The 566,172-nt window shown below is 47.7% G+C and overlaps 18 protein-coding genes and 3 long non-coding RNA genes across 62 annotated transcripts; 8 read left to right on the top strand and 13 right to left on the bottom strand.

Moving 5' to 3' along the window:
• Window positions 1-14,506: 14,506 nt before the first annotated feature.
• On the bottom strand, window positions 14,507-55,940 carry YWHAE (tyrosine 3-monooxygenase/tryptophan 5-monooxygenase activation protein epsilon). 4 transcript variants are annotated; one of them, XM_014826984.3, is made up of 7 exons: window positions 55,384-55,586; window positions 26,638-26,837; window positions 23,710-23,816; window positions 22,843-23,049; window positions 20,172-20,308; window positions 17,111-17,157; window positions 14,507-15,450 (listed from the first exon to the last, which is right to left on the bottom strand). In XM_014826984.3, exons 1-6 carry the CDS (start codon window positions 55,445-55,447, stop codon window positions 17,150-17,152), a joined length of 723 nt encoding a protein of 240 aa, XP_014682470.1. In that variant the 5' UTR covers window positions 55,448-55,586; the 3' UTR covers window positions 14,507-15,450; window positions 17,111-17,149. The 4 variants fall into 4 exon arrangements, with proteins under 4 accessions (XP_014682470.1, XP_070338720.1, XP_014682469.1 ...); XM_070482619.1 differs by lacking the exon at window positions 55,384-55,586 and adding an exon at window positions 55,244-55,333; XM_014826983.3 differs by lacking the exon at window positions 17,111-17,157 and having other exon boundaries at window positions 55,384-55,940.
• An 18,329-nt stretch (window positions 55,941-74,269) lies between these two features.
• On the bottom strand, window positions 74,270-100,978 carry CRK (CRK proto-oncogene, adaptor protein). 4 transcript variants are annotated; one of them, XM_014826966.3, is made up of 3 exons: window positions 100,586-100,960; window positions 90,605-91,140; window positions 74,270-75,236 (listed from the first exon to the last, which is right to left on the bottom strand). In XM_014826966.3, exons 1-3 carry the CDS (start codon window positions 100,824-100,826, stop codon window positions 75,231-75,233), a joined length of 783 nt encoding a protein of 260 aa, XP_014682452.1. In that variant the 5' UTR covers window positions 100,827-100,960; the 3' UTR covers window positions 74,270-75,230. The 4 variants fall into 4 exon arrangements, with proteins under 4 accessions (XP_014682452.1, XP_014682453.1, XP_014682449.1 ...); XM_014826967.3 differs by having other exon boundaries at window positions 74,279-75,236; window positions 90,775-91,140; XM_014826963.3 differs by lacking the exon at window positions 74,270-75,236 and adding an exon at window positions 75,859-78,808 and having other exon boundaries at window positions 100,586-100,978.
• A 5,608-nt stretch (window positions 100,979-106,586) lies between these two features.
• On the bottom strand, window positions 106,587-128,919 carry MYO1C (myosin IC). 4 transcript variants are annotated; one of them, XM_014826864.2, is made up of 32 exons: window positions 128,192-128,919; window positions 121,168-121,323; window positions 120,934-121,049; window positions 120,211-120,409; window positions 120,057-120,137; window positions 118,715-118,894; window positions 118,535-118,633; window positions 118,213-118,326; window positions 118,056-118,127; window positions 117,527-117,646; window positions 117,332-117,414; window positions 117,005-117,110; window positions 116,833-116,913; window positions 116,455-116,546; window positions 114,784-114,878; window positions 114,659-114,705; window positions 114,465-114,545; window positions 112,207-112,312; window positions 111,982-112,099; window positions 111,312-111,425; window positions 111,160-111,236; window positions 110,745-110,813; window positions 110,562-110,646; window positions 110,316-110,475; window positions 109,945-110,028; window positions 109,185-109,278; window positions 109,043-109,098; window positions 108,761-108,896; window positions 108,613-108,683; window positions 108,423-108,520; window positions 108,249-108,348; window positions 106,587-107,812 (listed from the first exon to the last, which is right to left on the bottom strand). In XM_014826864.2, exons 1-32 carry the CDS (start codon window positions 128,264-128,266, stop codon window positions 107,786-107,788), a joined length of 3,192 nt encoding a protein of 1,063 aa, XP_014682350.1. In that variant the 5' UTR covers window positions 128,267-128,919; the 3' UTR covers window positions 106,587-107,785. The 4 variants fall into 4 exon arrangements, with proteins under 4 accessions (XP_014682350.1, XP_014682352.1, XP_044601188.1 ...); XM_014826866.3 differs by lacking the exon at window positions 128,192-128,919 and adding an exon at window positions 127,264-127,401; XM_044745253.2 differs by lacking the exon at window positions 128,192-128,919 and adding an exon at window positions 124,202-124,701.
• A 1,595-nt stretch (window positions 128,920-130,514) lies between these two features.
• On the bottom strand, window positions 130,515-148,907 carry INPP5K (inositol polyphosphate-5-phosphatase K). Of its 6 annotated transcripts, none has more exons than XR_011493646.1 (13): window positions 148,482-148,893; window positions 146,480-146,587; window positions 146,040-146,148; window positions 142,823-142,939; window positions 142,335-142,510; window positions 141,634-141,745; window positions 140,790-140,899; window positions 133,925-134,111; window positions 132,870-133,007; window positions 132,517-132,600; window positions 132,242-132,346; window positions 131,348-132,053; window positions 130,515-131,268 (listed from the first exon to the last, which is right to left on the bottom strand). XR_011493646.1 is itself a non-coding variant. In XM_014826868.3 (12 exons), exons 1-12 carry the CDS (start codon window positions 148,535-148,537, stop codon window positions 131,994-131,996), a joined length of 1,362 nt encoding a protein of 453 aa, XP_014682354.1. In that variant the 5' UTR covers window positions 148,538-148,893; the 3' UTR covers window positions 130,515-131,993. The 6 variants fall into 6 exon arrangements, 3 of the variants coding, with proteins under 3 accessions (XP_014682354.1, XP_014682357.1, XP_014682355.1); XR_011493648.1 differs by having other exon boundaries at window positions 146,040-146,141; window positions 148,482-148,838; XR_011493647.1 differs by lacking the exon at window positions 142,823-142,939 and having other exon boundaries at window positions 148,482-148,907.
• A 905-nt stretch (window positions 148,908-149,812) lies between these two features.
• PITPNA (phosphatidylinositol transfer protein alpha) lies at window positions 149,813-186,308 on the bottom strand. Its single transcript, XM_014826872.3, has 12 exons — window positions 186,138-186,308; window positions 182,225-182,255; window positions 177,511-177,656; window positions 174,241-174,332; window positions 169,862-169,869; window positions 168,730-168,804; window positions 167,492-167,575; window positions 164,446-164,523; window positions 164,185-164,295; window positions 163,294-163,416; window positions 153,423-153,491; window positions 149,813-152,401 (listed from the first exon to the last, which is right to left on the bottom strand). Exons 1-11 carry the CDS (start codon window positions 186,155-186,157, stop codon window positions 153,447-153,449), a joined length of 813 nt encoding a protein of 270 aa, XP_014682358.1. The 5' UTR covers window positions 186,158-186,308; the 3' UTR covers window positions 149,813-152,401; window positions 153,423-153,446.
• Window positions 186,309-192,807: 6,499 nt separating this feature from the next.
• On the bottom strand, window positions 192,808-235,332 carry SLC43A2 (solute carrier family 43 member 2). Of its 9 annotated transcripts, none has more exons than XM_014826948.3 (14): window positions 234,905-235,332; window positions 233,843-234,040; window positions 225,348-225,555; window positions 223,593-223,648; window positions 222,732-222,808; window positions 208,788-208,880; window positions 207,232-207,365; window positions 206,944-207,146; window positions 206,314-206,460; window positions 203,558-203,696; window positions 201,997-202,129; window positions 199,920-199,993; window positions 198,543-198,666; window positions 192,808-197,975 (listed from the first exon to the last, which is right to left on the bottom strand). In XM_014826948.3, exons 2-14 carry the CDS (start codon window positions 234,000-234,002, stop codon window positions 197,814-197,816), a joined length of 1,710 nt encoding a protein of 569 aa, XP_014682434.1. In that variant the 5' UTR covers window positions 234,003-234,040; window positions 234,905-235,332; the 3' UTR covers window positions 192,808-197,813. The 9 variants fall into 9 exon arrangements, with proteins under 9 accessions (XP_014682434.1, XP_070338712.1, XP_014682430.1 ...); XM_070482611.1 differs by having other exon boundaries at window positions 206,314-206,457; XM_014826944.3 differs by lacking the exon at window positions 234,905-235,332 and adding an exon at window positions 234,428-234,553.
• A 3,668-nt stretch (window positions 235,333-239,000) lies between these two features.
• Window positions 239,001-249,308, bottom strand: SCARF1 (scavenger receptor class F member 1). Of its 2 annotated transcripts, none has more exons than XM_044745304.2 (11): window positions 248,975-249,295; window positions 248,601-248,662; window positions 248,256-248,357; window positions 246,884-247,409; window positions 245,266-245,484; window positions 244,743-244,871; window positions 243,872-243,975; window positions 243,279-243,399; window positions 241,581-241,702; window positions 241,352-241,498; window positions 239,001-240,691 (listed from the first exon to the last, which is right to left on the bottom strand). In XM_044745304.2, the coding sequence occupies exons 1-11, from the start codon at window positions 249,190-249,192 to the stop codon at window positions 239,832-239,834; spliced, it is 2,610 nt and encodes an 869-aa protein (XP_044601239.2). In that variant the 5' UTR covers window positions 249,193-249,295; the 3' UTR covers window positions 239,001-239,831. The 2 variants fall into 2 exon arrangements, with proteins under 2 accessions (XP_044601239.2, XP_070338711.1); XM_070482610.1 differs by having other exon boundaries at window positions 239,020-240,691; window positions 241,352-241,461; window positions 248,975-249,308.
• Window positions 249,193-259,105, top strand: LOC139040022 (uncharacterized). 3 transcript variants are annotated; one of them, XR_011493652.1, is made up of 5 exons: window positions 249,232-249,358; window positions 251,029-251,236; window positions 253,321-253,401; window positions 255,564-255,897; window positions 258,480-259,105. It is a non-coding gene; the product is annotated as an uncharacterized lncRNA (long non-coding RNA). The 3 variants fall into 3 exon arrangements; XR_011493650.1 differs by lacking the exon at window positions 258,480-259,105 and having other exon boundaries at window positions 249,193-249,358; window positions 255,564-258,015; XR_011493651.1 differs by lacking the exon at window positions 258,480-259,105 and having other exon boundaries at window positions 255,560-256,856.
• Window positions 249,566-261,781, bottom strand: RILP (Rab interacting lysosomal protein). 4 transcript variants are annotated; one of them, XM_014827042.3, is made up of 9 exons: window positions 261,248-261,661; window positions 261,083-261,176; window positions 260,888-260,994; window positions 260,580-260,792; window positions 260,125-260,270; window positions 259,611-259,733; window positions 250,360-250,443; window positions 249,973-250,071; window positions 249,713-249,941 (listed from the first exon to the last, which is right to left on the bottom strand). In XM_014827042.3, the coding sequence occupies exons 1-9, from the start codon at window positions 261,473-261,475 to the stop codon at window positions 249,860-249,862; spliced, it is 1,176 nt and encodes a 391-aa protein (XP_014682528.1). In that variant the 5' UTR covers window positions 261,476-261,661; the 3' UTR covers window positions 249,713-249,859. The 4 variants fall into 4 exon arrangements, with proteins under 4 accessions (XP_014682525.1, XP_014682526.1, XP_014682528.1 ...); XM_014827039.3 differs by having other exon boundaries at window positions 249,566-250,071; window positions 261,083-261,170; XM_070482617.1 differs by lacking the exons at window positions 249,713-249,941; window positions 249,973-250,071; window positions 250,360-250,443 and adding an exon at window positions 259,187-259,347.
• Window positions 261,782-262,243: 462 nt separating this feature from the next.
• PRPF8 (pre-mRNA processing factor 8) lies at window positions 262,244-289,070 on the bottom strand. Its single transcript, XM_014826957.3, has 43 exons — window positions 288,964-289,070; window positions 288,652-288,762; window positions 288,005-288,173; window positions 286,617-286,781; window positions 286,306-286,524; window positions 285,970-286,182; window positions 285,479-285,604; window positions 285,274-285,379; window positions 283,650-283,840; window positions 283,402-283,521; window positions 283,130-283,319; window positions 282,877-282,996; window positions 282,642-282,776; window positions 282,161-282,290; window positions 281,574-281,770; window positions 281,238-281,444; window positions 280,946-281,109; window positions 280,437-280,563; window positions 280,123-280,315; window positions 279,660-279,847; window positions 279,263-279,501; window positions 278,894-279,040; window positions 278,500-278,710; window positions 278,183-278,299; window positions 270,634-270,881; window positions 270,349-270,528; window positions 270,025-270,160; window positions 269,746-269,915; window positions 269,461-269,590; window positions 269,194-269,340; window positions 268,871-269,031; window positions 268,375-268,566; window positions 267,873-268,110; window positions 267,618-267,746; window positions 266,601-266,714; window positions 266,346-266,519; window positions 265,875-266,068; window positions 264,878-265,117; window positions 264,638-264,779; window positions 263,322-263,462; window positions 263,041-263,180; window positions 262,735-262,937; window positions 262,244-262,583 (listed from the first exon to the last, which is right to left on the bottom strand). Exons 2-43 carry the CDS (start codon window positions 288,749-288,751, stop codon window positions 262,429-262,431), a joined length of 7,008 nt encoding a protein of 2,335 aa, XP_014682443.1. The 5' UTR covers window positions 288,752-288,762; window positions 288,964-289,070; the 3' UTR covers window positions 262,244-262,428.
• A 15,422-nt stretch (window positions 289,071-304,492) lies between these two features.
• On the bottom strand, window positions 304,493-306,640 carry TLCD2 (TLC domain containing 2). Its single transcript, XM_070482187.1, is given in 5 exon segments — window positions 304,493-304,623; window positions 304,720-305,203; window positions 305,762-305,844; window positions 306,052-306,121; window positions 306,291-306,640. Coding segments are annotated over 4 exon segments (816 nt in total). The 5' UTR covers window positions 306,510-306,640; the 3' UTR covers window positions 304,493-304,623; window positions 304,720-304,759.
• A 1,207-nt stretch (window positions 306,641-307,847) lies between these two features.
• On the bottom strand, window positions 307,848-312,658 carry LOC106822043 (uncharacterized). The gene is made up of 3 exons (XR_011493644.1): window positions 312,520-312,658; window positions 310,177-310,466; window positions 307,848-309,030 (listed from the first exon to the last, which is right to left on the bottom strand). It is a non-coding gene; the product is annotated as an uncharacterized lncRNA (long non-coding RNA).
• A 1,478-nt stretch (window positions 312,659-314,136) lies between these two features.
• Window positions 314,137-317,223, top strand: LOC139040021 (uncharacterized). The gene is made up of 3 exons (XR_011493645.1): window positions 314,137-314,282; window positions 314,529-314,739; window positions 315,476-317,223. It is a non-coding gene; the product is annotated as an uncharacterized lncRNA (long non-coding RNA).
• A 657-nt stretch (window positions 317,224-317,880) lies between these two features.
• WDR81 (WD repeat domain 81) lies at window positions 317,881-328,959 on the top strand. Of its 3 annotated transcripts, XM_044744433.2 has the most exons (11): window positions 317,881-317,987; window positions 320,517-321,829; window positions 322,554-322,661; window positions 322,924-323,114; window positions 323,240-323,430; window positions 323,736-323,901; window positions 323,980-324,145; window positions 324,824-325,513; window positions 326,174-326,319; window positions 326,602-326,781; window positions 327,837-328,959. In XM_044744433.2, the coding sequence occupies exons 2-11, from the start codon at window positions 320,629-320,631 to the stop codon at window positions 328,155-328,157; spliced, it is 3,360 nt and encodes a 1,119-aa protein (XP_044600368.1). In that variant the 5' UTR covers window positions 317,881-317,987; window positions 320,517-320,628; the 3' UTR covers window positions 328,158-328,959. The 3 variants fall into 3 exon arrangements, 2 of the variants coding, with proteins under 2 accessions (XP_044600368.1, XP_014682479.1); XR_006512163.2 differs by lacking the exon at window positions 317,881-317,987 and having other exon boundaries at window positions 318,015-321,829; window positions 324,824-325,527; XM_014826993.3 differs by lacking the exon at window positions 317,881-317,987 and having other exon boundaries at window positions 318,015-321,829.
• A 704-nt stretch (window positions 328,960-329,663) lies between these two features.
• Window positions 329,664-337,238, top strand: SERPINF2 (serpin family F member 2). 2 transcript variants are annotated; one of them, XM_014826995.3, is made up of 10 exons: window positions 329,664-329,794; window positions 330,996-331,062; window positions 331,196-331,234; window positions 331,356-331,418; window positions 331,689-331,890; window positions 332,370-332,513; window positions 332,661-332,864; window positions 333,362-333,504; window positions 335,212-335,416; window positions 336,061-337,237. In XM_014826995.3, exons 2-10 carry the CDS (start codon window positions 331,000-331,002, stop codon window positions 336,471-336,473), a joined length of 1,476 nt encoding a protein of 491 aa, XP_014682481.1. In that variant the 5' UTR covers window positions 329,664-329,794; window positions 330,996-330,999; the 3' UTR covers window positions 336,474-337,237. The 2 variants fall into 2 exon arrangements, with proteins under 2 accessions (XP_014682481.1, XP_014682482.1); XM_014826996.3 differs by having other exon boundaries at window positions 329,708-329,840; window positions 336,061-337,238.
• A 5,683-nt stretch (window positions 337,239-342,921) lies between these two features.
• Window positions 342,922-354,210, top strand: SERPINF1 (serpin family F member 1). Of its 4 annotated transcripts, none has more exons than XM_044745022.2 (10): window positions 342,922-343,104; window positions 343,226-343,365; window positions 345,428-345,593; window positions 347,126-347,217; window positions 349,002-349,200; window positions 349,862-350,017; window positions 350,428-350,631; window positions 351,818-351,960; window positions 352,959-353,169; window positions 353,826-354,210. In XM_044745022.2, exons 4-10 carry the CDS (start codon window positions 347,134-347,136, stop codon window positions 354,080-354,082), a joined length of 1,254 nt encoding a protein of 417 aa, XP_044600957.1. In that variant the 5' UTR covers window positions 342,922-343,104; window positions 343,226-343,365; window positions 345,428-345,593; window positions 347,126-347,133; the 3' UTR covers window positions 354,083-354,210. The 4 variants fall into 4 exon arrangements, with proteins under 4 accessions (XP_044600957.1, XP_070338709.1, XP_044600958.1 ...); XM_044745023.2 differs by having other exon boundaries at window positions 342,954-343,104; window positions 345,428-345,528; XM_070482608.1 differs by lacking the exon at window positions 345,428-345,593.
• A 270-nt stretch (window positions 354,211-354,480) lies between these two features.
• SMYD4 (SET and MYND domain containing 4) lies at window positions 354,481-397,025 on the bottom strand. Of its 3 annotated transcripts, none has more exons than XM_014827043.3 (11): window positions 396,750-397,019; window positions 395,642-395,787; window positions 376,918-377,062; window positions 372,943-373,032; window positions 370,501-371,665; window positions 361,307-361,489; window positions 360,707-360,870; window positions 358,861-358,993; window positions 357,904-358,020; window positions 357,577-357,700; window positions 354,481-356,420 (listed from the first exon to the last, which is right to left on the bottom strand). In XM_014827043.3, the coding sequence occupies exons 2-11, from the start codon at window positions 395,773-395,775 to the stop codon at window positions 356,267-356,269; spliced, it is 2,409 nt and encodes an 802-aa protein (XP_014682529.1). In that variant the 5' UTR covers window positions 395,776-395,787; window positions 396,750-397,019; the 3' UTR covers window positions 354,481-356,266. The 3 variants fall into 3 exon arrangements, with proteins under 3 accessions (XP_014682529.1, XP_014682530.1, XP_014682531.1); XM_014827044.3 differs by having other exon boundaries at window positions 354,491-356,488; window positions 396,750-397,025; XM_014827045.3 differs by lacking the exons at window positions 376,918-377,062; window positions 396,750-397,019 and having other exon boundaries at window positions 354,492-356,420; window positions 395,642-395,760.
• Window positions 397,026-397,136: 111 nt separating this feature from the next.
• RPA1 (replication protein A1) lies at window positions 397,137-454,289 on the top strand. The gene is made up of 17 exons (XM_044745189.2): window positions 397,137-397,298; window positions 410,259-410,309; window positions 411,478-411,556; window positions 412,221-412,329; window positions 423,673-423,761; window positions 435,585-435,677; window positions 437,884-438,016; window positions 439,432-439,534; window positions 440,820-440,888; window positions 441,034-441,226; window positions 441,382-441,521; window positions 441,929-442,077; window positions 444,519-444,651; window positions 446,671-446,847; window positions 448,863-448,970; window positions 451,468-451,554; window positions 453,302-454,289. Exons 1-17 carry the CDS (start codon window positions 397,266-397,268, stop codon window positions 453,404-453,406), a joined length of 1,851 nt encoding a protein of 616 aa, XP_044601124.1. The 5' UTR covers window positions 397,137-397,265; the 3' UTR covers window positions 453,407-454,289.
• Window positions 454,290-480,913: 26,624 nt separating this feature from the next.
• RTN4RL1 (reticulon 4 receptor like 1) lies at window positions 480,914-547,213 on the bottom strand. Of its 2 annotated transcripts, none has more exons than XM_014827047.3 (2): window positions 546,704-547,213; window positions 480,914-482,972 (listed from the first exon to the last, which is right to left on the bottom strand). In XM_014827047.3, exons 1-2 carry the CDS (start codon window positions 546,714-546,716, stop codon window positions 481,648-481,650), a joined length of 1,338 nt encoding a protein of 445 aa, XP_014682533.1. In that variant the 5' UTR covers window positions 546,717-547,213; the 3' UTR covers window positions 480,914-481,647. The 2 variants fall into 2 exon arrangements, with proteins under 2 accessions (XP_014682533.1, XP_070338706.1); XM_070482605.1 differs by lacking the exon at window positions 546,704-547,213 and adding an exon at window positions 483,980-484,572.
• A 3,770-nt stretch (window positions 547,214-550,983) lies between these two features.
• On the top strand, window positions 550,984-560,749 carry DPH1 (diphthamide biosynthesis 1). Of its 5 annotated transcripts, XM_070482604.1 has the most exons (14): window positions 551,434-551,511; window positions 553,322-553,474; window positions 553,597-553,660; window positions 555,266-555,387; window positions 555,463-555,536; window positions 555,804-555,961; window positions 556,091-556,212; window positions 557,760-557,828; window positions 558,238-558,394; window positions 558,527-558,627; window positions 559,146-559,224; window positions 559,509-559,652; window positions 559,843-559,950; window positions 560,613-560,749. In XM_070482604.1, the coding sequence occupies exons 6-13, from the start codon at window positions 555,809-555,811 to the stop codon at window positions 559,930-559,932; spliced, it is 915 nt and encodes a 304-aa protein (XP_070338705.1). In that variant the 5' UTR covers window positions 551,434-551,511; window positions 553,322-553,474; window positions 553,597-553,660; window positions 555,266-555,387; window positions 555,463-555,536; window positions 555,804-555,808; the 3' UTR covers window positions 559,933-559,950; window positions 560,613-560,749. The 5 variants fall into 5 exon arrangements, with proteins under 5 accessions (XP_070338703.1, XP_014682496.1, XP_044601131.1 ...); XM_014827010.3 differs by lacking the exon at window positions 555,463-555,536 and having other exon boundaries at window positions 551,001-551,511; XM_044745196.2 differs by lacking the exon at window positions 555,463-555,536 and having other exon boundaries at window positions 551,400-551,554.
• Window positions 559,961-561,472, top strand: OVCA2 (OVCA2 serine hydrolase domain containing). Its single transcript, XM_014827012.3, has 2 exons — window positions 559,961-560,289; window positions 560,613-561,472. Exons 1-2 carry the CDS (start codon window positions 560,103-560,105, stop codon window positions 561,110-561,112), a joined length of 687 nt encoding a protein of 228 aa, XP_014682498.1. The 5' UTR covers window positions 559,961-560,102; the 3' UTR covers window positions 561,113-561,472.
• Window positions 561,473-566,172: the final 4,700 nt, after the last annotated feature.

Raw genomic sequence — 566,172 nt, 5'->3', positions numbered from 1 at the left:
AGACACACACCTCTAAAAAAAAGAGTACATGCTGTATGATTCCATTTATATAAAATTCTAGAAAACGCAAACTAATGTAAAATAAGAGAAATCAGATTATTGGTTGCTTAGGAATAGAGGAAGGCAGAAATAAGGAAATTACAAAGTACAATAAGGAAACTTTTGAGGGTGAAGGCTATATTGACTATCTTGATTGTGATAATGGTTTTACGGTGGTAAACATATGTCAAAACTTAAACTGTATAGTTTATATACACGTACTTTATAAGTCAATTATACCTCAATAAAGCTGGTTTTTTAAATGAAAAAAGTTATAAGTATATCTTTCAGGAATTTTCTAAAGATAGGCAAGAACACATACAGAATACTTTTTCCTGTTTACACACATAAGATCATGCATGTTATGTATCTTACTTTTCTCATTTAACATTATATGCAGACACCTTTCTATGTTAGCAGAAATGGTTTACTTCATTTTTTTTCTAACAGCAACACACTATACATAGTAAGAATGTACCATGACTGACACGCATTTAGGTTCTTTCTAATTTGCTATTACAATGCTGAAATGAACTTATTTTGCATATAGTTGTCAGCATACACACACAAGCAAATGGTGCATGTGTTTAAAACTTTCATTTATCTTGTCAAATAGTCATCTAAAAAAACCTCTCAGAATCTACATAAAACTGTTAGAATTAATAAATTAATTTAGTTGGGGCAGGCCCGGTGGCGCAGCGGTTAAGTTTGCATGTTCCGCTTCTCTGCAGCCCAGAGTTCGCTGGTTCGGATCCCGGGTACGGACATGGCACCGCTTGGCAAAAGCCATGCTGTGGTAGGCATCCCATGTATAAAGTAGAGGAAGATGGGCACGGATGTTAGCTCAGGGCCAGTCTTCCTCAGCAAAAAAAAAAGAGGAGGATTGGCAGCAGTTAGCTCAAGGCTAATCTTCCAAAAACAATTAATTAATTTAGCAAGGTCATGGAATACAAGGTCAACATACAATAATTAATATAAGTAACAACAATTTAACAATGAAAAACAATTAAATACTATTTAAAATAACACCAAAAAATCAAATACCTAGAAATAAATCCAACAAAAGGTACCAGATCTCTATATAGAAACTACAAAACGTTTCTGAAAAAAATTAAAGATCAAATTAAATGGAGGAATACACTGTGTTCATGGGTTAAAGGACGTAATTGTATAAAGATGTTAATTCTTCCCAAATTTATTCATAGATTCAACAAAATCCTAATCAAAATCCCAGCAGGTTTTTGTTGTTGTTCTTCCATTATTGAAATGGACAAGCTGATTCTAAAACGTATATGGAAATGCAAAGAGCCAAGAATAACCACTACAACCTTGAAGAATAACAAAAAACTGGAGGGCTCACACTACCAGATATTGAGTTATTTTAAGCCTACAGTGGGGGCCAGCCTGGTGGTGCAGTAGTTAAGTGCACACGTTCCGCTTCAGCAGGCCGGGGTTCCACCAGTTCAGATCCCGGGTGCGGACATGGCACTGCTTGGCAAAAGCCATGCTGTAGTAGGCGTCCCACGTATAAAGTAGAGGAAGATGGGCACGATGTTAGCTCAGGGCCAGTCTTCCTTAGCAAAAAGAGGAGGATTGGCAGCAGATGTTAGCTCAGGGCTAATCTTCCTCAAAAAAAAAAAAAGACAAATATATTTAAAAAAAAAAACCCTACAGTGTTGCATTGGCACTAGGACAAATAGATCAATGGAACAATAAATGGTGCTGGGTCAATTCAATATCCATAAGAAAAAATATTATTTTTAACATCTCTCTATTACCATGCACAAAATAGATTCTAGATGACTCACCCTGAGCTAACACCTATGCCAATCCTTCTCTATTTTTCGTATGTGGGACACCTCCAAAGCATGGCTGGTGAGTGGAGCAGGTCTGCACCTGGGATTCAAACCAGCGAACCAGGGCTGCCAAAGCTGAGTACGTGGAACTTTAACCACTTGGCAATAGGGCCAGAGGTGCAGCAAATAGTTCTTAAATGGGACATATAAAACACTTGAAAATATGGATAAATTGGACTATAGTAAAATTAAGATCAAACTTTTTTGATTAAGATCAACTCCTGATCAAAAGATATCATTAAGATAACAAAAATCAGAGCACAGAATAGAAGACAATTGCAATAACAACTTCAAAGACATACTCTATGCCTAAATATATAGAGACATCCTAGAAATCAACAAGAAAATGACAACCCACTAGAAAAACAGGCAAAAATGGGCATTTAATCAAAGAGGATATCCAAATATCCAATCAACATACTAAAAAGTCCTCAGGCTCATTAATCTTCAGGAAAAGACAAATTAAATCCAGAATGAGACACCACTACACACCCACCATAGGACTACAACTAAAACCCAACCATCGAAAAGCCACTGAGGACATGGAGCAATGGGATTCCATGCACTGCCAGTAGGACTGTAAGTCAGTACCAGCACTTTGGAAAACTGGTTTGCAATATCTACTAAAACTGAACCTACGTCTTCCCTATGACCCAGTAATTCTGTTCTTAGGGATATATACAACATTAATGCACACGTGTATATACCAAAAAACATGTACAAGAATGTCAGTAACATCATTGTAACATCCAACAATGGAAAATATGTCCATCCATAGAATACAAAGTGGTCTACTGAGGCAACAGAACGCCGTATAGCCATGAAAACACACTATTAGTACAGGCAACGACATGGACAAACCCCACAAACACAATGTTGAGGGGGAAAAAGGCTAAATGATTTCATTTATATCAAGGTCAAAAACAGGCAAAACTAAATCGGTGGTGATGATCAAGATACTGATTTCAGTTGCAGGAGTGAGGGGATGATTAATAACTGAGAGGCATGAGGGAGTCTTCTAGGATGCTGGTCTTGTTCTATTTCTTTCTTTCATTTTTTTTGGTGAGGAAGATTCACTCTGAGCTAACATCTATTGCCAACCTTCCTCTTTTTACACTTGAGGAAGATTAGCCCTGAGCTAACATCTGTGCCAGTCTTCCTCTGTTTTGTTTGTGGTTTGCTGCCCAGAGCATGGCCTGACAAGTGGGGTAGGGCTGCACCCAGGATCTGAACCCACAAACCCAGGCCACTGAAGCAGAGCACACCAGACTTAACCACTACGCCACGCAGCTGGCCCTCCTCTTCTAGTTCTTGCTGTGAGTGGTGGCTAAATGGTGTCTTCCCTTTGTGAAAATTCATCAAGCTGTCCACATTTCAGGTATATAGTTTTTCTTTATACACGAATAAAAAATTTACCTTAAAAAATCAACAGTATATAAGAATGTTTCTTTACCTCCTCACCACAACAGAGTATCCTAGAAGTTTGGTCTTTGCCAATTATAATCTTTGCCAAGGTGAAACGGGAATCTCTTAATTGTTTTGGCTTACACCTCCTCAACAACGAGCGAACTTGAGTGAAAAACTATCTTTAAAATGTTGTTTGTTCCTAGAATTCTGTTGAAAGCAAATTCTGAAGTTCAGCAGTTATTGGGGCCTCTTATCATGGTTACAAATGCGCCACTAATTCATGGGAAAGAAGCTTTAAGTGCTGAAATGAGCCCTGTCTCCATCCTACAGCACCAGGATTTTAAGCGGCAAAGAAAGGGTCTTTGTGGAAGACCCAGAAACAAACCATATGGGATGGAAGTATGAGTGCTAAGTGAGCACAAGGAGTTTAAGCACAACTGGGAAAACGGATAGTGATAGCTTTAGACAGGGGAAGCCCCTGGACGTGATTCATACTGCCCAGGTTGTCCAAGTATGCATTGTTAACTGCAGTTATGTGAGAAACAAATTCCAAAAACCAAGGGACTTTTTAAGAAAAAGAATTTTCAGCCCTCCCTTTTAATAATAATAGCAAGCCTGGAGGGTGACGTCAGCAACATGGTAGAGAAAGCTGTTCCCTTTATCTCTCTCCCATCAAACGACAACTAAATGGACATTCATTGATCAGTGGAGGATACCCACACAGCACAACAGGATGCCTGAGAGGCCTGTGCAGTTATACCCTGGAAGGTGGATGGACTACCCTGGGGAAGTTGGGTACTCTGGCCCCCTGGCAGCCCTGTGCACACAAGCGACTGCTCTCCTGGCTGAAGTGCCCATAGCACCGCTGCAGCTCAGAGGGTGGGAGTGTACCTCAGTGCAACTGCGGGAACAAGTGACAGCAGCACTGAGCCTCCATGACTGCTTTCCCATCCAGTGGGAGAGCTCACAGTGTTGCTGCAGTCCTCAGGGAGAGGCCCAGGCTCAGACCCAGTGAGGAGGCTCCTCCCACAAAGCACAATGGCTGGTACAACCTAGGAAGAGCCGCAGTGGACCTGTGTTCCCAAGTGAATGAGTTCTCAGCTTTAGTGAATACACATAGTACCTCTGTGGCCCCGAAGTGAGGAGTGCATCGCAGCGGGACTGTGGGAGCAGGCGGCAGCAGCCCTGAGCCATTACGTGATCCCATTTCCATCCAGTGGGAGAGCCCACAGTGCTACTCTGGCGCCCAGGGAGTGGCCTACACTTGGACCCAGTGGGGAAGCCCTGCCCACCAAGCACAACAGCTAGTGTGACCTAGGAGATGGCAGCAGATCTGCACACCTGGGCAAACGAGTTCCTGGCTGCTGCAAATGTCCATCGTACCACTGCAGCCCCAAAGGGGGAGCACATCCCAGCAGAACTGTGGGAACAGATGGCAGCAGCCCTGAGACCATGCATGATCCCTTTCCTATTCAGAGGGAGAGCCCACATGGCCACTGTGGTCCCAAGGAGTGGCCCAGTCTTGGACAGGCACAGCTGACAGGGATTGCAGCAGGCTCAGGATACACAGCTCCTGCCTCTGCCCCAGTGGTGACAGGTGGAATCTGTGACCAGATACTATCACTATAGAAAGGCACAAATCCACGCCATCAAACAGTATGAAGGGGTATATTAATATTCGGGACCAGAAGGAAAAAGACCAATACCCAGAAATAAATCCTGAAGGCACAGAAATTTACAATCTAAATGGCAGAGAACTCAAAATAGCTATCATAAAAATAACAAAAAAACTCAAGTTACAAAACTCAGAAAGACAATTCAATGAAATTAGGAATAAAATTAATGAATGGAGGAAATTCTGCACAACAGAGATTGAAACAATAAGGAAAAGCCAATCAGAAACGTAGGAGATGAAAAACACAATGAATGACATAAAGAAAAATCTGGAGCCCTTAAATAGCAGAGCTGATATTATGGAGGACAGAATTAACAATTTAGAGGATAAAAATATAGAAATGCTTCAGATGGAGTAGGAGAAAGAACTAAGACTAAAAGGAAATGAAGAAATTCTGAGAAATATCCTACTCAATTAGGAAATGCAACATAAGGATTATAGGTACTCCAGAGGGAGAAATGAGTAGAGAGATTGTTCAAAGAAATAATAGCTGAGAACTTCCCAAACCTGGGGAAGGAGCTGGAATTACAAGTAAAAGAAGCTAATAGAACGTGTAATTACGTCAACATAAAATGACCTCTCCAGGGCAAATATTAGTAAAACTGACAAAAGCCAATGACAAAAAATATTAAGGGCATCAAGGCAGAAGAAAATAACCACAAAGGAACACCTATCAGGCTGTTAGCAGATTTCTCAGCAGAAACTTTAAAGGCTAGGAGAGAGTGGAATGATATATTCAAAATTCTGAAAGACAGAAACCATCAGACAAGAATACTCTATCCAGTGAGAATGATCCTTCAGATATGATGGAGAAATAAAAACCTTCCCAGATAAACAAAAGCTGAGGGAGTTCATTGCCACAAGACCCTAAACCTCCCCCCCCCCCACAAGAAATGATCAAGAAGGCCCTCATACCTGAAAAAAAAAAAAGGAAGAAGGGGTTCAGAAAACCTTGAGGAAGGAGATAAATAAGGAGACAAAATGAGAAAATTGCAACCCTCTATCGGAACAGGATGGCAAACACGTAATTATAACATTAAACATAAAAGGAAGGAAAATACCAAGAATAAATATAACGAGGTCATTTTAACCACAAACTCACAACACAAAACAGAAGAAGTTGTGACAACAATAACTTAGATGGGGAAGAGGAAAGGGATGGAACCTGCTTAGACTAAGGAAATAAGAGGCCATCAGAAACTGGACTATCTCATCTATGAGATTTATTTTTTGGGGGGGAAGATTAGCCCTGAGCTAACATCTGCTGCCAATCCTCCTCTTTTTGCTGAGGAAGCCTGGCCCTGAGCTAACATCCATGCCCATCTTCCTCTACTTTACATGTGGGACGCCTACCAAAGCATGGCTTGCCAAGTGGTGCCATGTCTGCACCCAGGATCCAAACCAGTGAACCCTGGGCTGCTGAAGCAGAACATGTGAACTTAACCACTGTGCCACCAGGCTGGCCCCTATGAGATCTTTTATATAAAGCTCACAGTAACCACTAAACAAAAAATCAGAACAGAGCCACAAATGATAAATAAAAACTGAGAAAACCATCAGAGGGCACCACCAAACTGAATAGGCAGTCCAAAATACACACGACAAGAAATAAAGGAAATACAGAACAACCGGAAAACAAGCAGCAATAAGCACTCATATATCAATAATCACTCTAAATGTAAATGGATTGTGTTCCCCAATCAAAAGACACAGAGTGGCTGGACGGATTAAAAAACGAGACCCAACAATATCCTGCCTCCAGGAACACATCTCAGCTCTACAGACACAGACTTAGAATGAAGGACGGAAGATGATATTCCAAGCTAATGACAAACAAAAGAAAACAAAGCTGCTATACTTATATCAGACAAAGTAGACTTCAAGATTAAAAAGGCAATGAGAGACAAAGAGGGGCAGTATTTAGTGATAAAAGAGACACTCCACCAAGAGGACATGACACTTATAAATATATATAGACCTAACACAGGAGCACCAAAGTACATAAAGCAACTATTAATTGACCTAAAAGGAGATATTAACAGCCACAAAATAAGAGTAAGGGGGCTTAACATCCCACTTTCATCAATGGATAGATCATCCAGAAAGTCAACAAGGAAATAGTGGAATTAAATGAAAAACTAGACCAGATAGACTTGATATATATAGAACACTATCCAAAAACGTAGGTTACACACTCTTCTCAAGTGTGCAGGGAACATTCTCAAGGATAGACCATATGTTGGGAAAGAAAGCAAGCGTCCATAAATTTAAGAGGATTGAAATAATATCAAACATCTTTTCTGACCATAATGCTATGAAACTAGAAATCAATTCCAAGAAAAAAACTTGGAAAGGGGCAAAGATGTGGAGATTAAACAACACGCTACTGAATGACCAATGGATCACTGGAGAAATCAGATATTACCTCGAGACAAATGAATGTGAAAATACACCATACCAACTCATTTGGGATGCAGCAAAAGCTGTCCTAGGAGGGAAATTCATTGCAAAACAGGCTCACGTCAAGAAACAAGAAAAACCTCAAATAAGCAATCTCAAACTACACCTAATAGAATTAGAAAAAGAACAACAAACAAAGCCCAAAGTCAGTAGGAGAAAATTAATAAAAATTAGTGAAGAAATAAATGAAATTGAAACAAAAAAGACAGTCGAAAGGATCACTGAAGCTAAGGGCTTGTTCTTTGAGAAGATAAACAAAATTGACAAACCCTTAGCCAGGCTCACAAAGAAAAAAAGACTCAGATAAATAAAATTAGAAATGAAAGGAAAGGGGCCGGCCCCATGGCTGAGTGGTTAAGTTCGCACACTCCGCTTCAGCGGCCCAGGGTTTCACTGGTTTGGATCCTGGGTGCAGACATGGCATCGCTCATCAAGCCATGCTGAGGCAGCATCCCACATGCCACAACAACAAGGAACCACAACTAAAAATATACAACTATGTACAGGGGGCTTTGGGGAGTAAAAGGAAAAAAATCTTTAAAAAAAAAAAAGAAAAGAAAGAAATGAAAGGAGAAATTACAATGGATACCACAGAAATGCAAAAGACTATAAGACAATACTATGAAAAACTATATGGCAACAAATTGGACAACCAAGAAGAAATGGATAAATTCTTAGACTCTTACAAGCTCCCAAAACTGAATCAAGAATAGAGAATCTAAATATACCAATTACAAGTAAAGAGATTGAAACAGTAATCTAAAAACCTCCCAAAAAGTAAAAGTCCAGGACCAGATGGCTTCATTGGAGAATTCTACGAAACATTCAAAGAATATTGAATACCTATCCTTCTCAAACTATTCCAAAAAATTGAAGAAGATGGAATGCTTCCTAACACATTTTATGAGGCCAATGTCACCCTCATCCCAAAGCCAGACAAGGACAACACAAAGAAGGAAAATTACAGGCCAATCGCTGTATGAAAACAGATGCAAAAATCCTCAACAAAATATTGGCAAACCAAATACAGCAATACATTAAAAGGATCATATACCATGATCAAGTTGGATTTATACCAGGGATGCAGGGATGGTTCAACATCCACAAATCAATCAACGTGATACAGAACATTAACAAAAAGAGGAATAAAAACCACATGGTTATCTCAGTAGATGCAGAGAAAGCATCTGACAAGATCCAACATCCATTTACGACAAAACTCTCAACAAAATGGGTATAGAAAGAAACTACCTCAACATAACAAAGGCCAAATATGACAAACCCACAGCCGACAACATACTCAACAGGGAAAAACTGAAAGCCATCCTTCTGAGAACAGGCACAAGACAAGGGTGCCCACTCTCTCCACTCTTATTTAACATAGAACTGAAGGTTTTGACCAGAGCAATTAGGCAAGAAAAAGAAACAAAAGGTATCCAGATTGGCAAGAAAGAAGTAAAACTCTGTTTTCAGAAAACATGATTTTATATATAGAAAACCCTGAAGAATCCATCAGAAAACTATTAGAAATAATCAACAACTATAGCAAAGTTGCAGGGTACAAAATCAACTTACAAAAATCAGTTGTCTTTCTATACTCTAATAAGCTAACAGAAAGAAAACTCAAGAATACAATCCCATTACAATCACAACAAAAAGAATAAAATATCTAGGAATAAATTTCATCAAGGAGGTGAAAGACCTATACAATGAAAACTATAAGACATTATTGAAAGACACTGATGATTGGGCCAGCCAGGTGGCACAGCGTTTAAGTTTGCATGCTCTGCTTTGGTAGCTCGGGATTAGCCAGTTCAGATCCCGGGTGTGGACCTATGCATCGCTCAAGCCGTGCTGTGGCAGGCGTCCCACATATAAAGTAGAGGGAGATGCGCATGGATGTTAGCTCAGGGTCAGTCTACCTTAGCAAAAAGGGGAGGACTGGCGGCAGGTGTTAGCTCAGGGCAAATCTTCCTCAAAAAAAAAAAAGACATCGATGATGACATAAACAAATGGAAAGATATTCTATGCACGTGGAGCGGAAGAATAAACATAGTTAAAACGTCTATATAACCTAAAGCAATCTACAGATTCAATGCAATCCCAACCAGAATCCCAATGTCACTCTTCACAGAAACAGAACAAAGAATCCTAAAATTTATATGGAGCAACCAAAGACCCCAAATAGCTAAAGCAATCCTGAGAAAAAAGAACAAAGCTGGAGGCATCACAATCCCTGACTTCAAAATATACTACAAAGTCATAGTGATCAAAATAGTATGGTACTGGTACAAAAACAGACACACAAATCAATGGAACAGAACTGAAAGCCCAGAAATAAAACCACACATCTATGGACAGCTAATCTTTGACAAAGCAGCTAAGAACATACAATGGAAGAAAGATGGTCTCTTCAATAAACGGTGTTGGGAAAACTGGACAGCAACATGTAAAAGAATGAAAGTAGACCGTTATCTTTTGTCATACACAAAAATTAACTCAAAATGGATTAAAGACTTGAAGGTAAGACGTCAAACCATAAAACTCCTAGAAATATAGGCAGAACACTTTGACATCGGTCTTAGAAGGATCTTTTTGAATACCATGCATACACAGGCAAGGCAAACAAAAGGAAAAAATAAGAAATGGGACTTCATCAGACTAAAGAGCTTCAGCAAGGCAAAGGAAACCATCGACAAAATGAAAGGACAACCTACTAACTGGGAGAAAATATTTGTAAATCATATATTCAACAAAAAGTTAATCTCCAAAATATATAACTAACTCATACAACAACAACAATAAATTCAATCAAAAAGAATAGGCAGAAGATACGAACAGACACTTTTCCAAAGACGACATACAGATGACCATGTACAGGTACGTGAAAAGATGTTCAACATCACAAAACATCAGGGAAATGCAAATCAAAACTACAACGAGATATCACCTTACACCTGCTAGAATGGCTATAATTAGCAATAGAAAAAACAAATGTTGGAGACCATGTGGAGAAAAAGGAACCCTCACGCACTGCATGGAGGGAATGCAAACTGGTTCACTCACTGTGGAAAACAGTATGGCAATTTCTCAAATTGAAAATAGAAATTCAATACAACCCAGCTATCCCACTACTGGGTATTTATCCAAAGAACTTGAAATCAACGATTCAGAGAGTTACGCATCCCTGTGTTCACTGCAGCATTATTCACAATAGCCATGACATGGAAGCAACCCAAGTGCCCATCGACTGATGAATGGATAGAGATGATGTGATATATATACATAATGGACTACTCAGCCATAAAAAAGACAAACCGTCCCACTTGCAACAACATGGATGGAGCCTGAAGGTATTATGTTAATCAAAATAAGCCAGACAGAGAAAGACAAACACCATATGATTTCACTCATATGTAGAAGATCAACGAATATGTGGACAAAGAGAACAGATTAGTGCTTACTAGAGGTGAAGGGGGTTGGGGGTGGGCATAAGGGGGGTAAAGGGGCACATATATATGGTGACTGACAAATAATAAAACGTACAACTGAAATTTCACAATGTTATAAACTATTATCAGCTCAATTAAAAAGACAAAACAAAAAAAATAGCAAGCCTGTACCGTCAGCCTGGCACCATGAGCCGATGGTATGAGTGCTAATCCAGGGTCTTCCCGAAAGCAGTAATTGAGACAGTGCAGGGACTCTTTCTTAAAAAGCAGGAAAGTAATGTATTTTATATGTATTTTCACCCAAAGGGACTAAAAACGAGTTGACCTTAAGGTATTAAGACTTTGGTCCTCTAGAAAACTCAGTTATAACACTGAGGCAACTTGACTATCCATATTTACTGGTTATCTATATCAATTATGGCTCTACTTATCCAAGTTAAACTATTTTAAATTGAAGAACTCCAATTGTAAAAAATGTTTTTAAATTTCTAAACAAATTGCCATAGTAAGCCTGACATTTCCACTTTAGACAGTAGCCACCTAAGTAGCCACCTAAGAGCTCTAAATATATTTATCATTTATATTCTAGTTCCTCAATTCTAATATGACGTATCTATATTTTTCAATTCTTATATATTACAGCTTAATATGCATATTACAGCTTACTACGCACATTACAGCTTTTGAAGAAGGCATGTATCAGTTGTAAAACATGCTGATCTCAGAAATGTTAAAATATCTTTAAGTGATCATTTTTGGATAGAGAAAATGTATTTCAATAAAACACTAACAGTTTTGATAAAAACCAAAAAGGCAGAATGGCTTAATTGTTAAGAACATGGGCTCTTCAGCCACACAAACCCAACTCTGAATCCTGTTTGACTACTACTGGCTGTGTGGTTTGGGGAAACTTCCTCAACTTCTTCCTATCCCAGTTTTCCTATTTGCAAAACGCAGGTGACAACTCACCTAATTGAGTACCTGTGTGCTAGACTGCAGACATCGCTGAATAATGAGCACAGTGCCTGGTACACAGCCGATACTCAATGTTAGCTAAATACTAGTTATTGTCAATATTACAAACCTCATCAACTCAACGAAATGAGATATGAAACAAGGTTTGATTTTGCTGATCCGGGTTGGATGTGGTATTGCCATTTCCTAAAAGCTCACAGTTCCTTTCATGACCCATCCTAGAATTTTATTAGGGGGTCCCCATGAACTATTACTTGTTACAATTTTCCAAACAAAGCAAGATCTATCTTTACACCAACTTCTCAGCATGCTCACTCTCCTCTCCATTGCCCTTGGGTCAATAACATAGCAGCTAATTTGGGATCTTGTTGGCAACCTCTCAAGTAGCTTTGGTTTGGGGAAGGAGCCGAGTTAGATACTTACATTTATTCTATCAACTTCCCCTTACAATGATCTAACTTAAAAAAGTTCAATCTTATCTTCCTAGAAGCAGCAAAACATAACTTCAGAGATTCACTTTTCTGGTCACCCATTCCAGAACCCAGGCATGGGTATAAATCCATTTATTAATGCTCCTAACATCTTAGAAAACTTTTGGCTTTAAAACTTTTTGGGGGGGCCGGCCCCGAGGCGAAGTGGTTAAGTTCGTGCGCTCCACTGATTCAGCGCCCTGGGGTTTCGCCAGTTCAAACGCTGGGTGCAGACCTAGCACCGCTCATCAAGCCCCACTAAGGTGGCGTCCCTCATAGCAGTACTAGGACTTACAACTACAATACACAACTATGTACTGGGGGGCTTTGGGGAGAAGAAAAGAAAAAAAAGAGAGACCGGCAACAAATGTTAGCTCAGGACCAATCTTAAAAAAAAAAAAATTTTCAAAACAAAGCAGTAAGAACTATAATTAACACTAATTTCATTCAAGTTGTAATGGTAACTAGAAATTCTGTTGAAGTCAACTGATGCTTAAAAATGACTAAACCAAGAGCTGTAAAAAACTTTTCCAGGCCACAGAAGTGGGAGTGACAGTCCTTACACAGCTGTCACTTTTCTGCAGTCTTCTTTGGTTACATCTTCCAATCTTTGATGCAGATCTTTCTAAAGACCTGTACCAGTCACCGTTCTCCTTAAGTGCCTTTACAGGTTTCCTGGGTGACTGGTTCTCTCTCCATGCTAAGAATGTCACATCCGTGGAAATGCTCATGGCATCCTGAGTTGGCTGAATACATCAATGAAGTCTACACAGCCAACTAAGGAACTCTCACTAAACAAACCCACATGATGACTGAACTTGACAACCACCCCAAGCTATTTTGTAAAAACATTACCACCTAAGTTTATTTGCACTCTTCAAATCCAGGCATTCTATGCATTAGTGTTTAGTGTGGGAGCAGCCTGCAAAACCCGAATCCATTACTGGTTTCCTTAAAAATCTGTGATAGAACTTTATCAATTCCTCCAGTTTGGGACCAAGATGCAGCAGGCATTTGGCCAGTTCCCTGCTGGAAAAAGAGCAAATCACCCTGAAAATGTCTTGGATGTGGTTCCAGAGTACGATTTATATATAACTGTCTCCAACTATCTGATGGAAAAGCAACTCACGAGAACATGATTGTTTAATTACTGGCATACTCTCATATATTTTAGTAAGATAAAAACTATTAGGATATCACTAATCTGTTCATTTCCTGTCTTTACTACTAAGAACTTAAGCCGATATTTTTGCTGTCAGCATCTCATTTAGCAATGAATGCAATGTGGTGATGGAGCTGGTATTCTATCGCTGATGGGGCAAGAAAGTGGAACAAACCCCTTGAGGGAAACGGACAGTAGTTACCCAGAGTGTATGTTTTTCTGACACAGGAAATCTAGAAATGTATCATACAGATAAACATGCAAATATTTACGTAGAGACTGCTACAAGGATATTTACTGCAGCACCATTTACAATACTAAGGCTGGAAACACTAATGTCCAAAAGCAGTCAACTGATGCTAAAGGAAAAATAACGAGTACATGAATGTTAGGCAGTCATTTGAGATAAATCTAAATGCCTGCTACAGAATCATCCATATTAACTACCTAGCTACACACATTCATGTATACAGACACTCCCTGGAAGAAACTACTTACGCTGAGTGTCTCTAGTAAGGGAGACGCTATACTAGTTTTTACAGTGTGTACACCTACTACTGAGAATGAATTCAACACTTCCCTGTTCCTGCCACTAACGGTGCTGGTGGTAGTAGGGGGTGGAGTAATTTCACCTCAGCCTAAAGAGGATTATTCTGAAACATTCAGCCTTATTTGGTTTAAAAAACCCAAAACTCCAGCTAGAAAATGATCCATAATTACACCTTGTATTAAATATGCATTTGTACTTTAATGATTAAAATAAATACCATGTTGTTACCTGGTTTAGAAGACAGGATAGGTAACGAATTCACTTGGACTACTTACTGTTCTTCACAACCAAGTTACAGTAATTTTTTTCAAAAATATACATCATCTTTGGGAAACAGACAAGGGATTTATGGGGGGAAAAAAAGAAAAGGGATCTTTTCACATTCAGGCAAACAATACCGTCAATGTGTTTAGACTAGAGATTTTATTTTAGAAGGATAAAGGATGGAGGCGCAATAATATTTGGCATTTTTAATTTAGGTTTGTTTTATTTAAGTTTAATGTTAATTCCATGCTGTGTTTCAGTAAGAACAATACAGATTCTGTATCTGTGGCTCCAGTCAGATATCCAGTAGTACAAATTAGCTTCAAGTTACACATACTGAACAAAAGAGGTTGAGCGAGCGAAGGAGGGGAGGGGGGGCCCAGGGGGAGAGGGAAGGAGAAGAAACAAAGAATTGAACACGCATGCAGGCTTTTCCATACCACCTTCAATGCTAACCTGCTTCAGAGGGAGAGTAAAAGTAGGCAAGAATGAGCAGCCACGGATTGTTGAACTGTTACCAGCACCATGCTTTTCAGCAACATTTCAGCAGAGTTTGAAACACTTTTTACAGCAAAACCATTACAACAAATTCCCCAAACAACCTTTAACCACCTCAAGCTAACACTCAATTAATTTTAAACATTGGTATAAAATTCGATTTAACAATTAGAAAAAGGAAAAATGATACCACTTATGCCTCTATAGTGTGATTAACCCCTCTCTTAGATGCTTGCATCTCCTAGAAGTCTAATGGCTTTCAAATGTAACTTCCATTTCTAATGTTGATCTTGCCACACCTGGCAGGAGACAATACAGTAATGCTGAAAAAGCCTCTATGCAGTCCTGTTAGTGTCTTAAAGAACCTAAAAGCTGGGACCAGTAAAATCCACAGAAATTCACTCTTGCCTTTAAGAACTTTTGAAAACTGTTTTAAAAAAAAACCAACAGGGCAGGAACCTAAATTCTGAGACCAAATGTGAAAGTCAGATTTGGTGGTTCTCAGCAACAATGGGGGAATTTCCAAGGGGGGGTGGGATGGGAAGGAGTGGGGTGGTCAGAGATGGTTTCTCTTGTTGGCTTTTATGTCTCACTGATTTTCATCTTCCACATCCTGCAGCGCTTCTTTATTCTGCTCTTCACCTGAAAAGAAGAATGACAGTCAATTATTTCATACCAACTCAATTAGGCTGTTGTGGTCACAAACAAAGGTATCATTCCAAGCATAAAGACTCCTTATATTTGCTACAGTTGGTATTAAACACAGACAGGCAAAGGACTTCTACCATCCTGGACACCTGAAATGCCTAAGCCAAGAGGTGCCTGTTGGATCAAGGTCCTGAATGGTCAATAAGATGAAAAAAAAATGATTCATAGTAAAAGTCAATGTTTTTATGCTAAGTAAGCTCTTAAAGTAGACAGCCAAGGTAACCATACTATTAAAATGATTTTCAAGCTTTCATGTATATCTTGCGTCAAAATACTCTTTCTCAATAACCTCGCCTCTTCAAGAATCAAGAGTATTTTAAAACTTTCGGAAAAATCTAATTTACCCACAAGCTCCATATCAGAAATGCTTCAGATCAGAAATGCTTCAATAAAGAGATTTGAGCAGTAAAATTCTCCAAAGGAGTTCTATAGTTTTGGAGGGAAGGTTCTGTTTTTGTAAATGAATATTTTATATATTTTCTATCTTGGCCAGTCACATCAAACCATAAAACAGATTTCTCACTCCAGAGAGAAACAGCATGCTCAAAGTAATCCAAACCACTGAGGTTATTAAAGAAGGGCATTTGGACCAGTTCTCTCATGCCATTTTTCCTTCCCCTTTGAACATGATGATCAGCCTGAGGAGTTTCAACTGCACTATGACATGCAACAGAAAGCCAGCCTATTCACTGAAAAATCGTCTACCTATTAATAAGCATTAATCAGCCATAATAAAGAAGCATGCAGGCTTTTACTTAAAAAAAAAAAAAAAACAGGTAAAAGTTACATTCTTTTGTGTTTTAACAAACCACTTGTAATTCCTACAGAGTTACTACTTTGAATCGAAATGAAGTCAATTAACTAATCCAACAATCATAATACGACAGTTCGGACAATCCATCCATTCATAGTGCTTACTAAATTAATTAGGATGGACAAATGACACCAAGACTGGCTGCCTACAGACATAAAGCATTTACCCTGAGGAATGCTTTTAAATAGTCTTGAAGACCTTGATATGATAAATGATAAATGCTGTCAAGGTAACAAAGATTAAGGAAAGATAGTTTTATTTTATTTATTTATTTATTTAGTGAAAAAATGTTTGACATTGATATGTGACTTAGAAAAGTACTTAATGCACATAAAGATTTTTGACTCACATATAGAAAAAGACATGCAAAGAAAGACAAAAATAACCATTTACTGAGGAAAGAAACGGACCACCCAAGTGTTCCCCAAAGATAAGAATGTATTCAAATTTAGGAAATAAGAACATTCACTCTCATTTTTAACAGCAATACATTGCCAAAATATGGTTAACATACAACAAAAGAGCACACTCTAATTCACTCATAAGCAACCATCAGATTTGCCAAAAGTTCCAACTAACTTTGGCATAAAAATATTGTCAGATTAAGTCACACCGAACCAGAGGCAGAAAGGGGTAGCAGACCATAAATGTCTTAGAAGGTTTCACATCCTGGAACATAGAACAGGCAGTTTTGTAAGCGACAGGGTGATGATATGCAGGCATGATTAGTGAAGAACCAAAACTAAAAGCAGAATTCACTGTGCCATGAGAATGACTTACAAAGTAGAGTTTTTAGGAAAGGAAGAGTTGGATTTTCCTTTAGGAATCTATATTGCAAGGAGAAAGGGAGGGAGAACAATCATATGAAAGCAACATCACAAGAAAAATAAACCAAGAGAACAGGACAAAGGAAAACAATGATTAGGGGAGTCAGATTTCGGTCGTTTTTACTTTGTATAAACTTCACTCTAAGAAATAAAATAATCTGTTTCTTTTACCTTTAAGAGGATGAAATAACACCCTCTTAAAAGGTACATGGGGAAAAAATGGTTTCCTTGGATATGTATTTCTTTGCCCCCTGTTCCTAGATTGTGGGGGAGGAGTGGAAGGGACAGAAAGAACACACATTTCCTCTCTAGGGACTTGTGTATCAAACAGTCCTCTGATCACAGGTTAAGAGAACAGGACTGAAATCATTTGATAAGAAAAAGTGGTGAGCTCTTGAAACAACTACCTTCCAACACACGTGGACAGACATTAACATATTCGGCAGTTAAAAACATGAAAGTGTGTAAGTAAAACACATACATATCCTCCCTTAGAAATCCTCAATTCAAATGTTTGTTGATATAATTTTTCACAGCGAAGTAAAAAAGGAGAAAACCATCTAAACAATCCTTAAACTAAATGCAAGCAACATCCTGGAAAACTGCCAATTCCATAACTGCAATTCTACATTCAGCACTGATTCTGTCACAATATCAATTTAAGAAAACATTTAATATCATCCCTTTTAGCAAAACTGGCAAATAATTTCCTTGTACCTACGATAACTTGTAAATTCAGAGAGTTTGTTAATTTTACAAGAATTTGACGTCAAGAGACTACTTGAATTTTTCACCGTTCAACTACCATGTTTCATAATTTCAGTTATTTTATGACAAAGCTCTTAAATGAAAATTAGTCTGTTTCAACCAAATTTAATCAATTGTGCAACTTACAAAGTGATAAGGAAGCAATTGGATTTCACTAGATTAAAAAAAAACTGGGGATTAAAGAGAAATCTGTGCTAAAATGTAGTAGAACATTTTTGTACAAAGAACCTTCCCAACTATGAAAACACAAACAGTTTAAAGAAAGCCTATTTTTAAATGATCCATTTCATAAAATAATGCTCAATAATCAAGAAAAAGAGTATTACCTTCAGTTCTGTATAAAAATGGAGTGACATATGGTCTACTCTGATTAATAAATTCTTGGTTATCAGTGATAACGAACACGAGTGGCACAAGAAAATATAAACTAGATTTCTATTTAATTTTATTATCTAGCAAATTAGTTATAAAGACCTGGCATCAAATGTCAAAAAGAACATACAGCATTTCAACCCAGGTCACCTTGTTATTTTCACCATCAAAAAAATTTCCCCAGAGGTCAGAGGGTATAGCTTACTTAGGTCAATCCCGCTTACCAAACTCTCCACATGCTTTCTTTTTATCCCCTCAAACAGGCAGAGAGAGACTAGTCTTCTCTGAGCTGGGGGTGACTCTGAAGAGTCCACAGTTGTTAGGCCAATCTTCTTAGCAGTTATTGTTAGTATACAACATAATTTTAAAGCTGGAAGGAACCTGAAGTCATTAGTTCAGAGACAGTAAATTGGTTTTGAGTCCCATAGACTGACAGCAGGTGCCTGAAGTGCTGTGTTGAAAAGCAATCTGTGGCTCCAGTTGGCTTTGTTGGAAAATTGTCCAAGTAGGTCATCACACGTGCCACATATCTCAAGCCCATCTAGGTTAAGTATCTAAATACTTCATAGAGCTGGTGAGCTTTAGGAGCTGAGTCACCTAATTTTTACTTTAGTACCATAACCTAAGCTTAAAATCTGATTTTATCCTTCCAGAGTAAACAAATTGACAACATACATGCCCTGATACCCATTTTCAGAGGCACCTTTGAAAAGCAGAATGCTTCCAAAGACAGTACAGCATGTTCAGCAACAGAGACTTCAGGTAGCTTCAAGAAAAGCAACCTCCACTTCACTTTGGGTAATACACTCTTAAAGGATCTGCAGCTAAAACAACAAACTGTTTCTACTCCCCATACCACCATAACCAACTGCAAAACTATCTCATAATGGTCATGTCACACTAGTTTATCATCCCCGCATTCAATGATCTACAGTGGATAAAAATGATTCTAGGGCCGGCCCAGTAGCGCAGCGGTTGGGTTCACCCATTCTGCTTCAGTGGCCTGGGGTTCGCCGGTTCGGATCCCGGGGGCAGACATGGCACCGCTTGTCAAGCCATACAGTGGTAGGCATCCCACATATAAAGTAGAGGAAGATGGGCAGAGATGTTAACTCAGGGCCAGTCTTCCTCGGCAAAAAGAGGAGGATTGGCAGCAGTTAGCTCAAGGCTAATCTTCCTCAAAAATAAAAAATAAAAAATAAATAAAAATTTTAAAAAAATGACTCTTTGGAAAGGGGCAGAAGAAAAGTATGCTTTAAAAATCAACAAATGTGACAAATTTGGGCTTTTACATGTAGAATAAACATCAAGCTCCCACGCCCCATTACAAGATTAAGTCTTGTAAAGTACTCCAGGTAACTGTTACAATCAAAAACTCTAAAATAAGGACCCAAGGGCAGAACATTCCATTTGCTCTATAGAATACAAAGGGAAACTAGTTCCTTTTTTAAATAAAAATTTCCATACAGAGAAGATGCTTCATAAACATCTACTGATATCATCTAGTTTTAACCTGAGGATACCATTCAGCCAAAGTGACCACAACATTGAAATACAATTAACCTTAGACACCCCCCACCACTGCATCTGAGGAAGATAAATGAACTGCTTCCTCTCTCCATCTTTCAAAACAGTGAGGGAAAAGAGGTTAAACTAAGTTTAGCAAACATTATTAGAAGCAAAACTTTAAAATCTTTGAATATTAACAAAAGATGCCCTTTTCCAAACATGTCTTTTGGTCTAATTAAAATCTGATAGTTTAGAGGACAGGCTGTGAGTCTAAATTGTAGTGTGATGTTAAGAAATACCAAGGAATTTCTAACAGTAAAAAGATCAACAACTGAGAGAGACACATTTAACTTCAGTTTCCTTACCATCACCCTGCATGTCTGAAGTCCATAGTGTCAGATTATCACGTAACAACTGCATGATAAGAGTAGAGTCCTTATAGCTTTCTTCACTCAGCGTATCCAGTTCTGCAATTGCATCATCAAAAGCTGCTTTTGCCAACCTGCAAGTATTTACATAAAAGTGTTACCAAAAAAAATGTAAACAAGCTCAAAAACAGAATGAGAAATGATTTAAGTCAGCTATTAATCTTTTCTTCAGTCACGCCAAAGTATGTAATAATGACATGCAGGACTTGGGTTTAGGCACTGAAATAAAAGAAAAGCAGATATAACTGATGAAAATGAACTTTCTATTTAATTTTGTAATCTAGCAACTATGGAGCTAACAGAACTTCAGGAGCACCACTTCTTAACTATGCTTTCGACAAGCTTATCAGTAAAAAGAATATACGGCCCAAACTCCATCCTAAGGCACCACCAAAATATAGGCAATAAAGGTATTTTCAACTTCTAGTCAAGAGCTCATTTAGTAAAGTTTTAATGCAAAAAGAAAATTCTGGACAATATTCCAGTTAATTCAATAGAATTTAAAGTTAATGAAAAAGGCAATACAGAACGCACGAAAATATGATCATACAAGCCACTTACTACAATTTTTTTATTCTCTTTTTTATTGCAGTAACTGGTTTGTAACTATTTACTACTGTTTAAAGGAAAGAAAATCCACATTTATTGAGTACTGGGTACTATGTACAGCCAAGTGATGCTGGACACTAGTGTGGAAAAAGAAAACAGGAAAGAGAGTCCACAAGAAATTAACTTAAAACATCTAAGAACAGAGGATTGACAAGTGTTATAAAAAAATACAGTGCTATTCTTTTTTTTTAAGATTTTATTTTTCTCCCAAAGCCTCCCCTCCAGTTACATAGTTGTATATTTTTAGTTGTGGGTCCTTCTAGTTGTGGCACGTGGGATGCCGCCTCTGCATGGCTTGATGAGGGGTGCCATGTCCACGCCCAGGATTCAAACTGGTGAAATCCTGGGCCGCCAAAGCAGAGCACGCTAACTTAACCACTCAGCCATGGGGCCAGCCCCAATACAGTGCTATTCTGGAGAAAGTACTTCAGGCACTCGAGGAGGAAGAAATGAGATGTCAAATCTGAACTAATCTTAATGGGTAGGAAAAGCGCATAAATGGCACACTTCAAGTTAAAGCAAAGGTATGGAGGTGACTTTTTTTTTTTAAAGATTTTTAATTTTTTTTCCTTTTTCTCCCCAAAGACCCCTGCTACATAGTTGTATATTCTTCGTTGTGGGTCCTTCTAGTTGTGGCATGTGGGACGCTGCCTCAGCGTGGTTTGATGAGCAGTGCCATGTCCACGCCTAGGATTCAAACCAACGAAACACTGGGCCGCCTGCAGCGGAGCGCGTGAACTTAACCACTCGGCCACGGGGCCAGCCCCTGGAGGTGACTTAAGTGAAGGTACGTGTGGGACAGCTAGACTGGAGAATGACAATGAAAGACTGAACCAATGCCATCAGCTGAACAGACAGCTATAGCTTCTTTAGTTACCACCTATATCTACTGGACAAACTCAACCAACCCTTTAGAATGTTTTTAAATTAATATTGGTTTCCATTCAAATAAATCCACCTTACAGCAGGAAAATCTCTTTTCATGGAATATCTGATGCTTACATACTCAAGAATACTAAAGTTACAAAGGACAAACATATTATTCCAATTATACAAGGTACCTAAAATAGTCAAATTCATAAAGACAGAAAGTAGAGATTTCCTGGCACTGAGGGGGAAAGGAACATGGAGAGTTATCGCTTAGTGGCTATAGCCTGTTTCAGGTAAGGAAAAAGTTTTAAAATAGACTGTAGTGTCAGTTACACAACATTGTGGATGTATTTAATACTGCTGAATTGTACAATTAAAAATGGTTAGAATCATTAACTTCACATTTTGCATATTTTACCATAATTTAAAAAAAAATAAAAAGCTTTGTATGTAAAGTTAAGTCCCTAAATTTTTATCTACAGGGGCTGGCCTGGTGGCGTAGTGGTTGGGTTCATGCACTCCATTCCACTGGCCTGGCATTCGCAGGTTTGGATCCTCAGCACAGACCTACATAGTGCTCATCAAGCCATGCTGTGGCAGCATCCCACATATAAAACAGAGGAAGACTGGAACAGATGTCAGCTCAGGGCCAATCTTCCTCACCAAAAAAAAGTATCTATACCAAAAACTGGAAACAACGTGAAATACAAATGGGGGAATAGTTTAATATACATTAATGAGATGGAAAACTGTTCGTGTTAAAATATAAAATGATATGTACACTAAGAGTCTAATATTAAAAACATTGCTTACAAAAACTGAAAAACTAATATACAAAAACAAAGATAATTCTATTGCGATAATTCTTCTCATTCTCTTCTCCCACTCTCTAACAAATTAAAGATTCTTCTCAATCTACCAACAAAAATTTTCCCCATCAACATAAGTATCCTAACTGCTACCCTAGTGATAGAGAAAAGGTGTGTCTCTATTAAGAACCAAAAGAATTACTGTATGGCCAAGTCTACAATGGCAGTCCCAGAAAACAACACACAGAACAAGCAGCTATTCTCCTTCGTAACCGTCCTCACTTTCACAGTGAGCGCTTTTGTTCTCTTCCAAGACTTACCTGCAGGCACGGTCTGGGGAATTAAGAATTTCATAGTAGAATACGGAAAAATTGAGAGCAAGACCTAAGCGAATGGGATGCGTTGGTGGAAGTTCTGTCATTGCAATATCACTAGCAGCTTTATAAGCCACTAGGCTGTTCTCTGCAGCCTCCTTCCTGTCATTTCCTGTGGCAAATTCAGCCAGATACCTGTGGTAGTCCCCTTTCCTAAAACAAAACAAAAACAACAAAAAAACAGAATTAGGGATAATACCACTTAAATGAAAATAAACAAAATTTTTCATTACTATATAAAAAAAGTAACAAAATATATTTAACAATTAACAACTACACTTCAGTAATTTCAAAAGTCTCTTCAGAAATGACAGACTCATCATCTATTTAGTTTTCCTTCTGAGAGAATTCATATTGCCAAAGATAAGCAAAATCCTGGATAAATTAACTGAAAAATCAACAAATTTATCACTTGATAGACTAGAATTAAATATGAAAAGTAGTTCCAAAGAATGACACAAGAGATTGTTAATCATGAAATAAAACTTACATATACAAAATGTTAAGATGGAACTATGTAATAAGGCATTGCTGCCAGGGGGCGGGGAGGGCGGCGGACTCCTTACAAGCAAATGAAGATAAGTAAGTAAAGCAAAACCTAGTACACTGTTACACGAATAGTCTGACCATCCTTACATGCAACAATAATACTAATTTTATTCAAAAATAAAGCTTTAAGAATCACTCCTCCCATGTAACTATCCTCCCAACATTAAACAACTATTCTTAAAGTTGAAAACCTACAGAGAGAAGCGATGATTCTAAAAGGGCCAACATTTAATCTGACATTTTCCCTTTTAGTATAGAACCTACATTTTATAATAGAAAACCTTGGACTCGCCAGTGTTAGCTGCTGGAATGAGGTGTTTGTCCAGTACATCCAGAATGTCACAACAGATTAATTTTAGCTCAGTCTCAACCTGAAAAAAAAAAGTCACAAATTGTTTAAAGTCTAAGCAACTATATAAATTATCACACATTCTACCTCTGGTTTTGAGGAAGAGAGCCACATTAGAATATACATCTCTCTCCAAATCCTCTTGCCCTCTCTTGATACAAAACCAGAGAAAGTTGTCTCCAGGTTATAGAAATTCTTATTTCTTTCTATATACTTTCAGTTAAGTGCTTTAAAAAAAAATCCAAACTCATAGTTCAGCTACAGAACTATGAGTTACACTGATTAATGACTACCAAGTGCTACACATTTATATTAACTAACTTCTTTAATGAGGTAGCAAATATTGTCTCCACTTATATGGGAAAACAAAGACTATGAATATTTGCCCAAAGATCACCAACTTAAGGACTTAAGAGGCAGAGTTAGGATTTGAACCCAGGTGGGCTGCATGACTAAACTCACAATTTGTAAGGGATGGAATATAACTTCAAACTCAAGCAATGTGCCTCCAGTGCTCATATTCCTAACCATTACTAAGCTCAACAGCCAATCACTTTAGTGGCAGAGATCCATTGCCAGCTACGGCACCAAAGATCTATACATCGAAGTAAATACTGTCACTCATCTCAATTCATTTATCATGACAAAAATGCACACTACTTCTAAAAACACGTACGCATTTTCCTCTCCATTTTCTATTAATCTGCGGTGACACTGCTGAACCTTTTCCAAGTTCTTCTCATGCCCTCTGGAACTTCCTTTCCATTGTAAATAATTCTCCCATTCTCTCTCCTCCTAGAATGTCATCCCCATCCTAAGTAAAACTAGTTCTTCCCTGAATAAATTACCTCCCCTGTGGCTTTTCAAGTAGAGACTGCTTTATGAGAAGGATGATTTCCGAATTCTCTTAGCTCCTCCCTGACTTATAGTATGACTTCTCTATTACTCCAAACCCCTCCTCCTCCGAAGCACTCACCCTCAAATTCTAATTTCCCAATTTCTGCCATCAATAGATCTCTGTAGGCCCTTCATCCATATTCACGGAGTGCCTACAGCCTCTCTCTTGACTTCCTGGCATCACACCAAGGTATACCAAGCTATTATCACCTAGGTTCCTTTCAACATAGTTCCTTGATCTCAACTCCATGACCTTCACTTGTCAATACCCCTTAATTGTGCTGCTGTATCCTAGAAGTCTTAAATTCTAATCTTTCACTACTAGACTATAACTTCCTTTTTCAGTTCCTTTACTCTGGTTATTCTTACTTAGGGACACATCAAGACCTCAAGCCTTTTGAATCTTTCCTCTTCTCCCAATTTATCAGTTCCCCTCTTTGTTTCCTGCTTTCTTTCCTACTTAGCCCACATCCCACAATCTAGCGCACAGACTCCACTCTCTTCTCATTTCCTCACCCCTCTGAGACACCAAAGTTGTCTACTGACAATCCATACTCTTTGCTCCAACATATTTGAAGGGAACAGTCACACTGATACCACCTTCCATTTGACCCCAGGTATGTTACTTAATCACTCAGAACCTCAGTTTTCCCATCTATAAAACTGGAATACCTTTTACAGGATCATTTAAAGATTAAATAAACTCAGTAGCTTAGATAATTATACATATTACAAATATCTCTCTACTGAGAACAGGGCGCAAACGAGTTGAAGATAGTCAATAAATATAGTTTTCCCTTTCCCTTCCCTACCAAATTCACTCCTCATGCTACTTTGTGCCTGCTTCTGTGATTTCCCTCACTGTATCTAAGTGTGTTTTTATGCCTATCTCTTCCACTAGAATCAGTTTCTCAAGAGCAGCACTATATTGTCATTTAGGGCTAGATAATTCATTGTTTGTGGGGGGCTATCCTATGCATAGTAGGATGTTTAGCAGCATCTCTCTCTCTCCCTACTAGATGCCAGTAGCATCCTCCAAGTTGTGACAACCAAATACGTCTCTAGACATTCTCAATGTCCTCTGAGGAGCAAAATCACCTTTGGTTGAGAACTACTGCACTAAATCAACGGCTGTCAAACATTTTTGACCAAAACTTACAGTAAAAAAAATTAAATATACGTACATACACATACATAATATCTGAAACAATTACTACATGAAATAATATCCAATGCCCTCTGATATTTTCTAGTCTATTATAAAAACAATGACTAAACAAAACGTCCATAAGGATACTAATTCTGTCTCATCTTCACATCCACAGCACTCAGCAAACTGGGTGGTATATAAGAGGCACACAAATATTTGTTAAATTGCCCTGAATGGTAATTTCAAGACACTCAATGAAGTATTTTGCAGTTACCACAATAAAAACAAAGATTAAATTAGTTATTTACTTGTGCAGTGCTCAAAGGTGAACACCACCCTCCGCAGCTTCCAGGGAAAAAAGTACTTCACCTCTGTCCTGAGATGCTATATAGCCTGTAACTCCTAATCCAGGTGAGTAGAAGATGCAAATCCACTAAAATATAAAATGTATGTTACACATGTATACAACACATGTGTGTACTAGGCTGTGATCTAAAACGTCCAACACCTGGGGCTGGCCTGGTGGCACAGCGGTTAAGTTTGCATGTTCTGCTTTGGTGGCCTGGGATTCACGGGTTCAGATCCTAGGTGCAGACCTACGTACCGCTTATCAAGCCATGCTATGGCAGGCATCCCACATATAAAGTAAGGGGAAATTAGTTCATGGCCAGTCTTCCTCAGCAAAAAGAGGAGGATTGGAGGCAGATGTTAGCTCAGGGCTAATCTTCCCCCCCCCCCCCAAATCCAACACCTAAGGCATCTTTCTTTAAAGATGTCTAGAATATGACAATCTCACCATTTGCCGATATTCCCGAATCATTTTTAGTTTGTCTTCTCCTCCCTTGTTTTCTTCTTTCTGTTCAATGCTGCTGATTATTCTCCAGGAAGCTCTTCTAGCTCCGATCACATTTTTATATGCAACAGATAGGAGATTTCTTTCTTCAACCGTCAACTCCACATCCATGCCTGCCACTTTCTTCATTGATTCCACCATTTCTGTAAGTGAAAAAGTAAAATCCGACCTTACAAACTAAGTTTTGTTAACACGCCTTCACAGTAGCCTAGAACAAAAGAATGTAGAGTAGAAGGTTGTGTGGAATCAGAATGACTTCATATGGTACCTAGTATAACGTAGTACAATTTGGAGGCCTCATTCTCATATTAAATAAGGGAACTAGGAACATACATCTACCCATTTCCCAGTAAAAAATAATTGAGCTGGCAGTTTAAGACAAAGATTAAAAATTTAAAACTCTGAAATGTATTTTCTTTCAAATAAATACAAATAAATTATACTTCTCAAAAAAGTCTTGGTAAGAAGGGAATTTATTCATATAGTAAACATACACTGAGCATGTGGTTAGTTCCAAAAATAAGTCAAACTCATCTTTGGATGTTTCTATCCTTCCTCCTTTAGAAGAGCATTGTCCACTTCCTATGAATTCATTCATCAGCAAAACTTTTGGTGGTTCCTAATTGTTACCACTAGGTGGCAAGCAAAGAAAGGGGCCCAGATAAAACTTGGGAGATGCCAAGTATAGGAAAAAACAGGGAATATAATGCACGTGAACGCAAAGGAAGAACCAAAAACAACTTAATACTAACTGAATAAACATACTAATGAAAAATATGCTTTTAGAAAAGACTAAATGCCATATTACCATGCAGCTCTCCAACTTTAGTATTTCAGAATCTTTGGTGATGAAACCCGAGGATCTGTATTTTAACAAGCACCTTAGCATACGTTAACTAACACTCTTAAGTAAGAGTACCTTAGGGTATGACTCAGAAAGCGATCTTATGAAACACTACTTAATGGTACCTTATATTATATGTGTAATCCCAGGAACATTATCTGTTTCAAAAAATTATCTTTTCAGGAATATCAGGAAATTAACAGAAATATTAAGATGATAAGGTCTTTGGGAAACAGTTTGGTAGTTTCTTTTAAAGTTAAACAGCGTTAAGACTCAGCAATCCCACTCCTAGGTATCATTCCAAGAGAAATGAAAATATATCTTCACAAAGACTTTAATACAAATGTTCAAAGCAACTTTATCATAATAGACAAAAGGTGAAAACCACCCAAATGTCCATCTATGTGATGGAATACTACTAGAGAATAAAAAAGAATGACCTACTGATACAAGTAACATGGATGAATTTCAAAAACATCATGCTAATTGAAAAAAGCCAGACCAAAAAAGATTCTACGACTGCACTCAAATCAAGTTATAGAAAATGCAGGGGGCTGGCCCCGTGGCCAAGTGGTTAAGTTCATGCACTCCGGTTCAGTGGCCCAGGGTTTTGCCAGTTCGGATCCTGGGCGTGGATATGGCACCACTCATCAGGCCACGCTGGGTTGGCGTCCCACATGCCACAAGTGGAAGGAACCACAACTAAATATACACAACTATGTACCGGGGGCCTTTGGGGAGAAAAAGGAAAAATAAAATCTTAAAAAAAAAAAAAAAAAAAGAAAATGCCAGAATATAAAGAGAGAAAGCAAATAAGCGATTACCAAGGTATGGGGGTGACGTGAGGAGCTTATGTACAAAGGAGTACAAGGGAAATTTGGTGGGTAACAGAATTGTTTTACTGTGTTGGTTAAACTGAATACATTCATCAAAACTTACTGAATTGTAGATGTAAGAGTAGTATATTTTATTGTATATAAACTGTATCTCATTAAAGTTGAGTTTTAAAAATGCAATACTGAAGCATTTTCAGGAAAAAAGAAATAGTAGGGAATATGGTAATAAGACCATAAACTCATTTCTGGGAGCCTGAAAGCATTCATTTGAAACACCCAATTTTGTTTTTTAACCATAGTCATGAAAAAAAGGCTAAATTTAGAAGCAGTGGAGTAAGAGGTTATCATTTCAAGTTCACTTCCACACTGGTTTATCTCAAAAACTAACAACAAATTAAATATGCCTCAGAAGTGAACCAGTAATTCCCTTTTCTAAATTGGTCCCAACAGAGCAATTAAAAAAGTAACCTAGCTACTCCAAAAAGACCATTAATTCTTTTAAATTGTAGGGCTTTGCAACATTATATATGGAAAAACTATACACAAATATCCAATACATACCACTAAAAACTTAACAATGATATGTCTCTGGGTACTATTCCAGATGATTTAGATTTTCTTCACTTTTATATGCTTTAAAATTTTTCAACAATGAACATTTAATATTTTTACAATGTGAGGAGGAATTACATTTAAAACACTCAATGATATTTTACTATCCCAGATTTAATTAAGTATAATAATTCCCTTCATTTAGAAAGCCGCAAACAACACACAAAAGACTGTGGTACAATTACAGAAGCAGCAGTTATCTGCTTTTATTAAATAACAGCTTTACTGATCTGTAATTCACATGCTCACAATTCACCCATTAAGAGAGTACAATTCAATGGTTTTCAGTATATTCACAGAATTGTGCAACTGTCACCACAATGAATTTTACAACATTTTCATCACTCAAAAAAGAAAAGCTCCAGGGCCAGCCCCATGGCGGAATGGTTACATCTGCAAACTCCACTTCAGCTGGCCAGGGTTCACGGGTTCGGATTCTGGGCGCGGACCTACACACCACTCATGAAGACATGCTGTGGTGGCATCCCACACAGAGGAACTAGAATGACTTACAACTGGGGCTTTGGGGAGAAAGAAAAAGAAAAAAGGAGGAAGACTGGCAAGAGATATTAGCTTAGGGCCAATCTTCCTCAAAAAAAGAAAAGCTCCATGCCCATTAGCGGTCACACTGTATTTACTCCTAACTCCCTCAGCCCTAGTCAACCACCAATCTACTTTTCCGTCTCTATGGATTTACCTATTCTGGACATTTCATATAAATGGAACCATGTACTATGTCTTTTGTGACTGCTTTCTTTCACCTAGCATGTTTCAAGGTTCATCCATAGTGCAGTTCGTATCAATACTTCACTTACTCTATGGATATGCCACATTTTATTTATCCATTCCATCGGTTAATGGACTTTGAGTTGAATTTCCACTTCTTGGCTATTATGAATAATGCTGCTATGAAATTCATGTAAAGTATGCTTTCGAGTCTCTTGAATACAGACCTAGGTGTGGAACTGCAGGGTCACACAGTAACTTTTTGAGGAAGGAACCGCCAAACTGTCAGGGGGGCTGCATCATTTTTACATCCCCACCAGCAATATAGGATGATTCTAATTTTTCCATACTCTAACCACTTGTTAGTTTCCTTTCCTTTTTTTATCATAGTCATCCTAGTAGATATGAAGTAGTAACAAGATTTTGATTTGCATTTCCTTGATGGCTAATGACATTAGGCATCTTTTCATGAGCTTATTGATCATTTGTATATGTTCTTTATAAACTATTCAGATGATCTGCCAATTATTTAAGTTATTTACCTTTTTATTACTGAGTTGTAGGAGTTATTTATTTTTACAATCCCAACCATTCCTCTTAGCCCCCCATTTTCAGGACTTCCTCCACTCCTGAAGGTAGCATATAAGAGATAGCAGTAGCATGAGTCAGAAAATGAAAGAGCTTCCTACCACCCCTGAAAGTTCTGCAACAGTGCTTTGTACCAATGTGTACAAATTATGACTATAATGAAGCTCTCATGACAACACTGGTCTTATCCTTTTAACGTCAACAACGGAAACATGATCCCAACTACACTGTACCCCAAAAGTATATGAAAAAGCTCTGATTTATCCAACTCTAGACTGGCCACACCCTTAAAACCTCCATCAGCAGAGGATTAATACCAATTATATTAACATAAACTTCTCAACACAACTAGTATATCATAAAATCATCTTTGCAGCAACTATTTTATCAATATGATCTATGCATTTCCTGGGCAAGGGGAAGAAGGCTGGCAAATCTGTATGCACCAAGTATGATCATAACTTACGGACCAGACAATTTGCAACTCATAGTCGAATCACTACTTGTGGATGCACAGGCAGTGTGGTACACAAAGTTTGGGCAGTCAAATATAATTTCTGGGACTTCTGATGGTTGGAACAATGGGTAGTTGACTGAAAATCACGGCTATTACAAAAACTCTGAAATATAAAATCCCCACAATTCAAACGGCATCTTAATCAAACATACTAAGTATATTTGGTTCCAGATCATTTCCCCTTCCTTGTATGATGATAGCCTAGTTAGACATCCATTACATTAAAGCAGCTTGCCTCTATTTGTTACTGGACTATCCCGCCAGAAGAAGAGTCAAATGTTTTTCACACTGACTTTAACTTAGCTTTGGTCCTTAGTTTTTGTTCTCTGACCTATTTACACATTCATTCAACAAACTCATTCACAAAAAAAAAAAAAAAAACACCTCATGCCAGGCACTGTTTCAAATGGTTTGCAAGTATTACTAATGCATTTAATCTCAAAAGACCTTTGAAGGAGGTACTAGTATTACACCCATTTTATATGAGGAAACTAGAGAATATGGAGATTACACTTGCTCAAAATCACAAATTCAGCGGATTACAACCCAGGCAATGACTCCAGAGTCGTGCTTTGATTTAATCAGATTACTCCAGATTTGAACATTTATTTGAACTCATCTGTATGGGGATCCTTTGCTTTTTATAAGAACAGATGTGGGGGCCGGCCCCGTTGCCAAGTGGTTAAGTTGGCGTGCTCCGCTGTGGGGGGCCAGGGTTTCATTGGTTCGGATCCTGGGCACAGACATGGCACCACTCGTCAGGACATGCTGAGGTGGCGTTTCACGTGCCACAACTAGAAGGACCCACAACTAAAATATACAACTATGTACTGGGGGGATTTGGGGAGAAAAAGGAGAAAGGGGAAAAAAAAGATGATTGGCAAGAGTTGTTAGCTCAGGTGCCAATCTTAAAAAAAAAACCAGATGCAAGACAAACGGTTTCAGTGACAACAGAGACACAAAAGTTAATACATTAAAATGTGGTCTATTCCTGCTTAAAATACATCTTTTTCACCTACAAGTTAACCTCCTTAGAACACTATCTTCAAAAAACACTGCCACAGGCCAGCCCCGTGGCCGAGTGGTTAAGTGCACACGCTCTGCTTCAGCGGCCCAAGGTTTCACCGGTTCAGATCCTGGGCGCAGAGATGGCACAGCTCATCAAGCCATGCTGAGGCGGCATCCCACATGACACAACTAGAAGGACCCACAACTAAAAATATAGAACTATGTAGCAGGGGGCTTTGAGGAGAAAAAGGAAGAAAAAAAAAAACTTACTGCCAATGCCTAGTAGAGAGAGATACTCCCACGCCTCTAATATCTCTAGATCAACATCCCAGTAAAACTTGATTCTCCCAAGATTGTCCCTGCCAGCTGGTAAATCAAGTCTCTGCTGAGTTCCAACAGTCTTTTAACCTTATAAAGACAGAGTACAAAATCTAAGAGGGGGGCATGTCTCCACCTACCAGACTGACTAGGAGTTACCATCAGGTCTAGTTCTACAATTCTAATGGGATCCAGGGTCAAGATAGAAGCAAACTGTTCAGAACCCGTCACAGGAAAACAAGCAGGCTCAGAACTGGTTGACGGGTTTAACGTACCTCGTACCAAAGCACAAGGATTGTAACCATAATTTCTCCCAACATGGAAAAAAATGTTGGCTAGCTGTTACAACATGTAATCCTGACTTTTAAAGACAGAAAACTAAAGTTTAGAATAACTTGCCTGAAGTCACACAGCTACTAAGTGGTAAAACTAGAATTCAAACCCAATCTAACTTAAATGCCAGAGCTCTTCACCACATTTGACTAACTTTTTAAGTAGAGTGCTCATGGAAACAAGAAATTCTTAAATCCAAGAACACAGAAGATAATCACCCCAAGGGAAGAAAAGGACCATAGCATCAGACACTGCCTTAAAAAGGTTCTGTCACTCAAGCGCCTGCAGAGGTCTTGCGTTCGCTTTATCTAAAAGTTGATGAGGTGGCCAATGAGCTTTCCTCTTTGCCTAGGAAACTATTCATCCCTCTGGATCAAACGCAAATATCTTATTCTGTGAAGCCTTCCTGGGCTCTCCAATCCATGTTTGCATTTCTCTTTATTGAGAATCAGTCTTTTTCTTCCCATTAAATAATACCTTCCTAAAAGGGTATGAACTGTGTCTCTATCTCTATCTCTATTCCCAGAAGAGCACAGTACCTAATGCCACAAAAGGCACACAAACATTTGATGGAAGAATGAAGGGGGTAAGACAAAGACATTAAATAGACTGAGAAATACATTCTGGTAGGCTTGACCAAAATATTCCCTAGGTAAATGAAACCTGTTTAAGGATTCCCTCTGGGGGCCGGCCAGGTGGCACAGAAGTTAAGCTCGCACGTTCCCCTTTGGCGGCCCGGGCTTCACCAGTTCAGATCCGGGGTGCAGACTTGGTACTGCTCAGCAAGCCATGCTGTGGAAGGCATCCCACATATAAAGTTGAGGAAGATGGGTACAGATGTTAGCTCAGGGCCAATCTTCCTCAGGAAAAAGAGGAGGACTGGCAGCAGATGTAAGCTCAGGGCTAATCTTTCTCAAAAGAAAAAAAAAAGGATCCCCTCTCTAAATAGAATCACAGATCCTATGGTTTTTTCTCAACAATTTCAATAGGCCCTTTTTACTGCAGCCCCTTTTTTTTTCCTTTTTCTCCCCCAAACCCCCCGGTACGTAGTTGTATATTTTTTAGTTGTGGGCCCTGCAGTTGTGGCACGTGCGATGTCGCCTCAGTGTGGCTTGATGAGCGGTACCATGTCCGCGCCCAGGATCGGAACCGGTGAAACCCTGGGCCGCCAAAGCTGAGCACACGAACTCAACCACTCAGCTGGCCCCAACAGCCCATTTTATTTAGTAGAAAATTTAGTTATATCTGTCCCTTAAAAAGCCTCTGAAACACAGAGCAACATCCTGAAGGTCTGAGATCTGTTCACTGAATATATAAAGGGGAATTTAGTTATCAGTTACCTATGTTACCACTCTCCAGCAAAGTCCTATACAGCAGTCCCCCCTTATCCATAGTTTCAGCTACCCGCAGTCAACCACAGTCCAAAAATATTAAATGGAAAATTCCAGAAATAAACAATTCCTAAGTTTTAAATTGTGCGCTGTTTCAAGCAGCAGTGAATAAATCTCATGTCATCCAACTCCATCCCGCCCAGGACGTGAATCATCCCTTTGTCCAGCATATCCATGCTGTATACACTGCCCACTCATTAGTCACTTAGTAGCTGCCTCAGTTACCAGCTTGACTTCACGGTATCGCAGTGCTTGTGTTCAAGTAACCCTTATGTTACTTAATAATGGCCCCAATCGGGGGGAGTAGTGATGCCGGCAATTCGAATACGCCAAAGAGAAGCTGTAAAGTGCAGTGCTTGCTTAAAGGGAAAAGGTGAAAGCTCTGACTTAAGAAAAAACTCATACACATGCTCAGGTTGCTAAGATGTACATTAAAAACAAATCACCTAGACATGAAATCATGAAGAAAGAAAACTCATGTTAGTTTTGCTGTAGCACCCCAAATATGTATGTATAGGGGAAAACATAGCCTATATAGAGTTCAGTACTATCCAGTTTCAGAAATCCACTATGGATCTGTGGGAATGTATCACTCCCAGATAAGGGGTGACTATCATACATTCAAATAATATTCTCAGTTAACAAGACTACAGCATCTACAGAGGCTTATAATATGAACTATCTAGTATTATACGATCTGATCTTCAATCCTGTACATGAAATGACTAAAGCAGAACCAAGACCATTTCATAATACAAGGCATTTGGGAATATTCTGAGAACCTGGTATACTGTAAGTCCAGAAGCCGTACTGATTCATCTGCTATAGATTATGGAGAAAGGCAGGTAGAGGGGGCTAGCCAGGTGGTGTAGCGGTTAAGCTCATGCAGTGCTTCAGCAGCCCGGGGCTCGCAAGTTCGGATCCCAGGTGAGGACCTAGCCCCGCTTATCAGCATACTATGGCAGGCATCCCACATAGAAAATAGAGGAAGACGGGCACAGATGTTAGGCTAATCTTCCTAAAACAAATTTTTTTAAATACAAAGAAAAAGAAAAGGCAGGCAGAATGTATAGGGTTATAACCTGTCTTTTATACGGAAAAGTGGCTGGTTGGTGTCAAAAAAGGGTAAGGCAGATAAGCCCATCAAAGCAATCTACAACAGAGGATAGAAAAGTGCCACCTTATACAATAATCATTTGATTCCCAATCAAGAGCCCCCAGGGCTCATTTAGGACATGACAGTTAAGGGGAAAACCTAGCTCTTTTCTTTATTTAAAAAACTAAGATGATCTACCATCTCACACTCATCAGAATAGCCACTATCAAAAAAAACCAGGGGGCTGGCCTCATGGCACAGTGGTTCAGTTTGGTGTGCTCCACTTCAGTGGCCCATGTTCACAGGTATGGATCCTGGGCACAGATGTACACCACTCATCAGCCATGCTGTGGCAGCGACCCACATATAAAGTGGAGGAAGACTGGCACACATGTTAGCTCAGGGCTAATCTTCTTCAGCAAAACAAACAAGTGTTGGCAAGGATGTGGAGAAACTGGACCCTCTGCCCTGTGAGCAGGCATGTAAAATGGTACTTGCTACCGTGTAAAGCAGAATGGTGGTTCTTGAAAAAATTTAAAAAAGAGAATTACCGTATGATCCAGCAATTCCACTTCTGGGTATATACCAAAAAGAACTGAAAGCAGGGTTTTGAAGAGGTATTTGTACACCTATGTTCATAGCAGCGTTATTCACAATAGCTAAAACACGGAAGCAACCCAAGTGTCCATCGACAGATGAATGGATAAGCAAAACGTGAAATATAAACACAACAGACTATTACTATTCAGCCTTAAAGAAGGAAGGCAATTCTGATACATGCTACAACATGGATGAATCTTGAGGACATAATGCTAAATGAAAGAAGGCAGTCACAAAAAGACACATACCATGATTCCACTTATATGAAGTAATTAGATTAGTCAAAATCATAAAGACAGAAAGTATAATGGTAGTTGCCAGGGGCTGAGGGGAGAATGAGCAGTTACTGTTTAACAGGTATAGTTTCAGTTTTACAAGATGAAAAGAATCATGGGGATGGATGGTCATAACGGCTGCACAAAAATGTGAATATACTTAATACCACTGAACTGTACACTTAAAAACAGTTAAGATGGTAGATTTTGTCATGCGTATTTTAACACACACACACTAAAATGAACTAAATATCTATGCCTGAAACTCTGAGTCCCGTTCTCAATGAAAAAAGTAATCCAAACGACAGACATGATGATGACAGTGGAATCTTCAGTTGACTGAGGACTGCCGAAAAGAAACTCCTCCAGAGACCCAAGATGAGAAGAAACTTAAGACCATAAACTTATTTCTAGCTTGCTCGTGAAGACAAGCTTCCCAAATCACTGTGTCAAATGGAAAGAATGCAAAGTTATCCTAGGGGGTGATGTACAACTATCACGGGAAAAGTCAGGGAAAAAAGCAAGGTGTATCTGTAAATTATAAAACTCTCTCTGCGAAATCCACCTTATAATTATAAAAGTCACCTCATTAAAAAATCTCTCTAGACCAATTATTAGTTATCAGGCACAGCTGTTTGAAACTGCTAGTTTGGGATGAGAATATATTTCACATGCATATACATTGACGAACATAAAGAGAAGTCTTTACTCCCTGAGATAAATATTTCCATTAAACGAGAGCACTTTTTTCCAAGAGGAAGATGTACTGTTAAATTGTAAGTGGCAGTGTAAGACCTGTACTTTTCAATAAAATCCCACCATCTTTCCCTTAGATCTTTCCTTTATCACATGATGACTATTACCTTATAGACGCTTCAGAAAATAAAAATCTGATGGGGTTGGCCCCGTGGCCAAGTGGTTAAGTTGGTACACCCCGCTTCAGCGGCCCAGGGTTTCGCCAGTTCGGATGCTGGGCACGGACATGGCACTGCTCATCAAGCCATGCTGAGGCAGCGTCCCACATCCCACATGCCACAACTACAAGGACCCACAACTAAAAAATACACAACTATGTAGCGGGGGCTTTGGGGAGAAAAAGGGAAAATAAAATCTTTAAAAATAATAATAATAAAATAAAAATGTTGCTAAAGAAAATAAAATAAAAACTTGAAAATAAGGACAAACACAATACAGAAAAGACTGATCATCACAGAAAGCCATTCTGCACTAGAAGAGACTAGTAAGGGAAAGAGAACAGATATTTTGAAGCGCTTTACCAGTTGCTGAGAAAAAGTATTTTATCTTTTGATAATAAAGGAAAGACAAACTTAGAAGGAGGGGAGTGTCAACAGCTGTAATTTTAGGAACATTCCCATCTTACGATTATCAGAGAAACTGTTGACTGAGAGCTTGGGTCCCTGTATGAAGATGAACAGCTCTTGTACCATGTTTAGAAAACAATTTTGTGACTTACGAGCTAAAACAGAAGAAGAGAAGTACAGCAGCAAAGGAAAACCTGATGTCTGCGTTGGCAGGGGTCCCAAATGAATGAAAATCAGACACCCAGACCTGTGCCAGCAACAGTACTGGGAGAACAGCTAGATTAAGGACCAAAGAGAAAACTAACAGACCTAAGATAAACGAGCGCTCAGGCTGGCCAGAAAACTTAATGTGATGAATGCCTCCCTTAAAATCCCAATCGTTAGTTCTGAAGAGATGTGGTTTAGAAATTAAGGAATGAAAAAGAACACCAAAGAATTAATCTGCACGGAGGGGGAAAGTATTATGTCCTTTTATGATTCATTCATATTCTGAGGCATGTCATGAAAGCAAAATGTCCTTCATATGGTATGCACATACTTAACATACCAGCCAAAGGATGGTTTTATTCATCTTCAGAGAAGCTGGGACATAATTCTGAAACAGCTCTGCCTCCCCTAGGATTCTGCAAAGCAGAGAAGCATGGATGTAAAAATCTAACTAACATCTCAAAATTGAAAGTGCAAAAGAGAGAGTAAACATGTTTTAAATCTTTTCTAAAGAACTGCTAGCCCCGAATTATGACTGGCAACTCTGTATTCCCACAGGACAGGATAGGTGTGCTTGGGAATCAAATTACTCCCCAAATCTCAGAGGCTGGACACAACAAAGGTTTCTTCCTCACTCAAATGTTTAAGTAAAGGTCTACCATCTTAGAGCTCTACCATTTGGTACCTGAGGCCTCCCCAGTCAAAGCAGCAACAGGAGAATCAGGAAAGGGTTTTTCACTGCCTCTACACAGTTAAGGCAATAATGTCTCATTTCACTGGGCAAAACAGGCTCACATGACCCTGCTGCCTAAGTACAAGAAGTTGGGAAAAGGGGGAACAAAGTTCCACAATGTCTCAATGTATCCACCCCCCCCCCCAAAAAAAGCCAATGAAGCCATACTAAAATTAAAAAGGCTGGGGCCGGCCCGGTGGCACAGCGGTTAAGTTCGCACATTCCACTTCTCGGCGGCCTGGGGTTCGCCAGTTCAGATCCCGGGTGTGGACATGGCACTGCCTGGCAAGCCATGCTGTGGTAGGTGTCTCACGTATAAAGTAGAGGAAAATGGGCATGGATGTTAGCTCAGGGCCAGTCTTCCTCAGCAAAAAGAGGAGGATTGGAAGTAGTTAGCTCAGGGCTAATCTTCCTCAAAAAAATAAAAAGGCTGCCAAGTCAAATCAGACACTACTTAAAAGAACAGACATATACACAAAAATTATGGGCAATTAACTAATGCAGACCACAGATTTTGTCTCAACGGCAATGGATGCAACAACTTAAAATGTCGCAAGTTTGTTTTTATTTGATAAAAAAGTATCCAAGTTTGTTGGGGAAAAAATTTCCAAGGGACTAAATCTAAGAGAAATTTACCATATGGATCTTTACTTAAAAAGGAAGTCACAGAAAATGTTTGACTAGATTTACACAAGAGAAGCAGTCTTCACTGTGATACTTCTGATATCATGAAATCAGTGAGGGCATTTCTGCAGTTACATATGCCAATGTCCAGGCGTTATGGTGCTTTCAGATGATCTGATAAACTGAAGTCCTTATCTCCCCTAAGGAATGAGTGAAATTATCAGCTAAGCAAAATCTGGACTATCACTAAACATTAATAATTCACTGACAATCACCATTCTGTCTTAGAGATTTCTAAAAGACCCAACTATTCTGGTAGCAAAGACTGCTGTTGATATTTAGGAATACACAAGTATCATGTACTTTATCACACTGACAAATACTCTATCAGAAGCATAAGTTCTGTACTCTAAAGTACGGAAAAGAAATTTGATTTGGACAATTTTAAGGGCATGTATTATCACCGCTCATCAAGCCACGCTAAGGCGGCTGCCATGTGCCACAACCAAAAGGACCTACAACTAGAACATACAACTATGTACTGAGGGGCTTTGGGGGAGAAAAATCAAAAAAAGAAAAAACACAATAAAATGTTATGAGATGTATCTTAATAGTGTGTTAAGAGTTACAAAGGAAACAATAACTTGAAGTAAACATTTTGGTAAGATTTGGAAGTCATTTCTGAGATTTTTCTTTAAGTAAAGGTTTAAATGGACAAGATTAATGAACTGACATCTAAATACACTGTATGTGGAGCACTATGAAACAAACAAACAGGATGCTGAAACAGAAAATAGGAAATGTGGGAAGCCTCCATAAAGAGGTCCTGTTCTATTCTGTAACACTATGCTTATCCTATCTACATATCACTTGTACTCTTATTAAGTGGACGAAAAGATAACACACTTTGGGAAACACTTTGGGAAACAGCACGGTAGGAAAACACCACCTTTACAGCCAGAAGAATTCAGATTAGATTTTCATTCTGGGTTAGGTATTTATTTACATGCTATTTGACCTAAGTCACTCAGCCTCTATGAGGTTGTTTCCTCCTGTACAACTTGGGAGATACCCACCTCTCGCTGGATTATGAGAGTTAAAATGAGACTGCACAGTAAATTCTCTGGCACATAATACAAACTGAACAATATGTTAAAACCCATCCTTTCCTTTGCTTGCCTCTCTTACAAACTTAAAAAGAATAAACACCAAAAAACCCTACGGGAATTCAGGAAGATGTGAGCACTGAGAGGAGTGCTAACAATATGCTTGACGCAGTAATGAGCTAAATAAAGAATTAGAGTTTAGAACCTAAGCCTAGAAGCTTTTTGTATAATCTGGCTCCCCTTTTTCTTAAAGATTTTATTTTTCCTTTTTCTCCCCAAAGCCCCCCGGTACATAGTTGTGTATTTTTAGTTGTGGGTCCTTCCAGTTGTGGCATGTGGGATGCCACCTCGGCGTGGCCTGATAAGTGGTGCCATGTCTGCGCCTAGGATCCGAACGCGCAAAGCCCTGGGCCGCTGAAGCGGAGCACACGAACTTAACCACTCGGCTATGGAAGCCGGCCCCTGGCTCCACTTTTTCTTTCTAGCCCAGATACTCCGTTCTCAGGCCTCATATGCTTAATCCCATATCTGCACCTGTGATGATATATCTGAAAGAACCTCCCACTCCCACCATGCAAATCTCCTCACTACAATGAATATCTCACCCATTACTCATTTTTCCTGACAACTACAACCCATAATGCCCTTGTGTTCAGTCTCTAAAATTCCTATATCACAGAAGTTGGCAATAATCATTATTTTTTGCCACAGTTCTCTTTAAACTAGGCTGTGAACTCCTCTGTATATGTGTTCTAATAAATTCTTCTATCATTCCCAAGACAAAACTCATTCCCAAGACACGCTAAACAAATGCCTATTGATTAAAAAATCCAAGGATGGGGGCTGGCCCCATGGCTGAGTGGTTAAGTTCGCACGCTCCACTGCAGGCGGCCCAGTGTTCCGTTGGTTCGAATCCTGGGCGCGGACATGGCACTGCTCATCAGACCACGCTGAGGCAGCATCCCACATGCCACAACTAGAAGGACCCACAACAAAATATACAACTATGTACCGGAGGGCTTTGAGGAGAAAAATAAAATCTTAAAAAAAAAAAAAAGTCCAAGGATGGATTTACGAGAGACATGCTTAGGAATGCTTGTGAAGGGGGAGAGGGGAATTCCTGATTCTAACAACTGATCAAAATGTAATATAAAAATGCAGAGGCCGATACAGAGAAAAGTGATAGAAATCAAAAACATCCAGTAAATGTAGAGGAAAAACACTAACTCCATAAGGAATGCAGTGCAACTTTAAAGCAACATAGCTGCTATTTTAAAAATCAGGTTAAGTTTGATTAGAATTTACAAATAAACTTAAACCTAAAGTTACGTTAAATATCTCATTATCTGCAAAGCAGTAGTAACTCTAATACTGCACTTGGGCAAATACATCTGCATAATCATTAACTGTTAAAAGTTTAACTGACAAAAACTAGACAAAAAGCTATGCAGTACTGCCATACAGCTTGAAATATCCTCAAACTCAGGATCCCTGACAATTACTTAACTCTGAAAAAACAGGTGAGACAGCCTCTAGACAAGAGCTTTACAAGGTCATCTAGTCAAATCCAGAGACATGCATTAAATTTAGAGTACAGACCAAATGCCTAAATTTTTAATAAGCACCCTCAGTGACTCTAACTCCATCAGGCATCAAAGAAACAATCTACTCCAGAGGCTCTCAACTCTAGCTGCATACTAAAATCCCCTGGGAAAGTTTTCTTTTTTAAAGGTAGACTGACCTAGGTGAACAAACCAGACGTTTTTTAAGTTTTCATCTTAGTCTGGCTTTCACAGTCCAATTTTTGCTTTTAAAACATTTTTTAGGGGCCGGCCCGGTGGCACAGCGGTTAAGTGCACATGTTCCGCTTTGGCAGCCTGGGGTTCACCGGTTCAGATCCTGGGTGCGGACAGGGCACCGCTTGGCAAGCCATGCTGTGGTAGGCGTCCCACATGTGAAATGGAGGAAGATGGGCATGGATGTTAGCTCAGGGCCAGTCCTGTCAGCAAAAGGAGGAAGACTGGCAGCAGATGTTAGCTCAGGGCTAATCTTCAAAAGAAAAAAATTTTATAGCCAATATTTTATCGAAGAAAAAAACGTTGCTAAATGTTATTTCTATGGAAAAATATAGTACACATGTATATCATCTATTTTAGGAAACATTTTTTCATATTAACATCTCTGAAATCGAGATTTTTCTTAGTCAATGGTGTGCCATAGTACAACTGGCAGCATTTTTATTAGTGTTACGTAAAACGATGACACATGTTGTGACGATAGCATATTGTTGTCAATAAAATGAGCTGTGTTTTGTGCCTATACATGCTTTGGCACTTGAGCAAAGAGAAAGTCCTGAAAGTATATTCAAACTTCACAATAACATAATAGCTACTTGTAGTGGGGGAGAGTAGCTGTATTTATTTGATACGGCTATACCATACTGTTTGACTTTTTTTTACATTTTAGCTTTTATAATTGAAAAAATTAAAAATAGGGGCGGGCCCTGTGGCTGAGTGGTTGAGTTCACACGCTCTGCTTGGGCAGCCCAGGGTTTCACAGGTTCGAGTCCTGGGAGTGGACATGGTGCCGCTAGTCAGGCCATGCTGGGGCGGCATCACACATGCCACAACTGGAAGGACCCACAACTAAAAATACACAACTATGTACTGGGCAGCTTTGGGGAGAAAAAGGGGTAAAAATCTTTGAAAAAAATTAAAACTAAAGTGTGAAACATTAATTCCACATTTTAACTAAAGTTTAACGTTTCTAAATACCTGAGTTTTTGTAGGGAAAAAATTATGCAATGTGCATTCTTAAGTTGGTACTACTATAAACTGCAAAAATCCTTTCAGGGAACAACGGGCGCACACAGGCCAAAAGCTTTAGGTTAATTTACTTTCATCAGTAAATTCCACTTCTCAGAATCTCTCCTGAGCAAATAACCCAAATTACAGAAAATTATATTTTTGGACGTAACTGTTTCACTGCAGTGTTACTAGCAATATACTAGCCAAAAACTCATAAATATTTTCTTATTGGAATGTTATACAGCCAATAAATTACTTACAACCATTCATGATATAAAACAAATGTCCATGATACAAAGTCAGGTAAAACCAGATATGTAAAACAATGAAATAGTAAAACAAAAAGCTCCTGCACAGAAAATACCAGGTAAGTTTTCACCCCACCTTTGACTTTTCAAATTTTCCATCAATGTATAAACCTAAATGTATGTATTTACACATTCAAAACAATACAGAAGATATACTGAATACATACTTGGCTGGAAAACATCCTGTCAATTTTAATGGAATTTAACCAGCTACTATTTTTAGTAATGACTGCCCTCCTAAATTCCTCTCTGCTTCATGTGTCAGTAAGTTTTTTTTAAAAATTAGCTTCAGATTTTTTAAGCTTAAAAAATCTGAATGTGGGGGCTGGCCCCGTGGCCGAGTGGTTAAGTTCGCGAGCTCGCTGCAGGCGGCCCAGTGTTTCGTTGGTTCGAATCCTGGGCGCAGACACGGCACCATTCATCAAGCCACACTGAGGCAGCGTCCCACATGCCACAACTAGAAGGACCCACAACGAAGAATATACAACTATGTACTGGGGGGCTTTGAGGGGAAAAGGAAAAAAAGTAAAATCTTTAAAAAAAAATCTGAATGATGTCAAATAAAAGAAAAAAGTGTATTTTAATACTTTAAATCACCTCTTGATAAGTCTACCTGGCAACGTACCCATACTTGACCTGAAGGCCTCTAAACAGGCGTGAGCCAAATATTCTCCTAATCTAATTATCTTCAAAGGCATGCAAAACTAAAATAGACTGCTAAATAAAACACTAGTGTTCCAAAATTCTTTCAGCTTTCAGAAGTTGAGGAAAGAAAACTGGGAAACAATGTTAATGCAGTGTGATACACAAGAATAAAAGATAAAGACAAAATGACTAAAGAAACGTTGGCAATAGCATTCCAAAATCAGAAAACGTGAAGGTCAAGAAAGGCTTAAGAAGAAAGCTGCAGCAGTAAAAGATGAATAAAAGACGAAAGCACAAGGACTATGTTAATGGTATGTATTTATTAACTGTTGAAAAGAGGAAAAACTGATTTAACAGCCAACTAACTAGTCTAGAGGAAAAAGCCTAGGTCCCCTGTGGCCATTCTCCAATGCCCCCAAAATATACACCTGAAAAATCACCTACTGAAAAGGTATATAAAAGTAGTGGCTGGCCCATGGTTAAGTTCTGCTTGCTCTGCTTTGGTGGCCTGAGTTGAGCTCGCGGGCACAAACCTACACTACGCATCAGTGGCCATGCTGTGGCAGCGATCCACATACAAAATAGAGAAAGACTAGCACAGATGATAGCTCACAGCAAATCTTCCTCAGCAATAAAAAACACAAAGAAAAGGTAGAGATCCACACTGCTGGATCATTAAGTTCCTAAACCTTCTTTCTTATCTAGCCCTTTATAAAGCTTTGGTCTCGTGCGACAAGAAGTTAAACAGTAACACTGAGCATTTCTCTTACACTCAACGTTGTTTAATTTCTCTACGCCTAAATTCTCTATTCCTTGATTAGAATAACATTTGAACATATTCAATGGCCACGTGAAAAACCTAGAAGATTGAGGAATAAGGGCTAGTTAGGATTTTAAAGCTAGAAAGAAACCAAGAATCTTACAATGAGGGAGGGGAAAGGAGGAAGACAGCAGTTCTTTAAAATAAATACAGACCAGTGAGGAAAGTTTCACATTAGTAGGATTCTACTCATTACACTTAAGAAAGCATATTACTATTGCATAATCTAACAATTCCACACACCTTCTTACAACTGCATTTTACCAACTGTGATGTATACCACCAACACCAATTCTCCTCTGGAAAGAAGACGAGGGCAGTGGCCTTTTCCCTTCTCTTTATTCTGACAACTAGCAAGAAAAGGTAAATTTCATTCATTTTGTTTGGGGGAAAAACAGCATATTATGTACCACCTTTTCTCCAAAACGATCAAAATATCTGGGGTCCCTATGTTGCACAGTTCTAGAAACTGTACTACACAGTGCCCTGAAAGTACTACATTAAAAAACTTACAAACAAAGCAAACTTGAACGCATTATTCTGAGACAGAGAGAGAGAAGCAAAAGACAGAACTAGAAAGTGAAAACAGATAAAAACCAATTTAGCTAAATACAGAACACAAAACCAACCTCAGGGAGAAAGTATTCATGTGCAGTCTCTCAATCCTGATGCTTCCTTAAAAGCGTGATGCCTTTTTGGGTATACTGAGGGCCCACTTTCAAGGCCTTCCAATCACCACTTGACATCAGGTTGAACCACATGAAATAATCATTTTGGGGCCAGATCAGTGGCGCAGGGGTTAAGTTCGCACATTCCACTTGGGCAGCCCAGGGTCTGCCAGTTCAGATCCTGGGTGTGGCCTTGCACACCACTTGTCAAGCCACACTGTGGCAAGCGTCCCACATAAAATAGAGGAAGATTGGCATGGATGTTAGCTCAGGGCCAACCTTCATCAGCAAAAAGAGGAGGATTGGCAGATATTAACTCAGGGCTAATCTTCCTGAAAAAAAAAACAAAAAAAGGAAACAGAATCTTTTATGTAGGTCAAAAATGAAATTGCCGACTTCATATCATTCACCCTTATAATTCATTCAACATAAGCAGGACTATAAACACAAATTTGGAGAACTGAACACAAAGTTCACTGCTAAATGAATCAGGAGCTGAAATGGCTGGAGTAAAACCCAAACGTGTAGATGCAATCCATAGCTGAATTTAGATTTTTTTTCATAGCTCTCCACTACACTGATCACAAGGAAAACATAAACAAGTTTCAGCCTGCAAATTCATTGTACAAAATACTTTCAAAAAAGAAATCTCTCACTACATAGATGAGAAAAACAGGCCCTGAAACTAAGAGACATATCTAAAAGGGTAGTAGCCAAGAGATGAAACCTGGGGGCTGGCCTGGCAGTGCAGTGGTTACGTTCATGCGCTCCGCTTCAGCAGCCTGGGGTTTGCCAGTTTGGATGCCAGGCACAGACCTACCCACCGCTTGTCAAGCCATGCTGTGGCAGGCGTCCCACATATCAAGTAGAAGAAGATGGGCACGGACATTAGCTCAGGGCCAATCTTCCTCAACAATAAGAGGAGGTTTGGCAGCAGATGTTAGCTCAGGGCTAATCTCCCCCGCCCAAAATAAAATAAAAAAAGAAATCTAAAAAAAGTAAAAAAAAAATAAAAAAGACTAAAAAAAAGAAGAGCGAAATGAAACCCAGACATGACAGACCTCCCCTAAATTAAACGACTTCTGGTTGAGTGCTCGTTCTACTGTCTCTAGTTGCCTCTCCACTAGAAACATACTCAACCTACATATCCTCCTGTCTTCTTCACATATTAACCATAACACTAAACACAGAGAAAGTAAGCCAAAAGACTGTTCAAAACAACGTCTAATTATAAAAAGTCTAAGGAAGAGAAATAAAGCTTCAAGCAGTTTGGACTAATGTTTACACACAAGTATGGAAGCGGATGGAATACTAGTTTGGAGTGAAAGAGACTTGGCTGAATCCTAGTAATGTTACCTATCAGCTATCACCTTTCCTCAAGTTCTTAATTCTTATCTGTAAAATGGTAACGATTATTTTGCAGGACTGTTTTTGAGGATTGAGAGAATGGCAGCTCTGGGATAGGTGTCAATAAATAGCTGATATTATTGTTACAGGATTTTATTATCAGAGTCAATGCAAATATTTTTTTAAATAAGTGTTTCAAAATCCGTTGGCACCACTTGACACCAGCAGTCAATGAAGAAAGCATGCGGCTTTCAACAGTCTCTGATATGGGACAAGAACCAGCACCAGAGATAGTGCCCCACATTACAGCAAACACCACGGCTGTTGATTAATTCAAATTAACTCCTAATTGCACATACTAACAAAATAAAAATTCAAAAAGTATTTATACATTTACTATAATAAAAGCTCCTTGAAGAGATCTTTTGCCTATTTTGTTTACTAATGAATCTCCGGTGTCTAGAACAGTGCCTGGTCCATAATTGGCACTCAATATACATTGTCAAATACCTTTGGAACTTACTTTTAACACTCCAATTAAGGTTTTTCCAAATACAATAATCTTGACAATCAAGTATGTACAATTTTTCTTCTTCATGTACCAGCCTAAACAGAGAAGCCTCTCACTCTAAAATTAACTCATACATTTTCTAGAAAAAGGCAAAAACAAATTGTTTAGCCTTCTAAAAAACCTTACAAACTTCCCACTTAGCTCCAGCTAGGTAGAAAAACAAGATAACTTTTTACCCAGATTCTAAAATTTTGACTGCAGAAAGATACTCTGCCATTAGTTTCAATATTGACAGATCAAAAAAAAAATCCCTCTCACTCCACCACAACAGATTTCTCCTCCTAGATTTTACAGAGATACTGCCTCAAACAGCTAAATGTTATGTTAAGTGTAGTAGAACCAAAAACATGAGATGTAGAGAAAGTAGAGGCAGAAAGTAGAAAGTAAATGACATAACCCAAAACATTGATGTATGGGAGAAAAGAATGTAAAAGTGCTCAAAGTCTAAATCTCTGCATGATTTTTGTAGAATTACAAAAGACAGGAGCCAGCCCCATGGCAGAGGAGTTAACTTCATGCACTCCACTTTGGTGGCCCAGGGTTTCGCTGGTTCAGATCCTGGGCGCGGACACAGCACCACTCATCAAGTCATGCTGAGGCTCATACAGCACAGCCAGAAGCACTCAGAACTAGAATATATAACTATGTCCCCAGGGACTCTGGGGAGACAGAGAGGAAAAAAAAAGATACAAACAAAAAAAATCCTAAAATTCTGTTTTGGAACACATCAGGAAAAATATAACGAGAAATAACCTTGTATCGATACAGATTAGGAGAAAGGTTATACTATTCATTTAGATTTATTATTAACATTTTCCTAAGTCTTCGATAAACTAAAAAACCCTCATCAAAATTTCAACACTTCATAGTACCGTATTTTGGGGCCAGTCTGATGGCGTAGTGGTTAAGTTCACATGCCCCACTTCCGTGGCCCTAGGTTCACAGGTTCGGATCTCAGGCATGGACCAAAACATCACTCATCTAACCATGCTTTGGCCGCATCCCATATACAAAATACAGGAAGATTGGCACAGATGTTAAGTCAGCACCAATCTCCACCCCCTCGAATACACACACAAAAGCATACAGAAACATATTTTAAAGTCGTGGAGGGAAAAGCCTATTCTGCACAGAAAAATATTCATATCAAGGAATAACTTTTTAAAAAAATCTATAAACACCCGTGGCTGAGTGGTTATGTTCACGCACTCCACTTCGGCGGCCCCGGGTTCCGCAGGTTTATATCCTGTGCGTGGACATGGCACCACTCATCAAGCTATGCTGAGGTGGCATCCCCCATGCCACAACTAAAAGGACTCTCAACTAAAAACATACAACTACATACAGGGGGGCTTTGAAGAGAAAAAGGAAAAATAAAATCTTTAAAAAAACCCACCTATAAACACAAAATCATAACTGTTATAAGTGACATTCTCTAGTCAAAGACCACACAATGTTCCGAAAATTTCATCCTATTACGAATTTCTACCTAACTTACACTTTAACCTATCATGAATAAGTAAAATCACTCACAAATTCTTAAGTAGGACACAATTCTACAACACAAAGGTGTTCACAAAACCATTCCAAGGTCCTACAAAGTCCTCAAATGACTAATCACCAAGGATAAAGTAGTATTTAATTGGTAGCTTTTTATCAATCAGAACCCATTCACTGTCCATGGCTTACACTAAACCTTTAGAATCGCATTTCACAAAATTGGTTATGTGCAATATCATCTTCCTAGTCAGTATCTGATACTGCTTACATGCAAATATTTTAACGTTGATTTACATTTTCATCCCAAATCCACAGACAACAGTTGTTACATTTGCTAGAGTGATAATTATATTGTCCTGAATATTAACCTAGAATTAATATCAAAAGAACTACACACTAGCTCAAAATGACCAAACTACATTCTGTTAGGAATATATTTCGACAACCTTCCTTTTCTGGGAATACAAATGCTCAGATATGAGTTGACATTAAGGATTTTATTTACTTATTTATTTATTCAAGATTGGCACCTGAGCTAACATCTGTTGCCAACCTTGTTTTTTTGTTTGTTTCTTTTTCTCCTCCTCCCCAAAGCCCCCCAGTACATAGTTGTAGATTCTAGTTGCGACTGCCTCTGGTTGTGCTATGTGGGACACCAACCTCAGCATGGCCTGATCACTGGTGCCCTGTCTGCACCCGGGATACAAACCAGCGAAACCCCGGGCGGCCTAAGCGGAGCATGTGAACTTAACCACTTGGCCATGGGGCCAGCTCCAAAGATTTTATTTTGGGAACTTATCTTTCTTTATGCAAATGTAACTCACAGACTAAACCTATCAGAGTTCATTGGCTAAGAACAACTTTAAAAAGGTAGGTTATCTTCTTACATGACCACAGTACATCAGTAGCAAAACATTTACTTTATCTTTCACATTGAATAGTAGTGATTTTTTCACAGTAAACTGTAGTACCTGACAAGTGTTATACTTTGCAATTTACAAACCCCCAATTTCTTAACAACCCAGTAAACTTGCAGGCAAGGCAGATATCATTAATCCCTATTCTATAGATGAAGAACCCAGATGATTATACCATACATCTACCAATGCATAAAACAGTCCTCTCATTCATAGTAAAGAGCTCGCCTTCAAATTTTAAAAATAAATGAACAGATAAAACATTTCATATTGCTTTAGTTAAATAAAACCCTGACCTGATCACAAATCAAACCTACCGAAGACAGCTCTGCTGAGCTATTGTGATGAATCACTGGAAGAAAGGATAATAATTTCAAAATTAAATTTCAAAGAAGATAAACCAGGATCATGGTCATATGTTTTCTATACAGGATTCCGTGTCCTAAACAGAACGGTCATGACAAGATGTGGGTAAGACTCTTAAAATGTATTTGGGGAAAAAATTCCGAGCTTAGGACACTGTTGCTAACACCTAAGTCAAATATTTTTAAACACAGATCTAGCTCCAGGTAGACGTACATAAAACTAACATACTTGGCTTTGACACTGTCAGTCACTCGTTGGTATGCCAGCAAGCTCTATTTTCAGCAACTACCACATCCTTGACTCTTCCAGTTCCCATTTGGGCAAGAGGGGACTGGAACGAGGAAATCGTTCACTTTGCCTTTCTCTTATGTTCTGTCAAATGTTAACTTCATCTGAGAAAGAAGACAACCAATCTTCTGGGAACTGAGATCTAAGATCTCTGTGGCAGAGAGATGGTCAAAGCTTAGGAAACTTTTGCATGAATCTAATTAAAACAACTACTAGTAACAAGTGGTCTAAAGCAGGATGACCAGACGGCAAGTTAGCAGCTCAGGACACCACCAGTTTACGCCTACTGTCCCAGCACGATTATGAATTGGCACCCCTTCATTTCAAGGCATCCTAATTTGGATGATAAATTAAGATGACTCTTTTACTATTATGGCAGTTGTTACTTCAACTTAGTAAATCTAAATAAGCTTCTGAAATGTTCCTAGGAGCATGACTAGCATAAACATTTTAGGTAATAAGCTCAAATCATAAAGTGATGTTGACAAACCAATTTGTCAACTTGGATGTATCAGTATTTAACTATCAAATGTTAACTGTCCACTTCAAAAACAATAAAAATAACCAGCTTTTGTTGGTTTCTCACTATCCCTTAATGGATTCTGTTACACAGCTATCTATGCTACTATTTGGAACAACTGTGAATCATTTGCTAACCTTTCTCCCCCCTAAGTTTTATGACTACACCCTTAAGGGCTGCAGCCATTAAAAAAAAAAGGAGGGAGTAAATGTTTTAAAAGTACTTACAAAAATGCACAGCATTAGCCATACCTCAGTACACTGTGATAAACCAAGGAACCTGTACGCAAAAAGCACAGTTGAGATTATCTAAAATCCCTCATTCTAACTTAATTCACTGTGCCTTGAGATGGAATTGTTCTTGAAAGAAAGCATGAGATTTCTTTAGAAAAGTATGAAAATATTTTATCTACAACTTACGACGGATACTAGTAAAGTCATAAACACCACCATATATTATTATTTGAAGTAAGTGCTGAAGAAGCACGCATTACCCCCATCCCAGGGCACCACCTAACTTACACATGTCTTTTGTGGGTGGCTCAGGAGAAATAAGAGTACTGGTCTAAAGGTCAGCAGACAGACAAGTTCTGGCTTTGTCACTTGTCATTTACTAGCCAACTAGTCATGTGATTTAAAAAAAAAAAAAATCACTCAATTTTCTCAAATTCACTTGCCTGAACAATAAAATGAAATGACCACTACTTACGTCAATGTTATATGAAATAAGTGAAAATGTTTGTGAAAGTGGTCTGTGAAGTGTGAAGTTCTACATAAATATGGCATCACATAAAATTTAAAAATTTAATCTTCACCCTACGCCTGTCATTACTGTCTAAATACACACACACACAACACACACCCTCTCTTAAACATAAGGTAAAAAAATTCGCAGAAAATGAACCTTACAGCCCGCTTTTTAAAAAAAACTTGCTTTCAGATCAGCTTCTTAAAGTATTTGAAACTCATTTGTAAATTAGATACATTAATTTACTACACTGAAATTTCACTTGTGATACCAGATTAAAGTCAAGAAATTTTTTAAATATTTCATATTCCCTTGACGAAGTTACAAAACAATTATGAAAAGCCTACTTGTTTGCACGGACTTTCAATGTGTGTGCCTGTACTTACTGGATCCACAATTTGCTCAGTTTAATACTTGCCGTAAGTGTTCTTCCCCATCCCAGAATTCAAATTGACATGTTTTCATATAAAGGGGAAAAGAGGCCTAGGAACGTCCACAGTACTAAGAATTGACCCCATCTCCTCAACTTGCAATGATTCAAGATTTCACTATATTCTAGTTTTGTGAGCCAACAGAACAGGCTGAAATACATCAACATACACAATACCGTACAAAAGCCTAAAGCGTACACGAAAGAGCATCTGCTTTACATACAAAGACTAAAAGTTACCTGTCAAAGGGATTTTAAAAATTGCATTATCCAATTTTGCTTATGTTTAGGCAGGAGAGAAAATGTATTTAATAAAGTTAACTCCACTAACTGAAAAAGCAATTAATTTCAGCATTAACCAAAATAGCAATAATAAAAATGATTCCTGGCCGACAAAGAATTAATAATTACCCTGTGTTTTTAATCTCATTACTAAAGTTAATTTAAGATTATCCTTTATTTTTTTTCCCTAACAAGACATGTATTAAGCAGTTAATTCAAAACATACTCCAAACCCTTCACTGACTACCAAGAATAAGCTAAAAATGAGCTCTGGCGTTTTAAAAGGACAGCTCTCAAGTAAATGACTCAGAACAGAAGCATTCCTCGTGCTGAAGCATTCACAAAGAAAGTGAATCAAATGTGACCATCAGAACTTTACCCCTACATCTCTCATGGAGCCAGTCATCACAAGCAGAAAAAAGGGGAGGAAAGGACAAAGCCAGCAACTACCTCACAGACCCAAATACAGTTTATGCTAACCCCTCTACTCTCAAAAAATGTAGAGTACTTATCTTTTCTCCCCCTCTGTATTCCCAACTTTTCTGTACTAATGTGATTCAGATATACGGGGAAGGTACTAATGTGATTCAAATATACGGGAAGGTTAAGACGTAGTTCAGGAATGCTAAAAAGTGATGGCACGGACTTAATATGGCTACGAATGACATAAAAACTATTCCCTAATGTACTGACTTGTTAAGTGACAGGATGCTAGATTTAATCTTCAAGGTGAACTCCTAACCCCAAACTCACTTCAATATATCCTATCCACAACCTAAAAGCGTCCTTTTCCTGAACACAGCTTAGCTCTTCCTCCAGGACCATTAAATAATCCATATAAATTGATTCCAATGCCCTAGGATAGAGTTAAGCAATACAAAGTATTAGGTTCAACATAGCATGGAAAACAAAAGATAAAGGTACTGCAACAACAAGGAGAAAAGCCAGTATTTGTATCCAAGTATCCAAAACCAATCATTCAAGTGCACTCTCACCTTCTGCCACTCCCCACACCTGATAAATCCTTTCGTAACTTAAACTATGGGACCATTTTTTGTCATCACAAAGAAAAATGAATTATTGCACCCAGTAAAGGAGTGGACACAGGTAGAGGCTGATTCCTGACGACTGTCGTCCTCTTCTTGCTTTCCAATGAACCCCTCCCCATCTTGTACCCAACAGTCGCAGGAGTTCCTTCCCACCTGGCAGATCCTGAAGGAGATACCTAAGGTTTAAACAATGTAATAAAAAGGCTTTATCTACACAGTCCTATGTTGAATAATAAGGGCTTTGGTCAAAGTCCTCAGCACTCAAATCCAAAATATGATTGCCAGTAAACTGTCAACTATTTGGGAGCTACAACCATGTGCTTCCAAATCTGTTTTTAAAACAAAAACCTTCCTCTTACGTCCTTTTTGGTTATCACAGCAAGTTTACTCAAAGTCTAAAAACCTACAAAACAGAAAGCACTCAAATATAATTTCACGTCTCTTGCCAAGGACACTGGTAGATTAAGAGGGGAACCTATTTGGGGCATGACGGGGAAGAAGAAAAAAAACTTCCACTACAACCATTTGTTTGACTTCTAGACACTGAAATAAAGACAAACCTGACCTTGAGCTGTACTTCCCCATCTTATTCCCCTCCCCCTCCCCACAGGAACCCGGTTCAATACAAAGAGCAATTTAAGGACTGACAAAATGAAATGTAGTGCAGTATCTTTCCTACGTTTGAGTTCGAGGTCTTTTCTCCTGATTTTCAATTCCTGAATCCTAATGTATGATAACACTGAGACTAGCCCTGAGGCTATTCTTATGACCAAAGTGGCATTCAAAGGCCCTACATAACATTTTGAAAAAGAGGCTTAAGTAATTAAGAAAAATCTAAAGACGTATGGCATTTGATTCCAAACCATGTCTCACCCCACAACACCGTTAAAACCAAAGAACCACACACATGATTTTTTTATAATACTACAGTTTAAAGGATGTGAAGGCAACTGAAGTACCTACGTCCAAAACGGGGGGAGAAGCAATAAGAAAAATCAGCCTGGGACTCACTGAACAGACAATAGCCGTGCAGATAAAAGTTCTGAAAAACGACGAAAAAACCTTTGGGGCAAGGAGAAAGGAACAAAGAACAACTGTTCCAATCTGTACATAACACCACTTATTTAAAATGGAAAAAAGCGAGCATCTGCTGGGACCCTCTACGTTCATAATCCAAAAACCCAAGCCTCAACGGGCCGCTTCGGATCGGTCAGGATCCCCGACGAAGTATGAACACGCACTGCAAGCCCGGGGTGTCAACCAAAATACAGTTACTAAACGTTATCTGAAATCACTTGATTTCCCAACAGGTCTTTCCATTTGTCCTAACGCGGCGTGTAATCAGGAAACTCATCCTTTTTACTAACTGGTAGACTGAGGCACGGGCAGTGCAAAGGGACTAGGCGTCATGGTCTCCTTGTTTCCCGTTCAATATCTTATCCACCAGAACCATAGCTTGTGGAGCCAGAAAACGATCATGGGAACTTCGGGCTCTCCAGGCTGAGCCCGAGGAGGGGGAGCGGGAACGAGGTTTTTCCAGACCTCCCCAAAAGGCGGCGGGGCTGGACGGCAAGCCTGAAACCCCTCACTCCAAGGTGTGCCGGCCTAAGGGGAGGAGATCCGATCGCAGCATCTCAGCTGGCCTCCACCCAAGGATGAAGCGCAGCGATTGCCACCCTCCCTGACCCACCCTCACCCCAGACGGCGCCCACCACACGCCCAAGGAAGCCCTCCGCTCGCAAAGGTTCTCCTTTGTGAGACTCCACAGCCGCCGCCCCACATTGGGCCTCCGGGGAAAAGCCACCGCCCCCACCCGCCATATTTCCCTGAAAGGCGCCCGCGCTACGGCTCCCGATCGCCACTCTCCCCCATGTGGCCAGTGTTTCTTCGCCCATCACCCCACCCAATTGTTCTCCACACCCCAAGACTGGCCCAAAAGCTCCCCTGGGGATTGCTCGCCCGGAGACAGCACCCGCCATCTCCTCCCCCTCCCCCGCCCCGGGACTCGCCCTCCCCCCCAGCCGCCATTTTACAACCAACTCCTCCACCCTATCGCCTCGGCCTCTTGGCTCGAGAGTGTCTGCAGCTGAGGACGCAGAAAGGGTCACATTCCGGGGCCTGGAGCCTCCCACCGCTCCGTGAACCCACAGGCCATTTCCTGCTTCCCGAATCCACATCCCCGGGCCAGGCTCGGAGACGATGCCGCCATTTTGTCTCCTGCTCCCGGCCTCTGTGGGCGGCGGCAGAGGGTCCGAGAATTCCAGCCCCCCGTTGCCCCCCCAACTCACCGTCGTATCGCTCAGCCTGCTCGGCCAGCTTCGCCTGGTACACCAGATCCTCCCGATCATCCATAGCGGCAGCGGCTCCGGCAGGGTCTGCGCGACGGATGGAAGCGGATAGCGTCTCCGACTCTCACCCTCTCGCTCCGCGTCCGGGCAGCAAAAATGGCGGCGCCTCAATCCGGGACTTCCGCCTGCGCACGCGGACAACTGCTCAGCTCTATGGCAACCGCTCCCTGGCAACTGGCGCGGGGGGCGGATCCGGGAGCTCGGCGCCCGAAGAGACTGGAAGCCGCTAGACGCCCCTCCTCCGTGGACTCCGCGAGCGCCAGAGCGCCGAGGCGGGAATTGCGACTGCGGGGAGGGAGCGCGGGAGGCCGCAGGCGAGGCCGGCCCGGACCGCTCCTGACACAGTGGGCGAGAGGGTCCGCGCCCGAGCGAGCGTCGGCGCCTGGCCCGGCCCAGGGGCCGAGAACGCCTGAGGCTGTAACGGTCTTTGTAATGGCAAGCCTTCCTCGCTGAAGCCAGCTTGCCCTGCTTTCTCAGCCAAGCCCCATCCTGGGCCTGTTTAGACCCTTTTAACCCCAGGGTAAAGACTGGGCCCTGCTGTAGCTGGTGGGGGCAGGGGGGCTCCAGTTGTCACGCCTCCGCTTCACCCTCGCACTTTGCAGTCTTTTTCTTCTCCTCCCCTTTGGCTTTCTGATTCCCCTTGGGGGCCGCCCCCGTGGATAGGAACAGGAAAGTTGTTACAGGAACCTGGGCTGCAGTGCAAGGTGCAGAAGACTGGGACCCAGATCAAACTGAGACTGAGGAGGCAGCAATGGAAATTGCTTCGCGCGGAAAAGGACCTCGTCTGTTTTGCTCCCCAATGGATTCCCAGCACCTTACACTCCATACAATATTCTGTTGCAAGCCTGAAGCTCAGGTAACTAGAACATAAGCTGTGTGGTGGGGTCTGCAGTAAATGTGGAGTAAGAAGTAGGTCGGAACCAAATTAGGAAGAGCCTTGGGTGGCAAGCTAAGTTGTTTGAGCCTTATTAGTCGGCACAAGCTATTTTTTTTATGATTTCGCGTGGAGGATGACACCATCATAGTTATCCTTTAGAAAAATTAATGTGTTGTACAGAGCAGTGATTAAAGAGGAGGATAAATGATCAGGCTATTAGAATAATGTACGCAAAAGGTAATTGATGGTAGCAGTGACAATAGTAAGGAAAGGACAAGTAGGAATAGTACTGCAGAGAGAAGCCACAGGAGTTTGTAGCTGATCCAATGTAGAGATCTTGTGAGGGAGGAAAAAAAATTAAAATGAACTTTCCATCTTCCCACCCTGAGTCACTAGGATAATGAATGGCAATACCATTAACAAAAGATAGGAATACTAGGAAAATATGCTGATGGAATGCAGAGAGAGACATGAGTTCCTTTTAGCACATGTTGGTTCTAAGGTTCTCAAAGATCACCCAGGTAGAGAGGCCGGCAGGTGGCCTGGTGGTTCAGTTCTGCACGCTGCTTGTCTGGGGTTCACGGTGGATCCCCAGTGCAGACCTACACCACTGGCAGTCATGCTGTGGTGGTCACCCACATATAAAGTGGAGGAAAACTGGCCCAGGTAGAAATAACCAGCATGGAATTGGAAACGGAGATTGGCCTTCTAAATTGAAGGGAGGCTGCTGTGGAAGCAGCTAGAGTGTATAGAGGTAGAAGAGGACCATACACAAAACCCTGGAGAATACCTACTCTTAAGAGATAAGTGAAAGCAGAAGAGCCAGCAAGGAGACTGGATGGCTCTTTACGGCACTCCAGATTAAGCCCCTTCACACTTTTAACAAACATCAAATTTCAGTGGTAGAAGACTGAGAATCAAAGACTTGGGTTCAGATCCTAATTCTATAACTAAATTAATGTGTGACCTTCAGCAAGTCATTTCACCTCAGAACTTCTTGTTCATCTGTAAACTTAAGGAACAGAAGATCATATGTTAGGCCACAAAACAGATCTTGAGGATTGAAATTATACAAAATATCTTGTCCTACTACAATGCAACGAGGCTAGACATCAATAACAGAAGGAAAACTGGAAATTAACATACATGTGGAAGTTAAGTAACACTCAAATAACTGATGGGTCAAAGAAGCAATCACAAGGGAAATTAGAAAATATCTTGAGATGAGTAAAAACAAAACACAATATATCAAAACTTATGAGATGCAGCAAAAATAGTACTAAGAAGGAAATGCATAGCTGTAAATGCTTACATTAAAAAGAAAGATCTCGGTGGCCAGCCCCGTGGAGGAGTGGTTGAGTTCCATGCTCCGCTTCACCCACCCAGGGTTCACCTGTTCAGATCCTGGGCACAGACCTACACACTGCTCATCAAGCCATGCTGTGGCAGCGTCCCACATAGAAGAACTAGAATGACCTGCAACTAGGATATGCAACTATGTACTGGGGCTTTGGGGAGAAAAAAGAAAGATCTCAAATTAGTAACCTAACTGTACACCTTAAGGAACTACAAAAAGAACAAAGTAAACCCAAAGGTAGCAGAAAGAAAGAAAGAAAAAAGATTAAAGTGAAGATAAATAACATAGAAAAAAATCAACAAATCAAAATTTAGTTCTTTGAAAAGATTAACAAAATTGAAAAACCTTTAGATAGATTGACTAAGAAAAAAAGAGGACAAATTACTAAAATCAGAAATGAAAGTGGGGATATTACTACTGACCTTACAGAAATAAGGATTGTAAGGGAGTGTTATTGACAATGGTATGCCAATAAATTGGATAACAAATGACATGGAGACATTCCTAGAAACACACTGTGACATCATGATATAAGAAATGCATATTTGATCTTTGTCCTTGGTTCCTGGAATAGAGTTCCTAAGACACTTGTAATTTCCCAAGTGATAGGGGTGAGGAGCTTCTGTTGTTATTTTTAATAAGCCCCTTTCAATCATACCTGAGTTTATGCTAATGAGGTGACTCTTGGTATTCCCCTAGATAGCTTCAGGGTCGGTTGCCAGAGGAAACAGATATGATTAGAGGATTAGAACTTTCAACCCCACCCACCCCACTTCCGAGCTCCAGGGTTGAGAGAGAGGCTGGAGATTGAGTCAGTCACCAATGGCCAATGACTTAATCATGCCTAGGTAATGGAACCTCCATAAAAAACCTAAGCAACAGGGCTCAGGAGATCGGTGAACACATCCATGCCAGGAGGGTGGCACATCCCGTACCTCACAGGGATGGAAGCTCCTGTGCTTGGGACCCTTCCAAGCCTCACTCTATGTGTTTCTTCATCTGACTGTTGATTCATATCCTTTATAATATCCTTTATAATAACCAGTAAGAGTAAGTAGAATGCTTCCCTGAGTTCTGTGAGCCTTTGTTATAGCAAATTATCAAACGTGAGGAAGAGGTTGTGGGCACTCCCAATTTGTAGCCAAGTCGGAAAGAAGTGTGGATAACCTCGGGACCAACCCTTGAGATTGGCGTCTGAAGTAAAGGGTAATCTTGTGGGGCTGACCCCTTAACCTCAGTCTTGTGGGTCTGTGCTAACTCCAGGTAGTGTCAGAATTGAAGTAAGTTGTAGGACACCCAGTTGGTGTCCACAGAGAAATGGAAAATTGCTTGATGTGGAAAAATCCACACATTTGGTATCAGCAGTGTTGTGTGGGTGCCAGCTCCATGGCCAAGTGAGTAAGTTCATGTGCTCCGCTGTGGCAGCCCAGGGTTTTGCCTGTTCGGATCCTGGGCGTGGACATGGCACCACTCATCAAGCCATGCTGAGGTGGTGTCCCACATGCCACAACTAGATGGACCCACAACTAAGAATATACAACTATGTACTGGGGTGCTTTGGGGAGAAAAAGGAAGTAAATAAAATCTTTAAAAAAAAAAAGAAGTGTTGTGTGTAGAAACAGTCATAGTACATACAAACTACCAAAACTGACTCAAGAAGAAATAGAAAATCTGAATAGATGTATAACAAGTAAGGAGATTGAATCAGTAACCAAAAACTTCCAAACAGCACAACAATGCGAATGTACATACTTATGCCACTGAACTGTACACTAAATGATAAAAATGGTCAATTTTATGTATATTTTACCACAAAAAAAAGAGGAATGGAAAAAAAATCTCCCAACAAAGAAATCCCAGGACCAGATGGCTTCAATGGTGAATTCTACCAAACATTTAAAGAAGAATTAGCACCAATCCTTCTTAAACTCTTCTGAAAAATAGAGAACACTTCTTTCTTTTTTTTTAATTTTATTTTTTCATTTTTGGGGAGAAAAAAGAAACGCGAACTTAACCACTCAGCCACTGGGCCTGCCCCTAGAAAACACTTCTTACCTCATTCTGTTAAGACCAGCATTACCTGGCCTCTAATACCAAAGCCAAAGACACCACAAGAAAAGAAAACTACAGACCAATACTCTTTCTGAATATAGATGCAAAAATCTTCAACAAAATAATAGCAAAGTAAATTCGGCAGCATATATAAAGGATTATACACCATGACTAAGTGGGATTTCAACCAGGAATGCAAGGCTGTTTCAAGAAAATCAATCAGGGGCTAGCCAGTGGCACAGCGGTTAAGTGTGCACGTTCCGCTTCGGAGGCCCGGGGTTCGCCCGTTTGGATCCCAGGTGTGGACGTGACACCGTTTGGCAAGCCGTGGTGTGGCAGGCGTCCCACATATAAAGTAGAGGAAGATGGGTACGGATGTTAGCTCAGGGCCAGCCTTCCTCAGCAAGAGAGGAGGATTGGCAGCAGATGTTAGCTCAGGGCTAATCCTCCAAAAAAAAAAAAAGAATAAAATACTTAGGAATAAACTAACCAAGGAGTTGAAAGACTTTTACATGAAAAACTACAAAACACTGCTGAAAGGATTTAGAGAAGATCTAAATGAATGGGAAAACACTCTGTGTTCTTCGATTGGAAGATTCGGGATTGTTAAGACAACAATACTACCCAAAGTGAGCTACAGATTCAAGGCAATCCCGATCAAAATCCAATGGCATCTTTTGCAGAAGCAGCGGCTGAGTTTGCTGACCTCTAGAAATCCCTTCCAGCTCTGTTGGATACATCACAGCAGCTAAGATCTTGGGCTCTGCTCCTGGACTCCGCTCCTGGACTCCTTAGACTCAGTGGCTCTTTACCACCTGTGCAAGAAGAGCCAGTTACTCAACTTCTTTAAGCCTCAGTTTTCTCACTCATAAAATGGGGGTGATATTTTCCTCATATAAATGAGAATTAAGTGGGAGATTCCAGGAAAGTACCTGATGCTCAATTAACATTATCTGTATTTATTAATATTTCTATGGTTCAAGCTTGAGTGAGAATCAGGAGAAGTTAGTGTCATAAAATACAAGTGAGAAGAGTTCAAAAATAAAGGGGTGGTCAGTTGTATTAAATTCTGCAGAGACATCAAGATTAGCACTGAGGAAAAGCCATTGGATATAGCAATTAGGTCATTAGTGACCTTCAAGAGCAGTTTCGAAAGGATTTTGGAAGCCAGACTGCATTTGGTTGAAGCACAAAGAAGGTGAGAAAGTGGAAGCAGTCAGTGTAGGCTACTCTTGAGAAGAATAGTAGTTAAGATGTAGAGGGTGGTCATTTAAGAGAAATGAGTGACCAGTAGGGGTGGCCAAATAAGAAAGTTGGTCCACAAGTTCACAAACAGCCCCCCACCCCCAAAAAATCGATCTGCTGCCAGCTTGACCACAGGACTGTCACGGACATGCAGAGATCAGGGGTAACCCCCTTTTAGCTACTGGATCTTCTCTCCTAAACAGCGTCTCCCAAGACTGGCTGGAGTCTATCCGAAGGTGCCTCTCCCTAGGAAACTGCCAAGAAGGGAGAAATCTTAAACCTAGATTGATTTTCTGACTGTACTGCCTGTTCTCTCAACAAACAGAACTCACAGGGATAGAAATTGTTGATAGGGCAACAGAAATATAAACAGAAACATTTTTATATAGCATCGGGGATTATAAAAACATATAAAAGGTCGTGGTGCTGTACTGAGGTGGCTCTCGCCGTACGGCACTGCACTTCCTGCCGCTGCTGTGTTCATGGATACGTCACGCTCCACTGAAAATCCTTTAAAACAATCGTCAGGTCACTTGGTCACATCCTTAAGTATGAGTCTCTCAACTTTATTGAAGAATTTGCCTTAATAGAAACAAGAACTCACTTGACCTGTCTTGGGTAGAATATCCACAGATACATGGCAATGTACTAAGTACTACAAGAAGGAAATAAAACGTTAAAAAAATATGATTAGTCATTGCTCCAGGAGCTTGCAATTTAATGCTTTAAAAAAAGCCTATTACTGTGTTTTTATGTATAAAATAGGCTAATTATTTTTATTTTATATCTTTTTGAATTTTTTTTTCCTGAGGAAGATTAGCCCTGAGCTAACATCCTTGCCAGTCTTCGTCTATTTTTTCTGTGGGTTGCCACCATGGCATGGCTGATGACAAGAGGTGGAGGTCCACACCAGGAAACCAACCCTGGGCTGCCAAAGCAGAATGTGCTGAACTTAACCGCTAGGCCACAGGGCTGGCCCCTGAATTTAACTTTTTTTTACCTTGTATATATAGTATGCAAGGCACTTATGCTTACTTTTAAATTAGAGAAGTTTCAAATATTTTGTAGTCCAATCCCTCAATCTTTTCCTTTTGGGCTTCCCAATTTTGTGTCAAACTTTAAGTCTCCCCAACATTCAACAGTACAAAAATATCCACCTATTCTTCTGCTTCTATTATAGTTTTGCTTCTAACATTTAGATCTTTGATATAATTGAAATTGTGTGTATTGGAAAGATGGAGATCTTAAAAAAAATCAATAGGCATAATGCCATTTTAAAAATCCATAATTTCTCAAACTGATTTGAAATGCATCTTCACTATGTACCAAGTTTTCCTATGTCTGTTGTAGAATCTATTTAGTTCCACTGACCTGTTTGTCTCTGCTTGTTTCAGTATGAGATTATGCGTTACAACAGCTTGATAGTACATCTTCATATCTGGTAAGATAAAGTTTTTTTTAAAAATTTCATTCGTTTTCAAATTGAGAAGTTCTCTCAAGATTCATTTTTATTTTGATTGGAATTGCCCTGAATTTATATAGATTAATTAGGGGAGAATTGGGAAATATTTTCAAAAATGAGCCTTCCCACTCAGGAATACATTTCTCCCATCTTTTCCAAGTCTCTTTTGTATGATCTTAATTATATTTGTATAGTTAGTTTTATAGAGGTCTAATATTTCTAGTTAATTCTGTTTCTAAGTATTTAGGAGGCTACTGATATAATAAATAGGATCTCCCCTGCTTTTCTTTTCTGATTGTTACTGCTGGTATGTATGAGAATTAATGATTTTTGAATAGTTATCTTGCATCCAACTACCTTACTGAACTTTCTTATTAGTTCTAATAATTTTCTGTTAATTGGGTTGGCTATTCAGAGCGAACTACTGAAATTTTCTTCTCTTTATAACATGGATTGTTCTTATTTACTTCTCACTTCTTGTTGCATAGACATGGAGCTTCAGAGAAATATTGAATAAGAGAGATAAAAATGGATGTTATTGTTGAATTCCTGATTTTAATGGCAACATCTCTAATATTTCACCATTATGGGTGATGTTTACTATTGGTTTCTGATAAATAATTGTGTTTTTTTTTTGAGGAAGATTTGCCTTGAGCTAACATCTGCTGCCAATCCTCCTCTTTTTGCTGAGGAAGACTGGCCCTGAGCTAACATCCATGCCCATCCTCCTCTACTTTATATGTGGGACGCCTACCACAGCATGGCTTGCAGCAGTGCCATGTCTGCACCCGGGATCCAAACTGGCAAACCTGGACCGCCAAAGCGGAACGTGCGCACTTATCTGCTGCACCACCGGGCCGGCCCCTAAATAGTTTTTTATCAAGCTAAAGAGATTCTCCTATTTCTAATTTGGCAAGAGTGTTAAAAAATGTGTTGGCTTTTCCCGGATGATTTTTCAGGCTCTATTTTTACTATGGTTTCTTCTTTAATGACTAAATATAGCTAACTATATTAATAAATTTCCTAATATGGACCCATGTTTGGCCAGCCATTGACTGGCTCTCCTGGGGACATCTGTGTGAGTTCGGAGGCAGGTTCTGCAGGACTTCCCCTCTTGGTAGGTTACAGGCAAGAGGGTGCAGCCCCGCAACTTACTGTCTTGTCCATTTGACCCTCAGGAAAATACCTATGTTCTCATTATTCCAAAAGATGGGAGTACACAGGGCTTTCTTGGCACTTCCTCTCAGTGCTGCCATCTCTCCACAAGCCTCCTGTCAGGTGCCCAGAGAAGCGTGAGCACGTGAGCAATCCCTCACATCTGCATCCTTCTATATTTGTGGCTGGTTCAGATAAAGATTCCACCATTCTCCAGATCACATGCAAAACCTATCACTTCCAAACCTCTCAGGATTCCATGACACAGGAATAGGAAAGGATTATCTAATAAGTGGATTGAGGATAAGAGTAAATTAGAAAGAAGTTAGATCTATACTTTATTCATCATTTTTTAAAAAATTTTTATTGAGTTAATATCATTTATTTTTTAAATTTAATGAGGTAAGTTTAAAAACCAACTTATAGAAATACTAGTATAAAATAGAATAAATTATCTGTCAGGGGCCCAGCCCAGTGGCGCAGCGGTTAAGTTCATACATTCCACTTCGGCAGCCCAGAGTTCACTGGTTCAGATCCCAGGTGCGGACCTATACACCACTTGTCAAGCCATGTTGTGGCAGGCATCCCACATATAAAGTAGAGGAAGATGGGCACGGGTGTTAGCTCAGGGCCAGTCTTCCTCAGCAAAAAAGAGGAGGATTGGTGGCAGATGTTAGCTCAGAGGTAGTCTTCCTCAAATAAATAAATAAATTGAATTAAATAAAAAAGAGGCAAGAGAGAATTAAAAAAAAAATCTATCAGATCTGTGGAACAATGCTTTTTCAGCATTGAAAGAAAAGTAAAAGTGGAGTATTTGAATAAACAATAAATCTAATAAATAAAATATGGAAAGGACATACCTGATAATTCATACATGAGGAAATTCGAGGGGTAAATAAATGTAAATATAGTCATTCTCACTGTAATAAAAATGTACAAAAAAGTAACTGAGCTATACCTTTTACAAAATTTACTTAATTTCTAAATTAAACTATTTTCATTGTGGTAAAATACACATTATAAAATTCACCATGTTAACCATTGTTAAGTATACAGTTGAGTAGTGTTAAATGCATTCACATTGCTGTGCGGGACATACAACACCCTTTGGAAAGCATATATTCAGATGTGGTATTAGCCATGACCCAGTAATCCTACTCCTGGGAGTCTGTGCTAAAAATAATTCGACTGAACCAAAGGCTATATTCATGAAGATATTTGTAATATTTTCCTATTACTGCTGTAACAAATTACCACAACTTTGTGGCTTAAAACAATGAAAATTTATTATCTTATAGTTTTAGGGGCTAAGAAGTCCTAAAATCAAGGTGTCAGCAGAGCTGTGTCCCTTCAGGAGGGTCTAGAGGAGAGTCTGTTTCCTTGGCATTTCCAGCTTCTACAGTCTGCCTGCATTCCTTGTCTTGTTGCCCCTTCCTCCGTCTTCAAAGTGCCTCATTGCTGAGCTGGCCCTGTGGCCGAGTGGTTTCGTTTGCATGCTCTGCTTCGGCGGGGCCCAGGGTTTCACTCATCCAGCCATGCTGAGGCAGCATCCCACACAGCAGAATTAGAAGGACCTACAACTAGAATATACAACTATGTACTGGGGGGCTTTGGGGAGAAGAAGGAAAAAAAGCCCAAAAAACAAAAGTGCCTCATTGCAACATCCATTCTGTTGTCACATCTCCTTTTTCTGACTCTGACTACTCTTGCATGCATCTTATAAAGACACTTGTAATTGCATTAGGCTCACTCGGATAATCCAGGATAATCTCCCCATGCCAAGGTCCTTAACTTAATCACAACTGCAAAATCCCTCTTGTCGTGTATGGTACATATTCACAGGTCCTAAGGATTAGGACGTGGACATCTTTGGGGGACCATTATTTTCTCTTCCACAGTATTACTAACAGATTTGTTAATATAACCAGAATATCATATCATCAACAAGATTAACATTTATTTCGTTTTTTTAAAGATTTTAATTTTTTTTGTTGTTTTGAGGAATATTAGTCCTGAGCTAACATCTGCCACCAATCCTCCTCTTTTTGCTGAGGAAGACTGGCCCTGAGCTAACATCTGTGCCCATCTTCCTTTATATGTGGGACGCCTGCCACAGCATGGCTTGACACATGGTGTGTAGGTCCACACCCAGGATCCGAACCAGTGAACCCCAGGCTGCTGAAGTGGAGCAAGCAGACTTAACTGCTGTGCCACCAGGCTGGCCCAACATTTCTTTATTTTTTTTTTCCATTTTTTTTTTTTTAAAGATTGGCACCTGAGCTAACAACTGTTGCCAATCTTTTTTTTTTTCTGCTTTTTCTCCCCAAATCCGCCCCCCCAACATAGCTGCATATATATTTTTTTAGTTGTGGGTCCTTCTAGTTGTGGCATGTGGGACGCCACCTCAGCATGGCCTGACCAGCAGTGCCATGTCTGCACCCAGGATCCGAACTGGCGAAACCCTGGGCTGCCGAAGCAGAGCATGTGAACTTAACCACGGGGCCACGGGGCCGGCCCCACCAACATTTATTTCTTAATGTCATCTAATATCTAGTCCATGTTCAATTTCCCATGATCATCTCAACTGTCTTTTTCCAATGAGTTTACCTGAATCTGGATGCAGACTAAGTTCACACAGTGCATCAGTTGATAGGGTCTCTTAAGTCCCTTTGTATCTATATTTCCCTTCCTGTCCTTTTTCTTTTTCATGCCATTTATTTGAGAAGTAACTGGGCCACTTGTCTTGTAGAATATCTCACATTCTGGATTTGTTCATTCACTTCCTTGTGGTGTTATTTAACTTGTTCCTCTATTCCTCATATTTCCTGTAAACAGCTGGATGAGAGTCAGGTTCAAATTTTTTGGTTTGAATGCCTCAGTGGTAGTGCTTGCTGTGAGCTTCCTGTTGTATCAGATCAGAGATACACAATGTCTTGTTCACTTTTAGTGATGCTAATACTGATAAGAGACCATATTTTTAAACAGCTCTATGAAATATAATTTGCACACCATAAAATCCACCCATTTTAAGCATGCATTTCAATGAATGTTAGTGTATCTACAGAGTTGTACAACCATAACCGCAACCTAATTTTAGGACATTTCCATCACACTAAAGTGAAACTTTGAGCCCATTTACAGCCAATCTCCATTCCTGCTTTCAGCCCCAGGCAACCATTAATCTATTTTCTGTCTCTATAGATTTGCCTTTTATAGAAACAAATCATATTTTGTGTGCTTCACTGTTCTGGTCATTCTATTAAATAGCTCTCAGTTTCTGCATTTGATTCAGACATACTAACTCGGTTTTTGTTTTTTCTTGCTTCTCTTTCTCTCAATCCTTCATTCATTTATCCTGATCCATTTATACGAATAGTGTCTCTAGTTTTGTGCTTACTTTATTTTCTTGCTTTGTGCATTTTGTGCCATCTCATATTCCTCAGTAGCGGGTTCTCAGCTACTTTAGGTTGAGTATCAGGGCCCTACTAGCCCACAGGGAACTTTTGTGAGACATAAAATAGGTGCCCCATCCACACAGATGCATCCCTAGGGGCTCACTGCTTAGCAAGCAGAGTGTGCCTTTGAATTGAAAATGATGCCCCCTGCAGGCAGACAAAGCCAGGGACCAGGCCTGCCTCTTAGCCAGCAGAGCGTAGGGTGGATTTCAGCTTCACTCCTCCCTGCCCGACATGTCCTTGGGAAGGGCATAACCCGCAGTCACAGGCAGCAGCATTGCTAGTAAGACCAGACATTTGGTTCTTCCTTTTTTTTTTCAAAGATTGGCACCTGAGCCAACATCTGTTGCCAATCTTTTTTTTTTCTTTTTCTCCCCAAGCCCCCCAGTACATAGTCATATATTCTAGCCGTAGGTCCTTCTGGTTGTGCTCTGTGGGACACCGCCTCAGCGTGGCTTGATGAGCAATGCTAGGTCTGCACCCGGATCCGAACCAGTGAAACCCCGGGCTGCTGAAGTGGAGCACGCGAACTTAACAACTCAGCCGTGGGGGTGGCCCCAACAGTTGGTTCTTCTTTATAATAGGAAATAGAGGTTTACTACTATTCATCACCAAATATTTGGTGAGTGTTTTCCATGTGCTAATCATGTGAGATGCCACAGATAAAAGTTAATAAAGTGGAACATCATCCCTTGTGAAGCTGACTGTCTTCATTCTCAGTGATATTTTCCCATGTGCCTTTCTTCTCAAATTGTCTCCACCGCCCAGTTCCAAAGACCTACCTACTGGCAGATACTAAAAATCATGCTTACATGTGCAAAACTTTCAAGTTACAAAATAAAATGAAGAAAAACGATGAACGTTTGGGTATTGACTCATACAGTGATGACGCAGCCTAGTAATCTGTGCTCCTTTGCATGTTTTAAATAGTTTCTTTGCTTATTATAGGGTAGCTGTGTAGATTGCAAAAATGGCCACAACTCTTCACTCTTCCTATATCCACACCCCTTTGTAATATGACTATATAGCTTCTCCTATCAGGAGGTAGAGTCTGGGGCTGGCCCCATGGCATAGTGGTTAATTAAGTTCAGCACTCTCCATTATGGTGGCATGGGTTTACGGGTTCGGATCCCAGGTGCAGACCTACACCACTCATCAGCCATGCTGTGGTGGTGACCCACATATAAAGTGGAGGAAGACTGGCACAAATATTAGCTTAGGGCTAATTTTCCTCAAGCAGAAAAACAGGAAGATTGGCAACAGATGTTAGCTCAGGGCTAATTTTCCTCAGCAAAAAAAAAAGAAAGAAAGAAAAGAAAAAAAAGGTGGAGTCTATTTCCTCACTCCTTAAATCTGGCCTTGTGTCTTGCTTTGATTGATAGAATGCAGTGGAATTGACATCGTGTCGGTTCTAAGGCTAGGCCTTGAGAGGGCTTGTGTGATTCCATGTATTCTCTTGGAACTCTGTCAATAGCCATAAGAACCAGTCCAGGCCACCCTGTGGGAGGACAGGAGATCACACAAAGCAGAGATAAAAACTGTCAGCTGAGGGGCCAGCCCAGTGACGCAGCGGTTAAGTTCACATGTTCTGCTTCAGCGGCCCAGGGTTTGCCAGTTTGGATCCCGGGTGCAGACATGGCACCGCTTGGCAAGCCATGCTGTGGTGGTGTCCCACATATAAAGTAGAGGAAGATGGGCACAGAGGTTAGCTCAGGGCCAGGCTTCCTCAGCAAAAAGACAAGGATTGGCAGCAGATGTTAGCTCAGGGCTAATCTTCCTCAAAAAACGAAAAAAACCTGTCCGCTGAGTCAGCTGAGGGCATCCAAGACCAGCCAGCCCCCAGCCAACGAGAAGCTGACCTGAAATGTATGAGTGAGACTAGCCCAGACCAGAAGAGCTGCCCAGCTGAGCACAACCCAAATTGCTGAGCTGGAGAATTGTAAGATAGATGATTGTTGTTTTAAGCCACTAAGTATTGGTATTGGTGTGGTTTATTTTGCTGCAAACGCTAAATGATCATAACTTTCTTAAGTCGCTAGGATTGTAACTACCCATCCCTCCCACTTGGCTTTTGATGACCTCTAGCCTAACTATGTTTTTCATTCTGTTGTTGAAAATAGGCACCCTGGGGATCTGCTGTGTGTCAAGCAGGGCTTGGTGTTGGAAATATAACAGTGAGCAATCTTGGTCTTGTGACAGACACATGCACAGGCAATTTCAGTTCCGTAAGCACATATTGCCAAGAGAGGATATGGATACGGATATGGATATGCCAAGAGAGGATATGGATAACCCAAATTAGAGTGTCAGATAAGACCAGTAATTGAAGATGAGGGAGAAGTTGAGCCAGATAGAGGTACAGACTGCACAAAAGTCTAGAGGGGCGAGCAGGTGGGTCAAGTAAACTAAGGACAAGAAATTCATTATGGCTAGAGCCCAGAGTACACAAAAGAGAATGAGGAGAGGTGGGGCTAGAAAGAGAAGCAGGAACTAAAACATAAAGAGCTCTGCATCCCTTTGCAGAGAGTTTTGATATCTGCTGAAAGAGAATATAATATGAGTTATAGGAAGCTCACTAGGGCTGCAATGTGACAGAGGGATTGGAGGGGCCGAAACTAGAGGCAAGAGACCAGTTAGATGACTGTTGAGTTCATCCAGATGAGAGACACTGGCAGTTCGAACTAAGGTAGGAGCAGCGGAGATGCAGATAAGTGGACTGATTTCAGATGCTCAGGAATTAGAACTTGGTAAATGACCAGAAATGGGATAATGAATGAGAGGAAGGAATAAAAGATGGTCCCCAGGTTTTTGGCTTTGCCAAATGGTGATAGACATTGAGATAGGGAATGTGGATGAGGAGCAGATGGGGGAAGGGATGATTAATTCATTTTGGAATACGTTGAATTTGAGGTGTTTTCAGGACACGCAAATAGAAACATCCTGTAGGCAGTTGAATATGTCTAAGACCTGACAATATTTTATATGTTTGTTCATTATCTAACTTGAAAAAAAGGAAGGATAGGAGGTGGCTGATAGTTGAGTTTAGGCACTAGAAGACTCCTCGAAATTGAAGAACAAGGGCTTTGGGAAAACAGTGTGAGAATTGGAAGGCTAGAAGGTAGTGGTTAGAGAGTAAGATATTTAAAATTCCAGGGATGTAACATACAAAATAGTGGATTTGAGTTGGTCAAAAAATGAGAGGCTAAGGTGTTGGCTGTGTCACCTTAGATCATAGCAGGTCTTGGGGTGAAGAAATACTGTGAGCCAGATGTCAAAATCTTTCATAAATGAGAGGAAGGTTGGTTGATGACAGTAAAAAGGGTAGGGAGCATAACAGGATGGCAAGAGCTTCAAAGATGCAGTAAAGTCCAAAAGAAGAGAAGACCCAGTACAGTGTGAGGATGCCAGTAACAAAATGAGAGGTGATTAGGGGGACATAAAGCAATAAGCAAAGATGACAAGAATGTGAGCTATGGAATGAGCTGGTTGGCCCCAGCTGTCCTGGTATGGATTATTTATGCTTCAGAAGGAATTCTATTCCCCTGGAGGAAAGAGCAGCAGTCCTGTAGCAGTGTTTCTCTAAAGGGCAGACCAGGGATAGAGCTGCCAGATTTAGCAAATAAAAATACAGGATGCCCAGTTAAATTTCAATTTCAGATATTACATGGGACATACTTAAAGGATTATTCATTGGTTATCTGAGGTGCCTGAAGCATCTTATGGATTTCTACAAAGCTTTGGCATCATGCGATCATTACAACATGCCAGTTGGTTAACCTCTCAACTAACCAATTCAACTCCCTTGTATTAGTCAGGGTAGGCTAACTGCAGTAACTGTTATACCTTAAAACATATAATAGTTGAAGAGAAGTTTCTTTCTTGCTAACTAAGCCAGTCACTAAGTTGGAGAGCCCCTTCTCCATGTAGTTATTTAGAGCTCAGGTGGATGAAGACTCTGCCTGAGTGTCATCTCCGTTCCAGCCTGATGGAAAGGAAGAGCATGGAGGAGCACCTGTGGGAGGTTTCTATAGGCCAGGCCTGAAAGTGGTGCAGGTACTTTGTATACAGCCCACTGGCTGAATCTGGTCACATGGTCATATGGAATGGCAAGGGAGCCTGGGAAATGTAGTTGAGCAGTGTGCACAGGAAGAAGAGAACATGGATTTGAGTGAGCAATCTTTGCCACACCCCTTATGAATCTATCTGTGAATCTAGGGATCAAAAGATTCTAGATCAATAACCTCTGCTTTAGAAGAACCACCACACCCCTGTCCCCAACTTAAATGCTACTGAAAATATGATTAAGGACAGAATTAAAGATCATCACATTCATTCCTTTTTTTTTCTAAGTATTGCAGTTTTTTTGATAGCCAAAAATGGTACCTAATGAAATAGATCTCATTAAAAAGAACAGGAAAAATCCATTCTGTTGTTCCAAATTCTAGCTGGTAGCCCAAGTTGGTGTTGTATGTTTCTATTACGATGAAATTTACCACAAATCATTCCAAATGTTTTTCCCCAGTTCTTGCTTATGTAAATGTCGGTTGCCATGACAACAAAAAAAGACTGCCCTTGATCATATGGCAGAGCTCAGCTAAAGCACAAGAAGCAACTAGCTGGTTTAGACATAAACCTAATACCACAAGGCATGCCTAACAAGGAAAATGAGAAACTGGGGCAAATTTTTATTCAAAATAAAAAGTGAAAGTAGAGGAAGAACCTTGATTCTAGTAGGAGAAAAGAAATGGCCAAAGAATTTAAATAAATCACTTCCTCTTGTTACATTCTCTTTTGGGGGTGGGATCTGGCTTTCTCCTTTTTTCTTGCTATATCACAAGGCTCCTAAAAGGATTTGGGCCCCAGATGCAAGTGAATTTTTGCTACTTCCAATCCATTTTGATATTAGAACGGGGTCATGCCCTTTACCATAATGCACAGAGAGAATTCACAAGGACCCTGCCCGTTAGTTGCTTGCTGGTTTTTTTTTTTTTTTAAGATTTTTTATTTTTCCTTTTTCTCCCCAAAGCCCCCGGTACATAGTTGTGCATTGTTAGTTGTGGGTCCTTGTAGTTGTGACATGTGATGAGCAGTGCCATGTCCGCGCCCAGGATTCGAACTGATGAAACCCCAGGCCGCTGAAGCGGAGTGCGCGAACTTAACCACTTGGCCACCGTGCCGGCCCCCCATTAGTCGCTTTCTTGAGTTTGCTGCCTCTGAGGTGAATGTTATTAAAAGACCTAAATGATAACACGTTAAGAAGTAATTACTTTGAATAGTGGTTAGTCTTATTAAGCTACTTCCAGTACAATTGGCATTTTAGAAAATAATTTACAATCTGGACATTTTAAGCAATGGGATTCAGCCTTTTTAAAACTATGGCTAAAGCTAGAAATTAAAAATAAGATAGAACCAGTGAGTAATCTTCATTGTATGAATACAGCTCTCCTCTAAGTGATCCAGTCACCTCTCTTTCTAGGGAAAGGAAAAGGGACATGGCCACAGGGAAGCACTTAAACTCTTGAGACTGGGCTTTAAAGAGCATTTCATGTTTTGGCAACAGAAGGACCTTCCTAAATGAGTTCTCCTCTGACCATTACTAAAATGAACCTAGTCTTAGTGCATACACAGGATGAGGGTTGCTTGGGACAGCCACTGAGAGGTAACTGGCTGCGTCCCTATTCCCCAGCACTCAAGCCCTGCTGAGGAAAATATTATTCATTCAACAAATATGCATTGTCTGCTGTAAGCCAGGCTCTGTGCTGCGCTCTGGAGACGGAATGATGAGCAAATCAGATGTGGCTCCCACCCTGCTTGAGTTGATTTATAGTCTAACAGAGGAGAGGGAATGAAATCATCACAGAAGTATATAAGCTGAGGAGCGCAAGGTGAGCGATGTGATAATTAGGGATGGGATCTAGGGGTTCAGGGAAAGCATCTCTGAGGAAGTGGTATTTCAGCTGAAACCAAGAGAGTCAGTCAGTTTGGGGGAGGGAGGTGGGGAAAGGATGGGGCTTCCTAGAATGGGAAGGGCTCGCCCACCTGAGGAGCTAAAAGCAAAGCCTACTGGGAGCTCAGAGAACAAGAAAGGTTGAAGGAGAGGTCAGCACTGCTATCCAGGCCATTCTATGGAACGTAGATTCTATCTTATGATTAAGAGGCCACTAAAGACTTTTAAGCAAGGGAGTGCCAAAATCAAGTTTGCCATGTGGGAAGATCACCCTGGTTGCTCTGCAATGAACAGACTGGGGAAAGTGAATGACCAGGAAGGAGGCTGTTGCAGTGGTCCACAGGAGAGACAACGGCTGCTTGGGTGGTGGTGGAGACATACAAATGCAGGACAGAGTATTTTGGAGGTGGAGCTGCACTGGATGTGAGGAAGGGACGTCTTTAAACAGGCAGCCAACTGAAACATTAAGCACAATAATCAAATCTAATGTTTACTGAGTACCATGTATAGTTGTGTATCAAACAAGGACACTCAGTTGAGGAGGCAAGAGGGGCTGTAATCCGAACCACTCTTGCCTGCACTTGTCAAGCATGAGCCTGGCATGGGGCTGCCACACAGGAAGGAGTGCCTTTTTCTGCTGGTTACTTTTCACACAACGGTGCTATCTTCTCACCAAGGTGTCTGTCTGGTGACCTCGACCAAACACGTACTTTAAGAAAGCCACCAGGGGCCCCAGTGGGAGTTATGAATGTGGTTTTTGTCCTGTTACTCCTAGAATGTGAGATTCACACGGGCAGAGTCCATTCCATAGAAGCTATCACACTTAGAACTGCTGTAATCTGATCAAAATTCCTAGTCACTGAAGCACCCAGCTAAACCTGCCAACTAAATAACCATCAAGATATGGAGTCCAACTCCCCTTTGGTGATAATGGATGAATACTTCATATTTAGAGTAGCCCCTTTTTGTGGCAGTAGAGGTATCCTTGTGTTCCTGTGATACCCTCTCAAAACAAATAATTACAAAACGATGGTGAGGTTAAGCTTGCTATCACCCCACTGTAGGTAATCTTTGGACACTGTGGCAACACTAGCCAAAGCAGCCAAGACTGTGTGTTAGGGCCCCCAGCTATGAAGGGCTCATGGGAACCCATGAAGTCAGGCTGGAGGGCCAGGAGGAGAGTGAAGCAGCACCGAGTCAGTATAGGAACCTGCACAAATGGCAGAGCAACTCTAGGAACCTCAATCCTGCAAACACTAGGGTAGTCCAGAGGTATGCAACAAGCAGTATTACGATACTTTTATATAGCACCAAGTTCATGTTCACTTTCAGTAAAACATAGTTTCCCAGCATAAAGGAGAAAGGAAGAACCCATCTGAGACCTCAGCTCAGGCCTCCACTTTCCTAGTTTCCTTGATGGTACTCAAAACCCTGGAGCAGCCCACCTGCCCCACCAGCTTGAAATGAGGCTAGAAACCCCATGAAGTTGTCCCAAAGGGAAGAGCAGGGGTTTTGAACAAGTTTACCAGAACATGTCTAATACACAACTATTCTGCCCATTCCCAGAAAGCTAAAGTGTCCAAATCTCCCCAACTGAAGTAGGATAGAAAAGGTCTCTCCAAGCCAGTTTACCTTTGACCATTTAGTCAACATTTGAGTGCCCACTTTGCTAGGATTCAACACAGGTCTAAAATGTAATAAATCAGGCCAATCACAGAAATATTGAGGGCATCCCCTGGGCCAAGAGCTAGCCTGGCCGTGCATTTATTTCTCTTTGCTTTTGTCCTGTATCCCTAGAGGATCTTCAAGCACTGCTCTTTCTGAACTTGACTTTTTTTGGGGTGAGGAAGACTGGCCCTGAGCCAATCTTCTGTTGCCAATTGTCCTCTTTTTACTTGAAAGAGATTGTCCCTGAGCTACCATACATGCCAGTCTTACTCTGTTTTGCATGTGGGGCACCACCACAGCATGGCCTGACAAGGTCCATGCCCAGGACTCAAACCTGTGAACCCCAGGCCGCAAAAGTGGAGTGCATGAACTTAACCACTATGCCACTGGGCCGGCCCCTGAACTTTACTTCTTGATGGCTAGTTTTCCTTTGCAGCACCCCCTCCATCCCCCATTTCCTCTTCTTCAGGATATGTGTGGCAGCAGAGCTCCAAATTCTTAGACTCCTCCTGCCAAATTCAGGAAGACTATTTCCACATTTTCTTCTATGGAGGGGGCCTCTTCTCTCTTCATATCTGTAAGAGGAATAAAATTTAATCTGAAGATCAAGGTCACGAAATATAAGAGCTGGTATGAACACTCCAGGCTATGCAACACTCAACATATTAAAACAAGATTTTGGCAGTTGATTTTTTATTGATAAAAAGTTGAAACATGCTTAAATCACCTTGCTATTAAGCTTGTATAAGCCAAAGTTGGCTCTCTTCGGAGTATTTTCCTTTATTTTAACTTGGTTAAATAAAGCACACCTTGCTATGTCTACAGCAGTAACTAGATGTTGTGTTTTGGATCCAAGGCAGAATACTGTATAATAACTGGCAAAGACTGTCCTTTACATTTTAAAACTTCACCACCCAGAGGACACAAAACTACAGAGTATAATGTCAACCTTTTAAGTATGCATATTCACATCCTGTGTGTATCTGTCTATGTATATACATATATATATGCTTTGAGAAAGGATGGGAAGAACATGCTTAACCTTTTTTTTGGTATTTCCTAAATTATGTACCCTGAAAATGTGCTATTCACATAAAAAGGGAGAAATCATGCTGGATATCTACATGAGCACTCTAAAAAACCTATTGTGTAACATCCAAACTTCTTACTTGCTTTACAAAGCTCCCTACCACATCCTTATTTTCTTTACTCCCTCATATAACCATTTCTGGCTAAGTTTGATGTTCTCTGTCCACATCATTCCAGCTTCCCGGTCATTACATAATCATTCTTCTTATGTTCCCCTCAAGTCAGTATTTCATGACTTCTGGAGACCTTTCCAAATATCACCAATGATTAATCTCATCATGAGGACCCACAGAGGGTGCATAATTGTTTCTTTACCTGATTATATGATTGTTTGTAGGCTGTTGAAGGCACACACCTTATTCTCTAAGCATAAAACATTTAGCTCTTTTGAGAAAAATATTCAAAGATTACTTTCTTCAAAAGATCACCAAGCCAAACATTTGGCCATATTTTTATTTACTACATATACTATAAACATATACAATACATGCTACAAAAAAACCATTTCTTTAAAATTTAACTGTCAAGAAAGTGTATAGTGTTATAATACAATGGCACATGTTCATATTTTATTTCAAATCGCTTTGCTTATCACCCATTTCAAACCATTAATAGTGAAATGTTACTTAAGGATAATTAAAAATTATCTATTTGCATTATTAACAATAAACAATTCCAACAAATTAATAAGAACTAACCATGTCAAATATTAGTATCCAAAAGATGGGCTTTTGCAGAAATGATTATATAAAATATAGCAGCCAATTTCAGTTTACTTTGCTCTGTGACAATGTACATATACACTTGAATAGGACTCTAGCATTTGCTTTTGGAAGATACTTATAAGAAGTCCTTTGATTTCTTAAGGTCCAAAACTGCCACATCTAGCCAAATCCAAACCCAACAGTTCATGTAATGGCTTCGCACAACCCATCATTGAGAAATTCTTATGATTTGGGTAGAGTTGCATGTTCCACTAATATTACATATGAGGAAGAGAAACAATACAGGCCAATATCAAAGTCAAAGTCAAAAGAAAATACAAACATTCAAATCAGTTGTGGCAAGGGTTTTCTACAAATATTTTAAGATGTCATACTTTCAAGAAAACAAGATTTAATGTGTATTTGATTTTACAGTATCTATGCTCTAACTGAAAATTTAACAGAGTAGTCAGATGGAATTAAGTCTAGTATTGCAAACCTGTTCATTCAACATTATTGAGCACCCACTACGTGCATAGCACTGTGCTAACATTTTAAAAGTCGAGTACTAATGTCTTTATCAAGCATTACCTTAGTGTGAGGTAAAAATATATTAAATTAGCGTCAACTCATTAGTTTGCTTGTAATGATGTATGTAATCCTGTGCCAGCTGGCTTCCCTGTGCCATATAACGTGCTTCTGCACAGCCCTCATTCACTCACACAAACACCTGCACACTGACTGTGCCAGGCATTATGCTAGTCACTGGGATACCATGATTTGGTATATGTTTAAAGAATCCCAATTAACCATTAACCTATGCAAAACAATTAGAAAGATACATTACTTTTCTAAGATGAGGCCCAAAGCAAAATATAAGGTTTTTCTATTGGTCATACCACACGATAGACCAGTGAGTGCCTTTCTAGACTGAGAACTCACTTTGAAAGTTTCACGTTGTAGTCTAAACAGCCTAGATCATTTTTGGTCTCAGAAGTGTATTCTTTGGAGCACCTGACCACATTTAAACCATTTCATACTTAAAAGAGTTTGTAAACTAAACTTGAATAGAAAGAAAAAGAGCCAAAAATGAAGGCAGTTTATAATGCAATCTACTTCAAGCACTATTCTGGCCACGTGAAATGAATAATACATAAGTAATTCATGATTCGTTCAAACATTTTTCAGAGCATTAACTTTATCCCCAAACTCATGTAATTTTAACTTGACTTTTATACAAGTTGCACATAAAACAAAGGGCAGAATTTGGCCCCACAACCTTCTATGGAATATTCTAAGTGATTGGTCCTTCCACTCCAAGTAGAAGCTAAGAATTCTAATAGGATACTGGCACTTAAGAGAAATGGCCCTGCTGGATCCCATTAGCCAGAAGTCTATTTAGCTGCAGCAGCAGTGTGAACCTACGGTGACCCCTTGAGGGAAGGCAGAGAGCTGGGAGTTTGGTTGTCAACTCAGTGAATCCAATACTGGCTTAAAGCTATGCACTGAATAAAGTGCTCTGCACGTCCTGCTTGTCATCTGGAATGAAAATAAACACTTATCTTGAGAATTAACCTATTTGTAGTTTTGGGGAAAAAGAATGACAAGGGTTAAAAGATTCCCAAGAAAAAGAATGAAGCATTGACTAGGAAGGAAGACAAATGCTTCTAGTAGTGTCCTCAGAATTCTCAGGATTGCACTGTCAGAATGAGTCATACAATGGTCATGTTCTATAAATGAAAAAGCAATCCCACTGGGTACTATTCACACGGTGCATGATTACTTCATGGGGGTGGAAGGAAACAGTCTATTGCCATTTGATAGCATGATTTCAAAATAAAAACAAAACCATTGAATAAATCAGGGTAAGCAGTGTGCAACACTCCTCTCCTGTCCATAAGTTTTCCACAGGTTGATTTGCACTGCCTGAGAAAGGAGGTGAGACACCTACCCCTTCTGATACACTCAGGCATGGCTGCTACCACCTAAAATTGCCAAACCAGAAGTTAACACACAAGCCCTCCAGTTTCGTACCCTGAATATGGTAAATGAGACTAGGGATGGAGTAGTTCAGTCTAAAAAAGATCACAGGTAACAGAATGCTTATATAAACTAGACTGTTTTGACATCTGTAAGAAAACTGTATAGATGGCAATCGGAAAAAAAAAAAAAAAGATTGTTCCCATCTGTCAGCAAAACTGTTTGTTGAGCTATACTCAGCTGAAGTCCTCATCGGGATTCTGTTGATCCAGCAGACGGACATGTGTGAATGGGAAGTGACCTCGTTTGCCATTACACTCCCCTTCCCACTGACCACTCACATTAATCTTCGTAACCTTTACCAGCTCACCGACCTGCAGGAGGAGAATAAGGAGAGTACTTTATTTCCAGTTATGAACACAAGCTGAAAAACTCCATTCTCTGGTTAGGCATACCCTGCCCACGTGATGGCTCTAGGGCTGACATTACAGAAATGGCGATTCCCTGCCTCCCAAGCCCCAGCCACCAGACTCATTACTGTGGTTAATGCAGGCAGAAGGAAGAAGTGATTTCAGAAGTGCAGAAAAACACAGAGTACAGAAAACAGAAAGGATCCTAGAAAATGCTGTTTTTCAGAAATCCCAAGTGTCTCTGGATGAGCAATCCCAACTAAAGTGAGCTAGTATTCCCTTTCTTTGTACCCACTACCCTTAGCTTCCTGCCTGCCCCACAGGCCTGCGCTAGGCGAAGAAGCTCCCTCCCCTCACTGGCATACAGCAGCAGCACAATCCCCGAGCCCATTCTCATACACATATTCTGGCTTGCTACTGCTTGTAGAGCAGAAGGCAATCACAGGAAGCATACTTCACTTAGTCCCAGAAAATGAAGTGTTCCCATCACCTGCATACCAAGGCAAGGCTTTTCCCACTTGGGGAGGTATAGACCAAAACTCCAAATTCCATCAGCTGCCTGAAAAGCCCCCAGCTTCTTCAGTAAGCTCTACTTGGCAGGTCACTGAATGCCAGCCCCCCATCCCACCCCTCCAGGTAATGACAGACCTTGCTGCTCCCTGAATGGCACCTGGTTCCTGTTCACTAATAATAATGGGACATCATGTTTTTGCTTCTGTTACAAAAAGCTTCCTGTTGCAATGTAAAGTTTTGACAATCTAGGATATACCTCACCTCTATCCTGCTATGAAACTTAAGACAAGGTCAGTCTGATGAATGGATTCACTCGGTGGCAAAATATTGAACAATGGTGAGATAAGGCCCCAGATGTCACCGGACTAAAGAACTTTATGACTGTCCTTCAATTACCAACACCTGAGTTCTGAGCATATTAAGTGGTTTCTAAGCATAACTGTTCATTTGGTTTTATTAAGTAACTAATATTTGTTGAACTTTCATAAAGTGTTGTAAGGGGCATTTTATATAAATTATTTTCTCTTTATTATTTTTTATTTTTTTAAAGATTGGCACCTGGGCTAACAACTGTTGCCAATCTTTTTTTTTTTTTTTCTGCTTTATCTCCCCAAACACCCCCTGTACATAGTTGTATATCTTAGTTGCAGGTCCTTCTAGTTGTGGGATGTGGGACGCCACCTCAACGTGGCCTGACAAGTGGTGCCATGTCTGCGCCCAGGATCCGAACCCTGGGCCACGGCAGTGGAGTGCGTGAACTTAACCACTCGGCCACGGAGCCGGCCCCTAAATTATTTTCTAATCATTGTAATAACCCTGTAAGACAGGAATTATTTTCATTTTATAGATAAGAAAACTGAGGTTCAGAGCAATTATATGATATACCTGAGGTCACACTGCCCGTGTCAGGGCTGGGATTTGAGCCCAGAATTATCTGGCTCCAAAGCCTATTTATACTCTTTCTACTCTACCAGGAACTTTCAAATTATGCTCCCAGGGGCTCAGGGGTTCCCTAAGAACGTGGATAGGCCAACGCCAACTCAAGTCTAGGCCCAGGGCCTTCTCTAGAACTAGCCTGATCTCACTCAGAGAGGAAACAGCTTGCCTACTGGCCTATCTGTAATTTCCTAAAGAATTATCTGAAAACCAGAGTCCTAAAGTGGTTGTGGGGGTCATAGGATGCTAAGAAAGGCAGACAGAAACCAGGGAATATTAGAGAAACAAGAGATAAGATACAAGGGTGAGGAAAAGCAGTAGCTTGGTCTGCTGATATTGTAAAGATTAAGGGTAATGGTATAAGGGGACAAGAGGGATGGGTGACACTGCCTGCCCATCCTTGCAAGCAGATCTAATCCCTATAGGCTGCTAGCAACAGGGTTCTGTTCATTCCCAGCAATCTTGCAATTCAAAGTTCCTGACATCCACGCAGGCCAACTATGACAAGCAAAGATTTTCATAGTCTTTGGGGAGAGGAAGACCAGGATGTCAAGTGAAAATTTCCTTGCTAGTAAAAACAGTCTAAAAGATTTCTTCCCCAATTCCCGTTCCCAGACTTTCTCACTTATTCCCTTTTTGTTTTTTTAAAGATTTTATTTTTCCTTTTTCTCCCCAAAGCCCCCTGGTACATTGTTGTATATATTTTTTTAGTTGTGGGTCCTTCTAGTTGTGGCATGTGGGATGCCGCCTCAGCATGACCTGATGATCCAGGATCCGAACCAGCGAAACTCTGAGCCGCCGCAGCAGAGTGCGCAAACTTAACCACTCAGCCACGGGGCCGGCCCCTCACTTGTTCCCTTTTTAAAATTCTTGCAGTGTTGCACAGAGCTAGGCTTAACAACAGCTCTATAACATTTGACTATTCCTTAGTGAACTTCACTTGTTTCTGACCTGTCAGCTACCTTTGACTCCCCACCCTTCACACACACACACACACGCTCAGCACACGTTACTGGAATTAATGCCCCTGTGCTGCTAGCTCCTTTTTATGTTAAGGTCAATAAAAAGAACTTCTTTTCCCCATTTTTAGTATTTATTTGTACTATCTGTTAAAACACTCATGTCATACTAACTCTCTTCTGGTAGCTGGACCCAGAATAATATAAGTCAGTCCCCAATCTTAAGAAAGAGAAAAATGTTTGAGGGGATGTGTACACACATGTCAAAAATCTAAATTGCCGGGGCTGGCCCGGTGGCGCAGCAGTTAAGTTCGCACGTTCTGCTTCAGCAGCCCAGGGTTCACGAGTTTCGATCCCAGGTGCAGACATGGCACCGCTTGGCAAGCCATGCTGTGGTAGGCATCCCACATATAAAGTAGAGGAAGATGGGCATGGATGTTAGCTCAGGGCCAGTCTTCCTCAGCAAAAAGAGGATTGGCAGCAGATGTTAGCTCAGGGCTAATCTTCCTCAAAAAAAAAAAATCTAAATTGCCATTCATGTTATGTTCCCATTCAGATCAGGACAAAGGAGCAGTTTCTTTCTTGTTTTTTTTTTTTGAGGAAGATTAGCCCTGAGCTAACTGCTGCCAATCCTCCTCTTTTTGCTGAGGAAGACTGGCCCTGAGCTAACATCTGTGCCCATCTTCCTCTATTTGTGGGACGCCTTCCACAGCATGGCCTGCCAAGCGGTGCCATGTCCACACCCAGGATCCAAACTGGCGAACCCTGGGCCACCGAAGTGGAACATGAGAACTTAACCGCTGCACCACCAGGCTGGAGGGGCAGTTTCTTTTAAGAAACTGGTTTAATGACATCCCAGTTAACAAACCTAATAACTGTTACGTCTGAATCCATCATTTTATAGATATTAAAAACACACACAAGGGACATAATTGAACATTCTGGAGTGCTGGAAATGTTCTATACTTTTTGTCTGGGAGGTTATTACACAGTGTGTACGCTTGTAAACTCATCAAGCTGCATACTTAGGATTAGTACATTTTACTGAATGATTTCATATCTAAACAAAAAGGTGAAAAAGAAAAGGATGTTTGTTATATTTTATCCAGCTTTTCTAGGTGTTTTGTAGAAGATGCTTCTTAAGGATACATCCTCAAGCACACCATTCTACTTGATACCAAAATCTACATTTAAACATCCCTCTTTTCTCTCAATGTTATATTGTCTTTATTCTTAAGCATCCCAGGTGCCATCTCAAGAAGTGAAGAGTAGGGGGAAATGTGGACCAGCCCAGTCCCTTGCTGTTATCAGTACCACAGAACCACACCAGTTCTCCACAAGCAGGTCAAAAATTGATGATCTGACCTCAGACCTTTCTTCTTTCAGAGTTCGAAGGGAGAAATGAGCAGAGGTTCCTATGAGGCAAGATGTTACTGGGGGAGGAATTGCATGCAGATTAGACCTTTGGACGACATCAGAGCCATATCTAATGTACACACTCTCTTGGTTCTACCCTAGAGAGTTAAGGCTCAGGAAAACAACACCATATTCTGGAATCCAAATTTTTTTTTTTACAGTTGATTAGGTTCTTGGCAGAGAGGTCCAAACACCAGGGGGTGAAAGAAAGGCTATGCCATGACTCTGAAATGATTCTGACTTTTAAATGAATAAAAGAGAAAAGTTGTAAGCAGTTAATTGGGCTAATTAACCTACCTAAAGTGGCCTTCAAGTACAAATACTTCAAGGAAGACCTTATTAAAATTAAATAACCTTTCGTACCATATGGACTTTTTCTCCAAAATATTCAAAACACATGGGGACTCGTAGAGTCAAGAAGAGACGAGTCCCAAAGGCAACATGACTATCCTTAGAGACTATATGAGGCCCTAGCTCTTCAACACTTTGGAAGGGTGGGGCAGGGAGTGCAGGATGGGGCAGTCCAAGAACACGGTGCTCCACTAAGTGCGGTCTCTCTTCAAGTTGGAAATGGCATCAGGATTTGTGCTCTTCCTCCTCTTAGGCAACAACACACTAAAGCAGAATTTCTGAAGGCCAGACTAGAGGGTGAGGCGGATACACATAAGTTTGAAACTTGGTGTACTACTTCAAAGACAAAGAAAGCAGAAGTGAATACTTGCCCCAGAAATGTTACAATCTTAAGATACAAAGCAAAGTACCAATCAGTGAGTGCAGTAATAACCGTCGTTCTAACACTACTGATTTCAAAATTCAAGTAGTAGATGGAAAAAGAATCCTAATCTACCTACCAACGAAAATAGAAAGACCTTACAAACGACTTGAAGCACTACAAAGCAGTTAACCTTTCTTTTCACGAGGCAGACCTCACTAACTCCTGTAAAGGAGACAGTGATGATTCTTTCACCACTGAGCTACTGTTTCAGCATCCAGTCAGCTCCTCAGCCTCCCAATCCTGGCCACATCCTTAGGAGCAAGTCTGCAAGTAAATCATGGTGTCATCTGTAAAGAGGATTGAATGTGGTTACTTCAGTTTCTCTACTCCCAGGGAACTTGATGAATACTGGTTTCCTCCCTAACTCTGTGTAGTTCCCACAGTCACGATTTTGGTGCATATGTCGTCACATCTAGAATTGGTCCAGGAGCAAAAGATCACCCAGTTGATCTTCACTAGTGAGTTCCAGTGATAATGAGAAGGAAATCGGAACCCAAATGGCATTAATTTCTGGTATTCACTCAACAGGAGACATCAGGGAACTGTGTGACTGCCCTTGCCGGTATAACTCCAGGTGACTGCTTTTCTAGTTTTGCCCCTATTATCTAACAGGAAAGGCATCCACAATTGTCAGTGTTCCTTTGATCAAGACTTGCTGCAAGATTTCAGGGAGCTCAGGGCAGGAAACACACAAATTCACAGAAATAAAGCCAGGGAAAAGCAAGTACAGAGATGGAATACAGGGGCCTTGTCCTCAAACATTTTCAAACACACCAAGAATGCATTTAGTAAATATTTTAAGATTTGACTGAAGGAGAAAAAGAGTTAAGGAAACTACAGCAGGGGCCAGCCCAGTGGCGCAGCAGTTAAGTGTGCACATTCTGCTTCTGTGGCCCGGGCTTCACTGGTTCAGATCCCAGGTGCAGGCATGACCAGTTGGCAAGCCATGCTGTGGTAGGCGTCCCACATATAAAGTAGAGGAAGATGGGCACGGATGTTAGCTCAGGGCCAGTCTTCCTCAGCAAAAAGAGGAGGACTGGCAGCAGTTAGCTCAGGGCTAATCTTCCTCAAAAAAAAAAAGAAAGAAAACTACAGCAATCTAAGATAGGGGTCAGCAAATTATGGCCCATGAGCCAAATCTAGCTTGCTGCCTGTTTCTGTTTTTTTTGAGGAAGATTAGCCCTGAGCTAACATCTGCTGCCAATCCTCCTTTTTGCTGAGGAAGACTGGCCCTGAGCTAACATCCGTGCCCATCTTCCTCTGCTTTATATGTGGGACGCCTACCACAGCATGGCTTGCCAAGCGGTGCCATGTCTGCACCCGGGATCCGAACCAGCAAACCCCAGGCCGCTGAAGTAGAACGTGCGCACTTAACCGCTGCGCCACCAGGCTGGCCCTGCTGACTGTTTTTAAGGATTTTATTTTCCTTTTTCTCCCCAAAGCCCCCTGGTACATAGTTGTGTATTTTTAGTTGTGAGTCCTTCTAGTTGTGGCATGTGGGATGCCGCCCCAGCATGGCCAGGCAAGTGGTGCCATGTCCATGCCCAGGATTCAAACCGGCGAAACCCTGGGCCACTGAAGCGGAGTGCGCAGACTTAACCACTCGGCCACAGGGCCGGCCCCCTTGCTGCCTGTTTTTGTAAATAGTTTTATTGGAACACAGCAAGCTCCTTTGTTGCTTTGTCTATGGCTGCTTTCTTGCTACAGTGGCAGAGTTGAGTGGTTGTGACAGAGACTGTATGACCCATAAAACCCTTTAGTGAAAAAGTCTGCAGACCCCTGATCTAAGGAATAGGTAATGTTTAGGGCCTATCTACAGTCTTCCAAATCAATGGAAACAAGCGAGGACAGTTCAGCTTTAATGATTCATGTGCCTCAGAAATGGCCTGAAATGGGCATGTGCTGTACTGGTGGAAAGTTGCAGGTCTTCAAGATTTAACAGGTAGGCTTCCAGGTGAAGAGAAAAAGCATCCCACCAAATCCTGGAAGACGGGTTTTACCCTGTTCTAGTCCAAGGCAGAGAAGATCTTCTGTAGCTCAACAACTGATAATGTCTGAAACTAAGTTCTCCATCCCCTTGGTGAAAGGTGGGGAGGTGATCACATATAGTAGGTACATTTTAGCTTAAAATAAAGAATTTTCTAAAAAACTAATATAATGAACTAGACTTGAGGTTCCCAAACTGTACAGTGTCAGAGGCATTTCAGGAAACTCAGAGGGGTGCCATGAAATATTTTAAATTTCTGAGGAAAACACAGTAATACTTGACACCTGTTATGCCATGTGAACTACTATCTCAAGGCAGTTGACAATTCTGACATTAGATCACACCACATTCCTTTCACAGATGTCTTATCTTTGCAAAGCTGAGTTTTCGCAGTGATAAAAAAAACAACAAGCATCTCATGAAAATAAGCGTGGAACAGGAAGTGAGGGTGGCAGTGTTCAATATGATCCCAAGCTTTGAGAAATTGTGTCTCACAGCTGTACACATCTCATTAGTTAAGTAATTGTACTTATTTAAGATTAACATAAAAATATTGTTTTCTTTCAATTGTGTTCATTACTTTTTTCGAATGAGTACTAAGTTATTAGGATATAAATATTTAAGTTGTTTGAACCTACCTACTTAATAAATGCAACTGTTGGATATTTCTTTTGGCCTGGAGAACTGTGAAATATTACTGAGACACTATGGATGCTATGAACCAAGAAAGTTTGGAAACTCTGAACTACATTGTTTTGGTTGATAGCAAGTTCTCCAAAAGTAGAGATATTCAAACAGATGTTTAAAAATCATCTGGGGGCCGGCCCCGTGGCTGAGTGGTTAAGTTCGCGAGCTCTGCTTAGACAGCCCAGGGTTTCGCCAGCTTGGATCCTGGGTGCAGACATCAAGCCGTGCTGAGGCAGCATCCCACATACCACAACTAGAAGGACCCAAACTAAAAAAAATATACAACTATGTCCTGGGGGGCTTTGGGGAGAAAAAGGAAAAATAAAATCTTTAAAAATCATCTGTGAAGATACCAGAGGGCCTGCCTTCAATGCCTGAGAGGCTAGATTAGATACTTGCAAAGTCTCTTCCCATTGAGATTCCATGATTTGAAATGAAGATGTCCAAAAAGGATGGAAGGGAGAGGGAAAGTAGACACCTGCCTCAATGAACAGTAAAAAAATCTATAGCTACAATTCCAGAAAAAGACAAACTGCACATAGCAAAGAGTTGCCACACGTTCTTACACCTTCCCATCTCATTTTTTTTCCACCTGCAACAAAGGGAAAATTGGGGCCTTTGCTCCAATTTTCCCTACATAGGTCAAAATGCCTTAACAACTTAAGCTTCACAGAATTCCACATGGGGAGATGTGGAGTTGATGTAGCCAGTGCTGCATATAATCAGGGACCCAAAGCACTTTACGCCTTCCCCATCTGTGCTCTGATGAACAGGTCCATGCCTAAGCACACCCAAGAAGATCCTTGGTTACTCTGAAGTCTTGTTATCTGTCAAAGGCAAAATGCCAGGTTGAATCAGAGACTAGAAGTCACCCGATTAGCACATTTAAAGATAACATGATTGTTCTGGACAATCTATAGAGATATAAAATAAACTTTAACACCTGCAATTTACAAGGTAAGATTTATCACTATTCCAGCTCCCAAGAAGCCCTGAAACAAAAATCTAAGATCAAAAAACGACAGGTGTCTCTGCACTATTCTAGTGTTATTTCCAGTATTGATCAAATCTAAGATCAAAAAACAAAAGGTGCCTCTGCGCTATTCTAGTGTCATTTCCAATACTTCTCCTTCAAAATACTCAGCATATCTGAATTTGTTTAAAATCTGTCCTCATAAGGAGCTCCAGGATGGAACAGATGGTGTCTGTCTTGGTCAGTTATATTCCTCCAGAATATGGCTGGCTGACTGACTCAGAGAACTACAGTGGGCAGAGGGATACCCCTACTTTGGTTGTTAGCTAGAATTAATCACTTCTTTCTACAGCCTTCATCCCTCCTAGAAAAATCTAGTGGGTGGGAAAAGAGAAAATATCTAATAACTTATATTGTAGTGGGAGACTCTGGTCACAACAAATACACCACCAAGGAAACATCCATCAGTAAGGTGAAGGCACGTCGTTCTTGAACACTGTTTTTTTGAGGAAGATTAGCCCTGAGCTAACTGCTGCCAATCCTCCTCTTTTTGCTGAGGAAGGCTGGCCCTGAGCTAACATCCATGCCCATCTTCCTCTGCTTTATATGTGGGATGCCTACCACAGCATGGGTTGCCAGGTGGTGCCATGTCCGCACCCAGGATCTGAACCGGCAAACCCCGGGCCGCCAAAGCAGAACGTGTGCACTTAACTGTTGCGCCACCGGGCCAGCCCCTTGAACACTGCTTTTTAAATTTTTTTTTTTTTAAAGAACAGAAACCCTTTCTTCAAAGAAAATCTTATAGAGACCCCAATATATAACACAGTTAAAAAGACAGTTGCTTTGGTTGAAGCAAGGGAAGAAACCCAGAGCCCTGCACCCTCTTCAGCCTCCCCCTCTTCCCGGGCACTCCTGGGAACTCAGGACACTGAGAAGCAGTCTGAAGACTGCTGGTCTAATATAGTCTCTCCAGGGTCCTGCATAAGTCTAAAATGCAATGATTCTAATCTATCAATTTCAAGTTAAAACTCCACTAAAACGTACCTTGCTAGTCTACAGATCTGGATTTATAGTGAGTCAAACACAGCAATGAATGTTTTTCTTACTAGAATGCCACAGTCAAAAAGTCAGAGTCTCCTAATCTCATCTCCCAGACTCATCTCAACAGGGTCTAGGCATCAGCTCCTATGAAAAACCAGAGACAGAAAGGAGAACTGTGCCTTCCTGCATAGACCGTACAACCGAGCATATGCTATCAATGAAACCACACAAAACGTGCATTGAGGAAGGCAGCAGCACCTTATAAAACAAAAAAACCAATCAGACTGAATTTGGGTATGGCAGAAAAGGCACCAAGGTAGATCTTAGTTTACCACATTTCCACTTCCAGTTAGTTTGAACAACCCATTCAATCTGTCTAAACATCAGTTTTTTTCATATGATGAATAAGGATATCTAAGGTCCTTTCCAGCTCTAGAATTCTATGATGCTAAACTAACACCATTTTTTAAAGTATGTAAGGTGTTCTAAACTAATAAGGGTATTTATACTAACTTGAAAGAGGTCATCTTCAGCAATCAACATATGTGGCTCAAAACCACCAACCAAAAAAGAAAACTTACTGAAATCATGAACTAGTTTTCTACTCAAATCTTTATTTCACAAGATTTATGTTTCACAGCAGGAAGAGCAGCTCAATCATTTTTGAGCACTAAAGTCTCTAATCAAGGCAGGCAGCATTAAAAACAATTCTCTTTGAGAAAGGAAATGCAAATGGAAGCAAAACTAATGTGATAACTGTTCTCTCTTTGGTGTTAGTTGGCTTGTTCCATGAATGCTTTTTTCACACTCCAGCCCAGTGCTGCAATAAATGTCAAGAGTCACATCTGTCATGTGCACAGCACTGTGTTGGATGCTATCATCTGAAATTAAATGAAAACATGAGACTACAATTTTCTGTTTTCCTTATCCTCCAAATTCTAATTGGGAAAAAGTGATGTGACCTAGGCAAAATACAGTTCATTTTTCATTAAAGCAGGGACACGATACTTTTTTTTCAAGGAAGATTAGCCCTGAGCTAACTTCCACTGCCAATCCTCCTCTTTTTGCCGAGGAAGACTGACCCTGAGCTAACATCAGTGCCCATCTTCCTCTACTTTATACGTGGGACGCCTACCACAGCATGGCTTGGCTTGCCAAGCAGTGCCATGTCCGCACCCCGGATCCAAACCCGGGATCCGAACTGGCAAACCCCAGGCCGCCGAAGTGGAACGTGCGCACTTAACCACTGCGCCACCAGGCCAGCCCAAGGGTCACAATGCTTTTAAATCACAACATGATCTCAAAAAATACACACTTTAAAAACACACATTTTTTCAGTCAGACGTATAAGACTCAACTAACCCTCCTTTGCATCCACTATCTAGAATGTAAAAGAAAAAATTCAAATCCAGTAATATCGGAGACTGATTCAAATAAATTCTAGCTCATTCTGTGGGCTAACACTCCCCCTTAGACAGAGGGCAGCTCCTACTCCCCTGTGTATAAACATGAGCCAAAGAAAACAAAATTTAGTGATTTTAGTTTACAAGAATACACTTTTGTTCCTTCTCTACTAATCTGTGCTCACATAACTTCACCCTGTGCTAATGAAAGTTACCTACTTGCTGAAATTCAAGTTACCATATCAGTAGGCTCTGAAAGGTGGGATAGCATGCCACTTATGTACTAGTTTTTATGCTGAACCACTAGCTGCACAACTCAGAAAGGAAGAGAGAGAAGGAGGGAGGAGGAAAGAGAAAAAGAGGAATAAAGGAAAAAACACAATGCAATGCTGAGCAAGAGGAGATGGGCTACCAAGGCAAAAATAAGTAAAAGGCAAAAATTTACTCCATAGGAGGAAGTGGCTTCTTGCCTGTAAAATGCATTAAACAACAAAAACTAAGTAAACCTGCTGCTCCTTGGAATCAATACTTTTGGGTAGGTGTCTCTTCACATCTATACTATGCTTTTCTATTACCCCTGAATTCTTACCTGATGAACACAATCAATCAATGGCAAGGAACTCCATCCCCCTAAAGTAAAAATATTATATTTTTGCGGGAAAATTCCATTTAAGGGCTTTCCTAAAGACCACTTATTATACTTAAACCTGTGTGAGCCCACCTTATTTCAGACAATGATAGAAAGAAAGAGATTAGAACGTAGATGAGAAAAAATATTTTAGGTTAATTTCTGTGAATTCAGGTAGTGTTATTAAAGTAGTCAAAGTATGTTTAGTAGATCAATCAGAACATTCAGTTATACAGTTTTAAGCTTACTCATTCCAATACAGGTTTTCTATAAAAAAGAGAAAACCCAACATTAATTGTCAAAATCAGTACTTAACGGTTCGACATCTACAACAACATCACAATGCTGGTGCTTGTATTCAGCATTCCTACAAAGCTCTAAGAGGTTTGAAAGGGAGACCCTGTAGCAGATCTCTTCTTTCTACATTTTGCACATTATGTACCTCCAAAGCCAAGGCTGTCTTGTCGTAGGCATTAGGGACTCGCTTCTGGATTACCCTGGCATAAATGGGCCCATTCTGGAGGTTAGGGAGCGGAGTGTTGACGCTGGGTTGGGCATAGGGCCCGGGCTCCGGCCCACCCAATGGCTGTGGGTGGGAACCCTCCTGGTTACCTCCAATCAGAGCCGATACTGAGGCGGAGGCAGGTCTATACTTCTCGACGTAAGGGACTGGAATCATCCCCCTCTTGCCTTCGCTGTCCTCCGCATTCCACCACTGCTCTTCAGGCTTATCCCGGATTCTCAGGATGTCTCCTTTCTTAAAGGGAAGATCTTCTTCATCATTCCCATTAAAGTCAAAGAGGGCTCGCACATACTCTGCCTCCTCCTGCCTGAGAATCACTCCACTACCCTGCCTGGATCTGGAAACTGGTTCTATTAATGTTGTAGTGTCCAAATAGTGTATTTTGTAGAATTCCAGTAAAGCAGGCAATGAATCAAACTCTTGATCGCCTATTCGGAGTCTGGAGGTGCTCATTCCTGGAAAAAAACAGAGAAGGGTATTATTTAAGGATGTATTACACTGGAGATGAAATGCAGATTTTTTAAACATTTCCCACACAAATTTAGTCAATATTTAATCAGGAAAAAAAGATCAGGAAAAAATAACCCCTTCTCTTCATAGTAAACTCAATCACATTTTGTAGCTGAAACGTCCCCTGAGAAAGATGCCCATCAGCACCTGCAGCAGAGAAGAACAGGCGGCCATGGTAGACCAGGTCAGTCAGGACATGCTCCCACACTGGATCGGACAAAGCAACAGGAGACTTTCTGTTCATTCTCTCAAAATGCTCTATTGCTATCTCACTTACAGAGTAGTACAAGGTTAAAGGTTTTGTTGCAATCTTCTTTACAACCTCAGGAAATGTAGCAACCTCTCCTTTTTCATACGTTCCAACAGCTAACCCAGGAAGACATGGGAAGAACTTGGTATCTACACTAGGCTCATACATTCCTTCTCATCACATCTCGAAATGTACAATTCCTAAGGAAAAAAAGTTTTAAGTCTATCTTTTTCATCTATGATTGCTAATCTCCATTTCATTTCTGACTGCCAAAAAAAGCTTAATGAGGCAAAGAACCAAGGAGCCTAAAAGGAGAAACTAAGAAGCTAACTGTTTAAAAATCAGTTCCTAAGGTCTTCACTTAAAACATGGAGGGGCCAGCCCCATGGCTGATTGGTTAAGTTTATGCGCTCTGCTTCAGTGGCCCAGAGTTTCACTGGTTCAGATCCTGGGCATGGTCCTAGCACTGCTCATTAAGCCATGCTGAGGCGGCATCCCACATGCCACAACTAGAAGGACCCACAACTAAAATATACAACCATGCACTGGAGGGCTTTGGGGAGAATAAGCAAAAATTTAAATAAATAAATAAAACATGGAAACCAGATTGCTCCCTTAGAAGCAAACGGGTCATGAAAAAAGGTAAAGGAGGGTGCTTGGGAAAATGAAGAAGTGTTAAAATCCTCAACCTCTGATAACACAGGGTCCAAGGGAAAGACACATTAGGAATGCTTAAAATTCACATGGCACAAAGGTGTGTGTCTCTAGACACAGGGCATACTTCAGAATGTTTTCCCTCTCTATCCTGAGACTCCAGAATTGAAGGATAATAAATGAACGTATATAGGTTCAAAATAAGAAACACAATTTTTTTTTTTTTTGAGGAAGATTAGCCCTGAGCTAACATCTGCTGCCAATCCTCTTTTTTCTGAAGAAGACTGGCCTTGAGCTAACATCCGTGCCCATCTTCCTCTACATTTTTTTTTTTTAAGATTTTATTTTTCCTCTTTCTCCCCAAAGCCCCCCAGTACATAGTTGTCTATTTTTAGTTGTGGGTCCTTCTAGTTGTGGCATGTGGGACGCCGCCTCAGCATGGCTTGACGAGCAGTGCCATGTCCGCGCCCAGGATCCAAACCGGTGAAACCCTGGGCAGCTGAAGCAGAGTGCACGAACTTAACCACTCGGCCATGGGTCCGGCCCCCTTCCTCTATTTTATATGTGGGACGCTGCCACAGCATGGCTTGCCAAGTGGTATGTAGGTCTGTAGCTGGGATCCAAGCCGGCAAACCCCAGGCCACTGAAGTGGACCAGGCAAAGTTAACTGCTGTGCCACCTGGCCGGCCCCAGAAACACAATTTCTAATGAGGAATACAAACCTTTAACTTACACTCGGCTAAGCACCCAAAATATCAAATCATCTTTATTGGACTTTATACTTTTTGATTTCCAGGTAAAGTAATACATAGCTTTACAGAAAACTGATTTATGTGGAGTTTGTTTTTTGTGTTTTTTAATCAGACTTAACCCTGCCACAGGACACTCTTAACATTTTGAGTTATAACCTCCTAGATTTTAATATATATGTATATGTTTGTGTGTGTGTATATATATATATATGTGTGTGTGTATGTGTATATATGTCAATAATATATATACGTTTTTATAACTGGGTTACTATCCATAGTTGTCTATCTTGTTTTCCCAGTATAACATAAAAACATTTTATTTTATACAACAAAAATTTCCCCATATTCTTCAAGAACATGACTTCTAATGGCTATAAAGTACTCCCAACTTTTCACTAGTGCAAACAATGCTGTTGAGGGTTTTTGTTCTTATCTATTAATGAACATTTTTTATTACTTCCTTAGGATGAACTTGAAATGCAATAGCTAGATCAAAAGGTAAGAACATTAAGGTTTATGTTGCCAAATTGCCCTCTAAAAAGTTTGTACAATTTTATACTCCCACCGGTGGTTTATGAGTTCCCATTTCCTCCATATCCTTGCCAAAACAGCATTTTTTAAATCATTGCCAATTTAATAAGGAGAAATGTTATCTCTTTTTAAATATCATCTTTGATTGTTTGATGTTTTTCATATTTATTGACTATGTGTACTTCTTTTGTGAAAGTTACTTATTCAAGTCCTTTGTTAAGAGAACACAGCCAATCGACCCTCTCTATTCCTACTAACACTGGCCCACTCATCTAAAGAGCCGTAGCGATTAAGGCTATGAAATAGGACACTGTGGGAGCCCAGTAGTCTAAATTAATTTGCCACTCTAAAAAAATGGAACCTAATTATTCCGTTCAATCTTAGAAAACACTTCTTACAGAATGACCAGAAAAAGTACATTAAAAATTCACTACTGGGGAGATGTGAAAAGATAAACTTTGGAAGTTAATCAGAAGTCCTTAATACAGAACGAATACTGATGACTACCTTCTCTTTTCACCAAAATAAATGATGAGACACCAAGACACAATTTAAAGGACAGTTACACATTTCTTATATTGCTAAAGTCCATCTGTGGAATTCATGGCTGAAAGCTGTTTCAGGTTAATAGCACACACTCAGTAATGCTGGTTCTCTTTCCAACTCAAGACGCTGAAATAGATGCCCAGACCCAGGACTGCCCATCTATGGCAAACACTCATCAGGTACCAGCAGAACACAACCTTAGCTCCAAGTGCAGGACTGGAGAGACGATTTTGGTTAGGACCAGACCAGAAAATGGTGGTGCTATATTCTGGAGTTTCCCTTCACTAAAGTGGATCACTGATGGAGAGTCATTCTTAGTCAAGTCTAGTAGGCAAGGAGATGCATGGCCACCCTGCCCACCACCAAGTTAATTCAGTGATCCTTCCGGCCAGCAGAACCAGGTTGAGGACATGGTCCATGTGAGTTCCAAGGAAACCTACTTAGCACTGCCTGGTCAAGAAAGCCTCCAGGGCAGAGTGGTAGGGAGAACCCTCACACCCGCAGAGCACCCAAGACTTAAAAAAAAGGTCCTGATGACAGCTAGGGAGAAAAGCTCCCTTGTTAGAGTTTACTCAACTACACACTAAGGTTCAACAGCCAAAATGGTTTTCACTAGTCGCCTTTTTGGGACAGTGGTTGGCAGACAGTAAGTGCTGAGTTAAGTGTTAGATATTTTTCTTAATGAACCTAACTCTGAAGTGAGGGAAAGTTAAATGAAAGTCTGTTCCCAGCTTTAAGAAGCTCACGGCATAGTTGGGCTTACAAAGGCAAAAGAGTGTGGTTGGTGAGCGGTGGGGAAAGCAGAATGTATTAGGAGGACATTATTTTTTCTCCCCTGGCTTTCACTTTCAGTTGGAGAGGTGTTCTTACAGAAAATAGTAGAAACAACAAACTGTTCTCCAATACAACAAAATCGCAATACAAGAGCAGCTCTGACCATCCCTAAACATTTCCAAGGGACTCTTCACTCTAAGAATGAAGGCAACCACTCCCTGTCATCCATTGTTACGGTTCCTCCCTTACTGTACTAGCCCAAGTGAAATGTGTTTTTATGGCAGGGAGGACAGCATTTACAAAAGCAAGTAAGACCACTAAGCCAAGTCCCTTAGAAAGATCAGTGAGAGAATTCAGAAAGGAAAAAAACTGGTAGCTCATGTGCCATAAAGGTGGGAAGTTGGTTCAATTCATTTCTTGTTCAAATGCTGCATGCTAGCAACTGGGCCCACTAGGATTTTTTTTCTTTTTTTTTTCTTTTTGGCTGGGCAATCCCAACAGATACAGAAATACAAGCAAAACACCAAGGAAAATCTTTGACATTATTTTACCTATAAATTCTTTTTCTATTCTAATGACACTATAATAATTCCACAGAAGAGCTGTTTTTGCACACTGCTGGGGCAGTTAGATATATGAGGAAATAAAGCTTTATTGATCCAAACTCCAGAAGAAGGGAAAGGAGAGGAACAAAACACATTAAGTCCTACATAAGCTCAAACCTCACCACAGCTATATGTTCCGGCTCCTTTTCCCTAGTTCATCTCCTTCCAACCACAAACAGCCAAAGGCAGGAAATAGAAGGGCGGGAAAGGAAGGAGATACAGTCAGTGAGTCTAGAGAACAGAACCCACGACAGAGTTCTCATAGCTGGGACTTGGAAAAACTCACTGACTTGTTCTAAATCAAACCTGTGCTGGATTCGCAAAGTGCAGTTATGAACTAACACATTCAGAAATCAAAATCAATGCAAGCAGTTAGCTATCTCTACATGTATCTGTACGTGCTCAACTCATTACTTCTAAGCGTTTCAGCCCTCGGGTTACAACAGTTTTTACAACACCACTCCCTGAAGGTTTTATGAAGACCCAAGAGCTCTGTGGGCTAAAACAGGCCAGGTCACTTCCAGCCTGGGTAGCAACACGGGAACTCCATTAGCCTCTCCTTGATCTTCAGCACTTCCTCTTCCCTTAATTCCCACACTCTCTCTTCCTTCTCCTCTGCCTATGGTATTCACAGAGGTTGCTTAGTAAACACTCCCTACCACCTGTCCGCTAAAAAGAGGCCACTGACTTCCACCTGAAAAGGTATCCTAAAAAGGTGTCAAGATGCATGGTCTCCTAAGCAAATAAAACTGTAAAAATAGTGGATATGAGCACAGGACTTTGCAGATTCAGATTGAGTGGGTTTGATGAATTCTGGCTCTGCAATGTACTAGCTGTATGAGCTGTCATTTAGCTTCTCGTGGGGCCAAATACCTATCTAAAGTTCCTAAAAGTAGGAGCTGGCCTGGTGGTGCAGTGGTTAAGTTCGCACGTTTCACTTCGGCGGCTCGCGGTTCACTGGTTCGGATCCTGGGTGAGGACATGGCACCGCTCATCAAGCCATGCTGCGGCAGGCATCCCACATATAAAGTAGAGGAAGATGGGCAGAGATGTTAGCTCAGGGCCAGTCTTCCTCAGCAAAAAGAGGAGACTGGTGGCTGATGTTAGCTCAGAGCTAATCTTCCTCAAAATAAAAAGTTCCTAAAAGTAGCTGATAAATTATAGGTGCTCAACAAAAAGCAAATTCAGAGGCCAGCCCCGTGGCGTAGGGGTTAAGTTCGGCACGCTCCACTTTGGTGGCCTGGGTTCACAGATTCAGATCCCAGGCATGGACCTACACCACTCATCAGCCATGGTGTGGTGGTAACCTACATAGAAAGTAAAGGAAGACTGGCACAGTTGTTAGCTCAGGGCTAATCTTCCTCAGGAAAAAAAAAAAAAAAAAGCAAATTCAGTTTAATATCCCCCCAAACCTCTGAATTCCTTTAGAAGTTTTAAATTCGTCCCAAAGTCCAGAATCTGCTGCACTATTTCCCAGAGAAAATTCACAGAACCTCAAGATGCTTCTCAAAAAGTTCTGTGGTCAGATAGATTTTAAAACCCAGTATCCAATACCTGTCTCTCTTGGAGGGTCATAATTTTACAGGAGCATAGTAAAGACTTGGAGAAGTCTCATAGTAAATAAGCCTACTTCCTTTTACTGTGGAATTTTTTTTGGTGTAAAATCCGTAAGTAGCTCACTAAAGAACTTCTCTGGAACCACTGGACGGAGGGGTACTCTGATACTGAAGAGTAAGACACAAGGACCACGTTTGTGAACTGCAAAGAAGACGAAGTAAACAAATGACACAGAAGCTGAAGGTACAAAAAGGTGGCAGTGGGTAATCAGCAGTCCCACAGGATCTCCAGAGAAGTGGCTGGGCCCAGTACCACTTTGAAGAGGCAGCACAATTACCACCTTAGCCTCTGCTCCCCAACTCCCCAAAATGAGGCAAGCTTTTATGCTCTCCTCACCCACTAGGGCAAGCGGTGGGAGGCTCTGGGTTGAGCAGGGAACAGCAGGCGCCACCCCATTTCCATGTACTGGATCCAAGATCCTTTCACACTTCCTGATGCACCCCACCCCCCTCCACCCTGGCACTTACTCCCTAAGACATGCTGTTTCACCAGTGCTCGCCAACCCACCCCACACATGCCTGTGAGCCTCTCAAGCTGAGAACAGATTTCCATTTTGCTCCAACTCCTCCCCACAACCTCACAGTTATGTTCATAAGATTAATATATCTAATATTTACTGAGTACTTATGATATGCCAGCCCTACCCCTAAGCATTTAATACACTGAAACTCATTTAATCCTCCTAACAACCTTCTGAAGTCAGTATTACTTTTTCCCTCTTTCACAAATGAGGAAACTGAGGCAGAGAGACATTAAAGAGCTTACCCAAAGTTACATAACTAGTAAGTGGCAGGTAAGTAAGATTCAAATCCAGGCTCCAGAGTTCAAGCTTGTAATTACTCTCCCAACTTGGTCCTTACTCAGTTTTGTCGACTGTCTACTGGCCAAAGTCTAGTGATAGCTCATTGTTCCAAGAGGAAGAAACTAGAGGGAGAAACTAGGACCGCGAAGCCTTCCCTAGAGGCACAGCTAGAGGTCCAACCTGACAGAGCACAACCACGACACTTGACCAACCGTGCCCTCCGGCCCTGGGGCACAGCTAGGGCGTTCCCAGCCGTGGCAGCAGCAGTAGCCTGTGGGAGTTAAACACCTACAGTAAGTTAAAATAGACTCACTGGAAAAGGCTGAGAATACCTGGTCTATTCTGTCCCTGTCTCTAAAAACTACATCTAGGCCATTCCATACAAATTCTATGTATTATGTCCACAAAACATACTATATAATCCTAAGCAAAAAGCTCATTTTTCCATACTCAATTTGCCAAATAAGGATTTTAAAAGCCTCTTCAGCATTGACTTTTGGATAGCAGATGTATACTGTCTGAACACTAAAGCGGGTTTCTTTTTGTAATCCTTTCCTTTTGGTTTTTAAATAGAACCTGTTATCCTAGGACAGAGACAAAAGCATTCAGTCCTCCACGTGCACTGCTGAGATCTCAAAACGAAACTGGCTTTGACAGAAAAGAATACAGTGTAATAGTGTCAGCTCTCAGCTCAGAACTCTTAGGTTCAAATTCTGGCTCAGTCATTTACCAGCTGTGTGACCTTGGGTAAATTACCGAATCTCTGACTCTCAGTTTCCTCATCTATAAAATGGAAATATCTTAATAAATGGAGATCACAGGACCTTCCTCACTAGATTGTTACAGACAGTAAATGAGACAAGGCACATAAAGCACTCAGCAAAGTACCTGGCATAGAATAATCAAGTCAATAAAGGTTAGCTATTAATATTGTATATGCCTTTCTAAAATTCAAAAAAGTCCTCTGTGCGGTTTCAAAAGGAAAAGAGCTTGATGGAGGAGGGGGAGAACAAAGAATAAGATATCTTTATAACGACAGCAACTGAGTCAATTGTCCTATGTGAAAAGAGGGTACATGACACAAAGAAGAATTACCACGATGCCCATGAAGGTTCCACACCCCCTCCACAAAGTCTGGCAATCTTAACCTTCTCTCGTAGGCCAAGGATCTGAACTCATGTGTGTTATGAAAAGGTGGAGCTCAATATCCAGGCAGGCGCTGACATATAAAGTCATAAGCCAAGGTATGAAGAAAGCTCAAACAAACCTGCCTGCTGCCATTTCCAAATTTTGCAACCAACAAAACACATACACATACAAAAGGGTGAGAACCGAGCTTCGGTGACAGGTTGCCATCATGTCACTGAACTACAACACAAAAACCCAGATACCATGCAGGTGGTAAAGAGTAAAATATACCTGGTTTAGGGCAAATATATGTTACATCAGTATTCCCATCACACATTATAATGCTATTAAACCAACTAGACTGTGAAAGATCCAGGACAATTTGTAGACTAAAGATCTCACACTCTTTTTAAAAATTAGTAAGTGTTAACAACAAAGAGACTGACTATCCCCCCATTTCTGGCCAGAGTGAATAAACCTAAGTTAGGGCTATCCTAAAAGGGCATGTCTGCAAGGCTGGTTCAGGAGCCTCCTAATTCACATGAGACTGGCTTGGTCAGGAGGAAACTGCTTCAACCTGGGAGCAGTGAGAAGGCACCAGGACTCTAGGCGCTGTCATGCAGATAATGCTAACCTCAGAATTACTCTGTACCTCGCAAATCTCAAGTACTATGTGCATAAACCTCCTTAGCATTCCCCAAACAACTCCCAGGGCATGGGTAAGACAGTCACACCTCAATGATCCTTGGCAAGGAAGACCCAGTGCAGATAATTTAAATTCTCAGAGAACCAGCTCGGTGGGGTCTGTTCCCAAGATCTAGGAAGACACAGCCCACAGGCCCAACCTACTGAGCAAGGAGAGGCCCTAAAGTACAAGACCAACAATGTTTTAAGTCCAAGGAAAAATGAAGAGCCATTCACTTCCAGGAAAGGGATTGTTTCCATTGGGTTATTTCTGGTTTATTTCCTGAAAAAAATCTTTTCTCCATTGAACACTTTGAAAACTAGAACCCCTAACTGCGGAGGACAGTCTCTGGACACTAAGCTCTCTGGGACACAGTCAGCTGGGCGTCAACTTATCCCGGGCTGATCTAGAGGGCTTTCTTCCATCACCAAGGCACTTAGCTCACCACCTTCGTCGTCCTCGGGGGAAGAGGACGGTAAAAGTATTCTGGAAAAATGCCCAAGAAAGGAAAAAGCTGACCGGTTTCCTGAGGGTGTCTCCATCTCTCCCGGCCAGTATGCGGTGACTTCCTACCAAAGGCCACCAGGGGAGTATAGCCAAACCCGGCTCTCCAACACTGCAGGAAATGTTTCAAGCCTAAAAAGCCACTTGTAGGATTATCGGATTCATTCGGGGCACCGCTGCCAAGTGATGCCCCCGCAGTGCCAACATGCCCCTCAGTCCTTTGTCCCCACGTTGCCCGGCTCTGCCCTTGTGCCTGGCCCAGGCGCTAGCCCCACCCTGGGGCCGAGGCAGTTCCCCTTCCCCTGGGCTGTCCTCCCAAGTCACACCCAGAGGCCTGGGTCAGCGGCTCCTCCTCCCCCACGCACTCCCGCTCGTCCGCGGACCCAGCCCCGGCAGCAGGCTGCCCCCTGACACGGTCACTCCGGCCCTCTGCCCACGCCCCTCGTAGGGGTCAGCCCGCGAGGAGCAGGCGGCCAGGCTGGGGCGTCCCGCGGCCCTCACCCCCGCCCGGGGCCTCCCGTCCCGTCCCGTCCGTCCCTCACCGGGCGGAGGCTGGGCGGGCGACGGCGGCAGCGGCGGGCGCGGGCCGCTGCTGTTGATGATGTAGTGGGAGACGCGCGAGTTCTCGGAGACGCTGAGCACATAGTCCCCGGGGCTGGTGCTCGAGTCCCGCACCAAGAACACCCCGTGCCGCTGGCCCTGCAACAGCGCCACCGCCTCCTGCCGGCTCAGCCGTCCCCAGTACCAGCTACTCCGCTCCTCCGAGTCGAAGTTGCCCGCCATGGCCGCCTCCGCGCCTACACGCTGGGCCGCCGCCGCCGCGCGCGCCCCTCCAGCCCCGGCCCCCGCCGCCCAGCGGACCGGCTCGGGTCTCAGCCTCACAGCAGCGCCCGAAATGGCGGCGGCGGCCGCGGGCCTTCCCCACCGGAAATGACGCGCTCCCTGCCCCCGGGAGGATGCCGGGAAGGGGACCGCCGCCCGCCATTGGGAGAAGGGCTAGGGAAGTCCTTGCGTGCTCACTGCGCATGCGGCCTCATGAGCGTCGCCGCCTGGCGGGGACCGGGACTGCAGAGGATGGAGAGGCGGAGTGTAGGACCGAGGGGTGGGGCCTCAGCCGACAGTCCGCAGAGGTTTGTGTTTTCGCTGTTGGCCACGTGGTTCTTCGTGTCACCAGGCTTCAAGATCCTGGAATGCCGGGAACTTCTAGGCAGCGGCTCCGACACAGAATTGGAGTTGAAAAGATGATATGGCCTCAGGGCCTGAGCTCCATGAGATGGTCTTTTTTATTTTTCCCTTTTCTCCCAAAGCCCCCCCATCCCCCACGTAGTTGTGTATTTTTAGTTGTGGGTCCTTCTAGTTATGGCATGTGGGATGCCGCCTCAGCATGGCTTGATGAACCGTGCCGTGTCCGCGCCTAGGATTCGAACTGGCGGAACCCTGGGCCGCCAAAGCAGAGGGCGGGAACTTAACCACTCGGCCACAGGGCCGGCCCCTAGATGGTTTGTTTCTGATGATTCTTCCAGCTTCTCCCCAGGCCGGCTAAAGTTCTTGTTTTCATTGATTCATTCAGCAAACAGTTAGTGACACCACAATTGCCCTGCGGGTGCAAAGGCAATCAAGGCTGGGCTTTCCCCTCACCGAATTCCCAGACCAGTGGGAGGAACCAGGAAACAGTCAATGACAAAGGAATGACAGGGCTATGACAGACAACCGACTAGGGGCTCCAGGAACATAGAGCAGGGCCCCATAATCGGGTCTGTAGAGGGATCCAAGAGGGCTTCCAAGAGGAGGTGGCTAGAACTGAATGTTGAATGGCAAGTGGGGAAGTGCATTCAAGACAACGAGAACAGAGTGTGCCAAGCCAGGTAGAAGTATGGAGTTCTCCTCTCTATTGAGGCTTTCAAGTCATCTGCCCAGATTCTTCTAAACCGCAATGATGGCCTTGGGTGTGCTCTACACTCCCTGCCCTTATGATCATCTCTCTCTCTCTATTCCATACCTATATCTGTATTCCTGTGAACAGCCTGCTCACAAGTCCTCTATAGTCTTCTTTTTCCTTTTTTTGAGGAAGATTGGCCCTGAGCTAACATCTATGTCCATCTTCCCCTATTTTATATGTGGGACACCTGCCACAACATGGCTTGATAAGTGGTGTGTAGGTCTGCACCCAGGATCTGAACCAGCAAACCTCGGGCTGGGCCCCTAGTCCTCTGTAGTCTTGCTGCCCCTAACTGCATTGCAAGCATCTACCAGTTGTCACTTTCTAAGTTACAACTCTGACTCTGCTGCTACCCTGTGTAAAACTTTTAACAGTCTCCAGGTGTTAAAACTCCCAGTTTAGCTCACAGCATAAAACTGGGCCACAGTCTCATCTTCACTTCTCCTACATGAACCTTGTGTCTCTTCTTCCTAGAATGCCCTTCCACGCCTTTTGGGATCTCAAACTCAAATGCCTCCCCTTTCCTGACCACCACATTGCTCCCACCTTGCATCAATAGCCATACATCCATATTCTCTCCATTACAGTTCTTACCCGTTGTGCTGTAATGGTTCATTTACAGGTCTGTCTGTGTCCCATGCTAGAGCTCCTGAAAGGCCAAGCGTCTAGTGTAGGAGACACCCCATAAATGTTTCATAATAATGGCTAACATTTATTCAAGGAGTCTACCTGCCAGACACAGTGCTAACTGCCTTCATATGGATCATCTCATTTAATCCTCTCAACCTTATGGGTTGGCATTTTACAACTATCGCCACTTTACAGATGGAGCTCAGAGAGGTTAAGTAACTTGTCCGGAGATACACAACTGCTAAGTGGGGAGCTGGAAGGAGAAGAGAGCTATGATCACTCTGCTATATCCTCAGACTTCTGGGATAGGAATGGCTGAGGGTAAGAGGTGGCGGGAGGATGGTAGGAATAGACATTTAAAAAAAAAATCAGTCAGCCCTGGGTTCTGGTCTTACATGAATAACACACCTCTTCTCGACCCACTTCACACACCTCTGAGCCTGCTCTGGGAAGGGGAGGGGAGGGGACCAAGGGCAACTTCCCTGCTGTGGGTGACTCATCGTGACCCTGGCTTAGTCACAGCCTGTCACCACAAAACAGCAGCAGAAGCTCCCCCGGTGTGAATTCCCACCCTTTGGGAAAGAGAAGTGCCTGTTCTTCATTTCCCCGGGCAGGACCTTGCCCAGAGACTGCCTGTGGGGTTCTGAAGCCAGGCCCCTAAGTCCCTGCCCTAGGGCACATGAACATGACAGAAAACGATATTTTAAAAGAAGAAAAAGAAAGAAAGAGAGAGAGTGAAAGAAAGGAAGGAAGGAAGAAAGAGGAAAGAAAGAAAGAGGAAGGGAGGGAGATAGGAAGGGAGGAAGGAGAGAACACATCATAACCGGAAAATAAGCAGGGAGATCGGCAAGGAGAGGAGACTCAACCCCAGGCAGCCACTCAAGTATGTTCTTCCTTGGAGCCTACAAACTCAGAGGCAAGCAAGGTGGGAACAGGAGCAGCCTGGCACAAACAGGAGGCAAGCCTGCCCTGCCCCTCCCTCTTTTCTCTTCTCCTCCTCTCCTCTTCATGCACCAGGATTTGCAGCTATAATGGTGGCCTTTGCCCCCTGATAAGCCTAAGTGCCCTACAAAGAATGTGACCTCCTTGCTTAGGAAGGAATCCTGGTGTTGAGGGGGGTTGGGGGAAGACACCTGAAGGACAAGCAGAGGTGAAAGGGGAAAAGAAAGGGAAGGCTGCCCTGTGCCAGAGGAAAACGCACCGAGGTCCTCCACTCCCTACCCTGCTAACCAAATAAAGGCGTTCCTTACTCTAGCAATGGAGGAGGAGCTGGGGTCGACAACCTACTTGCCTGCCTGCTCTGTGTTGCCTAAAGTGACTGGAGCTGCCTCATACAGCTCTGCAGGCAGGTTGTGCACTGCACAACGCCAGGTACTGTGTAAATGGAACCCTGTGGAGTCGGGCTACTCATACCCACTTTTCCTTTAAAAAAAAAAAGCAGAAAGAAAGATTATTTGTATCAAAATGACAAAAAGTGCTATTTAGAGAGAATACTGACAGTATCACTTTCCAAAGTGTGCGTAAGAAAGAAAGAGAGAACAGGTAGGCGCAATTTGTATTAGTGGGAAAATATACTTCTGCCCTGTTCTCATCCACGTACAGGGATGAGGGGAGAGGAAGGAGACAGAAATTCCAAGTCTGCTGGATTTGCTGGGCTATGAAAAGGAGCGATGCCTTACCTGCCAGTGGATAGCCCTTGGTTTGCAGAGACAAGGACCAGTCTTAAAATGTGCAAAGATAAGATCTGGAGGCAGACACCAGGGGAAAGTTCCGGGGAGGAATATGAAGGGACTCCAAGGAGGGTCTTTAGGAACCAGACCTTCCCAGAAAGGGCAGCGAGAGGCTCCCAGGGATGACACGCTGTAGGACTGTTAAGAACAAGCTATCTGCCTTGCAGCAATGTCAACCCCCCTTACCGCCCCCATCCTGTAGGAAAGCTGCTCACACAGATGCCTTTTGTGGGGAGGAATACAGAACGGGCCGACTTCCTTGTCTCCATCCTCATGGAGTTGAGAAAATCAAGAACATCTGAAGGTGAGATGCAAATATGCATATCTTCTCTCCTCTTCCCCTTCTGCTTACTCCTCCCCGGCCCACTGACCTTCCTTTCTCCAACAAGCCCCCAAGCTCTGTACTTGCTGTTCCCTCTGCTGGATATCCAGTCACTCGCTCCCCTCCTTCAGCTCTCTGCCCCGATGCTGCCCCTCAGGGAGGCCCTCCCTCACCAGCCCATTTGAAACTGCCAGCTGCACGTCCATCTCTCTCTCCCCCTTCTCTGCTTTATTTATTTTCCTAGCACATAGCTCCTAATCTATTACATATTTTACATATTTGTTTTATATATTGTCCTCTCTTCCCCTCTAGAGTGTAAGCTCCTTAAAAGCAAGGATTTTGTCTTTTTTGTTCCTGCTATATCCCAAGTGCCTGGCAGAGGGCTTAGCACATAGTAGGTGGTAAGTAAATATTGTTTGAATGAAGGAATGAAAGAATGGAGGTCAGGAGGCTCTTGTCCAGAGCCAAAATTAGCTTCCTACAATTGGCAAATAGCTCCTGGCGGGCACTGGACTTCCCACAGGATGGCAGCTGGAAGGAACCATTCTTGGTTACTTCTCAAAAGGACAGGGTCCTCAGCTGCATCTGGATTATGACTGTAACAACACTCTTGCATGCTGTCCAGTTTGCTAGAGAAAGGAGTGTTGTTAGAGTTATAAAGCTGGTAATTGCACCTAACACAATGCTTGTCTTATCTGTCGGCTTCTTGGAACCACTCTTACTACTGCTAGAGTGGACAAATTACTGTGGTGCTTTAATTTTTCTGTAAATTAATTTGTAGGGAGGTGTCAAAATCTAGGTGTACTCACAAGATTGTGTCAAGCCCAAGAAGGTCATACATAGCATAGCCTGACCCCAAACTAAACCTTTTCTTGCCTTTAAGCCCTCCATGTGCTGTTGCTTCTGCCCACAGGGCTCTTGCTGCTTGGGAAAACTTTTACTCCTCTGCTGCTGAGTTCTGTGGTTGCAACTTGCAACACTCATTCCCTTTCTTCTGGAGGCAACACTCTGATTTTCTTTTGGGAAGTCGTCTGCCCCAAGTCTTGGTCCTTGTGGTCAGGTGTGGTTCATGCCTCTTGTCTGGGGTGCGGGGGATGGGAGACACATGGCCCAGGCTTGGCAGGCACATATCAGCACACGCTCTTCTCCTTAACTACAATGATCCGGTCAGGGAAGAACACCTCATTCCAGCTGGCCCACTGAGGATTGGCTCAGAGACTTCCGAATTACTGGGAAAAGGACACTTTCTTTCTGCCTCTGATGCTAAACTCATAGAATGAAAGCCTGGAGCTGCTGGTGGCTGTTGCTGCCACCACACCACGAGGAGAGAACTCGCCCGAGAACAAAGCCACCACAGAGGAAGGCTGAGCCACGAGATGGTTCCAGATACATTCCTAACAATGTTGTTGGAGCGCCTGGAAGCAGCCCTACCCTGGGACGGTTGGGTTGCTAATGCTAATCAATGCCCTTTTCTGCCCAAGCCAGATTGGATTGGGTTTGTCACTTGCAACAGAATTTGGAGACTAGCCTTTGAGGCCCACCTCAAATGGCATCTTCTCTGTGAAGTGTTTGCAACCCCTCACCCCGACCTGAGTCAGTCTCCCGTCAGTGTGCCCCTTCGGGCCTGCACTTCCTGCACTGGGCCGCATTTCTGCCTGGCAGCCCTGCCTGCTGGGCTGAGGACCACATGGGTAGGCACTGAGTGTGACGCTGCTTCCCCCCGGCCCACAGCACTGGGCCAGGCTGAGCAGCCCTTCGGTAGACAGTCAATGAAAGAGCAAGGCCACGTTGCAGATACTGGTCACTTCCCCCATGGAGGGAGCCCAGCCTCTTCTGGGGACGAGGCAAAAACCGTAATACAAGACCCCTGGTTACCTTCTAGGGATCTCCTCCCTTTGCTAACATTCACAAGGGGACCAATGTTGGCAAACACATATTGCTTTATTTAGTGTTCCTCTGGATCGCAGAAGTGTCAGCAGGGGGCTGAGACCCACAAGAGGGCAGAGGCAGCTGGGCAGCCCCCAGGCCCTCTGGGGAGGTGTGGGGGGAAGCAGCAGATAGAGGTGATGCCCCTGCAGCTCCTCCCAACGCCAGCCCCTTCCCCAGGCTCCCAGGACAGGGAGGGGGTCAAGGGCTAGGAAAGGCCCTACATTTTTGAATTGGGGCCAAAGTAAGTGGGCAGGGTGTCTGTCATTCTAAGGCATGGACTCAGGCAGGAGTGCTCCTCCCACCTGGTGGCCCCCAGGGGTGATTGCTGGTCAGGGAACCACATGCACCCTTAAGACATGAGCCTGCTTCATGGGGCCCCCTGTCCCTGGGAGAGGCAGTGAGGTGTGCTGAGGACAGGGCTGCAGCCCCAACCTGCTGAAGGCAGGGAAAGTCCCTACCCGTCTTTGGGCCCCTGTCTCCCATTATGTCACACCAGGAGGCTGGACCAGATGATCGCTCAGAGTCTTCCAGATTCTATGGTCTAAGACTCCGTCTCCCACTCCAGGGTGCCCTCAGGCTGGATGATGATATTGAAAGGGCATTTTTAAGGCAGCAAGAAGGGGGCAGGCAAAGGTGGTCTCAGCCCCCAAGGAGATGTCGGAGTGGGCTGCAAAGGGTACAGGTGGGCTGGCAGGCAGACAGACAGACAAGGTGCCAAGGGAACAAGGAGGAGGGGTGCCTGGGCAGGGAAGAGGGCACCAGGGCCCAGACCGCCCAACCTCTCAGCTACATTCCCTGCCCTGCTGGAGTCAGGGAAAAGACATCCAGTGTGTCTTGGGTTGGGAAAATGGCTTTTTTAAAAAACAGTTTCCTATAAAGCGTCAAAAAATCTCAGAGAAAACCTCAGCAAAAGTTCCCTTCTTTCAGATATTTGGCGTTGGCAGTGGGGCTGGCATGGCTGCCTCTGGCCCCGGCTTTCCTATTGCTGTGGCCCGGCCTGGCCCACTCCTGGGGCAGCTCCCTGGCCCCGCTGCCCCTCAAGAGAGGAGTGAGCAGGGGACAGGAGTTTGTCGGTGGGCTTCAAGGTGTCCCTGGGTCCCTGTCTGGAAGCTCGAGTCTTTGGTAACTGGGAAGGGGAGGAGGGGACAAGCAAAGCATTGGGAGGTGGGAGAGGGTCCAGTGGGCGCCTTCATCACCGAGAGTTCAGCCGTGGGGCCACCTGTGGGGAGGAGCCCAGTGGGTGAGGGGGAAGCGGACGGAGGCGCTTTGGGCACTGTGTTCATGGGTTAGATACACATAGCAGCAGTTGGGGGTCTAGGGGCCTCGATCAGGACACTGTGACCCTACTCCCATAAGAGCCCCTGTTCTGGCCAGAGAGGGCCTCACCTCCTACCAGCACTCCCCCAAGTCCCTAGGTCTTCCCCACCTCCCCATGCTGCCAGCTTTATGACTCTGTCCTGCAGGGGCTCAAATGGCCCCTCTCTCCGGCCCTCAGTGGGCAATGGGATGAAGGGGGTGGTATGATACCCTCTGGACTGAGACCCATGGGTGAGGTGCCCAGGCTCTGCCGAGGAAGCCTTGGCCACCAGCGGCTCCGCCCTAGCCCTCGGGCTGTCAGCAGGGAAGCGGGGTGCTGCCTGCCAAGCCCCACTCACCACAGCCAGGTGCCCGTTCTTGGCCTTGGTGATAAGCAGCTCCGAGCCAGGTGTGAAGTCAATAGTGCCATCCCTGCCGGGGCCCCCTGCAAATGTGATGCTGGAGGGAAGGGGGTGCATGAGGACTGCCCGCGTGTGCACGCGCGGCCCACTCCCCACCCCTAACCACCTCACCTGCCCTGGTTGATGTTGATGTTGTTCACACGGTCGGCGCTGAGGGCCACCTTGGTCAGTGTCTCAATCACGTGGTCACTCTGCAGCACCACATCCCCCTGGGGGCCCAGACACAGGGAGGGATCAGGCTCTGCCCAGAGGTAGAGAACTCCCCCGAGCCCCACCCACCCGCCAGGCCCCACATGGGCACCTTCTGCTTATTGTCCTCACGCTGCACATGCAGCACAAAGAGGCTGTCGCTCAGGCTGCTGACGGAGATTCCTGAGGGGGAAAGGCTGAGGTCAGGGATCAAGAGTCAGAGTAGGGCTCTCCCTCTGCAGCCCTGGAGCCCAGCTCACCAGTCAGGTTGGCGTAATCAATCCTCTGCTTGACTTTGGCATCCTCCACGATGACCACAGCGTTGGGCGTCAGCAGCAGCTGCCGGGAGCGGGGCTTGTAGCCCTTTCGGTCATATTTGACTACAGGCACTGCATACTGGGGACAGAGCGGGCAGTGAGGGGCAGAGGAGGGGCTGAGGGGGCTCCAGGGGTAAGCCCCTCTCCCTCTGCCCAGGCCCTGAGTCCCATCCAGCCCTTGGCAGCAGAACTGTGCTGGACTAAGGGCTGCAGGCAGGGTCTCACCTGGATGGGCTCAGAGCCAAGGGCCTGCAGCACTTTGGGGCTGATCTCGTCTGTACCTGCAACCCAGATGGGGACAGGGAAGTCAGAGGAGGAGACTAGGATGGAGATGGAAGGTTTGAGCTCTGGAAAGTCAGGGGCTCACCAAGCCGTGTGCTGATGAAGAGCCTGGGGACACTCTGTGGGTAATTGTCCTTCTTGCCCTTGAAGATCTCACTAGCCACGGCTTTTTGCTGCAGCTGAGGAGACAAGGACGGGGGTTGGGGTGCGGACCAAGTGAGGGTGCAGCCGGCCTCAGGAACTGAGACAGCCTCTCTCACCCTCTCTCTGGCCCCAGCACCGGGAGGCTGAGCCTGGCCACTCTCACTTCCATTAGCCCCTCCTCTTCCTTACCCCCTGTCCCCACCAACTAAGGCAGAGAGTTCCCCAGAAGCATCATGACAGCATTGTCAAGATCCAGGCCCAACTGTGGAAATAATTCCCCACCATATCAGGCCCTGGAGCCCCCAAGAAGCTGGCTGAGTGCTAATTCTCAAAACTCCTACAGACTATCTGAGCTGGGTGGGTCCTTTAGCATCATGCAATACTGAGTTGACAAATACAAGGCACATGGGCCCCCAAGGTCTGTGTCTGGAACCATGGCAGACATTACCAATGGATCGGAGTAAAGCTGCAGGTTTGCGGCACAGGGCTCTGGACAGCCTCTGTCCAGTGGAGACAGCCCAGGAGATAAACTCTATTTGCCACCCAAAATATACTCCAGCCTCTGCTTCGTACATGAAGCCAAATGGGGGCTGGGATCCATTTGAAGTAACATTATAAGCCAAGGCTAAAGTGCTGCCCTGGGCCAGCACTCTTGGTGTGGTGCCCATGGCTAGTCCACGCCCGCCTCCTCGCCACCATACCTGCTGCTTCCACTCTGGGCTGATGCCCCGGCAGTACTTCCACACCATGTTCTTCATGCACAACTCCCGGAGGAGCTCCGACGCCTGTGGGCACGAGGCAAGGAGGTCAGGAACCTAGACAGCTGGCTCCCTTCTCTCTGAAGACAACAGGCACGTACCCGCCGCCAGGTCTTTGCCTAAGCGACAACACCTCAACCTGGACAACCCTTCCATTCCTGAGCCATTTGTCTCAACAAAATTCATCCTCCATGGCCCAGCTCCAGTTCCCTTCCCCAGGGAAGCCCTCCTGACTGCTCCTCTGGCCATATGATTATTAAGCCCCTCCAATGAGCACTTCTGGGTCCCTAAGTCAGCTGGAAGGGCCCACAGACCTCACGCAGGGCAGGTGGGGGTGTGGGCCAGGAAGTATCCAGGACATTCCGGGGCAGCTGTCGCCGTAGGTTGAGCAAAAAAGAGGTGCGCACGTGGTCCAGGAAGAAGGCGTTCTCGGGGCAACGGGGTGCGTGGCGCAGGATGAAGCCGCGGATGAACCTGGGGTTGGGGGACCCGACAGGGATGGGGTGAGAAGCCTGGCAAAGGACCCCCCTACACACCCCTCATGGCGTTCCCGTGCTCACCGCCGGATGGTCTGTGCTGCCCACTTCCTCTTGGCTGCCTTCCTCCGGCCCAGCGTTCCACGCCACCACGACTGGATGCAGATGGCTGCGAACACCACGGACGGCTGACCTCTATCTCCTCACCGTGGTGGCCCACCCTAGCCCCAGACCCTGCCCCTCCTGAAGACCCTTGGGCCCCCGAACCTGACTGCTTCACCCGGAGGAATTTCTGCCGCCAGTGATAGCCCCTCCAGGCAGCTTGGATCTTCGTGGCTGTAGTCGGGAAAGAAAGAAAATTGGCCAGAGCTGAGGGGGCCTGGCACTCTCAGAGCTCACTGAGTGGGCATGAACAAGGGGGCAGTTGAATGAGCCATCGGCGAGAGGACAAATAAGTGAAGGGAGAGTAAATGAAAGCGAGTAGGAGAGGGCAAAGGAACGCGGGAACATGTTCGGAGTTTGTCCCCAGGGGCAGGACAGATGGCGGTCGTCAGAGCTGGTAGGAGGACGGCGGCTGAATGTGGGCGAGGTGGACTTCCTGGAGAGGGAGCCCAGTGCAGCGATTTCTTTCCTGCTCCCCAGAACGGACCCAGTGGGACAGGAAGGGTGGGGCGTCTCTCACCCAGGCTCTGCCTCCGGACCTCCAGGGCGTCCTCTGTGGCAAACAGGGTCTTGGGGAAGCGGATGAAGATCTTGGTCCTGGGGGGACAGGAGTGATCAGCCCCTGCTGGCCGCCTGCATGCTCCCGAAACACCAGGCATGGGCACCACTCACCTGCCCATCTTGTACTCTTCTGGCTTGTAGCCGAGGTGCCTGACCAGCACGGCCACCCCATCCTGGGGCCGTCCTGCCCATGAAGGCCATGTCTCTGGGCACAGCGACTTGTACCTGGGGATAGGAGGAGCAGAAATGCACCCAGCCCCCACCCTAACCCTTCTCTGGGGGCCCAAACCAGCTTTCCTGGGCACCTGCTGGGTGCTCCCACTGACTCGCGGCCCTCAGAAAGCCTGGGAGGTCACGCTGTCACTACCCCGTTTTAAAGATAAGGAAACTGAGGCATTCTCATGTGCCTAAGACCATGGGGCTAGAAAGTGGCAGAGTTGGAATTCACACCTGATTGACACCCCAGACTCCTAAGTCAGGATAACCACAAAGCTGCTCTGCCCTTTCTGAGCTGATGGGAAACTCCGTCCTCCTCATAGGCTTGTACCATCTCCTCTGGTGACAGGCATGTGGATGCATGCCTCATGCACCCTGACCAGGTGCTCTCTGAGGGCAGGGCCCTGGGAGGTTGACATTAGGGCTGTAGCATGGAGGGGTCCCTGACCTGGGTCTCCCAACAGCTCAGAAACTGGCCGGGAATCGCCACCCTCCCTCCCAGGATCTAGGAGGCTCCTACCCTGCTGCCCCCTTTCCCTGGAGCTGAGCCAGGCCCCGCCCCCACCTCTGCAGGAAAACCTCGTATTTGCGGCGATAGGCGAAGCCGGCTCTGCGCACGCGCAGGTTCTCCATCAGCCCCAGGTACTTCACCTGGTGCCGGATCAGCACTTCATCAAAGCGGCCTGGAGGACGGATAACAGGGTGGTCAGCGAGCTTTCACGGATAGATGGCCTGGCGCCTCTGTAGGGGAGGCCTGGCCCCCACAGGCCATGGGGCAGGAGGCGCCTACCGGGCTGTTTGGCATCATTGGGCTTGATGCAGCGGACGTAGGCCGGCTCCTTAGACTTCAGGATCTCCACCAGCTGCAGGAGGCTCATCTTGAACTGGGTGGCGACCTGGGCAGCCGAGGAGAATGGAAGTTTGGCCGGAGCTGGGCTGAGGCTGCTGATCCTTGCAGCCGCCCCTTTCTGGGGCAAAGGAGTGCCAGTTCCCACTGCTACCCCCTACCCTGCTTGGGCCCTTACTTCCTCCCTCACAATAGAGGAAGGGGCCAGACTATGTCTACCCACATCCCCCTGGCTGGGCTAGAGACGGCAGCTGAGGAATCTCACTCCCATCTAAACATCCTGCTCGGGTCTCCTTGCAACCTCAGTCCTACATCTCCCTTTGACAACCACTCTTTCTGTCTAGAATCTCAGGGCCACGTTCCTAAACGATGCGTCCTCCACCTACGGGTTCAACCATTATCCCTGTACACGGCTCTGCAGGACCTGCAAGGATCTCAGGCCAGCGGGAGAAGCAGACTCCTCGGCAAAGACTTGCAATCCAGTGCGACCCCATTAACGACGTGGCATATGTCTGGGGGTTCTGGGAACACCAAAAAGGGGCAACTAATCCAGTCTGTGGGGTAGGGGACATCAGGAAAGGCCTGGAAATGACCCTTTAGCTGAGATTTAAAGGATAAGTAGGAGATGGCCAGAAGGCAGAGAGGAGAGGAGGGCATTCAGGCAGAGGGGCAGCCTGAGCAGAGGCCTGATGTGCAGAGGGAGCTGCAAGCAGTGCAAGGATCCAGGCGGGGAGTAAAGAGAGAGACAGAGAAGCAGGCAGAGGCAGTATCACGGCAGGACTCGAGAGTCACATTAGGGAGACTGAATTTTATCCTGAGGGAAATAGGGAGCCAAAGAGGATGTGGGGTGAGGGAATGACAGGGACAGATCTTCATCTTGGACTATCTCTACAGCAGATGTGTGGAGGACAGTTGGCAAGGACACATGGGAAGCCAGGAGCCCAGGGGGGAGGCTGGCTGACTCAGAGGACTGAAGTGGAGCAGTGGCTGGGGGAAGGGCCGAGGGGAAGGAGCTGAGAAGTATTCAGGCAGCAGAAATGGGTGAGACCCAGTGGTTGTGTGGATGAGGAGACGGGGGAGACTGAAGAGTCAGGGATGCTGCCCAGGTTTCTGACCTGCAGGACTGGGTGGAGGGTGATCCCTGTCCTGAGTTAGGGACACAGAAGCAGGCCTGGGGGACCTGGTAACCGAGGACTCATTATAGACCAGTGGAGTCCGGTGCCCGGAGGCCACTTGGAGATCAATGGGTACATGATTCTGCGGCCTGCTGGAGAGGCCTGGACAGGAGTGGATGTGTCCTCACGGGAGGATGTGGGCGATACTGAGGCTGGGAGGATGAGAGTCCTCAGGGAGCGGGGTGGGGTGGGGAGCAGACGGAAGGGTCCCAGGGAGTCAGGCCCTGGGCCACATGCTGCCTCCAGGCCCTCCCTTCCAACACGGCTCAGCCACTGAGACAGGCAGCACTCTGGCTTCTCCCTCCCCACTGCCCTCCCTCCTCCTGGGACTGCCCTGGCCCTGTCCCTTCCTGGCCACACCCCTGCCCAGTTCCCTGGAGCTCTCCCTGCATTTCACGCCACTGGGCACATCTGCCTTTCCCAGCCTCTCTCCTCCATAATGTCACATTCCTGTTGACCTCTGGTCTTTTGTGGACTGTGTGTCTGTGTTGGGCCCTCTCACTGCCTGCAGTGCTCTCCCACAGGTCTATCTGACAAGCACCTACTCATTCCCAAGTTATCTCAGATGGTTCCTCCTCCAGGAAGCCTTCCCGGACCCCCTCACCCCTTCTCCTCCCTCAGGCAATTTGCTGCTCCCTATTCTGTTTCCAAAGCACTCTGTGCACATTTCTATGAGAGCACCCATTTGTTTTTCGATCCTGAGTGCCTAGCAATGTCTACTACAAATGTCTGCCGAGGGGGTGAATGCCTGTAAGTGCCCACACAAACACACACACATATGGACGTGCGCACAGACACAGGTGCACACACACGGGTCCACACTTAGAGACAGGTGCACACACAGGCACACACACAGAAGTAGGCACAGACGCGCCCACAGGCAGCCTCCTAGACCCACACAGATGTGCACACAGGCACCAACAAATACAGGAACTCACACGCACACTGCCAACTCCCAGGCTCACGCAGGCACTCGTCCACGCCCTCGTGCACACACACGCCCCCTCAGGTCCCACGCCTCCACACCGTCTCTGGCCGCTTCTTGTCACTGAGCTCGCTCCGGTCGAAGCACTGGCTCATAATGGGATTCTCCGAGCTGCACATGGTCTGTGAGGGCAGAGCAGGGGGTCAAGGTGGGAGCACAGGGCAGGCAGGACAGGTTCCTGGAGCAGAGGTCATTCAGGGCCCAAACCTGGAGCCCTCCCCCCAGTCCTCCTCACCTCCTTCAGGTTCCGGAAGAGAAGGTCATTGTTTTTATCCAGAAACCCTGGGAGGGAGAGCGGATGCGAGGTGAGGGAAAGTCCCTCTCCTCACCACGGTGGGGACCCAGCCCCAGCATCCTCACCGGTCACGCTGTAGGTCACCTCCCCCGCGTAGTGCAGAAGGCGGAACTCCCCTCGGCCCAGGGATTTCCTGGTCCGCTGATCGGCCAGCTTGTGCCTGGGAGTGACAGGGAGAGGAAAGTACAGATTGCTGGCCCGAGCTGTGCCCCCTGCCTGTTGAAGAGACTCAGAAAGAAGCCAAGCATCCAGTAAGGAGCAGCGTCCTCAGGGCCCCCACAGCCCCTGTGCCGGGTGGTGACAGGGCCAGGCCATCAGCCTCCCTGCACAGAGGCGGCTACTGAGGCTTAGGGAGGCCAACAGCCTTGCCCAGGGTCACACGGTGCCAGGCCCGGGATCTGGGCCTGTGCACAGCCAGGGCACGCTGAATGGAGGGTGACATTCATTGCCTGTGGCTGCTGCACGACTGCTCAGTGGGTTGAGGGCTGCCCACTGCATTTTAAGAATGGAATCTGCCCCGAGAGATCACTCAAGTCTTAAGCATGTTTTATACCCTTTAGCCTATTTTCTACTTTTAAGAACTATTCCAAGCAACTAACCAGAGATGCAGGCAGCGATTTAAGACACAAAGATATCTGTGGCAGCCCTGTCATCCCAGCAGAAACCTGGAGGCTCCCAGGGACCCCTGGAGGCAGCGGAGTATCTGCGTTAGAGTCATCAGAGGAAGTGTTTTGAGGAAATTTTTCTGTTTGATGATACAGGAAAGTACTCAGGATGTAACATTATCCTGAGCCTTATGCACAATAAATTCTCAACTATTAAAAAAAATGTATAGAAAAAGGCAGGAAGGAAATGCCTTGAATTGTTAACAGTGATGACCTCTGGGTGACAGGATTACAAGTGGCTTTTGCATACATTCCAAGTTTTCCCTAATGAGCAACGTTATTTTTACAATCAGAAAAAGGGTTTTTTTTTTTAAACATTTTATTTTTCCTTTTTCTCCCAAAGCTCCCTGGTACATAGTTGTGTATTTTTTGTTGTGGGTCCCGCTAGTTGTGGCATGTGGGACGCCACCTCATCGTGGCCTGATGAGCGGTGCCATGTCCGCGCCCAGGATTTGAACCGGTGAAACCCTGGGCCACCGCAGCAGAGCGCGTGAACTTAGCCACTCAGCCACGGGGCCAGCCCCAGAAAAAGGTTTTTAATATGCTATTAAGCAAAAAATGCTCAGGACCTTGGCATTCGCAGCCCCAGGACTGAGTCTCAGCTCTGCAGCTGACTAGATGTGTGACCACCTTGGGCAAATGACTTCGCCTCTTTGAGCCTCAGTAAAATGGAGAAAGCACCCCGAACGCCTCCTTAAGGCGTGGGCTCAGGTTAAAGAAGATGTGCAGAAAATACGCAAGGCAGAGCTGGGCCGGGGTGGGGGGGCGGGAGGGCGGTTTGCTTCTTTTCTCCCACTCCCCATGTTGGGGGGATTCCTCAAATAAAAAGCAATTTCCAAATAAGGAAGCTAAAAAAAAATCTTAGCAAGTTTCATTCTCAAAAAAGAATAAAGAGGAAGCCACGCTCCTAGCTTCTGCCTTTGTGGATGCACCACGAGCTGGGCTTTGTGCTCCTGTCCTTAACTGAGCACCTCCCCTGGTCATCTCCTCGTGGCTGCTGTTTTACGTTCGCGGGGGATGCTCTGCCTCAAGAGAGCCCCCGCCCCTAAGTGAGCCCTGCACCCCACTCACGTGAGCAAGTGCGGATGATGCTTGACGGTGTCCTCCAACTTCTCCAGGAAGGTCAGATCCGTGGCCTCCCCAGGGCGGAGACACTCCTCATCCTGGGGGAGGTGGCAGAGGGTGAAGCATGTATCGGGGGAGGGGCTGGAGAGCACAGGAGATTGAGGGGCACCGTGCCGGGAGGCACAGACACAGGGGAAAGGGGCAGATCATAGGAATCCTCCTAGAGACAGCTTCTAGACCCAGCCAGCACCTCACCCCGCGTGCCATGCACGGCCCTGCCCCTGCTCAGCCTCAAACTCTGGCCCTCTATGGACAGGCCTGGAGAGAAGGGGAAGTGGGTGACGTCCTTCACAACACAAGGCCTTGGAGGAGCAGAGGACTCACCAAAATGGAGATGATGCCCTTGAACTTCTCCTCCACCAGGTCACAGATGATCTTGTTGTTGAAATACTGGACAGGCTCCCACTGAGGGGTAAAGGGAAGGAAGGCATCACCCTGGGGTCGTGTGGTCCTGGGGGACCTGTGGTCCGGGGGACACCCGCGGGCTTGCACTTACCGCGATGCCCTCGGCCTCATATTCCTCCTGTTCCGACTTGAGGGTGAGCTCGATGAAGAGCTGCTGCAGCTTCTCGTTGCAGTAATTGATGCAGAACTGCTCAAAGCTATGAGGTAGACAGAAGAGGCCCCAGTTCTCAAGGGCGACACGGGACCAGGAGTAGGTGAGAGGTGACACGAGGCCCCAGACCAGCTGAGGCAAGAAACACAGAGCAGCACCCAGGGTGGCTGGGGGAATCACTGGCATGAAGGAGAGGCAGGAGCACAGAGAGAGGGACTAGGACAGAGCAGACAGGAAGAGAGACAGGAGGGCAACGGGGGCACTGACCTGTTGTGCTGAAACACTTCGAAGCCATAAATGTCCAGGAGCCCAAGGACCGTGGTGCTCCGCCAGCTGGGGCTGTCAGCATCCTAGGGGCATTCAACCGAGAGCATGGGCCCCGGTGTCCGCCAGCTCCCGGCCCCAAGCCCCCCTGGACTGCCCTTCCTGCTGCCTTGGAAGCAGCCTGGGCCCAGCCCTCACCTTGGAGGCCAGCGACCTGTTGATCTTCTCGACCAGCCAGGTAAAAGTGCGACTGTACACGGCCTTGGCCAGGGCGTCTCGCGCATATGCAGCCTGTTCCAGGTTCAGTGGGCTCAGGAGCTGCAGGCGCAGGGTGAGACAGGGAGACGAATGCTGCAGACACCTCCCCATCATCCCCCTTTCCGGCTCAGGCCGAACCCCAGGAAACTATGACCACTCTGCCCTCCCTGCTTGGGGGAGAGGGGCATCAGAGGAGGACACAGTGGCCACAGCAGAGGGAAGGTGGTAGAGGAAGAAGCCTCATTCCTAGAGGTGGAAGTCTTGGTTCCAGCCTGACTCCATCACCCTCTTCCTGTGTGACCTTTGGCCAGCTCCCTGTGCCTCTCTGAGCCACCTGCCGTATGTCCTTCCTGCATTGCTGAGAGGACCAGCTGAGCAGACCAGGGGAAGGAGGAATGGTGGGAGCAGGGGCTGCCTTGGAACACCTGTACCCCTCACCCCACCTCCAGAGGCAAAGGCTTGGCCTCACCTCTTCTCCCTTGGCGATGATCTTCCTGTGTGTCAGGGCTTCCCGCAATGTTGAGCCTTCCACACCAAGGAGCTGCCAAGGGAGGGGGTGGGCATGGTGAAGGTGCACCCCACTCGCATCAGCCGCTCTGCCCCCCACCGCTGCTCGCCCTGCTCACCCTGGTCAGATACTTGAGCTGGTTCTCGGTGGTGACCTGAGCATTGCTCTCCTCGTCGGCAGCAAAGTGGATATTGCCCAAATGCAGGACACTGGCCACAATGCTCAGCAGGTCCTGGGGGAACAGGCAAGGGGCAGGTGGGAGTCACAGGAGGGGCTGAGAGCCCCATGAGGACAACCAGTGGATGGTCAGATGGAGCAGAGAATAGGTGGTAACGCGTTTGAGAGGAGAAGGGGGCTAGAAGTGGAAATAGGCTGGAAAAGTGAACCAAGAATTTGAGGGGTAACGGGAAGAAAGGGAGGGTGCCCAGCAGAGGGCTCACCTCCACTTCATCCTCAGTGAAGTCGATGACCGTCAGAGCCTTCCTGACGACCTTCCAGTCATTCTTGTCATTGATGGAGGAGACTTTGGCACACTGGCCCTGGAGGAAGGGCAGAGCTGGGTTACCCGCCCTGGTGCTGTGCTCCCTGGGTGGTACCTGCCCTGCCTGCCAGCCACTCACCTTCACCAGGTACAGGTAGCTCTGGGGGTTGCGTTCCAAGCCCAGCCTGCGCAGCATCTCCTCCTCGCCCCCCTCCAGCAGCTGGTAAAAGATGTGGAAGTTCCTCTCCCCATGATTCTGGTGCACCACGCGGGACTTCTCCAGGAGGTAACTGAGAATGTGGCCACCCACGGGGGCACCCTGTGGGCAGGGCAGGACGTGGTGACTGCTCAGGGGGACTGGGGAATGGAGCCCCTCTTCCCCTCCCTCCCCTGCACTCCTGGGCTCAATTCCAGCTCTGCCACTAGCTACAAGGGCTCAGGCCAGTCACCCACCCTGGCCTCAGTTTCTTCCTCTAAGAAATGAGGACATTCAGCCCTGTCTACTCCATAGCTCCACTTGGCTGTCCGACAGGCATCTTGGACTCAACAGGCCTGAAACGGACCTCCTGCTCGCCCCCTCCCCGGACGAGCTCCTCTCTTCCCGGCTTGGTCAATGGTTACCCCACCCTTCTAGGTACGCAGGCCAAGAAGTTTGCAGTCCTCCTGGAAGCCCATTTCCCCACACCTCTCGTCCAATCAGATAGCCAGTCCTGCTGCCTTAACCTTCAAAACATGGAGAATCCAAGCACTGCTCAGCACCTCCACTGCTGCCAACCTTCCCAGCCACTGTCATCTGTCACCTAGATTTAATCATCATCAGCTTCCTAACTAGTTTCCCTGCTCGGCCTGGTTCTCCTACCATCTAGTCTCAACAAAGCAGCCAGAGCGACATTTTTAAGAGGAAAGTCAGATCATGACATGATCCTGTCCTGAACCCTCCAATGGCCCCCCTTTCACTCAGAGTTTTTAAAAAAAAGTTATAAAGACCCAAAAGGGTCTAAACCATCCGTCCTCCTCTCCTATTCCTTGACCCTTGCTCTCTTCTCCAGCCACTCTGGCTTCCCTGCTGTCCTTGAACACCCCAAGCACCCTCCCACCTCAGGGCCTTTGCACTGACCATCCCCTCTGGCTGAACTCTCTCCCATGGTATCTGTACAGCTTGCTCCCTATCTCCATCAAGCCTTTACCAAAATGCCACCCTCTCAGTGAGGCCTACCCTATCTGCCTTATTCAAAACAGCAACTGTCCCCACCCCTTAACTCATTTTATTTTTTGCCATGATACTTGTGTCACCTAAATTACCTTTGTCTGCTTATCTCCCTGGAGGTAGGATTTTTGTTTCACTGCTGTACCACCAGCACCTGGAACAGTGCCTGGCACACTGTAGGCGCTCAATAAATATTTGCTGGTGCCAAGGCCCTGGCCAGTGGGCACCAGCTGAATGGGAATCCCACCCCCTGGCCCTGACACACCCACCGTACCTTGAAGTCAAACTGCACGTCCATGTATTTCCCAAACCTGCTGGAGTTATCGTTCCGGAGGGTCTTGGCATTCCCGAAGGCCTAGGAATGGACGGAGGCATGAGGGACACTCTCTCCCTGCTCCCCCCACCCCTCAGATGTTGCGGCCCCTCACCTCCAGCACAGGGTTGCTCTGCAGCAGCCGGTCACGCACAGCACCCCCCCGCTCGGGGGCTGGGCAGGTCTCTGCATAGAACTGTAGCAGCCGCTTGGTGGCCTCTGTCTTGCCTGCCCCGCTCTCCCCAGAGATCATCACTGCCTGGTCCCGGCGCTCCGTGCGCAGTGCCCGGTACACAGTGTCGGCCACTGCAAACCTGGGGCAGAGGCTCGTCAGGAGCGCAGGAGGCCAGGGGCCAGGCGACTGCAGGTGGTGGGAGTCCCACAGGGAGGACTTGGGGGGCCTCTCTCATATCTGGTTGGAGTTCCCTTGTGGGTGGGAGTTGGGTGTACCCTTGAGGATGGGAATTGGGGGGCCTTCAAGGCTGCGGGTCAAGGGAGACCCTTCGCAGTTGAGGATGGGGGTCACTTTCAGATGGAGGACTGAGGGCATCACTCACAGGTGGGGGTATTACAGGTCATTCAGGTGCAAGGTGGGGTCCCTCAGAGGTGGGATCAGAGGGTCACTAAGGTCGGGAGAGTTGGGGGACTAAGTCATGGGTGTGAGTGGGGGTGGGGCTGGGGAGGTCCTGCCCACAGGGAGTTGAGACACTCATCTCAGGTGGGGACTGTTGGATTCTTCACAGATATGAAGAATGATTCATCCCAAGTGGGAGGTCGGGGATCATTTCAGAGTGAGGGTCAGGCAGGGTCATCTCAGATAGAGATGGGGGTCACTCACAGGTGGGGTGGCACCTCATAGAAGCTGACGCCACGGTAACGCTCCATGTGCTGGCGGCTGTAGATCTGGAGGTCCCGGTAGGGGTTGACAGAGACTAGGACAGGGCCAATGTAGGTCTGGGGGTCGAGGGAGAAAGGTCAGAATTTTCTCCCAGAGGCCCCTGATGCCTCTTTCCCACTCAGCCTTGCATCTGTGCTCCCCAGCACCCCCTCTGTCTTCCCACTTGGGCCTCACGTAAATGAGGTTCTCCCGGAACCGACGCCGCAGGTTCTCGATGAAGGCAGCCTCGCTGGTGAAGTTCTCCAGCAGCACGAAATCCTGTACCCCTACCCGGTCACGGGCGGTTAGGGCACTCTCCATGGTCACTCGCACCCCGTCACTGCCCAGGGCCTGCGGGGAAGGGGCCACAGGAGAGGGTCAGAGCCAGCAGGGTAGGGTAAGGCCACTTCTCCCCCTCCACCACAGCCTGCAGGACTGAGGGGGCAACCGGGGGCACATGGACAGAGGCCTGGACACAGGACGCAGAGAACATCCAGGAGACAGACCATGCTGGGTACAGCAGGCCTGGGTCACAGGAAGCCCGCGCCTGGAACACTGAGGACACGGGTCACACAGAAGAAGACCACGTGGGGCACATGGGACCTGGACATAGGACACTGAGACCCAGAGGACATGGGGGCAAGGCCACTGAATCCAGGGAGGTGTTGGTTTTGTGTAGAGAAAGGGGGCGGTTATGAGAAGGAACTCCCTGGAATAATAGAAAGAAAGCTCTGTTGACCTTGGACAAATCCCCTCTTCTCTCTGGGTTGCTTCCTCCTCAAGGAGGAGGAGTTGAGTTAGACTAGGTGACCTCAGGTCCCTTAGCTCTGGGCCATGTGTGACAGGTACTTTAGAGGACAAATGGCTCAAAGTGAATTCTGCGTGCAGGGTGGGACCATCTCTCCCACTTCAACCACCAACATCTCCAGGGAGAGAGTGTCAGGGACCAAGCAAGAGGCCACCCCCAGGCCCTAGGAGAGGGATTCCCCCAGAGGGCCTCTTCTCCCAGCTGGGCTCAACACCCACCCCAGAAGGGGGGGCCTCTCGCCCATAACTGGACCACGCCCTGCCCTCCAGCTGCTGGGCTCCCCAGAGCCCTCCTCCACCCAGAGCCCTGAGAAGCCTCCAGGGAGTGGGGGTTTACCGCGGAAAGCCCAGCTGCCTCTGAGCCCATCAGAGGGTGAGGAGAGGAACGGGCTCAACAAGGCCCTCACCCCACACCACACTCCTGGGAGGGAGTCTGGGGGCTCCAAGAAACCCACACCAAGAATGTGAAGGGTCAAACAGCAAGGTGGTGGTGGTCAGAGGGGGTGTAGACCCCAAAGAGGCCACTAGGTCTCCTCCAACCACAGACCACCCAGAACGCTAGCGCTGGGCACCCCTCCGGCTCTGGCCAGGGGCCTGCCTCTCCCAGGCCTGTCTCTCACCTGCCTCCCCCCGACCCGCCCCCGCAATCCTGCCCGCAGCTGCTGCCAAATCTGGCCGAAGCCCCCGCCGCCTTGCCCTCTGGGTGACGAGCCTCTGTGCTCTCAGCCCTCCGCGGGGGCTACTCGCCCGGCCCCGGGTCCGAGCGCCCCGCGGCCCTCCCTGCCTCTGCCTCCTCCCCCTGCAACTTTCCGGGACGTTTTTCCACCCGAAATTCCTGGGCCGCACCCGCTTCCTGGAGGGGCCGAGGCGGCGCCGCGAGGCAGGGAGAGACGCCCAGGACCCCTCGCCCTGCCCGCCACCCCCGCTCACCGACGCCCGGTAGCGCATCCTGCCCGGCTGGCCTGGCGCCCTGCTCCGCTGCCCGCGCTCTCGGCCCCGGGCTCGGCGGCGGCGGCGGCGGCGGCGGCGGCGGCGTCAGCGAGGGAGGGGCCGGCCCGCCCCCCGCACCGCCCCCTCCGCGGGCCGCCGACGCGCGGGACTCCCCAGCCGCCTCCGCCCCCCTCCGGGCTGGCGCTCCGGGGTCCCTCTGCAGCCGGTGGGGGTGGGGTAGGATCTAGGGGGGGATCTCGGGGCGGGGTTGGAGACAGGGATGGGGGGCGGGGTAGGGGCAGGGCACCCCGCCGGGCAGGGGCTCCTCCTGAGTCAGGTTTTCCAGGAGGGACGTTGTTGGTTCCAGGGTGGAGCCCGGAACCCGCTCGGCCGCCGCGTCTACACGGACCTAGAACTCACTTCCGGGCTTGTGTCTACACTACGCACCAGGCTAGGCGCGGGACGAGGGCCGAAGCCCGTGGGTCTCCGAGGAAGCAGGATTTCCCTCCCCCCTCATCCAACCTCGAGTCCCGGGAAAGTTAAAAATAGAACGAAATGTCCAAATACGGCCTGCGCGCCCGAGCGGGAGGAGCCTCTGTGTGGGACACTGTCTACTCCCAAACACTCTCTGGGGGGTGGGCCCGCGTCCTTAATTTTAGGTTCCCGCGTCACCACAGAGCGCGCGCCCCAGCGACAAGGACAGCCACAGGGCGCCTTTGCCTACGGAGGTCTCAGTTTCCCCTCTGGGAAATCCACTTCCGACTTCCAGCATTCAGGGCCAATACTTTTCTTGCCTATCCCGGACACCTCAACTAGGGCCTCTGTGCCCTAGGGGCGCCTCACCGCTCTCTCTTCTCTGGAGGGTGTCTCCCTCTCCTGTCCCTCAGGATCCCTCCGTACTCTGCCCAGGACACCCTTCCTCTCAGCAGCCTCACCCTCGCTGGGCTATTGGGAGGCACCAGCTTCGGGGGCAAACTAGCTCAGATCCCACCGCTGGTGGGGGCGGTGACGGCTAGTGCTTACAAAAGGTTGGGCTGTTTCTTACAAGCTGTGTGACTGCTAGCAAGTCGCTTAACGTCTCGGAGCCTCTTCATCCTTAAAATGAGGCTAATACCCGCCTAAAAGGGTTGTTGAGAAGGCTAAGATAAAGCACTAAATCACCTCCAGGCCGTCAATAAACATCACTTCCCTCTCTAGGCCAGACATTCATTCTACACATGCCGGGGCAGACGGGTCACACTTCTTATCTAGCGGGGAAAGCCCCTCAGGTGTGTCTGTCAGTTGCAAAGCGCTCTCAAGAGCTTTACCTGTCCCCAGCAGACAGATAAGGAACCTGAGGCGCAGTGCGGCCGACACCGACTTGTCCTAGGAGGGAAAAGGCAGAGCCGGGATCCAAAGCCCCAGCGCGCCCCGCCCTCGGACCCGGGCTCCCCGGGGAGGGGGCGAGGCTGCGGCAGGTGCGGGCTGCAGCCTCGTGGGGAAGGCTCATTACCTCGAGAACAACAGCCTGGCCGGAGCCACGGCCCGGGGGACCCGCGGGGGGGCGCCAGCTGGGAGACGGGGCCCTCCGGAGGGGGCGAGGGCATGGGTGCCGCCGCGCGCAGCTGGGAGATGGCTGGGAGCGGAGAGTGGCTATTGGACGCCACCGGCAGAGGCAGGCTCAGGGCGTAAGGGGGCGCCCTCCGCGGTGCCCCCAGGTTTAAAAGTCTGCAGGAGGAGGGAACGGGGAGGGACTCGGTCTGCAGCGCACGCACCCGCGTCGGGGGTGCCTTAGAAGACCCGGGGAGGGAGCCCCCCCAGCAGCGCGGCTCCCTGCGGGAAGGCGGCCGGGAGGGGAGGAGCTGGAGGGCGGGGCGGAGCCGCCCGCCGCCGAGTCAAGCGGCTGGAATGAGGGGAATCCGCGTGCGGAGGGGTCCGGCCGGCCAGTCCGCCGCCCCGAGCCGCGGCGCCGCATTCCCGGGATGCCCGCTGGCGCCCCCGCGGCCGCCGCCCGGCAGCGGAAGGAGGGGGAGTCTCCGCTGCTGGGCGGGCCCGAGGGCTAGCCACCGCCCGGGCCACAGCCCCGGGCCACCCCCAGCGGCCCGCCCCTCCTCCCTGGACGGAAGCGCGAGCCGGGGAGAGGGGGTAGGGAGGCGGGGACCCGAGGGTGAGCGACGCTGCGACGAAGGCGGCAGCCCCAGGCGCTTCCTGTATTCTGAGCGCTCTTATAGTGCTCCCTTCAATGCCCCCAGCCAAGCCCACGAGGTCTGTATTATTATTCCCCTTCTGCAGACGGGGAAACTGAGACTGAGCAGGGGAATGACTTAAGATCGCAGGACTAGTAAAAGGAGGGGTGGGATTGGAACCGGGCACTCTAGCACTCACTCCTCCTGCAGGGCTGCCCTGAGGGAGGGAGGCCCGCCTAGACCTGGCGGATTTCCGATTTCCATGAGGGTTGACACACTACCCTGCCAGGCTGTGACCTTCCTGAGTGGCCCCGTGACTGCAGTGCCCTGTACACAACCCTGTCCATGTTGTGTGACTGCTGACAACTAGGCCTTAGGAGTAGCAGTTGGGAGTGGGCCACGGCCTTTGGGCCCCAGCATGTCCCTGGACCTAGGGGCAAGCTGCAGACTGGGGTGGCGCCAAGGCCCCTGAGTGACCCAGGACTTAAGTTCCTAAGGCTGCCTCTGGGTCTCCTCCCACATAGGGAGGTGTCTGCAGTAAATGCAGGGATGGAGCAGGTCCAGCAGCCCTGGCTCATCCAGGGCCCTTCACCTAGTGTGGGCCAGGTGACCCCAAGCCTGATGTCTGGAGGAGAGGGGAGGGCAGTGGGGAGCCTCAGACTTTCCCCCAGCCTAGGGCCACGCAGGTCTGGAGAGGTGTTCTGAAGACCCCCAGATGGCTGCTGTGAGCTGACTTCCACGGAGGCAGCCTCCTGGCTTGTTGGGGCAGCAGAAAGAACCCTAGCCTCTCTCACCCGCAGTGCAGTGCTGGGCATAGAGGAGGTGCTCAATTTATATTTATCGAACGTATCTTAGGTCTAGGCCCAGGCTGCCCCACCAAAGACTGTTCCAGACTCAAGGGAACTGTTGGAGGGGGGAATGAGGAGGAAAGGTGGAGCCTTAGGGGCTCGACCTAATTGCTCATAGGGCCCTAGTCAGGGGCTGTACACTCTAGCTCCAGAGCCATGGGCCTTTGGCCTGCTAGACACTTCTGCCTGGGGGTCCAGCAGAAGTAAACAGAGCACCTTGCCCCCTAACCTAACCTTCTTGTTCAATATTCTGTAGGTGGAGAGAAGGGAGGCACCTCCAGCCAGTCATCACCTGGCATGCAAAGGCCTGCCCTCTTCCCTCCACTCCTCACACCGAGGAGGCACCACCTGCCAAAACCTCCCCTCTGCTCCTCCATCACCGCTCTGCTCCTGGACCAGGCAGCAGCCTCCCGGCCCTGCCTTCCTCCTTCCCATTTTCCCACAGCAGCCTGTGGTATTTACAAACGCAAATCTGATCAATTAACGTCTCACGTTAATAGAGTGAAGGTTTATAGGGCACCAGTCCATGTGCCAAGCCTGTACTTGACACCCACTGCTTCTTGCCAGGCCCCTGCATATAGTCCTCTGTCCTCAGTTTACCCCACTGCTCCAGCCTTCCTGTGTGACCACGGGAGTGGCCCTCTCCTGTCCCTTCTCTCCTCATGCCTCCCTCACCACCACACACAGCCAGGAGAAGCTGCTCCTGCCCCTGCCACCAGGCACACGTGGCTCTTTAAGCTTCTTGCCTTTGCATCTGCAGCTTCCTTGGCCTGGCACACCCTGCCCCCTCCCCACCTGACTGACTCTTAGTCATCCTTAAAGACTCAGCTCAGGTATCACCTCCTCCAGAACCCCTTCCTGACTACCCCCAACCTCCTTATCACATTAGGCTCCAATCGCCCGTTTCCTTGTCAGTCTCTACCAGGAACCTGCTCCCGCCTGGGGCGGACACCCAGCCCGGCACACAACGGGGGCTCAAAAACCCCTCGTGGATGCCTTGTACGAATGAATGAATCACAGAGCCCCGGGAGTGTGAGCAGGAGGCCGGAGCACGCCGGGAGCTGCATAAAGCCGTAGGCCAGCCATTCATTCTCTCATTCAAGCTCGTAGCCCCCCATCTGCCACACTCACATGCGCCTTGGTGCGCAGAGGCCCCCAGTGCTGCGGGGCTCGAGGGGCGGAGAACGGGAAGGGGCGGGGCCCGGGCGGCTTCTCCGGAACCCAGAGACACAGCCAGGCTGGTACAGGGGCCCGGAGGGAGCGCAGGGTGCCTGGGTACTGGGACCCCAGCCGCTCCTTCCCGCGCTCACGTTACCCGCAAGTAATCTTCAGTCTCCACCACGCCGAGTCCTGGGGCCACCGGGTCCTGGGACCCCGTACCGGCCAGGGCGAGCTGACCCTCGGCCCCAGCGACCCCCGGTAGCTCGGGGCCTGGCTCGGCGGCGGGCCCCCTGCCCTTTCCCTTCATCCCGCCCTCCAGCGGAGGCCTCCTGGGGCCACGCGGCTGCTGCCCGCCCGGCACCCTGGCCCCGAGTACCCACCGGCTCGGTTCTCCGGGTGCGCGGGCGGGGGCCAGGCTGGGCGGCGTGGCCGGCTCCTCAGTCCGCGGCCCTGGCACGCTCTCCCCGCCCAGGGCCCGCCCGGGGCCGGGCCGCTGCCTGTCGTCATCCCGGGCAGGGCCCAGGCCCCGGCGCGCGCGCGCGCGCACCCTCCGGCCCCGCCCCGCCCCGGCGGCCCTGGCCCTGGCCCCGGCCCGCGTCCGCGGAGACTTGGTGCCGCACACTCCGCAATCAGCTCCTAAGACGAGGCACGTCACTGTCACACACATACACACGCGCGCGCGCACCCTCCTCCTGCCGAAGACCCGGCCCACTCACTGCAGTGCTGGGTGGGTGGGCGCAACTGATGGGTTTCTCTCGCTCCTCATCCTAGGGCCCTTTTGCATCCTCAGAGCAAACCTGACCCTCCCTGCATGCCCGGCCAGGTCAGTTCTCGCCCATTTGTGACTACCTCTCTCCGTTTGTCCCCCACCCCAAGCCCCAGCTCCCCAGCCCCTGCACGCTCCTACTCTGAGTTGGTCAGTCCCTGTTCTTTGGGCCAGACGTGGAAAGGCGAGGCATTAACTGAGCCTGTAGTATGCTCCTGGAGCTTTACAAGCACTAGTCCTTTGACCTCAGAGCAGCCCTGTCACCTGGGTGTTGTTTTGCACAGTTCAGAGCCCACTGAGGATCAGGGAACCGGAGAAGAAGGGATTTAAACTCAGATTCCTGCCCTGAGAAACCTTCTCCTAGTGGTACTTAAACCCGTACCCCTTCCTATCCAGTCTGTTCCTGTCCCGCCAAAGATCAGAACTCTCCCTCCCCTCCCCCACTGCTCACCACTTTCCCAAGGGGTTCGCTTGAGAAGGGGCTGCTGGGCCCTATGGAGACACTGCCACCCTTCCTCCCAGCCCAGAGCATCCCAGCTTACAAGTTTGCAGGGCCTGTGGGGATGAACCACGCGGATGATCTCCCCGGTGGGTATCAGCTCCACTTGCAGCGCCATTCCGCCTGTGGATAGCCAGCGTGCTGAGCACTGGGGCCTCTGAGCAAAAGCCTGCCTGTCTGCCCACTGGCTCCTGCTGCTCCTGGAGCCAGGAATCTGGTCTCACGCTGGGATGGCCACTTGGTTCAGCTTCAACTCCAGCCCCAGGGGATGTGTCTGGTCCAGCTCCTCAGGACACAGCTGGAGCAGCCCAGGTCTGATTGGGAGGCCTCTTGGCCCAGTGGGTTGGGGCAGGAAGAGGAGGGGCTGAGGGATGGAGGAAATGCCTGTTGTCCCAGGTAACCAGAGGAGCTGATGCAGTGCAGCTACTATGGGGGACCCTGAGCTCCAGGTCAAAGGGTAGGAGGCCTTTCCCCCCAGCAGCTCCATGGCCTGCCTCTCTCGCTGCCCACTCACTGGTGACAACTGGAGAGCACAGTGACCACTCCCCAAACCAGAACGCACATCCTGCCCTAAGCCAAAAGGAACCATCAACAGGCACTGCCCCCCCTGCATGTCCCCCCAGCCTGCCTGCCTCCCACAGTAGCAGGTGAGCCCCTTGAGTTTGAGAGGCCAGGGCTGTTGGGGGCTGGCCATGTTAGGCAGAGGGGTTTGGCTGGAGAGGCAGGAGGACTCTGTGTGGAGGCCCCTGTCCCACCCTCCTCTGGAGCCTCAGATGCTTGGGAGGTTGGTCCCTGGTTTCTTCCTTGGCTGTGGACAGCCTTAGCCCTGTTTGCTTCTTGCTTTTCCATAGTACCCTCACGTGCCCTCCACCCCAAATGTTCCTGTTTTTCTGTTTTAATTGTTGCTAAATCACAGCTGACACTTTCCTGGCCTGGGACTGAGCCCTTGAGTCTCCAGCCATTCCTTATAGGAAGTGAGAAGGGGGAAGTGAATGAGGGAAAGCGATCTTTCCAGAGGGAGACACTGGCATGGGAGGGGCAGAGGCCAGTGGGCTTACGCTGGCCTTGACAGCCCCCTGGCAGGGCAGGCACCTTCCCCCAGGCACCCTTTCCTTCCCTCCCCACGGCTTCCCCCGCCCAGGAAAGGCCAGCAAAGCTTCCTTCCTTCCTCCGGGAAGCACATCTATCCAGGGCAGGCTCATCCCCGGCAGCCACACAATGGCCCTTATCAGCCTCGGAGCCAGGCGCAGAGACCCAGCTCACACTGAGTCTCACATATTTCCTGTTTCCACCCAGTGGGTCAGGGCTGGGCCCAGAGCGGCCATATCCTGACTGGGGCCAAGAGGAGAGAGAGCACTCCCCCTTCCCCTTCCGCCTCTCAAACACTGCTGGACTCACCCCTCCCAGGCAAGGAAGGCCCTGCAACAGGAGGCAGGGGTAGGGGTGTGTGAAGACTTAAGGAGGAAGGGGAGAGGTGGGCACGCGGAGGACAAGAATGCTCCAGAGCAGGAGAAATGGGGGAGCCCTGGAGTCGGGAGTCCTGAGAGCCAGCCCCAGGGCTACACTCACCAGAATGAGGAGGTAGGCCTAGGGTTGCTTTGTGGATTTTTGCAGTTGTCCTCTCACAATAATCTTGTGAATAGGTACATTATTTGTATTTTACAGACAACTGAGACTGCTATGTGGGTAGAAATGGAACTGATGCAAACCCAGGTCTTGACCCCATTCCTGCGTCTGGTACTGCATACCACCACAGCTGCCTAACTTTGGAGGGTTCATCCCACTTCTCTGAGCTTTGGTTTCCCCATCTACCAAGTGAAGGGTGCCGTGTGGCAGCACCCATGATGGTTGTGCATGTGAGAAGGAATGAGGTGGGCAAGTTCGAGGGCTCAGGGTTCCTCAGCTGTGTGTGTGTGGGGGGACAGGGATAGAGGTTACAATGGGGACCTCGGGGGAGGGATATCTGGGGAGAGGTGGGACAGAGAGAAAAGATGGTGACATATTTGGATAACTTAACCCAGGACCAATGCTCAAAGCTAAGGTGTGAGGGAGTGGCAGGTGAGGAGGGATGGACCAGTGAGAGCAGAGAAAGCACCTTTTCTGAGTTGTCAGTTCCAAGAAACTCATTCTACTTAGCAGCAGAATAAACTAAGTGACCAAAAGCATAGGTGGTATGCCCCATTGGGCCAGGGACCCAGAGGGCCACCATCCCAGAACCTCATCCCATTCCTACCCAGACAATATCTGCCTCTCTCAGACAGAGAAACTCTAGTCTGGATCTACAGGGCCCTTGTCCTAGAGTCTAGCAAGCACCCATCACCATGTGCCCCCTCTCCCCACCATCATGAAGGAGTCACACACAAGTGTAAAAGCCATGATTCTAATTATGCCCCAGTGCAACAGACAAAGAACACAGACAGCCATGGCCCTCTAAAGCTAGGGGGACAGTTTTTTGTTTTTGTTTTTTGTTTTGCTGAGGAAGATTCGCCCTGAGCTAACCATCCACTGCCAATCTTCCTCTTTTTGTATGTGAGCCACCACCACAGCATGGCCACCCACTGACAGATGAGTGGTCTAGGTCCACACCTGGGAAGCTAACCTGAGCTGCTGAAGTAGAACATGCCAAACTTAACCACTAGGCCACAGGGGCTGGCCCAGGACAGTTCTTGATGGTAAACATGGCTCCCTGGGTGGAGTACAGAATGTAGAGCAACTAGAGTGTCCCTCAGTCTCAGGTCGTAGTATGAATGTGAGAGTCACAGAGCAGGCTCCCTGAGGTGTCTTCTCCTGGGAGAACGGCTGTTGAGTCACCGGTAACTGGAGGCGAGTGGTGGGAGTGGGGACAGACAGAGTCCACAAAGCACCTGGAGAATGTTCTGTGAAGACCCCCCCGGGCCAGATTCTCCAAAATGTCTTGATTCTGGCTCTGCTCTCTGCCTGCCCCCACCTCTCGGTCCCAGAGCAGTCTACACAGAGGGTAGGTTTCTGGCCAATGACTGCAGGCAAGCAGAGGGGTAGATGAGCTCAACTGGGCAAGAACCACCCTGGAAAAGTCTGTGGCCAGAGCTCCTCTACCACCTGGCCGACCCTTCAGAAGAAGGCAGGTTAGGGGCATGGAGCCTGACCCACCAGCAGAAGTGAACCTGGGTCCAATTCTTTGCTCAGGCCCTGGACTCCCTGGGTCAGACTCCATGGAGGCAAGGGGGTGATGGCAGAAGGACGCTCATCAACCTGTCCACAACCCTACCTAAGAGCCTGGGTGGAGGGATGCTCATCCTGCCCACTTAGTCATATTGCTTCTGCTGAAAGCAAGGGGCCCAGACTCTCTGCCCATCACCCCTAGGGGGACAGGCAACGAGATGCCAAGACTCCTGCAACCCAGTGCTGCTTGTGCCAACCAGTCTATGGAGCCTGTACAAATGTATCTCCCCCTCCTAGGCAGCCTGAGGCCCAGGATGGCCTGACAAGAATGCAGGCCTGTGCCAGATGGGGCATGTGCCTGGCAGGCCTGCTTGGGCGGGACTTGAAGTGCGTGGGGGAAAAAATCAAGAAATGAGATGCAGGCTAGAGGGTCCTTCCCACATCTGGTGGACTATCCCCAGGTCTTCACTGTTGACAAACTACCTGGTTTCACTCACATCTCAGTAACAAAAACCTGTATTTAAGTGGCCGATTCCAAAGATCTGGACTGGAGAGAGCAAAGGAGTGTGCTAGAGCTCCCTCTGGGAGGTGGAGGATACTTGCTCCGTCCTCAGAGAGCTGGGCTGGGTCCCCAGCGCTCCTGGCAGTGGTAGGCAGAGCTGGCTGCCAGCTCTGGCCTCCGCCCTGGATTCACTTATCCCGGCTCAGAACTGTGGTTGGGCTTCATCCAGTAGATCCTCCCCCAAGAAGGAGCGAGGCTGGATCTGCAGGAATAAAACAAGCAGTGAGTGGAAGGGAGAAGAGCAGGTTTTCCTCCGTGCCATCATTCCCATTCCCCAACTGATGCGGTTCCGCCATGCGGGTTGGCTCCTAGGCCTCTGGCCTCAGGGAACCAATGATGGGCTCCAGTCTTCTGTGACACCCTTCCCCTGACCCCACCAGCATCTCCTACCTTGAAGGGTTTGCTTATCCCCACCACAGAATGTAGATTGTTGCTATAATAACAGAGAAGAAACTGATCCTCAGTCTCAGGCATATCACTGATATCGATGTACACCTGGAGGGGGGGATGGACAGGAATGCGGTCAGCTCCATTGCTCTGGGCCCCACTCAGCTCTCAGTAACAAGTTATCCAGCCCTCTGTTCCTTCCAGAAGACAGAGGAGTGCTCAGGCAAGCCCACCTGCTGGAGATGTGGAATATCTATCTCAGAAAGGGAGGCAGGTACCTGGTTCAGCTGGTCACTGAAGGAGACCTGGTTGTCCCTGACCCAGACATAGGACACGTAGTCATTAATGTGGCGCAGCCCCACCTGTGGGAGGGGGGATTGGGCGGTTAATGGTGTTGGAGGACACAGGACCTACAGCAAATCTGAAGGAGAAGATGGTCTCATTCCTAGGGCTGGCCATCATACTGGATGCCCCCTCCCCTTGACTGCCAGCTTCCAGGTGGGCAAGGACCCCTGGGGTGAACGAGGGTGAGTTCTTCAGTCTCTGTGCCTAGCTCCCGTGAGCCCTCAGGATGGATAAACCAGAGGGGTATGTATGGCTGATGGACTCCCTGCCTCACCGGCCACATCACCTTATACAGTCCGATCCAGTCCCAGGCGCTCCTGAGGAACTCTGGGGTCAAGGAGTAGCTGATTAACATGTTGTTCTCCATGGTCCACAGGCCCTCAGGCATCAGGGTGATCAGTGGGGCAGATACCAATGGCTTCAGCTATAAACAAGGGTGGGAAAGGGGCTGAAATTCTATAGCCTCATTCCCTTCTCTGAGATGAATGTCCTTACTGTACCCTTCCAACAGGTTAGGGTCAGTGGGGGGAGGAGGGGCCCCCAGGGGGGTGGGCACAGAACTCCACTAGGCTTCCCTGAGAAAGAATCAGACCTTGGTTGGTCAGCTGGAAAGAGAAAGGACCAGAGGCTTGTCGGGGGTGGCTGGTCCTGCCACGGAAGATGGGGCTGACAGCCAAGTGAGTGACCAAGCAGAGAGCCAGGTGCGGAGGGGTGAAGGTGGAGGAATGGGGGAGTTGCTGACAGGTTTAAGAAAGAAGCCAGGTAGCTGCTCTCAGGCCACCAGGGTTCCTGACCCAAAGGCCCAAATCCAATTTTGCAGGGGGGTGGGGGTGGGGTGGGGGTGTGGCTCTGATGAGAACAGCTATAGGCGTGTGGAGGAATACAATGGTGTAAAGACAGACAAACCAGCATGAAAAGGTGACGGCTAAGGGTAACCAGCAGCTCAAAGGTCAATACTCCCTTGGTTATTAGATGGCAAGATACAAGGATGGAGGGAGCTCCCTTTTGCAACCTAATCCAGATAGGTTTAGGACAAATAAAAGGAAGTTGTACTTCACTTAGTAGGTAATAAGCATAATGGAACTCATTAGCCCCAAGGGACAGTACCAAGAGGAAATGGAAACCTATTCACAAAGGATCTGAACACATTTTTGACAGACAGAACCATCAACAGCTCCTAAGAAGAGCTGGGATACCTGACCTGGGAGGAAAGGCAATCATGTCCTCCTCCAGGTCTCCCCTGGAGGATCTGCTGACATTAGAATCCAGGGCTACAGGGTTTGGGGATGTGGCCCAGCATGGCTGCTCCTCTGCCAAGCACCACGCAGCCTGGAAGTTCACCTCCAAGTCAAAGGTGCTGGTGACAGGCTTATGGTCACTGATGCTGTACATCATGTGGCTGACGTAGCTCCTCAGAGACAGGGCGAAGTGGGGGGCTGGCAGCCTGGGGGTGTGGGAACTGGCCTGAGGCTGCTGCTTCAACCTCCACAGGATGCGGTCAGTCCATGCAGGCTTGCGTTTTTTCTCACTAGGGGTAGGGGAAGAGGAAGAATGGGAAGAGAAGGGTTGGTAGGAGAGCAGGAAGGTAACCCCACGAGCTTGGTGGAGCCCCTACCACCAGGGTTTGTCAGTGACTGTAAGACCCCTGGCCGAGCTGGATCATGGCACGGCGCAGGCAGGAAGGGGCCTGACAGAACCAAAGGTACTTTGGCCTGTGTCGGACTCAGCCACAGACTCTCAGTCTCGTCTATATTCTTTTTTTTAATTTTTTTTTTTTTTTGAGGACGATTAGCCCTGAGCCAACATCTACCACCAATCCTCCTCTCTTGCTGAGGAAGACTGGCCCTGAGCTAACATCCATGCCCATCTTCCTCTACTTTATATGTGGGACGCCTGCCACAGCATGGCTTGCCAAGCGGTGCCATGTCCGCACCCGGGATCCGAACCAGTGAACCCCGGGCCGCCAAAGTGGAACGTGCGAACTTAACCGCTGCGCCACCGGGCCAGCCCTCGTCTATATTCTTATGAATCGAATGTGACTCAGAAACATCCCGTTTCAAAGTTTTTCCTCTTTCTTGAACAAGAGCAGCAATAGATCAAAGAAGCTGGGATTTGGATTTTGGAGGTAGATTGCAGCTTGAATTTGGCTCCCGCCAACTAAAGGTGCCACCCTAGGAAAGGGAAGCATTTAGGGAATGCCCACAGCACCCTTCCAGTCGGTACAGTTTATTTCACACTTTACAGGTGGAGAAATTGAGTCCTAGAGGGGAAGTAACTTTCCCAAAGTCACACAGCTACTGAGAGGAGGAGCTAGGATTCAAGGCCAGTCAGCATGGCCACACCAGGCCAATCCCTCTTGGGCTTCAGCTTTCTCATCTGTAAAATGGAGATAATTATAGTAGTTACCTCACACGGTTGCTGAGATGATTAAATGAGATAAAGCACAAAACACGTTTAGCACAGTGCTTGGTATAAAAAAAGCTCTCTGCAGACACTGGCTATTATTCTTTGTTCTCAAGAGTCAGCTGAGACCTCCCACCTGTTCTTCACTTGCCCACTTCTCTGAGGAGCCTGAGAGGCTGTGCAGCCCCCGGAGACAGGAGTGCTTTCCTCCCCTAGGTAACAGTAGTTGCCCCGAGATAGGCAAGTCCCTGACTCCCCACCCAGCCCCACCCAAGCTACCGGGGCACTCAGGCCCCACTCTCCAAACGGAGACCCCTCCCAGTCCTGGAACGAGGAGGACAGCTGCTGTTTCTCCGTTGCTCCCCCTTACTTTTGAATTGACTCAAAGAGTAGTAAAGGCTGGTCACATGATTGCCTACTTTAAAACCTTCAAGGAGTCTTCACTGCCTCCCGAATAAAGCTCAAGTCCCCCAGGTGTGGCTTTCAAGCTGCTCAGGAGTCTGATGCCCCTGTTCTACCTTCTCTCCCCACCACTGCCCCAGACCTGCTCCACCTTGGCCACTCTCTCAAGCCTCTGGACCTTCTCTCTTGCAGTTTTTGCTGCCTGGAACACCCTTCTTCACGGGGAGAGGCCCAATTCCAATGCTGTCTTTGTCATAAAGTCATCCCTGTCCTCTCCTTTCTTCTTCCAAAGCATTCCACACCAGTACATCTGCAATTACGTTATACTGTAGTGTCCTGTTTCTCAGTCGGCATAGCAGTTGGTGTGGAAACTCGGAAGGCAAGGCCTGGCTCCTGGAGTCTCCTGTGTATCCTCAGCATGAAGACAGAACCTGGCACATAGTAGGCATTCAACAACTGCTTGTGAAACCCAAACCAACCAGAAAACCTCAAGCTCAATCTTTCTCCTCAAAAATGTGCCTCTAATCTTAATGTATACAGTTTCATATGTTTATGATCAGTTTGAAATGCTATTTTTGTCTTTTGCTTTATTCAATTACTATTTTAAATAAACATTTCTGACATACTGTTGTCACTTCAACAGCAATTGAGGCAGAATGGTGTCTCAGTGGTGAACTCTGACTCTAGAGTCAGACACCTGTGGGGAAGGTTCTGCCTTGTTAATTAAGAGCTATGTGATTCCGGGTTGGTGACCATGTGGAGATTTGGGGAGTGTCACACCTGGGCAGGGCACGGAAGTTCCTCCCCATTTCCCCATACCTTGCCCTATGAATCTCTTCCATTTGCCTGTTCCTGAGTTATATCCTTTTAAAATAAACCAGTAATCTAGTTTAAAAAGAAAAAAAGCCATGTGTCCTTGGGCAAGTGACTTCACACTGCAAGTCTCAGTTTCTTCAATTCTAAGATGAGGTGATAACAGTACTTCAAAGAGCCATCGTGTGAGGATTAAAGAAATTAAGGTGCTTCATGGGAGTGGTCAAGAAGAGGTAACTGGCTAAACCATATCTGCTTGGGGCTCCTTGGGTTGTTTCAACCTTTCACTTTTCTGAGGAGAGTTCTGAGCACATCAGAATGTGGTATTTCCAACCCAGAGAAAACAGACACTGAATCTCTGAACCAACCAGAGCCTAGCATTGCTTAAAACTTGGTGAAGAACCACATGAAAGTACCACTCTCCATTGCAAAGCATCCCCCCTCCCCAACTTCCCTATTATGGTTAAGAGCCCATACTTGCTGTGGCGTCAGGATCTTCCCCAAGTCCTGGCCACAGCCTGTCTCTCCTTCCTCCTCAGTACCTCTCAGCCTGTCTCCCTTTCCTCCTTTTCCCTGGCCTGGTCCAGGCTCATCACTGGGCACCTGTACTGTTCATTCTTTCAACAAGATTTACTAAGCCCTTATATGCTTGGCAGTTGGGGATCTGATAAAAGGGATTGACAAGGTCCTCGAGGAGCCTGTTTGACAAAGACAAGAAATAAGCAAAATAAATGTGTACAAATTAAATATTACATACATTTCCCTAGTTCTCCATTTCTGATAATAACAACAGATAAACATGGGGTCCTTCTGTGCATTAGGCACTGCGATAGGTGTTTCATAGATTGTTCTAATCCTTCCAACACTGCAAGGATGTTACAGGTCACATTTTTCTCCTTCTACAGGATATAGAGAGGTCACCCAGTGCAGGTGGAAGCTGGATGCTTCGCCAGGTCTGCCGACTAGGAGGTCCACATTCCAACCACTGCACTCCAATGTCTCCTCCAGCTTTCCCTGTGGCTAATTCCCAGCAGCCAGAACTGTCTTACAGTGTGTGTTACCACAATGGAGCCTCACTAATGCTTTCTGGCTGAATAATTGTGACAGTAGAAGAATTGCTTCTGGAGATTAGTATGTCTCTACTTTCAAAAAATTAAAACCGAGTAGCACTGCAAGATTCTCTTGGCTTAAGAGCCTAGAAAACGGAGGCATTACTGACCCACAAGTAGTGATGTGTTCTATTCCTGGGTCTGAAAGCACTTTTCCCCTTAGCTCCCTGTAGATGGCTTCTAAGTGTCTCAATGAACTCTGGACACAGGTCTTGACTGGATTGATCATAGTATCCTCTGCTCACTGCCTAGCAGAGAGGTTGACTGGGTTCATGTGGACTGTAACAAAACCCTATTGCAATCCTGACTTTAACAGGATTTCCCGCCCTCAGCCCTTTCACTCGCCCCTGTAATGGAGCTGACCTCGTTTCTTATTACCTCTTGGCTCAGGGATGCTGCTGCAGCCTGGCAAAGCCGCGTACCGTGCCCTGCAACAACTCACTCACAGTCACTTTGTAGAGCTGGGTCAGGCTCCACTCAAGGTGCCTCTCGTCAGTGCTGCTGACTATCAGAATGCCTGTCCTTTCTGCCAAACTCTGCTGCCTCCTTGACAACTCTCACTGACTCCTCCAGGCCTCAGCGGCCCACCTCCTTACCATTTGCTTTAACCTCCTTTGGTACTTCCACACAGCCTTCTGGGATCTTCTATTAGCCAACTCCTGAACTTGATAGTGTGTAGATCTCTTGCTATGGGTGGGTGCCTCTACTAGATTGGCTGTTCCTTAAATACCATGTCTTTTCCTTTTGTCCTCTCAGGCTCTCAATTCAAACACATGCCAGGCACAATGCTACATAGCAGGGATGGTCATCAATCAGATCCACTCTCTGTACTTCGGGCATTCAGGGTATAGCAAGAAAGGCACCCTGTGTCTTAAATGCAACACTGAAAGCATGGTGTGTGCAAGGCTTACAGGCAGCATAAGGGTAGGAGAGAACTCTCAGAGAGGCGGAGGAGGGTCAGGGAAGGCTTTCTAGTAGAGATGTCTGAACTGGGTCTTCAAGGATGAATAACAGTCTGATTAGGCAGGAATGTTTCTGCTCCCTACGTGTGGCTCAGGCCCTGCCCACTGCAGGCACTCCCAGCTACCTCAGGACCATGGCCCCAGAGGGAATATTTCAGTTACGATGTCCCCCTGTAACGTCCCCTGCTCCTGTCCAGAGATTCCTTCGTTTCCTGGGCTCCAGGCAAGGGGAAGCGCATGGGTCTGGAGTCACACAGGCTTGAGTTCAAGTTCTTGCTCTATCACTTACTCTGTTACAACCTTACTTAGATGTTCCAAGACTCAGTTTCCTTTTTCGGTAAAAAGTCAATAACAACAGTGTCTACCTAATACAGGTATGATATGAATTAAGTGATGCAGGCAAAGCCCTCTGCACAATGCCTGGCACATGCTAAGTGCTCAGTAAGGTCAATCACAATGTGGATACCTATCATGTGTAAATAAGTATCTGCCTCCTTTTTTTTTTGAGGAAAATTAGCCCTGAGCTAACTACTGCCAATCCTCCCCATTTTGCTGAGGAAGACTGGCCCTGAGCTAACATCCATGCCCATCTTCCTCTACTTTATACGTGGGATGCCTACCACAGCATGGCTTTTGCTAAGTGGTGCCATGCCTGCACCCGGGATCCGAACCGGTGAACCCCAGGCCGCCGAGAAGTGGACCATGTGCACTTAACCGCTGCACCACCAGGCCAGCCCTGCCTCCTCATCAAGCTTTTGCTATTCCAATCCTGCCTTCGTTTTTGCTGCTGCTGACAAGACTGGCTGTGAATTCGGAGGCACTGTGGGTGAGGGGAAAGCGTCGTGGGCCACAGGGTCCAGAAGGTCAGGTCTGAGTGCCAGCTCTGCTATCTGTAGCTGAGCCATGCGGGGAAGTGCCTTAACATCTCTGAGCCTCTTTTTACCCAATCTCAGTCCCTGCAAACTCCAGCCTGGACTCAGCTGTTTGCAATGACTTCCAGTCTCCTGGTAGTTTCTGTACGGTACCTGGGGTTGGGGACAAAGGGACACCTGGCCACACGGCCTGAAAGCAGCTCTCTTCCTGTTGGCAAGTGAGGTTTTGAAGTCAATTGGTAGAGGGTCCCAGCCCCCAAGGCCCCAGCCTGTCCCACTGAGGCCTTATAATTTCCCTGATGACTCTCATTTCCAATGGATGGCTGGGGAGATGGCATGTCTCCCTGCAGCCATGGACCCAAGCCAGCTGGTCAGCTGGAGGCTGCCCTCTTACCTCCTTTTTGGCTTGTTCTGCTGCCCAGGCTGGACCCTGTTTCCAGTGTTCATGGCCTCTTGTGTGCACTGCCCTGACCATGACCCCACTCCGTCTTGCTCCATACTCCTGAGATGGCTTACCCTCTCCCCCTTCCTTGGCAGGCACACTGGGGCTCTGCCATACCACTTCCACTGGGCTAGCAGTTCTACCTCTCATCCTGGCCTGGCTCTGGAGATGTCTGTTCCCCCTCTAAATCCCAGGGGCTGGGGCTGCCCTGGAGGCACCTCCTACATCCTCCTAAGACAGTCCCGCTAGGAGGAATAAATGAAGGAGCTGCTCCAGGTGAAACAAAAAGCCCTGTTACATGTAAGGCGTTCTTTTTTTCTTTAAAGGGATAAGGATCCTTGCTCTAAATTGGGCTAGGGAGCTTCTACCAGACCTGTTTTTGCTCCTCTGCCTAAGCCTAAGGTTTTGGTGGTTACCTGGCCCCTTCTCAGCTTCTTAGAAAGGTTTTCAGTAAAACTACCACCTGAAGACTAAAACTAACAACAGCAGTTATCCCAGTGCTTCCTGGGGCCAGGCACTGGGCTAAGCACATGCAAGCTCTCCTGCAATCCTTAACCCCATGAAGTGGGTACTGTTATCACTCCCATTTTACAGATGACAAAATTGAGTTTTAAATACCTTGTCCAAGGTCATGCAGCTGATGAGGGGCAGAGCTGTGCTTCTAACTACTACATGCACTGTCTCTCTACTGTTCCCCATGAAATTCTCCGTTGACAACTAACTACTTCATCTTCCTAAATAGTACCTGACCCACTCACAGCTGGGGCAGGGGGTACGAGTAACTGGCTGAGCCAAGCTTTCTGCCCCGGTCTAGGGAGGACCAGAGGCCCTGGGGAGTGGGGGCAGGGGTTCCCAGAATGCTGAAGTGCAGTCCCTCCCAAGTCAGGAATCAGCTGCCTCCCTTCTCTCCTCTGGCCCTACCTGCCCCATTTCCCACTGCCCATCCTTGCCAGTGTCGCCTCCCGCTCCTGCTCCAAGGATAATCTGGGACAGCTCCCATAGTCAGTGCCTCATGACGGGGGCGGAGGCGCCACTCCTGAGATGGCTGGATTTATTCCTGCTTCCCTAACACTTCTATTCTGAGGCAGCTCCCACTGCTACTGGGGCCAGCACAATTTGACTTCCTCTTGGCGCCCACTTCCTCCTCACAAGGTAATTCCAGATCCGCAGCAGGCTGATCCTCTTCTGGTGGAGCCCCCTCACCTGGTGTCATAGTTGTCAGAGTTCTTATCAAACTTGTAAGTGGGCGGGAAGAGCAGGGGGCCCTCCTGGAACTGCCGGAGCAGCGGGTCGTGTCTCTTGGCAATGCTGAGCTGTAGAGAAAGGCACAGTCCCATCTCCCAACAGTCATGACCCAATGGCCCAGCACCACACTCCATTCAAGGGATCAGCACATGCCATCACAGCAGGGTAAGAGTCAAGCAACACCACCTCACTTCTTCACTGCCTCACTGGCAACCTCAGCCCCTCCCAGTCGCCCCCCCCCCCCGCCCCCTCAGGAGAGCAGCTGAATCCTTTTGCAAACATTAACCCATAGTTTGGGGACAGGGTCGGGGCAGGGGGTAACTGCCTGCCATTTCCCAGTCCTTGGACTATAGGGACTAGGCTTCGAATTCCATTTCTCTGGGAGCCCCTAGCAGACATGTATCACAGGGGAAGCTGGGGTAGCCAGGGTCCCCCAAAGGGGTTGTAGCTCATCCTCCAGGAGGCAAGCAAGCCTGGGGATGGGAAAGACAACAGGGATACAAGAGGTTTGGTGTGCAGTGCAGGGCCATGGCAGGCCAAAGCCCTTCCTGTTCCCTGTTCTAGCGCATACCCAGCAGCCGTACCCTAGCTCCTCCAGGTGAAGACCATGCCAACAGAACTGGTTGCCCCACCCCCAGCTGCAAAGCCCTGTTAGCTTCCTCCCTGCCTGGGAACAGGGACTTTGGAGGCCTGGGAGAGGAGAACAGGTGCTAGGGAACCGGAGCAACACTCCCCACATTTCACATTGGACCTCCACCAACAGGCTCAGATCACCCCTCTGGACCCTCCCCTCACTTGATACCTGATCCTTCTCCCACAGGTCACTGTAGTATCGATATTTTATGGATTCCCGAACAAAGTGCAACCCAAAGTCCTCGATCCGAAAGTTCATGTCTCCAAACCAGAGAATGAGGCTTTAGAAAGAAAGGAAGGGAGCCTGAGGGTTTGGGATGAGGTCAGAGATGGGAGGAGCAACAGGTGGCTCAGGCCTGCTCATTCCAGGGGTTGCTGGAACAGAAGCTCGAGGGGGCAGGTAAGAAGCCAGATACTGGGACAGGATCAGGTGAAGACAAGGGCATGGGTCCAATGGGACTGTTCTCATGGCCTCTCCTTGACCGTTTAAGCCAAAGAGACCAGCCCCGAGGGGCAAGTGGCAAATACAGACAGGATCTAGCCCTCCCTTCCTCCCTCTCTCTCAACTGATCACCAGGCAAGGCTGAGAACTAGCCTTTCGGACCTCAGGAACCACAGGGTTCTTGACCTGGGATGTTCCGAAGTGTCCAGGGTTTCTAGGCAGGACAGAGGGACTGGGGAAAGGGTCCCAGACCTCAGGCAGGCAAAGCTGACTAGGCAAGCAGCTGGGGCATCAGGAAAGAGGCTGGGAAGGGTGGGACATGGAGCACAAACTGCCTCTGTCTGGGGAACACAGAACGGGCAGGGGACGCTAGCCTGGGCTGGTGCTGGGGAGAGGGCAGGGGCGGCAGTCCACAACTGCACGCTCACTCATGGTCCAGGATATTGGGGATATCATGTCCTTCAAAATTCTGCATCTCTAGGATCCGGTCAAAGTGCTCCAGGCGCTGGTCATTGTTGTCCATGTGGGGTGGCAGGTGGCAGTTGATGATGCTGACATAGTAGCCGTAAAGCTTCAGGCAGATGTCGACACCCCCTTTGTTCCCCTGGTAGGATAGATGGGCAGAAGGGTGGGACACAACTCTCTTCCTCACCTCGCGCAGAATCTCCCAGGGCCAGACACTCAGCTCCCCAGAGTGACCTCTCCATCTACAGCTGAGCTCACCCAGCTTGAGGTCTCAGGGATGCTAAGCCCTCCTGAGGCAGGAGAGTGGGTATGCAGGACACTGGCCTAGACAGAGTGCCTAGATTCATTTCACCCCCTTTTTCATTTCTCCAGCTCTAAAGCCCCCATTCCTTTCCAGCCCAGTGACAGGAGGCCTCCCAGCTCATGACCCAGACAACAGCTCAGTCCTTACCCAGTAACCAAAAAGGCCAGTAGGGGTGGATTTAGTAGAGAGAATCTGGATAAAGGGCAAATGCTGAAGCTTGGCAAAGACCAGTAAGAGGAGCCCCTGCATGCGGACACTGGAGACCTGCAGGACAGGGGGGCAATGGTCATTCATTTCCCTGCACAGGCCGTGTGTGTCCCTGCCAGGCCCTGTGCTAGGGGTTCTAGAGAGCCCTGAGCCACAGAGATGCCCTACCCAAGGGTGTATGTTATCTCAGTTCAAGTGTCAGAGTTTTATTCCCTTTAGCTGCCAAGTGATGCATTCTGGGAGCTGTGCAAGTTTGTTTCTGTTCCTGGGCGTGGGGATGGAGGGCAGTGAATCAAGAACGCCAGGGCACCCTGCCACCAGGAGGGCATCAACTCTTCAGTCCCAGCCCCATGCATGCCAGGTGCTCCTCTCACCAATGCCCTCTTGAGGTTCTATGGTTACTCTAGGCTGCCATCCCCACGGGCCAGGGCCTCAAAGAGGAATGCTGCTATACAGGATAGTGGCTAAAGGCACTGGTTTTCAAGTTAGCCAGACCTGAGTTCAAATTCTGGCTCTGGTTCTTAGTATTTGATATTGGGCAAGTCTCTCCGTCTATTTTCTCATTGATAAAGTAGGACTCTATCTCATAGATGCTGGAAGGATTAACTGTCAGCTATTATTTTTTGGTTTAAGGATTTTTAAAAGTAAATGCAGGAAAGGAACATGAGAGAGGCTTCTAGGGTGCTGGAAATAGTCTGTATCTTGATTTGACTGGTGGTAACGTGGGTGTGTATACATATAAAAATCCCTCAAACTATACACTTAATTTCTGCATACGTTATACTTTAGTGAAAAAAAATTATGAAAATGCTCCTGTAAAATAATTATAGACTGCAGGCAGTTGGATGTCCCTGAAGGCAACACACTGGGGATGAGAGTGAGTTCAGAGGACATGTGTTCCCAGGTTGGGGAGAATAGCTACCTACCATCTACTGAAGTGCTTCAGATTGCATTTAATCTTCACACCAATTCTCTAAGGAAGCACTGTCCCTGTTTTGCAGATGGACTGAGGCTCAAGGAGACTAAGGAACCAGTAAAACTACCTGGATAACGTCAAAGGACCAGGACTGCCAAAAGCCCTGCTCTCCGCGGCCACAGAGGTAGGGTGGGAATCAGCTTCAGGCTGTCTACACACACCACCAGAGTAGCTGTTTCCGGAGCATGAGGTGCAGAGGCCAAGGAGGAAATCCCCGGGTGGGGAGCATGTACTGGGGCCTTCCAGGAATTATGAAACTTGATCCCGCAGGCCAGGAGCTCTGGCACAGTGGAGGAGTCAAAGCAGGGGGAACCCCAAGCCCAGGACTGAGAGAGGGAGGCGTGAGAACCTGGGGTTGGGCAGAGGTTGCTACAAATGTGTCTCCAGCCCCACTCTCCACCCTCAGTCTTGGCCACGCCCCTTCATATGCATATGACAAGAGAAGTTGGGGAAGGGCTGGACTATGAGGGACTGACTCTCAGGGAACTGATAAAGATTTAGGAAGAGTTTCAAGCTTAATCCTAACCCACAGAGCAGGTTTGGGCCACTGGGCTCCACCAATAGTCTACTTTGTGAAGGAGTACGGAAGTAGAGGGGCAGGGAGGATGGGGATGGGGGTAGGGCAGGAAAGCCTGAGATTGGGAGAATGGGTGGGGCTGTGGGGAAAGGCAGGAGACTTGCAGGGGAAGTTCTGGTTGGAGGAAATGAAGTGGGAGGAGCTAAGGAATGGACTAGGGGGAGGCAGCTGGGGAGCCTTGGAGCTGGCACAGCGGGTCAGCCCCAGGCCTCTCAATCTATGGCTGGCAAATTCCCACGCAAGGCACAGGCTGCAAGCAGGGCTCACTCCTCCACCTCAATTTTTGGCTTGGGGAAGAGGGTCACCTGCTTTGGGTGCTGGGCCCTCAGGTTGGCCTCCCAACCTTGGGAGGCTGCATGGGCAGAATGCGTTGTGTCCATGCCACAAGCTGAGCTAATTTCCTTGGCTCAGCTCCACTCTAGCAATCCCTTGCCAGTTAGCCGAGGTACAAGGAGGCCTCCAGTCTTGGGAAGGGAGTGGGTGGTGAGAGAGAAGTGGTTCTGCCCTCCAAGAAGAGCTAGCTCCAAGTGTACAGGAAGATGCCCAAGTGTGATCTGGTGGGAGCCAACGGCTTGGTGGCTGGCATTTTCTAGCCTCAGCAGCAGGACCAAATCTTGTACTCCCTCCTCCCTGGCTCTGCCCTCCTCAGGAGTAGTCACAGTTCTTGCCTCAGCACCCTTAGACAAACTAGGGTAACAGAATTAATTCTGAAGAAATTCAGTCACCCAGGGAAGGGAACAGAGGAATTCTGCTATTTCCTGGAAGCACTGTACTAGGTGCTTTAAATGGGAGTGTTTCATCCCTCAGCTCTGTAGGGCAGAAAGGCAAGATCCAGCAATCTAGAGCCTTCTTGTGGATTCTCCTATAGTCTAAAGATTCCCCAAAGAATACTGGCCCTTCAGACTGAGAACCCTTTTCCTCCACACTTATCTCCCTTCTCCTAACTTCCAGGTACCTGAAAATTTGAGGTGCATGTCCCCTATGATCAGAGGATACTCCCTGATACCAGCGGGCTAGCAATGGGATACCTGTCAGCCTTACAGCTCACCAGTATAGCAATAAAGGATAGTAGTTAAGAACATGGGTTATAAAGTTTGAAAGATCTGAATTCAAATCCCAGATAGCCTGTGTAACCTCTGAGTGTTGATTTTATCTGTAAAATACCCATATTTCAAGAGAGTTAAGATTTTTAAATAATGTATGTAAAGAGCTAATGTATAATGATTAACACCAAGTAGGCACTCGATAAATGGTAGCAATTATTATTACACTCAGAGATTTCAGGTTGGGCGTGTGAGTAGAGATTAGAGGCCGAGGGCGGGGTAGGCAACGAGGTTTCAATATGCCCTGCGGCACCTCCTCAGGAATTGTCCCAACCTGAAAAATATCAAGGCGTTAAACTAACCCCTCTGGTCCCAGCTCAGCTCCAGCTACCTTGGAAAGACACAAGGCGGGCAGGAACTCCAGGGAGCCAGATGCAACTGAGGTTTAGGCTTTTAAATGAACAGCAAGCAGCATGAAAGCCTGAGTGGGAGACCAAAGACTAAGGAATGGCGACAAGAGGTGAGACACATTTCCCAATCGCCCACGAACTTGTAAGTTACCTTGATGAAGCTCAGAGGGGAAAGCACATCCATGAAGAAACTGCTCCATGGGTCTTCAAAGGCAGTGTCAGAAAGGAAGCTCATGATCCCAGAGTTCATTTCCTGCAAACTGCCCATCCCAGGTCAGAGGCTCTCCCCCTGGCCTGGAGGGTACTGCCCCCACCACACACATTTAGCACCGCCCTCAGCAGACTTTCACGTCTTGGGTTTTCATGATCACAAGCTCTCCCTCCCCTAGCTGTTGAGTGCCAACCCCTTGTCATTGCTGACCCAGGACAAGAGACACCAACTGGCCCTGATGCAGGCTGAAAGCTCCTAGCCTTCAGACTCCAGAGTGAGGGAGTACAGGTTACAGGGGTTCCCCAGGGGGACAACTTGGGACTGGTCAGGCTTACCTGATCTCAGATATAGGGATGGGTGAAGGCCCTGCAGACACCTACCCAATGATATACATGTCCAGATTCACGCTCTGGTTGTTCAGCTGAAGCAGATCACTGAGGTCTAGAGGGGGTGCTGCAGAGGCCACGTTCCATGTCACAACATGTATGCTGTGGAAGGGATGCAAAGGTAGGTCGTGGAGGAAGAGGGATAAGACCTTGTCCAGGTAATGGACAGCGGTCTAGGTCTGCTAATGGCTGCACCACAATCCACTGCGATCCTAATGGGAAATGAGAGTTTCTGCATCTGGTGGTGGGAATAGGAACACTGAACTACAAGCCCTTCATCTTTACCTGTGTCCTCTGAAGCAGGACATTCCCACCCTAGATTGGCTCCTCTATGCAAGCCCACAGCTGCCCATAGCTGGCAGCACTGGTGCAGCTGACACTAGGACAGCTGCCAAAGTGGGCCCAAGGGTTTCAGGATCAGGCAAGGGAAAGGGTGGGGATGGGATGGATAGTCAGGAATTTCTTAATTCTACCAGCCATTCACATCTCAGCTATCATCTATGGCTCTGTCAGCAATTTCCCACCCCCAACCCCTCAACTCACGGGTTCCTAAGACCACCAGAAAGATTCTAGAGGTTCAGTTTTCACCTTGTGAGAGGCCTCAGCACTACAAGACAGGAGAATTTAAAAAATAACAGAGATAGCACCACCACATTCCCTTCCTCACTCCTGCCTAGCAGATCCCTGGAGCACAACAAATTCTGTCAAGCATTTCAGAGAGCCTAAAGAGAAGATTCTAAACCACAGGTTTCTTAACATCTCTCTCAAGAGTCTATCGCCTTTTGGGAAAAGGCATCAGTTGGATAACATCCTCCACCTTGGCTTCACATAAGCCCCTAGGGAAGCAAGAGAACTAGACCGCAGCTCTCAATAACACTGGATCCCGTCAGAGGCTCAGGAGAAGGAGAGACTTGCAGATCTATTCAATTGAATAGTTACAGCAAGACTCCAAGGAAGCCCCAGACTGTGAGGCATACAGAGCAGGCAGGGGCTACAAACACTGCAAAGACCAAGAACAGCCACCAAGCCTCCAGTGAGTCCTGGGTTCACCATGAGGTGGAGGACTTGAAGCAGCGGAAGATCTAGAATGGGAAAGTGTACAGGGGGCTGGAGAGGTGAGAGAAAAGGGCAGGATGTCCCAAAACATCTCTTCTCTGCCAGACCCTGTTCTTAGAGGTCCCTGCTCTAAAAAGCACAATTTGAAGAAATTCTTGGCCAGCTTAAAGCAACTTCCTGCCTCTCCCTATGAACATCAACAAAATACAAAAACCACCTTCCCAGGCACTCAGCCAGAGATTCTGTGCTTCGTTTGTTTACGATCTCCCCCTGCTGTCCAACAGAGGATTAAGGAAGGCAGCCCTTTTACTCCAAAGCTCCCTGTTTTCCCAGAGAATTGCTCTAAGCGGATGGAGAGCAAAAGTCGGGATGTCTTGCCCTCACTCTCAGGTCCGACGATTAGCAGCAAATCCTCGCATCGTGACCTGCACTAAGTTTGCGATTAGCATTGTTCCTCATTAAAGAGCAAGCATGGGACCAGGCTATATCACTTCACTAAAGGATCTTATCTAAATCTGATTTCGAATTTCAGGAAGTTACAACGGGATCAGGCAGATCTCATGATGTATGTGCTGATCAAAAGAACAAGATTTCTACTCTAAAGCTGAGGACAGAATGCTCTGTTACGTCTTTGACTTCAAACAGCCCAACACTGTTGCCTCCTCCAGAAGCCAACTGAGACACCTGCTTGGGGCGCCCAAGTGGGAATGAGCTCGGTGGCCTGAGTTTAGAGGGGGCGCGGGGCGCGGGGCTCGGGCCCAACACAGCCGCTCGACACTGGCCTGGGAGCACTTAGGAGGGCCTCCGAACTAGCAGCAGCCCTGGAGGCCCGGTCCCTTCTCTCCCAATCTGGTTCTGCCCCCGATCCGCAGCCCCAACTGGGTCAGAGGCAGTGGTCCCGCCTGGGGCGGGCCAGCCCGCCCGCAGCTGCCCTCCTCACCTGAGCTGGCTGACTCTCGGCTCGGTCGGCTTCCGTGGGCTCACGGCCTCCATCATCCCCACGCGGTGACCCGGCCGGCTCCGCGCCCCAGCCAGTCCGGCCCGATGAGCCCCGGTCGGGCAGCAGGTCCCGGTCAGCTCACGCTCGCCGGCTTGTTTTTCTTCCGGATTCTGACCCTCCGCCTCGGCCTCCGTCAGAGGCGGGGCTGAGCACACGGAGTGCCCTGGGTGGTGCGCCCGGGGAAGAGGCGGGACTCTCCCACGAGCGCGAAGCGGCGAAAGGCTGAGAGGAAAGGGGCTCAGGGAACCCGGGACGTCAGAGAGGCGTGTCTTCGCGTCACCAGAACCCCGACGCAACAGCCGCCCCGCCCGGCGCCTCGGCCTTCCCCGCGGCTCCCAGGCTGCCCGGCGCGAGGCCGGCCGGGAGGGGCCGACTTCCGGCGGAAGCCGCCGCCACGCCCTCGCGGGCATACGCGGTCCGCCTCACCACTGTCGTCTCACGCCTGCCGGGCCCGAGGTTTCTGCCCTCTGCGCTGTCTCCCTCCAGCGCCCCAACGCCCAGCGGCCCAAAGCGGGGGCTTGGGGGTGGCTGTGGCAGTCCAGGCCGTTGTCCTGCCTCTAATCCAGTTTCTTTTCCCTCAACTGCAGGTGATCTCTCTCGTGTTGGCCATTGCGCGCCTCCATTCTTAGTTCTTCCCCTCGCCCACTTTCAAGTGTTTTTCGCTATTCAGACTCATTCAGACTATTTCATATTGGACGTTTGGAGGTTCCCGGACTCTTAGAAAATTAGCCGTCAATGAATGAAAAATAAGTCACTGCCTCTATTTTACTACCAAACATGAAATGAAGATTATTTACTTTGCCAAAGATTAACTACTTCTTTCAAATCACTGGTTCTTAATCTTTTTTTGGCGAGGGTTGGGAGGATGCATGGGATTCCTTTGAGGATTTGATGAGAGCCATGACTCTCCCCAGAAAAATGCACACACAATTCTACAAACAAGCTTCACGAGGTTCTCAGACCCAGAAGCCGGTAAGAATGCCTATTTTGAAGGTTTTGTGGAGATGTGAAGGGGAGGGGAGACGAAGGCAAAAAGGAAATACTGCCAGTACAAAATGGCCAAATTACTTTCAGATACATGATGTTTGCCTAAGTAAAATGACAAGGTGATGTTCTAATTTACGGAAATCCACCTGCAAAATTTTTCAGAGATATTTTACACATTCCCCTAATCCTTCCCTGGTAAAATGGGGGACATCAGCAAGAGTTTGAGGATATCTAAGTTGTAAAATGGATATAAGGACATCACCAATAAGCTGGACTCCAGAAAGCTCTGTCTAGGATTTTATTAGACTGCTTTTTTCCCCAATATACCTGTATTGGAAGATTGAGACATAAAGGCACAAACTCACATTAAATAAACAAGGTAATCTAATCAATTCTACAAAGTGTATTTTGTAAAAGAAGTAGCACTAGGAACCAACCAAAATAAGTCAGGGAGTCCCAGCAGGGACTGTAAGAGAACTTGGGAAGATATACACGTGCCCCCAATACTGACCCTGTCCCTGACCCCTCTCCTTGAGAAGGCCAGAGCCCAGCACCCCTCCTGCAGAGGCACTGCTGCTTCCAACTGGGACCATGACCCTGGAAATCTAACGGAAGCAGCTGGTCTGAAGGGGTGTGGCACACCCTCAGGTACTACCCCTGGAGCTGAGCCTTTCATCATAAGCCTCTCCGAGTGCTAGTCAGTTTGGGGGGTGGGTGAGGAGGGTAGGTGAGTACTTAAAAGAAGCCAACACCGTTGCCCAGCAGCAACACTATCCATGGGTATGGAATAGACCAGGGACATCCCTCCTTATGTTTATGTGAGCTCGAGCCCCAGATCCAGCTGACCTAAGGCAATTCTAGCTCAGCTTATGTGGATGCTTTCAAACTGAGGCAACAGGTGGAGGTGGGAGGAGCCGCAGAAAAGGCAGATAAAGAACGAGCCCCCACTAGAGCTGCAGTGATATGTGTGGATCTCAGAGAAGAGCTGAAGGAAGGAGACTAACATCTATTGACCCCCAAACCACATAAACAACTTTCTGCTTAGAATATCACCATTTGTTCCTCCCAGGATAACCCACAACTGGACTTCAGTTGATGAATGAAGAAGGGAAAGCTTTAAGCACAAATATAATTATAGCTAATACAGAGCTTGTAGGAAAACATTTACATTTTTCTCCAGTAGGAATGCCTCCTCAACTTTCTCAGTCAAATAAAGGCTACTAGCAGTTGGGATGCTAATAACCATCTGAACTGCCCCAGATCCATTACTATGGACCTCACAAGGTGAGGAGACTAAAAGGAGTGTAACAGGACATCTCCTGGTCCCAAAGGGGCCTCAGTGAAGGTCAGAGCTAACCACCTGAGGGGTCTGAGTCTGTCCACTCTTGCCCCAGGAGGGCCACAGGGAAGCATCCATTAGGATGTCACACTGTGAGACACTCCCTTATTGCACTTAGAAATGAGTAAGGCAAAACAAACTGACAAAAACATAAGGAAAAATTCTCCCATCCTATTTCTCACTCCCCTAACAGAGATTTGGTCTCTTCATTAGCAGTTGCACCCAGGCTGGTGTGGGCTTGGATCACTGCACACTCAGCCAGTACACTTCACAAGGTTTGGGAAATGTCAGATGACACCACAGCTATCTCATATTTTCCCACCATGAAGGCATACTTGGGTTCTGCCAGGTCATAGGAAACTATGAAGTACTCAGCTGCTTCTATTCCCCCGGAGCCTGGACTCTCACTGGCCCAATCTGGTAGAGTTCTGCACTACGATCACTAATTGCTTTTGATTGTCCAGGACAGAACCCAGCATGGGGGCAGGACGAGCTGATTTCTTGATCCCCACATTCCTTTAGCAACTGGAGACAAGAGGGAACATGTTCTGCTGGGAAGAAGCTTTTTGCATGCTCATTTTGTGCAGCATGAAAAGATCAGGACTCTTGTGTCCTGACCAGCCTCAAAGACAGAGGACAGGAATCTCAGAAAGCACAGAGAAGAGAGGATTATTGCTGAGTGGCAGCACCAGCCCAAAAGGGAAGAGGAGCATGGACATACAGAGCTCCTTGGGGGGGCAGACTAATTATATAGGGCAGAATCAATTCTAAGGGCCACACTGGACAGGTCTCTCCAGGTGGAAAGTTGACCCGGGCATATTATGGACTTTGCAGAGATTGAGACAGAATGGGCAACAGGAGGGCCGAGAAGCCATAGGTGTTTCTAAGAAATAGTGACCAGAGATGCAATGGCTGGGGCAGGGGTTATTCGTATTTGTTAAATTTTCAAATGTGGGTGGTAGGTACATCCTTGGTGCCCAGGGCACTCTAACAATGAGTTACTGGGAGCAGAGGTCAGAGTTATGAAGCCATGTTGCTATTCTGTGGAACTGGGGGAAAAACTTCTGTATTTCTAACTCATCCCCTCTCCCCAGGTGAGCACTCAAAATTGCAAAGATCTGCCCAGGAAGCAAAATACCTCAGTTTATCCCAAGGTTGAAAACAAACAAACTTAAATCATTTAAATCACCACATCACAAAAGGCAGCTATTTTGAAAGACTAAAAATGTCACTTGGAAATAAAGGGGTGGGGGCACACAGAAATGGGTTGAGAACACAATGGTTGGAGAGGGAGGAGCTGTAAATACAGCAACCTACACGCCACATATCTCAGAGGAGCAGGCTCCTGCACACATGGGCTTCGTAATACCACACGGTCTATTTGTTCACAATATTAAAGGGTATCTAGAATTAGCTACAGTAAGGGATCGAAAGTTGCCTGAAGAATGGGCACAGAAAGGCTGCGTCTGAAGATGGCCTGTCACTCGGGAGGGTGGAGCTGCTGGGCCTTCCTGTTGACCACTGTCTTGCAAAACTGGAAGAGAAATACAATTATTAAGGAAGGAACAGAGGAAAATAGAAACATTATAAATCATGACTATTGATAGAGGACTTTCAAAAGGAGGAAGGATGCCAGTCAGAGTGGCGGGGGCAGAGGGGAAGAGAGGAAGCTAAGGTCCAAGCAGTGACTGAGAAGCTGGCATTGCAACAATCCACTAATCCTACCGTTTTATCCCCCAGAAGTTCCCTCAAGCACCAGGGGCAGGGAGAGCGAGGAGAGGTTTGCACCGCTGAGGGTGAGACCTCAGGCCTCCTTAGCCTCTCAGTGCTGGAGGACAGCCAGTTTTTATTTGATAAAATAATTTTCTCTCGGAGCCTGATAGGGAGCAGGGCCAGGTTTTTCATTGACCAAGCCCCCACTGAGCTGCAGGAAGAACAGCAAGTCTGCAGGTGTTCAGGGCACTGGGAGCTAAAAGAAGGAAGGGGCTTAGGGAAGAATAACAATCTGAAACACAGGACATCCCATCCTGGTCCTATGACCTGGGCAGAAATACTCTCCAAGCATCTGAAAGATGCTGCCTCTGATGGGGACAGCTACTTAGTATGGGGTCAGGGGATATAAAGAGGAAGGAAATGAAGCACCAGACATGACAATGAACACTAGGAAAAGCTGTCTGGCCAGCATGGGGGTATAGGGAGCACCCCAGAATGCCACCTTCAACTTGAAAGGGTTCGAGTTCCGAGAATAGTAATCAGTTGCAGATAAGCATCAATTCTACATCAACTGCGCCCACCCCAGCCCAACTTCTCACCACCCTGTCCATGTCTCTCCGGGCAGTTCTTTATAAAATCACAAGGCCCTGAAATGTCCTAATATTCATAACCTCTTTCAATGGGAGCCTGAGAGCTGTTTAGCATGGCAGTTGTCATTATTCCTAGAGGGCAGGACAAGGAATGAAGCAGGTTTTCTGACTCCATAGTAAGCTGCTGAGGCCCTGAGGACCCAAACCGATTTTAGCCTCTGTGACATGCTCAGGGACAAATTCGGTACGTACAGTGCAGAAGGGGGAGGAGTGGCTTTAGTCATCCGCTGTCATTCCTTTCACTGGGTCCTTTTGTCTCATCTGGAACAGAAAAAGCAGGAAATACTGAAGGGTCTTGCTGCTGATGGAACTCCACCACAATTTTATTCTGCCTTCTCCTCAATCCTCCCAATGGATAGTGTAGACCGTTTTTTTGTGCACAAAGCAAATCAGAAGAATAGAATTCTGCCTACCTACAGCCAAAGCCACACCTTTTATAGCCTATGTCACTGGTCCCACCATCCATGATTTCTGTTTCTCTCCACTGCATCCCAGTGTTGGGGTACAGTTCTTCAGCTGCTCTCTTTCTTTCAATCATTTGTTCAACAAATATTTATGAAGCACTTCTTTTGTGCTAGGAACTACTCCAGGCCTGAGGATTTAGCAGTGAACCAAAACAAAGTCTCTCCTCAAGGAGCTTACATTCTGGGGCAAGGTGGGAGAGAAGAAATAAACTAATATGTATTAGTCAGGTGCGGCTGACGGCTGCTGGGCTCAGAGTGACTGTGGGGAAGCGCTATTTTATAAGCTGGCTATGGAAGGCCTCTCTGATAAGTGACATTTGAGTAGTCACCTGACGGATGTGAGGGGGAAAATCCTGGAGCTCCCTGGAGGAGGTGTTGGGGGGGAGTGTTCCAGGCAGAGGGAACAGCAATTCCCTCTTCTGAGCTCTGCTGAGAGGCTTCGCCCAGCAATCAGGTGGGCACAGTGTGGCACCAGAGTTCAGCACAGAAACGCAGGGGTTGAAGTGCAGGAGGGGAGAGCTGAGCTTAACAGAAGTGCGGGGCTGCTGGAAAACAGGATGGAGTCTTCTCTGGGAGCTCTGACTGGTCCCTGCCACTGGCACCTTCCAAGCAGAAGTGGACACAACTTCTCGTTGGGGACACTGTGATCTCTCTCAAATTCTTTCCAACTTGAAAATTCTATTCTATTCGCAGAATGTCTGTAACATATGTGCATTTTAACTTCCCATGAGATATTTCTTCACTATCTGTGAGTTTTCTGCTCAACTTTCACTCTATTCATTCAACAGATTTTGAGCACATAAGAGCATGACCCTTGGGATCTAACTGCCTGAACTGTATTCTGGCTCCATCACTAATTGTGTGACCTTGAGCAAGTTACTTCACTGCTCTCTAAGCCTCAATTTATGTAATAAGAAAACAGAGGTAATAATAGTACATCCATCATGGGGTCGTGGTGAAGATTAAATAAAGGTATTTGTGTGGAGTACTTAGCACAGCAGGACGCCTGGGATGGAGCATGCACTCTGTACACGTTATCTATATTATTTCTTTGTTCCAAACAGCGTCCTGTAGCAAAAGGGATGTATGTGCACACAAGCTCTAAAGAACTTGGACTTTTAAGCTACAGCCCTCCTTAGAGTAAGGTTTTATTCACTAAAACTTTAATACTGCCACATTTTGCAGAGATTCTATCTCAGTGGCAGTAGTTCTCCACTGCGAAACATTTTCAAAATGCGCTTCCTGCCACATTTCAAACCTGTCTATTGGTCACACCCCCACCCCTAAGTATTAGAATCAGTAAGTCCCTGTGCAACCTGGGCGTGGTGGAGAAAATTCTCCCCATCCTCCCCAGAGGTTCCAATATTCACTCCCTATTGACAGTATTACCATAATTACACCAAATATCTTAGCTAGGTCTTTTAGGCCAGAGTTTCCTCAAACTTGATCAAAATAATTGCCCAGGGCACTTGTTGTAGACTCCTATGCCCCAGACCTGATGAATCAGAACCTGTAGGAGATGGACCATAGGTGAGTCATAAAATCAATCAGTCTTACAAGCCTCACTTTTCATTCAGGAAAGATCCTCTGCTCCACACAACAAAGTCTATTTTCCGACACCAAGCCAGTATGTACTTATTCCTAGCTCTACCTGGAATGCCTGTCCCCTGCAGATTTTGCTCAAAACTCACTGTCCTGAATGATGTCTTTAAATTTTTAGTGCTCCTGTAACTTCAGTTATCCGTATTAATAATCTGTTAATATATTACTTTATAAGGGTTCAACAAATTTAAGATTTTTCAACATGACAGAGAGATGGTAAAGATAATGGCACTGTCATATTTTAAAAAAGACAGTAAGTTAACCTGTGGTGTTAGGTATGAATTGGAAGTATTTGTGTGAACAGAATATGTAAGATAGATAGAGAAAGAGACATAACATTTCCCTAGCTCTGTCCTATGAGAAGGCTGGGAGCAGCGACACCCAACAGTAACGAGCACACCTAGCACCTGAACACCCTCCTCCACTGAAAGAAACCAGGGCTCTTTGGAGATATGGCCGATTCTAGGGCTGAGTCATGGGAAGGACAAGACAAGCCCAGAACACTTCCTTGTATTTCAGGTGAACGGAGTAACTGTACAGAAAGACAGACAGGATACAATGCAAAGAATACCCAATCTGTGACGTTCTAGCCTAAAATACAGAAACGAGATCTACTCATGCAGAATCACTGGACAGACCCAAAGTAAAAGACATTCTACAAAACGACCGGCCCATAACCTTCAAAAATGTCAAGATCATGGAGTCCAGGAAAACTGAGGAATTGCACCAGGTTGAGAGACTAGAAGGGTAGAGTGTGCAATCCTGGGTTGTATCCTTTGCTTTAAAGAGATGAGGTCTCTGGGTAAAGGGGTATACAGGAGCTCTTTGTACTCTTCTTGCTATTTTCTATAAGTTGGAAACTCTTTCGAAATATATATAAATTTTTTCTTTTTTAAGATGGCAACAGATGTTCTGTTGCCAATCTTTTCTTTTTCTTCTTCTTCTTCTCTGCAAAGCCCCCCATTACATAGTTGTATATTCTAATTGTAGGTCCTTCTGGCTCTGCTATGTGGGACGCCACCTCAGCATGGCATGACGAGCAGTGCTAGGTCCATGCCCAGGATCCAAACCAGTGAAACCCTGGGCCGCCGAAGCGGAGTGTGTGAACTTAACCACAGGGCCGGCCCCTCAAAATATATATACATAAATATATAGGGGCTGGCCCCGTGGCTGAGTGGTTAAGTTTGCGTGCTCCGCTGCAGGCGGCCCAGTGTTTCGTTGGTTCGAATCCTGGGCGTGGACATGGCACTGCTCATCAAACCAAGCTGAGGCAGTGTGCCACATGCCACAATTAGAAGGACCCACAACGAAGAATATACAACTATGTACTGGGGGGCTTTGGGGAGAAAAAGGAAAAAAATAAAAAAATCTAAAAAAAAAAATACATATATATGTATATTTTTGGTGAGGAAGATTGGCCCTAAGCTAAGATCTGTTGTCAATCTTCCTCTTTTTCCCTCGAGGAAGACTGTCACTGAGCTAACATCTGTGCCAGTCTTCCTCCATTTTGTATGTGGGATGCCACCACAGCATGGTTTGATGATTGGTGTAGATCTGTGCCCAGGATCCGAACCCGTGAACCCCAGGACACTGAAGTGGAGCATGCAAACTTAACCACTAAGCCACCAGGCCGGCCCCCAAATAAATTTTTTTTTAAAGACAAAAACATGTTCATTAAATGTCTGCTCACTAATGACTATTCACATAAATTTTCAATAATCAGAGAGGCTAAGATTTTAATATCATGGGAGCAAAGCTCCTTGGGCCTCAACCAGATCCTTGTTATAACCTGAGAGTTCACGGCCTCACTGTAATTAACTAACGCAAAGCCAGGTCCCGTTTTCCTACTCCTTGAAATAAGATGCAACTTCCTATCAGGGAGCATGAAAGCTTCCCCTACTCTCAGAGACAAGGTCCCCCAAGAGGGTGCCACTGAAAATAAAAATGCATTACTTCATTCTTATAATGAAATGCTCTAAGAATGCTTATTTCCTGTTTCCTGGGGCCTAAATGACATGAGAGATTTTATCTGACGTTTGCAGTGTTTCTTGGATCAAATCACTGCAGGCTATATATACACAGGCAGTCGAGGAACATGAAAACAGAAACTCCAGTCCTGGTTTGTTTGTTGTTAACAGTGGTTTCCTCCAGGGAATGAAGCCAGGGGTTGAAGGAAAGGACTTTTATTCATCTGTGTATTTTATTTATTTATTTGGACTTGTATTTTTTTAAGATTTTTCTATATCTTTTGAAAATTACTTTACTTTTAAGTACGAAATACTCCTTTGATTTAAAAAAACTAGTGAAAGTATCAATGTCAATATCCTGGTTGTGACACTGTACTGTAGTTTTCAAGATGCTGTCATTGGGAGAAAAGGATCTCTGTATTATTTCTTATAGCTGCATGTGAATCATACAATCATCTCAAAATAAGTTCAATAAAAAAATAATTAATAAAAAAAATCAGTTTAAGACACTGAAAAGTGGGGCCGGTCCCATGGCTGAGTGGTTAAGTTCGGGTGCTCCACTTCAGTGGCCCAGAGTTTCACTGGTTTGGATCCTGGGCGTGGACCTAGCACTGCTCATCAAGCCATGCTGAGGTGGCGTCCCACACAGCAGAACTAGAAGGACCTACAACTAGAATATACAGCTAGGTACTGGGGGTCTTTGGGGAGAAGAAGAAGAAGAAAAAAAAAGATTGGCAACAGATGTTAGCTCAGGGACAATCTTTAAAAAAAAAATGACACTGAACAGCAACCACAAACCAATTAGCAATTCTGAAGGAAGACAGATATGAGGCACATGTGGAATGGTTTTTAGAACCACTTTAGAAAGCCACTCTATAAATAGGTTCAGTCCTTTGGGAAAGAATTTAGGCAATAAGTAACAAGTCTTAAATTTTCTAATTCCATTTGTAGGAATTTATTCTTAGGAAATAATCCTAACTACCCAAAAACCTGAGTGCACAAACATTTTCACCACAGCATTATTTAGAACAGTGAGACAACCTGACATGTATCTTGTAGTCAGAATCATGTATGTGAAGAAATTTCTTTTAGTGGGAAATGCTTTGTTATAATGTTCAGAGAAAAATGTAAGATAACCACCGGCACATGCAAAACAAACATAACTGAGTAAAAGTGTGCAGAAAGACTTAAAATGTTTGTAGTGGCTGTTTAATAGTTTAATGTTAAATGTTTAAATAGTGAGAGTACAAGTGATTCTTTTTCTTCCCACTTTTCACTATTTTCCAAAAAATGTTCAATGCTTAATATTGAAAAATGAAACTGTATTTTAAAAGAAAATAAAGCTACTCCCATATTTCAAGATGTTGGCCAACATTCCAGGTGGTCTGCCCTGGGGTCAGTCACTGCCGGGCAGGTCAGAGGGATTTAAGACTCCACCAGACACCATCAGCCTCCACATACAGGGATCTCTCAGCCGCAAAAAACTTAGGTCTGCGTTCTGCAGACGCAATGGGAATCTCCCAGTCCAGTACCTGTGCGCTGAACCAGAAGGTAACCTTAACTTCTCTGAGCCTCAGTTTCCCTCTCTATAAAATGAAAATACCTAAGGCGTAGGTAACCATGAGGATTTCATGACACAATACATGTAAAATGCTTACCATACATGACAGGCATACAGTAAGACCAATAAATGTTAGTGTCTATTAACAATACAAATAATTTTATTGCCACTATGTTCAGGAGATAGTGAGTTTCCCTTTACAGGAGGTGATCAAGCACAGGCTAGTGGGGAAGCTGCAGAGGAGACTCAAGCACTGGACATATAGTTGGACTAAATGACCTTTAAGGTATCTTCTTTCTTTTTTTTTTTTTTTGAGGAAGATTAGCTTTGAGCTAACTGCTGCCAATCCTCCTCTTTTTGCTGAGGAAGACTGGCCCTGAGCTTACATCCATGCCTATCTTCCTCCACTTTTTTATACGTGGGACGCCTACCACAGCATGGCGTGCCAAGCGGTGCCATGTCTACACCCGGGATCTGAACCAGTGAATCCGGGGCTGCCGAAGTGGAACGTGTGCACTTAACTGCTGCACCACCAGGCTGGCCCTCTTCTTCCACTTTTGAGATTATAAGCCTCTTAAGAGAGCAGGACCAAGGGAGAGGGAGAAAAAAGGGAGAGAGGGAGAGAGAGACCTGCTCTTCTACAGGCACACATTTCCTGATATTTTTCTTTTTAGGGCAAAGGACTAATCTCTTGATCCCTTGTTTCTCAAATCCTTGAGCCTCATCCAAGAATGGTAGGTCCACCCCCCGCAGGGACTAGAATCATACCAGTGGTGACTGTGGCCTTATAGTGACCCCTCATAACTCAAAAAAAATTCCACCCACACTCAACTACTATGCATTGGTTTAAAGAATAACAGTCATAATTCCTATTGCAAACTTGCAGTTGATCATGGCAGATTGAATACATGCATATATTGCTATTCCTTCCCAAAACCCAACCATGATGACAGTAAAGGAATAAAAAAAGATATAAAACTAAGAAGACAACAAGAACAGAGGAGACAACAGCAGACAAAAGATGGTAACAACATTCTGGAAGATGAAAAAAGGACGGATGAGTAGTGACCAGAGCAGCAGGAGCTGACTCCTAAGTACCTGTGAGGAGGGGGGCCAAGAAAGAGAAGACCAATTTATGCTATAGGTTCTCCAAAGGCTCAGTAACTGGCAGCACCAGGGACCTCTAAAAGTGGGGGTGCAGGTGGGACTGGAAACAGGTGACTTGCTTGAAAGTGCAAATAAAGAACGATTGGGCCTTGGTGTGCCCTGGTGTTCCCTGCCCCAGTTCTCACGGTCAAGCAACCAGCCCCTTCCTGCCACAGCAAAGCCAGGGGGTTTACTTTCTGGAGGTGCCGAGGGAAGCCTGAACTTGGGACCCCAGGTTCAGCTAGGGGCAAAGTGAGCATGATGCAGAATAGGGAAGGGATTAAATTAAAGCCAACTCATGTCATGGTGAGCCCACCAGGACCCTTCTCCAGCTCAGTTTCCAGAATGCTGACCATCTCCCACAAGCAAGAGACTGAGGAGTCCTCCTGAGGCAAAATGAGCAGCCCAGGAAAAATAGACTCAGAATCCTGAAGTAGAGGACCCCAATGGAACCACCCGACTACGACTGCCCTTCAATGAAGCCCACCCACTGATTCAAAGAGCTTCCCCTCCACTTTTTAGAGCTTTAGTCTTAAGTGTGAGTGGATGGCTAAGGACCACCAGTCATTTGAGGAAAGCCCCTAACACGCAACAGAGAGTCTGACAAGAAAAAGGAGTTCAGAGGAAACAAGGAACATTCAGGGCACAGGGATATCTTGAAGACCAAACACAAAAACAAAAAATGGCAGCTTGGGAAAAAGAAGGTAACACACGTAGACAGAAAAGAAAAAGCACTTAAAAAAAGAACCCAGAAAAAGAAATACTTGAAAATGTTTTAAATTCAACAGGGGAGAGAGAGAAGTTAACATTGGAAAGTTACCTCCCAGAAAACAGACAAAAAAGGAGAGAAAAAATAAGAAAATTAGAAGGTCAATTCATGAGGTCCAACTTTTTTTTCTTAGGAAGATTAGCCCTGAGCTAACTGCTGCCAATCCTCCTCTTTTTGCCTAGGAAGGCTGGCCCTGAGCTATCATCTGCGCCCATCTTCCTCTACTTTTTATATGTGGGACGCCTGCCACAGCATGGCTTGCTGAGCGGTACCATGTCCGCACCCGGGATCCGAACCAGCGAGCCCCGGGCCGCCAAAACAGAATGTGGAACCTAACTGCTGTGCCACCAGGCCAGGCCCGAGGTCCAACTTCTGACTAATAAAAATTCCAGAAAGAGAACAAAGAAAACAGAGGGGAGAAAATTATGAAATAGATAATTCAAAAACTTCCCAAGGGCTGGCCCGGTGGCGCAGCCGTTAAGCTCGAACATTCTGCTTCGGAGGCCCGGGGTTTGCCGGTTTGGATCACAGGTGCAGACATGGCACCGCTTGCCAACCCATGCTGTGGTAGGCGTCCCACATATAAAGTAGAGGAAGATGGGCATGGATGTTAGCTCAGGGCCAGTCTTCCTCAGCAAAAAGAGGAGGATTGGCAGGAGTTAGCTCAGGGCTAATCTTCCTCAAAAAACCCCACAAAACTCCCTAACAATGAGGGCTCTCAAACTTCAGATCTGAGGGAGGCAGATCCAGTAGATCCTCTGGAGACTTCTCCCAGCTCCAAGAATTGGAATTCCACCCAAAGGGTGAAAGGCTGTCAGCAAACACTTCCAGGAACCCCAGTGTACTGTAGGCTGGCTTTTGTCAGGCAGTGAGTGGCTGAAGCTCCAGGCTAAACCCTGAAGGTTCTGTGTTGCTCTGTTGGGTAATTTTTTTCCTTCTTTTTTTTCAGGACCAGGGTAACCAAAAGACTCAGGCTTCACTCTTACATAGTCAGAATCACCAGAGCCCTGGACACTAAAAATCTACCACTTCCTTGGGGCCAGCCCGGTGGCGTAGCAGTTAAGTTCCTGCGCTCTGCTTCAGTGGCCCAGGGTTTGCTGGTTCGGATCCCGGGTGTGGACTTATGCACCACTTGGCAAGCCATGCTGTGGCAAGTGTCCCCCATATAAAGTAGAGGAAGATGGGCATGAATGTTAGCTCAGAGCCAGTCTTCCCCAGCAAAAAGAGGAGGATTGGTGGCAGATGTTAGCTCAGGGCTAATCTTCCTCAAAAAAAAAATCTACCACTTCCTGAAGATCCTTAGCAGAAGAATCAGGAACTGTGTCCAAAATCCTACCACTTCCCTGCCAAATGTAGCTGAAAGAACAGCGAAAACATCTGCCTTCAACAGGAACTAACTCAGCACACCACTTAACCAGTGAGTCAGCCTAGGAAGTGCCATCATGCAAAGTAAAATCAATTCCCCACGGGGCTCCCAAGGAAGGAAGAGCTCCTGGGCCCAGTTCCCACTCGAGACCAGCACAGTGAAGCGGGAGCATCCCTGTAGCATGGGGCGCCATGTCACCTAGGCCGGGGTCTCACCTCAGACCCTGCTGGAGAGCTGGGCAAGGCTGCGCAAAGCCACACCTACCAGATACTCATCCAAGGCAATGAGGGAGAAATGGATGGCAGTTCTTATGAAACAGAGCTTCCGGCCTTAATTTTAGCCTGAGAGGGCAGGAGGGCCCCAAATGGCATTTAGAGGGGGGAGAAGAGGCCAAGTGATTAAGAGCTATGGCTCCTATCCTGACCATGCCACCTGTAGGCTGTGTGACCCTGGGCACAGCGCTGACTCTCTGAACCTCTACCTCCTCATCTGAGTGTGGAGATAAGAGCATGCCTCCTCGCAGGTGCGGCGAGGACCACAGGCGGTGGCGTATGTAAGAGCCCTTAGAATGCAGGCTCGTACCCAGTGAGCACTTGAACGTAACCTCCCCAGGGTGAGCCTCACAGGGAAGCACACCCAAATGAGGCGGCGGGGTGCTAGGTCTTCAGGCTCCCAGGAGGCAGGTAGCCCTCCTTCTGGGATCCGTGCCAAGGCCAAAAAAAGAGTAAAGGCTCCAAACTCTAAAAATAGCTCAAAACCACCTTACAGAGCAGTTAGCTGTGTGTGTGCTGTTGCTGGCCTCCGTGGCAATGTGTGTAGTACGCAGGGACGGGCCCAGCCTGCCTCCTTGCAGGTCACCTCCAACTCTGTAGCCCAGCACGACCCCCCCCAGCTCTGAAGAACCACTGCCGCAACCGTTTTACTCACTTGGCATTCAGCACTGACCGCCAGACTTGTCTCTCTGGATATGCAAGACCTCAACTAGACTGCACTCAAGAGCACAGGCTGTTTTCTTCCTTATAGTTCCCATATTGCCTGGCATTAGACCTTACCCCATAGTAGACACTGACACATTCCCAGACCCACAGGACAGTGCCCTCAGAGAACTGCCCCAGCATGACAGCCTCCTCAGTGTTCACCGATTTATCTAGTTGAGAGCCCCAGAGTCTCCTCTGGGCTCCCACTTACCTCATCCAGCTGTCTCTTTGTCTCTTCTTCCATCCTTCGAATGTCGTCCATAGTCAGGTCAACCCACTTATCGAGCCAACAGAACAGCTGCCTGTGGAAGTTTGTAAACAGACGCTTCTCTTGCTATAAAAAGGAGGGACTCAAGTTAGAACTCAGAAGGTGAAAGCCACTGTTGCAGCTCTCCTCCCCGTGATCTTCACACCAATACCCACCCTTTGCTGGGGAGGAATGATACCTGGCTGGCTTATCTGGACCAGCCCTCCAGTCCCATGGGTCACAGATCTTTGACGTCACATGTCTAGCAAGTATGGCGTTAATTGAGGAGGGAGCCCCCAAGAGAGGATGTGTGCCTACCTCACAGCTAGGCCCTGTGCCCGAAATGCTACCAAGACAGGCAGTCTGTGAGTTCACAGCTAAGCCAAGGCCCCAGAACAACTGTCTCAAGTTTCCTCCTTGTCTCTGGAGCCTAATGCCAGGTTAAAACTTGCTAGCAGCTGTGAAACGTGGCCCAAGAGTGAGGCTCTAGCACATCAGAGAAAAGGCTATTAACACTCCTGAGATCTGCCTAGTTCAGCAATTCACGGCACTGGAGAATGTGGCTCACAGTGCCTCTTGCCTTTTGGCTTTTGTCATTCAATCATAGCAAGCCTCTTCCTGTTTCCGCCTTTTGCCTCAGTTTCCTTCCCTGTCACATGCGGTGCCCTTGGATGGACAGCATTAAACTGCAAAGACAGTTAAGTGCAAGGGGAAGTGGGGGACTGGGAAATCAAACTGAAATATCGTGACATTGGCTACCCTAGGATACAAGTCACATGGGTTGTATGATCTCTCGTTGGGCAAAACACCCTCCACCAACACACACACTGGGAAGGCCTCACCCTGGTCTCTTACCTTATGTATAAAGTTTTCCACTTTGTTCTGTAGGCCCCACCACTTGAACTTCACAGTAACCAGTTTGTATGCACACATGTATGGGCAGTCTTTCTGATTTACGAGTTCTTGCTGTATTAGAAACACACCCACAGGCAGGCAGGTGACCAAGAGGGCGGCCTCTGACTCTCCCTTAGCCCAGCCCCAGGCATTGCCCTCCTGCGCTGGATGCACGCCCACCCACAGTGCCCGGCCCCCTGGTGGTGAGGGTGTGAACTGCACCTTCCAATTGGGGCCCAGGGGTCCTCGCCCTGTTTTGATAGATTTAAATTTTGCTGGGTCTTCCTCAGCCTTGTAATCCTGAAAGAAGTTGTAGAATTGGAGTTGGAGGTGGGAGGGAGGGTGGGGGGGGGGAGGACGGGGTGGGGGGAGAGGGAGGCAGAGAGAGAGAGAGAGAGAGAGAGAGAAAGAGATCAGATTTTCCATCAGAGTACAGTTCATTCCATTCTTGATGTGCACAGAAAATATGGGAAAATGTTACAAGCAAGATATAGAACTGTTTACATTTGCCTCAGAGGAGAGCTCTGTGTGATCTTCTCTGCCAGGGTTTGTTTTCACTTCACAAGTATGAAAGTTCTACCACACTGCCTGAGCAGGCACGTATTCCCACCGATGAAGACAGGGATTTTCAACCCGGGCTGAGCATCCAGATCACTAGGGAAGGCTTTTTTTTTTTTAAAGATTGGCACCCGAGCTAACATCTGTTGCCAATCTTCTTTTTTTCTCTTCTTCTTCTGCCCAAAGCCCCCCAGTACATAGTTGTATATTCTAGTTGTAGATCCTTCTGGTTGTGCATGTGGGACGCCACCTCAGTGTGGCCTGACGAGCGGTGCCATGTCCACGCCCAGGATCCGAACTGGTGAAACCCTGGGCCGTGGAAGCGGAGCATGTGAACTTAACCACTGGGCCACGGGGCCAGCCCCCAGGGAAGGCTTTTTCAAAATACGATTTCTGGGCCACTCCACCTAAAATCCAGTGAATCCAAATATCTGTAGGTGAGGGTAGCATGGATTTTTTTTCTAAAACTCTGTATGTGATTCTAAAATGCAGACAGAGCTGAGAACAACTGGCTGCCATCGTTCCTGAAATCTAATCCCATCTCCCTCTGGCTTGTCTTTTGTTTTTCAACTGGCTTGTTTTAATAAAATCCTTACTGGAACTGTTCGAGGTATAGACTCTATCCTCTTGTGTACCACCATCAGTCTCACCTCACTGATTCACAGCGCAGTCAATGCTGTGGGCTAATTAACAAAAGTCAATCTCTGGCTGTTCCTCTGCATGGACTAATGTGGGCTCAGGAAAAGCCAACTCATTATACCATCTGCTTAACAAAAATAACACAGATAACAAATCACACGCATACACACACAGTGATAAGGTATTCCCCAAAGCTAAGGAGATTATTTATGTGTACTTTAAAAAAATAAATCTTCCTCACCTCTGCTGCTTCCCACTCACATGAAATAACCAGAGTTGACAAAATACTCAGAGAGCCACACTCTTTGCTAGTATTTCTTTCTTTCTTCTTTTTTTTTTTTTTTAAAGATTTTATTTTTCCTTTTTCTCCCAAAGCCCCCCGGTACATAGTTGTGTATTTTTAGTTGTGGGTCCTTCTAGTTGTGGCATGTGGGATGCTGGCTCAGCGTGGCCTGATGAGCGGTGCCTTCTCTGCACCCAGGATCTGAACCAGCGAAACCCTGGGCCACCAAAGCGGAGAGCGCGAACTTAACCACTCCGCCACAGGGCCGGCCTCCTTTGCTAGTATTTCTGTCTGACAAATATCTGGGAATGTTCAGTTTGAGGAAATTCATCAAGCTGCACACTTATGATATATTCCCTTTCCTATATATTCTATACTTCAATAAAAAGTTTTTTGAAAAATCCCCTAACCTTTTGGGGGGGGATATTACATAAGGAGGCACAAGATGGTTTTCATATCTTTTTGGAAATGCACAAATCAAAATATCTTAGGCACACAGAGTGACTCCAGGAAAGAGGCATCAGAGAGCAAATACTTATTCCCCACCATGGGGCAGACAGCCACATTCCTGTGCCCTGATCCCAACAGTCCTCTGTCAAAGAGGAAGAGCGCTGAATGAGGGGGACCTGACCCTCTTCTTCCCTAAATAAATACTTCCTGGGAGCACAGCACTGAGCAGGATGGACCCGGCCCCTGGTCTCTCCTAGTTTATGGTCTAGCAGTGGACTGTCCTTTCCAGGCACCTGTTGCCATGTTTGTTACTCTGAGAAGCCACCACCAACTTCTCGAGGGCAGGGGACTTGTCCTTTCATATATTTTGCACTCCTTACTGGAACCTACAGAGTAGAGTATTCCAAACACCACAGGCAGGCAATAAATGCTTTTTAATGACTGGGTTGGAAAAATAACTTTGAGAACTAGTTTCAGGTTAAGTGCCATCTCAGCCATCTCAGCTCAGCATCTCAGCAAATCACCCCCAGGACTATCGACAGCACCTGCATTGTCCAGCAATAATTTCCGGAGGCCAAACAGGACACATACATCTGGGCCACTATTTTCCTGGTGATATTCCCAAGTCAAGACAAGGGAACCCTTTTTTTTTTTTGAGGAAGATTAGCCCTGAGCTAACATCTGCTGCCAATCCTCCTCTTTTTGCTGAGGAAGACTGGCCCTGAGCTAACATATGCTCCCATCTTCCTCTATTTTATATGTGGAACACCTGCCACAGCATGGCTTGCCAAGTGGTGCCATGTCCGCACCCGGGATCTGAACCAGTGAACCCCAGGCCGCCGAAGCAGAACGTGTGCACTTAACCACTGCACCACCGGACCGGCCCCGTGACAAGAGAACTCTTAATACTAATTTTAAAAATAAAACAAACAGGGGCTGACCCCATGGCCGAGTGGTTAAGTTCGCATGCTCCACTTTGGCAGCCCAGGGTTTCACCCGTTCGGATCCTGGGTGTGGACCTAGCGCCGCTCAGCATCAAGCCATGCAGAGACGGCATCCCACATAGCAGAGCCAGAAGGACCTCCAACTAGAATAGACAACTATGTACTGGGGGGCTTTAGGGAGAAGAATAAGAAGAAAAAAAAGAAGATTGAGAACAGATGTTAGCTCTGGTGCCAATCTTTAAAAGAATTAAATAATAAATAAACAAATAAAACAAACAACACCCAAGAGAAAACTTCCCTTTGAGAGAAGCTGGGTATGGTTCCTTGGTTTCTCTGACACTTAGAAGTCATTCCTGCATCTCAAAGGCCACCCATATCTCTAAACAGCTCCTACCTTGCTAAGAACTTGGCTTCGATCTGCAATGTCTATATATATGGCTTCCACATGTTTCCATGCCTCAGGCTCCAGTTTATGCACCTGCAAGAACAAGGAGGACCACTGTGTAGTTTTTGTCAGTTATAAAGCATCCTTTACCCAGAATGGATACCTAGGGACAGCTATCCCCATAGTCACTGATGTGAGATTCCTACTGGTAAAGAACTACATGCAAAATTATCCAAAGGAATGGGAGGTTGGATTTTAAGTGGACATACATTTGAGAACGAAGGCTCTGATTTTTCAGGCTAAGCACTACTGCATCAGGCCAAAATACTCTCAGGGCTACCTAAGCACCTACGTTATTTCCATATGCTCCCCCTTTGTAAAGACTGTAAATGCCCACACAGAAGTTGCCTGCTTGGCACATATTGCTTATCTTGATGCTTTTAAAATTAATTAATTCAAACAGGTTGGACCTGTACATGATACCAAATTATGATACAAATTCAAAATCTACAAAAGGATATGATAAAGAGTAAGTCTTTCTCTTGCTTGTCTCCCAGTCCCCTCCCCAGTAACACCATGCTACCAGCTTCTATTCACATACAAACAACCATATGCAGGGATTTTTCTTTTAATACAAACAGTAGCACATACACACATGGTTTTGCATCGTGGTTTTCCCACTGAACAATATATCTTGAAGATTGTTCCCTACTGGGTTTTTTTAATGGCTGCATAATATACCACTATATGGCTGCACCACGATTTAATGATGTCCAACTGATGAACTGTTATGTTGTTTTTAATCTTTGGCTACACAAAAAATGCTGCAATGAATTTCCTTCTGTATAAGTTATTTCACACATGTGAAAACATAACTGTAGTATAAATTCCTAGGTGTAGAATAGCTGGGGTAAAGGATAGGCATATTTTAAATTTGAGGAGTTATTGGCAAATTGTGCTCTAAAGAGGCTGTAATTTGATGTTTTAAAAATACAGCACTTCTGTGCCAGGAGTTGCATTTTGAATTAACCCCAGCACTACAAGAAGGCCTATAAGGAGTCTTGGAGATCATATTTTGCAAATTAGAGACAGAGCAATCCCATGCTGGTAGGACAAGTTAGCCACAGGCTGTTGTCTTCCTGGCCTGGGAAAAGGGAACCACGGAGAAGACCCCACAGCAAGGATGGAGAACAGGGCAGAGCCGCAATATCCCACCATGGGTCGTGGAAGTCCTTTGGGCTACTTACATTCTCCTGAGTGCCAAGATCTGGTTTGTGCCAGGTTTCAATTTTAATCAGAAAGTCTTCTTTCATGTACTCATTCTGGAAGAGGGAAAAAATACCATAGAGTCACCAGGCTCAAAGTTGGAGAGTAACCATCTCCCGTTACTGGATCATGGGCCGTTGAGACACCAGCCTCTGCCTTATAATAACAGCCAGCTTTACTGGGAGCCCACGGTATGCCAGCTATGCATTATCTCACTCAATCTTCACCCCGCCTGTGAGGTCTGTAGTAATATCACTCTCATTTTACAGATAAGGAAAGTGAAGTTCAAAAGGGTGAAGTGACTTGTCCAAGGCCACAGAGATGATGACAAAGGTAGGCCTCAAAAAAAGGTTTGTCTGACTTCAAAAATCCAGGTATTTGACCATTCTGCCATACTAGCTTATGCATAGGGTGCTACTGGTTAATTAATAGTGTGGGAAGGACACAGGAAGACTTTCTAACCTACCAAAAATGTTCACCACTGCCCCATTCCCCGCAGCCAGCCTTCTGCTGAGGCCTGAAGTTCTCTTCTCAGCAATTTAACCCTTCCCGTTAATTACTGTCTTCCTCCCTCAGTGCTTTTTAAAAATTGGAACTACTCCAAGGAGGAACACATTAACCCACTAAGCCCCCAGCAGGAATTAGGTTCCCAGAAACCACCTACATTTACCGGTAGGGCAAGGCACCTGGATGAGAATGCTGAAGGGTGGACAAAAAGGGCAATGACAGAGGGGATGGTCACGCAAAAGAAACTTTTCCGACTTCACAATTTCACCAAGGGTCAGTGCTTACTGGGGTCAACAGATGCCCAAATAGGAAAGCCACAACCAGGCCAGCTGAACCGAAGTTTCTGTACAACCCGGAGAAAGCACGGCCTGGGGAGATAGGGGACAGCCTCGAGTCACTCTGCACATGGGAGACCCAGGATGCCACAGTCCTGACTGTCACTTTGCCAATGAACAGGTTCCTCATCAGGACTGAAAGGATTAAGCTTCAAAAGCTCTAAAAGTCACCCAAGAGAGAGAACTACCCAGGAACCTCCACGCAGGTATATTTTCATTTCTTCTTTTCTTATAAATCATCTACAACTCCAGCCCCCCTGGGAATACTTACTGTAATAACTGCTCCAAGGCAAGGACATGGAAAGAAGAGAGAAAAAGGTTAACAAGGATGAATAAATATCTGCCCATCACCCCCAGAGACGATGGTGGTCTCCACTCCCTGGGGATTATCCCACAGGCACTCTCCAAGCCCCAGTGAGTGCACCTGGTACCCCAAATGCACCAACCCTCAAGTTTCACTCATACAAAAGTTCCAAAACACCAAATCTGGAATTTAATTAAAGTGATGCCACTATCAGCTCCTCGGGATTCTTTCCAGCTGGGCAAGGACGGGGAATGGCTCTGACGAGCTGATGCACTGAGACACACCACCCTGCCGTCAGAGCATCTCCTGGTGCCCCCCTACTTCCTGGGGAACAGAGCAGGGCACTTTAGGCCAGGCGCTGTCTACCTGCCTTCTGCATCCTTCCTCTCACTGTAACCAAACCTCTCACCTTCTACACTCCTGCTCATTGTAATGAGACCCCCTCGGAAAGCACAGTTCAATTATTTATCAGAGAAAATGACTGCAGCTCTAATGTTACTGGAGGACGGACTAGCTCTTCTCCCGACATCAGCCCAGCTCATTCCGTACCCTCTGAATTTAGGAGTTACCTAATTTCTGGTGGATGCCACACCACCATGTTTGGACAGTACATGGGACTAACAGTCAAACTTCATAACTCTAAAACTGAAACTCCCGAGAGCAGGAGTCCTGGGCTGCATATGTGGCAGCCCCCTCCCCAGAGCGGAGACAGCAGTGTCAGGCCTGCCTGGTTTGATGACGCCAGCCACTAAGGTTCTCCAGCTAACCACCGATTTTAAATGCCTCTTCTCTAAGCAACCTGCTTCCCATTTGGCCTCTGTAGGGACAGAATGTGCTAATCAACAGACATAAGAGTTTGATCACTTAAGCAAGTGGACATTTTTCACTACACGTTGGCGTTCTGATTATACTTTGGTTTCCCATGTAGAAAAGTCCACAAGGAATGAGTGCCCTAATCAGCAAAAACGAATATCTGCTTTCATTAGTAATTTTGTATTTTAGTATAACTTAATATATTGGCATATGGGGTGTTTATACACTAGTCTTTCTGAGAGCCTGAGAAACAGATCCACTCAGTTCTGACAAATTAGGTTATGAAGGTGACGACCCTCCCTGGCCTTTAATGCCACCTAGGGTGACCAATCTCTAGGCCTCCCTGGCCCCTGCAAACACTGTGCATTCACAGCACTCCCTTTTCTTCAAACTGCAATCCTGAGCACACTGGAAAAGTCCCAGGAAACCCTTTGCAGTTGGAAATTAGAGCTCTCCAAATAAGATGAATAAGGTACTTTAAAACCATGGCTTAGCAAGACTGTATTCAGCCTCGGGTTGAGGTTAGAGGGAGAGGCAGAAAGAGAAACATTTATTTTCCTCTTCCTACTTTCATTCACAGGCCAGCCCCCATCTTACTCCCTCCTCACGTCCCAACCCATCAGCTTCATGGGAAAAGAGACAGAGAGAAATAAAGTAAGAGGACAGAGAGAGCTGATTATGGGTAGAGTATTCCAAATCCATCTTCATTCCACTCAGAATAGGGTTAGAGCCTTCCAAAAGGCATGCAGAATTTTACACCATGCTCCGGTATCCATCTCATCTCAAACTTCGATCAACTTAGCCCAGGCATAGAGGTTTAAACCAACAATCTTTCTCTCATCAACTCCCAGAGGGTTGGAAAGGAGCCTTCCTTGTTTACATCTCTTGTTTTAAAAGAGCAAGTAACTAACTGAACAGATCCAAGAATTGACATATTCATTCAGCACGACGGTGGATTCTGCCTATGAGACAGCACCTCCCCTACCCGGCTCTCTGCCTCTCTTCCTTTTTTTAAAAAAACTGTTTTATTGTGGTCATATTGGCTTATACCATCATGTAAATTTCAGGTGAGCATTATTATTATATTTCAGTTTCTGTATAGACTCCCTGTCTCTCTTCTTCAAGGAGTATTTAGAAATTACTTTTATCTTTTTTTTTCTTTTTGGCCAAGGATCAGGACAATATGTGAACAAACATTTGGCATCTAGAGAAGTGCCCACGTCAGCTGCAGTACACCCTCCTCAGAATCACACAGAGGACAGTGGCATCTCTCAGTTGGCACAAGCTGTGTATCCAGAACCCTGCCCCAGACATGGAGGAGTCCATGCTATCCATTTGCCTCCTTCATGCCAAGTTGGCTCCGGTTCTTACGACACATGCTGAGTACAACTCTCTTAGACATCAAGAAAATTCACCTTTGGCCCTAGACCAGACACACCCAGCCATAGCACACACTGTCTTTTAACAAAGTGTGAGCATGTCTCTTTTCCAAGAATTTAACAGCTTCCTGTCTGATGCTTATGGAGTAGTGATGTCTGCATTTTCAGGCATGGCAATAAAACTCTTAAGTGTTATATATCCCAGGTCCCACCAATGATTGTTCATCTCCTGATACAAGGTTCTTGAACCTGTATAGGGCCACTGAGGATCGGAGAGAGCAATGACTCCTGTGCTCTAGACTTAGTCACTCCCAAAGTCCACAGGATAAGGACCACATGGCGTGGAACATACTCATCAGATACAATCTAGGGAGTGCCGGGTTTCAACAAATAAGGCAAAGGAAGCAGTACACGTAAGCAGAGGCTGCCAGGAGGACCCAACAGGCAGACTGTCTGTGCAAACAACTATTGGTTGGCTGGGGGAAAGGCCACACACCTCATAGACAAGTTCTAGGGGAACTCTACGGACTCTATCCCCCTTAGGATATGGATCAGTACCAGCTTGTGCCCTCGAAGAGGTCCACTCCTAGATGGCCCTTGAGACCTAGGAATCGTAGAAAGCTAAGAGTCTGAACTACTCAAAGGGAATCCCAGAATGTCTAGAATAGACAGTTCTCTGTGGTGGTTCAAATCTTTCCTTTCCAGAAACTCCAGACAGGAGACTGACCAAGATTAAGTGAATAATTCCACCCCCACTCCCACCTTCAACTACAGAATGTGCTGGTTTAGCATAAGCTACTGATTCAGGGCTCTTAGCAGTGGCCTCCTTCCTCCTTGTCCCTCTCCCACCAAAATCTGGCATGCACACTCCCTGCGTTATGTAACACATTTGGGGGAAAGCTGTTTCTAAATCCTTTGTCATCAGAAATTGAGCTTATTCCGCTTTTCCCCAACAATACCAGTGTTTCCTTTGCTATGTTTTCTTGGTGTCTAGACCTGACCTTTCCCCAGGGTAGGAAGGCCACCCGACAGGTCCTTTCCTATGACTGCCTCAAGAGTCCCTGGGCCTCAATGTTGCTTTTCAAGCCAAACACAAATATATCACATTATATTTATTATATAATTAAACTAGAAATTTCAGTACCTAACAATAAAGGAGTAGTTTAAAAAGATCACAGTATATTCATACAATGGAATACTATGCAGCCATTACAAATTTTTAAAAATACTAGACTACATAGTGACAGAGAAAAGGTTCTCCATTTACTGAGCAAAAATGAGCAATAATTACTAGGGGGGCCGGCCTGGTGGCACAGCGGTTAAGTGCGCACGTTCCACTTTGGCGGCCCAGGGTTTGCCAGTTCGGATCCCAGGTGCGGACATGGCACCAATTGGCATGCCATGCTGAGGCGGCGTCGCACATGCCAGAACTAGAAGGACCCACAACTAAAATATACAACTATGTACTGGAGGGCTTTGAGGAGGAAAAGGAAAAATAAAATCTCTAAAAAAAAAAAAGGAAAACACTAGAAAAAAGGACACTAGGGGCCGGCCCCGTGGCCAAGTGGTTAACTTCGTGCGCTCCGCTTCAGCGACCCAGGGTTTCACCAGTTCGAATCCTGGGCACGGACATGGCAGCACTCAGGCCATGCTGAGGCGTCGTCCCACGTGCCACAACTAGAAGGACCCACAACTAGGATATGCAACTATGTACTGGGGAGATTTGGGGAGAAAAAAAGCAGAAAAAAAATGACACTAAAATGTTAACACTGACTATCCAGGGATGGGAGAATCACGGGTGAATTATTTTGTTTGTATGTATTTTCTAAAATTTAAACAGAGAACATTACTTTTGTAATCAGTAAAAACAATCAAAATTATCATACCATCCCCAAATAAGAGGGGTTGGTTCTATGCATCTCGGACCATGAGTACTTGGTGGTTCCCACCCAGCTGGCTGCCAAATTACACTGACAGTATTGACACTCACCACCAGCCTGAGGGAGTCCCTAAGCTCATCCTTTCACTGGCTTAATCTGGAAAATGAAGGTGGGACCCAACACCCCAATTCCCCCCCATCTCTGGGTCTACTTGACCACACCCTTCGTCCACCTTGGGGCCTAAACTCCAGCTTCTAGCCAGGTCTGCACTCACCAGTTCTGCAATAAGGGTAGGCATTCCACGCCTTTTCATGTATATTCAGGGCTCCCTCTGGGGCCAGCATTCGAACAAACGTGGGCACTTTGCTATAGTGAGAAAAAGGGGTTATGAAGAGAAATGGAGGAGAGAGTTAGAAGACAGTAAGTGTTTACATCACATTCTTCAGCTCCAGCTTCTTCAATGGGGAGTTGACAAGCAAGTTTCCGTGAGATGAGCAAGTTACTCTTGTGTGTGAGAAGCCACCTGTCAGAGCCTGACACCTCAGCTCGTCTGGCTACTATCATCCACTTGCAACTTCCTCCACTGCCTACCAGGAACAGGACAGCAGGCGAGACCCCAGGCTACCTGCCACAGCTGGTCAGTCATTACATTATCATTATGCATTTTTCCAGAGCTCACCGGGCCCAGGGAATTTTACTACACACTGCAAGGATGAGCTATCTCCAAGAATGTATCAGGCTAGGTTTATGGGCCAGAGGACTGGTTGACTAACTTGGAATATGGGATCCAAGATGATCTGATCTGTTATCGTCACTCCTGGGAGGCCAGGAGGACCTCAGGGCCACCAGCCTCCCAGGGTGAAATATTTTCTTCTATTCATTTCTTCTTATCTCAGGTTACAGAACAGCATGTACAGTATGAGCCTTTTTTTTTATTGAGGTAAAACTGGTCTATAACATTATATTAGTTTCAGGTGTACAACATAATAATTTGATATTTGTATACACTACAAAGTGATCACCACAATAAGTCTAGTCACAATATAATTGACCCGTCACCTTTTTCCCATTTTGTCTTTTAGAAAAGGTGCATATATTCCTCTTCCCTCGTTTTTAACTGGTAATCTGTGCAGTCTTTAGCAGGCTCCAATAATCTCATCAGCTTTAGTGCCTGAGGCCTAAGAAAAAAGAGCTAACCAGCAGAGGCTAACTCGGAGCACTCGGAGCACTCGGAGCAACCCTCGGAGGTTCACTCACTCACTGCCACATTCATTCAGGGAGGGACCTCTATGTGCCAGGCACCAGAACACACACAGAAATCATACAGATGTGGCTCCTGCCCTCCGGGAGCTCATGTTCTAGTGGGGAGTGCAACCAACCAGGCAATGCCATGATGGGTGTGCACAGGGCTCCGGGGCGCAGAGCACTGTGAGAACATGGCGCAGGAGGCACAGTGCATCAGGAGGCTCCTCAGGGAAAGCGAGCATGAAAGGAAAACACAGTATAGACAGTGAGCAGGACTGAGCTAAACAAAAGGATGGGAGTTGGGTGGGAAAAGCTGGGAGAAAGAGAGAAAAGTCAGAATAGCTGGTATAAGGTGTGAGGCAGGGAATACAAGAGGACACACAGAGGCTGGATCACAAAAGATCTTGTAGGTTACATCAGGGAGTATAGACTTGATCCCGGGGGCAAAGGAAAGCCATCTACAGCTTTCAAGCTGGGGAGCAAGAGATCTGTCTTCCAGAGAGAACACCTGAAGTTGTGCAGAGAACTGGAAAGTAGAGAGACCAGTTAGGAGCTGCTGCAGTAATCCAGGCGAGAGATGGTGAAGGGAAACAGAAACACTGGAGATACTAAGGAGACAGAGTCAAAAGAACTTGAGTCGATATGAGGGACGAGGAAGAGGTGGTGGTGAATCCAAGGCTCTGACTGGGGCAACCAGATGGTGGTGGGGAGGTGGCGGTCCTCCTGGCGAGAGGTGGTCTTGGCAGCCAGCACTGCTGGTTTGGGTTTTTTTGCAGTTGGGTTTTCTGGGGTTAAGGAAAGAGTACTGGTAGCAGCTCAAAGTTCACACCTCTCTTGTAAAGAAGAGGGTAAGAAAGGTCCCACTCTCCACATGCACAGACATCCTCTCTGCCACTTTGGTGGGACCCACTGAACCTTGAGGAACCAAATGGCTCCTTCTATCAACCTCACTACCTCTTTTCAAAGTCCTCTTTACAAAGTACAAATGCACTACGGGGAAGGCATATCTGGAGCCTTATTCTAACCAGCTCTTGAGGGCTCAGTAAGACTGGTAGGCGGTCAAGTCAGAGTAGGGGTGAAGGAGGATGAAGGGGAAGCATGGAGGAAAGAGCACACTGGCAAGGAAACGGGATCGTGGTGAGATTCTCCCCGCTCACGGCTCGGCTCTCCCTGTGGCTCCTCGCTCGCAGAGTCCCGGCCCCCTCAGGGCTAGCACTTTCACATCTCCAGGGCAGCAGCCACAGTACATCAGGGGTGATTTTACCAAACGAAAACGAAACTCGTTTCAGTTCAGTTTAATGACTAGAAATTAAGGCACAGGTTTGAGTCGCACGGCAATGTGAATGTACTTAATGCCACTAAACTTAAGAATGGTAAAAATGGTGAATTTTGTGTTATGTATATTTTAGCCCAATTGAAAAAACATACCAGGTTTATTTTTTCCAGTACTGGATAGTTCCTAAAACTAGTTTGGTTCATCTGCCATTCAAACTAGTGTATGTTTATCATGGCTTTCAACCCACTTTGGGTCAGCTTATAGTTTACCAAAATATTACTGCTTTGGTTACAGCAGATTTGTGTGGTTTGTCATGGACTTTGGTACACAAATCAATTCAAGCTTCATTTTTAAATATTTACATCTTTGATCCAAAGAGAGGCACCAAAATTTCTCTGGTAGCTGATTTCACAAATATCAGAATTTAAAATACTACCTGACCCCGCAATTCCACTTTCAGGAATATTTACTATAGGTTTACATGCATAAGCACATCAAAAGATTTGTGCAGAAGGAGCTTTACTGGAGCACTGTACTGGAAATGACTGCAAATATCCATCAGGAGAGGACTGGCGAAACCGCGCGCAGCAGAGCTGTACAACAACAGCACTGCGCGGACTTCACAAGAACGAGGCAGAAGATGCTGACGGGAAAAGACAGCTATGAGAGGATAAGCAACAAAAGAGCCAAGTCAAGACCGGTACGTATAGTATGATCTCATCTATGTAAGAGAACAATAAAGCAAATGAGCGCCCATTTACACACGCACACACATCTCCTTCTGTACTCACAGACACTGGAAAGGCCCATGAGAAACTAAAAACTGTCAGCTCTGGGGACTAAGAACCTAGTGGGGTATTACTTCTGTTAAAAACAAAAAACAAAAAAATCCCTTTAAATGAGCAAAGCAGTACCACCTACACCCCCTCTCACAGGTGAAGCACCTTGAGCAACCATTACCCGTTATCCATCCTCTCCACTTCAATACCAGGCTGCCTTTGGGCTTGCTGTGCAGCCACATACCTCTGCAAGTGGTAGATCTTGTGTGTGTACTGGCCCCTCTCACCATCCTTCTCGTAGGGCTCGTTCACCAGGACCTCCACGCCTTCACCACCACCCGTTTCATTTTTGCTGGCCTCAGCCACAGAATACAGCTGCCCTACTTGATACTAAAGGAACAGAGAGACAGGAGTTATTGTCAATGCAGAATCTTCTCGATGGGTGTACAAAGTCCAGTTGCCACTAACTGTCCAATTAGATCACTCTGGGATCCCTGCATCTGGGAGCTCATTCTGCAGTTTCACACGGAAACTTGCCTAAATCCACCCAAAGCAACCGTGAACGCTGCCCCATGGCCATCACGTGTGCTTCATTTCATTCTTCCCATTTTCACTTCCTCCTCTAAGGCTTAAGGAGGCAGGTGAAAAATACTTAATCTCATAGCACTATCCAGAAAACAGATTATCAAGTCCAACGTAGCTTTTTCCCTGGACCTGCCTCTGGTATTAAGACCCCAAAATAAGATCCGGGTTCATTGCTGGAAGTCTCTTTATCTCATTCATTTAAACAAATCCTAAGACATAACTTCTTGTCAAAGAAAGTTGCCCAGTCCTCTGTAAAACCCACAACCTCTGCTGTAAAACTGGCTCATCTACTTGCTTTTTCTCCAGTGTTGGGCTCCTCCTCACCCTGCCAACAGCTCAGAGAACAGTCTTGTAGGCAACCAGCCCTGATGGTTTCCAGATTCCTGGCGGGGCTGAAGCTTCCCATATTAGACAGCACAGATTCCTACCACCCAGGCTGTGCTGGCTGGGTGCACCCTCCATGTTGGCACTTACTAGATGGTAAAAGCCTAGTTTTCCTTTATTTGGGTCGCATGCCACCCTATTAAGTCACCAGTCAAGATCACTGGCATCCTCTGACCCTCTGAGGACACCTCAGTGTTAGAGCCTTGGCAGTGCCTAGGCCTGGCCCTTCTGCCTCCTGCCGAGAGAAACTGTCTGAAGGGAAAAATAAGGTGAAAAGAGAGCAAACAGTAACAGTTAATGCAAGAAGTTACGTCTATACCAAAGTATGCATTTTCCCTATCACTGCCAGTGCCACCAGGCACAACAGTTAGGGAGTATGAAGAAAAAAGGTACTTGATTACATGTCGGGGGAGCAGGGGATAAAGGTTTTCCTCACCCTCTACACCTCCCAGTACTTCCAGGAGCGACAGACAAGAGTTTTTCTCCCTTTAAGATTAAAACAGAGAGGCAGCATCTCTGTGCAGCTGCTACTTAAACCAGTGCCTGCAATAGCAAGGAGCAGAGGCAGCTTCCCGGACTGCTTCATCTCAAACTTGGAAGCCTGCTTTACCAGGCAGTTTCGTAAACACCACAAGGAAATTTTTGGGCAAAGTCTGGAAGGCGAAGCAGCAGACTGGGACAATTCACTGTTCACCACAATGCTGAAAGAGCCCTAATTTCCAAAGCAAAAATAAAGTACAAAATACCAAAGAAAGGCCCAAGCAAGTGATCACGACTCAGTTAATCCCATAAAGAGGAACATCTGGGTGAGAGCCAGTCACCTTGACCTTGCTAATCCTGAGCAACACCAGTGCTGCCTCAATGCCCCCAGGGAACCCCAAGCTGTCTCTGTGCCTTTCCAAGTTCACTCCTGGCTCAGGCAGACATGAAAACCACTATCAAGTGGGTCAGGGTTTGGCTGAGCTGGAGGTTCCTAAGAAGGAGCAGTAATTCTGTTTCAGAGAAGAGTCATAAGGACATCTAACCACTGACTCAGCAATCCTAAAGGCTGGCTGGAGACAGGGCCTGGTGGAGGGGCCTGGGTTGCCGGCTGGTGGTGCTGCTTGGGGAGGGGCCCCAGGCAGAGACTAATCCCTTTCATTTGGTTCCTCTTCAGCTGCAGGAATCAGAGGGCAGGCTCTAAGAGGATCAGCCTATTGGGCTGGCATCTTCCCCCTTTAATCTCTCTTGATATTCTGATCCTTTAATCCCAATGAGACAAGTGAAGGCAGTTTTGTTAATCCAAAGGGGTAAGTAAGACTCGCCTCCACAAGCTACAAGTGAGGGATGCTTTTCATGTCAGAGGGTTCCCTCTGGCATAGTGTTTCCTCACCCTGGGAAGGCAAAAAGCAGCCAGAGTCAGATGGGGTGGAGGCAGGGGTCGGGGTGAGACCATTAAATCAGATAAAGAGCCCAGAAGAGACCGGGATTCCAGCCTCCCCAGGTCTAGGACAATGGTCCCTGCACTTGAGATTTGTTCCTTTGTTCCAAAGAACTAAGACATTCGGGTAAGAAAAACAGAGACTCCATCACTTCAGCAATCTGGGAGTGGGAGCCCAGGAAGATGTGGTGGGTGGGCCTGAAACACCGACATGAAACATATCAAGAAAAACAGCACAGTTGTTGGTCCCATCCACCTGGCCCTGTGAGGCTAGGTATCATAGGGGGATGGTGGCAAGCACCTCTGGGAAGGAGAAGTAAATCAGCCCTGCCCACAGCCGGGGGGCAGCCGACCTGAGCCTGGAACCCCTGGTGGACACACCCATGTCAAACAGCCATGGCTTTCTTACTCTGCTGCAGAATGCTTAGAAACCCTACACAGTGTTAGGCCAAAGGCTCTGGTCAGCCAAAGCTAATTCCACCCCAAAATACTGATTCAGGTCATCTGGATGGTTATAAAGAGATGGCCTTCTCTTTTTCTTCTCTTTTCCCCCCAAATCAGAAAACTCCAAGGGGCCCAAATCATGGCCTCCAATTAGGAAGCGAATCCAACATGATGCTGGGCTGTTCCCATGGGAACCTTGAGTCAGGATGGGATTATCGACAAAGACTCTGAGAAGGTTGATCATTACTTGTTTCTTCTTCAGCCTCCCATTCAAGATTTTCTGATCTTCTGGAATTAAGGTTCAAGCCATCAAAACAGCAGCTCCTGCTTCAACCCTACCCAGGCCATGCACTGCTTTCTCATCAGTGGTTTCTAGCTAAGAACAGATTGACCATCACCAGGCAGACAGATGAATCCTAACCAGCACTTACTTCCCAAGCTTCTGCTTAGACTTTAGGTTCTGTTGATCGTACCCCACAACTTCCTCAATGCTGCCAAAAAAAAACCATCACAAGCTAAAACCTGCCAATTGTGGATGCTCTCAAGGTGAATTCCCCTTTCCCTCCGCTCTTGGCCCCATCAGCCTTACTACAGAGCATCCAAGAAGTGTTCCTGGATAGTGGTGGCCCTTGTGAGTCCACTGCATTTCTCAGAGACATTCCCACCCTTCATTCAATCAAGAAACTCCCTGTAAAAAGACCATTTCGCCCCTAAATGCCACACTAAAGTAGTCCCAGGTTCCTGGGGGACAGCTTCCTGATGGCTGGGACCATCCTGTACAGCAGAGAGCGAGTCATCAGATTCCCAACAGCTGAGTTACAGGGCAAGGGACATGTTGGGGCTTCCTGCTTGGCCTCCTGATTTGGAAAATCATCACTTGCTATTTTTCATAAAGATAGCAAGGCCCCCAAAGGAGGTGGATTAGGAGGGCCCCTCCAAGCCAACAGCTGTCAGCCCACACACGTGGTTCCCAGGCCCCACATACATCTCAGGTGCCTCTGGGGATCACGGCATCTATCCAGCCATTCCCTTTCCCCAGCTTCCCCAGTCTCATTTCTTTCATCCTCCTTTCCCAGAACTCCCAGATCATGTTAGAGGCCTAGCTCTGGCCCCATTCCCCAGGTCTCCACAGCTCTTATCAGACATGCAGCCCACCACTAGAGACAATCCTCTAGGGAGCCAGTGCCTGCCTACCCCTTTTGGGGGCCAAGAAGTTTGAATATTTGTCTCATCTAAAGTGTGCTGTGGGCTCTGTTGGCCTGATTTCATTTTTCAAAGGTCCATTTCATATTTGGAACAGAGTGGAAGTTATCAGAGGAGCTTCATGCTGACACTGCAGGAAAGAGTGACTGAGGGCACTATATTGGCTAACAAACTTCACTCAAACTTGAGCTTAACTGGAAGCTGGGAGGCCTGTGGATTCAGAAAGAAGCAAAGAGCAAGGCTGTGCCAGGAGAGGAAAGTGGAGGAAGTTCAGAGAAAGGATGGGACAAGGGAGGCTCTGTGACAGTTTTCTGCTGTCCAAGAGATCAACTCCGAGTCAGTAAGGCCTATGAACCTTCTTGTGGCAAATCCTACCAGATCCCCATTCACAGGGACGTCAGGCCCAAGAACCATAAAAGGACAGAGGGCAAGTCATGCCCCTTTGTTATTCTCTGCCCTCATAAAAGGAGAGTTCTGGGCCTTGGCCTTCGCAGCAGTCACCTAGAGTGTGGCTAGGGAGGGCCTCAGAGACTTCCTGCCCTGCTGGTTTGTTGCACAACTAGAGAGAGCCATGCACACTTCCCAGTCGAGTCACAGAGGTCTCAGAAATGCACATACTCAATCCCTTCAATAGCATGTCCCCAAAAAGGCACAGTCTCAGCAGGTAAGAGGGGCTGGTCTAATCTCTATTCAAAGTCATCCAGAATGCCAACAGCTCGAGGCAGGCTGCACACAGTTGCCTCGATATACAAAAAAAGTACCTTCCTTCAACGGAAAGTGACACCAGGAAAATTCACATTGAGTACTGATTATCTCTACGTTAGAACAAACACGAAAACCATGCAAAGAGTCCAACTTAGCTGATGGTCACAAGCAATTATATACAACTACGAATAAAAATGGTGAAAAAGGACTTACTTACCTCATCTACAGACACAGGCAGGATGACTCGACTACAAGAGAGGGAAAACAGTGTCAACTTTAGGCTCTGAAACCTGCCCAAGGCTCTTAAAACATCATCTTGGAATAGTACTAATCATTTTATTGCACATAACACTATACTCACTGACAAAAACCCAGCAGAGAATGGCTCCTGAGTGCTTCGAGGTTGGGACCCTCCGTGCCCCTCTGGCATCTCATTTAGAACCCTGTGATTCAGTGCAAACCTGTCCCCCCACCAGCTACTTCCCAGGCCTCTGACTCGCATTTGGAGCTGTCTTCTTCTCCCTCTCCCCTCTATCTTCCCCAGCAAAACTTGCCAACGAGTCTAGTAAAACAGAGAGGTTACGCAGGAGGATGCAATCCCTGCAAACTCTGAAGCCAAGAGGAAGATTCAGACCCAAAGAATCAGACCCTGGAGATTAACACCTCTGTAGACCCAACCTCCCAACAAAAGCCCTCAAGGTGAAAGGCTAGGAAGGGGCCAAGCTCCTTGGAGGCTGAATTACCCCAAGAGGATGCACCAACCATCTCTGCTCTGGAGCAGGACATTACAATACAAGCTACTATCACAAAGCCACCAAGAGAGGACACCCGACTGTGTCCTGACCTCCAGAAGCTGTCCAAAGCCACTTCAACTGATCACTTTCTTTTCCTTCTCCTCCACTTCAATGATCACCAATTGTTAGGGGTACCATCAGTAACATGATGGAGAAGGCATGGCCAGCAAAGTCCCCATACTGGTCAGAACGCCACAGAGGTGTGAGGGCTAGTGGGACTCTTCTGGGTGGCTTGCGTTTGTAACACAGAGCAACAGCCAACTCCTAGTTCAAAGCTGTGAGGTCAGAGAGCCAAGACAAAAACACTTGGTTGTATTCACACAAGTCAAGCCAGCTCCCAAGCTTAGATTCTCAGTCCCCAGATCTTAGCTGGAACCCAATGGCGCCTCCTGCTCTTGCGTGCTTGGTGAAGCATGAACTGTCACGCTCTCCTTCCTATGCAGTGGTTCCGCCAATCGGGATCCTTGCTCCAGGCTGGTAAATAGTCTGCTCACTATTTTCTAGTTCCACAAAGGTCCCCCAGGTAGCAAGGAGCATACAGAGGGGTCTGAGGAAAACATCACACTAAAGACAAGACACCAAGCAGAAAAACAGCAGGTAAAACAAAATGGGCTCCAAGTCTTTACTGCCTTCTAACTCCCCTCCTCCAGAATGACTCAAATAACGTAAATCTTGCAGGTTATTGGATGCTGCCACTAATGCTCTCCTCCCATTAGAGAAAGCCAAGGGTGCAGAAAAATACTTCCAACTTGAAGGCCACAATTTCTGCACCCTCAGAAGAAACTTCCTAGAAAACAATAAGCCTTTTATCTTCAAGAACAGCAGTAAAAATCACATCCAAGAATTTGCAGAAATCAAATCAAGGAGAATCCTGTTTAGAGGAAGTATCAGAAAAATCAACAGGGACAACCTTCAGAGCCCGGGTGGGCACCAAGTCTCTCCCAAAGAGACCGGCATCAGCCAGTTCCTGACAGGATGCTCTGAGGCTGATGACAGGACAGCTGCACACCCGGACTTTTCTCCTCGGCTCCTTGGGAGCAAAACCACTTCAGCAGCAATAGAGTGCAATTCCAAAGGACAGGGCCACAGAGGCAGTGCTGGGCCGAGACCATGGCTGTGCTCACTTCAGTGTGACCTTCACTCACACCCTTCCCAGAGCTGCAGCGCGGCAGCCACAGCCAAGTGTCTCTTGGATGCCCCCAGCCTGATCCCCTGCCCAGGGATGTACACATGCGCCTAGCACACACAGGGCACAAGTTGGGCAGGAAGGAAACGCAGATGCCAAGCAGGCTCTGCATCCCCGGCACCTTGGACCTTTCCCTGGCAGGCTTCAAGGGGAGGAGAATAAAGAATGGGAAGGGAGGACTTCTCTTCAAAACTCACTCAGATCTCTTCTGAAGATCCCCTCCCTTCCCTGCCTGACTTCTTTATAAAACTAGGTTTCTACGGATTTTAGGATTCATCTGGGAATAGGATAAAGGATCAGGAGAATAGGAGAAGCCTGCTGTCCGGACAGTCAAGATCGAAATCCAAAGCGCACCACGCTCTCCTCCTGTTGGCACCCCAAGGTTCTTCCTCCTCATCACATAAAGCTCGGAGCTCTCGCTGGATCAACATCAGACTGGATGTCAAGAAACAGAGGGGGAGGGCCTTCAAAATAATGCTCTTCAGATGAGGTGTCAAGCTGGGAGGACACGTGGGTCACCGCTCCCTTTGTTATCCAAAGCTCCACATTACGTCCTAAATGTCCTAAACACCTCCAAGGAGTAGGCCAGATGGGATAGGGCGAAGGGCCTTTGCTGACAAAATGGAACCAGCCCTCTGCACATCTGCCTGGCCACCAAGTGAGTTCCAACAATTGCTCTGTGCCTGGACATCTCCTGCTTAGGGAATCCCTGGGCTTTTGGCCCAATGCTGCCCACTTTCCCTCCCCTCCAGGAATGCATAGTTTCATTGTAAATTCTGTAGTCACACATTCAATCTCCCCTCTTTGGGAAAAAAACAAACAAACTCACTCCTGAGATGTTCACTTGGAAGCATGAGCTTCACGGATGGATCACCTCGCATTTGAAAGATTTAGCCATCCAAACATCCATACCTGTCATCCAATCCCCTGGATTTCAGGAGCAAGCCCATCTCCTTGGAACTCCTAACAGAAGTCATCAGTTTCCCACCCCCCCAGTCACTACTGAAGAACTCCCTCATCCTTCACTGTCTTTCCTCAGTTAACGGCTTTATGGACAGTCCTCAATTCCTCAAAGCCATTTCCTCATCTCTTTGCACCAAGACTGAGAGTCTCTGGAGATAGACTACCCCTGCCCCCCACCTCCACTCCAATAATATGTATATTTATTCACAAATCTACTCTCTTTCCAAGCTGTCCTCTACCCTGGTCACACCCTATCCCTCTCCATTACCGTAACTCCCTCATATCACTTCAGCCCCTGCCCAATATTTTCTGGACTCCTCACTCAAGTGTCCCCAAGTCCCAAGCAATCATCCTAAGCTTTTTTCCAAATACCTCCTCCTCTGCAAATACCACTTGGGCACCACATCACACCACCAGTCCCCTCTGCTATTTCCTTAGACTCTTCCCCTGTCACCCAAGGCTGGCCCTGACTCCCTAGTCCTCTTCCTGTGTCCACTTATTACAACCCTTCTGCTGATGCCTAAGGCAGCCACTCCTCAGACTCCAGGTTACCCTCAGCACTCCTCTCCACCATCTCAAGTCCATTCCTGAAGCTGTCTTATCTGATATTCCGAGGCCCCTTACTAGTGTTCAGCCCCCAAACCCCTCCCCACCACTGCCCAGATCTCAAGCCCTGCCTGTCCTTGTCTAACTGTTCAATCAGCCCCTCTGACAACTCCTCCCTCTCCCGCCGGTCCTCTCAGCCACTCCTGCAGTTCTGGCTGGTCCCTTCGTCCCTCAGTCCCCACGGTAGGACCACCCACATCTCCTCCAGTGCTCTCGATCCCCTCAGCCCCTCCTCACGCCCTGTTCAGCTCTCACTGTCCCCTTGACCCAATCCCAGGCCCTGTCCGGCTCTCACTGTCCCCTCGGTCTGTCCTCAGGCCTATTCGGCCCTCACTGCCCCTTGGGCCCCACCTCAGGTGCTGCCCGTCACTCTCGATCCCCGTTGGCCTCATCTCAGGCCCTGTCCGGCCCTCACCGTCCCCTGAGCCCCTGCTGGGCCGCCCGGCAGCCCATCCAGCGCCCTCCATCCCCTCGGGCCCCGTCTGGCCGCTGCATCCCCTCCGCCAGGCCATCAGCCTCCCCGGTCGTCATGCCCGACTCTCCCTTCCTCCTCGCTTCCGCACGGCCGGCCGGACACTCACTACTCCTTGAGCAGCACCATGTCGCTTCGCGGCTCGGCGGCTGCCCGCTGCCCGCCCGGCCTCCCGCCCGCTTCCCGGCGGCCGCTCTCCCCGTGGCCCGGCCCGGCCCGGCTGCCTGTGCGCCTTCGTCGTGGTCTGCTCCGTCCCCGCCGCTCGCGCTGCCGTCGCCGCGCCGGCTCCTGCCGCCCCGGCCTCGCCGCCTCCCGCGCCGCTGCCGACGCCGCCCGGAGCTCCGGTTCCGCAGCGCCGCGCGGGGGCGGGGCGTCTCTGCGGCAACCAGAGCGTCACACGCAGCGGTGCGCGCTGACCTCAGCGCGGAGGCGGAGCCTTCTCGGGCCCGCCCCCTTCCATCCTTAAATGGGCCGTGGCGTCGGCCTCGGCGTCGCGAGTGGATCCCGGGCCGGCGCAACGCCCGCGCAGTAGGCGGAGCAGACGCCGTGGTGTCAGATGGAGTCCCAAGTGTGAGTGTTCTTCTGCAGCCGGAACAGGCGCACCTGTACGCTTGGACCTCCCCGGTGGGGTGGGTTGAGATCCAGGAAAAGGTTGTGTCAAAAAATATTGATAATACCAAATTTACATGCACGTGCTCCTCTAAGTGCTTGACATTCATCCAATAAGTAATTGCTAATTGCCTGCTGTGTACCAAAACCTGTTGAAAGAGTGAACATGGCAGATACCGTCTAGCCCTTAGGGAACTCAGGGTCAAGTGGAGGTGGTAGGTGGGTGGGTGGAGGAGAGAGAGCCAGGCAGTTAGAATGCGGAGGGCTGTGAGAGGTAAAACATAGGTTTGGTGCTATTACACCCAGGAGGTGTGGTCAGCAAAGGCATCCCAGAGGAAGAGGTTCTAAACTGAGATCTGGGGGGGCTGGGAGGAGAAGAGCGTCCCAGGCAGAGTGAATGTGAAAACTGGAGGCAAGAGGGAGAGCGTGTGCATTTGGAGAACTGAAAGAAGTGACTGGGACATAAAGTTTGGGGGCTGATGAGCTGTAGGAGGTGGAGGTGGGAAGAGGGTTGGGGCCAGATAAGGCAGTTCCTTGCTGGCGATAATAAGGTATTTGGAGTCCATCCTCAGGGCACGGGCTGGCATTGAAGGGGTTTAAGCTGGTTTAGTGTTTGAAGGCTCGCTCTGATGGCTGGGTGGAGAGGGGATGGAGGGGACCAGAGCAGAGGCGGGGAAACCAGTTAGGAGGCCTCTGCAGGAGTCCAGGCAAAGATGGACTGCGGCAGTGGTGGGAAGGGGGCGGAAAGGAGAGATGGATTCAGGAGCAACTCAGGAGGTAAAAATCATCAAGACTTGTTGACTAATTGAGAGAGTGAGAGTGAGGAAGGAGGGGACAAAACCACCCAGGTTTCTGGGCCAACAGTACTGCCTCCAGGAGAAGACAGGTAAGACAGATTTGCTCGGGGGTAGATAATGAATGACTCCAGTGTTGGACTTGAGGGGCGCCCAGGTGATGGTGAGTGGACTGCTCAAGAGAAGGACTAGGGAGGGTGGAGCAGGTGGCCATTTTGCTGTCAAGCTGTGACTGGTGCCCTAGGACAGCCCTGAGTATTGCATGGGTTGGCCACTCATTCATCAAATCCTAGAGTGGGAGAGTGGATTGCCCCAGAAATCCAATCCCAACCCCCTTGAAGGAAGACCAAGAGAGAAGACATATGACCCAAAGTCCAAGATTAAGTGAGTGGCCTGGACCCTGGTCCCCTGACCCCCCAGCATAGAGATTTTTTTCCTACATAATATCAATGAATAGTTATTTAACAATTGCTGTGTGCTGGCTCTCTCCTCCTCTCTGGGAGCTTGCAATTTAGTTGGGAAAACTACATTTACTTGGTAAATATTGATTGAGCTCCTGGTCCTGTCCTCAGCCTTTTTCTAGGCACTCAAGATACAGGGGTGACCAAGAAAAACAAAGTCCTCCCCTTCCTCAGTGGGGGGAAGTGGAATATAAACAAATACAGAAATGGGGCTGGCCCCGTGGCCGAGTGGTTAAGTTCACGCGCTCCGCTGCAGGCGGCTCAGTGTTTCGTCGGTTCGAATCCTGGGCGCTGACATGGCACTGCTCATCAAACCACGCTGGGGCAGCGTCCCACATGCCACAGCTAGAAGGACCCACAACTAAGAATATGCAACTATGTACCTGAGGGCTTTGGGGAGAAAAAGGAAAAAAATAAAATCTTTAAAAAAAAAAAAAAAAAAACAAATACAGAAATGACTACAAGTAGCGGTAAAGATCATGAGGCGGCTGCAGGGGGTGACTGTGGGCGGCAGCAGGCCGCATTAGTTGGGTGGTCAGGGAAGGCTCTTAGAGGAGGCGATGCTTAGACTGAGACCTGAACGATGAGAGGCGTTGTTGCTAAGCTGGCTCTTAGTTAGTGAGTTGAGATAAGGGAGCTGGGAGGGCTGTGCTGGGCACTGGGGGAAATAAAAAGTCAAACAACCATAAAATATCTGAGAAACAGCCTCTGCTCTGCTCCTGGAGACGGGCCCTCGCCCTTGTAGGAAACTGTACCTAGTGACTGGGGGTAGCTTGTGATAAAGGAGAACATGTGTGACACAAGGATCAGTGCTGGGGAAGGTCTGAGGAGTGGCCTACTGGGCTGGAGAGGGGTAGGAAGAATCCTGGAAAGAGGGGGACTTGAGCCAGATTTGGCTAGGAAAAGGGAACGGCATCTCCACGGGGAAACTAGCATTTGCAGAGGTGCAGAGGCATGATTCTAGGTGGGTGGATTTGGGGGGTGGGGAGGCCAGAGTAAAGCCTCTGGTTAGAGCATGAGTGGTTCATGTGGTGGGCACACAGGTGAGACTGAGCGTGAGTCTTGGGTGCCAAGCTAGAAAACTGTGCCCTGTTCCGTGGGGTCATTTGAGGGCCTTAAGGACCCCCCAGTCCTCATCACCCAGATTCAACTGTTGGTGGCCTTGTGCCACTCTTGCTTCCTCTCTTTTCTTTTCTAAAACATTTTATTTTTTTGCTGAGGAAGATTCTCCCTGAGCTAACATCTGTGCCAGCCTTCCTCTATTTTGTATGTGGGTTGCTGCCACAGCATAGCTGCCAACGGGTGGTGTAAGTCCACACCTGAGATTTGAACCCGGGCTGCTGAAGCAGAGCACCCTGGACCTAACCACTAGGCAACGGGGCCACCTCCGTCTGAAACATGTTAAAGACATCATGTCACCTCACCCTTCTGTGTTTCAGTGTGCATTCTAGAAATATGGGTATTTTCTTACAAGTCCACAATGCCATTATCATACTTAACAAAATTAATAATTTCCTGATATCATCTCATACCCAGTTCATATTCAGATTTCCCAAATTATCTAAAGAATATTATTTTGTAGTTTCCTTTAGGTAAGTTTGGCATCTGAACAAGGCCTGCATGGGTTTTTTTTCACATTTTATTTTTAGTTCTGTTTCTTACATCTCTTTTACTCTGGCAAGCTTTGCTTCAGGTGTGCATAGGAGTAGCCGGTACATGCAGGGGCCACAGCTTTCTCCAGCTGTGCCCCACTGTGAGCCAACAGCCCCACTGTGGGAACAGACCCCCTGATGCTGGTACCTTGGAGTCCCAGCCCTACTACTTCCTGCCTGTGTGACATTGTGTAAGTTACTTAACTTCTCTGTGCCTCAGCTTCTCCATTTGTGAAAAAGGGATGATGACAGTGCCTGCCTTGTGGGATTGCTGGGAATCAGTAGATGAGGCTGTGTGCATAAAGCGATCATATGCAGTGCATGGCACATTTCCATGGTATTATTACTGGGGGAAGTCGTGTTGTGAAGAAGGAGGGACGGACACTCCTGCCCCTCACAGCTACTTCTATGTAGTCCAGGCTTAAAAGGAGAGAGAAAAGTGAATCTCCAGTGTCACAACGATCTTTCTGTCTCTCACATCTCTTTCCTTGTCTCTCTCCCTCTCTCGATCTCTATCTGTACCTTTCTATCTTCTCCCTCTCTCTGGCTGTCCCTTTCTGTCTCTCCTCTATGTCTCTTTCTATCTCTGTCTCTCTATCTCTCTTTCTCTCTCTCCTCCTCTGTACCTCTTATCTCCCTCTCTCTTTTTGTTCTCTCTGTCTCTCTCTCCTTTTGCTTCTCTGTACCTCTCAGTCTTTCCTCTGTCTCTCTTCAATCTTTCTTGTTATCTCTGCTGTCTCTCTCTCCCTGCATTTCTCTGTCTCTCTTTACCTTTCTTCCTGTCTCTCCTCTTTGGGGATCTCTTTCCTCTTCCCAGCCCTTTGTCACTCTACTCTCGTAATGCCCCTTCAGGCTGTTTCTTTCATCTTCTCTTGGCAGCTCTCTCCCTTTCTCCTGTCTGCTCTCTCTGTTCTCTCTTCGTCTCTCTCGTGCCTTCATCTTCATGTCTGTGCATCTCACAGTTCTAGCGCCTCACAGTTAATCCTGGCTGGCTGGCCCTTGTCACCGCCTCGGCCACAGCCACACCTGTAACCCATCTCTGGGTATCTTGGGGAGACTGTGTTTCACTGTTTCCATCTTCCGCTCTGTCCTTTCCTGGCTGGTGACAGCATGCTCTTCTCCCAGCCTCTGTTTCAGTCTTTTACAGCCTCTTTTGGTTTATTTCTGTCTCTCTTTTTTTTTTTGGTTAAAGATTTTATTTTTTTCTTTTTCTCCCCAAAGCCCCCCCCCCCGCCCCGGCACACAGCTGTGCACCTTTAGTTGTGGGTCCTAACTGTGGCATGTGGACACCGCCTCAGCATGGCTTGATGAGTGGTGCCATGTCCGTGCCCAGGACTCGAACTGGCGAAACCCTGGGCTGGCAAAGCGGAGCGTGTGAAGTCAACCACTCGGCCAAGGGGCCGGCCCCCATCTCTGTCTTTTTTTAAATTTCACCCTCCAAATATTTATTGAACAGCTGTTCTCTACCAGGTACTATTTGAGGCCCTGGAGGTATCGCAGTGACCAAGGCAGAGCACGTGCCGGCTTTCAAGGAGCATTCATTCTAGTGGGGAGACAGACGCCAGACAAAAAGAACACACCAACACATGTCCCTGGCCACCCGGCTCGTCCCACTGGGTAGAGGAGTGTGTCGGCCAGGCCAGGCTGCGGACAGGGACTCAGGCCCATGAGGGTGAGCTGACTCTGCCCTGCGCTTTGCCTGACAATTCCCTGTCCCTAAATGGGGACTGTGGGCAACTCTGGAAGCCACACTCGAGTGTGTGACCCATTTGCTCCCTCAACAGCATTCACCATGCATCAGGCTGGGGGAGACAGAGGTAAAAGAAAAAGGTCCCAGCCCGTGTAGGACCACAGTCTAATGCAAGACGAGTGTGGCCTCTGCTAGAGTTGAGGAAATAGCAGTCACTTTGGGTGCCCAAACGAGGCAAGGAAGCCGTTTACCTCCTTCTCTTCTCTCTCCTACCTCTGGCAGTGTTTGGCCTGCATAGTGTTGTTATTTTTTATTTTATTTTTTTTTAGGAAGATTAGCCCTGTTGCCGATCCCCCTCTTTTTGCTGAGGAAGCCTGGCCCTGAGCTAACATCCATGCCCATCTTCCTCTACTTTATATGTGGGATGCCTACCACAGCATGGCATGCCAAGCAGTGCCATGTCCGCACCTGGGATCTGAACCGGCAAACCCCGGGCCACCGAAATGGAACATGCGAACTTAACTGCTGTGCCACCAGGCTGGCCCTCGGCCTGCATAGTGTTAAAAACTATTTGAGCATCCGTGATATTTAAAAAAAAATTTTTTTGAGCCAACATTTGAAAACGGGGATATTTTATATAAACTCATGATTTCCAGCTTCTCTTTAAAAAAATCGGAAGATCTGGCAACACTGGGCTCATTCCCACATGGGCATAATTGGTTGGAGCTGTGTGAAGGCTGTCCCCTTAGATGGGGGCTGTGGCCTTCAGGTTTCCAGAGTCCCCACCGAGTCCTCTTATGTCCCTGGCACGGAGGTCAAGGTCTAGCTGCCCCTGAATCACCACAGAGCTGATGCTGTGGCTTTACTTATATGAGAGAGAGTTCCCTGTGCTGTCTCCATCAGATGCAGGAAAATGAAAGCTAACAACAAAGGGAGGTGGCAGAGCCCCAGCTTTTGCGTTTGCAATCCTGACAAGTAGCAGCCTCCAAGCATGTCCATCTAGCATCTCTGTGTGCACGGGTGGTGGGGCTGCTGCTCATTTTTTCCCCCCACTGGCCCCAAGGCCATCCATATCCCTCTCCTGGGCCTCAAGCCCCCTCCACCCCTGTCAGGGGCCAGGCCTCAGACAATCAGGACGCCCCCTCCCCTCCCTGGTGCTTTTCTGAGGAGGCCCAGTGGCTCTCTTCATCCTGCTGCCACTGCCCAGGGCCCTGGCAGGAGGGTGGCCAGCCTGGTGGGAAATCTGTAGGAGGAGCAGTTACGCCCAGGACCACTGCCTTAGGATAGAAGAAGAGAGGCAAGGATGAGCTCCCTCCCTTAGAACCAGAATTCACTGGCTTGGTCTTCCCACCCAAGGGGCCCCTCACTCTGTCCCCCGCCCCCCACCTCTTCAAGCCGAGGTACAGAAAGAAGGCCAAACCAGCAAAGCTGGGCCAGGGCGAAGGCAACATCGGGGAAGGGTGGGGCAAGGGAACAGGTGTCAGACAAGTGACAGGGAATCTGGGCAAGAGACAAGGGGTAAAGGGATGTGTGACTTAGGGAGAGAGAGACCCAGGAGCCAAGGAGGAAGCAGTTCTTAGTCATTCTCAGCATACATTTATTGAGTGCTTACTGTGTGCCAGGAAGTAAGCCAGGTGCTACATACAGCAAAGGGGCAGGAAGAGTCAGGGTCAGCTACTGAGTTGTCAGTGACACTGCATTGACCCTGGTTAACATAGGGAACAGATGGACCCTTCAGGCCCCCACTGTGAGGATCTGGGCTGGGTCCTAGGACAGGGCCTGCCTAGGCCTTTCCAGCAATGGAAAGGGATTCAGCGAGGCAAGCCCCTCTGTGTCTCCTCCATCCGGGTAGAGGCACACAGATGAGCTCCTACACACTCCTCTAAACGTGTTCACACCTGACATGCCAGGGACACATCTCAGACTTCAACACACGCGCGCATACACACAAACACACAGAGGCACAGCCAAGCGGTTTTATGAGGTGGTGCGGAGGTGCCTGCATGCCATAATCTGGGTCATCCCACACAGCAGGACTGGCCAGAGTGCCTGAACACCCACTGCTTAGAGATTATCTTGAGAAGCTTTTTGGCCAAGTCTCTTAGCAAAATGTGAAAGACAAAAGAAAAGTGAACAAGGGGGCAACTTCTTAAGGCATGGCTTAGAGAGGGGTTCTGAGAGGGGTAGGAGTCAGCACAAACAGGCCTCACTTCCTTACTTAGCCATGAGTCTGTCCCTGTCAGAGCTGCCTAAAGTACGTGTCCTATGATATGGAGTGGGGGGGCGTGGTCCTGTTCCCTGTGTTATCTGCTCTCCGCCAGGGTCAGAATGATGCTATCATGTGTTAAGTGCCTATGAGGTGCCAGGTCTACTACTGTTCGAGTGCTTTAGGTCCATGGTCACCTAGCTCCACAGTAAGGGTATTACCTCCATTTTACAGATGAGGAAACTGAGGCTCACGACCTGTCCAAGGTCACCAAGATGGTATGTGATGGGGCCTCTCACCTCTGCTCTTCCCGTCATTGCTTCCTCGGCACAAGGAGATGGAGCCTCACTCTGGGAAGGGTTGGGGAGCCAGGAGCTGCCAGGGGCCCCAGTTCAGTCTCAAATCTGCCCAGGAGGCTGAGAATGACTAACTTCAGAGCTGGACACATTCGCTGCAGAAACCAAGGGGCACAAAGGGTGGCTCCACGCTGGCAGGCCACCCACGTGGAGGATGGTGCACCTCCTTCATGACACTCAGGGAGCTCCATACTCAGCCCAGGGTGTGGGGTGAGTCAGGATGTGGAGGGGACAGGCCCACAGAGCCCGCCGGCTTGCCCTGACCCCCACCCCACAGGAGGGCTGCAGCCTGTGGAAAACCAACCCCCTCACTTTGGGGGTCCTCGGCTCCTTATCCTCCTACTCCCATGATCTCTCTTTGGGGGAAATGGGCTACCACCCTTGAGTTGGGCCTCTGGTAACTGGAACAGATCATGTACCTCACTGCCCCAAGAGCCACAAATTGACCTCGAAGTGCATCCAAAGCTCCACTGGGATGAATGTGTTGGTGCTGCTGTCTGGGACAGTCCTGCACACGTACCCCCGGTACTGAGTGTCCCCCCATTTTCAGTGTCCTTGGGGTGCAGGGCAGTGTGATGCCCTCCTCAGACCGCACAGCTGAGGGCCATGACAGGAGGGCTGGAGCAGAAGTCCTTTTGACCAGGCTGATACTGGGTACAAGATGGGAAAGGAGATGGAACAAAACAGAAAGGAAGCCACAAGGGCCTGCAACCATCCCCGTGGCCTGCAGGAGGGTCGGAAGCTTTCCAGGTATGGGAGCTGCAGGCAGGAGCCAGGGGGCTTTGGAGGAAGCCAACCACAAAGGCAGGCCTAGACCTGAGTCCAGGGGGATCAAGACAGGCTCCTGGCATCGCTCCTGAGGCTGGCCCGCCCCCTTCGTCACTCTGATAGGAACCTTGGGGCCTCACCACTTCCTGTTCCTTCCCACCAGGAGCCTGGAGGACAAGGGGGAAGATGGAGGGCCCTGGCCTCCTGATGCCCACTGCCTTTGATCAGCCCGTGGTCCCTTCTCTACCCCAGGGCACTCCTCCTCGAGGGGTGGGGTCGCCAGACTTCACCAGCCTCCGGGGCCAAGATGACTCTGAGTAGAGCTCACCCCACTCTCCGAGGAAGCTCTTGGCTCCAAGAAATGCAGACCATGCCTGGGTTTGCTGCCCTTCCCAGGCCGTTGCCGCCCTGCTTCCAAGGCCTGGTGGCCCCCGGGGCTGCCGCTCCTAGTGGAATGTCCTGGTCAAGAGGCCCTGCTGGCTGCTCCAATGACTTAAGAACCATATATGAGTCCTGGCTCTAACCTTAAGCAAGTCATTCCACCTCTCTAGGCCTCAGTTTTTCCAGCTGTAAAATAAGGATGATAGTATCTATTTAACTCCTGGATTGTTATCATGACTCAATAAAGATAATAGGAAAATACGTAACCCGTCAACTCTGTACAGTCAGATGAGAATGACTGGCCCTTGTCAAGGGGAGGGAGTGCAGGTGGTACCTGATGCATCTGGTTCCCTGCTCCCATTTTTGTGCCTCTAATCCCCACGCACAGTTGGTCCTAGACTGTTTTCCACCCTGCACTCTGGTTTCTCAAGGCCTTCTTCTTCCCACCAAGTGCCCACACCCTGCCAGTGGGTGGGAGGGAGGCAGCAACTCCCACTCTGGCTGGGCCTGAGCGCAGCTGGAGATAGCACAGGCTGTGCCTGTACAACCCCAATGTTTTCCCAGATGGAAGGGCTCTCCTTGCTAATCAGCATTTCCCCAAACCACACTCCTCTTCATCATTAGGTCTCAGACTTTGCGGGGAGGGGCACCAGAGTCACCAGGGGAACGCTTAGCAAAATGTAGACATTTATTTCCCTCTGGGTCCAAGGCAAGACCCAAAGTCTACATTTTTAACAAGCAGCCCAGGAGCTCCTGCTGCAGGTGCTCCCCGGGCCACACGGGGAGGATGGCTCTGATGGTTAAAACCATCCTGCAGAGCATGCCACACTTCCTCCTGGAGAGCCACAAAGCCCGCAAGCATGCCGAAAGCACTTGCTGTAAAGAAACCTGCTTGACTTTAACTCAGCATTTCCCAAACTTGACTATAAAACTTTTTTCATAAGTTAGAATAACCGTTAACATCTCACAGGACTAGTGTTCTGAGGAATGGCTTAGGAACTGATCTAGTTCTCTCTCCTTTTAAAGTTTGTCTTAAGTGTTTTTTGTTTTTAATGTTTGAGTGGACCGAAGCCTGGGATGGTGAGATGTGTGCAAGGTGCTCAACTGCTACTGCAGAGCTTGAATTTGAGCCTGGGTCTGCCCCTCCCTGTTCTCCGTGCGTCCCCCCACCACATTCTGCCTCGGTCTCTTTGAGGCCGAGACTCTCCTGAGGTCAGCCAGTGTCCCCGCTCAGGAGCAACCCTCAGGGTTGTTGCCCTGTGACGGGAAATCTGAGTAGGGGATGACAGGGGTCAAGACTAGCCTGTTTGCTGGGATAAGTAGCAGAGGAGGGGGTGGCCCACGCTTTTAGCATGTCTGCACAAGCCCAGTCTGTTTGGAGGTGAGCTGGGGGAGGTCTTTTCCTGGCCCACTGCCCCTCCCAGGAGGGCAATCACTCAGAGAGACAGTGAGCGGCTGGGTACAATGGGGGATGGACAGCGGCAGGAAGTCTTGTCTTGCCTTTTCTTCTCAAGCTCAAAACAGGCACCTGTAGCCATTAACTGATATGCTAGCAGGGGATCCCTTACCAGGAGGAAAAAGGATTTATTGCTTTATAAAAAGGAGTCTGATAAAACTTAAAAGGAAAAAAACAAAACTATAAACCTAAAAATCAACCCACCCCTCTCAGCGCTCCCAGGAAGTCTCAAACACATTTCTGGGGACAGTGAAGGTGGGTAGGTTGGTAAGCCAGGCCGGCCTGGCAGAGAAAGGGTGGCCTCTCCCACTTAAACAGCTCAAGGGCTGCAGAGGAGTCTGCCAGCAGGGGGCACTGTGACTCCACAGCCTCAGACAAGCTCCAGGCTGAGCGGGTCTGGCGCCGGGCGCTGGGCCTGCTGCAGGCCTGGCTGGCTCCTGAGCAGCTCCAGGAGCACAAGGTCAGACACCTACCACCACCCCACACACACCTCACACGTATCACATGTACACACACCCCTAAGCCCCTCACAAATCCACCTCCCTACCCAGGCCTGGACCTCGATGTCTGTCAGCCACAGCCTCACTTACACCCCGACAAAAACAGCTGTGGGGGGGCTGCCCTATTGGTGCCCCTTTAATTCCCTTCAGGTCACTGACTGGACGGAGGGTGGCAGTGGAAACCTGCTCCCCACTTAGGCCCTGAGAGAGGAGATGAGGGGACTGCTGATCAGCCTTGTCCATGGCTCCCTGTGTGACCATCCAGCCCTCTATCCCCTCCCCAAGCTTTAAGCCAGGGGGGCTTCTCCGCAGGCCTGTAACGGGAGGACAGGCCATGGACAGGCGATGGGGGGCTGGAATTACAAAGGAGTTAGCACCAACAACAGGAAGCGGGTCCTTCCTTCCTCAGGCAGCCTCAGACTAGCCAGGGGAGGAGGTGAGGGGCCAGGCGAGGGGGGTGCAGACAGTGCAAGCCTTTGTCCTCAGGCAGGCGTGGTCAGTGGGCATGCAGCCGAGGGGCAGGTGGTGGGCAGTGGATGACAGACCCCTCTGCTTTGGCAAGAGGCAGAATCCAGACACTTGAGGAAGAGAGCCTGCCTGCTGGGGGTCCTCCTGATTCCTCCTGCAGGCACCATGGAGCCTCAAGGCCCCAGGGCCCCCGAGGGTGGCAGAGCAAAGCCCAGGGCAGCCCCTGCTTCCAGTATAGGAAAACTGCCCATCTGGTCTGGGCCCTCTCCCATCCTTCTACTGCAGAGCTCCGAGGCAGGACTACGGCCCTGGCAGGGAGCATGGACTCCAACATGGTGAGGGCGAGGATCCTGAGGGTGCATGGGGGTCCTCTGGGGTGGGGAGGAGGACATTGGTGAGTCACTGAAGCGAGGGCAGGAGGCCACAGTTCTGAGGTGGTGGGCGCTACACGAAAGCCTCGCGGTTGGATGAGCCGTTGAGCTTGAGGAAAAGCTTGTCATCGTCCCTCTTCTGTTGCAGCTGCCTCTCCAGCTGGCGCCGGTAGCAGATGAGGTAGAGGGGCAGACAGAACCCCAGCAAGCTCAGGCCCAGCAGCCCCACATTCACCTGGGGAGGCAGGGAGGAGAGCTGCCATCACATGGGGCAGAGACCAGGCAGGCGCTGAGGTCTTTGCAGAGCTTGGCTCAAAGACCTTTCCTCACACTCAGGTTTGGGAAAGGGAAGGTCACAGGAAAGGAGAGAAAAGACTGAAACTGGAAGGTTCAAGAGATCCAAGGGCCTGTCGTTCCACATTCCAGCATCAGAATTCCCAGTTGTCCACGGGCCACTCAGCAGCCCGCAGGGCCTCGGCCCCCCCACCTCTGACCCGCTGATCTGAATCTCCCGGGGCAGGGCAGAGATTGGGACAAGCTCACAGCACCTGGTGAAGAATCCCAGCCTGCAGGAGGGGCGGGAACAGCAACTCGGTTCTATTGACCCCAAAATAAGGTCCAGAAAGGACACTTTTCTCCTCCTGCCCGGCCACCATTCACAAGGAGACCCCAAATCGGTCCTAACCAAAGTTCCAAACTGCCTGTCCTCAGGGCTCAGGAAGCCCCTGAGCGATGCCTCCCAGCTCCCCATCAGCAGAGTGGGGCAGATGCCCATAAGCCACTGCCCCCTGACCCTTCTTACCCATAGAGGGTCTCCTTGGAGGGGACCCATCATGGCCAGAAACAGAGGCTGCTGCAGCAGAGCGAAGAGTGCACTGATCAGAGACTGCAGTCCTGTGAGGCTGCCAAACTGGGTGGAGGGGTACCTGCCGGGCAACACAGAACCTGTCACCACAGGTGCCACTCTCCAGCCTTCCAGATGCTCCTCGGCCTCAGCCTGGCTCCAAGTGCCCCCAGGCTGCACCCTCAGTGTCAGAGAAGAAGCAGGAACAGCCTCAGAGAATTGGGTGGTATCCACCTTTGGATTACTTCTTGCTGAGTAGTTCTACAAAGTGAATTTCTCTTTCGGCCCAGCCTGAGGCCTCAGACTTTGGGGTGGACTCCACCCCACCCAAATGTACCCTGAGCCCATGGGTGTCTGGCCAAGCTGAGTGGAAAGTGTGGTGCCAGCGGGAGTCTGCAGCTTGGGAAACAGGCCAGGGAGCAGGTTGGAGGCTGGGCCCGGCTCTGCTGCGCCCTCATCCAGAGGAGCATTGTGTAATCACGGAAACTCAGCATCACGGCTCTCAGTCCTCCCTCAGACCCTGCCAGGGCAGCCGCAACTTCCTCCAGGCCCGCGGGGGTGGGGGACACGCAGACCTGGAATGACCCCTGTGGGATGCTGTTGGGAGGGGAAGAGAGATTCTGAGATTCTGGCAAAATCTCAGCAAACGTCAGGCTTTGTAGCCCCAGAGGTGGGAAGAGATTCCCAGAGAGGAACAAGCTTCAGTCAGAGACAGACAGTGGGTGGTGTCTGGGTTCCAGTTTTTGAGCCAAGCTCGAGCCCAAGGAGGAGGGATGACTGTGGTTCCGTATGCACGTCTGGCCTCTAGGAAAAAGGAGGCAGCTTTCATCTCAGCCAAGGCCTGAGGAGGCTGTGGGCAGAATCAGACCCTTTGAGACTCTGGGTGAAAACTGTCTGATATGTTCTGGGCTCAGTTGTCCATGTCACTGCCCCTGCTGAGGGCCATTTGAATGTCCCCTTTTAGCTTTGGGCAGCCAGAACCCACCCCTGCCCTTACCATGAGCAGCAAGCGGCAGCCCCAGGACTCGGCTGAGCAGCAGCCCCCTGAGGCAATAATGAGCTGCACACGGGCACTGACCCTGGCTGTGGGAACTGACTTCGTGTTAAATGCCAAAGCTTGTGGGCACCCAACTGTCTGGCCACTCACCCACCTCCTGCCAGGTATGGCCTTCCCAGTACCCCCAACAGAAGGCCTGGTATCTGTCCCCTGATGCAAGAAGATGAACCCGAGAGGACAAGCTGGCTCCCTCTCAGGACCTTAGTCCTGCCATGAACGTCCCTCAGGTCATTCCTTCACTCTTGGCCACCAGGCCACCCACAGGTCCCAGGACTTACACGGCAGCGTACAGGCCCCCGACGGCAGAGTGGATGAATCCTCGTACAATCGTGTGTAAGATGAAGGAGAGGATCTGAGGGAGGGAAGCCGAGCATGAGCAGAAGACTGTGAAGGCCCTCACCTGTCCACCACCCCACAGTTCCTGGGCTCCTGAGCAACAGGAGCACTGGCAGCCTGCAGTTGGCTCATACCAGCTCTCCCAGGCCAATTCCTGAATTTTCAGGAATTTTGCAAGCCAGTTGTTAAACACGGTCATTACTAAAACTTAAATTTTATAAACTTGCAATTAAGCAAATTATATTAAAAGCAAAGGTAACGAATACTTAAAACTCATCATGTCCTAATTATTTTACTATGTTTTACTATTATCTGTTATCTGTCCTCTTAAGGTTTTTTAGGTCTATTGTATATGTATGGTGGAAATACCATATGATGGTGTGTTACTGTGAATCTCTTTCCAACTTCATAATCGGTGACATTATGTTGGTTGAAATCAGCCACGGTGAGAGCATTTACACTATGGAAATTGGCAAATGCTAAAAACCAGGGCTCCCCCTGCCCCCACCTAGAGCCTGTTGTTGAATATGGATTGGCACAACGTGAAGGAGGAGGTCGCTAAACATGACTCGATTCCCCTGCCTCTGCCGACCTGAGGACTGTGCCCCGGGGTCTCCCTGCCTGGTCACCCAGCCCTAACTGGCAGGTGGCTGTCCTTCTCCCCTCCCTAGGAAAGTTCTGCTTCTCAAGAAGGCCGCCGCCGCTGGCAGTCTCAGCAAGCTCTGAGAAGCACTTGTTAATGATTTCTGAGAGGCACGAGAGCTGCCCACTTTGCCACCAGGACCCTTTGCCTTTTGCACACAGCCCTGCCATCCTGCTAGGCAGCCAGGACCTGTTCCCAGGAATGTGGGCAGTGGTGGCGGCAGGGGCTGCTCTCTGTGGTGTTGAAAGAGAGCTGTACCCGAATGTACACACACACACTTGGGTGGGCCCCCCCTTTCCATTTCCAAGGCCTTGTGGCCTTTTCATAACTTTTCTTTCAATGAGAACTAAATAAAACAAAAACAGATGACTGTCCCCACTGAGCTTTGCCTCTTAACTGGACAAGGTGGTCAGAGCAAGAGTGTGCCAGTCTTGCAGAAATGGCAGCTACCAGGAGGCCGGGGCGGGCACTAGGAATGCAACAAGACCCCCACTTATAACTGCTACAAGTCACCAAGGGTTTACTCTGGTCTGTACACACAGTATGAGCACATAAATGTGACAGGACCTGTGGGTAGTGCACACCTGGGTGTTTGACATACCTCAACACGTGGCCACTTGTAAAAAGGGACTCTTGCTTTCCTCTTGGACCTGGCCCAAGATACTATCTGGACTTGGGCTACACCCATCTGAAAGCAATGCCATCACTCATGTCCCTTCAAAGTTCATAAATGGGGGGTTGGGGCTAGAACACTTTCATGGACCCAAGGATGGAACCAGGCAGGTGACAGAGTCTACCTTGCTCAAAATCTCTGCCAAAAGTCAGGTTTCAACAGCATCAAAAATCTTGTGCAAAGGAATAAGGCTTTTGAACCCAGATGCCAAGCAATCATCACAGTCTTTTTTTTTTACTCTCTACAACATAGAGACCCTGTGGGTATTCTTGGATCAGAGGAGCAGATGTTCCCACCAACGCCACAGATTGGCCAGACCTCTTTGGACATCAGATTTCAGCTGTTTGAGCAAATGCAAACTAAGTGGCCACAAAACTACCCCACATAGTTCCGGGAAATGGTATGATGGTGGTATTCACGGTATGCAAGAGGCTCAAAAGACCAAGAAAAATGACAAGGTTCAAAGAGAAGAGTGTTCTGTGAAAAGCAGTCCTAGTTTCATTTACGGTTCACTCCCAGCATCGAGCACAGAGCCTGGCAGGTAAAGGCCCTTGGTAAATAACGGTGGGCCGGTTGGTTGGTTGGTTGAATTAAATGAATGAAGACTCACCATTCTTTTTGTTGACAGCTGCCATGACACATATGCAGCTTTTAGTTTCGTTATCCCATTCCCCACCTAGCCTCTCCCTCTCCCCACACCCACCTGGAGAGGCAGGTTGGGAATGAGGCAGGTCACCCCAAAGCCCACGAGCAGCAGGTTTGTGAAGGCGAAGGCCCGCACGGCATTGGTGATCTTCTGGATCTGCCGGTCCCGCTTCTTCTTCTTCTTCTCGCCTCTGTGGAAATACAGAGCACACATAGGAGCTGAGGGCTCCCCGGAGGAGGATGGGCTCTCCCAAGAAGTCAGGCCCAGGGGGAGACAACTTGTGGACAACGCAAGACTCAGAGACCACCCAAGCACATGTTAGGGACTGCCGGGGCTGGGCCAGCACTATGGACACTCCCTACTGCACCCTCTTGACCGAGTCTGAGTGTGAACTTCAGTGGAGAGGTTAGATATGAGAAGACGGTCATCAACACGCTGCACTGCTTCAGTGAAGGCTGAGCGCCAAGGACAGGGAAGGAAGGAGCAGAGTGTGCCCAAGTTAGGATGTGGCAAAGCCTCACTTCACCACTGGCTCCAAATTCACCAGAATCCTGCAGGGAGCTGATGATAAGCCACATGATAAGCCAAATAAGGGAGTGAGTGGATTTCCCCTTGCGGGGCAGGAGGGAGTGAAAGAGAAACAAATATGCAGCAGATGGAACTGGAATGGGCACAAACAACCTCTTGGCTGTAGGACCTGACCTAGATAACAGAGCATTCTCTATAATTATTTCCTTGTGAATTCACTATTACTGATTCTGTCTCACCACCCACACAGCTACCCCATGGACAACTGTAGGACATCTAAGAGTGAATGCCAAGTGCTCAGAGAGGTGCAGGGAGTCCCAGGTCACCCACTTCCTCACTAGGTGGCATCAGGCAAGTTCTCAAACTCCTAGCTTCAGTTCCCTAACTCCTAGCTTCAGTTCCCTCATCTATAAAGTGGATCTAAGACTAGTATACACCTCATGGAGGTGTTGTGAGGCTTAAGTGACATAGTGTGCATCAAGTGCTTGGCAAAGCGCCTGATACAATAAACAGCAGCTTATTATATTACAGTGGAGTCACAGCAGACAGCATTTAAGTCATCCTCTGATCTTAGAGCCCAGCCCTTATATAAAGTAGGGCTCCAGTACCTTGTTTAATCCTCACAATCATGAACAAATCTATTAACACACATTACAGTTACAGCCACATACTCCTCATACTGAGTGGAGTACACCGTGCAGGCAACAGGACTGTGTGAAGATGTCTGTCTACCCACTGTGCTACCCGTGCTGCAGCTCTGAGCGCAGGCCCGAAGGCAGGATGGTGTGAATCCAGTCGTCTGCACACACACCTTCCTCTGGTTTCTCCTCCTCTTTCATTGAGCTCAGTGTTCCCCAGACTTTAGCATACTAAAGAACTTCCATAAAGAAGCAAGAGACCTAAATGTGTGCTGAACTGAGTGAGCAAGTGTTGGAAAACTCTTGCAAAAGTAGCTGTGAGCAGACCCCTCTGCTGCCACTCCTGCTGACTTTAAAACCTCACCCACCCAGCCTGTCCCTGCCTGACACCTGACTCCCTGGGCTTCTTTCTCCAGGGCCTGGGGGCTGGGGCACAGGCCCTGCCTACGCACTGGTTGGCATCTTTCTCCTCAGGCTCCTCAGAGGCATCTTCACACTCCTTTAGCCTCCAGTCCATGACGTAGCCGATGACAGGGGCTGTCAGCAGGCAGAGCAGCTGGAGCACACCGAAGATGGAGGTGTAGAGGCCAACTGGGGAGGAAGACGGGCTGTGTCACAGGGGCTGCTGGCAGAGACCCAGGGCAGGCACTGGGCAAAGCCTGAGACCCCAGAGGCCCTTCTGGGGTCTTCCTCAGACCCCCTCTTGTCACTGTGGCTCGTGAGGGGAGCCCAGAGACTTTAACTTCTGAAATCAAAGCTGGAGCAAGAGGCAGGCCACCCTATTCTCCGAATCCGCTGCTAGTTTACAAGAAACTGCTAATGAAATCCAGTATGTCACAATGAGCTTCCCCAGAAGCTCCAGGAAGTCTCTATGACTTAGGAACCACAAAATTACCAATGCCTAGGACTGACGCTTTGTCTGCAACTGACCATCGGCTTTCTGCCTCTAGAAATATACCAGGAAGGCACCACTCACAGGGGCTCTGACGTAAGGGCTTCACTCTTCAAAAAGCCTTAAAATTATAATGCAATTTTTCAGCCAAATAGAAGCTGAAAGTTGACTCCCCGCCCCGCCCCCCCGCCCCCCCCCAGCCCCGCCCCTAGTTCTGGCCAAGAGGGCTATTTGGAGTTCAAGGCAAGGTGTTTCTCAGATAAACAGAGACTGGCTGGGAGAGGATGTTGCAGTGTTCTCCAAAATTCCCCCTGCTTACCAGTGGCCATCACTGCATCAAGAAAGCGAAGGTGAAAAAGCAGAAAGGAGCCAAGTTAGCAGCAGAAACCTCAGGTAGTTATAGGGGAACAGAGCATGGAGGCAGGCTCGCTCTGGGCCCAGCACACATGCTGTTCCCCACCGAGACCTGACACCTGACTCTCAGAGCACCCAGGGGAGGCAGAGCTTAAGCCAGGCTTATGGGAGCGGAGGCGGGAGAGGGCCCAGCATGAGTGCCTGCTGATGTTTTCCTGTCTGCTGGGGCCTCAGTCATGTGCAGCTGGTGCCTCGTCACAGGCAGGCTGGTGAAATCAGGCCTGCGGCACTTGCCGGGGACTGTGATGGGGAAGTGGCATGGGTGTGGAACAGCCAGCAGAACCAGGGCCCCTCACGGTCACGCGCCCTTGGGAACACACTCTGTTATGGTTACCTCCTGCTGCCCTCCAAGGGTGAGGGGTCAAAGAATCCACCCCGACCCCCAGCCACGCATCTGACACCATGAGTCTCCCTCACACGGCCAGAGCTGGGCCTGCTTCCACCCCACCGGCTCCCTGACCCTGAGGCAGCCCCTCTGGGCAAAGCCAGGCTATAGGTATCCAGCCAACAGCTCAGAGGAGCAGGATGGGGAAAACCAATGCCCGGTCAGCCACAGACTGAATTTCCTGGCCCAACTTCCTCTACTTCTTGAAATTGACTTTCTGAATGTGGGAAACACTTGGAAAAAATTCCTCTTGGGCAGCAAAAGATTCCTCAGAGAACTCGAGGAAAAGGCCATGACTTAGCAGCAGGGAGAGCTGCCTCCCAAGGGCCCGTGAGGGCCTTTCTCCTCATACTCCAGGCCTCCACCTCTCTGGGCCTGACAGTTTATGATACAGGGTATTTAGACATGATATATCAGCTTTCCGTAAAATGTGGTCTGCAGATTTTAATGAGTGTTACATGATAAAAGCGTTCCTGTGGTAGAAATCTAGGGGAACATCACTGGGCTAAAACAAAGCTAAACAGGTAACTTTCCCTGTAGAGCCCCTCGGGCCTTTACTACGCCAGCGTCCCTCCACTCTGCTTCGCCACGGACTCCCATTTCACAGTGGAACCAGTGTTGTCTGGGTCCCTTTGTCATCTTTCCCTCTTGCTGAGGCTGGAGATCTTGTCCCTTTTAAAAACTGTGTTTGATTCCTAGGATATCTTCCCCTAGGGAAAAACAATTAAACCCACAAAAAAGTTGCACACCAATGAGATTGCAATAAGGATTTACTGAATGTGTTTGTCCCGCTTGGGGATGACTAAAGCTGACTCAGCACAGGCCCTGAGGAAGTACTGACTTTCTTTGTAGAATCAAAACCTCTAATCAGCTGAAGACCTTCTGTGCTGTTTTGGAAAAGCGGTATGTGGGTTATCAGTTCTGTTTACCAGACTGAACAAGCCTCGGCTGGATCACACACAGGAAACCTCTGCCTGGCCTTGCTTCCCGGTTCAGGGCACAGACCCCAGTGCAGGCCTAATTGCTCCAAAGTCTCCAGCCGTGATGCCCCTCCCCCGCCAACCTGGGCACCCAGCCTTTCCACTCACCAGCTGTGGTTTCAAGGGTGGGAGGATTCTTGGCGTTGGGTTTGATTGGCATCTTTCAACAAGCTCTCAGGTGTACTCTGTTCTAGTCAATGTTGTCATTTACAAACACACACAACCGCTCCCCTCAGGCAATGAAATCCATACACCCCACAGCTCAAATACATGCAGTTATTTTAGGCCTTCCCCTCCCTCCTAAACCGGGAAGCTCTGACGGGGACATGAAACAACAGTTGGGGCTGGCTGTGCTGAAACAGCTCCAACAAGCAATCAGTCTCTTAGATTTCACCATTTCACGGCCCTGCTGGTCCAGCCCAGCCTAACCCCTTCCAGCCAGCTGGGCAGTGGGCGTGACCTCAGGCAGGCAGGAGTGACCACCGCTTGCAGAGTATCCTCCTGGGGGGCTGTGTACAAAGTCCAGGGGCCACCTACCTATGTCCTGGTCGCCGCTGACCAGGAACTTGAGGATGTTGTTCATGGCACCCATGTAGAAGATGAGCCGCAGCTGCGTGACGCACATGGTGACTAGGCTGAGCAGCAAGATGGGGCTGAACACGCTTTGCATGAACGAGGGGGCTGCTGTAGGAAGAAGGCCGTGGGCACTCAGGGAGAACCGGGGCCAGTACCACCGTGGCCCGCAGCCCACCCATCATCCAGGGGCCGGGTGCACGGGGAGGAGAGGTCTGATTTGCTGACCAATCACTCCATGATGGATGCAAGGACGGGCACGTGGGAGGTTAAGGGTGTGGGTTGGAGTTGGGTCACCCTGTTGTGAAACGAGTTGGGTGAATCCCTTACCCTCTTTGAGGCTTAGTGTGCTCATCTGTAAACCAGGGGAGATGGTGCCACCTGCCCTTTTGGGATGAAGCGGGAGTTAAGTGAAATGATACCCACAAAGCCCTTAGCTGGTGCTGTCCCCAGTGAGCAGGGGCTGTGGCTGTGGCTTCCAGATCTGGACTGGCCATCCCCACCCCGTCGCCAGGGTGTGAGTGTGGATGTGGGTGCAGATAGCCCTGCCGACGTCTCAGGCAGGACTGGAAGGTGAGGCCGAGCAGTGAGTACCTGTCGTGTCTGGCTGGCACTTCACCTCCAGGTCGACAGTGGACAGGCACAGCTTGTGGCCCTCCTGCAGCGCTGCTTGCTCCTTCGCGTTCCTTATGGAGCTGCCCACGCTGAGGCGGCGCCCCACCGTGGTCACCTGCTTGTAGAACTGCTTCCCGGTGATCTTGTGGTCAAAGCCCAGCCAGCTGAACTTGATCTTTACCCTGGAAGCCACAGGAGAGTGTCTGTCAGTGCTGCCCAGGGTTTTGGCTGAGACAGAGGAGTGGGGCAGACAGTATATCCACTTACGAGTAGTCCATGTCCTCTGGCCCCGGGAAGGGCTCCAGAGGCCAATTAAAGAAGCAGTTGAGGAAAACCAGCCCAGAGCAGCCGGCCCAGACCACGAGGATGATGATGAAGGAAACACCGAAGTCGTAGATGACCTGATAGGAACAGTGGGGGAGGGGCAAGGCGGGGCGTGGGCAGAGTTAGCAGAGGGAAGCTGGAGTGGGCAAGGAGGCAGGGGGCGTCCAGCAGCCCCGCTCTCCCTGCGCTGAGCTGCATGAGGAGAAATAGCCCTGTCAGCTCGGGTGTTTGATCATCAGACACCCCAATAATTCCAGCTCACCCTGGCATGTCACTCCCATGCCTCCAGCTTGGACCAAATGTCACCTCCTTAAAGAGGCGTTTGCTGACCACTCCCATCACTGGCTCACAGTGAACAGTCCTAGCTGAGATTATTGACTTCCTGATTCATCTACTTGTCCATCATTAGTCTAGCTCCCTGAAAATAGAAACCTGCTAGCCTGGCCCACTGATGTTTCTCCAGCATCTTGAAGAATATACATGGTAGCTGCCAAAAAAGCCCCTCGAGGAAGGAACAGATGGATGTCTCACTTTGCTCCTCTGTGAAATGGGCATAACCGTGGCATGTATGCTCATGGTGTAGTGGTGAGCATTAGGCAGGTGGGATCCTGGTAGAGTGCTCAGTACAGGGCCTTGCAAGGTGGGAAGCCTGCTGAGCATGCTATTGTCATTACTACCATTTATTTCCAACACAAGAGTCCCCAGAGTACTGGCAGACAGCTGCCCAGCTCCCCAGGGAGGGGACCAGCAGTTAGACACTGAGAAGAGGAGGAGGAGGAACTCACAGGCTTCTCTGCACTCCAGGAGGGAGAAGCCCTAAAGACTCCAGGAGGGCTGGCCCTAGACCCTCCAAGCCCCTCGATTCCCAGGTGGCCAGCCCACATCTGTGACCCCTTTTCCTCATCTGTGGCCTACCTCCCGTGTACCTCAGGAAATGGGATTTTACTTGGTGCTGGTGTCAGAGGAGGAAGAAGCCCCTTCAGAAGCCCTGGCTTCAGGAGCAACAGGGTTTGGAGTAGGAACGGGCTGAGGGACTGTGAAGTGTTGGCTTCATTCTGACCCTGGGCGACTTCCATGGGCTCAGAATCCTGCCAGGGAGGGAGCAGCTGAACCAACTTGGCCGAGAGCAGTGCTTTGGCTAATGGGAGTAACAACCCAACAACAGGAGACCTGGGGCTCGGGAGACTAGAGTGGACTCAGGACCGGGAACCACTCACCTACCCCCTTTCTCTACCTCAGCCCCGAAATGCAAAGACAGCCTGCGGTAACACCCTGTAGTGATATGCTTGAATTTTTCCCTCCCCCCTGGCCCAGTGGGTTTCTTTTCTGACTCCTGTGGTGCCCTGGTGCATCCTCCCAGGTGTGGGTGGTGGGGAAGGGACAGCCCCAGCGCCAAATTACTTCCTTCTTCAGAGAGGGGTGAAGGAGCCTTCGGAGAGGCCTCTGCCCAGACACTAGTCAAAATTACTGTGCTGGAAACCTGCTGGCCACACCCTCACCTTCATTCCCGGGAAGGTGACTGCAGAAGAGGCGTAGGATCCAATCATCAAGGCAATAAACGTGGACCGAAGGTCACCGAACATGTTGGGCAGCTGAAAGACAAGAAGCCAGGGAGACTGCAGCTGAGAGATTGCAGGATGGGGAAGGAGGAGGGGAAGAGAGAATCAAGGCATCCTCAGGTACCCTTTCTTATCTGCTCTTCTCCCTGTGTAATTCACAGGGGGTGTGGTCTGGGGTGATTACTGCTAATTGAAAGTTTTTCCTTCCCGGACTGAGGTTGACAAGGGGAGGGGAGGAGAGTAACACAGAACTCAGACTCTACTAATGTAAAGAAGGAGCAGCCGGGCTTCCTGGATGGCAAGGGTCCCCTCTGCTCTCTGCTCCAGCACAAGCCAGGGGCCTTCCTGTCTTTGCAGGGTTACACCGAGATGCCGGTGAGCAAAGTTGTGGGCCTCAGGCATCCCTCAAAGGGAGAAAGCCTGTTAAAAATAAGACTCTATTTGGGGATGAGAATGTCATTTTATAAATAAAACTATCAGCATCCCAGAAGGACCAGACGTCATCAAAAGCTGCTTTCAGTTCTGCGAGAGCAGGGTTTTGGAAGGTGCCAATCAGAATTCTACAGTCCTTTAGGGCTGACGGGGAGCCAGCTTGGGATTCCTGCTTGTGCATTTCTTTCTTTCTTTTTTTTTCCACGTTTTGTTTTGTTTGAGGAAGATCAGCCCTAACATCTGCTGCCAATCCTCTTCTTTTTGCTGAGGAAGACTGGCCCTGAGCTAACATCCATGCCCATCTTCCTCTACTTTACACATGGGACGCCTACCACAGCATGGCTTGCCAAGCGGTGCCATGTCCACAGCCGAGATCCGAATGGGTAAACTCCGGGCCGCCGAAGTGGAACGTGCGAACTTAACCACTGTGCCACTGGGCTGGCCCCTTTTTTGCTTTTTTAATTTTTTTATTGCAGTAACATTGGATTATAACATTATATAACTTCCAGGTGTACATGGTAATATATTCTAATTCTGCGTAGATTACATCATATTCACCACCCAAAGATGCCTAATCATCCCTTTCACCCTCCCCCCTCCCTGCTTCCCCTCTGGTAACCACCAATCCAATCTCCGTTGCTATGTGTTTGATTGTCATTGTTTTCATCTTCTACTTGTGAGTGAGATCATATGGTATTTGACTTTTTCCCTCTGACTTATTTCACTTAGCATAATACCCTCAAGGTCCATCCATGTTGTCACATATGGCCGGATTTCATCATTTCTGATGGCTGAGTAATATTCCATTGTGTATATACCACATCTTCTTTATCCATTCGTCCCTTGATGGGCACCTAGGTTGCTTCCAAGTCTTGGCTATTGTGAACAATGCTGCAATGAACATAGGGGTGCATGTATTTTTATGCATTAATGTTTTCAAGTTCTTTGGATAAATACCCAGCAGTGGGATAGCTGGATCATATGGTAGATCTATTCTTAATTTTCTGAGGATACTCTATACTGCTTTCCATAGTGGCTGCACAGTTTGCACTCCCACCAGCAGTGTACGAGGGTTCCCTTCTCCCCACATCCTCTCCAGCACTTGTTGTTTCCTGTCTTGTTAATTATAGCCATTCTGACCAGAGTAAGGTGACACCTCATTGTAGTTTTGATCTGCATTTCCCTGATAGCTAATGATGTTGAACATGTTTTCATGTGCCTGTTGGCCATCCGTATATCTTCTTTGGAGAAATCTCTGTTCAGATCTTTTGCCCATTTTTGGGGATTCCTGCTTGTGCATTTCTAAGTGCAAGGAAGGCTTTCCCTTTCCACCTGATGTTTTGCCCCAGCGATGGGCACCTGAGAAGGCAAACGGCAAGAAAGTCTTCAGGGTCTCCTCCCAGTGAGACCACTCTTGGCATTTCACAGCAGCTCATTCTGGGCCCATCCAATACGACTTTGAAGCTAAATCCCTCAGCGATTCCACCCAAATCCAGGCACAATAAAATACGGTAACACAGTCATGGATCCACAGAAGCGGGGCAAAGTACACCCTCCCAAGCAGCCAACCACAGCTTCTCCCACTAACCTCCACATTGCACCACATGTTGTAAAGCTTTCCCATCCACACCCACAGTGTCCCTGGTGTTGAGGATTACTCTGTGACAGCTAACCTGTCTCACTGCATTCAGACCATTTACACAGACCTAATCTACGCTCCCCTCCCCGATTTCTCTGGAATCATTCTTGCGTTTTATCAAACATGAAACACGTGATGGCTACCTGCAACCAATCCACTGTTGCTGAATGGAGGCAGTCTGAACTTGGTTACACACCTGCCCCTTACCAGCTCTCCCTGTGTTCCCCACAATTAAAAACAAGTAAGGGACATGATAAAAATTAAAAACGTTTGTGCTTTAAAGGACACCATCAAGAAAGTGAAAAGACAATGAAAAGACAGAAGAGAGAAAATATTTACAAATCATATATCTAATAAGGGACATGTATGTAGAACACAGAAAGAACTCCTATAACTCAATAATAAGCACATGAGAATACTCAATAATGATACTCAGTATCACTGATCATAGGGAAATGCAAATCAAAACCACAATGAGATACTGCTTCATACCCCCTAGGGTGGCTATAATAAAAAATAAAATCAGATAATAACAAACGTTGTGAGGATGCAGAGGAATTGGAACCCTCATACACTGCTGGTGGGGACGTAAAATGGTGCGGCCACCGTGGGAAACAGTCAAGCAGTTCCTCAAACAGTTAAACACAGAGGTACCATATGACCCAGAAATTTCACTCCTGGGTATACACCCAAGAGAAATGAAAACAATGTCCACACAAAAACTTGTAAGTCAACGTTTATAGCAGCATTCTTCATAATATCCAAAAGGTGCAAACAACCTCAATGTCTATTAATAAATGAATGGATAAACAAAATGTGGCAATGGAACATTCAGCCATAGAAAGAAATGAAATACTGATATATGCTACAAATGGATGAACCTTGAAAACATGTTAGGTGAAGGAAACCAGTCGCAAAAAACCACAAAGTGCATGATTCCATTTACATGAAATGTCCAGAATAGGCAAATCCGTAGAGACAGAGAATAGATTAGTGGTTGCCTAGGGCTGAGGTAGAGGAAGCTGGGAGTAAACAGGGAGGAAATGCTAATGGGTATGGCGCTTCTATTTGGGGTGATATAATTGATTATGGTGATGACTGCACAACACTGTGAATATACCAAAAACCAGTGAATTGTATACTTTAGGTGTATTATATGGTATGTGAATTATGTCTCAATATCACTGTTGAAAACCATGAATAAGGTACTTAAGATGTTTTGGGATCCCAGGATTAAAAAGGAAGACGAATAAACCTGTAGTGCATGGCCAGCTAAGCCATCTTATGGCATGGCGCCAGGGTGGCCATCCAGGCTTCCCAAAGAATTCCCAGCACACAAAGGGCGCTTCTTTCAGCCTCTACGTAGAGGGGACCCTCTGTCCACTCAGGCTTCTCAGGGAGGGTCAGAAGGGCACAAGGGGCACACGGAAATTCCCCCTAGCAGGAGCCAGAGGAAATGTGATGTGCTCATGTGTGCCAGGCACACCAAGGTGAGCTCTAAAGGAGCCCAGTCTTACTCTTTGCACACCTGCCTCCCAGGAATGCTGTGGTTCAAAGCACATGCCTCAGTTCCCAAGCTCACATATTCGGGCTGCTCCACGCTGGCTGCCCGGGCAAGGCAGCCTCACAGGGGAGGCATCTCTGGGGCCATATCCGCCCCAGGGAGAATCTAAAGATTAGCTCTGCTTGTATGGAAGGAGAGAACTCTTCCTGCCTGGGATGCCATCTAACCAGGGCAGGTAAAGGAAGAAAGGGGTCAAAGAGGGTTCAGAACCCAAAGAGAAGAGCAGATGGAGGCCCAGAGCCTGGTGGAGAGAAGGTCACTCGGTACAGAGCCAAACTAGGGAACACTTCTGTCGCTGCAGTCACCTCGGGGCACAGAGTGGCTCAAACTTCCCGACAGAGCTAGGGGATACTCCAGCTTGCTAGCTAGCCCTTGTCCTACCTTAAGGTCAAGTTTGCTTTAACTAAACCCAGGCTAGAGGCCAACACAACAGGCCTTTGGAGTTCGCACACAACCCTGACCTGATCTTCCGGAGGCTTCTCCCCAGAACTAGATCCAGGACAGGAAGCAAGAGGGAGCTGGAAGAGGAGACTGACCTTCCATCTGCCATGGAGGAGGCCCTTGCCCTCATGCCTGGACAAGGGCAGTGGCCTTCCAACTGCCCTCTCTGCTGCCCTGCCTGGAACATTCTTAGCAATCCCAACATGTTATTTTGGTCACATCAGGCCCATTCCTAGGCAAACCATCCAACCAGCCCTCCCACCAACACCTACTTCCTGTATTTTAAATTATGATTATTTTTCCTGATTAGAAAAGTAAAGCATATCCATTGAAAAAATTGGGGGGGCTGGGCTGGTGGCATAAGGGTTAAGTTCACGCTTTCCACTTCAGCAGCCTGAGGTTCATGGGTTCAGATCCCAGGCATAGACCTGCACACCACTCATCAAGCCATGCTGTGGTGGTGTCCCTCATAAAAAATAGAGGAAGATGGGTACAGAACATTAGTACAGAGGAAGATTAGCTCAGCAACAATCTTCCTCAAGCAAAAAAAAAAAAAAGAGGAAGATTGGCAACAGATGTTAGCTCTGGGCCAATCTTCCTTACACACACACAAATTTGGTACAAAGAACACGTGAAGAAAGAATAAAATAAAAATCACTGCAATACAGTCATGTTACCCTTTTGATGTATTTCCCTTTAATCTTTTTCCTATGAATACCTGTAACTTTTTAACAAAACTGGGATCATATGCTACATGTTGTTTATAAACTTTTCTTTTTTACTTGATATATTATAAATGTTTTCTAATTTTGTATTCATCTTTAACATAATTTGTAACCACTGCCTGTTATTTCTTTATCTGGATGGTCTATAACTTACACAACCATTTCTCTGATGTTGGACCTCAGGTCCTTTTAATTTTTATCTTAAATAACATTTCAATGAACATTCTTCTTTTTTTTGAGGAAGATTAGCCCTGAGCTAACTTCTGCCAATCCTCCTCTTTTTTTGCTGAGGAAGACTGGCCCTGAGCTAACCTCCATGCCCATCTTCCTCTACTTTACATGTGGGATGCCTACCGCAGCATGGCTTGCCAAGCAGTGCGATGTCCGCACCCGGGATCTGAACCAGCAAACCCCGGGCCGCTGAAGCAGAAGTGTGAACTTAACTGCTGCGCCACTGGGCCGGCCCCTCAATGAACATTCTTAAAGATAAACATACGTGCACATAGCTATTATTTCCTTAAGGTAAATTCCCAAAAGTTGAATCATTAGGAAAAAGAGAATACACATTTTTAAGTTTTTGTGATACTCTGTGCCAAACTGCCTTCCAGAAAATTCACACCAATTGCTACTCCCCCCAGCAGCATAGTAGAGTGTCTCGTTCACTGTAGCCAATTCAACGTTGTGTGCTATCATTATTTTAAAAACCTGCCACTTCACCAATATTCTTGTTATTTTAAAATCCATTTCTTTGTGTATATGGATGAAATGAATCAAGCACTGATATTTGCTTCAAAATAATCTGGTTGGTGGGTGAAGGTAGAAATGAAGCAAGACTGGTCATGAGTTCATAATTGTTGAAGTTGCAAGATGGGTACATAGGGTTCATTAGACTATTTTCCCTAATACCATATTTAATTCTTTCCATGATTAAAAAAATAAATTGAAAAAAACTTAGATTTATTTGATTACTAATGACTTTGAACATTTTTCTACAATTTTTAAAATCAGTCATTTATATTCTTCATTTCTCCTTTTCCCTTATGAGGATGTTAATCTTTTGATATTGATTTTGTATAGGCTCTTTATATATTAAAGATAGTCAAGGTTTGTCCATATACTACAAGTACATTTTCCTACTTTATCCTTCTTAGTTCATGGCGTTTTTTGACCAATAGTAGTATTTAAATAGGTAGTCAAAGTGTGTTTCAGCTTTCAGGAACTACCTAGCATTTGTGTTAGATGAAATTTCTCTGAAAAGAACATCAAGGATGACCTTGACCAATGAAACTCAAAGCATAAACATCCTGGCAGTAAGTCAATGTGTGGTCACAAATGAATAGCTAGCACAGGAGGTTTCCCTGTGGACATTAATTATTTCTTAAATGTTAATACTAATTGTGTTCTATCCTTTAGGCTTCCTTCCCTTCCTCTCAAAGCTGTCATGCCTGCCAGAGATTTCCCCTACTTGCTGTGCCCAGGAACAGCTTGATCACAGGCTTTCCCTTATTATTAAGTAATAATATATAATAATATAGTATAATTATATTAATATAATAATACCATTATGTAATATAGTATTACATAATAGTATTATTATAATAACAGCAACTATTTTTAATACCTACTGTATGTATTATCTTAAAAACCCTCAAAACAATCTTACAAGGCACGTGTCATTTATTACCCTCATTTAATGGGTATAAAACTTTAAGGATGAGAAAACTCAAGGGTCTCCCCCAAGCTGGTAAGGGTCAAATTTGGGATTCAAAGCAGGTCAAGGTTATGTGCACAGCCACTGGGCTCCTCTGCTCTTGGAAAGATTGTGTGGCTGTTGGGTACACACTTCAGTTTGGGCCCCAAGGCAATTACCCCCACCTCTCATGCCTCTGTGTGTTCCTTATCAAGCATTCCGTCTGCTCTCCCCACTAGAGATCTCTTACATCCCCTCGGATGCTCCTCTTATACCTATTTGCCCCCTTCCCTCCCCTTGACCTTCCTTGGCCCACCTCCCCGGGGTCGAGGGCCACACCATCGAGTGGACTTACATTTGCCTGCAGACTCTCCTGTTTCATCTTCAGGTCTGAGTCTCCTTCCCCATTGCTCTCCACATCCCTCGTCCCTCCTCCCTCCTCCCTCCCTCCCTCACTCTGCCTCCGCCTGACCTCAACTGCACATAATGGCTCCTCAGAAGCCCTGGTGATGGAGTGAGGCTGAGTACTGAGCAGAGTGCCCTAGTGCAGCCTCGAGGGCTGGCTCGAGGGGGAAGAACCAGCTCCGCTGCCAAGTAGGAAGCTGGAGCCGCACTGCAATGACAGATGCCAGGGAACACACTCAGCAGAGGCAGCTTCCTGACTCTGGATGCACAAGTGCACTCCCTGGTGGGGAGCGCAGGCCCCCTCCTCTGGCTCTCGGTGCTTCCTGGCCACCCTTGCTGTCTCTGCAGGGTTAGGGCTGGAGTGGGCTCGCAGGGCAGACCTGCCTTCATGCCGGCTGGCTCACATGGGGATGCTGTGGTGACTCACTCTCTTGGCCCCTTGGCTGCACTGTAAACAGGCCCCGGCCGTGTGACCTTCCCAGAGGAGAAAACAGCAGCTGCAGGCGGCCCCTCCCCAGAGTTCTGGCCACAGAGCCCGGCTACTGGACAAGATCCCCAGAGGCCGAGGCTCCGGGGCAGTGAGGGTGGGCTGTGATCCTTGGAGGACTCTCTCTAAGGTGCCTCCCTACCAGGGGACCCCAAGACAGGCCTTGGGGTTGCTGGCAGACAGGGACAGAAGGGCCACCGCTTAGCCCCCTGGCGCTGACTTTCCACATCCGTCGTCTCCCGGGCCCACTAGCTGGGGGCACATCCCTGGCCCTGGGGGAGATGCCCCAAGGCCCCTTCCAGAGGTAAGCCTTGTCCTCAGGCAGCTGGAGTACACACCTAGAGCTCTGTACAACCTGTACAGGCCAGGGTCCAGGTACCAGTCTGGACATGCGGACTCAGCAAAGCTGGGCTATTTCCTAACCCCAAACAACCAGGTGGCTTGAAGCACTCATTGCCAGGAGAAGGTCCTTGTGGTCACCTTTCTGCTTCACTGCGGAAGGGGTGGGGAGGAGGGACTCCACCCCCCAACAGGTCCAGCCCTGTCGATGGCCCCGCTACACTTTCCATCCACCCCAAACGTACTGAGCGTGTCACAGGCTGGAGCAGTTCATGAGGCGGAACCCTCTGATGGGTGGATTTTTCCAAGGCCAATGGCGATCAGCTGACTGCTCTGGGTTCTCGAGGCACCAAACCCAAGGACAGAACCCAAGAGGCAGAAGCGGCTCAGGGCACTTGGAAGAGTCCTGCTCACCCGGCACCTGGGCTCCCGGAGAGCTGGTTGGGCTGTTGGAGGTGGGGACCCTCTCCTGGCTGTAGAAGCTGGGCAGGAATGCCAAACTCCCACCCCCCACTGGGGGAATCTGCTTCACTGCTAAATCCCAAATCCCCCTTCACTCAGGTATCTCGAGAGGGATATCCATTCTGTTCTCTTCAAACTCAGATCCCAGCTCCCATGGGATTGTCTCCTGCTCAGGTTCAAAGTCAGACTGCGGTGAATCAAATAGGAACAGCCCACAGAGAAATTTTTCACTAAGGAGCCTGGCAACATTTTGTAATCACTTTTCAGCTCAGAACTCCCCATCCCGCCCACACTGACAGGGGTCAGAGCAATGGAGTGGAAAAGATACGTTCACAATGTTGGCGGCATCTGCCCCCATCTCTAAGCAACCCCGGTCCTGGATTGCGCAGGGTGGCGGCCCAAAGATGCGGCGTCAGCCGCCGGCTGGTGTTTGCGCTCCAGCCGATGAAGCGAGGTAAAGGGTTGTACAAACTCAAGGCATTGAGCAAACAGACCAAAGTGTGCTGTCCAGATGTCCAGTGGGGAGGCTGAGGCTCAGCCCATCGAGGAGTGCTCTGCACCTGTGGAGGCACCTGGCACCCTCCTCTGAGGATGTCACATCGCCCAGCCCAGACTGTCTGTGGCAGGAGCCTGAGAAAGCCAGTTCTGGGTGTCTGGCAGCCCACCTGGCATGGGATGTCCCCCAGCCCCTCTGAGCCTCCACTCTGGAGGAAAGGATCCCCCATGAGGACAGACCTCTCAGGCTCTGTAGGGAGCCCCATTGGCTGTCTCGTCCTGACCTGAGGGGAAAAGGCATTTTGCCAACGTGGGGACCCCTCTCCACCAATGGGGCTAACAGCTCACAGCCCCTGGTCATCTTTATTTATACCACAGCCCATGCAACACAAAACCCCTTGGGACTCAGAAAGGCCCCAAATTAAGGTTTCCATGGCAACACATTCTCCCCAGATTCCCAGGTTATCATGGAGTGATTAGCTATGGCCCCAAAGTGGGTACAGGAGATTTGATTTAGGAAGCTCCAAAAGGTGACCCTGAAGACTCCTTTGTCCCCAAAATTAGAACACGGGTGGGAGACATGAACAGAAAGTGCCATTGTGCTGCTAGCTCGGCGTCTCTGGGAGCCGATCCTGACAGTTCTGCTTTTTAACGGCCTGGGCTACGTCAGAATGAGATTCAGCTCGGCTCAGCAGAAGCCTCGGCCAGCCCCAGCACATTGCCCAAGAGCTCCAGCCCTGTCCTCGCTGACCTGCTTCTCACTCTCCTTTCAGGGGCGGCTCTGGAGAGGAGCTGCCATAGGAGCCTCATCAGAGGCCTCACGGGACAGGGGAATGTCCGAGGGATCCATCAGGCCACGGTGGGGGTAGAGGAGGAAAGATGACTTAAAAAGTGGTTGGTGGGGCCCACCCAGTGGCGCAGCGGTTAAGTGCGCCCGTTCCGCTTCTCGGCAGCCCAGGGTTCGCCGGTTTGGATCCCGGGTGTGGACATGACACGGCTTGGCATGCTGTGGTAGGCTTCCCACGTATAAAAGTAGAGGAAGATGGGCATGGATGTTAGCTCAGGGCCAGTCTTCCTCAGCAAAAAGAGGAGGATTGGCAGTAGTTAGCTCAGGGCTAATTTTCCTCAAAAAAAAGTGGTTGGAGGGGGCCGGCCCTGTGGCCAAGTGGTTAAGTTCACATGCTCCTCTTTGGCAGCCCAGGGTTTCGCCAGTTCTGATCCTAAGTGCGGACCTAACACCACTCAAAAAACTATGTGGAGGCGGCGTCCCACATAGAAGAACTAGAGTGACTTACAACTAGGATACACAACGATGTGCTGGGGCTTTGGGGAGAAAAAAAAGAAAAAAGAGGAAGATTGGCAACAGATGTTAGCTCAGGGCCAAACTTTCTCACCAAAAAGTACACCTTAAAAAAAAAAACAGCGCTTAGAGAGCTGGCCTGGGTAACTAGAAGGGGTGTCAGCAGGGCGTAGGGGCGAGAGGGTGGTCATCCTCTGCCTTCCCACGGGGAACAGTGACTGAGCAGCCTCTTGGCGCCTCTACAACAAAGGTTGTCAAACTCTGTGAAGGGCCAGATAGTAAATATTTTAGGTTTTGCAGGCCATGTGGTCTCTGCCACAACTACTTCATTCCGCCCTACAGCACAAGACGGCCATGGGCAACATGTAAACAAGTGGGCATGCCTGTGTTCCAATAAAACCCTGTTTACAAAGCTGCGTGGTCTGGATTTGGACTGGGGGTGGCAGTTTGTGAACTCTTGCTCTAGACCCAAGAATGGGGACCTTAGAGGACAAGCCACTGGCCTCCCCTAAACAGGTCCCTGCTAACCAAACACTTTAGGTGCTCGATCAGATGGTTTTCTTGTCTGGTCACTATTTGGCCCACAGAGTCGTTTACCCCCCCTGCCCCGGGAGAGTGAGAAGCTGTAACAGGAACGCTCGGGCCTCCACACAGGCCTATTAGAGGTTGAGGAAAGCAAAGGACCCTCCCATGAAAAATGTGCCTGTGCAGCACACACACGAATTGGCTTGCCTCTGATCTGCAGGCGGCCCACAGCTCTCCTGAAGCGTATTCACGGGCCACCTAGAGGCCTGGAAACCCTGCAGTAAGATGATGGCTTGCTCACTCAGAAAGAGAGCTAAGCTTTCTCTGCATATGAAAGAGCTCTTATAAAACACTAAAAAAAGGATAAACAAGCGTGTAGAAAAATAGACAAATGACACAAAGAAGCAGTTCACAAAAGAAAACTCAAATGACCACAAAAAAGAGGTGAAAAGATGCTCCGTCTCATTAATAATTGAAGAAAAAGTTTTTTAAATCGTGGTATATCATTTTCCACCAGATTAACTGACTAATGTTTAAAAGATTAATGACAGGGTGTGGAGGGGGTGTGGAGAAGGAGGCACTCTAACACATGCTGGTAGGATAGTATTTTGGGAAGAGTATTTGATGGTTTATATTAAAAATTTCTTTTTTTTTGAGGAAGATTAGCGCTGAGCTAACTACTGCCCTCCTTTTTTTTTTTTTTTTTTTTTTTGGTGGAGGAAGCCTGGCCCTGAGCTAACATCGTGCCCATCTTCCTCTACTTTCTATACGTGGGACGCCTACCATAGCATGGTGTGCTAAGCAGTGCCACGTCCACACCCGGGATCCGAACCAGCGAATCCCGGGCTGCCGAGAAGCAGAACGTGCGAACTTAACCGCTGTGCCACCGGGCCGGCCCCTATATTAAAATTTAAAACATGCGGATCCTGTGGCCCAGCAACTCCACTTCCAGGAATTTACTTTACAGAAATGTATGTACAGGGATGTTTACCTCAGCAGCATCAGTAAATCAGAAAAATTGGAAACCAACCCAAATGTCCATTAGTAGGAAACTGGGTAAATGGATTATGGTACTTCTATATTATTGAATAACATGGAACTGTTTAAGAATGAGATGGATCTCTAGAGTTTAAAATAAGGTAGATTTCTAAGGACTGGTAGGAAAAGATGTAAAAGACACATTGTTAAGTGAAAAACGCAAATTGTAACTGTATTTCTTTAAAAAAGAATTAACATTGGTATATGCAGATTTTTAGAAATACTGAAGAGACGTATTCTAAACTGGCGAAGGTACACACAGGACTTTACAGTCTATACTTTATATTTCTAAAGTACTGACTTCTTAAAATAAAAACATTTTTGTTGCAGAATCATTAAAAAAAAAAAGAAAAGAAAAAGAATCCTTATGGGTTTACTAACCTTGTCTAAAGGTTTCTTGGATGAGTTCATTTTAAAGGTTTTCCTAAAAGGGATTTACAGTATGGTGGTTTTCACCCATTTGTCTTATGCTTTATTATAATAAAGCATCTTTTTGTATTTCAGAGCATAAATTTCTCAAGCTCAAGGACCATCTCTTTCTTTCATCCCAAAATCCATAACTGCCATTACACAGGCATAGAAAGACTAAAATACTGGAGGTGATGCCAAGTTTTTATTTTTCATTTTGACGAAAGAGTTGGTCATTTTAATGCCATCAAAGAGCAGACAGAACCATGACTCCTGTCTGTCTCACAAGTGACACAACTGAGAGGAATCTGTGTACTTTCGACAGTTTGAACTTCTTACAGTTTTGACATTTGTTTTCCTCTGGGAATTTGAGAGGGAGGGGGATATACCCATTTCTTAAAAAATGTACCTGGTTAAAAAAATAAAAATAAAAACGCACAAAAGACAAAGTAAATCTCTCTCACACCACCAGGGGCAGGGCAACCAGAGTCCCCAGATTTGTACATGTTGCCTACCCACCGAGCAAAGCACGCACAGCTCCACGCTGTACTTTCTCACCCAACACAGACTCCACTGAACTCCACCTCCAAGGACCTAGACCCAGACAGTTACTCCTTCCCACCAGGACGAAGGTAACAAGGTGAAGTATAGGAGGGGTGAACAGAAGAGACCCCAGGCCTGGCCTCGCCTCTGGCTCACGGCCTGCAGGCGAGGGGTCAAGGAGATGCCAGCACCTCTTCAAGCTCCTTACAAGACCAGCCAGCCCCAGGGCTCCCTCAGACTAAACAAGGGGCCTCAGACTAAACAAGGGCCCCTCAACAGCATGGCCCCTGATGCATTTGTGGAAAGGAAAACCAGAAACCAGAGTGCGCTGTGAACAGCGATGGTAGGTATTCTGTCATAGAAGCTTTTTCATGGGGAAACTGAGGCAGGCCAGACTTGCTTGTTGGACAGAAATCTCTCTGAAGAGCCCAATATTCTCACTTCTTTCCCAGCTCTGAAAGGCACCCCTGCCTAAGGGGCCAGCCTGCAGAGAGCTCCCCTCTTCCCTGGGGGAGACGTTTACGGCCTTCTTCGACTTTCTTTCTTTCTACCTGGACCTTCCCGCAGCCTCTCCCACCTCAACAGAAGCACATCCTGTGGTGCTCCTGGTGCTACCGACAAGGGGGTGCTCAGCCTCTCGAGAAAGCATCTCCCTCCCCAGAAGGGCTCTGTGTCCTGGCACTTAGAAAATCAAGAAGAGAGCAGCGTACGTGCTCCCCTGGGTTTCAAGTTCAGTTCTGGACAAAGGCAACAGTTAGCGGCCGTGGCGATTCCAACGGAGACTTGTTTTTAGGTTGCATGTTAGGCAGAGATGCCATGGAAAATAAGAGCAAAGAAAGTGGGAGGCAGCTTCTTCCTCCCTGCTCCTGTGCTCCCTGGACACAGAGCTGGAGAGCTGGCCTCCTCAGCACCCAGGTCAGCAGGCAGGGGCCGGGCCCACTCCGAGAACTGTGCTCTGCTGCCTTCAGGACCTCCCCAGCTTGGGAGGCTGCGATTGGCTTTGCTGCCACTTCACCACCAGCAACACACTAGTGCTTGAATGTCCAGACACATGTAGGCGGATGGAAGGCAAGGAAATGGAGGTCAATAAAAGCTGCTTCAAATTCACACATAGATTCCTGAACTAGAGAGCTCCTTAAAAAAAATCCATACTTTGGGGCTGGCCCCGGGGCTGAGTGGTTAAGTTCACGTGCTCTGCTTCAGTGGCCCAGGGTTTCGCCAGTTCGGATCCTGGGCGAGGACATGGCACCACTCATCAAGCCACGCTGAGGCGGCATCCCACATGCAACAACTAGAAGGACCCACAACTAAAAATACACAACTATGTACCGGGTGGCTTTGGGGAGAAAAAGGAAAAATAAAATCTTAAAAAAAAAAAAATCGATACTTACAGTTAATGAGGTGAAAGTCATGCACATCCCACCAAAGCCATTCAGAGCCAGGGAGATGAAGATGAGCACAGAGAGAGCTGGAAGGAAACATAAGCTCATAAGCAGCAACCACAGCTGAGCTTCAGGGAGGCCAGGGCCTGGCCCGGCGCCTGGCAAGGAAGCGAATGCAGGCTGAATGAACGACTAGCCCTCAGGGGTTGGTGCCGGACCCCTCAGAGCTGGAACAGCCTCCTCCTCACCGCCCTCCTCTGGCCTATTTTACAGAGCTTGGGCTCTTGCAAAAGGTGCATCCCCATCCTCCTTTCTCCACTAACCTTAGCAGCAAGCAAGCGGCCAAAGGAGATGCTTCACTAAAACCAGAAATACAGGTAACCCAAATCAGTAGGTGAGCTGGCTGAGATTTTGGTGAAACTCAAGTCCTATTTCGGTGTTTGTTCTGAGACTCCTTGTGAAGCAACAGCTCCGCCTCAATGGGGATGGGGACCAGGTGGCTCCTAAGCCATCTATAAAGTGTTGGCCGGGGCTGTCTTGAGGGGACGTAACTTCCGCACACACCCCTGCAGCTGGCCTGGTTCTTAGAACTCGTCTCTCAAGTTGGCATCAATGAGGTCACTGGGGACTGGCTTGGCTGGCGATGAGATGGGATTTTCGCATACCCTGGGAGCTTCTCTCAGATGTCTGTCTGGTGCAATTGCTGTCTTCCTCAGCCACCCATCTGAGATAAGGAACTGGGTAAAAGCCTAACTCGAGCAGTGAGCACCAGGCCTGGCACAGCTTTCTGAGCAGGCGGGCCTGCGAGCACCTCTAGGGAGCACTCTCTCCCCAGTCCCTGAAAAAGGGGTGGAGGAAAAGCATACTCACATTTTGGGTTACTTGCTCCATATGCAATCAGCAAGCAGGAGACAGCAAAGCAGGCACTAAAAACAAGCAGAAGTAGTACCTTACTTATTATTATTGCTGTTATTAATACTGCTGTTATTATTTGGGAATATTTACTATGTGGCAGATACTTTCATAAAATTTACATACACTATTTCAATTAATTTAACAATAACTCTAAGGAGTATAATTGACCCCATTTTACTGATAAGGAAAATAAAACAAAACAAAAACAAAGAACTAATTTCTCCAAGGTCTCCTAGCTAGTAAGTGGCTAAGCTGGAACTCAAGCCCGGAAGCCAGATGGAAACACCACACCACACGGCCCCCTCCCATCCCCAGGCTGGAGAGGGCCAAGGTGCTGAGGCGAGAGAAGGCACAATCCATTTCCTGTGCCCACTCAGCCAGGGGATGGACAGAACCCCACTGGGCATGGGGGAGACGAGTGGCAGCTTCAAATCCCCTCCACTTGGCTCTGCCCTGGGGAACCACAGCTTTTAAGCTCCAAAGAATGAATGAAACTGATCCCCCACCCATTCCCCTCAAAGTCACAGGTCTCACTCTTTGCAAACCACTGTCCTGCAAGACGATCATGCCCAATGGGACTGACCTGGGGAGGACACTGGCCTGAGAGGGCCAGCTGCTTGATGGACTGACCCTAAGTCTGGCAGACTGGAGCTTTATAGACTAGGGACATACACCCCAAGGGTTGCATAAAATGATACACTAAGGGGTCAGGGGTAGGGGAAATACTAGGACTTCTATTTTATAATTTTTAGCCCCAGTCACTTTAATTTATATTTTTTGTATATGTATCTTAAAGCATATAAAACATTAAGAATGGCATATGTATATATCATTGATAATTCCATGTGCTTATATTGGAAGTATGTGTTCAAAATTATTTTTTTCTGATGGAGGTGGAAGGTCAAAGACTGGGGGGGAAACCAATGTATTTAATGATAAGCAACTCCAGGCTCTCCCAGGCAGGCTTGGGGCCATGTGCCTTTTTGTTGTTGTTGTTGAAGAAGATTAATCCTGAGCTAACTACTGCCAATCCTCCTCTTTTGGCTGAGGAAGACTGGCCCTGAGCTAACATCCATGCCCATCTTCCTCTACTTTATACGTGGGACGCCTATCACAGCATGGCTTTTGCCAAGCAGTGCAATGTCCACACCTGGGATCCGAACCGGCGAACTCCGGGCCGCTGAGAAGCAGAACGTGCAAACTTAACCGCTGTGCCACAGGGCTGGCCCCTTTTTTAAATTTTTAAATTTTTTTTTTTAAAGATTGGCACCTGAGCTAACAACTATTGCCAGTCTTTTTTTCTTTTTTCCCTGCTTTATGTTCCCAACCCCCTCCTCGTATATAGTTGTATATCTTAGTTGCAGGTCCTTCTAGTTGTGGCATGTGGGATGCTGCCTCAACATGGCCTGATGAGCAGTGCCATGTCTGCACCCAGGATCCGAACTGGCGAAACCCTGGGCCGCCGCAGCGGAGCGCGCAAACTTAACCACTCAGCCACAGGGCCGGCCCCCATGTGCCTTTTTTTATGCAGTATTGGCACACTGCAAGCATCACAGTACCTACTGATTTGGTGGGAGATGGGGTAGGATCTCAAGTCTGGGCAGGCATTTAGGGAGCTCCACAGTGCACCTGATAGTAGGTACCAGGATTCCCTAGAGTGGGGAATACAGCCCAGGGGTCCATCTGCCTGCCCCCTATCCCCACACTGACCTGCCCAGCAGCCTGAGCTTCCTTGGGCCGTACTTGTCCATGACGATGCCCAGGGGCAGAGTGATGGCACTGAGCAGGAAGGAGCCCACAGTGAAGGCCAAGTTGAGCATCTCGTCCTGGGCCTTGCAGCTGAGCCAGCCATTCATCCAGCTCACCACCTCGTGCTCCAGCTCTGCTGTGCCCCCGACTGTGCCGTTGGTGACATTCTCTGTGTGTGTAGAGGGAGGGAACTCTGATCACAGGGTCATAGCAGAGATTCCCAAAGATCAGACAGGTAGGTGCACATTCAGAGTTGCCCCACTGGGAATGGTAGGCCTGGCTCTGGGCCCCTTGAGGACTCAGGCTACCCCAAAGCAGGCCTGGATGTCTATCTGACCCAAGCCAACTGGAGCAAAAATGCAGAGGTTCTTAACATTTTTCGGAGTTACAGACACTTTGGCAAACCCAATAAAGAAAGCTATGCTCCTGAGTCCCAAAAAATGCACAAAGTCTTACCCACAATTTCAGGGGCTTCACATATCCCTTAAAGCACATGAGCCCCAGGTTGGGATTCCCATTCTGGAGTAACCTGTACCCTGTACCCTAGAACAGTAGGCCTCAGAATCCAGCCTTGGCTGTGGGGCCCCAGCCTGGCCAGAGCCTTCTCAGCAGCTCTGTCCATAGAAACAGGCTACAGCCAGCACACAGGAGGCCAACCCTAGTCCACCTGGGAAGGATAAGGCGCTGGTCTCACTGCAATGCCCTGGTCCTCCTTGGCCAGTTTGGAGAAGAATGAGTGCCAAGCAGACTTCTCAAACACACCTCCTCCACATGCCACCTCCTCCCCTGACATTTTCATAGCATAACCACCACATACACTGTGTTGCAGAACCCCTTGGGAAAGGGGTTTCTTTTCTTAACAGTCCAAAGTTTTTTGCTTTCACTTGTTGAGATGCACCTTTCTTATTTTTCTTGCTGGGGTCATTATGTGGCTGTCACCTGTGGCCATGCCTGTGCTGCAATCCCAGCCCTTAACGGCCCCTCCAAAGTCCACCCGGCACCAAGACAACAGCAATGGGAAAAAGGGCTGCGGCAGCTGAGGGCGGGAGGGTGGGGGACAGGCTGCTGGGAATGAGGCTGAGGAACTCTCTCCTCTCTGGGACTGCTAGTTAAGAGATGCTGACTAATCCTGCAGATAGAGGAGCAGCCTCTGATTAGATGCGAGGTCACACCGGGAGAGTCAAGGAAATACCTCTCTTCAGATAACCGCGTGCCTCTGGACTGCAGCCCTCTGGCGCCAGGGCTGTAAAGCTGAGGTCTGCAGAGGCCTGCCGGGGCCTCTCAGGGCTGCCCCCAACGTCACAGAAAAGGATGCACTTCGGGTGAATCATGTCATATGCCAACTTCTGCCCAAGAAGCCCTGCTGGGGGCATGTTGACGGAGGGTGAGGTGTGGGAACTAGCCTCTGGGTTCCAATTTTGGTTCCTCCACTTCCTATTTATATAACCTTGGAAAAGTGACAATCTCACTCTATCTCAGTTTCTTTACTGGTAAAATGGGGATAATATAACAATAGTATCTACCTCCTAGAGTTTTGGGGAAGATAAGTAAGAAAAAGTAGATAACATTCTAGGACTCACACAGGCATAAAAAGTGCTTCATAAATAACAGCTGAGAGTTATTGTTTTTGCCATTATTATGATTACTAGTATTGGAGGCTCAGGATGGGGTGAGTGCTGCAACTGGCTGGCAGCAGAGCCAGATGTAGTAACTGGGAGCAGAGGTCCGTCACTGTGTGATGGTACGAATTCGTGTCTAGTCAGGGCTGGGAGCCCTGAAGGGCAGCATCTATGTTCTAGTCACCTGTGTCCCCAGCACCTCAACCAGATCCTGGCATATGTTTGTTGTTTACTGAATGAATAAAAACAATAGAATCAAATCACAATGGCCAAAAGGATCAAAAGAGAAGAAAGGAAATAGGACATACGGGACCAAGCTGAAGACAGAGAGGATTTAAGGAGATTATAGCAGCAATGTTAACCTCCTGAAGCCACAGAAGTGAAATCTAACAAATCAGATTCCCACCCCGACCTCTACCCTGGCGATTTCTCTCAGTCTTCCAAAAGAAGCCCCACCACCCAGGCAGCGAAAACGCAAGACAAACAGGGTCATCTGAGCCCATCAGGACCCAGCTCAGAATGTCACACAGACTGCCTGAGCCGGCAGGCCTGAACTGCTCATCCGCTGTGGGGCTGTTTCTGGAAAGGCAGAGTTGCTTCACAGGTTGGCACTGGTTTCAGGTGTCAGCTGTACCAGCAGCAACAGGAACTAGATGTGAAGTGGAAGGACAGGGTCTCTGCATAGCAACAGCCATTTCCAGGGTGGTGTGCAGATATGAGCCAACCAGCACGGGTGCGACAGAGAGGAGGGTTAGAGAGGGAGCCCAGGGGTCCAGGATCACTGGCCTCTGAGACCTGACTGTGGCCATATAGGGCCATTAGGGGACACAAAATAACTCAGGGCTTGGAGAGCTGCAGGGTCTGCTGCTATAAGCAGGGAGCCCTAGCTGGACAGAGTGGAGGGGCTGAGGCAGCACTACTACGAGTAGAGGCACCAGGGTCTCCTGCCCCCAGGTTCCCCAGAGAGGAACCACAGCTGGACCCCTAAATCCACGACTCTACTCTCCGAGAGAGAGAAGATAAAATCCCAAGGCAATGTACCCACGGCAGTCTCCCTGATTTGCTCTAAGTGGGGATGGGGGCAGAAACATCTTGAATTGTTTAGAGATCTGGTCACCCCTGAACTAGACAGGGGGGCTCACGAGAAGAGAGGTCAGAGTAGAGGGGAGGGTATCTTTCCCTCCTGTTTTTCATCCTAGAGCCACTACACACAGGAGCAGGGACCTTACACTTTGGGCCACCAGCCTTCTCTTCTTAAACAAATCCCTGCCAACAGGGCCCTGTGCCCTCCTGCCTCCAGGCAGTGATGTCCAGCAACAGACGAGCCAGGGGGCGAGGAGTCTCAGTGGCCTCTCCTGTCTGTCCATGGAACAACACAAGAGTGTCCCCAGCTCCCAGAGGGAACTAAACGTTCAGTGAGCCCAGCAGCTTTGTTGGCAGTAAACAGCCCACACGAATAATCACAGATCCAGCAGATGCCCAAACAGTCACACCCAGGCTGCTCCTCTCCCTCTGCTCCCACCTGGGCCAGTGTGAGCCAGAGACACACAAACAAACAAGCACCCAGGAAGTGCCAAGCTCCCAGGGTGCCCCTCTGCTCCCAGCCTGGAGCTAGCCCTCACTCCAGCCCAGCTTGCTCTGCACCTCCCCTGCACCTGTTTATTAAACAGACACCTCCGCAGGGGGCTGCCAGAGTGGCCCAGCCCAGTCCAGCCCAGGCAGGGAAGGTGAACCAAGAAGACAGGCAAGGAATTGGCGTGGCCAGAGTGTGCCGAGAACAGGCTGCTTCAGAGGAGACCCAGGGGCAGGGAAAACAAAACAATGCCTGCACTGTTTGGTACTACTCACAGAAGACTCACACACAAAACCTTTACAGAGAAAGCGGGGGAGAAAAGAGGGTGCTGTGACCCCACTCAGGCTCCCCTGACATGCCTAGGTCAAAGAGGGGCCCCCCACCCCATGGAAACAAAGGGAGTGGGGAGCCTCCAGAGTAACCGGTCCGGTGATAACTGGCTCGAGAGAGCCAGAGGGCCCTTGGCTGGAGGCCCCTCTAAATTCCTAAGCAGCCCCCTTCTCTGACCAGCTGCTTACTGAGCCCCCCTCCCCGGGTCCAGGCCCCTGGACCTCCCTGCTGATGGTCCCTGCCCCAGGATCTCCTGTCGCTCTCAAATCCTTAGTCTATCCGGCAACAGGAAGCAGCATCTCAGTCCAGCAGGGGGGATGTAAGGGAGAGGTCAGTCTCAGACACAGAGCAAACAAGCGGCAGGACACAGGCAGTCAGACAGCCATCCTGGGTAGGCCAGCACCGAGCCCCTGGCTGTGGTCACAGAGTGCCTGTGTGGCATGGCCACTGCGTTCAATGCTATTTGTCCCTGTGTCACGTAGCGCCCTCCCACCCCACCCCATATTCCACACAGGATACCAGGAGTTTCAGAGCAGGTAAGCCGCTGCCTGAGTCTCATAGATGGTACATGGGGAAGCTGGACTTGAATCCAGGCTGTCGGACCCTGAAGCTCCTACTTCTAAGCTTCAGGCTGTGCTGACGCTGCACCACCTGGGTTAGAGGCATGTCATAAAGAAAATGCTGAGAGACTGGAGATGTTACAAGGCTGTCACAGAGTCGGGGGCAACACCAGGTGGTCCTTACTGTCACCTAGTGAGAATGGGACTGCCCCTAAGACCTTCTCATGAGGTCCCTGAAAGCCAACTCAAGCTGGACAAGGCCTTAATGGAACACCAAGAAGCTAGATGGGGGCAGCGGATGTTGGGAAGGGAAATTAGGTCATGACGTGGGAAAGAGGAAGGCAGGGTTGGTGGGGAGGGCAGAGGGCGCCAGCTCCTCTCTGTGACACATCCTGAGGCTGTAGGCACCAACCTTTAGACTTTCTTACGTGTTGTTACAAAATTTTATTTCTCTTAACGCAAAATAAACTGAGGGGGAAAAGTAAAAAGTCATATAAAAAGCAATAAAAAGCAATAAAAGTCAAATGAAGCAAAAGTCAAAAAGCAATGAAAGTCAATAAAAAGCAATATCAAGTGAAAGGGTGGGTTTCAAAAGCTATCAATCACTGGCCTTCAGGTGTGGGAGGAGACCATACAAAAGGAGGGCCTCCAAGCATCTGGGAATGTCTCCTGTCCACATCTGCAGTCTCAGCCCAGCCTGGTGGGGACTAACCCTGGCCCTGCTTCCCTGGGTGATGGCAGCCCCTCTGCCCTCTCAGGGCCCCAGGGGTCAGCCTCCTGTTTTGTTTCAGTGAGGGGTACAGCTCCCCTGCCACCACAAACAGAGTGACTGCAGTGGTCAAGAGCACAGAACTGGGGGCTGCCTTAGTGTCCATGGCCGGACTGGACTGTGACTTCCTCAGGCAGAGGCCACACCTCCCATCTTCATAGCCCCCACCCCGCCTAACGCCCAGCATGTGGGAAGCTTTCAACAATTCCTAAGAATTTAATAGGTGAGTCTGATCATCGCCCTCTGCCTCCACTGCTTCTTCCTGCCTTTGGAACAAAACTCCGTCTCCCCAAGTGGCCTCCCAGGCCGTGCAGGCCTCGGCCCCTTTCCACCTCTCCAGTCATCTCCTGCCTTGCCAGTCCTTTCTCTCCTCCTCACCCTCAACACTTCTGCCTAAACATCAAAGAAGCCCTCCCACCCAAGATGAACCAGACCCCCACTGTCACTCTTGCTTCTGGCACCTGCCTCTCTGTTGGAGTCCCAACCACCACTTGGAATTATACAGGTCTGTGTGTGATGATTTGTTTGACGCTGGCAGACTGCAGACTCCCTGAGGGCCAAGACTGCTCTATACCCCCAGCACAGCACATCAATAAACGTTTACTGGGCCGGCTCCGTGGCCAAGTGGTTAAGTTCACACACTCCCCTTCAGTGGCCTAGGGTTTCGCCGGTTCGGATCCTGGGCGCGGAAACGGCACCGCTCATCACGCCATGCTGAGTCGGCGTCCCACATGCCACAACTGGAAGAACCCACAACTAAAAAAATATACAACTATGTACTGGGGGACTTTGGGGAGAAAAAGGAAAAATAAAATCTTTAAAATAAATAAAAAATAAACGTTTACTGAAGGCGTACGTTAGATGAAAGAGTAGATTAAACATCCACAGGTACCACCAGCCCCGTAAGCTGACCTGTCAAAGTGGGCCACCAAATGACAGAGAAAATGAAGAAAGAGGTCAGACATGGGTGGTTACAGCGGCCATCCAGAGGCCAAAAGGACACAGTATTGGGAAAACCCCGTTCTTCCCAGGCTGGGAATCCAGCCGGTCTTCTGTCTACACCAGGGGGACTGCAGAGGCAAAGCCCAAATGCCCTGGCCCTGTCAAAGTCCTGCCCGTCTGGAGGGCAGGGCAAAAAGAGCTGAGGGGCAAGAGAGACATGGGCTTTCTTTCCTTCTCCCACCTCACCAAGCTGGAACCCAACACCACGTCTGTGGCAGGATTCTGGCTGGAGTCCCAAGAAAGAGTTCTGAGAACCTTTCAACAGGTTCAGGCAAATTTACTTTAGGGAACAATCAAACCAAAGCATGAGACTGAAAAGCAACAAAAAGCTGACAAATTTGCATCTCAATCAGCCGTACGTAGACTGGTCAGCTTTTCACAAGTCTAATTCAATAAAGTCAATAAATGGCCCAACTGCTTCTCTGCAAGTCAGCCATCCACCAAGTTTGAAAATAGCAGGCCTAAGCAGAAGCCTTGACCCTAAATCCTCCACTCACTCCCAGTCAGACAAGGCCGGGGGATTCCTGGCCTGAAAAGCAACAGGTTACACGGACTCCAAGAAGCAAAGAACGGGGAGGCCAGACTGATAAGCTGCGTGGAACCAGCAGGCCTGCCTGGCGAGGATGCTGGGTCAGCAGGTTTCCTAGATAGTCAGAAAAACCAAAATTAGAGGTAAGAGCAAAGACACGGGATAAGAAGTTGATGTTCAACCCACACTCTTGACCCTTCACCTTCACTTTGGTTTATAGAAAGGACCGTCAAGCCTCTCAAAGGTTTAAACACCAACTCAGCACTGTGACGGCACAGTCTCTGGGACTCCGCCCACTCAGATGAAGGAAGCAGGCAAGGCTGAGGCAGGAGTGAAGTGACCAGGCGTGACGGTGCCAACATCATAAAATAAAATAAATCAGTGGACAAACGGGGGAAAAGCCTTAGAATCTGGCCTTTTGACACCACACTGGGGCCAAAAAAATATATAGATATAGATATATGACAGTCCTCCAGTCTGGATGAGATGCTAAAAGCTTCATCTGAGGATAATGACGTTTCTTTCCGTTTTTTAAACCCTCTGTGCAGCCTGAGAGAGCCCATCAGGGAGGCAAGCAGAAAGGGTCATGATCTAAAAGGGAGAGGGAGGGAGAGGAGGAGCCAAATCCTCTAACCTGTTCCTTCCAGAAAGTCATTAATCTCCTAACATCTCTTAGGCAAAGCAGAAAGCTTGTTCAAGGAACAAGGTCTGAACGACTCTCCCATCTCCCAAGATTTCTTGCTGATGTGAGGAAAGGTCTGCCAAGAACCCTTAAGCTATTAGGAAATATTTCTCAGTGGCTAAAGGCTAAAGGTTATAAATGATATACTTTCTGCCTTCTCCCAGGCGGCCTCTGCAACTCCTCCCTTTCTCCTGCCCTTAACCTCTCCAGCAAAGCTCTCCTAGAGACTGGAACACTCAGGAATCTCCTGAGATGACCAGAGAAGGGAAACAGGGACGGTTCTAAATGGGGTTACAGGCAGCACGAGCTGGTCCAAAGCTTTCTCTTCCCCCAAAGTTAGAACTCTAGGAAGAAAAATCATGCCAGTCGTGCGATTTGAGGGGTCAAACTTGGGCTAGCTCCATCTAAGGGGACCTGGGCAGGGGCTGGCTGACAAAGGCACCAGGGAGAGACATTACGGAGTCCAACTATTAGGAGCCACTGTTGGGCACAGGGAGAGGGCAGAGGGAAACGTTTCCTATCAAGGTTACCCAGGAAGCAGGGGTGGGTGGAGAGTAGAGGTTGTGAGCCACTTGGACCCCACTGTCAGGCTGCACCCACTGACCTGCGGCAATTAGGATCCTCAAATGCAGTGGGGGTGTGTGAAGGTAGGGGCGGGGGTTAGATTTCTTGTAGACAAGCATCCTCAGTTGGTATTCAGCAACACCAATGGTGCAGCAAAGGGACAGGACAGACCTAGTATCATTTCCCTAAATACCTGCTTTGCCTCTCTTCTCCTCCCTGCCATGGGAGGTAGAAGGCCACCGAGATGTTCTTACAGCCTGTGGGAGGAAATGTCCTTTGGAAAATCATAAAGCAGCAAAAATAGACAAGCAATTGTATCCAACAAGCCCTTAAGAGACCCCATAACGGCCTGACTAAAAAAAACAACTCGATTCTAGATGAACCTTGCATGGGGTGGAGGCCAAACCACTTCCTCTCTCTTGCTGCACCCCAGCCACCAAGTCAGGAGTTCCTCTTTCTCACAGTCAGGCAGCAACATGTTTACCGCGAGGCGAGTGATGTGCTAGGGACCGGGAGGAGAGGAGCCCAGCAATGTTCCCAGGTGGTGGAAAGAACATCCTGGACTCGGGGCTTCTAGATCTATCACAGTCCCCAGCTGGGTGGCCTTGGACAAATCAGAGGATCTGTTTGAGCCTCAGTTTCTTCATCCACAAAACCGGGACAAGGATATGCACCCAGCAGAGCCGGGTGACGATCAAACGGGCCTTCTGCTAACTGGGAGGTGCCGGGTCGTGAGGTGGCATTGCTGACTAGGTCTTCTCCGCCATCCCGCCCTCTCCCAAAGCCCCCACTCCAGGAACCACCCCGAGCCCGAGGTGCCCGTCTCACCTGGCTCAGTACACAGGTGGGAGTAAAAGCCTTCCGACTTGAGCATGATGAGCAGCGAGCCCCAGCCCAGGAGGACTGCCGAGAAGAGGAGGTTTTCCAACACGGCCGTGCAGGCCATCCACCAGCGCCGCCGATGGGCAGTGGCCAGGGTGGGCGCCATGGCGCGGCGCGGCGGCCCGGCTTCGGCTCTGCAGCCACCTGCGCACAGACCTCGGCGTCAGCGCCCGGCCCTGCCCAGCCAGTGCGGCCAAACCCGGCCGCTGCCGCAGCGCGCGGAGCTCGTCACCCCTCCGCGGCCGGGACTGTAGGCGCGCGCAGCGAAGGAAGCCCCAGCCCGGCCCCGGCCCCGGGCCAACCTCTCCGCGGCTGGCTCGTACGTCTGCCCTCGGCTACGGGAGAGCCGCCTCGGCCAGGCAGGGAGACTTCTCCCTCAGCTCACTGAGAGGTAAACTGAGGCACAGAAGCAGAAGGAGCTAACACATGCTCAGGGACGTGGAATTAGTCCTGGCTCCCAGCAGGACTGACATAGGTTGGAGGCTGACAGGGCAGGCGGCTTGAGGTCCGGATACCCAGGCATGGGCATACCTGAGGGCTGCCACTCTCGGAGACCCTGACAGGCACCCTCCCACCCGCTCTCGAGACCCTTTCCCGGAGCTGTTCCTTCAACCACAAGATCAGCGCACCGAGCTCCGGAACGACCCGCCCACGGCTCGCTCATTGGCCCAGCGGCACAGGAACTGCGGCGCCATTGGTCGCCGTCTAGGTCGCTAGGCGCTGCGGCCACGCGAACCCCGCATGGGAGAGGCGAAGCCGGTTCAAACCGGCGGCGCGAGCAGCTTGCGCGACCCCCATCCCAGGCCGTTTCCTCGGCAATTAGCCCGTTTCCATGGAAGTGGACCCCCTTCCCTCCATCCTCTACCTCCCTCCTCTCTTCCTCATCTCTTCCCTGGCGGCTCCTCGTCCATCCAGTCTCATATTCACACATCTCCCTACGTCCCTACTCGTGCGCCTTCTGCCCACCGCACCCTTGCCCACAGCCCGGACCCCCAGAACCCGGCTCACCTGGCTCCTACTGGTGTGTGTCGGGCCCGGCCGGCGCCTTTTCTGCCCCCTTTTATTCCAGCCCTTTTATTCCGACGCGAAGATGAAAACACTGCTGCGCACTGATTGGCTGAGTGGGGGCTGGAAACAGGCGTAGACCAATCAGCAGCCACCCGCCCGCCCGGCGGCGAGCCGAAGCCGGTTCCGGCCGGACTTGAGACAAACAAGGGAGCTGGGGGGGCCGGGGGCACCGCCAGGCAGTGGTTCTGCTCTGCCGCCTTAAACTGGAGTCGCGGCCGGGCGGGAACCCCCGGGTATATTGCTCCATCGCCTGTCCGGAGCCTCACCCCGAAGCCCTGCCCCTGGATTGGAACCCGGCTTGGCGTTTCGGCGCCCCCGGACTTCCCCAGTTGCATGCCTGTCCTCCTTGCGCACCCAGCTCGGCTTCCGCGCTCAGCTCTCCTACGGCCCGCTACATAGTCCCCAGCTTCCCCTCTGCTCTGAGCACCACGCCCCGATGTTCTGGCTCCGCGTAGGTCTTGCTGCTCCTGCCGCCTCCCCACTCAGTTCTGCCATCCTGGCAGCTTCGGGCTTTGTGTTCTGATTCCTCGCTCTCCTCCCCTCACTGTCCCCCATCCAGGCGGTGTCTGCACATCCTGGATCCCCGGACCTCTCTCCAGGCGTGGTGTGCCTCTTCCCTGCTCTCCTGATTCACTGATCCCTCTCCTGGGTGCCATCTGCCCGGTCCCTGGAAGGTGTTCCTCGGGGATACCCAGGTGGGAGTGTGGGGCTTCTCTGTCCCCTAGGACAGTGTCTCTTCTGGTGCTTCATCCAGACTCTTACGCCCTCTCCCCGTTCCCGCTCTCTTTGGTACCCTCGGAGACACCCCCCCCCCACCGGTCATCTTGATGCTCCCTGCCCGAGTTGACCACCCGTACCCACTGTCCTGCGCCACCTCCACCTCCTTTAGGAAAGGGCCGCCCCGTAAGTCTCTTTTTAGGTAAGGGCCCTCTCTGCAGAGTGGCGCTGGGGAGACCGCCAAGCTCTGAGCACAAGTCAGGCCTCCGGGAGAGCGCGTGGGATCAGGAGGGCTCCGGACGCCCAGTCTGATCAGCGAGCTGGACCTGCCCCAAGGAACCGCCAGGACAGGGGAGTGGAGGCCGGGCTCTAGACGTTCAAGTGCCCAGCTGCGTCTCCCCGACAAAGGCAGTAGCCCTACCTCAGGAGACCCTCGGTCTCCCCCAGATTCAGCTTGGTATCCCTGCCACGCTCTGGGAGCTGGCTTAGCATCCCAGAGCCAGAGGATGCTCCACGTCCCCCAATGCGAGGGCGCCCCCTGCCGCCGTGAACCCGCCACTGGCAACCTCGCTCAGACTGCTGGCGCTGCAGGCTTGGGGGATCCTGGCTGGTTACCTAACGAGTTACCACGCCCTTGCAGAATCTCACCCTCTCACAAGGTTGTGACTGCCACTTGACAAACTTCAGTCCTTCCCTTCTTCCTCCTAGAGCCACCTGCCTGAGGGCTGCCTCTAGGCAGCTGTTCTGTATGCATCTCTAAACTGTTTTGAAAACGTCTTTTTTTTTTTTTGAGGAAGATTAGCCCTGAGCTAACATCTGCCGCCAATCCTCCTCTTCTTGCTGAGGAAGACTGGCCGTGAACTAACATCTGTGCCCATCTTCCTCTACTTTATATGTGGGACGGCTGCCACAGCATGGCTTGACAAGCGCTGCTTGTCCGCACCTGGGGTCCCAACCACCCAACCCCAGGCTGCCGAAGTGGAACGTGAGAACATAACTGCTGTGCCACAAGCCCGGCCCCTTGAAAACATCTCTTAATAGTTCACTTTCTCCTCCCCTCAAAATGTTCCTTCCATTCTGTCTCAGACAATAGCACCACTATCTACAGAAGTTAGATACTGTGAACCATCCTTTCAACAAATATTTGTTGGGCACCTGCTGTTATTCTCTTTTACCCCACCCCACCCCACCAATACAACCCTATCTCCTAAATATTTGTCTAATTTGCCCATCTGTGTCCCTAGGGCTGCAGTTCATCCAGCCTCCAATCTTAGCTCGACAAATCCATCTCTCCACCCCACCCCATCCCAGTGAGCTACGGGAGATGTAAATATGACCTTGGTAAATCTGACATCTGCTAAAGTCCATCAGAAACTCGCTTCCATTTGTCCTGCAGGATAAAAGTTCAAGTTCTCCAACCTGACCCACACAGGCTTCTCCCCACCAGTGTCTTCCTCTCCCTGGAGGCTAGTTGAACTGCCTGGTCCTAGACGCTCCAATTACTTGGAATTGCTTGTGGTTACTGCACGTGCTGTTCTCTCACCTCTGGCCCTGAAACGTAGTCTCTTCTTGAACAGCACCTCCTCCAGGAAGCCTTCCCTTACCACTCCCCACGATACTCTCCACTATCTTTGTCCACAGATTGCGTTGTTTTTATAATTATCTATTCATCTGTTTGTCTCTCCCTTTTCCCATTGACTATGAACTCTTTAGGGGCACAAACTATATCTTATTCAACTTTGTATAACCAGCCCTTCCTTAATACAGAAATGAGCACAAAGCAGACACACTATGAGTCTGTTGAATGAAAACATGAACAAATGAAAAGGAGTGAAAGGTATTGGCTTCTACGGATAAAGGAGTCAAAGCTGGAAGAATGATGGGACGCCAATCATAATTACCCCTTATTGAGAGCTACAAATTTACTAGGTGTTTTACATACTTTGTGTCATTTAATCCCCACAATAACCCTGGGAGATGGCCATTATCCCCATTTTTCAGATGGAAAAAACTGAGGCTTTAAGTAACATTTCCAAAGTCACAAAACAAGAATGTCAGAACTGAGATTTGAATCCTAGTCTAGTTGAATGAAATTCTATTGTTGTTTTTTCCAGCTTCTTTTGTCAGGAGTGTTAAAGCCCCAACACCAGCACTGTTGGCAAATCATACAGAAAGAAAACCACTAAAGTACTAGATGAAAATGTAGAAGATTATTTCACTGATTTTAGGGGAGAGAAGACCTTTCCACAAGTATGACATGGAAGGAACCCAGAAGTCAAAAAGAAAAAGACTGTCTAAATTAAAATTTTAAATTTCTATATAGAAAAAAAAAGAAGAAAGAAACTATAAACAGCATTTAAAGACCCATCACAAACTGGGCAAAGAATTCATATCCTTGATATATATAAAGGCACTTATAAATCAATGAGAAAAAGATGAACACCTCAACTGAAAATTGGAAAGAGTATACCCAGATAATCTATAAGAAAAATACAAATAATGATTAAAGATATGAAAAGAAGCTCAATCTTAGAATAATCATAGAAATTCACTTTTAATGATAGTATTTTGGATGGTTAAAAAACAAAAACAAAAAACTTTTATCTGTACAAAGATTTTAACTTTTTAAGAAGCTTTACCACGTTATTATTTTATTTAGTTATTTTTCCTGTGCTAAAATAAGGAGATGCCATTTTTAACTTCTCCGATTGGAGAAATAGTTGCCACCATAATCTGTGAGAATACAAAACAATCCTTTTTTGGAGGGCAGTTTGGAGTAAGTACACAAGTGTTGAATGTTCTTACCCCATAACCCAGCAATTCCACTGGTAGGAATCTCTTCTACAGAAAAACTTGCACAAGTGCAAAAAGAAATATGGACAAGTTTGTACTCTGTATCACTTATTGTGTCAAAACGAGAAACAACCCAATCCCCATAGGTAGGGGATGGTTTCAATAACCTGTGTATTTCTACATGATGGAATCCCATGCAGCCATTTTTAATAAAAAGAGGTAGCTTTATAGTTACTGACATTGAAAGAGATCCAGGATATATTGTTAAGTGAAAAAGCAAAATGTAGAATAGTATGCTCTTTTGTTTTCATATGCACAGAAAAACATCTGAAATGAAGCATCTATACTGTTCATGAGATTCTCTGAGCACTGGGATAGAAGAGAAAGCCACTCTTTATTTCCTGACTAGGTAATACAAGAACTATGTGAGGAAAGAAATCAGAACAAGACCAAAAGGCATTCAGTGAAAAGTAAGTCGAGCCCCTCCCTTGTCTGTCAGACTCCTGTGGAGAGAAGGAAAGTCTCATTTTTACTTTAAACATGTCTGCAATCTTAGTACTTTTTATTTTTAACAAAGAACATTGCTTTTTACAATTTTTTAAAAAATGCAATGTAGGGAGAAAAGTAAAAAGAATGTTCACTGTAGAAAATTTGCAAATTACACAGAGGTTTAAGAAAATAAATATCAGCCACAATCTCCTCTCCCAGAGAAAAATGCCATATGATGCCTTTCTTTTAATCTTTTTAATGCACACACATCCTTTTTTAAAAAAACAGTTTGTAAAGCAATCACAAAATAGACACAAAATGGAAAAATTCTCAACATGTGTCCTGAGGCAAAAAGAAGTGAAATTTATAAGAAGAAAACTTACTTTTTACAATTACTAGTATAGCGTGAACATTCTCCCCATCTCCCATATTAAATATTCTTGCACAACATGATTTTTTGTGGTTGTTTAGGAAGCTATCATAAGAAATATTTCTTTAACCAATCTTTTATCATCAAACATTTAGGTTATTTCCCATTTCAGAAAAATGTTTTGCAAATGAAGGAAAGAATAGCCTCCTGGGGTAAACAGAGTCCAGGACAACAGAGAAAAAGTCCCTGCAGCCATCCTTTCCCCTTCCTGACCCCATCCCACAGGGTCTCTGCCCAGGCCTTCCAGAGCACTCCCGGAGCACTGCCAGGGCCCAGGGCCAGCTGGCCTCTAACTCACATTTCCCATGGAAGGGCAGAGGCTCTGCTATGTCTTTCCTGGCCCTGGGCTCTTTGTCCAGCACAAAACACAGTCTGATCCAGGGGCAGTTTGATGCCCACCCCCAACCATACTCTTCCCAGTCCCCAAATTCAAGGTCCTCAGGGCTCTGGTGGCCCAGAGATGGTTACAACATTCTCATACTGGGGCTCCTCCTGCCCTTCCCCTTCAGCCAGCTTCTGGGGATCCTGTTCTGGGGGGCCGCCCTCAGGGCCTGGCTCCTGGGCCCTCCCTGAGTTCTTGATGCCATCCCCCAGGTCCCTGCCCACTTCCTCTGGCCCAGCTCCTACAGACTCCAAAGTCCCCTTGAGCTCCTCCTTTGGGGCTGAGCCAGGGCTCTGATTGGCAGAGCTAGAGGCCGGCCCTGGGCTGCCCTTGTTCCGACTCAGGGCCCGCCGTGGAGGCTTGGGGATGGCACTCTTGACCTTCGGCTCTGCCTGGCCTTTCTGGAAGCTACCAAAACGGCGGAGGACAGACCGGACAGGGCCCTCAGATCCCCGGGGTGTCCCTGCCAGCATGTAGATAGTGGTTACAGAGTCTGAGCTCTCCTGGACACTGCCCTCGATGGCTTCCACACGCTCAGCCACTGTCCGGCCACCAAGTGGGAGCCGGCGGCGGCCAGTGGTTGAATCCCTGGGGCTGGCAGCACCAGGAAGGGCCTTGTCCATTTCTGCTTGCTCTGGGCCTGTGGGCTCCTCTGCCTCCTGGCCTTCAGGACCTGGCTGGGCGCCCCGGGAGAGCCTCTTGGGCTTTCGGAGTGAGCTGGAGAGCTCCCCTGAGCTTCTGCGACTCTGCGGTGCAAACTTGGTGCCTTCGGCAAAGGAGACTGACGGCCGCTTGGCCCGTGCTAGGCTGGAAGTGCGAGGGATGGCGAATGGCGTGGAGGCATCCTCCGGGGGAGGGAAGGGACCTCCAGCCAGGCTGACCTCTGACGGCTCTGCTTGGGCCACAGGGACCATCCCTGGCAGGGGAGACAGACGAGGTTGGCCAGAGCTGGGCTAGCCACCCCACTCCACCCCACTTACCCAGCCCAGAATCTTCTGGGAGGCTTCAAAAACGGGCAAGGAAGAGGGGGAGGATGCAGAGAAGCTGGGGAAGGGCCTGCTCTGGTGGACATCACTGGTCACACTCTTTTCTCACCACTCCCCCTACTATGAACTAATGTCACACTAACCAAGCTAAAACTCCTTCAATGCTCCACAACCATGTCCCTCTCACCTCTGGGCCTTTGTGTACACAGTTCCCTCTTCTGGAAACATCATTCCCGCCTCTCCCTAACTCTCACTCAGCTAACTCCCACTGATTTTGCCAGACTCAAACCCAATATCACTAACACTGGGACATCTTCCCTGACCCCATCACCCCTGACATGGCTGGATGATGCCCCTACTTGCATGTCCCCCATCAAAGCATGTCTCACTCTGTCCTGCAAGTGTCTGACTACTGCCCACCAGACCATAAGCCTGGTGAGGGCAGGAATCTATCTTGTTCTTTCCTGTGTCCCACAGCCAGGAGCAGTGACTGGCACAGAGTGGGCGCTTGATACACGTTTGCTAAAGGACTAAAGAAGAGGTTGGGTGGGCAGGGCTGCTCAGGGGCCGAGTGGGCTCTTGGGGGCTACCTTCTTGGGGTGGCACACAGTAGGCAGGACCCTCGTCCTCCTCTCCAGACTCGGGATCCGAAGAGAAGGAGTCGTCCGAGGCCCAGCCGGCAGAGGGCGGCTCAATGAAGCTGTGGTTGAAGGGCGTCTCCGGGTCGTGGTGCGAGACTGTAGGGGCCTCCAGGTCAGGCACAGAGCCCGACGGAAAGCCTTGTCCCATCCCAGCCCCTGACCCTCAGGGCCCACTCACCTGTTACCCAGGGAAGCTTGTGGCTGCTGAGGGAACCACAGGGCAGCGCAGAGCCCAGGCTGGTCAGTGCCCCCCAGACCTGCAGCTTCATCCTGGACACAGCAGCTCCATCTCTCACAGGCCTGAGGACATAGGAGGGCGGTCAGTGCATGAGACTCCTGGTTGGGGCAGGGTGGACACAGGAGAAGAGGGCCAGGACCATCCTGGTCCTGGGGTTAGTGTGAGGGAGACAGGGTGCCAGGGTGACCTTGTTTAGTTCAATGGTTCCCTATGACTCCAGAGTAAATTCCAAAGCACTGAAATCTCAGGCCTGCGATTCGGGCCTGACAGAGAAGGCAGGGTGGCTCTAGAGTCAAATAGACTTGGGCAGCAACTCTGTCTCAGACTTCACCTCTTGGGCCTCCGTCTCTTCATCAGTACAATGGGGACAACACCCCCTCCATCAGAGCTCTTTTCAGGACCCAGCACAGCGCGGGCACCGGGTGAAGCTCCCCAGAATGCAGCTGTGTGTTATGGTCATCTCAGCTGCGTCCCAGCTTACATATCTCTCTGGAAGTGGCACCACCTCCAGGAGGCCTGCCCTTGGCCCCCCTCTCAAGCTGGAAGTGATGGCTTCACTCATTACCATTCATCTGACAGCCTTTGCACAGTCCTGGTCCTCACGTGAGGGGCTTCTTCCCCACCCCCAGGCTCTAAGCCCCCGGGGAGGGGCTACTGGGTCTGCTGGTCTGTGGCTGCCCCACAGCACAGAGGAGGAGGATGTGCACAAGGATTGTGCACGAATAAGAGAGCACCGGACAAGGAGTCCAGAACACAGGGTACGGGCTCTGCACGTGCCAGGGACTAGCTGAGTCACCTCGGGCCTCAGTGTCCTCCTCTGTGAATGCTGATCCTCCTGTCCCCGCATTCCCTGCTCCAAACCTCCACGCTGCTGTGGGTCTCCAAGGAGCCAAGAAGTGTGAGGAGATTTTGTGAAGGAACAGAGCTCTGGGTGAGCCCCGTTCCCTGCAGCAGGCCCCCAAAACCCAAATCCTTCCTCTTCTCTCCTTTTCTTGGAAAGTCACATTCTCTGCTAAACCACTGCTCAGACTTTTTTTTTTTTCCGCTGAGGAAGAGTGGCCCTGAGCTAACATCTGTGCCCATCTTCCTCTACTTTATATGTGGGATGCCTACCACAGCATGGCTTAATGAGCGGTGCATAGGTCTGTACCCAGATCTGAACCAGTGAACCCTGGGCTGCTGAAGCAGAGTGCATGAACTTAACCGCTACACCACCAGGCCGGTCCTACCACTTCTCAGACTTTTACGTCACTCTCCTTCTGGGTGATCCGAGGCCTGGTCTCTTTCCCTCCCTGCCCAGAGCTACCTGGCTGCTTCTGCCTTCCCTGCCCTCCTCCTCTGCTCCCCTTTAAGAAACCCTCAGCCTGCTGCTGTGGGTTTGAGTTTCACCAGCCTGGTGCCCGGTGCCCCCTGCTCACACTCGTGAGACGCAGAAACTCTCCCACTGAAGGCTTCCGAAGAAGGCAGGTGGCTGACCTGGTGTCTGCAGGCTACGGCCACTGCCACCTACCTCACTACCTCTGACCCAAGTGTGTAATAAGGCCAGCCCTTCCCCACCCCTGTAAAGAAACCAGATGCCACCTTGCTTCCACCCCCTGGTCTGAGCTGTGGCGGGGGGAGGAACAGGCTAGTGTTCACCTGTCCTTGGGGTCCAACCGAGCGGCCCAGCAGCAGCAGGTGCAGCAGGCGAGGCCCAGGAGGAGCAGCAGCAGAGGCACAAGGATGCCCGCGATGAGGGCAGCATCCTGACTGCGAGACCCTGCAGGAAGCAAGGGATGGTCAAATATCCAGAGTCTTCTGTCTCCATCCATTATGCCTCATCTCTAGCTCTGAGTTGCTTCCTCTCCAGACTCTTCCACCTGTGGGTCCCTCCCCCTCTTCTGAGAGATGTAGATTCTGCTCAGCCTGAAGGTCCCCTCCTCCAGGCAGCCTCCATGCTGGTCTGTCCCCTCCTGATGGTCTGTGGCCTGTTCCAGAAGTTCTTGCCAATTCTCATGCCTGACGCACATCACAGTGTCCAGCCCTGCCTGCTCATTTCCTGGGTGCTAGCCTGGTTTCTCATGGGGCAGGGGCTCTGTCCCATCTTCAGGGGGCCCCAAAGCATCCAGACAGATCTGAAGAGTACGGAGCATGTCTGAAGCGGGCCCAGCTCCCTGGTAAGTGACAAACCCCTGGAGCCCATGTAAAGGGCCAGTCTTTCCCTGGTCACTGCACCCTCCTTTCCACCTTACCCAGCTGGCAGGCCCCAGAGACAGGGTGGCAGGGTCCCTCTGAGCATTCGCAGGGAATAGAGCAGTTGTTGCCATGGAAGCCAGATGGGCACGAAGTGTTGCAGCTGTGAGACAGTAAGGAGACAGGCTGAAGGCTGGGTGAGAGGGACGGAGGTGGGCAGGGGACAGAGGAAGGAAGATTTCTGGGCACTGCTCCCCACTCCCACCACACAGACTTCCCTAATGATGCCCAAGCAGCCTCCTCCGACCTATGGAGCCACACTCTACGTACCCCTGGCAGCATTTGGGAGAATCCCTCAGCCCCTAAGCCAGTCTCCCAGAGAAACCACCCGCAAGCTGCCCCTTGCCCTCAGCCCCCCAGGGTGTAACCCTTGGGCAGAGTCCACCTCTCATGCTCCTCATCCCTTGCCTACCAGCACTAATGTGAAATAAACAAGATGCCAATGGCATCCAGAGAAACATCCTCAGGTCTGGAGGCCTGAGGCCCAGCCCTGGCCCTATCTCTCTGGGCCTCAGTCGTCTCCTCTATAAAATGAGATCTCTTCCATCTGATACTACATTCTGTGATATAGGAGGAAAACCTGGCATTGGGTCATTGACATTGATTATGTTTTACCACCTGAAGACCTTAGGGAAACAACAATGGGTCTGGAGCCCGACCCCTAAATAACTCCCCCACCTGGTTAGGGAGCCAGGCCTTTTAGATCACGCATCACTCCGACCTTCCTTTGGAAGACACAGACCCCACAACAGTTATGAGGATGCTGGGTGGGTATCCTGGAGGTGGGGAAGCCCAAGAAGGAAGTGTAGGAAATAGACTGCAGAGGCCTGACCTAGGGCCCTGCCTCCCTGCCAGGGCCCCAGTGCTCACCTGGGCCCCCAGTAGCCGGCGTTGCAGACACATTCCCCAGTCACGGCATCGCAGGCCCCCTGATCACAGGTGGGGCAGGTAGAGCCACAGCCCTCCCCAAAAGTGCCATTCGGGCAGGGGTCTTCACATCTGAGGTGAGGCAAGACTCGGCATGGAGGGACAGGGCAGGCCTGGCCCCTACAGGGGTCCCACCCATCTTCCCCCATGCTCCTGGACTCAAGGACCCAACGGTCCACTCCTCAGCAGTGAAGCTCGGGTGCAAACAGGGCCTTGAACCTGGGAACTAACCCATAGGTAACAGACTACAGATCCCTGGAGGGAGAAGAGAGCAGGAAGCCCGGGTGGTGAGGGAGCTGGAAGGGAACCGGCCCAGGGCCTCATCAGCACCCATCTCTCTCCCCTCTGTCTTCACCAGGAGGCAGGCCTCAGAGGGCTGTGTGAATGAGTGTGTTGGGGAAGCAGCAACTGGGGTGAGGATCCCAAAGGAAGGTGCACACCACCCTCAGCAGGCTGGTCCCCTCACCTGGGCCCCAGCCAGCCAGGGTCACAGCGCTGACAGTGGCCAGTGTCTGGCTGACAGGCCTCCCCAAGCCGGCAGTGGGGGCATTGCTGCCTGCAGCTCTCACCAAAGGTGCCAGGTGAGCAGGGCTGGTGGCACTGGGTCCCGTTCCACCCTGGCTCGCAGGACTCACAGCTGCCTGTGTCCGCAGAGCACGGCTCATTCTGCTTGCAGTGGCCACAGCTGGGAAGAGAAGGAGTTCACAGGAGCACTGAGGGGTGGATGGATACAGTGCCCCCCCCCCAAGCCTCCAGAGGCAATGGGGGGCATCCAGGTCCCAGCTGGATCACTTGGGCAGGTTTGAGCCTCAGTTTCCCCATGTTGTATCATGAAGAGGTTGGACAGATGATCTTTGGGGGTTCTAGTAGGATTCCAGCCCTCTCCTTCCACCCCCACTCCCCCCATTCTGAGACCCATCCTTCCCTGGGTCTTAGGGTCACCAGGAGCTCTCAGCCCAGCCTGAGCCTGCCTTCTGCCCAGCGCTCCCCTGCTCCCCCTCTCCCCTTCCTCCCTTCCGCCCATGCCTCCCTGAGGTCTGGCAGGAATGGGCCTCAGGAGGTTATCTTCTATCCCAGTACATGAAAATGCATACAAATAAAAATACATACATAACGTCTGTTGTCACCACTATAATTTCAAGCTTATCTTTAAAATCTTTTTCCAGTTTTGTTGCAATATAATTGACATACAGCACTGTATAAGTTTAAGGTGTGCAGCGTAATGACTTGATTTACATATATTGTGAAATGATTACCACAAAGGTTTAGTTAACATCTATCACCTCACATAGATACAATAAAGAAAAAAAAAAGTTTTTTCTTCCCCTGTGATGAGAACTCTTAGGATCTACTCTCTTAACTTTTCCAGTAAGGTTTATCTTAATTTCTCATTGATCCTTAACAATTACTTGAAGTTTCTCCCTCCAGATAATTATCTGGGATCGTATGCTTGGATGAGACTTATTAGTGGGGGGAGAAGGGGAGTTCATGAAATCAACTTATCAGATCCTGACCAGCATCAAAAAAAAAAAAAAAGAAAAAAAACATTACAGTATATACACAATATATAGATATATATGTAGTAAAGATAAGGAGTGTTTGGTTAAGCTTTTACTTCATATATATGTGTGTGTGTGTGTGTGTGTGTGTGTGTTAGGCGAGATATATTTCTTAACGTGGGTGGAGCCGGACAGTTTGAAAGCCACTGAGTCTCGAAGGGACCCTGCAGTCATTCTGCCACGTGATTCATTCTTCCTGTGTTTCTAAGCCTGGCTTGCTAGTAGGTACTAGTATTTTTTGTTAACAGTAAGCGGATGGAAGGGGTGGGCGAGGCTGGACCTAGGGGCATCGAGGGTTTTCCTCCCCCTTTCATCTCATCCGTGAATATTTTTGTGGAGGGCACCGTGCAACCTTCTCCCTGGCCCCAACCCCTGCCCAGCTCCTCCTCTTTCTCTCTCATTCCTTTCCCCTCCTTCGCACGCCCCTCCTCCTTTTCTCCTTCGCACCCCCGCCCCTCTCCTGCATCCCCCTCTCGCCCGTCGCTGCGCCCCCTCGGCCCGCAGCCCGGCCGCGCCCCGGCTCACCTGTGGCGGCACTGCGCCCCGTAGCTGCCGGCCGGGCAGCGCAGCTCGCAGCGCGCGCCGCGGAAGCCGGGCGGGCAGGAGCACTGGCCGGAGGCGGCGCTGCAGCGGCCGCGCGCGCACTCGCACCGGTGCCGACAGTCGGGGCCCCACCAGCCCGGCCGGCAGGCGCAGCGGCCCGTCTCCTGCGCGCACGGCGAGCCGTGGCAGGTGCAGCGGAAGCTGCAGCGGCGGCCCCACCAGCCCGGCTCGCACAGGCAGGAGCCGGTGGCCTGATCGCAGCGTGCCGCCGCCGGGTTGCACTGGCACGGGCGGCGACACGTGGGTGACCACCAGCCGGGCTCGCAGCGGCACGCGCCCGTCACGGGGTCGCATCGCCCGTGTGGGCCGCAGGTGCACGCGAACTCGCAGCGGTCGCCCCAGCGGTCGGCTTGGCAGTGACACACGCCCGTGGCCGGCTCGCACTGGCCGTGCGGGTGGCAGGCGCAGCTCTCACGGCAGTCGGGGCCCCAGTACTGGCCCGGGCAGCCTGAGGGGGTGGGGGCGGGGGCGACGAAAGGAGGTCAGCATGCTCAGGGCTAGGCACGGGTCCCCGCCCCGCGCCCCCTTCCGCAAGGAAGGCCCGCCCTCCAAGAACCGGGACAGACCCTTACAACACTTGGCTCTATCCTCCTGGGGCACAGCTCACTTCCTGCCCCAGACTCTGAACTACGAAAACTCTTAGCAGTGGCCCAGCCTCCCACTTCACATTCCAGAATACACTTAAAGATCCTGAGTGGGAAAGGAGCTTGCCCAGCGTTACACAGAACTGGGTGGGACTTCATTCGTGGCCCCTCCTCCCTCTCATTGGGTTGCCCCACTGGGCTGGAGATGGGCCTGGACGCTCCCCATCCGAGGTGCAGGAGAAGCCACATGTCCCCAGTGTCTCCTCTCAACCCTGATGCCTGGTGGCTGCCCTCTGCCTATACTGCCCACCGCTCGTTTCCCATGGCCCTCTTTCTGCCAGAGAGGGCAGACAGCCCAACCAGGGGCCTCTACCCTCCACACACAGACAAGGTGTGGGTGGGGGAGATGAGAAGCATCCATTCTGCAATTAACGGGAATCACCAGAACCTTTTCTGAGAAGTTGAAAAGGAAGGTGGAGGGCCCAGAACTCAACCTGTGGGTAGGGCTTTGTGGATGTGAGTAAAACCCAGATGATTCAGGGCATCTCCCAGGAGTGCGTCATTTCCCGTCTCTGGGCCTCAATTTCCTCAGTGAAGCTTGGAAGGATTCTGGCCCTGCTGTTCTAAGATTACTTTTCTACCTGCTTGGCCTCCCCGCTCCCCCAGTTCTGCCCAGCAACTTCATGCTCCAGTCGAGACCCACCACTCACGGGAGTTGCACTGGGCCCCGAAGAATCCAGGTTTGCATCGACAAAGGCCTGGTTTCACGCACACCTCGTCTTCCCGGCAGGCATCCTGCCCCTCGCAGATGGCTGAAAAACACCCCACCCAGGTCGGAAGGACTGGGGCCCGACCAGGGGACACTCTGCCCCTTTAACTGGCTCCTGCTGCCCTGCCCCTCGAGAACCAGCTCCCTCAGAGCTGAGGGAGTGTCACAGGGTGAACTCCGGCTCTAGGGTTCAGGAGGGGAAACAGGCCCCAACAGGGTAGGAAGGAGGGGTCACTGGGCTATGTCCTCCCTTCTCTGGGGGTGGGGGTCCATCCTGTCTACTCACGGATGGTGCATTCTTGATCTTTCTGCCTCCAGCCTGGGCAGCACTGGAGCTTGGCAGAGGAGCTGTGGGGCAGAGAGGGGTCAGCCGGCGGGCAGCCTGGCTCCGCGGGTGGATCACTGTCTCTGGCTGAGATGTGGGAGGCTGCCTCAGCCCCATCAGGCAGGCCTCGCCAAGTGTCACAGCCCCAGTGTCCCCAATCCCTTCCCTCTCCTTTCCTGGCCTTCTCAGCCTCTTCCCTGACTATCCACCATCCTCCAGGCTGTCCCCAAGCCCCCCTCTCCTCAGTCCCATGCCCTCTTCCCTCACATCATCCTTCCCCCCACTTCCTCAACACCAATTCAGCCACTCCCCCATCAGACTCCCACAAGACCCACCTGCTGGCTATGCAGACATGCTGCCCATTGGGGTCCAGCTCAGACCCCTGGGTCCCCCGAGTCCAGAGCAGCAGCAGTGGGAGCAGCAGCCCCAGCCCCATGGCGGCCAGTGCAGCGGGAGGGCCTATGTTAGTCTGGCCCCCACAGCTCCCAACCCCCTCCCTGCTTCCTCCCAAGGCTTTTCCTGAGGAAACCAGGCCGGAGGGGCGGGCTGCCATGAGGCACCTCCCTGAGAGGGCGGGCGGGTGCTGGGAAGACCAGACTCCAGAAAAAAACGAAAGGGAAAGGAAGACCAGTGGTGAGGGCTGCAGGGGAGCTTAAGGGGCTGGTCTCTGTCTGGAGGGGGCAGGAAGTTGAAGCTGTAAGCCTCCTGGCATCTCCCAGGTATTGGGGACAGGCGAAGGGATGGGGTGGGGGGTGGGGAGCCACGGCTTTCCATTAGGCCACACTCCCTAAGGGAGGCCTGAGCTGGGAGAAGCCTCCACACCCAGTGACAACCAAGGAGACCTTGTGAGGAAACCTCAGCCTGCCATCGCTCCTGGCAGAGCTGGGCAGGGGCTGACCACTGACAGACAGACAGACAGGGAGCAGTTTTGGGTATCATGGGCAGTTGCTTTATTACATTAGCGTAGGCCATCCGCACAAACCCCTGGGAGGTAGGTAGTCAGCTCTCCATTTCGTGGATGGGGAACCTGAGACTCAGAGAGGAAGCTCTTTGATCTGGCCCTGGAGGCTTGGCACAGAGATAGAGGGAAGGAAGTAGGCTGAAGTCTCCATCATGCCCCAGCTCAGGCCATGATTGGAAAAGAGCCTGGGGAAGTCTGGGAAGGAGGGAGCCCTATCTTCGTTTGAGGTCACACATCTTCCCACAGCTCCACACCAAAGTCAGGCCTCTGGGGCAGCTGAGATCTCCAGACAAAGATGTTCTTCGAGAGCAAAGCAGGCCCGGTCAGGAGTTGGGGGCTGTAGGGCTGTCCACAGGCTCCAAGTGGGGTTGCTGTGGGGCCTCCTCTTTTCCCCCAAGCTCACTGGGAGCCCTGCTGCTGCTGGTCTCGGCTTCAGGGGCCTCTGTGTCACCCCGATACCACAGGCCAAAGCTGGGGGGAGAGTCAAGAGGTACTTTGAGCCTGGATGCCAGAGAGGTCAAGGATATGGGCTGAGGACGGGGGTGGTGAGGAAAAGGGGATACAAAAGGAAGAAAGGGCAGCATGAGGTAGTGGGGAGGTGGAGGGGCCAGGGCCAGAGAAGCAGGAGGAAGAGGGCATGCCTAGAGCTCAGCACAGCAGGGGGAGTGTCAGTGGAGCGGAAAGGGGATGCTGGAAAGAACCAAGGTGGGGCCCCTCCTTCACTCCACCACTTTTGCCCTTCCTCCTCTCCCAACTTACAAACTCTGTATTCTGGATTCAGGGGGTGGGGGGTGGTCTCCCTTATCGCTGGAGAGCAGGAGCCATGAGCCATCCTCGTCGTCACTGAGGCAGGGGGAGAGGAGAAAGGAGATGTAAGGGTCATTTGTCAAGGCCCTGAGGGACCACAGGAATCTAGCTGTGTTCATTCTTCTGTACAGCCCCCAGGACCAGGCAGGGGAGGACAGAGTGACTACAAGGCCCCCAAGGCTGGAGAGGGGACGCTGGGGAAATGAAGGCCATCTTGAGGCTTCGATTTTGTAATCTGACAGATAGCAGTCCCCTGACAAGGCTGCAGCTACATTAGGCCCCCTTGTCTGCGGGGATATGTTCCAAGACTCAGTGGATGCCTGAAGCCGCAGATATGGCCGAATCCTATAGATAGTGTTTTTCCCTATACATACATACCTACGTATGATAAAGTTTAATTTATAAATTAGGCACACTAAGAGATTAACAACAATAACTAACAATAAAATAGAACAATTACAGTCATGTGCTGCATAATGACATTTCAGTCAATGACAGACTGCATATATGACAGTGGTCCCATAAGATTGGTACCATATAACCTAGCTGCACAGTTGGCTATACCATCTAGGTTTGTGTAAGTCCTGCAGGGGAGAAAGAAATTTTCCTCTACTCTTCTAGGTTCCTCTGGCTCATCTGAGAATTAAATTGACGTTAGACAGATTAAACAAAAGTTTAAAACATGTATACATGGGAGAAACCCAGGAAAACCGAGGAACGCCACAAAATGGCAGAAGCCCTCACTTAATCCCATGCTCAGATAAAGACAAAAGAAGATGCTGAGAGTGGGGAGAGTCCGGGACTTCAAAGGGAAGGAGGTAATTTACAGGTATGTGAAAAGGAGCAAATACTTGGAAAACAAGTGTTTGGCCACACACAAACAGAAGAACACGAAGGGGAGCCCAACAAACAGGCTTTTCTAGGTTCCTCCCTGTCTACCACCACGTTCATGTTATGCTAAGGGGATAGCTGCTTCCTGGGACAGGTTTTTAAATCTAAATTCTTTTAGGCAGTTAAGGGGGAGGTAACAAGAAAAACTTTCTGAATCTTTTGTTTCTTAAAAATAATCAGCCTAGGGGCCAGCCCGGTGGTGCATCGGTTAAGTTCACATGTTCCACTTCTCGGCAGCCTGGGGTTTGCTGGTTTGGATCCCAGATGCAGACATGGCACCGCTTGGCAAAAAGCCATGCTGTGGTAGGGGTTCCACGTGTAAAGCAGAGGAAGATGGGCATGGATGTTAGCTCAGGGCCAGTCTTCCTCAGCAAAATGGGGAGGATTGGCAGTAGTTAGCTCAGGGCTAATAGTTCTCAAAAAAAAAAAATCAGCCTAAAATAATTCTCATGTCAAAGAGATACATTTTGGGGTGGCAAATTTTGTTCCCCTTCAGTATGCTCTATGATGTTCGCACAATGATAAAATCGCCTAACAACGCATTTCTCAGAGGATATCCCCTCGTTAAGCGATGCGTGGTGGCATAACAATATACTGTAATAAAAGTTATCATAGATCTTAGCAACCCCAGCATATGATTTTTTATTTCCTTATTAAGTCGAGAACTTTTGATTTTTCACTTAAAGGAAGCATTTTACATCCTCTCTTTGGCATGTCTGAATTGCCAGCATCACTACTCCTGCGCTTTGGGGCTGTTATTAAGTAAAATAAGGGTGACTTGAACACAAGCACTGCGATACCTCTCAGTCAATCTGATAACAGAGAGGGCTCTTAAGTGACTAAAGGGCAGGTAGCGTGTACAGCATGGATACACTGAACAAAGGCATGATTCACGTCCTGTGGGAGAGAGAGCAAGACAGCGCAAGATGTCATGACGCTACTCAGAACAGCGTGCAATTTAAAACTTATGAATTGTTTATTTCTGGAATTTTCTATTTAATATGTTTGAACTGTAGTTGACTGTGGGTAACTGAAACCTCAGAAAGCAAAACTGCAGATGAGGAGGAACTACTGTACAGTCTTACCTCTCCGAAAACAAACAGATCTAGCCAAGGCAAGGAAGCGAAAAACGAACGTGGAGGAACAGCGTTAGCAGGTTTCTTCAGTAGTATGTATAGCAAGCATGGCTAGTGGGAGCAGTGTGATCCAGAGAGAAGGGTGGCAGGCTCAGCAGGGCAGTCTGGATGGCAGGCTTGATACTGACCCTGATATCAGTTTCCCTACATTAAACCCAGCACATATGGGGTTAAAACCAAAACACTCATTCCCTGCTTACTCCCTGGCTTCCTGGCTCCAAAATCCACTATCCTCCATGGAGACAGACACCACCAAGGACAAGCATCTGTATTCATTATCTCCTCCTCGCAAAGAGATACAGGCTGGTTCCCACTAGCTGACCAGCAAGGCCAGGGGCTCCCTCCTCTCTGCAAATAGTCTCAAGGCCAAACATAGGCTGGTGGGAAAGGTCCGACCAGCAAGGTCATATGCTCTGCCTCCCCTACCTAAAACTCCAAATAAAAACCCTTCCTTTTAGCTTTTTGGGGAGTTTGGGATTTCAGCGTTAGCTGCCCTCTCTCCTTGCTCAGTGCTGTGCAATAATAAAGTTCCTACTTTCTTCCACTACCCCCGGTGTCAGAGATTGACTTGCTGTGCAACGGGTGAGCGAACTCACTTCAGGTTCGGTATCAATTTGGCGACCCAGATGGGACAATGTCCCAGGTGGATGTCTTGCCTGTGGCACACTGGCCTCTGGCTAAAGGTCTCTCTTGGAAGCTGTCCTGCAGCTGCCTGAGCCCCTTGTCTCAGGGACAGCCCCAAGCGACTGGCTGCTGACCCGACATCGTTGGCCCACAGCACTTTTGCTTTGGTGGTGGAAGAAACTAGGTTTAGGACTTAGGAAGACGTCTCTTGTAAGCAGCTCGTAGTTTTTGTCTTTGTCTTTGTGTTAACCTTTTCCAACAGGACCGGCCGGAAATAATGGGTACTTTGGCAGCCCTCTGGGCTTCGTTTGTCTTGAAGTCTCCAAGCCCTCGCCAGATTTTGGTAAGTCCCCCGGGTGTGCACAACCAAGTTCCCTTGTCCTTGCTCATCTGGGAAGATCTGCATGGCGGATCTTCATTTGTTGGGCGCCCCCCGAGTGTAGGACACGGACTAAGCTGGGACTGGAAGCACTTTGGTTTTTGGTTTTGGTCTTCATTTTGGCTTCCATTTGTGCCCGAGTGGTTTTGGGAAAGCGTGCTTGTTTGGTATTTGTTGTTGTTGTCTGTTTGTCTGTCCTTTTAAAAGTGTTAACATGGGAGGTGCTGCCTCTATTCCACCTAAGAGCCCCTAGGGAAAAACCTTGGCTGATAGTCGGCCTATAGCTATAAGCCAATGTCTGAAGAGGGATGATTTTCTTTTGTAACACCACGCGGCCACAATATTCTTTAGACTCTGGAGAAAAAAAGAAAGGCCAAACAATGGATCCTTAAGTTGGGAAACTTTTTAGAGAGCTCTCATGATAAACAGCTGTTTTATTGGTACCTATGAAAAGACCAAATTAAAAGGAAACTATAATGACTAGTCTTAAGAACTTAATCAAACTTGGGGGTCTCAGTTTCTTCTCATGGTCTTACAGATGCTAATAAAAGCATTAAGTTAACATAGAGAAATCAGAAAGGGAAGAGTCACAGGACTCATCCCAATGGGACAAAAATCTTTAGCTAGTTATTAAAAAGAAAAATGGGATAAATGGAACAGACAGGAATAAAGTTAAAACAAAGGTTTTAATAAAACATTGCCTAAGGTTGGATGGGCTGAAGGGACCTCCCAACGTTAACGGACATCAGACAAACCTGTTCTATTTACCCCCGTTTGAAAAACTTAAAAGGTCAGGAGGCAAAAATCAAAGTGAAAAACCTGACCAGCAATTGTTTGGGGCAACAGTTAGGCTATTAAGGTTAATAAGACTATAAAGATTAAAGTGTTTAAGCTAATATTATATGAAGAGGTTATGTCAACTTTGCCTGAATGTTTTCTTTGGGAATAAATGTTATGTCTAACTGGGAATGCCTCCCCTACACGATATTGTAATACCAAAACTTGTTAATGGAATTCTAGGGTAGGTTACAATTAAAGTATAACAGTTAGTAAAATTAAGATAAAAGTTTGATAAAAATTGATATACTTAAACAGACCAATTTGAGTTCACCCAAACTGATATATGCAATTGGAAAAGCCAGCTGCAACAACGGGGAGTCTGTTTTAATCTTTTGAGGCTTCTAAATAAAATTAGAAATACTTTTACTGCCTCTTTAAGAAAAAAATAATTAAATAATTCAACATGCCAGCAGCTGAACCCAAATCTGCTGCTTTTGTCTCCTCTCTCGCTGAGCTTCCCATCAAGCTGAGCTGAGCTTCAACTCCCCCAAAATTCCTGATGTAAAATGGAACAAGTAAAAATAAGCAAACTTTTGAGATAATTTGGAATTGTAATGGCCATTCTGAAAACCTGTTTCAGAAGAGGATTCAAAATCTCTCATAATGGAATGCAGTCTTTAATGAATGTGCAAAAACTTCTAAGAGACAAAGTTATTTAACAAGATATAAAATGATCTTTGATGAATGAAAGCCTGTTTAAGTTTGCTGGTTTGATAAAATAAACATGTTCTCAAAGTTATCAGCATTGGATATGATGCAGACACACAGCCTGGGTTTACTGGTCAAATGAGCTCATGTCATCTCTGCTACAAAATTTATCAGCAAAACTCATAACTCAGTATAATAGCTAATTTTGTTTGATGTTTCATAAGGTTTTTGTAGATGATCTAAATATAATTGCTAAAGACAAGTAAACTAAATAAATGTAAAAAGGATAAAAGTTTTTGGAAAAACTTTTTAATGATAATTATATGTATTATGATGTATGTACTTAAAACAACTGAGGATGATAGTTAATTGCTGTAATGTCACATGAAGTTTTAAAGAGTAATTGTTAAAACTGGGTAAGAGTTTTAAGTACAATAATTATGTTTTATAGTCTGCATACCTAAAAAACAGCTTCCAAAATCTTTTTTGGAAACTTAAACTTTATAGCTTTACTAAGTTAAGTTAAATAATAACAGTTTATTTGGTATCTAGGTCATTTCCACATAAGATACAATATTAAAGGTTAACTACTAGGCATATATTTATCTGCCTTTGGTTTCTTTTTTTTTTTGAGGAAGACCAGCCCTGAGCTGACTGCTGCCAATCCTCCTCTTTTTGCTGAGGAAGACTCGCCCTGAGCTAACATCTGTGCCCATCTTCCTCTACTTTACATATGGGATGCCTACCACAGCATGGCTTTTGCCAAGTGGTGCCATGTCCGCACCCGGGATCCGAACTGGCAAACCCTGGGCCCCCAAGAAGCAGAAAGTGCGAACTTAACCGCTGTGCCACTGGGCCAGCCCTGCCTTTGGTTTCTTATATGAAAGAAACTGAAAAGTGCTTAGCTTTATTGATAAACATGTTTTATGTATGCTGAGAAATTTTCTATGAGAAAACATATATTTCTAAAAGGTTTGTATACAAGGAAAGTAAAATATATGTTTTCAGTAAAAAAAATAAAGAATAGAAATATTTTTCTTTCTTGAGTTGAGAAAGATAAATTTGTCCTAAAATACTGGGACAAATTCTAAATGTAAAAAAAGTAACCAAAGGTTTGTAAAAGTAAAGCCCTAAAGAGTTTTATGTATGGTCAAGTTGGCCAGGATTAAAGTAAATCCAATTAAGTAAATGAACTTATATGTCAAAAGTAAACTGGTACAAAATTAAAACTTGGTTTCCTCTTTCTTAAAAGATAATTTTCCTAAACTTTTAATCTGCTTTTGATAAAAAGATTATAAAAAGGTGGTTTTTTTCACTATTTTAACTCTGTTTCCCCTTGACTGTTTCTGTTGTCACTTCAAATAGATATCTGAACATGGTTGCACAGTGAACCTGGTTTCCTATCTGAACAAATGTTTTAAAGCTTTTAATATTTTTGACAAGCTTCCCCCACACACACATATTCAAGTTCTGAGTAAACGCTTTCTTTTGGCCTGGAAGAAGAGGGAAAGTTTCTCTGGGGATTTTCAGAGGGCTGCTGGGACTTCTCAGAGAAATTTGCTCTCTTCCTATAAGAAAAATGCTAAACTAATATTTTGTATATTGTTACATAAGAAGCGTTGTCAAATAAGTAATGATAAACTTTCTTAAATGGTATTATATAAATGAGTGTTATTGATATAAATATTTAAAAAATTATCTGATCTGTTCTGATTGTCAGCCATAATTCTGGTTATTATCTCAAAATGTTGTATATCACAGAGATGGTCAAATGCCTTTGTCAGTTACATATTTGAATGTTTCGTTATTTGCAGACAGTTGCTGTTTTACTTTGATATTTTTGCAAATATGTTTCATCTTCAGAGAAAGTCATGGAAAGGACTCTGACACTCTAGAATACAGGTTTCCAATAAACTTTGAGATTATAAAGTTAAACTGGGTAAAAATTACAGAACTGAAACAGAGAAACTGATGACCTCACAAACTGCCAATGAGATTAAGATCAAGAACCAATTACACAGGACTGAATAAACCAATAGGGATGATTATAATTTTTATAGCTTTTTGATTGAGATGTTGCTGATTTTTGATGTTTTGCTTTTTTCAGATTTAAGAAAACCTTTTTCTCTATTCTCTTAAGGAAATATGACTTATAGCAATTTGTAAAAAAAATTGAAACATTTATCTTTTTCTCCCTATCTGAGCCCTCCAAAACGTAAAAACTCCTGATGAGTAAGTATTCTTATTCTCATGGCAATGTGATTGTTTGCATAAGTCCAATAAGAATCTGTTCTTCTTATAACAGGACACAGTTGGAAACACTGGTTATATTACCGAGGCTTTGACTGGAACATCATATTTGAAAAAACATACGGGCTTAAATATAACAAGACAGCTTTTGAGGAATGAAGGTTGACATCCTGGAATAAAGCCATTTGGAAATATTGGCCTGGTACCTTACTTATGGGTTCAGTGACCTAGTAAGGTTGAGCAAAGAATGTCACTCCCTCTGGCAGACACAAGGAACCTCAATATTTTGGGGAACCTCACGAAGAGAGGGGTTCACCCAAATCTGTAGGTACTGCAGGCAGAATCTGATGACAGGTCCTTTGCTTGGCTTTCCTTGAGAGGCCTTTAAAGTTCAACCCAAGATTCCTTATAAGGTTCCAGCAAAGCAGATTTAAAAGAGCCTATATGATCAATTACTACTCTTGCTGTACTTATATAAATAATTATGCCAAATTTATTAAAACTAGACATTTTGCAAACCAGTTAGTCTTAATTTGGCTATGTCTAGTGAAACTGAGGGTGATTTTAGAGAGAAAGAATATGTTTCAATAGAAACTATAGGGGCTGGCTCCATGGCCGAGTGGTTAAGTTTGTGCGCTCCGCTGCGGCGGCCCAGGGTTCGGATCCTGGGCGCGGACATGGCACCGCTCATCAGGCCACGTTGAGGCGGCGTCCCACATCCCACAACTAGAAGGACCTGCAACTAAGATATACAACTAGGTACAGGGGGTTTGGGAAGATAAAGCAGAAAAAAAAAAAAAAAAAGATTGGCAACAGTTGTTAGCTCAGGTGCCAATCTTTAAAAAAAAAAAAAAGAAACTATAATAACATTTGTGGATATTGGATTTTGGTTCTGTCAATTGTCTTTCAGATTTTTGTTACATCTGTTAACTGGATTGTATCCTAAATCCTTTTAGTCTCCTGAAATATCTGGCTAAAAACCTCTAAACGAACATTTTCAGGGTTTTTTTCCCCATCATTGTCATTTGGAGTCATTGAAAACTAAATCTGCCCTTTTTCTTGAAGCCTTGCAAACTGAAGCTGGAGGACCTAACATAAACTTAAGAGAGATTCGTGTCTACTGCTATATAAGCCACTCAAGAAGTTACCTGAGTGCCCAATGACACCATCAGAGACATTTCAAACTGCAAAAGATGCTTTGACCCTGACTTCTAGGAATCTTGATTGGCTGCCCCCTGGGCTCAGAAACTGGTTTATAATTTGCTCCAACCATTAACCTTGTTTTTCTCTTTTTGTTTCTCTAGAAAAACTTCTTATTAAATACCTGGTTACTTACTTACATGATACAGGCCTTCGAGAGCCCACCAGCATCACCGCCTTATTAAAAGACTGGTTCAATGAGATGAAACAACCTATGCCCCATTTCGGCAAGAAGTAGCTAGATCCGTCGCCGCCCCAAATCCCTCAAGATTGAGGGATGAACATAAAATAGGAGGGAATTAGTACCGACCCTGATATCAGTTTCCCTACATTAAATCCAGCATATATGGGGTTAAAACCAAAACACTCATTCCCTGCTTACTCCCTGGCTTCCTGGTTCCAGAATCCACTATCCTCCATGGAGACAGACACCACCAAGGACAAGCACCTGCATTCACTATCTCCTCCCTGCCAAGGAGATACAGTCTGGTGGGAAAGCTGCTGACCAGCAAGGTCATGGGCTCCCTCCTCTCTGCAAGTAGTCTCAAGGCCAAACACAGGCTGGTGGGAAAGCTCAGACCAGCAAGGCCATATGCTCTGCCTCCCCTACCTAAAACCCCATATAAAAACCCTTCCTTTTAGCTTTTCGGGGAGTTTGGGATTTCAGCGTCAGCTGCCCTCTCTCCTTGCTCAGCGCTGTGCAAAAATAAAATTCCTACTTTCTTCCACCACACCTGGTGTCAGAGATTGGCTTGCTGCACAATGGGTGAGCGAACTCACTTCAGGTTCGATATCAGGCTCAGGGAGTGACCAGACTAGAGAAGCAGGCTCAAGGGGTGACCAAGCCAGAATGGTAGGCTCAACAGGGCAGGCTGGACAGCACGCTCAGGGGGTCACCAGGCTGGAGTGGCAGGCTCAGCAGGACAGTCTGGGCAGCACGCTCAGGAGGTAACCAGGCTGGAGTGGCTGGCTCTGTAGGATAGGCTAGACAGTAAGCTCAGGGGATAACCCAGCCAGGTTAGCAGGTTCAAGAGTGACTAGGCTAGGTGACAGGCTCAAAGGGTCACTAGTCTGGGGTGACAGGATCAGTCTGAGACAGACTGAGAAGAGGATGAGGCGGGGTGAGCAGCTCAGGAGGTGGCTAGGCTGGGTAGAGCATAAGCAAGTTGGGTCATCAGGCTCAGCAGAACAAAGGAGGGAGGGCTGGCTCAGTGGGAATGGAGAAAGGGACTTACCTGCTTTCCGCTTCCTCTGGGGTCCCTAACATCTTGGCTTTGATCTTCTTCCGCTGCTTTTTGACAGCCACCTTCATGGCTTCTAGGAGAAGCCCAGGGACCCGGTGGTCTGCAAGCAGCTCCCTACAGAAGAAGGGGAGGGGCAAGGAAAAAGCGGTGGGGATGCCGACAGTAGATCTCACCGAAGCACCTGTGCAAGTTGTTCCCCGTTTTTGAAACACTCTGTCTTGCTATCATCCCTCAGCCCTTAGCTTAGGTGTCATCCCTCCTAGCGACACTTCCTTGACTGCTGTTGCAACGGCTGTGACCCTTTGCACTGCCCCCTCCCCCATTTGGATGAAGTTCCAAGAGGGCAGGGGCTGTGATTCACGTCCTCCCAGTGCCCAGGACAGGGCCCGGCACATGGCGCTGTGGATACATCAATGAACCAAAGAATGAGGCGGGGGACCTGAGGCCCTGGAACAGGTGTAAGTGGAGCCCCCTCAGCGTCCCAGGCCCTGCCCGGTGCCCTCACCGCTGGAAGTAGGCCAGCTCCTCCTTTAGCAGGAACACGTTGGCTTTGAGCTCATTACGCTCCTGAAGGATCTGCTCAAGCTCCTCTCGACTGAAGTTGCACTGTCCCACCTGGGAGGGGCGCCCTGGCTGCTGCGGGGCATCCGCCTGCGGAAGGACAGGCTGGGTCAGAGGTGAGCCTCAGTGGGCCCTCCCCTATCCCCAGGCATCACAGAAACGCGAGAGGAAGCGACCAGCAGGGAGACTTGGGAGGCAAGGGCGCTACAATAGATGACAGACCAGTGCTCTGTGGGGGCCGAGAGTTGGGGCAGAGGCAGGCTGGGGGTGCACACTGTGCGCCACCTTCCAACTTCCCGGTGGACCTGCTACGGGGCACGGCAAACCTTTCCCGAGTGCCCACCAAGTGCTACAAGCTGTGAGTCCTGGGATGGGTCCCTGACATCATCGGGCACTTGCCGGGTCCCCAGGGGTCCCGGGGGCTCCTGCGCCAGCAGTCGCCGGCTCGGCCTGGTCCCGCGCCGGCCCCTGAGCCAGCTCCACGGCCCCTTCGCGCCGCGGCTCGAGCTGGCTCTCACGGTCCCGCGCGGCCCGCAGCTGGGTTTGCACCGCTGCCAGCTTCTGCCGCAACTCTGCGTTCACCAGCAGGAGGCGCTGCAGCTGCTCCTGCAACTGGGGGCGGAGCAGAGAGAGGGGGCTGGTGGGCGCGGCGCCCGGCGCAGAGAGCCCCGCCCCGCCCCGCGCCCATCGCCCCGCCCCGCCCGGACCGCTTCGGTCTCCTGGCTACGCTGCTGCAGGTCGCGGTTGTGCGCCCGGAGTTCGTCCCGCTGTCGGTCGGTCACCTCCTTGAGCTGCCGCAGCAGAGCTCGGTCCTCTAAGGAAGGGGCGTTCTTAGCGGCGGCCCGCGGGAGGGAGGCCCCGAGCCGGCGCCCGCCCCGCCCCTTGGCCTGGCCCGCGCTCACCCTGCGGTCCCGAGCGCAGCTCTCTGCGGAGGCGCTCATTCTCCTCCCGCAGCCGCCGCAGCTCCACTTCGGCCTGCTGCGCCGCCACCTGCAGCTGGCGAGGCTGGGCTCTCAGGGTTGCGCCCCGCCGGCCCCGCGGTGGCGAGGAAGGGGGCAGTGACTCACCGAGTCCGGGGTGGGCCCCACGGCCGCCATTTCCAGGAGCTCCAGCGCCCGCACCACGAGCGGCACGAGCCCGGCCGCCGCCTCCGGCCCGAAGCGGCGCGCCAGCTCCTGCAGCTCGGTGCCCAGGGCCCCCGCTAGATGGTACACGAGCTCCGCGGTCGTCCCCGACCCCGCGGTCACTTGAGGCCCCCAGCCGTGCGCCCCAGGCGTCGCCCTCCTGGGCTCCATGTCCTCTGACTGTCAACAGCTGCGACAGCCCCCAGCCCCAATGGGGCAGGAAAAAGCCACAGTTCCGGCCCAGGAAGCAGTTTAGAGCCGTAGAGGGCGGAGGTAGAAGCGACAGGGCGGAGCGATCAAGGGAAAAGGCGTGGGGAAGGAGACAGTGGCCTGGGCACCCTGGGCCCTGCCCTGTTCAAGCCCCCAAGGTCACAGGAAGCAGGACAGCCAACTTCCAGCCAGGCGTCCAAGAGCTGAGGTCTAGGGCTCCCACTGGTCACTTGGGTCAAGCCCTCCTCAGAGCCCGATCCAGGCTCCACCCCTGCCTGGAATCATGGGGCCCGACTTGGCTGCCAAGAGCTCCAGGCAAGAGGCTGAGGCCAGTGACTGCCAACTGTCCCGCCGTGCCTGTTTCCCCAAACAGGAGTGACACAAAGCTTAAGGAGCTGGGCTGGGCACCACAGCTGCAGAAAACAAGCCATGAGCTTCCAGACTCAGAAAACGGCAAGGACTGCTCCAAGGGATGTTGAAGAAGGGTGATGGTTTCCAAGTATTTTGGAGGGAAAATGGCCAATGTGGCCAAGGAAGCAGGAGTGTGAATGCCCAACCGCCATGACCCCACCAGCAGTTGCCTGAGTCTAGGGGGTGTTTAGCCTCACAGCTCCTGGGAAGCCTTGTGCCCTTTTGAGGCTGACCCCAGTACCTTGCTGTAAACAAGTCCGGCCTCCTGCCATCCCTTCAACCATAATTTGAGCGCAAGGGGAAAAAACCCTCAAACACTCCCATTTGTACAAAATTTATTATTACACTTTGTTCAGGACTGCAAGCCATCAGGAGATCAACAACACAACAAACACAAAATAGAAGGAAAAGGGGCCAAGCTGCTGAATGTCACCAGCTTTTCTTGGGAGGGCAAAAGGCTCCAGCCTTTGCAGAGTCTGAAGCAGGAGGAAGTGAGGAAACAACTAGGCATAGAGGTCCTCTCGGTCGGCAGAGTAGACCTCACCCTCCTGCAGGAGGGCAAAGTTGAGGAAGTGGGAGGGTCTGTGCACCTCATGGTAGAACTCTTTGGGATTTGCCAGCTGCAGCTCGTACTTCATGTTGGGGTCATGCCGGACACCTTGGGGTAGAAGGAAATGTCCAGTGTTAAGAAAGTCCACCTGCCTCACCCAGCCCAGGCCCCTGCGCCATCTTCCAAACTAGAGTCGGGCCTCAGGTGCTAAGGGCGATGGCCTAACCCCATCCCCACTTCCCGGTGCTCCCCCACCTACCCATAAAGTTGTAGTTCCACGAGGACTGGGCAGGGACCATAAAGAAGCCGAGGAAACGGTCTGACAACAGCATCTGGACTCTCTCGTAGTGCGAGGGTAGGTAGCCCTTGGGGTTGTTGCCCTTGTCTGTGTTCTGGCGGCCCCATTCATAGCCACTGGGGGTCAGCTTGTAGGCTGTCAGTGTGCAGGAGCCTGGTGTGAAGCTGGAAGAGAGATGAGGACAGAGTCGGAGCTCAGGCCACCATTTTGGGCCCTGGCCTGCAATGCCTCCCCACCATACTTCCTCCTAAGAGGGCCCAAGCCCACCTGCAGGTGATGATAATGGTCTTCTCGCCATCCCAAGATGGGTTGTCAGCCATGATCTTGGCATGGGTGGTCACATCCTGGGGTGATAGCTGGGGGGACTCATTGGGCTGAGTGTGGATCCAACCTAAGGGTTCCATCTCCTATAGGCAAAGAGCAGTGAAAAGCTATTTACAGCCCCATCTGCAGATAGGAATCCCACCCGTGAGAGTAACATGCCAGCTTTCCCTCCACCACCCTGACAGCAGAGCAGAAAGCCTCCATTCTCCCACACCCCCAATGACCTTGAGGTACTCATGCTGGGGCAGCTGGCCAGGCAGGTGCACGGTCTGGTGAGTGCCCCACTGTGGCACCATCACAATGCAGCGGATCTCCTTCACCTGGGGGTTATCCGGTGGGCTCACTCCATACAAGTATCCTGCAATCTGGAGAAAAGAGAGTCAAGAACCAAAGTGATTCTTAGTACCAGCCCACACTCTGGGCTGTCAGCCCTGTGTTTCATTCCCTTCTCCAGGAACAAGGACAATTTCTCTAAGTGTGCTCAGATCTGCATCAGAATCACCCAGAGGGCTTGTTCAAAATGTTAGACGTGAATCTCATCTCAGACTTACATCAGAATCTCTTGAGCGGGGTCCAGCAGTCTGCACTGCTCACACATTCCCCAGTAAATTATTTAAGTACAGTGTCCATAAACAAATGAGCACACAAGCACACAACTCATGAATTTTCACAAGCCGAACACATTTTTAAAACCAGCACTAGGTGGTATTTTAAATTTTACATCGCCATCAACAAAGAGGACCAACCCACGTTCCTACAAACTTGCCCACATCACATATTAACAATCCTTTCAAATTCACCAACCTGAGGCCCCAAATTGATGGTTTATAAATTATGAACTTCCCTGATTACTACTAAAGTTGAGCATCTTTCATATTCTATTTGTCATCTATAGTTCCTTTCTGAAATATCTTTGTATTCTTTGCCCATTCTTCTACAGTATCTTTTTTAAAATCAACTTCTGAAAATTCCCTATTTTAGATCCTAATCCATTGTGTCTTAACAGTTATGCAACTCTTCCTGTTTTTATTGTCACACACGAGTTAGTAACTTTGATAATGGTTTGGTCTTTTGTGTCTCGTTTAAGAAGGCTATCCCAATATTCAGGTAATAAATATTCTTCCAATACCGTACAGTTTGGTACTTTACATTCAGATCTTTACTCCACCTGGAGTCTATTTTTGTTAAGTGGTGTGATAGGCAGGATCTAGTTTCCTTTTCCTGTTTCAGTATCATAAAGCATCCTTAACCCCACAGATGTGATACACAACACCATACACACATGAAGCTGTTTCTGACTATACGCTATTCTCTTCAAATAACTTCTGGGCCAATGAGACATCATTCTCTTGACTGCCATAGCTTTGTAATATTTTAATATCTGGTGGGGGCCAAACCCCTCCTTGTTGTTTTGGCTATCCTTGTGTATTTACTCATCCACGAATCTTAAAAACGAGCACCCCAAGTTTCAGGAATTCTCAGGTGAGTTTTAGGCACATAAATGTTAGGGACACACTGTGGCCTAGTTGAGCACACTCACTTGGGCCCGAAGATCAGATATGCAGATGAATTTCTTAAGGACATTCTTGGGAAGGATATAGGTATAACCAGTCTCCTTGATGTCATCAGATGAAACATAGATGTGATTGGTCCTTAGGTGCAGGTTGGCGGCAGAGATGGCCCTAAGAACACGTAGGGAATGTCAGCACTTTTCCATCCAAGAATCTTAGGTAACACCAGTAGGCCTTTCCATTCCTACCCCTCCCGCCCCTTACAATACCTGACCCTCCATTCGGTCTTAGATGAGAAAGTCTGGGTCTCATAGTTGCTGGTGGTAGAGGTGATGATTTCGTCACCATGCTTGTTGACAGTGCGAGTCTGTGTTGCAGTCAGCTGTGACTGCTCCTTGGTCTGCTTCTCAATCTCAGCTATCTGCTGCCGCTGCTGTGACGGTGCTGAGATCTCCATACCCAGGATGATGTCTCGAATTTCTGATTGTGTCAGTGATGCCACATTCACACTGTGGGGACAGTGTGGGTCACACAAGGATCCCTTCCCCTTGGTCACATGCCTCAATGGCAAGAGTGTAACTTGGTGGGACAGGGGAGCCCATACTCCTAACCCAGATAATACTCAAGTGACGCTTGCAAAAGTGTGAACTGGAGGTATACTAATAAGATTCGTCACATCCCAGGATGTCTGTGTGCTTGTGCACTTTCAGCCATGCTCAAACCTGCTCAACATCCATACCTTGCACTTTTCCTTGACAAAAAGTGCCCTGGCACAGGACAATTCTCAAAAACAGAAACCCTAGAACACGTTCTCAGCCAGAGCTAATACTGGTACTGTCAGTCACCCTAGGGGGTATCTGGAAATCTATGGACATTTTTGTAGCATTATTGCCAGAATGTGGCATTGTTGCCACAATAGCAGGGAAAAGAAGGAAAGAAGCTGTGTGTGTGCTATTAGCAGTGGTACCTGGGGGCCTGGGATGACCAGACCTGTAATGTGTGGACAGTAAAGAAATGCGCCGCTCAATATGGCAACAGTGGCTCCGCTGAGAAACAATGACCAAGAGTCAGACTGAAGCCCCAAAACACAGACACTTCCCACACTATCTGAAGACACTGCCCGCCTCTCTTCTACAGGCATCTCCAGGACAATTTCTTGAGAAACTTCTGAGCCTAAATGTTTCAAAAAATCCAGAAACCATACACTGAGCCCCTCATTTCACCTTTTCTGGACCTTCCATCTGTCTCCCCACCACCCCTGCTCACTTGTTTTTCTTGCCGTAGTCAGCCAAGATAAGATCCTTGAGCTGCACCTCCACCTTGATCCACTCCTCGTCAGTCAGAGTGGGCCAGATGTGGTGTGGTTCTGTAATAGTAGTCTTGTCTGGCTTCAGGATCACCTTTGCCCGGTCATTGTTCACATGCAGGGCACGCAGAATCAGGATAAGGCGGGAGAAAGCCTGGGAAGAGATGTGGCAGTGGAGAGGGAAGTCAGCCACTTGATGTTCTTCCCGCCCATGATCCTACCCTTTCAGGGAACCCAGGAATTGATTTCAAACTCTATACCCACACCATGAGTCAACTCGATATGCAGAGCACAGTCACTGTCCCATTCACAGGTTGAACATGTAAAAAGGCCCCATAAGGAGCCTGTGGGAAAAGCTAAGGCACAGGATCTTCTCGTGGCCCCAAACCCACTCCTCTTAGAGTAACCCTCTTCATGAGGTGGCTTCATACCGTGTAAGATGAAATAGTCTTGAGCCAGTCATCATAGAGGTTAAAGAGAACCATCTGGGGCTCAGTGGCTTTAAGGATGAGATCCCCAAACTTTTCCACCTTGAGGCAAGCCTGGAAAGGCAGTTGGAGCTCTGATCCTTTGATCACGATATTGGGGAAGTCCAGCAAGTGCACCTGGCAGAAAATCAAGTTCAAGATTAGAAACAGAACCCATCGATCTCAGCCCTCCTTTCTTATACCTCATCCACCTCTCACCTCCAATGGATCCAGCATGCCCTTCCTGGTGACAATAATCTGCTTGGGCTGCTCCTCCACAGGCAGAGATCGGATCAGGGCAGCCACCTCCTCAGCTGTCTTCCACTTAGCCAACTAAAAAGCAAGAGAGAAAAAAATGGACATTGAGTTTCCACTCTCCCAGGTCAACTAAAACAGAAGATCCTAGTCTGGAAATAAACTATGTTTCCATTGAGCACTGCCATTGAATGTTAGGTACTTCAGAAGGACAGAAAAAGTGCCAAATAGCCTTGCCCAAAAGGGGTTTTCAACCTAGCTGGCTGGACAAAACTCATACAAGATAATACCACAAGCCAGTATTTGATTACATCCTACACCATGTAAGGGACAAAAGAAATTAAGGCTAAAGGTCATAAAAAGCTGTACAAAGAAACAGGTCTTAAGAGATGAGTAAGACTGCGATTTACAGAGGAAATAAGAGAGTTCATTGTAGAAAGATATACAAGCAAAGCTACAGAGATGGAGATGAGCATCTGGGTTTTAGGACACTAGGATCCTGGACTGATTCAAGAAGAAACACGCTACAAAGGAAGAGAAACTGTAGCTGGGCAGGTGACAGCCCAGCCTAATAGCAAGTATCCAGGAAGCCAAAGAAGAGCTCATTTAGCAAGAAGGGAGAGGCTACCAAGGCTCTGAGGCAGAGAGCAGAACTGGTGCAAGCAACATTTTAAGAATGCTTGTTCCTTTTAGAAAAATGATTTTTGCTAGCCTTGTTCCAGATAGGATAGAGATGGAAGACTCAGGAAGCAGAGAGACCAGCTGGTAGGTAATGAATGACCTCACACACTCTTGGACTTCCTATAGGAAAATACTTCCCTCTTAAGTAATTCAGGCAAAAAGTTCAAATACGATGTTCTCAATCTTTCAAAGTGAGAAACAGGAGATTCTCTCTCTCACACCCACAGCCATACTCTCCCACATACCAAAGAATAAGAGGCAGCAAAGTTCTACAGCTTCTCTATCCTTTAACTTGCTCACCTGCCCCAAACGCTTCTGTCCAGCCCACACAGATGTGTGGATTATCTTGAGGAACAGCTGCCCTGTGCGTGGGTTGAAGATGAAGATGGCCCCATTGATGGGCTTGGTTGTCAAGTTCCCTTCAAAAGTCTAAAGAATAATTACATCAGTTAGCATGGCCTAGACACAACCATCCTGCCTTCATCCCAGTATGTACACACTTGCCCTATTACCCTTCCGTAGGGAAACAGAGTCCCCCGCCCCTAATTCTCTCACCTTGTGGATAGTCACTCTGTAGACATTAGTGTCGTCCACGAACCAGATAATCTGGTTGGAGAAGAGCTCACCATAGTTCTGAGAGGACAGATAGGGCTCAGTGGGCTCAGATGAATAGAGCTGCAGGCCCTTGCGGATCCGTTCACGTAACACATACAAGGCAGGGTTTGCCTTCATGATCTTGGCCATGGCCTGCTGTATGAGAGGCTTGCTGCCTGGGAACCAGTTTCCATAGGCACTGTGAGGTGGGGGAAGAGGCAAGAAAAGTTAAGGGCAGGCTGGCAGCCCCAGGAATAAAGTAACGAGGCAAAGTGCAACACTAGAGAGGAAGAAAAGACTGTTGGCCAGACTGACAAGTGCTGCTCATGTACATGAAGGCAGAGAAGAGTCACTGACCCAGAGGAGGAAAGGTCCAAACCTCATCTCACGTGGGCAAACTAAAAAACATGTACATTCAACTATGAGGCTGATGGAAAATACATGCTTCTGAGCCCCAACATACCTGTGTAGGTTATAGGCCAGGTCAATGGCAATCAGCACACCTGTGGGTGAAGGGTAGATACTCATGTTGTCTGTAGTGTAGTCCAGGAACTTGGCCCGGGCGTAGCGCTCAATGTCATGGGAATCATAGTCCCCCCAGCGCAACTGGATGTCAATCCAATACTTCTGAGTGGTGGTGCTGTCCATCACATCCCTGAGGGTGGAAAGGAGTCAGCAGTCCAGGCTCCAGGAAGTCACCAGCACAACCAATGTCCCCAGAACCACAAGAATTCTCAATCACTACATCTAAATCTCAAAACTAACCCTTCTGCCTGTTCCAGATCAGCAAGACCCCCAAAGAATCAGCAGACCTCGCTGGCAGTATAGCTAGGATCCAGGCGTAGCACGGGCTCCAAGTTAGAAAGAAAGGCAGGCAAGACGATTCCTAAATTAGTACTGCTAGAAAAGCAGTAAACTAAGCTTCCTGGATGACTAGGGCTGGGTCCTAAGGCACTTACTTGGAGTCTGCCAGCAATGATGGCCGGGAAACATTCCACTTGTAGGAGGCAAAGAGCAGGATATCTGCACAGGAGGAGTTCATCTTATAGGACTTTCGGGGGTGGATTGTCTCCTTTTGCACTGTCTCAATTTCCAGTGCATCCAGTTCCTGATCAAACACCTGGAGGCAAAGGTGGAAAGGTTATGAGTAGTTAAGGAAGCCCACTTAGGGCTTATAGAACTTAAGGTAACGTGGTCTCATCCTCTAGAGCCTCCAGGGTGGACTTTCTGAGCAAGCCGACTTGGCTTTTTGTGGCATCCTCTCCCCTCAATTCTAGCCTACCTGACACAAGTCCATAACGATGCTCTCGTGGATCTTCTGCCACAAGTGAGCTCGGAAGATCTGGATGAGAGAGATCTTCAGGGTGGGGATCTTGCCATGCATGAAGATACCTGTCAGGTCCAGCTGCACCTGAAAGCCTACGTATACCTGACAGGAAAAAGACAGTGACACTAGAGATCAAGAGACTTTGGTTCTCAGGGCATAATTAAGGAAGGAGAAAGATCTGTTTTCATTTCCCCATCTCCTATGTCTACCAGTGACACTCACGTTGGCTCGGTTGATGGTTGGGGACCACCAGAGGGTGAATCTACGATTGGGAATCTGGTTCAATCCTGATCGCTGAGCATTAGTTAGCTTCTTCCACTTCATAGACTCCTCAAAACCACTGGCCTTCTCCCTGGGAAGCAGAACAGACCAGGTAAACTGATGTCCTGCCATCTCTCAGAGCGCTAGTGACCCTCTGGGGGTGACTGTCTAGGAAACATAATAGACCATAAAGGCACAAAAGAGAGGAGCTCGGAAGGTTAAGATAGGGGAGAGGAGAATCCTCACCAGAAAAGCCCCTCCCAGGTAGGGAAGTAAGTGCCCTTGAAGAGCGTGTGCTCCAGGATGCCTTCTACACCACCCAGGGCCTGGATCATGTCTGTACGGTAGTTGTTCAGGTTCCAGAGCTTCCCATCATGCCGCTGGTGTGTCCACCAGAAAGGGTTCTGCTTCAAAACCTAGATGGTGAGGTAGGTACAGTCACCTTCTGAGTGCCTACTGCCCAAGGTGCCAGCATGGCCATTCTCCTAATTCAGGGAAAATCTCTCCATTATCCCCTCCATGTACCTGGTACTGCTTAAAGTCAGTCCGAACACGCCAGCCCTTATCATAAGCCAGGGTGTGTCGGTCCTTCTGGAAAAGAGTATTAATTCGAGGAATGCCACGATCCCATGAATCTTCTAGATCTTCTAAGGTCAATCGTCTGCCAAAGATAAAAAGATCAAAGTCAAACATGTGCTCATATGAAGAGCTCAGCATTCCTCCCTGGTCAAGGATAACCAGGTCAGATGTAGAACCTACTTCCGTGTTTCCATAAAAATATGGCATGCTCTTCCCCTGCCCTCCATGCAGGCCTCAAAGGTCACCCCCAACAGGACTACTGATGCCTACCTGTTCTGAGCAATGGCCTCTTGTCTCTTAAGTGCATACTCGGCCCAGACCCGCTGAGAATCAATGAACTCACTCTCCCATGGTTGTATATAGCGGTACAAGTTGGGAATCAGTTGGTCTTCTTCATGGCTCATTCCAGAACGAAAGTGTGTAATACCTACATCTGTCTGCTTGGACCACCTGTTTTGGGGCACAACCAAGATTAGGGGAAAAAACAAATAAACTTAGAAGTAAAGAAACATTCCCTTCCCTCAGGGTCTAGCAACATTTTCAGGCAAGTCCTACCTGAGGTCAGACTGAGGGATGAGCACATGGCCCATTGAGAGCATGCCAAGTCCCCCCAACTCCTTAGGAGTGTAGAACACAACAGGAGGGAACCGACTCGGCATCTTGGAGTTGAGGCCAATCTTGATACGTGTCTGGATCTTGTTCTCACACTTCACCAGCAAGTCCAGGAGTTCCTGGGTGTTCACCACAGCCTCTCGAAAGTACGTCATAAGACCAATGAGAGCGGTGTTCCACTTATTCACAATCTGAATACAGTGGGAAAGAAGTAAATTACAGAGGAGCCACTGGCGGGTGGAGGACACACTGGCGACTACTTGATCTAGTTAGTTACCCTGTCCCTAGTTCTCAAAAAGATTTGAACTCAACATCATTAGGAAGGTATAAATCAAAACCACAACGGGATACCACTTCATACCCACTACACAGGATATAATTAAAAGACAGACAGTGACAAGTGTTGGTGAGGATGTGGAAAAAATGAACTCTCATATACTGCTGGTGGGAATGTGAATGGCCCCTTTAAAAAACAGTCTGGTAGTTCCTTAAAACGTTAAACAGAGTTACCATATGACCTAGTAATTCTACTCCAAGATACATACCCAAGAAAATGAAAACACATGTCCACACAGAAACGTGTATACAAATGTTCACAATAGCCAAATAATAGCATTATGAGTATACAAATAATAGCAGCAAAATGAACAAACTCAAATGTCCATCAACTGACAAATGGATAAACAAAATGTGGTGTATCTATATAATGAAATATTATTCAGCCACAAAAACGGCTGAAATACCAATACATACTACAACATGGATGAACCTTGAAAACATGCTAAGTGAAACAAGCCAGACAAAAAAAGGGTACACATAGTGTGACTCCATTTATATGAAATGTCCAGAAAAGGCAAACCCACAGAGACAGAAAGTGGATTAGTGGTTGCCGGTATCAAATTCAGTAAGTAATCCTGGGGTGGGTGGAAAAGGAAGATGAGAAAAACTATTAAAAATTAACTGGGAGGAAAAACTAATGGGGGGGAATAAAAACTAATGGGGCCAGAGAAATTGCCTTCCCACTATAAACCACGAGAAAACTAAATGAGACATATCAAACAGTATTTTCAGACAACTGACAAACAGGCAGCACAGATTATGACTCTTGAGAAAAGGGAAACAAATGAAGTGAGCCGTACAACTGCCCCAGCTGACTGCCTGGTGGCAGTTTCCAAGCTGCATACACTGAGGGGTAACAGAAACAGCACCCAATAGCCTCAGCGAATTGAAGAGACTAGAGTTCGGGAGGCCAAAGCAGCTAAAAGATTGGCAACAGATGTTAGCTCAGGGCAAATCTTCCTCAGCGAAAAAAAAAAAAAGAAACGAAACTTGTCTTGAGCAAATAGTAGTATTCAGACAGGCAGGATGAAGGGACTGTGGAGTGAGTTAATGGCCTAATCAAATCACAAAAGCTAGAGTGAGCATCTAGCTTACACTCAGGATGAGACAACATAGCCAAAAGAACTATAGAAATGAGGGCCAGGGGCCAGAATGGGCTCGATTTAGGGGTAAAGGCAAAGAGTCTCCAGCAGGACAACTCTGAGGCTAAGTTCTCTGACTGTATTTGGTCCTTGGACTCTCCAGCGGTATCCTCTGTGTCACAGAACATCCAGTTCTGCTGCAGTTACCAGTGCTTTATTCCCAGAGGGGGTAATGTGAATTCCCAAGGAGTCCCATATTTAAGAATAGCACAAGTTCCTGGGGATGAGGGACGGAGGAGGGCGAATAACATGTACTAGGGGCCATGGTAAGAACTTTACACACATTATGCTTTTAAGTCTCCATAAAAGAAACAAATTCAATTTATATAACTTGCCCATCACATGACATGACCGACTTGGAAGAGAATGTGGAAAAATAAAAACTGATGTTAGGATGATGGAATTCAGAGTATTTTCTTTGTTTTGTTAGTATTTAATTTCTTTTTGTGAAAAGGTAACTGGCAGAAAAATTAATGGGAACTTTTACTTTATCGTTTTGAACTATGGTACATTAGACAAAGTTTTTTCCCATTTAAAAGTAAATGCGGGGCCAGCCCAGTGGCGCAGTGGTTAAGTTTGCAATCTCTGCTTCGGCAGCTCAGGGTTTGCTGGTTTGGATCCCAGGCATGGACGTAGCACTGCTCATCAAGCCATATTCCACATAAAACAGATGAAGATTGGCAGAGATGTTAGCTCAGGGCCAATCTTCCTCACCAAAAAAAAAAAGAAAGAAAAAAAGAAAAGTAAAGTGTAAATGTATGTGGCAGAGGAGAGATGAATACGCAGAGAATAGGATTTTTAGGACAGCGAAAATACTGTGTATGGTATTATAATGATGAATATATGTCACAATACATTTGTCCAAATGCGTAGAATATACACCAAGAGTGAACCCTAAGGTAAACTATGGACTTTGGATGATTCTGATGTGTCAATGTATGTTCATCCTTGGTAAAAAAAAATTTATGACTCAGGTGAGTGATGTTGATAATGGGGAAGTTATGCATGTGTGGGGGCAGGGAGTACATGGGAAATCTCTTGTTTTCCTCTCTCAATTTTATTATAAACCTTAAATTGCTCTAAAAAAATCAAATCTTTAAAAATAAATAAATAATGTAAAATAAAAACGAAAACAAAAAAGAGTAGAGATCTACTGCTAGGCAAAGATGTTCTCTCGAGGTCTCTCTCTCTTTCTCAGCTTTAGACTTCAAGTCATCTAGACATGCTTGAAGGGAGTCTCTGGTGAGAGGACTGGTTGTGGGGAGGCAGGGAACTAAGCAGAAAGGCAGCCTCATGGTCCTTCACAAGCCAAGGCAAGTCGGCTGGACCTTCTAAGTCAGGTTATCTAACTATGTGCACCTCTGTTTTCCTCCTGTTATTCCTGGCCCTTATCTAGTCGTGTTTAAACGTTCTAGCCTTATTCCATAGCTGCTACCAGGACTGAAGAGAAGGGTCCTGGCTCCACGCTTGGGCTAGTACTGCATATACCTAATGCAGGAACAGTGGCAGCACCTCAAGTGGCAGTGGCAGCAATGACTACGAGAGATCCCAAGGGGGAAGGAGAACGTGAGAGGACAAGAAGAAGGCCAGAAGGCCCAGGCACCTCTAGCCCTTCTGGAGATTTCCTGTCTATTATCAACCTCGGAAGACCAGGAACGTTTAATACAAGAACTGCTTTACCGTAATGCACCTCAGGAAACAATATTCTACTATCTGAACATAATCTCTGATTCCTCTAATCAATGAGAGCAAACATTTACTTAGCAATTTATCAAATAATATAGCTTATTATATGCATTATTTAATTCTCACTAAAGCCCTCTGAGCTAGGTAATATATTAGTTTTCCCATTTTGTGGATGAGGGAACTGTGGCCCAGAGTGGATGACTTGCCCAAGGTCCAACTAGTAATGTGGTAGAACTATGATCTGAACTCAATTTGACTCCAGAACCCGTTATTCTAACCACTGTTGTCAACCGTCTCGCAAACCTCTGACATTCCTCCATCACTCAGGCTCTTACCTCTTACATATCTATTCCCTTGATCCCAACATTTCTTCCCCTAGGCCACTGGTCTCTTCCTTCTCTCCCCTCCCATAATCCAGGAGTCCAATAGAGGCCAGCACCCATTTCCGGTGCATCCAATCCATGCCACAACAGCCCTGTGGCAAAACCCCAAAACTAAATCACCACCACACTCTATTGACTTTCTCCATGCTGAGTACTTAGGAGGAATTCACATCTTCTCACAGTTATCTGCATTTTCTCAAAACCCTTCCGGGCCCTCGGCACAGTTTCTTCAACACCCCTGTCACACCCTCACCACTGTGCTCAAGTCCAGCACCCCATGCCCCTCACCCTAGCCCAGGCAAAGCTGAAAAATTCAAGATTTGTTCTACCTCCCCACTAAACTTATCTTCAGTCACATCTATGCAGACCTCTTTTCTATCAGGTTCAAAGGATGTTTCCCTCTGCTTGCCCTTTATCCCTACTCAACTCCTCCATCACTCATCACACTTCTCTGTTGCACTCTGAACCTCGACTGGCTCCTTCTTAATGTAAACATACTCAAGTCACTCCCGTTAAAAAAAGACCTGCCTTGACTTACATCTTCCTCTAGGTGGCATCTAATGTCCTTCCTCCTCTTACTCCAGCTCTGGCAAATAAACAGCCCTTGCTGTCTCCACTCCCTCACTTCCCATAAAGCCTCACCCACCGCAATCTGGCTTCTATCCCCACTATTTCTGAAACAGCTCTTGCTAAGGTCACCAATGACGTCCTGGCTGTCAAATCCAATGGATACTTTTCAGGCCTTATCTAACTGAAATGCTCTTAGGCAACTGACACTGTTAAGTGCCCGCCCCAATTGCTGACAGCCTTGGCACCCACGATCCGGTATCCTCCCAGTCTGGCCACACTGCTAATCGGTGTTCCCTATGGCTCTGCTCTCCTCACTCCTTACACTTTCCCTGGATAATCTTGCTCACTCAAGCTTTCAACCATCTCCTTTATGCTGAGACATTCCTAAATCTACATGTTCAATCCAGACATCTCCAAGTTTCAGACTGTAAAGTATCTCCACCTGGACATGCGATAGGAACCTCAGTTACCCCTGACTGCTCTTTCTTTCTCATGGCATTTCTCTCCCTGGATCTTCAATCTCATACTATTTTTCATCAAATCTAAGAGGCCACCAATTTAAGAGGCACCACGAAGAGGGAAAAACACAAACACACAGGTATATATTTATCTTGGACTAGAAGAAATATGACATTAATAAATGCCTGCTGGACACCTCCATCTGGATGTTCTCAGGAACCTCAAACTTTCTACATCCTAAACTAAATTTGTTTATGTTCCTTCCTAAACTTGCTCTTTTTCCTGCAGCCTTCCAGTTGGTGGGACCAACATCCACTTAGTCACCCATGCCAAAAGCTGAATATTTTGACGACTTCGTTTCCCTCTGGCATCCCACCAAAATGCAGCTGATTTTACCTGCTAACTACTTATCTTATCTCTTCCTCTCTTTATCTCTACTTTCACTGCTCTCCTCACTTTTATCTGCACTTCAGTAGTCCCCAAACCTGATCTCCCATCCTACCCCTCTAAATCCTAAGTCCCCCACAGCTGCAAGAGTGAACCACCCAACAGAGAAATCTGAGAAAGTCATTCCCGTGCTTATGACCCTCACAGGATTCTTACCGAGGCGAGGCATGCAAAGCCCTCCGTGATCTGGCTCTTGCTTATCTATCAGCCTCCATCTCCTAGGAGTCCCCCTCCACAACTTTACTCCAGTAAACTGAACTTTCTATACTGCACATATACCACGCTAGTCACCTCTCCTTAACCCCTGGCGGAAGGAACGCCCTCCCTCATCACTTGTTACTTCTTTCAAGACGCCTTTCCTCTCCTTCTCCCAGACTGGGCTAGAGTCATTAACTCGAGTGTTCTCAGTTTCCCAAATAATACAACAGCTGTATAAACACCACGTCCTATCACAGTTCTCTTGACTATGCATCTGTCTCTCCAACTAAGTAGGTGAGCTCAATGAAGACAGACTCTATCTTACATGTAGTGTGTGCATAACGCCTTGAACACAGTAATTACCAACAAACATCAGTGGAATGAACGAGATACAAAATTCTTATTATCAGACCCTTGGAAGGAATAAATCTTCAAAAAAAAAAACGTCTTCCTTGCACTATACTCCAAAAGAATGTATCATGAGAGATTTTAGATATGGAATATTAAGAAAATACATTCTTAACAGAAGCATTACTAAAAAATTTAAAACACATTTTATATGCTGTATATTTAAAGGGATGTGACGATCAGAATAAAAGAAAAATGCTACAGCTATGAGTTATTCTAAAGGGAACCAAGATGAGATGACCTTTTCTTGTTTTTTAAATCCAGTTACACATTATATTTCTAGGTATGTATTAGACTCCTAGAAAAATCCCGGGATTTTCCCTCTGTTTTCTGTCTTGCTTCTTCATGGTCCCTGATACCAACTGAAGTTGTCAGTACAATGAAACCAAACTGAGGGGCAGGAGATTATTCTGCCATTATTCTAAACCTGAGTTGCACATCAAATCTGGGGCTGATCACACCACAATTGTTTAACCTGCCTGTGAAATTCAGTTTTCCCGACTCTGATGATCAATGATTTCAAATTCACCAGTATAACTTTGCCTCACTATCACTGGATGTTACCAACTGGACAATGACTTTGGAGCACAGCCTATTAAGAATCTGACGTTTCCTTCTCTTTTAGGCATTACTGATGCTCTTGAGAGCGTGTTCATGTGCACCATATGGTGGCACTGAAAGACAACAGAAAAAGCAAGGTGACTTCTTAAACCTTGCAAAAACTAAAGTATACACAGTTAACTAATCCTCAGACTGCTTCCTCAATTCTAGTCGCCTTCAGCTGGGCCTTTGGAAGCAACTGAAAGGAAAACGAACACTGAGATAACTAGTTATACTTGTTTTTTTTTTTTTGGTGAGAAAGATCAGCCTTGAGCTAACCCCTGTGCCAAACTTCCTCTATTTTGTATGTGGGATGCGGCCACAGCATGGCTTGATGAGCAGTGTGTAGGTCCACATGAAGGATCTGAGCACGTGAACTCAACCCCTACACCACTGGGCTCCTTGCTTTTTAAGATGCCTACTATGTAACTGGTTAAAAGACGAGCTACAGGGGCTGGCCCTGTGGCCGAGTGGTTAAGTTCTCACGTTCTGCTTCAGCAGCCCAGGGTTTGGATCCTGGGCACAGACCTAGCACCACTCATCAAGCCATGCTGAGGCGGTGTCCCACATAGCACACTAGAAGGACTTACAACTAGAATATACAACTATGTACTGGGGGGCTTTGGGCAGAAGGAGAAAAAAAAAGAAGACTGGTGACAGATGTTAGCTCAGGTGCAAATCTTTAAAAAAAAGATGAGCTACATGACTTGGATAACAAGCCCCTGGGAAGAGGCAAAAATGGTGATTTTTGTTCAAATTAAAGAATCCAACTTCTACTCTTGCCTTAGAGTCATGACAACTACATAGAAGTAGGCTGCAGAATTCCTATAGAGAATTCTCAGAAAATAATTGTGTGTTGATTTGAGACTCAAATTTTTGGTATAGCCTGCCATATCAAAAATCACAGAGACTGGGGGGCTGGCCCCGTGGCTGAGTGGTTAAGTTCGCGCACTCCGCTGCAGGCGGCCCAGTGTTTCGTTGGTTCGAATTCTGGGCGCGGACATGGCACTGCTCATCAGACCACGCTGAGGCAGCGTCTCACATGCCACAACTAGAAGGACTCACAACGAAGAATATACAACTATGTAGCGGGGGGCTTTGGGGAGAAAAAGGAAAAAATAAAATCTTTAAAAAAAAAAAATCACAGAGACTGGTAAACTGAGGCAAAGTTGGGAAGAAAGAACAAAGCAGGGAAGAGTGACAAGGGATGTGAGATGGGCAGAGGACATGAGGGAAGCTGGGGCTGCCTGCCTTATATACCTTGGTGAAGGTGGTGGAGCCAGAGGCCATCAGAATTTGACGCACACGGTTGTGGAAGCGCTGCATTGACTCATCATCCACACGCAGGAAACACTGAGCTGTCCGCTCCTTGGTAACCTAAACCACAAGGTCAAGGTTAACTTGTCTTTGGAACTGCCACAAGAGCAAAGACCAACTCTAAGCCAACCACTAAGCCCTACCCATCCAACAAGGCTCAACTGACTGATAATGAAAAGACGTGCCAATATTCCTCATCCCCATTTACCCTGGAGGTACAGGGGTGACCATTTCACTCCTAACCCCTTCCCAAGATGTACCTCATTCTGTAGGTTCCAGACCCCATCTTTGTGGGTGAACTCCTCATAGCTGGTGCGGCATTTAGGTAGGATGCGACACTCAAAGCCACACATGTTGAACAGCAGGTTGGGGTTGTCCTTACTGTACACTGACACGAAGCTGTTCTCCCACTGAACGGTAGTCACTGACCGTGGCAGACGGTTCTTGATGTCCCAGAACACTGCCCGACCCCTGCCCACAAAGAACATATGGTCACATCAGTCTCCTGGAAGGAACTTTCCTTCAAAGGCCCAACCGATGATATCCCTACAGAGTTCATTCCTCCCACCCAGGTCCAACCTCATAAATCCCCTCTAATTGCTCTCTGGGTCCCTCAGGCTCCTTGCAGCTCCTACAGCCCCAAATTAGACTCACAAGTTGACATCATGCTTCATGAGGCGCATGCGGGCATCCCGGGGCCAGCACTTCTTGTTATTATAGCCAACGATGTTTTCATTGTTGGGGTCAGGGTGCTCTGTCAGGTAACGCTGGATCAGGTCCCGAGCCTCATCTGCTGTGAACCTAGACCAGGCAAGGTGTATTGCTGAGGCCCAAATACACTGGAACCTCATGAGACCTACAGCTCACTGATGGAGCAAATCTCCAACCCGCAACCCACTCAGGGGACTTCATTCCATTTTAGAGCCCAACCTAGCACGAAGTCCACTAAGATACAATAGCCACTTCCAGAGGCAGGCGTATGCCTCAAAGCCTTGCAGGGTAAGAGTCTTGGCAAGCCCTCACCTGAAGAAAATATGAATGCGATCAATGTATCTGCAGAAGAGACGGATGGGGTGGGCAGCCTCGGTGGCTATGTCCTGGAAACTGAGAAAGTCATTTGGCATCTGAGGGGGTCCAGCCATCTCACTGGCCCGATGCAATCCCAACACAAGCAAATCCATCACCAGGCCATAGTACTGCACAATGAACGAGGCAAACTGCAGGCCTCTGATGATCCCATATGAATTCGTATGGTTCATGTCCTAGAAAGAAAAACATAACTCTTAACAACTCTTAACCCATGGCCATGTCCCGGGCTTCTCCAAGGCCCCTTCTCTTCTATCTTCCCCTCAACAAATCTTAACTTAGTGTGCCAGACAGTTTGCCCCTGATTCCTTGCTACCCTGCCTCCAAGACACACCTTATAGTTGATGACAACGTTGTTCTTGGCTGTCATGTAGTCAGCTATGTTGTGGTCCACAATGAGTCGCAGCAGCCTATTAAGCAGGGTCAAGTCGATCTTTTCATACATCTTCTCAAAGCGTGATTCTAGCATGACGTTGCATTCGCCCTCACTTGTCTCCCACACGTCCTGCAGATTATTGATGCCTGAGGAGAAGGTAAGACAGGTCTCCAGCAGGTTAGAAATTCTCTCTTGTGACTAGTGCCTATGGTAGCTATCATAGTCCACTACCCCATCATATCCCACGACCACTCCGTTCACTCATCTGGATCACTAGGGGTGTCAGCTTTGCTCAATTTAACATCAACGCTATTTCCCTGGCACCACGTGGTAAGAGAGTAAACTAATTATGCTGCGCGGATGAGAATCTTGAATTCAATTCACCTCCCTTCCTCAAGGGGCAATCCCAGGAAAGTTTTACCTTGGCACCACTTGTAAACAAGAAGAGGTGGTGGTTCTGTGTCAGCAGGCTTGATCCAGGGTGGGAAAAGACGGCGTTTGTCTGCTTCATACCACAGGTACTGGTCCAGATAGGCGTCAGTTATCTTCTCCAGTGGCTCCACATCATACACTGGCACCAAGTGGCTATAGAGATCCATGAACTCAATGCCCACCTGTGGGACAGGGAAGATGGCTCACACCAATCCAGCAATCACCTGAGGCAACCTGCCACCCTAGGTGCCATGAACAAATAGCACGGCCAAAAAAACTTTGCTTTATGCTATTCTCACTCACTTCTTTAAAGGCTCTCTGCGTGAGAAGGTGACGCTTGATGCGGGACAATGCCTCATGGGGATTGTCGTAGGCTTGCTCGATCAGACCCAGCTCCTCCCTCTGAGACTGGTTTAACCGAGACTTCACACTGACAAAACGACAGGAAAGGTGAATGGGAAAACCAAGAGGAAGTCAAACCCAGAAAGAACTGAGGCCAAACCTACTTTTTAAAATTTTATTTTATTTTTCCTTTTTCTGCCCAAAGCCCCCCGGTGCATAGTTGTATATTTTTAGTTGTGGGTCCTTCTAGTTGTGGCATGTGGGATGCCGCCTCAGCAGGGCTTGATGAGCGGTGCCATGTCTGCACCCAGGATTCAAACCGGTGAAACCCTAGGCCACTGAAGCGGTGTGCACAAATTTAACCACTCAGCCTTGGGGCCAGCCTCTAAACCTACTTTCTTTAGACTCTGACTTTGATGCCATTCTGACCCATCACCTTCCCACAGGAACGTATCTACTCCACTCCTCACCTGTAAGCTTCCTTGAGCCGCTCCAAGGCCAAGATGAGCAACTTGGTGTCATGCTTGTATGAAAGCGGGGGGAATGGAATGGGTGAGAACCTACGGCTTTCCAACCAATGCACAGTGGTAGTATACACTGCCACTGCTTCCTCTGCTGTGATGTAAGGCCCATCCTGCAAAGTGGACATGATAATTAGCTTCCTACTGTAGCCTAATCCCTCCAGGACAAGGTATGGTTCCAACTCTGCAGTCCACCCTCCTGCCCACACCCCAACACCCAGCCCAGCCTACTCTGCCCAACCTTCAAGTAGTTGTGCTGCCGCTCTTGTTCTGCCTTCAGGTAAAGCCGGGTGAGGCGGCCCAGGTTCTTTTTGCAAACAGTCTTATCCACAGTGGCCCCACGGCGGATCCGTTCTCGGTTGTAATGTGCAGTATTGGTCCACCAGTCAGCCTTGGCCTTCACATATCGAAGGATCATATTCTCTATGGGTGTTGGCAGCCCAGGGACCTGAATGTGAACAAGGCACAATGAGAAAGTGATGAGAGCCACACGGCTCCCCCAAGAGAGCCTGGGAGTGATAATCCTAACCCAAGGAAGATGATGTCCATGTCTCCTCGGAGTTGAGGAGACACCCACCTTCCAGGGAATGTTGGCCTTCCAGCAGCGCCAGGCTTCACTGAGGTGCTGCAGGATTGTCCGGGCCTTGTTCTGTTTGATCCCCTCAGGCATCATGTCCAGAATGTCATGCATGACAGCTGCCCGAAGCTCAAGGTCAAAATGAGATTCCACTCGTTGCTTTGTTACAGTCTTTGCCACCCCCTTAGAATGTCGGCCTAGAAGTGAAAGTGATAAAAGCAACATTTGTTGCTTTTAATAAGTCTCTACCTTCTTCCGCACCAACCATGGTTACAACAAAATCAGTTCAGTAAGTATAAACAAAGCATCCATGTGCCCAGCAGGTGCAAAAAGACAAGCTACGACAGATATTTACAGCTATGCTTCTGAGAAATTTCCATCCTGCAAATGCATGATTGCCTCAAGGCCTCAGAGAGAAGCCAAGGAACAGAATACCAGGTCAGACTCATTGGAGAATGGGACGGAGAGAAAATCCGACAGGAAGGGATCTTTACAGTCTCACCAAGGGCAGGGGACAGAATGAGAACACACATGATCTATCCTTGAAGTGATAATGGGAGAAACTGGACACAGAAAAAACTACTCACCTTCAAACTGCCGGGCCAGGAGGTTGCCCAGCCATCGTTCCAGCAAAGGGGTGATACCACGCATGAAAAACAGCCAGACTCGCCAGCCAGCAGCCCAGAAGCCACAGCCAGGACCCTTCCCTACAGGACCCTATGATCCCAAGCAGAAGTCAAAAATACAAATTAGCAATTCATTTAGACAACAATAGAAAATTGTGCAAAGGAGGAGCACGTGTACGGCAGTGAAGCAGAAAAAATGGAAAAACTCTGGGACCTCAACAACTAAAATGGAGTGAGAAATTTTTAGGTAGAAACCAGTAACTGAGATTCCCTTTTTAGACCTAAAGGCAGGCTTTTGGGGGCAAGTGCTGAGATTCACAAACTCGGGGCAATAATGACACACTCAGAGCCTCTCTCCAAACAGGTTCCTGGAAAGAGCCCTGACCAAATCTAAAAATCACAATGCATCTGAGAAAGTTAGTGTATGAGGGCAGGGTCCCACCGTGTTGAAGCGGTAATAGATGAGATGCTTCAGGTCCTTGCACATGCGAATCTGCCGCATCAGCTTGTATTTGTACCGGTACATGCCCGTCAGCTGCCCCACATGGGCAAAGATGTACTGCAACCCATCCGCCAGCTGCAACACAATTGCTCCATCAGGCTTTAAGCTAGGGCCAGCTCCGTGATCAGCCCCGGCTTCCCGACCTGGGAAAGGGATTGGGCCTATCTAGCCTCACCTGGAAAGCATCCACATTGCCCAATCGATACTGCACGTGACTGTCCACCACCAGCTTAGTTAAACGCAAAACTTCTCGACACAGGTGGAAAGCATTCCCAAAACGAGATTTCTTTCTTTCCTGGGAAAGATGCCAAGAATAGAAAAAAACATTAATCAGCAATGGTCCCAACTGGATGTATGCCCTCCTCAGGGGCCAGAGCAAAACCAGTCCATCCCTCAAGCCCAAGAGACTCAAGGTCCAATGCAGGCACCTTGGTGGTGAGCGTCTTGACAGGCTTGAGGTTGAAGTTGTAATCCAGGTGCAGATAGTTGAGGTTTTTACGATGAATGAGAAGGTTGAGCATGTTGTAGCCCTGGCGGCAAACCTGCAACCCCACCTCCACCCAGTCCAGCTTCGTGGACTGAAAGAATTTGGTGGCTTTGAAGGAGCGGAACAGATACCTGGGGTGGGAAGGAGAGGGAGAGTTAACCTCCTGATTATGCTTGCAACAGAAGTCTGAGCAGGCACACTCAGGCACCGTACCTCTTCTTTTGGGCTTTAGGGGGCCGGTGCTTCAGGGCATTCAGCACATAGTACTTAAGCAGCTTCTGGTAGGAGACTCTCACTTTCACGGGCTGCCCAGCAGGACAATGCTCCCGATACCTGAGAAAACGAGCGCACCATCTTGGCCCATCTCTCCTTCCAGCCACGCTGGTAAAGGCTGCATCCCCACCCAGTTGGAGTCTTTTCTCCTACACATCCACTACCATCCCCCCAGATAGAAGCCTCACCAGTTCTTGACAAGGGGGATGTCCAGGGCCCGACGGGTGCGACCAGAGCGGAGGTTGAAGGGCCGTGGGGCCCACAGCAGGGCAATGCCATTGGCTGTATTGTCTGTGTAGAGGGGTGTGTCCTTCAGGAAAGGCTCCACAAATTCTGGAAGCTCAAACTCCTCATCATCATCCGGCAATGGTTCCTGGCTCTGAAAGGAGAACCCCCCAAGGGTTCAGCTCCCACTGAACTGAACACACTTGGGATGAAGGGGAAACTCTCTGGGGCCAAGCACAGTGGCTACATCTGCCATGGAAACTGGGCTGCCTGACAAGAGAAGGCCTAAAGGGCCAGGGCAAAGGGGGCCAAGGGAGCAGAGAACAAGCCAGGGCCAACTAGGAAAGCAAGCATCGTTCCTCACACCCCAACTGGCTCTCCATCAAAGCCCTCCCAAAGGAGCTCCAATACCATAAGAGGTAAACACTGCAATCACTTCCTGCCCAAGCTCCAAAAACTGGGCTTGAGAAAGGAAAGCTATTATGTTAAGCACACTATGGAACATGGATGAATATCAAAAACATTCTAAGTGTAAGAAGCCAGTCACAAAAGACCACATACTATATGATTCCATTTATGTGAAATGTCCAGAAAAGGCAAATCTATAGATAGAAAGTACAGTCACATGCTACATAACATTTCAGTCAGCAATGGATGGCATATACAACAGTGGTCCCATAAAATTAGTACCACATAGCCTATGTGCGTACTAGGCTATACTACCTAGTTTTGTGTAAGTACACTCTGTGATGGTCATACAACAACGAAATCGCCTAGCAACGCACTTCTCAGAATGTGTCCCCATCGTTAAGCGACTTGTGACTACAGATTAATAGTTGCCTAGATAAGGGAGGTTCAGGGGAAATGGAGAGTGACTGCTAATGGATATGGGATTTCTTTTCAGGGTGATGAAAATGTTCTAAAATTGTATGCGGTGACAGTTGCACTGAACTGTACACTTTAATTTTTTTATTTTATTTTATTTATTTTTTTAAACATTGGCACCTGAGCTAACAAGTGTTGCCCATCTTTTTTTTTTTTTTTAATTGCCTCTTCTCCCCCAATCCCTCCAGTATATAGTTGTATATTTTAGTTGTGGGTCCTTCTAGTTGTGGCATGTGGGATGCTGCCTCAGCATGGCCTGACGAGTAGTGCCATATCCACACCCAGGATCCGAACCAGCGAAACCCTGGCTGGAGAAGCAGAGCGTGCAAACTTAACCACTTGGTCACGGGGCCGGTCCCTAAACTGTACACTTTAAATGGCTGAATTGTATGGTATGTGAATTATACCTCAATAAAAAGAATTAAAGAAAAAAAGAACACAATGGAAACAAATCAGAATAGACAATCAGAGAGACTCAGAGGAGTAATGATACAGCCCAGACGGATTATCACAGAAACCAAGATTACACCAATAACTCGGTTTGAGCCAAGTGTCTCTCAAATTAGCTTGTAGCTCAAGGGGAACACTTAACTGGACAGAAAACACATCTCCCTCTAGCTGCATTTTTATCTAATAACACTTCAGCCATGATGAGGAAATTTCTTCTTGGAAGAGCTGAGGTCAAATGTCCCTTCCTCTCACCTTAACGGAGTGCCTATGGGAAATTGGGTTGATCAAAGGATCAAAGTAGAAAGCTGGCAAATCAGGATCCTCCGTTTTGATAAACACAACATTAGGTGTGTGGTACCTAAAAGGAAAGAAGAGTCAGCCAAGGCGCTCCTGCCCAGGCCCAATCTAAATGCCACCAGCCTTCTCCTTTACCCCAGCTGTGTTCTACTTTTCTCACCAGGTGAGGTGGACATGATGTGGAAGGTTGTTGTACAAATAAGGAAAAGCAATCTTGTATTCAGTGCGGATAGGCTGCCGGATGATGATCTTGTTAATATCATTGAACTCATTCCAGTCTTCATCCCTAGGGCACAAAATCAAGGATAAGCAGGCTAGTTGGAAACTGTAGAAGCTACAATGAGCTTTTCTTTTTTTAAAGATTTTATTTTTTTCCTTTTTCTCCCCAAAGCCCCCCAGTAGATAGTTGTACATTCTTCGTTGTGGGTCCTTCTAGTTGTGGCATGTGGGATGCTGCCTCAGCGTGGCTTTATGAGCAGTGCCATGTCCATGCACAGGATTTGAACCAACGAAACACTGGGCCGCCTGCAGCGGAGTGCACGAACTTAACCACTCGGCCACGGGGCCTGCCCCATACAATGAGCTCTTAAGGATCAAGATTAGATTTTATCCAAGTCAAGATGCCTAAAATCTCTATTCCCTTCTACTTACTGTAGATTGATATCTCGAACAAGAGGTTCAAATTTGGGGCCTCCAGGAATGGCCATGTTGAGCGCCTTAGAAGTAAAAAAGGCCTTCAGATCAAACAAATAGAAGTAATTGTCATCTACCAAGTCTGTCAGGAGCTGATTGGCCAAGCGGTAGAGAGTGGACATCATAGGCAGTGTGAACTGCCAGCGCTGGTAAGTGGAACCATTCACATACCTAGAAAAAAAAGAAGGGCCCATATCAGATAGGTCTATCAGCTAGCCAAGCCATACTACCTATTGTTCTCCCAGGACTCCTTGTGGATTTCCCACAGGAGTGGTAACTCCAACCATCACTTACTTCCGGCTGTCCCTCAATGGCTGGTGGTCATAAAACCAGTCCAACACGGGCGCATCCTCCTCAGGGTCCAGTTCTAGCTGAATGGCCTCCAGTGGCTCAACATCTAGGATGTTGTCAGCATAGTCCAAAGGTGGCTCCTCATCATCAAAAGGGGGGAAACGCATCCTCTTGAAATGCCTCCTGTCTCTTTTTTCTCGACGCATCATAATCCACATTGACCTGGAAGCGAACAATGTCACACAACAGTTTCCACCCAATGCTCCACAACCACCACCACCACCACCACACACCATATTCCAGCCCTATCTCACCCCCACTGGGAGATGTAGACAGGCTCAATGACCCAGGGAATCTCATTGACAAAGGAAATGGCTCCAGTGATGTGGTACAGCACAGGCACATCCCGAATCTGTTCCCAAGGCATAGGCATGTTCTCCAGGAGCTTGAGGACTGCGTGAGGCATGTACTTCAGGGCGCTGCAACATTAGGAAGAGAGATGATTAGAAATGACAAGATGTTCTGCTACTGGTACTGTGCAGAGAAGCCACACGGTATCACAGTACCACTTTCCACAAAAAACCCTGCCTCCAGTCGAAACTCCAAAACGCAGACAGGCTCTCCAGGACCAGAAACTCTGCCTCCCTCTCTCCAATTGTGCCACTCTTCTTCTTAAACTTCAGTCCCAAAATACTGGGTTTCAGTCCCTCTAAATCAACAGCTGTCCCTCCAAAGACAGCTTTCAGGCTGTCACACATTCTATTCTCTCTGTACCCTCCCATAAATAATAGTAATAAAATGTTCGCCATACTTTATTGTAACCATTTGTCTCACGTCTGTCATGCCACTAGATTGTAAGCTCCACAAAAGCCATTACTCCCTGTTCACTGCTATATCCCTAGCACCTAGCACAGTTCTTGAAAAAAAAATTTTTTTTTTTTTGGAAATAAACAAAACTTCCATGTCTGTCTTAGACCAGCTCACTAAGTGGCTAACATTTTTGTGTCCAAATAGAAAAGGGATTTGGTAAGGCATTTGTACCTGTACTTACTCAGCTTGGGGCCACAGGAAAGCAAGAGTAGAGAAGCCTCGGGAGTTAAACATCCAGAACCTCAGAATTCTGGTGATTGAGTATTACAGGCAACAAGAACGCATCAAGTGTCCTGCTCTGGGCTCCACCCCACTCAAAGATAGGAACATCTTATCACAGCATCAATGGGACAAATTAGAACTCCAGTCCCCAGACCAAGAAGAAAAATCAGGGCAATAAAGAGCCTAACTGGGGGCTGGCCCAGTGATGTACTGGTTACATTCGTGTACTTCGCTTCAGCGGCCCGGGGTTCATAGGTTCGGATCCTGGGCATGGACCTACAAAACGCTCATCAAACGATGCTGTGGTGGCATCCCACATACAAAATACAGGAAGACTGGCACAGATCTTACCTCAGGACCACTCTTCCTCACCCAAAATATAAATTAATTAATTAATTAAAATTTTTTAAAAAAAGCCTAACTGGAAGATCTGGAAATTGTCACAGAACTCTTGTGGTTTTCTCCCTTCTTTTATAACCACCAAGATGGGCTGTCACAGAGGATTCCTGTCCCAAAATGACAAAGCAGCTACCCAGGATTGCAACCTATGGGACAGGGAGAAGGGAAAGGGGCCAAGCTCCAAATGAAGTAATTCCACGATGTTCCTTACCCCAAGTAGACCCTTTTGTCATGGCGAAACTTCCTGTTGGTCATGTCTCCGTGGTCTCGAATGATCTTCCTGACATGTTCCGGGGGCATGTCTTCCTTCTGAGCATCCACAAATCCAAACTTCCGCTTTTCTGCATAGCGCTTGGCTTGCAATTGCTGCCATTTTCGGGCTACAAAGACACCTCAGTTTAAAGGACTGCACACCCTTAGCCTAGTCACTCCCACCTCGTGTCCTCAGGTAAGCTCCTGTCTGGACGAGGGAGGCGTGCGCATACAGCTGGAGAGCTGCCTGCCAATTCTCTTGTCATCTCACTCTGCTTTATTTTTTCCTTCATCACATTTATCACCGGCTGACGTCTCTGTTACAAATTCTTTTAAAGTTTTTATTGTCTATCTCCCTCCTTGTTAATTTACACCCTATAAGGGCAGGAGTTTCGTCTTCATCGCTATTGCATCCCTACTGCTTGGATCAGCGCCTGCAAATAACAGACGCTTTTCAAGACTCGATTAGATGGAAAAATAAGTGGGGCTAATAGAATTGACACCTATTGTTTTGACACTTGCCAAAACAGAGAGAAGGGCCTCAAACCCGCCGCGCGCACGCGCACACCCGCCCCCACAAGCCCAGGGCCCCCACGCGTTCTTCACCTTTCTCCTGCAGCTTCTCCTCCGACATGTAGTCCGGCAGCGGGGCTAGAGGGCCGGGCACCGGGTTACCCGGCCCTCGGTACGGAAATACTCCGGCCATGCCCGGAGAATCTGCGGGGCGGCGGAAGAAAAAAATTAACGAGCCACAGGGCCCGGGCCCACAAGGGGTGCAGCAGGAACGCGTCGAGACACCCGGCCCGCAGCCCCGCCTCGCTCAGAGTGCGCCCAGCCCGACCCTGCCCAATGCCTCCGGCCGCTCGGCTCGACCCCACCCCGCCTCCCGCAGCCCGGCCCTTAAAGCCCATCACGCACCCCTACAGCCCCTCACACAGACGGCCGCTTTTCCGCGACGCAATGGCGGCAAGCCTACGTCCGCTCTGCGTTCCCAACGCCGGGAAGTGCGCAACCCTACTTCAGCAGTTGATCCAATAGACGTCGAAACGCTCAGATGGATTGAAGAGCTGACCAGTTAGAGTTGCACATCGGGCCGAAGGGGCGGGTCTATGGGCGGAAGGATTTGAACGCGAGGGGGTGTGGGCGGAGGAGGCGCAGGCGCCGCCTTCCGCCTTTCCGAGGCCGTGTCTGCGGTTTCTAGCAGGCCTGCCAGTCTTAAGCACGTCTGGCGGGGGACCGCGAGAGATCCAGGCTTCTAGATTTTTAATAAATTTGTCAAAATTTGCATATTATTCTGTGTCTAGTCTCATAAGGGTAGACTTGAGGTGCAATACTAACTCCGAGTCAATCAGACCTTTGTTCATACATTCGTTCATCCATTCAGCCATCGTTTGTTGAGCATGAGGTATGCCCGCTATGTATCAGGGATTGGGAATACAGCAGGGAAAAAGCCAGCCTTACGGAGCCCACAGGGTAGCGGGAAGGCAGACAAGAACTAGGTTCTTACAATGCGGTGTGAACTCCCTGTACCGGAGTTCAGGGGCAGGGCATTTAACCCTACCTATGAAGTCAAGGAAGAGTTCGTCAGTGAACCCAGAAAAATAAAAGAGGCCTTGTGGAACAACATTGTTGGGTGTCTTTTCCCCACTCCCCCCCATTCCTCTTTTCTCTAGCTGACAGTGATTACACTATGGAGTGTATAGTGGACACCCTAGAAATGCTTTTTGACTCCCTCAGGCTCTGCCTGTCTTGCTACCTAAATTGCTGTCCATCTCCTGTTCTTGTTTCACTTCCGATCCCTCTTGCTCCATCCTTTGGTAATAACTTTGAATCTGATTTAGCAATAAATTTTTTTGAATTCACACCAAGTTTATTGTGGAAGATGCAGAGGAATTGTAACACATATAGCCTCTCAATTTAGTTGGGAATTTAGGACTCAAAGGTGAAATAATTAGAGAAAAATGTGAAGGAGAGTGCACGCAAGTGCTGGCTCGGTATGGAGGTTCATACAGTTTAAAGAAGGGTAATGGGGCTGGCCTGCTGGCATAGCGGTCAAGTTCGCTGGCTCTGCTTGGGTGGCCTGGGCTCTCACTGGTCCGGATCCCAGGTGTGGACCTATGTGCCACTCATCAAGCCATGCTGTGGCAGGCATCTCACATATAAAACAGAGGATGGGCCTGAATTGTTAGCTCAGGGCCAGCCTTCCTTAGCAAAAAGAGGAGGATTCGTGGCTGATGTTAGCTCGGGGCTAATCTTCCTGAAAAGCAAAAAAAAAACCTCACAAAAATAAAATAAGGAAGGGTGAAGAGCATTACTATTATTATTATTATTTTTCCTGAGGAAGATTCACCCTGAGCTAACAAGCTTGCGAATCTTCCTCTATTTTTTAAGTATGTGGGCTGCAAGCACAGCATAGCAGCTAGCAGAGTGGAGTAGTTCAGCGCCTGGGAACCGAATCTGGACCCTGAAGCAGAGGGCACTGAACTTAACCACTAGGCCACCAGGGCTTGCCCGAGAGGAGCATTATTAAAGATTTGATGATGCCTCTGTTTCTCTTGAGATGGAATAAATCTTTTGCCTTTTAAAGATTTGATGGAGATGGGTGGATGTGAAGGATTTGATGGAGTAAAGAAAGAGGAAGGAAAAAAGAATCCCAGGTGGTGGAAACTGCTAAGTTAGAGTTTAGAAAAAGGAAGAGCATGGCATGCTCTGAAACAGCAGCAGATCAACCTGGCTGCAGTAGAAAGTATAGCATCATCATTATTATGTACATCATTTTGTTCATCACTGTCATTGCAGTGAAGTCCTTACTACCGGTGCAAGATTCCTTACATGCCAGACATTGTTCTAAACTCTGGTAAAATCCTAATATTGTCTATAGTTTCGTTAATAGTATTGTACTGATGTCAATTTTCTGGTTTTTATTTTCCTGGTATTGTTATTTAAGAAATTTTGAAGTGGGTGAAGGGTACACAGGAACTCTCTGTACTATTTTCTAAACAGCATCATTGAGATGTAATTTGCATTTCATCAAGTTCACCTGTTTAAAGAATACAATCCAATGATTTTTAGTATATTTACAGAGTTGTGCAATTATCATCACTATCTAGTTGCAGAACATTCTCATTATCCCCAAAAGAAAATTTGTACCCATTAGTTCTCACTCCCCATTTCCTCCCACCTCTTAGTACTCAGCCCTAGGCAACCACTAATCTACTTTCTGCCTCTAAAGATTTGCCTGATCCGGACATTTCATATAAACAGTATCATAGAATAGTGGTCTTTTGTGACTGACTTCTTTTACTTAGCATAATGTTTTTGAGGTTCACCCTTATTGTAATATATGTATATTACATATATTTATTATCTATCTACCTACATATATATCTTCTTTGGAGAAATATCTTTTCAGATCCTTTGTCTATTTTAACATCGGGCTTTTTATTATTGAGTTGTAGGAGTTCTTTACATATTCTAGATACAAGTTCCCTGTCATATGTAAGATACGCAAAATTTTTCTCCCATTCTTTGAGTTACCCTTTCACTTTCTTTTTTTTTTTCCCCAGAGATTTTATTTTTCCTTTTTCTTCCCAAAGCCCCCGGTACACAGTTGCGTTTTTTTCTAGGAAGATTAGCCCTGAGCTAACTACTGCGAAATCCTCCTCTTTTTGCTGAGGAAGACTGGCCCTGAGCTAACATCTGTGCCCATCTTCCTCTACTTTATCTGTGGGACACCTACCACAGCGTGGCTTTTACCAAGCAGTGCCATGTCCGCACCCAGGATCCACCAGCGAACAAGGGGCTGCTGAGAAGCACAATGTGCAAACTTAACCGCTGTGCCACCGGGCCGGCCTCACGCAGTTGTGTATTTTTAATTGTGGGTCCTTCCAGTTGTGGCATGTGGGATGCCGCCTCAGCATGGCTTGATGAGCGGTGCCATGTCCAAGCCCAGGATCCAAACTGGTGAAACACTGGGCCAGAAGCAGAGCTCTCGAACCCAACCACTCGGCCATGGGGCCAGCCCCCCTTTTCACTTTCTTGATGGTGTTGTTTGAAGCACAAAAGTTTTTAATTAAGCCCAACTTATCAAATCTTCTTTTCTATTGCTTATGATTTGGTGTCAAATCTTAGAAATCATTGCCTAACCCAAGTCACAAAGATATGCTCCTATGTTTTCTTCTAAGAGTTTTATAGTTTTAGCTTTTACATGTAGGTCTATGACTCACATTGAGTTAATTTTTGTGTTTGGCCTGAGATGGGGGTCCAAATTAATTCTTTTGCATATGGATATCCAGTTGTCCCAGCACCATTTGTTTAAAAGACTATTCTTTCCCCTTTGAATCATTTTGGCCCCTTTGTCAAAATCAATTGACCATTTGTTTCTGGACTCTCAATTCTATCTCATTGATCTATTTGTTTATCTTTATGCTTTCTGTCAGTTTTGCAACTTCCATGTGAGCCTAAAATTATTTCAAAATAAAAAGTTAATAAATAAATAAACCAATTTAATCCTCAAAACACCTTTACAAAATAGGTATTATTATCCCCATTTTACTGATGAGAAACCCAGGCCCAGAAAGGTTGAGTAACCCGCCTTGGGTCACACGATTAATTACATGAACTATGTGTTAGGTTCTCTCTAACAACCTTACATACATTAGTTCATTTCATTGTCACAATAATCCAATGAGGTAGGTGTTATTATTATCTTTGTTTCATAGATGAGGAAACTGAAGCTGAGAGAAGCTGGGCCACTTGCTTAGGTCCCCACAGACAGTAAATAATGGAGACAGTAAATAATGGCTCTGGAGCTCAAGATCTTAATCATACTGCTACATCATCTTCTATGTTCATGCAAAGAAGCATAGATGATGTTGGACAGGAAAATTTGGGCCAAATTAAAGCTGGTCTTAAATACCAAGACTTTTGCCAATGATTTGACCAATTTGACAGTGAATTCCAAGCTTTTTCTTTTAAAGCTGGAAAACACTTGTGCAAATGAAATAATTTACAAATGAAGAAACTAAGACTTAAAGAATTAAGAACTTCTCTTATTTAAAGTCTCTTTATAGGTCAAACACAGTCAGTCTGAGTTAATCTGATGAAGCTTAGTTGAGTAGGAAGGTGACCAAGCCAGGAACAGATCCAAACAGAAAATATTAACTGCTTTATTATGGATCATTCATTGCAGACAAACCAGTCTCCTTGTTCTTTGGGGAGTTTAAAATTGGACTTGGAAGTGACTGTGGGTCATACAAATGAAGGCGTCCTCTGGCTAGAAATACACAAGTGGCAGTCTAGGAACCAAGGTGAGAGATTGAATCATCAGACCAAAGTTGACACTAGAGCCATGAGGAAGAGTCAGTTCACGGAAGGAAGAATAACAGAAAAGCAGATGAGGAAGGCTGGGAGAGGAGAAGGCCAGAAAAAGCCGGGGAAGGAACAGCTGGAAAGGTTGGGAGAGACTCACAGGAAAGAAGAACTTCAAGGAAAGGAAGCCCTCTCTCACGTTAGATGACGCAAGAGGTAGAGGACTACAGAGAAAGGACATGAGCTTGATGAGAAAGAATTCCCTGACCTAGGAGAGCAGTTTCAGAAAAATAATGGGAGAGGAAAGTTCCCAGTTGCCAAGGAAATTCATAAAACAATGGAGGCAATGGGAATTGACCATTCATTTGAAAATTTGGGCATTAAAGAAAGACAAGAATTTGGACTGGAGCAAGAGGGTTAAGAGAAATTGAGATGAGAAGGAAGGTAGATTAGAATTACAGAACTGGCAGGGGCATCAGAAATTATCTGTCGAAACTCCTATTCAATGCAGGAAGTCTTTCCAAAGCACACATGCCCTTAAAGATTTCCTTCTACAAAGGCTTAATGCACACCTGCAGGTGCTGGCCTTGCGAGGGTGCCAGGATACAGAGGAGAGCAGACCAGACCAAGGCTATGCCTGCCGGAAGCTTGCATTCTAGATGGGGAGATGGGCATTAAATAACTAGTTTTACAATTAATAGTTTTAGTTTTAGTTTTTAGAAAGTTATATAGTCTCATAGAGTTTGTTAAAAAGATATGTTACAAAGAACAGCTACCTATGCTCCATCTGACCATTTCTTCCTCCCCAAAAGAAACCACTTTCACCATTTTAGCTGATTATTTTGGCATTTATTTCCATATCTGCAAGTAATAAGCTTGCCTTGCTAGTTCTTGAGGTTTTACTTTTAGCCATTATCTACTTACCTTCCACTATAGAAAATGGAGATCCAACTCTCCCCCTAGCTTCCCATATACATGTATATCCTTTCCACTACCTCGGCCTCCCAATATGGTTATATTATAATTTTGATGAGATTAAGAAGCAATGTTTACATTATTGTGCATGCAATAACAAGAGCTAGCCCTTATATAGCATTTACTCTGTGTCAGGCACTTTTCTAAGCACATTAGATGTATTGATTCATTTAATTCTCATGAGAATCCTATTATTGTTATTCCATTTCACAGATGAGGATACCAGGGCACACAGAGGTCAACTTGCCCAAGACCACATAGCTAATAAGTAGCAGATCTGGGATTTAAATCCACGTAGCCTGTAGCCTGGCTCTAGAAGTGAGGGTCCAGGATCCCCTCCCCAGCTCTCTGTGGGAGGACACGGCAATATTGGACTGAGTGTCCAGCCTCTGAGACGCTAATTCATTTCCTGAAACCTCAGGTACAACGGGCTGTGCTGGGCCCCAGCTCCTGGCATACATCTCCCCCTTGCTAAGGATCCAGGCTTCAGGGAGTACACATGCATCTCCTTTCAGCCTCGTCCCTAAGTTATTACCTCTCTTATCCCCCTCTTGAGTGCACTCACCTCCAGCTGCCATGTGTGTGTCTATCGTCAGCAATTCATATGAGATTAAAATGTAAAAAAACAAAAAACAAAACCAACCAGCCAAAAAAACTTTATTATGCTTCTCTATACAAATGGTACCCACAGATCTGCAGCTCATTCATGTAATAAACTATGATTACATTTCCTTTCCTAAACAACTATTTGTTTCACTTGTAGCTAATAGTCACATTTGCTTAGTTTTCTATGGACTCTTTGCCAACTACTCTCCCAGCTCTTCATTAGTTTTTGAATCTCTTCAAATGTTCAGGCATATAAGGTTAGTCTACCAGTTTCACCTTCCCCCCAAAAAAGTCTTTCCCAGAGCATCACGACCTGCTGTAGTATGTACCAGTTTCACTCTCTCCTTGTTGGAGAGCTCTCTTCCTAGGATCACCCTTTACCATTGTCCTGGGAAGTCCTTTCTTCTCTTCTATGTTGAATCTCCTGTTTTCTATATCTGTGTCTTCCTTCTTCTTGGTTAACTCCCTCATTTTGGTAGAGTGTATCTTCTAGTAGCTTTCTAAGAAGGATGCATGGAAGATAAACTTTTTGAGATTTGCTTGTCAGATAACACCTTTTTCTTTTTCTTTTCTTTTTTTTTTTGTGAGGAAGATTAGCCCTGAGCTAACTACTGCCAATCTTCCTCTGTTTGCTGAGGAAGACTGGCCCTGAGCTAACATCCATGCCCATCTTCTTCTACTTTACACGTGGGACGCCTACCACAGCATGGCTTTTGCCAAGTGGTGCCATGTCCGTACCTGGGATCTGAACCAGCAAATCCCCAGCCGCTGAGAAGTAGAACGTGAGAAGTTAACCACTGCACCACCGGCCGGCCCTGATAACACCTTTTTCAACCTTCACACTTGATTGATAGTTTGGCTGGGTATCAAATTCCAGTTTGAAATAATTTTCCTTCAAAATTTTGGTGACATTGCTCCATTGCATTTTCATTTCCAGCATGGTGCTTAGACGTCCAAAGTCATTTTGATTCCTGATGTTTGTGTATAACTTTTCCTTCCCCTCTAGAACATTATTCTCACTGTTCTTAAATTTAACTATAATGTTACTTGAAGTGAATCTATTTTCTTTCACTGTTCTGGGAATTCTATGGACCCATCAATATGGCAACTTATGTTCTTTAATTTTGAGAATTTTTCTTTCATTATTTCATTGATGATTTTCTTTTTCTTTCTTTTCTCAGTTCTCTCTTTCTGGGGCTCCCATTATTTTGATGTTGGGTCTCCTGGATTGGTCCCGTGATTGTCTCATCTTTTCTCTTCTCATTCTACCTCCTTTCTGAAAGATTTTCTCAATTTTATCTTTAAACGTTATTTTTTTTTAAAGATTTTTTTATTTTTTTCCTTTTCCCCCCAAAGCCCCCCCGGTACACAGCTGTATATTCTTCGTTGTCGGTCCTTCTAGTTGTGGTATGTGGGATGCCGCCTCAGTGTGGTTTGATGAGCAGTGCCATGTCCGCGCCCAGGATTTGAACCAATGAAACACTGGGTCGCCTGCAGCGGAGCGCGTGAACTTAAACACTCGGCCACAGGGCCAGCCCACTCAATTTTATCTTTTAATTCTTCCATGAATTTTTCATTTCTAATATCACACTTTTAATTTCCAAGTACTCTTTTTAGTTCTCTCTGAATGCTTTTTTTTTTCCTTTTTCTCCCCAAAGCCCCCCCCAGTACATAGTTGTATATTCTTCGTTGTGGGTCCTTCTAGTTGTGGCATGTGGGACGCTGCCTCAGCGTGGTCTAATGAGCAGTGCCATGTCCATGCCCAGGAGTCGAACCAACGAAACACTGGGCCGCCTGCAGCGGAGCGCATGGACTTAACCACTCGGCCACAGGGCCAGCCCCTCTGAATGCTTTTTTGGTAGTATGTTCTTGTTTCATAGTTACAATATATTCCTTTGTCTCTCTGAGGAAAATAATAAGAGCTTTTCTGAAGCTTTATTTTCCATGCATAGTCTTTGCTTTCTCTGTGTTTTTCCCTGTTTTTTTTTTCTTTTTCTATATATTTCATGTTAGAGGCTTTCCTCAAATGCCCATAATTGGTTCTTCAATTAAACTTGTAATAAATTACTCTAATGAGAAGTACAGAGAGATTAGACCTAATCATAGGGGAGGGAGACATGGAAATTTCTTTGGAAAAAGAAATGTTGAAAATGAGCACTGAAAAGTGAGACTATATAAGATAATACAAGTGGTGTAGGAGGAGGGGAGAATGGAAAGTCTACTAGGCATTGGACTTTGTTTGTGCAAGGTCTGGAGAAAGGAAGGAGCATGGCATGTGTAATAAACTGCAGAAGGTAACACAAAGAATATAGCAGAAAGTACTATGAGTCTGGAGAGTAGACCAGGGGAGATCATGCAGAATCTTACAGGCCATAGCATGGGTCATGCCTTTATCTTTTTTTTTTTTTTTGAGGAAGATTAGCCCTGAGCTAACATCTGCTGCCAATCCTCCTCTTTTTGCTGAGGAAGACTGGCCCTGAGCTAACATTCATGCCCATCTTCCTCTACATTATATGTTGGATGCCTGCCACAGCATGGCTTGATGAGCAGCACATAGGTCCATGCCTGGGATCCAGACCAGTGAAACCCCAGGCCACCCAAGCAGAATGTGTGAACTTAACCACTGTGCCACCGGGCCTGCCCCCATGCCTTTATCTTAAAAAGGAGGAGGAGCCACTTGATAGTATCAAGCAGGGGAATGGCAGCAGGTTCCAGTTTTAACAATCACAGATTGGCTGCTAAGGGGAGGAGAGTTATGAGGTTGTCATCACGTCACCCAGGCTAGAGATGACAGTAACTCTGACCAGCGTGAGACAGCTGAGATGGAAAAGGAATGGACGGATGTGAAAGCCATTCTGAACTCCGTAATTAATTAGATGTGTATGTATGGAGTGGGAGGTGCGGTAGCATGGCTTGAGGGTGATTGCTAAGCTGCTGACTCACAGTGAGTTGATGGCAATGCTATGCACAGACTGAGAGAATGCTGGACAGCATGCAGGTTTGGGAGGGAAGACCCTGAGTCAGGTTCTGGATAACACTTTGGATGTCAGAAGGCAACAGTCTCATCCTCTGCAGTCATCTGTTCACTCTCAGGCTGTGGGCCATTGGATGACCTGTTTCTACATCCCTTATCTCTGGTTTCCCTCCTTTCGATGACCCCTATTTTCCCAGTTTCCCACTTTAACAAAATCCTGACTGCAGGCTCCCTGAAGCCAGGGCTGTGGCTTGTTTACTCACTATTCTATCTAAGTGCTTCACACATAGTAGGTCCTTTATAAATAATTGTTGAAAGGAGAAATAAAGAGAAGTAAAGTGTGCCGGTGATAGTTGGAACTGCAGAATAAAATGGCACATCTTCCTGGATTGTAAAACTGACAGTTTCACTTGACATTTTGTAAAAACAAGTATGATAAGTTTTAAATTATTTCAAATGGTATTTTTTATTAAAACAGATAGGAATGGATTTTGAAGCAGAATGCAAAGTTCATATGAATTTTTAAAATTCAATCTATGTCAAGGAAATGCTGCTGCAGCTGCTCTAGGCTGCACCCCTCTGTTTCTCTCCCCCTCTGTCCTCCATTCCCCCTGCCCCCTCCCTGCTTGCTGCCAGGGTGGAAACATTTGGATTTTATGATAAAGCTGAGGTTAGGGAAGGAAGGGCAGGAGCTTGAAGAAAATTGTGTTTGGACAAGCTGCTGTGGGGAGTGGGGGAGCAGTGTTGCTTTGGATCAGTGCAGAAGCAGGAATTTGTGGCACCCTTCTTCAGGGTTCTCTGGCCTCCTCTAGAGGTGCCCTGACCTGGGATCTGGGGCTGTTTCAGTCTCTCAGCACCAGGGATCAGCAATGCCGACCAGTGAAATTCCGAGAGGTGAAGGAGTCCTTTCAAAGGCACAGGCAGGCAGGCCAGAATGAGAGGGCAAAGCTCAACGCAAAGAAATAATTTACTATCCCTGGAATGTCAGATACCACCCCAGAGTCTGGTTTTTGGAGGTTGGGTGGTGGTAGGCAGGGAGTCCTCTCCAGGGACCCTCATACTGAGCTACGCAAATGAGCTCCCATTCTTTTACTGCTAAAGCCCACGTGGCTTGCATCTTTATCTCGGTTGAAAGAGCTCACTCAGTCTGAGAATCACTTCTGTGTCCAGTTCTTGCAGAAGATGTGGCAAGTAAAGGCTTGTCCCCCACAAGGTTAGAGGCAGGGAAAGAATGTGCTCACAACACCAAGTTAAGTGGTGTCCATGTCTACAAGAGAAAGCTAAAACAGACTTCTGCCCTGCACAGTTCCTGCATTCTTGAAAAGTGCAGCAATCAATACTTGGTGAATAGAAGTCTGGCTTTTAAACGGAAGCATCCTGACTTATAAATACTTCAGAAGCAATTTATCTGATTTGATTGATCTTCAGTTGTCAACTGGCTCCTATCTTTGCACCATGAAGCTTCTCCACTCCTCAGCCTTTCTATAAAGAGGCAAAATAATGTATAAGAAGGAGACTGGAACCAAATCAAAGACCTCAGTTCTAATTCTAGCCATGCCACAAACTAGCTGGGTGTTCTTGGATGAGTCACTTAAGTTTTCTAGGCTTCAATTTTCTGCAAAATGAAATGATAAGCCTGGATAATCTTGAAGGTAATGTATTAATAAAGACTCATTGTTACAAGTGAAAAAACTCAGCTCACTTAAGTGAATCCTGGAGTTTTTTGGCTCATGTAACTGAATGGTCTGGGGCGAGTTCTGGCTTCACACAGAGCTTGATCTGGCTACTTGAAAGATGCTAGAAATCTCTCTCCATCTTTTGAGTGCATCTTAGCCAGAAGTTCTAGCAGAACTCAGAGTTCAAGGTGCTGAGGTTCTTCGGTTCTGCTTACGCCATGAACTCATTTCAGGGAAAAAGGATATGGTGTTCTGATTGGTTAGACCTGGGTCACATGCTCATTGAATGGGGAGTGAGAGAGGAGTGGTTTTCAAAGGAAAATCCCTACACAGCTAGGCAGGCAAAACCAGCAGACGTTGGCCACAGGTGGTATAATAGAAAAAACCTATGCAGGTTTGAGTCCAGGCCCTGTCACTAACTAGCTAGGTAACCCTAAGTAAATTACCTTGGTTTTCTCATCTAGAAAATGGGATGAGGCTCTGTTGTGTGGGATTAAGTGCGATCAGGTATAAAAGGTGATGCCATGGTAGGAACGCAACAAATGGTCAGCCTGGGATGCTATGACTTTAAGATAATGATTCTAAACCAACATTTTCTTTCAATACAAGAGCTTCTTGTTAAAGAATAACTTCCCTTGCACAATCTCTTGCAGACTGAAAGCTTCAAATTTTTAGCCCGACAAATCCAGATTCTGCATGTAATAAAGCCCTGACAACTCAGTTATAGAGATTTCTGTTTAATTAATTTTCTTGTTAACTCAAGACCAATTTGGCTAAAGGATTCTTTTGGTTTCAACCTTTGGCATTGAGAATCACTCCAAATTGTCTGAATCCATTCTCTCGCTCTAAGTCCCTTCTACTGAATAAATTGGGTTTGCTTTTTGACAGTAGAGGATCTTAAGACACTTTAGGGCTTTGTAGGTTAAAAAGTCAGTTCCAAAACGGAAACCATGAACAAAACGAAAAGACAACCCACCAATTGGGAGACAATATTTGCAAACCATATATCTGACAAGGGGTTAATTTCCAAAATATATAAAGAACTCATACAACTCAACAACAAAAAACCAGACAACCTGATCAAAAAATAGGCAGAAGATCTGAACAGACATTTTTCCAAAGAAGATATACAGATGGCCAATAGGCACATGAGAAGATGTTCAACATCACTAATTACTAGAGAAATGCAAATCAAAACTACAATGAGATATCACCTTACACCTGTTAGAATGGCTATACTTACCAAGACAAAAAATAACGAATGTTGCAGAGGATGTGGAGAAAAGGGAACCCTCATCCACTGCTGGTGGGGATGCAAACTGGTGCAGCCACTATGGAAAACAGTATGGAGATTCCTCAAAAAATTAAAAATAGAAATACAAAATGATCCAGCTATCCCATTACTGGGTATTTAACCAAAGAATTTGAAACCAACAATTCAAAGAGACTTACGCACCCCTATGTTCACTGTAGCATTATTCACAACAGCCAAGACATGGAAGCAACCAGTGCCCAGCAACTGATGACTGGATCAAGAAGATGTGGTATATATAAACAATGGAATACAATCAGCCATAAAAAAAGGACAAAATCACTCCATTTGCAACAACATGGATGGACCTTGAGAGTACTATGTTAAGCTAAACAAGCCAGGCAGAAAGAGATAAGCACCAAATGATTTCACTCATATGTGGAAGATAAACAAATACATGGATAAAGAGAACAGATTATTGGTTACAAGAGGAGAAGGGTGTCAGGGGGTGGGCAAAAGGGGTAATGGGGCACATATATACGGTGACGGATAAAAATTGTCTATTTGGTAGTGAGCACAAAGCAGTCTATACAGAAACTGATAAATAATATCTACCTGAAATTACACAATGTTACAAACCATTATGACCTCAATAAAATAATTGAAACAAAAAAGTTAGTGCCAAGAGGAGACCTTCCCAAGGCAAAGTTTCCACAATCTAGCATTGTGTTATAAATCAGGACACCACTGGAGTCAAGAAAAGTGACTGAAAGTAACCACACTCACAAAAGCCTGATGCAATTATTTACATAGCAATTTATTAATTTATGATCTGGAGAGTGTTCCGAGACCATAAAATATCAATATCCCTGACTCAGGCGAGCCATTCCCCTGTGCCAGAAGACAAATAATTTGTCAGCCAGTAGCTGGGTAGGCATAGAGTTAGTCTTGAGGACCACTTTACCAGGTCACATTGAGGTCTGATATGGCACCACCATGGTGACCAGACCAACTCATTGTACCAAATGTAGCATCTGCCAGACTCTGTACTTTTGAGCTTCTCTTTTCTAGGGTCCCAGTTGACCATGTCTCCTTGATTTGCATCATCTATATCTGGTCCACACCATCTATAACTGGTCCAGTTGATGAGATTCCACTTACTCACTTATAATCACAGTCCAGTCCTGCCCTCCTGAAGTTTCACTGGGTCACCATGTGGAAATTTGTGTGTGATCCCAAACTCTTCAGGTGTCCGCTTACGTCCTACCTACGCTAGTAGCTAATCTCACCCTTCCTGTATGGGTTTTACTAGTTAACCCACAGACACAGCCATATTTCCCTAATCAAGTTCTTGGGCACCTCTCATAGATACTATCAAGTATTGCCAAGAGGAGTACTCGCCTGGACTATGAATTTCTGACAGTGGCAAAAGAAAAGGTGTAGGGCTCGGAACGAATCAATATTGACCTCAACACATACTTAGGGAACAGATTCCTCCCATGGGTGTGTCACATTTCTTTTTCTTTGAAAACTCAAGACAATGTTTTTGTTAATCAAGGCATTCAGTTAAGATGACAAATTGAGAGGCTGGCCCGGTGGTGCAGCAGTTAAGTGTGCACATTCTGCTTCAGCAGACTGGGGTTCGCCGGTTCGGATCCTGGGTGCGGACACAACACCGCTTGGCAAGCCATGCTGTGGTAGGCGTCCCATATATAAAGTAGGGGAAGATGGGCATGGATGTTAGCTCAGAGCCAGTCTTCCTCAGCAAAAAGAGGACTGGCAGCAGTTAGCTCCAGGCTAATCTTGCTGTGGTAGGCATCCCACATACAAAGTAGAGGAAGATGGGCATGGATGTTAGCTCAGGGCCAGTCTTCCTCAGCAAAAAGAGGATTGGCAGCAGTTAGCTCAGGGCTAATCTTCCTAAAAAAAAAAAAAAAAGATGACAAATTGAGTTTTGAAGATACTACTTCTGTTAAGGACAAATTCTGACACAATTCTACTTAGTTTCTCCATCTCAACTTCTATACCTTTGCCTCTCCAGCTTTAGTCTGATTACATTTAAATCCTATGCTCTTATTTTCTGCCTGTGTTTACTTCCAACTGCCTCAGTTTCTCCTGTCTGTTATTTTTCCCCTTTGCCCCTTGGTTTTAATGACTCGGTGATGGGGATCTCTCACAATGCCTCTCTCTTTTTCTCCCTATCTTTATTACTTCTTTCTTTCTCTCTTCAAGTCTGTGTCCCCTCCTTTTCCTTGTTCGTTCCTTTGGATGCCTATTTAATCATTCTACCCTGCCCCGCCTTTTTCTCTCTGTGGTTCTCCCCAGTCCCTCTGCCTATTCTTCTATCTCAGTTACACCCCTGATTCTGATTTTTCCTCATCTTCCTGCCAGTCTCTGCCTATCAGTTCTTATCAGTCTCTGTCTTGTGTTTTGCACTGTAGCTGTTTGTCCTTTGTCTTTCTGCCTGTCTCCAACTCAGCATATCTCCTGCTTTCTTTTTCTGTCAGTGAATCTTTCCATTGACAGCCTCCTCCGCCTTCTGCTTCTCATCTCCCCTGACTAATCTCCCCCTCTCTCTCTATTTCCACCTCTCTTCTCTCGCTCTGCTAATCTCTCCACCTGCCACTATCACTTCCATCTCTCCTGAGTCTGGTTGTTCCTCTCTGTCACTCACTCTATTTCACTGTCTAGACTATCGGTGACTTCCACCCTTGGGGTCCCTTCCTGTCAGCCTCTATTTCTATTTTTCTTATCCTCTTTATGACCGTTTTACCAGTTCTATGGTTTGGGTTCCTCTCAGCATCTACGACAGTCTTTCTCGAGATTTCTGCCAAGGATTCTCTATCTTGACCTCCATCTCTCTTCACCTCTGTCTCTTCTATGCAATGAATCCTTCTCTTTCTATCCGTCCCTTAATCTATGTCTGTCTGTCTCATCGCCCCCTTTGTCTTTTTGTAGCTCAGCTTTTTGGCAGGACTTTTTGTTTTAATCTCCCTGTCTCTTGCTTTTGCACATGTATCTTTTCTGTGGATGATTAAGGGTTATCTCTTTCTGTCCATTGTTTAGTCGAATAGTAATCTTAATCTGCTCTACACTTCTCATAACCTGGACGTTCTGTCTGAAGAAAGGAGGGGTCTGGTACAACAGGAAAAGCTGTCGCAGAAGTGATGGGGAGAAAGGAGAGATTGCAAATGAATCCCAGAAAAGGGTCAAATATTCCTTAATTCTTCTGCACCCAAATGGAAGCCTTCCCTCATCTGCCTCTGCCCTCGTTCTTCCACGAAAGCTTGGGTGTGGGAAGACCCTACACTGGGCAACCTGAACAGACGTTTGAGTTCCTGCTACAGCTCAGGACTTCAGTACTGCCCTAAGACACAGACCTAGACCCATGCTCTATCCTTTGCAACTATTATGTCTATCCCTACTGGCTACAGATGGCACCTGATACGCCCTCTTCCCACTGCCATAATTTGGTCATAGGTGAGGTCTGTCTTCCCTCTGACTCTACCCCCTCCATACTACATCTCCCTGATCCTAGTAGGACCTCACCTATCTTCACCTGTCCCTGTGCTAAAGCAAGGGTTTCTGTTTCCATTGACAGTTTTGTCTGGCTTCCTGCCTCCTGCCATCTTTTATTGGTAGCTCTGGCTGTACCTCCTGAGTTAGTTTGCTGGAAAAGGTGGTCATTTGATGATGGAATTCAGAGAACAAAAGCCCAGTCCATCCATCCAGGAACGTCAGCATTTCTTCTTAGATCCTCGGAATGGGGGAGGGGTGTGAGTTAGCTGGAAGGGGAAGTGAGATACTGAAAATCCAGCCCAGTCCTTACCCTCCTGGGGGACTGTGCATTGAAAACCACCATCTCCTTTTCCTGGTCATACCTCCCCCAGGGCCGGCTGAAGAGGAGGCTGAGGCTTCTCTCTAGTCTTTTAGGCTGAGAGTGCAATCATCCTTGGTGACAGGCTCACCATCACAACATGTCCTGGTGCCCCTGGTTTCCTTGTGCCCAGGGATGGGTGGGTGGGGCCGAGATTGCAGGACATCACTGACCAAAATGCAAATACCCACTGTGATGATCATGGCACCCACAGTGACCAGCCCAGTTCCACCAAAGACAACCAGAGCAGTTGGCACCCAGTGATGCTGCTGGATAAGTCACAGACTCATGCACCCCAATGGCACCAGGTGGAAGAGGGCTTTGGTGGCCCAGCTGGCCAAGATAAAGGCCAGGGATGGGGCCTGGTGAGAAAGCAATAGCAACTTCCGTAGGTGCCGGCAGGCAGAGTTCAGCTTTAGGAGCAGAGACACCACAGAGAAGCCCACGTAGTAGCCAGACAGATTGGTGGTGCTGAGGCAGCTCACTACCTGGGAAGCCAGTGTCAGAGATCAGAGGACGTTCTATGACCTGCCACCCATCACATCCCCATATCCTAGTCCTTAAGAGAGAGACCCCCAAGGATTTTGTGGCACCCCTCCTAAACACCTGATCTTTATGCTTACCCTTATTTTGGGGGCCTGAATGGCCTTAAAACCTTTCCACAGGATGGAAGCAGCCTTGGCACAGAGGCTATCACCCCTGGGGCTGCAGCATCTGCACAGTACCCATCAACTTCCATCCCTGGGCTTTCCATGCCCCATCCCAATCCCCGCACAGGGGCTCCCCCTTCTCAGAAAACCTCCATATTCAACATTTCTCTGATCAACTGGACACCTGCGGGAATCCAAGTTTCTTAGGCAGTGCTCAGACTCCCAGCTGGGACCAACAGTCAAATTCCTGCCCCTCGTTCAGCTCAAGGTTGGGAGGATAAAGCGCCAGTGGGGATCAGAGACTCTGGGAAGTCATTAAGATGGAAAGCTGGAGAGAGATTGGGGACCCTGAGCTGGGTATGCCTTCCTTCCGTCTTGCCTCTCCTCAAGTCTCACCAGCAAATGGTGACAGAGAAGGTCCCAGGCCTGCCCCAAGATCGGGTTCCACAGCATGTCAGCTCCATAGGCCAGGAAATAATCTGTGGGAAAGGGGGTTGGGGAGGTATTAGACTTCCGTCAAGCTGGTGTACAGCCAGGAGAGGAATCTCCATCCCTTCCTTTTTCCAAATCTTTAGTTTCCCACAGTAAAACTGCCAGAAACATTTAACTCCTACAGGGGAGGAGAGTGGGGGCCTGGAATTACCGCTGGAAGGCTGCCCCCCAGCCTTCCCTGCAGACTTACCCACAGATACAGCCACAGCACCAGGGCGGGTGGCCATGAATCAGGTGGGTGGCCATCTGAAGGTACGCGACAGCCTGGAGGAGATGGGGGGCCATTGTCAGCGTGTGCAGACTCAGGTCCCATTCTCCCTCTGCGCACACCGGCCCATCCATCCACACCTTCACCCATCTCAGACTCTCAAGGTCTCACATCAATTTTAAAGGTGCCCGCGGGTCTTCTAATCTCAGCCTCCTACACTCTTACCCTCACGCCGCTGCCTCCCGAACCTCTAAGCCCTGCACCCCACCCGAGCAGCAGCCTGGTCCCAGTGAGCAGGCTGTGCACCAGGGAGACACAGATGCTCCGCCGCTTCCAACAGTCCGGAGCAGCAGATCTCCGCGTGGGCAGCAGCGGTAGTCCCCAGTGCAGCCCCCGGAAGGCGGCGAAGGAGGCGCCGGCCACAAGGAGCCCTGAGGGCGCCATGGCCTGGCGGGCTGACTAGGTCCGGATCAGTCCTTCGGGCCCTTGCGCTGAGGGCCCGGACGCATCCAACGCCCCCTGCGGGGACTGTGGACTGGCTTTCTTGGCAGGGCGGGGTCCCTGGGCTCCCCCGCCTGCCCCGCCTTTGGAATTGGCTATAACTTTTCCAGGGCTCGTCCACGCCCCCATCCTTGAGCTGGGCGGTGATTGGAGCAGCCATGGGGCCACCGCCCCTGGAGCCACGGCAACCGGTCGCGTTCCGCCCTCGCGGGGAATGGCGGGTTGGGGGCTCCCGAGGACCAAGCTTTGCAACGAAGCTCAGGGGAACTTTCTTGATGTCATTAGGGGTCTTCGCCAACTCCATGTGTCCCACACCTCTCGGAGCTCCGGAAATAGGTCTCTAATCTCACCTGACACTCCCGGAGGCCCCGCCCCACTAACTTTCACCCTTTCCCTACTCTAACCTCTCACCTGCTGGTCATTCCTCCCACCCCACCCTCACAGCCCTGAAGTTAGAGGCCAGCGCCAACCCACTCCCACTTGTTTAAACCTCGCCGCAACGCCCCGCACCCCTCCCCCGTCTCAGTGGTGGAGAAGGGGACACCTCATTTTCTTGGAACCACTCCTTCTACCTCCCGGGGTTTCCAGAACTTTAAGGCATCCCAGCAACCCTATAGTTCCACGAGTCCTGCCTCCTTACACAGTACCTCTCAGAAAGAACAGCTTCCAGTATGGAGAAGCGACCCTCTGGGGACTCCTCCTCCAACCTTTTTTGGGGGCCCTCCAGAGAAGCCTTATTATTAGGAAGGGGAGGCAAAAGGAAACCTCTCAGCACTATGGGCTTGAAAAGCACCCCTCCCCCAGGGCTTGGTACCTGTTGGGTGGATGGAAGAATCTCTCTGCCAATCTTAGAAGGCAAGGAGAGGTCACACAAGGCCACCTCAAGGTTAGGCAGAATCAAAGAGAAAAAGACCCATCCTGTTTTCGGCAGTAGGACTGTTAAGATTCTAGAACCTTTCAGCATGGTGAGGAATATCTTCCCCCAGCCCCCATCGCCTGAAGAGTGACAGGTTTTTACTGTTTTCCTTCCGTCTTACTCTACTCCACACCTCTTTAGCTGGCTGACAGCCAGCAATTCAGAGAGCTGCTTCCTGTACACTGAGAGGGTGGATTCCAGCTACTCCCAAAGAATGAACTTGATAAACCATTAGGTGCTCCCCTAAACATTCTCACAACCTCCTTTCTCCACCAGAACCCCATGAAGTCCAAGGGGCTGGGGCATCCCCTCATTCTTCCACACCCACCTCTCCAAATGGGCTTTTTAAAAAAAAATTACACTGATTCTTTTAAATTTTATTATATGAAAGCCATACACATTTACTGTAGAAATGCAGTAACGTCGAAAATCTGGAAATTACAGAAAAACCAAAGAGGAAAATTACAATTACTTTATTCCACCATCCAAAAATAACCACTATTATTAACGTTTCGGGGTTTGTCCTCAGTCTTTTTTATCTGTTTTATGTATAGAAGTATACACCCATATCTTAAAAATGAAAATTGAGATCACATAACACTATTTTTATAACCTTTTTAATATTCAAAAAGCATTTTTCTTTCCAGGCAAATGTTTTTCTACATAACTTTTAATGGCTGCACAGTACTCCACCATCTGGATGGATATACAATAATTTACTTAAGCAATTCCCTATTGCAAATTTTCATTACAGCAGGAAAGAAATGAATTCCCAGTCACAGCGTTGCTTTATATTTTTCTCTATTGCAATGCTGGGATGAACATCTTACACCTTAATCTTTAATTATTTTCTTAGGATAAATTGCCAAATGTAGAATTATTAGGTCAAAGGCTATAGAAACTTTTAGGGTGTTTAATACATATTACCAAACCAACATCCAGAAGGCTGCACCAATTTGTACCCCCATATGCAACGCATGGGAGTGTTATTATTTTAATACTCCTTTGCCAATACTGGGTCTTATTTTTTTCTGTTATAGTTTGCTAAGGGAAAAATACTTCCAGTTATATTTGCCTTTCTTTACTAATGAAACACATTTTTTTTCATGGTTTTATCCTTTTAAATTTTGTTTATGAGTTTCCTGTGTGAGTCCTTTCACAGTTGGCTCTTGCTCCTTGAGGCTACTTAGATAAAAAATTGCAGGATAGAATTACAGAGAAGAGGTGGAAATAGGAGGATGAAGCCACAGGACGCTTTAATATGGTCTTACATCTCTGAGGGAGGTGGAAAGACTGGAGAGAAATGGCGAATGAAGTAGACGGCTGGAAGCTTGTCCTTGATGGAGGCTGGCTGTCCTCCCTCCTCCAGGGGTCCTTCTGGCCTTTATGGCCCACTCTGTGGGGTGCCCAGACAGGGCCCTGTGCTCTCTGGGCCTGGTCCTTCACTGGTCTTCTGCCTGTCTCTGTGTTTCCAGGCTGCTCCTCCTCATCTCTGCTCCATGATGGAAGAGGACGGCAGAGTCACATACCCAGGGTGGGAGGGAGACACTGTGGCCAGTGAAGCAAGGAGGGGAAGAAAGGACAGAAGCAACGTCCAGGGACAGAGTGATCTTCATTGTAGCCTGTGAGTGGATTCTGTCTGCCCACCCTCCTCTACTGCAGTCCCACATACACCCAGCTTAGGCTGCAGAATAATGGGGTCAATGATCTCCTGTCCCCTAAATCTCTGTTTGTCATAAATGGAGAACAGGACCCAGCTCCCTGCACACCTGCTGCCCCAAAGCAGAACAAACAGCTTTCTGTAGCCCCTGAAGGTGGCCACGTTCAGGCCGGGAGACAAGGCCAAAGCTGAATCACGTCAGAACCTGAGCCCAAGAGTGAGACTGGATCAGGAGCTGGGGGTGGCAGGTTTACACTGCCTGACGCCCCAGAGGGGGTGCATCCCACAACCTCTCTCTCCTGGTTGCTAGAGGGTAGGATTTCCTGCCTGTACAAGCCTGAGCTGATCTCACACACTATCCCAAAAAACAAAGTGAGGGAAGAAACAGCAGCGGCAGCTAGAGGTCCATCACGGGCTGCACTCCTGCTGTGGGTGGCAGGGGAAGCCTGAGGCCACCTGTGCATGGTGGAAACTCCGTGTGGAGACCGACTCCTACTAGCCCCTTGCATTCATCTAACCCTACCCCTCCCTCCACCCCACCCCACAACAGCTCCTGTGGTTACAGTCATGGATGGAGGAGGGGCAACAGCTTATGTGAAAAGCTGTTTTGTTCCCACCCACAGGGGGAGGAGAGCCCAGGCTCTGTCTGCACAAGCGGGCTTCTGATTCCCTCATGCACACTCTACTGTGTGATTCCCCATCTCACAGGTGGAGAAGCTGAGACAGGAGGTCTAGGGTCCTACATATAGGAAAGTATCCCGGAATCCAGAGTCTGGGCCAGTCCCAGGAAATACAGGGAAAGGTAAGAGCAAGGGGACAGATACTCAGATGGGAGTCTCAGTATGACCTTTTCCCTCAAGAGGAAACTGACTTTAGGACCTCACCTGGAACGGCCAGTAGGAAAGAACTGGGGACAAGGAAGGAGGATCCAGAAAGATATTTCTTTGCTCCACTTCTTCCCATTGTCACACAAAGACCAACTAGCCTCACGTAGTCAGAGCCATCTATTCCCCAATTCAGCCACGGTCTCTAACCTGAAATGCTTCTCTCTTGCTGGGCCAATCTAGGTGAAGGCTCTCCAACTGAACAGGGTTCCCTTTGCCAAAAGGTATCATCACTCCCGCTGTCCAGACCTTCCCAGCCCCAGCTCTGTCACCTTCCAGACGAGGGGGAAAGCAGCTCCTTCTCCTCTTCCTCCTCCTCGAAGCCAGGGGCAGAGGGCAACAGTTCTTCAACTGGCAGCTTTAGCTGGGTCAGGACATAAAGCTTGCCACTGAAGAACTACTGCGGCTCAGCCAGGTGAGGATGTGGGAGGTACAGGCTCCTGAGGGAAAGGGAAGAAAGATGGGAAAGATCTGAGCAGGGCCATGTCACAGGGATACTGTCCCACTGGCTGTCAAAGTCCAGTCCCAGCAGATACTCCACCTTCTAATGAGGGGTTCTTGGCTCTAACCTGAGCCTGCAGGAGCTGTTAACTTCAGTGAGAAGCAAGAGGCAGCTCTAAACATACTTCTTTGCTCCTCTTTAAGAACTGAAGGCTGTAGAAACCCAAGCCTGTGCTCCCCCCCCTTTCCCCAGCTACCCACAGGGGGCAGGGAGGGGCAGCTTCCTCAGCATTCAGAGAGCCCAGGACCTGGGACCCTGGAACACATCCCACCAGTCGCTTAGGTCCCAAGTGAGAAGCTGCACCTCAGGTCCAGAAATATGAGTTCAGTGATCAGCCCTGCTGACTCGTTTCCAGGGAGTTCAGCTGGAAGAAGAGTTTTGGGGGCCTACATCTGGGGAAGAGTGAGGAAGGGAGGAGGTCTAGAGTTTGGAAGGTCAGCAGAGGCTCCAGGGACTGTGAGGAGAGGACAGGGGACCAAAGGTTGGAGGGGAGGGAGGTATGGGCAGGGTGGTTGGGCAGCTTCCCCAGGACTCTCAAATGCCAGGCATTCCGCTTGCGCATTCCGGGTACATCTGGTATGAATTCCAGGCTGTCTGCCGGCCCCTCCATGTCTGAACTTTGTTCCAAGTTCCAAGCCCCGCCCCCACAGTTCCAACGCATGAATCAGCAGGAAAAGCCGGGCCCAGCAGCATGGCCCAGGGAGGGGGCTGGGGGCGTGGCAGGCTTGAGGGCTGTGAGCTGGGGAGGGCGGGTCTGTGCTGACACTCAGTCCAAGGGCATGGCCCATGCCAGTGTGAGGGGCCAAGGTGGTCTCGCCTTGAGATTTCTATACTCAGAGGGTTAGAAAGATTAGGGTGGGAGTGGGAGGTTTTCAAATTACAAAACCCTCTTGGGAGGCATAAACTTTGTGGTATCTTTCTTCCCCCAGGTGACCAGTCCAGTTCCTTCTCACTCCCCTCTGTCTGAGCCGGCTCTATTCAGCCCATAGGTCTCAGCGGCTGCTAAGAGTTTGTGCCAAGCAGGTGCCCTTGGCTGCAGGGTGGGGTAGGCCCAGGGCACTGACCCTCTGACCAGCTGCTCCATCAACCCTTTGGCATGCTGACAGCTCCTAGTCCAGTCTTAACAGCCAGGATGACAGGCCAAATGAGTTGGAGCCTGCAACTAGGGCCAGAGGGAGGTGGGGGAGATAGCCTAGCCAGAGGCCACTGGGAGGGGCCAAGAGTTGGCCGAGAGGTGGGGAGAGAGGGAGCCCAGTGATGACTAACCCAGGCGCCCCACCCAGCCAGCCGGCTTCCCAGGCGGTCAGGGCCAGGCCTGGGCTAGGGGCCCCACAACCGGACAGGCTGGGGGGAGGTGCAGAGGTGACCTTCTCTCGGCCCAAGACGGCCAGTTAGGCTGGGGAGGGGGGATTAGAGTTTCCAGGCCCTCCTCTTGCCCGCTCCCTCCACCAACCGCGGTGAAACTCTAACCTTTGGGTTGCATAAGGCCCCCGCACCGCCGCCCCCTATTCCTCTCCCCTCCCCCCTTACATAACATCCCCTGGAGGGAACGAGAGGAGGGGCCAGCCCGCCCAGAGACCCCTTCTCTGCCAGGGCGCTCAGCTGGCCCTGCCTCAGTGAGTGCCGGTAGAGGCAAAGCCCCTCCCTGCTACCCGCCCCGCTCAAATCCTCCCCAAGCTGGGAGGCCGGCTCCCGTATCCTCGGACCAGAGGGCGCCGAGGTTAGCCGCCCCCAGCCTTCGGCCCCTCGTCTTCCTCCCAGCTACTCCGCAAGACCTTCCGCCACGACTCCCGTCCAGGACTCTACCTTTAAACCTCCTGACACACTACTCCAGCCAGTCTAGGCCCCTATCCCCCGGAGCGCCCCTGCCCCCGCCGCCCCCTCTCCCCTCCTCCGGAAGGGCAGGGTGTGGCCGCCAGGACCCCACTTTCCCCCATTACCCCGTTAGCACGGTTCCCTCCTGTGAGGCCGGGACCCCAGCTCACACCCACCTGGTGCTGGGGGGTGGGGGTGCTGAGGGTAGGGGAGCAAATCAGTGCGTCCGTTCCCCACGGCCGGCGGCGCTGTCTTCCCAGCGCCCAGCACACCGGCTCCAGTCTCCGATCAGCTGGCGGCGTCGTGACGCACAAGCTGCGATTGCACCGCCCAGGGCCAATCACCGCCCACTGCTGGGCAGCGTGACCACACCCACTCGGGGGCGCCAGCCCTTCGCCTTGGTCCCGCCTCTCCAGCCGTCTTAGCTTTGATTGGCAAGGAGGCCACCCCGTTGCCTACTGGAGTTGCGCTAAGCCACGCCCACCAACTCACGAGCTGGCCAATAGGCGAAAGGGCGTGGCTCAGCCTTCCGCCTAGGCCACTTGCTTTGAAGAGCGCTACGTCAAACAGGGCTCCTAAAGAGCAGAAGGAAGTAAAGGCGTGTATGTTTGCAGTGCATACTGGTCAATGTAGTTCTCCGTCTGACACCTCGTTCCCAGAATCCAGCGCGCTCTGTGAGTTGGCATTTTTAAACTCATCTCTGAATCCATCCCGACGAAGTCCTTAAAGGGCTACAGCACCTCCTTTCTGGAGCCGTGAGTGCTTCTTTTAGACAACCCCGAAACGGATTCGCTGACCTCTGCAGGAGGCGATAGCTCTCTAAGGAAAGATGGAGCAGACGAAGCAGCAGGAGTGGCAGAACCGAAGGTGGAAATCAGCCCCCAGGGCAGCACTGTTCCATTGGATGAGGACTCCTGAGGGCTTTTGGGGGAGGGAGGACTGCCCACTTCGCTAGCCCCAGCTTTCACTGGAGAGATCTAGTCCACCCCTCCTGGGGGGGGGGCCGGGGGGGCGCTTCCTAACCAGGAGACTTCTTGTAGAAGATGTCTCGTCCTAGTCGCAGGGAGACAGAGCGTCTCAAGCAGCAGCTTCCTAACAAAAGATTGATAGCATAGTCCTCACCTGAAGGTAGAAGGAAGACTTGTGGTCGGAAACTAGGGGATGGGCCGTCCCAAAGTGCAACTGGTGAGCAACCCCATCCTCTGTCTAATATCCCCAATTCAGTCCCACCCTCCAGAAGCTTTTTACTGACTCAGGCCTACTTAGGGAAGAGATTTCAAAGGTGGAGACCAATGAGGAGGCTGCTTCTTCCCCAGGGGCCAATCAGAGCCTAAATGGGTGGGAGATGGGCAAAAACTGAAAGGAACCCAATGACTTGGCAAAAGCTGCTGAACCTCTTATTTAAAGGGGCAAGTCTGGGACCCACCCCAACTCATCGCTGGCACCCCGCTCCCACCACCACCCAAGAGAATCGTGGGGACAGGGATCCATGAGTTTTCCATAAGCTCTCAAGTAGGATGAGAGTAACCGAATCCCAAAGGATGAGCCTGGAGTGTGAGATAGTTCCTTCTGTATTAAATACGGACTCCACCAAGTGATTGCTATAGTTCTTAGGAGCTCCAGAATTCTGAGCCTGTGTTCAGAACATTGTGCCTTTAAGGAAACTTCCTGCCTTCCACCCCAGTAACAGCTGATTGTTGGAAAGTGTGACCTCAGGGGACGAATCAGCTGTTACCACATCCTCCTCCTGGTCTGCCCTCCTCCATCTCCTTATCCACCCCCCCCCACCCCCCACGGGTGGTGAGGGAAGGAAGGAGATGGAACCCCAAATATGGGGGACCAGCTTGTATATTCTTTCCTCTACCTCTTACTGCAAGACTCTCCCCCACCCCTCCATCTGCTGGTTAGATCTTCAGAGGTTCTAAGCTTGGAATGAGAGGTATTTCCTGTCAGCTCAGTCAGCTCAGACCCACCCTCCTAGTAGTGAGGCCAATACTGGGGAGGCCCAGAATGGTGGCTGGCTGGGTGTGTGGGTGCTCCAGGAATGGGTACTGGGGAATGTCCAGTGAAGCTGTGGACCAAACCTTGAGGAGAAGAATGGCTATGGAAAGCAAGCCTCCTTGGGGTCTGCTCCCCAGGCCAGCTGCCCCCTACTCCCTGCTCAGGTTGCCCTCTTCCTCCCCAGACAGGGGCCTGCTAAGGGGATCCTCCCAGCTTTGCCCATTCACTCCACTTCTAACTGCCGTTAGACACCACCTGGCCTTGGCTGCTCCAGTTTTTATGGTCTCAACCTCCACAACAAGAGTGCTAATGTGGAGCTTCCCAGGGGCTGCAGGTGGAACGCACTGGCCCAGGAACCACGGGCTTTGGCTAGGAAGTCCTGCCAGAAGACTCAGGTAAATATTTCACCCAAGCCCTGAGCTGGGAGCCAGGGTCACTCCAGGACAAGCTTAGTGTGAAGTCCCAGGACTAACCTGGCAAGGTCGGGAGAAACTGAGCAAGGGCTTGGCCAAGCTTGGAAGAAAGAGAAATCTCACCAGCTGCCCCCATTCTCCATTATCCTTAGCAGAGAAATCCCATCCCCTTCCCACCCAAGGCCCTTCTCTATTTTGTTCAGCTAACTCTCTGTCTCCTCACCCTCCCACCCTATAGGGCAAAAGCTCAGGCTGTGAGTTCAGGGTTCCTCAATCTCAGCACTATTGACATTTGGGGCTGAATAATTTCTTCTTTTGGGGGCTGTCTTGTACATATTAGCATGTTTAACAGCATCTCTGGCCCACTAGATGCCATTAGCAACACCCGCCCCCCCCCCCAACCAGTTGTGACAACCCAAAGTGTCTCCCAACATTAGCAAATGTTCCCTGGGGGCCAAAATTGCCCGCAGTTGAGAACTACTGAGATAGACAAACTTGGATTCAAATTCCAGCTCTTACCAGCTGCGAGCTTGATGAAGATCCTTAACATCTCTGAACCTCAATTTCCTTATCTACAAAATAGAGTGAATAATAAATTCATGATCTATTGTAGGGATGAAAACAGGATTATGTTTGAAAACACCTAGCTCAGTACCTGGCCCACTGGCCCACAGTTAGTGCACTAAACCATAGCTGCCTTCACTTTTCTCCCGGCCAGATCAGCAAGAGCTAACCTCACTCAGCATGGGCTGACTGCCGGGGCAGCTGCAGCCTCCCTCCCTGACTATCTGAGCCATCACCTCCAGGAAACTCAATATTGAGGTTGGTGAAGAGGAGTGGCTAATTTGGTCCCCGATTCCCCAAAGCCCAAGGGTGCTTGAGTTGGGATTCAGGGGGAGTTTGAGAATAGTGCTGTTACAGAGCATTATGTCTCAAGATGTGGCCTGCAGATTGTCTGTGTCAGAATTACCAGGGGTGCCTGTTAAAAATTCAGAATTCTGGGGCTCACCCCAGACTACTGAATCAGAAGTACATCATAAAGTTTGAAAACCACTGTTTTAGGGCTCAGATTGGGGAAAGTGTCAGTGTCCCAGAAATCTTAGTGCACCAGTGCCCAGCATTGCAAGGACATCCCTATTCAAGGGAAGGAAAGAATTCTAAGAGGTAAGGTTAGTTACATTCAAGGTCATTGTTGCATTGCAAGTCAAAACCACTAGAGGGCAGGACACACACAAACTTATAGAAAGAAAAAGTAGTGCCTGCTCAGTCTAGGTAAACTGAGACCAGAGCAAAGACCAGGTGGACCTAATTTTATTGGTACCAAGAAGCAGGCACTATCTCCTGACCAGCAAAACTCGTCCTTTGGTCTCAGATACTCAAAGTTGCAGATGTGATATGGTCAAGGAACGCCTCATTTCCCAGGTGAAAAAAATAATGCATGGCCAAGGAGTACAGAGAACATTGGTTTTAGAATGAGATAGGCCTGGCTTTGAATCCTGGCTCTACCACTTCTTAGCTGTGTGACCTTGGGCAAGTTACCTAGGAGAGTCAGCCTTCTCATCTTAAAATGGGTATAAAAATAGCTTCTTAGAAAGTGTTGTGGTGAGGATTAAGCAAAACAAAGTAGGGAAAGTGCTTAGCATGGTGCCTGGCTCCTATGGCACCAAATGGTGGTTATAAGTTCTTACTGCCCAAGGTCATGTGACCGAGTACATTAGGGGCTCCTGCTGCCTGGCTCCCCTCCCCCCCAGTTTTTTTTTTGGTGAGGAAGATTGGCCCTGAGCTAACAGGGCTAACGTTTGTTGTCAACCTTCCTCTTTTTGCTTGAGGAAGATTGTTGCTGAGCTCACATCTATGGCAGTCTTCCTCTATTTGGTATGTGGGACACTGCAACAGCATGGCTTGATGAACAATGTGTAGGTCTGCACCCAGGATCCAAACATGGGAACCCGGGCCACCAAAGCAGAGTGTGGGAAATTAACCACCACACCGTGGGGCCGGCCCCTGCTGCCCCTTTAAGAAAGAGGATGCGGATGGAATCGGCTCATAGCTGAGCCATTCCTGTCTCCTCTTTAATTTGGATTTTAGTTTTTCTTAAGTGCCTTTATGGAACCCCCACACTTCAACACCAAACTCCTATATGAGGGAAACTCTCCTTCTAGGAGTGAGACGCAGAGCCAGTGGTTTCACTGCAGACAATGGCCTATCTGTCCTGCAAATGAGTCAGAAATGAGACCCCTTGAAGGAGGCACGTAGTTCTGGTGCCAGCTCTCTGGTTTCCGCTCCCTATTCCGTGCTGCACCCTCCCCCCAGCCACGGTGGCATCTGCAAGGCTCTGACCACAGCAGGCAGGCTCTGTGGCACGCAGAGGCAGATCTTCAACAGGAAGTCTTGGGGAACATTTCCTCCCAAGAACTTCAGGCCTCTGGGCCTGGGCCACTTCTCTCCCTCAGATTGCCCAGAATGAAAAAAAAAAAAAAGCGGTAAGGGGGCTGTCAGTGTGGAAGACTGTGGGGCAGAAAGTCTGCACCAGCTTCTAAATGTCCATTCTGCCACTTGAACAAGCCTCTGTGGCGGCTCTTGGTTATCACCTGTAGAATATAAACAATAACAACCATCCTCCCTATCTCTCCAAGTGTTGTAAGAGCCAAATGGAACGTTACTGATGAAGTGTTTTGGAAAATTAAAAGCTCCTTCTTTTGGAAGGCAGCATGGAGGCGCTGAAGAGACTTGATGTTAAACGTCCCAGCTCTGCCTCGGGGTTTCTTATCTGTAAAAACGGGGGAACGGGGGGGGGCGGGGGGGGGGAAGGGAGGGTGGTTGGGGGGCAAGGATCCGCCCGCTAAAGGCTGGGATCTCTGGGAAGAGCATCCCTAGATGCGCGTTCTGGCGCGTGCAGGGGGAAGCAGGGATGGGAGGGGAAATCTCGTGGGCAGTTCAGCATCCCGCTCTCCAGCACCGGCGGGGCCGGCTGGAGCTCCTTCCAGCCCTGGAGGAAGAGAAGCCGCCACCAGGCCAGAGCAGAGCTCTGGGAGGGAGGGCGCCCGGGCGGCCGCGCGGTGGCGCCGGCGGGAGGCGGGGTCTGGCCGGCCTATTTGAGCCACGTGCGGTTGTTTCCGTGTCGGGGCGATCACGTGAGCCGTGTCAGCTGACCCGTCACGGTGGAGCCCGGCGCTGGCGCCCCGCGGCCCCCGCCCCGCCGCGCCCCGAGTGCAGGACCCTGTGGAGGGGTAAGAGCGTCCCCGCCGTCTCCTCCTCTGTGCCCGGCCCGCTCCCGCCGCCTCCGCCCCAGCCCCTGTCCTTCGCCCATCCCTGCCCGCCCGGCCTGGCTCCCCGGAAACCGTCGTGGGAAGGGCTGTGGCCGGGCTCAGCCCCGCGCTGCCCCCAGGCGGCCAGAAGGGGATGGCCCTGGGGAGCAGGGGGCGGGAAGTCGCTCTTACCACCGGGACCGAGGGTTGGTCCCCGCCCCCAAGCCCCGACATGGAGGAGCTGCTCCAGAGCGTGGAGAGGGACCTGAACATCGATGCCCGGCAGCTGGCTCCTGCCCTGGGGGGCACCCACGTGGTGGCCCTAGTGTCCGCGCGCTGGCTGGCTAGCCTCCGCGAGCGCCGGCTGCCCCCGGGCCCCTGCCCCCGAGCAGAGGGCCTGAGCGAAGCGGAAGTCAGGACTCTCCTGCAGCGCTCCGTGCAGAGGCTGCCCCCCGGCTGGACGCGCATGGAGGTGCATGGGCTGCGGAAACGGAGGCTGTCCTACCCGCTGGGCGGCGGTCTGCCCTTTGAGGAGGGGTCTTGCAGCCCTGAGACCCTCACTCGCTTCATGCGGGATGTGGCTACTCAGAATTATCGCAACCTGTGGCGCCACGCATATCATACTTACGGACAGCCCTATAGTCATAGTCCTGCTCCTTCAGCTGTCCCTGCCCTGGACTCAGTGCGGCAGGCTCTGCAGAGGGTCTATGGTTGCTCCTTCCTGCCAGTGGGTGAAGCTACCCAATGCCCATCGTATGCCAGAGACGGCCCCTGCCCTCCTAGGGGCAGCCCTGCTTGTCCTAGTCTTTTGCGAGCTGAGGCCCTGTTGGAGTCACCAGAGATGCTATACGTGGTGCACCCTTATGTGCAGTTCTCCCTGCATGATGTGGTCACCTTCAGCCCTGCCAAGCTGACCAACAGCCAAGCCAAGGTGCTCTTCATTCTCTTTCGTGTACTGAGGGCCATGGATGCCTGTCACCGCCAGGGACTGGCCTGCGGGGCCCTGTCTTTGCACCACATTGCTGTGGATGAGAAGCTTTGCAGTGAGCTCCGGCTGGACCTGAGTGCTTACGAGAGGCCCAAGGAGGATGAGAAGGGGGAGACCCCTGTAACAAGGGACAAGACAGAAATTGAGCCTGGAGAGGAGGGAGGAGGGGGACCTGGGTGTCCCACCTGCCAGGAGGAGCTTAGGGGCCTTGTGCTAGACTGGGTCCATGGCCGCATCAGCAACTTCCACTACCTCATGCAGCTGAATCGTTTGGCAGGTCGGCGGCAGGGGGATCCCAACTACCACCCCGTGCTGCCCTGGGTGGTGGACTTCACCACACCCCACGGGCGCTTCCGAGACCTGCGGAAATCCAAGTTCCGCCTCAACAAGGGGGATAAGCAGCTGGACTTCACGTATGAGATGACGCGGCAGGCATTTGTGGCAGGTGGCCTGGGTGGCGGGGAGCCACCTCATGTTCCTCACCACATCTCGGACGTGCTCTCCGACATCACATACTATGTGTACAAGGCTCGGCGCACACCCCGGGCAGTGCTCTGTGGACACGTGCGGGCACAGTGGGAGCCCCATGAGTATCCCGCCAGCATGGAACGCATGCAGAACTGGACGCCAGATGAGTGCATCCCCGAGTTCTACACTGATCCCTCCATCTTCTCCTCCATCCACCCTGACATGCCTGACCTGGATGTGCCAGCCTGGTGTGGCTCCAGCCAGGAGTTTGTGGCTGCCCACCGGGCGCTGCTGGAGAGCCCCGAGGTGTCCCAGGACCTGCATCACTGGATCGACCTCACCTTCGGCTATAAACTCCAGGGCAAGGAGGCTGTGAAGGAGAAGAATGTGTGCCTGCACCTGGTGGATGGCCACACTCACCTGACCAGCTATGGCGTGGTGCAGCTCTTCGATCAGCCACACCCCCAGCGCCTGGCTGGAGCTCCTGTCCTTGCCCCTGAGCCTCCATTCATCCCCAGGCTGTTGTTCCAGACCATCCAGGAGAGCACAGGCCAGGAGGACTTCCCAGGCCAGCTTACAAATGGGGTGGGCAGGCTGGTTTTGGAGGCCACTCCCTGTGAGGCTGGCTGGGCCAGAGACAGGTCCGTTGTGGGAGAAGATGACTTGGAGCAGGCCACAGAAGCTCTGGATTCCATCTCCCTTGTTGGGAAAGCAGGTGACCAGCTGGGTCCCTCCTCCTCCTCCAATCAAGTGCCCCCAGGCCTCCTGTCTTTCTCAGTGGCCTCAGCCTCTCGACCAGGCCGCAGAAACAAAGCTGCTGGGGCAGACCTTGGGGAAGGCGAGGAGGGGAAGATCCTTCTTCCAGAGGCCTTCAATCCTGTGCAGGCTCTGGAGGAGCTGGAGAAGCTAGGCAACTTCCTGACCAAAGGTCTAGGGGGCCGGTTGGAGGTGCCTGAGCAGCCGCAGGTCCAGCCCCCCGTGCAGCTGCGGGACCTCTTCCATCGGGACATGCAGGCGCTGGGGGTCCTTTTGGCTGAGATGGTGTTTGCCACCAGGGTCCGAACACTGCAGCCTGACGCACCTTTGTGGCTACGCTTCGAGACTGTTCGGGGACTCTGCACGCGGCATCCCAAGGAGGTCCCTGTGTCTCTGCAGCCTGTGCTGGACATGCTTCTGCAGCTGAGTGGGTCTGAAGGCCCCGTGGTATCAAGGAGGGGCAATCTGGACCCACTGTTTGAGTACAGACCCGTCTCCCAGGGGTTGCCCCCGCCCTGCCCGGCCCAGCTCCTCAGCCCCTTCAGCTCCATGGTTCCCTTCCCTCCATATTTCCCAGCGTTGCACAAGTTCATCCTTTTGTACCAGGCGAGGTGTGTGGAGGATGAGGCCCAGGGACGGGAGCTGGTCTTTGCTCTATGGCAGCAACTGGGTGCTGTGCTGAGTGACATCACCCCTGAGGGCCTGGAGATCCTGCTGCCCTTCGTGCTGTCACTCATGTCCGAAGAGCACACGGCCGTGTATACAGCCTGGTACCTATTTGAACCTGTTGCCAAAGCACTGGGCCCCAAAAATGCTAATAAGTACCTACTGAAACCTCTCATTGGTGCCTATGAGAGCCCCTGCCGGCTACATGGCCGCTTCTACCTGTACACTGACTGCTTTGTGGCCCAGCTGATGGTACGGCTGGGCCTGCAGGCCTTTCTCGTCCACCTGCTGCCCCATGTCCTGCAGGTGCTGGCTGGTGTCGAGGCTTCCCAGGAGGAAAGCAAGGGCCTGGCAGGGGCTGCTGAAGATGAGGAAAGCGGGCTCCCAGGGGCCAGGGCCAGCTCCTGTGCCTTTGGGGAAGAGATTCAGATGGATGGGGAGCCTGCTGCCTCCTCGGGCCTAGGGCTCCCAGACTACACGTCTGGCGTCAGCTTCCACGACCAGGCTGACCTCCCCGAGACAGAGGACTTCCAAGCCGGGCTCTATGTGGCTGAGTCCCCACAGCCCCAGGAGGCTGAGGCTGTGAGCCTGTGCCGGCTGAGTGACAAGAGCAGCACCAGCGAGGCCTCGCTGGGCGAGGAGCGGGCTGACGAGGGGAGCGCCCCTGTGGACAAGAGCAGCCTCAAGTCAGGCGACAGCAGCCAGGACTTGAAGCAAAGCGAGGGCTCAGAGGAGGAAGAGGAGGAGGAGGAAGTCTGTGTGGTGTTGGAGGAGGAGGAGGGGGAGGGGGAACAAGATGAGGTCACCGGGGCCTCTGAGCTCACTCTCCCTGACCCGGTGCTGTCCATGGATACGGTTGTGGCCGGTGGCGGAGGGGCAGACGGGGAGGAAGCGGAGGAGCCGCTGACCGAGCAGTCGGAGGGCAAAGAACAGCAGATCCTTCTTGGTGAGTTCTCAGGCCTGGAGTGGTGCTCACACAGTCATCTGGTTCCCCTGGACATTTGCTGAGCACCTCCTCTGCGCCAGGCACTGCAGATGTGGGCCTGCCCTCCTGGAGCTCACACCTAGCAGAGGAGATGCCATGCTGTAGACAATCTTATGTGAGCTTGAGTTACGTTAGTGCCATAGAGAACATGGGGCTGAGATCTAGTTTTCAGGGGTCAGTGAAGGCTTCCTTGGAAGGAGGGCCAGTTGAGGTTCAATGAGTAGGAGGTAGTGAGGCAAAAATAGCAGGGTCTGCAGTGGGATGAGCATTCCAGGCAGAGGGAACAGCATGTGTGAGGCTCTGAGGCTGTCATGGTTCCAGTAAAGTATCAGTGAAAGGCCAGCATAGTTAGACTGAGAGAGTGGAGGGAGCAGAGGCCAGAGGGGGAGGTATCCAGAGTCTGGCCAGGGTCTCATTTAGGAGCTGGGGAAGATTCACTGAAAGGGTCATCTTCCTGCAAGTTGCGCCTGAGGAGAGGAGCCTGGAGCGGCCCCATGGCCAGAGTCCCCCAGGCTGCCTCTGCTGCTGCTAAATGGAGGATGGAGGTGTGGGGCAACCAGGCTTAGGCTGGACTCCTTGGCAGAGTGGTAGCCAGAGTTGGGTAGGTGGGGTGCCGTGGGGTGGGGTGGGAGGAGTGGCGAGCCACTGTTATCTGATGAGCTCAGGCTCTGCCCCCACCCTGCAGATACAGCCTGCAAGATGGTCCGCTGGCTGGCTGCCAAGCTCGGCCCCACAGTGGCCTCTCGCCATGTGGCCCGAAATCTGCTCCGCCTGCTGACATCATGTTATGTTGGTAAGGTGCCGGAGACGGGGCCTCCCCCAGGCCCTCCACCCATCCCTAGCCCCCTCTAGAAGATCCTTCCCACTCCCACCCCAGACCACCTCCTGGCCGGGTCCTGGGTCTCTGTCTGTAAGCTCCTCCCTCCCTTCCTTGGGTAGAGCATGGGGCAGATCCAGGGCTAGAGTGAGCAGGAGCTGCTACCACAGTCCCTGGAAGGCCAACCTCCCTCCTGCCCTCTGCTAGCTACTCAAGGCTGCTGGCCCTTCCTTGGCAGGGCCTACTCGGCAGCAGTTCACGATGAGTAGTGGCGAGAGCCCCCCACTGAGTGCCGGCAACATCTACCAGAAGAGACCAGTGCTGGGCGATATAGTGTCGGGGCCCGTGCTCAGCTGCCTCCTCCACATCGCCTATCTGTATGGGGAGCCCGTCCTCACCTACCAGTACCTGCCCTACATCAGCTACCTGGTCAGTCACGGACTTGGCGGCCCTGGGGGCTGGGAGGCTGAGGAGCCTGAGGGCCAACCTGGGATCTCTGGAGGTTCCAGGGAGTCTGTGGGGCAGCCGACCCCTCATCTACTCTGTGGCCCTAGGTGGCCCCTGGGAGCACCTCAGGCCCTAGTCGACTGAACAGCCGTAAGGAGGCGGGGCTCCTGGCAGCGGTGACTCTGACCCAGAAGATCATCGTGTACCTCTCAGACACCACCCTCATGGACATCCTGCCCCGTATCAGCCACGAGGTCTTGCTGCCCGTGCTCAGCTTCCTTACTTCCCTCGTCACGGGGTAGGCCCCTGCCCCACCCTTTGGCGGGGAGCAGCACAGCTGAGGGAACTACAAGGGTCGGGGCTGGGGGGACGGGGGCGGGTTGGGAAGTTTGTGGGAGAGTCCCATGACCCTGGACTGGGTGTCAGGAGTCCTGGTTCTGATCCAGGCTGTGTGACCCCGAGCAAGCCACACCTTTCTGTGCCTCAGTTTCCTCATCTGCTTTGGACCAGTTGGTCCTGTAGTTCCTTTCATTTACAGCTTCTGGTAGATTCTGGGCAAGTTCTGCAGAGTGGGGGGCTGGAGCTCATGAGCTCTGTTTCCAGGTTCCCAAGTGGAGCCCAGGCCCGGACTGTTTTGTGTATGAAAACCATCAGCCTCATCGCCCTCATCTGCCTGCGTATTGGACAGGAGATGGTCCAGCAGCACCTGAGCGAGCCCGTTGCCACCTTCTTTCAAGTCTTCTCTCAGCTGCATGAGCTTCAGCACCTGGTGGGCAGACCTACCTGCCTGGGGTGGGCTAGGCAGGGGCTGTGGACTCGGCTGACTCCCTGGGCTTCCTGCCCGCAGGATCTGAAGCTGGATTCTGTGAGCCGCAGTGAGGGCCAGCTGCCAGAGGTGGCCTTCTCTGACGGGCAGCAGCGGCTGGTGGACCCCACCCTGCTGGATGAGCTGCAGAAGGTGTTCACCTTGGAGATGGCGTACACAATCTACGTGCCCTTCTCCTGCCTGTTGGGTACTGCCCCATCACATTCCCTCACACAGCCTCTGTGACCATGGTTCTTCATGTGGGAGGGCCACTCTCTCCCTGCCCCTAGAGTCAGTAGTGGGTGTTAAGCACAGTTTTCTGGGTCAGACCAAAGGGATTCAGCCTCAGACTCTGAGTCCCAGCGTGTAAACAGGGACTGAGCACTGGCCAGCAAGGAGGCACAGGTGTGGCCTAGTGTGTCCGTGCGGAAGGCAGGATAGTCGGGCTGACGTACTGAATCTCTAGGAGCTGTCCAAGAGGAGTGAGTGGCCCACGTTTCTGGAGCTTCTTGTCCACACCAGGCACTGTGCTGAGCATTGATGTGTGTCATCTCCTAAATAGGATGAATGGCCTGTGGTCAGATGTGGTGTTATCCCTCCACTGAGATCTGAGCTCTGAGAGGGAGAGCATGAGCTGTCTCGTTCACCCTTCTATTTCTGATGCCCAGCATGGCACCCAGCACATAGAGAAGATGCTCACATGTACATAATGAATTAATGCACATTTTACTGGGGAGGAAACTGAGGCTCAGAGATGAAGAGTTACTTGCTCAGAGTTGCACAGCCAGTACCTGCCCTGTGTTCTGTGGTTCCTAAACCCTTGGGTGGGTGGTGGCAGCTGCCTGCCATCTTCCCTAATCTTGGGACTTCTTCTGCTCCCATGCAGGTGACATCATCCGGAAAATCATCCCCAACCACGAGCTGGTGGGGGAGCTGGCAGGGCTGTATTTGAAGAGCATCAGCCCAAACAGTCGCAGCCCTGCCAGTGTGGAGCCCACTGTGCCCAGTACCGGCCCTGGGTGGGACTCCCAGGGTGGGGGCTGTCCCCAGGATGATGGCCACTCAGGGACCTTTGGGAGTGTCCTGGTCGGGAACCGCATCCAGATCCCTGACGACTCTCACCCTGACAGCCCCGGCCCTCTGGGCCCCATCTCGGGGGTGGGCAGCGGGGGCCTCGGCAGCGAGAATGAGGACAACGCGCTGAAGCGGGAGCTGCCGCGGAGTGCCCACGGGCTGAGCGGGAACTGGCTGGCGTACTGGCAGTATGAGATTGGCGTGAGCCAGCAGGACGCCCACTTTCACTTCCACCAGATCCGCCTGCAGAGCTTCCCGGGCCACTCGGGGGCTGTTAAGTGCGTGGCGCCCCTGAGCAGTGAGGACTTCTTCCTGAGTGGCAGCAAGGACCGCACTGTGCGCCTCTGGCCGCTCTACAACTCTGGGGACGGCACCAGCGAGACAGCCCCACGCCTCGTCTACGCCCAGCACCGCAAGAGTGTCTTCTTCGTGGGCCAGCTTGAGGCCCCACAGTGTGTGGTGAGCTGTGATGGGGCTGTGCACGTCTGGGACCCCTTCACAGGTGAGCGGGCCCAGGTGAGGCCTGTTCTGTTGCTGCCATCCTGTACTCTGCCAGGCCTCTAGGAATGCGGCCCAAGGGTGGGAGGGTTGGGGTGTAATGGTATGTGGCATAGAGTGACCCAATGAAGTCACACAGAGGAGCAGTTAGGACTTGGAATCCATTAGATCTGAGTTGAATCAGCTCTGCCCGTTTACTTGCTGAGTGACCTTGAGTAAGTCACTTTGTGGCCAGAAGCATCCATTTTCCCATCTGTAAAATGGGAATCAGAACAACTGATTCGGAAGATAATGCGCAGAGAGGTTTGGCTTAACGTGTGGCATATAGTACGTTTGGTAAATAGTCACTCGATTATTTTCTGGCATCATTGTAGAGAGAAATAAGGTTAAAAAGGGGGAGGGGATGGAGTGGGCATTGAGGGATACAGAGGGAGGTAGCTTTAGGTCAGGGGGTGCTATATGAAGACAGGAGGTTGCTTTGGGGACGGGAGCTTGGCCTGGCCATGGAAGCAGGAAGGTAGGAGGGTCAAGAAACATCTATAGCATTTTCTGAGATCCCCTGGGATATGGGAGGCAGGTGTGGGGTAGGTTAGGGGGATAGGAGGAGTGAGGGCTCTTCCATCAGCTGCTAGGACCTCAGACCCACTGTGTCGTTCCTTCCCAGGGAAGACCCTTCGCACCGTGGAGCCGGCAGACAGCCGGGTGCCCCTGACCGCTGTGGCTGTCATGCCTGCCCCCCACACCAGCATCACCATGGCCAGCTCAGACTCGACCCTGCGCTTTGTGGACTGCAGGAAGCCGGGCCTGCAGGTCAGGGGCGTCCAGTCTCCTGAGCCCTGGTCTGGGTGCCTGGCAGGGAGGAGAGACCCTGAAGAGAGAAGGCCAGGGCGTAGTTTCTCTTTGGAGGCGGGTCACCCACAGCAGCAAATCCTGGGGGATGGGACTCTGGCCTGTGATGTGGGGAGCCCTCCCCCTGATGGGGGACGGAGGCTCAGGCCTTCAAGCTGTGTGGGCTTGGGGAGTGAGCAGGACCTTAGGGAGAAGCTGGTTGGAATGGGTGGTGGTGCCTCATCTCGTCTCCTCTGCCTGCAGCATGAGTTCCGCCTGGGTGGCGGGCTGAACCCTGGGCTTGTCCGCTCCCTGGCCGTTAGCCCCAGTGGCCGTAGTGTCGTAGCTGGCTTCTCCTCAGGCTTCATGGTGCTCCTGGACACCCGTACAGGCCTGGTTCTGCGTGGCTGGCCTGCCCATGAGGGGGACATCCTGCAGATCAAGGTAACAGACCAGGTCCCGTTCCCCTCCTGACTGCTCCAGGCCCTAACCTCTGCTTAGGGCCCACCCGGACAGGTTCAAGCTGATCTCCCTTATACCTACCCAGGGACTGAGGGGCAGGGAGGGGCAGGAGCCAGCTGCACTGCGGGGGGCCTCTGTAGGAGGCAGGCACAGGGGCGGGACCCAGGGGCCGAGCTGACCCTGTTGCTCCCTGGAGATGTTCTAATGAGTAACCCTTGTCCATATTTGTCTTGCTTGGAGGATCAGGGGTCGGGCCCTGTCCGTGACCCAGTTCAGGTTAAATAAAGCTCAGCGGGGAGGCTGTTTACTGCCCCCAGACCACTGAGCAGAGTCCATGCCCCCTGCTGGGCTGTCCGGGTGGGGGCAGGGGCAGACTGGGCGTGGGGCTTCTGCCCCCGCCCCCTCTCAGTCAGGGACCTCAGGAAACTGCTCAGGGAGGTACAGGAGGGGAGGAACCGGGCTACTTGTGGGAGGATTTTTTCCAGGCATCCCCATCGTAAATGGAGGCCAGGGGACATGCACTGCCACTGCTGGGGGCAAGCTACCCTTGGCTCCCTCTAGGACACCCCCAGAGGACCCTGGGCTCCAGGTGCCTCTAAATTCTGACTTTCCAAGAAAGCATCAGGAGGGCTCTGGGGTCAGCCTGGGTGTTAATCCTGGCACTGCCAGTTACTGGCTCGGTGACCTTGGTATGATTACTTAACTTTTCTGAGCCTTAGTTTTTTCTCCGTAAAGGGAGAACAATGGCAGCACTTGCCTCATAGGTTATTATGCAGATGAAACGTGGTCATACGGCATGCATGACACAATGCCGGGACATAGTAAGTGCCCACGTTGCAGTGATGACTAGGTTAATGACACTGTGATAGAGTTGCTGTAACTCACGTTGATATAATTTGGGAAGGTGGCAGCCTGTCCTCCACTCACGATGCCCTGTCCTCCCAGGAGGTGTTGTGGGAGGAAACGGGAAGACCATGGGGTTTGGTGGACACACGGGAGGGCCCAGGCCCTGCTAAGGCTCTCCTCTCCCCGGGCAGGCGGTGGAGGGCAGCGTCCTGGTCAGCTCTTCCTCCGACCATTCCTTGACTGTCTGGAAGGAGCTGGAGCAGAAGCCCACACACCACTACAAGTCAGCCTCCGACCCTATCCATACCTTCGACCTGTATGGCAGCGAGGTGGTCACTGGCACTGTGGCCAACAAGATCGGTGTCTGCTCCCTGCTTGAGCCGCCCTCCCAGGCCACCACCAAGCTCAGCTCTGAGAACTTCCGTGGCACGCTCACCAGCCTGGCCTTGCTGCCCACCAAACGCCACCTCCTGCTGGGCTCAGACAATGGGGTCATCCGCCTCCTTGCATAGGCTGAGATGGGGACTAGCCAGGCGGGGGTGGGCAGACATCCTCCAGGGTCCAGGCTCCTAAACCCCCAGAGCCCCCAAGTCTGCTGGAAGGGATCTCCTTCGTGGCTTGGGGAGATGTTGCTCCAAGCCAGCAGGAAGAGGGAGAGCGTGGGAAAGCATTGCTGCCCTCTCTTCTCCATGCTCTGCCCTTGGGTCAATGTGGGGAGAGGGAAGGTCTTGGAAGGGTTAGGGAGACTGGCCCTGCCCAGCCAGTCTCCAGCCAAAGCCCCCCTTGCTAGGGTCTCTCTGCCCCTGTCCCATAAGGACAGGGAAGCTGCCCCAGTCCAGGACACTGATGGTGCTTGGACTCAAGCCTCTAAGGAGGGCTGGCTGTGGTCTAAGAGTTAAGGGCCTGTGGCTTAAGTGTCCACCCAGTCAGACCCTGCCCAGTGGGACCAGTAGGGGAAGAAAGAGGGCGGGGCCAGGGGAGGGAAGGAAGATGGACTGGACCAGCTGGTGCCTGCCAGGAATGACCCCATCCTTGCCTCCCACCCCTAACTACAGTGTTTGTGCCTTGAGCTGAGGAGGTAGATCCTGGGCCCAGAACCCCTGGTGGATGGGGTTCTAAGACCCTGAGAGAAGGGGCGAGAAGAATCACATCTCCATCTCAGGTCTCACCCAGGGGACAGGAAGACCCAGGTGTCCCGGGTCCTCACATTCTGGAGCAGAGATGAGGTCTGAGGCTGGGCTCCTGCTGCCTCCTCGCTATTTGCAATAGATGTAAATATGACCAATAAATCCTTTGGAAGAGCTGTGGAACTGAGTGAGGTCTTTGTTTTGATGGTGGTGTCAGAGTGGGGAAAAGTTGAGAGCCCACAGCTTCCAGGGCAGCGCGGAATAAGGCAGGAGGTGGGGAGGCAGCCTGATCATTGCTCTTCAGGGTACAGGGCTTCTGGTTCATGCAGCCCCAGACCAGTGTCCAGAACCCTCACCCTTGGGGAGGGTAAGGACGATGCTGGGAGAGGCTGTGTCCCTCAGCAACTCTCCTCTCCCACCCCCTGCCTTCTGGACCCAGGCTGAAGGCAGCCAGGCAGGATCCTGGGCATGTAAGGGTTGGGGATGGGGCTCCTATCGTGGGTTCCCTGCACAGGCTTTTGCAGCCTCCCTTCTTTCCCCTCGGAATGGGGAGGCCGTTGTAGGGGAGAGGAAAGGACGGTGGAAGTGGGACCCTGGATGTAACCCTGAGCCCAGCTCTGTATCCTTGGGCAGGTCACATAGCCTCTCTGAGCCTGACTAAAGCAGGGATAACCCTCATCTCGTGGGGTCACTGGAAGATGAGGACAGCTTCCTCAACTCTCTCCTGAACCTCCTTTCTCTAGGCTCAGGTGGGACCCAAATCTACAGGGGCTCCTGGTGGCTCTCTCTGGATTAGATGCCCTGCTGGGAAAGGGGCTTCTGGCCCCAATATCAATGTTTAACCGGATATGCAGGTCAATATTTACCAGAAGAGAAAGCAATCTGAACAGGGGTTGGCTGAGAGCAAAGGTCCAGGTGGGAGGGGAGGGCTCCGCTGGGCTGGCCGGAGCACGGGCAGAGCGAGGGGAGCACCCAAGTGGGGCCAGAGGGACATCGTGTGCAGCGGCGAGGAGCCTGCAGAGGTACGAGGGGAGGGGCGGTCAGTCTGCCCCTTGAGCAGGAGAGGAGGTAGGAGCTGCCCACCTGGCTGAGGGGATCTGGGCTGAACTTATTCAGGAGGCCTGTTGTTTCCCAGCTTCCTGAGGTGATGAGGAGCCAAAGTGGGGGTTCTGGGGGGAGTCTCTCTAGGACTTGAAAAATTGGAGGCCTTTTCTTGCCAAGGAGATTCAAAAGCCCAGGTTGGAGATCTGGGTCCTGACCAAGGGCCCTTGTGTGTGATGGGGGTGGGGCCAGGGGTGATAGAAGGATCCTCCAGAAGGACTGGCCCTAAGGCGGGAGCCGGGTCGGGGGCTGTGAGACCTGCTCCAAGGCCAGACTGAAACCTGCCCACCTCCACTCGCCAGCCTGGCTTCCCGGAGCTGGCCTGCGGCTGATTGGGGGGCAAGAACTGTGTTTCCCGTAAGTCCAAAGGTGGCTTTGGCCAGAGTCATTCATTGGGCTGTGCTGCTGGGTCAACAAAGCGGCTTTCCAGCCCACCCCACCACCCCTGCTGAGACCTCAGGGCCTCATAGGCCTGTCTACCCTTGTGGGCAAGACCAGACCAGCCAGAAAAGGTAGACCAGATGGACAGCAGGCTGGATAGGCGCTCTGGGGAGGGAGCCCTGGTACAGAGGAGGCTTTGGGGCAGGCTTCCCAGAAGAGGAGCCCTGGGCCAGGTTGACAACAGCCGTTACTGAGTGCCAGTCATTGTGCTCAGGGCTCACGAAGACTGTCTTATTTTGGTCTTTACAATACACGTGAGAAGAGGCAGGGACTTTTGCCACCATTTTACAAGAAACGGCAAAGCCCAGAGGGTTAAGGGAGATGTCAAGGTCCTCTGGCAAGAGGCAGAGCCTGGATTCAAACCCAGGTCTGATTCACAACGCCAGGCCTTGAAGAATAAGGACTTTTTTTGTTTTGATAATATTTTCCCCCTAGGAACCCAAATATTCTCAGTGCATGAAGTGTGAAAAACCAGGAAAACAAAGGGAGTTAAAAAACAAGTCAGGGGGACATCTGCCCTCGGAGATGAGAACCACTGCTAGGAGTTTTGGGGGTGTGCTGTAGCTGGTGTTTGCCCCGCAGCAGTAATCGCTCAGGACTTCGCCTGCCTATGAACGCGTGGGTGGGATGCCACGCGGGTATGGGGGCGAGGTGGGAACAGAGGCTTCCCGTCCACAACAGGAACATGGCGCTGCTGCCGGGACTCCTGGTGCTCAGCTTGTCCTGCCTGCAAGGCCCCTGCTCTGCGGTGAGCCTGGGCTGCGGTCTGGGTGGGGTGGGGAGAGGCCAGGGGTCTGAAGGGGGCAGAGGAGGGGCACTGATCCGAGGGAGGATGGAGCTCTGAGGGGATCCCCCTCCTCTCCTCATCCCTCTCTTAACAGTTCTCTTCTGTGAGCGCCATGGAGCACTTCGGCCAGCAGGTACTGGGGAGTGAGGGGCGTGTGCCTGGGAGGAAGGCCCCGAGGGGCCTCACCTGCGGCTTGTGCAGGGTGGGGGACCTGTGAGAAGGGTCACTCTCCATCAGCTTCCTCCTTTCTTCAGGTAATCAGCGGGCTGTCGCAGGAGAAGGTCTCCCCACTTCTCCTCCTCAAGTTGGGCAACCAGGTACAACCAGGTGGGGCTGGGGAAGAGTGGGCGGGGCCCGAGGGCGGAGTGCCAATCAGCAGGGGCGAGGGAACTGAGGGGCGTGGCCGTGAGGCTGAGGAAGGGATTCAGTCCCCAGAATGTCATTGCCCATATGACTCTCCCTCTCCTCTCAGGACTGGAACCAGGCCCTGCTGCCTGCCCCCAGTGACAGGAGCTATGAAGGAGATCTTCACCACAGAACCTAGAGCTGACCCCTTGGCCCCACTGACCCCTGATCTGTCTCTGCAGGAGCCTGGTGGCCAGGCTGCCCTAAAGAAGGCCCCAGAAGACTGCAAGAAGGCCCCAACCCCAGAGCAGACCCACAGGCTGGCCCAGGCCATGATGGCCTTCAGCACAGACCTCTTCTCCCTCGTCGCCCAAAGGTCCAGCAGCCCCAACCTCATCCTGTCTCCTCTCAGTGTGGCCCTGGCACTGTCCCACCTGACACTAGGTACTGTGACAGCACCTTCCAGATCAGCAGAGCTGGGAGGCCAGTAGGAACTCACTTCCAAACCCCCCAGAGTTTACTAGTGGGTGGTTCCTCCATCAGGGGCACTTGGATGTTTGGTAAAAATGCAGATTCCTGGGCCCACCTCCAGACTCTGTGAATCAGTTCCCAGGGATTGGGCCGAGGGATATGCTTCTGGTGTTTTTTATGCAAGAGTTCGATAGCTACAGTGCCTCCATTATGTGAAACTAAGGTCCAGAGAGGGAAGACAATTTCCATGAGGTGAGGTCGCCCAGACTGTCAGAACAGAGATGAAAGTGGGACTTGGGAGTCCTGTCACTCAGACCAGTTCAGTGGACATGGGAGGAGAGCATGTGGACCTCTGGGCATGCTCACCGTGGGTATTCAAGAGGGACTAGAGTGGGCAGTGGGGGTGGGAAAGAACCCCAGCCTGGCCACAGCCAATGTGGGCTCCCCTCCAGGTGCTCAGAACCAAACACTGCAGAGGTTGCTGCAGGTGCTACATGCAGACTCAGGGCCCTGCCTCCCCCACCTGCTGAGCCGCCTCTGCCAGGACCTGGGCTCTGGGGCATTCCGATTGGCTGCCAGAATGTACCTGAAGAAAGGTAGGTGCTGGTGGCAGGGAGCTCCCTAGGTAGTGCCCTGTGGTGGATAGGGGTGAGAGAAATGGGTTTGGCCTCAGGGAGCCAGTCAGATCATTGGTGGGTGTGGCGTGCCAGCCCTGGGAACAGCTTGTGACCCATTCTGTGTAGGACTTCCCATCAAAGAAGACTTCCTGGAACAATCGGAGCAGCTCTTTGGCGCAAAGCCCATGAGCCTGATGGGAAGGAAGGAGGATGACCTGGCAAACATCAACCAATGGGTGAAGGAGGCCACCGAGGGGAAGATTGAGAATTTCCTCTCCGAGCTGCCAGTTGACACAGTGTTGCTTCTCCTCAATGCCATCCACTTCCAGGGTGCGCTCCTCCTCTTTGCAAGTCCCCGTCCCCTGGCCCAGCAGCCCCTACCCCTGGCCTGTAGGCTGAGCTGGGTTGTGCAGGCTTTGTTCTGAGGGTCCCTCTTCCTCCTCAGGGCTGGGCTAGGAGGCAGGGAGCCCTCTGGATTGTGGGTTGCAGGAGAGTAGGAGACAGGCAATGGTGTGTCAGAGAGGGGCCCCAGGAACTGGATGGGGCTGTTGTGGAGAGAAGACCCTAGGAGAAACCAGTCTGAAAAGACCTAGGGGGAGGTTCCTGGTAGCGTAGCAGGGCATGGGAGAATGCAAGCCCAGATAGCAAAAACGCTACAGGGAAGGGACCTCAGATCAACTGGGTATCAACTGGCACAGCACCCCCTGGGGTCCTGACCTCCACCTTTCATCCCTTGAGTGGGTTCTGGGTGGGATGGGGAAGAGGCCGGTGGTAGAGAACCCATCCTGGTCCCAGTCTATGTGGCCCCTGCCCTTTGCTGGATGCAGGTTTCTGGAGGAGCAAGTTTGACCCGAGCCTCACCCAGAGAGACAGTTTCCACCTGGACGAGCAGTTCACTGTGCCGGTGGACATGATGCAAGCCCACACGTACCCGCTACGCTGGTTCTTGCTGGAGCAGCCTGAGATACAGGTCACCCTTGATTGCCAGGCCGGGCCTGGTGCTGGGAGGGAGGGAGGGGAGTAGGCAGGCTGTAGTGCAGGCACAGGAGTGGGGAGCTGCGCCCCACCTTCCTTGCAGTTGTGTCCCTGGGGCAAGTGGCTCTGAAAGGCCTCACTATGCCCCCATCCAGGGGGACTGAGGCTCTGGGCTCTCCAAGGTTCACTCATTCAACGAAACTACATTGGGCATTTGCTGTGGACCAGATACTATCCTAGGCACCAGAGATTTAGTGGAGCACAGGGAGACCAGATCCCTGCTCTCAGGAGGGAGGATGCACAGCACCAGCACATGAGCAAACACGTATCAGCAGGATGATTTCAGATGGTGGTGAGTGCTATGAAGGGAAAAAAAGGTGATTTATTAGTCTATTAGTGCCTGGGGAAGATGTTTTAGATAGGGTGGTCAGGGAGCATTCTTTGAGGAGGGGGCACTGAGTTGAGACCCAGGTGATCTTTGGTTAGGGGGGTTATTACAAGGGCGCATGGGTTGTGGGGCAGCAGAGGGAGCACTCCAGCAGCCGTGGAGCCACCCAGGGCCTAAGCACCCCTGAGCCTGGGAGGTGCGACCTGAGCTCTCACTCTCCTTAGAAGGGTGGATCTGATGGGGATGGATTTGTCAGCATCCAGATGGGACATTCTGACTGGATACAGTGATATGCCGAGCTGATCTCAGGTGTGGCTCCCTTGCTTCTAGCCTAAATGTGGTCCCCTTGGCTTGGGCACTGATCCCTGGGCCAGTCAGCTGTGGCTGAGATGAGTCTTGGTTCGTTTCTCAAGGTCAGCATGACACAGACCAGAGCCACTTCTCTGGCCCCCCTGGGAGGGGCTGTGGGCGAGGCAAGCCCTTGGAACAGCATCCCGGCCTCTCTCCAGTTCACCCTGAGAGGAGGATGGTCTGGTTCAGCTCTCCCCCAGTTTTCTTCCTGCTGCTCCTTCCCTCCGGGCTGTGTCCTGCCTGCTCTTCCTTCACCTTCTTGTCTCCATTCCTTGTCCTTCTTGGCCTTCCTCTCCCTCAGACACTGCAGGCAGGCCCAGGAGGCCAGACACTGCCCTTCTCCTCCTGCCTGCAGGGCTCTTGCGCCTGGGCGCTCTGCCTGAAGCCCCAGGAGTCACAGCTGCAAGAGACCATGGAGCCCAGTGGTTTCCACACTTCTTTAGCTGCAGAAAGCTCGTTCACATGAAATCTTACCCCCAATCACAGTATATATACACGGCTGGGCAAAGTCAATGTTGAAGGTGAGAGGGGCTTGGAGAGGACCGCCCTTTGCAGTGGCTCCTCCGCAGAACCTGGGCCAGCTTGAAACCCAACAATCCAGTCCACCATACAGGTGGAGAAACTGAGAGGCGAACACAGGGGATTCCTCACCCAGCTCACAAGGCTAGCTGGCAGCTAATCAGGAGAGAGAAAAACACCATTTGTTGGGTGCCGCCCACGTGAGACAGTCTGCTAGAAGCTTTAAAAGCGTCTCTTTCAGGCACACGTCAACCTGCAGTGTGGGCAGGTAGTGTTACTCCGCTTCACAGATGAGGAAGTGGAGGCTGAGGGAGGCTGAGCCCGCACCTGAGAAGGATGGACAGGAAGCCAGGTCCATCTGTCCCAGAAGTGCATGCTGGTGCAGACCCCTCCTACGTCTGGGTGCTTTCTGGTCCTCATGCGGTCTTCTTCGCTTGTCTGTAGGTGGCTCATTTCCCCTTTAAGAACAACATGAGCTTCGTGGTCATTGTGCCCACCCACTTTAAGTGGAACGTGTCTGAGGTGCTGGCCAACCTGAGCTGGGACATCCTGCACCAGCCCTTGCTGCGGGAGAGGCCCACCAAGGTCCAGCTGCCGAAGCTGCATCTGAAATGCCAGCTGGACCTGGTGGGCACTCTCGGACAGCTGGGTAAGGAGGCTGGGCATGGGATAGTCCCCGGGGCCTTCCTGGGCAGGGCGGGTGAGGAGGAAGCCCCCAGCTGGCAGCGAGTCTGAGTCAGAGCTAGCCTTGTGTCCTGGCCTTTTCCGGGGCTTAGGGAAGTGAGAGGGTTTGAAAAGAGCACCTGGACCCTCTGTCCTGGCATGGGCTGGAATGGCCCAGAGCTTGAGGACCTGCTCTGCCGAAGACTGAGCATTGTAAAGAATCCTGGGTGGAGAGCCTGGGGTGGCATGTGAGCCTTGCTGGCTCTCCTGGAAGGGGCACTGCACTGGGCAGTGGGAGCCCACCGTGTACAAAGAGCTCAGTGGAATGGGGTGAGCAGATAAGGCATCAGGTACTTACAAGTCAGCTTAGTGATAAGACAGAGGGCTGCTCTCCAGTTTACCTGGGGGAACATTAAAAAGGTACCTGTCTGGACTTGGGGGCAGGCGATCAGAGAAGGCTTCCTGGAGAAGTGACCTTTAAGCTGATACTTGAAGGTTAAATAGGAGTTAACCAGGGATATGTGGGTTCAAGGTATTCCTTGGCCAGGATGCCAGACACCTTCCCAGGCAGGTCCAGGCAACCTGTGGGGCAGAAGGCAGCTCTGACCAGCCATCTCCTGCCCTGGGCAGGCCTGCAGGAGCTGTTCCAGGACCCGGACCTGCGTGGGATCTCTGACCAGAGACTGGTGGTGTCCGGTGTGCAGCATCAGTCCACTCTGGAGCTCAATGAGGCTGGCGTGGAGGCAGCCGCGGCAACCAGCGTGGCCATGTCCCGCATGTCCCTCTCCTCCTTCATCGTGAACCGCCCCTTCCTCTTCTTCGTCCTTGAGGACACCACGAGCCTGCCCCTCTTTGTGGGCAGCGTGAGGAACCCCAACCCTGGTGCACAGCAGGAGCGCAAGGAGCAGCAGGATTCCCCTGACGAAAAGGACTTCTTCCAGAGCCTGAAAGCCTTCCCCCGCGGAGACAAGCCCTTCGGCCCTGACTTGAAACTTGAGCCCCCCTCGGAGGAGGATTACCCCCAAATTGACAGCCCCAAATGAGGGGCCGTGGCCACCAGCATCCTGAGTCCCTGCCAGGACCAGCCTCTCAACTCATGTGACTCTATTCAAACAGCTCCATGAGATTAGGAGCGGGGGCCTGCGGGGGCAGTCTGGGAGAGGAGAGGAGCCGTTCTCTCCCATCCCCTCTTGGGGAGTTTGGGGTAGGGTGGGGCCGGGAGGAGAGCAGGCACCAGGGCATCGTGGGCCTTGATCCCACGTCATTTCTTCCAAAGGGGTTCTAAGGGTGTCCTTGTTTGGGGCTTGGGTGGAGGGGCAGCTGTGGATCCCCTTTGTCAGGAAGGTAGGTAGGTTATTCCCTAAGTTGGCTGGGGCACCTCCACATTTGTTTACCAGAGAGGGAAGGACAGGAGGGATGGGATGCCCCGGCTGGGGAGAGGAGAGACAGGTCCTGAGGGTGGCCCTGGGGGCAGAGCAGTGTCCTGGGTTGGACACTGTGGGTCAGCCTTGTCCTGCTTGCTGGATGGGGGCTGGGCATCCTATGTAACTGCCTCTGCCATGACCTGCCCAAGGCCCACCGGCCTCCAGCCCACCCTGATGCCCTGTCACCTCAGTCTCCCACTGGTCCTTGGAGGTACGAACACTGCCAGGACTCCCCTTCCTTCCTCTTTCCTCTTCCTCCTCTGCCCTTGTCTCAGGGGCTGGGGTGGGGTGGGGGAAGGGAGCCATTAGCTTCCTAAGGCTCTTTTGTAAAGTTTTTGTAGTGATTTTTATGCCACCTGAATAAAGAATGAATGGGCCTGGCTGCTTTGATGTCACTGTTCTGGGCATGGGTGGGGGCATGGGTGGAGAGAGGTGGGGAGGAGAGCAGACTGCATTGAGTACCACGCTGGGCCCCGAAGAAGCAGCGGCCCTCTCTGTGCCCTGTTGGGTCTCTGGCCACTCACCAGCCCTTCTCCACTGTGCAGTCCCCTCTGACCTCGGCAGGCCTTTCCAGGGCCCCCTCCACGCCAGCCTGGCTCTGCTCTCAGCCTGTTCCTCTCTACAGGGCTCAGGCAGTCAGCAATAAGGGTGGCTCAGAATAGCACCAGCCTGTTGGTTTGGGAGAAGAACTGGCAATTAGGGAGCTTGGGGAGTTTCTAATTACATGCCGGCCCCTCTGCCAGGAGCTGGCGCCCGCCAGCCGGGGGGCAGCCTGCTGGGAGCACTCAGCTCCAGCTGGAGGCTGTGAGTGCCTGAGGATTTGAGGGAAGTGGTTGGGGGCACCTTGGCACAGGGCTGGAGGAAGCATGGGTGTCCATGTGGGTGGGCCCTTGTCTGTGAGTGCAGGGTGTCCATGTGGCAGCAGCTACCTGCAGCCCTGAAGTGCAGTGGCTAAGAGCAAGGGCCTGGGGTGGGATCTTGCTTCATAGGAACTAGCAGTGTGGGGAGAGAGGTAATCAGTAAAGTGAAATATACAGTATGTCAGAGAGTGATAAGAGCTATGGTGAGAAATAAAGCAGGGAAGGGGGACGGGGAGTGCTGTGAGGGATGGCCTCCCTAGAAGGTACCACTGGAGGAGAGACTTGAAGGAGGTGAGGGCAGGCATCACGGAAATTTTGAGGAAAAGCATCCTGGGCAGAGGAATAGCAAGTGCAGAGTTCCTGAGGTGGGAGCGTGCTCAGAAGGTTCAGGCTGAGTTCAGGATGAGCAGGAGACCCGTGAGGCTGGAGTGGAGGGCGCAGCGGGGAGGAGAAGGAAGGAGTCAGAGAGGAACTGGGGACAGTCACAGAGGGCATTAGGGCCAGTGTAAAGACTGTGGTTTTTATCTTAGAAGAGGTAAGAGGTCATTGGAAAGTTAAATCAGCAAGCCCACCAGCTTAATTTTACCTCCAAAGGCTTTCTCAGCTCCTCTCCATTTCTGCTCCTGTCATGGTTTGGATCTAGTCACTGCCGGGGCCTCCCTGGTCCTCCCTGCCACTGGGCTGGCCGCCTGAACCGCAAATCCTTATCAAGCACCTCCCATGTGCTCAGCAGAGCACCAAGCTCTGGGGATGCAGCACTGAACACGCAGACAGCATCCCTACCCTCCAGAACTTAAATCTAGTTGTGGAGTGGTCTAGACAATAAACAAGTTGAAATTTTGTGTTGAAATATAGTATGCAAAGTACAGAAGCCGTAACTCTACCTAAGCTTAATGAATTTTTTCCTGAACTAAGTACCCCTATGCAACCAGCACCCAGATCAAGACACAGCACTCACTCTCCTGATTTCTAACAGGCTAGTTTTTCCTGGTTTTGAACTTTAGATGCAGGAGTCACACAGTCTGTGCTCTCTTGTGTCTGGCTTCTTTCATTCAACTTCATGTTTGTGAGATTCATCTGTGTTGTTGCGGATGGCAATAACTCATTCACGGTGGAAGGCTTGTAATTGAGGGGTGCCACACTCTGATGTGAGCTCTAGAAGGCTCACTTGGTTGCTGTGTGGAGAACAGAAGACAGAGGGACAGACGCAGGAGCAGGGAGACTTGTTAGCAGGCAAGAGATGTAGGTGGCTTGGCCCAGGGTGCTGGATGCCAAAATGAAGGGAAGTGCTCAGAATTCAGATACGTTTTTCATGGAGACATTTTAGAATTAGATAGACTGTATGGGGGACGAGGGAAAGGCTCAAGGACAGTGGGTTCATCATTCAAATTTCTGGATTTTTGTTTTGAGCAAATGGGTTTTACTGAGATGGGAATGAGAGAGACAGATTTTAGGATTGACTGGAGATTTCCACTTCAAACATCTTATGACTGAAGTGCCACACTAATACAGAGTGACCATAGGCCTCAATCTGCCTGGAGAGTTCGAGTTATGTCTGCGGTTCCAGCTTAATTAATAGCACCTGCCTTTGCTCTGCAAAGTGTTTGGATGATAAATTATATGTGTATCTTATCTATTGGGCATCCATGTGCATATGTCAAATAGGCAACTGGATATCTTGCTCAGGGGTGGAAGTATACATTTGGGAGCATACACACGCACTTAAAGTCATGGAACTGGCAGAAATCACCTAAGAGGAGATGGAGATGGAGAAGAAAACAAGTTCCAGGATCAAGCCAGAAAAGAGATGAAAAAGATGCAGCGTGTGAGGTGGGATTAAAACGAGAGGATGTGGAAAGTCAGGGTTTCAAGAAGGAGAATGAGTCTGCTCTGCTACCTGCCGCCAAGGGCAGAGATGTCCATTTGGTGGTCAGCACGGAGGTCACCCGTGAACTTGGCAACGGCAGTTTCAAAGGAGAGGTGGGCACAGAAGCAAGTCTGGGGTTGAGGAGGGGATGGAGCTAAGACAGCGCAGACACGAGTACAGAGCTCTTTCCCATGTGGCTGTGAGGAAGAGCGGGGAAATGGGCGCAGCTGTAGGGCATGTGGCATAAAGGAAGTGTCTTTAATGAGGGGAGTGATAGGGGATGTCTGAAGGCTGTGGAATGATCCTTCAGAGAGGGACACACTGATTATGCAGGAGAGGAGCTGCCTGCAGGAGCAGAGTCCTGGAGGAGCAGCCTTGGAGGCCCTCTCCTTTGGCAGGACGGGACACATTCCTTTCTCGGTAATTGGAGGAAAGAGAAATCTGCTTTCTTTATAAGTTATTATGAAATAATTAGGACATACAAAAAAGTATAATGAATTGCCTGCCACTGCCCAGCTTAAAAAATATTCTCAATACAGCAGCAGCCCCACATGCCCTTCCCAGTCCTTCCTCTGCCCCCATAACCATCATCCTGAATTTGGTATTTATTATTTTCATGCATTTCTTTTACTTTCACCATGAGAGTTTTTATCTGTAAGTGGTACACAGTATTGTGTTTTTAAGCCTTGCATGAATGTATCATCCTGTTTGCATTCTCCTGCAACTTGTATTGCTCCATATTGTGAGATAAATCTGTGCTGATATACATGGCTTCCCTGAATTATTTCTCACAGCTTTAGATTTTTCCACTCTTTATCAAGTCTCCTGTTGATGGATATGCAGGGAGTTTCCATCTTTTTTTTTGCCACTACAAACAGTACTCGTATAACATCCTTTTTTTTTCTTAAAGATTGGCCCTGAACTAACATCTGTTGCCAATTTTTTTTTCCTTCTTCCCCCCAAAGCCCCCCAGTACATAGTTGTATATTTTTAGTTGTGGGTCCTTCTAGTTCTGCTAATGTGGGACACTGTCTTAGCATGGCCTGATGAGCTCAGGTCTGAGCTCAGGATCCGAAGTGGGGAAACCCTGGGCTGCCGAAGTGGAGCAGGAGAACTTAACCACTCGGCCACGGGGCCGGCCCCAGCTATAACATTCTTGTCCATACTTCCTTGTGCACATACGTGGAGTCTTTTCAGCTCACATGCTTAGGAGTAGAATTGCTGAGTTGTGGGTTGGGTTGACCCATCTTTAACTGCCAGGGCTGCCACATACAGTTATGCACAACTTTGCCATTTGTTGTCAGATGGTTCTTCAAAGTAGCTGTATCAGTTTGCATTCTCACCAGCAGGGCATAAAAGATCCTGGTTGCCTACATCCTCACCAACACTTGGGATTGTCAGACGTTTTACATTTTGCCCATCCGATGAATGTGAAATACACTCATCAAATTCTGGTTTTAATCTGCATCCCCCTGATTACTGGTGAGGATAAAACATCTTTTCATCAGTTTATTGGCCACTTAGGATTCTTCTTCTGTGAATTACCTGGGCCCATTTTTCTGAATTGTTTTTCTTTTTCTTAATGATTTGTAGTTCTTTCTATACTACAGTTAGTAATCTTTTTCGTCAGTTATCTGTGTTACACATATTTTTGCCCAGTGTGAGGCTTATTTTTTCATCTCGCTTTATAGTATCTTTTCATGAAAACAAGTTTTTAATTTTAGTGCCAAATTTATCAATCTTTTATAACTTGTATTTCTTTTGGGGGTCTTGTCTAAAAAAAATCTTTCCTACTCAGAGATCACAAAGAGATCTATACTTTTTTCTAAAATATTTACAGTTTTTCCTGTTGTATTTGTGTTTGTAGTTGCTTTTTAAAGCATTAAAAATATCTCTGAAAGGATACATAGGAAAGAGATTAACATCAACTGTCTCCAGGGAGTAGAATCAGGTGACTGGAGATCAAAGCGAGAGGAAGACTTCACTGTATACCTTCTGTTGCTTTTGACTTTTGAATCATGTGAACAAAATACCTATTCAAAAATAAGTAAATAATTTAAATAAAAAGTCATTATATAAGGTTCTGCAAAAACAGACATCACTTTTCACATTTAAATCTCTAATTTACCTAGAGTTAATTTTTGTGTATGGTGTGAGACAGGGATCCAGTTTTAACTTGTCCACATGGATAGTCATGCCCTTCCCACATTTCTCACTCTTATTCTTATTCACCCTTCAAGACTCAGCTTAGATTCATATATTCCAACTGCGCTGCCACAGTACCCTATAGAGCAATGTTGTGCAATAGAAATACAATGCAAATCATGTATGTAATTTAAGATTTCCTAGTAGCCACATTAAAAAAGAAATAGGTGAAATTAATCTTAATAATGTACTTTATTTAACCCAATGTATGTAATCTGTGTAAAAATTATTGAGATAGTTTACATTGTTTTTATACTAAGTATTCAAAATCTGGTGGGTATTTTACACCTGCAGTAGATCACAACTCAGACTAGCCACATTTCGAGTGGCCACACTGTGGCTAGTGGCTACTGCATTAGACAGTGTTGCTATAGAGACTGCTACCACAGAATGTGCTGCGTGCGCTATGTTGGAACGAGCTGTTCTCATATCAGCCTGTTATTAGCTAGTAAGTTTCTGGCAGGTGGGCCCTGAGTCTTATTCACCTATGTATTCCTTCTCCTCCGTGGACCTAGCGAGTGCCTTGCACAGAGGGACTCAATTTCTTGTTGAAGGGATTGAACTCGGACTGTCGACACTCATCCTTATATAAAGCTGAACCTTGCCCACTGGAAAGCTCTACCCACGGGCCCCAGCTCTGCTCCCTGAAGCCTCACATAAAATAAGGTTCCCCTGTATGTTCTCTTCCTCAAGCTAAATATTCCAGAGCGCCCTCCTTTCCTTCTCTGCATGACCACGGGCTTTTGGCCAGGACTCATATCTGCCCAGAAAACCTTCTGTTACATTCTCTAATTCTTTCCCGCATTGGTATTTTAGTTTCACAACCACATTGCAAGTTCCTAACCATCCCGCGGGGAGCAGGGCTGAGTGTTCTGTTCTCCAGGTGACCGCTATCGTGCCTGGGTAGGTGCTTGACACACCCTGGGCCTCTTCTCAGTACTAGTGTTTGTAGTATGTCTCATCATTTCTCCCTCTGGTCAGATATTTTCCCCACTGCCCTTTCTGATCTTCAGAAATCACAGAATTTCAGGGCTAAAAAGTGCCCAGACATCCCAGTTCCATCCCTTCCTTTTTCAGCCGAGGAAAGGGAGGAACTATGAGAGTTGTCTTGCCCCAAACCCCAGTTAGTGCCAGAGCCAAAGACCAGGAAAAACCCAGAGTCCCAGTACTGGGCCAGTGTTTTCTCCACTCTACCAGCCTGCCTCCCAGGCCTCCTTCTGCAAGACTCTTCCTCAGTCCTATCTCCCACCCAGGCTGACCAGGGTGTACCCTGGGGTGGGACCACAGGCAGTGAGGACAGCCAGGGCCCGAAAGAAAGGTCTGGTAGGGGAGTGGGGTGTGTGAATGTGTGTGTCTTTCGGGTGTGTGGCGGAAGGGCAGCAGTGGGTTAAAGTTGACACCGGACAATGATGCAATCACAGAATCCAAATTGAGTGCAGGTCGCTTTAAGAAAGGAGTAGCTGTAATCTGAAGCCTGCTGGACGCTGGATTGGGAGGCAGCGGAAAAAGCTCCCGTGCCTGCAGGAGCCCCCTCAGTGTGCAGACCTAGGCTGGGCGCGGAGCTGCAGCACACCCACAGGTAAAGCAGCTCCCTGTCCGGTGTGCGTGGTCAGGGGAAGACGGGAGAGGCTCCCCTGGGCTGGGGGTACTGGGGAGAAGCAGGAGTAACCCAGGGAGTAGAAAAGAGGGGTGCAAAGGAGAGGATGTGGGGACACAGTAGCTCTTGCAGCTTGGGCCCCAGGGTGAGTGGATGAGAGAGGGCAGAGGGAATTTGGGATCAGAAGGGAAGGACCCAATTATCCCTAAACCCCACTGCCCCACTAGAACAGGCTGAAAGACCTTTGAATGAAGTGGATGGGAAACAATGGAGGGGGCCGTGGCCGGGAAGAAGCAGAGAGCTCAGCTGCTGGCTCCGGTCTGGGTAGCAGCTCACAGGGCCTCTGCAGCCCTGAGGGAAGGAGGTTGACCTGGAGCTGTGCTTCCACCAGGGCAGTTAGGGAGGCAGCGCTTCCTGTAGCCCAGCCCTGGCTTGGACTCAGCTCCCTGCTATTTTTTCAAAATCAACTGGTGCTGATTTCAGAGGCAACTTCTCAACACTGCCAGGCAGCTGGACTGTTGAGCCCTGCCAGAGGGCTGGGATGGAGGAGAGCTGGGTCCTTCTATCCAGCACCCACCCTTTTTCTTTGGTCAAATGAGCTGCCAGTAAAAGCTGGGAGATCAATGGGGTTTTAGCCTCTCGCAAACAATGACCGCTATTTAGCCCAGCCAGTGTACGGGGTTTGGGGGCTCAGCTGCCAGTGCTGGAGAGAATGGCTGCCTGCACCCTTTCCGCTCCTTGGGGAAAGCCACAGCAAGGAGAGGTCTGGGCCAGAGAAACACTGCAGACTTCCCAGAAACCCCAGCACTGTCTGGCACATGCCCATTCAGCAGGAGTTCAGCCCTTAGGCTGAGGGTGGGATGGGAAGGGGGCCAGGGAGTTCTGTTCCTAGGGGTGGTCCTTCTTGCGTGTGGGCGCATGAAACGCACGGGCACCCTGGCCCAACTCATGCAGGTTCCAAGACTTCACAAGGGACATTGCCTGGGGACTGGTGGAGTCCCCAGGGGTGGGGTGTGCCTGGAAGGGACCCTTTGGAATCTTCCTCCCAGAGCCAGAGGAGAGGGTGGTGCCCTTCCCCGCACTGCCCATGAGCCATGTGGCTTGAAGGCTGTGTGGTTCTGGGAGGAGCAGAAGGGATGGTGTTTGTCTCACAACTGGATTTAATCTGAAACACATGTACTGGCTCAAATTTATCCTCCCAGCTTGAAGGCAAGATCACAAAATCCAGTTCCTTGTGTTTCTTGATTTGGACAATGTGGCAGCAAGTGAGGCCTGACCTTGGCCCAATACGGAGGATCTCTCTCTCTCCTATGCCCTCCCCCACCTGGTAGGACAAGAGTCTGGCATGGATACTGCCCTTTGGACAGGATGCCATCATTGTCCCTGTGCCCCTGGCCGGGCAAGGGCTGCCTGCCCCTGCCCACAGAACACTCACCTTGGACAAGGCATTAAGTGTGCTCAGAGGGGCCCCCCACATAGGCCTTTACTCTCTGCCCTCTCACTGCTCCTGTAGGGGGCTTTCAGTAATCTCTCCACTTCCTCATCCCCAGGGCTTGAGGTGGAGGATTCAAAGAGCAGACATTAATACTACACGTCCAGTTGTGGACCCATGTTGGCTTTCCCCTCCAGGGCCCCTCACCTCATCTTCAGTTCTCAGTCCGCCCATGTGGTGACAGTGATCACAGGACCAGGGGCTTGGGCTCAGATTCTGTAAGGGACTCCTACAGAGAAGGTCCCACGTTCAAGTGCATTTGAACTATGAACTTAAACACTATGCCAGGATGGTCCCTATCTCCTCCCTCCTATCTCAATTCCTTATGCTGGCCAGAGGGACTAGAGCTAAGGGCTTTTTCCTCTGGCCTTGCCACCCAAGCATCTCACTGAATCTTCAGTCTCCAATACACCAGTCTGCTGAGGCTCAGGCAACAAAGGCTCCTGCCAGCTGTGGGTGGGGCCGGCCTGGCGGGGAGAGCAGCTGTAAGCCTGGATGGTGTTAAGGTCTCCTAACTTGCCCTACAGAAAGCTTTTCCTGTTGTCTCAACAGAAGATTTCTCCCTGAGCGGCAGCGACAGCTGTGTGGAAGAGCAGCTGGCTGAGGATACAGGGGTCCCTGGAGCTCACTCTGAGACACGAGCTCAGGAGGAGGTTGGGAAACAAAGCCCGGCTGGTTCCCACCGGCAGGCCTGCTGTGAGCTGGGCCAACACAGAAGGCAATCTTTCCTTTTGTTGCCCTTCATGCTCAACAATGTTGTCCAGCGGATTATCAGACTTAATTCTAAGGACTTTGGCCAAAAATCACACACCGCACTCCCAACTTTCCTGTTGCTCTGAGAAGTCAGAAAAGTGTGTGTGTGTGTGTGTGTGTTGGGGGCGGGGGTTGTTTATGGGTATATAAAAGGATAATGAAAGAGCATGAGACCCTTGGCGTGTCTGTGTGTTGCAGGGGAGGGGAGAGGCAGGGCAGACAGACTGTAAATTCTTGACTTGGCAATACGGATGGAGGGAGAACACGGACCAGCCAAATGTCCTGGTTGCTGAGACCTCTCACTTTCTAACCAGGAGGCCTCTTGGAAGATCTTATCTGTAAACCACCCCCCACCCCCACCCCCAGCTGCCTTCATCTTCCCCACCCCACATACACTTCCTGACTCGGGGGCTGAGCTCATAGATGCAGTGGATGCAGAAGGGTAAGGGATGGTGGAGAACAGAATCCTGGACCCAATTTCCCTTTTCCCTGTGGGCCAGGGGCCAGACCAGAGTCCGGTCAGAAGAGGCCACTGCTGGGGAGGGGAAGGCATTTGGGTGGTCTTACTAAGAAGCGGGGTTGTTTAACCTGAAGGAAAGAAGGCTCCAGGGGTATAAGAGCTATTTTCCAGCTGGTAGGGGGAAGAGGGCCTGGCTCCCCTGGGAGAAGCAGGGCCCTGGGGCTCCAATTGTAGGGGGACACGTTTTGGCTCAGGGATCATTGGAGAGCTCCCAGGTCTCTGGCACTGTTAAGTGCTATTAAGGCATTACCTAACTTAATCCTCCTCACAGTAGGCAAGAACTGTTTGGCTTCCATTTTACAAGAGAGGACACTGTGATTTAGAGAGCTATTAAGACACAGAATTGAGATTTGAACCCAGGCTGTCTGACCCTACACCCAGGACTCCTAACCATGAAGTAAGAGCTCTTGACACAGAACTGCCTGAGAAAGGATGAGTCCCTCTGAGGCCACAGGTTCTCGGCCAGAGGAATTCAAGCAGAGTCAGAAAACTTCTTGGGGATGGCAGGGGCTGGACCGGACGCCTCCATTCTCCAATCTCTGTGATTCTACATGTGACACCCAGGTTCTGCCCCCACTCTGTTACTAGACATTGCCCCAAGTCCTATAGAAGGAGCTGGTCAGGTGTGTCCAGGGAAAAGCCTTGGTACGCATTCGTGCTAGACTACGCTCCACACAGAGACGCCACTGCTGCATCTTCACTGCCCTGGAGCTTTAGGTTTGAAGGCGGGTCCCCTGACACAGACAATGGGATGAAAGCACTAGCTTACCATATGACTGTGGGATGCGAGGCAGGTGGAGGGGTAGGGAGGACACTGCTGAGAGGAAGAGACCATCAGGCTGAGGGTCCGCTTCCAGCTTGGGGAGTCTGGAGGGAAGGTGCCTGGTCCTGCTAAGCCTTCTGCTCCCTGCCCAGGGTGGCCTGGCGTGCAGGGGGTGGGTGAGGGAAGCAGCCTGCTGCCTCTCACTCTCTTGCAGGCCCCGGGATGCAGGCCCTAATGCTACTCCTCTGGACTGGAGCCCTCCTTGGGCATGGCAGCTGCCAGAACAACGCCGGCGGCCCAGAGGAGGTCAGTGGGGATGGGAGAGGGGGTGGCGGGTGGGGCATGGGGGGTGTCAGCTATCCCAGCCCTTCTGCAGCAGGCAGCATGCAGGGCAGGAGCGGGGCACCCAGGTTGCAGGCCTTTAGGTCTAGACAGGGAAAAACAGAGAGAAAACGTCTTGCCTTGCCTTTCAGAGAACACAGTGGGGACAAAAATAAGATCCAAAAAAGTGAAAAGCAAAAGCTCTCTAAACAAGCCCAGGGCTGTCCCTTCAGCGAAAACTTTTCTCATTTCCTTGCATGACTGTGGGTCTCACTGATGGGTGGTGATCTCAGATATTAGTTCCAACGGTGACCAGGACACAGCAGAGATGCAAGAGCATGGAAAGCTCTTTTCTGTCCAGAGAGAGCACAGCTGGGTTGCAAAGGCAGATGCAGACACTCGGAGAGAAGCCTATGCTTTGTGACAGTGGGGGTTGACTTACATGAGGGACCAGGGCAGCTAGGGCATATTGGCTGGACCCCTGGACTTTGTTGTGAGTTCCAACTTGGAATCTGCCTCTGCCCCTTACTAGCTTTGTGACCTGAAACAAGTCACTTTTACCTGAGCCTCTGTTTTCTTATCTATAAAATGGGATTAAAAATACCCATTCTTGGGGGCCAGGCCAGTGGCATAGTGGTTAAATTGGTACACTCCGCTTTGGTGGCCTGGGGTTCGCAGGTTCGGATCCTGGGTATGGACTTACATATCACTCATCGTCATGCTATGGTGGCATCCCACATACAAAATAGAGGAGGATTGGCACAGATGTTAGCTCAGTGACAATCTTCCTCAAGCAAAAAGAGGAAGATTGGCAACAGATGTTAGCTCAGGGCTAATCTTCCTCACCAAAAAAAAACCCCACAAAAGCCAAAAAGCATTCTTGGGGCTGGCCCCATGGCCTAGTGGTTAAGTTCAGAGTGCTCTGCCTCAGTGGCCCAAGTTCAGATCCCAGGCATGGACCTACATCACTTGTTGCTTGCCATGCTGTGGTGGCAACCCACACATAGAGGAAGATTGACACAGATGTTAGTTCAGGGCAAATCTACCTCAGGAAAAAAAAAATTCCAATCCTTACAGGGCCATTGTGTCCAGTCAGTTATTTTTCATCTATTTAACACCTACTCTGTAGGTGCTAGGAATGGATGGAAATATGACTCAGTTCTTACCTTCAAGGAACTCAGTCTTTTGAGACATTAGTCTTTTGGGGTATCAGACAAATATATTAATAAGTATGAAATGAAGTAACTCAAATGAAAAGAACTAGCACAGAGCAGGGCACATGGTAGGTGGTTAAATGTAAATGAAAGTTGACTCTGAAAAAAGGTCAGAAAACCAAAAGGCGCCTTCAGATTGGGGCGATCAGGGAAAGTCTGTGGTGAAGGTGATATTTGATCAGGACCATGAAAGACGGGGGGCTTTGACGGAAGGTCCAGGTGGAGAGCTGAGAGCAGACGACAGCCTGGTCTGGACTAAGAGCAGGGTTTGTTGGGAAGGGAAACTCCACTCTTTTTTTTTGTTATGTGTCACAGGCCTGAGGCTCATAGGTCACGAGTATTTAAACTTGGTCAGCTAATCTCTCTTCTGGGCTGCCTCTCCCCAGCAGAGAGCTCCTGTGTGTTGAGGGAGCACAAACTCATTCCAACGTGAGGGTAAACATACCACACTCAGGCAGGACGGCCCTGAGGGGCCAGCACGGCCATCCTGCTCAAAGCGATGCGGAGCCCAGCCATCCACTGCTCATCTCCACTGGTCTTTGAACCCAAATCCAGGGCTCCCCAGACCCTGACATCACAGGGGCACCAGTGGAGGAGGAGGATCCTTTCCTCAAGGTCCCTGTGAACAAGCTGGCAGCGGCCGTCTCCAACTTTGGCTATGACCTGTACCGCGCGAAATCCAGCATGAGCCCCACCGCCAATGTGCTCCTGTCCCCACTCAGCGTGGCCACAGCACTCTCTGCCCTTTCACTGGGTGAGTTCTCTGATGTAGAAAGTCCCAGAATCCTAGAGCTGCCACCCAGCCTCTGTGCATATACGGCTCTCAAGGTCCTAGAGACCCTGTACCTCAGGGAGGGGCGCAGAGGCGCTGAGACTGGCCAAGCGGGGTCCCAGCGTGGGCAAGTGGGAGCTCGAGGGCTGTGCACACACCATTCCCTTGCTACTGGGACAGAGCTGAGCACTGCTGATGCAGGGTGTGGCCTCGGGACCACTTAATGACGGGGTGACTTTGACACTCATCGGTTCCTTAAATGAGCTTCAGCTGCATGCCAGCCATTCAGCTGGGTTCTGGGGACATAACCGCACACAAGTAGGCATGTCTCCATCATAACTCAGGTCAGAGTTGAGTTCACGGGGGAAAGTAACAAACAGGGAACTACAGACAGTCTGGCTGGTCCTGTGATGAGAGAAGCACAGGGACTTGTACCCCTCACTCCCACCCTTCTATCTCTCTAGGCCCGAGGCCCTCAGCCTACTTTAGGAAAACCTCTATTCCTTGCCCCCCTGGAATGTCTCCAGTATCAGCAGACAAGACTACGAGCAGAGTGGCCCCGCCCTGTCAGGGGAGCGGGCCTGACTTGGGGCCCTGGCCTGGCGGGCAGTCATCAAGGCTCAGACCCTTGTCTCTCTGGCAGGGGCGGAACAGCGGACAGAGTCCAGCATTCACCTGGCTCTCTACTATGACCTGATCAAGAACCCAGACATCCACGGCACCTACAAGGAACTCCTTGCCTCCGTCACTGCCCCCAATAAGAACTTCAAGAGTGCTTCCCGAATCATCTTCGAGAAGAGTGAGTGTGCTGGCCAGGCTGCCTGAGGTGCATGGGGCTCTAGGCTCCATCCAGGCGGGTTTCTTTCTAAACAGTAGATCATGTCTGCCCATACCAGGCCTGGCACTGGTGAGCAGGAAGGTACCCCATGAGCCCAAAGAGGATCAGAAAGAGGAAGTGGGCTTAGGGAGAGAGTGGGAGGGGTTGGGGGAGGACAGTAACATGAAGAGAAAGGGCAATGAACGAAATCTGTTGTTCCCTCTCCAGCGCCTGGGGAAGCTGGCACAAAGTCCCAGCAAGTCACAGGGAGACGCTAGGAGGAAGTCAGGGCCTGCTGAGTGGTAAACCAGAACCTAAGCTTGGCATGCTCTCAAAGAGGGGATGCTGGTTCAGCTCTCAGAGCACACTAACTCCGCTCCATCTCTTCCCAGAGCTGCGCATCAAATCCAGCTTTGTTGCACCACTGGAGAAGTCATATGGGACCAGGCCCAAGATCCTGACTGGCAACTCTCGCGCGGATCTTCAGGAGATTAACAACTGGGTGCAGGCCCAGATGAAAGGGAAAATCGCTAGGTCCACAAGGGAAGTGCCCAGTGAAATCAGCATTCTCCTTCTTGGTGTGGCTTACTTCAAGGGTGAGGGCTTCTCCACTTCTCTTTTGGCCAAAGGTGGATGGTGGGCATCAGAGGGGGCAGGAACGGGTGGACGTCAAAGCCCTAGTTCAACATGAACCCAGAGGCGAAGCCAGAGGAGGACCTCAGAAATGCACTTGCCTGAGGGCTATCTGCTCGTCCTCTAATGCCAGTGCCTACAGAGTGTGAGAGGCTTGTGCACAAAGACCAGCACGGGAAGAAAGCATACCTACTCTGGGACCCGTCTGGGGCAGGCACTGTTGGCTATCTGGCTGGAGTCAGACAAGGGGCCAAGCCCAGCTCTGCCTCCACCGGCTGCAGAGCCCTGCACCAGCTCCACAGCCTCTCTGGGCCTGTCTTCTCATCTCTAACACGGGGACGATACACTTACTTCAGAGGCACCCTGTCGACATCGTCTCCCATCTTCACATCAACCCTAGCACTGTGCCCAGGACACAGCAGGTACTCCACAAACTGTGTCAGTTCTCTACCAGCATTCTTCTAGGCTGCAGTGATGTGGCCAAGACCATTCCATGGGCCCAGTGTGAGGCCAGCCCCATGCAGATAAGCCTTGGATGGGGTTTTGGGCAACCTCCCTTAAAATGCTTTCTAACCGTCTATCAAGCAGTAGCAAGAGTGGACCCCCAAACTCCTAGAGAAAAGCCCTACTTGAAGTAGTGATCTCCAGGGAGTGAAAGAAGCAGTTACAGACCAGCAGGGTAAAGGCCATGTTGAACTAAGGGAGCTTGGTCTTCACGTTGCTGTGTGAGCACTGGCAAGTCACTTCACCTCTCTGGGCTTCAGCGCCTTTTCAGCTCTGAGAGGGGTGATGGGATGAAGCTAGCTGAGGTCCCTTCCAGCTCTGACCTCCTCCGATTCCGTCTCCTGGACACATCACTGGGGAAGTGTGTACCAGTTTACTTTTCTCCCAGACTGTCACAGAACTTGCATAATACAGTTGGGCAAATCAATAAAATCAACGTATTTCCTTCTGAGTTTACCTACGGAAGGTATTGAGGGTCCTACGGGTACTGTGGCCCAGATCGCACATTCCGAGGGAGAGCTATTCCCTGATGTGTCAGGCCCTCCCACGACTAAGATTCCTTTTGCCAGACAACTTTCAACACCTGGGGGCTTTCAGCTTTCTGGTCTCCTGGGGGCTCAGGACACTCCATTTGTTTCATTCCAGGGCAGTGGGTAACAAAGTTTGACTCCAGAAAGACTTCCCTCCAGGATTTCCACTTGGATGAGGAGAGGACCGTGACAGTCCCCACGATGTCAGATCCGAAGGCCATTCTACGCTATGGCTTGGATTCTGATCTCAACTGTAAGGTCTGTAGGGGCAGGGTGAGTGGTGGGTGGGGGGAGGGACAAAGACAGGCAGGATGGTGCAGTGGAAACAGAATGACCTTTGAGATCTGACAGTTATCTAAATTTTACCTGCTGGCTGACTTTCAGCAAGTTAATATCTTCTCTGACCCTTTCTTCTCCTTAAAATGAAAGAGAATAGTTACCAAAATTTATCCTCACAGCGTTTGTCGTAAGGATTAATAAGGTAGTGTGAAATGGCCCCTCTAGATTGGGCACTCAACTGTTGGTGTTTTCTTGTCTTTTCTTTCCTTCTTTCTCTCTTTATTCCTTTTCTCGGGGGGAGAACTTTTAATTTTAGAATTCAAAGCCAAACTTTCAAAAACTGTCACAAACTTCAAATTGCTGGCATTCTAAGTTTTTCACATATACCTGACTTCTTTTAATTCTAAGTCAGTAGTTCTTACTTAACCTTTTTCTTTGGGAATCTGACAACATGCCTGAAACACTCAGAAATGCCACGTACACACATGCACGCATTTCTGTATACGATTCCAGGGGCTGTTGGGACTCCTGACGCCATTGGTCCCATGGACCTTAGTGTAAGAATCTCTGCTCAAAGCATCTGCTTTCTTGCTGCTTCTGAGCCCAACGCCCCCACTTCTAGTCCAGGGCTCTGTACACTCATTAACTGTTGGCAGACAAATCTTGGGAGAAAACACAGACCTGGAATTCATTTCTAGCTCCTTGAAACCACAAAAGGAAATTCTTTTAACAGATAAGTTCAGTTGGTATTAGGCTGAGGTAAGAAAAGACAACAGCTTGCTTTCTGAAGGAACACCAGTAGACGTCTTGCTGCCAGAAAGCAGTGGCCTAGAGGGACAACTGTGAAATAGATTAGGGGCTGGGGAAAGTTCGGGCAGGGCCCCATCACAGGAGAGGAGAAGGCAGCTTGGGATGTGTGTTATCCCTAGGCTCTTGGGCTCCAAAGGACTAATCCATGTGCTTCCTCCCTGTTTCAGATCGCCCAGCTACCCCTGACCGGAAGCATGAGCATCGTCTTCTTCCTGCCTCAGAAAGTGACCCAGAACTTGACCATGATAGAAGAGAGCCTCACCTCCGAGTTCCTTCATGACATAGACCGAGAGCTGAAGACTGTGCAGGCAGTCCTGACCATCCCCAAGCTGAAGCTGAGTTACGAGGGTGAAGTCACTAAGTCCCTGCAGGAGATAAGTATGTCTGCGAGACTCCTTTGCTCTGGGGGTGGGTGGGGTCAAGTCTTTGAGCCTTCCACTTTGCTAAGCAGAACTCGAGGGCTCCATGGCCTTGTAGGAAGCCATGGAGATGATCCCTTATTCTAAAAGTGCTGGCAGGGAAGATTGAACTGCCTTCCTTATCAGACTCATTCCTCAGCCCCATGAGCGTACCTCCTATCACAGGAACTTAGAACACTGCCTCTCAAGAGAGCTCTGTTGACCTGGTTTCTAATCTTAACCTCACTTGCTGTGTGCTCTTGGGCAAGTCACTTAACACTTAACTAGCCCAGAGCTCTACATACCTCACAGAAGGTCAAAGTGGTGTTCTACTCTCAGCTTGCTTGCCTTCATGAGAATCAGGATTGTGGGGGCTGGCCCCAAGGCCTAGTGGTTAAGTTTGGCACACTCTACTTTGGTGGCCCAGGTTTGGTTCCTGGGCACAGACCTACACTACTCATTGGTGGCCATGCTGTGGTGGTGACCCACATACAAAAAAGAGGAGGACTGGCACAGATGTTAGCTCAGGGTGAATCTTCTTCAGCAAAAAAAGAAAAAAAAGAACCAGGATTGTATTCTTCTTTGTGATGTTGGTTAAGGCAGGGTTTTAATGGAAATCTCTCTCAATCTCTGCAGAGCTGCAATCCTTGTTTGATTCACCAGACTTTAGCAAGATCACAGGCAAACCTCTCAAGCTTACTCAAGTGGAACATCGTGCTGGCTTTGAGTGGAATGAGGATGGGGCAACCAACCCCAGCCAAGGGCCCCAGCCTGCCCACCTCACGTTCCCCTTGGACTACCACCTTAACCAACCTTTCATCTTTGTACTGAGGGACACGGACACAGGGGCCCTTCTCTTCATAGGCAAAATTCTGGACCCCAGGGGCACTTAATGCTCTAGCTTAATGTTCAAATACCCTAGATGAAGAAAACCCTAGAGGGATGGCAGATTATATATTACGTGAAGGCTGCCCTATAATGTTTCAATGTATCCTTTTCAATAAAAGTGCTTTATCCTTAACTTTTGTTACACTGTTCCTCCTCCTATTTTGAGCTATGTTAAGTTTAATATGAGGATAAAGAGCCCTTTAAGAATTTGCTGGTCCTGTAATTATAGTTTGGGTCTATCTAAACTCTGCAGAAAGTCACCATTTATAAGAACTTTTAGTTATCTACATTGTATAATGCAGGGACTGATTCTCTGCTGTGGCAGTACTTACGTACGTTGATGGGACCACTAATCCCCCCAAGAAGGTATCCGCGACCCCCACAATCAGTGGAGCACACTCTTACAATAAACTAGACTTCAGGTTTTAATGCAAGCACGGATATCACTCCATCAAGCTAATGTCACCTGACAACATAGGATAACACACGGACAGATAAGGGAAGTAATTTGTAACTTCAGGAAATAATTCTATATTTTACAGAGCACTTAAAGAAAGCTCTTGAATGCACATTAAATTGGACCTGATGCAGAAATTCCAAACATATTCTTTTTAAGGAAGTATGCCTATTTTACAGAGTACAACAGGGCCTTTTTTAGGAACATGAAACATGCCAAGTGTTTGGAAAAGAGTAACTACAGAACAGTCCACAGGTCAAAGGTTTTCTTCTTGAAACAGTTAGCTCTACCAAAAAATCTCACTGGCCACCACCTTGCCACTGTGAGTTAGTAGAAAGGAGGATAAATGAGATTCTGCCTGTCCTTCATTCAAGTGTTTCAATGTGAGTTGGCACGTCTTGGGCCTGGCCCGGGGGTGGGGGGCCCTGGCATGCTTTTCCACTAACTCATCTGAACCACTTGGTCACCAATGCTGATACAGCAGCCAGGGTTCAGACCTAGAGACTCTCCCAGACTTCTGACCAGGTTGGGCCATAGACTACCGCCATACATCCAGGCGGAAGAGAGTTATCATCTCTACCTTCTGTTTCTTAAATTTGAAACCAGAGCAGCAATGCCCACCCCGTCAGCATCGTCTGAAGTATTTCCCCATTCTCAGTACTTATGTCATCTGTACTTCATTTGCCGGCTTGGGGAGGTCTGGTAGAAAAAAGTAGTCTCTTTTCAGGCTTGCTAATAAACAGAACTGAGAGAGGAGGCCCATGTGTTGTAAAGTCACTGCTACAAGCTTGACTTTATTAGTGTTTGGTCAGTGAGTCTTCCAAGAGTACTGATTAAAGCCAGGTAATAAAGACTGGGAAATTGGTAGAAAACAAACTGAGAGTTGCTTTCATAGGAAGAAACTGCCCAACAATAAAATGGTCCCATATTTACAATTTACACTCCATCAGTTTTAACAGAGGATTCAAGGAAGCTAGATACTATAAAGGAAACTGTGTCTCCAGAGGTAACGAGCCTCACTGATTTCTTGCTTTATAATTATTTTTCAATTACAATACAACTACTAAGAGTGTAAGTTCCCACTGGAGTGGTGCACAACATTTCATTACTACTAGAAACCACAGGAACGTTCAGGGAAACAGATTATCATCATTTAGTAAGGTGGCATCTAGCCCAAATCCCCAGCTAACGTCCAGATGCCTGCAGATCAGCTAAAATCCTTTTAAAGGGTTTAGGCTCTCCAGATACTCGTTTTAAGTCTTGTCTGTGAACTGGGAGTTTTTATGGGAGGGCAGTTAACTATTTCAAGAAAGATTCATCAAAACAGGTGAGCATCTCTCCAACTGCAATGCTTTTCCAGTCCCCCTGCCATTCATACCCTAGGCCTGTGACTGTCAGGCGAGTCCTATATTTCCTGGCAACAGCTCAGCAGCAACAGAACCTCTTTTTTTAATTTTTATTTTTTTTAAAGATTTTATTTTTCCTTTTTCTCCCAAAGCCCCCCGGTACATAGTTGTGTATCTTTAGTTGTGGTTCCTTCTAGTTGTGGCATGTGGGATGCCGCCTCAGCGTGGCCCGATGAGCGCACCCAGGACTCGAACCGGCAAAACCCTGGGCCTCCACAGCGGAGCCAGAGAACTTAACCACTTGGCCACGGGGCTGGCCCCAACGGTACCTCTTTAACTCATCCCACACAGGCTCCTTTCCTATGGGTCAAAGTCCCCTTGGGATCCTACAATGAAGGTCCCCCAGGGATGGGCGGCAAGTCCAATAAACAGGATTTCATCTTTTGTAGCTCCTGGATCTCGTCATTCCCAGGGCCATAGTGCACCAAGAGAACCTTTTCTGCCTTTCGTATTGTGTTCAGAGCTTCGGGTACTGCAAACCTGAACCAGAGGAGGGAAGAATCCACTGATTCACTCAAGCACACGTTAACTGAGGGCCTACTCACACCCTGTGAAGAACATAAAGTAGATCATTTTTGTCCTCAAGGATCTTACAATCTAGAAGGGCAGATAAGACACTTTCACAAACACACTGCAAGGCAGAGTTTGAGAACAAAGTTATGAAAAAAGTATAAAGATTTCAGGATCCTGAGAAACAGGTAAATCTCAAAGCATTATTTGATATTTACTCCAAGGTTTACTCAAGAGTCTTCACCTTAGGGTAACCGAGTCCCCGTATGACCTAACTCTGCAGTCCTTTTCTCTCTCACCAAATGGACTGCCTCTATGCCTCAGGTATGAGGTACACCCACCAATCAGAATCTTAGGATTGAGCTTCAAACACTTTCTCACATCAATGTCCAACAGTGGCCACTTTATCAAGGCTGGAGGTATCTCGTCTAGAAATACTGAAATTAGGGCCTTCGAGTCATCTCAGTTGCAAAAGTAGATGAGGCACCAAGTCATTAGCGCTACTGTTCTCTCCCTTTAACTTTTAAAGCAGGGTTTCTCAACCTCGACACTACTGACATTTTGGGCCAGATAATTCTTAGCTGTGGAGGGCTGTCCTGTACAGTGGAGGGTGTTTAGCAGCATCTCTGGCCTCCACCCTGAGTCACAACAATCAAAAATGCCTTCAGACACTGACAAATGTCCCCTGGGGGGCAAAATTACTCCTGGTTGAAAACAATGGTTTTAAAAGGCATAGGACTAGGGAGAAGGAAGAGCCGCTGGAGTTGAGCGTGCTGAGAATGGAGCTCCGAGGGAGGCGGCTAACCGGGCGGGGGGCGGAGGGGGTGGTGTGGATGACACCACGACTGAGAAGAACTGCTGATGTCGGTGGCGGGGCTGCTTGGCAAGCTCCTCCTTGGAAACTCCCTTCAGAGCTGAGAGCTCTCCCTAAATCTCTCAGGAGGAAATTCTAAACATTAAAGTTTGTCAGTAAAACAGAAGGAAAGGATCTCTCCAAAAGGGGAAATAAAGAAGTTTTGACATGCTTAAAAGCACCAGGGAAAAAGAGTAATACACAGAAGAGCCTAATAAAAGACAGAAGAGTATGTGGCCTGGCAAAGTGCTAGGAAGCAAGAGAAAGACTTACCCATTGAAAAATATTTGGGCCAATTTGAAGAGCTCATGGCCCATTTCAACACTGGATGGCCCATGGCGAATCTCAACCACTCGGAGACTCTTCTGTAGATGAGCAGCTGACTTTTGCCAGTCCCCTGCAAAAAAAGAAAAATCTGGTTCCAGGAAAGAACCACAAGCAACTGTGGATGAACATTTTCAAAATGAGGAAAGCAAAATGGAAGGGAGGGCAGCCTCAGTTGAAAGACAAGAGATAACCAACCAGATGAGGCCAGGGTCAGGACCAAACACACAATACCGACTTGTCTCTTGGAGCAGAAAATGAAGATCCATGTCATACCTAAGGCAGCATAAGCCTGCGCCAGGTCATCCTCAATTTCTCCTACCACGCTGTGCTCCGCTGACAGGAAGCTCTCAGCATCATGCTGGCACCCCAACAACTGCTGAATGGCTCGCTCTATCAATTCAAAGGAAAGTGGCCTCATTATAGACACAAACCCAGTCCTAGTAAAGAGAACTCAGCGCTTAAATTTTATAGTGGCTGGGATGAATATGGAAACCCTACTTTGTCTCCTTGGGTTGTGACCAACCTACAACGTTTGTTCCAATAAAGCTGTTGTTCTCTTATGTTTTTCTTTCAATAGAAAAAGGTGCTAGGTGATGCCCCCCCACATTTACTCAGGGTTCCCAACTTCAGTTTGAAGTGGAATGACTACATTTCACTTACGGTCATGATTTCTCAACTCAGAAATCTAAGCAAAGGTCAGCTTTCATGAAGTAGGGTAAATAACTTCCCACAATGTCAAGCTCTCAGGCAGTTTTCAAGGGGAATGATGAGTTGCACAACTCCTTCTCTGGAAAAAGCAGGATACTTATATCTACTGGGCACCTGTTCCACCGCTCTCTAGAAGAGAGATGGGGCTCTGATGAGGGCAGAACAACCTCTCTAGGAAATCAGGTCATTAGATTCTGAAACTAAAATAAATGACACTGAACTTCTGGATATGCACAAAGATCATGGATGGCAGAGACAGCCCTTTAGTCGTCACGGGGCACTTTAACCCAGCTATCTGATGCACAAGAGAACAACAGCTTCAATCATCTGGCCCGTTTTCAAGGACATCAAACTGAGTTGGTAAGGGTTTGGTCTCATTGGCCTACATAGCCATCTTGTGGCTGGCACGGGGATAATTAAATTCAAGTCTTCAATCATCACTGAGTATCCTTGAATCCAAGATGATCTCAGAACGAATAAAGGAGAAGGAGCTGGAGGACCAAAGCAGGGAGCCAGTCTCACCTAGTTTACCATTTCTGAGAAGCTTCCGGGCTATCCCAACCTGCTGTTGAAGGTCTTGTAACCGAGAAACTAGGTGATCCCTGCTGACTGATTCTGTACATGACGCGTTGCCACAGCTCAGCACCTCATTGCCCTGTGGAAGTCAGTTTTGTCTTTATTCTTGTACCAGAGTCGGTTAGCAACACTGCATGTGCTTACATTATAAATCACGCCATAGCTTCTGACCCTATGGGTCAGACCCTCCAGTAATGCACCAGGACCAAAGCCTGACGGATCTGGCTTTTTTTTTTTAAAAAGATTTTATTTTTTTTCCTTTTTTCTCCTCAAAGCCCCCCAGTACATAGTTGTATATTCTTCGTTGTGGGTCCTTCTAGTTGTGGCATGTGGGACGCTGCCTCAGCATGGTTTGATGAGCAGTGCCACGTCTGCGCCCAGGATTAGAACCAACGAAACACTGGGCCGCCTGCAGTGGAGTGCGTGGACTTAACCACTCACTCGGCCACGGGGCCAGCCCCACAGATCCGGTTTGACAGCAGCAAATCTAAGGAAAGCAGTAGCTGATCCCACCCTGGGATTTTTTTTTTTTTTAATTGGCCCTAAGCTAACATTTGTTGCCAATCTTTTTTTCTTCTTCTTCTTCTCCCCAAAGTTCCCCAGTGCATAGTTGTATATTCTAGTTGTAGATCCTTCTGGATGTGGCATGTGGGATGCCACCTCAGCATGGCCTGATGAGCACTGCCATGTTGGCGCTCAGAATCTGAACCGGCGAAACTCTGGGCCGCCAAAGTGGAGCACACAAACTTAACCACTTGGCCACGGGGCGGCCCCTGGAATTTAATTTTTGCACCCAAAATTAAACTGATATAGTCCACAATTTCTCTCTACCTCTATAACCCCTCTCTTATCTCTCTTTGAGGCCAGGACTTTGGATGACAGACACATTTCTAATGGTTATGAAAAAGCCATAAAAAACCAATAGGAAAAGATGCTAGGTGAGGCCTCCCCACATATGACCTAGGATTTATAACTTCAGCTTTCCAACACAACCAGCCCTACATTCCATTTATGGTTCCCCTAAGACTACCATATCCTCTGGCAGAGGAGAAAATCTCTGAGGTGGGCATTTGCTGTTTTTTCAGATGCCAGTATCCATTAGGCAATAGCAACCTGATTTCTTCCAAGGATCCTCTCCCACCCTACCATAGTCAGTGCCTGGATGCTGAGGGAGTGGGCTGGTGGCTCAGATCTGGTCCATTCCTCTGGTTCAAATGACTGGAGGAAAACTATGTGACTCTAATCCAGCTACAGGTATCAGGTCAATGAAATGCAACAAAATTTTTGCCCAATTTTTCTGTTAGAGAAGCACACAGTTTATCCTCCTGGACCAGGAGGCTACAAGGCTGGAGCTGCTGGCAGCCATCTTGCCCCCACAAGAGGGAAGTCTGTCTGAGGATGGGGCTAACAGAGAAAATGGAGCTGAGGGAGGTAGACAGAAAAATTGGATCTTGGTGACATTATCTGAGCCCCTGGATCAAGTTGTGTCTGAGGAACTCCCATCCTGGGACCTTTAAGTGATTTATTGGAGAAAATAAATTCTCACTCTTTTTTTCTCCCCTTAAATCAGTTTAGGTTGGATTTTCTGTTACTTTGCAAGAGAAAGATTTCTAAATCCAACCTTGCCCTGCGGTTCCTGCAGAGGCGGAATCAACGTGTGGGGAAGATGGGCTGGAAGGAAAGAGAGAGCACTGCTCTCAGCATCTATAAGCCCTGAAGGTTTCCTCTTCCCTTCCTCTGTGGCTTTTGGGCTGGATAACTGACCTCCAGGAGAAGCGGAGAAGAGATTCACCTGTATGAGCGCTCTGCAACTGCGACAGCAGAATGCCTCCCACCTGGGCTCTGCCGTGGTTCTGTGTTTCCCATGTTGACAAGCTGGGCAGGTGCAGTCAAAGAAATACTGAGACCTCAGCTTCTGCTGCCTCTCAGCAACACCCATCCTGCTCTCGTGAGGCCCTGCAGAGAGACCACACTTGGCCAATATTTAAAGCAAGAAGGAGTCAAGCACTACTTAAAGAACTTCAGCTTAGCAGAGGGGCTGGTCAATTACTTATCATGTGACAGGTATCCTTTACTCAAACATTTGTGGAACTAGATACAGAAATAAGCTTCCAAGTTGTGGGGACAGGAAGAAAAAGAAGCTGAAAAGTTGCCCCTAGCCCATTTTCAGAACAGGAAGTTTATGGAGATTAAGCAGTAAGATACATGATAGTTTAGACACAATAAGGTCTAGTATGGAGACTTTTTTTTTAATTGCCTCAGTAGGCACTGCTTCTCCCAGGAAACAAACCTTGGACAGGTGAAGGCACCTGCCCAGTGGTCTGTTCATTCTAACTCACCCTGTCCTTTTTTGCTGGAGAAGAGTGGACAGCAGTGAGGACGGATGGCTCACCATAGCAGTGGAGAATCTCTTGCCCTTTTCCAATGTGCTGTGATGCCCGAACGGTGGCGACAGTGCTAACGAAGGACATGCTGGTGTTGGGGCTGCAGGAATGGTTCAGGAGGCTGACAACAGGGAAGATGCCTGTGGCAAGGCGTACCTGCCTGCTGTTGGTAATGATGTTCTCTTTAGATCCTGAAAATGCAAGAGGAAAAAGGAAAACTGTGTCAGGACATTAGTCCAGGCCTCACCATCCGTCCCTCAGAAGATGAGCTGGGCGATTGGGCCTGCAGCCCATCTGAGTCATAGCTCCACAGCCGGATCCAACATAAATCAGATGGAACATGACTCACAGCAAACTCTGGTCCCCAGGAAGCAAAGCGAATGAGCACAAAGAAAGTCCACCGGAATCCTGGAACCTAACCACCGTGTCTCAATACCAAAAAAAACCAAAGATTAGAATTTATAAAAAATAATAAAAAAGGAATTATCAATAGGGAGCTTTCTAGATAGACAGTTGCATAATGTTCACGAGGACATAGAAACCAGACTACCTGTTGAGGTTATTTCCCAAAGACGTTTTTACAGCCCAAGTGCTTCTGTTTGACTGGTCTTTGGTTGGTTAATAGAACAAGTAACCTAATTCCTATCCCAAACTAAACAGGCTTATATTTTTAAAAATCAATATTCCTTATGCTCACCTGTTCATTCTGCCCTTTGTCGCAACTTTATGGGAAATCAGCAGCAGCAGTTCTCATTGAAAAAAACTCTCTGGACTAGCTCTATTCGAGACAGTCTCATGTCCCAAACACAATTAACCAGCAATTCAACTACATCATTGAAAATGAGGAAGGAAGGAAGGAAGGAAGGAAGAAAGAAAAAGGCCTCTAAGCAGTGAGGCGATTTCTGTACCAAGCTCAGGCACTTATATTCATACGAGAGTTCTCCGTATTCTCGTGCAGGCCTTCTTGCTCTTATCTTAGCCATAGTTTTAACTGGCTGGTTCTTCAGTTTCTGAGCCCATAACAGTCCAGAAACAGAGAACTAATAAGAGGCAAGTTTTCTGAAAATTGCAAAAGAGACAGGTGATAGACTGGAGAAGGAGTCATAAAACTTATACAAGAATAACAGCCTTAAGGCAAACAAAAACGCTAGCACCACTCAAGTTGCACTACAACTGTAGCATTCTTAATCAGAGCTTCCTAAACCGACAGCATGCCGGCATGGGTTTTTGTGACAGCCATACTCAGGAGTACGCACAATAGAGAGAACCTTAGGTGTCCAGAAATGCTTAGATTGTGTTCGGTAGTGTTGATTTAAGCATGAGGAAATCATATTTCCAACAAAACCAGTTAAAATATGAAAGACACTAGTACTGAAATGGAAACTTCCAGTTTTCTGGAAAACTGAAAAAGCCTCAGATAACTGTGGCATTACTGTATAAGATGCCAGGAATCTCAATATACCAATCACCAAAGGGATAATGTAGTCTAGGTACAAGCGTAATGAATAAAGAAAATACGAACCATCATGTGAAAATGTTCTAGAAAGGAAAACATTAAATATAGGAATAATGTTGTCTCTCTGCAGACAATTCTATTATCTGTTGCTATGGAGGACAAAAACAGAAGAAGTAAACAAAATTCACAGGGAATCCAAATGACTCAATTTTAGTCAACAATTCTACAAATTGTATTGAAATCTTTCATCAGAGCTTCTCCTTAGTGTTTATCTGATTTCAGTTTCCCCTCCTTTCTCCCCCCTTGTCTAAGGCCTACCTTCTGGCATACGCACTAATGAGCAGTGAAAATGCTAAAAGGTAGGGAGGCAGCAGGAAGCAGCAGTACAGCGCATGAACAGTTTGTAGTCCGAATAATAAGACTCTGCATAATTAAAAGTCGACTTGCATTCCCAACTGCTGATAACTGGCAATCTCTATTAGAACAGTTGCTAGAATTTTCCCAGAAAAAATGATCACAATACCGTGAGTAATATCAGCTTTGTGAATTATTTATAGATTAGCCTCTAACAGAAGTAGACCCAGGAACTGAGTGGGGTATTTATGTCAGAGTTGAGTCTCTCTCTAATTACTTCTAAAAAATTAAGTCTTGATTTAAAAAAGTTATTCAATAGCTTGCATTAGTCATCTATTAGTAGAGATAATAGAAAGTAAGAATACTTATGTACCTAATCAACCAAATTTAATATGTGACATTTTGTACATAAAGCTAAAGAAAAAAATAGGGAGTGATAATTTATTTTACCAAAAATGTACCTTGGTCATATCCTTAGTGCATTTAAAATGGGATTCAAGTACCGAAAAAAAGACGCATTTACAATTCTTCCAGAAAATATCTATTCTGGTAGATATTTCACAACACAAGAAATGTGTGTCTATATCAAGTGATCGAAGGCCCAAACTGAAGGTGGAGTCCTTGGTTGTTGAAGAGTGAGAGCAAAGGGCAAGGAATGGATCTAAACCTGCGTGGAACCTCATCAAACCTCATTATGACATGAGTCCAGATCTATCTCAAATGTGCCATTCCCACTGAGACGGAACCACACACCCCAAGGTCTAGAATATCATCGGTGGCCAGTTCTGTCCCTTAAGATGAGCACCAAAGAGAGGTTTCTGAGGAACTTTGATTAAATAGGATTTATGCAAAGATAGTAACATACATTTTTATAGGTTTTTGTCAAAGTCTATCCTAGTTAACACTTTAATCCTTCTTCTGTGCTACTAATGAAACAGCTGCTAATGAAATTCAATGAGAACACTAAATTGGGAGGTGTTGGAACCCCAAAGAAATAATAAAAAGGGATATAGCAAGATTGGAAATATGAGCAGACTAAAACAAAATTAGATAGAATTCAAAAATGAAAGTGAACATTGCCGGTGGGTGTGTAACTGGTACAACTTTCCTGGAGGGCAATTTTGCAATATGTATCAAGTGCCTTAAAAATGTTCATATTAAAAAAATGTTCATATCATTTGAATTATATTTATTACTAAAAAAAACCTAAAACTACAAAAGGAATAGACGGTAGTCAGAAAAAATTTAAACACTGAAAGTTATAGAGAAAAATAACAGTCATCTATAATCCTATCCGCCAGGTCTAAGATTTCGGGGCATTTTCTTGCAGCTTTCTAGCTTCACGTATGGAATTTTTAACATAATTGGAAACATGGTGCACAGTGATTTGTAAGTTACTTCTTTCACTTAATATATCATGGCCATTTCTTTACACCCTAACCTAAAATGTAGGTTATAATTAAAAAAAATCAAGAAAGCAACTCTGCCAATCTGATAGGTAAAATATGGTATCTTGTTTTAATTCCTAGAGAGCGGTTAGACATGATCCTCTTTATATACAACTTTAATAAAGTGCTGGCTTAGGTACATTTTTAACAGCTTTATTGAGATATAATTTATCTACAGTGAAATTTGCCTATTTTGAATGTACTAATTCAATGATTTTTTAAGGAAATTTACATAAATTGTGCAACCATTATCATAATCCAGTTTTAGAACATTTTCATCACTAAGCATATTTTTTAAAGTTGATTTTAAGAGTTGTATAGTTGCTAGAAATGTTCTCTTATTTTCTCATTCACATTTTAATTTTTGTTTATGGGGTTTTGGGGGTGGGGAGTGCTAAAACAACTATTTTATTTGCTTAAAATGTTGCGTGCCAGCAATTTTGTCCGCGCCCAGCTGACTTTTTTCTGCTAGTCTTGCCTGGGATTACTCATGTGATTGCATTCATCTGGCACGTGATCTTTTATCCTCAAGGAGGCTAGCCCAGGCTTGTTCACAAGGCCACAGCATCATTTTAAGAAGGTGACATGATGACGGAAGCTGTAAGATCTCTTAAGGCTTAGACTCAAAAGTCACATAATATTACTTCTCCTGCATTCCATTGGTCAGAGTAAGTTACAGGGCTGGCCCAGATTCAAGGGGAGGGCAAAGAGACTGCCACTCTTCATGGGAGAAAAAGCAATGTCAAGTCGCAAAGGGGCAAACACAGAGGGATGGGAGAAATTGTTGTGGTCTAGAGGTTCGTCCCATCCTCTCATGATCCATATGGGAATACTGGTCCCACAGAGGTTAGGTGACCTGACCAAGTTCATGCTGAGGGAGAGTGGAACGGGAACTCAGCTCTGCTGCCTCTTGGTCCAATGTTCTCACTCCTTCAAGCACTTCTTTCACCTACATTCCTGTCTTCTTTTCTGGTTATAGTGTTTTTGATACTTGGTATATAGGTTAAATCTAACTATCTTTTAATTACCTAAATTTGGTACTACCTACTTTTAGAAAGATTCTCTTGCCATAAGACTACATAAATGTTCACTTATCTTTTTCTAGATATTTTATGGTTTAATTTTTAATTTTTTAATATTTAACTTTTTAATGATTTGAAGAAAGAATCTATTACTTTTGAGAGGCTATCATATGAGTACCACAATGCTTTTAATTATTGTAGCTTAATGCTGATAAGAGATCTGACAGTACCAAGCCCCTTTAGTATTCTTTAAAACAAATGGCTATTCTCATCCACTTATTCAAGATGAATTTCAGAACCATTATCAAATTCCAAGAAAAATCCAATTGTGATTTTGTTTGAAACCGCATTAGACTGATTAGATTAATATGGGGAAACTGCCTTTTTTTTTGAGGAAGATTAGCCCTGAGCTAACATCTGCTGCCAATCCTCCTCTTTTTGCTGAGGAAGACTGGCCCTGAGCTAACATCCGTGCCCATCTCCCTCTACTTTATATGTGGGACGCCTACCACAGCATGGCTTGACGAGCAATGCCATGTCCATACCCGGGATCCAAATCAGTGAACACTGGGCCTCCGAAGTGGAACGTGCACACTTAGCCACTGTGCCACCAGACCACCCCAAAACTGCCATTTTTACAGTTTCCATTCTTTACAACTAAGAATATGGCATATCTCTGCATTTATCCAAGTCTTCTTTTATATCCCCACAACTTAAAATAATCTTACATTTCTGGAGGGAACCCTACTTGGTTGTATGTTATTATTCCTTTAATAACTGCTGGTTGTGATATGGCAGTGATTTATTCAGGGTTTCTATAACTATATCACAAGTGAGGTTGCTCTATAATTTTTATTCTTGGCTTTGCAAAATGAGTGGGAAAGGGTTCCAGGTTCTCCCATGCCCTGGAACAATTTTTTTTTTTTTTTTGGTGAGGATGATTAGCCCTGAGCTAACATCTGTGCCCGTCTTCCTCCATTTTATATGTGGGACATCTGCCACAGCATGCCTTGATAAGTGTGCATAGGTACGTGTCTGGGATCCAAACCCGTGAACCCTGGGCCACGGAAGCAGAGCATGTGAACTTAACCACTATGCCACTGGGCTGGCCTTGGAACAATTTTTACTGTATAAAAACAATGCTCCTTGAAAGATATTTTTTCCTTATTTTTTAAAAACATGGCTAAATATGTTCCTAAGTTTTAGAGAACTCACATGGAAAAGGGTGGGTCTGGCTAGTTTTTATGGAAATATTTTGATAACTTTTCCAATTTCTTCCACAGTTGCTGGATTTTTGAAGTGTTTTCCTCCTTCTGGGAAAAACTTAAGCAATTATATCCCCTTCATTGTTCTTAATTTTGTGGAGTTTTTTCCTAAACAGATTTCTTAATTAGATTTGCCAGTTCTCTGCTTCAGGAGTCTGTAAACTGCAGCCCGTGGACCAACTCCCACCTGCGACCTGTTTCTGTACAGATGTGGTCTAAGCACGGTTTTTACATTTTTAAGCAGTTGAAATAAAATGAAAAGAATAATCCTCACGATGTGAAAAATTATAAGAAGTTCAGTTTTCAGTATCCATAATAAAGTTTTACTGGAACCAGCCATGCTCATTTGTTTGTATATTGTCTACGGCTGCTTTCATACGACATGAAAGGTATACACGCTACAATGGCAGTTGAGCAGTTGCAAAACAGACAATACGGCCTGCAAGGCCCAAAATATTTACTATCTGGCCCTTTACAGAAAACGTTTGTTGAACCCTGGTCTCTAGGACACAAGCTCTGCCAGATGTAGCTGCTGAATCCCCTAGGTTATTACGTTATCTTGGCTTCTACATCCTTATATTTAATATATTAGTCTAAGTCAGATTGGTATACTAAAGTTTCTGACAACTATGGAGTTTTTGCCAGTTTCTTCTTGTATACTTAGCTGTTTCTGTTTTATAGACCCAGGCTCTATGTTTATGAGAGCTAAGGCTAATGGTCTATCTCAGAGTGGAGAGTCTCCTCTATAAAAATAAAATGTCTTCTTTGTTTTTCTAGACCTCTTACCTTGAGTTCACTGTTTCATATGAACATTAATACCTTGATTTGCTTGTGATTCCTGACAGGTCCTCTCCAAACACTTTGTGTTGTTTTATGATAGGTGCCACTTTTGTAAACAGAATACAGTTGGATTTTTATTTTTCGGGCCCATTCTGAAAGATTTGTTTAATAGAGTTTAGCCCATTTGTATTTATTATTATAGACTCATTTTCATCATCTTCCTCCCTTTTGCTCTGTGAACTGTTTTTTTCTTTTTTAAATATCTTTTCCCCAGAATGATGGGAAAGGTATGAACTCATTTTAAATTTACTAGAATAATATTACCAACGTGTGAATAAGTGTTTTTAATCTAAAAAAATACAGAAAAGTTCTAAGAAGAAAATAGTAATCATAGTTCCACTTTCAGAATTAATCACTAAGATTTTTTTTTTGCTTCTAGTGTTTTTTTCCCATTTGTATATTTTTAAAACATCATATAACGAAGAATAAATTATGCATAGAATATTAGAACCTTACAGATGAAGCCAGAGACTCCAATCCTCTTTCCATCCCCCCAGGTAGCCAGTATTATGCTGCGTGTCTCTTTCTCCAGCCCTTATTAGCCACAGTAAATACAGGTCTTCTTGACTATACATGCTGTTACTATGCAAAAATTCACTCTTAACAACTTGTGAAAAATTTTACCCAAAACTCACTGTGCAAATCAAAAATTGACTGTAATGAAATGTCATGCACATGGAGCAAAAACATTTAGGCTAAGGTTCTTTGACGGAAGGGTAGGCCAATGGAGGAAAGTGGAGAGAAAACACCCGCTTTTGTGCACATGGCTCTGCCATTCTGCCTCAGGGATTCAGCACGAGTTTGTGGTCACTGCTACTGCTTATCCAGACAGTAGTTTCCATAGTTTTCAGAGCTACTGACGTTTGTATTTTTTTCATATGTTCTATAAAGTATTTTAGAGGCAAGACAAAATAGAATCAAGACTTGCTAACTTTCCCTCATTATAATCTGGAAGCCCCCATATACTATTTTCTATCCTCATAAAAATAAAACAAAATGAAAACAATATTTTTTAAAATGTCAGTGAATGTATCTAAGGGAAAACATAATTCTGGAAAAACACTCAACAGATGTATTTTAGAGGTAGCAATGGCTCAAAGAAGCAAAAGAAGGCGGAGAAGAAAATGGAGCCTAGCTGCAATGTGATTCTGTAGTACCACGGGATGAAGCCAGTGCTATTTCTGGATGTTCCATGTGTTTCGGGATGGGGCAGAGACTCTTGCCCAAAGATACCTCTAGTGAAATAACTACACACCATATATCTTGGCAGCTGAATTAAAACTAAAGATAAAAATGTACAAACAAAAAGTTGACAAAATTCTAGAATACCTAATGTGAGAAGAGCGGAAGAGCTAAGCACACATAATTTAGTTAAGCCACATTTAATATTAATCTGTCTATAAATCCTAGGTTTAGTTAATACCTAATTCTTCTCCTCAACAGAGTTAATTAGAAAACCGAGAAACGTATAATGAGAGCCAGCCCTGATGGCCTAGTGCTTAAAGTTCAGCGTGCTCTGCTTCAGTGGCCTGGGTTCGGTTTCTGGGCATGGAACCACACCACTTGTCTGTCAGAAGCCATGCTGTGGTAGTGGCTCACAGAGAAGAACTAGAAGGACTTACAACTAGAATATACAACTATGTACTGGGGCTTTGGGAAGGGAGAAGAAAAAAAAGAGAGAGAGGACGACTGGCAACAGACGTTAGCTCAGCACGAATCTTTCTCAGAAAAAATAAACAAAAAGATAAATAAATAAATGGCTGGCCTGGTGGTATAGCAGTTAAATTCACGTGCTCTGCTTTAGCAGCCTGGAGTTCACTGGTTCAGATCCCGGGTGTGGACCTACGCATCACTTATCAAGCCATGCTGTTGTAGGCATCCCACATTCAAAGTAGAGGAAGACGGGCATGGATGTTAGCTCAGGGCCAATCTTCCTCAGCAAAAAGAGGAGGATTGGAGGCAGATGTTAGCTCAGGGCTAATCTTCCTCAAAAAAAAAAAAAAGAAAGAAAAGTATAATGAACTGATTGAGACAAAAGACATTATCTGCTAAAACAGAGATAATACAATAGAAATACTGGAAACCATTTCTTTTCTAATAATAGTATCTGTGGTCAGTACAGTCATACTGGAGATGTCACACACGATGCTGGGCACATCCAACCTCCCCATGTCCCTGGAATAGGCTTATCTAGAGGATATGGTTTAAGAAAGCAGGGCAAGTTTGGTCTGTGTCAAGAGATGGTCCCTAGATTATCTGGCCACCTGACCAGAGGTTGGCCCAAACACAGGCCAGCCAACAGTTTATGGTAGTATTATATGAAAAGCCGTGCTGGGCCAGATTCCTCTCTTGGAAATTCAAAACAGAATAATGGGAAAAATTTGTCAATTGGCAAGAGTAGAGACAGAGTCGCTGAGTCACATGAGTGAGTTAAGATTCTTTTACCTTAACTACAGACCCTGTTCTTTCTGCAGTTTTGTTTTACTATTATTTCAATTTTCCTTCACAACAAAAATTGATAGTTTTTAACTTTAAAGTATTTTCACAAACACATCATCTTCACAACTCTGTAAAGTTAGGTGGGATTAAACTACCCATTTCACAGATGAGAAAACTGAGGCAGATTGGGATCAAATAATTCGTTAAGGTCACACAGCTTCTCAATGGCATAATCATGACAATTCAAGACAGCTGTTTTCCCATTAGCCCAGTGATCTGTTCGAATGTTACTGTTTTCCTTTACAGTTCTTTCTTCCCAAACATTAGCTATATATCAAGAACAATATCGTAAGGCAGGAAAACAAGTTTCCCTCTTACCTGTTTGCTGTATGGCAGTTATCGCCTGCGCATTACATTGCAGTTGTAACATGTGTCTCAGCATGGCCACACCCCAAATACTCGACTCTGGACACAACACAGGAGCCATTGCTGCTTTCAGCTTAGAGGATGTCAGACCTGTCATGAGGGCCTGTGGACTGGCTGCTTCGAGCTGCCTGCACAGTGCAGAAATATTCAGAGCACAGAGGAATTTGTGCTCTGCGCTATGGTTTTCAGTATGGGGCAAAAGGTTGCAGACAGCATAATAATTATTTTCATACTTTCCATTAATATCACACCCAGGAATTGGGGTCTCAACTGTTTTGCCATTTTTCTCACTCTCCCCTCCCAGGTCATAACTGAGGGTTTGCACCAGATTCTTGCTTTCAGGTAAACGGGTGTCCTTGTTACTAATGTCACCACAAAGCTTCCTTATGACTTCGCCAGCATCCTCAAATCTAGCTAAAAGAGTTGATCTCAGGGCAACGTGGCAGAAGACACCCAGTGTGAGAAGAAGCGCCCCCAGAGAGCACTCTATGTTGTGGTAGAGATCCCAGGCCTGCTGCATGCACTCTTGGCTGCAATACTTGGCATAGCTGCATCCATCACAGGGAACTGGGGCCAAAGAGCGCTTCAAACATCGGTGACAGTAGAGGTCCCCATTGGTAACTCTGGTGTCCCACTTGCTCTCTAGGCCAAGATGTAGTGGTAGCACTTCTGCCGGGTTAAGGACGCTCACGAAAGCATCCTCCTTCACCAAGAGCTCTCCTGGGAGGATATCTTTTGTGGCAATCAGATAGCGGCCTTTAAAAGGGTCTGTGCATAAGCTGACAGATGCTGACGCACCGGAAATTTGTTTGTTCTCCTCCCTTAGGTCCATATCCTCAAAGGCTTTGGTTAGGGCTGCTGAGACGGTTTCTGTGAGATTCTCCTTTTTTTGGATCTTCATTTTCAGACGACAGAGGGTTCTCTGCAGAATCTGAAACTGGGAAGCTGCTAGGGTTGGTTTGGCAGCAAAGCTACTTTCAAGATCACTGATGGTCTGGCTTGCTTCCTGCAGCCTCCCCAGGAGCACCAGACACTCTGCTTTACGTAACATCATCTTGGGCTGCAGTCTTTCTGGGTACCCATGCATCTGTGCTCTGACGATGTCTTCAAGACAGGTCTGAAAACAGAAAGGAAATCCCGAAATGACCCTTGGTCTCTACTCTTCAATGTCTACTGAAAGTCTTAACAAAAATCTACAGGAAAGGTAGGGATTATTAAAAATGGAGCCACTACAATCATGTTTTTTCTTTAAATCATATTCTGCCATGTGATCTTTTAACTGAGTGATTAGAAATACATGCTGAAGATATGTTTAACTACCTTATTAAATACTTCTGTTTTTAAGGAAAAAAGTCTTACAGATAGAAGAACTATAGTTTGGTGATTAAGAGGGCAGTCTTTGAAGCCAAAGAGACGTGCATTCCGATATTGACTGTGCCTCTTATGAGCTGTATGACCTTGTGCAAGTGACAGTTTCTCAGTGTCTTAGTTTCCTCATCTGAAAAACAGGGATAATACTTCACATGGTTGAAATAAAGATGAAAATAAGGTAATACATCTAAAGTGCTGAAAAGAGAGCCTGGAACACAGTGTGTGCTCACTATATGGGCACTATTATTAGAAGAAGGGAAACAGAAACAACCAATACAGGGAAGTTACAAAGGGTTACATGTTCACAAGTTCTTCCAGTCGTTGTCTTCGGTTGTCCAGGACCTTCTTGCTTAGGGCCTAGAGTTAGATTCTTGCTCTTCTCTTTTGGTCCAAAGGGCAATAAGCGTGAACTTGTGGCTATTCAAATAGTTAACTCTAGGGTATAATTTAAATTTCTGTGCAATTGCGAAATGGATGTACTAAAATGGCATTTTAGAGCTTGTCCTTAGACCTCAATTAGGGGATGAGAAGAAAGCCACTCATCTACCCCCCGCGCCATAGGTGTACTGAGGCATTTCAGTGCCACTTTCACTTTCCCACTCAAAATGCATATTGAGGGTGAGCTGTATTGTTGCAGAGATAATCTTGAACGTGCTCTACTTATTAAAAAAACTCAAACAAGTAAATAGTTTGCAGACACTTGGAACTTGAAGTGTTATTATATCATATCTCAGCTGACCTCGACACTGAGAACCACTGACCCATTGGATATATAGTCCATGGCCCTGTGGAATGTGCCATGACTCTTTCTTGTCAACCAACATGACCCCACATAATCACCTGCAATAAATGAAATGAATCAGAAGAAAGAACAAGTTTGGGAGGATATCAATTTGCTTCCAATTCAACCAGCTGCAGCATGGCCCGATTTTAGTGTTCTAAGGTAGAAGCAGAGATGAATGTCTAGTCCTCCTGTGAACCCCACAGATCATCCCCCATCACACCAGGCATCCTGATACTCACTTCGTACTGGCCCAGGTGGAAGAGGGCTGCAGAGCGATTGGCGTAACACAGTGAAGTGTCCTCAGTGTTAGGCCTTGAATGTGATACTCCCTGCAGAACAAGGAACCGGTTAAAAGTATAAATGACAACGAGCATCTTTAAAGTATTTTTTTTAGCTAATAGGCACCCTACTACTAAAGACTGTATGAAATTGGGAAAGTTACTGGATCTCTTTGTGCTTCATCTGCTTCAGCTTCATTTTCAACTATCTTAGAGCAAAGCTGTGAAGATCAAGTGAGGAAATAAATATTCAAAGCACTTTGAAGAAAGCAGCATCAGACACAGCTTCAGCCACAAACAATACTGAAGGTAAAAAAGAAAATAGGAGCATGATCCTGCATATAAGAATTCACAAAAGAACACTAAGGACATACGGGAAATAAATGGCTCATTCATACATAGATAGCCAAATGTACAAAAAGGAAAGCAGAAAAGGGCTACATTTTCTACCACCAAATTGGCAAGGATTAATAATAATCATAAAGGTGGCACCTCAAATCACTGGAGAAAAGATGAGAATTATTCAGTACAAGTATTGAGACAAGTAGGTGGCCACTAAGGAAAAATAAAGTTGGCTCTCTATATATGATAAACCTTTCATTAGGATAAATTCCAAATGGATCAAAATCTTAATGTAAAAAATGAAATTATAAGAACACTAGAAGAAACTATAGGAACAGTCTAAAGTGAGGCTGGAGTTAGGAATGCCTTTCTAATCATGACACAAAAGCCAGAAGTCATAAAAGGTGAATAAATTTGACCACATAAAAATAAAAAAATTCTTTACAGCAAAAACCAATAAAAGTAATATTAAAAGACAAACACTGAACTGGAAAAAATATTAGCAACTCATATTACAGGCAAAGGGCTCATTTCTTTATTTTATGAACAGTGCCTACAGATCAATAAGATGACAACCAATAATTCAATAGGAAAATAAGCAAACGATACATACAGTTCTAATGGGAAATATAAATAGCTCTTAAACATATGAAAAAATGCTCAACCTCATTCATAATCAGTAAAATGCAAATTAAAACTCTACTGAGATGCCATTTTTTTACCTATCAGATTGGCAAAGAAAAATGAAAGTGACAGCACACTGAGATGGCAAAAGAGTGGGCTAATGGGCATTTTCATATGTTGCCAGCGGGAGTATAAATTGGTCTCATGATTATGGAGGGCAATTTAGCAATATCTGTATCTTTATATATATATATGTATATCTCCATTGCCCCAGCAATTCTTCCTCTAGGAATTTATCCTACAGATATAACCACTTATCCTACAGATATGTGCAAAATAACATATATGCAAAGGTTTTCATCACAGAATTGTTTGAAATAGGAAAAGATAGGAAACAACTTAAATATGATCTATAGGACACTAATTAAATAAATTACTATTATATGCATATAATGGAATACCATGTAGCCATAAAAAAAGAGTGAGGAAGCTCTTTATGTACTGATATAAGAATGATCTTAAGATATTATTGAGTTTTGATAAGAGTATACTGCTGAACATTATGTATAAAATGTTATTTATATAAAAAGAATGTATGTGTGTGCAGGAGTGGGAGATTATTTGTATTTGTTCATATGTGCCGAAGTACCTCTGGGAAGATACATTCAGCAGCGCCAGCAGGTGGGGAACGAGGGGCTAGGAGACAGAGGAAGTAGACTATACTATATACTTTTGAATTCTAACTATGTAAACACATTTCCTATTCAAAAATAAATAGCTAAAATAATATTAAAACCATAATAACTAGTAGCACTTAGGATATAGGGAAATGAACATTCCCACATTCTGCTAGAAGGATGTTAACTAGTTCTTTCCTGGACAACAATTCAGCATCATCTCCCCAAGGCATTAAAAAAAATACATTCAATTGACCCAGAAATTGCCCTTCTAGGAATTTATGCTAAGGAAATAATCAGATGTGCATAAATATTTACATAGAAAGATGCTCCTTGTAGCTTTATGATAGCAAGCAATCTGCCAAATCCGGAGGTGTTAAATCAAGTATAGTTCTCTGTAATGGAACACTACGCCAGCCATGAAAAATCATGTTCTAGTGGAAAATTTAATAACACGAAGAAATGGTTACAATAAATTGTCGAGGGAAAAAAGCAGGTTGCAAAACAGTAAGTATAGCATTATCCCAATTTCGTAAAAGAAAAACACATTTTCAGAAGAAAAAGTAGCTGGATAGATATGAGCAAAAATGTTACCAGTGCCTATCATTGGTTATGAGATTTCTTTTACTCTTTATGCTTCTTTATATTTTCCAAGTAAACATATATTACATTTACAATCAGACAAAAATAACTGTTATTTTTTAAAAAAAGAAAATAGCAGCTTTATAGAAAATTGCAAAGTACCATAATCACCAAAATACGAGCTGCATGAAACAGGAAGTCTCATCTCCCTCCTAGAGCAAATCTTAATTTTTTGTCTGATTTCACTTTTTGTAAATTCCACTTTTTCTTTTTTTGAGGAGGATTAGCCCTGAGCTAACATCTGTACCTATCTTCCTCTACTGTATAGTGGGACGCCTGCCACAGCATGGCTTGATAAGCAGTGTATAGGTCGGTGCCCAGGATCCAAATTTGAGAACCCCAGGCTGCTAGGGCGGAGTGTGCAAACTTCACTGCTAGGCCACCAGGCCGGCCCCTGATTTCACTTTTTATTTTACTTGTTTTCATCGAACAACCTCCTTTGTGATCACATTTATGACACCCATGCATAAAGTTGAAGAGATTAGCTCTGAAAAAGAACTAGTAAGCCATTTTTCAACGGATCATTACATCTAATGGATTTTAATTCTTCAGCAATCACTAATGCTTACATTATTCAGCTAAAAACTTTGTCATAACACTACAAAACAGAGTTTTCATCAATTATAAAAGCTGTTGTTTAGGTCTGATAGGTTTTGGAAAGCTAATTCCAAACTTTAAGCATAGGCCTGTTAAAGATTCAGAGTAGAGGTATACCCTTCAAATTTACACTCATTCTTTTAATATACAAGATCATAGACCTGGTGCAAGGGATCGATACATTCTTGCTTTAAGCCCATATTTATCTCTAAAAAGTTGTGGAAGGAAGCCTCTCAGAGGCCCAGTGGCATAGTGGTTAAGTTCCTGCATTCCACTTCAGTGGCCCAGGGTTCACAGGTTTGGATCCTGGGTGCTGACCTAGCACCACTCATCAAGCCATGCTGTGGTGGCATCCCACATAAAGTAGAGGAAGACTGGCACAGATGTTAGCTCAGGGCCGATCTTCCTCACCAAGGGAAAAAGAAAAAAAAAAAGGAAGTCTCTCAGGGATCTTGTTGCAGTTCCTACTATGGAATAAGGACAGTAAGAGCAATAGATTGTTAAAACCCTCAATTCCTCCTTCCATCTAGCTTATTGATTGTTAGCATATTTAAATATTTGTTGACAATCTTCAAAATAGAGTTCAGCCGGACTGTGACAATTGAGTTTATTTTCTTTTCTATCTTAATCTAAGTCAGACTGCTTGTAAGCTAACGCTATGGCTAACTGAAAATCTAGCTCTTCTCTAAATTGGGACCACCGCACTAAGACCTCATTTAGTCATTCAGACCAAAAATACATACAATTCACTGACAGCTGACAGAAATGGGCAAGGCAGGGCAAGGGGTCCAATAAGCTTATTTTACAAGATGTCTGAAGGAATATGGGAATAGAAGTTTCCCGATGGAATGCAGGACATCTAATACAAGGTACCCTTTGTTACAGAATATAACCAACAGCAGAACTCTGCCAGTTTTCTTTTTCAAATCCAATCTACAAACTACAGACAAAGCTGCCACCGGCTATATGATTCAGCAGCACGGCTCTACCTTTTGAAGAAACGCGCACTGTTAAATGGTGGAGAGTCCATCCTGCCGGGCTGGGAATGTCTCACCTTGGAGTACAGCACCGCGGCTCCCGTATAGTCCTTCTCCTGAAATTTTTTGTTTCCTTCTTCTCTGTAGAAAAGGGGAGCGTTGGGGTCTTTTCCCACAAGGTAACCTCTAGAAAGCCTTTTTAAGAACATCTCATCCTCAGGTCTTCGTGAAGAAAGAAAGAAACAAACAAAAAGCATGAACTTGTTATTTCAGGGACAGCTCCTAACCATCGCACCTGAAACAGGAGTGAGTGTCCGCAAAACACTGGACACATGAGGTTGTATGTATCATGTAACGTGACTGGGGGTGGGGGAAATCTGGTGGTCTTAGAGACATAGCGACTCGAATTTATATTTAGAGTGCTAATTTTTTATTCTTTATCTCATAATTACTGGCCAATGAACCATTCCTTGGATAATTCATCATATAGAAGCTTGGGTGTAGAGTCGGACATAATACATGGAGTCTTTGCACCACGGCATATTCTCCACCGAAGAGAGAGAGAGGAGGAGAGAAAGAGAGGAACAGAGAGTGAGAGAAACAGAGAAAGAGAGAATGGGAAAGTAAATGATGTAGTAAAATGCTAATATTTGGGTACTACACAGGAATTCTTTGTACTATTTTTTGCAAGTAAGTCTGAAATTATTTCAACCTGAAAAGTTTAAAAAAATAAGCATGGTCATATGTCGCTTAATGACAGGGATACATTCTGAGAAATGCATTACTAGGTGATTTTGTCGTGCAAATATCCTGGAGTGTACTTACACAAACCTAGATGGTCTAGTCTTCTACACACCTAGGCTACATGGTACCATGGGACCACCGTCATACACGTGGTCCATTGTTGAGTGAAATGTTGTTAGGTATGCAGTGCATGACTGTATACAAATGCTCTCTATAATAAAACTAGTACAGTTGATCTAATACAGAAACACACAAACATACAGACACCCTGCCAATAGAGAAGCACCCTTTTTCCAATAAGAAATACTATCGAATAACCTAGACTATACATTTTGACCACAGTACAATGAAGCAAAATATGAACAACATAGAAACTGAAAACTCTCTTAAGCAACTCTCGGATAAAAGAGGAAATCAAATCAAAATTGCAGAATGTTTAGCAAAGTGTTTTTCAAATTGTTGTTTACAAAGACCCACAATAAAAAGTACTTTTACATTGTGATTCAGTAAAATGCATCTGTGTATGCATATATTGACCTTCCACAAAATATTATTTATCCTTGCTATGTATAAGTTAATATCAAATATAATTTTATTAGTATTTAAATACAATATAGAAAAAAATCTCAAAATAAACAACACAAAGAGGAAAACTAGGAAAGATTTTATTTAATTCAAAAGGTAGGCGCCGGCCCGGTGGCACAGCGGTTAAGTTCGCACGTTCCGCTTCTCGTCAGCCCGGGGTTCGCCGGTTCGGATCCCGGGTGCCGATATGGAACCGCTTGGCACGCCATGCTGTGGTAGGCGTCCCATGTATAAAGTAGAGGAAGATGGGCACGATGTTAGCTCAGGGCCAGGCTTCCTCAGCAAAAAAGAGGAGGACTGGCAGTAGTTAGCTCTGGGCTAATCTTCCTCAAAAAAAAAAAAAAAAAAATCAAAAGGTATGCTTGCCTGTTCTAAATTTATTCCAGTCCAAAAAAATATAAGGACAATTCCCCATGCATATCTGGTGCACCACAGACCCTGTTCTTTGTTCCATTTGTTATGGTGTTGTTTTAAATTAGGTTAAACCTGATAATCCTATTTAAACATAAAGGTTGTGGTGAACAGTAGTAACAGCAAAACTCTTCTTGCCTAACAATGGATATTTTTTAATCTTAATCCAAAATTATGATAAACTCAATGTTTTATCATTGTTCTTCAGTGTAATTAAGAACTAAGCTGCAATTAATTCATTCTTTTCTTTGGGTACTAAGTTTAAGTACTTAATTTAAAGTTTTGAAAAGCAAATAGACAGTCTAACTTTTTTTCAATATTTCAGATTTTCTTCTGGAATGTTATGATAAAAAACTCGAGGATGTGAGATGGAACAATTTTTCTAGTTAATTTTTTTATTGTGGTAAAATATACAAAATTTATCACTTTAACCATTTTTAAGTATACAGTTCAGTGGAATTAAGTACACTCACAATATTGTGCAATCACTATCCATTTCCAGAACTTTTTCACCATCCCACACTAGAACTTCATGCTCCTTAAATGATAACTCTTCATTCCTCCCTCTCCACAGCCCCTGGTAACCTCTATTCTACTTTCTGTTTCCAAGAATTTGTCTATTCTAGGTACTTCATATAAGTGAATTATATTTGTCCTTTTATGACTGGCTTACTTCACTCAGCATAATGTTTCCAAGGTTCATCCATGTTGTAGCATGTACTGGAATTTCATTCCTTTTTATAGCTGAATAATATTCCATTTATATATATACCACATTTTGTTTATCCATTCATCTGTCAATGGACATATGGATTGTTTCCACTTTTTGGCTATTGTGAATAATACTGTTATGAATATTGTTTTGCAATGATCTGTTCCAGTCTCATTTTCAATTCTTTTGGATATAAACGCAGAAGTGGGATTGCTGGATCATACAGTAATTCTATTTTTAATTTTTTGAGGAACTACTGTACTGTTTTCCATAGTGGCTGTACCATTTCATATTCTCACCAACAGTGCACAAGGGCTCCAATTTCTCCACGTCCTCACCAATACTTGTTATTTTCTGTTTTTTTGATAATAGCTATCCCAATGAATGTGATATTGTATCTTATTGTATCTTATTGGTATCTTACTGTGGTTCTAATTTGCATTTCCCTAATGATTAGTGATGTTAAGAGCATCTTTTCATGTGCTTATTGGCCATTTGTATATTTTCTTTGGAGAAATGTCTGTTCAAGTCCTTTGCCCATTTTCTAATTGAATTGTTTGTTTTTTTATTGTTGAGTCTTAGGAGTTCTCTATATAGCCTGGATATTAATCCTTTATCAGATATATGATTTGCAAATATTTTCTTCCATTCTGTCGGTTGCCTTTTTACTCTGTTGATAATGTTGTTTGATACACAAAATGTTTTAATTTTCATAAAGTCCAATTTATCTATTTTTCTTTTGTTCTCTGTGCCTTTGGTGTCGTATCCAAGAAATCACTGCCAAATCCAATGTCATAAGCTTTTGCCTTATGTTTTCTTCTAAGAGTTTTGCAATTTTAGTTCTTGAGTTTAGGTCTTTGAGCCATTTTGAGTTAGTTTTTCTATATGGTATAAGGGAAAGGTCCAACTTCATACTTTGGATGTGGATTCTAATTAGCAAGCAGACAGAAAGAACCAAGTTCTTTCTTCCAGCCTGGCCTTCTCTCTCCAGAGCCCTAGAGAGGTAAAGCCTCTCACGGAGTCAGTTGGCAAAGCAGAAAGTCCCAGCCCCAGCACAGACTGCAGGAGACTGGAGCTGAGAAACAGCAGCTTAGTAACTCACACACATTCACGTACACATTTTTTCCTGAACCATTTGAAAGTAAGTGCAGTCATCATGGAAGTTCACCTCTAAATATTTCAGCAGGCCTCTGCTAAGACAAGGACATTCTCGTACAACTTGATATCACAATATCATTATCACACCTAAAAAAATTAACGCTAATCCAAGTATCTTTTGAATTTTCTCAATTAGTCCTTAAATGTCTTTTATATCTTTTTCTTACCCCAACCTGACTCAGGATCAAGGTTCTAATGTCCTGCATTTAGCTGTTATTTCTCTTTAGTCTCTTTTGACACAGTCCCATAATTTTTTTGTCTTTCATGACTAATTTTTTGTGAAGACTCAAGACCAGGAAAATGTTTCACATTCTGGTTTTGTCTCCTTGTTTCTTCATGATTAGATTCAGATCAAATAGTTTTTGTCAATATTAGTACATAGTTAAATCTATACACTTCTTGTTTCACATGAGGAGAGACATAATGTCAAGTAGCCCCCACTACTGGGGATGCTAAGTTTGGTCACTTGGTTAAAGCGGTGACTGCTGGAGTTCTCCAATATAAAAATACCTTTCCCCTTGTACTTAATAAGTAATCTAGGGGCCATACTTTGAGACTATGTGAATAACCTGCTTCCCAACAATCTTTCTTCTAATGGTTTGAGCATCCATTGATGATCATTGCCAGAAACAGTTATTACACAGGAGGTTACAAATTGGTGATTTTCTAATTCTATCATAATCTCTAAACTTATTAATTGGCATTCTTCTGTAAAGACAAATGTTTCCCCCTTCCCTTCTTTTACTTATTTAGATATTTATCTGATATTTATTTATCATGGCCTTAAAAAAATTCATTGTTATAAACCATTACAATTATTGTACTTTTTGATGCTCAAATTGTCCTAAATTTGGCCAATGGGAACCTCTTCAGACTGACGCCTATGTTCTTTTTTACATAAATGCATTAGTCTTTGAGCACTTCCTTGCATTCTGGCACAATAAGGCATTCCAGTCGACTCAGTACAAAATCGAAATGAACAGGCAGGCAGTGGGTGTGGATAATGAGTCTGTTAAGGGTTCCCTAGGACACTGCAGATTATCATCTGGGGCGTCATCTGTCTCAAAAGGTCTTCAATATGGATGAAAGGCATCTAATTTGGGAAAACATTCCTCAAAGACTGTAAACGGCAAGAAAGAAAAGTGTATGCCTAGCTTTAAGCATTAAAGGCTCAATTCATACTTTTATTTAATGGGCACGCATACAGAGATTAGAAGTTTAAATCTTTTTCGGTCACTTTAGATTATGATTGAATAGTCTTACAAACAGCTCTTCAGAGCTAACATTCTTAGGTAGAGAAGTTTGGGGATGAAGTAGTAAAAGGTACAAACAATGAAAAATGGAGGCCAGGGGCTGGCCCTGTGGCCAGTGGTTAAGTCCAGCATGCTCTGCTTCAGCGGCCTGGGCTTGGTTCCCAGGTGTGGACCTACACCACTTGTCAGCAGCCATGCTGTGGTAGTGACCCACACAGAAAACAGAGGAAGACTGGCACAGATGTTAGCTCAGGGTGAATCTTCCTCAAGCACAAAGAGGAAGCTGACAACAGACGTTAGCTCAGGGTGAATCTTCCTCAGAAAAATAAAATAAAATAAAAATGGAGGCCATTATTAACTCCAGGGAAAACAAGAGTTGTTCAAGAAAGGAAATGTAATTCAAAGTATACTTCATGATTCATATGAGTAATATTTACATAGAAATAATGATGTATGTATTGAATATTGGTTTAACCAACATCATATTCTATTGGCTATAGTATATTATAAATTATAATATAGTTATAATGAGACAATGAAGGAAAACAAATTATACACAGTGAGTTGGGGGTAAGAGAGCTAAATTTGACAACTAAAACTAAAAATTCAAGAAACAGCAGTATTAGCATACTGTTTAGTAATATGAAATTAAATTCCAAAAGAAACAGTTAAAATAACTTAAAGTAGCAGTCTCTGGAGAATAGGAAAGGGGAAGAATGAGACAGAGAGTTGCTGTTTTTCTTTATAAACTTTGAAGTATGATTTGACTTCTTACACTATACGCATATTATTCTGATAAAAAGTTAAACTAAAAAAGGAAAATATTTCTACTTAATAAGGCACCAGGTCTACATATTTTACAGGATTTTTCTACCAGCTTTTTAAAAAAGTTTTTTTGGTGAGGAAGATTGGTCCTGAGCTAACATCTGTTGCAAATCTTCCTCTTTTTGCTTGAGGAAGATTGCTGCTGAGCTAACATCTGTGACAACCTTCCTCTATTTTGTATGTGGGATGCTGCTATAGCATGGCTTGATGAGCGGTGTGTAGCTCCACGTCCAGGATCTGAAATGGTGAACCCTGAGCCACTGAAGCAGAGTGTGTGAACTTAACCACTACACCACTGGGACGGCCCCGATTTTTCTACTGGCTTTTAAGAATCAAATAATCCCTACATTATATAAACTATTTCAGAGCATAGAAAAAGATGCTAATTCATGCTATTAGGCTACCATAAGCCTGATTCAAGAGTTGACAAATAGAGTACAAAAAAGAACATGTAGGGCCGGCCCAGTGGCGCAGCAGTTAAATTTGCACGTTCCATATCAGCAGCCTCAGTTCGCCGGTTCAGATCCCAGGTGCGGACATGGCACCGCTTGGCAAGCCATGCTGTGGCAGGCGTCCCACATATAAAGTAGAGAAAGATGGGCAAGGATGTTGGCTTAGGGCCAGTCTTCCTCTGCAAAAAGAGGAGGATTGGCAGCAGATGTTAGCTCAGGGCTAATCTTCCTCAAGAAAAAAAAAAAAGAACACGTAGCTAATGTCAGTTATGAACATAGATATAAAAATCCTAAAAATAATGTTACATTGAATCTAGCCATGTGTTAAAAGAATGACAAATGATAACCAAACAGAGTTTATCTCTAAAATAGCTCAACTTCAGTAAATCTACTGGTGTAAATTCTACGTTAACAGATTAAAGGAGAAAAAGAATATGATAATTCCTTCCAAAATATATCAAAAAAGTATTGATAAGATTCAACACCTATTTATGATAGAATATAGGGCAACTCCCTTAAACTGAAAAAGGGTTATGTACTAAAAACCTATGGCGAATGTCCTAAATGGCTGTTACTATTCAACATTGCACTGGAGAGCTAAATAATACTATGATAATTAAAAAGTAAAATAAGAGATACACATATTGGAAAGGAGAAATACTATTTTCAGATGCAACTATCTACCTAAAAATTCTAAGTGGATTAGCATAAAAATGGTGAAATACCGTGAAAATACAGTTAGGTGGCCAATTATAAGATGATAAAAAAATTCCTAGCTGTTATTTATACCATCAATCATCAGCTTGAGAATGCAATGGGGGTAGGGGGAGTCTTATTTACAATAACAACAAAAACCTTACAATAAGTAAGAATAAATCTAAGAGGAAATGTACAAAACCTATATAAAGAAAATGCTAAACTTTACTTAAGGACATAAAAGCAGCCCTAAACAAATGGCAAGACATACCCTTTACTTGGATGAGGAAATGTAATACTGTAAAGATGTCAAGTCTCCCCAAATGTATCTATAAATCCAACACAATCCCAATCAATAACTCAGAAACATTCTTTATGGAACTTCACAGCCAATTCTAAAGTTCACGTGAGAGAAATGTATACAAATAGCCAAGATATTCTTGAAAAAGAAGAAAGACTGTCTATGTGTGTGGGAACCTGGCTTAAACAGACAGCAAAGCCACATTGGTACTAGACTTCTCTGCTTTCTACTGCTCCTTTTCACTATAAAATCTCAGGGGGGAGCTATCCTTGTGGTTAAGGTAGGGTTGACCCCAATTTCGCAGCAGGGTTGGGCATGTGATATAGGCCTGGCCAATGAGAGGAGCTCCACACCTTTGGTTGAAGGGATGTGCATGCAAAGTTGGGAGGATCAGAGTCCAACCCAGACCTTTTCTGCCAAGACTCTCAGGCAAGATGGCCTCTGTTCTTGTGGTTATTAAGCTATCAGAGTGTGCCCAAGGCTACCAATGCTCATAGTGCCCTGCAAGTGGCGAGAGTGTGATGATGAAGAGCTGTAAGGTCTGATGCCATCATCTGAGCCCCTAGATACAACCCTGAATACAACCACTTGCTTGAAAATTGATCTACCTTTAGATGTCCTGGTTTCATAGCCCACGAATTTCCTAATTTGAGCTGGGTTTCTGTCACTTGAAATGGAAAGAATTCTAATATGATACTATAAAGTCACAGTAATTAAAACCCTTTGGTTTTGGCATAGAAACAAATTATAGATAAGTGGGAATTTAATTTTTAATAAGTGTGGCATTTTGAAGCAGTTGGGAAAGGATGGATTATTCAATAAATGCTGCAGAAAAATTATCTGGAAAAAAACTTAGAATACTCCCTTACATCATACACAAAAATAAATTCCAACTGGATTAGAGAGCTAAAACTAAAACACAAAACTACAAAGAAGAAAATAAAGAATACTTTTATAATCTTGGGGTGGAGTAGACTGTCCTAAGTAAGACACATAACCCAGAAGCCATAATAGAAAATGACAGACAGGGCTGCACAAAAGTTAAAACACATACACACAATTTATATACAATGCAAGACATCATAAGTAAAGTAAAAAAGATAAATAATAGACTAGGAGGAAAATTAGTAACATATATAGGCAAGAATTATATAGACAGATTTATGAAGCTCTCCTATAAATTACTAAGAGAAAGACAGACAGCCTACTAGAAAAATGGGTAAAGGATATAAAGGAACAATTTACAGAAGAAATAGAAATGGGCTGTAACGTCAGAAATGGTGTTTGTCCTTAAGGTTGGCAGAATTAAAGACTGTTTGCTTTCTAACGTTGCTGAGGATATAGGAAACTGATTTTCATACACTGTTCATGGTAAACTGGTAAAGCTTTTTGGAAGACAATTTGGAAGTATTTCTTTTTCTTTTAAGAATTTATTTTTTATTTTTCTTAAGCTTTTTTTCCCTTCTTCTCCCCGAAGCCCCCCAGTACATAATTGTATATTTTAGTCGTGGGTCCTTCTAGTTGTGGCATGTGGGACGCCGCCTCAGCACGGCCTGAGGTCTGTGCCCAGGATCCGAACTGGTGAAACCCTGGGCCGCTGAAGCAGAGCGCATGAACTTAACCACTCAGCCACCAGGCTTGGCCCCTGGAAGTATTTCTCAAATTTCAAACATCCATAACTGTTGGTACAATACCTCTTCTAAGACACTATCTTAAGTTCTGAATATATGTACAAAAACATACATAAAGTTGTTCACTGCAGCATTGTTTGTGACAGTAAAACAACAAGAGCAACCTGGAAATAACTTAATTGCCATCAGCAAGGAAAAGAATAACTAAACTGTAGCATATTATAGTAGCAATATCATGTGGATGCTAAAAAGATTAAGGTGTGATGTTGGAAAAAATCTCACAGAACAAAGCACATAATATGATCTAATAGAGAAAAAAATATATGTGCTCATTTATCTACAAATGTATGAGAATATGTAAAAAGAACCAAAAAGCTCTAATAAACCGTGGTTCTATCTGTGAAACAGAGTGAGGAGAAGGGTAAGTGGGAAACTTTCATGTTTTACTTTATTAGATATGTGTCAATCTTTTACAATGAGAACGTATTTATATCTTACTAACATTTATAAAAAAGAAACAGACCAAGCAAAAAAAAGAAGTATAACCCTAATTATACCTAGAACCTGAACTGGCAAGGCTCCACACTGAACTCATTATTTCATTCAACTAAAATCTGAGTGCCCCCTATGTGCCACACACTGTGATGGTTGCTGACACAAAGATGAAGATTTCAACCTTGGTCTTGAAAGGTCTGTGTTTATGTGTCTGCATATATATGAGTCATACAATATGACTCATTTATGTGTCAAGTTGAGTATTAATATGTGCCAGTCACTGAAGTAAGAGCTTTACCAAACTGTCATTCAATCAATACTTATTGAGTACCCATTTTTTTGACACTGCACTATTCTTGTCTACAGAAAGACAAACAAATATAGACATGGTCCTTGGCTTGTAGTGTTTATAAGTAGTAAAGATAGACGTTAATAAAATGATCACACAAATATAAAAAAGAAAGGTATACAGTGTTGTAAGTATAAAAAATGAAGATTGGGGCCAGCCCAGTGGCATAGTGGTTAAGTTTGCCAGCTTGCTTCGGCAGCCCAGGGTTCATGGGTTCAGAGCCTAGGCACAGACTTAACACCGCTCATCAAGCCACACTGTGGTGGCATCCCACATAAAACAGAGGAAGGTTGGCATAGATGTTAGCTCAGTGACAATCTCAAGCAAAAAGAGGAAGATTGGCAACAGACGGTAGCTCAGGGCCAAACTCCCTCACAAAAGTTAATAAAGTTAAAAAAAATAAGAATAAAAAAACCCCCAAAATGAAGATGATCCAGCTGGAACTCAGAGAAGGCTTTCTTGAGAAAGATTTGGCTGATTCTGGAGGCTGAGCTGAAGTCAATTAGTTCTTAGGGCATGGTGGAATGGAGAGGAGCTAGGCAAAGCATTTCAGGCAGAAGAAATTCCCTAAGTAAAGGCCATGTGGTGAGAAGCAGCAGAGAGCACATCAAGAACTAAAGGAAGGGCAATATGTCTGAAAGGGGAGTGTGGTGAGAGAGGAGGCCAGAGAGACCGGCAGCGGTCAGACTGCAATGTCTTACTGGCTATATACAGAATTTTAGTCTTCATTGTAAGAGCAAAAGAAACTCCTGAAAGGTTTTAAGTGAGAGCAATATGATCTGATTTGTGTTTTGAAAAATGATTCCTGTTGTGGTATAGAACATAGCTTGGAGGGAGGCAAGGATGGATCTGGGAAACCACTTAGGAAGCTATTGTGACGGTCTAGCTACTGATAGTAATTTGGCTTAAGGAAGTAAAGGGAGTGTATTAGTTTTTTGTTGCTGCTGTAACAAATTACCACAAAATCAGTGGCTTAAAACAAACAACAATTTATTATCTTCCAGTGCTGAAGGGCAGAAGTCTGACATGGGTCTCAGTGGGCTGAGATCAAGGCATTGGTAGGGAGGTGCTGTTTTCCAGACATTCTAGGAGAGAATCTGTTTCCTTGCCTTTTCCACTTTCTAGAGGCTGTCCACTTTTTTTTGTTTTTGAGGAAGATTAGCCCTGAGCTAACTGCTGCCAATCTTCCTCTTTTTGCTGAGGAAGACTGGCCCTGAGCTAACATCCATGCCCACTTTACTTTATATGTGGGACGCCTGCCACAGCATGGCTTGCCAAGCGGTGCCATGTCCACACCTGGGATCTAAACCGGCGAACCCTGGGCCGCCAAAGTGGAATGTGCGCACTTAACGGCTGTGCCACGGGGCCGGCCCCATGTCCATTTTCTTTGGCTTCCTCTCTCTCTCTTCAAAGCCAGCAACATTGCATCTCTCTGACCTTCTTCCATAGTCACATTTACCTCTGACTCTCCTCTTCTGCCTCCTTTTTCCACTTTTAAGGACCCTCGTGATTGCACTGGGCTCACCTGGATAATCCAGGCTGCTCTCCCTATCTTAAAATTCGCTGATTAGCAACCTTAATTTCCCTTTATCATGTAACCTAACGTATTCACAAATTCCAGGGATTAAGACATGAGCATCTTTGGGGTCTATTATTCTGCCTGCCGCATGAGAAAATGAGGGAGAATTAACTTGATTATAAATTTGTATTCAGGGGCTGGCCCCGTGGCCGAGTGGTTAAGTTCGCGCGCTCCACTGCAGGCGGCCCAGTGTTTCGTTGGTTCGAATCCTGGGCACGGACATGGCACTGCTCATCTAAGCCACGCTGAGGCAGCGTCCCACGTGCCACAACTAAAAGGACCCACAACGAAGAATATACAACTATGTACTGGGGGGCTTTGGGGAGAAAAAGGAAAAAAAAATCTTTAAAAAAAATGGCAGATTTTGTATTTAACAAAATAAAATAAATTTGTATTCATATTTTTGTGGTTATCCTGAAGATTTCAAAATGAATCTCTGATTTATCACTATTTTCAGTTGGTATTTTGACCATTTCCCAAACAATACAAGAACCTCACAACAGTTAAACTCCACTTACCCATCTTGCCCTTTGTACTGTTCTCATGTCTTACTTCTAAATGTTTTAAACTCCATAAGGCATTATTACTATCATTGTTTTAAATAATGAATTTAAAAATATTTACCCACATATTTACCTTTTCTGGTGTTCTTCATTCCTTCCTGCAATTGAGTGCTTTCATTTGGAATAATTCTTTCTTTAACCTGAAGAACTTCCTTCAGTATTTCTTGTACCTCTAATCTGCAGATGCAGTCTCTCAGATTTTTTTTGTCTGAAAATATCCTTATTTTGCATTCATTTTTGAAAGGTGTTTTCATCAGGTGTAGAATTCTAGGTTGCCAAGTTCTGTTTTGCTCCGTTTTTCTTTCAGGGCTTTAAATGTGCCATTCAATTGTCACCCAGCTTCCACAGTCTCATTCTCATTCCCATAAAGGCAATGTGTCTTTTTTCTTTGGTTGTTTTTAGGATTTCCTTTTTTCTCTAGTCTTTGGCAGTTTAGTCCGATGTCCCTAGGTGTGATTTTATTTATGTTTACACTGCTTGGGATTTGCTGAGCTTCTGGAATCTGTGGGTTGATGTCCTTTATGTTTTAGAAAATTTGTGGCCATCCTTTTGGAATATTCCTTCTGCCCCACTCTCTGTCTTCTTTCCTGAGACTCCATTTAAAAGTATGTTAGACCATCTGATTGTGTCCCATATATTTCTTATGTGCTGTATCATTTTTTCCATTCTTTTTTCCCTACGCTTTTTTTTTTAAAGATTGGCACCTGAGCTAACATCTGTTGCCAATCTTTTTTTCTTCTTTCTTCCTCTCCCAAAAGCACCCCTATACATAGTTGTATATTCTAGCTGTAGACCCTTCTGGTTGTGCTACATGGGATGCTGCCTCAGCATGGCTTGATGAGCGGTGCCATGTCTGTGCCTGGGATCCAAACTGGTGAAACCCTGGGCCGCCGAAGTGAAGCATGCAAATCCAACCACTTGGTCACGGGGCTAGCCCCTTCATTTTGTTTTTTATTGACCTGTAAACCAATTTACTAATCCTGTGTTCCACAGTGTCCACTTTGCTATGAAGCTTAAGAATTGGATTAATTTCAGTTATGTTATTTTTGAATTCTAGAAAGTCCATTTGATTCTTTTTGTCTCAATCATTTAAAAAATTGTCTTCACTGTAGTTAGACATCACATAAAACTTACCATCTTAACCATTTAAAGTATATAGTTCAGTGGTATTAAATACATTCATAACGTTATGGAACCATCACCAGAATCCATTTCCGTAACCCTTTTCATCTTGTAAAACTGAAACTCTATACTCATTAAACAATAACCCCATCCCCACACCCCCAGCCCCTGGCAACCACCATTCTACTTTGTCGCTACAACTCTGACTACTCTAAGTACCACCATTTGATTCTTTTGTATAGATTCCAATTCTCTGCTGAAATCTATCTTTCTACCTACTTTGTACAACTTTTCCTCTATTTCCTTAAATACATTATTCATAGTTCTTTTAAATCCTTGTCTACTAAATCTTGTAAGTGGACATCAGTTGATCTATTCCTTTTTTTTTAATAAAGATTTTATTTATTTCCTTTTTCTCCTCAAAGCCCCCCAGTACATAGTTGTATATTCTTCTTTTTTTTTTTTTGAGGAAGATTTGCCCTGAGCTAACTACTGCCAATCCTCCTCTTTTTGCTGAGGAAGACTGGCCCTGAGCTAACATCCATGCCCATCTTCCTCTACTTTATATGTGGGACGCCTACCACAGCACGGCTTGCCAAGCGGTGCCATGTCTGCACCCGGGATCCGAACCGGCGAACCCGGGGCCGCCAAAGGAGAATGTATGCACTTAACCGCTGCGCCACCGGGCCGACCCCGATCTACTCCTAATATTTATTTTCTCTCTTCACTATTGGTCATTTTTATGCCCCTTTGCACATTTAATAATTTTTAACTGTATTCCTGACACTGTGCATAGAAGCTAGATGACATCTTCTATGAAAGTGCCCCCTTTCCTACGTTAGGAAAATAGGAAGAGGGGCTGGCCTACCTTTAGCCAATCAAGAATTGAGTTGGATTAGGGTTGGCCTACAGTTTTATTGAAACTCAGCACACCTCTGGTTTCTCAGTTCTTGGGTGTGGCCCTCCTGAGGTTTTGGTTAAGAGCCTGGAAGGTCTCTCTCTCCTCATGCCCAAAGGCTTTGGTCTCAGGACATTCTGAACTTTGATTTTGAACTTAGGACATCACAGAAGTTCAAAATCTGGCAAATGTCTTCACAGGGAGATTGTGTTGCAGGCCCCTTTCCACTAGTGGGATTTTGGTCCTCAGCACTGCAAGACTGCAGGAGATTTCATTCTGCCTTTTTGGGTGGCCTCCTGTACTTTCTGAGAACTCAGTAAACATCCCATGAGGCGAACTGACTTTGGATTTGGGCCTTGAGCTTGGGCCTCCTCTAGTTTCCAATCCATCACATCAGCCCCAAATGACAGCCGAGACGTCTGCGGTTTCAGTTTCCCCCAGGGTGTCCCTGTGCTTAGGGCCAGCCTGATCCCCAGCCTTTAACCACCCTCAGAAAAGACAACCGCTAGTGATCACCTAGGAAGGAGCCTTCCCTCTTTGGAATTTTACTCCATCTAGTCCTCGTTGCTCTCTAATGTGTTTAAAAATACAATTATTTTATGAATTTAACTACCAATTTTGTTTTAGTTGTAATGGAGCATTGCCTATTGTGACCTATTATATCCTACCCAGAAGCAGAAGTCCTATTTGTCAAATGTGAAAGAAATCTAGCATTCATGGTCCTACAATGGACAAAATTTGGGAATAGATTTAAGATGGTGGGTGAGAAGAAGGAAAAATCAGGTATGACTCCTAGGTTTCTGGGCAGCAACTGGACAGAGGGTAGGGTAATTCACTAAGGGATCACAATGGTCTGACATGGACAGGTGGAAGATCACGGCAGCTCTTTTTTTTGGAGGAAGATTAGTCCTGAGCTAACATCCGTTAGCAATTCTCCTCCCTTTACTGAGGAAGACTGGCCCTGAGCTAACATCTGTGCCCATCTTCCTCCATTTTACCCATGGGACGTCTGCCACAGCATGGCTTGATAAGTGGCATGCAGGCCTGCACCTGGGATCTGAACCCTCCAACCCCAGGCTGCTGAAACAGAAGGCCTGAACCTAAGCACTACGCCACCAGGCTGGCCGCCATGGCAGCATTTTAACACAGAATGTTTCACAGGTTCCCAGTTTTAGGAACTGAAATAAGGTAGTGCAATTCACCAAGATAGGGACCACTGGAAGGGAATCTAATTTTGAGGGCAAAATTGTGAGTTTGATTTTAGATATGTTGAATTGTAAGTACTTTTGAGACTTTTAAGCAGTCAGCTGGATTTAGAGATTTGAGTCTCAGAGGAGGAGTGAGGGCTGGAGATATAATTTGAAGAGTAATAGGAGGTAACTGATGTCATGGGTGTGGATGAAGCTGCATGAGTTGAGAATAGAGAGTGAAAAGGAAAGAGAGCCTAGGCTGGAGTCTCGAGGAATGCCAACATTAAACAATCAGGCAAATCCTCTTCTTTGATTTACATTTCTTCCAGTGCACCAAAATGTCAAAGGATTCTTGCAGATTATTCCCTTTTGCTGGTTAGTACACTGTATCAACTATCTTAGGAAATCTCTGCCTATTATTCAAAGTTTTCATCAGCAGTTCTCCATTGTTTCTGGAAATTCTGTAAAGGGAATCCACAGATCCTGTAGAGGTTTAGACATTATTTTTCAAAGTGCGGTCACGACGCAGTCAGTGGGTCATGAAATCAAATTAGTGGGTCCTGATTAGTATTTTTTAAATGCGATAAGTAGGAGGGAAAATATAGAGTACATCAGATGCAGGGGCTGGCCAGGTGGTGTAGTGGTTAAGTTCATACGCTCTGCTTGGGCAGCCCAGGGTTCGTGGGTTCTGACCCGAGCGTGGACCTGCACAACGCTCCGTCCCACGTACAAAACAGAGGAAGACTGGCACAGACGTTAGCTTAGAGACAATCTTTCTCATCCAAAAAAAAAAAAGTACATCAGATGCAATAAGCATCTACACCTTCTTCCTTGGTGAACTTAACCAGTCTCACAGCTCAAAATGCCACGTACAATTCCCAGATTTATCTCTAGCCCAGGCCTCTCTCCTAAACTCCATGCCCATTTAGACATCTCCACTTGGATGTCTACTAGACATCTCCAGCTGAAATATGAACCCCTGATCTGTCTTCCCAAAATAGCTCCTTCTGCAGCCTTCCGAGGTGATGCTAATTTCATCCTCTACCTTTGGCCCCATAGGCCTGACTTCCTAGAGTCACTTTTTACCTCTCTCACTTTCTAACATATTGTATCCTTTCTGTCAGGAAATGCTATTAAATCTACCATCAGAATCCAACCACTTCTCATCACTCCCACTACCACCACCCTGGTCCAAGTTACCATCACCTCCTCTCTCAGCCGCACTAATGCAATAGCCTCCCAACAGGTCTGTATTTCCCCTCCTGCTCCTCGGACAGCCTATCCTCACCACAGCGGCCAGGGTGATCCTTTAAAACAGGGGCCAGCAAACGTTCGTAGAAAGCCTGAGAGTAAAGTTTTAGGCTTTGTGGGCCAAGAGGTAAAATTGAGGCTATTACATAGGTACTCACACAAAAAAGAGAAAACACGTTTGTAGAAACTTTTTATTGACAAAATTCAAAATATAATAATAATTCAGTACAACTTTTTCATAATACAGGTCTACTAATGAGAAGAACGGATTTTTTTTTTAAGATTTTATTTTTCCTTCTTCTCCCCGACGTCCCCTGGCACATGGTTGTATATCTTTAGTTGTGGGTCCTTCTAGTTGTGGCATGTGGGACATGGCCTCAGCATGGCCTGATGAGCGGTGCTAGGTCCGTGCCCAGGATCCGAACCAGTGAAACCCTGGGCAAACTTAACCACTCGGCCACGGGGCCAGCCCCCGGATATTTTTTTTAATAGATACCATTTTGCTTAACTGGAGTTCAAAGCCAGTGTTCCCTATCACCAAATCAACCGCAAATGTTTCTCTGTAAAAACCATTCTTAGCTGATGGCCATACAAAAACAGACAGTGGATGGATTTACCCTGAAGGCTACAGTTTGCTGACCTCTACTTTAAAATGTAGTCAGATCATATCACTATTCTCTCAAAACCCTGTGAAGTAGTTTCTTATTGCTGTGTAACGTATCAGCACACATTCAGCAGGTTAAAACAATACCCACTTATTATCCTCACAGTTCATAGATCAGAAGTTCAGGCAGGCTCAACAGGGTTCTCTGCTTAGGGTCTCACAAGGCTGATCAAGGTGGCCACTTATATGGAGGATCTGGGGAAGAATCCGCTTCTAAGCTCATTCAGGATGTTGACAGAAGCCAGTTCCTTGCAATTGTAGGTCTGAGGGCCCCATTCCTTGCTATTAACCAGGAAGCACTCTCAGCTTCTAGAGGCTGCCTGCATTCCTTGCCATGTGGTCCCCTCCATCTTTGAAGTCAGCAAAGTGCATTCAAATCTCCTGCTTTGAATCTCTCTGACTTCCCTTTCTGCTACCAGTTGGAAAAAACTCTCTGCTTTTAAAGGTCTCACCTGATTGGGTTAGGCCCACCCAGATAATTGTATCTCAAGGTCAATTTATTTGGGATTTTCACTACATCTGCGAAATCCCTTGACAGCAGTGCTTAGGTTAATGTTAGATTGAACAACCAGGGGACAGGAACGCTGGGGGGCCCACCTTTAGAAATCTGCCTACCACACCTTGCAATAACTTCCTCGTCAGAGTAAAAAGACAAGGCACTTACAAGGGCCAGTAAGATTTGTGGCACCTGCTCTCCCCCAACCCCTGTGCACATCCTATTACCTCTGTGATGTTATTTCCTACCACTGTCTCTGGCTTACTCTGTGCATCCACATGGGCCTTCCTGCTGTTGCTTGAAGGTACCAGACACTCTCCTGCCTTAGGATCTGTGCCTGGAATGCCCCTCTCTCAGATTTCTACTTTGTTAACTCCTGTATCTCCAAGACTTAGCTCTACTTTCACTTTTTCAATGAGACATTATCTTTTTTTTTTGGTGAGGAAGACCGGCCCTGAGCTAACATCTGTTGCCAATCTTCCTCTTTTTGCTTGAGGAAGATTGGCCCTGAGCTAACACCTGTGCCAATCTTCCTCTATTTTATACGTGGGTAACCACCACAGCATAGCTTGATGAGTGGTGTATAGGTCCATGCCTGAGATCTGAAGCTGTGAACCCTGGGCCACTGAAGCAGAGTGTGCGAACTTAACCACGACACCACCAGGCTGGCCCAGTGAGGCATATCTGACCCCACTACTTACTACAACAACCTGCACTCTTGCTCCTGGCACCACCTGTTTCCCCTACCCTGTTCTTTTTTTCCTACTGTACTTATCACCTTTAACATGTTAAATACTTATTTATCATGTTTATTGTCCGTCCTTCCTTGCTAGAATTAGCCTCCTCAAAGGTAAGAATCTTTGTCTATTTTTTGTTTACTGATCTATTTTTTTTGTTCACTAAACATATAGCACAGTGGCTGGCACAAAATAGGCAATCAATAAATTCACTGAATGAAGTTTGGGGAAGCTCCTGTTTCAGTTTTCTATGTATGTGTGCACTAGGTTGCGATGTAAAGTATTCTTCTTACTGAGGAGTGTAGTCAAGAGAGCCTGAAAACCACTGGGATTAGACTATATGACCTCTAAGGTCTTTTCCAAATACCAGCTCTCATGAATTTCTATGTGCAGCTAATAAATCTCCACTGTATCCTTTGGGATATGGCAGGGTTCGCAGCCTAGTGACTGCAGCAAGGTGCTGACTATTGAAACATAACATTGACACTGCAAAAGCTAAACAGCATTCCTACCTGTTCTATAACAGGTTAGAGAAAATGGGGATGACAGCAAGGATTGCTGAATGCCCCAAAATATTAAAATCTGAACCTAATCCTTCCATTAAAAAGAGATATAACTTGAGAGCAAATGACAAAAGAGAACATTTTGCAGATCAAAAATTTCCCTGGTTAAAGCTTCCTTTCACTTACTGAAGAAGCGAAGAGGAGTGAAGAAAGATATCGCTCAGAGTCTCTGCTTTAGAAATTGTGACCTGAACGGACTTCGGGAGCAAAGCCCACTTCTGAAGGATGTATGATTTCCACTCCTCCACGGGCAGATCCATGTTACTTTAGCCCTATAAAATGAAGAAGAAAATAAGGCATTCAGATTTCCACAAATGCACTATTCTAGAAAATCAAGATTCCATTCAAGCCAGCATGAAGCAACAAAATCCATTCTCGTGGTCTTTTCCTACAGTTGTTTACATGCGGAGGAAGGATCTACGCTTTCTCACACCAATTCACTCAGCATCCTTTCATTCGGAAATATCCACCCAAAGCCTGCTCTGTTCCAGGCACCACTAGGCGGTCAGTTGGCCACCATCCGTGTCCTCTTAGACCTCTATCTACCTAGCGCTCAAGTCAGAAACCTGAGAGACAGCCCAGATTTTCTTTCTCACTCTGCCCAACAATTAACTTAACCAGCATTTCTCTCTCTTACACAGTTCCATTGCTTCTTTCCATCCCCAGGTCCTTCCTTCAGTTCAAGCCCTCACCATCTCTCATCCGGCATTCTTTCTAGAACGTCATAACTAGTCTCCATGTCCTCGGTACCCCCACCCTGCAATTCAGTCCATCTTCCACATTGAGGCAGAAGTCAGTCCTTTGCCTTAAATTCATCAGTGCGCCTCCCGGCATAGCGAAGCCCAGTACAAACCCTTCATTATTGGACCCTTGGCTTACTTCCTAATGCTCAAGTCTCATTTCTTCCTCTGTATCCTCCCATCCTGAACTACTGAAAGCTAACCCCACCTTACCAGGCTATACATCGCCCTAGTTTTTGCATAGACTATTCCTTCCTCCAGGAGCATCCCAGCCCTCACGTGGAGTCCACTTGGCAAATTTCCACACAGCCTTCAAGACTCAGTTCAAATGGCCCCTCCTCTGGGAAGCCTTCCCTGATTTTCCGTGATCGCAGCATACTTTGTGTCTCTCCTGGAGTTCATTCCGTGTCTACCTTGAGTTAGGGCTACTCACAGAGGAAAATCCCTCGACAGACTGTGCTCTCCTCTGAGAGCAGGGACCGGGGCTTATTTACCTTCAGAGACCCCCACTGTGCCAAGCGCAGGGTGTGGCACCGGCGGGAACGGAGCACTGGGTTGCTGGAATCAAGTCACTTCTTTGACTACATTTAGCAGCAGAGTTCTCAAGAAACAGCTCTAATCCTCCGCTGGGCACCAGCCGGTCAGCCCGCCTCGAGCCCAGCGGCTGTGAGTCCGAGGGCCCTCTCCGGCGGCTCCCGGAACTGGTCCAGCCACGCGCTTGGCGGCGTTCGCGTCACCCCGCGCGCCCCGCGGCCCGGCGCCCCGCCCCCAGGCCCCGCCAGCCTGTGACCGGGCCCGCAACCCGGGCTCGGGCGGGGCACGTAGGCCGCCCGCCGCGCCTCAGCCAATGAGAGGGCTGCTCTGCCCGTAGGCCCGCCCCCTGTGCCGTGCGCACGTCGGGAGGCGGTGCACGCAGCATCTCGGGCCAATTGCTTTGGAGCGCGCCGGACCCCGGGAGCCAAGTCCGGGCTGCGCAGGAGCCTGAGCACGGGAGTTGGCGCGTTGGAGCCATGGTGGGCTATCTGAGCGAGGGGGCCATTGCGGTGAGCAGACGCCGGCGGGCCGGGGCGGCTGTGCGCCTCAGGGCGGAGCGGGTGGAGACGGGGGAGAGGAGCTGGGGGCGATGGGGAGACAGTGCGAGACGAGAAGGTAACGGGAGTCGCGGCGGGGGGGGGGGGGCGGTGGCGCGCCAGGTGACTTCCTGGAATTAAAGGATTTTTCCTATCGTCTTTTAAACATGCTCGTGTTTTTCCTGCTTAAGAAAACGAAGCAAAACAAACTGTTGATGTTCTCGCATCTCCCTCCCGCATCCTCTCGATCTCCTCCCCTTCCCCCACTCACAGCCGAACTTCTCCAGACTTGTCTCTTTCCACCTGTTTCGTTTCTTCATCTCCCGTTACCCCTCTGACCAGCTCCAGTCGCTCCCTCCTCTGATCACTATAGAAGTGTCCTTGGCTCAAGTTAGCAGTCCCTCCACGTCGCTAAATCCAACAGACTCTTTTCAGTTTTCAACTTAGCAGCGTTCTCAGCAGCGTTTGAGTCTTGAGCGTTTCTTCCTTCTGATAGCATCCTCTTCTCTTGGCTTTTGTGACTCAGCTTGGCTGGTCGGTCTGTCTTAGCAGGTCCGTCTTTGTAAATTTTTGTTGACTCAAGGCTCTACTCTAGGCCCTCTCCTCCCAAGGCAACCTCATTACCATCTGTATGTCACTTGCTGACTAATGTCTTTGTCCGGAGCCACCCTTACTCTGAAAGACAGACCTTCATCATCTGTCTGCCTACCTGATATCTCAAAGGCGTTTTAAATTCAACATGTCCTAAAGCAAATACATTGTCTTCCTAAGTTGGGTCTCTGTTCCCTATCTGGATGAATGGCACCGTTATCCGTTAAGTCATGCTAGCCAGAAATTGTGGAATCATTCTTCCTGTAAATTCCATCACCCTGGATGTCTAGTCCATCACCGAGTCCGGTGTGTTTTACCTCCGCATATATCTCTTAAATCCGTTTACTTCTTTCTATCCACACTGTCACCATGGTTTCTTGCCTGGACTACTCACTTCCCTCGAGTATAACCATCTTCCTACCATTCCCATCATAGCATATTCCCACTTGTTCTCTCCCCCTTTCCTGCTTTTTTTTTTTTTTTAATTTAAACTCCTAGTATATTCCATACTCTTACTTTCCACAGGGCTTTTGTACATTCTTTTCCCTCTGCCCACTGCCTAGGTGGTTCTTTACTCACCCTTCACTGGCCAACAAAATCTTCATATCTCAGCTCAGTTACTTCTCAGAGAAGCCTTCCTTGACTTCCCTTAGTAGGCTAAATCCCTTTATTTTGAGACCGTAATTCCTGTTTGTTCACTTCTTAGTTGTGTGGCTTTGGGCAAGATACTAAACTCTGCCTTTCCTCTTCTGTAGAATGAGGGTAATGATACCTAGTACCTCTTGCCTAAGGTTAGTGGGAGGATTAAGTGACCTATTACATTTAAAGTGCTTAGTCCACTCCTGATACAGAGTGTTTAGTATATGTTATCTATTATTAGTAATCACAGATGTAATTTTACATTTATTTGTTGTTTATTTGATTAATATCAGTTACTTTTTGTCTCCCCTGCTGGATTGTAAATTCTTTGAGACCCGAAATTATGCCTGTTTTTTGCTTAGCATAGTCTCATACCTGGAGCAGTGCTGGCAAGTTTGAGGTGCCCAATAAATGTTAGCTAGGTGCGTATGAGGTGTTGAAAAGAAAGGGACAGAGATGGATTGGGAAGAACAGTTGCCAGAGTTGAGTGAGTGAGTAAATTAGGAATAATTAGACCTGAGAAGTGATTGCAAGTTGTAGTCCTCATTTACTTTACAGCTGCTACCTTATGCCTTTAAGACAAGTTAGGAATTACTCTTCACTTTTGAAAAGAAGGATCATGGTGTTATTTAAATAATTTGATTGGTTTTTGCCATGTTCAAAATTTTGGAAACATAATTTCCAGCGTTAGATGACATATTACTTAGATTTTATTTATAAATGACAAAGAAAATTTTTGTGTGTGTTTGTGGTAACAGAGTGTGGAAAACCTTTGTCAACTTTGATTATCAGCTAAAGCGAGTAGAATTATTTTAGTTCCAAAGATACAGGCCCAAAAGGGTAAGCAACTAACACACAAATAGTAGAGGCATTTTGGGCAAGAGCTAACATCATAAAATAAGGGGTTATGCATGGAACTATTGTGGTAAATAGAATAAATAGTATTTGTATCATAAGTAATTGGGTAACAAAGAGGAAGGGAACTAATATTTTTGACTAATTCCAGTGTGCCAGATACCTTATAATAGTCACTACTTATGGTAACCTTGTAAGGTAGATTTTTATCATTATCCCCAACTTACAGATGAAGAAATTAAAGTGCAGAGAAGTTAAGTAGTTTGTTGATGGAGTGAAGATTTGAACGCATGTGCCCTTGACTATTACATTCTGTTGCTTTGTATTTTTGTTAGCAATGTTAATTTGGAACAGTTAAGGTGGTTTTGTCTGAAGTGTACATATCATGCTGTATGTCCTAGAAGAGTAAATCTTATATTCACTATTTATGATGACACAACTTAAATTAAAAAGAATAACAAAGTAACACATACGTGTGGTTTTAAAATCAAATAGAACAGAAAGGTGTTTGATGAAATTGCTGATCTTCTGCTCCACCTTGCCCCAGTTCTGTTCTCCACAAACAGCTGCTTTTTAAAATCATGTTTATGGAAGTTCAGTTTGATTTACATATAATAAAAACTGGAATATATGTAATGAATATGTACGATAACAAGTATCCACTCCTGTAAACAACATCACCCCAGTCTCCTGCTCCTTCCCCTCCCCTGCCCCGCCTCCCATCACTGCTCTAGGTTCTGCTGTCTATCTCTATAAGTTAGTTTTGACTGTTCTCAAACTTCATGTAAATGGAATCAAACAGTATGTACTCTTTTGTGTCTGGCTTTCTCTCAGCAAAACGTTTTTTGAGATTTATCCACGATGTTTCAGTAGTTTGCACCTTTTTATTGCCAAGTAGTCCATAGTATGAGTAAACACAATTTATTTCCCTGTTGTTGTTGAACATTTGAGTTATTTTCATTTTTTGGCTATTATGAATGAGGAGGCTATGGACATTTATGTATGCGTCTTTTTGTGGAAATATATTTTCATTCCTCTGGAAATTCACTCACCTAGGAGTGAAATTGCTGGGTCATGGTAACTGAATGTTTATTAGAAATTGCCAAACTGTTTTCCAAAGTGGTTATGAGAATTATAGTCACTCCATATCTTCACCAAGGCTTAATTTTGTCAGTTTAAGTTGAACTCTTCTAGTAAATGTGTAGTGGTATCTCACTGTGGTTTTAATTTGTATTTGATAAAATTTTAAAAATTGGGTTATGTTCTTATTAATTGGTTGTTAAGAATTCTTTATTTAATCTGGATATGTCTTTTGTTAAATATAAGTTTTCTCCCAGTCTGAGGCTTGCCCTTTCATTTTTTTAATGGTGGGTTTTTGGGGGTTATTTTTGAGAAAGTTTAGCCCTGAGCTAACTGCTGCCAGTCCTCCTCTTTTTGCTGAAGGAGACTGACCCTGAGCTAACATCCATGCCCATCTTCCTCTGCTTTATATGTGGGACGCCTGCCACAGCATGGCTTGCCAAGTGGTGCCATGTCCGCACCCGGGATCCGAACAGGCGAACCCCGGGCTGCCTAAGTGGGACGTGCGCACTTAACCGCTGCGCCACCGGGCCTGCCCCTAGTGGTGTTTTTTGAAGAGCAGTTTTAAATTTTGATGAAGTCCAGCTTATTTTTTCCTTTTCTTAATTGTGTTTTTGTGTCTTAAGAAATCTTTGCCTACCCCAGGGTCACAAATCTTTTGTCCTGTGTTTTGTTCTAGAAGTTTTATAGTTTTAGTTTCTATTCAGGTCTGTAATCCATTTCAAGTTTACTTTTTTTTTTAATCTTTTTTTTTTTTTTTCTGCTTTATCTCCCCAAACTCCCCTGTACATAGTTGTATATCTTAGTTGCAGGTCCTTCTAGTTGTGGGATGTGGGACGCCACCTCAACGTGGCCTGATGAGCGGTGCCATGTCCGCGCCCAGGATCCGAACCCTGGACCGCTGCAGTGGAGTGCACGCACTTAACCACTCGGCCACGGAGCCGGCCCTTCAAGTTTACTTTTTTACCTATTGTGTATAGATCATTTTTTTCCTGTGCAGATACTCAGTTGTTCCAGCACCATTTGTTGTAAAGACTGTAAAGTTTCATTGAATTACATTGTTGCCTTTACTAAAATGAATCTATATATGTGTGGGTCTGTTTCTGGAAATTAATCTATATACGTGTGGGTCTATTTCTGGAGTGTCTATTCTGCCACTGCTGTATATGTTGATGCTTACACCAATACCATATTGTCTTCATAACTGTAGTTTTTTTAGTAAATCTTGAAGTTGGGTAGTGTAAATTCTCTAGCTTCGTACTCTCAAAATTGTTTTACTGAATCTAGGTTCTCTGTACTTTCGTATACATTTTGGATCAGCTTGTCAATTTCTGATAAAGCCTGATAGGATTTTGAGTGATAGAACATTGCCTTTATAGATCAATTTGGGGTCAGTTGACATCTTACAAACATTGAGTCTTTGAAACCATGGATTTGGTATATATCTCGTTTATTTAGGTTTCTTTACTTTCTCTCAGTGTTTTGTAGTTTTCAGTGTGCAGGTCTTGCATACATATTGTTAGACCTAAGTATTTATTTTATTTTTGATGGTATTAAAATAGTATTTTTTGAAATTTCATTTTCCAGTTGTGTGTTGGTAGTATATAAAAATACAATTGATTTTTGCATATTAACCTTATATCCTGCCAACTTGCTAAATTGACATAGTAGTTTTTTGTAGATTCCTTAGGATTTTCTATGCACGTGATCATATCATCTGCAAATAAAGATAGTTTTATTTCTTCCCTTTTCATCCTTTATGCCTTTATTTCTTTTTCTTCCCTTACTGCACTAGTGCTCTAATACTATATTGAATAAAAGTGATGAGAGCTATATCCTTGCCTTGTTCCTGATTTTAGGGGGAAATTGTTCAGTCTTTTGCCATTAAGTATGGTGGCAGTAGACTTTTTGGTAGATGCGTGCTATCAGTTTGAGCCTCTCTTCTGTTCCTAGTTTGCAGAGACTTTTTATAATAAATGAGTATTGAATTTTGTCAAATGCTTTTTCTACCTCTATTGAGATGATTGTGGGTTTTGTTCTTTATTCTGTTAATGTGATGAGTTACCCTGATGGATTTTTGAATGTTGAGTAAACTTTGCCCTCTTGGGGTAAACTTTACTTGATCATGGCATATTATATCCATTTTATATAGTGCTAGATTTAATTTACAAATACTTCGTTGAGCATTTTTGCATCTGCGTTCATGAGTGGTATATAGGCTTTTCTTTCTTAGAATGGCTATTTTTTCTATCAGAATAAACCTAACATCATAAAATGATTGATTTTCTTTTTTTTTTGAGGAAGATCAGCCCTGAGCTAACATCTGCCAGTCTTCCTCTTTTTGCTGAGGAAGACTGGCCCTGAGCTAAGATCTGTGCCCATCTTCCTCTACTTTCTGTGTGGGATGCCTACCACAGCATGGCTTGATGAGCAGTGCCACGTCCACACCTGGGATCCGAACCGGTGGACCCTGGGCCGCCAAAGCGGAATGTGCACACTTAAGCGCTGCACCACCGGGCCAGGCCCTTTAACATCATAAAATGATTTGGAAAGTGTTCTCTTCTATTTCCTGAAAGAATTTATGTAAGATTGGTATTTTTTTGTCTTTAAATGTTAGATAGAATTTACCAGTAAGGCCATCTGGATCTAGAGTTTTCTCTCTTGGAGTATTTTATATTATAAATCGAATTTCTTTAATAGATATAGAACTATCTAGATTTTCTGCGTTTTGTATGTCAGTTTTCTTAATTTGTCAAGGAATTTATCCATTTAATCTAAGTTGTTTCATAAAATTGTCCCTAATATTCCCTTATTATATCCTTAATATATATATATATATAGGATTCATAGTGATGCCTTTTTCATTCCTGATATTGAGAATATGTTTTCTTCTTATTGACCGGTCTAGCTAGCGGTTTTGTCAATTTTATTGATCTTTTCAGAGAACCAGCTTGTGGCTCAATTGTTTTTTTCCTATTGTTTATCCATTTCCTGTTTCCTTTGTTTTTTGCTCTTTTGTTATTTCCTTCCTTCTACATACTTGGGTTTGATTTATTCTTTTTCTGGCTTCTTATGGTGGAAGTTAGATAAATAATTTCGGACCTTTTCTCTTCTCTAATGTAAGCATTTAAAGCTATAATTTTCCCTCTAAGCATTTCTCTGGCTACATCCTACCAATTTAGATAAATTGTATTTTCATTTTCATTCTGTTAATAGTACTTTCTAATTTCTCTTGTGATTTCTTCTTCAATAGATAGGTTATTTAGAAGTTTCTTGTTTAACTTTCGAGTACTTAGAGGTTTTCTGGATATCATGTTGTTGTTGATTTCTAGTTTAATTCCAGTGTCATCAGATGGTGTGCTCTATAAATTTAGTCTTTGAACATTTATTGAGACTTGTTTTACGGCCCAGCATATGGACTATCTTGATGAAAATGTTCCAGTTGTGTTTAAAAGAATGTGTTCTACAATTGTTTAATGATCTAATTAGGTCAAATTGTTTGGTCTCTTATATTCTTATTCTTTTTTTTTTTGGTCTATTTACACTGTCAGTTACTTAGAGAAGAATCGTGAAACCACCAATTAAATGGTGAAGGTACCTATTTCTTCTTTTAATTCTGTCAGTTTTTGCTTCATATATTTTGAAACTCTCTTTAGGTGCACACATTTATCTTTGTTGTTTCTTCTTCAGGAATTAACCCTATTATTATTATTATGAAATGTACTTTTTTATCCCTGGTAATATTCCTTGTCCTGAAGTCTACTTTTCCTGCCATTAATGATATATTTTTTCCAATGTTTTATTTTTAAGCTATCTGTCTTTTTATATTTGAAGTACACTTCTGGTAGACAGCAAATAGTTGGGTCGTTTTTATTCATTATGACAATTTCTGTCTTTTAATTGGAGTACTTGAACCGTTTACACTTAATACAGTTACATGTTTGGGTTTAAGCTTTTCATTTTTCTATTTGTCTCATCTATTCTTTGTTGTTTCTTTTTCTTTTTTTAGCTTTTCCTGATTTTTGGATTGAGTATTCAGATTTATTTCCATTATTAGCTTTACTTTTTTGATGCTTGCTTTAGGGCAGTGCATCTTAGTTTGGACTACTATAACAAAATACCATAGACTGAGTGGTGTGAACAACAGATTTATTTCTCACTATTCTAGAGGCTGGGAAATCCAAGATCATGGTGCTAGCAGATTCAGTGCCGAGTAAGGGCTGTCTTCCTGGCTTGCAGCTGACATCTCCCTGTATGCTCATGTGAACTCTTCTTTATGTGGGGAGAGTTCCAGAGTGAGCTCTGGTCTTGCTTCCTCTTATAAGGGCACTAATCTTGTTATGGGGGCTCTATCCCTATCACCTCATCTAAAACTAATTAAAGCCACACTCCAAAGTGTCTGTCTCCTAATGCCATCACATTGGGAGTTAGGGCTTCAATATATGAATGGGGGGGAGCATAACACACAAACGTTCGGTCTGTAACATTTGAGTAGTTCTCAAATGTTTTGATCTTAGAATACTCTATTTATTTATTTTTTGAGGAAGATTAGCCCTGAGCTAACATCTGCTGCCAGTCCTCTGTTTTTTGCTGAGGAAGACTGGTCCTGAGCTAACATCCATGCCCATCTTCCTCTACTTTATGTGTGGGATGCCTACCACAGCATGGCTTGCCAAGTGGTGCCGTGTCCGCACCCGGGATCCGAACCGGCAAGCCCCGGGCCGCTGAAGCGGAACCTGCAAACTTAACCACTGCACCACCAGGCTGGCCCCTTAGAATGCTTTTACACTCTTAAAAAGCAAGAGCTTTTGTTTTTGTGGGTTATATCTACCTTACCATGTTTGAAATTATAACTGAGATACTTTTAAAATATTTATTCATTTAAAATAATAATAAAATCATTTGTTAACATAAATAACATTTTAGGAAAAATAGCTATATGTTTCAAAACAAATAGAAAGGGACATTGTTTTATGTTTTTGCACATTACTTTAGTATTTGGCTTGCTAGAAGACTTGACAGCTAGATTTATATATCAGCTTTTGCATTCAGTATATTGATATATGTTTTTTTTGATTGAACTATATGAAGAAATCTGACCTCAGATATGTAGTTGGAGAAAGGGGGAGTATTTTTTTTTTTCTGGGAAAGATTCACTCTGAGCTAACATCTATTGCCAATGTTCCTCTCTCTTTTTTTTCTCCCTCCACAAAGCCCCAGTACTTAGTTGTATATTGTACTTGTAAGTCCCTCTGGTTTGTCCATATGAGCCACCACCACAGCATGGCTACTGACAGATGAGTGGTGTGATTCCAGCCCAGGAACTGAACCTGGGCCACCAAAGCAGAGTGTGTCGAACTTCAACTGCAGGCCATCAGGGCTGGCTTAATAGTCTTTTCAGGCTTCCTTTTTGATCCTTGTGATATTATAATAAATATATATTTGTTCTTTGTCCAGTTTCTCACACAGCTCCTAAAACCCTTGGGATTTCCTGAATGATATGGGTGGGAGGAACTTTTTTTGTTATTCCTAATAAGCCCCTTCAACCATACTTGAGTTTACCTTGATGAGATAACTCTTGGTGGACCTCATAGCTTCAGAATGGGGACTGATTACCAGGGAAACCAACCATGTGATTAGAGAGTTGGAACTTTCAGCCCCAAACCACCCCAACCTCCCCAGAGAGGCTGGAGGTTGAGTTAATCACCAATGGCTGGTGATTTAATCAATCATTCCTATGTAATGGGACTTTCAAAAGAAAACCCTAAACAGCAGAGTTCACAGAGCTTCTGGGTTGGTGAGCACATCTACATGCAGGGAGTGTGATGCATCCCAAACTCCGCAGGGACAGAATTACCTATGCTTCTGACCTTTCCCTGTGTACCTCTTCATCTCTTTGCTCATTTGTGTCTTTATAATATCTTTTATCATAAACCAGTAATACTAAGTAAAGTGTGTCCCTGAGTTCCATGAGCCTGAGGAGGGGGTCGTGGGAACCCTCAATTTGTAGCCAAGTTGAACAGAAGTGTGGGTAACCTGGGGACCACTGGTGTCTGAAGTGGGCATGGGACAATCTCATGGGCCTGAGCCCTCAACCCGTGGGTTGACACTAACTCTGGGTAGTTAGTGTCAGAATTGAATTGACTTGTAGGACACCTAGAATTTAGTTTCTGCAGAGATTGCTTCGTGTGGAAAACCCACACATTTGGTGTCAGAAGAGTTTTGAATAGAAAAACAGTTTTCCTTTAATACTACATCAAAGCTTAACAAATGGTAGTTTCTTAAAGGTTGGCTGGAATGTAGAACTGGTCTAGCTTGTGCTTTGGGTGGATCTTTTACCTATGCGTTATTTGTAATGCATTGGTCATTTGGAAAGTGTTGGTTCATTGCATTATGCAGATCTTCCAATATCGATATATTTTGTTATGTAACAATAATTCACGCTTATTAATCTCGCCGTTGATTTAATCAGAAATCTGTAAGTATTGGGAAGCAGTAAAGCTCATTGTTGGTGAATACAAGTTTTTAAAAGTTCTGATTTTCACCAGAACATTCTTTTATTGGCAACAGATACTATTGTTTTCCCTGAAAACAGGCTCACTTGTTTTTTTTAATATGTTTTTTAAACTTTTTTCTTTTCTTTTCCTTTGTGTTTTTTGTTTGTTTTTTGGTGAGGAAGATTGGCCCTGAGCTAACATCCGTTGCCAATCTTCCTCTTTTTGCTTGAGAAAGATTGTTGCTGAGCTAACATCTGTGCCAGTCTTCCTCTATTTTATATGTGGGATGCTGCCACAGCATGGCTTGATGAGCAGTGCGTAGGTCCTCACCTGTGATCCGAACCTGTGAACCCTGGGCTACCAAAGCAGAGCGTGCCAACTTAACCACTACACCACCGGGCTGGCCCCTCACTTTGTTTATTTTTGAGAAAATATCTACTGTAACCATAGTTTGTCATTTGCCCTTTCAAGTAAAAATGATGATCCATGAAAACAGTAGCTAGTGCAAGTCACAACTCCAACAGTTGCACTTGTGCTCTTCCTCGAGGTGACAGCCATATTTCAGTATGCAGCAGAAGTACTTTTTGCATATTTCTGTGTTGTTACATAGAATGTTAAAAAATTTTGTGCTCAAGGGTTAAGATTTAATAAATAATTTTACTTCTTCAGGATTCATTCTTTTTTTTTTTTGAGGAAGATTAGCCTTGAGCTAACATCTGCTGCCAATCCTCCTCTTTTTGCTGAGAAAGGCCCACCTTGAGCTAACATCTGTGCCCATCTTCCTCTACTTTATATGTGGGACATGTACCACAGCGTGGCTTGCCAAGTGGTGCCATGTCCGCACCCAGGATCGGAACCGGTGAACCCCAGGCCGTTGAAGTGGAGCTTGCGACCTTAGCCGCTGCACCGCTGGGTCAGCCCCCGCGGTTCATTCTTTAGTGACCCCCACTACCATGTGTTCAGGGCAGTGAAGAATACGACTACTAGTCATTGTACATATATATATATATAGTGCAATATATATAATATTGCTATATATATAGCATAGTAGCTATGCTAAGGCACCAGTAGTTTTACCTACTTCTGCTTTGCACCATCAGTGCAGATGTCAACACAGCTGTTCCAGGATAAACCATGAGTTTCAGAAAGTGATTCAACAGTTTGAATATTTCAGTATAATTTGTGTTTGTTGTCAAGCATTCACGTGAAAGAAGATCTTACTAGATGATTAGTTGGTGCTGATTCCAGATGAATTCAAGCAAAACAGCAAGTCCAGCCCCATCTATAGATCTGTCCATTTGTAAAGCAAAAGTAGAATTCTGCAGAAGAGATATTAACTCAATCTTCATGCTGTATCTTGTTCTTTAATTCAACAAGTTGCTGTGTCTTTAGAAAGTGCCTCTGCTGTGGTTTCTTCTACTGACTTTTCATCCAGCAGACATTAATCAGTGTTAATAGTGTAAGGTTTTATTAGTCCTTCAGCGAGTTTTTCATTGTACTGAGTGAATGAGAATGAGAAACGCAAAATCTTGTTTATGGTAATGAAAATAGTTTTGAGTTTATGAACCCCCTGAAAAGATCTGGAGCCCTCAGATTGCAGTTTGAGAACTGCTGCTTCAAGGTTATAACGTATATCTTTAACTTACCGTGTCTACCTCCAAATAATATTTTTTCTAGTAATTTTTGACTAGATACTGGACATTATGAATATTACATTATTCAGTGTCTAGATTATGTATATTTCCTTAAAGAATATTGAGTTATCCTAGCAGACTGTTGATTTCCTTGTAGATCGACTGATCCCTTTGAGACTGGAGTGGGTCTAAAGTAGCTTATACTTTTGAGTCTAGTTTAGTCCTATTTCTAAAGCATGGCCTTTTTGGGGTCTCTACGGAATGTACCAGGTGTTTATTAAGTTCTCTCCACTCTGGCTGGTTGGAACTCAAATGTGCTCTAACCTGTGTGAGCTCCAGTAATTTTCCAGCTTATAACTCTCTAATGCTTCTTCTTCACCTGGCCTTGTGGAGTCTCATTCTGTGTATGCACAGCTAAGAATATGGCTAAAGACTCGAGGGAACCCCCGTGTAGGTCACTGAAGCTCTTTCTCTGTAGCTGCCTCCTCTCTGATCCTCTGCATCCATGAGATCCAGCTAACTTACCTCCCTGCACTCTGATCTGTGCGCAACAGGACTGCCCTGTTCTTCTGGTTCTTTCGCTGCACTGTGGTCCAAAGTGCCTCTCTTCAGAAAGCCAGGGTGATTGTAGGGCTCCCCTCTTTGTTTCCCTTCTTTCTGGGATCCCAGTTTTTTTTTTTATTGAGGTTGTTTTGGTTTATAACATTGTATAATTTCAGGCGTACAGTATTATTTATCAGTTTCTGTATAGACTGCATCATGCTCACCACTGAGAGTCTAATTTTTATCCATCACCATATTTATGTGCCCCTTTACCCCTTTTGTCCAGACTCCCAACCCCTTCCCCTCCAGTAACCACTAATCTGTTCTTTTTATCTGTGTGTTTGTTTATCTTAGTGGTTCGCCTGTTGTCCGGTATTTGAAAAGAGTTTGTGTGTTTTTTGTCCAGTTTTTCAGTTTATGGTTCAAAAAGCTAGTCTGGTTTAATTTATTTCAGCATGGGCAAAAGCGGAGGTTAGACAGCCAGTTTTAAGTACTGTTAGTTTTTCTGATGATTACCTTTAAATGATGGCTTTTAAGAAACAAACTAAAAGCCTGATGGATAGTTGTTCCATTTTTTTTTAGTAATTTTTTTTTATAATTGCTAAAAGAGTCATGAGACTTTTGGTGAGATTTAATATTCAAAAGGTATGAAAGAAGATTCAGTGCAAGGTCTGCCTCCTACATGTGTTCCCTGCTTAACCAGTTCCTCTCACAAGAGGCAACCAGTGTTATATAAACAGCATCTTTTTAAGGTTGTGTAATACTCTCTTTTCAGGATTTACCATACTTATTTATGTAATTTTGTATTAATGGGCACTCTCGGGAAATTAATGTGCTGTTATGAATACTAAGTACGTATGATACCAGTATTTTAGATGTAGTAAGTGTATCCTTGTCAGTAAACGTCTCCCACTTTATAATTTTATGATTGTCCAGAGTGATGAAACTTAAACTAGATTTTCAAATGATATGCTCCAAGAAGGCTCTTTCAATAATGTTATTTGTGGGTTTTTCCAAACACCAAACTGTAAAATGTCAAATTTTAATCATGATTTGAGTGCGTATCTCACAAGAATCTGTTTTTACTCTTTCAGGCCATAATGCAACAGGGAGATACATCCATAAAACCCATCCTCCAAGTCATTGTGAGTACCTACATATGTTTTATGTCAAACATTTTTAAAACTTATATATAATTATAAGTTACATTTGATGAAGGACAGATAGATTTGTCCACTTTAGGAAGTTCTCTCCATCATCACAAAAAATAGGCCAGTCCATGTTGTAATCCTGAGATAGGAAGCAAGCCTGTTTGTCTTTACTTGTCCTTACTTGTCTTCCTGCCCTGAGGTTTGTCTTGCTCAAATCTGCCTTCCCTATGGCCTCCAGAGAGATCTGCCTAAAATGAACTTGTCTGCTTAAAATTCTTCATTAACCTTGTCATTCACTTAAGGGTTCTCAAATTTTAGTAGGAATTTTAAAAATCAATAGAAGCAGAGTCCTGGATCATACCTGCAGATTCTCAGCCTGATGGTCTCCCTGTTCCTCCGAGACTCACTGGCAGTCATCTTAGGGCTCTGTTTACATGTTTCACTTCCTTCAGAAGCCGCCTCCGATTTCCTTCAAGTGGGATAAAGGTCTTGGCTCTACCCCGCTATCATTATATGCACACCTCTTTTATGTCTCTCTGCCTCTGTCTCTACCCCAGTTGTAAGCCCCTCAGGGCAAAGATTTTTTTTTTAAGGAAGATTAGCCCTGAGCTAACATCTGCCGCCAATCCTCCTCTTTTTGCTGAGGAGGACTGGCCCTGAGCTAACATCCGTGGCCACCCTCCTCCACCCCATTCATGGGATGCTTGCCACATCATGGTTTGCCAAGCAGTGCCATGTCAGCACCCGGGATCTGAACTGGTGAAACCCGGGCCGCCGAAGCACCACCAGGCCAGCCCCAGAGATTTTTTTCTTTTCATTTTTAGCATGTTTCCTACACAGTACCTTGCATATATTAGGTGCCTTATTATATGTTTTTTTGAAATTGATTCTCAACCGAATTTGATTTAGGTGAGAGAGAACATAAGAGTATTGACAACTCATTTTATTCTCATCTATGTTATGTTTAATGCTGGTGGAGAGAGGTTGGTGGGAGAATCGTCAAGTCCACTTTTCTTTGACTTGGATTTAGGTGTCAAGAGAGTGGGCAAGCCGTTTAAGTTGTGTTGAACTAATAGCAAACCCACTCTCCTGCCACTTAGCCTTACTCATCCCTGGGGACTGAGCAGACAACCTGGCTAATGAATCATGTTTTCTGTCCTAGAACATTCGTCCCATTACTACAGGGAATAGTCCACCCCGTTATCGACTGCTTATGAGTGATGGATTGAACACTCTATCCTGTAAGTATGATGTATTAATCTGGGAGTTTGTATTTAAATAATAAAAGCACACCCAACACTTTGATTGCAATAATTTGAGACATTCCAGAAGTCTACATTTGCTTGGCTGTGCACTTCCTTCAGACAGAATTGCAGCTGGCAGAGAGCATTCTAACAATAGACTGGATCTAGTGGAAAGCTGCCACTTGGCTTAATTAATTTTCTCTAACTGGTGCTATGTGTTTTTTTTGATTAATTTCCCTCAGGATGATATTGACATTTAGTGAACATGATGGGTTAGCTCTCCTATACTTGCCTTTTTGGGGTTTTATTTCTGTGTGGGAAGCTTTACAAGAGAGAAAGGAGAGAATTTGCAGAACATATGCTTGCCATCTCTAGTCGCAAGGGAAAGGACCTAGAAAAGATTTTTTAGTCTTTGTTGTGAAACCTGAATGATGGAAAAAATGATTTGGGGCACTTTAGGAAATATTTACACTTCAGAATAGCAGCAGATGTTTAATGCACAGAAAATTAATACTGTTTTTCACTCTGTGGAGCCTGAGTAGTTTTAATTTCAGGAACATATTTCAGGCATTGCTTTTCTTTGCTAGTACAGATGTGATCAGCTTTCAGATTGTCATGACTGAAATGTTTTGGAAACTAAGGTAATCTCGGTGCTTTTCAGCTTTCATGTTGGCAACACAGTTGAACCCCCTTGTTGAGGAAGAACGGCTGTCCAGCAACTGTATTTGCCAGGTTAACCGGTTTATTGTTAACACTCTGAAAGATGGAAGGTAGGTGGTGTGTCTTCTTCTGTTTTATGTGTTGTGGAATGGCGACTAATTTTTTTACAGAGAAGTTTATTATTGGATGCCAAAATTCAATTAGGTATCAAAAAGGCAACAGTGAGCTTTCAGCTAAGAATTTACAGCTATTGAGTTCTGAACTCAGGTCACTAAAACATGGCACTGAAGGGAGAGAAGTATGGAAGTAAATTGGAAGTTTCAGAGCAGGAGATTAAAGCAGAATTCAGAACTCTTCTTCTTTCTAATCTCTTCAGAAGCACTGTTTTTAGAATTCCCTCTTAAAGTATCTTTTAATGAAAAGGGGTCACTTTAAATTAGACCAGAAAAGATGTAATTAATTATGTAACACTGCCCTTTTTTTGCAGTCTCGAATCTTTCATAGTACTTTCTTCAGCCAATGAAGAGTGCGTTGAGTATCTTTAAGATGGTACATGCTAGAGATACAGTGGTGAACAGCACTGTTTATTCATGCCTGGGTAACCATTGCTAAAATATGACATTTTTTGTTCGGGACAGGCTTTACATTCCATTTTTCTCTCAGATTTTTTATTTTCAATTACAAAAACACACCCAAAACACATGAAAAGCAAATATGGCAGTCGTTTCTGTCTTAATAAGGCTATGGCACTGTATGTACATTATTAGCTGTACATGTGCAAAGAACTTTTTTGATTTACATTTGTTTGGTATAGTTATCCTTTTAACTTTGAACCTTTCTGTGATTAATCGTAGATGTCTTTCATAAATGACACATAGGTTTAGAATTCAATCTGCGATTTAATTGGTCAGTTTATTCTGCTTAATTTATTGGGGGTTTTTCCTCCTAAATTTTGTGTTTTGACCATGTTCTTGCTTTGCTTTTTTCTCGTTTCTTGCCTTGGATTGATTGAGTTTACTTAATTCTCTTTTTTTCTTCTGTTAGTTTCGAAGTTACATATTCGATTTGTGTTTTCTTTGCACTTACTCTCACATTTTTTAAAAAAATAAATATTTGAATTAACAAAAATTGTAAAATAGGTCAGTATTTCTACCATCCTCCCAAATAAAAGTCTTAAAATCATCTGTGTTCAGTGTTGTAGTTCATTCTCTTCCATAGCCAATGCTTGCGTAGATTCACCTAGAGTTTGTCAGCTCACCTTTGCCTCTTTCATCCCACTGCTTCCTTTTTAGTTCAGTTTTCCTTTTCCTGAAGAATATCTTTTAGGAGCTCTTATAAGGAAGGTTTGTGAATGGTAAAAATCTCTGTCATCTAACATTGTCTATGTTTTACTCAGTTAAACTAGTTTAACTGGGTTTAGAATTCTGGATTAACAGTTTCATATTTCTCTATATCACCTAGTAGTGTCTTCACCCTGATAGAATTTTGTGTTCTCATCATATTTTGTAAAACAACTTTTATTATACAAGTCATATATACATAAATTACAAAACTCATATAAACAAACAATTAACTGTAATCCCACTGCCTGGAAATAAATATTAACGTTTTGTTGTGTGTCCTTCCACATTTTTTCTATGAATATAAATATTTATGAATATATGTATTTTTTAAACTTCATAATAGATATGGTTTTATAAAATCCTTTTTTAACTTTATAGTGATTATTTTTACATGTCCCTAGATATGCCTCTGTGTCAAATATTACTTGGTATGCCGTTGTAGGATTTACCATAATTTAGTTAACATTTAAATTGTATACAGAATTTCACTATTTAAAAATTTTCACCAATGTTTCCTTGAATATATCTGTAGCTCTATTTTTCTATGTATATTCAGTTTTTTTAGAGAATATGATTATGTTAATAAAACTGACACATAGTATAAGCAATTCAAGCAATACAAAGAAAGGCACAGGGGCCGGCCCTGTGGCCAGTGGTTAAGTTCGCACGCTCTCCTTCGGCGGCCCAGGATTTCGCCGGTTCGAGTCCTGGGCATGGACATGGCACTGCTCATCAAGCCATGCTGAGGCAGCATCCCACATGCCACAACTAGAAGGACCCACAACTAAAAGTATACAACTATGCACCGGGGGGCTTTGGGAGGAAAAGGAAAAAAAATAAAATCTTAAAAAAAAAAAAGGGCACAAAGAAGGGGGAAATTGTCGAAAATTCATACAACCCAGAAATAACCATATTATCATTTCGTGAACATCATCCCAGATATTTCACAGTACATATATATATTAATGATTAGTGGATAGATAGAAATAATTTTGATAGTGGAATGACAATATAAATACTGTTTTTACTATCTTCCTTCCTAAATAGTTCAGTCCAAAAGCCATTAGGTGGGGCCAAGCAAGGTAGATGTCTGCAGGGGAGGGGGGCAGTGGTGGTGACCTGGAACCAAGTATCAGGGCCCAAATGAAGAGAGGAGGGTGTCTTTGTGTGCTGGCACAGGGTATCAGAACACAGGCAGGTAGGGAGAACATGCATGGGTGGAGGGTGGCTGTGGCCCAGTATGGGTTGTCAGAGCCTGAGTAGGGTGAGGCAGGAGTCTCTATGGCTACTGGATCCTGAACAAGTAAAGAGGTGAGGGGATGGGGGCACAGCAGCAGATTGTGGAGATTGAATGTGGAGAGGAGGGAGTCTAAGCGGGATAAGGAGGGTGTCTGTGCAGGGAGTGGCGGCAGCTTAGCATGAGGTGTTAGAGCCCAAGTAGGGAGAGGACAGTGCTTGTTTGTAATGGGGTGGTAGTGGCCTAGAGCTAGGTGTTGGAACCCAAGCATTGTGAGGAACGTGTCCATGTGTGCAGCAGTTGGGATGGCAACAGGAGATTGGTTACCTATGACGAGAGTTGATCTAATAAACATTGAGGGCAATGGGATCTAGCCAAGGGAGAAGTCTGTGATTTGGGATTGGAATTGGAGGTATCAGAGTAAACTCAAGGTTTTCAGTACAGTCACCCTCAGTGACGAGGATATGTTCTGAGAAATGAGTTGTTAGGTGATTTCCTTGTTATGTGAGCATCATCGAATCTACTTACACAAGCCTAGATAGTATAGCCCACAACACACCTAGGCTATATGGTACTTATCTTATGGGACCACTATCATATATGTAGTCCGTTGTTGACTAAAATGTCGTTATGCAGCACATGACTGTAAATATAGATAGGTAGATAGATAGAGAAATAAATATAGACAAAAATATTTGGTTTGTTTTTTATATTATTTATTTATTTTTATTCAATTTATTTAAGCTAAAAAACAAAACAGTTCACCCATGTCTCCCATCCCACCCCCCCCCCCCCAGAAACCACCAATCTGTTCTCTCTATCTGTGAGCTTGGGTTATTATTATGTTTACTTATTTGTTTATTATATTCCACATATAAGAGAGATCATATGGTATTTGTCTTTCTGTCTGACTTATTTCACTTAGCATAATACCCTCAAGATCCATCCATGTTGTCGTAAATGGCAAGATTTCATTCTTTTTTACAGCCTAATACTATTGCATTGCACATATATATATATATATACACACACACACACACACACACACACACACACACCCACAATTTCTTACCATTCACCCATCCATGGACACTTAGGTTGTTTCCGTATCTTGGCTATTATAAATAATGCTTCAGTAAACATGGGGGTGCCTATATCTTTTTGAGTTAGTGTTTTCATTTTCTTTAGATAAATACCCAGATGTAGAATTGCTGGATCATATGGTAGTTCCATTTTTAATTTTTGAGGGATGTCCAATACTGTTTTCCGTAGTGGCTGCACCAATTTACATTCCCACCAACAATGCACAAGGGTTCGCTTTTCTCCACATCCTCGCCAACACTTGTTATTTCTAGTCTTCTTAATAATAGCCCTTCTAGCAGATGTGAGGTGATATGTCACTGTGGTTTTGATTTGCATTTCCCTGGTGCTTAATGATGTAGAGCATCTTTTCATGTACCTCTTAGAGACCATCTGTATTTCTTCTTTGGAAAAATGTTTATTCAGATCTCATTTGTGTATGTGTATACACATCCTCTCTTGTGTGTGTGTGTGTGTATGTACGTGTATTCCCTAGATCTGTCTACTGAGAGGGCTTTGGAGCAGCAACACCCCAATAGCTGAGAGCCCACATAGCACCCAGATCTTGGTTTCTGAATGCCGTTTTACACTAAAAGAAACCAGGGCTTCTTGGAGGATGGCTTGTTACAGGCTTGGAAATTACAGATGAACCTGGAATATCTTAATGTGCTGGAAGGGAAGGAAGACCTCAAAGGGAGATGGAACCGTGTCACAAGGACAGAGAAACTGGCTTGCAGAGCCTTACACTTGCCAAATCTATGGCAATTTAAAAATCAAAATCAAAGTAGTAACAGATTGCAACCTATTGAATAAAATAGGAGTTCATAAGTCCATACTGAATAAATGAATACATGTGGGAATGGAAAACTTTTTCTTACAATAGAATGCCATCTAACAAATGTGGAAGGTGTGATGGAATTAGAAAATCACCATTTGACAACCATCATAGTATGAATTCATCAGTGGGGGTTGTATAAGTTTCCTGCGACTGCTGTGACAAATTACCACAAACTTGGTGCTTTAAAACAACGGAAACGATTCTCTCTGGAGATCAGAAGTTGAAATCAGTTTCACTGGCCTGAGAGCATGGTGTCAGAGGGGCCACACTCCCTCTGGAAGCTCTCTAGGGGGATGCACTCTTTTTTTTTTTTTTTTTAAAGATTGGCACCTGAGCTAACAACTGTTGCCAATCTTTTTTTTTTTTTTCTGCTTTATCTTCCCAAATCCCCCGTACATGGTTGTATATCTTAGTTGCAGGTCCTTCTAGTTATGGGATATGGGACGCCGCCTCAACGTGGCCTGACCAGCGGTGCCGTGTCCGCACCCAGGATCCGAACCCTGGGCCGCCGTAGTGGAGCGCGTGAACTTAACCACTCGGCCACGGAGCCAGCCCCAAGGGGTGGGGGATGCACTCTTTTTCCTCTTGTAGCTTCTGGTGGTTGCTAGCATTTCTTGGCTATGGCTTCATCACTCCAGTCGCTGCCTCCACGGTCGCATTATCTGCTGCTCTTCTGTCTGTGTCACATCTGCCTCTGCCTCTCTTGAAAGGATACATGTGACCCCTTGGATGATCCAGGATTATCTTGCCATTTCAATCCTTAATCACATTTGCAAAGTCCCTTTTTGCCATATAAGGTAACAATCACAGGTTAGGATTAGGATGTGGATATGTTTTGGGGAGTCATTCAGCCTACCACAGATGCTGAACCAAGTGGGTAAAACTCTAAAGTTTCATAGAGTTAAAGTGATTCCTCATAACATAATTATTAATTGTAAAAGTAAAAGAGGTAACTTTACAGTGGAGAAACCTGGCAGATAGCACCTTATTCTAATGGTTAACATTAACACTACCGGTAATAGGACGAATAGAAATCATGTAGTACCTGATAGGATGCACTGAGAAGACACAGCATCACTACTGTAATATTCTTGCCAAAATACTTACTTTGTATCCATTCGTGAGGAAGCCTCAGGTAAACTGAGGGATGTTCCAAAAAAATAACTGGTCTCTGATTTTCAAATCTCAAACATGAAAGTAGAAGACTGAGAAACTGTTCTCGATTGAAGGAGTGTAAAGGGATATGATAATTAAATATAACAAGTGATCCAAGACTGAATCCTTTTGCTATTAAGGATGTCATTGAGACAGTTGATGAAATTTAAATGGAGTCTGTGGATTAGATGGAAGAATTCTTTCTTTATTTTCAAGTTCAAGAACTTAACCAGGCTCTATCTCAATATCAGTTGTTCTTATTTTTTGTTCTGGTACATGGTATGCATGCCCTTTCAGTCTGCAGATTCTCTTCTTTCTTTTCAATGAAATTTTTCTGTGTTTTCTTCCTTAATGCTCTTTTCTATTTCATTTGAGCTCCAGTTTTTACCTTTGTTGTGGATAACTTTGTCATCCATGTATATTTTCAGTTTCTTTAGTCTTTTTTCGAATGCGTGCATTGGATTAACTCAAGATTTCCAACATAATAGTATCCAGCTTTTAACTTTCTCTGTTCTGTTGTGTTTATAACTTAAATGTAGATAATGGTATTAATTTTGTTCTCAATTTTTTCCTTAACTTTGCAAGTTCCCTTTTCTTCTCAATCTCTTGTTTTATCTCATCTTTTGACTTTTATTGAATTCTTAGACTTATTTATTTTGCAAACCGCTTTTGGGAAGTAGTGTTCCCTTTCTTGACTTATGTTTTCTTCTAGTTTGGATTTTTTGTCTCTGCCTCCACTGTTCTTTGTATTTTTATACACTGTTGTGTGTCGCATTGTTGCTATGTCATTTCTTTTTATCTTGTTCATGCTTAATTGGGCAGTGCTGTCTGGACTTCGTATTTGCTCTGACACAGTCTAGGCTAGGTGCATTTCCTTGCCAGCTTTCCCACGTGGGACCTGTTATCTTCCACTCCAGGCTACCTTTGAATTGAGTGGTGCTTTCTATCCACTTTTCTGTCCTCTAGGGCGTGATTATGGGAGAGGGTGGAGAGCCTTGCTGGGGTTGAGTACAAAAACTTGGGCTTCATTCTTTCCAGTCAGGGATAGAATTCCACTCCCTTGGGCTTTGCCTTATTCCACCACCTCAGCATGGTGGCATGCCTTGTATTCTTTCCTATCTCTGCTGAGAACCTGTGTGTGTACGTCCAAGTTTATTTACTCATTATCTTATTCATTTAGGTTTATTCCAACAGGGCTTTAACAATCATCCTTGTACATTTATCCTTATGGGCTCGTGCTATTATTTCTGAACAGTAGATAACTAGAATTAGTATTGTGGATGTCAAAGGAGATCTCTTGTAGAAAGTATACCAATTAATATACTCATAAACCTTGTGTAAGACTGCCCATTTCTGAATAGGCAAATCCATAGAAATTAGATAGTGGTTCCCAGGGGTGGGGGAAATGGACTGTGACTGCCATTGGGCCCAGGGTTTCTTTCCAGGGGATAAAAACGTTCTGAAGTTATTCGGCAGTGGTGATGCTTGCAGAACTCTGTGAATGTACTAAAACCACTGAATTATACTTTTAAAGAGTGAGTCTTAAGGTCCGTGAATGATGTCTCAGTATTTTAAATTTTCCATATTTAGTGAGGTCAAGTGTCTTTTCATACATTTATTGATTGTTAGTAGTTCTTTTCTGAGTAGTTTTTTATTATATACTTTTTTTGTGGGAACTCTTTGTAAACCAGGAATAATGATTATCTGTTAGCTGGTTCAAGTATTTCATCCCACTTTCTCATAGTCTGTTTACGATGTCTTGTGATATGGAATTAAATAATTTCTTTTAAATGTCAAATTTGTCCACTTTTTTCTTTATATATGGCTTCTGAATTTTGTATCTTGCTTAGGAAGCTTCTTGACTGGGTTATAGAAAGATTTTTTAGGGGCCAGCCCCGTGGCCGAGTGGTTGGCTTTGCATGCTCCCCTTCAGCAGCCCAGGATTTTACCAGTTCGGATCCTGGGTGCAGACATGGCACTGCTCCTTGGGCCATGCTGGGGTGGCATCCCACATGCCACAGCTAGAAGGACCCACAACTAAAAAAAATACATACAACTATGTACTGGGGGGCTTTGGGGAGAAAAAGGAAAAATAAAATCTTAAAAAATATATATATATATTTTAGTTCTTCAAACACTTCTGTGGATTTTTTAAGTGGACTTTGGTTCATTTGAGGTTGATTGCTATATAGGGTATGAAGGAAGAATTTAGCTTAATTTTTTCCAAATGGATAGCCCATATCATGGAGGGCCTTCGGGCCCCAGTAAGGAGTTTAGATTTTATTCTGAGTGTGATGGGAAGGCATAGGGTTTTGAGCTGGGGAGTAAGTTTTAAAAAGTTTCCAAAAGATTATTCTGATAACTGTGTGAAGAACTGATGGTTAGTGGCAAAAGTAAATCCAGAGAGACTGGTATTTCATTTATCTGAATCTTTTCTGGGTTTGTCATCCTCTCCATTGATCTATTTGTCTGTTCCTGTGTCAGTGCCGTAGAAGTTTTTTGTTCTTTTTTGGTAACAGCTTTATTGAGATTTAATTCACATGCAATACAATTCATCCATTTCAAGTGTAAAATAGTTTTTAGTATATTCACAGAGTTGTGTAGCCATCACCACAATTAACTTTAGAATATTTTATTACCCCCAAAATAAACCCTGTACCCTTTAGCTGTCACTCCCAAACTCCCCATACTCCCCAACCCTAGACAACCACTAATGTACTTTCTGTCTCTATAGATTTGCTTATTCTGGACATTTCATGTAAGTGAAATCATGTAGTATGTAGTCCCTTGTGACTGGCCCCTCTCACTTAGCATAATGTTTCCAAGGTTCATCCATATTGTAGCATGTATCGGTACTTCATTCCTTTTTATGGCCAAATAATATTCTGTTGCATGGACATGTCACATTTTGTTTATCCATTTGTTTGAACATTTAGGTTGTTTCCACCTTTTCGCTTTTATGATTAATGCTATGGGCATTTGCATGTAAGTTTTTGTGTGGACATGTCTCCATTTATTTTATATATATATCTATCAAGGAGTGGAATTGTGGGTCAAATGGTAATGTTATGATTAAATTTTTGAGGAACTACCAAACTGTTTTCCCAAGTGCCTATACCAATTTACATTCCCACCAGCAAGTATAAGGGTTCCAGTTTCTCCACATCCCCACCAACACAGATAATTACATCCGCCATAGTGTTTTCAGTTAAAGTATCATCGGTAGAATATTTTAGTAACTTATAGGGAATGCCTTCTTTTACTTTTCCCCCCCAAAATTTTTTTTAGCAGCTCTTCTATATTTATTCTTCCTTATAAATTCTTGAGTTAGATATTAAGTTCAAAAAAACAAAGTCTTGTTGGAATGCAAAGAATTACATTAAATTTATATAGTATTTGATAGTAAATCTTCTCATTCAAGAATGTGGTATGTGAATCATATCGTCCAGCTTCAAATTATCACCTGATATCCAGTCTTGTTTTATCTATATCCCTTCCTCATCTACCCTCCTGTATAATTTTGAAGAAAATCTTAGACATCATATTATTTCATCCATAAATATCTTAGTATATATCTTTAAAAGACAAGAACTCTTTTTAAAAAATACTGTTTTTACAGCTAACATATCAAATATCCTGTCAGTGTTCAGTTTCCAATTATTTGTGTATGTCTGTGTGTGTAAATAATTCATCTGACTCAGGATCCAGGGTAAAGTTCACACTATAATACGTTGATAGTCTTTTAAGTCTCTTTGAATCTATAGATGCCTCTTCCACACCTTTTTTCCTCCCTTGCTGTCTCTTGACGAAGCCAGGTCATTTGTTTCTTATCTTCATGCAGTTTCCCACAGTCTGGGTTTGGCTGATCGTATCGCTATAAAATTGCAATGTGTCCTTGTCATGTGTGTTTTCTGTAAGTTGGTATTGGTGGATTCTTTTGAGGTGTTCCTGGATTCATTTTGCTTATATTTTATTTAGGGTATATATTACAAGATAAAATTAGTTTGGTTTTGTCTTTTAATGTGTTTTCTCTTAGGTTTGGGTATTAGGGTAATGCTAAATAATTGATGTTTTCTATTTTTCTATGTTCTAGAGTAATTTGGATAATTTTGGAAGATGGTTAAATATCTACCACTAAATATTAGATAGTTTTTATATGGAATCTGTATCTAAATTTTCAGGAACAGATAGTTTCAAGGTTATTTTATTAAAGTAATATAACCTTGATTATGAAAACCTGGTAAAGGAAGCACAGACTGATCTATTGTATGTAAAAAACCCAAAATACAGCACTCAGACCATTTAAAGAATACAACTTGATGAAGTTACATTTATTATTGCTTAAATATTGCTCCAAACCATCCACTTTTTGAAAATCTCCATTGCCACTTCCCTAATTCAGGGCATCATCAGTTCTTCTCTTCTGTTGGTCAGTCTGCCTCCAGTTGTGTTCCCCTCAAATTCATTCTTGTTCCAGTTCTCTATAAAATACAAACATGATGATGACATTGTTATTCAAGTATGTATTGAACAACAGCTGTGGACCAGTTGTGCATGAAGCACTGGAGGATACCTGCACTCACTGAAAGTACAGAGGCCAGCCTGGTGGCACAATGGTTAAGTCCACATGTTCTGCTTCGGCGGCATGGGGTTCACTGGTTCAGATCCCTGGTGCGGACCTACGCACTGCTTATCAAGCCATGCAGTGGCAGGCGTCCCACATATAAAGTAGCGGAAGAGAGGCATGGATCTTAGCTCAGGGCCAGTCTTCCTCAGCAAACAGAGGAGCATTGGTGGCAAATGTTAGCTCAGGGCTAATCTTCCTCAAAAAAAAAAAAAAGAAAGTACAATCTGGCAGGAGAAATAGATAATGTTAATTATGTCGATGAATATATAATTTAAAAATATAATATATAAATGAATAAATAATGAACATATAATTAAACTATATATTGATTAAACCCAAGAGAAGTAATCTGAAGGAGAGAAATCATGGCTATAGAAAAGGGTATAACAGAAACCTGATCTAAACTAAAGATTAAGGAGGTGTCTCTTGAAGAGGTGAGGTTTTGAGATGTGAGCCAAAAAATTAGTATTAGATGAGGCAGAATGAGAGAAGACCATCACAATCAGAGAGCAGCATATGCAAAGGCCTTGTGGCAGGAGAGAACATAACGTATACCAGGAACTGGAAGAAAACAGTGTGGCTGGAAAGCAGAGAGACACGGGGAAGTGGCGTCAGATGAGCTGGAGAGACAATAGCAAGGCCAGATCATACAGAACCTTGTAGGCTATGGGAAAGGTTTTTATTATTGGCGTAAGGTCCTTGCGAAGTTTTAATCAGAGTTAAAGATAGGTCAAAAAACTAAGTAATTACATTTTTAAAATACCTGCAGTCATATTGGTTTTCACTGGGAAAAGGTAATTGTTTAGATAAGTATATGTTTCTGAAAATAGATCCTCTCTTGTTGTGCCTCATATTCTTGTGTTTAATAATCTAAATTCTTATCATGTCATTTGCTCCTTGAAGATATGGTATGTAATAAAGACGGTACATTTTAATTAAGGGACTGAATCGGAAATGAAAACCCTGCAATCGTAAAAAGCCTTGATAATGATGCAGTGAAGGATTAAGGGAAATATTTGTATTTCTCAAGTTATTCAGTAATGAAAAACAGTTGACAAAGGGAAATAGTTTTATCAAAATGATTCATGGGGGAAAGCTTTTTAAGTAGCTTGTTGTTTGAAGGGCTTCTGAATTTACTTTTTCTAACCTGTTTCTATTTCTTTGCTGTTGTAGGAGAGTAGTTATTTTGATGGAGTTAGAAGTTTTGAAGTCAGCTGAAGCAGTTGGAGTAAAGATTGGCAACCCAGTGCCCTATAATGAAGGTAAAATGCTTTTTATAGGTTGTAGTACTCAACTGAATACGCCTTTATAGATCCCGAATTCTACCTCTTGGATTCAGTTTGATTTGTTAGTCTTAGTAAAACTGGTTATTTAGGGGTCTAGGAAGCAGGTTATTCCTCCAGGTTTTTCAGCATTGAAGAAATTGATGGTAGGACGCTGTAAAGGAAAAACCTTTGCTCTGTTTTTTCTACATACAACAGTCATACTTCTGGCTCTTCTTTGACCAGAAGTGTGGGACCTTTTCCGCCACGCTAAACAATTCTCAGATTCTCTGTGGACACCAGCTGTATGTCCTACAATTCAGTTTAGTTCTGACACTGTCTGCCTGGAGTTAGCATCATATCCCACAGGGTAAGGGCTCAGTCTCACGAGACTGCCCCCAGCACACCCACACCTCAAATACCAGGGGAACGTCCAGCGAGTTACCTGTACTTCTGACCAACTGGCTATAAACTGGAGGTTCTCACAACCCCCTCCTTGGGCTCAAGTAGATTAATTTCTCTCTGTGCTGAGGATCAGCCTCAGGTATGAATTTAAGGTCTTCTCTGAGCCTTTGCCTGTGCATGTGTGATCACTTTCTTTTTTCCTTTTTTTTTTTTGAGGTTCACTTTCATTTTTTTTTTTTTAAGTTCATCTGCTCCGCTTCAGCGACCTAGGATTTGCCAGTTCAGATCCCAGGCATGGACCTACGCATCACTTATCAAGCCATACTGTGCAGGTGTCCCACATATAAAATAGAGGAATATGGGCACAGATGTTAGCTCAAGGCTAATCTTCCTCAAAACAAAAAAAAAGCAGAAATTATCAGATTGGATAAAATAAGTACAATATTCCCTTATTACCCTTTTAGTGTCTGTAGGATCTGTGTTGATGTCACCTCTCTCATACCTGGTATTGGTAATTTGTGTTCTTTTTCCTGATCAGTCTAACTAGAGGTTTATCAATTTTATTGATCTTTCAAAGAGCTAGCTTTTGGTTTCATTGATTTTTCTCTTTGTATATTTTCTATATTATTGATTTATGCTTTGGTCTTTAGTATTTCTTTTCTTCTGTCTACTTTGGGTTCAATATATTCTTTTTCTTGTTTCTTTTTGTGGATGCTAAATTCATTGATTTGAGACCTTTCTTCTTTTCTAAAGTTAGAGGCTAAAGGTTGTAAATTTACCCCTAATCACTGCTTTAACAGCATCCAGCAAATTCTGATGTTATGTTTTTAAGTTTCATTCCATTCAAAATACTTTCTAATTTCCCTTTGAATTTCTTCTTTGACATTATGTTATTTTGAAGTGTATTTTGCTTTTCAAATATTTAGAGGTTTTCCAGAGATCTTTGTGTTATTGGTATCTAATTTAGTTCCAGTATTGTCAAATATCATATATTGAATGACTTGAATCCTCTTATTTTCTTGTCCTAGATTATGATTTCTCTTGGTAAATTCTGTACTTGAGAAGAATGTGTATTCTCTGGTTGGGGACAGTGTTCTATAAATGTCAGTTTGGTCAAGTTGATAGTATTGTTCAAGTCTTTCATATCTGTACTGATTTTCTATTTACTTCCTCTCTCAATTATTGAGACAGGGATATTGAAATCTCTGACTATAATTGTGAATTTCTCTATTTTTCCTTGCAGTTATATTAGGTTTTGCTTCATGTATTTTGAAGCTCTGTTATTAATTGCATAAACGTTTAGGATTGTTATGTCCTCTTAATGAATCGACTCCTTTATCATTATGAAATGATTTTATCACTGATGAAATTCTGTGCTTTGAAATCTACTTTGCTATTAATATAGCTACTTCAGTTTTCTTTTAATTAACATTAGCTTAGTGTAACCTTTTCCATCCTTTCACTTTTAACCTATTTATGTCTTTATATCAAATACGTATTTCTTGTAAGCAGTATATAGGTGGGTCTTGCTCTTTTATTCAACTTGATAATTTCTACCTTTTTATTGGGGTGTTTAGACCATTTACATTTAATATAGTTATTGATATGGTTAGGTTTAAGTCTATCATCTTGCTGGTTTTTATTTGTCTCATCTGGTTTTTTCCCCCCTTTTTCTTTTCTCACTTCTTTTGGATTGAATATTTTTTGTGATTCCTTTTGTCTCCTTTGTTGGCTTATTAATTGTCACCCTTATTTGCTGTTCTAGTGGCTGCTTTAAGGTTTGTTGTATGCACTTTAACTTACCAAGGTCTACCTTTGAGAGACATTATACCACTTCACACATAGTGTAATAATCCTACTTCCTTTTCTCCCCTCCTGGTCTTTGTACTATGGTTGTCATACATTTTACCTGTTATAAACCCCACAATACCTTGTTATTGTTTTTGCTTGAATAGCCAATTATCTTTTAAAGAGATTTAAATAATAAGAAAAAAATCTTATGTATTTACATGTAGTTGCCATTTTTGGTGCTCTTTATTCCTTTGTCTAGATCCATATTTCCAACTGGTGTCATTTAGCATTTGTTGTAGTGAAGTTCTGTGGGTGATTAATTCTTTCAGCTTTTGTACGCCTGAAAAATATTTTGCCTTTGGTTCTGAAGATATTTTTGCTAGGCATAGAATTCTAGGTAGATGGTTTTCTTCTTTCACTACTTGGAAGATGTCATCTTGCATGCACTGTTACCCCAAGACAACTCTGCTATTATCATTATTTTTGTTCTCTGTTCTTAAGAGTTTTTCTCCTTTAAAATTTTTCTCATTATTAATTTTGAGCAACTTGATTATGATGTAACTTGGAGTCATTTTCTTCATGTTTTTTGTCTTGATGTTCATTGAGCTTCTTGGATCTGTGTCTGTACAGTTTTCATCAAATTTGGACAAATTTAGGTCACTTTTTTCTTTTTTTAAGCATTGGAACCTGAGCTAACATCTGTTGCCTATCTTTTTTTCTTCTTCTTCTTCCCCCCAAACCCCCCTCCCAGTACATAGTTGTATATTCTAGTTCTAAGTCCTTCTGGTTGTGCTATGTGGGACACCGCCTCAGCATGGCTTGATGAGTGATGTCATGTCCACGCCCAGGATACAAACCCACGAAACACTGGGCCACTCAAGCAGAGCACGCGAACTTAACCACTCGGCCATGGGGCCATTATTTCTTAAATATCTCCCCCACACCCTTGGGTCTCCAATTACATGTATGCTAGGCTGCTTGAAGTTGTCCCACTGTTCATTGATGCTATTTTTGCCTTGTTTGGTTTTTCTAATTCTTTTTCTGTCTGTGTTTCATTTTGGATAGTTTCTATCCCTGTGCATTCAGGTTCCCTAATCTTTTCTTCTGCCATGTCCAATCTGCTGTTAATCCCACCTGGTATATTTTTCGTCTCAGTCATTGTAGTTTTCAGCTTTAGAAGCTCGATTTTGGTCTTTGTTATATCCTCTATATCTCTGCTTTTAGAATATGCAGAGTACAATTACAGTAATTATTTTAACATCCTTGTCTGCTAATTACAACGGCTGTGTCAGTTCTTGGTCTGTTTTCTTTTTTTTTCCCTTCTGCATTGTCGAGTGTATTTTCCTGCTTCTTTGCGTGCCTAGTAATCTTTGATTGAAGGTTAGACATTTTGGTTCTTACCTTGTTGGGTGCTGGAAACTTGTATTCCTGTAATTATTCTTGAGTTTTTTCCAGGATACAGTTAAGTTACTTGGAAACAGTTTGCTCTTTCAGGGTGTTGCTTTTAAGATTTGCTGGGTGAGATCAGAGAGTGCCATTTATTCTAGGTCTAGTTATTCCTAATACAGAGGCAAGACCTGTTAGGGTCATCTACTCAATGCCCCATGAGTATGAGGTTTTCCATTCTGTCTGTTAGAAACAGGTACTGTTTCTAGCTTGTTTTAAGCACTGGGCACTCTTACCTCTGATCCTCTCAGATGGTTCTTTCTTTCTCCAACCTCAGATAGTTTCCACACACACATGGGCCAACCAGTTCTCTGCTGACTACTGAAGGGAAACCCTCCACGGATCTCTGGAGGTCTCTCTCTGTCTGTGTAGCTCTCTCTTCTCTGGCACTCTGTCCTGAGAATGCTAGGTGTCTTGATCTCCCCAGACTCTCAGCTCCATGTCCTCCAGGGTTCCTCCAGGCCCACTACCTGTGTCACAGCTTGCAAACCTTCAAGGCAGTAAGCTGGTGCAATCATGCCCACCTTGTTTCTTTCCTCTGTCTCAGGGATGACTGTTCTTCTTTGCTTAATGTCTAGTGTCCTGAAAACCATTTGTTTCATGTATTTTGTCTTCTTTTTGGTTATTTTAGGTGGGAGGGTAAACCTGGTCTCTGTTATTCCATCTCATCCTATACATAGTTTTAAAAGTCAAATAGTTTTTCAAGTGTGTACTTCAAAACTGAGCCAAACAGCATTCCCCTGCCTTGCTCTTCTTTAGCAGCTCTGACTCCTGTCCAGAGGCAGTCTGCTTCACATCTTACAGCTGTTTCTTCTGTATTTATCTCCATACTTTTAAATTGCATATTGATGCTACTCTTTCTTGACTTTCCAGCTGAGACATTTGTTTACTGACTTCACACTGTGGAAGATGAGGATGTAGCCCTCCTGCATCTCTCCTCTCCTTGCTGCCCAGATGGGAGAAAAGATGTCAGTATCAGATTAGACGACAATTTAAATGACTAGTCAGATTTAAGTTCTTCTATAAAACACATTCTTGTTTTGTTACAAGTTTAAATATTCTTCAAGACACACATGTACAAGGATGTTTTCAAATTTTTTGATATTTTCAGATTGATTTTTTCTAATAATCAGAAAACGATAATTTTGTTGTCTGATCAGTGTTGATTTCAATCTGAAAGAATGATGGTCAGTCACAAATATTTGGAAAAATTTTCTGATACAATTTATGGGAAATATATATGTTTAAGGAAATGCATTGAATAATTTTGTTTGAGTTTATTAAATATATAGTTTAAATTAGCTTTTAATAATAAAAAATTAAAAATGTTTTTCAGCTGGTCATTGTAAAGATGCTGAAAGTTGTATATGTGACAACTTATTTGAAGCTTTCCACTGTTTATTTCCTCCTCTTTCATAATTGATTTCTCAGTAGGAAATTAAGTAGATCTGAAAAAAAACAAAACTCAGAGAAGTAGCTGTTCCTGTTAAAATTAAAATCTCTCAATTGCTCCCAACAGAAAAAGGTGCTTAGGTGGTTCCCTCTGAAGTACACTAATTCACTGTCTTAATTTAAAATTATCAAACATAGTTCTTCAATTTATTCTTAATATTTTATATTAGTTGGACTTTTGCATAAGAATAAATGGAGGTGATCCCAATAATTTTTGTGCTAGATGCAAACTGTATCCTGTCTAACATTTTCCTGTCTGAGACTCAGTTCTAGCCTTCACCTCAGTGGAGTAATGGAAGGAAAGAAAGGAGAGTTTAAGAAGCTCAGGCCTGAACCCTGGCAGAGTCCTCAACACGATGACAGAACTTTAGAGATAGAAGGAACTATTTTAGAAATCAGTTGTTTTAATCATAAGAAAAAATGAATGAGGTGATGAAGTGACTTGCTAAACGTCTCACAGTAGGTGAGTTGCTTCAAGAAAGGACTCATTCCTGATTTCCAGGTGAAGATGTTTCCACTGTACCCAGACCTTTGAAGATTAACCTTCATGTCAAAGTTCTTGCCTATTATGAAAATTATATTTAAGTTAATAGATTGTGTGAATGAGTCTATTATAGGAATGTTACATATATATAATTAGAAGTTATCTCTGTTTGATGTTGGTGTACTTGGCCATTAAAATTGGCATAATTTTAAAAATTGAAATGTATTTAAGATAATCAGACATCTATTTTTAAACATTAATTTTTTGTTTTAGTTTTTGAATAGATAATGTAGTTACATATTTCAAACATCAAAACTACAAAATTCTCTATTTAGAGAAGTCTTACTCCTACCCCTGCTGCCTCCTGCTCTGTTCCTACCCCCCTGCCCTCTGTAGTTAACCAATATTAGTGGTTTCTTTTTATCCTTCAGGTGTTTCTTTATGCAAATATGACCAAATACAAATATTATATATTCTCATTCCATACTCCACTTTGCTTACAACAGAAGGCAGGATATTATGTATACTCTCTTGCCTTTTTTATCCTGCTTTTTAAGAAAATTTCAGGCGAGAGATATTTCCATGTATATACTTAGAGATCTTTTTCATTTTCGTTTTTTTTAAACGGTTATAGAGTGTTCTGTTGTGTGGCGGTTCCATAATTTAACCACTCATGGACACTCACGTTGTTTCCATGCTCTAGCTGTTAAAACAATGCTGCAGTGAATAACTTTATACGTATGCAGGTCTAGGGGCAGAGGGGGTCTGACTGCCAGAAGTGAGATTGCTGGATCAGTGGATAAATGCACCTGTGGTAGGTAGAAATGGTTGGATTCTTCTCCATAGGATAGTATCATTTTGCATTCCCACCAGCAATGCATACACATAATGGTTTCTTCACAGCTATGCCAACAGACTGTGTTAATCTTTTGAATTTTTACCAATCTGATAAGTGAAAACTGGCATCTCATTGTAGTTCTGAATGTATTCTGAGCAAAATGAGCATCGTTTTAAATGTTTAAGGGCTTATTGTTCTCTGTGAACTGACTGATGTGTTGTCTATTTTTTTCCCAGATTCTTTATCTTTTTCTTCTCAGTTTTTAAGACGTCTTTAAAAAGTAGGAGGATTAGTCCTTTGTCTCTGATATGAGTTACAAAGTCTTTTTGACTTTGCTTATAGTGTTTTTTGCTGTACACAGTTTCCTTTTTTTGTTTTTATTAAGTTAAATTTTCCAATATTTTTTATGACTTTGGGGTTTTGAGCCGTAGTTATAGAAAGGTCTTCCTCACTCCACAGTTAGTAAGGCACTCACCAATGTTTTATTCTAGTACTTGCACGACTTCATGTGTTTACATTTAAATCATCCATGCTGCTTCTGTCTTAATTTTTTATTAAATCACATAATTTGGAATTGGTGGGTTTTCTCTGTCTCTGGAGTTCACTAAATATGTAGTCTGTATGTGGGATGTTTGTGTATGGGGTGGGTATTCATTTTCCTTTGTTGCTCTGTATGATTTTTACGAGAAGTGGGAAGATTTGGACCTAGGTCATGACCATGCTTCTTCCAGAAATGGAACCTTCTAGATTTTAATTTTTCCTTACACAAAACATAGTAATTCAGTGCTTTAAATTGGAGAGGAAAGCTGAAGTCTATTTAGATAAAGTTCTAAAATATTAAATTGGAACATTACATTCATTTTGCAGTAGTAAAGCTTTGTTAAAATGAGCACATTGGTTATCTTATTCTCAGCTTTTAGGAAGGAGAGCTAAGAAAAAGCAATGCTTAGCATCTCTATGAAATTTTTGGATGCAGTAGGGTCGAGAAAGAGATGATTGTGCCCAACTATATCACCTTTGGCCAGATTTCTAATGTTTTTTATGTTGTATTAAATTGATTGGTTGCTTTGGATCTTTTGTGTTTCAGGGGCAAAAGTATTTGAGATAAAGATGGAGATGACAGGGTTGAAAGATAGTTATCGCTTAGGGTCAGAACTCTGGAACTCTTTTGTCTCAATACTCAGTTCCACTGGCTCTTCCGTTTCTTCAGGGTCTGTTAAAGTGCAGAAGGATGAGAGAAGATTTACTGCTCAGGATTATGTGCTATTGAATTTCATTGTAACCAGATCAATAACACATTGTTACCTGGACCATCATGGAAATAGCTCTGTTGCAGTGACTACTGCCTTATAGGTCATTTCACAGAATGGTTTCTAATTGTCTATTGTGGAAGCAAGGAAACTCTGTTATTACTGGGTAGAGAACTAAGTTAGATTTGTATCCCCCCAGCACCTAACCCAGAACCAGTGACATATCAGGTGACCAGTAAGATCAGTTGACTAAATCCAGTTCAGAAGTAGGCAGAGGAATTCCAAAATGTGCAAACGGTCTTATGGTTCTAGTACCACATTAAATAAAGATACTTACAGAATTTTTCAAATGTGAGAAATAAAACTTCAAACGCAGTTCATGTTTTGTATAATATTGCATTGGATGATTTTACATCTCCCATATTTGCCACTATCTATTTTTGTTAATTTGTGTGTTAGTTCTGTTTAACTACACTATTTCTAACAGTAGTATTTTACTTACGCTTAAATTTCTTACGTAATACTTAGTTATTCGTATTACTCATTATTGAAAGATATCATTTGGAGTCTTTTTCAGCCTAATTCTGTCCATTTTCTGCCAGCAGGAAATTGTAATTGTTGGATTGGCTTTTCTTTATATTCTTTGTAGTTGTTAAGAACATATTTGCTAGCAGAAATTGAGTTTTAGTTACTCTGTATACTCCATTGTCTGTTAGCTAATTTTTTTCAATTGGTGACTCACTTACCACTTACTATTATAATCATAATAAAAATGATAGGTATGAGCGCAGGTAACTTGAGGAGCTAGAGTTTGCTTTTAAATATCCTATTTCCCCTCCTGGATCAGAGCCAATGATATGAAGCTAGCATAGAGCAAACGAGTCTGAGAATTATGACCTTGATCCGTCTTACTGGAACGGTTTGATTTGCAGGTGGCATAAAATAGAAGATTAGCAGTTGAGTCTGTGCATTACTCCTTTGGGGTATATAATTTTAATTTTTAGAGAGATTTTTATTTATGCTATGAGCTAATTTCTTCCAGGTCTTGGGGTCAGTGGCTGTATTGCAGTGCATTAAATTGAAGGGCAGTTGTTGCTGTTTAGAATGTACCAGGATCCTTGTCATCCATGTGATTCTGGACTGTCTCTTGTGCCAGATTGGTGAACGTGGTCCAAAACAGGAGTTAAGGATTGCCCTAGTAAACGGATTAGTAACTTTTCCTGACTACCAGATATTGTGGTTATTATGTTCTCTATAATTCTAGTTTCGTTTGCCAGAATTGATTGTTTACAATTAAAAATTAATGAAGTGGTGGTGAAATGGATTATTCTAGTCAGACAAACTTGGTTCAAGACTAGCTTCTGTGGGCTGGCCCCGTGGCCGAGTGGTTAAGTTTGTGCACTCCGCTGCAGGCAGCCCAATGTTTCGTTGGTTCGAATCCTGGGCGCAGACATGGCACTGCTCATCAAACCACGCTGAGGCAGCGTCCCACATGCCACAACTAGAAGGACCCATGATGAAGAATATACAACTATGTACCAGGGGTCTTTGGGGAGAAAAAGGAAAAAAATAAATCTTTAAAAAAAAAAAGACTAGCTTCTGCCTTGCTGTGTTACTTTGTGCAAGTTACTTGACCTCTTTAACTCAATTTTCTCATCTGTTAAATGAATATAATAATGCTATCTATATAATAGGGCTGAAGATTAAATGGAATAATGCACTTAACCTTGTACCTGGTGCACAGTAAGCACTCAGAAAGTGGTAGCTATTGTTAATATGTCCATTATAGGGCCTAATTAAAGTCTTGTTAAATATACCCTACTTCAGGCCAGCCCTGATGCCCCTAGTGGTTAAAATTTGGTGCTCTCACTGCTTTGGTGGCCTGTGTTCGTTTTCTGTTTATGGAACCACACCACCTGTTTGTCAGTAGCCATACTGTGGCAGTGGCTCACGTAGAAGAACTAGAATGACTTGCAACTAGGATATACAACCATGCACTGGGGCTTTGGGGAGAAAAAATTAAAAAAAAAAAAAATATATGTATATAAAAAAATACAGTGTATTTCATTAAATGTAAGAATCCAATGATTATAATAAGACTGTACCATTGTAATATGTACTACTAAAAAGAAATTATAATACATTGGTTTTAATTCATATGTTAAAATGTCAAAAAATGTTCCTCCTAGAATAGGTAAATAGATAAGTTACGTTTTTTTAAATTGTGGTAAAATAGTCGTAACATGAAATTTACATCTTAACCATTTTTAAACGTGTAGTTCAATGGCATTAAGTACATTCGCATTTCTATGCGACCATCAGCACTATCCACCTCCAGAACTCTTTCGTCATCCCAAACGGAAACTCTGGACCATTAAACACTAGCTCCTCATTCCCCCTCCCACCCGTCCCTGGCAACCACTCTTCTAGTTTCTGTCCCTGTGAATTTGATTGTTCTCGGTACCTCATGCAGGTTATTTACGTTGTGATAGAAATTAAATGTAAGAGACCAGCACAATCCCACCACTCTGTCCTCTTCAGCAAGATGCAGGCATGGTAACGAGGAAGGACTGCAGAGTTCAGGTGTTTGAGATGGTGCGACTAGGGTGGAATTGGGGATTTTTATGGTTCCATCTTTGAATGTTTAAATCTTTTGATTTTTGTGAATATATTTCATGAAGCAGGTAAAAATGCAGGGGTTTTTTTCCCAACCACTTAGCCCCAAGAGAGTTTACTGAGCAACTAATCTTTTCCTTACTGATTTATAGAAAGGTGTACTGTAGAATTTCAAAATGTTCCGTCACAAGGGACATTGTCATAGAAGAGCAGTTCTCCCATGCAATTTCATATGACACTGTAAATTCAGGAGTAATGGGAAAGCTAAAACGTAAACACAAAAATTCATTGTTGATAATCTAGGCTGTTTTTCTATGTAAATAAGGTCTCTCAGTTTTTGTCTCCATAGGAAGAACTGGAGAATCACAATTCTGTTTAACCTTTTTAATTTTATGCTAAATTTATTTTACTCTAATGGCACAGTTAACTGTTGTTTAGTTGTACCAGTTAACAGTAACACTGACAGAAGGAAATAAAATCGATGTGTAATATGCCCATTTGAGTTAGGGCCTTGGAAGCCCCAGCGGGATTAACCCAGCGATTGGCGAGGTGGAGACAAGGTGGGAGGCAGGGAGCTTTTCCAGCAGGCTCGCCGGTTTTGTTCTTAAGGCGCTCTAGGAAATTTTTTGAGATGCACTTGTGTACTGCAAGCACTCTTGGTGAGCAGTCCAGATTAGGTTGACTTCTACTTGTAGTGCTATTCACAGAGGCAAAATCAAATCCCATAAATCTATTATTTTTTTTAATTAGGTGTATTTTGCAATTTTAACATTCTTCAACTTCGTAAACATTTGTAGAAAGGATGCGGGGCAAATGAATACTCTAATGGTATGGCATTTCTTACTCTCTGCTTGAGAGATGTGTTCATTTCCCCTCCTTTCCTTTTAATCTTCCTGTTTCCTTGACACACCTGCTTCTGAACCCTATTCTCATCTCCCTGCTGTGACAGTTCACTAGCACTTCACGGTACCTAAGGTTCTTTCAACTCTTATTTTCCACCAACTGTCAGTTGCAAAATAAGGTTGCTTTGTTTGGGAGGGAAAGGGTAGAATCCTTTCTGAATGTCTCCTTTTCCTTTGAAGCAGGAGCACTTCAGAGACAATTGAACTGCTTTTAGGTTTTTCTTACCACCCAGCTTTTTCTTCTGATAGATCCTGCCGGGAACACACAGTTCTGTTGATGACATCGATTTGTTGCTATGGAAATAGTGGTAATGTCACAGATTCAGCCCAGTGACTTTACATCAGGTTCATGCAGGAGAAATGGGCAAGGCTTTAGGGGAGAACCTCATTAAAACTGAAAGCTATCAATTATGAGCAGGTGAAAGGTGAATGCAGCCAACCTTTTATGTAATGAAAACAAAAGTGAACCCCTAGCGAATTCACTGCATGCAATCGAACATCCCAGCATGAATCCTGACCCATGAGAGCCTTTGACAAAATCAAAAATTTATACTTTGTCAGAGTAATTCTTCTACTTAAGTTTAAATCTTTTAACCCAAATTATTTGCACAAAAATGGTCTTTCTCTTTGGATCCTCAGGACACGGGCAGCAGCAAGTAGTTCCTTCTCCAGTCTCAGCAGCCAGTCCGCCAACCAGCAAGCCCCAGCCACAGAATGGGAGCTCAGGAATGGGTAAGACCGCCACGTGAGGACATGTGCACATTGTGTGTGTCAGCCTCTTGAATCTTGTTGTGAAATTTGATCTGGGACTAAAGGGAGTTTTCAAAATGCCACTCCTGACAGTTGCTTCTTGCAAAGCATAATTCCAATTCTTATTGTAAAGTATGTGATTGAAGAAATGATTAAAGGTAGTCTTTTAAAGATACTTAATATGCCCTTTTTTATCAGAATGATAAAGTGTTCTCTGTTAATAGTCTATGTGGTAGTTTCTCACTTCTTAGATTTTACACTCTCTTGACTTTGTGAGTTTGCATACCTTTTAAATTCTCGCCTTTTAACTCTCTAGGATCCTCTTATTACATTTGGCTTGTTTCGCCAAATTTCCGTTTTGGGCTCTCATGGGTCTTTATCTTAACTTGAAGACAGTATCATTTATATTGGTCATAGGTTCTGCTTCTCAGAGGTCTCACGGGTGGGAGAGAGTTTCTTTTAACTTGCTCTCAGCAGGTTCTGAGAGGCGGTAATGGAATCATTTTGTTTACTTTCTGTCCTTTGCTTTAGGAACCACCATTCAAAATTATGATTCGTAGAATTGGTTGGATTTATTTTTAGAGGTCCTGTTTTCTATTACAGCCTCGTATACACCCCCTCCTCTCCTCTCCTCCACTATTAGTTTCTATTTTTCAATGCTAAGAGTCTAAGAAAAGGAAAATTAAGACGTCACTAATGTTTCTGTGAAGCTCTCGGGACATATGACTTTTTCCCCATTGGTCTTTGATGTTTTTATCTATCTCGAAATATCTCTCTACCTCCCTCCCTCCCTTTGTGAGTGGATCTATTTATACACAACTCTCCACTTATGTACTGTTGAAGGGAGGTGGTGGAATAAAATGGTAAATAATCTAAAAGTGACTTCCTTAGGCTGAAATACAAATAGTATGTTATTCTCTTCCTCCTCCCACAGATTTATTTTCTCGGTTGTCTGTCTTTGGCTTTTATTAATATTTATTTTAAAAAATCAGTTAACATTTTCTAAACACACATCAACTGGGGGGTGAAAGAAAAAAGACTGGATGTGTATTGAGGGGAAGCTGCCCGCATGAAAACTGGATGCATGTGTGTGTTTTATATAATTGTATGTTATATATTAGGTATACACACACACACGTATATTCTAGAAAGCACATGTACTTTCTTGCATAATCTTGAGGTAATTATTACTGTTGTGTGTGTAGTTGTCTCTCTTGACTCCCCAGTTACAATAGAAAATTTTAAGATCTGAGACAATCTATGTATATTTTTTTATTAAGTGCTACAAATATCAAGAATAGTATGATAGATGCTGTGGAAACTCTAAATAAATGCTGAATAATGGGAGATTTACGTTTCTCGCCAAATTCCATTCAGAAGAAGTGTTTTGATATAGGAGATATGAAATCATTGGACTAAATTCTATTTTCTGAATTTGGAGGTTGAAGCTTTACAGAAATGGTGCGCATGTAAAAAGGAGTTCGTGTGCTTGTAGGCTCTAATTACCTGCTCTTTCCAAGTGTGGGGCAGCCGCTTAGGCTTGGATAAAGGAGGCAGAAGGGGTCTCGGTGGTGAGCCACCTACCTGTCTTAAACCAAAAACAGATTCTTGCCCTTTGCTCCCACCTAAACCCACTCCCTAGATTTTTCAGTCCTGTAGATCAGTTGAGAACTGGGAGTTTTCTAGGAGTATTTTGAGGTAACGGATTTGTGGTAGGCATCCTTCACCTCAGATGGCGCATCGACTGTGTCCCTTCTTACTTCCTAGCCTTTCCTTTTGCTTGTTTTCTTACACACCTAGTGACTTGCCGTCAGTTTTACTGATGGAGGTTGATTTTCTTCCTCTGACCCATTATCTTGCCCATTGATACAAGAGAAAAGTTTAAGAAGGTGGACCTCTGAAAGAGCAGTATCCAGATTCATTACCATTATTAACTTGACCTTAGGACTTAAGTCAGCAAATATAGTAGTGAACTTGTATGTGCCCAGCCTTCATTCTAGATTGCTTTTCTAGCCTCCTGTTTCAGTCTCTATTTGATCTCCATATCTCTTGATTACTAAAAAGGAGAAACTTTGCCTCTCTTTTTGTATGATTTCACCAATGACACCTCAATAAATTGAGAGTTACTGCAAAACTTACTGTAAAATTTAAGTAGAATAATGATTGTCCTTTGTGTTTGTTTTTAAAGGTTCCACTGTATCTAAGGCTTATGGTGCCTCAAAGACTTTTGGAAAAGCTGGAGGTGCCAGCCTTGTGAACAGTTCTGGGGGAACACAGGCCAAAGTGGTGCCCATTGCCAGCCTCACCCCTTACCAATCCAAGTGAGTTCTTCCATAGAGTAAGTTCAGAAAGTCCTTACCAAATAATATGAGGTATTTATATGTGAACTTCGAGGTTATCACACATGAAATAGGTTTCCTCTTTTTTTTTTCTGTGGCAGGGAGGAGGGTACAGATTGTGGCAACCTTTACTCTCTTATCAGAAAGGAATGGCAAAAAGAACAATCTGCCATAGCCTGTGGAGTTTCATTCATTTCAAAAGAATTTGGAATTAAAAATATTTAATGCATAAAGAATCAGTTGATAGTCTTGTGAGTAAAAATAAATATTTGTTCTAATTCAAAAGACATTTCATCTTCTCATCCTATAAATAGACAACTTTTAGGCTAAAAATTGTTACTGTGATTTAGTCGGCTAAAAGAATCTGTCCTATTTGTATTAACCACATTAATATACCCTGAACAGATATTTCTTTTATATGACTTTTTTCCATTAAAAATTAATTTAACAGGGCCAGCCCTGGTAGCCTAGTGGTTAAGTTTGGCACACTCTGCTTCAGTGGCCTAGGTTCGATTCTCCAGCATGGACCTACACCATTAGTCAGTGGCCATGCTGTGGTGGTGGCTCACGTAAAAAAAAAAAAAAAAAAAAAAAAAAAAAAAAAAAAAGAGGAAGATTGGCAACAGATGTTAGCTCAGGGTGAATCTTCCTCAGCAAAAAGAGGAAGATTGGCAACAGATGTTAGCTCAAGACAAATCTTCCTCAGCAAGAAAAATAACAGTTGAAAATTCGTGAGGGGTCTTCAGAATTCTTTCCAATATGTTTTTATTTATTCATTTCTTTGCCATGTAGGGGAGATGTGTTCCCCTGTAAAATTATAAGTAAGGTGACTAATGTGCCCAACACCTGCGTTCAGGATGCACATCAGGATGGGATGTCAGATCTTGTGCCTCCTTTTTCAATGGCCTATGTCTGAGGTCAGACTGCTTTTGTGTGTTTTCCTGTGATGGCTCACCAACACCATGTTCCATTACCTCGTATTTATATTCAATATGTGTCAGATTTGAGACAGAAGTTTGACACCAGCTATATCAGTTCCCATAACCGAAAATATAATTGCTGGTGTTACTTCATTGTCTAGCTTAGAACCTTTCATTAAGAGGATATTGTTGCCTTGGTGATGCTTTTTGGAGAAAGAAGAGAGTTTATAAATTTACTTATTTGACAGGAAAATGAGTTCATGTCAAATCACCTTGTATATTTTACTATTTGCTTATTCTGTAAACTGTCAACCTGCATGTCATCTTGGAGTTTTAATTAGCTGGATTAAAATACAGCTTACATTGAAAAACGGAATATGCATAAGATAAGAGAGGGTCTCAGAAGATGATAAGGGAACTTTTCAAGTCTTTCCCAAGTGAGACTCCAAACACTGATATAATCTGTTTGGTTTTCAGGTGGACTATTTGTGCTCGTGTCACCAACAAAAGTCAGATCCGCACCTGGAGCAACTCCCGGGGGGAAGGGAAGCTCTTCTCCATAGAACTAGTTGATGAAAGTGTGAGTATTTGTCAAGTGGGGGGATAGGAGTCGTGGACTCTGAGAAGTAGAGGGCTCGTCTCTGTGCGCGCCTGGGAGGTGGAAAACGATAGTAAACCAAAAAGAAACATGACTGTTATTGTTGCTTTTCCTCTCTTTTAGTCTTTTGATGCTGTCTGGGAACGAGGGTTAAAGGTCATAAATAAAATCCTTTGTCTTAAACTGAAGCATTTGTAGCAGTAGAAATTAGTTTTCTAAATGTATAAGTAGCCTCATGGGCAGGGGAAACCAGAGGTTTCTTGCTGGCAGGCTTAGTTGATGCCCCAGGAGGTAATGTCTGCTTATGAGAAAAGTGGAGGTTTGGGCAACAGTGGAAGTCGCACAGGAGCCACCTTGATAAGGGAATGGTTTTGTGGAAGATGGATTTTGGCTGTGCACACTCTCTATGTGCTTTTCTTAAAACCAAACCATGATGAAGAGATAAGAAATCCAAGTTGTGGAATCTCGACAGTCTTGCTAGCTGTTTCTCTGTCCATTAGTTTTGTTTATAATTCCTAATATGTACTTCAAGCCTTCTTTTCAAACTGCTGCCTATTTCCTGTTTGTTCAAACCTGTAAGAGGGCAGGAAAAAAATGAATGGTTTGTTTTTGGAAGCTGGAATAACTCCCCAAATGTTGTGACAGTGTGCTGGCAGAATCAATATCAGAACCTATTTTTCTTTACCAAATTATTGATCTAATCTGTCAGTTAGCTAAAATTTCAACCACTTATTTAAGTTTTTTATCTATGTGTAGCGTTTTGACTGATGGAAAAGTAAAAGTGAAAATCAAATCACAAGCACCCCGAAAACATGACTTGTTAGAACATTTGTGGCAATGACCCCTGAATATGAAGTGATTCCCCGCTTAGCGCAAGCATGAGGGAAGCTGGTGAATCATCGTGCTGCAGCACACCTCGCTGTGGGCTTCAGTCGTGTCACTCAGTGTTCAGAATCAGTTTATTTTTATTGTCAGAATGTTAAACTCACTGTTGGGTTTGTTGGGTTTTTTTAGGTTTCTAACTTGAGGTTGATAAAGCATGATAATGGGATCAGCTAGTTGAACTTACGTTGTTTCATCAGGGTTAATAACTTGAATATGTGACTGTAAAATGTGTTTTTCTGGAGTGTCCATAGCCTCTCATGGATCCCATTTGAGTTTGTGCTACTGCTTTAAAAATGTCGTTTTGACACTAAAGTGTCCTGGTTTTCACTGGTAAAACTTGATGAACACCACAATTCTAACCTGCTCTTCCATGCGTCTGCAGGGTGAAATCAGAGCTACTGCTTTCAATGAGCAAGCAGACAAGTTCTTTCCCCTTCTTGACGTGAACAAGGTATGGTAGTGTCAAGTCTAGAACTGAAACAGTTGAGTGGGGGATGAGGATGAGGGAACTCTCGTTCTTTGGAGAGCTGTGTGGTGGTGGTAAGGATTTTTCTGTCCAATTTATCCCATGTTCCATGGCTTGGCCTCTTTTGCAGGTCTATTATTTCTCTAAAGGCACTCTGAAGATTGCTAACAAACAGTTCACAGCTGTTAAAAATGACTATGAGATGACCTTCAATAATGAGACTTCAGTGATGCCCTGTGAAGATGACCATCACTTACCTACAGTTCAGTTTGATTTCACAGGGATTGGTGAGCTGGAGAACAAGCCTAAAGACTCACTTGTAGGTTAGTTTCCATATGAGAGCAATGAGTGGTGATTATTGGTTTTGTTTGCAGCATGCAGGGGAGGTGTGAGACTTACGTGCTTACCGTTCAGCCTTTGTCATGCTATCATGGGATCCTTGACCATCTCGTGCTAAAACATTGTGTCTACATTTTAGACATAATTGGGATCTGCAAGAGCTATGAAGATGCCACTAAAATCACAGTGAAGTCTAACAACAGAGAAGTTTCTAAGAGAAATATCTATCTGATGGACACCTCAGGGAAAGTGGTGACCGCTACTCTGTGGGGAGAAGATGTAAGTACTTGAATTGAGCAGTCAGAGCATGTGCAGAACAGCGGAGACATGCAGAGCTTCTTAAGTGGTTGTCTTGTCCTGTGATTTGTGGGGTTTTGGCCATATAGGCCATGTAGACCCTTCCTAATGAAGGATTGGGCTGTGTATGGAATATTTGAAATCCTTTATTTGATTTGCTTCTGTGAGATTGGCTATGTCAGTTTTACATAGTGAAATGCTCTTTCTTTTAACTCTAGACCAGTTGTGATGTGTCTCTGAGCAGATTCTTGTGTGTGAGGTTATCTGGTGTAGATTCCATGTACCGTTTATTGCATTCACTCTACTATTGACTGTTTTCTGTAAAAATATTCTGTGTGTTCTTCCTGCAGTGACACTTCTTTGTATTTGGTGTTTTTGTTGTTATGCAGGCTGATAGGTTTGATGGTTCTAGACAACCCGTGATGGCTATCAAAGGAGCCAGAGTTTCTGATTTTGGTGGACGGAGCCTCTCTGTGCTGTCTTCGAGCACGGTCATTATGAATCCTGACATCTCAGAGGCTTACAAGCTCCGTGGATGGTAGGTTCCATGGGGCTAACCAAAGGGGTTTTTTGAGCCTGGGCTTTGAGAAGAGCTGGTTCTTTTGGTTCTTATTGGTTCTTATGATCAGTTTGTGTGCTGTCTGCTGAGCAGAGGGCTTCAGTGCTGAATGGGGCAGTTCCTGTATTTCTTGGAGACGTCCTGCCTTCTGAGAGGATGGCTTTAAAACCTTTAAACTGACAAACTTGTAATCTCATGACAAACCTGCAGAGTCAGAGGAGGCAATTCGAATGGAAGTGCTGCATGCTGACCTCGATCCTGCCGGAAGCAGGGTGAGGCCAGGCTTCAGCAGCTGTGTGCTGAAGGACTGTCAGCTGAAGCCATCTTTCTTTGCTAGGTGTAAAGCTGTGGGCTTCTCTGTGTTGGGAGGGAAAGTGCTTTCTTGTTCTGTCCAGTCTTTGGTGCTGATCGCATCTTCTAGTGTGTATTCACCAGACTCTGATAAAGTGCAGTGGGAACAATGGGCTTTTGTTGGCATTATATTGTTATTCTCAAAGCACACAGGGGATGAAGAGAGCCTGTTAAAATCTCCTCACTGTATCTAGCTTTTTAGGGTGTTAAAACTCTGCCTCAGAAGACACTTCACACTGAAACATGCTATGCAAGAATGGATGCGGTCAGGGAAAACACTTTAACTAGCTTGAGCTTAAATAGTTTGTATAGCTGTAGTCACAGAGGGAAGGGTGTCGGTTTCGAGCAATGTCTTAGGGTTTAAGTGACTAAAGAATTAGCTCATGTTACATGTCCATGTCCCCACTTTCATTTTTTTTTTAGATTGGCACCTAAGCTAACAACTGTTGCCAATCTTTTTTTTGTTTTGTTTGTTTCTGCTTTTTCTCCCCCAAATCCCCCCAGTACATAGTTGTGTATTTTTAGTTGTGGGTCCTTCTAGTTGTGGCATGTGGGACACCGCCTCAGCATGGCCTGACATGCGGTGCCATGTCCGCGCCCAGGGAAACTTGGGGCCGCCAAAGTGGAGTGCGCAAACTTAACGACTCGGCCACAGGGCCGGCCCCCCCGCCCCCCGCCCCGCTTTCGGTTTGAGTCTTAGGACAGCTTCATGTGTATGGTCCACGTGTCTCTATATTTAACTATTCTGGTCACTGGCATTCCATTATAAGGCAAGGCCTGTTAATAGTCTAACCAGAAATAACCACAGCTTTGGTTTTTCCTTATTGCTTGATTTTCTTTCAACCTCTGGAGCTTGACCTCAAGTTAATTGTGTGCCCACATTAAGGTCTTCTATTTTACTTGTCAATGACTGTGATCCTGGTTAACGTAAAAGACATGGCTGTCTCCAGAAGAAAATAACTTGGCATTGATCAAAGAGAAGTTCAGTGCACGCACACCACCTAGGCAAGGATTGGGGACGTTTAGATCTTGGTTATAACAATGTGAAATTTTCATTGTGAGAAGCACTGCCTCTCTCCTTGCTCTGTTGACTCCTGATGAGCTGTCTTTGGTGGCAAATGTCTCCTTGGAGTTTTTGAAACCGTAAACTTGTGTAGCTAGTGGTGGTGAAACAGATTTATGGACCTTGCTGTGCCTCTGTGATGGATTTAGCCGCTTACCTGACAGAGTGAGAAGGCAGTTGTCTGCAGCTCAGGGCAGCAGCTATTCTGTTAGATGGGCTCTTTTTAAGGAGCCTATTCTGTACGTGGTTAGTTTTTAGTTATCGTCCTCTTGGATGACTTTGGCGTGATCTCAAACTGACTCCTTCCTGTCACAAGTATGATCCTGAGCCACTTTCTTCCTGGCCCCCTTCCTTCATATCAGCTGGTATGTGATCAAGAAGTATAATCAATTTTAATAATTTCATACAAATTAGTTTTTAATATTGACATAATTTAAATCTCACTGAAAAGGTAAATCTACAAGAAAACAGATAATATCTTCTAATGAATTACTTCGGGTTACATAATCTTTTGGACTCTACATCAGGCTTAAAAGATCCTTCACCATGGGAACATTTTTTGCTACCTGGTTATAATATGTTGACTCTGTCACTTTCTATACTGTTACATTTCAGTGATGATGACACAGCTGCTGCGCAAGGAGTGTCGGTAGCCCAAAGAACTGTATCAGAGCTCTACATTGTTGCTTTTTTGTTGACTTTCCAAATTACTGTTTTGGGGCCTTGGGCCCTCAGGCCAGTGTTGCTATGCAAGGCTAATTTAAGAAAAAGTTCTGTGGTACTTTGGCACTGTCTTTCTTGACCACTGGGGGGCATCAAAGCAATTGAGATAGTAAGAGGTCATTCCGTTTCTTCAGTAGACTTAAGATAGAATGATACTAATTGCAGCCCACGTGCTCATGACCTATGAAAGCTGGGTGGGGAGTGGATAGCCTGTGTCTGGCATATAGAAACATGTAGTATATTTGATAAGTATCTAAAGTACCTGTCATTCTTTATTTTTCAGGTTTGACTCAGAAGGACAAGCCTTAGATGGTGTTTCCATCTCTGATCTAAAGGGTGGAGGAACAGGAGGGAGCAACACCAACTGGAAAACTTTATATGAGGTTAAATCGGAGAACCTGGGCCAAGGTGACAAGGTATCCTGCCTTCCTAACTTTCTTCACCAAAGCACTTAAAGAATGCCAAAGGATGAGTTTTCAAACCTGATTCTGGTACCAGCAGTCAGACACTAGTTCAGAGCTGTGATTCCTGACTCGGGCTCTGATCAGAGCGTGGTGTGCTGGTTGAGAGTTGCTGCCAGAGTGAAGGAGCTGTGCTTACTAATAGGAGTTTGTTGTATCCCTCAGGTGTGTCGAGGCAGAAAAATGTTGAGAACTCTGACTTAGAGAGTTATTCGATTCTTAGAAGGATCTTAATGACATGGTAATAACCCACCTTTGTGTTATAATATGAACTGCCTTCAGGTCCGTATTTCTTTTCTGTGATTGTTCCTGTAAATTGAAATGTCCACATACCAAGAAGATGATTTTGGGGGTTTAGCTCACACTGAGTATTAGTGAGGCCCAGACGTCAGGCGGTTCGCGTGTGCTTGTACTGGCTGTAGAGTGTGACCCTTTTCTGGGCTGAGTGTTGCCTGTATTTTCTGACAAGAATTGACTCTGGTGTTTGACGTTAGTTGCAGCTTCCCTTTCAATGTTTGGATTTAATGACCTTCCTCCCATCTTGATCTCAACCTGTATTCTGTCAGCAATTCAATATTTAAATCATTTATTTCTCCTTTATCTTCCCAAAAACAGCAATTCCCGCTTTATTATTTTCGTATCGTACAATATAGTTTTTATTCCTTATTGTCTCATTTCACTGTATTCCCTTATCCATCATTGTCATCAGTTGCAACTTATAATGCTTTTATACAGCATCTTGAAAACTAAACACTGGACAGACCTGTGTTGTCCCGTTATAGGAACAGCTGCTCTTTGGGTTCTCTGTCACCCAATTTCTCCTTTAGATCTAAAGGTACAGGGTGTGTAATAGAAGAAATCAGGCCTAGAGACCTATTTGCTCTGAAGCTTTCAAGTCACGCTTTGAATCTGGACCTTGCCTAGAAATTCAGAAAAACTATTTAGGCATTCTCCTAGGAGACTGACTTTTTTTAGAGCCTTCTAGATTGAGGCCTCGCCCAAGCTTTTTACCATCCACATTATTGTTTTGTCTCTTGTGATCTGAGACATTGGAAAGCCCCAGAGGCTGCTGACCTGGCTCTGAATTCAGAGTACACCCAGAGGGAACTGCCCACCCCAAAAAGTATTCGTCCCATCTCCTTTCCATGAGAGTTACAGTGCAAAATGAATAACAACAACATGGAGCTCAAGCGCGTGACTTAGTCCTGGCTGCATTTACTCAGCGGCTTCTCCACTTTGAATGTGCTTGTTCAGTTATTTTTGCGTTCTGCTGAATTTGACCACTTAGACCAGGGGTTGACAAACCAGCCCTCAGGCCACATCCAGCCTGCTGCCTGTTGTAAGCAGTGTTCTGTTGGAGCACGGCCACGTGTTTTCATTTTGTGTTGTCTGTGTATGCTCTTGCACCACCACAGCAGAGTCAAGTAGCTGCAACTGAGGCTGACCAAGAGGCTTGTAAAGCCTGAAATACTTACTAGTTGGCTTTTTACAGAAAAGTTTGCTGACCCCTGGCCTAGACAAAGATAAAGGTGGATGTAGGCCTTAGAAATCACTGCTCTTGTTTTTAATGTGGGAGGAATGGTTGGACACAGCTGCCCTGGATTTCACTGCCTTGCTCTGTAGTCCTGGATCTGCTGCCTTTGGAAGGTCAGAGGAGTGGGGAGAACACGTCTTTGTCTTTCGTATAGTCTGTTTCAGTTTTAATTAATTTAGTCTAGTTTATCATTAACTCTTATTGTTAAGAAATTATATGCTTTAGAACTTTGTTTATTACATTCACAGGCTTTGTAGTCAGCACAAGTGATTTCTAAAACTACAGAATGAATTATTCTCTGTAATCGTGTTGTGATCTTGAGGCTTAGAATTTATAAACATTACACTGAGCCGAAAGGACAAGCTTTGGGCGGCCTCTAAGTCCAATCCTGAATGTAATTCTAGTGCCCAATGTCTCATGTCACTCATTTTCTCCTGAAGGCGGACTATTTTAGCTCTGTGGCGACAGTGGTGTATCTTCGCAAAGAGAACTGTATGTATCAGGCCTGCCCATCTCAGGACTGCAATAAGAAAGTGATTGATCAGCAGAATGGATTATACCGCTGTGAGAAGTGTGACAGTGAATTTCCCAGTTTCAAGTACCGCATGATCCTGTCAGTAAGTAGAATGGGTAGATGAGAACCACTGTGGTGTTTCTTGAGTCCTGCCAAGTGCCAGGCACTGTAGAGACAATAGCAAAAACAAGATAGCTCACCGTAGGAAGCCTGCAGATGAGTAAGTGCTAAAGAGCTTGTTATTGTTCTATAAATACGGAAGGGGCCTTTCACTCAACTCTATAGCAGTTTGTTTGCTCCTACTAAAAGCTTTTTTTCGTACCAGAAAGTTGCATTTAGATACCCAGCCAATTTTAGTCTGCTGAGCATGTGGTACAATTACAGCATTGGTGGCGCTCGCTTGCTAACTGTTATGAAGATAAATTAATTTGAAATGGCATTTCTGGAGAGCAGTAATTATACTTCTACAGCCGATGCCTATATTTAGTTATTTTTCTTGTGGGTAATCTGTTCCTCCAGCCTTAGTAGAGCTGACTTCAGAGGAATGTGACTGCATGCTGATGTGGGATTGTGGCTTTTCTGCATTGTAAGAATTGTTTCTTTCTGTTTTAAAAAGCTTTAAAATGAAGTGTGTACATTTTTTAAATAGTTAGACTAATTGATCATAAAAGTACCAGAAAATGGGCTGTCAGATTTTTCTAGAAGTTGATTTGACAGTAATATATCAGAAGCTTTAAAAATGTTTCTATTTTCTGACATAGTAGACACTTGGAAGGAATTTCTTCTAAAGAAACAATCAGATGTTCCATCTCTATAAAGTTGTCTGTTACCCTGTTGTTTATTTTGAAAACTTGAATACAGCTTAAATATCCTTAATATTCTACTGGTTAGTTCCTTTATTATCTGTAGAGTGAAATACCGTGAAGGTGTTAGAATTTGCTGTTTGACAGTTTCCACAGTTAAAATATTTGAAAACCATTGTTAATACTATTGAATGAAGACTATTAAAAAATTTCCTGTTACTCTTATGAAATCTTTTCAGATAAAAAAGTGAAGGACTCCGCCTCCCCTTTCTACATTCTCACTGCCCCTTAAAATGTCAGTTCAGCAGGAAAGTGCTACATTTAAGCTTCTTATTTTCTGTAAACTATAAACTCCGTTGAGCTAAGATGAGGAAAGTTGTCTTAGATACTTTATTCTGTCAGCCTTTCTGTTAAACCTCGAAGTGGAGTGCCCAGCACACTGGTTTCCTGTGGTGCTCACCCGTGTGTCTGTCGTCGCTGTCCTCGCCCTGTGGAGTCGGGGCCCTTGCCTCTAGGAGGGTAGCAGGGGTAAGCTGTAGGCGTGAGCCCCGTTATGTGATACATTCCCTTATGTTTGTGAGTGCTTTTAACCTTTCTTGTCACCTTATTTTTCATCATAGCTTTTGAAGTTAAAGCCCATGTATATGCAAAATGGATATATAAAATTATCAAAATGGTACTTAAAAAAAAACCTTTGCTCTCTTATTTATAAAACTAAGCCTTTTACTTGTACCTTTTAGCAGTTAGATTCTTTGTGATCCACTTTCTTCCTTGACTCTCCCCTATTTAATTTTACACCGTGGTCCAATTGGACACACTAGATTGCTCATTTCTGTTGCTAGGTAAATTTGGTGACTGGACAGAGGCCCTTAGCTCAGGCTTTTAAATTGTCTGGGATGCTCAGCAGTGACTTAGAGCTGTCTCATGGAGCTCCTCCTAGTGACTGAAGAACATACAATGCAAAACGCAGAGAACTGGCCCCAACTCATTGGAGGCTCATTCAACCTTAGTCCAAAGGCCGTTGCAGCTGCAGGGGAGCTGTGCCGTGTGCCTGGATTCTGCGTCTGAAGGAGAACTTAGCTGGGCCGGATCTCCACTGAGATCTGAAATCACGCATCCACAGCAGAGTGTGTTCCTGCTGTGATCCAGACTTAGATTTTAACCTTATTTCTCTGATACTTTTCACATTCTTTAGAAAGAATGTAGTATATATAGTGGTAGTGGTTTTTTTCCCTTGGCAATTACCTTAATGAGTGGGGAAAGTTAATCTCCTTTTATTATTTCTTTGCTGAAATAATAGAGTTGTGTTTTTTAGGTAAATATTGCTGATTTTCAAGAGAATCAGTGGGTCACTTGTTTCCAGGAGTCTGCAGAGGCCATCCTTGGACAAAACACTGCTTATCTCGGGGAGTTAAAAGAGAAGGTTGGCCACATCTTTTATTATTACTCTAATAGTTCCTGTGTGGTAACACTCACCCCCTTTTTGCTCTTTAATATTTTTTGGTGTGTTTCTTTATGGTATTGTATATAGTTTCTCTTTTTGGTGATTATTTGAGAGCTCATCTGATTTTGTCTAATTTTGTCCGTCTTAGATGTGCTAACAACGAATTAATGAAGTAATGTATATAAAAGTGCTTTAAAAACAGCACTTTACAGGGGCTGGCCCAGTGGCGCAGCGGTTAAGTTCGCATGCTCCACTTTGGTGGCCCAGGGTTCGCAAGTTCAGATCCCAGACATGGACTTAAATGCCGCTCATCAAGTCGTGCTGTGGTGGCGTCCCACATGCAAAATAGAGGAAGGTTGTCACAGATGTTAGCTCAGCAACAATCTTCCTCACAAAAAAACCCCATCCCTTTACAAGGATAAACCAATTACTTCTCCTTGTTACTGCAAGCACACTGGGGTGGTGCGCCTGTGCTCACTGAGGTTGGGAGGGCATCTTCTGCAGTCGCCTCAAGGACCAGTTTGCCTTTTTAACATAATAAACACCGTCCTGAAAAGTTGAATCAAATCCTGGTTTAAGGGGCTGGCCCCGTGGCCGAGTGGTTAAGTTCGCGCGCTCCGCTGCAGGCGGCCCAGTGTTTCGTTAGTTCGAATCCTGGGCGTGGACATGGCACTGCTCATCAGACCACGCTGAGGCAGCGTCCCACATGCCACAACTAGAAGAACCCACAACGAAGAATACACAACTATGTACCGGGGGGCTTTGGGGAGAAAAAGGAAAAAATAAAAATCTTTAAAAAATAAAAAAAATTAAAAAAAATAAAAAAAATCCTGGTTTAAATTCACTTGTTATTTCAGGTCATCAGATGCAATTCTTAGAACTAACTTTTTTTCATAACATAACTGCCATTTTGTTTTTATAAATCTGTATTTTCATGTATTGGGTTTATTTAATCCTGGGACTAGATAACTAATTTTGCTAAACTTAGGAAAGGTGTTTGCTCAGATAAAACATGTAAAGAAGACCAGTAAAAGCTGTATTTTCTGGGCCATACATATTAGCATCTATCTATAGATTTTATCTTTCTACTTCCTCCAAATTGATTAGAATACTTGTAGAAGCCACTAAGAAAAAAAGGTTTGTCATTTGTTTGGACGTGTTTTTCTTACTCTTTCCTGTCTTCAGTTCTGTCCATTTGACTCTGCCCCCATCTCTTTTTAAATTGTCCATGAGTTCTCTGAAAATAATCCCAACAAGCCCTTTTATAGGAATAACTGGAATTGCCTTTAAAGTATGATGGCATCTTTTATCTGTTTTGCCTGGTCCTCTGTTTTCATATCAGAGTTCAAGGCTTGAGGCAGCCTGGCAGAGTTTTTTATGAGCTTGTTACATTTGACTGTTTTTACTGCTGGTGGATGAGGACATGTAGAAACGCCTCCCTCAGAAACCATGATATTTGAGAGTGTGTGCTCCGTGCTCTCCCCAATCTTAGCAGAATAATGGCAGCTGGTGTAATCTTCTGGAGGTTTAATGCATTGTTTTATTTACATGTCTGAAAGCCCAGAGGACTTGTTTTGTGTGTGTGAAGTAACCTTTATACAAGAGTTCTAAGCAACAAAGCTTTTATGTTTCGTGTGGCTTGCAAAGATAGTCTTGGCTCATGTGAACTGGTAATTTTACATAAAGTTATTGTAAATTTGTTTTATGCATATTTATATAAAATGCTTTCTCTAGTCCCTCTCTGTTTACTAGACCTTTTTATAAGAAAGCAGCTTAATCAAATAGTATTTGAGGGGCAAGAGAAAAAGAGAGAGGACTGTGTTTTTTTAACTTTGCTCACTTCACCTGTCTGCTTCACTCGCTCACCAAATCAGTAGCTGTAAAAACGGGGTCAAATAATGTATATGACAACTTGAGCTTTTTTCTGAGTGTTTTTCCCCCCAATTCTTAAATTATGATGAAGATACTGGGCCTCACATCTGTTCCATCACAAATTTCTAAAGTTTAGAAATGTCTTTTCTAAAAGTGTTTCAATTTTTCATTGTGGTAAAATACATATAAAATTTACTGTTTTAACCATTTTTAAGTATAAGTTCGTTAGCATTAAGTACATTCACATCTTTGTACAACCATCACCGCCATCCATCTCTGAAACTTCTTCATTCCAAACTGAAACTCTGCCCATTAAACACTAACTCCCCACTTCCCCCTCCCCCAGCCCCTGGCAGCCACTTTCTGCTTTCTGTCTCTGAACTTGACTAATCTAGGTAGACTGTTTTAATTTTTAATAAAATTAGAATTAAAAGTTTTATGTAATGGAATCACCTTTAGATTAGTCATTCCTAAGTAATTTTGAACCACTGGGGGTGATAATTTTTTCAGAGACACTTTTCACAAAGTCTTTTTAAAAGTCTCATGGATATTTTCAAATGGTCCAGTAGTTTTCTTGCCTAAAGATTTGTATTTGTTTTTGCAGAATGAGCAGGCATTTGAGGAAGTTTTCCAGAATGCCAACTTCCGATCTTTCACATTCAGGATCAGGGTCAAACTAGAGACCTTCAATGTAAGTAAGATCACCCGGGCTGCAGAAGGGTTAATTATCAGTGGGAAACTGCTGTTTGTCACCCATAACAACATTATAGTATTAACTGTCAGTTAATTGCTTACTGTGCCAGACCCAATTGCCAGTTGCTAATTGCCAGAGCCAGTGCTAAGCACCCTGCTTTTCTTACTCGTTGAATCTTCCCAACCCTGAAGTACCATTTTTTATCCCGTGTTCAGATAAGGAAATGGACTTAGAGAGGTTAAATGTCTTCTTCAGAGTCGAACATATAGGAGAAAAAATGCTTTTCAGTTAAAACCTGGGGGATTTTTGTTTGTGTACTAAAAAAGAATGATAATGTGTTTCGTGCACTCACATCTTCACAAGGTCTGGATTCTAAAATCAGTATGTGAATCAAAGACCACATGTAGTTAAAATTCCCTTGAAAACTCCTTATTACATTGCCGTAACATCCTGGAGTTGTGTAGTCATAATGAAACAGCATTTGCTGAGCACTTATTATCTGCCAGATACTGCTCTATACCCTTTGCCTTATGTGTATTATCTCACTTGATCCTGGCAATAACCCTATCTATAGGAACCCTTGTTAGCCCTGTTTCACCAGTGAAAAACTGTGGGCGTACAGAGGATGAGTAACTTGTCTAAAGTCATATGCTAGCAAATGGCAGCACTAAGATTCCAGCACAGGCAGTCCAACTGCAGAGCTCTGCCCTTCACCATGCCTATAAACATGACTGGTGGTTACTGAGCAGCTGAAGCACGTGAGCCGGAGCCAGGCTCTGCGCCCTTCTGGGCTTCACCCCATTCTGCCTCCAAAGGCGCTGTTCCATCCTGTGAACGAGTGAGGAGGGAGAACTCTGAAAACACTCCTGCTTGTTGCAGAGCTTACTCATTCTGTTTTATTACTAGATCTTAATCTTAATGCCTGCTAATAGATGTGTTTGGTTTGTGAGCAATAAATGAGAGAGGGAGTCAGATGTCTGTGATCCAGTGTCAGAGTGGGGCGAGGTCAGGGAGGGATTGGAGGGGTCATTCAGTCCCTCATGGTGCGGACAGGGAAGGCGAAGTACAGAGAGCTAAGATGGGCCCCAAGCCAGGTCTTCCTCCTTTCTTTTACACCACACTCAGCGTTTAGAAGTACCTGTGTGTGGGGCTGGCCCCGCGGCTGAGTGGCTAAGTTTGCGCATTCCGCTGTGACAGCCCAGGGTTTCGCTGGTTCAGATCCTGGGCGCAGACATGGCACCACTTGTCAGGCCATGCTGAGGTGGCATCCCACATGCCACAACTAGAAGGACCCACAACTGAAATATACAACTATGTACTGGGGGGATTTGGGGAGAAAAAACAGAAAGGAAAAAAAACGAAGTACCTGTGTGGCTTCAGGCAAGTCACTCACCCTCTCGGAGTTCCTTTTTCCCCCTCTGTAAAGAGAGTAAGTTGAACTTGATAAGCCCTCTAAGGTCCGTCGCAGTTGGGTTCTAGGTTTCCAAGTGGGAGCATGGGGAAATGATGACAAGGGGTCTGTGATGAAGGGAGGAGTCTCTCCACTCCCCCCAGCCACAGAAATTCTGCGCTCTGCTCGCACTGGTCATTTTCTTTTCATCGGGATTACTGAACGCGGAACCCAGCATGTCTTTGTGTTTGCTCCTGCTGGGATCCTTGAAGCCACTGAAGCAAAGGGGGTTATCACCACTGCTCCAGGCCACGGGCTTTCCTTCGTTCACGAACTGCTTTTCTCTTCTCAAAGGATGAGTCTCGAATTAAGGCCACTGTGATGGACGTGAAGCCCGTGGACTACAGAGAATATGGCAGAAGGCTGATCATGAACATCAGGAAAAACGCACTAATGTGAGAAGAGCAGTGCTGATTGGGCAGAAGTTTGAAAATAAAGAGCCGAAATGAAATTGATTTCTTTCTACCCCCTGTGTGACAATTCCACATTAGCTACACAGAGCGTAGAGCTTCTTTATGGTGGATTAAGCAATGTCCTTCCTTATATGCGTCTTGAAACCATTGGTATGCTCAGAGACTGTGGTGTAAACTGTGCCGGACCTAGGGGTCCAGCTGACAGGTAGTGTAGCACCAGTCCCTCCCTCTGTCTTCAGGCTTTTGTCAGTTTTATTGAGATTTCATTATCTTCAAGCAGGAATTATGTTGCAAGTAAATGGACCCTAAATCTGCAGACAGTGAAATAAATTATGTAACTAGGTTTCTGCTCCATTGGTGACATTTCTGCAACTTGGGTTCCTTCTCGGGAGGGAGAGCCGACAAGTGGTTGTGCTGAACCTGGGTGTTTTAGTAAGCGCGTCTTCCTAGAATTCAAAGGTGCTCTCTTTCTAGAGGTGCCACGTAGTTGTTAATGCTCAGAATGGCAATAGGGTAGAATTATTAATCAAAGACATATCTTTTATATCTGAAGATAGCCTTCCTTCAGGGTTTAATAGACTGAGTCAGATGGGTCTGATATTAATCAAAATTGTCTCTTCTGAGGAAGGCTGATAAGCATTGACTTGCTGTCCCCCAGGGACATCCAGGCAACTACAAAGCCTTGCTTTAGTTTCACTTCAATTAATGTTGCATTTTGGTTGGTGAATGCACACTTTTTCTACCTGTACATATTTCTTGCGTTTGTATGTTTCATTTCTTGATTAAAGCTATGTTAAAAATAGAAGGGATTTTGAAGGAAGAAGCCCTTTGTTTCTTTTGCTTTGTTTTAATAAACAGTATATTCTCTGCTTGTGAATCCTACTTTCTTTGAATTCAAAGCGTTCTTATAACTGGAAAGCAGTTCATTAGCCTTCATAATAAATGTTCACTTGGGGGAGATGTTAACTCATTACAAACTTGAAGATTAGTCCAAACCACGGAGATCCTTCTTCCTAATGTTTGCAACCCTGAAATGCATCTTTAAAAGAACGAAAACACTAAAAACAAAAAGCCATTGTGCCCAAGAATGCTGATGGTCTGGCACTTTGGGATTTTATTGATGTTTACACAGCAGTCTAACACCAACCAGGCTTTGAAATGTGTACAGACAGTGAGCTGGTAAGAAAACAGTAATTACGCCACTGGGCTTTTCTGTCAGCCAGAGCGCGCTTGCTCTGAGTGTTCCTACTCATGTTAATTATCTACCCGGTTGCTGCACCCACCGCTTGGCATGTGCTGCACATCTCTGCGAGTATCCGGGCAGTGTTGCAGTCAGCCTGCAGCAGGAGCACCTGGTCTTTAATGTGTGCCAGTGCAGTACAGAGGCCCTCTGTGGAGCTGTCGAGTGATGATGTCCTGTCCGTTTCGTCCTTAGCTGTCCTCGTTCAGGAGGAGCCAGCCGACTGGACACAGGATGGCTCCCATTCCTCACAGTAGACAGAGAGGGCCTTTTCCCAGGCCCACTGATTGTTTGGGTCACATTCTAGTCTCAGAAGATGGTCGTTGGGCTGCACTTGATTCTCTGACTGAGGCCTCAGCGATTGTTAGGGAAGCTCTTTTCTGTCTGACCTTGCTTATAAAGCACTGACTAGAAAATTATAGTCTTCACCACTATGCTGGATTGACAAATTGTGGGTTGGAAGTGATAATCTAGCTTTCCATCCAGTAGCCAGTCTTTTATATCCACTACTCCCAGCATTCCCTTCTCTCCCCAACATGTCTCTGCCCCCTCGAAGACTGACTAGCCACGTTGCCGTCGTGCCTGTCGGGAACATTGTATGAGTCACCACACGTTTTCAGTAACCACGTGATGTCACCAGCACGTCTACATGGATGTGATTAGAAACCTGTGCAGGGTGCTCTGGGGGAGGGCGGTTCCCTCTCTCAAGGGAGGTTGTTTAGCAGATTTCCCTACTGAAAATCACATCACCAGTAGAGGAGTATCAGAAATTGGCTCCACTGTTAGGCTTTTAAGAGATTTAGGTCCCTGAGGAGTGCCTAAATAGATTCTGGCCCACAGTTCTTAGAATTGTCTTGGATAAAGTTTACCTCGAAAGGCTGTTCATGTTCTATTTCTCATCTTTCACTTTGAGATCAATGTTTATTTTGCGTACACATGACATCAGCGTTAAGCAATTAGGAAAAAATCTAATCTTTTCGCCTTTATTTTAAATGGTTCTTGGATTCCCTCCAGTCTCATTGTGAAGGAGGCAGGAAAAAAATAAATAAAACGGTAATAATCTGATTTCTGTCCATATTTTCAGTGTTTTATGCTTTCCATTAACGCTCTGCTAATCTCCGGTGTGCTGTTCTGACTGTTTGGAACTGCAGGGCCCCAAATTTCCCCTCCTCCACTGTTCTTCCTGAGTGGCCTGTCTTCGAAAAGTACAAATAATATTGATCGTGGTATTTAATACACTAATGAAAGCCATGGTTATTGACTACATAATTAATATACTGTCTAAAAGTAAAGTTTGGCAGCCCAGTATATAAAGGTTTATGTTGCCTCTGTTTGTTTGGCAATATGCTTTCCAAGGTTTCCTGTATAGAAAATGAGACGTCCAGTCTCCTTTCCTTCTTTTCACTTGTTAGAAGGCTGCTACTCCCCTAGTAAATTGATTGTTTCCTTATCTCAGAGAAGATTTCTCCCTCACCACCCCCACCATTTTATGTGGTTTGTTAGCTCGTAGTTTTATAATCCACTCTTGGTAGGGTTCTGGCTTTTATAAACACTTTTACTAAGTGAGTATATTTTATTATTAAGCTGATGTTAAGTATAGTTTGTGTCTGTTAAGGAAAAAAGGAAAGGAATGGGGACTGCTTGGACCGTTGATTATTTCTTACACAAGTAATCCATGTTCATTGTAGAAAAATAACCTGCAGATAAGAAAAAACAAAATTACCCATAATCCCACCAGTCAGCAATAACCACTTGTATGGCTGACTATTTTCTGTGCATGTATAGTTTTAATTAAAAATAGGACTGTACTATCATACCATTCTGTAACACTTCTAGCCCTATAGGATGGATATCTCTTCTTTTTCAATAAAAGTAGACCTGCCTAATTTTAGTTGGTATTTGGCCATATGGGTGTGTAAATTTATTGAGCCAATTCAGTTTTGCTGGATGCTTATACCCTCTAATTGTTACCCTAAACTCAGCTTTCCATGGGCAGGAACACTTATCCTTTGTGACTGTGGAAATGTATGCCGCCTTATGCCGCCTTTTCTTGTTCTCTTAGGTTCTTTGTTTTTCCTTCCCCTTAGTCCTGGTGATAACTCCTCCTTCCCTGTCCACCATCGAGGGCTGGCAGGTAATTTGAGCAGGCCCTAGAATCCTCTGGAGCGAAAGCAGGTAGATTAATGTAGGGAAGAGAGGGGAGAGGCAGGCTTCAGAGCCATGGGTGGATTCGTCCTACCTCCCTCAGGACAGGGTTGCGGCTATAAAGAAAGAGGCCTAAGCCCTCTTGTTTTCTGCTAGTGTGGCAGAAATGCCCTCTTGAGAACACGTTTGACTTGCTTTATAAATCAACCTGATTCTTTATCTAAAGTTATTAGTTAATGATTATTAAATCTTTTCATCACATTGGTGACGGTGGTTTTGTTAAGTCATTGGGGAAGGTGTGTAGCCTTTGTCTTCATTGACCGCCTGTTTGTCTTCTTCCAGGCGATTTTAAATCAAGATACTTTGTCCCCAAGTGTGGTCTATTTGGAGGAAGGCTTGGGGCTAAGGAGTAATATCAGGAGTCAAATTAAAATTCAGTAAATGGAGAGATCACTGGAGACTGGAGTCATCAGAGAAGAGTTCACAAAGAATTGAGTGATTTGAGACGCAAATTGTAGCCTTCCTATAGGTCAGGGGCTATCTGATCTATACGGAAGAATGCAGCAACACGTGCAAATAGACATTCCTTCTATATTTACCGCTGATGGATGAAGCTATGTAGATGCCATGGAAGTTAGGCAGACGGCACCAAAAGAAACTGGGTTCCTGGTGTGAATAATGTTTGCACATGGGTCGTCTAAGAGGACTTACCAGTATTATCTATTGCCAGGTTCGTCACTCTTGGCATTGGGCTTGTCATAAGTTTGTGACGTGCCAGTGAACTTGTGAGTGTACATGGGACTTTGAGCCAACCACCCACCTGGCCATTTTTACAGCCTTTCAGCTTTGCCAGGCTCTTAATGGCTGTCACCTTGCACCCCTACTTCTTAGCTATTGATAAATCTCAGAATGTATAATTTTCAAGAAAATATTTTTTTCACCCTTGAGTATAGCCTATATGAAAAACTTAATCCCACCTGCCTTGTGAGAAATATTTGTATCTAATTCAAAAGTAATCATCTACACTTTTAATAATTGTGAGCCATTCTTATAAAATTGTACCTGCTCCCTAGTGTATTACCCAGTTGGTAATTGGAAGTTTGTGCTGTCATTAAAAATGACAGCTTCCTCAGATAACATTCTTGGTGCTTGTAAAATGCAGATAACTCAGCCTATATTTAACTTGTGTGTGGTGCAGCTTCCTTTCGCTGGTTAGGTAACCCAGGGGCTGTGCCTGTAACGCAGGCGAGCTCGCTGCAGGGAGCAGCAGCTTTGTGCTCATGAATGCCCTACCCTGAAACAGAGTCAGAACAACCGGGACCTTTTAAAAATAAGCCCCAATTGGACTCTCATCTCTCCTCTCACAGTTGACACTGCTGTTCATGTTGAGGTTTATTTATATCTTCAGTCAGCCGTGGTACAGAGGTCATTTCCATTGGCCTAAAATTTTAGAAGCTTATAGGTTTGCCTAGGAAAGCCGATCTCCCCAGCACTCAGGCTTGGAATGCAAAGCTTGTCTTTTGTAGAAGCTTTCCTTCCTCCATAGCACCCCTACTCCCACCACCACCACCAATTTCCTTCTCCACTATTTATTTAAAATGTGAATAGCTTTAGAAGGTACATCCCTGTAAATGAGCTCTCCTCCTCTAATGGGTTCTCTCCAGGCAGCAAACCTTCCATAAAGGAGCCACTAATTAAGCAGAAAACAGTTCGTCTTGCTTAACCACATTCCATGAATCTAGCAGTCAATTTAGAAGATGGCAACATCCTTCTTTATAGCTGTGATTTTAATAATATTCTTTTGTCTTTGTGCCAGCCGTTAGAGTGTTTGTGTGTATGTCCCCGTTCCTGTCTTGCTCTTCACCTTTAAGAGGAAGATTCATTTCCACGGATTTTTGTTCTTAGGAAAATCCTTATTAAAGTTACTCTTTAAGGATCAAACCCACACCGAGCCTTCCTGGTTGGAGAGCGCTGCTGCAGGAAAGTGATTTGCAGCAGAGGCACGCACGGCCTTTCAGAGAAGATGCCTGTCAGTCACAAGGGTCTTGTGTTATGAGAGGCCTGAACGGCTCTCTTCCCTTCTCCATCTGAGGGAGAATTGAAAGTGTTAGCGGGTTTGCTGGGCAGCATCACTCACGGGCAGCTGTGCATGCCATTGCCGCGTGCCGCACAGGCCTCCTAATAGAACCCTTAGCTCAGGAGCCAAGTCTCATTTTGTGTGTGTTATTAAAGTGCGGGTGGCTAGGAAAAGCAGAGCCCTCTTAATTAGAGAGCAACATTCTTGCATAGTAGTAGTGTTCCATTCGTGGCATAATTGTCACAGCAAATTACCAGTTAGGTTAAATATTGAGCTAGTTGTTCTCGGAGCTTCAATTATTTGCTCCACCCAGCTCTCCCCACCCCTTCCTACCCTCGCCATCACCTGCTATCCTGCACTTCTAACTTGATCTTCTGCCAAGTGGTAGCTTTTAAGGGAGGCTTAGAGAAGATACACTTTACAGCGAGAGCAATAAATCTGGCTTTGGGTAAGTTATAGGATGCCAGGAACATCTGAATGGGGGGTGCAATTTTTGCTCAGTGTGTGGGGGGTATGCTGGGTCAACTTATGGGTCTTCTAATTCCAGCTGTAAAACTAGTAGGTCAGTCCGTCTATGCAACGTGGGTGTCTCCAACGTGAAAACCCTATTTTAGATGCCACAAGAAATGCAAAGGAAATGTAAGACTTGGTCCCTTCTCTCTAAATTTTAATCTGTGAAGGGAAGGCCCACAAAATGGAAGAACACTTTTTTTTTGAGGAAGTTTAGCCCTGAGCTAACTGCTGCCAATCCTCCTATTTTTGCTGAGGAAGAGTGGCCCTGAGCTAACGTCCGTGCCCATCTTCCTCTACTTTATATGTGGGACGCCTACCACAGCATGGCTTTTGCCAAGTGGTGCCATGTGCTCACCCGGGATCCAAACCAGTGAACCCCGGGCTGCCAAAGTGGAACGTGTGCACTTAACCGCTGCGCCACCAGGCTGGACCCAAGAACACTTTTTATAAACAAGTGAAGTAATATACAGCAGATTGAGCGTGTGGTGTGGGAAAGGAGTCGGCGGTGAGGAGGGAACAGAATCTGGCAGAGGCGGCCACAAAACTTGTGAGTTGAAATGGTAAAGGTGAGAAAAATGGATTGGCAGGGAGAAAAGAGAAGTCCCTCTCCAGCTGAGGGAATGGCATGCTGCGTAGGCACGGGAGTAGGAGAAAGTAAACCGGGTGCAGGTGATGCCAAGGAAATTAGCTTGGTCCCAGTGGTAGTATTTGCAGAAAAATAAATGAGATTGCTGGGACATCAGTAGCACGGCCTGGACCTTGATTTTCTTAGAGCTTAATGCTTAAGCCCTTTAGAACACAGGTCTCAGCAAGTGTCCTTTGTCTTTAATTGACCTTTCCGTCGCTCCTAGAGCTGGTGTTCTGGCAAGCCAGGTACACAGGAAGATTGCTCCAGTGCAGCCTGCTCTGCTTCACCAACTAAATAGCTGAGGAAATCCTGCAGGGGATGTTATTGGAGTGTTGTACACTCAATTCCTCACAAGCTTCATGCTGGGCTGCTCATTTTCTTTGGACAAAGATAGACTGGCTCCCTCTCTTGATGGAATGAAAATTCTCCCTTGCATTATGGCTCATGTGATAACTTTAGTGGCGGTGGTGTGGGGATAATGAAGAGTCTCTTAATGGCTCTAGTGAAACCCGGTAATATCAGTCTATCAACCTTCAGCCGGCTGTGGGACTCTAACCCAGTTTCATGTTCCTGAACCTCTAAAATCCGCCCCTGGCATCTTCAAAGCGCTAATAAGGAGCCGGCCGTCACTCGTCTGTTTCCTGCAGCATATTTATAAGCCAGTGCTAATTTCTTGCCTCTAGAATTGTGCCTCTTCCAATTGCAGCTCCCCAGCCCAAGGTCAGTCTCCTTAGATAAACTCAGGAAGTCGGAGTTATTTTGGCCACAGCATCACCCTCAGCTATTGGCATGCTGGTTTAGTGCCCCCAAAGGAAGAGAACTCATTTTATTCTGGAAAATGGGGAAATGAATTTACTTCAGGGCCTCTCTAGGTCTAATTAGTCCAATCTGGAGGCAAGGTTTGCTCTGTGCATGAGGCCCGCGTGCATGTGCATGGCATGTGCGTGTGTCATGTGCACATGTGTGCTTGGTGGTGACTGGTCTTCATTCAGGTTGGCCCACTTCAGTCCCGTTCTCAGGAGATCTGGTGGATGTGGCTACCTTACAGCTCCTTTGCCTTTCTGATAATGTCCCATATTGCCCCCCGAATGGAGAAGTAACCAGGTGGGATATGAATGTCAGCACAACTTTTTGATGGGCCTCAGTGAATTAAAAAATGGAGGCCACGTGCTGAGGCAGAAGAAGGGGAAATGAGGAGGGACCAGGAGAAAGGGCATAGGTGGGGAGAGAGGTCGTTTTGACCTAAATTAAATATGAAACAGAAATGACAATTAGGAACAGCAGTGAGAGCAAGATTTCGGCAGCCAGAACTACACGAGCACGACAAATGCCTCTCCTGGGAAACAGGGCGCAGCCTCCCCTCCTGGAAGTCGGGGCAGGGGTCTCTCTTGCCAGCCAGGGGCGGGAGGAGGCAGGGCCTGCGGCTGCCTAATTTAGCCTGGAAGTTAAAATTGCTGGAGCAGTTTATAGAAACAGCAGTGAGCTGTGGCGCACGATCAGGAGGCAGGATCCAGAGACGGTGGCATAAATGTTTCAAATGTGCTCAGGGTAATTAGTTTTGAATTACCATGTGCATATTTTAAACATTTAAATGATCATCCCAGGTTTTCGAAAACAGTTTCACACGGCTTCACGTCGCTCCCCCGCCCGGCGCGGCCTCCCCTCGGGACAGCGGCGGCGCGGCCGCGCTCCCGCCGGAGCAGGTGGAGCAGAGACGCTCTGCGGCTTCGGCGGCGAGGGCGGCGGCGGGAGCCGCGCTAAACCCTCGGATAAAGGGGGATTAGGCCGCGGCCCCGGGTCCTGGCGCAGCCGGCTCGCCCAGAACTTTCCTCCCTCCAAGCCAGTGTCGTCTGTGCCAGCTTTTTCAAACCGATTTGTTCAGCTTTTAAGTTTTCCGTTGTGCATGAAAATGCAATTCCATTTGGGTAGCTTTTTCTTTCTTTCTTTCTTTTTTAAAAATTTTATTTTATGACGACCTGGACAGCTGGGAAACTTGAAAGAGGATTAGCCAAGGAGGAACGACATGGGGTGTTTCAAACCGGTGACAGTGTCTACTAGTTTATTCAGGACAATTCCAGCAACTTCCAGCAGCTTCTGTCTCCCCGATGTTTGGCCCAGAATGCAAACAGAAATTTCTAACATCCCTAATTCAGTAAAGAGTGGAAAGGGCGAAGGTTTTCATGCCACAACCCCTCGAGCTTCCCCGCCTCCTACAGGAGTTGTTAAAGGAGGTGCCCTCTCTGATCTTACAGAGGACCTGTTGGCCTGGGGGGCGCGGCGGGGGCGGGGGGGGGGGGGAGCGGGGCGCTGTTACCGCCAGGTCTCTAACTTTATAGACCTGAATTTAGAGCACATAATGGCTTGGAAAGGGGGCTCGGCATCCTTTTCTCCCTGTTAAATGCCATTTCTCCAGCAGGGGGAGCTGGGAGAATAAAAACTATGAGCCAGTGCCTGGGACCTTTGAGTGGGAGCTATCTATGCTGAGATCCTGATTGAATGAAAATTGTTCATTATGCAAACTGTCTGGTTCAATACACAGAGGCAGCCCCCAGGCACAAACCCCAAGTAGTTGCTTTTTCTCTCCCCAGATTAAAACATATGAATTGCTTTGATGTAATCTTATAACAAAGCCTAATAGAAATTTTATTTCTTCTGAAGTTGCCTGTCATTTCTTATTGCCCCCCTTCTTCTGTCTATTTATACCCTTACAGTCAGGGATGCGAGGCTGAGTTTTTGAGGAAGGGAACTGTGTTTTCCTCCATAGTGGCCTGGGTTATTTAAATACAGTTACACTGCTTGCAATATTTTTAATCTCTTGTTTCCCCCCACCCCACACTGCTATTTATCATTTTAATGGAATGCTACAGAATATCACATTATGCAATGTGTTTAAATTGATAAATTATATTAGAAAAATATTGAATAGGGTTTTTTAATGGTAAGTGGGTTTTTGTAGAAATATTTTCTCATTAGCAGATCAGCGGCTTGCAGGGTAGAAATTGTAAGGATTTGGGAATAAGCTATATTTATGACCTATTTGGCTAATTAAAATTAAAGCATAATTTTAGCATGAAGTTTCTGCAAGACTTTGCAGAGAGGGTGGAGGAAGAAACTTGCCCAAATCCAGTTACTTTTAAATGTCAGTTGCCATAACAACTTCACATGAGCCATATTTTTACTTGAAAATTCCTTTTAGGATTCGGTTGCTATAATAATTTGCCTCAGCTCTTTTTAGGAGGCATATTTTCCTATTTTTCTTTTGTGATCGTTTCAAGGCTTTCATTACTGTAACAAAAAATGACCACGTACAGCTCAACTCTTCCTTTTTCCAGGTACAAGGGCAGAGAGGTCCCCCCAGAACAGAAGTGTGGGCTCCAGGGACTTCTTCTTCAGGGAGGGCTCTCCCAGGCCCTCGGGGGAAGGGCCAAGTGCTAGGGGTCCGTTGCTGCAGGAGTCAGTGCCCTTCTAGGTGGGAATTATTAAGCCAACAGAGTTTTTTGAAGTGTGACTCTTCAGCTTTTCTCTGTCCTGGGGCTTTTGCTTAAGGCAAAGGCCAGTCTGACCCTCTGAAGGAAAGATGGGTCCGCTCGTGTATTCTGAAGCCCTATCGGCTGCTGTCAACTTGTTCAGTGGAACTATTGGCATTTGACGCCTGAGTGAGGCAATCCCTAACCTATTTACTTAGAAGCAAAGTGGTAGCAGAGTAAAGTTCAGTGCCCTTTCTCTCGCTGTTTAGCGGTTAACCTTAATTCATTAGACAATATGACCTCAGAGAAGCACCTGCATCTAAGCCCTCTTCTGGCCCACGGGCACACCAGAGGGGACTAGTTGCTGCCAGCCTTCCAGATCTCTCTGGGGCCAACACTGTCACAGCTGAGGGCAAGATCATGGTCCCGAGGAAAAGGTCTTGCAAGCAGGAAGGACATTTAATTTCAGAAGACTTCTGGTCCCATCTCCTTAAAGGAGCCTGGCTTTTCTTGCTCACCTTCTGTGTCACTAGCAGAAGCTGCAGTCAAGTCTCTGACTTGACCCTGCCACGGCTTTCGTGACCACAGCTCCTCTTCCTGGGTCTTGTCATGGTTTTCCCTCTCCCGCTCTCTTCTTTCCTCCTCCCAAACCAACCCTTTGGTGGGGTCTCAAATTGTCACATCTTTTCTGGGACTCTGAAGCTTGCAAAGGAACAGTGGGCCATCTGCAAGGAGGATAGTAGAGAAAGAGGGGACCTGGGCCCCTTCAACTCCCGAAGTTCTTACCTTTGCATGAGGGTAACATCTGCATCCCCCACCTCTGCCATTGGGTGGAAGTGAGGATCAAGTGCAATGATTTGTGGGAAAGAGAAAGCATTCCATCAATGTGCAAGACAGAACAATTATTCTATTTTGTCTTCTGAGTGAACCCGACTTTGGAAGTATGGAGCTAATACTCTAGAAAAATCAGCTTGGCTGGAAACACAAGCTGCTCTTTTCAAACCTCAGTGACGTGCCTCTGGAAGAGATTGGTGAAGGTTTGCATCTGTTTGGGGATGTTCAACATTTTGATTGTTCTGTACGCGTCCGCTGAAATGTAATACTTGACATTTCTCAAGCACCAGTTGTGGGTTTTTTTTTTAACCTAGTATGACTGAACTATATGCTCAGGGAAATTGATATAAAATGTTATTGCTTGGTTTAGATGTGACATTGGAGTTTCTGCTTCATCCTCACCCTCTTTTGAGGATGTTCATCCTTTCCCTACTTTCTGGCCCCCAGGCATGGGAGATGGAGTGTGCCTTCACACATGAGGGAGGCGGCGTTGGGGGGAGACAATAAGAGGACTCTGTGGTCAGATGGATCTGGGTTCGAATCCCATATCTTCCTCTTGCCTGACTTCAGAATCCATTCCCTCATGTATAAAACATGGATGGTAGTAAGGCATGATTTCAGGCCTGTTGTGAGGATTAGCAATAACACACATAGAGCATGCAGCGTATCGTGGGCTAGATTTGAAGACTGCAGTGATGGATGCTCTCCATGCTTGCAGAAGGATGGAAATTCCTTTGGCCAGTCTGGCCCAGCTGCCAGGGCCCAGTGACCTCCGGGGGGATATTTTCATCCCCTCAACTGATTGGAATGAGGCAGCTTCTGGGAGCCCAGTGTTGACCTCCATTTCTAGAGCTCCGGAAGGCAAATCCAGGACAGTGTGTGGAGGGCATTAGAGATAGGTTGGTTTTCACTCAGTTGAAGAAAGTGTTTTCTAATTATCAGAACTGACTGATGACATAATAGGTCACTTTAGAATGTAATGAGCTTCCCTCTCTTTTCCATCGGAAAAGGCTGGTAAACATTTGCAAAGCCCCTGAAGGAGAGGAATCCTGTGCTTGGCCCTTGCATCTCAGAACTTCTGGTGAGGACAGACATGAGGAGGAATATCCTAGCTTCAGTGTTTGGCTTCACATCTGCCTTTTTGTTCCCTAGGATTCCTTGTGGGCAAGATGCTTGGCTATGGCCTGCCATCTTAGAAACACCCTCAGAGAGAAGGTTCTTAGGCTGAGTGACATGCTGAGGAGGGGAAATGGTTTTAAAAGGTGTTGCCTGGGGCCAGTCCTGTGGTGTAGTGGTTAAGCTCATTTGCTCCGCTTCCACTGCCCAGGGTTTGCGGGTTCAGAGCCTGGGTGTAGACCTACACACTGCTCATCAAGCCATGCTGTGGTGGGGTCCCACATACGAAATAGAGAAAGATTGGTACTGATGTTAGCTCAGGGCCAATCTTCCTCACCAAAAAAAGAAAGAAAGAAAAGTGAAAAAAGGTGTTGCCTGGCTTTGAGGAAAGGCTAGATGTTACAGAGCCAAAACCACAGGTGCACCATGGACTGCTGGGAAACTCCCGCTGGCAAGCAGAAGGTCCAGTGGGAGGTGGACTAGTCCTAGAGAGAAGGCTTTTCCCTGGGAGCAGTTCTCCAGATGGCTTTGGCTCTCATAGTAGGCTGAATGGTGGCTCTCCAAAAGAAATGTCTAACAGAACCTGTGAATGTTACTTTATTTGGAAAGAAGGTCTTTGCAGATGTAATGTGAAAGATCTTGAGAGGAGATCATCCTGAATTAAGACGGACCCTAACTCCAATGACAAGAGTTTCAGAAGAGAAGAGAAGGAGAGAGGAGACACAGAGGAGAAGGTGATGTGAAAACAGAAGCAGAGACTGGAGTGATGCTTCTGCATGTCAAGGAACACCAAGGATTGCTGGCAGCTACCAGAAGCTGAGGGAGGCACGGAACAGGTTTTCCCTCAGAGCCTCCAGGAGGAAACCACCCTATTGACCCCTTGATTTCAGACTTCTGGCCTCCAGAACCAGAGAGAATTTCTGTTGTCTTGGCCACCTGGTTTGTGGTCATTTGTTTCGGCAGCCTGAGGAAACGGACGCAGCTGTTGTTCTGCCATCTTGAATTCTCTCGTGCTCTTTCAGCTGGGTCAGTGAGGGAAACCACGGGTTCACTCAAGTTTCCCTCGTATTCCATGAACCTCTGGGAGCCCTCACTCCTGGGGTTGTCCCGTTAGGCTCCTCAGCTCAGGACTCTCTCTTCCCTACCCCCAAATGCTTCCTGGTGTCTGCTTTCTCCCACATCAGCTCCAATTGTGTCGTGTTCTCAGTGGGCTGGCATTTCATTGCTTAATGACGTCCGAGCCACAGCATGAAAGAACACAGGGCCATCGGCAGCAGGCCCAGGCCCCATGCAAAAAGGCACACCAGCAACAGGAAGAACATTTTCAAAAGTCACCTAAAAGTAAAAAAAAAAAGTAAAGGAGCACCAAGCATGCCATAAACAGCTTTCAGCCACAGTCCGCCAGCCATAAATTTAATCTGTTTTGACCTGGACACAGCTGTTTCCCTCTCCTTTCTTCAGCATCTTATTCTGAACTGGCAGCAGCCAAGTGCCCATTGTCATCGGCAGTGAGTTTTCATGTTGAAAGATGCTTTAATGAGAGAGTTGGCACCACGCTCTGCACCTCAGCGCTTGTTGTTCCCTCAGCAAAGTTTTTAGTTAAGGAGTTTGGGGGTTTTGATCTCGAAAGCACTAGAGAGATAAGCTGGAAGGCCGTGTGGTGACATTCCTTTGGAGACAAGCACGAGCCAATGCTGTTTTCCAGCAGCTGCAGATCAGCCTGCAAGCGGTCTGGAGGCAGACCAAGCAGCAGGGGTGGGAAGGCTGGGTTATCCCATCCTGCCCACCACAGCCCCGACCCAAGCCCCCTGCTTTCTCCTGGGGGAACACCAGAAGCACTGGATGTGCTTCTTTGAGCTATGATGGCCCGTCTTGCTTTTCAGGAAGACGTGTTTGTTCTCTGTGCAGCCCAGGATTAGCATGGAAATAGAGACATCATTCTTTAGGGGACCTCTGTTGACATCTCCCTCACACATCAGTATTGGGGAATCAGTCCCTGGGCTGTGCTCTGAGAAGAGAGGATACATTTATCCTGTCTCCTGGCAGGTGGTACCCAAGGAGCTCTTGCATCGGACCCTGTCACTACAGAATGTCAAACGCTCTGGCTGTCTCGGATTCTCCCAGCCAGGCTCAGATGTTTGAGGAGCAGGGGCCTTTCTAAATCTCAGGACTGAGAAGAACCTTTCAAACCATTTTCTCTCTTTCCTTCTTCTTTTTTTCTTTTTAATAGTCTTTTCTCTCTGTGTGAAAGCACCGAGCACTGAATGCTGCTGAAAATGAAGGGAACTGTCAAAAGTCAGAAAGGAAGGGAAAAATCTAATGTTACCCCCAACAGCAACAGCTGAAAGGTGCTTCATGACCGGTCCTCACTCCTCAGCAGGGTGGAGTACCTGTGCCAGCCTGATTGCCACCAGTCTGCCGCCCTGTGTGGTCACAAGGAACTCAAGCACCAGGGTACCCTTTCAATGATGCAACATTTAAACAACGTCCATTTACCTTTCACGCACCTCTGCTTCGCGTCTTAATTATCAGCAGCATTTGACTTCCAGGGAAGCCTCTTTTGCCCGTGGAATCTATTTCCTCCTCCTCCCCAGGACATGCTGTGGCCTCACGTGTACAGTGGGGCGGCGCATTCTGTGGCACCAGATTGTGATCTGGGGGAGAAGGTTGGGATCTGTAAGGCAAGATTGCTGCTCGGAGAGAGGAGGTCTCTCGCAGAAAGGCAGCATCTTTTAATGGAGTCCTTAGCGGTAGCAGAGGGAGGGGCACTGGAGGGAGATGCAGGAAGCTGCCGCATCAAGTGTAAATATGATGATTGTTGTCTCTTTCTCGGGAAGTAAATAAATCAGCTCAATGTAGATTCGAGAGGTGGCTGGTGATGCTGTGTACTTACAAGGCGTCCTGAACCTGGCCTCTTCAGAGTGCTTCAGACGTTGATTCATTGCGCCTTCCACCAGCCCACAGAGGGCGGGAGGTGGAGAAAATTATTATCTTTTCTCTAAACCAAGGGACTGAGAGAGGTTAAGAGGCAGTATGTTGGGAGTAGAAGGTGGCGGTCCCAGTGCTTCCGCCACTAGATCATGCTCCACTTAGAAGCAAGTAATTGTCAGGTAACCTATTTTTCGGGGGCTAATTTCAGCATATGAGGGCTTTGTCTCCTCCGTATGTTTCTTTACCTGAGAAATGTATGAGCTTACAGAGCAGGAAAGCACGACTTTAATCACGTGCCACGCTTGTCTGGGGGCCAAGGGTCCAAGCGAGAGAGAGAGCAGGAGGATCTGACCCACCCCAGCCCCACCTAAATGGAATCTTTTCGGCACACGGATAAAAATTTTGGAAGGGCAAATGCTGTGTATATGTGGAGTCATGAGGCTTATGGCTAGGGTTTCATGAAAATGTGGCTCTGAAATTGTTTTCTCATTAAGAATCTGTTGACCAAGTGTCATGAGGAAGGACTCAGGCCGGGAGAAGTCGCCAGATGCTTCAGCCGTGGGTTCTGCTCAGCAGCCCATGCTGAGACAGTGGAGCAGCAGCTGGGGTTTGCAGGTGGGTGAAAAGTGCATGGGTCTTTGTCCTCCCAGGTTTGGAGTTCCATCCTGACTGTAGGATGGGAAAGTCAGGCAGTGAAGAAGGGAAGAGAGTCAGACACCAGAGGGACAGCGCGTTGGAATGATTCTCTGCAGTTCTGCTGCCACCTGTTGGACCACCCGGGGTCTCTTCACCCCAAACCCTGCAGCTCTCCCCAGGCGCCCGAGAATGGGAGGGGAGAGCAAGTGAGTTGCCAGCAGAGCTGTGTCATGCGCGTTACCAAGGAGCAGGTGAACAGAGGAAACGCCTTCCGAGTCCCCAAAGACCAATTTCCTCCAGCCCCAGCAAGTGTGCAGAGCCTCCAACAAGTCCCACACGTCAGGGAGGCTGCGGCTCGGTGTCTCACTGAGGGCACGGCGGACGGATGCAAAGCCCGCACCTCCAGCCACCCGGGAGAGTGTGTGGCTCCTTCTCCCAGGGAAGGCACATCTGGGCATGCCTGCCTGGGCATCACCTCCTCCCCTAGAGTGTCCCCCAATAGGGAGCGGAAGCTGTAGGAAGCCTCGTCCTTGTTTACTTAGCCCGAAGCCGTAGGGCCCAGACTGATCCCAGCTACACTGGGTAGGCCTGTGGCGACATATTAGTACGTTTAGCACTGTTGCAGGTACCTGCTACCATGATAGCGATCTGACGGGCTCCTGCTCTCCCCGCCCCCTGCTTTGCATCCCTCCCCTTCATTCTCTCTCTTCTCCTCCACCCCCCCCTTCTTTTTTTTCTCACTCAGCCTCTCTGCTGAATTCTGCATTGACATCAGCACTTCCAAAAACAACAACAAAGGAAAGTAGGTCACTGGCAGTTCCAGGTCGGAGCTGGGCTCTGGTGCCAGCTGAGCCAGGGGGTGCAGCCCATCTCATGGAGAGAAGAGGGTTGCCCCAAACTCTGTGCCTGCTGCCTTGCAAATGGAGCTTAGTCCCCCCCGCCATATTCTTAGGGGGAAGAAGAGGAATGCACATGCGTACTGTGTGTTTGCATGCCAGCTCATGGACGGGCAAGGTTGGAGCTCCTGCACGGAGGGCAGCACTCTGTGAGGGGGAAGCCAGCCTGCAAATACACATGTTTGTTCAGACGCATGTGTGCACAGGGCCGACGGCTCTGCCTTCTCTGCCCTGTTCCTCGGGGGCTCCACACGTCATGTTTTCTCTGCTCTCTATGGTCAGAGAACTCCCAGTTCTACTTGAAAGATTACCCAACACACTAATTGGGACTCCTGCTATGATTAAAAAGAAATTTCAGATTAAAGCCACCATGCCATAGAGCTCAGAAAGAAAACAGCTCTTTATAAACCCAGCAGGAGCAGATTTTAGGGTTGTATTTTTTTTTTTTTAACTTGGAAAAAAATGCATCTTGCTGTTTTTCTGCCCACCATGAGTCAAGTACAAATAGCCACCAGGTAGGGCCCAAACCATAAAGAAAGGGGCACTTTCGAGGAGATAGAATTGCAGCTTCCCCCGCTTTTTTTAATTCAACAACTGTAATGCAGTTATCTCTGTGAGCCCGGATCCTGCCTCGGCCGGCCCCTCTGGCCTCCTGACTTGGGACATGCTTCCATCCATTCCGGGTCAGCCTTTGTCCAGGATAAAGCTTTTATGAGCAGCTGAGGGTGAGGAGCCCATTTCAATCAAGCTCCCTGAAGCGATTAGCTCTGGGGGTCCCCAGAGGCAGCCGGGGGGAGAAAGAAGCTGCGGTCAGTAAGAGGCCAGCACAGAGCCGAGGGCAGCACTTCTGAACAATTTCACTTGCAGGGCTGAGTTCATCGCAGTGAGACTTGTAGCTCTCAGCAGCTGGGGGAGGGCGGGCGCACACTGTCCCAGGTCCCCTGAGCATCTTACCTTCTAGAGCTGCTCCTCTTGTTTCAAGAGGGGAAAAAGTCCTTCCAACTCCTCTTCTACTCCAACCGTCAGCCCCAAGCCCCCAGCCCCTACTTGAGATTTTAAAACTTTAACAGTGAATCCAAACCCTCCTCAGAAGGAGCCATTTGGCTTTATGTAAGTAAAGTGTCTCCTTAATATCGGCTTCATTAAAAGACTCAAGAAAAGAACATCAATGTTTGCTGATGGAAGAGTGTAATTGTCTTTAAGGGTAATTGGCTAATTATTGCAGATAATTGTCTGCAAATAACGGAGAAGCAGGTAATAAAGAGAAAGCAGGCTGCACAAAGGGGTTGGCACAGGTACACAGGCCCCTCGGCATGGGTGGGGTGGGGTTGGGGCCAGGAGGGTATAAGGCAGGGACAACACTGCCCAACTCCCCCAAAAGCACCATTCTCAGAGTTTTAGGATTCTCTAGAGCACTCAAATTCCAGAAAGACTTTGGAGGGCCTGCCTGGGGTGGTGAACATTTTATTTGACCAACTAGAGACACTGAGAAACAACCAGCTGCTCTGCACCAATACCATTTATTCATAAAACAAAGATCTTTTCAGGACACTCCTCTCCCAACCCCAAATAAGGTCACGATTTCAGAGTAAAGGATTATCTTTAGATTGAATAAATTTGGCTTAATGAAAAGCTCGCTATGTCAATGTTTCATTGCAAATTGGTAAAATCGCAATTGCAGACTCCCCAGGGCTTCAAACTGGTGTTTGGACACTGCTGTTCCCGGGGAGCTTTGCTCTGCCAGCGGCCACAGCTTTGGGAATGAAGAGGAAGCAGAGAGCCTGGGTCCAACACGGGGTCGCCATCTTCTGGTAGCCTCTCCTCCTTTTTTCGTCCCCATTTCCCTCATGTGAGAGAGTGGGGAAGTGCACAAATTGGTCAGAGCCACGTGGGACGAAAGAACAAATTGGTGAAGAATAACAATTTCCTCCACCGCCTCCTCAGGGTTTCCCGCCCACGCTGCCCTTACAGCCAATGATGTCACCCCAGAGGCAGAGCGCCACCTGTGGGTCAGGGTGGGGAGTTGCAGAAATGCCTAGGATTACCTGGAGGTTGGTTTGGTTAGCGTGAGACCTGTAGTACTTAGCCTTGTCCAGGATCTGATGAAAAGCTCTATCTAGAAACCTGCAAATTCCAAGAAGGACTTGCATCAAATTCCGGGGGGTTTATGGACATACTCCTCCCTCATCCCCCCAACCCTGGCATGGACCCTGGTTGAGAACCTTGAATCTGGGCAAATATATCTCATCTTTCATTTCTCAGTCCAATGATAAATTTTCTCTCTAAATCCTAATGTTTCATTCAGAAATAGCCAAGCAAAAATGTGACCATTTATATCTTTGTCCCTGTCGGAAGATTTATTTTTTCCTTATCAAAATTGTTTAAATGTAAGAAAACTCTACCTAAATAGGTAAATATCATTAACTAACAATAAATTTAGAGTTGAAAAAATAACGTGAAATTATGAAGATGTTACCATTGGGGAAAACTGGGTGGAGGGTATACAGGACCTCCCTGTACCTTTTTTGGGGGGAGACTCCTGTGAACCTATAATTATTTCTAAATAAAAACAAATTTTTTTAAATGGAAAAGATTTTTACCAAGATAAACTGTAAAAAGTTATAATATCACATAGGATAAATGAATACATGAACTAGTGGCTACCTGTTCATTTTTTTAGCCAATTTGCTATTAGACAATTTAAAATTGAAAACAAAATTTAAAAATTCATGAAAATATTCCAAACAAGCAAAGCAGATGTATTTACCTGAAAATTATTATGACGATTTTAAGTTAATTTTCCAAATGAACAAAAACAACGAAAAGAAAATATAAATTCCCTGAATAGTCCCAAGGTTCACAAAAAGCTCTGAGGAGAGGCAAAAAATCAACCATCAGAAATGCTCAGGGGCCGGCTGGGTGGCGCAGTGGTTAAGTGTGCACGTTCTGCTTCAGCAGCCCGGGGTTCCCCGGTTCGGATCCCGGATTTGGACATGGCACTGCTTGGCAAAAAGCCATGCTGTGGTAGGCAACCCACATATAAAGTAGAGGAAGATGGACATGGATGTTAGCTCAGGGCCAGTCTTTCTCAGCAAAAAGAGGAGGATTGGCAGCAGGTGTTAGCTCAGGGCTAATCTTCCTCAAAGAAGGAAAAAAAGAAATGCTCGAAGCACAAGGAGTTATAAAAAATGCAGTCACTTGAAGGGAGCGGCTAGGAAGGAACCCATTTTATGTTTGTGCACAGGAACCCCCCACATAGTTCTTGCAGGCCTGACTGTCAGCTTCAAGGCATCCTTTGCCCACTGTCTCCCTTTCACATGGTGGGAGCAATTCCCCTCACGGTGCCCTGCAGGAGGAAGGACCATGGGGCTGAGTCTTCCTTCTTCGCCCGCACAATGGCGTCTGTTGCAATTTGCGTGGGGTCCTTTCAGAAACGAGGACCCAGCTGCAGCTGCCAAGAAACTGGAGAAGCAGTCCTGGCCAGCGTGGGCGTTTTCTGCTATTGCACCTCTCTGTTCTTCGTAGGAAGGAAGACAGAGAGCAGGGGCTCTGCCAGCTCCTTCAGTCACCAGGTTGGCGACCTCAGTGACCTAGTTTGGGAAAGTTTAAGGGGTCAGGAGAGGGGAGAAAAGCTCTAGGAAGAGCAGGAAGACAGATCTGACTTCCTCTCCAGGGCTTTTGCGAATCAGTTCTTCTGAGGTTGAATTTCCTAGGGGTGGGAAGGAAAGGTTGGGTCCCCCAGGGTGGTCCCACTCTTAGCCAAGGGTCATGTGGGATGGGAGTCTCCGCTTGTGACACCCCGAGCCTGCGCACAGTGCTGGGATCCCCTCCGCTCAGGGGAGGAAGCGCAGGGCTGTGTGGGGAAGAGCCGGGTCTTGACTCGGAAGCACAGGTTTGAGTGCGTAAGAGGCCCATCTCTTCATCTAGAGAATGGGGATTATTATCAAATCTCCCCAGTTAGTTAGGAGGTTGTGTCTACGAGGGGGCCTTAAAAACCTGCAAAACTATCTGATTCTAAGTTGCTTTTTCATTTTTCACTTGTCACTGGCCTTAGGAGAACAAACGGATGAGCAAGAAAAATCTGCGAGGAGACAGGGCCGCCACTCGGCTGGAGCCTGTCTCAGGGGCTGATGTGGGTCAGCGGCTCTGAGAAATGAAGCCGTTTCTGAGCGAGAAGGCCGACGGGGAGTGGGCCGGAGGAGGCCGCTTCTGACTGTGGCCGCCCGGGAGGCCGAGGCCAGCACTGGGCCCAGCGTGAGGCTGGTGAGGAGGAGAGAGGAGCTGGGAAGGCAGCAGGAGTGGCTGCAGAGAGAGCTTCCCCTGCATGCATGGCCTGTGAGGCAGGGAGGGACATTCCTCTGTGGGGTGGTGGGAGGAGATGGGGAAGGATGGCAGCAGGACAGGTCTGGCGTTGGGGGCAGCTGGAGGCAGGCAGTTCACAGTGGCTGTGCCAACAGCCATGTCCAGCCCGAACACCCCGTGTCCTCCCGGTCTCCCCTCTGTGGGCATCGGGCTGAGAGCAAAAGGAGACCCACTCAGGGTGGGTCTGAGCGTCTTTCCTGATGAGTGCTGGTGAGGGCAAGCAGAGGCACGGGCAAAGAGGAGACTCTGGGGGTGTCTCCTGGAAAGGCAACTGGTGTGGAAATTCAGAAGAACCTGTACCTTAGACTTGCAAAGTGCCAGACACTTGGTGGCACTTTAAATGCCACAGATAAAACAGTGAAAGACTCTCCAGGTGGCAGGCGAGACGAGGGGTCAGGGACCTTGGAGCCTCTGAGGCTCAGATGCTGGAAGAAAGAATAAAAACACCTTGGAGACCCCTGTGACCCCTGTGATGGGGGGAGAATGTCAATGCGGCCCAACTGGCCGGGAGCTCAGAGCTGAGAGGCTCAGGCCTGAGGGACGGCTCGAGGGCTCTTCAGAGCCGCCTGGCGCTGGGAGCCACACAAACCCCTGCAGGCTCCAGGCTCGGTGGGCAATGCCTCGGCCCAAGATTGGGACCAGAATCTGCCTCTCATTACACATCTGCCAGTGTCCCTGACGGAGGTCACCAGCGTGTGGGAAGGGCAGGCCTCGCCCCACCCTTCACAGAGGCCTCTGCCCCTCTCCTGACACCCCCCTTGTAATCAAATAAGGGGGCTGCTCTTGGCCGAAGGAGGCTCCACACGGATGATCCCTCATTCACCAGGGACCCAGGGCCTGGCCAGGGCCACATACATATTGGGCCGTCAAATCTGTGGACTGTGTGAATGTCCCACACTTGGTTGCATGAGGGACAGTGCCAGGACGTGGTGCCTGAGTGATGTGTGTGTGCACATGTGTGTAAAATGGTTCTCTCCCTGTTGTGCTCTCCTGTCTGTCTATCTGCGTCTTTCCCTGGCTCTGACTGTTTGGCTACATGACTGCCCCGTAGGGTTGTGCTTTCTCTCTCTGAGTGACGCTGTATATGTATGCCCTGTGGGGTCTCGCATAGACTCCACCTGCACTTGCCCGTCCAGTCCACACCCGACCTCATCCCCCGCTGAGGTTCCCTCTGTGGGTTTGTCCTGCTCACTCCTCATCACTGAGAAAATTTTCTTTCTTTCTTTTTTTTTTTTAAAGACTGGCACCTGAGCTAACACCCGTTGCCAATCTTTTTCTTCTTCTTCTCCTCCCCAAACACCCCCCCAGTACATAGTTGTAGTCTCTGGTTGTAGGTCCTTCTAGTTGTGGCATGTGGGATGCCGCCTCAGCATGGCCTGATGAGCGGTGCCATGTCCACGCCCAGAATCTGAACCAGAGAAACCCTGGGCTGCCGAAGTGGAGCATGCGAACTTAACCACTCGGCCATGGGGCTAGCCCCAGAAAATTTTATTTTTATCCTCTGGCTGGAGTGGTGAGTGGCCCCCTGGACACTGCCACATCTCAATGTCCAGTCAACTGCCATTCAGAGGGCATCACTGTCCTGCCCGTGATTGCCCCTGAAGCTGGTGGTGCGGGTGATGTGGAGCTGGTTGCCTCCGAGGCCTCCCACCTGTTTAGATCCTCAGCACTTGCGCTTCCTTCTTCCTTCCAGTCTGTCTCCTGGGAAATGGTTCTTACAGAGATTGAAGAGTTTAATACATTTCTCGCTTCCTCTCTCTTTTCTGAGGCCCTGAGAGGGAGCAGCAGAAGCTGTGGCTGGCAGGGGCCCCCCGAGATGCCTGGGTGAAGGAGGAGGGGGTGGTGTGGAGCCTCAGCCAATTTGGAAAGCACTGTGACCCAAGCACATTTTGCAGCAGCAATGTCAAATCCTGCCGTTCAGGCGACATGCCATTAGTGTGCATGCTGCCACACAGAAATCGGTGACAAAAAGGCACAGCCTTCTCTACCCTCCCAGTGCTTGGAAACTAACGGCTCTAATGAGAAATGAGAGCTGAAAGGAGAGAGATGGGGGGCAGGCCACATCCGTGCAGGCTGGTGCTGCATCTCGGAGGAGGCTGACCCACTTCTTTTGGAGGTAAGGAGCCTTGTGGACCAGCCCGCTGAAATGCCGCTTGAATTACCCACTGCTTCCTGCACAGGGGTCTCCTTTATCCTCACTCCTCCCTCGTGGCTCCTGGAGGGAGCCCTGTCAACACGGCCCCATAGCTACTCTCTTCTCTTCTCTTTTTCCCCTGGGGTATCCTGGGTCCCTTCACCCAGTGGACTTTCTAGGGCCATAAACTACCCTGATTCCAGCAGCCCTCTTAAAAGAGGCAGCGTGAGAGAGCACAGGTGGGCATGATCGTGCCAAGCCTCTCTTTTTTCCTGTTTTTTTGATTGTGTGGTGAGTTATTTAGCCAACAGTAGATGTTTATGTATATTTTTTTTAGAGCTTGTATTTATTAACAGCCTGCAAAGGGGGAGACCGGGAGATTTATACTGAGAGCGCATTGAGTTAAAAGGGACAATTAGAGGAGCAGAAAGAGATATCGAGCATAGAATTGTAAAGGATATTTTAATGCACAATCAAAGGTTCTTGAGATATTTTCCAAGTAGACAGAAGGTAAAAGAAAATTGGCCCATTACGAGCTGATAGTGGGGGATTGGTGACATGGGATGGAGTAATGGCTGATGGGCTGCACTCCTACTTCGAGGAAGGTGAGGCCAGAGAGCCCAACTGGGAGGAAATGAGCCAGAGTGTGACCACAGCCGGCTCAGGAGGCTTAACGGGAGATGTTGGCCGGGACCCCATCAAAATGTGCCCTCGCCCCTAGTCAGTCACAGAATGTGCCCAGAGAAAAGGTGGGCATCCTCTGGGTCAATGATGAGTAGGGCCCTGAGAAGCTGGGTCCCAGAGATGGGGTCCAGCCAGGGACTGGTGGGGACAGCTGGGGGGGTTGGTGAGAATACGAGGCAGGATTTTCTGGGAGCTCCTGAGGCCCTGAGGCTCACAGCCAGCTCCAGGGGCCCTCCCAGGAAACTCGTTCTCTGACCCTAAGCCCTGAAGCTCGTCCTCCAAGAAGACTTCCTGGACCCCTGCCCCCTCAAACCTGCCAACAGGCCTTCTGGAGCCCCATTTGTATGGTGGCAGAGTGCTGGGTGATTAGTTAGGTGAGAAGTAAACATTTGCTAAACGGGATTTTTGGCTCCCTGGTAGTAAACAGTCCCTAGCATGAGAGAGAAGCAGGGGACAGTCTGGGGGCTCTGGGGGTTGCTGACGGTCAGCCCGAGCGGTACATGTGCAGGGGGATGTGGGGGGGTCTGTGCTCCTGTGCTTGGAAGCAAGGAGAGGGGCTGAGGGCTGAGCCCTGCGTGGATGGGAAAGGAGAGAGCGCGGGAGACAAAATGGTTATGGGATACTTTCCGAGCTTGGAAGCAGCAGGTGTCTGGAAATGGGCCTCTGGCCCAGGCAGATTTCCAGAGAGCGCTCCAGCTTGCTGGCATGAGGAAACAATCCGGCTGAGCAGAGGAGGCAAGTTGCAATGATGAAACCCACTGTTGAGGAACATTGGCAAGCGTGCCACGGGTGGGGACCACGTGCTTAGAGAGAGGCTGGAGGAGTAGGGTAGGGAAGAGGACCCCAAGTCGGGGGACCGCATCTCCACTTCCAGAGTTGAGTCCAAGTCCCTGAGTAGGATCCCCCCGGGGTCTTCCCCTTGCCAGGCTCACCTCCCACGCCTCCCCCAAAAGCATTCCCAGTCTTCAACTCACAGTTCTTTGCTGACACCCCAAACGCAGTGCCATTGCATGCCTCCAGCCCTCTGCCTGCAATACTCCCCACACTCTTTCTCTGGCTACCTCCTCATCCTCTGAGAGCCAGTGGAGTGTCACCTCCTCCTGGAAGCCCTCCCTGACTGCCCCCACCCCAGCTGAGTTTCTCACTGCAGTGTGGGGGTAGGGGATGGCGCTTACCAGGCACCAATCTCACACTGGTTTCACTAATCCCATACTTGTTTCCACATCTAGGCTCTGAGCTCATTATAGGACAGCCACATCTTCCCACTTTATGTCCCTAGAGTCTGGCCAGTGGCTGGCACTGTAGGCCCTTGGTCAGCATTTGTTGAATGAAAGGTAGGGAGCCAGCCATGCTCTAGGGTCCTGGGAGGAGCTTGTGTGGAGAGACTCTGAGACCACCAGTGGCCACCCAACCCCTCCTGAAGGCCATGCCCCCAGAGTAGAGGGCTGTATGGCCAGAGGGGAGAGAAGGAGAAGAGGAGATGGCTCCCTCCTGGGGCCTCTGGAAAGTGCTGAGCAAAGATGGCAGAGGAGCTGGCACCATCAGGAACAAAGGATGGGTGGCCTCAGGCCCTTGGAGGAGGACAGGATTCCCAGGGCCAGGAACCCACAGCTTCCTGCCCTGCACCACCCAGGAGGGTGGTGGGTCTGGTGAATAGAGGGGGCTTTTGTTTAGCCCCCGACTTGTCAACTTGCTCTGATGTATTGGGCAATGGTGTCATTGTAACTGAGTAGCATGCGAGCTTCTGAGTGACAAGTGATGTCATCCACAGTAGAGCTGCTTTTATTCCGTCTCCTCTTAGAGGAGAAATCTGCTAAAAATACACCTGGTGTCCTGGGCCCCTCTGTCTTGCCTCTAATAACTGTCGGCAACTAGAGACTGTGCTGCACTTGACAGAAGTGGATCATTTATAAAACATTAGCATTTCTTGTACTGACATTCCACTTCCATATTACAGGACTTACTAAGTCATTTAAAAAAAAATTAATAAAGTCTTTGGACTCTTGATTTTCCCACCGAGGGCTTTGCTGTCTAAAGTTGGAAATGAAATCAACAACATAACAACATCCTCAGGTTCTAAGGGACAGCCAGGACCTGGCACTGGCCTGTGGAAGAATAGGTGGACCATTGGGGAGCAACCGAAGTACAAAGACAATTTGTTCTGCCATCATCAGGCTCCCTTTAGTGCGTGTTTCCAGCCTTATACAGGGGAGGATTTGTCCAGGCCTGAAAACACAGCCCTTCTCCCTCTATCTGGGGAACTCTCTCCTTTCTCCGAGAACAAAGAGGCAGGTGCAGCCTCCAGACGCCATCTACCGCTGTCTGGGTCGGTCCCTGGCCTCCTGGAAACCCCTCGGGGTCCCAGGAACTAACAGTTCCTTTCCAGCCATCCCTGAGGCCCCCAAAATTCAACAGCTCAGAAGGCTCTTAGGAACAGGCTGAGAAGCATCCAGGACCAGCCTGCTCTGGGGAAAGACACAGAGAGGGTGCCGGCCCAGCGCGGCCAGAGTGTAGGAAGTGAGTCATATTCTGTGCGGGTGAGGGAAGAACCAGCGAACAGAGAACAAGAGTGTGTGTGTGTGTGTGTGTGTCTGCGTGTGTGTGCACGAGGGTCCCTGTGAGTCAGCATGCCCCTGCCCCATACGGCTCCTCCTGCCAACAAATGTGCTGTGTTCCCAGAGCTGTGCCCGGCCAGGCTCGCCCACCCCACGAAAGCCCGGGATCTGCCACCCCTTTAGGAATGCGGGGTTAGGAAATGAGAAACAGGGTTCTTGTCCAAGAGAAATTTTTTTAATTATTATTTTTCTCTCTTAATTGGATTCAGTGTTTCTTGCTCCTCACACACATCCTCTCTGGTGGGGAATTCAGGTTTGTGCAAAGCGCAAGGGAGATTGTGCTCGCCCGGGGCTCCAGCCAGCAGCATGGCCAACCTTGATCAGTTGGAGCCCCTGTCTCCTGTCTGGGCTTGCCTGCTCCATTCCCTGCACACCCCTGCTCCTGCCCCTGAGTCTGACCCCTCTGACCTCTGCCTGTCCCTGGGCATCTTCATAAGGGCCAGGAGAGACCGGGCCTCCGTAATACAAAAGTGCCTGAGATGGTTCTTGAAATTCTCTCTTTGTTCGCCTTCTGCTAAGGCTACCTGATGCTTTCTCTCCTGTCACCCTACAGAAGGCCCTCACTGGGATGCCCATCAAAGACCCTCAAGGAAAAATTCAGCAGCTGAGCCATGCTGGAGGCCTGGGCTCATGCCCAGAGTCTCGCTGGCCTGTCCAGACCGTTGCTGGCAAACCCTAGGCTGACGACACTGCCCAGCCCATTGGACTAACACTGTGGATGCTGCCTTGCCCATCAGCTTAAAAGACCCAAAGCCCCTTCCTTCCCCTTCTCCATCCAGCCTGTCTCCAGGGCCTGGCTCCCTGACGTCCAACAAGCCGCTTCTCACTTCTTACTTCGACGCCAACAGCTACCATAGTGGGGGAGATGGGGCGCTCTGGGGCGGCAGACGGGCTTGTGTTGCATATAAAAACATGGTGATGCTCTAAATAGCTAAGAATATTGGTCCTCTGAAGTGATTCTTGCTGCCTCCCCTTCTCCCTGACTCTCCCCACTGACCCTTTGCACTGAGCCCTGGCAAGCCCAGGTTACATGGGGACGATTGTTGCCAGGTTGGGATTCTAGACAAAAATCCTATAACTCTTTTCTTGCTAAAAATCACCAATACAATCCTTAGTTCATCAGATATAGTTTTCCGTATAGTTTATAAACATGAGAAGACATACAGTTTGGTAAGGGAGTGGGGCGGGGGACCTGTGCATTTGTGTGTATATATATGTAGAGAGTGTGTATATATATAAGTGGACGTAGTTATAAAATTGCACCTCCTCTGAGAACCTCGTGGAACACGATGAAGTTCTAAATTTCAGCTTCTGATGATCTTTCCTTTGGTAGTTGGTTCTTGGAGCCCAGCAGTGGGGCCTGGGTCTGCCAGGGTTGCCTGAGACATCAGGAATGAGAGGCGGTACCCGCCAGGGAGGGGCTGAATGAAGGTGGCACATGGTTAGATTCAGGGCGGGTTGACTAAGTGGCCTCAAGCAAGAGCCAAAATGCCAGCTGCTCATATGCTCCCAGACGGCTGGTTGACCCAGCCTCATGAGTGAGCCTCGTCTGTTCTCCTCTGGGTCCTGCTTCCTCCGGGAGTGGTGGAGGCCCTCAGACCTCTCCAGATGACCAGGATTCCACAGAGCCCGGCTTCTGTGCGTGGGGCACTGTCCCATGATTGCTAAGGAAGGATTCGCTTCGCGCATTTTAACTGCCTTGTTGGATGGATGCTGTCCGTGGGTGCTCGGCAGGGGCTGGCTGAGTTGCTGGGTGAGATGTACTGATTCCCTCCAGCTTGGGGCTGTACACTTTGGGTTTATAATCCACCAGGCGGGGCCCAGACAGCAGCCAAACCTCTACCAGCCTTTGCCTGAAACCCAGCAGATCCTCCACTTGTAAAAAAAAGAAAAGAAATTCTGTTCCTCGGTGGACATGTGGCAGTGCTGGGTGCTGGCGCTTCAGGTCCTCAGCGGAGAGTGATTGCCAGCCCCAGTATCCAGGCCAGGAGTGAGGCCCCCAGGGAACCGCCCGAGGAGGCCTGCTGCACCCCGCTGGGGGCACGGATGGGGGTCCTGCGGGCACACTTGCCCTTCCTCTTGGGCCGTGCCGTGGGCATGATGTCGAAGCCGAACTTGTGCTGGTAGTCGGGGGCGTAGTCCTGCAGCTCGTGGGCCTGCTTGCCGGCGCCCACCTTCGAGACCTGGTTGCGATTCCTGTGGCTGGTGCAGTTCTTGCCTGGCTTCTTGTAGCCCTGCCGGGAGCCAGGCAGATGGCCACGTGGGTGGCCCTTGTCCCTGGCGGGGCCGTGGGGTGGGTGGTGTTCCTTGCGGGCGGCCCTGTCGGTGGTGGTGAGCGTGTGCGACTTGATCTGGTGAGGGGACGCTGGCCCTGTGCAGTTCCGGAAGTCCTCGGCCCGCAGCAGCTTCAGGTCCTGGCCATGCCGCAGCTCGGGGGATGCACAGGGGACGGCGGAGCTCGAGCCTCGGAACCTCCGCAGCCATTCCCACAGGGAGCGTGCCCGGCAGCCACAGTCCCAGGCATTCCCGTTGAGCCGGAGGAACTCCAGGGCCCCCAGGGGTGCCAGGCAGTCACCCTGCAGCTCAGTGAGACTGTTGTTGAAGAGGAAGAGGGTGGTCAGCCTGCGGAGGTCATGGAAAGCCCTGTGGTGGACCCACTGCAGCTGGTTCTCATGCAGCAGCAGCCGGTCCAGGTTCACCAGTCCCCGGAAGGTGTCCTGGCCCAGGCTCCACAGCTTGTTGCCATGGAGGAACAGGTGGCTGAGGTTGACCAGGTCCACAAAGATGTCATCCTGGAGGTACTCAATGTGGTTGTCCTGCAGGTAGAGGTACTGCAGGCTGTGCAGGCCACCAAAGATGCCCGCTGGCAGGGCACTGAGCCCACACTTATAGAGGTAGAGGGCATGGAGCTTCACCAGGCCCTGGAAGGTCTCGGGTGCCAGCGTCCGCAGCTGCCGGTTGTCGCCGAGATCCAGCTCCTCCAGGTGCACGAAGCCCTCGAAGGTTCTGGGGTCAATGAAGGTGATGTTGTTGGAGTAGATCCACAGGGTGACCATAGCGGGGCTGAAGTGGCCCCTCTGGAGGAGGGTGATGCGGTTGTTCTGCAGGAAGATGCGCTCGCTGTCCTCTGGGATGCCCTCAGGGATGGCATCGAAGTTGTGAGCCTGGCAGCTGACCGTCATGGGTGCTGGGTAGCACACGCAGTCCCGCGGGCAGCTGCCACCCAGGGGCAGCTCCCCGGCCAGCAGCAGCAGCAGCAGTTCCACACAGCACCCTGGGGGGAGAGAGAGCACAGCCAGTTCAGGGGCTGCCTGGGGAGGCAGGAGCCAGATGGGTGCAGGGCAGGGGCAGGCATCTGACCCTCCTTGGCCAGCTGGGGCTCTGTCCTTGTCTTTGCTGTGCTCAGCAGTCTGGGATGGTAGACCCCCAAAGGCCTGTCTCCTGATGGGAGGAAGGCAGGGGTCAGGCCCCCATCTGGGGCTAGATACCCTGGGGCCCACCTCTACTGGGAATTCTAGCCCCAGCCTGCACTGTGAGGTAAGTTTGGGCTGAAGGCTCTGAACCCTCATACTTCCCTAGCTGCACCCTGCAGCGGCTGGACCCTGCCCCCTCAGGCTCTGTCAGCCCCACCAGGATAGGGGTCACAACCTATGGACACAGCAGCCAGCCTCCTGTTCCTGTCTCAGCTCTGCCACTTAGTTGCCATTATCTGCGAGGACAGTGGTGCAGACTCCTGTTCTAACAAAGTAAATATCTCATGTGGAGTCCTGAGGAGCCTTTTTATTTAAAATTGTCCCAATAACAAGCAAAGTACACATGCATGACACCAAAGTTCATCTTGAAAGATGTCTCATTTACAGTGCCTTCTGCGTTCTCCTCTATGCAACATGCAACACCCCTCTGTGCCTCAATTTCCTCATTTTTAAAGAGTAATAGTTGTCCCTTGCAGAGCTGTGAGGATGTACTGAGAGGACACACGTGTGCGAAGGACTGAGGAAGGCACCGGGGCTGACGGGCTCTGGGGCCCATGAAGCTGCCAGAGTGAGGCCGCCCCTCCCCTGTCCCCGCCTCGCTGGAGCTCCCAGGCTGTGGCTGCAAACCAGGCCTTGCCTCACGACTGTCCGGAGCATTTCCTCTGTAGCTTCCCTCTAATTGGGCATTAATTAGGCATTCGTTAATGGATCCTTAAAATAATTTATTTTCGGATGCGTCCAGCCTGTGGTCAGATAATAGCCCCGTGCTCATTATCGGAGCAGCCTCATTATGGACGATCATCATTACCTGCCTTTTTCCAGGGTCGCAGCTGCCCCGGGCGGCCTGGCAGGCGCGCTGGCGTCGGGGAGACAGGCTCCGGGCCTGCAGACCTCCGCCCTGCAGGGCCAGGCAGCCATCTCGTCCCTGCCTGGGTTGGCCTCCTGTTCCTTCCCTTCCAGCCTGGCCAGACGGGCCTCTCGGGAGTGCCGGGCGCCTGGGGCAGCTCAGCTGACTCTTCCCGCTGCCAGCTATGCCCAGAGCACGTAGAGCGAGACAGCCAGCCCTCCTGGCCACTCCCAGCCACCCGGCTCCCAACCTCACGCTGGCCACCCAGCCGGGCTCCCGGGCCTGTCACCGTCTCAGCCGCCTGCCCAGCCCAGGCATGGGTGGGCCTCGCCACCACTGCCACCCTCTCGTTCCTGGCAGAAATGGTGTTGTAAATAAGTGACAGCTCCCAGCTGTTGGGAGTTATGGGCTCCCAGAGAGTGGAGGCTGCTTCCTGTTCCCCTGTAATCACATAGCTTTGGCCAAACGTTTCCAACACATAAAAATCATCATGCATAATTTGGTTTTTGCATAATTGGGTTCGGTTGTGATTTCAGAGCAATTATGACCTCGGTGGCGGTGGTGGCAGTGCAGCTGTGAGGACCCTTTCTGGGCCAGGCCACACTCTACGCAGCCCCTGCAGTGCCTTCAGCCATCGTGACGGCTGGACAGCCTGCAGGCCAGAGGCTGGTGCCTCTCTAGCCTCAGTTTCCCCTCTGTAGGGGATGACCGCTAAGCCTGCACTCCGCACATAGCCAGGGAGTTATGCCAGCGCCCCTACGTGGAGGCTTGGCTCTGACCTCCAGCCCCCTACTGCTCACCTCAGTCTGGCCAGGGCCCCAGCCCCGCAGGGGGAGGCAGGAGTGTGAGGGGATGGGAGCCTGACTCTCAGGAAGCATTCCTGCTGCCTTGAGCCCCCAACACCCAGGGCTGGGAGGGGGCCTAACCCACACTGGCCGCGCCTTCCACAGAGCCCGCCATCCCTTTTCACTCTCAGCCAGGGCTCCTCACCCCTGCCCGGGCTGCTGTCTTCTAGGAACCCTGCCTCGGGGGGCAGCCCCCTGCCGCTCTGAGGGAGCCCAGGGCTCCCCTCTTAGCTCAAGGGCATCACGGTGCTCACTGCGCTGAAGGGAACAGAGCCACAGCCGTGACCCTGTGCTTGTGGGACACATGCCACACCAGACCCCCGGGGGGCCTGCAGAGACAAAGGCATTCCTTCCCTTAAGTCCCAGCGGAGACGCCCAGTGTGGGGGCGGCGGGGAGCGTGGCAGGCGCAGCACTGATACCGCTTGACATTTGTGCGGCTTATGGAGTTTACAAAGAGCTCCGCTCACGCCCCCCTGACCCTCGGAACTACCCTGTATGGTGGTAGGGGGGTGGTTTCTCCTGCGCCCTGACCCAGGTTGGGGGCAGACAGCCCTTCTGCCGGTTATGTGGCTCTGTCTCTACGAGGCCTGGAGGTGGGGTTCTCTGAAATGGTCCCCAGAGAAGCAGGGGGCCCTATGGAGAGCCGCACCCCTCCCTCAGATGGGGCCCACAGGGAACGTTGGGCCACAGGGGAAAATGGGCAAAGACCCCGGTTTGTGTGAAAAAGTCAACTGCCCAAAAATCTAGGCATGGGCTTAGCAGCCGGCAAGTGAACACACTGTGGCAGGTGGGAGGAGTCAGATAACAGGTCTGACAGAGGGCAGGAGCCACAGCATCCTTCCTCTGAGAGGAGCACAAAGGATGCTGGGACCCCAGCCAGCGCTTGGAGCTTCAGCACTGCCTGGAGGCAGGGGACCCAGGCCCGGGAAGCTGCCCTTGCAGCTAGCCCTGCCCCTCCCATTGGCACTGCAGTGGGTCTCCGCTCAGTCTGCTTCTCCACCCTGGAAACTGGTCCCACCTCTAAGGTCTTGGACCAGCTGTCTCAACCAACCCCACCCGTCCCTGGCACCCCCTGGCCCTGGATCATCACCCTGCCGGGTTTCTTCCCACGGAGGCTGGCACTGCGTTGCTGAGGCTCCTCCTGTGCCCCCTCCGTGTGGCCCATGGGATCCCCGACCCGCTGACTGCTGATTAATGTACTAACAATGAGGCTGGTACTAACAATGCACGGCCTTTGCCATGCATTTTAAAACTGCAAATTAGCAGGGATCCAAGTCTCCTCAGAGGAGCCTTGCACTCCTTCCTGTCAGCCTCTTCGGCCCCGTCCTGGGTGGGGCAGGGACTGCTCTGCCTGAGGGGGCTCTTGCCCTCTTCCACGGGATCTCCTCCTCTCCCTCCAGGGGCATCCACCTGACTGACTGCTCGGTTACTCCCAAACCGCCCGGCCTCCCACACATCACTGGCACCTCCGTAGCCTCATTTGCTCCTTCCTCCATTCAACACTTGTCACTAGGGTCCTGGTGTGTCCAAGGTGCCAGGGCAGGGAGGGACCCAGGGAGGAAGTGGGCAGGTCCTCATGGGTTCACTAGCAGATAGGGGGTCTCACAAGACCAGGCCGTCCATGTGCCAGGGCCCAGAGTAGGCACCGAGGGGTATGTGTGTGTGGGAAGCTCAGGGAAGGCCCCTGCTGCCCCTGTGCCACCTTCTCCACAAACCCCTCTGCTCCCCTGTCAGCAGAGAGGATGTGCAGGAAAGGAGAGCTCATATTTTTTCATGTCCTCCTTCCTGCAAACCCCAAACCGCTCACCTTCTGGGCAGGAACCTGTGGGAGCAGAGGTGAGTGGCCTGAGCATGGGCAGGCACCTCTCTCAGTCCAATCAGCAGCCCATTCATAAGATGTGCTTATGATAGTCCCATGGGGGCTGGACCTGGTGGGATGGGTGGAAGGGCATTCCAGGCAGAGGGCACAGCATGTGCAAAGGCACTGAGGCAGGGAAGCAGGTGGTAGGCCCCCATCTTACCCCAGCCCCTCTCTCAGCCTCTAAGTAACCAGAGCTCCCAAAGAGGCAGTAACACCAGCTCAGCTTGGCAGGGGGAGGCCAGAGAGCTCCCCACTGGGACCAGCACTGACAGGGCCCCTGCTCCAGTCCCAGGCCAGATGGTCAGCGTGACAGGAGCCCTGCAGCTTCCTTGCCCCTGGCAGCAGGAAGAGAGCTAATGAAGGAGGACCCAGCCCTAAGCATACACCAGGTTCTTTACACGCAATCCTCACAAGGCCCCCGTGGGTGCTGCACCATTTCACAGAGGAGGAAATGAGGCACGCAGAGGGAAGCAGCTGGCCAAGGCCACACAGTTGGTGAGCAGGGCAGTGGGGCAGGCTTCGCCCAACTGACTTCTAAGAGGAGCTCCACACTGCATGGGCAGGGCATCCTCATCTGAGGCTGGTCAGGCCTCCCTGGCCCCAAGGTCTCCGGCCTCCCCCTAACCTGAGTCTAGCACTTGTCCGTACTGAAGGGGCTGCCTCCCCCTACACCTGTGCAGGGACAGCAATGGCATCCCCACGGGTCTCCGGGCAGGTCCATGGGGCTCTCTGAGGCTCAGAGATTGGTCAGCCCTGTGGTCAATACTTCTGGCTCTGCAGCTGCCCTCCCCCAGCACAGGGCTGAGCTCTCCCCCGCCCTCTGCCCCAGCCTTGCCAGATGCTCCTCTCTAAGCCAATCGATGCTAACCGAATGGCTCTGCTGGTCGGATAACAGCCTCAGGCCAGGCTGGCTGTGCTCACAGAGCTACTGGCGCCTCAGGACACTTGGCACAGTCCCTCTGAGCTGCAACCAAGCACAGGCCACTTCCCGGTGGGCCTCCTCTCCCCACCCCAGCCTAGCCCAGCCCTGGAGACAAGGAAGCCAGCCAGGGCAGAGCTGGGCTTCCCTCCTCGGCCCCCACTGCTGGACATGGGGCGTTCGCTAGGACGGCCAGTTGCTCCCTGTCCTACAGCACAGGGCGGTAGGATGAGCACAGGTTTGGGAGACCTGGGTCCCAGCTCCCCGACTTAACAAGTGTGTCCCCTTGCTTGTGTGAGCCTCATTTTCCTCACCTGTGAAATGGGTAAGCTCATTTAAAGCTCCCCCGGCACTCTATGTCTGCAGGTGCCTGTATGCACCTGCCTCCTCCATCCCTCCATCTGTCAAATGCAATCCATCTGAAGCTGAGCTGCCGCTCCCCAGCAGGTGCATCTTCGCCATCTCAGGTGACCACGGCTCCTTCATTCCGACTACTCAGGCCAAGAACCTCAGAGTCCTATCGACTCCTCTCTCTCTCACCTCACACCCAATCTGTCAGAAATCCTGCTGGCTCAACTTCAGAACTTATCCAGAATCCACCCACTTCTCACGGCCACCACCCCAGTCTGGGCCGCCATCATCTCTAGCCCGGACTGGACTGTTACAACAGCTTCCTGAGTGGTCCCTGTGCTCCCACCCTGACCCCTACATCTCTGCTAACACAGCAGCGAAAGAGAGTCAGAGCATGTGGCTCCTGTGCTCGCACCCTCGGGGCTCCCATCACACTGATAAGAACCCTCCAGGCCCTCAGCACGTCCAGAGGTCTGCCCGGGCGCTTCCGCTCCCCCTTCTTCCGCTCCCTCTCCCCCAGCCTCATTCTTGAAGCTCTCTCACATGCTGGGCAGGGCCTGCCTCCAGCCTGGTGCACTTCCCAGGATATCCCAGGGCTCCTGCCCTCACCTGATTTCCAGGTCTCTCCCCTGTCACCTTCTCAGTGAGCCTTCCCCAGCCACCTATTTTAAATGAGCCCCTTCCCTGTTCTGCTTTTCCCCAGAACATCCGGCCTCTTCTAATAAATTATAGCATGTCTTTATTTATCTTGTTGATTTTCTGCCCTCCCCTGCCCCACTGAGCATCAACTCCACAAGGACAGTGATTTTGTCTGGTGTGTTCCCCACTGTACACCCAGGGTCTAGAACAGTGCCTGGCACACAGTAGGTGCTCAATAAACACAGTGGTTCTTATTAGCACTGAGGCCTCCGGGGTGAGAGCAGAGACTTGGCCTTGGCTTTCTCCCCAGAGCTCCTTGTCCTTCGCAGGGGTGACAGCAGCGAGGGGTGTTCTGGGAGGCCTGGGGAAGGGTGACCACGCAGGTCTGCCTGGGACTCAGGGGTTTCCCAGGATGCAGGACTTGTAGTGCTAAAACTGGAAAGTCCCAAACAAACCAGGACATGTTAGTCAACCCCCTGAGAGCCAGGACTGTGCCCCCCACTACCCAGCCAAAAGAACTCTCAGGGGCACAGAATGGGGAGGGGACAAACAGGCAGGCAGGAAGCACGAGTGTTCTCCGGACGCCCACCTCTCAGGCCCTGTGCCTGCAGCCCGGGAGGCAGGCCTGGGCTTAGACGGAGCCTGTGTGTGCATGTGTATGTGTGTGCATCTGTACACACCTGTATGTGTTTATCTATGTGTGTGAACACGGCCGTGTGCACACGTGCATGCACGTATCTGAGTACACGTGTGTATACATAAGCACACGTTTGTCTCTGGAGACCCCGGAGCGGGCTGGCAGCGGGACCCTTTCATGCCGTGCATCCCTGAACTCCTTCCCGAGCAGGGGCAGGGCCCTCCTTCCAGCCACGCACCCGGCCTGTGATAGCCCCGTCTTATCTCCCTGCTCACCCTGGCTTTGCCTTTAGCTCCCGCTCTCCTCCTGACACGCTGAATTATGTACCCACTCCAGGTCCCTCCAGCACACGAGGCTCACCCTGGCTGGGAAGTGGGCGGCCCCGTATTGAAATAACCTTTCAGCTTTCATCTGCCGTGGCTAGTCCCCCGAGCAGGCCTGGCTGGGAACGCCGTGCTAATTGGGCTGCTGAGCTCTCAGGGGGCCTTGTTGGAGCAACCTCGGGCTCCCCTATCCTCTGTCTTTCCTCATCTACCCCTCCTCACTGCAGGGGTCCCTGTGTGTGTGTGTGTCTGGGAGAGGGTGCTAAAGGCTGGTGCGGGCGGCTCTGTATCCAGGCACTGCCTGGGCTTGGGATCAGCCCCAGTGGGAGCACATTTCGGCTGGGCAACCTCAGGCAGGTCCCTCAACCTCTGAGGCCTCAGTTTCTTAGGCCGGGAACTGGGAGTCAGAGCACCTGCCTTATTGGGCATGGGCAGTGCTCAGTGAGGCTGTGCCCCTGAACTGCTAGCTCAGGGTGGGCTGCAGGGGAGGCGCGGCCAAGCGTGGTGTTTGCGTTGCTGCTACTGTTAACGGGAGCAGCTGCCACCCCCTTAGGGCTCTCTCCCCAACCCCCAGTGGACCGTGGCCTTTACCCCAGCCACCCTAGTGTTTGCAGACCCCAGAACCTGGTACAGGGACCTGATAGATGGAACACTGAGTCAGGGCTCAACCCCAGGTTAAAGTTTGCTGCCAGGCCTTGGCTGCCCCCAGGGCACAGCAGGTGGGGATGGGGTCTTGACCTCTCTACTTTGCCCTCTCTCCCAGTCCGTCTGTCTCCATCTGGAGCCGCCAGATCTCTGCAGGAAGCCCCGGGCACATGAGCTCTACCTTTGCCTCGTGAAGCCCTCTTAGGGCTCATAAGATGTGTCCCATGTTACTCAAATTTGCTCCCCAGTTCGGGGGCCCCAGAACCTGGGCTGTGGCAGTGCAGACTGCAAGGCTGAGGACCAAGGGCTCCTGAGAGCCAGCCTTCACAGGACGTTTCGAGAAGGCTCTGGGCCCTGCCTCCCCCCTCCGAACCCTGTGGAATCAACTGTCCCCCTCCCCAAACCATGGCAAACTGTGGACACCCCCGCAAGCAGACAGGCCCACTGAAACCAGAGTGGTGTCTTAGGCGTGTTTGGTGTCTGCGGGGGTGGGAGAGTCCTCAGGGCAAGTGTCTGTTGAGATGCCTGCCGGGGGGTCTTTGAGGGGGTGTGAGGGAAAGGGAATGGGGTGGGAATCTACCAAATTCTGAAAGTCCCGGCATTGGGTGACACAAAACAGAAGATGGGACCCAGCCTTTGAGAAGCAGGCACAGAACTCTCTGCCAGGAGCCCTTGTTCCTAGTCCCCAGAACAGCCACTGCTTCCTTGCTGTCAGTGACAGGCATTCAGAACCCACATCCAGGGTATTGGTCCTCCCGTTCTGAATCTGTCCCACAACTCCTTTGTCTATGTGAGAAACAGCTCCATGCTCGGGGCTGCAACAGGAACACGCAGCTTCTTTCCTGAGAGCCTACATTCCAGGGAGAAGATGACTAAACAAAGGAACGAGACAGACAAGCCCAAACCACCGAGGGTGGTAGGAACTGGGGACACAACGAGAGGGTTAAGATTGACACGAATGGAGGGGCCGACCTTAGCTCGTGTGCTCATGGAGGGCCTCCCTGAGCAGCAATACCTGAGTTAAAATCTAAAGGATAAGAGGGAGCCGAGGAACAGTTTTGCAGGCAGACAGAATAGCAGGTGCAAAGGCCCTGGGACAGGACTGAACTTGGTGTGGACGAGGGGAGAAGGGCAGAAATGTGATCAGAAAGGCAGGAGGCAGGGCTTGCAGGGCCTTAAAAGCCTCAGCAAAGAGTTTGGATCTAATTCTGGCTGTGGCAAGAAGCCACTAAAGAGCCTGCACTAGGAGCAGCATGATAGGATGTGGGGGGCTGCTAGTGGAGCATGGATTGAGGGAGAGCAACACGGAAGGAGGGGAGGCCTGTGGCTATTGTGGGTGAGAGATGTGGGGGTCCAGAAGAGGAGGGACCATGGAGACAGAGAGCAGTGGACAGATGGAGAAACGTTTGGGATGTAGAATTGACAGGACACACAGGTGGAGCAATGGGAGGGAGATGGGGTGGGAGGTCCACAGGGTGGCTCTGAGAGGATGAGGGTACAGTGAGACTGGGGGAGCCAAGGAAAGTGGGTAGGGGCCAACAAGAGCTCAGTTTAGGACACACAAAGTCTGGGAAGCCTTATAGAGATGTTTAGTTGGTGGCAGCCAGATGTACAAAACTGGAGCCCAGAGGTGAGAAGCACACTGGGGAGTCATCCGCAGTGAGATGGTACTTAAGTCCGTGGGGTGGATGAGGTCACCATGAGAGTCAAGAGAGAAGACACAGGACTGATGCCTCTGGCAACACAACAATTCTGAAGGAGTATAAAGGAGAAGGAATGGCCAACGAGGTCAGAGGAGAGCCAGGAAGTGTGGTGTGACTGAAGCCAAGAGTGTTTCGAGAAGGAAGGAGGAATCAGCCATGATGAGGGCTTCTGAGAAGCTGACGTGAGGACGGAGAAGTGTCCAGTTGATTTGGCAACCTAGAAGTGACTGGTGATGCTGGAAAGTTCGTTTCTGGTAGAAAGGTAGGGAGAGGAGGCATACAGGAGTGGGATGACGAATGAATGGGAGGTGAGGAAGGGGCGTGAGCACTGTATCAGGACGGGCTAGGGCATGCCGACATCACAAGGGACCCCAGAATCTCAATGGCTTCCAACAACAAAGGCTGGTTTCCCTCTCACACAGGACAGCTGAGGCTTTGCTCAGGGACCCGGTCAAGAGAGCACCCTCCATCCCAGAGGGAGAAGAGGACATGGCCACTACTAGCTCTTACAGCTTTCCTTTTAAGCGACTAACTTCCCTCCTGCTCACATTTCATGGTCAGAGTCAGTCACATGGCCCAGCCTGTTGTCAACGGGATAGGGAATAATGCTCCCGGGGTGGGGGGGTGGGGAGTCAGCGAGCAGTATTTGTGAGGCCATTTGGACAGGAAGTTTTGCTGTGAAGGGGGCAGAGAAACGGGCCAGGACCTGCAGGGGCGTGGGGTCCAGGGAGCTTGTTTTTTTTTTTTCTCTGCTTTATCTCCCAAAACCCACCCTGTACACAGTTGTGTATCTTAGTTGCAGGTCCTTCTAGTTGTGGGATGTGGGACGCCGCCTCAACATGGCCTAATGAGCAGTGCCATGTCCGCGCCCAGGATCCAAACCCTGGGCTGCCGCAGCGGAGCGTGCGAACTTAACCAATCGGCCACGGAGCCGGCCCCCTGTTTGTTTTTTAAGATGTTCTTCACTAGAGCCTGTTTGCATGCTCATGAGCACGATTCAGGGGGAGAGATGCAGTCAGAGTGAGAGGGCCAAAGATAGCGAGATCCAGGGCTCCAAAGGAACAGCTTCCGTGCTGTAACAGGAGGGACTACAGTATACACAGATGAGAAGATGGTGGAGTTAGCCTCCAAGGGCTTCTATTTCCTCCATGAAGTCAGAGGGGGTCATCAGCGGAGAGGGAAGGTAGGGAAGAGGGTGGGAGTTTGAGGAGAAAGAAAACAGAAAGAAACAGGCATTCTGTGTGGTGGGAAATCAAGCTACCCTCATCACATGAGAGGTTCGTGGGGGACAAGGAAGTAGAGGGTGTTTGCAAACACAGGTTTCCAGCGCCCACGCCCCGGCCTCTGGCCAAGTGCTCCTACCTCTTGCTGGGCCTCCTCCAATTAAGTGTGATCAAGTCACTGCCCTAATGACAGTGCAGTCGCTCAGCAAATATTGACTTCACCTCTTCCTCTGGGCCAGGCACTGTGCCAGGAGCACTCTGGGGACAAAAGACCCAGTTCCTGGCTTCCACAAGCTGTCTTCCTCAACAGCCTCAGGATTTTAAGTTGTGGACATGTGTCACTCTTTTTGGCCACCCAGCTGCTAAACCCTCTTCCTGTATTGGGAAGATCTCCCAGTCTATGTAAATGAGTCCTTCCTTCCCAGTAGAAGCTCAAAAGCCCTTTCCCAGCCTCCCTCGCAGCTTGGGCTCTGCCACTCAACACACCTACCCCAGACTCTGAACTAGGACTTAGTGACGCAAATAAGCAGGGGCCCAAGCAGGATCCATGCTTGCAAGAATGACAGCAGCGACAGAGCCTAGGGTGGGTGGGGGCAGTGACTGTGGTGGGAACACTGGAGGTGTAAGCTAGAGGTGACTTGGCCTTCATTTGGGGTGTTGCTCCTGCCTTTGGAGCCACCAACCCTCTGGGAGATTCTGTGAACTACCCAACACCCTTTAAATAAACCTGCTTTTTATTTCAATTAGTCAAGGCTGGTGTCTGTTGCTTGCAAATAAGAATACTCACTGATGTGAGGTCCCTTGAGCTGAGCATGGCATATAAGCCCATCCACGGTCTGGCCCCGCTTCCCCCATTCCTACTCTCTGCCACTCGTCTCAGCTCAGGGGCTTCTCACTCCCCCTCCCTGCCTTCTTATGGGAGCAGCTCCACAAGTTCCCTTGGGGGGACCATCCCTCACCCACTGCAGGTGATTCAGGAGGCAGGGCTATCAATCAGTGGCCAGGCTCAGCCTTCAGCCTCTCCCCCAGGAATTTGAACCTGAACCTGAAGCAGAGTGACTTGGCTGGAGTTGTTTCACCTGGTGGGCCATCCTGAAGACACTGCCCCAGAAGTTCTTTTGAACAAGACCCCCAGACCCACCCTGGTTCCTGCCCTCCCCAGAGCTGGGCTGTTCAGCTTCTCCTTTGGGGTCCCATTTTCTTTCTGCAGAGGTCCACCCAACACCCCTCTCCATGGCTATCAGGATCCAAATGTCCTTTAGTTCTCAGGTAGCCATATGCTCTAGAAGAGCTTGGCTCCTGCCCAGCCCAGGGAGTGGGTCTTTATTAGTCTACTCCATTGTCAGTGATTGGTTTAGACAGGAGCATGTGACTCCATTCTGACCAATGAGACACAAAGAGAGTCCGCTGCAGGACTTCTGGGAAAATCTGTCTTCCTCTTGAAAAGGGACACAAGGAAGGGATGTTCTCTTTCGCTGCCTCTGAGTGTGGTTGGGTGAGGATGAAAAGCATGGTGCTGAGGCACCATCTTTCCACCATGAGGGGACCAGCCTAAAGGCCAAAGCCAGCTTGGCGAGGAGTACAGAGCAAAAAAGATGGTGAGAACCTGGATCCATAATGACCTTATTGAGCCAATGAGTCAACCACTCCTGGGATCTGCAAACTGCTTGTTCTATGACATAATAAGTCCTCTTCTTGTTTTAGCCATTTTGAGTTGGGTTTTTAATTACTTACAGCCCAAGGTGTCCTAACTAACGCCTTCCAATGAGTTCCTCTTTTGCTTAGTCAGCCAGACCAGATTCTCTTGCTTCAACCCAAGTCTAACTTACGTACCGGATAACTGCACAACTCAGCTCAGAAGGACTTACTCCAGGAAGCCTCCCCAGACCTTCCTTCTGGGTTAGACCCTGCACCTCCTCAGCGCTGCCTTCTCTGACGGCACCCACCACTCTCTTTTTTATTTTATTTAAAAAAATTTTTCCTTTTTCTCCCAAAGCCCCCTGGGACATAGTTGTGTATCCTTAGTTGTGGGTCCCTCCAGTCACGGCATGCAGGATGCCGCCTCAGCATGGCTTGATGAATGGTGCCATGTCCATGCCCAGGACTCGAACCGGCAAAACCCTGGGCTGCCAAAGCAGAGCGCGCAAACTTAACCACTTGGCCACGGGGCCGGCCCCCACCACTCTCTTAAAGTCACCTGCCTCCACCGCCAGAGGTGCAGAACTGCTGGGGTGTCCGGTGGTGCCTGGTACACAGAGCTCATCCATGCATGCCTGGGAAGCGAACGAATGATTTAGCCGATGTAATTCTAGACAAAAGCAAAGAAACCAGGTGCTTTAGTTAGCCAAGGTGACCTTACTGTGGGTAAATGTAGTTTTAGCAGCCAGAGGACCCCAGGGTAGGTACCTCATTCCTAAGAGAGCAATGAGTGCACCAGGCATGTCAGGCCTCACCTCACAGACCTTTCTCTTTTGACTCCTCTGCAGAATCTCGCTGACAGACCGCTTAAGACAGCCTGCAGGGAACGCTTCAGATATGTCTGTGGTGTTCTGTGTCTTCAACTGAGCCGTGGGCTTTGGGATGGATGTTAATTTGTTAATTTTCTTATTCTCTATACCTTATACATACTACATTTTGATGCACGCACTTCCTATTTAATAAAAGAAATAAATCATCCAAAAAAAAAAAAAAACACAGCCTGCAGAGTCTCGTTGAGAATCTCAGGTCCCAGGCCTTGACTTGCTTCTGCTTCCCTGCTGGCCTGAGCCCAGCACTTTCTCCAGGGACCCACATGTGTCCAGCCAACAGCACATGCCAGCCTCTGACCCCGAGTTGGGAGCTTCAGCTAGGGAGCACTCAGGACAGGGTTCCCAGTGTCCCCAAACACTATTTCCCCCACAAGGTTTATTTTTAAAGTCACTCTTCATCATTTATTTTAATTTTAAAATAATACCTCTCAATTGTGGAAAATGTGAAAAGTAGAGAAGTAAAAAGGAAGAAAAATCACCACAGACCCATTACCCTTGACAACCATCGACAGTGCCTTGCTGTGCGTTCTTTCAATACTTCCTTCATTTATATAGGGATATATAAAATTTAAATAAAAATTTTATGTAAAGCAATAAAATTGGTATCATGCTATATATGCAGCTCTGCATCCTGCCTTTTCTGCTTAACGTAGACCATTCATTCCTTCAGCAGCTCTCCAAGTGCCTCCATCTGCGAGGCTCGGCACTAAGGCAGCCACGGGGAGCCCAGCAGGCAGAGCGACCCCACCCTCTACCCGCCAGGAGAGCACAGTCTGATGGGGAAACAGACACGCATCACATGGCCACGTCCATATTTAATCGCACCCTGGAGGGAAGAGTATGGAGAGAGAGATCCAGATAGTTGGGAGAACTGTGGGGGCTCCCCTAGCCGGTGGGGGTGGGAAGGCTGGGAGCGTTTGAAGATTAGAAGGACTCCACTGTGGGGGTGGGTGGTTCCAGGCGGAGGGAACAGCATATGCTGAGGGCCTGAGGCCAGAGAAAACACACAGTTAAGTAAGAGAAGAGAAGTGTGGTAACAGGCACAATTTTTAGAGACTACAGAATATCTTACTGTACAGACAGACCATAATTTATCTGTGGAGCATTTAGATTGTCTCTCATTTTTCACTCATAAATTATCAGGGCAAAATTGGTTACGTTAGTTGCCTCCTGGGAGGGCTACTGGGAGCTTGGGGGCTGGGGTGAGGGAACTTCACTGTACACCTGCCAGGAAGTTTTGATTTATTACCATGGGAATGTACCTATTGAGTCTTTTAAGAGTCATTTAAATTAAAACTAAATAATGTTGGAATGAACGTCTCTATGCATAAAGCTTTGTTCAAATTTCTCAATCTTTCCCTAAATCAGAGATTCATTGAGTCCAAGTCCTCTTGACACAGGGTGACAAGTCACCTTCCAGAAAGTTTAGCCCATAATGCCTTAAGTTCTACATCCAGAAAATCACCCACTATGGGGGCTTTCAGAGACTCGTCCCTTTCCTCTGCCTTCCCAGCGGGACTGAGCTACTCAAAGGAGACAAGAGCCGTGTGCCTCACGTGGACAGGAGGACTCTCGTGAAGAAGTCAGACCTACCCATACTGTGGGCATCCACAGACATTCACTGGATGTTCCCCAAAACATTATTAGGAAGGTATTCATATCCCTAGTTTACAGCTCAGAAAAATAAGGCTCAATGAAGTGTGATGATTCACCCAAGATGGTGGAGCCAGGAGTCCAACCAAGATTGATCTGGCATCCAACCACGGGAAGAGAGCTCTCTCTCCTCTGAGGCCACTGCCCCCTCATTGACCCTCTCCCAGCCTCTCCCCCTCCAGCACCCCAACAGGCAGCTCCCGCACCTCCCATGAACTGTGTCCTTGCTCCTTTGCCAATAAGTCCAGTCCTCCCCGTCTTCACTATTTATTTCCTCTCCTTGTGCTTCACACCCATGAGGCTGGGGAGTGGACAAGGCAGATGGGGGAAGAAGTGGAAATTCTGTGTAATACCTTCGTCTGTATCACAAAACTTGTCTTAAGTGCCAGCCCCAGGGATTTGCTGGAGTTGGTGCGACGGAGGTGGGGCTGAAGGTCAGACTAAATTGGACTAGTAACCCCAGGGGGATACTTGAAAGAGGTTGCTAAAGACAGCATTTCCGGCGGGAACGCGAGGTGGCAGTGGGCAGCAGGCAGCATGCAGGCCCGACGGCCAGGTCAAGCCAGCTTAGCCGGGCTGGTGGTGACAGGCCTGGGTTCACATGTCCTCCTCTGGAAACCTGAAATCTTGCCTTTTCCCCCCAATAATGAGTTGGTATAAAAATGGATCTTGAATAAAATTGTCTGCAGTTTTCAAATTTCAAACTGCATTAGTCAAAATATATCAAATTTCCGTGTACTGACTTACCACCTGCTCAAGATCTGATCGTTTTTCAGCTGGAATATATTGAAATATGAATCACCTCCTGAGAGGAAAAAGGGGGGGAAAAAGCAGAGGGAAGACCCTATCAAAATGTGCCAGTGGGCAAACAGGAGTCCTGTGCTCCTTTGGGCTCCCCCAGCCGCCCCGCCCCTCCAACAAAGGCTCCTGGGTGGCCCAAGCCCCTCAGCCACTTCCCCTTGATATCCAGTCTCGAGCCCGAACCCCTACACTCTGGGCAGTCCATGCCACACAGTGCAGACCATGATCAGTGCAAGTCCTCCAGCCTTTTAATAAGCAGCTACTATATGCCGGGAGCTCATTCTCTCAGAGAGGCAGACTCTAATCATACTGCTAAATCTGACAGTGACTTCCTTGTCGCTCACTGAGTTAGCAGCACTGGACACAGTTGTCTCTCCTTTCTGGAAACACTTTCTTCTCTTCAGAGATAAGGCCCTGCTGTTTATTCCCCTGCCTTGCTGGCTGCTCTTCTTGGTCTGTTCTGCTGGTGGCTCCTCCTCTGCCTGATCTCTACCTGTCCTGATTCCTGAGGGCTCAGCCCTTGGACCTGCTCTCTCCCTTAGCCACACCCATCCCCAGAGGAGCTCACCCAGGCCCCGGTTTTAAATAGCTCTCCACGAGGATGAAGATCAGACATGTGTCTCGGTCCCGAACTCTCGACCAGCCCACCCAACTGCTCACCTGACGTTGCTATGGGGATATCTAACAAGCAGCTCAAACTTAATGTGCCCTACAGGTGTTTCCCACATAGGCGTCCCTATCTCAGAAAATGACAACTCCATCCTTTTGGTTGCTCAAGCTGAAAATATAGACATCATTCTATATTCCCCCCTTTCCTTCAGTCTCTTTGCCTTTAATCCATCAAGTCCCATGGGTTCTACCTTCAAAACATATCCCAAATCTGTTCACATCACTCCATCCGCGCTGCCCACATCCTCTTCTAGGTTGCCATCTTCTCTCCCCTGGACCACTGCAACGGCCTCCCTCCCTGTTCTCCTGCTTTTACCTCAGCCCATCACCACTCGCGGCCCACACCACGGCCACAACCATCTTCAAAAACAGTAAGCGCTATCATGTTACTCTCTTGCTTGAAACCTTCCAGTGGCTTCCCATTGCACAAGAATAAAATGCAAACTCCTCAGCTACCCACAGCGTCCTCATGACCGGCCCCCGCCACCTCACCACCCCTGTCTTCTACCATTCTCCGAGTCGCTGGCCGGATTGGCCCCCCTATTCCTACACCACAGCAAGCTCATTCTTGCCTTGGCAGTTTTGTTTTGTTTTATGGTAAGATACACATAACATAAAATGTCCCATTTAAACCATTTTAAAGCACACAATTCAGTGGCATTTAGTATATTCATGATGTTCTACAACCATCACCACTATCTAGTTCCAGAACATTTACATCGTCCCAAAGGGAAACCCCACACCCATTAGCAGTCACTCCTTATTCTTCCTCCCTCCACCCCCCCCCCCCCCCCCCCCCCCCCCCCCCCCGGCCCCTGGCAACCATTAATCTGCTTTCTGTCTCAGAGGATTTGCCTATTCTGGACATTTTGTACAAATGAAATGATACAATACACATTTGCCTTGGAGTTTTATCACTGACTCTTTCTGCAGGAAGCATTGTGCCCCAGGCCCTTGCAGGACCACCTCCTTCTTAGCATTCAGGCCTCAGCTCAAGCATGCCTCCCGTCTAAAGCAGATGCCCCACCCCCCCAACCTAGTCACTCTTGATTACATAAGTACCCTGCTCTATTTCCCTCTTAAAACTTAACACTCTCTGAGAGTATCTTAATTGTTTGTTTACATGGTTATTGTCTTTCCCCCTCTCTGCTTGTTCCCCGTGATGTCCCCAGCCCCCAGGACAGTGCCAGACACCTAGGAGGCGCTCAACAATTATTTGTGGATGGAGGGAACAAGTGTGCTATTAGCCTGCTCCGTGATGGAGCCGTCTACAGTGCTGCAGAAACATGCAGGAGGGAGGAAGCAAGCAGCACTGCCAGGGAGTGGAGGGGTCACAGAGGGAAGGCAGCCTCTAAGGGGGAGTAGAGGCTCAGCTGGGATCCAAGGGGCAAGAGGGAGGGCAGCCGGGTGGAAGGAACTGCAGGGTCAAAGGCCTGGAGGCACGAGACAGCATGTCTAGTTCGGAGTCCTGTGATGTCTTCTCCTCTAGTTTGCCATTTGTCCTCTAAATGTTTCTCCAACCTCCATGGAGTGGAGACACGATAGACGTACAGGAGCTGGGTTTGATACAAGATGTAAAGTACTGAGAGGAAAGAAAGGAAAGAGTTTTTTTCGGTTGTTCCTTCTCCCCTCACCATGGTCCTAGCATGTGCTGGACACTCCCACAGACACAAAGGGAAACAGACTGGTTCCAAGTTTCCTGATTTTGAGTCATCCTCCACCACCTTTAAGAGAGACGGGAAGGTGGAAGGGGATGATGAGGTATATTATAGACAATCGTCAACTGTGTTTTGAGGATGGGGCTCCTAGGAAGGAGGCAGAGCTAGGATGGACCTGGGGCCCCCACACAGGCCCTCCCCGGCCTTATTGTTCTGAGCTGAGCTGCCAGCCCCTCTGGGCACTGGGCTGTCTGTGAGCACTGCGTCCTTCATTTCTCCTGATCGAATCAGGCCCGGCTGACCCAGGCCCTGTAGCTCTGGGAGTCCAGCAGAGCTCCCAAGAGGAGAGGCCCTTCCCCATTGCTGAGGGGCTCAGGAGGGCAAATTCAATTGTGCACAAGGCAGGAGCCATTAACCTGTCTGTGGACTGTGGTGCCCCCACCCTCTCTCCCCTCTGCCAGCAGGGCCTGTCCAGGCTGCCTCTGCTGGATCCCAGCCTCCTACTACCTCAAGGGCCTCGTGCTGCTCCTGGGCTGTGCCCAGCCTCCTCTCTCCCTCAGTACCCTGTAGCTTCCATCACCCCTGCCTCTAGGATCAGGGAGGATTTTGAGCTCAGGAAAACAAATCCATGAGGAATTTACCCCCTCCGTAGGCCTGGCTCTTAGGCCTTCCTCCTCAGACTGCTGGGGGAAATCCACCCTTAGGAATCATAATGGGGAAGAGGCCCTGGAAGCAGGCTGGGGCCATTTGAGCAGAGAAGTCTGAGGTCTCAAATAGCTAGAGTGTGGTCGAGAGCTGTGCTGTCCGGACAGTAGCCACCACCACATGTGGCCCCTGAACACTTGAAATGTGGCAATTTCAGAGATTTAGTACAAAAAAGAATACTTGCTATACCGATGACATGTTGAAATGGCAATATTTTGAATACATTGGGTTAAATAAAAATATTCACAAATTAATTTCTCCTGTTGCTTTTTACTTTTTGAATGTGGCTAACAGAAATTTCAAAGTAGAGGCCGGCCCCGTGGCCGAGTGGTTAAGTTTGCACGCTCTGCTTCGGCGGCCCAGGGTTTAGCCAGTTCGAATCCTGGGTGCGGACATGGCATCACGCATCAAGCCATGCTGAGGCAGCATCCCACATGCCACAACTAGAGGGACCCACAACTAAAAATACACAACTATGTACCGGGGGGCTTTGGGAGAAAAAGGAAAAATAAAATCTTTAAAAAACAAAAAAAGAAAATTAAAAATTCAAAGTACATATGGCCCACATTTCTATTGGACAGAACTGGTCTTGAGTGATGGACACAGGTCCCGGGTGGGCATGTCTCCTTGGCCCCATGGACTCCTTGTCCTTTGGGGAGGGGACCAACAGGAAGAGAGCCAGAGCAGTGCCCTCTGAAGTGTGGTACTGCTTGAAGGAATCAGACACTCAAAAGGCTGTCCTAGATGAGTGCAGCTGAAAGACCAGTGACTTCTCCGTAGAGGGATGTGCCCAGAAAGGTACTGGAGACAGCTCCCAGGAGGGGCGTGGCCTGGAGACAGTCCCCAAGGAAGGGGCGTGGCTTGGAGTGGAAAGCAAGGAAGAGCTTTACTGTCGCAGGTTGAGCACTTACGTGGTGCCAGGTGCTTCACAGGCACTGCGGATGCAGCTATGGGCAGCACAGACCCAGTGGCTGCCTTGGAGTGGTTCATGCTCTCATAGGGGCAGCAGGCCCACAGACAGCTCCCTGTGGCCCCTGGGGAGGAGGGGCAGTGACAGGAGGGTGCCCAAGAATTCGAGAGCCCCAGGAGGCAGCTCTGAGTAGAGAGCCAACAAAACTCTCTGGGAAAGTTGGCTTAGCAGATCCCCGACCTGGAATACCACAGATCTGCGAAGGGAAAGAGGAGAGGGAGAAAGAGAGAGGAGGAAGAAGAAATAAAGGGAGATAAAAGAAAGGAGAAAGTCAAGAGAGGGAGCAAAGAAAGCAAGGTGGCTCTCGGGGTGTGGGCTCTGACGCCAAGAACTGACGAGGCCCCACCAGGAGAGGGTCTGAGGGGTTAGGGAAAGAATATCCAGAATGGTGCTGAGGAAACCCACTGGAAGTTCCCGCCTGGGAACGGGGACGGGGTGGTAGGAGGCTGCGAGGGTCACATGTCCTTGCTGCAACAGGGAGCTGTGGGTGGTACCACATGGGGACAAGCCAGGGGCCTGATGGAGAAAGAAGGGCTGTTGCAGGTCTGCTGGGCAGGCCAGGCTAGGGCCACGACTAGTCTCACTGTTGTCTCTTCTCCCATACCCCCGAGGAGCCCTCTGAAGGGACACCCAGCACATTTACTGTGGAGGAGGAGCACAGGTTGGGAGCTCTCCTGAGTGGGTCTGGCTGACCCTCAAGGGTGCAGAGGGGAGTTAGCTCGGGGCCGAGTTGGCCTGGGGCCTCTCCCAGTTTGCTCTCCTGGTGAAATCCACTGGCCACTCTCTGCCCAGCCCCTCCCACTCCCCCGCCCCACCACTTCCCAGCCTCCTGGGAGGGCCCTCCTGCCCTCAGCCTTGCCAGCCACACATCCAGCCCACTCTTCACAAAGTCTGGCTCCTTTGTCCTGGGATTTTCCCCTTCACCTGGGCTCGGTTTATCAAATGGCCACATGGCCACCGTGGAGGACTGCGGCTTCTGTCTTCCCCCACCCCGGAAAGGGAAAACATGCTGGCTTTCCCTGCTTCAAAGTCCAGAGCACCTTCTAGGCTCTCCCTAAAGCTCCGCTTCCCGCTCAAGATCGGGCCAGCTCGTTTAGGCAGCCAGGATGGGGAACAAATCAGCAGCACCTTGGAGCTAATGAACGATCCGAGCCTTTGGCTCAGGTCAGCAGCCCCCCACCAGCCTCCGCGGTCCTCTGTGATGGCTCATTATTCCAGTATTCCCAGGAGACAGACGGAATTTTCCCCAACATCGCCTAATTACATTCCAGCTCTACATGATACGGTGACATGTGTCCAAGCCGCACACGATTCCCAGTAAAACCGAGAGGAGAGTGTTCCCGCAGAGGGTGCGGGGGGCTGTTTTCATCTTGAGGTGTGCATGGAGAGCTGCCACCTGGGGAGGCTCCGGGATGCCACCCCCTCTCCAGTCAAGAGCAAGCCCCCCCTGGGTAACTGACAGAACTAGCCCTGAGGCACAGAGGGACAGACAGAAGAGACTTCAAAGGGAGGACGCTGGGGAGAGGTGTGTGTGTAGGAATGTGTTTCCTGGGCACCTGCCACAGGGGATGAGAGAGGGTTCTGATCGGGAATCTCAGGAGCATTCCAACTCCTCAACACAGGGCTCCCCTGGACTGATTCCTTCCCTGTGCCGAGTGGAGCTTCTCAGTGTGTTCCCAGCCTGGGAGAGTCCCTGACATGGGGGAGCACAGGCTCTCTCTTCTGGGGCCCTGTCTGTGCGGCCCCGAGTCTCAGAGACAGCCCCCACCCACTAACAGAGCCAAGGGACACCGATGGGTGTGGAAGTTCCTGGAGGACAGAGTAGGCTCCTTTGCCCCTCCCCTCCCTCCAGCCCCTGGTCTGTCCCCCAGTGATGTGAACTAGAGCCACTGCAGGTCCCTGGCCCACAATCTTAGCTGGTCCCAGCACTGTGGCTGCCCCAGCATTATTCTATGTGGCCTTCAAGCTTCCTTTCCCAGTCCCCTCAGAGGCCATTCCAAACCTTCCCCTCTTTTCTTAAATCCCTACCCTTGGCCTCCCGGCCTGACCCCTCAACTTCTCAGCGTCCTCACACATCAGGCCTTCTGCCTAAGCTAGCTTTAGTCTGGCTCTCTCACTTCTCCTCACTCCAAGGTTTTAATTCAGATGTGCCTACAGGAGCCAAGCAGGAAACAGAAAGGGTGAGTTGGGCAGGTAGAATGGGGCAGGCTGCAACTCGGAAGCCAGGCCCATCGGAGGGCCCCGGATTCCAGCCACTGCTGCCTTATGGGAGGGGGGTCCTGGTTTATCATGTCTTTCGATTTTGCCAGAGGCTGGGAACCAGGATTTTTACATGCAATTGGTTGACTGCAAATTCAACAAAAAACGAAAATGAATACAAAACACTGTGTGAGCCAACCCAACTGCACCTGCAGCCTGATTCGGCCCAGGACCATGTTTTCTCACGGCTGCCTCCCGTTCTGTACCGGTGTGCCCTCTCTCTCCACGCCTCCACTATGGACTGCTCCCTCTCGGCCCAGAGCCTCACTCAAGTCTCTCCCATTGAACAGCAAACCCCACCTAACCAAAATCTCCCTGCAGACACCGCCTCTCTCCTGCTATCCCCGCGTGCGCCCGAGGTAGGCCCACCACTTCCTCTCCTGGCTCACTCTCTTCAAGCCCCTGCACCTGGGATTCCACCGCCTTCTCACACGCAAACTCCCTGCTGTGCCCAAATCCAGCAGTTTCCAGTCTCTATCGTGCCTCAACTGCCCCCGGCAGGCAAAGCACCCCTCGAAATCTCCCCCTGACCCCTATTTCCTTGACACAACTATCTCCTGGCTCAACTCCAACTTGGGTCTACTCTGGACAGTCCTTCTCAGCCCATCATGGGCACCTCTTCTCATTTTACAGACAGTCCCTGGGGGGCCACCATAACCCAAGCAAATTCATCTTCCTCTTAGCTCTCTCCTAGCTCCAAGTCCGAATCTCCAGTGAGCCCCTGCACACGGCCCTTGGGATCGCCCAGACTCTTCCTACTCAGCATGCCCCAAACAAACATCACGCCCTCCAAAACTTCTCCCCTCTTCCTGGGTCTAGTGCTCTGGGTCCTAAGCCAACATCACCTCCCATCTCACGAGCCTAGCCATGTCAGCCTGTCGTGGCTTCCTGCACATGCATGTTCTCTCCCATCTCCAAGCCTTGCGTCTTGCTGCCCCCTCTACCTGAGATGCCCTCCTTCCCTCATCTGCCTGCTAATTCTCACCTGTTTTTCCAACATGGCACAGGCTAAGGGGATTCTCCTGGCTTTGGGCTTACCTAGAACCCTGTGTTCCTTCAACAGGGATTCATAATTGTCAGTTTGCATGTAGGTACCTATTGTTAGGTGGGAGACTGAATATATAAACAGGCAATGCCAGACCACATATAAAAATAGAACTCTGACCCCCAATCTCAGTAACCAGTCCAGAAACCACCCCATTATCTACAGGAACCAGCCCAAGAGCCCAGCCTGCTATCTACAAGTCAGACTGGGAGAAAATCAGACACATCTCCAGCAAGCAGTCCAGAAATCCAAAGAGTAACCCCTGTAACAATCAGCCCCAAACAGCCAGGGCTTGATTAGCTTCCCTAATTTTTGTCCCCACTTCTGACTTAGGGCCAACCAGAGAAAACAAAATACGTTCCCCTAACCAAACACATAGGATGCCCGCTTCTAGTTAGCCTGCCTCCAGCTCCCCCTGCCTACAGCCTCCGGTCAGGGCTCACCTGAGCCTCCCCTTTCGCCACTCTAAAGCCTTCCCACTCCTCAGCCTGCCTTTGACTCTGCCAGACACAGTGAGATGGTGGCTGACTCCCTTGGCAAAGCAAGCTGAGTAAATAGCCTTTACCTGCTCTCATCTGATTGGTCTCCATTTAGTTCCACATGTCACAAACCATTTCAAACATGGGGGCTTAAAACAAAACTGTTTATTTCATGACCTCATGGCTCTGTGAGCCATGAATGGGCTCTGGGGGATGGTTCTTCTGTCGTTCTCACTTGCGGTTTCTCATGTGGTGGCAGTCAGATGGTGGCAGACGCTGGGGTCATCTGGGCAGAACTAAGATGCCAAGAGACCTGAGCCTCTTTCCGTCTCCATTGGTCTCATGGCTCCTCCTCTCAGTGTGAACTCTGCATGTGATCTCTCAAGCAGGGTAGCAGAACTTCTTACATAGTGGCTCAGATCTCCCCAAACCACAAAAACGAGGCTCCCCGCCTTCTTCAGGCCTAGGCCTGGAACCAGCACAGCCTCACTTCCACTGCATACACTGGTTGAATCAAGTCACAGGTCCAGCCCAGATCCCACATAGGAAGGGGAAACTCACAAGGACCTGAAGAGCAGGAGCCTCAGACGCCATCTTGGAGACTGCCTACCACACATCTTCCCTCCCACTGACACTGTTCCTGGTCTCTGGGCCCTTGGCATCTAGCAGGGTGCCTGACTGGGTCAGCACTCAGCAACACTTGATGACCGAATGAATGGATGGAAGCATGGTGAGCCCAAGAGATGGACAGAAAGGCTCCACACCGGCTTCCCTGCCCCCAGGCCCACCCACCATGTTTCGTTCACATAAACACTGCTCTCTGCCACTTAACACTCCTCTATTTTTAAACCTCTCAAGCAGTAAGTGATACTTAACATTTTTTTGAATCAGGGACCCCTTAGGGAATCTCATGAAAGCTGTAGGACACCCTCTCCCTAGAGAAGTGTGCCTCTGTATAGTCACTCACAATTCTGCAGCATATTAATGACAGCTGCTCTTTACCGAGATCTTTACCATGTGCCAGTGACGGTGCGTATGCCGCACATCCATTGCCTGACTTATTACCCTAAACATGCTGCGAGGTAGATACTACCATTTAGTTCCACTTCATAGGTGAGAAACTGAGGCTCAGAAAGGTTAAGGAATAACTAGAAAGTGGCAGTGGGACTCAGGGCAGGCAGGTGTAACCGCAAAGCCCATACACTCCCAACCACTGCACCATACTGTCTCAGGAGGCTTGGGGGTGCTCTGACGTCCATCTGTGAACCCCAGCTTAAGAATTCCTTCCTTAGGGGCCCCCAAAGTCCTACATCCTGGTCTAAGTACCCTATCTGGCTTCAAGATCCTGAATAAGCCGGACCCACCCTATGCTCCCCCAAGGATTTTTGGCTGCTCTCAGACCACACCCATTGCTCCCTCCAGCCTGGCTACCCCTGACCCTTCATATCGTGGTCCCTCCCCTGAAATGCCCTCTCTACCCTCTGTCTTCACCCAAAGGTCAAGGCTCCTTCTCCCCGGAGCTTTCCCTGACAGTCTGCTCCAGACTAGTGCCTGCTTGAGGCTCTCATTTCCTGAGCAAATGCTGGCTTCCCAACTTAGCTGCGATCCCCTTGGGAGCAGAGACCCATCTTCTGTCTTCCTCACCTTCCTAGACAGGCACTTGCATAAACACTCACTCCTCTCCAGGCCCATTTTCTCTGCTATCATTTGGCTCCTGGATTCTCAAACCCAAAGACAGAATGAGACTCCAGAGTGGACCAGGCCAGAGGGGCTGTCTGGAACTGGACACGTCTCCTTGATGCAGAGAAGCAGCTGCTGAAATGCAGTTTCAGAACCAAGGCCAGAGTCCCACCCCCACCTGGCCACTCCAGCAGGAGGATCTGGTATCACGTTTCTTTCTTTTGCATCCTCAGGGGACACCATGTTGCATTAATTTGTGGCTGCTTTGTTTCCCAATAACAATAAATAAAGACTAAAAAGAATGTGCACACATCGGTCGGATGAACAGCTTCTATGGGAGATCACAGGACAAAAGAAATAGCAACTTCTGGAGTCTCGGGCAATTCTGCTCTCCTGGTGCCACCGGTCAACAGTGCCCGATTCGCAGATGGAAAGCAGAGAGGAGGGTGTAAGACTGCCATCGGCCCAAGGACAGAGGTGACTGACCAGTCCCCCCACCACTTCTGTCCCTGCGGGCTGGCCCCAGCCCCTCATGAGCAGCCTGAGGGTTAAGGTCACTGTCCTCCAGGCCTGGGTGGGTCAAGCACCCTGCATTCACTACAGCCACATGAGCAAACTGTTTAATAACAGAATTGGTTTCACAGGTGAGGGAACCAAAGCGAGAGGTAAAGGACTAGCTCAGGATGGCTGTGTCAATCAGGTGTCATTAGGTATTCTGAGAACAGTTTAATAAAGGGACAATTGACAAAGGCATGGGCAGGGCCTAGAAAATCCACAGGGATAGCAAATAACAGGCAAGAAACCACGAGTGTCACCACCCCTGGGCCTGAAGAGGGGAGGGAAGGGAAAGCAGAACCCAGAACAGAGAAGCTGTGTGGAGCCGGCCCCTTGACAAGAACTGAGGCCTTTGGTCAGAGATGAAGCCAGAGATGAAGGGAGGGGAAATAAAGGCCCAGTAATCACTCTCCTCCCCTCCTCTGCTGGCCTGCCAGTGCCTCCCATTGGCTGCACCTGAAGCCAGAGGGCAGGAGCCCACAGGTGACATACAGGCCAGCCTCCAGGCATGGGGGGTGGGGGTGGGCGGCATGTGGAGTTTCCTAGCACCTTTACCAGCTGGAAAGTGGCACAGCCTGCATTCAAACTCAGACTTGCCTGCCTCCAACAACCAAGCATTCTGCCCTTCCAATACATTTCCATGGAGTGGAAGCCAAAGGAACTCCGAGGGGGGCTGTGCAGAAGCCTGGGGTCCCCCACTGCCCTGAGTGTCGGCACCGCCATCAACCACAAGCATTGCGGTCTAACTCCTGCCTTGCTCACTACACAGTTCTGACTCCAAAATGGACTTTCTAGTTCTTCGGGAAGATATGGCACCGAGAGGTTTGAGGAAGTCCCCAGCAGAGGGGAGCTGTGTTTCTACAGTCAACCTAAAAGCCTCTTCTTACATCTTGGCCTAAAAGGCCCCAAACACCCACACAGAAATGGGTCTCCCCAATGCTGACTGGCTTCCAGCTTAGGGTAGAGAAAGGGTTTCAGCAGAGGTGTGGGCTGAGGCTCTGCGCCTCAGCAGCAGAGCGCCCGGCCCCTCCAAAGGGCAGGATTAGGCTGCGCCCTGGGACAGGAGGCTTGGCGAGCCAACGCCACATCATCTCACATCATCTCACCGAACCCCGCTCCATTTGCAGATTTATTAAATCGAGAGCCAATTCTGACACAGTTTCTTTCAAGCAGTTCTCCCTTGCAGGTGTGTGAAATTTATTTGAGATAAAGAAAACCATTGCAGAGAGAGCACAGTGTTCAAAGCCCACCTCTGAGACCAGAAAGAAATAAAAACAGTAGCCCATACAAATGTGCAATTAAGTTTCCAAATACTTGGGAGCCACGAGAAACACCATCCCCGCGGAGAGCAGGTCTTTAAGGCAATTTTCCTTTACTCTATTCAGCACTCACTCAAAATGCCTTTTAAAAATAACGTATGATTTTCCTCCCTCTCCAAAGGTTCTCTTGTTCTTTCTCTTCCAGGTAAGAACCAGCCAGCTCTCGAGTGAGAAATGCAGTCGCTCACTTGATGGGGGATGATGGACTATGTTTCCAGGAAGGCAGATGAGAAAGGCAAATAAGCCTCCACGCCCGCTAGTGCAGGAGTCCTGCTGAGTGTGGGGAGGCCCGGGGGTCTACACCCACCCGTAGAAGGCCACGGTCCCAGAGACCCGACTCAGCTCTGAGGAGGCGTGTAGGTGGGGTTCGACAAATGCCCACTTTCCCCAGGGGGAGACTGGAGTCCCTGTGAGAGGGAGAAGCCTCAGTTCTGCTGTAAGCTTTGCTGAGAATTATAGGCTCCTCTTTTGGCATGAGGTTGAGTGAGTGACAAAGAGGGACAAGACAGAGCCAGGGCTGCAGAGGGAGACAGGACTCACAGCCCCGCCCTGCCACGCAGCAACAGTGTGACTTTGGGCAGGCGGCTTGGCCCCCCTGAGCCTCAGTCCCCTGAGCTGTAAAATGAGATATTTCATAGGGCTGTTGGGAAAATATGGGATGTATCTGTAAGACCACCTGGCATATTCCCTGAGGCCAGGCAAAAACCACTGCAGCTGGGGCTCAAATCATTGCCCCAATCCTGAAAGGGCTACCCCCCAGCCACCAGGATGAAGAGCCAGAGGTGTCACCACACAGAGAGACAGCACAGGCCATGGCTGAAAGCCCAGTCTTTTGATGGGATTCAGCTTTGAATCTTAACTCATTATTTAGTGTCTGCGTGCCTCTTGGCCAAAGCCCTTAGTCTGTCTGAACCATCCGTGAAATGGAACGTTAACAATACTAGATCAAATGAACTAACCTATGTAAAATGCTTAGCTAGTGCCTGGCACAGAGATATGCTTAATAAGCAGCTGTTTTGTTGTCATTATGGCCCTCCCAGATCAGACTCCAAGTGCTAAAATTTAATAACATTTTTTTCTTTGTATTTATTTCTGCAGTTACTTTCTATTTATGGCAAATGATACTGTCTCCATTTACAGAAGTATTATCAAGTTTCCTTTTTAAATGTATTTATTTAAGCTAAAGTGGGTCAATATACAGAAGAAAAAAGAAATGAAAAGATAGTGCTTGTGGCACACAGATGGGAGAGACACTGGAAAGGTGTGGGGCAGAGACTGAAGTTTGGGGGAACACCAGATAATAACCGGTGTGTAAAGCCGGAAGCCAGGCCCAAGCCGTGTCCCACACCCACTCCACGGCCATCCCAAGGTTGTTCAGAGGCCAGTGACCTTGGAGTCTGCCCTTCCCTACCTTCAGGATCCTCCCTGCATCCACCATCTCATCTTAGGCGGAAGTCCCCAGCTCCCCTAAGGATGACTTTCCCCAAATGAGGGCGCAGTGAAGAGCCGCCTGAGGCCCCTTGCCTGCTTGCCTCTCTTGGGAGGGAGGGGGTGGGGCTGAGCCTCAGGAGTGAACCACAACGTCGGGAATCTTGGGGTGGGTCTGGCCGGAGGCCTCTGGGCTGAGGGTTAAGGACGCGGGGAGGTGCGGGGTGTGGTTCCTTTGAAGAGGAAAATCAAATGTCATCCTTCTACAACTTCTAACGAGAGACTTGGAGCAGCCAGGAAATAAAAACACCGTCCTGACTCTCGAGGCCGAGGTGTTACAACTCAGTCCCAGTTGCCTGGCAACCGTGCAGGTGTGTGATAGGGCGAGCGGCGCTCCCAGGGAGCCAACCAGCGCCCGCCGGGCCGGCCCAGGTGGGAGACGGCGTGGGGCGCGGGCCGGCAGCCGCAGCCGCAGCTGCATCCCGCAGCCGCTCGCGTCCCGCCACCCAACCGCCGCCCCTCCTCTGGCCCCCTCCGACAGGGAAGAACCGCCATTGCCTCTGGGGGTCGAGGTTTGGGCGGCTGCCAGGCTCTGGCACCCCTGCTCCTGCCTCCACTGCTGTCTCTGGCCTGTCTTAGGTCACCGGCTTCGGAATAAGTGGCCAAGAGCCCTGACCTGGTGCAAGGCGGCCCGGGGCCTTCTATCCCACTGTAGCCCAAACCCGGCATTTCAGAGAAATACAAGAATGGGGACTGGTGGCATTTCCCTCTTTGGGATCTGGGCTCCCCTTCGGCACATAAATATACTTCCTTCTGTCCCCAGAGAAGGTGCTAATGGAGCAGAAGCCTTCAGAGGAGGAATTTGGACACCCACAAGAGTCATCCAGGAGGAAGTATCCAGGTTGCTTCTGCAGCCAGGAATAGAGGCTTAGAGGGCTGGCTGGAATTAGGTCTGCATTTGGATTCCAGCCAGTGACTGACTGGCTGTGTAACCTTGAGCAAGTCATGTAACCTCTCAGTTTGTTCATCTGTAAAATGGGGAAAAATAGGACCCACTTTTAAGGCTGTTGTGTGGATTAAGTGAGATAATACCCACAGAACATTTAGCATGGGGTCTTGCAGGTTTTCAGTCTTCAGTTAATCTCAGAAAAAGAAACAGCTCCATTAAGGCATGGAAGCTGTTGCTACCGGGCACAAGTCACAGAGTTGCTGGGGAGATTCCGACCCAGAGCACATGGAGGTTCCAACTCCCGCTTCCAGTAAGCTGTGCAGGTAGCCTCTCAGAGGGGGGGCCCAGTGAAGGATGGTACGCTCCCCTTCTCCCCATGTGGTGACCACACCCGGCCAGCAGAAGGTGAGGCCCCTGCATTGGCTGCCTCCTGGCACCATTTACAACCATCCTCAAGAGGCATTGAGTGAGGGGGCAATGGTGGGGGCCCTTGAGGTTTCTGCCTGATTCACTCCACCCTCTCCTGCCCCTGCCTTGTCTCTGTCCCTCTCCGGTAGCATTCTCCATGGGGTCCTCATCAGCCTGCACTAAGGACTTCCCTCCCCAGGGCAGCCATACACACACACACACCACTCTCCAGGAAAGAAAAGGGGGAAGCAGTCAGCCAACCCCAGCCCCTGCAGGGTGGGTCAGCCCTTCTCTCTGGAGAGCGCCTCCCTCAGCCCTTCCCTCCATCCTCTACCGTCACTGCCCAGCAGGCCGGCCTAGCATGAAAGCACGCTTGCCAGGAAGTCTGTGGAGAAGGAAATATCTGTGACTGAGGCAAACCCCATGTAGCCTCTGGCAGGCTCCTGGGAAGCCTCGCAGAACCCCAAGGGCTGAAGACCCAGACTTTGCCCCGCACTGCCCGGCCTGGGGGTGCTGCCAAGCCCGGCACTCCAAATCCACTTGGCTCGCATGTGTTTTCTTAAAAAGATTATTTCCACGGAATCCCGGGCAGCCTTTGACACTGATGTTTACATGGGGTTTTTTAAAGCTTCTGCTTTTCGGTGGAAAGCCAATATATTAACATGTCAACAGCTGTGCTTGACTCTGCTTTGGTGTTTGGGCTTTTCCCCCTCCTTCTTTATAGTTTTTTCTACTTTCCAAATTTTCCACAGATGGCATGTATTACTTTTATAGTAAAAAAATAAAAATAAACAAAAACAAAAGCTTAATTAGCGAGCCCACTCAGCAACCTGTTTAAATCCTTAATGGAAGTGTAGCTGGGTTTCCCCGGGGGGCCAGAAGTGGCCCCTGTCTCTGGCTCCAGGCTGCTTCCTGGAGACACACTGGGCAGGAAGGGCAAGGAGACACTGATGGGACAAAATGCTCCAGATGAGCCCCTTGTGACCCCTCCCAGGAATGGCTCTGGTCATAGTAGGTGGCAAGAGGCCAGCAGCTTTCTGGGAGTCATCTGCCCAGGACCCCAGCCAGAAACTTCCCTCTTATGAGGCCTAGAAACAAAGCTGATTCCATCCTGGTACTTTCCTTGGCTCAGCTGTCTCTCCAGAGACTTCAGGGAAATGGGGTTGGGCGAGGGCTGCCCCTCCCTCATCCCTGCAGCCCATGACCCAGCCCCGCCCAAGTCACCACCCCCTTCCAATTCCGCCTGCCTCCAGCCTGATATGACCCACCGATGCTGCCCAAGGCATTGCCCCAGGAGCTCTGTCCATGTCTTAGCCTTGACCTCTCTTCTCCCAGGAAGCTCTAGGACCCAGCAGAAAAGGTGACTCACCAAGATGCTAGAGAGGAAAGGGTGTAAATTCCAAGGGGCAGGAATGGCTCTTCCAAAATAATAAGAGTGAGAACTTACAGGCACTGACCACAGGGCCAGCACTGTGCTCAGCCCCACATGTGTGAAATTTGCAACCTTCTCCACACCCCAGCAAGGTAGGTGTTATTATTCATTTTCTAGACGACAAACTTGAAGCTCAAAGAGGTTCAGAGGTTGCCACAACACCCACAAGTAGAAAGTGGCAGAGAAACAGCCAAATCCAGGTCCTCTGTGGTCAGCCTCTTGCTCAGAACAGCATCTTTCTTGCCATCATATCTCCAGTGCAGTGCATGGCACATGGCGGGTACCCAACAAAGACTCGTGGAATGAATAAGGCAGGAAAGGAGGGAGCCCATAACTTCTATGCCCTCAACCCTCCATCTTCCAATGGACCCGCCCAAGACCTGGGCCGGACAAAGTGCCATGCTCTGCTCATCTCCACAGAAACTATGAGAAAGGGCAGCGCCACAAACACGGGGACCCTTCCTTGGATGCCCTGCAGCTAGCCCTCCTCTCCCTGCACAGAGCTGGGCTCCCCCATATCTCCAGCCTGCTGAGTAACCCTGAAAGTGGAGTAGGGGAGGCCTAGCAACTTGCTGAGCTGGGGGAATGTGGAAGGGGGCAGCCCAGCAGGCAGCAAAGTGAAAGCAGGGGAGGGGCAATGGCAGACAGGTCATTGTTCACCTGTAAATGGCTCTCCCTTTGCTGCAAGCTCCCTGAGGGCAGGGCTGGTCTTTCCACAGTTTTATCTCAAGCACCCAGCAGGGCAGCAACCAGAAAACTGGACAAACACCTCTAGGGGAGCAACAGGCCCTGGCAGGTGGGTGAGCTATGCTGAAACCCCACATTCTCCCCAGGACACTTATCCAGCAACGACACCAGTGGAGGCCCATTTTCAAGGATACTAACTAATCATCCATGGCCCCTCCCAAGGCCTTGTACCTAATTCTGTATTCACGACTTCTTAAGCTTTTTCATAAAAGGGGCCTACGAATTGTACAAGCTTTAGGATCCATAAAATCTCGATCAGGCCAAGAATGCCAAAACCTGCAAACTCCCTCCGTCCATACCCTGCTCGTAGCTGGCGCATGTCAAGTGGCTTTCCTGGGGAAGAACAAGAACCAGGTTAGAATGAGAAGGGTTGGTGGGGGCACTGAGCTAAGGATCCCAATCAGATCTTGAGCGCGATCGAGGCCGTGTATGCACCAAATGCAGGCGGGAGGGGTGGGCAGTACTGTCCCTTCACCCCCCACTTAGTCACAATATCACATAGTCGAAAAGAGTTTTTATTCTTTTTGAATGGGGACCCCTTTTGAGAATCCGATGAAAGCCCTGAGTGCACTAAAATGCATCATCTTAGGGGGTTATTGATGCCTGAGGTCCATTGGTTGGCCCTGTAGGAGTCGAAGAAGTCCAGGTTGAGGCCCCTGCTAGGGAAGCAGCGTGACGGGACGACGTACAACGGGTGACAGTCAGTCGGGAGACTGGGTTCCATCCCAGCTTCTAAGTCTCTCCATTCCCCAAACCTCCACTGGGCTTTGCATTAGGTCTTCTCTAAATTCCTTCCAACTCTAGAATTCTGATTATTTCTGCCGCTTTCATCTTCTGCAGGCCTGACTACTGCCCCCAGGCCCTCAGGGAAAAAAAAGAAACACTCATTCCATGCAACAAGCATTTTTCATACATTGCTCATTTAATTCTCTCAGTTACCCTATGGAGCAAATATTCTTTGCTCCATTTTACAGATCAAGAAATGGCTCTGTCAGGATGAGGGGTAAAGGAATGCCCCAAAGGTACATGGTAAGTGGTCAGGCTAAGATTTGAACCTGGGTCTGTCAGACTGCACAAGCCTGTGCCTTTACCAGGGCCAGCACCAACGCCCTTGGTCCCCTCCTTCTTCTCACACCCACTGTCAACTCGGCCCTGAAATACGGGTCCTTTCCTTTACCTCTTTCACTTCTTGGCCTCAAGCCACCTGCCTCCCACTCTCTGTCCCCAGAGCCTACTAGCCGCCTGGCAGATGGGAAGTGAGGACCCCATTCCCATCCAGCTGGATCAAACCCTACTGAGCCCACCGCTCCTAGGGCCACTGCTTCATTGAGGGGCAATTAATGGCAGTAGTTGATTACTGGACACTTAGGCACAGAAGAGCATCAACCAGGTTTGCATTCCCAGCTTAAAAGCCCAGATTAATTGCCCTGGGCTGGTTCTGTCACACACAGGGATGTATTTTCTTCTCGGAATTTACAAGTAGTTCCATCTGAGAAATAAACAACCAGAGATCAAAATTACATTGTCACAGTGCAGGTGTGATAGATGTAGGAGGCAGGCCATCGTGGTCGCCGAGGAGGTGCTCTGCCGACAGAATCCACTAAATGAGAACTGGAGGAGCCCCGGGAAAGGGGAATGAGATGCTGATGGGATCTCAGCCATCCGGGAAGCGTGGAATCTCTACAATTTACATTTCATCACTCTAAATCATAGGGTTCCGAGGCCAGCCTCCCGGAGCCAGGGTGAGAGGTTGATTGGCAGGAGACCTCCTCAGGCTGCCCCACCTCTCAGCTGTAGGCCTCGGCACTGGGCCTGCCCGGCAACAGGACAGGCCCCAGCTGCGGAGCAAGCAGGAAGACACTCGGCTTAACCTTGGCAGGTGTGTCTCCATCAAGACACCAACTACGACTAGCTGAGGGGGGCTAAGCCCACCTGTGAAGAAAGCCACTTTGGAGAAGGCCACAGGGAGACTAGGCTGAATCTGGAGTCAGAATAATAATAATAGCGATAATAACTAGCACTTACTGAGCACTTACCAAGTGCCCAGCACGCTGCGAAGGACTCAAATGAGGATGATCTCATATTAATCCTCATGATGACCCTATAAAGTGGGTATTATTATTATCCCCACTTTACAGATGACAAATTAAAGTTCAAAGAGGTTAAGTGACTTTCCCAAGGTAGCTTGGTAGCCCATGTGAATGTCACCTTATTTGGAAAAAGGGTCTTTGCAGATGTAATTAAGTCAAGGATCTTGAGATGAGATCATCCTGGATTACCCAGATGGGCCCTAAATTTAATGACAAATGTCCTTATAAGAAACAGAAGAGGAGAAGACAGAGAGGAGAGAAGCCTCGTGAAAATAGAGGCCGAGATTGGAGCAGCCACAAGGAATGCCAACCACCACCAGAAGCTGGGAGTGGCAAGGGGCGGATTGTCCCCCAGAGCCTGCAGAGGGAGCACGGCCTTGCCAACACCTTGACTTCAGATTTCTGGCCTCCAGAGCCATGAAGATAGATCTCTGCAGTTTTAAGCCACTGAATTTGTGGCAATTTGTTACGACAGCCCTAGGAAATGAACACAGTGCCACAGCTAACAAATGGCGCAGCCAGGATTCAAATCCAGCAGGCTGACCCCAGACTCAGGGTCTGCCCCCCAGGTATTGCTGCTAGGTCCCAAGGCCTGGGTGCCAGTCTTGACTCTACTGCAATTGAGCTGTGTGACCTTGAGAAGGTTGCTAAGGCCCAGCTGACTTGTCTGCAAAATAAAGGGGTTGGATAAGATAAGTGGGGCGCCTCAGGGGCTGCCATGGCAACAAGGACAAATGGGGTTCTGAGTACACAGTTGGGTTTGAGAGAGAGAGAACCCTTAGCAAACCACTGTAGATATAACTCATGTGGGTTTCTGGCCACTCACGGTATGTTCCCCTCCTTCCAGACACAGTTCCCTGATTTTCCTTTGGGAGAACCAGTCCTCCCCAACTCTCGACCCATGTGCTTTGATGAGCTGACCCTAGTCCCCACCTTCAGGGTGGGCTTGTCCCCAATCAGCACATACTCCCAGGCCTCAGCAACTGGTTCAGGGCTGAATTTGGGCTGATGACATCAAGCCCACAAATTTTGTTCAAAGTGTTGGGGGCAGAGAAGCTCTCTCTTTCTAGGGGGAGTAGGGGGTGATCTTCTGAGCATGATTCCAACTCAAGGGAAGCCACGCCAAGAAGCCAAGAAGAAGCCAAGTCCTGCTGACACTGTGATCAAGCTGCCCCCGACGATGAATCTTTTAGTCTCATGAGCCTGTGAGATTCCTCTTTTGTTCCAATGTCTGGGTTTCTATCATTTGTAACCAGACTCCCAAACCTCAGGACACCAGGCATGACCATTTCTAAGGGTCCTTCTAACTCCAAAGCAGTGTGATTTCAGGGCCAGAAGATCCACGGTGCACGCGTCTGCCTACAATGCATACGTATGAGAGTTCACAGACATGCCTGCATATGTAGTTTCTTTGCAGGATCCCCCCACGTCTGACAAGAGATCATCATGTCTCCACTGCTTGATGCCCCCCTTAGGAGGCACTGGGGGTCCAGGTTGAGCCTCACCAAACTCTTCATGGCGTCTTACAGGTGACTTGCAGTTAACACCCTGGAGCCTCTGAGTCTAACTCCTTTATGCATCAGAAGACGGTTCCCCAGATCTCTTCTTCAGGGCAAGCAATCACATGGTTCCTTCAGGAGGTGCTAACATGACCCGGGTTTACAGCAACTTTGTTCATAGCCCACAGTCATTCAACAGGTGTTTACTGAGGCCTTACTATGTGCCAGGCACAGGGTGAGAGCTGGGGATACAAAGGAGATGAGCAGACATAATCCTATCCCCATGCAGCAAACAGTCCAGAGACGTGCATGACTAATGACAGCACTAGACGCAGCCATTAGACTTCTAGACTCCACGCTAGTCCAAGTGGCCACTCCCCTCTGGGGCTCTGCAGTGTCTCCCACCTTGTCTGGTCCCTTCCCTAGAGTGCCTTTCCCACAGGGCAGCCAGGACGATCTTCCATAAATGGGAATCCTTTACAAATGTAAAGCGTTCCCTCCTATGGCTCCCCATCACATTGAGAATAAAATTCAGTGACCTCACTGTGGTCTACAAAGCCCTGGGTGATGTGACCACATGGGGCTTCCTCCCTTGCCCACCCCCCCCCCCCCGTTCCCCACCCCGTCGCCCCCCTCCCCGACCCCCGACTTGCTGTTCCGGCAATGCAGCCAGCACACTCCCTCTCAGGGACTTTTCAGTGGTTCTTCCCTCTGCCCAGCTCCTCTCTTGGCCCAGCATCATATGCTTACTGCCTCATCTCATCCAGGTCTCTGATCAACGTCACCTCCTCTCAAGGCTTCCTTGAGCCCTTTATCCCAAAAGCCACCTCTCACTTTTTGTGCCCTCACCTCCATACTCCTCATTGGCCCTGCTAGTGCTTTCTTGCCCATGAGCCCCCCTGGAGTGTGAGCTCCACGAAAACAGGGACTACACCTGTCTTGCTCACCACTGCGTCCTTGGCACCCAGGCGCCTGGCACTCAGCAGGTGCCATTAAATGTTTGCTGGATGAACAAATGAATGAGTGTTGAATGCTGTAAACACCTACAAGTGGGGGACTTGACGCAGTCTGAGGGTCTCAGAACCACTCCCTGAGGAGGTGTCATTTGAGCTGAGCTCTAAAAGAGGAGAAGGAATCACCCAAGTGAAGGGGGTGTGGTGGGGAGCAACACTGCAGGCAGCACAGCCTGCTGGTGTGAGGACCCTGATGTGGAGGGAGACTGGCACGTGTGAGAAACAGAAAATCAGTCAGCATAAAGGGCAAGTGGGGTGAGGTGAGGTCAGAGGGGAGGCAGGGGCCAGCTCACACCAGACCTTGAAAGCCCTGTTAAAAACCAGGGCCTCTATTCCCAGAGCTGTGGGACGCCACGGAAGGACTTTAAGCAATCAAAGTGATGTGATCAGATCATGTTCCCTAACATCACCTGCCTGCAATGTGGAGCCTGGAGACAAGAAGCTAGAGCACCAATGGGGTGGCTACTGCAATGGTCCAAGTGAGAGATGCAGGACCCTGGTTTAAGATGGTAGAGGCAGGGGAAATGGAGAAAAGAGAATGAATTTAAGCAATGTGCAGATGATAGACTGGATTGGTGGAAGACGACGAGGGAGAGGATGACTCAGTGGGTGCTCAGCAGAGAGCAAAGCAGGTCCCTCACTGTCCTAGATTTGGACACTTCTATTAATGTGGCCAAAGATTACAGATGCTTTTTTTTGGGAAGGCACATCAAACTTTCTGACTCACTGTGCTTGCGGGCAAATGCTCCCTCATCAGAATAACCCTTGTGGGGACAAGAAGTCTTACTGTGAGTGAGCTGGAGGAGTCCTGGAGCCAGTGGCCAGCTGCTGGATCACAGCCTCGAGACAGGAGCCAGGGCATCATACCCTGGCTGAGGCCAGAGAACCACTGAAGGGATTTCATTTTGAGAATGAGAAAGTGGTCATGGGTGAGGGATACACACTCTCTCCTTCCTCCAGGCTAGTGAATTTTTGAGACAAGAAAAAAGAAATATAGTCAAGCGCCCCGTAACAACATTTCAGTCAATGGCAGACTGCGTATACGACGGTGGTCCCATAAGATGAATACCATGTAGCCAGGGGTGTGGTAGGCTATACCATCTAGGTTTGTGTAAGTGCGCTCTATGATATTTGAACCACGATGAAATCACCTAATGACACATTTCTTATAACGTATCCCCATCATTAAGTGACGCATGACTGTAGTAGGAGAAATGACACGACACTATACTACCTGCATTTGTTTCTAGAGGCTTCTGTGACCACTACCCATGTTCTACTGGACTGCCAATGCTTGTGCATGATTTCAGAGACCAGAGGAGGAATCTACCTAGGTGGAGGCTCTGGAAGCTAGGGTCTGGAAGACATAAATGGAACACAGCCCGAGTCTGAGCAAGGATGCCCTCCTTAGGCAGGAATCAGTGGTCATGGAGAGGCATTCCTCAGGCTTTCTCTACCTTTTTTTTTTTTTTTGAGGAATACTAGCTCTGAGCTAACATCTGCTGCCAATCCTTCTCTTTTTGCTGAGTAAGACTGGCCCTGAGCTAACACCCATGCCCATCTTCCTCTATTTTATATGTAGGACACCTGCCATAGCATGGCTTGATAAGTGATGCGTAGTTCTGCACCTGGGATCTGAACCGGCAAACTCCCACCCACTGAAGTGGAGCATGCAAACTTAACCACTACACCACCAGCCAAGCCCCATCTACCTTTTAACAGTGTGCTAGTGGTACCATTAAAAATGGTCACAATGGGGCCAGCCTGGTGGCACAGCAGTTAAGATCGCGTGTTCTGCTTTGGTGGCCTGGCATTCGCCGGTTTGGATCCCGGGTGCAGACACAGCACCGCTTGGCAAGCCATGCTGTGGCAGGCGTCCCACATATAAAGTAGAGGAAGATGGGCACGGATGTTAGCTGAGGGCCAGTCTTCCTCAGCAAAAAGAGGAGGATTGGCAGCAGATGTTAGCTCAGGGCTAATCTTCCTCAAAAAAAAAAAAAAATGGTCACCGTGGTTTGCACACTAATGTGACTGTACTTAATCCCACAGAAATGTACACTTAAAAAATGGTCAAAATGGTAAATTTTATGTTATGTATAATGTAAAAGAAATAATAAAAAATATGCCTTATTGAAATAACCAACTACCTCATGCTTTAATTTCTCCTACAAAAGACCTGCTAAATAGTTGTCTCCTAGCCTATGGCGGAACACATACAACAGCAGGCAATTCACTCTCAGGCTTAGTGGAGAATTCCATCTCTTCTTGGAATAAAATCAAACCAGCTAATATTAAAAAAAAAAAAGTCATCATGGAGCTTTTGGAACCCACTACAGATGCTCTTCTGAGTCAGAATCTTTCTAGAGCTGGGCCTTCCTGTCTATCACACCATTGTTCTGTTCTGTGGCTCATTGTTCCTAAAGTGGCTCTGGGTTGTGTCTCCAGGGGATGAGACGGTGGGCACCAAGCCCCGCACTCACCCTCCTTCCTTGCACATGCAGCCCCCCCACCCCACCCCTCATGACTTGTGGCCACATTGCAGCAGGGGTCTGTTCTGCATGCGGGCACAGAGCCCCTTGCTGGATTCAGAGAGAGCCGGACTGTGTGGGATTTGCAGGTCTGACCTTGGCCAATTAGTACCTTGCTTGGTGTAACCAACCGAGTCACAGATTCAATTCGATTCAGCAAACATTTATCGAGCATCTCAGCGCCAGCTGATTTCTGTCTGTTCTGTAAGTGCAATGAAGCTCAGCCTTCTCTCCAGATTAGAGTTATTTGTATTTCAAGGCAAAAAGGTGGGTTTTAAGTACCTGTAAGAGGCAGTAATGGATGCCTTGGGGAGGGGTGAGCCAGGCTGGGGCTGAGGGAAAGGAGCTGAGAAACGGCCTGTGAGTCAGGATGGCAGGACCTGGCTGCACGCAGGGAAGAAAAAGTAGACTGAGAAGCCAGATAAAGGCTGGGGAATTTTTTTTAAACCTCCCCCTACTTTCTTTTTAATCGAAAAGATAATGCATGCACATAGTAAAAAAAAAAATTTTCAAAGAACACAAAAGGGTCTACAATGAAAAATATGTCTCCTCTCCTCCCCGGGACCTCCAGTCCCCAGTATCTTTCTTCAGAGGAGTCCCACTGTTAACAGTTTCTTTTGTGTCTTTCCAGAAAATTTCTATCACGTACGAGTATATCTTTCTTTTTAAAACACAAATGGTTGTGCAGTATATTACCATTGCTTTTTCACTTAGCAATACATCTTGGCATCCATCCCATATCAGCACATACAGAGTCACCCATTCCTTAGATCGCAGAATCCCATTATATGAGGGTGGCGTAATCTACCCAATCGCTCCCCTACTGCTGGACATTTAGGTTGTTTCCAGTTTCCGCTCTTACAAGCGATGATAACATGCATGCTCCTGTATGTGCGTTTCTGTCCACAGGTGCAAGGGTATCAGTAAGATAAATTCCTCAAAGTGGAATTGCTATACTTAGATAGCTGTGGCCAGGATTGTGGCTGAGGAGTCCAGTTGGAGTGGCATCTCCAGGGGAGGAGATGGTGTGCACTGAGCCTCAAACTGCCCTCCTTCCTGGCACACACAGGCCCCCAGTTCCCTCACCGACATGTGGCCACATCATCACAGCAAGGGATGGACTGCATGCGGGGAAAGAGGCCCTCTCTGGATTCAGAGAGAGCCAATCTGTGTGATCGGGGACCCAGCTGGGAGCTAAGACTATGTAGACCCCTCCAGTCAGGGGCTAAGAGTATTTAAAGGGATCAAAGCTTAATGGTAAGGCATTTAGCACACTGCTGGGCACATGACGAGCGCTCCATCAGCATATGATATCATTGGTATTATTATTATTCAGAGGGAGCTCTGTCTTGCCAGTGGCCAGGAAAGCTCCTAGGGTTGGTCTGTCCAAGAATCCAGTTGATTCAAAGGCAGCAAACCGGAAGCCTGCTCAGCATTTGGTGCCAGGTGAGAGCTGAGACAGGCAGTTCCCACTTATCGCCTCTTGGCATCTGGAACTTCAGGGCCTTTGCCAACACCTAATAAACATCATACTTCATGCCTTCCCATTGTCACCCATGCGTCCCCTGATGCCTGCTGACGACGTCTGCCACCGCACACAGTCAGCATTTCGCCCTGGCACGTGACTCCTTTACGACCTGCTTTCTTTTTTAAGTGGTGAATGCAGCCCAAATGATGTCACTGTAACATAATGAAATTGTGCATGTTGTTGGGAGCAAGGAGGAGCGGGGTAGGTACATCAGAATTTACCACCCAAGAAAGAATTAGCCTTGAGTTTGGGGGCCAATCCTGAGTTCAAATCCTGGCCCTAACACTTACAAGTTCTGTGGCCTTGGGAAGTCATTTAACTTCCTTGAGTCTTAATTTCCTCACCTGTGAAATGGGCTAAGATCTTGTTCTAATAGAATTACTTGAGGAGTAAGCAAGATAATTGATTATTTATGAATTTTTTAATAGACAGGCTTCATTCCAAAAATGATTTCAGGCAGTTGAGATTATGTATGTAAAGTGCCTGGCACACAGTAGTGGCTCAATAAAGTGTCCATTCCTGTCCTCTGCCCTTCTGTCAAAGTGGTCACCACTAGACCCAAGCTCCCCATTTCAAGGTGCCGTCATCGCTTGAAACACTTCTGAAACTTCCTTATGAGAAAATTGGCTCAATTCTCGAGTCTCATCTTTTTTTAACCTAAAAGAAAACTCCCAACAACAAAACAAACCACATTCTACAAATTGCTCATCCCCTTTATTCACAACACACAGCTTCAAATTACTTTTGGCCTTTTCCAAAAAATCAAACCCACCCTCAAAGGTCAAGGATTTGCCATCGCCAAGGCTATTAAGAAGAAAATGCTGTGAGATCTGAAGCAATTTCCCAAGAAGTCATCAAGCGTTTGGAGCTAGCACAGCAGAACTGGAGTAGGAGCAGATCCCCCTTCACCCCCCACCCACCATGACTACTTTGAACTGGCCCATTCCTTGGGACAGTCATTTTCAAAACTTCTTTGCCGGAAAATTTGCCTTGCTGCTCCCTGGTCCCACTCCAGGGATCGCATTTCCGAGTCTCTGGAGTAAGAGCAGATTTTGCTGCCTCTGAGAAGTGTGTGCCAAGAGGAATTCAGAGACACTGGGTGTGAGGATAAAGTATTGAGAGGAGAGTGATGAGCAAGAACTTGAGAAGATGGTCTTCTTTCCATCTTCTATGGCGATACTGAGAAGGGGGCCCACGGATTCTGGGAGGAAGACGGGACGCCTCAGGGAGCAGAGAGCACTGTCTCCCCTGTGCCCATGCCCACCTTGTTACAAAGGACCCACCAACTTTCCCAGATGGAGACCAACTTGGCCCCTCCTAGGCTGAAAGTGGGACAAACACTGCCCACAGTCTGAATTTCCTCAGCCTCCATCCTCAGATGTTCTCAGGTCAGAAAAATGCCCAAGGGCCCACTCCATCCTCTCTATGAGCTTGTTCCTCCCAAACCCGCAATATGAAAGAGCCCCTGGCCCTACCTAACCTACAAGAAGGCTGTGGGCGGTGCAGCCAAGTGAAAAGACCCCAGACTCCGGGGCAGCTGGGCCTGTGTTCAAATCGGACAGCACAGGCAGGCTTGGCTGCCTCCGAGCCTCGGTTTCCTCATCTAGAAAGGGAATAACACCCATTTGGGTGGGGAGGGGCGGCCAGGAAGGGGGCTTATAAGACTGGATGAGGTGACATAGGCCCTCCACAGATGGCAGCAAATATTCCCAAGGCCCTTGGGTGCAGGCCCTGTATCAGGAGAGAATGGCTCCTCTGCGCTCACAGGAAGCCTGGGACCATGCCCTGAACCCACAGGGACCCAGCGAGTCACTGAGGCCCCAGCAGCCCACTGAACTCTCACTGTGTGTCTGTGAAAGGAAGGCGGGGGCGGGGAGCCTCCACAAGCAGGAGGGCCTGGAATTGGCTCTGTGAGGTGTGAGGACATGACCTTTGGTATTCCGCTGCTCTCCTCTTTGTAGGCTCATCCCAGAGACGAGAGGGCTGACTCTTAGAGAGGACGGAAGCACCGTCTGCCAGAAGGCAGCAGAGCACAATGGTTATGCCTGGCATTCAGCGCTGAAAGACTTCCCTCTGTGTCTGTATCATCCCTCTTAGATGGCTTGCTGCGAGAGCGACAGTCAGTTAAGATAAACAAGTCCTTATCCTCTTGCTAATTGGTTCAAATCGATTGACCTTATAAGTGGGTCTAATGTACAACTGGTAAAGGATGGCCTCTATGCCAAGCAACCTGTGCACGTAACTAGCTGTCGCTCGAGCAACTGTACAAGGCACGTTAACCCAAATTTCTCAGAACACCTTCTCCTGATAGGCTGCAGAGCCAGCGTTTCCTCTATTGAGCTAAAACATTTGCTGGGTCAACAGCCCTGCTTAAAGGCACCCGATCCTATTAGGTGGGTGGTGATAACACTAGTCTACGCTAGTCTTCCCTAGGGAGGCAGAAGGAGACCCGAGCCTGTGACAAGAGTCCCTGCGCTGCCCTGGCTCGGGCTGCTGGCAGGAGAAGGGGCTGCATCCCACGCGCTGGCAGAGGAGGGGCCGGAAGGTGATTTCCTGGCACTTCCATGATCTGTTTCCTCACTCGGCCTCTTCCCAGGAAAGCGTAGGTCTATCTCCCTGAACCTGAGGTTGGGTCACCACCGCTTTCCAAGTGGGAGCTCATGTGCAGTCTTTTATTGTCGCCAGTGTCTGAAATGGTCGGGAAACTGGTAAAGACAACAGACGCCACAAGATGGCCTAGAAATCTTGGCCAGGGTGGGGGTGGACAGCAGCCCTCCCACCTCCCCTCATCCCCCCCAACAAATCCCCCTTTGGAGGGCTAGCTGCTGGCCAGGAGAGCCCCTCAGTCCCCCAGAGCAGCCATGACCAGCCACCCCTAACTTTGCTCTATTAACAAACTTCAGCTGAGACCCTTCTGAGCCCCTCTCCTCGGGGTTTGAGCCTCGCTGCTTTGCCTTATCAGCCTTGCTTTCCACGAGCACTTAAATTCACGAGAAAAGGGAAAGAGTGAAATCAGATAGAAATGCAGGTCTGTTTGCTGTTTTCTCCAATGAAATGGTTCTGGGTAAACAGCAGACGCCTTTGATGAAATCCCAGCAGGCTTAAACAATAAAGCTGGTTACAAACTCAATCTGGCGGGGATATCAGATCTGAAATTGTTTCAAAAAATATGTCAACATTTTCTAATGCTCCTAAAAAAAACTTTCCAGGCTGCCCACTGTGGAGTCCGGGTCCGAGAGAGAGAGGATGGGCAACCCTGAGTCTCGGCCTCTGCTCAGGCCCCGTGGGACTTCGCGAACCAGGAGCCCAGGAGCAGGCTGTTCCGGCTGCTGGGGGGCCCTACCAGCTGTAGAAGCCTAAATGGCCACTTCACGGCCACTGCTCAAGCCAGGCAAGGCACCAGCCTCCCTCCTGTACACCACTGCTCTCCGCACTCAACCCGGCCTCCCTTCCTCCACCCTTAACTCCCTACTTTCTATTATCCAAACTGCAGCCAGCGGAAGCTTTTAAAAATGTAAATCAGATCATGCCATTCCTTTGCTTAAAACCTCTAATGCCTTCACACTGCACTTAGAACAAAATCCAAACTCCTCCCGCGGCCTACAAAACCCTCCGGGATCTGCCACTGCCTGCTCCCCCCCCCCGCCCCCCCCCCCCCCACTACACTCCAACTCCAGCCTTCCAGGCCTTCCTTCCCAGTCCTAGAATGCCGATCTCCTTCCTGTCTCTGGGCCTTTGCACTTGCCCTAAACTGCCTGGGATGCTTTTGCCCTAGCCCATCTTGTGGTTCTGCTCCCTGACCACCCAAGCTACCGCGGCTCCTCTCCCCTGCCAAGCACAATATGACGTTACAGTTTACCCTCCACACTAAACTCAACCACTGTCTGAAATCACCCTCCGTGTTTACTTACTAACTGTTTCCTCCTTTGGAATGTAATCCCTCTGCAGGCTGCAGACTTGTGTGTCTCCTTGTTGGAAGCCTATGACAGGCAACTAGTAGGTGCACAATAATTATCTGCCGTAAGAATGAATGAGCAGCAGGGTGTCATCACCCCCTCTAGATATGCTCCAGGGCGATGCCCCGGAGGCCTAGAGTAGGGCACCATAGAAGTATCTTGCCAGCCTCTCTCTGCCAGACTCCCTGGCTGCCCCTGCTCCACCCAGGCCTCGCTCCTGTGGGCTTTGGGCCTCCAGGCCTTGGAAGTCAGTTATCAGCAGGGACTCGGATGTCCCCCCACTTTCACCGTCTAGCCTCCGCGGGGTGCCTCCTCCTCTACCGTCCCCTCCTGTCCCACTCAAGCTCACACACTGCCTCTAAGATGGGAGTGGGCAGGGGCGGAGAGGTGGGGGAGCCTGGGCAGTGTGCACCTCGCAGGCCTTCTTGGAAAAGCGAGGGCGCAGGTCGGCCTACGGGGTCTGGGGCCTGGGGGCAGACAGCGATGCCACCCGAGGGCGCAGGCCCCCCACCCGCACCCCAACCCCGCCCGGGCCGCGATCGATCCCTGACGCTCCTGCCTCATTAGAGAAGAGCTGCTGGGGCTGGCAGAGGAGCCAGACGGCTGCGGAGGGGGCGGGGAGGCCTCCTTGGCTCCCTAGGCTGGATTAAATATTTACTGTGTTTTGTTTGGCCTTTGGGGGAGGGGCGGGGAGGGCGGTCGCATCGATCCGGAGCCGCGGGCACGGCCGGCCGGCCCAGGGCCTGGGCGCGGCCCCCTTGAGCCGCTCCCCTGGGGGCAGGCCTGTGGGCGCCCCGGCCGAGCCCTCCCGGGGCGGGGACCTCCGCAGCCGCGCCGGGCGCGCGGACAGATCTGGGCTCGCGCGCTGCCGCCGCCCGCCCTGGAAACACTCCTACCCGCGCGCCCCGGCCGGGGGCCCGCCCTCTCCGCTCAGCCCGCTCCCTCCCGCCCCTCGGTCCTGCCCGCGCCCCCGGCCGATCCCGGCCCCACGCGACGCCCACCCAGGCCGGCCGCCGGTCCGAGCGCCCTGGCTGTGCTAAGCCGCCTCACTAGTGCGACCTCATCTGATCCCGACAGCAGCCCTAAGGGGGATCCACTCTCCCACTCTACAGACGGGACATCGAGGCAGAGAAAAGCAGATGCGGGGCCAGATCGGGCACCCGGGGCAGCCCCCAAAGCCTGGGCGCTTCCTCACCAGACCCGCCCCGCGTCTGGTCGCGCTTTTCCACCCAGGACAGCGCGGCGCCAACGCCCTGGCGTGTCGGCCCCGGCCGCCTGGCGGCCTCGGGCGGGCGGGGCAAGAAACGCCGGTGGTCTCCGCCTCGCAGGGACCCGAGCGGGCGCTCTGGGAGTGCTCCAAACAGGCCTGCTGCACCGGCGGATTTGACGCTCCTCTGGCAGCCAGAGAGGACCCTGGAATCCTTCTACACGGGCACACACACAACCCCTTGTCATCCATCCATCCATCCATCCATCCACAGCACAGGTGGTGGGGGGCAGAGTACAGGATAGACAGGGCCCCTGCCCTCAGCGGGTGTAGAGTCTGGTATCCACACAATAAAAGCTGCCATCCCCTTCCAGGCCCTCTGCTCACGTGTACATGCTCACACACACGGCAGTGACCACTCTCCAACAATCCCATTACATGGAGGTGCACTCAGCCTAAAGAGCTGCTCACATCACACTACACATGGAGGTACACACACACACACTTGCCCACCCAGAAATATTTCTGTGCACATATGTCCACATACATGCACACATCAACCAAGGAGTGGCTGCCCCACCCACTGTCACGTGTGTGTCCACCAATATAAACACACACACATACTAAGAATTGCACCATCCCTATGCATGCATGTGTGTATGCTGGCACACATACACTGGCACACAAAGAACACCCGTGTCCACCCCTGTACATGTTGGTGTACACACACCCACAGAGCTGACCATCCCCTCATCCCGCCCCTGCACATGTGCACCGAAGTGTCCACCCTGGCCCCATCCCTATACGTGTGTCCCCTTATACACACACAGACACACACAGACACACACACACACAAGCGTGCGCACTGACTACAGGCGGCTAGGGAAGAGCTGCAGCCTCCAGCCCTGCTCCTATTTAAAGAAAAGCATTGCTGGAAAAGGAACAAAAGCAAACCGGCTATAAATAGCCACCTCCCTCCCTGCTTTTCCTGCCCTCCGGCCTCATGGCCTTGCCTCTCCTCTCCTGCCTCGGGCCCAGAGCAGCCAGGGCAGGCCTGTCCTCAGGGGTGGCCGAGAACTGACCACTGGGCCAGGCCAGGGGCTCTGGGCCTGGGTGGCTGCAGGGGAACAGGGCCGGCCACCTGCAGCCAGCCCTGCATGCCTGTGCCCAGCTCAGAGGGAGGGATGCCCATTTGGGTCAGGGCTGCTTGCCTCAGCAGAACTGCAGAGGCTGGCAGCTGCAGGGGGTGGGGGGCGGGTGTACCAAGCGGTAGCCATGAAGGCCCAGGCACCTGCTTCCCGGCCACGTTGGTTCCCATGCCCAGAGTCAGGGAGGTGGGGCGCCGTGTTAGGAAGCCTCATAGGGTGGAGGAAAGGGTGTCAGGACAGGAAGTAGGGGAGGGATACCAGTCCTACGTTGAGTTCCAGTTCTATCATTTACTGGTCCACCAGCCTTGGGCCAGGCTCCTAACCCCACTCCCCAGCCCCTGGTTCAACCTCCTCTTCACAGGGTGTGGAAATGCGGCATGATGTGCCTGACAGGCCCTTGGGAACTGTGGAGGACCATGGGATTGGGGGAGGTTACAGACTGCCCTCTGCGTCTGAGAAGAATTGGATTAAAATAACAATAACAATTTATTTCATTTATTTTGTATTTACCATGTGCCTGGCACTGGGCAATCTTTAGCTTATCTGATCCTTTGTGAGGTAGGTAGTTTATATTCCCAATTTACAGACGGAGAAACTGAGGTTCAGGTGCTTACTCCAAGGTCAGTCACACAGGCCCCTAAAGCACAAAGCCAGGTTGCAAAGCCAAACCAGGACTGTCTGAGATCAAAGCCTGCATTCCTACGTCCTGTACTGTGGGGGACCAGGGGACCCTGGTTCTCAGGTTAGCCTCTCCTCAGGGGCCAGCCAAGGGCTGGGCTGCCGCCCCAAGGCTAGCCAGGGACTGGAACTGGATGGGCTGCAGAGACAGAGGACAGCATGGTCCTCCTCTCCTACAGCCCCCACCTCGGGACTCCATCCATCAGCCCACCCCCCACCCCCCACCCCTGTCCCTAGCTCCCCTGAGGGGCCGCTCTCTACTAACCCTGGGGAAGGGGAAGGGAGGGGGTGGGGGAGAGCTCAGGCAGACCTACTTTCAAGGCTTTAATCCTTTTTGCTTAAAGGATTTTTTTTTTTGCTTGGGGAAGACTTGGTCTGATCAGAGGAGAGACGCAGGGAGCTGACAAGCTGTGGAGGATGGGGGGGTGAGGAGAAAGAAATACATATTTATTACCCTCAATTATTAAAAAATAGATAGTACCAGATCTTAGGTCCTGGCAGACTCTGCAGCGGCATTTGTGCAAGGACTATTTCTTTTCTTTCCCTTTTCTCTTTCTCTTTTTTTTTTTGGTTAATTCTGTTGAGATTGTAACGTGGCCAGCTTGTTAGTACAAACGCTCTGGCCAGTTCCCAGTGGGATGGAAAGTTGGGCAATAGAGAGGTGAGCAGAGCCTTCGGCCAGGGAGCCTCTGCCCCAGGTACAGGGAGGGGCCGGGCTGCATCTCAGTGGAGGACTGGGGGTGGGGTGGGAAGGGTCTGTGTCCCCCTTTTGGGCTGCACACGCTGAGCACCGGCAGGCATGCATCCCCAGCTGTTTCTCTGTCTCCCCGCTGCTCTCTCTGGACAAACCCTCCACCAGCAAGGCCACCCCCAGGCGGCTGCTCTTTTCAAGGGAGTGGTGATCGATTCCCCCTTCCTTCTTGGGGGAGGTGACAGCTCTTGCTCCAGGCTTCCCAGGGCTTCTCCCAGGGCCACTGCCAGCTCCCTGGACATACCCTTCTCCTCCCAGGATTGCATCAGCCTCTTGAAAAGGGGGCAAGGTGGTCCGCCTGGTGCCAAGATACAGAGGCCTCCTGCAAGGGTCCTGAGGCCTGCTGAAGCCTGATGAGGCAGGCAGCTAACACCCCAGCCTCCTTTGTAGTGAATCCTATAACAGGGCACAGTGGAGCCTCCAACAAAGAAGGGAGGGATCTACAACGAGGAAAAAGGCCCGGGAGGCAGCGCCACTGAGAAGAGGGCTGTGGCATTCATTTTGGTACTTGGAGTCCCCACAGAGCTTGGCACACAGTAGGCCTCGGTCGGTACATGGCTGTTGAATAATAGATAAGGATGACGAAGACAGTACAGAAGCCACGTCTCCCTGAGGCCTTGTCCATGCCAGGAAGGCACTCTACATCCGTTTTGTCACAAATTCTCAGAACCCCAAGAGGAAGGTGGCATTAGCCCCACTTTTCAGATGACGAAGCTGAGGCCTCAAGAACGAAAGCAGCTGCCCAAGGTCAGGCAGCTGGTGAGTGGCAGGGCAGGGCCCTGAGTCCCGCCTGTCAGCTCCACGGCCCCACTCTTGTCTGCTTGGCTCGATATCTGGAGGCAGCAGGAAAACCTAAGCAGACCAGAAATAAGTTTGAGAGGGACCAGGCAAGAAGCAGTGTCTGTTTCAGAGGCCAAGAGACAGAGGCACTGGGTTTTCCTTTCTGATCAGGGAGAGACTGTTCTGGAGAGAAGGCTGAGGCAGCTGAACAGAGGCCAGAGCTGTGGGCCAGCGGTTGGTGGATGATGCACCACTCTTCTGGGGAGGGCTTCAACCTCGTCACACTTTTCTAAGCTGATGGAAACCACTTGGGAATGCTTTCCACTGCTCCCCTGGCACTGCCTTATGGGATCCTCCCTGGCCCTGAGTGGAAAGGGCAGAGTGTCAGGACAGAGCCAGTCCTCCCCAAACAGGGTGGCCCTCTGCCCAAGGTGACCCATCCCAGCTGGTCCTGAGATGCCTGTCCCTGGCCAGGGCTGGCCTGACTCAGTCTGACCACTCACCCAGACTCAGCCCTGGACACAGAGAGGTGACACTACAAAGGACAGTCAGGTCTGGCCTGCAGGAAGGATGGCACAGGAAGTTACCACCATTACCGCTAATACTGAGGGTGGCATTTGTTGAGCCCCTGTTCTCGGTCACAGTAAAGTGCCGAGAACTTAATCACCATCATCTCATTTAATCTTCACAACCCTACAACAGAGGTACTGTGATTAGCCCCACTTTATAGATGGAGAAACTCAAGTTCAGAGAAATAAGGTCATTCCCAGGACCTGAACCTGGGTCTGGTCAGATCCTGTTCGCAAAACCAACCCACTTGGAGGTGAAGGGCTTGGCCGCTGACCCCTGGAATGAGCCCTCCCCACCAGACCCTCTCCTCTTGTGGGCAAAAGCTTCCACCGAGTAAGGACAGCCACTACCACAGCTGGAGAGGCCACCGATGGGGGCTCTGCTGGCAGAGAGATACAGGGAGAGGCCGCGCATGGGGTCCTGGACAGATAAGGTGCCTGTTACCAATGTTACCAGCCAGCAGGCCTTGGCCATCCTATGGAACACATCAGCCGACCAGTTCTGTGTGATGTTGGATGAGATACTGAAGCTCTCTGGGCTTCACTTTTCTCAGCTGAGCTATAAAGTTCCTTCTAGCACCCAAGAGCCTACACATCTGTCAAAATCACACAAATGCCCTGGTCCAAATCAGAGGCGTGCTCTTCCGCACACTCCCATCCTCAGGAGTTTTTGATGCCACAAGCCACCCCAAGCCCAATGAAAACAAATGCCTCTGCACATCTTCCCCCTCTGCGCACCCGCAGTCTGCTTCACTGGAGACCTAGGCCATGTTCACAGCCCCAACACACACACACACACACCCTCCTCCTCTCCAAATAACCAGAAGGCTTCCGGTCTGTCTGGCTGCTGCTGGGGGTAGGCTCAAGCCCACTGAGTCCCACGATGGCTTCCACTCCCCGGCTCCCAGTGAAGGCCTTGACCTCTTACCCTTCTCTCCTGCCCCTGCCCAGAGGCCCGCATACCACGTGGGCCAAGGCGTGTCCACAGGTATTGGCTAAAGCATGGTCTCCAACAGCAAAAAGCTGGCAACAGCCTCGATGCACACCCGAGGGGACTGGCAGTCATACGATGGATATTCGCAGCCATTCAAACAGGTTTAGAATTACCAACCTAGAAAGGTGTTTGAGATGTACCGTTAATTCAACAAGACGGGGCACATGTGCAGGAATGTGGGAAAGAAGCGTAGAAAGATGCACCAGATGCCCTCGGAGGGAGGAGCTGTCCCACTCTTTGGGTTGTGGGATTATAGTGATTTTCTTCTTTTTTGCCAATCTGTGGTTTTCCAATGTTTCTGCCATGTGTATGCATTATTTGAGAAGTTCAAAACATTTATTCTGGGGAGAAAAGGCTGATGTATAAATGAGGCAGCAGGTGAAAAAGATGAGACCGTACACAGAACTAGTTCTGTTTCATGCTTTAGAGTAAAGAGGAATGGCTTGTGGGAACTCACCTCTGACCTTGTACTCAGGCTGCAGCCTGGGCCATATTAACAGCCCAGGAGGAGAGGTGTCTGACCCCAAGGGGAAGGGGGGGGCCCAGGCCACTACTCCTTTCTCCCTCCCCTCCCCTGCCATAGTGTTGCTTGGCTCTGTGCTTTGAAGGTTCCTCCCCTTGGCCAAGTGGCTGATGGACTTGGGGCTGACCCCAAGCTCTGGTCCTCTCCAAAAAAACTTGAAACTACTCCACGGGCTGTACTTCACAATGCCTGCCCTGCCCACAGCCCCAGCCCCAAAGGCCACCAGCTACTGTATCAAGTACAACTCTGCCTCAGGGCCTTTGCACTTGCTGTTCTGTCTGGAGACCTCTTCCCAAGCAGAAGCAGCTCTAACAGATGCAGAGAGCCCTCCTTCATTTCACCTAGGCCTCTATGCAAATGTCACCTTATCAGAAAGACTTCCCAGCCAATCTCTCTAAAATAACAGCTCTCTGGGGAGGGCCCTGTGGCCTAATGGTTAAGTTTAGTGCACTTTGCTTTGGCAGGCCCAGGTTCATGGGTTCAGATCCTGGGCACAGACCTACACCATTCATCAGCCATGCTATGGCAGTGACTCACATATAAAAAAAAAAAATAGAGGAAGATTGGCACAGATGTGAGCTAAGAGCTGATCTTCCTCAAGCAAAAAAAAGAAGACTGGCAACAGATGTTAGCTCAGGGCTAATCTTCCTCAGCAAAAAATAAATAAATAAAATAAAACAAAATAAAATAACAGCTCTCTAGTCACCCTCTGTTCTTTAATTAACCCTCTGTTAATTTTCTCCTAAGCACCTACCCCACCTGATAGAATATAGTTAGTCATTTATTATCTATTCTCCCCACCAGAATGTAAGCTCCACAAGAACAGGGGACTTGGTTTTTATTCATCGCTTCATCCTCAGGGCTAAGTCAGCAGAAGGCAGGCACTCAATAGTTGTCCAACGTTTGTCAGATGGAGAGAGCCTTCCCAGAGCCCTCTTGGCCGACAGGATAAAAGGCGGCCAGCTCATCCATGGATAGACAATCCATAGGTGACTGTGATCTATAACATGGTCTGACACAGAAAAACGTGGCTGGCTTAACTGGGTCTTCCTTCTGGGAAATAAAGCTGGGAATACCAACAAAGTGGGGCAATTAGCGGGGCGAGGAGGAGGTGAAAGGCCATCTTGAAGAGCAAGCAGGCCTGGGTGGCCACACCGGGCCTTGTGCAAGATGAAAGGTCATGGGTGCAGACAGCAGGGCAGAAGCAGGAGCATCCGGGTTGGGTGGAAGGAGAGGGCCTGTGAGAGGGACCACAGAAAGGCTGTCATTTCCTAGAGTCACCCCCTCCCCTTGCTGGAGGCTTCTGGAGCTCGGGTCTTGCATCTCCTTGCAATAATCTCCCATTTCCAACAAGCTACCTCGAACCCTTGAGACCGAATTTGTCCATTGAAGGCAGAAATACCTGTCCACTGGGGCAACCATTGTTCCCTGGAGGTAGCCCCAGGGCCAACGGCCGCCCCACGATTTGGTGGTCAAATGTGCCCTTTGGGACTCTCCTATGAACCGCCCGGCCTCTCTCCCTCTGCTAGCAGAGCTTTATTTCCACCACAGGCCTGGGCGACGACCCAGGAGCCTCCCTGCGAGGAGAGGAAGCAGTTCAAAGTAACAAGTCATTTTCACAGATGGGAGAGAAGACAAAAGAGGAAGAGTCTTCTCACCCCAGGTACCACCTGAGCTCAGCTTCGCCTGGCAATTTCATCTCCTCATGTTCGGTCCAGCCTCATTTAAACAGTGCAGATCTCAGAAGCCCAGAGTGTCCACGAGAGGTTTTCATTTCCCATGGAATCAATAGTGCAAATTTTGTTCCATAAAAATCTGCCAAGTACAACCCTAAACTTTTCTGAGCAAGAGTGCTGTTTCTTTTCCCAATGCAGCTCCTGCCCTGCTGGACGTCCTCTGTGGTCCTGTTGGCCAGTTCTTCTGTGCTTGTTAGCTTCCTGGGGCCATGGTGGGACAGAGCTGGGCTGGGGTGAGATGGCAGCACCCTGGGCCCTAGACGAGCTATGTAGCCTCTCTGAGCCTCAGTATCCTCATCTGTAACTTGGAGCTAATATGACCTACATTTTCTGCTTTTATTTTTGCTGAGGAAGAGTCACCCTGAGCTAACATCTGTTGTCAATTTTCCTATATTTTTGCTTGAGGAAGATTAGTTCTGAGCTAACATCTGTACCAATCTTCCTCTGTTCTGTATGTGGGTCACTGCCACAGCACAGCTGATGAGTGGCGTAGGTCTGCGCCTAGGATCTGAACTCGCAAACCTGGGCCGCTGAAGCAGAGTGCACCAAACTCAACCACTACACCACAGGGCCAGCCCCCGCCTTTTTTGCTGTTAATGAGGCATTGTACAGGAAAAACTGTGAGACTCCTTTCTACATCCTCCTCACTAAAAAAATATATATATATATGTTTCCTCCTGGTTCCTGGTACTAAGTTTCTTTTTATTTTTAAGCCCTAGGTTATCATGATTTAATTTTTCTTACAGTTACAGAACAATTTAAATATTAAGTTTTGGGGGCCGGTTTGTGGCCATGTGGTGAAGTTCCTGTGCTCCACTTCAGCGAACTGAGGTTTCACCAGTTCAATCCTGGGTGTGGACCTAGCACCACTCATCAAGCCATGCTGAGGTGGTGTCCCATACAGCACAACCAGAAGGACCTGCAACTAGAATATACAACTATGTACTGGGGCTTGGGGGAGTGGGGGCGGGGTGGAGAGGAGGAGGAGCGTGAGGAGGAGGAGGGAGAGGAGGGGGAGGAGGGGGAGAAGGAGAAAAAGATTGGAAATAGATGTTAGCTCAGGTGCCAATCTTAAAAAAAAATTAAAAAAATAAAAATTAGGTTTTGGTACTAAGTTTCTTGGGTTCCAACTTATTTGTACAATCATTCAATCAACATTTCCAATCAACTCATAAAGACATGACATTAGTTATTGATTCAACACTATTTACCCAATGTCACTATGTGCTACATTTTATTCTGTGCAGGATGCTGTTTTAGTCTGGTTCTGGTAGGAAAGAGAGGGCACTCTCAGGTTGAATAATTTGAGGAGTATATAACAGAAGTGAGAAGAGGGGCTGGGAAACCCCAAGAGATAATATCATTTACCTCCCCCCCGCCCCCGCATCCCCCTCCACCCCCTGCCCCAGGCTAAGTGAAGGGAGGGAGGCTCTTACTGAACCTGGAGAAAAGAGTCGAGGAGACCCGCTGGCAGGAGATGTGTAGCAGATGCTGTGAGGGCCTGCCCATATCTACTGTTTTTACCATTCCAGCACATAGCAGCCTGACTTCCAACTGCCAGAATCTGCATTTCTTTTCTCTAGCAGTGGAACTGGCTTTGCTCACCCTCAGAGCAGGCCAAAAGTGCCAGGGAATTAATTCCTCCTCAGGAAAACTCTCAGCCAATGAGGGATGGAGTTGCGTATAAATGCCCCAGCTCCCTCCTCTTTGGGTGAGACAGCTTTGAAGTGCGAGTTCCAGGCTGTGTCCCCAAGTTCCCCAGTGGGACTGAGTTCTGGTTACCCACAGTGGTAACTTGCTCCACACATCCGTCATTGGCTTCTTCCCTTAGCTGTCTCACTTCCCCACTTGCCTGTTGGCATTTCTTAGGATGCCTCCCAAATAAATGACTTGTACTTGAATCCTGTCTCAGGCTGTACTTCTGGGAGAAACTTTGGGTGATGGTGGAGGGACATGGAGAGCCCATGGTGACTCACCGTTGGTTGAACCCATCTGGAAGCGAGAGGGTGTGGGAGCCCAGTGTTGAAGTTGGACAGGCCAACCTCCCAGGACAGAGCGCTGGATGGAGAAGGGCAGAGAGCAGATCCAGAGGGGCAGGCTTTAAAGAGTAACCAGTCTCCACATGGAAGAATTGGTGGGGAAGGCAGATAGCACAAAAGTAATTGCAATTAAATAGGTTGAGTACAATGACCGGGAAGTGCAGGGTATTATGGGACATCCAGGACCCCTCCCCTAGTCTAGGGAGGTATAAGAAGGTTTCCCAGAGGAAGTGATGTGTAAGCTGAGTCCTGGAGGATAGGAGTGAAGAGGAAGAGGCAGCAAAGAGTGTTCTAGGCAGCTTGAGCCGCTTATGCAAATCCTTAGAAATGAGAGAGGACATGATTCAATGAAGGAATTCAAAGAAATTTGTTAGACTTAGACCTCAAGAGTTCAAAGTGGGGAAGGAGAGGGTGGAACTGCAGGTGGGGCAGGGAGGAAGGACTTGACAGCCAAGCTGGGAAGTCTGGACTATTCCCTGAAGAAAAAGGAATCGCTGAAGGTTTTGCAGCAAAGGAGGGACGAGATCACATGGCATTGAGAATCTGGCCATGAAGTAAAGCTTGGACTGGCAAAGGCAAGTGTAGAGGCAGGGAGGCTGTGGATACGGCCAGGGAGAAGATGGAGGCCTGGCTAGGGTGGAGGCGGGGAGAGGAGGAGGTGTGAAGGACGTCCAGGGAGAACAGACAGCACTTCACGATGGACTAATGGAGAGGGGTGGGGTGAGGAGGGTCATCCATGGATCCAGTTCTTGGGCTGAGGGGCCCTGGGAGGACGGTGGTACCAGATGCCGAGATGGGGGAAATGGGGAAGGAGCGAGTTTGCCATGAGCTCAAGGTTGAAGCAGGAACACAGTTTCACATACACTGGGTTTGAGAGGCCTGTGTGGCTGCCAGTGGAGGAGGCATCCAGGGGCTTAGCTGGATGGATGGCTCTGGGCATAAGAAGCAACATCTTGGCTGGAGATGGGATGTGGGGGGAGTCAGCAAACGGGCGCTGCAGCTGTGGGCGTGCTGAGACCCGCCAGAGCCATGCGTGGAGTGAGAGAGCCCAGGGCAGTGCCCAGAGAGGCGCCTCATTCCAGGGATGGCAAGAGGTGGTGAAGTTGGCCAAGAAGGCTGAGAAGGAGCAGCCACAGAAGTAGGAGAAAGACCAGGGGAGCTGCCATCAGGGAAGTCAAGGGGAAACGATGGCGACAGAGTCAAATGCCACCAGAAGGTCAGGTGAGACAAGGAAAATGTCTGGTAAGGTCAACATCAAGCCAGAGCAGTGACAGTGGAGTGACGGAGGAGACAGCAGGAAGTCCAGGTTGAGGAGTGAGAGGGAGGTGAGGGCAAGGAGACTCCAAGGGTAGACAATTCCTCCCAGAGAGCTAAGTGATCATAAGGGATCCAAAACGAGAGGAGAAAAAACCCATCCCCACAGAAGAGAGAGCTCCAACCGCAGGCCCTGTGGACAGCGTGGCGTCCTTTGTGCGCTCACAACATACAGCACACCCAGGGGCCTTCCTGCGTGCACTGTCCTGCTAAGAGGGACCACAGGGGACTCCCCAGTCTCCAAACTGCCATCGTGGCAGCAAGGCCAGAGGAGGAGGCCCCTCGTCCCAGCTCTGGCCAGGGCCACCTGTGCTTATGTGTTTTATATTCTGGGCTCTGACATAGGATATCATTTGAAGAAACTGTTCTGGTACAGAAAGACATTTGAAAAACCATCAATCTAGTCATATCACAGGTGGGGAAACCGAGACCTAGAGAGGAGGACACGTGCCCAGGTTCCTAGTGAGTCAGCCACAGAGATGAACCAAATGCAGCCCCAGGACTACAACTTTGGTTTTCTTTCCACAGCCCTACAGTCCCCAGGAAGAAAAGGGCCATGGCCAGGCCAAAGCCAGGGTTGCATAGGGCCGCCATCAGAGGCAGAGCCTGGCGGCCAGTGAAGACAGAGACAGACAGGACAGTAAACATCACGTAGCGGGCAGCATGCAGCCCATGTCAACGAGGCAGCAGGAGCAGAGCCACTCTCCCCCGGCGTCCGGCCACCGAGTGACCTCCCTGGACCCTGCCTCCCCCGAAGCTGGCCAGCCTCGGGCCTGAAGCCCACCATACCGCATGCTCCCTCCTTCTCCCAGCCTGCTCAGACAAGCCCATGAATAGAACATTAAAGGCAAAACCTTCTAAAAGAAGAAGCAGCTCTCTGGTAGGAGTCGCCCCACAAAATGTCAAACGCAGAGCAAGGCTTCCTGCCTTGTGTGCTTCTCACTAATGGAGGCACCTTAGCCTCCACATCCCCATCATCTAATCGCCCTATAAATAAATCATCGTAAGAAGAATGCCAATTCCCCCCCTCCCCAAGCCTCATGAATCTCTCTAGAAGCGTCTGTAAAGGGCCCCTTCACTATGTGTTGGCTCAGGTGCCCAGAGAGAAATGGTCAACTCTGCCGGGACAATTTCAGAGGCTGAAGCAAACTTCCATGCCACCTCAGTGGTCTGAGAGTTGGGAGCCCAGCTTTTCTCCTGATTTGGGGAAGACTTTTGCTCAATTTCTGGCAGACCCACTCTGACCATGGTGCCACTGCCCTCTGGAATCAGCCCAGGAAGCTGGCAAGCGGCCCCACCTCCAGGGGCTGCAGTGGTCTGTCCCCTGTTAGACATGATGAGTCGTGCCCACCCATCCCTGCGTGAGTGAGCCACACACCTGCTCACCAAGTTTTGTTCCCAACGTGTGGTGCACATAGTGCTGACCTGCCCACTCCTATGGGTCCCCCACTGAGTGGCTCACCAGCCCGCCCATGGCGCCATTGCCGTGTTCGTGGACCAGAGTGCGGGTGCCAGTGTAGGCTCATGCACGCGGGGGGCTCCACTCTGCAACAGCGGACCTCTGGCGTGCACACTCCTGGAGCCTGTTGCATGCTCACCAGGTGTGTTTCTGCCCACACCCACACACATACACACACTGTATTGTGTCAATCCTCTTGCTGTGCCAGCACGGAGGCCTCCAGAGTGACTCTTCTGAATCAGATACCAGGGGCTGTTTGCAGTTTCACATCCCAGCTTCACTGACTGATTAGACAGTAATCATAGGCTCGGAGGCACCGCCCACTGCATCTGTTAGACAGACACCCCGCCTCAGCGTGGGGGAAGGGAGCACCTCGCTCAGAGGTGGGAGTCTGCTCTTCTACACCCCGAGATCAGCTAGATGGTCTGCCTGACTTCATTGTTCTCTTCCAAACTGCAGGAAGAACTGGCCCCTCTGGAACTCGACCACAGCCGGAAGGGGGCAGATGTCCCCTCTGGAGGACAGCTCTGTGTTCTGCAGTTACCATCCAGCTAACAGGTTGGGGCTCAGCCACGGGATGCCCCCTAGCAGTGAGGGAGCACTCCGGGGGAGGGAGTACAGGTACAAGTGGAGGGGCCTGTCGCATCCAAGCTGCCAAATGCCATCCACCTGGGCCAGGGTGTTCTGGACCAGTCTGGGGTGTGGCTATGTCTGCAAGCCCAGCAAGTCAGCCTGGAAGAGGAGCCAGGGAGAGAAACCTATGCGGAGGGCCCAGCCCCCAAATAAACCATGACCCGGCCTCTCTCAAGGGCATGAAAGCAGGCAGGATAGTACTGGCCCACTGTCCCATCTATGTCTGCAGTGAAGAAACCAGAGCAGGAGACGGTAGGTGAGGGGTGTGTCTGCCCAGACACAAAGAGGGGCAGGGTAGAAGATGACATGTGAGACAGCATCTCAGAGTCCCAGAAGTCCCAGGTCCCAGGCAGAGATGCTCCTGGAGGAACACCAAAAAGGGAGTGCATGGGAACTACCAGGGAACTCTGTAGCCAGATACAAATGATTCAGCAGTGCCTGGCACCCCGCAAAAGAACTGTCATATAAATCAAGGCAGATGGGCAGCGAGACAGCAGAGCTTAGAGGTGAAGAGAGCAAAGGAAAGAGCACGGTGGGATTGCATCCTGACTCAACGATGTGCCACTGGATGACACTGGGCAAGGGACTTCATTTGTCTGTGCCTCAGTTTCCTTACCTATACAGGAGGGACAAGCACAGGCTGATCCCGCAGGGTGGTGGCGGAGATTACATGAGAGAAGGCATGGAGTACACTTAGCCTGGCCCATCAGTAATTATAAGCAGCTATTGTAGCACGTGGAAGAGATTGGCATAAGTGGATCCATGGCAGGTTGGGAAGAATGGTCCACTCCCTGCTGCCCCTGTCTCCAGCTAGCATCCATACCTCCTCCCAGCAGGCTCGGCCAGGCATGCTCTGAGACCTGAGGTGGCTTCACCTTGTTCTAGTGATGGACACGAAGTCAGCCGTGCCTCCTCTCCCCAATTCAATGACATCTAGGGAGGTCCCTGCTCCTGGGTCCCCTAGCTTTGGAGCTGATGTCTCCCTCGGTCTTCTCCCAGGCCTTGAGGAAGCCCTCACCCTGGGGTCCTGGCCCACTCCTCTCTCTGGCTCACTTCTTCTCAGGGTGGCCTGGCCAGTGCACCCCGAGGAAAGGGCTACTTCCGGCACTGTGCGCGGAGGTCCTGCCTTCTGCCGTCCCTGGAGGCTCTGTTCCCGTTTCGCCAGCTATTTTGCTTCCTTGGCCATCTGTTCCCTCCCTGTCATCTCCTCTCTGCTTTAACCTTAACCACTACTTCACTGCAGATGGTACCAAACAGATCCGTTCTTGACATCCTTCAAGACGCCTGCCCCCTCCTTCTCATCTCCAGCAAGTCAACTTCTGCTCTGTCCTTTTTCAGGTCCTGACTCCAAAGACGTGGCCAGAGGTTAGAACTGGATTCACCCCACAAGCTTCCCTCCTTGGTCCCATCTGCTGTCAACTCTGCCACGTTCAGGGGGCAAACACCTACCCTTTCCCCTGCCTTTTCCTTTTCCTAATGAGACTTCCTCTTTTCAAACGTGGTCAAAAACCTCTCCTGGCATCAAGTCTACTGTCTGCTCCAGTTATCTACCTGGTCTCCATAAATGGAGCCATTTAACCCTCCCGAAGGATCAGGACTGGCGGCCTGAGACAGACCAGGAACTCTGGGCAGTGTTCCTGCAGTGGAGGAGCCAGTGTGCCCAAGCTGGGAATTTGGATCCTGAACACTTTCTCTGCAGAAAGTGGACCCAAAACCGCAGTAAGGAATCAGACCCGTGTTGGGCTGACAGCAACCAAACCAAAACACATTTTCTATGTTGTCTGAGCTCACAAGGGGAACAGTACACTGCTCTCCTTGCTTTTATTCTGCCTACTGGTGAGCAAATGCCTTCATGGGCTTTATTTAGAAACTCGCTCTGCCTCTCCTATCTGTTGGGGTGTGTGGTGCTCCCCTAAAATTCCTTCTCTTGGCTTCTCTTTTTTGGCATAAGGACCAGAAGCACTGAGGTGAGAAGCAGCGCATAAGCTCCCAATGAAAGAAACTGGTTTGGTGGCATTGGTTCCACCAGGCTGCATTCTTGAGTGGGATAGAATTGGGCTGAGAAGACTGAAATTCCACTTCTGCCCCTGGATTTGGGCTAAAAGCCTCATATCTCAACTCTCTCTGGAGCAGGGCGCTTGTATTTCCCCTCTACACTCCCTCTGCAGCAGAAAGGAGCATCTTGGTTGTCCATGGAACTCTCCTCTCCTCCCCTCTCCCTTGGGGCTAAAGAGGACATGTTACCAATAGCTCTGAGAAGTGGAGGCTGCTCATACCTGGCCACATGGAGATTCTCAGATCACCTGGGGAAGCTTTGAATCCAAATCAGCCAGGCACTTGACAACCCCATGGTCCCTTCCTCCCTCTGCCTTCTCTTCTTCTCACATAGGGTCTCACATAGGAGACCCAATCCAGCCACCAGGCCAGCCCATCTGGCTATGGAAACCAAAAGAACAAAATGCATCTTACTGGGTTGCAGGCCTTAATCTAGCTCTTGCTGAATTATTCAGGGATGGCATTAACTTATAAATGAGTGTGTTTGACTGATTTTGTGGTTGATGTACAGATAAATTCTAATGAAAGACAGCTACACGATTTTAAATTATTAATTAGACTGCCACTTAACAAAGCCTATTTGGCACTCTATTTCCTTGCTTAACAAGACAAAAACTTTAAGGAAAGGTTCTGTATTAGCCCAGAGGCTGTTGATTTGCATTCTGCTTTTATAGCTCTAAAAATGAAAACCATAGATCCTGACCTTAAGCAGGCCACTTTTAGCAAAGCAAACCCCCCAGGAGGCTGCCATTCCTTCCTGGATGATGCTGGGTGGCTCAGGGCCTCACTTGTCCTGCCTGCCTCTCATCTCTGACCAGAGGCTTGCTTTTTATATCCCTGGTTCTGCCAGAGCAGGCTAGGAGATAGACAAGCAGGCAGGGCAGCTGCAGAGGCCTTCAGCTACCAGCACTGTCAGCAGCAAAATCTACTGAGGACTTGGGGCTGTTCTGGTTCAGAGGTAGGGCTGTGGCCAGTAGAGTCCGTTCATTAAGAGATGCAAGGCAGCATCGCAATTCTTAAAATGTCCTGCCAGGGGACAGCACCCCGCTCGCTGTAATAGGATAACTAGAAATCAGAAAGATGACCCTCATGGTCCACTGCCTGCTCTTGCCTTCTTCCTCCTCTCGGGCTTCAGACCCCTGAGCCCCCTAACTCCACAAAGTACTCCATTGTCAAGAGCACGAGCCCTGCCCTTTGCAGGAAAGGAAGGTTTTTTTTTCCTCATTCCTCCTCCTCCCAGGATCTAGGAGGGCTATCCTTTCTTCATCTTTCAAACCCTTTTCCAAATCATAAACTGTGAAACTCCCTCCGGGCCAGGATGCCACGCAGGGCTCTGCATCCGACAAACAGGGAAACCGCAACTACTATCTGAACCCATCCTATAACGCTTTTGCTTAGAGCCCTTGGGAACAATTCAAGAAGCAGACACTTCAATAGCCACCTCCCTTGGCATTAGCCTCAGGCATTCCTTTGGCTCTGGGCACACACCTAGAATCCATGTAGAGAATCTAAGTGTCCTGTATGTGTGTGTAAAAGAAAGTCCTAGAGATCAAGATCAGGGACAGAGGGAGAAAACTGCCCAGGAAAGGACCAAAATAAAAGTCCTTTGCCCACACAATGTCCCAGCAGTAGGCTCCAGGCCACCCACGCAGAGCCCAGTCCAGCAAAGGGCTTCTCTGCTCTGTTTCCCTCAGCCCAATCCAGGTGGAAACCTCTTTTAGTACCTCTCCCACCAACCAAACCGTGCAGGAAGGGAAAAATAGCCCAAGTGGCAAACACACGTGACCGCCAAGCCTCCAGTGGCCACCTCTTGAGAGAGGTAAGAGAGCCTCCTCCAGGGAGCCGCCCCCAGAATGCACTGGGCTCATTTGGAGCTGGGCCTCTGGCTAGCAAGGATGGGAGAGAAAGGCTCCTGGAGGCTGCTCAAGCCTCCCTGGGCACCTAAACCATATAAATAAAATGTGTGGGTTGCTTCGTGGCTCATTTTTAACTGTAAACTGCCAAAAGACAAAAGACCAAAAGGGAAACGAGATGTCAGTTTCTCTCTATTATCTCCATCACAGACGGGCAGCCCAGATATGGCAGCCTTTTAAAACTGCCTGAGAAGCCTTCCCACCGGGCCAAGTTTGCATGCTCCTCGCCGAAGCTTCTCAGACCTGGGCCTGTACTCAGCTCTGCAAAAAGCACCCTCTCTGGGCAGAGACACTCTGGCCAGCACTGCTGGTTGCTGAGAGGACTTTTAGTCCCTTTCTGCAGGGAAAAGGAACTGGGGTGTATCAGTGCAGCGGGTTCTCCAGCCAGCCACTGAGACTTTTCCCACACCACAGTGAAAGCCAGTCAGTGTTTCCCCCACCCTGCACTGACCCACGTGGAGCCACAAGTCACACGTAAGTTTGTGACTATTGACACAATGGGGCAATAGAGGACCCTCGGTGGGCCTGAGCGAGCCGGGACCACCACGCAGCCTTTAGGGCTCCCAGTAAAGGCGTGGTTTCTTCACCCACCCGTCCAACCTGCTTCTGGGGTCTCTTCCATCACCTCCACATCTGCTCCTCTCCGCCCATCTCGGGGCTTCGCTTTCCCCTCCTCCGCCACCTCCCCCTGCCGGTTTTCTCCTTCCCCATCCTACTGTGAGGTCAGAATCCTGTGCTTACGACACCTCGGTCTGTTGCCATGGAAACAGGGGCGGATTAAGGCTGGAGCGCCGAGCGCCGGGATCAGGCCCCTCCGCTACCTGAGCTCCCGCCTCAGCCGGCTCCCGCAGGGCGGAGCAGCCAGCCGCAGGCGCCGATCGCCGGCCGCCCGGCCCGAGCCAGGGAGGTGGGGGTCCCGGCGGGGCGCCGCGGCCCACCCGGACCCGGGAGGGGAGATGCAGACGCAGCCGAGGCCGGGGCAGCGGTGACCCGGCCGCCGGGCTCACGGCGTGGTCACCTGCCCTCTCTGGGCCCTGGGGACGGTTCCCCGCGCGGCAGCCACGTGGGGGCGCGGCGGGACTTCCCCAGCGCCCGCACCAACTTTGCAGCTTTCGGCAATGGGCCGGGCTGCCCGGGGGGTCGTGGTGAGGTGGTCGCGGAGCCAGCTCTCCTCAAGTTGTGCCTGGCACCGGCCGCGCACGCTGCCGGCACGGCCTGCGCCTTCTCATCCCTCCGCTGCAGGCATAAGGAAAGTTTGAGGAACCGGACATCAGGCGCTAGTCACCCCTCCTCGGCCGCTGGGTGCCGAGAACCCGTCCCTGTGGACCAAAGCAGGGGAGGTGCCTGCGTCCGGGCCCCGCCTGAGAAGCTAGGGCGCGCAGTGAGCGCCCGGGTGGCGCGGTGATTGACCGCTGGCTGCACTGGAGCGCGGGTTGGACCCGGCCCCGCCAAGGCGGCAGAAGCTGGCGGCGTGTGCTGGCGCAGGGGATAGAGCCTGCAAGTGCAAAACTTTATAGTGGCAAAGCAAAGGTCCCAAGAGGCCGCCTCCCCTTTCATCACCGGCAGCTCACTGTGGTCCCGAAATGACCTCGCCGAGCCAGAACCCTAGGCCTAGGCACTTGATCCATGGAGCAAATCCCGTCTCGCAACCGGCCCCCGACGGGGGTTAAGCTCCAGCAGCAACCCCTTGGCAGGTGCGTCCCCGCAAAGCCTGCCAGCCCGCCAGGAGCTGCTTCCCGGGCCGGAGCCCCGGCGCCGGGCAACTCTCGGGCGGCTCCCGGGCTCGCGGCTGTGCCCGGTGTGCATCCAACTCCAACTCGCCCCTGCGGCTCCAACTCACCTTTGCGAAGCATGTTGGCCGCGGGGCCGCCACTCCGAGGTCGGCCTAGGCGCACTCCCTTCCGGGCTTCAGATTCAAATTCTTGGGCGCCGGCTGCAGCTAATCCGAGCGCGTCGAGGCGGGGGCAAGCCCGGGATCCGCTTGTGCCCGGCGGCCAGGCCCCGCAGGGGCATGGTGAGCCCGAGCCCCGCGCCGAGGGCACCGGCGCCCACCAGCAACCGCGGCGCTGCCCGGCAGCCCCGTGCGCTCTCAAGCCCTGGGGCGAGCGGTTTGCTCCGCGGAGCCGGCGGCCTGGTTCTGCAGCCCCGAGCACTTTGCAGGCGATTTTGAGGGGGAAAGCCGCCCCCTGGCCGAGGCCTCCTCCCCCTCGCCCCCTCGGGCCGCCGCCGCCGCGGCTGCTGCAAAAGGGCGCTCGCACGCACCGCCGAGCTCCGGGGAAAGCTCCCGGCGCGCGTTTGCAGGACCGAGCGATCGGCGGAGCGGGGCGCCTCCCTTCCTCCTCCCCCCCGGCTTCCCCCACCTCTCCTCCTCCCTCCCTCCCTCGCTCGCTAGCTCCCTCCTTCTCGCTCCGCTCCCCGCCCCCGCTCACGGAGCGCCTCCCATACAAAATTTATGAAAGTGCTCTCAGCTCGCCTTGCCGAGCGCAGTCCTATTCCCAGGGCAGCGGCGCTCAGCAGCGCGGCGCCGCCTCCCAAGGTGTTTTAGCTGCGCCCGCCCCCGGGGACAATCCTCGGCCCGCGTCCGTCCAAGTACCTGCCCCAGCCCCCGGGCGGGTGGTCGGGCCACTCGAAAGCCCCTCCCGGGCCCCATGGGCTTCCCAGAGCTCGAACCCGCAGCCCAACCCCCGCCCGCTCGCCCTTCGCGGCTGGAGGTCACCGTGAGAGGCGGCTGGAAGCGTGCGCTCTACCGACCGGCTGGGAAGGGAGGATCGCCGCCCAGCGCCCTCGGTCACAAGTCCGCTCCCCTGCCCATCTCCTGTCTTGCCGGCTCCGCTTCCTCCTTGGAGGCTCGACGGCTCCTCCCTGCCCAGGGCAGCTCCAGCGGACCCAGCCGCCTCCCATCCCGCGTCCCAGGACACTATTCTTTTGGGTGGAGGTGTGACTTGCCCCCAAGCTGGTCTAGACCTTGCAGCAAGTATTCGAGGAGGCCCAATTGCAAACCCTAGAGAGAGGGAAGGACCAATGTGGGGCTCAGGTGGGCTATCTCCGCCAAGAAGGGCCTCTGATCGCCCGCGGTCTACACAGACCCCACCCGGGGCTTCGTGGAAAATGGAGCAGGCACCGCCTAGAAAGCAGGTCCCACAGGGGGCCAGTTGGGTTGAGCCTAGAGAAGGTTCAGGCCAGGAGATCCTGGGTGGAGGCCGGCACCCCCTACTGGCCTGGGATAAGAGGGGTCGTGGGAAAGAAAAAAGAGTGGGCTAAGTCACTTATTCAACACACATTTATTAACAGTCTACCATGTGTGGGGCACTACTATTCCTGGGGATTCAGCCAAAGAAAAAGACAAGGTCCCTGCTTTTGTGGAGTTTACAGTCTAATAACAACCAAATGGGGAAAGTCCAAGTCAGACAGTACTTGGAAGAAAAGCAAGCAGGGTTTTGTTCTGGAACTGATTTGAGAGGGCCAGGGAAAGCTGCTCTGAGCAGGTGACATCTAAGCAGAGATCTAATTGAAGTGAGAGAATGAATCGTGTGATTCTTTGGAGAAAAACTTGGCATGATAGGAAGGTCAAAAAGAAGGCCAGTATCACGCATTCACTCATACATGCATCCAATGACACCCAGGCTCCAGGTTTGAGCTAACGACATAGGCTTGGACTTCCAGAAGCTTATGGCATAATCAGGAAAGAAAGCCACCTTAGAATGTAACAGGATGAGGGGTGACCCCGTGGCTGAATGGTTAGGTTTGGGGGCTCCACTTTGGTGGCTCCAGGTTCCTCGGTTCGGGTCCTGGACATGGACCTATGCATCACTCATCAAGCCATGCTGTGGTGGTGTACCACACAGAACTAGAATGACTTACAACTAGGATATGCAATTATGTTCTGGGGCTTTGGAGAGAAAAAAGAGGAAGATTGGATGGGGCTGGCCCTGTGGCTGAATGGTTAAGTGCACGCCCTCTGCTTCGGTGGCCCAGGGTTTTGATGGTTCCGATCCTGGGTGTGGATATGGCACTGCTCATCAAGCCATGCTGAGGCGGCATCCCACATGCCACAACTAGAAGGACCCACAACTAAAAATATATACAACTTTGTACCAAGGGGCTTTGGGGAGAAAAAGGGAAAATAAAATCTTTTTTTTTAAAAAAATAGGAAGATTGGCAACAGACGTTAGCTCAGGGCCAATCTTCCTCACCAAAAAAGGAAAGAAAAGTAACAGGAGGAGATACAAAGTGTAAGAGGGGGCTCTGTAAGGGGTGAAGGGCCATCAGGGAAGATTCCACAGAAGAGGTGCCATTTGGGATGGGTCTTGAAGACTGAGTTCATCAGGCTGAGAAGGGGAAAGGCCATTCCAGGCAGGATAGAATGTGTAAATGCTTGGAAGTGAGAAGGTATTCCTGTTCTGAAGATTAAGACGATTGATCCTTCTTGGGGTGGCAACAAAAGGTGAGGGATTTTTTCTCTTAGTCTCAACCAGCTTTAGGGCTGGGCTGACCCCACACCCTGCCTGAACCCTGACAGGCAGACACTAAAGCTGAATTTGATGACACTGAGAGCTGCAGAGGCCCTCCATAAGTAAACTAAGGCCCAGGGAGGTTGTCGATGTCACGCAACGATCAGTGCCAAAGTGTGGGCCTGAATCAGGGTATGCTAATCCTCCTCCCACCTCCCTAAGCCGCCTCCCCATGACCCCCTGCCCCACAAACTTCAGCATCTCAGGCAAAGTTGGCTGGGGCTGGGCGTGAGTGTGAGAAGCAGAGTTATTTCAGGCCTCAGGAGGGCTGGGTGCTGCTTTGGAGTCCAGCCAGGGGGTGGGGGTGACTGTAGGAGGGTGTCGTGGTGTAACGTCGGGGTGCACTGTGCCCGCCTTCTTGTCAGGCAGTCATTACTCAGACTGCTGAGTAACTCAAGCAGGGAGACCCCCTGGGACAGATGGAGGTGTTCTCCGCCCACGGTGAGTGGCAGCCCCCCAATGTCCTGCACTGCAGGGTCTTGGGGAACATGCTCACATCTGTCCTTGATGTCTAGTTCTCTTGGACATCACTTGTTTTCCTAATGGGGACCAAGACAGCTCATTCAGCACAGAGGCTGCAGGGCAATGTTATAAGAGGATGGGGGCATTCCATCATCAATAAGCCTCACCTTTGCCTAGAGAAAGGCCCTAAGGGGTGGGGTGCCTGCTAGGGAGCAGCCACTGCTCTGCTGGAGCCAATCTTTCCCCTTGAGACTTACAGCTCCAGCAGGAGCTAAAGCTGCCCACACACAGGCTGAGCCTTACTGTCCTGAAGGGGGAGGGGCTGGGCTCAGGGGATCCCTGGAATTGAGATCCTGCAGCCTGGGGTCCAGAGAACCTGGGAAAGATGGGAAAGCCATGCTGGACTCTTATCAAGGTGAGTGGGATGTTCCTGGGACCCATATTGGCCACATTCCTGTCCAAAGCTGTGATTGTCCTCAGTATCATTCAGTGGCCTGAGGGGCAGAGCACTGACCCCTTCTGGTCCTACCCTTGGCTGCTCACTCCCAGCCTGCCCTGCCATCCCTCCTCTCCGGGCAGCCTCCCAGGCAGGGTCTATCCCTGGCTGCTTGTTTTTCACTTCTCCCAGCACCTTAATTAGGAGTTTCCAAGCAGGGAGGGCCTCCAGGGGAGCCCAAGGCCACAGAGCTGCCTTAAAGGGCCAGTTGTGCTCACATAGCCACCACAGAGAGAGAAAGATGGTGCCAGAGGGGTGGGTGGGCAAACGGCCCTGGAGGACCATTGCTGTAAGGGCCAACCTTACTGAAGGCCAGTCCTGCAGGGACTCTGCTCTTCCTAAGGTCAAGGCTGTCTCACTGGCTGCTCTGCCTTCTCTGGGATCCCAGGAGCTCAGGCCACTGATTGGGAGAGAGGCTATCTAGGTGTGAGGGGCAGCCTAGACAGGGCAAATGGCCAGAATCCAGAAGATCTGGGCAACCGGAGTCCTTGACTGCCACGCTCTGCCAGGAAAGCACCCTCAGACTCAGGGCTACCTTCCCCTGGTAGCAGTTTCTCACATGTGAACCCTCCACACTGTGGGTTCCAAAGGTGATAAGGGCACCTGGCACTCCGGAAATTGCCACCAAGAGACTCAACTTGGAGCTGGGCTGGTAGCCACTGAGTTCTCTTCTGTCCGGGCAGCGGGGTGCTCCGAGCTGGGGAATGTGGCTCCACCCATACGGCGTTCACTGCTTACCAGGAGCGGGGTCGGGAGGAGAGGGGAAGCTGACAGAAGACCTAGTGGCATCCCCATTCACAAGACTCCGCCCTCAGAACTCGGGCAAATAGGGGACATCGGTCCGGGAGTTCCAGGTTCGGACCGGCTAGGAGAGGAGGAGAGGAAAGGGTCACCGAGAGATGGCAACCGCGGTGGTTGGGGACCACCAGCGGCTCCCGAGAGTCGCGACCTTTGGGTCTGAGATCCGGCCCGTTATGGCCCCGCCCCTATCTTCTCCTTCGCTGCTCCGCCCAGCAAATCTCCGCCCCTCGCTGGCCAATCGGCGCTCGATCGCCACGTCTGGGCTCTCCGCGTTCTTCTAGCGCTGTCTTTTTGGTCCCCACGTGGGCAGGCCGATGATGGCGGCGCTGGTTGTCTCCGAGGTGGCGGAGCCCGGCAGCCAAAAAGGCCCTGGCAGAGGTGGGTGCTACAGCGCTGCGGCCTCCGGACGTCGCATCTTGGGGTATGGCCCCCACATCAGGGACAGGTCCCTCCCCCTTTAACGGCGGCGGCGCCTTTCTCCGCCAGACCCGGAGGCCTCGCCGTCACTCGCTCCGGGCGGCTGTCACTTGAGCCCTGGGGGACCGGTCTTTCTCTTGCAGCCTTAGAGCGCGATCGGGAGCAGCTCCTCCTAGCAGCTTGTAGTCCTCAAGCCGGAAACGCTGCCCCCCGGCCCTAGCCGGTAGCCAGACGCATGAGGACTCACAGATAAGACGGACGCGGCGGGGAGGGAAGGAGCCAGGCTCGTTGCAGCGAGCATTCCACAAATGGGCCCTCAGCGAATGCTTTCAGGAAAGAGGCACATGGTTTCACCAGGCACTTATCGAGCACCCACTGAATGCCAGGCCTGTGCTAGGTGCAGGGACTAGACTACAGCCCTGCCTTCGGGAATCTCACAGTCTTCCGGGGGATACTGACGTAAACAGAAGATCACAGTCACGTCATAAAGGAGGAGGCGCCTACTGACCCTTGGGACAAATTGAGCTGCTAAGACTAGCAGCTCCCACACCTCAAGGACCACAAGGGACGTGGGGCTGTCAGAGCTTCTGTGAGGGGCCCAGGGACACGGGGCTGGTTGTTCCAAGGCCTTTGAAACAACTGAACAAAAACCATAGCAGTGGTAACATTAAATCTGACCTCAGGGTCCCAGTCTGTCATGCTTGTTCTCCACTGCACTGTCACGACCACCACTTGCCCACCTACCCCCACACATAGAGGGTGAAAGGTCAGGGCTGGGAGGATCCATCTTGTGTAGGGAGAGGCCCTAGCAGAAGTTCTGGCACATAGTGCAAGCTCAATAAATATTCGTTGAATAAATTGATTTCTTGCCTTCTCACATTCCCGAACTGTCTGGCTCCTAAAGAGATAACTGGAGGTTGAGGGAAGCTGAATTGTGGGGAGTAGGATGCAGACTAAGGGCTGCAGCTTTCCTAAAGCGCTAGTGTTTTCTCCTTTAATCAGGAGGTTGTAATTACTTGTATACCTGCATTTACCCCCACTAGACTGCTAGCCTCTTAACGGCCGAGGACACTCTTCTGTCCTTACCTGTTTGCCCCCCATCCTAACTAGAGTGTGTTCCTTCTGTCCTTCCTGGGGTGGGAGGCAGGGTCCAACAATGGGACTAGGGAATTTGTTAAGTCAGTTAAATGTATGGTGTTTATTTCCTTTTTAAATGAGAGGGAAGAGGGCAGAAATTAACCAGTGTAGACAAAGTCAGTGGGACTCTAGTAAGGAAGGCAGTCTTTTAAGTTAGTACTTATAACAGTTTGCTTATAGATCTCATATCTAGGATCTCAGAACTTCAGGGTATTCTCAGGGACTGGGGGAGAAGGACACTTTCCCAGGCTGGTTGGGCTGGCTAGGCTCTTGGTTTTACTCGGGTTGTTCACTATCAAGGAGCAGTTGTGTGGACATTTTTTCCATTTGCCTCTCAGTTCAGTCCCCTGGTGTCACCTCTACTCTCCTGAAGTAAGAGGTGAGCCATACCCATTCATGGGCTCAAAGTCTTTGATTCCCAATAATCTCACAACATAGAAATTAATTATGCAGATTTCCTCTTGGCTTAATTGGTTGTCTTTCCAGCTTCAGGATGAACTCAGTGGGGAAGAGGTCTGGGCCAACCCCCTTCACATGTGGGATCTGGGCCTTAAACTTGGATGGAGTTAACAGTGCAACCGGATCTGGCTGTGGTTTAGGCCAGGCACTGACTCTGGCCTTGCATTTGTCCTAGGTCGAGTCCCTCGGGGCCGCTTGGCCAATCAGATCCCCCCTGAGATCCTGAACAACCCCCAGCTGCAGGCAGCCATCCGAGTCCTGCCTTCCAACTATAACTTTGAGATCCCCAAGACCATCTGGAGGATCCAACAGGTCCAGGCCAAGAAGGGTGAGTCCCAAACTTTGAGCTGGGGTTGGGGTGGAGAGGTTGACTGGGCCAGCCAGGGGCAGTGCCCCCATCCCAGCCTCTTCCCAGCCCTCTGCTCTCATGTCTCTGCTCTTGTCTTGCAGTGGCCTTGCAAATGCCTGAAGGCCTCCTCCTCTTCGCCTGCACCATTGTGGATATCTTGGAAAGGTGAGGCTTGGGGCACTGGAGAGGGAGCTGAGCCAAGACCTTCCCTATGCCCGTTACAGCTCTGCCTGGTGGCATCATTTTTGCCTTCTGGACCTCTACCTTGGCCTATCCCTTCCCACAACTATATACACACAAAGGGAAAAACCCAAAACTAAACTCCCAGCCTGCTGAGTTCTTTGCTTGTCTGTATAAATCTCCCCTCCCTTAAAATATTTGGGAGAGAGGAATGAGTCAATTCTAGTATCTTCAAAGTTGGGTCCAGAGCAGGTGGTGGGGCTGAGGACGAACCTAAGAATCCTCAGACCAGACCCCGGAAAGGGCTGAGCCATTAGCGCAGTGTCTGGCTAAGGGGAAACTTTTCTGGCACATTTGGAGGAGTAGGGCAAGGAGGGGCTTGGCAGAGGGAGAAGTGCCTAGGAGATGGTATTCCTTCCTCTACCTCCCTCCTCTAAGTTTCTTCAATACAATGAGCCATCCTTGGGAGAGGGGTGAGCTCTCAGCCATCTGGAAGCAGCATGGGAACGGGGAGGGCGAATGAAGAAAGGGGAGGTCATCTCGTGATGGGAACCGCCCACTTCCCTGCTGCTGCCCTCCCCCCACTCTGCTCCTCATCCCGCGGCTGCCACAGACTCACTTTCCAGCTCCCACCCTCTTGCCCCTTGGGGATGCTCTCTGGGGCGCAGGCCAATTTGCATACATTTTAATCTATAAAAAATTAAGTGCTCTGACTCAGACGCCTGGGCTGCATTCTAAGGAGCTGAATAATCTGCTTCTGTGCATAGCCTGCTTTGGGGAAGGGGGAGGAGGAGGGCCCCCTCCTGACTGGCAGCAGCTCGGCCTTCCCCGCCACACCCCCAGGAGAGGAATGGGGAGAACTCAGCCACTGAGCCAGGCTCCAGGCCCCAGGGGTGGGTCTCTCAGGGAAGAGCTGGTTTTCTGGCTCCATTCCTGTGGTGAGTTCAGGGGGTGCGGGGTCTTCCCCCACCCACCCCCGTCCCCCATGATTCAGGCCTGGCAGCAGATCCCATGGCAATGTGCTGGCCAGAGCCTACTCTTCCTGACGCATGAGGTGTGTGGGCAGTGCCATGTGCTGTGGGGGAGCTGTGCACGGGTCCCCCCATCCTGGGCACAGAGGGCCCTGACTAAGGGTGGAGAGGTAGCAGGGGGTCTGGGCGACAGGGAGGCTGCCTGTATCCACACATGCATGCCCACGCACACCACAGTGCCAGCGTGTGGGAGTGGGCACCTTTGCATGTATGTACATGCTCACTGCTCTGGGTGGGATGAGGCAGGGCGTTGGAGGTCTGTGTTTGACCCTGTGTATGCCAGGCTGGGGGTCCCTCTTGCAGTCTGAGCCTGGACAGAGGAATCAGGGTACCACAGACACCATCCTCATACAGCTACAGTTCCAGGAGCTGCTGCCAGGGCTGGGGGAGGTGGCAGCTGGGCCCTTCCTACTCTTTGTTGGCAGAAGTGGCAGCTGCCAACCCAAGGACTGGGAGAGGAGCTGGGCCCCAAGATACCTCCAGAGGATTAGGCGTCTCTCTCAACTCACTTCTCGTATCATTGTCCCACTGTTCCTCACACCCTTTTCCACTCCCACAGGTTCACAGAGGCCGAAGTGATGGTGATGGGTGATGTGACCTACGGGGCTTGCTGTGTGGATGACTTTACTGCAAGGGCCCTGGGAGCTGACTTCCTGGTGCACTATGGCCACAGCTGTCTGGGTATGGTGGGCCAGGACATCTGGACCCTGGTAGGGCTGGCAGAGCTGCGGGACAGCATGCTAATCTCCATCACAGTGCCTTCTTGTCCTGCTTGCAGGCACCAGGTACCTCCTGGTTTCTGGGATGGCTTCGGCCTTCCTGCTCTGAAGGTGAATCTTTCCTTTGGATTTGGTTGCCTTGGAAACTGTGCTGCTGTCCCAGATGCGGGTGTTTGAAAGGCTGTTGGTGGTAGAGCAGCTGGGCCCCCAGCAGAGTGACAGAGAAGGGACCTATGACCCCTCCTCTTTCCCTACCCCCTCCTTTTATTCCCAGGCTGAAACCACTGGTCCTGGCTGCTCAGAGACAGGCCCTGGGCCAGGCTGTCTGCCCCTCCTGCCTTCCAAAACAAAGTCTCCTGAACTCTTTCCTTCTCCCAGTTCCCATGGACACCTCGGCCCAAGACTTCCGGGTGCTGTATGTCTTTGTGGACATCCGGATAGACACCACCCACCTCCTGGACTCTATCCGCCTCACCTTTCCCCCAGCCAGCGCCCTTGCCTTGGTCAGCACCATTCAGTTTGTGTCAACCTTGCAGGTAAGTGGACAGACAGCAGTCAGTCTCCAGGCTGTTCCTGGATCCCCATGTCGGATGCTCCAGGCTGGTCCTTTGGCACTGGCTCTCCCTCCCCATCCACTTGCTTCCCTTTCCTCATTATCCTAACAGGCAGCTGCCCACGAGCTGAAAGCTGAGTATCGTGTGAGTGTCCCACAGTGCAAACCCCTGTCCCCTGGGGAGATTCTGGGCTGCACATCCCCCAACCTGCCCAAAGAAGTGGAGGCTGTTGTGTAAGTGAAAAATGGGGGGCCAGTCGGAGAGACACAGGAAATGTACCCTAGGACGGAGCATGAGGTTCCTTGTACAGTGAAGGAAACTGAGTCTAAAGCTCCTTAACCATTTGCTCAAGGTCACTCTGCAAGGTGGGGACCAAATAGGGTTTCAGGTTTCTTGTCTCCCTCTCCAGTGCTCTGTCCACCATGCAGAAGGCTACGCCCAGGAGGGGCAGGAATCAGAGGCCGTGATGGGGGGATGAGGGTGGGCTAGAAATGGTGGAAATATAATTGGAGAAGATGGATGGGCACGCCCAGGCTGCAGCCCCATTAATTTAGCATCCGGACAGCTAACAAGCAGGAGCAGCGTGTCTCCTGCCGCCTAATTATTTTAGGTAATGGAAATGCTTAATGTTGTGTGAATGCAGCCAGCCTCAGAGCCCACAGCTCCCCCAGCTGGGACTGGGGAGGGGAGCCCTGCTAACGCAGGGAAGGAGGGAGGGGGACTCCCCTGACTCATCCCCACCTCTGAGGCTGCAGATGCTCCTCCCACAGGCCTTGCTGCACTCACACAGGACACCCCTGGCCCTAGACAGGGCCTTCCGCAGCCCACACCTGGCAGCCCTGCTCCCAAGGGGCATTGCCCCTGTGCCTGTACCTGCATAACTCTGAGCTCATAGATGCCCACCCTTGGGGGCTTCAAGGTGTGTGTTGGCGGGAGGGGCACTCTGAGTGCTGACCATTCAACAAAATTCAGTGTGATCTCCAAGAGAGAAGGAGCTGCCATGGCAGATTGGCTTCCATGTTCCAGCCTCTCCGTGGCCTGGGCAGGTACTGTTAGGGGCAGCATCTCCTAGGGCGTGCTTGGTACAGCCTGGTGGTTCAGCCTGGAGTTAATTCCCACATATACTGCTTAATAGCTGTGTGAATTTGGGCAAGTTTCGTAACATCTCTGAACCTCTTTTGTGTCTTTTGTAAAACGGGGATACTATAGTAGCTTGAAGATTATTTGATAGGATTGAGTGAAGTCATACGTCAGGTGCTTAACCCGGGCCTGGTGCACAGAAGGCACAAGTCCCATAAACAGTGGCTGTTGTTACAGTTCCGAAACGACCCAAGAGCTAGTTTGGGCAGACAGTAGCCAGTGTATACCCTGAAACGTCGTGTACAGCATAAATGACACCCCGAACACGACTTCCCACCTCTATATTGAGCCAGGTGAGGGAGAATCTGTCGCCTCACCTCCAAGTTAGGGTCTCTAGGGCCCCGAGTGGCCTGACCATGGCCTTGGCTGCCCCTTTACTCTTCCTCCAGGAAGGCTGGGACGGGGCAGTGCTTAAATTCTCTGTTAGCTAACTAGAGGGGCCCTATGGTCATCTAATTCAAACTCCTTATGTGACATGTAAACAACCCAAGGCCTCAGGAGGTGAAATGATGACTTGTCCCAGTTCATGCACCACGTCAGCAGCACAGGCAGCCGAGAACTCAGTCCTCTGGACCTCCAAGCCAGCCCCTGCTTCTGCTGCCCCATCCCCCACTGATCGCCGCCTTTCTACCCACTGCAGATACCTCGGAGATGGCCGCTTCCATCTGGAGTCTGTCATGATTGCCAACCCCAGTGTCCCCGCTTACAGGTGTGTGCTGAGACCGGCTGACCAGCTGGGGAGGGGGTGGGACTCCCTGCCACGGAGGCCCTCAGTCAGCTGAAACTTCCTCATTCCCTGGCCACTTAATGGCCCCCAGCCCTCAGGTTCGGAAGCACTTAGGTCCTAAATCTGGGGGTCAGACCTGGGGCTGCTGCTGCCCAGTACCCACCCATCCCCTGGGACTCCCATCAAGATCCTAAAACCGTCTCCCACTCTTGCCTGCTCCAGCGGTGGGACTGATCTTCCCCACGACAATCTCTGTTCTTGCCTGTGGTCCTAATTACCCGCATGGAGCCGGAAGGTTCAAGAGACGAAGGGGCTGAGTCAGAGAGCCGTGTGTACAGCACATGTCCTGTGAGTGGCCGTTACCGGACCCTGACAGTTTCTTCTTTTCCAGATATGACCCATATAGCAAAGTCCTGTCCAGAGAGCACTATGACCACCAGCGCATGCAGGTCAACCGCCAAGAAGCCATAGCCACTGCCCGCTCAGCTAAATCCTGGGGCCTCATCCTGGGTACTTTGGGCCGCCAAGGCAGCCCCAAGATTCTGGAGGTCAGAGGGCTCGGGATGGCCTCTGGAGGAGGGGCCTGACTGGAACCGCAGCTGGGAAAGTCAGTAGGCTAAGGGATTTAGTCTTGGCTGCTTGATCATAGTGACCCCAGCTCAGCCTCCCTTTCCCACCAGCACCTGGAATCTCGGCTCCGAGCCTTGGGACTTCCCTTCGTGAGGCTGCTGCTCTCTGAGATCTTCCCCAGCAAGCTCAGCCTACTTCCTGAGGTGGATGTGTAAGTTTCCCAACTTTACCTGTGACTCTGGCTAAAGTAGCTTAGAATCTGGGTCCTGCATATTGAAGGCTGGAGTCGGTAGCAATTGCTTCTATGGTCATGAAATTTTCATGTTTACAGAGCACTCATCCAGTAGGGGCTCCCCTTGGCTGTGGGTCCTACCTACTTTGTCTGGCTTCGGGGCTCACAGGCAACCGCAACGTCATAGTCGTTCTGTGTGAGATGAGTTTGAGGGGTGGTTGGCACCTGCACGGTCCCAGGCACCAAATTTGTTTTGGGGATACTATCACAAATGAGCTGCCTAGGCCCTACCCTCAGAAAGCTCATAGTCAGTGAAGGACACAGGAGAAAAGAGGCAACACTGTAGTGTTATTCTAAACAGCAGTAGGTGACAGTCTTTACTTTAGAATTAATAGTGAGCATTCATTGGGTGTGTTGGGAGCACAGTCATGTTCTTCAGCATGCTGCCCAAGAGAGCGGAGAAGCCCCTTTGGGTATGACCTGACTTCCCTTCCCAGGTGGGTGCAGGTGGCATGTCCACGCCTCTCGATTGACTGGGGCACAGCCTTCCCCAAGCCACTGCTGACACCCTATGAGGTAACACCAAGTTTTGAAAATTCCTGGGAGAGAGTGGGCTTGGCACCTGGTTCTCTCAAGGGAGGGATCTGAAGTGGAGCCAGGTGGGTGGGCAGCACTTAGTTACAGCTGAGCCACTTACCAGCTATGTGGCTTTAGGAAAGTTCCTTAACCTCTCTGAGCCTCATATTTCCTTCTGTGATATGGGGATAATAAGACCTTCGTAGGCCCTTCTGAGGATTGAATTAAATAATTGTATGCAGAAAAATGTTGGCAAATGTTACTGTCCGGTTTTCCTCCCCTAGGCGGCGGTGGCCCTGAGGGACATTTCCTGGCAGCAGCCCTACCCCATGGACTTCTACGCCGGCAGCTCCTTGGGACCGTGGACGGTGAACCACGGACGAGACCGGGCTCCCCAAGCCCAGGGCCGGCCGACGGTGGGGAAGGAGGTGGGGACTCCAAGGAAGGCAGGGAAGCCGCAGCTGGGCGCGGCCATGGCACTGGCCGCCTTCCTGGCGACGCGAGCCGAGGCCGCCGCCCTGCGGTCGCTACGGGAAATGCACTGGAGCGGGGTGATGCACTGGAGCGGGGTGGAGGACGTCGCAGCAGAGGGACCCTGACCAAAGTCTGCGACCTCAGGTGCAGAAGGGGCCCACGGGCCCCTCTTCCGCCGCGGCCTGCGAGGGTTGCAGCTGCCGAGACGAGCAGGAGGCGCCGCCCGCCCCTTGAGACGCTCCTGGGTCTCAGGTAGCCGCCGGACCCCTCCCCGTTGTCATGGGAACGCCCGCTCGCTCCGCGGCCCGCCTTCAGGCTGGTGTGGCCTGTGGTCCCACCCCTCGTGGTAGTCAACTTCCGCTCGGGGAAGGGCCGCTTCCGGCCCCTGGGGCGCGCTGCCGCTCATGATGGCGGCGCCGCGACCTCTGCGGGTGCTGGGCCTGGCGGGCTTCCGGCAGAGCGAGCGGGGATTCCGCGAGAAGACGGGAGCGCTGCGGAAGGCGCTGCGGGGCCGCGCCGAGCTCGTGTGCCTCAGCGGCCCGCACCCGGTCGCGGACGCAGGGGGCCTCGAGGGCGCCGGGCCCTACTCGGGTGAGACGAGCCCTGCCCCGGAAATGCGCCCCGAGTCTTCTCTGTCTTGCCCGGTCCCCATGACACCCTTCAGCATACCCCACCCGGTACCCTCGCCTCATCCTTCCCACCCTCGCTTCTCTCTGGCCATACCCTTCATCGCTTCCATCCCAGCCTCCAGGCTTCCGCCGTGGTCTGTCCTCCGCCTCCCTCCATGCCAGTCTCTTCCCCAGCTCATTTCCCCCAGTCTTTCTTCTCCCCTCAGCGCCTCTCTTTCCCTGTCATTTCCAAATTCTCCCTCCTTTTCTCATTTCTTTCCCCCTCCTCTTCCCATATCGCTGTAGGGCCCTGCCCTCCGGAGGAGCAGACTCGAGGCTGGTGGTTTTCAGAACAGGAGGCAGACGTGTTCTCCGCACTGAAGGAGCCTACAGTGTGCAGAGGTCTGAAGGAAGCCCTGGGAACGGTGGCACAGGCACTCAGCCAGCTGGGACCTTTTGATGGGCTCCTTGGTTTCAGCCAGGGGGCCGCGCTAGCGGCTGTTGTGTGCGCCCTTGGCCAAGCCGGCGATCCCCGCTTCCCCTTGCCACGGTTTATCATCCTGGTATCTGGTTTCTGTCCCCGGGGCCTTGGCCTCAAGGAATCCATCCTGTTGGGCCCCTTGTCACTACCTTCACTTCATGTTTTCGGGGACACCGACCGTGTCATCCCTTCTGAAGAAAGTGTGCAACTGGCTAGCCGATTCACTGGAGCCATCACTGTCACCCACTCTGGTGGCCACTTCATTCCAGCAGCTGTGCCTCAGCGCCAGGCCTACCTCAAGTTCTTGGACCAGTTTGCAGAGTGAAAGATCAACAAATGCTCTGCCCCTACATCCCCTCCCCCTCCCCCCTCAGTAGGGACACGTGACCTTGGGGCAGCTCTCTAATCCCTGACCTCCCCTTTCCCTGCCTCGAGACCTCCACGGCTGTTAGTGCTCCTTACCATCACCAATTAAGAGACAAATACAATTCTTAAAAACCCAAATTTTATAAACCCAGATCTGCAATCAAGAAAAGGGAGCAGGAGGCCTTAATGGGCTTTGACCTTGGCATCTGATACTCAGACATGAAAAAGGCCATTGGAGCCCTGGATGAGTGGAGAGTGGCATGGGAAAAGCAGGGACTGGCACCACTGTGATTGCCACACAATAAAGTGGTGATTTGGATTTTGAGCATCTTTTTCCTGGTACACACAGCAAAACCATTTTATAACAGAAGTCTGGATTCCTGGCTGTGCACATAGCCTCCAGGACAGCACCAAGCAGGCAGGTGTTTCCAGTTATGAGCTCCCAGGACAAGCTCATCCATGTGTGCACATACACACTTGCACATTTTTGGTGACGTCTTAAGTCCCGAGCTGAAGGAAAGGAGGCCACGGTGGCTGAATCAGGGAAGAATTTACATCTGAGAAGTTTTAGGAAGATACTACCTGGCAAGGCTCTGCCTAGGCCTCACTGAGTTTAAGCTTCCTTTGTCTTGATCCCTGAGAGTTGTGTGCTGGCCTTCTGTCAAACCCTGGCTTCTTGTTTTCTCTGCTTTCTCTCTAACTGCCTTAGCCCCTCTGAACTGAGCTGGAAGGGTAGGATGGTGCTAGACCTTGGATGAAGGCCAAAGACAGTGCAGAAGAAACCTTTTCCCAAACTTGACCCCATTTACAGAGTTCCTTAGATTGATGCTACTGGGTAGTGATCACAGCCAAGGCGTAAGCAGTCTGGTTTGAGAGTGCAGCGAGTTGTTCTAGGCACTCTAGAGACTGCCTACTTTAGCCATTTCCCCAACTTCAGTTACTCCCACCCACTGCTGGCCCTGCTCTCTCATTTCAGCCCTGCCTCTGCAGGCTCACCAGCTTGTTCCTTTTCCGGAAGATCAGAACAGGCCAGCAAGCATGGTTGCCCCCAGGGAGTTTAGTAATTGAGCAGGAATTAGAATTAAGGGCTGCAGCACAAATAGTCAAGCTCATTCTGAGACAACCAGACTAATAGCCCTTAAATTACACAAAATTCTGAGTTCTTCACCACAGATAGCAGCTGTCCAAGGTGGAAAAGCTGGAGTTACCTGCCCAGACAGAGCCAGTTTACTGGGTTTAGGACCTTTACAGCAGAAAGTGAAGGTGGGGGAAAGCTCTCCCTCGCTGCAGTCAGCCTCTGCCTTGCTTTTTTTTTTGAGGAAGATTAGCCCTAAGCTAACTGCTGCCAATCCTCCTCTTTTTGCTGAGGAAGACTGGCCCTGAGCTAACATCCATGCCCATCTTCCTCTACTTTATACGTGGGACGCCTACCACAGCATGGCTTTTGCCAAACAGTGCCATGTCTGCACCTGGGATCCGAGCCGGCGAACCCTGGGCCGCCGAAGTGGAATGTGCGTACTTAACCGCTGCGCCACCGGGCTGGCCCCTCTGCCTTGCTCTTGGTGTTGTAAAGGGATTCCTTCCTTGGCAAAAGGAGGAGACTCTGAAACGGACTGGATTACTCCTACAGATCTGTTGGATTTGGCCCATAGAATTTTAGAAAAAACTGGGTTTATGGTATTTAGGATTCTAGGAATTTTACACAAAAATTCAGATTCCTGGCTTCTCTAGAAATAAGCAGTTCATAACAGAATGCAGAGGATCTGCAGTTCAGGGCTCACCTGCCCTTACGGCAATCACAGGCTGCCCCCTTTAGCAAGGTCCCAAGAGGTGAAAATGATGACGAGTTACATACACAGCTGCTGCCACTTGAGATCATTGTGAAGATTAAAGGAGAGAGGGGAAGATATATTGGGGGATGCATTTTAGGCCAGGGCTTAAAATTAGAAGAGTGAGCGTAGAGCAGAGCAGTAGTAGGTGGAACAGAAGAACTCATGCTTGGGGTGAGAATTCCCCCTGAGAATCACAAAACGTCCAGGCTAGAAGGAAACATCATGTGGTCCACTGGTTCCCAGCGAGAGATATATCACCTCCCATTATGCCCTCTAGGAACACTGGAGGATCGAGGCTACGCCCCCCACCCCCAAGCACGCACACAGATTCTACTGGCCACTTGCATCAGGATTGTGTTAAAACTTGGATTCCTGGTGCCAACTCCAGACCTACTGAGTCAATCACTGGAACCCAGGAATGTGCATTTTGACAAACTGTCACGCATACAGATTCTACTGGCCACTTGCATCAGGATTGTGTTAAAACTTGGATTCCTGGCACCAACTCCAGACCTACTGAGTCAATCACTGGGACCCAGGAATGTACATTTTGACAAACTGTCACGCACACAGATTCTACTGGCCACTTGCATCAGGATTGTGTTAAAACTTGGATTCCTGGCACCAACTCCAGACCTACTGAGTCAATCACTGGGACCCAGGAATGTGCATTTTGACAAACTGTCCCTTGTCGTTCCCATGCAATGTAAGATTTGAAAACCATTGACTTAGAGAGTAGAATGTAAGTCTCTGGTAACTGTGTTATTTGAAAAAAGCCCCCATGAGATTCTCAGGCACTCCACTAGGGAGGGGAAGTGAGCTCTCCAGTTTAAGAATCATTGATGTAACATTTTCAATTTATAACTAAGGAAAATGAGGTCTAGAGGATAGAAAGAGGAATATCATTTTCTGAGTGATAGCTACGGCAGATAACGTGATAAGCAGAAGTTTTAGAGTTGCCTAATTTCATCTCACAACTTCATGAGGTAGATACTATTATTAACCTAATTTTACAACTGAGGAAACAGGCACCAGGAGGCTAGGTAACTTACCCAAAGCTGGATTCAGATCCAAGAGCTCATATTCTTGATCTTCACTAAGCATTGTTTTCTCTGCTGCACCATGGAAGATGAGCAGAGAGGCCCCACTCACTACTATTGGGCTATATATCTTGCCTGGACATCACCTTCCTAAGCCATAAAATAGGTTGAGGATGGGGTGCACTAAATGATTTCCAAGATACTAAAAAACCTTACCATTGTACAGTCGGTCCTCTGGTTTTTTCCCCTCTGACCACCTTTTCCAGATGGGTTCAAATTGCAAAAGAGTTGGTCTTTCTTTTCAGAATAACCCTACCATTTCTGTTTTCTACCTCTCAATCCACATTAGATTCCTAAAGCTCTTGAGAGAGGGAGTCCCTTGGCAAAGAACCCCTCAAAAGCCCCTGGCCTAGAGCTTCTGGTCAGACGTGCCCCCCTCCCCTCTTCACTCTGCCTAAGTGTCCACATCTAGGGTCTCCCCAACACCACCGCCCTCTCACAAAGTCATAGTAGCCTAATAGAATACTTGAGATGGAAATAGCATTCTGCAGTTTTCAAAGGTTTTTACTTAGATGATCCTATTTGATCCTCACAACAGGCCTGCCAAAAAGGAGGGATTATTATCTCATTTTACAAAAGGCTCAGAAACAACATGGCTCCTTAAATAACAAGCAGTTGATGATGAAGCCAGGTTGGACCTCCTGCTTTCCAGTGCACTACTCCCACCTGCACACACTATGATCTGCCCACAGATGTCCACTGGATTCCAGAATCAAGTGCATTTTTATCTAAGATCTCAGGGTCCTTGGGTGGGAGGAAGGCAGCATGTGGGCGTTAATTAGTTGTGAAACCAGCACCAATTGTCTTAGAAGTAATTTAGGAAAGGAGGGGCTATAGAGCTGTAAAGAAAAATTGGATTAATGGGCGGCAGGGCTCGGTTACATTAACCATTCTCACTACTGTCACTAAGGAAATCCTGCACTGAATATCCAAGAGTCAGCCCCTGCAACAGGTGTTGTTGGTGGTGGCAGGTGACATACACAATGTTTTTGAAGAGGTCATTGCTCACACTTCACTGGCGCAACAAGACTTCAGCCCCTCTGATATTCACTACCCCTCTTTAGGGCTAATTTGAGACACTGTCTCAAATTGGAATCCAGCACCTAGAGATACACCCAGGGAAGGATGCTAATGTGTTCAGACAACACTTTAGGTTAACTTTACTAGCCCATCGGCTTCCTGAGGGTTTGGGACCCTTCTTATCATCCTACATGGTTCAGAGGTAGAAAGAGGGGGGAGCAGAATACAGGGAGGCTGTGACTCCATCAGGAAATGGGTTCAAGGGTTACTCTTCGCCCTCTGCCTATTCAGAGGTTCCTGGTAGAATGAGGTTGTGGCGTATATAGGAAAACTTTCCTCCATCTATCCCCTTCAATCCCCAGGAGGCAACATTTTTTCTTGTCTCCAGGTCCCAGCAGCCTCCCTCCCACCAAGGAGACAAAAAGAACCCAAAACCCAGAACTGCCCCTTCTCTCACCATCCCCTGGCTGCAATACCTTAGCTAGGAGGACAGGACGGTCACTGAGGCGGAGGGTCAGACATACTCCGCAGACCGTGTTTTCTTCTTTGCCTGGGTGAACGCGCGGCAGTCAAACCAGGGAGTAGCCCGCCTCCCTGCGCCGCCCCTCCCGCCATCCCCACAGACGCATCGGATCTGGACTCGCCGCCCCCGCTTCCTCCTGCTCCAGGTCTCCCTCTTCTCGGGCTGGCAGTGCGCGGCGTGGCGCGGCGCGTGGGCGTGCTGCGGGGCGACCATGGCTGTAGACTGTTACCTCCGGTTCCCACAGTAACAATCGAAAGCCACGGTTGTCCTGGAGACGCGGGGGCGGGGCGTGCGCTGCTGACGGCGTCGCGGCAGCTCCAGTCAGGCTGACGTCAGGACCGCGGGGTGCGGGGGGGTGAGGGGGCGGCGCGCGCGCGGAGGGAACGGGGCGCGGGACTGCTCCGGGCCTGTGCGATGTACCTGTGGGCCTGCCGCCCCCCGCAGTCCCTGGGGACCAGGGACGGGACGGCCCGATGGCGGCGCCTGAGCTGGATCAGCACCGCGGACAGCGGCGCCGCGGGCAGCGAGCTGGGGCTGGAAGACC

The sequence above is a fragment of the Equus asinus genome, chromosome 13 (assembly GCF_041296235.1).
Source record: "Equus asinus isolate D_3611 breed Donkey chromosome 13, EquAss-T2T_v2, whole genome shotgun sequence".
Taxonomy (NCBI): domain Eukaryota; kingdom Metazoa; phylum Chordata; class Mammalia; order Perissodactyla; family Equidae; genus Equus; species Equus asinus.
This window is presented reverse-complemented; position numbering and strand designations above follow the sequence as displayed.

Coding starts and splice junctions, on each gene's coding strand:
- SERPINF2 (XM_014826996.3), top strand. CDS start 331,000: ATGGCGCTGCTGCCGGGACTCCTGGTGCTCAGCTTGTCCTGCCTGCAA. Junction 331,063..331,195: donor TGCAAGGCCCCTGCTCTGCG/GTGAGCCTGGGC, acceptor CTCTCTTAACAG/TTCTCTTCTGTGAGCGCCAT. Junction 332,865..333,361: donor CAATGCCATCCACTTCCAGG/GTGCGCTCCTCC, acceptor TGCTGGATGCAG/GTTTCTGGAGGAGCAAGTTT.
- OVCA2 (XM_014827012.3), top strand. CDS start 560,103: ATGATGGCGGCGCCGCGACCTCTGCGGGTGCTGGGCCTGGCGGGCTTC. Junction 560,290..560,612: donor GGGCGCCGGGCCCTACTCGG/GTGAGACGAGCC, acceptor ATATCGCTGTAG/GGCCCTGCCCTCCGGAGGAG.
- CRK (XM_014826963.3), bottom strand. CDS start 100,826: ATGGCGGGCAACTTCGACTCGGAGGAGCGGAGTAGCTGGTACTGGGGA. Junction 91,141..100,585: donor GCCCGCCCAGCCTCCGCCCG/GTGAGGGACGGA, acceptor GTTTTTTTCCAG/GAATGAGCACCTCCAGACTC. Junction 78,809..90,604: donor AGACAGCCTTGGCTTTGGAG/GTACATAATGTG, acceptor CTCCTCCTGCAG/GTCGGTGAGCTGGTAAAGGT.
- WDR81 (XM_014826993.3), top strand. CDS start 318,160: ATGGCCCTGGGGAGCAGGGGGCGGGAAGTCGCTCTTACCACCGGGACC. Junction 321,830..322,553: donor AGAACAGCAGATCCTTCTTG/GTGAGTTCTCAG, acceptor CCCACCCTGCAG/ATACAGCCTGCAAGATGGTC. Junction 325,514..326,173: donor CGTCTGGGACCCCTTCACAG/GTGAGCGGGCCC, acceptor GTTCCTTCCCAG/GGAAGACCCTTCGCACCGTG.
- MYO1C (XM_014826864.2), bottom strand. CDS start 128,266: ATGGCGCTGCAAGTGGAGCTGATACCCACCGGGGAGATCATCCGCGTG. Junction 117,647..118,055: donor TCATCGCCAAGGGAGAAGAG/GTGAGGCCAAGC, acceptor CTGCGCCTGCAG/CTCCTGAGCCCACTGAACCT. Junction 108,897..109,042: donor TTGGCTCTGAGCCCATCCAG/GTGAGACCCTGC, acceptor CTCTGTCCCCAG/TATGCAGTGCCTGTAGTCAA.
- SLC43A2 (XM_014826948.3), bottom strand. CDS start 234,002: ATGGCGCCCACCCTGGCCACTGCCCATCGGCGGCGCTGGTGGATGGCC. Junction 207,147..207,231: donor CCAGAGGACATGGACTACTC/GTAAGTGGATAT, acceptor TGTGGCTTCCAG/GGTAAAGATCAAGTTCAGCT. Junction 197,976..198,542: donor TCCAAGGAGACCCTCTATGG/GTAAGAAGGGTC, acceptor CTGCCTCCCCAG/GTGAATGTGGGGCTGCTGGG.
- INPP5K (XM_014826868.3), bottom strand. CDS start 148,537: ATGATGGAGGCCGTGAGCCCACGGAAGCCGACCGAGCCGAGAGTCAGC. Junction 133,008..133,924: donor CCAGCACCTTTGACTTGGAG/GTGAACTTCCAG, acceptor CCTTGTTTATAG/CTGAAGCCATTGGTATCTGC. Junction 132,054..132,241: donor GGATAAGCAAACCCTTCAAG/GTAGGAGATGCT, acceptor TTATTCCTGCAG/ATCCAGCCTCGCTCCTTCTT.
- RPA1 (XM_044745189.2), top strand. CDS start 397,266: ATGGTGGGCTATCTGAGCGAGGGGGCCATTGCG. Junction 439,535..440,819: donor TAGAACTAGTTGATGAAAGT/GTGAGTATTTGT, acceptor ATGCGTCTGCAG/GGTGAAATCAGAGCTACTGC. Junction 444,652..446,670: donor ACCTGGGCCAAGGTGACAAG/GTATCCTGCCTT, acceptor TTTCTCCTGAAG/GCGGACTATTTTAGCTCTGT.
- SMYD4 (XM_014827043.3), bottom strand. CDS start 395,775: ATGGATCTGCCCGTGGAGGAGTGGAAATCATACATCCTTCAGAAGTGG. Junction 361,490..370,500: donor AACTGCCATACAGCAAACAG/GTAAGAGGGAAA, acceptor TTGCATTTTCAG/GATCTAAAGAGAACATCATT. Junction 358,021..358,860: donor TCTCAGAAATGGTAAACTAG/GTGAGACTGGCT, acceptor TTGAATTGATAG/AGCGAGCCATTCAGCAGTTG.
- PRPF8 (XM_014826957.3), bottom strand. CDS start 288,751: ATGGCCGGAGTATTTCCGTACCGAGGGCCGGGTAACCCGGTGCCCGGC. Junction 280,564..280,945: donor CGGCTCAAGGAAGCTTACAG/GTGAGGAGTGGA, acceptor TCGTTTTGTCAG/TGTGAAGTCTCGGTTAAACC. Junction 268,567..268,870: donor TCATTGCTGGCAGACTCCAA/GTAAGTGCCTTA, acceptor TTCCACCCTCAG/GGATGTGATGGACAGCACCA.
- SCARF1 (XM_044745304.2), bottom strand. CDS start 249,192: ATGGCAGCCCGCCCCTCCGGCCTGGTTTCCTCAGGAAAAGCCTTGGGA. Junction 245,485..246,883: donor GGGGCGCAGTGCCGCCACAG/GTGAGCCGGGGC, acceptor TTCTCTTCCCAG/CTGTGGCCACTGCAAGCAGA. Junction 241,499..241,580: donor CAAGCTTCCCTGGGTAACAG/GTGAGTGGGCCC, acceptor AGGCCCCTACAG/TCTCGCACCACGACCCGGAG.
- YWHAE (XM_014826983.3), bottom strand. CDS start 55,447: ATGGATGATCGGGAGGATCTGGTGTACCAGGCGAAGCTGGCCGAGCAG. Junction 26,838..55,383: donor GCAGGCTGAGCGATACGACG/GTGAGTTGGGGG, acceptor TTTCACTTACAG/AAATGGTGGAATCAATGAAG. Junction 15,451..20,171: donor TTCAGACATGCAGGGTGATG/GTAAGGAAACTG, acceptor TCTTCTTTTCAG/GTGAAGAGCAGAATAAAGAA.
- RTN4RL1 (XM_070482605.1), bottom strand. CDS start 484,514: ATGCATGATGATTTTTATGTGTTGGAAACGTTTGGCCAAAGCTATGTG. Junction 482,973..483,979: donor GCGACCCTGGAAAAAGGCAG/GTAATGATGATC, acceptor CTCTCCCCCCAG/GGTGCTGTGTGGAACTGCTG.
- RILP (XM_014827042.3), bottom strand. CDS start 261,475: ATGGAGCCCAGGAGGGCGACGCCTGGGGCGCACGGCTGGGGGCCTCAA. Junction 260,995..261,082: donor GCTGCGCTCGGGACCGCAGG/GTGAGCGCGGGC, acceptor CCCCTTCCTTAG/AGGACCGAGCTCTGCTGCGG. Junction 259,734..260,124: donor GAGCTGGCCTACTTCCAGCG/GTGAGGGCACCG, acceptor CTTCTTCTGTAG/GGAGCTGCTTGCAGACCACC.
- DPH1 (XM_070482602.1), top strand. CDS start 551,448: ATGATGGCGGCGCTGGTTGTCTCCGAGGTGGCGGAGCCCGGCAGCCAA. Junction 553,475..553,596: donor ACAGGTCCAGGCCAAGAAGG/GTGAGTCCCAAA, acceptor CTTGTCTTGCAG/TGGCCTTGCAAATGCCTGAA. Junction 556,213..557,759: donor AAAGAAGTGGAGGCTGTTGT/GTAAGTGAAAAA, acceptor TACCCACTGCAG/ATACCTCGGAGATGGCCGCT.
- PITPNA (XM_014826872.3), bottom strand. CDS start 186,157: ATGGTGCTGCTCAAGGAGTA. Junction 174,333..177,510: donor AAGATCTACCACTTGCAGAG/GTATGTGGCTGC, acceptor TTCTCACTATAG/CAAAGTGCCCACGTTTGTTC. Junction 164,524..167,491: donor GAAGCCAAGTTCTTAGCAAG/GTAGGAGCTGTT, acceptor AACTTCTTTCAG/GATTACAAGGCTGAGGAAGA.
- SERPINF1 (XM_070482608.1), top strand. CDS start 347,134: ATGCAGGCCCTAATGCTACTCCTCTGGACTGGAGCCCTCCTTGGGCAT. Junction 349,201..349,861: donor ACTCTCTGCCCTTTCACTGG/GTGAGTTCTCTG, acceptor TCTCTCTGGCAG/GGGCGGAACAGCGGACAGAG. Junction 351,961..352,958: donor ATTCTGATCTCAACTGTAAG/GTCTGTAGGGGC, acceptor TCCCTGTTTCAG/ATCGCCCAGCTACCCCTGAC.